Source organism: Syngnathoides biaculeatus, chromosome 14 (assembly GCF_019802595.1).
Source record: "Syngnathoides biaculeatus isolate LvHL_M chromosome 14, ASM1980259v1, whole genome shotgun sequence".
NCBI lineage: Eukaryota > Metazoa > Chordata > Actinopteri > Syngnathiformes > Syngnathidae > Syngnathoides > Syngnathoides biaculeatus.
Window position 1 is genome coordinate 15,095,003 of NC_084653.1, and position 576,716 is coordinate 15,671,718.

Genomic DNA, 576,716 nt, shown 5'->3' on the forward strand with positions numbered 1-576,716 from the left:
TAACAAACTCGCCAAAGTCAGTCAACAAACCAAACAAAAAGAAACCAGAGTAACAAACCAACCAAAATGAGAAAGCAAAACAACCACAGCAACAAACAATTAAATGACAAACGTAACAAACAGAGCAACGTGAGCTCACGCTGACATGTAGTTTTCAGCTGCTGTTTCCACGACAGCAGCGACTGATTCACACTCGTGTGCCCGCTTTAAATTATCTGAAGAGGAAACGAGCTTCCAGACGGTAAAAAAAAAAGAAAAAAATCGTCCAAGGTGAATGAGTCACTGGACGCCACTCAGGGGTCCGGGGGGGGCCCTTTGCAGGCCGCCTCGCAGCTTGATACCCGGCGCGGGTCCATTCCCGTTGCCCCCTGACAAAGCCAGATGTCCAGCGAGGGTGACGGGAGCCTTTCCATTTGGGAAAGCCATCAAACTACACATCTGACCTTCACATGTCCGTGTGCTGTAAATAAAAAAAGTCCTCCAGGTCTCTGGATGAGCCTCGAAATGCCACGGGGACGAGGTCAGGACGGGAAAAGGGTCTCTCAGAGAACATCTGGAGGCCAGCATGTGCTCCCTCAGCAGCTGGTAAAGTACAGTCGAGCCCTCGGAGAGTGCACTGGTCAATCAAACGTGGTTCGATAGTCCAATACGAGTGCACTATCCATCCAAAGTGACGCGGCATCATCCCCGGACTGATCGCGAGCCAGTCTCAAGCAAAGGCACCAAGACACCGATGGCGGCTGCTTATCAAATCAAATAACTGTAACCCTAAAAGTTGGTACAGGTAAAATTTCAGTATAATAGAGTAGCAATTAGGTTATAGGTTTTCTTTATGCAATGCGGTGGAATATCTGTTGAACTGTGTGTGCTGACTGTATTTTCTTTTGGAGGGATTTGTATTTAAATGTGTTTGATTCATTTGTGAAAAAGAAATACTTTTGTTTGCCATTTTATTGTTGAAACCATTGTTTAAGAAGGACAGGAAGTGACGTGTTGAGGAGACAGGGGAAAAAGAGAGAGAGAAAAAAAAGGCATGGGAGGAGTGGTTTTTGGAGGGCAACGGAAGGACAAAGAAAGTGAACGGTGGACATTTATCAAAAGTTGATTGACGTGTTCGACAAGGACTGTTGAAAGTTCAACTGGGATAGTGTGTCATTTGAGTGGACTACTCAAAGTGGAGTTAGCCGCTACCACAGGGGCTAAGTGCATGCATGGGAATTGGCTTGGGCAAACAGCTAACGCTAGCTAGCCAGGCCTGTGTATTGGACCACGAAAGAGAGGACAAGGGCGCTAGCGTCGAGCTAACGCGGCTAGCGAGGCTGTGTTTGGACTTCAAGGAAGAAAAAAGGGACAAGGACCGTGAGGACGCCGGACAGAGGAAAAATCACCTTCACCTTTCTTCACTCCTGCCTTGGGAAGCACCGCAGTGACATTGGGGTTTGAATTTTGTTTGCTTGCCTGCTATATTCATATTTGTTTGGGCCCTGAGCATGTGTGCATTGTGTACCTGTTAAATTGACTTTGTTTATTTGACTTGTGTATACATGTTTGATTTTTCCATCCTTTATTTGGTTATTAAATGTTCACACTTTTTGTTACATAACCATATTTATTATTTGACTATCTGCAAGACAGTTAAAATAGTGGGGAGTTTATTTGGTAGTTTGATTATTTAAATTAGAATCATATTAAATCATAAGGGGAAATATTATTTCAGAGACTTTTGATAGAGAATTAAATGCACGAGTAAAGAGTAAAATTGTAATCGACATTTAGAGTAATTAACGTTGAGTTAATTAGTTTCGTACTTTGGAGTAAGAAAAGAACTCAGGTGGCTACCTCATCGAAGTATTTTATAATAGAGACGCGTTACATAACCAACAACCAAAGCAACAAAACAATGTGAAATACGAAACTTATGGACCAAAGTGGAAAAAACAAAAAACAGCGATATGAACACACCCACTGACCAACCAGAGTGACACACCAACATAACCAATAACTAAGTAAAAACCTGATAGCGCGCCAACTGAAAAGCAACATAATAAAACAACCACATTCACACACCAATGAAACCAAGCAAGAAACTAGTAATCGACCGCGTAATAGCCAACCAAACACAAGACACCAATCGAAGAAATCCGTCAGTCAATCAAAGTAACTTCCGTCTGTGTTTCTTCCTATTTCAATTTCAATCCCTGCTGACTGCTCCTGACTAGTGTCCGATTTGCCCTTTGCCAGTGCCAAATTTAGTTGGACTATTTTGGGGCCAAGCCTCCTATCTATTCATTACTCAACCCAACGCCCCCCCCCCTCCCCCCCTCCCTGAACTATATCGTCTGTGTCAAGGACAATGTGTTGATCCTCTTGAGCCACAAACAATGTCATTAGGTTCATATTTCAACTTTATGGTTTTCCATTGAATACAGAGTGCTGACTTCACCTAGCACCAACGGGACGTGAGCAACCGAGGGGTCCGTCTTAGGGTTCTAAGAGACGGCCCGAAAATGGACAGCGAGCGTGGCTGAAGGGGTGCAAGGTACTGGGGGGTCTCATCTTGGGGGTCTCCCCTTGGCAAAAGAGAGCAGCTTGTTCTGATCCAGGAGCAGCTGTGGAAACACGCCGGATCAGGATTTCCCTCCAAACAGCTGGACAAACAACACACACACACACACACAACTAAACACACAACGTACACAAGTGACGAAACTTGCACAACTTTGTACGTAGACAAAGAAATACGAAGTGTGTAAGAGTACACGTGAAACGTGCCAACGTGACAGAAGAGCGCTCATCGGCCATCAGCACGGAGTCCATTTCAAACAAACAACCCGAGTAGGTGGACAATTAAATACCAAGAAAAGTAACACAACAAATGACCGGCGGGGGCTGCTAGCACGTTACAATTATTCCATTATTATTATTTATTCGAATAACGTTTTGGGTCATGTCAGAGTATTTTGACACCATACTTTTTACTCATACATGAGCACTTATGTAAAGAAGAATCATTACTTTTACTCTTGTAGAATAATCCTCCCTCTCCCCCCCCCCTTTTTTTTAGCTATTAAAACATGCGTGATCTTTTTTTTTACTTGATCTGTGACTTACACGTAGGACGCCAATCCGGCGTGATCACGAGTGTTATTTGATTCCAATTTACAAATCAGATGGCACAAGGCAAACACATGACCACACACAAACCCTTTGTGGGCCAATCAAAGTGACTCAATTTGGGGAAAAGTTAGAAAAACGTCAGAGGTTGCTCACGAGTTACTCTTTACTTGAGTAGTTTTTTGGACTGAATACCTGATTTACTCAAGTAAATATTTTGAGGAATACTTTTACCTTTTACTTGAGTCACACGATTCTAAAGTAACAGTACTGCTACTTGAGTACAATATTTGTGTGCTCTACCCACCAAACGACAAACCAAAGTCACGAACAAACAAATGCGATTTTTTTCACACTTTCAACCCTGCGGTTTATGCGGTGATGCGACTGTGCATTTTCTCTAATGGCCGCAAGAGGGCATTCGAGTGGAAAAGGTAAGAATGAGACCAGTGGAATCTATGTGCCACAGAAGTGACTTTTACCGGTCCAGCCCTGTTAGCGCTGCGCTAACGTTAGCACTGTGCTCGCATGTTGCTGCTGTGTTACTGGGGTGTCTCAGTGATATTTACCGGTAAGTTTTATTTTAACTGGCCCTGATAGCATTAGCGCTAGTGTTAGCATTAGTGCTAGCATGGCGCTTGCATTAGTGCTAGCTTTAGTGTGGCGCTAACTCTTTCTGTGTACTGTCTTCAAATATCTCGTGGTTCAATGTGGGCAATTGCGACTTTTATACAGGTGCGGAGTATGTATGTACCAAATGGTTTTTCCTTTACAAATGTACTGGGTGAGGCTTGTAACCAGTTGCGCGATGTAGGCCGAGAATTACAGTAGTCAACCAACCAAGAACAAAAAAATAATAAACCAACCATCTAATGACAGTAACAAAGCAATGAAACAATCAAAGCACCGACTGACCAAAAAAAAAAAACGAAAAAAAAAACAAAATCATCTCACCTGAACAACTAACCAACCAACGTAACTTTCCCACACACTTACGCAACCAACTAAATGAACAAATCAACCAAAGTAATAAACAAACCAAACAACCAACCAACGCAACACACCAACTAAATGCTGCCCCGTGTGCTCCATTACAGATGAATGTCAATTAGCAAGACAGTCGGTTCTGACACACGGCCACTCCACGATGTGTGTGGCGCGAGACTGCAGATCAGCGAGGTGCTGAAACCTCTCGGCTTCACACACTCGCACGGAAACACAAAGCCTGTTGTAATGAACACATTAGCATACGGCAGCGATGGCTCACCTGCTATTCATAGCCTCTTTCATGTGTGTGTGCACTTGTTGTGTATTTGATGCATGACCGCCACTAAAACCGCACGCTCGTCTTACAAGGTACGACTAGGTTGGCGAGCTTTGGGGAAGGATTCCGCGTTCGCCTGTCCGGGGGGGGCACGGCATGCCTGACCCTTCATTAAATAGCATGTTATTTTTCCATTTTCCTTTTCAAACTATGAAAAAATGGACAGAAAAAGACTAATGAAATTGTAAAAATAATTACAAAAGTGATATTTTAATTACAGTTATTATAATAATCAAAAACAGTGATGGTATAATAAAATGAAAGCAATACAAGAGCATAAACATTTACCACCGGTTCAGGGCATATTGGTGATATAATGTATTGTGGCTTGATTATTATAGTAATTTCATTGAAATAATTCAAATAAAAAATGCATGATTAAACAACAATAATATAGTGCATCATTATAATAGTTTGAAATGTACAATCTTTCTTAAATCCAATTTTTAAAAATTATATTATGTATTTTAATGCATCTCAGTATATATTTTGAAACATCAGTATTTTAATGTAAAATCACATTATATCTTGATTAAATCCTTAAAAGTTACAAAGTACTGTATTTTAATGCACAGCAATTCGTGGTAATAATGTAAAGTTATTTTGTCAAATGAAAAATACCCCTTTAAATTTGAGTATATTTATTTCATTAGATCTTATTTCGTAAAAAAATGAAAAACAGTCAAAATTTATTTTTGCTTCATTTTATGAATTTATTCCATTTTCTACAATCTTAACATTTAATTGACACCAGTAATTTAGTTTATCTCTGTTTTTGTTAGAGGTTTATTGTCATTAAATTGTAAAAGACCTAGATACAGTATTTTCAAACTTTTTAAATGTAAATCTATAATCTTGTGTATTTTTTATTTATGTTTATGTTTGTACATATATATAGATAATGTTATATATTTATATTTATTCGATTACACTGATTTGACAGATTAATTGATTGATGTCATTTTAATTTGTGATTTTTTTTTTCAAAATGTTAGTAAATGTATTTAATGCTCAGCAATAATAGCAGTGATTTATTTTGTTCTACTTTATGGTTTTCCTATCCATGAAAATCCTGAAATGTAAGATAATAATAATAATAACAATAATATACAGCAGTCATTTTATTCCAACGTGCGCCTGATGAAGGATGAATGACTTCTTCCTCTGAGGCCCGTGCACATCGTCTCATCAAAGAAAGCAAATGTGACCCAAAAATTCTGAAATATCAACAATGACGGCTGCTTGGTCTCCTGAATTAAAAGGGGGGAAAAATGTAGTATAATCAGGTCATCTGTCGTCAACATTTGTGGTAATCCTTGGTCATGTTTCCCTCCGAGTGAGCAACTTTGCAGAGCTCAGCTCAGCTGGTCGCTCATGTCTGTCAACGGAGCTATTAGCATCCTCCGCCCCGACCCCCCCACCCCCAATCTCCACATGTGTGTGTGTTTGTGTGCTTGTTTGAATGCATGCATGTGTGTGACCTTGAAACTAATGCTTGAACATTACACCCAACACCTTACCACATGCACAAACGTTAGCCCGACACTAATGACCCTCATAGTGGCGATACACTCCGTCGCTATAGCAACATCATATACTGCAGTGCATGCATTTATGTTGTGTATTTTTAAAGGCATGGCGGTGATGTAGTGCAGCAAATCTGGCAAAGTATTTACAATATACACCCCTTGATTGAAACAAGGTTAGGGCAGTGTAAGGGAGTGTTTGTCAAAGTCCCCAATGAGGACCGGCAGTGGCTCCCTCTAGTGGTATGCAAGGATCACTGGATTCAATGTTCAAATCGATGGATGACTGTATGAATGCCATTAATTATCATCGGCAGCAATGTGGCTAAGCTGGTAAAGCGTTGACCTCACAGTTCTGAGGTCCCGGGTACGATCCCAGCCCAACCTGTGTGGAGTTTGTGGGTTTTCCCCGGGCAATCCGGTTTCCTCCCATATCCCAAAAACATGCAAAATTAATTGGAGACTCTAAATTGCTCCTTGGTGCGAATGTGAGCGTGACTGTTGTCTGTCTCCATGTGCCCTGCAATTGGCTGGCAACCAGTTGATGGTGTACCCTGCCTCCTGCCTGATGATAGCTGGGATTGGGTCCAGCACTGCACCATTGTATTTTTTCATATTTTTGAGGCCTTCAACCATAATAAAGGGCTAACTTTTTTTTGTTTCTTCTTCCCTTAAAACCCCTGCTGAGGTTGATGTTGGTTGAACTGAGCTCTAAAAACTCAAACTATATATATATATATATATAGATGTATGTTTTACAAATGAAAGAATGACTACATTGATGGTGTCGCAGTACACTCACCTGACTTTGGTGTGAGCAACGTGGGAATGATTCCCGCTCAGTGATGGTGTTTATCTACCCTGCGATTGACTGCCGACCAGTTCAGGGTGTAGTCTGCCTAGCTGGGATAGGCTCCAGCAGTCCTGCCACCCTTGTGAGGATAAGCAGCTTGGAAAATGGATGGGTGGATGTGACACAAATGAACTAGTAGAATACAGAAACTTGAAGCTAATATTTCATTTTTTCACACTGGGGTCATCATGCCTTTTGAACACTTCAATAAAGTAAAATTTTCGCAGTTTTATCAACCACACGGATGTTATTGTGAACAGACAAATGCCCTCCACGGCTTTGTCTATTTCCTCCCCTCCGCAGAGCCGAAGTGTCACAGTGCGAAAGCAGCTAGGACAATGCGCTAATGCTACAATGGCTTGCTAATGAGCGAGAGTCCCCTGCTAATTGCCCTGCCCAACAAAAGAGACAGCAGGTGTGTGTGGATGCGTGTGTGAGACACTTTTACTGAAAAAGAATGTGCTAACTCAAAATGCTACTGTGCGCATAGCCGGGATGTAGCGCATCGCCGTGTGTAAGTGTTAAAAATGTTGTGTATGACTATGCGTGTGTGTGTGTGTGTGTGTGTGTGCGTGTGTGTGTGTCGTAGTATTTACAGTGGGCCCTCCCATAGTGGGGTCTCTTGTCCAACAGCCTGAGCGACAGGCAGCCAGCCCACTGTTTCCTCATCCTGATAGGATTGAGCTGTCACCGTGATATAGGTTGACTGTAGAAAAGATTCAAGGGTCTTTATATTTTCTGTTTATAGGTCGGTAAGTGGATAGGTATTGTAGGAACCAAAACAGGTAGGCAGATTGTAGGTAGATACTCGAAGTAGCAGGAATGTAGAATGTTTGGTAAGTAGATCGTAGAACTGTGTGTTGGTGGTTAGATCACAGGCAGTTATATTGTACACGTGTGTAGGTAGCTAGATTGGTAGGTGCTGTAGGTAGCTTGTAAGAAGAAAATTCAGGAGATAGAGTAGATTTTAGCACTCTAGGTAGATACTATAAGTAGTAGGATCGGAGGAATGTCAATAGGTGTGATGGGCAAGCGGTATGGCGGCGGACCCAAATGCAGGACTCCGAGACGAGTGGATGATATTAAGCGTGGTTTTATTCCAAAGGTCGAATACCAATAAGCAGTCCAAAATAGGCAGAGCCACAAAAACACTAGGCTATAGGCAAGATCCAAAAACATGAAACAAGGTCCGATGACTGTGAGGCAAGACTTGACACGTGAAGAAAACGTAACAAGACTAAGGAGGCACAGGTACGCTGTGACAAGTGAATGCTCTACACAACACTTGCGGATTTACGCACAGGAACGGAGTATCCCAAAATGCAGCAATGCAAACGCAACGAACTGGCAAATGCCGATGACACATTCAAAACTTAAATGCCTGGTGTAATTAGTGTCCAATGTGACACAGCTTTGTGACAGCTGTCAGAGGTGGTACCGCCCAGGGCAGTGGTTTGGCCATGCCCCTCACAGGAAGTACCGCCCTGGACAGTGGCTTGGCCATGCCTCTGACAATAGGAAGGTAGATTGTAGGGTTCTGGGTCATTTGATCAATTGTAGGCCTGTAAGTAGATAGTTGGTGGGCTCATAAGAACGTAGAACCATAGGGAGACTGTAGGCCTACGGAGTTGGACCGTATTAAAATACTTAGATGGGTACTTTGATTGTAGGGCCACGGGTCGTGGGATGGTAGGAAGTTAAATACGTAGATTTTGGTAGGTAAGTAGTAAGGATTGGAAGAAGATAGATTGTGATATAAGTTGCTTTGTATATTGTGGGGACGTAGGTAGTACAGTTGTAAGAAGAAAGAATCTAAGATTGTAAGTAGACTGTAAGCCCGTAGGTAGGTAGTTTACTGTCAGTTTCTAGGTACTACCTAACTACTAGGTACGGAGAAGCATCGTGGGAAATAATGTAATGTATAGGTAGGTAGAATGATTGGTTACTAGACAGCAGGATTATAGATCGTAGTCTTGTAAGCACTCTCTAAGGAAGGGCTCTCGGGTCTACTCGCCTGGATGACTTCAGTCAGGATGCGTCCAGGGTTCGAGTGACTTCTCATCCAGTTCCCGTGACAAATGCTAATGACTGACACCAAGGGTCCTTTGTGGGAAGGCGAAGGTGGAGGACACTGACAAGCCTTACATCCTGGAGCTCATCTCTACAGGGTAGATTTAAAGCGTGCGGATTGGGTGCGCTGATCTCTGGGTGATTTCCTCACCCCCCAATTCCCCGGCAGTTGCCATTGAGAAACTGGTTCAGAAGAGGTTCCTCTACCTGTTATCCTGAAGTACTCTGCCGTGGCTCTGGAATAACAATCTGTTGTACATACGCACCTGTGTGATGTTCAGGGTCAACTTCAGAGGTTCACTTGTCACACAAACGCTTATTTCAGGGTTGACTTAGAACTGGTCCCTCTGGCTTTGGAGTTTTTTTTTTTTAGAAGGCTTGGGGGTCTTGAGCTGTTTTGCACATTGACATTAAAGACACGATTAACTCTCAAGGAAACTCCAGTTCATGCGAAACCTTTTGCTCAGGTACCTCTAGAGGCCACACTTGCTGCTCTCATGTAGTCAAACACACAACGTTTATCATTTATGTACAATTGAGAGATTGTAGGTTCTATGGTAGAGCAGTTGGTAGGTAAATGTAGGAGGGTAGACTGAGGAGGAAGGTAGCTCAGAATGTTGTTGGATAATGTACATGCAGTAAGTATTAGATACACTTAGTGGAGACGTAGGGTTGTAGAGTAGGCAGAAAGGTTATGAGTAGATTGTTGGCAAAAAAGGCAGATAGGCAAGTAGTTGGACAGGAGGCAGGAAGGTAGATGAATGGATGGAGCAATTTTTTTCCCCGTACACTTATAAAATAGCCACATAGATGGCGGAGTTTCGAGTGTCCCCGCAACTGTTGCGCGTGAGGAGTGTACAGCAAATTGATTTTCATGTGAACTTGGTCGTTTTCACACCGCTCATATCAGATGACCTCGATGTGCCGGACTCCAGATTAGCCCCCAGCTGTCCCGGCGCAACTTCGTATTCTGCACGGGGTAACCTTTCAGTCTCTCGGGAGGGGCGGTCCCGACATCCACCCGACACCGTGTGGGCCCCCCGCCCCGGTGGAATTCCCGGAATAGTGCGGTTCGCCTGATGGGTTGGTGTCGTCTTTGAATGGTGTTTATTTGTTGGCACTCACTGATGAAAAGCTTCCCATCAACTGCATGTTAATCTTGGATTTTAATTGTTGTCGCTTTCTTTTTTTGACCATCAATACCACGTAACTCATCTTCCCCCCCCCCCCCACCGACCCCCCACCCCACTCCACCCGCATTCCTGCCACTCCGCTGCTACCGGCTGCCGCTGGGCCTAAATACACAATCATAAACGCATGCACCCCCCACACCGATGCGCCATGGTACCATCTACCATCATGCAAACTCATGTTGTTACGTTCGTAAAAAGTGAACGAACCGAACCAAATCAGTTTATGAAATTATTCTGGGTTTTTTTTGCTTGGCCATTGCCCACCGGCATGAGGCGAGCGAGTCCTCTGGGAGCAGAAACGGAACTGTTGAACCATTGTCATCCATCAATCCATAAAACCATTGGTAGGGAGAAGCTGCCCCTCCCCCGACTACAGAACTGCCACCAGTTCCTCAGGGTCATGTTTTAAGCCCGTTTTTATGGATGGTGTTCATCAGGTTAAGGTTTGAGATCTATTAATTTTTTCTGACGATTTACTTTGCAACATTAAATCACCCTTTTAAGAGTGATTTTTTTTGTTGCATACATATTGGTGACATTCCTCATGGATTAAGCCTAAGCCCCTTATCAATTTTCTGTTCAAGTTTCACATGAATTAACTTTTATAGGTCAATTTCTTTCTTTTGCAGAAATAACCTTCATTTGGAACTTCATTCAAGCTGACCCACATTTTTGAAGGCAATAAAGAGATTGAGAGTGATTATTTTGACAACAGCTAGGTAGAACTTTCCATCCTCGGGGCTAAAAAACCTGAACCAAGAGGTCCGATCTCAGGTACAAGGAAAAGAAAACAAAACGGTAGACGCAATGGGAGGCGAGCGTTGTAGCCCGTGGACTAAAAGATGTCAGAAAAATACTTCAATTGAGTTATTGAACTTGCAGCCAAGAAAGGTGAAGAGAATTCTTTTAACTCAATTAAACACTAATGGGAAGCAGTCGCTACTTTCACATTTACGTACACACTTCTTCTTCTTCTTTGTGTGTGTGTGTGTGTGTGTGTGAGTGTGTGTGTGTGTGTGTGTGTGTGTGTGTGTGTGTGTGTGTGTGTGTGTGTGTGTGTGTGTGTGTGTGTGTGTGTGTGGTGTGTGTGTGTGCGTGTGTGTTGCTGGACCTCCTCACCGGTCAAGACTTATGGAGTTAAACCATATTGTTTTCTTTGTTGCTTCTGCATTTTTCGTCGTCAAAACAATAATTAAAAATAAATCATATTAGAAGTTGAAATGAAGGTTAAGTTGGACATTTTTTTCCACACTGTATAGCTGTTCTCACTTTTTAAAATAGGTTCTGAGGACCCGAGTTCGATCCCGGCCCTGCCTGTGTGGAGTTTGCATGTTCTCCCCGTGCCTGTGTGGGTTTTCTCCTGGCACTCCGGTTTCCTTCCACATTCCAAAAACAGGTAACATTAATTGGACACTCTAAATTGCCCCTGGGTGTGATTGTGAGTGGGACTGGTTGTCTCTCTGTGCCCTGCGACTGGCTGGCAACCAGTTCAGGGTGTACCCCGCCTCCTGACAGCTTGGATAGGCTCCAGCACTCCCTGCGACCCTTGTGAGGATAAGCGGTAAAGAAGATGGATGGATATTATAAATATTTGCAATCAAATATTTTGACTTGTGAAAAAGTTTTTTAATGCTATTTTTTATTAACTCTTTTGATAATAATTTATATGTATGAGATTTAATATGTAAAATTACAAGAAATGTTTAAATATTTTGAAATACTTTTATGTTAAAAATACAGTATGCTTTTTAAAATGTAATGTATATTTTTCTATGCGTGCATTCCAGGTTAAACTTTCCTCTCTCGTGCACAAAATGAACAGCGGATAAAAAGTCTAAACACCCCCATTCAAATGCCAAGTTTCTGTGATAAAAAAAAATTGAGACCAAACTTTTTGACTCACAATCTGCATAATTCAATCCAAAAAAAAGTCTTTTCCAGAGTGGAAGTAAAAATAGATGAGATAACGTTGTTGCACAAGTGCACACACAATCTTGTAACTATGACGTGACGACGTGTTCAAAATGAACCCACCCCCCACCCCCCCAATGTTGTACCTCGTGTTTATGAAGAGTCAACACACACCTGCCACCATTTAAAGTGCCTCTGATTAACCGCAAATGAACTTCAGATGTTCTAACAGGCTTTCCCTGACATCTTCGCGGTCACATTTTACCCCACGACCCATGACTTTTGTCATGTCATGATCATATATATATATATATATATATATATATACACATATATACATATATATATATATATATATATATATATATAAAATATATATAAAATCATATATATATTTTTTATCCACCCTCTCTAAAGCTGTTGTTTTTTTTTCTTTTTTGGCTACATTTAAAAATAATAATTAAATGTGCCAAGACAGACTTATGTATGTCCCTTTAAAAATCAAATGCATACATTTGATATTATTTATGGCTTTATACACACACCTACATTACCCATAATGCATCCAGCGGGCAGCATGGAAAAATTAAATAAATGATGGTTGTGTGTGTGCGCATTTTTAATGAGGTAGTATGCCCTTCATGTTTTTTTTTCTTTTAATGAAGATGTTTTTACACACTGAAAATCTTGGCTTAGTCACATGACCGTCTCAGTCTGGTCCTGGACTAGACTGGGTCACCAGGTTGTGTTTGGATTGATGTTAAAAGTGTGTGCATGTGCGTTTGTGTGTTTTGCACAGACAGAAGTCTTATAATGAGGCCCGAGATCAAGCCTGTGTGCTGACAGACGACTTTGCCCCGGAGACATCCCCGCAAACACTTTGTGTTTATCCACGTGTGTGCGTGTTTGTGTGTGTCTGCTCGCGTGTGTTTATGACGGCCACTTGAAAGCGCTTCACTAATTGAATTAGCTCACCTAAAAGTGTCCGAGGAGACGAAATGGACGGCATGAGACGCACGTGGCCATCCGTGACCGAAATGAGGAGAAAGATGTGAAGAAGTCAATAAAATACCGAGCTGCATACAATTAACATTCAAATGGAAATGAATAGCAAACAACAACAGTAAAGGTAGCTGCAAAATAAAAGGTGCGATTGTTTATTCTGTAAGCGACATGATTGACAGCCCGTGTCCTTCTGGGTGGTCGGCGTGTGTGTGCTGGGTTCAACGTTAGCCCCTCAGCTATTTTCCAAACGTCTCGCTAATCTTGAAGCAATATACCACTGTGGGGCAGAAAACACAAATTTCTAAATATGGTCAATTTCTCATTTTTTTTCCCTCCAAATCTGTATGATCGGTCTGTCCCCACTTTGCCTGCTATTTTTAAATGTAATTAAGCAGTATAAAGTGTTGAAAATAGCTTGAAAACTAACTTATCAACTTGCGTGAAGTGCCTGCAAAGTGTTGTTAAACGTCGGCTCTTCCCTCGCGGGAGACGTCTGGTGTTATGTCTCCTCAAGTTTGAAAATCTGGATGTTTTGTGGACAATAGCGAGTGGAGATTGATACATTTGCGTATTGTTAAAAATGAATCACAGTCATGCTTTGGTGTTTAAAGAACTGGTCAGCCATAAAATATCCGGAAACATGTACAGATTCATTTCTGCCTGTTACACTGCTTCGTCATTTTTAATCATTTCTATTTATTGCATCAGCCATGGCTCTGTGACCTTTGCAAAAGAGTGTGGGAAGTAACTGGAATCATTCAGATTTTGGATTTATCATCCAAGAATACATAAAGAGAATACGCTAGTGGGGAAAAAAATCCAAATGTAGTGAAAAGCAGGAGTCGCTTGGGAAAATCAGGAAGGTTTGCACCTGGCCTGTGTATTTTTGTAAAAATTGAATAAAGCCGGTGTTGTTTTGGATGCTCACTCAAGCAAGAGAGGCAAAATTTTAATATCAAATGTTTTGTTTTTTAGCATCCACCACGAAATGAAGGACAAGTCCATTGACTTTGACACGTGAAGAACTTTGCAAGACACATGACGGGCATTCTTGAGCATGTTTCTTATTAGTTGTGATTATTCCCGCTTTCCTGCGCTGACACCTTGATCCGATGGGGCAGACTAAACACTCCCGCTACTCCCACTCCCGCCTACGTAGCCTGCAGCATGTTTGGGTCGCAGCGCAGCACCTCCACAAGTCATTAGCGGCAGCTTTTGGTTCCCGGGACAGCCTAGAAGACATACAAATATGTGATACCCGTAGGCAGGTGGACTTTTTAAAAAATACTCTGGCGTTTTGTGTTTGTGTGCTTTATGTCACTTTTGGATCATCTTTCAATGGGAACAAAACACTGTGGTGGTTGTGTGTGGGGGGGGGTGGGGGGGGGGACGTAATGATAAAAATCAGGTTTTTTTTCATTGACAATATCTAATTTGTGACCAAAATTGCCAATATTAGCCAGTTTTATTTCAGTGAATCATATAAATTGATTAACAAAAAAATAACATTAAAAATGTCAATTTTGAATGTCACCAGAAATAAAACACTACTACTTAAGTAACAACAATCTTTGTCTATAACAAGACTTTTTTTCCATTCTAAACAAAATGAATGATATTCTGAAGTTCTAATTTGTTGACTTTTAATTTGAAAAAAAAATGTTAATATATCAAATACGGAGCCACTTACTCATTACAACGAGAAAGCTTCTCATTACAATGAAAACAAGGTTTTTTTTCAATGTCCCTTTAGAGGCTCCATAATCAACACATGAAGGCATTAAGGTATTTTAAAGTATTCATCCAATTTTTTTTCATACACTGTACAATAAATGAACACAAATTGCCAACAATTTCCATTCGTTATCATGTTTTCCTTCCAAAAAAAATCATAAATGTTACAATTTATTAAAGAAACAATATCATAAATTGCTCATACTTTGCCATTCAGTAGGTTTGCTAATCATAATTAAAGTGTACAAATATAACACCAATATTCATTGGAATATAATTCCCTGACCTGTGATTGGCTGGCAACCAGTTCAGAGTGCACCCCGCCTCTTCTCCGATGGCAGCTGGGATAGGCTCCAAAGCTCCTGCGACACCTGTGAGGATAAGCGGCTAGGAAAACAAATAGGTGAATAATTTGCTGACACGCAAGCTACAAATGAATAAATAAAAATAACCCTTAAAGAAACTTCTGGGTCCTTTCATGATAGACATCCACTTTTGTGTTAATCGGAGGAACGAGCACAGGGGTGCTGATATTTTCCATTTTGCAAGCTTCTGACAAACTTGGAGGCCTTCGCCATCCGACAAGCACGATTGTTTGTCTTCTCCTGCGGGAACGACACCTTTAAATCCAATTGTAGTGGTAATTTTAGCTCCTTTGATGTGGATTCGCCAGTGTGTTGTCGTCTTGTTCTGTTGCTGGATTTGCGCTAACTTCGGAAAATGGCTGGCTTGTTCAGGGGTGACCATGTGTTTTGTAGCATGTGTGTGTATGTGTTATTTATGAGGTGTGCCTCCACATACTTGAAATAAATCAACGGCGAGGACTCGGTCCCTTTATGGATTTTGTTGGGAAATAGCCTAGAACTATAAAAAGGTTTTTCTCGGGGAAAATATCAAGCGAGTGACAATCATCTTCCATTTTCTTCCTGTGGTTGTGTGTATTTTATTATTATTTTTGGGAAAAATGTCATTGAGTGTGTGTGTGTGTGTATGTGTGTGTGCGTGTGTGCGCGTCCCTCCGTGTGGATTGAGTGAGTGTTTTCTCGCACAGGAAATTGCGAGTCTGTCGGGAGGATTGTGGCGCAGCGTGGGCCTTGTAAATCAAGACTTTAACGGCAGCCACCTTCCACCGAGTGACTTCTGACGGATTCTAATTCCATTTGCGACAACGTTGAGGCTAATATTCTTCATTTGAGGGGAAGGAGTTCAGCGTTAGCATTTTTTTAGCATTAATTGTAGATTTTCAAAATAGAGGCCCGTTCAGAGTCTTGTTAGTTTCAGTGACGAGAACCGAGATTCATGTTAGGGATTGGAAGTAAACGTTCCAAAGTAGGGTGAGGAGTTTCAGAACAGGGGTTAGGGTTAGGGGTTAATGTTGGAGTTTCAAAGTCAGGTTAGTGTTCGGGTTGGTTTTAGTGGTTTGGGTTGGGGGGGTAAGACTTTCCCAGTTAGGAGGAGATGGGGAGGAAAAAGTCTGACGTTACAGTTTCTGGACTGGCCGCTTTTGAACTCCTCGTTGTCACGATGATGAAAACCCCTTGGTGGGTTATGTTCGAGCCATAGGAGGCTTTAAACGGACAAATTTTCACAGCTCGAAAACATTTTCAAGCGCAAGAAGGACCCTAATTCGTATTTGATGGTCTGCGGAGCAGGGAGGAGTTTCAGCACATTGACCAGGCACGCCCACAACGTCGGAGAGGAGACTGAGCGGCTTGAGTTCTCAGAATGGCTGGGTCGCACGTGACGTCACGCTCGTTCATCCGGGTACTTGACCGCAATTGTTGCAGACAAGCTGTCAGCTGTCCATCGTTATCACGCCAGATTTTTCTTGCGTCTATGGATGTGGAAATCGCGGAAACAGAGACATTGACAAGCGATTTTTCCACGTTCCAATGATTAGATTGCATGAAGGACAAGATACAATGGAGTTATCGACAAAACGGCAACAAAAATGGCTTGCAGTATACGACGCAACACAAGGCAAATGGTTATTTGAAAGTCTATTCTGATCATTTTGTAAGCAGTAAGCGTGTGCATTTCTAGTGTCCTGATGTTCTACTTCAGGGAAGTCTTTCAGATCCTTTGAAAGTGCATCGTTGTGGAGAATATACGGATCGATATTTTCACAGAGTTTGATCTTCTGTACATATCTAGCTTTGGCGACATCATCGAGTGAATTAAAGTTGGCAGAAAACATAAACATGGGTCTGTGGACGTTGCCATGGTGATGTCGTCTGCAGCGCCTTACTTGTCTGTAGAAATGGCGGCGATTATCACGTGATTGCAACCCAAGAATTTTAAAGCCTCGCGTTCGTATGCATGGCAAACTTTGTAATCGATTATATTTGGCAAGGGTTGTCTTCTCTGTGCTGTGTGAAATTTACAAGACATTTGATTTCCCTTTGCAGGGATTGCATGGTTTGGGTTTGTGATTAAACTGAATTGTTGGACTCCAGCACATCGTAGTCTTGACGTTCAACCTTGGCGGAGGTCCCGCCTTTTTTGTTTTATTTTTGTTTATTGGCTTTTTATCTTTGTCTCTTCACACACACCTGTTGAAAACAAGCACCTCAGCACACTCACAGGTCCTTGCACGTTCGAGCAGGCCACTTCCTGTCAACCCAGCAGCAGCAGCACCACCACCTTTTCCAGCTTTTTTTCAGGCTCACACACCGCCGTCCTCATAAAAAGTGTTTTTGGAGCTAACGTGGGCCAGAACGCTCCATTTGCTGTTTATTTTTGCGTCTTTAATGGGCACAAATGAACGGCATTGTGGGCCGGGAGCACATAGTGGCATTATTGTTTGAGGGAGCATAAACACAGAAGGCTTGGGTGCGGGACTATAAAAGCGCAGAATAAACAGCCCTGGCTCTGAGGCGCATATTGAATGTCTGTTTACGACTTGTCGTGAAGACTTGTCGGCGCTTTAAAAATCACTAATTACGTCAGCTATGTGCAAGCCAGTGTGTAGTGTGCGGCGCTGGGAAGTTACCAACTAGTATTACTTCGTTACTCTACTTAAGTTGAATTTTATTTTTCTTTCTATAAAGGGTTAGGTTCCTTGAAGCTTTTTTTTTTTTTGCACTCTGTTATAATACACAAGGCAGCAAAATTTTGCATTGATTAGTGAACCGCATGTGCGGAGCTGATTTTTTTATTCTAACTTTCTAACCAAGTTAGACCAACCGAAAATGGCTGCTTCAAACCGACTTCCTGTTAACTTTCAAGCAAGGGGTCTTTTTGGTGCATCCTGTCATGGAAGATATGTCCCGGCAATTTCGTGTCGATCAGTGAAACTGCTGTTCAGGGCTGTTGTTGTTGTTGTTTATTTTTTTTTAACTTCACTCGAGACCTGGTATTCACCCCCAAATGGCTGCTTCAGACCAAAATGTCTGACTTCCTGTCCACTTTGAATGCTTATGTGTGCATCCTGTTCCAGAGATTTCAAATTTCATGTTAATGTGCAGTTTTTTTTTTCTAAAATCGGTATTGTCTGTCAAAATTCAATTTTACTCATTCCTGTACTTTTTTACTTAAAGGGAAATCCACTGGTTTGCATGAACAATGTATCCAATAGGTCATGTAATATGTACTCTGTCTTGACAACGTGATGTTAAATCCTCTCTCATTGAATAGTGTTTTGAGAAGATTTTTATTGACAATTACGAATTTTCAGGGGCACTGCCATTTTCGCGAGTCACATGACCTACATGCGCGAATGTGACGTGTACCGTGCCGCAACAAAGGCTCTATTACATGGGACACCATTTATGCCCAGCGCTGATTTCTCAGATTTATCCTCATCTGTTGAGGAAATAGCAGTATCGGTTGATTGGGAAGACGAACGAATACTTCCATACACAGCCCTGAGCGGCACTGTGTATGGAAGTATTCCTCCGTCTTCCCATAAATCCGAGAAATCAATCAGCAGCGCCCCTGAAAATTTGTAATTGTTGATAAAAATCTTCTCAAAACACTATTCCATGAGAGAGGATTTAACATCACATTGTCAAGATAGAGTACATATTACATGACCTATTGGATACATTGTTCATGCAAACCAGTGGATTTCCCCTTTAAGTATTTTCCAGAGTCAGTTTTTTTTTTAGTTGGTACTTGAGTACTGCAGTTGAAAACGCACTTTTACTTTTACTTGTGTTTTTTACACAAGCGTCTGTACTTACACTTAACTGTATAGCATGTGGTTACTTTTGCCACCTCGTGTGTTTGTAGCGTGTGTCTATGTATGTCGTGTGTGCGGGTGCAGGTCGACCTCGTTAGAGGCCAAGGGGGGAAGAATTGGTTTCCTCTGCCGTGATCTGGGTCAACTGCGGTTATTAAAACACGTTTCCCTCTTCCGCTCAAATGAGGGGAGGTGTGAGCCCCCAAATCCCCCACCAAGACCCCAACGCGTGTCGTGCACTGACCACTTTTTCAACAAGCCGATCACTTAATTCTAGAGGGGGGGAAAAAAACCTGCACGGAATGGGATATGCTCAAATGGGATGGATGTGAAACTACTGTAGTTTCGACCGACTGCATCGACTTTTTTCAGCATTGACAAAAAGTGAAAATAGTCAAATCAGACACATTTACTTTTTTTTTTAATAGATCACTGTGATGTTTTGTTGCAGAAATAATGTCATGAGTCTGCACGGGGATGAAAATCGGCCTCATACACTGGTTGTGATCTTAACGTTGCATTTATTGCATCACACGTGGCGCGAAGACCTTTGGAAAAGATTTGGAAGAATACAGGACAAGGGCTTTTTTGAGGCTCTTTTAATGGTTGAGGGCTTGGTGGGATTGTACATTTTGATGTGCACGACTGGCGCTGGTGACGTGCCCCGCCATTTTAGTTAACACCCACATCTTCCTTCACCATCACGCTGTGGTGTTTTGGTTTCATTGAAGTGATAAAGTAGAATATACTATAAGTAGAGCCTCAAAACACGACAGTGTACTGTGCCAGAGTTTTCCGGAATCCATCCATCCATTTTCTTTGCCGCTTATCCTCACGAGGTTCACAGGGAGTGCTGGAGCCTATCCCAGCTGTCAACGGGCAGGTGGCGGGGTACACCCTGAACTAGTCTCCAGCTAATCGCAGGGCACATGGAGACAAACAGTCACACTTACAATCACAACTAGGGGCAATTTAGAGTGTCCAATTAATGTTGCATGTTTTTGGGATGTGGGAGGAAACTGGAGTGCCCGGAGGAAACCCACACAGGCACGGGGAGAACACGCAGAGTCCACACAGGCGGGTCCGGGGTTGAACCCGGGACGTCAGAACTGTGAGGCCAACGCTTTACCAGCTGAGCACCCCAGTTTTCCGGAATGTTTCAGTCAATGGAATCGCTCACTGTGCGGGTATGACTTGATTTTCAGATGATCCATTCCTGTCATCTTCAGCCATGTTGCTCAATGTGTTATGGTTAGGGTTCAGAGTAGAGGGTTAGGACTTGGGTTAAGGACTAGGGCAGGGGTCTTAAGAAATGGGCTAGGATTTGGGTATGTGCTGGATTTTTCCGACTCTGGCTTCGGCTTTTGCGGTAAGAGTATGGAATCAAAAGTTTTTTTTGCTGACGTGTGGAGTTTGCTATGCTACTACAATCCCGCATCCCGCAGAAACAATTGTAACGATTTGTCACGCGTTGACCAATCAAGCGAGCGGGAAGCGGCCGTGAGCGAGCAGAAAGGAAAAGGCGAGGGTCAAGCCGGGTTCACTCGCTCTCAGTTCGACGCCTTCTGCTTGCCTGGGCCGCCGTCACCTCATCACTCAAGACGCCGCCACGACGGAATTGGCTGCCACGCAGCAGAATGAGCTGCCACCTCATATCTCAAAAAGTTCTTTCAGGCGCTTGTCGTGCCAGATGTGCTGTGGGGGGATTGCAAGGGGATAGATATATTTATTCCATAATTTCATTTGACTGGTGATGTGAACATATGTTCACGTCATATTTACACATTTGTGTTTGGCAATCATTCCATTTTATTGACTTAATAAATGGTTGATTTACATCTTGATTTTTTAAAAATTGATATTAATTAACATATATATTAATTTACAGTATATTACTGACTTAATAATTTGTATCAAATATTCATTTCTATCAAATAGAAAAATAATACATATAAAACAAGTTTATAGTACAAAGTAAATATACACAGTATATGTTAAGAGGGCGGCATGGTGTTGGCCTTACAGTTCTGAGGTGCCGGGTTCAACCCCGGACCCGCCTGTGTGGAGTCTGCATGTTCTCCCCGTGTCTGTGTGGGTTTCCTCCGGGCACTCTGGTTTCCCCCCCACATCCCAAAAACATCCAACATCAATTGGAGACTCTAAATTGCCCCTAGGTCTGATTGTGAGTGCGGCTGTTTGTCTCCATGTGCCCCGCGATTGGCTGGCAACCAGTTCAGGGTATACCCCGCTTCTTGCCCTTTGACTCCCCGTGACCCTTGTAAGGTTAAGTGGCAAAGATAATGGAAGGATGGATGGATGTTCTAAGAATTCTAAATAAAAACGCTTACGACACTTGATATTTATATATGCTATTCAAAGTCATATAGTCATAAGAATAAGATCACCGAGGTCTCGACAGCCATTGTAACAGAGGTGATGATGGGATGATGCGGTATGAATAATAAATAATTATAACGTGCCAAAGTCGGGGCAAGGGGACATCAGTCGTGCGGACAAAAGTTCTTTGAGTACGCCTTGTGCATAAAAAAGAGGGAAGGAGTCATCACGGCAGGCAGCACTTGGAGGAGGAGGATCGAGGAGGTCAAAGTCCATTTATAGCCACACGCCGCGCTATACATAACGTCGTCACGCGGACGCTATCGCCACAAACTTGATCTTAGGAAACAGCACCCGCCGTCAATCAAAATGGCACCCGAGCGCCTGACCGCCGACGGCCAAGATGGCGCGATAAGGAAAAAGAAAATGTGAGTGACAGGTGAAAATTGAATTTAGCCAGAATGCAACCAGGGCGGAGCGGAACGATCTTATCTTTCTAACCCGCTGAGATATGAAGGTAAATGTTGGAAAACTGTTAACATGAGTTCTTGAATCCTTATACTGTACCACAGGACGTGCGAGCGTCGGCCGGCCTTGTTCCAACGTATCGGGTACAGCTGCCGATACCGGCCATTGATACTTGGCAAAAAGAAAAAGGAAAAAAATCGGACATTAAGTCCTGCCTGGCAGTAGTTGATGCTACATTGCATTGGGTTAACACTTTAGCAAATCATTATGTGCATTAGAGAGATTTAAAAATATATATATATATATCTATTGTACTCAAGAGTGAATATTCATACTGGCATCGGTCTGAAAAAAATCTGATAGCGAAAGTCCCATCCCTACTTTTATCATTTCTTTTATAATTTATTTTTTGATGGAGCTAAAATGCAACTTATTGCAAGGAGCTCAAACGTCTGCCAAGGCAAGAAGAACCCTGCACTGTCATTCCAAGTACTAGCAGCCCACTGTGTCGCCTAGTGCAGTTTTGCCTCACTAGTAGCATTTAGTTGTCCTAAGGACGTAGCGTGTGCTCATACATGAACCTTAAACCGGATACCAAGAATGAGGAATACATATTCAAACGACCATTGAAGCTTTTATTCCATATCCTTCATATACAGTTGAAGGTTGAACGAGTGTGATCAGAGTGACACTAGTAATGGAAAAAATGGTGGTAGTAGTAGGATGCGTTGTTTCTACTGGTGTGGTGGAGCTGTCTTACTAGCCAGGACAAACCACATACCAGAACATGGACCTTAAGGTGGATGCTAGCAAGGATATTGATGGGAGAGATTCCATTTCGATTTAGACGCCCATTAGAAAAAGATCACGGCAAAGCCAAGGCTGACATCTAGTGTTCATGCCTGGACATACTCGCAATTGCTACAGAGAATCAATTTGAAAAAATGCAAAATAAGAACAAATAATACAAGCGGAAGGACCGATTCAACACCGAATTACATTAAAAAAAAAAAACCACTTAAATTTATGTTAGTTGTTTACAGGAGCATCTTATCGTTTGCTTACAAGCATAATTGCACAAGTCATTTTTAACTTTGTGTCACTCTTTCCATCAAAAGAACCAACCTGCTTGTGATTCTCCGATTCTAAATCATGCAGGTTAGTATAATCCACAAAGACTGAATTGTGTAAACTGGATTCGTTGATGCATTTGTTAAATGTTTTCAAGTTCAAACAGAGAAAGGACTGGCAACGGTGCTATTGGGCTTTTTCCCCTGAAAATAGTAACAAGGCGAATTTTGATAAGGGAGTAGAAAGTACTGACGCTTTCAATTGTGTGGTGTCAAATAAAAAGTGCAGTTAAGAATAAATACGCAAGTACAGATACCTGAAAAATCTATGTACAGTATTTGTACTTCATTTCTTCCTTCCCACTTACTACCACATTGAAACCACGGTACACAAATATTGACAATTGGCCAAACTTGATCATTTTTAAAGCAAAGTCAATGTTAAAAGTCCTTTTCCGCCCCCCCTGCTCAATCAACCGGGATATCGTCTGGGCTGACAATCGTAAGTATTGGGCCTGTTCAATATTTATTGATGCAGTAGCCAACCAATTGTTCTGTAGTTTTTGTTTTTAAATACATGCAAACTGGGCCAGATTGGACAGTCATCCTATTTGTTGCAAGAATGTTTTCATCCCCGCTAGGTGAGACTTTTACAACCCTCGACTCCAAATGTTACCTTTATAAGAGCTGTTGGTCCTGTTTAACTGCTCTATAAATATAATTCATCGCATTCTTGTGGTGTTGTAAAGGATCACCTCAATGCTTGTGATGTTGAAGGCCAAAAAAAAACAAAAAAACAAAAACCAAAAAGCAAAAGGGATAATTCCTTCTTTGCGAGTTAAAAGCTTGGAAAATCTCACTTTCACTGCTCGCGTTGAGGTGTTTCAAGGCTGGCTCCTGGTGCCATGCTCAGACAGGCCAACATCGCCCCCTTTGTGCTGTTTACTCGTCTTGTATTTGTGATTTAAATCCATTTATTTCTCCCTTCAATAAGAAGTAAACGCCAGTGGCATTTTCAGAACTTCGCACGTTAACCCTATGAGTTAATTTATGGAAAAGATGCTGGCCTTCAAATAACAACTAACAATTATCGTACTAATCAGGTAATTGCCTATTTTCTCACGAATCTGATTTAAAAAAAAAAAATATTTCCACCCCTTTACTCAAAACAGAACATCATTTCAAACTGAGAGTTCAGAAAATGCACAAACGTAATTTGATTATAATGCAGTAGTTAGTTTGACAAATGTGGCATAAATGTTGATCATTGTTTCCAAAAAGTAAAAGCCAAATATTTGCATATATATACACACACACACACACTGTCAAATAGGTTGCCATGCCACGTATAGCAATGGAATAAATTGATGGAAATTGGCTTCTGTGGCTACGGTTCCTTTGTCGAGCTGAGTCCTAGAACCAACTCTCAAATTAAACTCTAGATGTCGCCAAACCAAATTATGTGATCAGATCGCCAGCACGGCAAACGTCTCTCGAATAAATTTAGTCTTCCCACTTAGCATTTCACCGCATTACATACATATACCAAAGTGAGTAAACTTAAAGCCCAAGTGTCATCCCTATAAACATTCTAAAACAGATATTGTAATGAAAAATACATATACTATTCACTTCAATGTCTATACGAAAAAATAAATGTGAGCGAAGAGCGCATCATCCATGCGCAAAGTTGCAGAACTGTCATTCTACGATATCCAAGTGGTCATCATATTGGCTGCATCCTCCGTCCGTGACGACATTCGCCAATGAAAACAAGCTGTGCGCCCTATCTATGGGAGACAAACGCGCCCCCTCTGACACGGAAGCTCTTTTCGAAAAGGAGAACACCACACAACCGAGTGAAGTTACCGGGGCAATATTACACTATTGTTTTGAGCCATATTCAGATGATATGCGATCAGGGCCAAACCACATCCCCGTCCGATCCACTTCCGAAGCGGAGATGAGCCATCGTGGATTAGCCGGCAGGTGTGGCTTATGACAGACCCCGAGACGTCCTGCTTTAGGGGGGTGTTCACAGACGACGCAGTACTGAGCAACACAGCCGAGCCGGGGCGCTTTATGCGCGCACGCGGCTGTGTGAGGCATTCTCGGCTGGGTTCTTCAGAGCCGCCCCATCCCCAAAGGCCGACGGCATATAATGGAGCCGAGCAGTGCTGCTTTTAGAGGGATGTTCAAAGCCGCCGCAGTACTTCATCATCATCATCGAGCAGGGGCGCATTACTGCCTACCTGTGTTCTGGAACCCACAAAGCTCTTGTCCTCTGCACCCATGCAATCCATTTTTCACAACGAACCGGGTCTCTTGGAAATTTACGAAGGCTGAATCCATTCTCCCGAGTGTTCAAGCAATGTCCAGCAATGCAATGAGCCGGCATTTTGGCTAACACGAAGGAACAACGAGCTTGCTTCCTCGAAGGTAAAACTAATTGAAACAAACGAGTCCACTTGAGGGTGGTCCTGTCCTATACGTCACTTCCTGCTTCTTCTCAAAAATCAAATCCCTCAAGAGGATTTTCATGGCGGGAGTTACAAAAAGCTGTATACGTCAAAATCATGTTTTGTGGTGAAAAAAAATGCATAGGCCCATATTGCCTGACGTTTTTTCATTAATAACATACTAAAAATCATCCATTTCATGACAGAAGCCCTTTAAGAACTAGAGTGAAACTAAAAGAAAGATAGTGACTATATCTACTGGATACAACTGTTGTCTATTGATGCTAAGGGAAGTGACGGTTGGATTTGCGGGTGCCTTGCCTTATTTTGAGTGAGCTGAGAAGGGCATGACAAGAGAACCCAGGGATGGTGGAAAAACAAAAGAGGTACAGACAGAAAAACGGAGATACTTCCCACTGGGCGTAAGCAAGCCAAAACCTTCCAGAATGTTCTACCCAAAAGCCATAAAAGCCTTGGATACGGAAGTCCGAGGCTCTTTGTTCGTTTTACACAGACAAGGAGACAAAAAGGCCATATTTCTAAGGAGTAATATTCAAAGAACAAGCTGACGAAGTCTTCGAGCATCTTAGGATGCTTATTTTTGACTTCTTCTTTTTTGATTGGGCACGAGTAAAACAACTACTATAATAAGGTAATTGCACGATAATACCATCAATATTACGTGGTCACCTCAGAAGGGCAAGTTAGCTTTACAATTAATCCTGAGCTCTAAAATTCCTTATTACTAAATTCGGCTTAGAGCTTCATAGGACTTGATCACCCCGAAAAGGCTCACTCAAAAATGTATACCTTCCCGATATTTTAATCTTACTTCATTTTTACTGCTTTTTATTACATTTATCATCTCCTCAATCATACTTACCATTAGTATCTTCATATTAATCATTTTTCCTTTTATTGATTTATTTTCAATTAACATTGAATTTTGCCTTAACATTGCAATTGTACCCCGCGTCTGATGGGAGTAACTGCCAAGTAATAAATGTTATCTGAACAATTTTTATCATTTTATTAAATACTTAAAATTTCCATTTTCATCTATCGTTGTCATTCTTATAATGAGTTGTCTCATCTTTTACCACTCTACTTCATTAAAGATCAATCGTCAACGACATTAATAACATCTAGTTGTAAACTCCGTTTTAATTAATAACTCATTGATAAACTCTGGCTTAATATAAAAACAAATGCGTACGATCCTAACAAGGATTTTTAAACTTACTAGGTCAATGACAAGTGCAATCGATTCATAAGAGATGAAGCTACTGTAAAAGCGAAGCGATCAGTTTGTCACCCTTTTACTCTGTAAGGTTGCTCGATAAAGGCTAATAAGTGAAGGCGGACCGGATTGGCTTTGCAAAACTAAAGGCAGTTAGTTCACCTAGATGAGTTCATCTCGACACCGACTTAAGAAGCTCCCGTCCCCCTGCATGTACGACGTTAAGAGTCGGCTGGGGTAAAGGGGTAGCTCAACCCTTTAAATGGAGAGTCGGTCACGACATTTCTCCCGATTAGTCCTGCGGATAAGCGGAATCTGATGACACACATTAAATAATTGTAAACTTATTAGAATTCAAATGTATTTTTTACATCATCATTATTTAAGTGTGTATACATTTTTTGGGACATCCAGTATATAACTATAGATGAAAATGGCTTTAAAAGACAATTATATAAAATGGGAATACAATTGTGATATTTTATTTTTCTTACTGAAGATAATATGGTAGAAAAAAATAAAAGCCAAGAGTCTACTTTGCGATTATCGTCAAGCGACAGTGAGGACGACTCTCTCGCGCTTCCTCCGCCGCTTGTTGTTCTCCGCCAGTCGTCCTGTGGCATCGGCGAAGAACATCACTTCCTCCTTGCTCTCCACTTCACGCTGGAGGAACTGCAGGGCGGCGCTATTGAATCCCATCAGGTCCTGGATTGAGGGAGGAGAAAAAAGATGGTATGAGTGGTGATGAAGTGGAGGTTTTGAGACATGGACCAGACCGGCTTGCGGAGGAGGTCGACTTACGCGGATTTCCTGCACTTTGGAGAGAGTGTTGGAGCGCAGGTCGTCGATGACAGGGAGAAGCTTCTGGCTGCTTGAGATCTGGCCAAAATGTATTCTGAGGGGAGGAAAAAATGTAAATGATGTCATTTATATGCACTGAAAAAGGGCCGAAAATGCTTGTTGGAAATCAAAGATCAATTTCACAGTGTAAAAAAAACTACAATAAAATAATGAACTTCTATGCTATAAAGTTAGAAATACATCAATAACTTTACAGACTTCACGAATTGAAATGTAAAATGACGGACTTTTCACATTTCTAAGAGAAAATGACATTTGTTTAAACTTCTTATGCATATAAACCTAAAATAGCATGTACCAGGTGAAACAATTTTTGCTATTTTAATAAATATATGTATGCTAAAATTTGCTGACTCCCCACACAAAATACATGACATTTGCCTAATTTTTTATCAAATAAAAATATTATATATTTGATATTTTTTTTATCAAATAAAAATAGATTAATCTTATGCCAATTGGACAGGAATAAAAACAATATATTTTGTACTTTTGGTGTAAAAATAAAATGTAAAAATCAAGCTGGAGCATTTTTCTGACTACCTTTAGGATAAAATAAAAGTAGGATAAATTTTGCTGAGTGCCATCTTAAAAAAAAAATCCCAATACTTGTTTTTTTAATGCATTTTTTAGGCAATCTCGAATAATTAATAATATAAAAATAATCATTGGTTTTGTTGAGGAAAGAAAACTAAACCATATAAATACAATAAAACTAATGATAACCGAACACCTTGTCTTAAATCCTGCTTTGTAACGTTTGGTCATGCCTCACGCTGGCCATTATTGTATGTAAGAATTGTCACTTCAAGCATAATTGTCATAAACTGTTGGGAAGAACCCTACGCAGGATACTGCAAGATAAAACGCTGCAGTGCTTTGACTGACTTGAGCAGGAAGAAGAGGCAGCGGCACACGAGCTCCACCTCCAGGCCCTGCCGGATGAAGCCGTTGAAAAGCTCCAGGATGTCGGGAATGTATGGGAACGGTAACACCAGCAGGGACACCTCCAGCTCGCTAACATACCGCAGAAAAAAAAAAAAAAAGAAAAAAATAACATTTAAAAAAAAATGTCAGATGAAAGCAGCAACTCTCAATACATGAGATTTGTAGAACATTTAAAATCACTGAATTAAATGTTCAAACTCTGCCTGATGTGACAGTATTTTGATCAGTTTTTAAATTCAACTCTAAAATGTAGCTTCCTCTTGTCACAGTTGACCAAATGAGGACAGAGGGAGAAGATTTTCTAAAACAATTTGAAATGTATTAGTTATTATTATGAGTTATAATTATAAGATAAACTTTTCAATATCATATTGAACAACTAATCTAATTTCATTATTAACTGTTCAGGGTGTACCCCCCCTCATGCCCAAAGATGGCTGGGATAGGCTACGGCACTCTTCCAACCCTTGTGAGGATAAGCGGCTCAAATAATGGATGGATGAAGCGTTTCTTTTCAATAAAATGAACTAAATAAATACTACTGGTACTATTTAAAAAAAACACCCTCCTTAGGCCAATTACATGACTGTAATTTAAGGTTGATCGTGATGGTTGTCGTTTTTGAGGTGAGGATATTGTTTGATGATTGTATGAGAGAGTGGCTTGGAATTACAAAGAGGAAAAACAACACAATTTGGAGTCGCCTCTCACCTGGATCTGACTTTCTTGATGACATCAAGAACATAGCGGGATGGCTGGAAGCGGAACACATAGACACAATACGTGTACACAATGTAAATAACAGTGTCTGACATGGCAAAATTTGAGATTAAATTAACATTTTCAAGAAAAACAGAGCTCTAAATTACGTGAAAAAAAGATATGCATGATTTGAGACTAGAGAGTTTCACCAAGCATCAAGGGGTTTATCTGTGTGGACGTCCTGTCTTTTTCTTCATCTTCTGTTTTTAGAGTTGAGCTCCGTGTGCTCAACATTTCGGCACTACGAGTCACTTTAAACTGTTACATTTCTTGAAGTCTCTGTATCATTTGCACAATTTCCCCCCAAAAAATATAAATGAAAAAAATTGTATCAGCACTAACACAATACCGGTAACCTTTCATTGGTCAGTGACTCTCCATACTGTGTTTTTATGTCTCAAAAGTATTTTCTGTCAAATGGCTGCCTGTTGTTGTACTAAAGCGGCTGCTGGAGACTAATTTCCCAGGTGTTTTTTTTATATATTTGGCAAATAAAGATGATTCTGAGACAAAAAGAAAATTAAGGAAGAACAACAACAAAAATAAAAGTGGAAGAGGAAAATGAAAAAGGACACAAAAATGTATAAGAAATTGAGAAAAAATTAAAACAAAACCACAAAGAAAAAATAAAGTAAAAATTAGGATGTGGCTTATTAGAATAATAACTTCTAATTGCTTTCAGAAGATACTATCATAATTTAGTTAGGAGTGTTATTTAAAATATTGCCTTCACATCTAATACAAGATTTTACAATGTCCACTGTTTCACCATGGAACATATTTCTATTTCTATCATTTCCTACGTTAGAAAAGAAACATTTGTGCTTGTGTAAGGCTGAAGTACTCACAGACATGTTTCCAAAGGCCACAAGGATTGGATTTGCTTTGGGGAGGGGCAGCTGCAAGTTCAATAAGAATGTATCAACAAAATGGCTGACTTTTGATCGGATCTAATGAGAAGTGGTGGGCGTACCTGATTTTGCGCCCAAAAATATGACAACTCTCTCACCTCTTTTCCGGCACGCTCGCAGGCGTATTTATGTTCTTCCATCTTCCTGTTCTCCCCACGGAGGAGCTCCAGAGCTTCCATGATGCGTTCGGCCTGGTGGCAAATGAAAACGCAAGTGATAAAATTAGGGGCATGATTCATAAAAATGCTAGTAACAATACTCAGTCAACTCACAGCTTTGACCGTCTCCACGGTTTTCTTGCCAGCTGGTGCGGCTTCCCCGGCAGTCTCTCCGGGCACCTGCAAAACCCCCACGGAAACACAGAATTGGCTACGATATAGTAATACAGTAGCTCAACACCGACTTAAGAAGCTCCCGTCCCCCTGCACGTACAACGTTGGAGTCAGCTGGGGTAAAAGGGTAGCTCAACCCTTTAAATGGAGAGTCGGTCAGGACATTTCTCTCGATTAGTCCCGCGGATAAGCGGAATCTGACGCATTGTAACAGCAAGTGTTGGACTTAAACAAGCTCAATTCATGCAAGTTCATGAACTAGTTCACATTTTGTGCGAGTTTGAATTGAATTTAGTTCATTTCCACCTGATGAACATAACTGAAAGCACAGTCATTCTGACGTCAAAGAACATTTTTCAAGCTAAAGTTCATTCAAGATTATCATGTTATGTTTAGGGACTGCCAGGAAAAACTGATAAACGCTGTATTTGAAAACTGATGTAGTAAGGCCACAGTCATCATTAAAGGCAGGCATGTCGTAATTGCGGGAGAGTAAATCTGATTAAGAACAAAAATCCGTTTTTTGTCTTAATTCCTTATTTAGAAACACAAGTTATCCCCCGTGTTTTTAGATTGTAGGGTGAAAGAATTTTTGAAATGGTGAAATGAATTTTGAACTAGTTCACGTAGACAATGAACGTTCCCAACATTCCTAAAAGCTAGTACGGGAACAGCTAGCATGCTAACATGGTCTAACCAACATTTCTGGGTACCTGAGAATCATCACATGGAAACATTTGGTTGGCTAAAGCGGGAATGAACTACAGAGATTGAATGTAAACACCGTATACAAAAATTTGTCGGAAAATCCGTAGCATGGTGACTAGGACTTCATACTATGCGTTTTCGTGTCGATCAAATCCCAACAGTAAGCATGCTAATGGGTCATCTCGTCATCTCTGGGAACCTGTGCAATCACAACACGGAAACTTATGCACTCCAGAGAGAGCGATTGAATGTTAACGTAGAATGTTAATATATCGCCAGATTGCAACATGACATTAAGAAGGATTTGCACCATGTGCTTTAATCAGGTACTTTTAAAAACGAAGAATAGATCAAAATGCTAGATTAGATCAGATACCATGCTAACAACTGGTATTTTCAATATCTTGAGGCATGCAGGATCACCACACAGAAAAATGTGGATGGCCTAAATGCTAATCTCCTACAGAGATAGGTTGAATGCTAACATGCAAACACTTGAATGGCAACATATAGCAAGATTGCAACATGACACTAATAAGGATTTAACACTATGTCCTTTAGTTGGGTACAATTTCAAATCGGAATTGATAAAATGTTAGGATGCTAACAGTTCCTGCAGAATCACAACACGGAAACATGTGATTGGTTAAATCTTCAATGCGGGCAGTATGGCCACTTAAATGATGGTAAAGGTTCGTGCATATGTCTATAGCAAGATTCAAACTTACCACCGGAGCGTCACCCGTGGCCAGGCTCTCGTCAAACTCTGCCTCTCGTTCCTGTCCAAATGACAACAACGTGCTCAATGCCAAGATGCTTGAAAAAAAAATCCTTCGTCCATCTTTTTGCTCACCATCTCTCGTTCCTCCTCGAGGATGATGGGCTCCCTGGTCCTCTCCCACAGGCGCAGAGACTTGTCGTGTGAGGCCGACACAAGATGGTCACCGTTGGGGCTGATACACAGACACCACACCTCGCGATGGTGGCCCTTGGATGATGAGCAATAATCAGTGATTATTTCATTGTAGCAAAGCAACAACAACAACAAAAATAAATTTTAAATATGGTCAAAGTATGGGCATGTCTATTTTTCATTGAACCAAAGTACATCATGGTATCTTAATGTAGTTCGTAGTCAAATATCTGTAAAAAGATCCACTTTTCAACATAGGGTTTGAAGCAAACAAAAACATAACCACGTTTTTCCCCAGTGAATGGGGCTCTTTTACATCAAAATTACCATTCAAAGATAGCACACAATTGCTGAACAGATTAAGTACAAGAATTCATTTTGTGCATTGGTTAATAAAAATTAACTACAGTAACTCAAAATTTCAAGGTATTATATTTGTCCTGCATGTTATTCAAATTGAACAATTAAAAGGCCGACTCACTTTGGAGTATAAGACAGTTCACTCTGCTACGTATATTGAAGGAGCTCGGGTGGAGCTCCCCTATCCCACTGCTCGTCCAAGACACCATATGAGTTTGAAACACTATTTTTCTTTGAACAGTATTAATGCCGTTAAATATGTCCATGTTTTTTGAGGAGACACATTTTCGTAACTCCTCAGGTACTTTAAAGAACTTGACAATGGTTGTTGTGAAAGGAAGAAAGGAAAAAAAAATCTAGTTTTTGTGTGCTCGCGACTTGAGCTTGGCAGTTTTAACATATTTCTCACATTAATTTTGGTGGATTTTCGTGAAAATTCCTGAAAATACCAAGGCGAGCACTAGGGGTGTCTGGGGCCATGACCTCCAGGGATTTTTTTTTGAAAAAAATGGATCGCTGTGGTGCATTCTGGCCATTTCTGTGAACAAAATTCAAACAAAAATAGAAAGTAAAATTTCTTAGATCTGACCCCCCCAAAAAAATTGGGCAGAAGGGCCAAGCCCAGATTTTTTTGCCCCCCATGCCCCTATCACTGGATAGCACAAAATCACATTTGTCTTTAAAATATGCCTCATATAGTAAATAATATCTCAAGACAAATGAATTAAGTGAACTATTCAGTAAAAAGACATCTAAAATTGTCCTTTTCCCCACATGATACATATTATAGTATAGATGTAGAATATACACGAAAAAAATATGGTAGAATTTGTACACCGTACAGCAAAACATGTTAAAGAAGTTGATCTGTAGTAATTACTATTAACGTTTAAGTCTCAAACTTGTTACGTCGCGTTGTACTGATTTTCTTAGATATAGATCTAGTAATACACATAGTGAAAGAAAAGGAGAAAATGTAAAAAAAAGTAAACTAAAAAAAAGGATGGTAAAGCAGAAAGAAAAAAAATAGGGAAACAAGGATGTAAACAAGATAAAGAGTAAAAAACAAAACCAGGACAAACAACACGAAGAGAAAAATCTCATCTGACAAGAACAATGCTGATACCAAATTCGATGAAAATAGGTGACAGGTGGTCCAATGAACACCTCCAAGTAGTGTAAAACTATTACTGTTGTGATCACGAAGTCAACCATTTGAAACCATCTATCCATCCATGATGTCAAAACATGAGAGCAGGAACCCTTTTGAAAAAGACTGACCTCCAAGGTCTGAACGTGCTCAAATTTGTCAGCATCCCACTGTTTGATCTTCTTGTCCTTTCCTGCCGTGAAGAACAAATGCGTCTTGGGGACGAACTGGAGGAACATGACACTGCGCACACAGGAAGTGACTCGTTTAAGTCACATCGGATGGGACCACAAGTGATCTTAGAGTCTTTCTAACCTGTCATCATGTGCAAACATGGAGCGGTGACAGTCACCGAAGTCCAGGCCCCAGATCTTCACGTTGCGATCTGCCGAACCTGTGGCGATCAGCGTGCTGTCCTGCAATTGTCATTTTTAGGTTATTTTCATAAATAATACTGAATAACATTCTGGACTGAGTATCCAGATACGAGACACACGAAAACAACAACATACAGAAGTGTCCATTTTCCAAACCGCTTATTTGAAATACAGTCAAAATGTTCAAATGTAAGAATTTTATTGCGGTGTCTACTCACGTGTGTGATGTCCAGACAAAGTACGGGTAGCTTGTGCCCGTACAGCGACAGGAAAAACTGCGGGAAGAAGACGATAAAACAAGAGAAGAGATGTCATGCGACAAACGCACAGCAGATGAAAGTGAGCTCATCTCCTTGTCGGACGAGAATTTACCTTGAGCGTGTCCGTGTAGAAAACTTTGACGGTGCAATCAAGTAAGGACACTGCCAGCAAGCGGTGATTAGGTGAGAACTTCACACACAGGACGACTTCCTCCAGCTGTAAAGTGCGCGTGTGCTTTAATGTCAGCCTCCTGCAATATACACACACAAACATGAAATCATTTTGAAAAAGGAGGAAAAAGAAGGTGAAAGGACACAAAAGAAAAAAGAGAGGTGGAAGAGCAAACTGGAACAAGCAAAAAAAAAAAGATTAAAAAAGGAAACCAGGGGAAGAAAAAAACTGAAATATTGGGTAAAATAAAAAATGACTGAAAAAAGTGCAAAGTAAAAAAGAAAATGCAGAAGAAAAGAGCAGAAATAAAAACAGTAAATGAAGAAAAATCAAAAATGAAAAGGAAATTGATATGAGAAAAAGGAGGATAAATTACTAACAAAATACAGGAAGAGAATGAAACAAAAAATAGTTTAAAGTGAAACGATGAAAAAACAGAAAAAAGAATAAAGTAATGAAAAGATTAACAGAAGTGAGGAAAAAATAAGGGAAAGAAAACAAGAAAGGGGAGATAAAGGAGAAAGTTACGAGAAATCAAACGAAAAGGAAATTAAATAGTAAGACGTGGAAAAGGAAAGGGGGAAAAAAAAGATAGAGACCGGATAGAAAATGGGAGCATGGACAGAAAAGGAATAAGGGAAAAGAAGAAAAAAGAAACCTTATAAAAAACAGAAATAAAGAAGAAGAAAAACATAAGAGAAAAGAGAATAATTGAAGTGAACTAAAGAGGGAAAAAATTAAACTGGAAAAAAGGACAATAAGGGAAAGTAGAGGGAAATGAAAATGAAAAAGAAGTGGAAAATAGAGAACAAGTGACAGAAAGTGAAAAAAAAAAACAAAAACCAGAAAATAATTTTTCCACTCATGACAATGTGCACAGACCCGGAAAAACAACTATGAACAATAACATACCCACAAGTTGGCTCCTTGTTCTACTACTACTTTGTCTTCCTGCGTGTAATTCAGCACATGGTTTTAGGAATAATCAAATAACTTGGAACTTGGTGCAAGTACTGCCACTTACTTGTGTCCACTGGCCTCATCCTTCACAAGCTCAAAGTCCCACAGCTTCACTGACTTGTCCGCACCTCCAGTCACGAGCCCCCGCTACACACAAGCACATTACGTTACGTCAGCCACAACACAACCCTGTTGTTTAACACAAAAAAAAAAGAAATAATCTCACTCACACTACAGTATAGGAAAAAATATGAGCCGCATACCAGCAGTAGTTTGTATATAGAGACACTTTCTACATAGTTTACAAGTGAATTTTTCTCTGGAAGCTGTGAATATAAGAGACAAAAACCTAAAAAATAAAACTGAACAAAAATAGATAAAAGAAGGAAAAGAATATTTTGAAAAATGGAAGTTGACAAACGAATCAAGAAATAAAAAAATGGGAAAGGGGAAAAGATGGAAAAAATTGAAAAATTTCAAAATGAAAAAAACAGGAAGCAAAAAAAGGGTTGTAAAATGATGAGGGTGAAGAAAAATAAAAGGCAATAATTAATGGAGAAAGGAGTAATGAAAAAGAAGGAAAAAGGGGGAAATTTATGAAAAATGGCCAAAAAGATGAAAAAAGAAAGGAAATGCTTGAAATGGAAAAAAATGTGGAAGGTGAAAAAGAAACTAATGAAAGGGAAAAGGAAACATTTAAAAGTGGGGATAGCCGAAAAGGAACAAAAGATGAAAAAATAACATGAGCAAAATGGAAGCAAAAAAAGATGAAAACGAATGAAAATTGTAAAAAGGTGGGGAAAAGGACAAAAGGGAAAGTAAAATGGTCAAAAGGAGGCAGAAATATGATGAAAATTGACACGAAAGGGGAAAATGGGGGAAAAAGTAAAGGACAAAGAAAAATAAGGACCCAGAGCTTAGTCAGTGGGGGTGATGGTGTACCTGGTCGGGGGCCGGGCACATGGACCACAGAGCTCCATCATGGCCGTTGACCGTCTCCAGGAGGCTTCCCGACCCCAACTCAAACACCTGCAGATTACCACTCTGACAAGGAGGGAGCGGAGAGGAACATCATTAATAATACTTAGAAGGACATTGAGTATAAATATGTGGTGGGTAGGCACCTTGGTCCCCACAATGATCTGCCTGTCTCCAGGCACAAAGAGAGAGCAAAGGGCATACTCGCACGCCATGGTCCGCACCACCTGCAGGGTTGACCTGAAACCACAAACAAAAACAACTTTTTACTTTTGGTTTTACTTACTAATCCTCAATCTTGTCCTTAAAAAGAAAAAACTCAGCCAAACAACACACAACACACATTGCAACAACAGCATTCGAGTGTTGTGTACCGTTGCATAGTGACACCTGGTGGAATTAAAAAATAATTGCATGTTAGACAGTGGAGTGGGTTCCATCATTTATTTACATTCATTAAAGTAATTTGTAATTTTTACGGTGGCGCGGTGGAACAGCTGTAGAGCGTTGGCCTCACAGTTTTGAGGACTGGGGTTCAAATCGTGGGCCCAACTGTGTGGAATTTGCATGTTCTCCCCGTGCCTGTGTGGGTTTTCTTCGGGCACTCCGGTTTCCTCCCACATCCCAAAAACATGTATTAATGGCAGATTCTAAATTGCCCCTTGGTGTGATTGTGAGTGTGACTGTTGTCTGTCTCTGTGTGTCCTGCGATTGGCTGGCAACCAGTTCAGGGTGTACCCTGCCTCCTGCACGATGACAGCTGGGATTGGCTCCAGCACTCCCATGACCCTTGTGAGGACAAGCGGCTTGGAAAATGGATTTGTGTATATATACACACACGCACAAAAATTAGATAAATGAAATTTATACTGATTTGCTAAATGCAATGGAGCATCCGTCACCTGTTCCACACTTTGACGGTGTCCCCGGACGCCGACAGTACGGCCAGGTTGTCCGAGCTGAATGCCAGCGTCCGCACGTCGCTGCGATGGCCACCCAACGTGAGGCGCGCCGTCTTGCTGGCCATCGGCGCCCCCTCCTTTGTCTTCAGGCTGTATGTCTCCACCATGTTGTTTTGCAGCAGGAGGGCCACCTTCAGCTCGCCTCCAGCGCACGACAGGCAGTCGGCCCACCTGAAATGACGAACTGGCGGCATAAGTCTACCTGGACTCAAGTCATACTAAAATCCCCCTCGCCTCTGGCTTGTGACGTCACCTGATCTTGGAGGAGGCCTTGATGTTGCTCAGTCGGACGATCTCGTCCTTCAGCGTCCTCTCCACCACTGGTTCCTTGCCCTCGTCCTCCTCTGCTGTTCTGAACGAGGAATGCAGGATGGTTTAAAAAAAAAAAAAAAAAGACAACACTAAAAATTATATACAGGGGGGAAAATACAAAAATAAATTTTTAAATTATTATTTTGAATAAAAAGATAAACAAGAAAATACAAAGCATCTGGAAAAAAATACACCAAGAAAATATAAAAACCCATTGGGAGTGAATAAACATATTACACAAAAGACAAGTATAGGAAAAAATATAAATCTGTTAGGGGAAAAAAATACTATCCAAAAATAAAAAGGAAAAACAGAAGGTCTTTAAAAAAATGAGAAAAAAAATTGTGGAATATACAAATAATAAAAAAAAAAAACTAAAGACTCGAGACTAAAAACACAAAACATTTGACCGGACTATAACAAAAGAAAAATATATTAAATGACACTAAAATGCAAAAAAATGAGGGCCCGGCGGTTACAAAATAAAAATTTTGTGTCTTTACCATAGTGGAATAACGTAATGTGCTATATAATAAATATATATATTTTGTATATAATAAATTGAATGAATTTAATCTCCTTACTTGGCCGCTTTCTTCTTGGCTTTCTTCATCTTCTTGGTCATCTTTTTGTGCACTTCTGCCTCCGATAGCACCTTGAAGACCTCCAGAACCGAGTCATTGCCCTGATGAGTCACGTCACGTATTTAAAAAAAGAAAAAGAAAATTACAATTAAAAACAACAATACAATGCAATATATTGTGTCGATAAATGCAATTTACTTGTATACCTGACCTAATACAGCATTGTAATTACCAATTTTAACATAATACAAACTTTGCGGTTATAAGCAATGTTTTAGTTGTTGTTTTAATGGCAAAAGTTTTTTTTCCTGGTCAAATAAATTATGTTTTGTGTCAAAATAAAGATTATTTTGGGACAACAGAAACTTTTTGTGGATTTTGATTGAACCCATGCATCTGTGTGAATTTTGCACTCACGTGACAGACGATGACTCTGAGCTTGCTGTCAGCGGTCAGAGACACGACTCTGTCTCTGGCCTCACGGAGGATGGAGCCTGCTTTCTTGCACGTCAAAATACGCTAATTGACAGAGAGCGACATTCCAAGTCAGTGATGGGCTCTAATCCTAAACACCTGATTACTGTTCTCATTACATCTTCTGGACTCTCATCCGTGTCTTCATCATTCCCATCGCTCTGGTCGTCCTCAAGCAGACTTTTGCCCTTTTTCACCTTGGGTTCGCCCTCTGCCTGCTCCTGGATGCCATTACACACACACACGACGATCATCAACCACAAGCTACTGGGAGTCGACTTCCTGTCTCCTTCCTGTTTGGGGTCTGGGCTCACCTCCTGCAGGTAGCTGATGTCCCATGCTCGAAGCTCACTGTCGGCCGAGCCTGTCAGCAGGCGGTGTTCTTCGTTAAGAACGGACATGGCCCACACCTGATGATGGCATAAAGAGGCAAGTACTATATTTAATGCTGCATTTTAATATAGTTTATTTGCAAGGATATTTCTCGCTCGATGCAATGTGATTTTAAATTGGTCTGGGGAAAATCCCATTGAAATATAACGAGCAATGAGAACATTTAATTTAGGAGAAATATGAAAATAAAAATATAAAAACAACTATTAAAAAAAGTTTATTCTACATATATTATTTTAATTAGATCTCAACTATATGCATAGTTAACCATGGAACATAACGAATAAAAATTATGGTATAATATTTTATTGAATACATACTTTAAATTGTTTGATTTCCATTTTCAAAGCTTCATATCTTTGATATGTGGTTTTAAATGAAGTAAATTTGTTTTATATTGAATTGTAAACCCTGCAACCCTTGTGAGGATAAGCAGCAAAAGAAAATGGATGGATGGATTGTAAACCATTTTAATGTTATTCTTTAGGAAAACAATTATTTACCATTATTATTTACTTATAATCCCTCATCATAAGAAATTAAATTTGGATTATGGCATTTTTTTAAATGATGAGTTCCAAAAAAGATCTTGAAAATAATGTATAATAACAGATCTAAAAAGTGAAGATGAAAATTGAAATTCAAACACCAGTCATTTCTTACTTTTATTTCAAGATTAACCAAAGTCACTGTCGGGTTTTGTTTCTGAATAGTACATAAATACACTAAATACATTTGAAGGTAAGTGCTGAAATCGTGTGTAAAAATGGAGAACATTTTGGTACTGAATTGGTCAGAAATAGCTTCAAACTGTTTCACCATCTCATTTGGCTGGAGTTATTAAAATTTGGCAGGCTTTTTAAAAACACTTCTCTATCCTAAGTCAAATTGACAAGACCTTTTTTGGGGTTGCACTGTTTAAACTTGAACATGATCGCTAATAGTGAATTAAAGCGCTTTTGTACATTTTTGGACAAAAATCAGTATGAAAGTCTCTATTAAAATAAAAGTATGAAGTCGTGACAAGATTGCTCACCTCACTGCGGTGGTCCACCATGGTCTTAAAGCAATGCTGCGTGTCCAAGTCCCACCACTTGACAAAGCTGTCCTTGGAGCTGCAGAAATCACACTTTTAGTAACATACACTCCAATAGACCCTCATATGCTCATATACCTGTACAGTGGACAGAAAATGTCTGCACACCCCTTTTAAACGAACAGTTAAGAAAATGAGGTTGCAAAAGTGCACACACCTTGTTATAACATGGAATGTGGCTGTGGTAAGAATCAATCCATCATATTTAAACTCGTATTAAATGGGAGTCAGCACACACCTGTTACCATTTTAAGTTACGTATGAACTCCAAATAAAGTTCACATGTTCTTGTGGGTTTTTCAATGAAGTGGTACCTGGTCACCAAGAGGTTCTTGTCTTTGAGAAACAGGGCTTGTGTGACCTCGTCTTTGTGTCCCCGCAGTCGGTACAGGCCGCACTCATTGATGATGTCCCAAATGATCACGTCAGTATCCTGGAAGTGGAAATTATGTGTTTCACTTCACTCCTGACATTTCAAAATTCTTAACTTTGTTACCTAACATCTACAGTATGTGAACATATTAACCTGAAATTTTGGGGGATGGGTCGAACTTGGGTAGCCATCACATCACATTGCATGGAAATGTTTCGGCCACTAATATAAGCAATATAAGATCTCACTTGAGACTGTCTCACTTTGTATGTGAGTGTGAGAAAGTGAGTGTGAATGAGAGTGTGTGAAAATGAGACAGTGAGAGAGATTTCCAAGAGGATAGAGATCAAGCCTGACCACAAAAATCCAGGAATAATTTATATGGTTTCAGTGACTAATGGAGAATAGGTCTTTCCAATAAATGCAAATAGAATATGTGGGGATCCACTGTATTTATTTAAGCATTTGCCACGTCTTAATATCTGCTTAGGTGGTTACACTTACCTTGGATCCAGTTACGAGTCTGGCCCCCAGTGCGTCATAGCAAATGGTCGTGACAGCTGATTTGTGTCCATTGAAACAGACGCTGCTCTCGCCGTTGAGCAGGCTGAAGATCCGCACAGCACCATCTTCATATCCCACAGCCACGTGGATGCCATCAGGCGAGGGATACAGGAAGGTTACCTCGTGTTTCTGGCCTGCCAGAATCAACACCTGAATGAATCAGAAGAGGTGGGGAAAAAAAAAAAAAATTCACCACATTTCCCTCTTACAAAGTTTATCATTTTACTTGAGAGTTAAACTGTACACACAATTTTGGCATGATTTAATTAAATATATGACACTTCACATGTTTAAGATATGTAAAATTCATGTAATTACTCTTTGACATAGTTGATCAAAACAGCCACATCCTGCCTCAATTTGACCCGGGAAAAAAAAAATTGAAAAGTGGCCAGAAGTTTCCTCTCCTCACCTTCTCCGCTTTCCGGGTGTCCCAAACAAAGACATGTTCGCAAGCTGCCACGGCCACGTAGCGGCCGCGCTCTCCACCGCGTTGTGTGACAAAGCAAATGTTTGCTTTCTGGCTGCCGATCACGCCGAACACAGCGCTAGGCACATAGCGCAGGTACTGTTTGGTCAAGCCCATTACGCACGCATTCCAGGTGCCACCAATCCCTATGGAAAAAAAAAAAAAAAACATTTCAAAAGACCAAATTTGTCAGTTTTTGTAGCCAACTATTGAATTTTTTGGGATACTAAAAATACTTTTCTGTATCATTTTAGTGTTTTAAATGGCAAACTTTTTGACATTGATCTTTATGTATAGTTGTTTGTTGGAAAGTATTGGCTTTTTATGAGCAAATAAGGGCTTCTCATTGCATGTTGTGGCAAACTACCACGTTCCCGTCAATACAAATGATCTTTAAGGCTACAGAAAGGCAATATTATAGTATTTAAACTACATTTGCTCACAAGCATTTTTTTTTCCCAACAAAAAGGTAATAGTTGCGAACAAATGTTAGCTATTTGGTCACCAGAATGATCTAGTTGTACAGAAAAGTGGTAGTTGAGTACAACAATGCAACATTTTGCAATGAAAACACAAAAGAAATAGAGCCTTGATTGTCATTGTAAGCTGCAACGGGATTTATTACAATTATCTTTGTGACCAAATGTCGAATTTTTATGTGGTTAATTTTCGACAATACAATAACAGTTTTGTGATCAAACAACAAATTGACAGCTAAATACGCCATTTATGCCGAAACCTACTTTTTTTCAACAAATACTTAAAAGTTGTGGCAAGATTTCCTTTTTTTTTTTTTTTTTTTTTTCCCAAAATAACATTTTGTGGTTGGGGTTTTTTTTGCAGCCTGCTCCGAGTCAAGTATTCTGTTGTAGCTATACAACAAACCACAATGCATTACAGCACGCCATTATTCCAAATGTATTTCTAAGAAACAATGTCGTTATTTAAAGACACAAAATAAACACCAACAGTTTGAAGCGATCAGTGTGACATACCAGAAATATACCAGTGCGAATTTGAGGCTTTGACTCCCACATAACTGTCACTAATAGCCACATTTTAAAGCGTGAAACATGTAAATAATTATTTCGATCAATGAAATGCGTATTTAGCATTTTTTAACAAAGGGAATTAAGTTAGGCTACCATTAGCTATAAACCAACTGTTGGTTTATATGTAAGAGATCTTCCACGCGGGCGGCGTCAAAGCCTCGAGGCAAAAAAAGCACCCCTGAACGTTCCCAGCCCCGTCCGCCCAGCTAGCTCTGTGCAACAAATCGCTCAACTACAACATGATGGGACCCACGTGTTGACGTTTATGACTCAAAAGAGCTCATGCACTCACGCCCATGTCTCCCATGTTTACTTGTCTACATTGTGGAGCAACTTAAACAAAAAAGTTTTAAAGAATGTCCTCTAAATTAAGGCTATTTTATTGTCTTACCCGTGAAATGCGGTAGCGAGATTGTTCCGTCCGGTGTTGTGAGGGAATCGCTGCAGACTAGACTAATCGATCACAGAATCACATTGTAGGTTTGCCGCCGCGCAACTCAGCCTTTTTAGAAAAAAAAATAGATATGATGTAGAACAATACTAAATGAATGTTGTGATTTCTGAGAAACACAAAAAGTGAATTGGTTATTTGAAACAATGAGTTTGGTAAATCATTATCTACTGCTAGAGTCTGAAAAAATATGATAATGTTCGATTTTGATGTGTGTGAAATAAAGATGATTAAACTAAAACTGAAAAAAAAAACCTCATAATCCAAACACAGCTGTAATGTGTACTCATTTCGGTTTATTTTAAATGATTAGAGCATGTGAAATTTTAACCCGGTAGTATAGAGGCTCCTGCACGCCAAAAATGAAGAATAACCCGGATATAGTGCTTCCTTTCTCGTGGGTCTATCCTCGGTTATTCAGAGTGATTTTTTTCAATGTTTTCTTTACCCCCAAAGTAACTTAACGTAGTATTTTATACTATCAAAAATGTCTTCGAAGGTCGACAATAATGACCCTAATTTAGACGGACAATCTGGACAACGTGAAGAAGAGCTAAACAAACAGGTACTGAAGCCTCAACGTCAACACAAGCTAATGTGGAAAAATAAACATCGGCATTAAGATAATTATATATTTTCAGTGTTATATACTGTACTATAAACTAATTTCGTGGTAGTTTCACTCATAAAATAAATATAAGATTATTTGGTCACAAAAAGGCTGTATTTTTAAATCAAGATGCAATAGTTCAAAGATTTTGCGAACAAAATCAATGTGTCCGGGAAAGTTTCTCACAAAAAATACTATAATCATCCATTAAAACACTATATAATCACAAAGGTCTGATTGGCTACCAAAAAAAATAATTTTCTACAGTAGTCACAAAGCTTACATTATATCACAAAACTTGTGTATTTTGCCAGGAAAGGGATGTTTATTTTCACCATATTTGGTCACATAAAGGCTTTATCGGTTTGTATGTTACCTTTTAGATCAAGGAACAAACTGTGGCCGTGCATGAGCTGTCCAATTTGAAGAAGGATAGGGTGAGCCTTATTACATAATTGTATTCCGTTCCAATGAGATTTTACTCAATTCCATGTCCATTTTCCCTTTAGAAAGTCTATGTCCAGCAGAGGAACAGCCACGTATTGTTTCTAGCAGACAGAGGACAGACTTTGAGTTCATGCAAGAGTAAGTTAATATTCTGCTTTTTGATTATTTAGGTGGGTGGGGATGGTCTTGTCTCATGCTAATAAGCTACTGGTCACCATCCCCCCTCTACTCCAGGGTCAACTCAGAGTACACGTAACATTCAATTGTCAGGTTGAAATTACTCGATCTTTGGGTGGCTGTCTTGTTTCAACTGCCCAGATCCAGAAGGGCTGGACATGGGAGGTTAACGCACGCTAGACTGACCATGTCCATGAAAACCAGATCCACAGAAGTTGGACTGACCAATACAGGACTGACCACGTCCACCAGTTATGCAAATGCTAGATTGACTAGGTCCACAGAAGTTGGCTTGACCAATGCTTGACTCACAGGGTCTACAAATGCTAGATTGACCAGGTACTGGAAGTAGCAACTGATTACATCCACACACATATTTGACCAGTTTTTGGAGGCCTAGTTGGTCCAGCATTGGCCAGTCCTTCCCTTGTGGACCTAGTTAGTTCAGCATTGATCAAGTCAACCTCTGTGGACTTTGTTTTCGTCCACTCGGTCATTATAGCGCTTTTTGTCTACAAGCTGAGTCCCAATTAGGTCTACAGTGTCAAAATATCGTCTCTTAATTTTTTTTGTCAGATAATAATGTTCTCTTGATGATGACTGTTACTCTCCTTTGTCTACAGAGAAACTGGACAGCCTTACTAAGGAGTTACAGGACATTTGAAGTTGACAAATCCTCCAATCATGTGTGGCATATTTTGTTTTGTGAGTCCAGCGTCTTCTCCTTTCACATGGGACAATCCAGTCTATGAACATTTAAAAAGAAGAGGCCCCGATTTCAGCAGGGATTTAATAGTTTTAGGTTCCGATTCTACTTATCGGTGCTTGTTCTCAGCCCATGTTCTCCACATGAGAGGTCTTCCCACACCACAGCCACTCCAGGATCTTGCCGGAAATATTTTGCTCTGGAATGGAGAGGTTTTTGGTGGTTTAGAAGTCCTGCCAGCCGAGAACGACACCAGAGTTGTCCTGAGGTGTTTGTCTTCTTGCAGTGACCCTTCTGATATTTTGTCTGTGCTTTCCGCCATTAGAGGTCCCTGGGGGTTTGTGTACTATCAAAAGAGCAAAGACTGCCTCTGGTTTGGGAGAGATTACTTTGGGAGAAGAAGTTTGCTGTGGAAGTATGACCAAAAACTGAAGGCCTTGACATTCAGCTCTGTGGGAGCAAACCCATGGGGACCTGGCCACTCCACTCCTTATGAACTTGTTCAGCCCAGTGTGTATGAACCTGGTCCTTGCGAACATAATCATTCTGACACTTCTGGACCAGGTCAGTCCAGAAATTGTGGATCTGGTCAATCTGGCACTCGTGAACCTGCTCACTGCAGCCCGTGTGTATTTGGTCAGTCCAATTCTTGTCAGTCAGGCACTATTGGATCTGGTCAGTCCAACGATTATGGACCTGGTCCATGTGCATGGCAAGAGGTCCCAGCAGTTGGTGTGTACAGAGTCGACCTGAAGTCGGTTGTAGAATCCGGATCGCCGACGATAGAACTTTATACCTGGTCTCACAGTGGAGATGAACTGGTAACTCCCTGCTCAGATAATACCCAGCGTCACGGCCCAGGCAGCTGCATTGTACTGAAGAACTCCCTGGACCTGCTCAGATCACCTGTTTGTCCTCTGAATACGACACTGAACGAGAACCACGCAAGTCCACTCTTCTGCGTAGAGGATCTAGGAGAGCTTCTGGACAAAATACAAATGAATAAAAATGTTACAGGTCTGATCGACGTTCTGAGTAAGGCTGTGAGGATACGTGTTCAGTCTTTGCCCGACGATCCACAGGCTGAGAATTCCAGCATTGCCGTTCTTTTCTCAGGGGGCATCGACTCTATGATTCTGGCTGTCTTAGCTCACCATCATGTACCCAATTGTCAGTCGATAGACCTTATCAATGTAGCTTTTCAACACCAGGAAGCTCAGAAGGAGTCGACCAAGAGGCAAAAACCCAGTCAGAGAAAGTCCGAAGCCCAAACATGCAAACCATTCGATGTACCAGACAGGATCACTGGTAGGTCGGGTGTTAAGGAACTACAAGTCTTGGCTCCAGAAAGGCGATGGAACTTTGTGGAAGTGGATGTAACACGGGAGGAGTTGCAAAGAATGCGGCACAAGCACATCAGCGACTTGGTGCATCCACTGGACACCGTACTGGATGACAGCATAGGGTGCGCAGTGTGGTTCGCAGCCAAAGGGGAGGGGTTTGTGACCCTGGACCATGATCGGACCACCTTCACATCTTCGGCCAAGGTACTAATATAGGGACCAAAACTGAGTAATTTGATGGCCCAACACCCAATTACCTATATACTGGTTTCAGGGAAAAAAAAGGACTGGCTCCTAATTCTTATCCTTCATCCAGGTCATTCTGACAGGAATCGGAGCCGACGAGCAGCTAGCTGGATACGCGAGACACAGACTGAGGTTCCAGACATCCGGATATGAGGGACTGGTCAAAGAAATAGCCATGGAACTGGGCAGGATCTCCTGCAGGAACTTGGGCAGGGACGACAGAGTGATCGCTGACCACGGGAAAGAGGCCAGGTTTGGGTTAAAGGACATTCCTATGCTCTGCCACCTCAATTCCTTCCCCCCCCCCCCCCAGGAGTAAAACAGTTTCTTACAAACTTGGTCAGTCTGGCACTCATAGACCAGATTAGTCTGTCGCTTGTGAACCTGTCCAGTAGGACTCTAAATCCTGATTTGTTATTCTTGATAGTAACATTTGACTTCCTATGTATAACTGAATTGTTACTCCTTGTAGTACTCCAAATTAGAGATGCATCGTCCAACGAATGAAAAATCTAGAACAAACTCCAATTTCAAAACAGAGTGATCCCCACTGACGATACCAGGTGCAGAAAGTACTTGTTACATGACAGAAAAGTAGTAAATGAATCCAGCTATGTTTTTCCTAGGCAGAGAGAAATAGTAAGAAAACTGCAGCTACACAACGGCAGTATGCATGTAGAAGTGAACGCATTTTATAGATGCCGGAAGTGTAGAATCTGAAGCGTTCCTCATGCTCTGAGCCGCAGCCGGCACCGCGCGGAACTTCAGGCAAGTCAGTCGGGAAACTGAAAGAATCAAATGTACTTTATATGCCAACACTGAATCAGAATCAGCTTTATTAGCCAAGTGTGTAAAAACAGGGATTATTCTCCGGCAGCGGCAGCCAACAAGCTCAACGGTGGGCTCTATCTTGCTCTAATGCTTTTTAGGGTTTATTTTAGTTTTTAAACCAACTGAAGAGCCGCTGACAGGAAAGTCAAGCTTAACTTGGAGCTAAAACTTAACCAAAAGGTGAAATTAGTAACTTTACATCACAATGAATCAAGACAAAATTCACAAACGTTTCACAGGAGCACAAATAATAATCTTGTGCCTCATCGTTGGGCACTTAATAATTTTATATTTGTTTCACTCAAACAGAATCGCTCAAATTCAAATGATGCCAAGCCCTACGTGTGATTCCCTTTAATTTAATGATTAGGTCCTGTTTTTTTTCAATTATACTATAATTTATCTGTTATGGCTTTCAATGAAATTAAATATACTTCTCAGAAGTAAGAACTAATTTTTGATAAAGATGTTGGCCTTCTACGCTGTGTGTATATTTTGTGGGTAAAAATTGTAGTACTTGTTATACAAAGTTTGAGAAGCACCAGTATAGAAGGTATTAAAAAGTCAATTTCCATCCTCAGGTTCCCGTACCTGGACGAGAGCGTGGTGAGCTACTTGAACTCTCTGCCCATGCACGACAAGGCCGACCTGTCGCTTCCGCGGGGCGCCGGCGAGAAACTGCTGCTGAGGCTGGCCGGCCGCCGGCTCGGCCTCGGAGCATCCGCCGTCCTGCCCAAAAGGGCCATGCAGTTCGGGTCACGCATCGCCAAGATGGAGAACGCCCGCGAGAAGGCGGCGGACCGGTGTGCCAGGCTCATCGCAGAGTAGAAAGAGGAGGAAGACCTGTTTTTAAAGCTTTCATGATGTCCGTTGATCGAGTTATTCAATTAAATATGGAAAAAATGTTTCTTGTGCTTCCTCTACATCATGTATGTGTGCACATCGTGGAGCTTTTCTTGGAAATACTGGTTGCAGTCCACGTAGGACTGCAAGTTGCCCACATCAAAACGTCCGCTAATCTCGTATGCATAAACAGGTTTCCTGTTTAAAAAAAATAAAGAAAAAAAACCCATTAGCATTGCTTGACTTTGCTTGATGACACCAAACCACCTTCTAACCAAGTGTACACTCGGGCAAATATCTTGCCACATAATTACTATGAATGACCAAAACAAAAAAACTGTTGACATGAAATCTTGTTTAAATGTTCTGTGTTCTTAACTGTTTTGAAAAATTATAGTAGTACTATTCAGGCATATCTCAAAACTACAATATGGTAGAAAACTCTATTTCAGTACTCACACATAGAGAGACAAACACTTGGGAAAATACTTTTCAGAGGGCAAATTCCTGCCTAAATTCTACATCCATCCATTTTCTTTGCCGCTTATCCTCACAACGGTCGCGGGGCATGCTGAAACCTATCCCAGCTGTCAATGGGCAGGAGGCAGGGTACACCCTGAACTGGTTGCCACCCAAATGCTGCACCCACAATCACACCTAGGGGCAATTTAGAGTGTCCAATTAATGTTGAACGTTTTTGGGATGTGGGGGAAAACCTGAGTTCCCACTCGGACAAAACCCACGCAGGCACGGGGAGAACATGCAAACTCCACACAGGGAGCGCCGGGATGGAACCCGGGACCTCAGAACTGTGAGGCCAACGCTTTATCAGCTGAGCCACCGTGCCGCACCCTAAATTCTACATTAAAAGTAAATTCCAGTTTTATAATAGTTTGCTACATTGTGTTTTAGTTTATAGAGATGCTGAATTTGGAGTTGTCATTTGCTTTTAGCTATAATCAAAATTATACACAAATGAAAATTATGAAATACTGTGTGCGGTGTAACGCCATGATGAGTTACAGTTTTTGAATGGAAATGCTTCACGAAATTAAGATTTTGAGACTATAATTTATTGAGATGTACCAGTATGGCAGTATGTTTGTCAACTTTGGAGATTGACATTAATCCATATTTTTATGGAGCTGTGTGTCTTTTTTGCTGTTGTGCCAAATTCTGAACTACTTCTTGAAGCAGTCACGTGGTACTGTCAATAAAGGTATGATAATTTGTCATGCATATTTAGTATCTGAAATGTCTGATTTGTTGTTATCCCTTGTAATTAATTCATTAACTAATATTTGCTATAGTGAGAATAAGCGGTACAGAAAATGGATAGATATTAGATGTTTGATTTGTCGCATGAATAATTCAGTGTCACAGCATCATGTTCCTTGGATAGTCTTATAATCTTGTTGATATATTCAATCATTATTAATTGTGATGATTATCAAATATAATGAATTGATCCTTCAGTCTCTAAAAAGGCAAAAAAAATAAAAGGTATCATTATCAATAAATTATTTACCTCGGAATGAGCCAAGACACAAAGTTCCCAGGGGCGTCTTTTTCATGCAGGGGACCATCCTAGCAGGACGGAAATATTGATCCAAATGATAATCGTTGAGACAGGCCAACATGGGTGATTCCCAAAAGCTACCTTCTTTTCCTGGAGGAAGCTGTCCAAAAGAGGGAGGCTTGTCTTGGACAACATGTAGAAACAAGGACACTAAAAAAAAATTAAATAAAAATAGTGGTTAAGTAGGGGGGTTCAAATGTGCAATTAAAAAAAATTGTACTGGACCTACTGCTTTTCTTGACGTGGTTTCGGATGGCAGCGGTTTCTCCTTCAAACACACAGCTCGACGCTCACTATCAATTTCCACTATCCCATATTTGTGAGTTTCTGCACCAGGAATAAGCATCCCCTCAAAAAAAACGTCAATCCTTATCTCAGAATGAATTACAGCAAACAGCGCTTACCGTCGTCTCTGCATTGGTAAGACAGCAGCAAATTGTTGTCTTCACATTCCGCTTGGAGGGCAGAAAACCTGGACTGGATCTCGGTGAGGCTGAAGTCCTCTCTGAACAGCGTGTCGCTAGTTAGGATGCAAAAACTTGAACTCGTGGAAGTTCTCTGTGGGAAATGTTGGTCACGTATGATATGAGCTCACCCGCCGATCACGATGACGTCATCTTGGATCTGAAAGTGCTTCAACGTCAGCTGGAGGCAGGCCATGGCACCGAGACGCTCCTGGAAATTAAAACGGAAAAATTTTTTAAATTGAGACACAGAGTGCTACAGTGGGATAACTTTTTTTTTTTTTCCATAGGTAAAGTTTTGGGGATTTTATTGTATTTATTTTTAATTTTCCATCAATTGTACCTTTCATATTGGATGTCAGGTGTATGTAAAAAAAAATATATATATATATATATATATATTTACTTCATTGCTTCTGGTGTGGTCACAAACAAGTTTGACGTTCGGGAAGTGCGTGGCCCATTCTTCAAATGCAGACAGGTAAAGTGCGTTGGTCTGTGGAAAGAGAGGACAAAAGAAGTCGACATCTACAGTATTTTCACACAACTTTTAAAGATGGAGACAAAATTGGGTGCACATGTTAAGGATAAACACAACGCATGATAAAGTGTCAAGGATTCGTGCAGAAAATTGAACAGGAGAGTGGCCACTTAGTTGAATAATCCATTTTTAGATTTATTGCAAACCTGCAGGACAAAAACCAAAAAAAGTGCGAGTCAAAAAAAAATCTACGTTAACATAGTGTTAGTCTGTAACTTATTTAGTTCCTACTCCTTCACTAACTTCCATTTTGAGGTACGTTCGGGACTTGTACTTGATTTGCAGGTGAGAAAAAAGAACGTCTAAAGGACCGATTTCCCAAACTGAGAATGCAGTGTTCAGAAAGGGAGTGCGCGCTCCATGTCTTGACTTTACAAACGGGCGTGTCGGCCATTGACAAGGATACGTCAGTGCGTCCGCCATATTGAATGTGTCGGTCCGAGCTTCTACATTTACGTCTATATCATACGTATGGTATGTGGGGGACATAGTTTCATCAAAGTGCCGCAGTGGGATGTTCTGAAAAAAACTATCGGCAAACGACAACAACTTTCCAATTGTTCCGCAGTGTACCGAGCAATCTTGGAGTTCAATTTCCTAACGTTCCCTGAACAGAAGCTTGGTCATTTGGTGTTGAATTAAACTTGAGTCAGTTTCCGCCATCAATGTGAAATTGGATGTACAGGAGTATGATTACAGTACGCATGAAAAAGATGCCCGGAATTGAACAGGAAGTCAGGTCAATTAGCTCTGAAATAGCCATTCTGTTATTTCAAGTTCAAGTAGCTTTATTCTCAGATGTGTTATACATACATGATATACGACATACCTAAAATAACAATCCTCTCAGATCTGCGGTCCTATAATAGATAAATAGACTACAGAGTTAAAAAGAAAAGAATAAAATATCAATTAAATTGGTCTACAAACAACTGCATAACGTTCTCCTGGTGTGGGCAAAGTCCATTTCCCCCCGTGTGTAATTCCAGTGCAATTCATATCGCTCTCAAAGTGCTCACCACGACATAGATGCCGTCCACTTCGTTCGAGGCGCCCAGTGCTCGGATCCAGTGGCTGAGGAGAGCGAGGTTCCCGACCGGCAGCAGCGGCTTGGCCACGCCGACAAGGTGAGCAAAGCGCTCGCTACGGTCGGCCTCCACGTCCCGTTGGAGCCTGGTACCGTAGCCTGCGGCGAGGATCACCGCCTTCATCGATACTCAACGAGACGACGCTCAGTAGTTGTTATTAAGTTAATAGTATCGATAAGGGTCAAATACTCATGTAAATTTAATGTCTTTCAGCTGACATACAGCTACACTCTGTCTTTGACCAGTGTGACGTAATGCAATAAAACCACGCCCCTTTGGGGATTTGCTGTCCTCCCACATTTTCTCCCCCCCCCTCTATTAATAAAGAAACGTAACTAATGTTAGGAATCATTTTTACGAAATGTTATTTCCAAGTTGTGTTTATCCAGTAAAGGTTAAATAATTGCTCTCTTTTGCTTTCAACTTCTAGAAATACTAAATGTAGTCTTGCACAATTACTACTTCCACTACTCTACAACGATACCAAGCCTCTACTGCAACCAAATCGTATCCCACTACTACCAATGATATAACTAGTACTGCAACGTCTACTACTTTCTAGGACTACTAGAGCCTCCAACTACAACCAAGATTAACACTACTTCCGATTTAAAACCACCTCAGACTATATTACTACAAGATACTACCAGTACTGCTTCAGCTATCACCTCATGCACATACTACTACACACTTACTGTTACTCCCACCAAATATGATTAATATTAGCTTCAACTACAGTACCGCTTACATTGACCGCATAGCACAATTGATAAACTACTACCACCTCACTGTACAACATACTATTAATGTAATGAAATACTGATAGGGTAACGTTTTCCTCCTTCGTAATACTTCAGTCTAACAGTTCTGCAGTATAATGTTGTCGTTAAAGAAATAAAAAATGAGAACCAGATGTGACAATGTTTGTTGATTTATTGCCAACTCCAGAACAACATGTGCAATCCATTCTGACACTCAAAACAGATTTTCTACAAATACAAAAAAAAAAAAAGAGGGAACATCACAATCCAACATAATGAAAAAAACATTTTTTTAAACTTTATTTTCAGTGCTCTTTATTCTACTTCTTCACAACCGCTCCCAATGTCCTGGGCTGCATCTCCATCCTCGTCCTCTTTAAGCATTTCTTGAGGTTGCAAAGGTTCCGATTCAGACGTTTCCATTGGTTCTGGTTCCTCGGTTGGTTTGGCTTGGGGTTCAGATTCAGGTTGGGCTTGCATTTCAGGTTCTGGCTCACGTTCGAGGTCGGGGTCAACTTCAGCTTCATTCGCAGGTTCCGCTTCAGGGGTTGGGGTTTCATTAGCTCTTAGCAACTCCACCTGAGGGAAATCAAAATAGAGTTAGAGTCCTTTTATGACACGGTTCAAAGCGACCCATCTTCAAGTAAAAGTAATACAGTTAAATGTCAAATTTTCCAAGTGGGTAGAGAGGTTCAGGCACCCTGAATGGATGTGGTCAAAATGCTTCCAATGTGTTCATAGGGATAACAATAATATTTGTTTTTCAAGACCCAAAAATGTCACAAAATTCAATGTCCAAATAAGTGAAGCGAACCATCTCCATTGAATATGTTGATTACAATTGCAGAGCCACACAGTGAAAAACGACTTTGAACTATGTTCTACCTTTAAAAATGGTTCAGTTTGAAGGTTAAGTAAACGTTTCCTTTGGCAGCCAGCTAACCTCATTTTACCTCAGAGGGGATGTTCACATTCTCCTTGTCGTTTACTGGATCTGCTTGTTCCTGCACCATCGGCTCCTCCTCGTCCTTCTCAGCCCCGTTATCATTAGCCACGACAGTATGTGATTCTTGTTCCTGTGCTTGCACATGTGTGTCTTCCTCCGCGGCAGTGGGGGATGCTGAAACAGGAACGCTCTCAGTGTGGGGCGCCTCTTTCTTCACGGGCTCGACCGGCTTGGGTTCTGCTTTTCTACTGGCTTCCAAGACTGCCATAATGGATGCTGGAATGTGAGCTTGCTGTTATATGCAAGGGGGGTGGGGGTGGGGGGATAAAAAAGGCTGTTAGTCGGTGTGGGATGTCTTAAGTGTGATGATCCCACAGTGTGTAAACTGGGATGTGTTAAATTTGATGTGATTATCCTGTAATTCATTATGAAGTGTATTTTTCCTGTTGTGTGCAGTGTTAGGAGTGATTATCCAACAGTCCAGGGTGTGTTGAGAATGTTTATCTTGTGGTATTAATTGGTTATGAAGAGTAATTTTTCAGTGTTGTGTGGTGTCTTAAGAGCATCTAGTCTGTCTACCATCTAGTCATCACTGGCTGCGGTAGAAGTGATTATCGCATTGTTTGATGACTTTTAAGGTGTTTCGGTGGTGTAATGTTTGAGGAGGGTTCTTGCCTGATGCGGTGTGAAGGACCGGACGTGAATCAGCAGGGGTTCCCTCATCTCTGGGCAGCGTTCAAAGATGCTGCTAAGCTGGGCATGAGGCAGCTGCAGGAGAACGCTGTATGACTGAGGTTTGGTTCTCTGGCAGCATTTGACAAAGCCTTCCCACACCTTTGGGTACTTCCACACCTTCGGAGGGATAAATACATGAGGTTTTGTACACCGTGCTCAACAAATTTCATCATTAATTTTCCAGGTGAACCAAGGAAAAATACAGCTATTGTACAATATGTCACACTTTTTAGGAATAATAATGAAAACAAAGACTCCATGTGTTGATAAAAAGTTCAGAGTCAATAAATGAAAACACTTGACATGAGAAAATCATAGTACAGTACTGTGATATCATTTCTGTGAACAAACAGATTTGGAAATAAACAAATTTTTGGCCAATGTCATCCCCTGACCTCAAACCTATTGACATCCTTTTTACTGTCCATCCAGCCACCCATTTTCTGAGGTGCTTATCCTCACAAGGGTCGCTGGAGTGCTGCAGCCTTTCCCAGCTTTTATTGGGCAGGAGGCGGGTACACCCTGAACTGGTTGCAAGCCAATCGCAGGGCACATGGAGACAGACAACAGTCACACTCACAATCACACCTATGGCCAATTTAGAGTCTTCAATGAATCCATGTTTTTGAGATGTGGGAGGAAACTGTAGTGCCCAGAGAAAACCCACGCAGGCACGAGGAGAACATGCAAACTCCACAGGAGGGGGCCCAGGATTTGAACCCAGGTCCTCAGAACTGTGAGGCCAACACTCTACAGCTGCGCCACCATGCCTTATGCTTAAGGGGGGAAAAAATGGTCTAAATACGCCATAATAATGGAGATGTGTTTATGATTAAAAGTGAGGAACAGTGTGGGCATGACCTACACATGGTTTAAGTCGGGGGAGGTCATTATTTAATTCTTAGATGAGACATAGGGAGAAGTGCTTGTACTGTCAATATGAAAATGTTTTTGTTTAGCTAAATTGCACTTTTTACAGATGCTAGAATTTAGCAAATGGTCAATATATAGCACACAGTCGAGCGCGCTCACCTGCTTGATGATGAGCCTGGACAGGATGTTCATGACGAAGCCACAGAGACGTGGGTACATGGTGAGCGACTGGATAACGGTCCTCATGAGCAGCATGGGGAGAGGGTTCTGCTCCATCAGCTGCTGCATCACCACCGCCAGAACCTCAGATGTGTACACGTTCTTCTCACCAAAGCATAGGTTGGTCGCTGAAGATAAAACAATAATAATAAATTCAATTTGACATATCAGGGACAGCCACTTTTGGGTCGTGACAACTTGAACGTCTCCGGGGTTACTTAACTAACCTTTAATGATAGACTTCATATCACATTTGGCGGAGTCAATGTTGTGCAAGGCGATCAGCAGATCTCCGGGCGTTAGAGGAGACACCGACGAACTTCCCTCACCTAAAGGATAACACAATAAAGAGCATTAACACAGGTTTTTTTATATAAATTAAGTTTAAAACACTATAACACTACAATGACTAATAAATATAGAGTTAAGACAAACAAATTTTTTTTTTACCACTTTGTTACATTAGTTTCTCAGTAACACGAATGTTCCTGATTCATATTGACTCACCACTTATGATCATCAAATGTCAGAAAGGGAGAAAACTCACATTTTATAACACATTACCTCCATCACAAAAAATTTCAATTAATATTTACCTACAGATCAAACCGCAAATGAGGATCTTCATCTTGTGAAAAATGATGTTAAAACATTTTCGAATACATACCATCTTCTTAAAAGAAAATTATTTTCCCTTTAAAAAAATGTGACATTTAAAATCATGAGTGAATGATTTGAATATATTTTACTTTTCAGGTTAGTATTTTGTAATTATTTGTCTTCATCTGAACTGATTGGGGAGATCAATATGAGACCACCTTTTCTATTCCAGGTCAAATGGGTCATGACTTAATATTACAACAATGACCAAAAGCAAACATGTCATGCCAACAAACTAATTTTAACAAATAATTTTCTAACTTCAGAATGGGTCAATTAGACCTGCAACGTAACAGGACAGTTAACCTTTTTTTATTTTTATTAAATACATAGTTTATCCACTAATACGGGCCACGCTCATGCGTCAACATGACCCAATGTATGCCAACATCTCAAAGAAAACATTTTTAAGAAACAGGTAAATATATAAAAAATATAAAAGTGTCAATTTGACCAAAAGGATTACAGAAGGGTTAAAATAATGGTTATGTCGTCTACATGCAGCAATGTGACTTGATGCATGTGGATTCATTAAATAAAAAAAAAATAATAATAATAAAATTTCAAAAATGAAAATAATTTTGTTTTTTTTTTAAAAAAGACTTCACTTAGGTCAAATCACTTACTATGCTGGGTTCCCAAGAGACGATTGAACACCTCCTTGACGACAATGGGATTGAGTTTGATCAGCTTCGGAAGAGCCTGGATGACTTCATTCTTCATCATTAAGACAAAAAAAAAAAAAAAAAGATTTAGTGCTTGAACGGTGCACTTGGAAAAGCTTGCAAAAAAGGACTTGGAAATTGAAATGCTATATACTGCTCTGATCTCTTCTATGACCGTTAAGCTAATAAATTTGTTCAGAACTAAATAATTAGGGCTTGGGAATGCATGGAGGAACACCTACGGCTTGCTCCGTTTGTTAATTTGGTTTACCGAAGGCCTTCACTATCAGAGTCCGGTCATATCTGTTGCATTCATTTTTGTTTAAATAATTTTTCCCCCAAAATTGGTTAGTTAAAATAGTTATTTTTATATTATAATTAGATTCTTTTTCTGTATGCAATGCATGAAAAATAAATACACAAAAGAATTTACACATACATTAAACAGATTCAATTATTGGTACTTTACTGTAAAAAGAAATTATGCACAATAAACTTAAAACTGGTTAAAATGGGTTGATTTAATTTTGTAACTGAAATAAAAATGTAAACAAAAAATACATGCAGTTTTAAGATTTTATTTAATTTGTATATGGAAAATGGAAATTTGATCATCCATCCATCCATTTTCTGAGCCGCTTATTCTCACAAGGGTCAGGGACGTGCTTGAGCCTATCGCAGCCACAATCGGGCAGGAGGCGGGGTACACCTTCTGAGCCGCTTATTCTCACAAGGGTCAGGGACGTGCTTGAGCCTATCGCAGCCACAATCGGGCAGGAGGCGGGGTACACCCTGAACCTTTGCCAGCCAATCACAGGCCACGTAGAGCCAGACAACAGTCACACTCACAATCACACCTGGCAATTTAAAGTATTCAATTAACTTACCATGGATGTTTTGATGTCGTGGGAGGAAATCAGAGTTCCCAGAGAAAACCCACGCAGGCACGGGGAGAACATGCTAACTCCACACAGGCGGGGACGGGATTTGAACTCCAGCCAACAGAACTGTGAGGCCAACACTCTAAGAAGTTGTTCCACCGTGCCACCACATTCGATTGTACATTTGATTATTTTATCAAGTAATTGGTTAATGTATTTATCGTCAATAAAAGAAAAAAAAAGGAAAATGTTTATATATGTTTTACTACCTCAGTAAATTACTGGTCAAATTATGTATTGGAAATAAGAAGAAACGTGTAAAATAAAGCATTTTTACAGATGACATTTTATATTTTATTAAATAATTGGTTAAGAATTTTTTTTAATACAATTAAAACGGAATTATTTTACAATTAAGATAAAGCCTTAACCTTTTTTTTTTTTTTTTTTGGAACCTAAGACAAGAATGACCTGGCTCATCCCAACTGTCCATTTTAAAGATAACCCTGTCCCTTGAGCACCTCAGGTGCCATTACCTTTTCTAGTCCATTGATGACAGGAATGAGGAAGCGAACGTCCGGCACACGTTTATGGTAAAGGTCCCGCACCCTCTCCACCAGCTCTGGAGATGGAGGCACTGCACATACAGAAGGGGGCGAAGAGAAGAGACTTAAATGTCTTCTTCTTGAATGAGTTTTCAAGCTTCAGTTCAGTTTCAACTTACCTTTATCTGTCAAAATATGCAAGCAGCGAGTAACAAGCGTCTCTGCGCCCTTTGGGCAGTTTTCAACCAGAAGCAAAAGCTCAGGAGAGTTCATGCCCATTCCACGGATCTGTGAGGAGACATTTCACAATAAGACTTGAACCTCAATTTAACATGCCCAGAAACAACGGACCTCAGATTTAACGGACAGAATGGTCGTGTCTGTCTGGAACTCAAAGCACCCCCTTATATGAGAAAATACAAATAGCCCCAAAAATTTGCCGGACTATGTGCTAGTTATCAAAAGCTGACAATGCAAACAATGCAAATGTGCTTAATTTTAGGCTTTGAGACGATACCATTTCCTTGAAAACTGCAGTGGCAGCCTAGCTCCATGTCATGGCGGGAGAAACTCAGTGTGAGGGTAGGATTACGTCAATGAGCTGCAGTTCAATCAAAATTAGTGAATTTATATTCAAAACAGTTTCCACATTTTTATACCTTTTTCCCACCTCTCTTTGAGACAGCGATTCAGTGGAATTATGTAATTGTAGATCACTGCTATGTAACACAGTAAAATTTTCCATGTCTTACAATTTCCGAAATAAAACACAAAGTATTTACTTTGGAGGGATCCAACTATTTGTACACAAGCCATTAAAAAGTAATTTTTTCGATTGTTTCCTTTGTAAATCCAGAGGAATGGTGACTTACGGGGAGCTCTATGGCTCGAAGCACACTGCGCTTGATGTCAGCGATGGCCTCAGTGTAGACAGATGCCAACTCGTGCACAAGCTTGTGGTTTAGTGGGAGCAGAGACAAGTAGAGGAAAAGACACTGCCGCACTGTCTCGTCGGTCCAGGGGCACGCCACCTCTGTGTCCGTTTGCAACAAAACCCCCCATGAGATTTGAAGATACTCCAAGGTTTAACAGCCTAGCCAACTCCAAACCTGTGTCTTTGTCGGCCCCAAAGAGCAGCGACGGGGGATTGGGATGGACCAGAAGTTGCATGTAGTTCAAGGCAAACTTTTCAATGTAGTCCCGCAGTTGGTCTTTTTCATACATGCGCTTCAAAAAGGCCAAGGCAGTTGTCCGCACCTGAAAATTAATCAATCATTGCAATGCTTTAAGCGTAATAACAGAAACATTACTCTAGTTACAAATATATTCAACAAGCAGCAGATGTTTAACACTGAATGTTTTTTTCTTTTCTAGATTTTGTTCAAAAAGAGTCGATTTAGTTAGAAGGCAGTGCTTCATTTCTTCTGGATATTTGACTTGTGCTACATAAAACCGTCACACTGTTAACATAAGCGTTTGAAGACAATCTAGTTATTGACTTCAAATTTGGTTAATTTCACCTGTAATGTGACGGGAGGGTTTTAAAAGATATTGATACATTTATGCAGAGCCGAACTTCAAATAAAACCACATTTCTGTTCTGTTGTCCATTTGTATTTACAAAATTATAATTTCAAACTTGTCAACTTAACCAACAACATATCAGGAGAATTTTATGAACCAGACGAAATACTGAGGGCAATGTGCTCACCTTCTCCTTTTCATGAGAGCTGAGATCCAGTAGCACGTGAAGGTATTGGAATTGCCTAGAAGGTCGCTTGATGATGAGCTCCTTGAGTGTAGTCATGCCTAAATACACACGCGACTGCAACAACATTGCCAAGAAAACAGGTGAGTGGAAACCTAGAATGTGACAGTAGTCTCTTCACCCCTTTGACGTACCTCATCCTCGCAGTAACGTCGGATTACTTCCAGTGCAGACTCTGTTATGATGGGAGCCTCCATTACCAGTTTGGTGAAGAGTCTGTGGGACAGTAAAAAATGTTTCTCATGCAACTGAAATTTATTAATTCATTTTGTGAAGCCACCTTCACTTGGCAGCATGAAATTTGGTTGGTGTGTTGATCATGAGTACACACAAAAAAATTTTAAGAACCCATGCCTGAAAAAACAAAGTCTTCAATTCTGGCGTGAAGCAGACATTTTACAGTTTGTCAGTTTGTTGGGGTTCTTCAAAGATGAACTTTTCCCAAAAATTTTCTACGGATTTATTACCATCGTATTTTGTTGTTTTTCCTATAAAGTGTGGTCAAAAGACAACTGCAAATTTTGCTGAATCACCCAAAAACACAAAATAATGCAGTTCGTCAATTACTTGAAAACTCAACACCCAAAGACAGTAACTTAGCAACAAAGTTAATATGTATGTATGTGTGCCATAACATGTACTAGCCGGCCACAATTTAAATAAGGCATTTTGAGGTAGATTCAGTCATTTTCTGAGGTCCTTCAAAAATGAACTTTATTTCCCCCAGAGATTTTCCCAATTGCTGCCAAATTTGCATCATATATACTAGAGCATGGGTGCTCGGACTTTTTAACCCCAAGATCTACTTTTCAAGCAGCCAGCCTCTTGCGATCTACAGGGAGGAGAAGACACACGTGCGCATTGCCACGGAGAAAGCAAAGGAGATACCATAAATGAGAGGCCAGCTTGCTAGAACGTGCCTTTATGTGGGTGCGGTCAACGTATTTTCCACAGATGAATCAAACGAGATGGATGATAGGCTGACATTTTTTTTTTTTTTGGGGAGGGGGGGCACGCCGTCACGTGATCCATCAAAACTGCCTCGCGATGGTCTCTGGACACATTGAGCACCCCCGTACTACAGACACCAAAGTCACGTCAGCCCCAATTCTGATGGTTTTAAATCCTTGTAAAAAATTCTCATGCTTTAAGTGTATTTCCATTTTTAAATGGTATTTCTAGCACCTTAGGCTGTTTTAAATTGTACTGTTTGTTTTTCCCTCTCTGTTTTAAGTACTGTATTTATTTCTTTTTTAAAAGCTTGTGCGCATGTAAATGCTTCTGTAAAGCACACTGAGTTACCTTGTATATTAAATGTGCTATATAAATAAATTTGTTTTTCTTAGAAAAAAAAAATGAACTGCAAAAAGATGAATAAAACAAGCTTTTCTTCACACAACGTGGTCATAAAGCTGGAAATTTTGCAATTGCCAAAAACAGGAAAATGTCTCAAGAGGCAATGCTTGGAAACACTCGGTAAGTCAGTCAAATTTGATTTTAAGTTGCCACCTCAGGAATACTTTGGGTACTGTCCGGGATTCTTCAAGTTCTGAATGAATTAATAAATGCCACTTAATTTGGTCCTCACCCATCCTTCTGCTCAGGCTTCTCTTGCAGCCCGGACAGCAGCGTATACAGACACTGATCGTAGCTGTCCAGCAGCCCCGAGGGTAGCTGGCTTAGGTAAGCGTTGTACTCCTGATAGAGGAGCGAAAAGGCCAGCTCGCTCCTGGTGCGGATGTCCTCCAAAATGAAATGCAGCACATCGCCCTTCATGATGCCCTCGAACTGCGTCACGAGTTTGGAAAGGAGCTTCACTCTAACCTGACAAAAGATATGTGGGGTGATTAAGAAAAAAAAAAAATCATGGTTGTATGATGACAATGAGTATAGAGTCAGAATAGGGGATATGAACTTAAAATATCTTGATTTCCGATGGTAATCGATTACTATCTCCTTTAATAAAAAAGGAAATGAAATTATTCTAACCAAGTTTAATTTGGCGGATTTTTCCTCCCCTTCAGGAATATGACATGCATTACTTCCCTTGAAAACAAAGAGGCTTTTGTAGCGTTGCCCCCACTCATCATCCTCACAGGGACGCGCAGCCTGGCACACAACGGTCAACAGCACAGTAGTTTTAGGACCAAATGCTACTTTAGCACAAAGTTTTGTAAAACAGTCCAAATGTTCTGCCCGTAACTCATATGTCTACTGCTGCCAGTGCTAAAGGACTTGTTGTCCTTTTCGAAAAGAGCTTCCGTGTCAAAAGGAGCGTTGTAAAAATCCGAACATCTCTGTTGTTCGGCTTCCATAGTAGCAGGCACTGAAGCGTTTTCAACGGCAGAATGACGATGACGTCAAGGACAGCTGACGCGACTAATATGGCGACCATTTGGATGTCAAGGGACACTCAATTGCGCAACTTTGTGCATGGATGACGTGCTCTCTACTGTTATATGTATTTTTCATTACAATATCTATTTTAGAATGTTTATAGGGATGTCACCCGCACTTTAAGAACCAGACATTAAGTGGCCAATCAGGGGGCGAGCTCTGGTTTGCTCTCCCATTCTTGTTATTTTTTTAAGCAAAATTGCCAGGCAAGAAAACAAGCGATTCCTCGATAGTGAATTACTGGTAAAACAAAATGCCACTAAATCACTCCTTTTACACTATAAAAATAAGGTTGCATGTCTTTGACAATGTTCAACATGTTTGATTTTGAGATTGCATTCCACCGAGCTTTCTTATCATACGGAACGTGTAAAAACCATTTACTTATGCATGGACCCAGCATGAAGCATGATCCCAGCCCTTATTGAGTGTGAACACTCACATGGGACATCCCACTTTGAGTGATTGTCTTCTCGGCATGAAGGATGCGTTTGATGGTCTTGGAAGTTAAGTGCTCAATCTGCGTGTCCGATAGAGGCTGGACCACATCCGACAGCCTGAAGACTTTCTTCCTCCCAGTCGAACCAGCCAACCTGTTAATGGAAAAAATAATACAGTCCATAAGCATTCATGATGCATCTCCTGCCATTTCTTCATTGTTAGCAAATCTCACTTTGTTTGTGACGACGGAAGGATGGGCTCTGGAAGCCTTCTGACAGTGGCAGGGCTGGGAGCCTTTACTTTCTCAGAGTAATCCCCCACGACGGAGATGGCCTGGCCCACCATCACGGGGACTTTGCGTCTGATGAACAGGTCCCTGGTGCCGTCCTCATTGGTGTAACCCGGGTCATTTTCTCTCGCTTTGCACTCCTCAAATCCTAAATATTTTTTAAGATTAACAACAACGGGAAAAAACTGCAAAGTCAATATTTCATGGGCTTTTCTATTTTGCGAGGATAAGCGATAATAAGAAAGGATGGATGGAAATCGCAAATGTCTTTGACCAATGTGGCTTGTAAAAAAAAAAAAAAAAACCTCCAAAATGGAAAGATTTAACTACCAAAGGACATTTACAACTCATTACTAATTTCTTTTCAATCAATATGATTAGTTGATTCCACTTACTAAGCCACTAAACTTGAGTGTTGGCAGCATGTGTTTAGTTACCCACGTTTTAATTCACTTGTTTCTATGCTTTGGTAAGCACTTTTACTGCTGTTTTGGTCAGCAACAGAGCCCAAATGGGCTCCAAAGTTAAATTGTCAATATCTGTGTGAACGACATTGAGGGAGAGCAAGGTCTACTTTCATACAGATTTCTTTTTAGGATGTTTAAAAGGTTCTTGTTATTGTTGAGGTCAGTGGATGATGGTGGCTACATTGTAGGTTTTTCCTGCCTTTACACCGACAGCTGCAAATGTTTCAATGGTATATTTGGTGCTCATTAGTGTCTCTTCAATAGCTGCTTTCATTATAGGATGCATTTGCCTAATAGACGCTATGACTGGTTAGCACATCTGCCTCACAGTTCTGAGGACCCGGGTTCATATCCGGCTTCCCCTGTGTGGAGTTTCCATGATCTCTGTGCCTGTATAGCGTGTCTCTGGGCACTCTGGTCTCCTCCCACATCCCAAAAACATGGACGGTAAATTAACTCGAGACTGAATAGCTCGTAGGAAAGAATGTGAGTGCAAATGGCTGTTTTTTTATTTGCTCTGTGATTGGCAGGCGACCAGTTCTGAGTGTCCCCCGCCTGAATGAGTTTTGCTCTATATTTAATTATGTGAAGCACATGGAGCATATAAAAGGCGCTATATAAATAAATTTTCCTTGCCTTGCCTTTGCCTTCTTCTCTGCATGCATTTTTAAACACTATTTTCTTGAAAAGTCCAGTGTTTTCATTCTTTTCAGAGACATCATTTTGACAACTTCAGGCATCGAAAAGGGGTCTTCCACAAAAATCCCCAATGACTTCAGCTGAACATTCACTCATTATTTTTTTTTTTTTTTTTTGCTAAAATTACTTTCAAGCGAAGTTTTAAAGTTTGCTTTCCTAACCTGGACCAATCCCAGCGGCAGTCATCTGCGTGGCCATCAGACGGGCCAAATGCCTGATTTGGGCATCGGTGCCTGCCGACTCCACAGGCGTGTATGTGGCCTGGAAGGATGCCGGCATGGTGTCGGGCAGATATACCATGCTAATCAACACCTAGACAGACAGTTTTCAGGTTTAGTTTTGAGCTTTACTATGTTGTAAAAAGAAATGAGAAGAGGGGTGAAGTTGGTCGCTCACCAGATTAGCGACATTCTCAGCATTGAGGAGCGGATGTAGGAAGTCGGCAGTAACGTCAATGGCAGACTGTGCCACTGGGGCGGGAGCTGGCTTGGGGGCTGAGAGAGGGGCTGGCTCCTCTTTGTCCTCATCATCTTCTATCAGGGTTTGCTCTGAATAAATACACACAGCAGAACCAAAGTCATGAATACAAGGTAATAGTATACTACAACCACGAGGCTCACTTCCCATGTCCATTTGATTTCTAATAGTTTCTAACTAAGTAGCTGAGGTCAGCATCCATCTAGGTGTCTCAATGTACGGAGCTGCAATGGCTCTAAATGATAAATGCTGGCTGTACTTGTTTTTGGGGTATTAGCCAACTAGGACTCACCCATCTTGACCTTCTTCCCCTCTGTGTACTGATCGTGCCGCGGCCTCTTGCGCTGCTCCCTCAGCGGCGGTGTAGACCGTGTGATTTCGCTCTGGGGCATGCCCAGGTCCAACAGTAAAGTGCTGATCTGGCCCTGGAATTCCAGACTACACGGGTGCTTGAGCACAGCCACAAGGTGCAGCTTGAGGTTCTTTCGCACGCTGCTCACCTGCGACTTGGCCAAGGTGGGCGGAAGATTAGCTTTAAAAAAAAAAACAAAATAAAAGTTGGAGTTCATGATGATCGCATGGCAAATTTTACACAATTCCTCCCTCACCGTGTAAGGTCTCATATGCCTGAACAACTTTGGACATAAACATTGGCCTTTGGCGAGCGATAGTGGCCAGTGAGCCCAGTGCAGTGGTCAAGTTAATGCTGGAAATGGCAGGATGGACCATAAACTTCAGTAGCTTATCCAGCGCTGATTTTCCCTCATCACTCAAAACATCTGCAGAGGAAAATGAGGACATTTTAATCCTTTTATTTAGATGAAAAATACGCTACTAGTCAAGTACTGTTGCAGCAGTGGTTAGCTTTGCATTTGATATCAGGGACATCAGTGAGGACTAACGTTCCTTAAACCACTACTTAATACCACATAAATCACAATTATGGACGGAATTGGAAAAAAAAAAAAAAAAAACTACACAAATGCACAATAACACTATCTAATATTGGAATTGAAGTTGTTAGTGTAGATCAGTACTTCTGATAATGTTTTAGCCATTTTTCATACCATAGCGGATATATTCGTGGTCTTTGGGAACTTTGTCCAAGCTGATGTCGGTCTCCTGCCTCTTAGGCACGTCCGAGTCAGCCACGCGAGGCGAGAGGGTGACGATGAGTGACTCTGTGAATTTGATGGCGTGAGTGCGCACACCGTCGTTCTCCGAGTCCAGGAGCGCTAGGACGTCGCCTTTCATTTGCGTTATCATGTCCCAACAGGCTTCCTGCATTTCTGACACGACTTTGGCTCGCACCAGCCACTGGTGTGAAAAGGAGGTGGAGGATGAAACATGTAGTTAGAAAAACATTTTCTTGGATACCTGATTGAGGCTCATTTGGATGAAATCCAAGTATTAGATGTCAAAGTACAAGCCCCGGAATTCAAGTGAAATGGCTGCGTCAAACCAAAATGGCCAACTTGCAGTTCAATTTCACGGATGGATCTTGAGACTTTTTTTGAAATTCGTCTACAGGGGTATTTTTTTTTTTTTTTCTTTCTACAGGGCGCTATTGAGGAAGATTAGGGCACGCACATTCATGACCATTAAAATACATGCATTTTTTTTTTTTTGCCAGGATACACAAAGCTTGAAAATTTGACAAATGGTGTAACCAACACAAAAACTGTCCATTGAGGGTTTTTATAAACAGGCCTGAAAAATATTTTTCAGGCATGGTGGTACCAACACGAGATGAGTGATATCATTGAGTTAAATACTAGCTAGTTTTACAGAAAAGTACCTGTAGAGTAACTTTGTATATCTGTGTGAGGGTGAGAACGGCTTTCTTCACCACATTGACGCTGTCGTCCCTGAGCAGCATGTTCAGGTTTGCAATTAGCCTGTGGAGAAGCTCGTTGTCCCGTTTACTAGAAAGAAAAAAATACATGACTGCACCACAGTTTATCTTTATAAACTCCGATTGCGGGCGGTAATAAAAAAAAAAAAAAAAAAAAAAGACCTCTATGCATATTGACCATAAACATAAAATCATCAGATTCATTGCATGTGTAGGTGATATTCATGCAATCAGTGTTGGAAGTGAGAGAAACTATGATACATATGCACCAACACACTGTATTGCAAATCTATTCAAATCATATTTGCCTTTTTCATGGGTATTTATGACATTTTTTCTTTTTCATGGTTATTTATGACATTATTTAATTGATTAGCAAACTCCTGGTTGGAGTTATTGTTGTTAAAGTTATTACTTTTATAAATGAGTGCTTCCAATGTGCTTTTTCGAAAGCTGATCCTTCATTATTTGCGATTATGTGTGGTCGGAGGAGGTTCTAAATATTTATTTATTAATAAACCAAGTATGAACATACTAATGAATCACAGATTTGTGTATCAAACTTGCATAAACATTATTTAACCACAAATCCATCCATACGGACGGTTAGTGAATAAGTGCCAACGAGACCAATTTAATTCAATCAACTAATAATTGATTTTTTTCCTGCAATTTTCAGTTTGTAGATTAAATACTTCTTCAATGGTTTATTTACAAAAAAAAAAAAAAATGTTTTAGGCTGTACTCTTCCCTTCAGCCATTTTGGAAATGAGGTCTTGTGATTGAATCTCTTGCTTGGAAAGGTGAGCCACCACAAAACTGTTTCAAAATGTTGCAAAATGTGCATGGGGAAGCTGCAATAGGCCACCGCAGACTCAAAAATTGGGTGTCCTGGATGCAAACCATATTGTTCAAGGATGAGCCACTGTTCAGAGTAGAACATAGAGTCACCGTTGTTGACATCACCATCATATGTAATCATTGATGACATAACCCTAATGCGTTATACATTTTGCAACGTTTTGAAAATATTTAATGGCTGTTCCTTTTTCAAGAAATTCTGCCACAAGTCTACACTTCTGAGAAGCATCCAATACCAAGCATTTACATCCAACAACAAATATTTAAACTCCAAACTGTGAAAAGTCAGGGAAAAAAAAAATCATTTGTTAGTTGGCAAAAATTAATTGCACTCATTAGTTCTTCATTCGGCCACCTACAATATATGCACCTACCATGCTTCTTCAATGAAGCCGATGACAAATTTTCTCACTTCTATGGACTTGTCCGTCTGAAAAGCGATCATCTCCTGCATTGCAAGTAAGAGTGGGGAAAGGTTTTAATAGACTGGCATTGCAAAATAATGAGATGATACATGCTCAAAAGCATTCTTACATCAAGGAAATTGTCAAGGAGAGACGGATCTTTGTTGATGATTAGCTCCTGAACCTGAAAAAGAAATGGTGGCGTAAAAAAAATAATATTAGTGTTGGGTGATGTCCAAGTGTATGCGACACATACGCAGATCTGATCCAAAATTGACAAAGTATAATCCGGTAACACTGACGTGATAAAGTGCTACCTCTACAAGGGAAATTACAGCCTAATCTTGATGGCACTTGCTTTTTGGGGGAGTAGGGGTAGGATAGGATTAACCCTTTCCGGGCAGTGGTTGCAAATTTGCAACAGGTTTAAGATAATCGAAAATTTTAAATCCAGAGTATCATTTTCTGAAAGTATCAGATTTTTCTCTGCACAATTTTATTTGGTCCAGAGAGGGTTAAATTAGAAAGTGCTTGTTTGTCAGTGCTTTTTTATGGGATATTTATTTGCAGTCTAACTAAACGCAGAGATTCTCAGAATGTACACCACAAAAAGTGGCTACTTAGTTGCTAGTCAGGTTTTTAGAGTAATAGCTATAAGAAGGGTTGGAAATGTTGATACATTTAGCAGCAAAGTCAGTAAAAGCAGTGTAACAATAGTGACAAAAAACTTCAACTGTATTTATTGTTATTACAGTAACTGAAAATAGTATTAGGTTACTTAATTAAGAGACATGACAAAATATTTTGAACATTTTTACACAAACATTTTCCAAACAGTATTGAAACTGTTGTTTTAAATTAATTTTAATCTGAAAACAACATTTTACTCTAGCCTGAGTAGCCTTGCAAACAGGCTTGCCATGTCTGTCAATTGCCCTCGGCTCAACCTCAGCTCTACCTCGGCTGTTAGCCAGATAGGCCAAATAACTCTAGATGCCACGGCATGTGTCTTGTTTTTCGGCAAAGAATGGACGGTCCAGACGAGTGCAAGAGTTTATAGCCTATCTTGTCTCTGTGCTGTATTTTGTCAGTCGTGTACACACACACAGACTAAAAGCTGGTGGCCACTTTAAACCTGAGCTTTGGAGCATGTGGTCGCTGCTTTTGAGTCCCTTTCAAACAATACTTATACAATGCCATAAAGTTTTGCTTCAGATGGTGAGGTACTGCAATAAAACAATGTGCACCAAGCAGCTATTTCATCTGGAAGCTAGAATTTTTGTTTCTTTCCAACACCAATGTGACAGCTTTAATGAGTTAATTTTCACTGATTTCTGTAACAAATTATGGATGTTCTGTAACATTTGGCAATAACACAATAGTACCTCCTCAAAAATCATAACAAACGTATAATTGACGTTAAAGTAAAACAAATCAATACTCCCACACCCCACCAAAAATTGAGCTATTTCAACCTGAGATGATAATTTGCATTTTTTTAAAAGGTAAATATTACAAACCTGTTTGAGCACTGCTAGCTTTTCATCTGTGGGTATTAAGGCAGCCTGATTCAAAAGGTCCACCACCTGGAAATAGAAATTAATTGTATTGCATGTTCAGGCTACATTTGATTATCAACTACAACAACTTAACCTTTTCACTGGTGGTCATGTCAAGGATATTGGGTGTCTCTCCGTCTTCTGCGGAGAACTCCATAATGCCGTTCTACTTCCTTTACGATGTATTACATCACATCCCCAATTCTGATGACAAAAACACTGTTACAGACAACTAAAGATAAAACAAAAACAACCCACAACTTGGCAGTGACAATGATGCAAATTGTTTACTGCTAGCGTGCTAGCTCAGCTGGCGCCACGCTAACAACCGAGAGCACCTCACGATAAAGTGAGTCAAAACTGTAAAAGCTACGTATCCTTTAACAATACGATTAACGTCTCAATATGACACATATAAGCATTTGAATATATCTTAAATACCTTCAAACAAACGGTATAAAACACTTAGCTATCCGTGAATGAACCAGCAACAGTGATATTGCTGCGTTTTTATTTTCTTCTTCGTATATTGAAAACTCAACAGCTCAGCCACACTGCCCCTCGCAGGACACATTGTTAATTTTTTCTCTCTTTACAGTGGGTACTGCATACATATATATATATATATATATATATATATATATATATATATATATATATATATTATATATATATATATATATATATATATATATATATATAAAATAAAACAATATGACAAATATAGGGTCACCACGATGAATAAACGAAATTAAAATTAGCTATCATACAATATCAAGGTAATGAAAATTTGGAGAAAGCGGCAGGCGGCGGTGGGGACCGTGGGGCGGTATCTATCTATCTATCTATCTATCTATCTATCTATCTATCTATCTATCTATCTATCTATCTATCTATCTATCTATCTATCTAATATAAAATATATAAAATTAGGATTATTAAAAAAATATATACATACAAAAATACATCTATAATAACAATAATTAATATGACAGTAAAAGTTAACATAAAGGGGAAAATCCATCCATAAACTAAAATATTGAAGGTTTCCTGCCGAGTAATTTCGACTTTTTCCCATTTTGATTTTGTTTGATCACACCGGAAGTCTTCTCTTGCTGTAATTGATTGGCTCAGAGCAGTATTCATTAGCAGAAGTCGTTTAGCGCTTGATTATTTCATTATACCTCAATTCCTTGGCGATAAATTAATTGAAGTTAAAATGAAGGGTTACAGCCGCGTAATTTAGCTGTTCGTTTCTTTTTTCCTTAAATCTTGAAGGTCGATTCCGGAAGTTGTCGCTTGCCACTGTTGGCGAGCTTGACACGTTGAAAAATGGCGGCGATAATCACCCGAGCAAGGAATTCCGATATCTCGAAACTTCGGTTGTAATTTATACGGCGGCAGAGGACTTTTGTTTATTTTGATCTCCGGTGAAATATTTTTGGCTTTCCCATCGTGGCTGAAAGGGAGAAGGCATCGTTTGACGTAAGATACACAAGGGTTAACTGCCAATTGTTTTTCTTTTTTTTTTCTTTTAGCTGTCAACAGCTGTGTGCTCACAACAACACGACTGCTCTGCTAACCAGCTGCCAGTTAGATAATTGCATTGATCACCTCTAAACAGTACTTCCGTGTGTGTTGTCACTGACACGCTTTGTAGTGAAGTCATCTGTAGCAAAATAATAAACAATTTAGAGCCGGTCCAATTCTGTTTCCAAATTGTATGCACCTTTTTTCTATTTGTCTTGACAGCATCCCGATGGAGTGCATGTTCATCGTGAACCGGATGGGCTCTCCGGGTAGCTCGGCTGCAGCCCAGCGGAGGCGAATGGCCCTGGGGGTGATCATACTCCTTTTGGTGGACGTCATTTGGGTGGCCTCCTCTGAGCTGACATCAGTAAGGCCCACATTTGCAACTTTTTTTTTTTCCCAGTTCCAGACTTAGCATTACAAAGGGACATTAACCTTTTATGAAAAGTGAACATTAGCGTAATAGTGTAGCAGCTTGTGGAAGAATTGCTCCCTCCGCCAGTGAAAATACAATTTCTGCTTTGCCGCTGCTCGTTTTATAGACTGTTTTCGATCACGTGACTACATCCGAGGCACCTGGCCATGTTGGATGACTGACGCGCCGTTCACTCTATCGCTTTTGCATACAGACCGGAGTTACACAAATGTTTGTCCGACTGTTAAAAGTGATGCACGATGGCTAAAAAGGCTTTGGAAAGTTATCGGGGCTCATTAGATGTTGTTTCAAGAAACCGCTACGACAAGTGTGCTTTGATCGACAATATCGACCCATATGCCTTGGAGAAACGCAAATGGAGCACACAAATGTGGGCGTCGGTAAGCCTATCCAGACATCGTCAACTAACTCCTCTTCTTGACAAGCGCTTATACCGTGGACCAACTAAAGAATAACAAAGGTCTGGAGGCCTACAGCCAATTCATCAATGGCTGGGTTTGTGATGCGGCGGTCGGTATCCATTGTAGCAATCTGTGTCTCCACACTGCTAAGGTTATTGTTCCGCACAATGCAATTTAAATATGTACAGTGTGATTACTGTCAGCGTTGTGTTAAGTTACGTTGATTATACCAATGAAAGAGGTGTAGATTATTGTTTTTGTTACCGAGGGGGGGGGGGAGAAAGAGAGAGAGGTTCGACCGGGACGAGTCCCAAGTGGAGCCCGCACCTCTTTCTCCACTTCACGGCTCCATTTTTAACTCGACTCACAAAACAGCCAGCAGTGCGGTAGCTCGTTTTTGCAAACTCATTATAATAAAAGGGAAAATACAGATTTTGGAGAAATGCATTGCATTCACACACGAGTATTGTGCTTGGCTGCTAGATCGGCTCTGCTCATAGGAGACATCCACAGCACTTTGATTGCTAACTGTTCCGTTTTCTCGCACTAGTTCTTGATCACAGCGAGCAGTCGAAAGAAGGACGCTTTACAACGCCCGTTTGAGCAACCGATAACATAGCAGTGCGCCCCTATTCATTCGCCTTTCTGAAATGATTCCAGATTAGTTACAGTGTGTTTACACAAATTCACCAAACCAAGATGGCGCCCGCGTTCTAATCGGAAGGTGTGTGACGTCAGTCGAAAACAGTTTATTGCAACCTCCTAGCTGAGCTCTCTAATCATCATGGTAACGGAAGCTACACTTTGTTTATTGAAGGGGGTGGGATGATCTTTGGTTCATTTGCATGAGACAACTGCCCCCGAAAGCAGCCACACTTATGAGACTACTTCCCAAGTTCTTAAAATAATGAAAGCTGGATTTGCCTTTGCCTCTGCAGTATTTGGGCTGGGGGGATGAAGTGACTTATTTGACATAACACAGGACCACACCTTCAAAATGGGTACAGACACGCAGACTAGTTATACCTTCTGGTGTTTAGTCAGTCACTATATGCTTCTGGAATAGATAGATGCATTTAGAAGAGATACATTATTTGTGTAAAATAAATGAGAATTTCACGACCAATTAAACAAAATTGATAATTCTCCACAGCACACCTGATGATTACTCACGACGCACTAATGGTCCAGTGGCACAATGGCTGGAATGAGAATCATTTATATGTAGTGTGACGTGAACATCTCAGTGAATTGTTGTCTTCATTCCATCCCTGTTGCAGTATATTTTTCGGCGTCAGGAGTACAACAAGCCCTTCTTCAGCACCTTCACCAAGACCTCCATGTTTGTGCTTTACTTGCTTGGGTTCTTGCTGTGGCGGCCCTGGAGGCAGCAGTGTACCGGCTCCATCAAACGCCATGCTTCTCTTGTAAGTACATTGAATAACGCAACTGGCGGGAAATAGGATTGCAAATTGTGAAAACTGTGAACGATGGATGAAATGGGTCTGCAATTGTATATGGAGCCCACCAGATTGCAGCAAGGCGCGTCAGACAGGAGGATCATAAAGCATCAAGACCATGCGAGGCTCAAAATGATCTTTGTTCTTCAAGGAGCAGTTTTCCTAATCATTTCTTCATTTAAGGAGCATTTTTGTAATTTCAAGGTGTATTTTTGCAGGTCAATCACTAAAGCAACGTTCTCTTGAACAGTAAAAATACTAAAATACAATGGCGGAGTTGAATGTAGGGCTGCAGCTAATGGATATTTTGGTACTGGAGTACGCTGCTGAAAATTCTTTAGAATAATGAAATATTTGGACACACTATAATTTTTTTTCATGGTTAAGTCCCAATTATGAATATAAAAGAGAAAAGAAAAGCTTTTGCAAAATAGGATATGCCTAATTGGGGTCCTTTATTTTTATATATATATATAATCAGCAGTTTTTATTTCCTAAATACACATTGTGGATAAAAGATAAGGCATTAATTACAAAAAAAACATTAACAGCCTTTGTGCATCTTTACTTAAGCAGCATTTTAGCATTTTGTGACATTTTGATACATTAGTTTCATGGGTGTGTTTTTCTGATCTTCAACCAGCTGACGAGGAATAATAAATATTTTAAATATTTAAGATTTACAAGTGTTCAATTTCTTCAAACTGAAATGAAGAAACCTTAAGTGAAAACACTCCGTTTGGGTAGAATTACTTTATTCTTATTCCTCTCTGTCTGTTATATAAAAATTCTACAGAACAATAGAATTTTTCTATAGGTCTTTAGAAATGTTCTATAGAATTTTTTTTTAGCAGGGAGCGGTCTCAGTCTTACCTTTTCCGCTCAAGTGCCCCCTTGCTGCACAAATTTGCTGCTTCACCACATAAACGGCAGGGTTGAAAGCGTGTGAAAAAAGTCGGGGCTTGTAGACCGGAAATTACGGTAATGTCTTTACTTCCGCATTCTTCTTCGCATGCATAGATAACATAAGAACATTGTATCACATAGGACCATGATTTTGCCCCCGTCTCTGCGAGCCTCTCCTTGGATCATTTTTTTTTTTTTTCATTGTGGTTTTGAGGAGCAGAATGCAAATTTGAACTGACAAACGCTGATGTGTGACGGCTTAATTAGAGTCTTGCCATAGATGTAGCATGTACACAATCATGAAGCCATGTGACATCAACAACTCTATTCAGTAATTTAATTATTCAACATAAATAAACAACCTTTTCTTTAGGCTCATCAGTAGTATTCGTATCCCAGCCCAGTGGTTCTCTAACTTTTTAAACCATTTAAAACCTTGAAAAAATAATCAGCCCTCCAAGCACCACCATAATGAATAATGTTAAAATACAGTAAGTGATAGCCCTAATTGTTCAGTAAAAAAACAATCCAGGAAAAAAAAAGGGTTTTCATTTGAATGGTATCTGCCCACAGTTCGCTGATGCAGAAGCCTACTTTGCCCCCTGCACCAATGACACCACTGTGAACAACTGCTTGGTACGTATTCATTGGAACATTTATACAATCTAACAAGTTGAAACACTTACACAAGCCTTTTAAATAGTGCTGTGTCTATGACCACTTGGCTTGAGGTGCCAATTTGAAGTCAGCGTGTAATTATTTAACCCTCCTGTTCTATCTTTGGTCCACCAAAACATGGGTCAATGTTAGCTGTTCCATGATTAGTCGTTTGAGCTCTTTTCAAATAACGAAACTAATAGTAGTAATAATTTAAAAATTAGATGATATGGCTGTCATATTGTCTACATGTGTCAAAATAAAATCAGATGTACCCCAACTCTTACCTTGACAATTTGTTACGTCAGGTCACTCTTATCTCATGGCACCACAGAACAGTTATAGGATGTCCTGCATTTCCTTTTCATGCAGAGTGAACCACTGTACGTGCCCGTCAAGTTTCAAGATGTACCCGCCGATCTTTCCAACCGTTTAATTGAAACAGACTGTGAATCTTGTGAGTGGATGTCTTTTTATTTTGCATTCATCCAGTTCCGGGTTGGAATTACCCCCCCCCCCCTTTTTTTTTTTTTTTCTTCCTGTGTGCACACCCTTGTCCCAGCGGCTACCAAAAAGCAGCGGGTGCGTTTTAGCAACATCATGGAGGTACGTCAGCTGCCCTCCACGCAAGCCCTGGAGGCCAAACTGTCCCGCATGTCCTACCCGGCCGCCAAGGACCACGAGGCCATGGTGGGCACGGTGGGGAAGCTTACCATCACCGACGTGGCCAAGATCAGCTTCTTCTTCTGCTTTGTGGTGAGTCTGCAACACATTGGAGTTTTTACTGCCTTTTGTATGGCAATCAAGTCACAATGATGACCCAAATTGTGTTTATGGGATGCACAGGATGCAATATTGTCTCTATGGTGGCTCAGTAAACATGTGAAATATGAATCAAAATTGTACACACATTTGTAAGTTTCAGATGTTTTTTTTCTGTCAAGAGGCTCAAAATCATGTCATATGAATATCTTGGATTTATCTACACCATTTGTGAAGATCTCCATCATTCAGGGCTGTCAACATAACGCTTGCGCCGACAAGTGGCGGTTCTAGACGAAGGCAACCAATCAGAGGAAGGGGAGCGGTCTTTGTCATATATAGACAAAGTGGATACAAAACTGGGTCAAACAGAAGTAATTCTTAGACAAGCTTTTTCTGGACACTTGTATGCCAAAACCAAGTTGCTTCTTGAAATGAAATTAGCATTATAATTCTAATTCCATGTTAAAGAGTCACAACCTTTAAATTGTGCATTAAAGAATGCCTCCTTTTACTGTAACTTTGGATCCTCGCCTTTCTCCCCCGGCAGTGGTTCCTCGCCAACCTGTCTTATCAGGAAGCTCTCTCCGACACACAAGTGGCCATTGTCAACATTTTGTCATCCACGTCAGGTGACTCACTGTCAACAGGATGACGGTTTCCATACCTCATTCTTGTGCAGACTCACTTCCTTTACTCCCTGTCTATCTGCAGGCCTGTTCACACTCATCTTGGCTGCTATATTTCCAAGTAACAGCAGTGACCGCTTCACATTGTCCAAGTTGTTAGCAGTGGCATTGAGGTAAGACATGTCACAAACTTGTTTTAGGTGAGTAATAAACATTGATCAAGGCGACTTAATTCTGTCGAAACACTTTATTATTTTTGTCGTGTTGTAGTGCAGTCACCCCAAAGCTAGCCTATTCTTGAGATCTTGAAAGATCAGTCACGATACTCTTAAAAAGGACTGGCAGTAAGAGAAACTCTGCTTTGAAAAAAGCTTGCAGTGAATGAGTTACTTCCCCCCCCCCCTCCACACACACACACATAAGATGATGTCCTCATTGTTTTGTCTTGTGTATTCATGTGGTCCCTTATTTGTTTAGTATGGGAGGTGTTGCCCTGGTGAGCCTTTCCAGCATGGAGCGGCCTGATGAGAAAGGCACCATAGGTAGGCTCTTTGACAGCAGTACTACCTTTTCAAAAGAAGAATAACAAGTGTAATGTCCTGGCCGTTGTTGGTGCAGGTACTTTGTGGTCCTTAGCTGGGGCCATTTTATACGCCATCTACATTGTGATGATCAAGAGACGGGTGGATCGGGAGGATAAGCTCGACATTCCGATGTTCTTTGGTAAAATCCAAATCATCAGTGGACGACTGAAGTCAGCTTCTGAGGTGTTTGTTTATTTCTAATTGCGCCTCTCAGGATTTGTTGGCCTGTTCAACCTTCTGCTGCTGTGGCCGGGCTTCCTCGTCCTTCACTATACGGGTTTTGAGGCCTTCGAGCTCCCCAGCCAGCTGGTGTGGTCCTACATCCTCATCAACGGCCTCATCGGGACGGTTCTGTCCGAGTTCCTCTGGCTGTGGTGAGGGCTTCGCCAATGCTCTCCATTTGCAAGCTTGTCTTATTATTTGCCTTTTTTTGCTCCCGCAGGGGGTGCTTCCTCACGTCGTCGCTCATCGGGACCCTGGCGCTGAGCCTCACCATTCCGCTCTCTATTTTGGCGGATATTTTCATGCAGAAGGTCAGTTACAACTTTATTTATTTTTTTCTGGACTTGTCAACTTATAAGTGCCTTACAGTAGTCTTATGGGGTTTTGGATAGCTCGACTTAAAGATGGACAACGTTTGGGGGGGATTTTTGGTTTTGTTGGTTATTTTTGACAGCATAACCTTTATGGTTGTGAGTTAGTTTTTATTTTTTACCCTTTTAAACATTTTAACATGCACTGTATGCGGTTTTGATTGTCTTTTTTTTAAATATTTTGTTTGTCATTTTATTGTTTTTATCCCGTTTTTAAATCTTTTATCTCTTTGTTTTCAAATGCCTTTAATTATGTATTATCATGTATGAAATGCGCTATACAAAGAAATTTGCTTTGCTTTGCTTATTTTAACCTGGTTTTGTAGCCTGAACACCTTTTTGGGGGATTTCAAGTAGTGTAGTCTTACTTAAACCTATTCAACAGTTGTTGTTGTTGTTTCATTTATGCTTAACTTGTTTCATTTCAACCTGCACAGCTTTTTTTTTCTTTTTTGGGCCTTTTCTATTTTAGCTTGCACAATACAATGGGGATTTGGATAGCCCGACTTAAAGATGGACAACTTTTGGGGGGATGTTTGGTTGGTTATTTTTGCCAGCATAACTTTGATGGTTTCAATTTTTTTACCCTTTGAAACATTTTAACATGAGCAAGTTTTGGGGGATTTGCAAGATTCTTCTTTCAAACTGTGCAACTTTTGGTTTTTCACAGTGGTCTTCTTTTAATGTGCATATTTGGGGTTTTAAATGTTTGATTTCAACCTTTGCAATATTTGGTGGGTTTATGGTCACCATATTGTACCCTTTGCAACTTTTGAGGAGTTGAAATAATCACATTGTTGCATCATATTTAAAGGTGCGCAACTTTAAGGGAAATATAACGGTAGTATTATCTTAACCTACACAACATTGGAATGGATTTATTGTTCTTGATGTGTTCATGACTGTGAAAAAACTCGCTGAACAACGACTGTGTCCTTGTTTATTTGCAGGTTCGTTTCTCGTGGCTTTTTTTTGCAGGCGCGGTGCCCGTCTTCCTCTCCTTTTTCATCGCCACACTCTTATGCCACTACAACAACTGGGACCCAGTCATGGTGGGTCTGAGGAGATTGTACGCCTTCGTTTTTAGAAGACATCGCATTCAAAGGTATACTCAGTGGCTCTCATTTTAATCATGACTACAATTTGCTCATGTCATTAAGTGTGTTTCAGAGCATATTATTAAACCCTCATTTGTCAGAGACAAAAATATTGTTTCTGGATTACTTTGACCCGTTTTTTTCATCCAAAAGTCTCAGATATGGAAAAATAGCCCAGTAAACATGGCTGTTATAGCATTAATAGTTTAACTCAATTACTCATGATCTCAAACAATGTCTAGAGCATTCCTTCTCACAGATCTCAGTACAACAAGTGTAGTTTGATGGTTTTCGATCATAATTGCATGTTAAAAACTGTTTTGTACATATTTGTAAATTTAACCATTTATATGTGTGATTACATTTATTATGCTTAGCGGAACAAGTTTCATACTAGAAAACATCTTTGAATCATTAAAAAAAATAAGTCAATTTCACCCACAACTTAATAGGAGAATTAAGTCATTTAGGACTAATGTGCATTCTTAAGAATAAAATCAAATTTATAATTTATTAAAATGGCCGTAATATTATGATCAACATGACAATGATGTAGGAAAGTGTGTGAAATAAAAAGAAATCTCAAAACTATACTCTTATCTACACATGTAATCAATATATGATACTTCTATAAGCCACATAGGTTTGTGTTGCTTTCATCCAAATTGTACAAAAAGACTAAAAAATGATTTTGTAATATAAAATATGTAAGGCTTTTATACTAGAAAAAAAATTGACTTCTGAATCTGTGAGAACATTTCATACTTTCTCAAAATTACATTTACATCCTATTTCAAGTTTTCTCCACATTATTTCAAAAGTGCTTTGCAGATGGGGGCTTATTAAAAGGCTCAAAGCTCACAATGACTCATCTAAGGCTTTTATAACCGGCGGCGGAACAGTTCAATATGTGGTAGTGAGTAAGAGATAAAAAGCCCAAAACAGCGCGACAGAATTACTGGATGTGACAAATGTGACGTGCGTAACCAGAATTCACCCACTGACTATTTGCGTCAATTTTGCCATTTACCAAAATTCCAAGACGCCGTCAGGTAAACAGGCGTACAGCTCAGCCTAAAAAAAAAAAAATCACTTGAAGTGCTTTTTAAAAATTGGTTCCTAGAGCACTGGTTTGGTAAACCAAGGGCGACCCCGAAAGGGACAAGCCGAAAGAAACTTACTTTTTTCCTATTTCAAGAAACAAAAAATTCTTCATTACTAGCTAAAGATACCCGTTCACCCAATAGAAATGATCCTATGTTGGCATCTCCTTGTAGGAGAAAAACAATAGATTTCTTGATACGTTAGCCAATCAAATTCTGATGTGATTCAGATTCACCCAAAAATTTCGTTTAAGTTATGTTGATGCTTTACCTCATGCTGGACTCACAGTCGCAATTCTAAACAGTTTGACGCGTAAAAATTCACTTTAACACACAACAATGCTAGCAGTTACATCATATTGAGCATTACTGGGGGCGGGTGTTGGTATCATATTTGTTTCTTTCTGATTGGACTAGAGTAAGAGAAAAATACTGAAAATGCATTTCCGCAATAACAATGTCAGTAGCAGTCACTCACAAACAGGAAATGCATGTATGGAAGTGATGCCATAAGCGCATGTTCAGAGCTGATTCACGTACTGCGAGCACATTTATGTTGGAAGCCATCAGCATCATGAGCCATTTCAAAGAAAATTCAGTTACACTGAAAACAGATAATGTTTCAGTATCTAGCTATAATAAGTATGAGATTGTGATTTACTTTGAGTTGATCTAAGTTCTAACGTTAGACTAGTCTGTCGATATATCTAAACGCAAATGGTCATTTTCCCTGTGGTACGCGTTATCTTGAAATTGAAAACTTTTCCCCCCGACATGCTTTAGGAAGATATAGATCATCTACTGCTATCTTTCATCAATGGATTAACAATAGACACCGCCGTAAATTACGCTAGATTATAACATCACAATTGGCGACTGGAATGTTTATTAAAATGTATCGCTAGCTTGTTGCCACTAACGCTGATTATGTTGAACTACATTTTCAGCATTTTCAAATCATTGCGGGTGTAGACCGTTGGTGTTTATTTAGGCCAGTGCATTTAACTTTTCTTTATATAAAGTTTGTTAGATCAAGAATTATTATTGATGGAAAATTTTATTTTTAATTGACAGTTATGTTATATTAATCTAGTAAATTATTTTAAGGTCTTGAAATTCCATCCCTAATCACAGCCACAACTTTATCTGCGAGCATGACTGACCACACCTGTACATTTTTCAAATGTGAGTGACTGCAGTAGACATTGTACACAAGTAATTACCCAATGTTCCAAAATATGTCCTCTTTAAGCCACGTTATAACTTCTTCTTTGACCATGTCCTTGAGTCCCTTTTGAAAGACGCAATATGAATCCAAGCTTTTATTGTTTATTATTCTTGAGTGCATGTGAATACTATTAGAGTGACGACTGACACTCCTTCTCCTCCCCAAGACTCCCCGAGGACAACGAGCTGTGTGAAAGCCTCATACCTTTACACACCGTCTCCCTAAACCAAGGAAGCCTGTGCTCATGATGTAGTCAAGTAAGTTATTCGGCCTTCGCTTGCTTACTCATATGCGACCATCCCCACAAAAAAAGAAAGAATATAAGTCAAATTCCCCCAAGGCAGAGGTGTGTGAACTGTCTTTATCCGGTATACTGGACATGATCATCATCAACTGTCCTCCTTAGTCACTGCCGCACGTCCAAACACGAAACTATCTGACGAGACACAGTGTTTGTTCAAAGGGAAAGCACTGATAACGCCTTTGACATTCTCAGAAGGATCATCGCTTAAATATTTAAAGCCGGGAGAGATCGGACTGGAAAGCGCGCCATACTGCTTGTTCATAAAATATCCTCATTTCGTGTTGTTTTGATCAACTGGGAAAATCAGTTTGTCTTTTAACATTTGTCCACCGACCAACCATTGATGTAAAGTACACAAAGTTTACAGCGGTCAGAAGTCTTTTTCATTGCGAATCCCCAAAATGGTCATAGGCCTTTGACGCCACAAACATTTTAGGCAGTGGCTGAAATTCTGGCCAGGTTGGCTGATAGATGGGGGGGGGAATCCACCTGCTAAGCATGTTTTTTTTAACGTCCAAAATATTGAATCATTTTGGGCTGCACAATATATTGAAAACATTGTCTGCGATAATGGCACGTGCAATGTGTGTATGTTTGCAGGCCTAATTTTAAGAACATTTTTATAATGCAGTATTATATTGCATGCAGACTGAGAGGAGTCACAAAAATGTTAAACAACAGCAATAAGAAAAAAAAAAAGTTTTATTTCAACATCCATAAAGTCTGGGCTCATATAGTCCTCGTGCATGGGATCATATTTCCTTGCACAAGTGTTTCATTTTTCATTTGGAATAAATTTAAAATAATTTTAAGCGGTTGACACGTCAGGCTGTTGGTGTGTCACTTAATCTGGATTTAAAGAGTTTGCGTAGTTAAACTGCTGATTGTTGTATTGTGAGATTATCTGATTTTTTTTTTTTTTTTTTCTTATTTTTAGCTTGGCCTGTTCTGTCAAACCTGTTTTATGTTTGTTGTACATCTTGACAAGTTGGCAATTATGAATTATTTTCACTCATCACTTTTATACTATTCTTTAAACTTTATTTAAATCCTCATAGTCAATAATTAAAACATATTAGCATACTTACTAAGCAAATAAAATACATATCGAAAAATATAGGAACACTTCACTCAATAGTGAAGCAAATGTTGAAAAGTATAACACTAACTTGAAGTTCTGAGTATTTTGGGAGGTACAAGATACAAAATAAACACTACCTCCTACGGGATTATGAAGATACGTTAAATTGTAAAAATTCTTCAGTTATGATACTGCCCCCGTTAACCTTCAAATGTGCATCATGTTTACTAATAATAAAGATGAACTACTTTTCCCACCTGAGTAATGATGACACGATTGTTGTTGTTACGGTTGTTGTGGACTGGCCTCACCACTTGCAGCGGCTAACTGCTAAATGCTACCCGTGGTGCGTGGTTTCTGTTTACTGCCGCAACCTGCAAATAAGTGGAGCAGGAAATGCATTGGTTGTCGTTATGCATATTCTCGCCATGTTAGATTGAGGAAACAAGCACACAGCTGGTAGCTGATATTGGCGTTATTAGGAATCCCGGATTCTTTTCTGGCAGGGCACATCCTGCTCCAATATCTCCAGGACGCACACCACTGGACTATGATATGCGTGTGTATGATTGTCCACTTGGGTTCCAACATTCACTTGCCACGTGGCGAGTAGTACTCCGAGATTCTCTCGCCAAATTGATAATTTAGTCGCATTTGGCGCCTTAGCGGTGTTTAATTTTGGAGCTTAAGCGTAGGAAAAAAAGCTTTGTAATTCTGTGTCACTCATGTAAAGCATACGTGCATCCAATTTGGGTAAGACCCATATATAGAAGCAGTTCGTAAAAAGTATGAGCCCAGGAATTTGCTCAGAATGGCAGCTTCAAAAGAAAATTTCTGTTGAATTTCTGGTATGGCTCCTTGAGAGTTTTTGTGCGTTTTGTTATGATAGACATGTCCAACTAATATCGTGTTGGGGGCTGGTTCTTTTCTCTAATTGACCCCTCCGTACAGGGCACTTAACCACGCCTCCTGAAGTGACGTCACGCCACGTGCGCTGACGTCAGAAAAACAATTAGCAAAAATATCGGCGCAGCAAGAAAAGAATAGAGCGAAACTGTCCGATTTACCGTCTGATTTCTCACTCGCATTCTGAGCTAACAGAGAAATATCGTTGAAAAGCAGACAGCAGGGCTTCAAGTATTTCAGTGAGCGGTATTTCAATGGTATTTACATGCATATCGACGGAGAAACCATTGATATTAGCGCGAGATCTTTCCAGAGTCAGAGGAAGACCGAGAAGTCACATAATATAATATATTATAACCCAAAGACGAATTCGTCATTGACAGTTTCCTATTTTCGTGTTACATAGCACACTTGTGTGCAGAATCTGTGTGTGTATCTTTATAGCCGTTTGTGAACAGCCGTATGAAGGAAAAGAAGAAGGCGAGGCTTGATTTACGAGTTGTTTCTCTCGTTTTCTTTGTGTAACGTCACGCGCTCCCCTCAATAATAATTCTTGAATTAGTGCCGAACCTACGTAAGTCCCGACTGAGTACGACAATCACTACTTTAGTGTCCTCAAACATCCTTCCTTCAGTCTTGGTGTCTCTGTGCACGTCGAAGGCTTTTAGGACTGCTAGTCCGGTTTAGCTTAGCTAATTAGCCGCGAACAATGGGACACGTTTGTGCAGTCAGATCATCGCAAAATATCGCTCAACACAGATCAAGTGTGACAATCATTCACACGTAGCTATGTTATGCAAGCGAAGAAATGCTAATTCATTTATATGAGACATGTATTGAAAATCAAATATAGGACTTACCTTGGTGCAAACATATCTGTTCTGGTTGATGGATTCAGTTGATGATGCGGTCTTCCACAAAGTTTGATCCATCAAAGACATTTTTCGTACTGGGTCTTCGGTTTTGGAAAGGGTACGAATTGAACTCCACCAACTATCCTTTCAGGATACCTGTCGTCACTATTACAAAGTCCGTGACTACACCTCTTAACCATATCTATTGTTAAAGAATCCAAATACGCGATAAAACGCTAACAAAAGCTATACTGGACCATGCAACGTTGTCTGAGGGAATGGCGGATGCCAAAAAGGGGCGTGGTTTATGCAGATCTCTGGCCTCTGATTGGTCAGTGATGCAGATTGCGCAATTTCTACGGAGGGGTCAATTGTCTTACAAACTACCGCGCCCTGGAATTTGTGCAGAATGGTAAAAAAGTAAATTTTGACCAGGAGGTAGTTCTCAAGTGTGATACAACCAATTCAACTGTAACTAGTTATGGTTGGAAAAACAACCAATTTTTTAAAACTTTCCTGTTGCAATTTACTGACCTGTTCTCCTTTCTCTTCCTTCTTTCTCTTTTGTTTTCCTAGGTGGCAAACCTCTGGTAGCAGTTAGAGACAATGATCCACTTAGTGCCTCCCCCATTTGAATGTTCAACTTTCTTCTGTGTGGCTGCTTCTGTTATTCCTTTTTTTTTTTTTTTTTTTTTAAACTATCGTGTGGCTAAAATCTGACCGCAGCTCAAGAAACTGGACGTGACCAGTCATTGTTCTTATGAGGATGATAATGTGATGTGACCAAATGAAGAGGTACGTTTAAAGTTGACCGGCGGGCCAGCAGAGACATAAACCAGAATTCCTCGCCCATTCTTACCTATTTTGCACTTACTCACTTTTGGGTTTTTTTTTTTTGCCTTTTGTTTTATTGCCTTTTTCACCCACGAGATGGCTAGCAGACAGTCCGTTTGCAATCTATAGTTTTATTCATGAAGTTTCCGTTTTGAAAGAATATAACAACACTATGATTAATGTCTGGTTACATTGTGGGTCAGACTGGTCCATTTTCGGGTTCATGAAAAAAAAAATTTTTTTCAGTTTGAAAAGTCATATTAATCAGGGTGCTCAACATATATGGTACAAAAAATGGTTATCAATGGGGCTAGTAATAAGATCTAATCAATGATGATTGGGATTTCAAGCACTTTTGGGCCATTAAACATGCCCCGTGTCAAATTGACCCATTTTAAAGTTAAAAAATTTTTTCATTGACAGTATAATCAACATATTCCATACGTTGTTAATGACTAATAAAGTTTATTGGGATGTTGTGTTGATATTTTTAGATCATTAAATGGACTCTGGCTCAAATTGACTCATTTTAGAAGATTTAAAAATATTCCAGTGTGAAACATTTGTTTGGCATAATAAATTATATTCAACGTATACCAAAAATGGTTAATAACTACACCAAAACAATATTTCAGGATGATTCAACGTGCCATAGGTCAAATTAGATGAGGGATATTATTACATTGAGAAAAGAACAACACGAAAGTTAAAAAAGATGAGATTGACCGGTATCAGAGAGCCAAAACATCAAACTGTGAGATTTAGAACCTATTCAAGGGTGCCGGAATTCCAGAGGATCATAAATGCAGCATGGTGATATCTTCAAGGTAATACTGTTGTTTTCATAAAGTTTCACCCTAGAAAAGCTGCATTTTATCTGCGTCGCTTTAACTTTTTTAAATGAGCCAATTTGACCCACTACTGTACATAATGGGAAGGTTAGGACTAAAAACTGTTGGTACCGCTGTCGTTATAAGCTACGCAGCCTGTTTTCGAAATGGGCGTTAAACGTGAAGTATATTTGATAACGTCCAGGTGACCACTACACTTTTCTTCTTATATTTTATGTGCCGCTGAAATTTATGACTTCCATAACGAGCCAAATCTTTTTTCTTTTTTTTTTTTTCTCTGTTCTGCGCAAGTAAGAATAAGAAGAAAACATTTTAACTTGTCAGACGTTGCTGTTATTGTGTTCGCGAACTGGAAAACGCAAGAACCCGCCAGCCTTGGAAAATGAACAGGTTCAGCACTTTAAAGACAATATGTCACTTCTTTTACAGTATTTTATATATGGACTGTATACTGTAGGGTTGTTTCTCTAGCTTCAAAAGGGTTCTTTGCTCGGTTTGTGCGAACTATAAAACTAAGAAAATGCTACCTTTATTAATGTTCTTTAATGTTTGTTCAGTGTTGCTTTGTTTCCCATCTCAGGTACTTTCTTGATTGTTGGAGGAAAAAAAATCGTTTGTGTGGCTTTTAAACGTCAACTGTTTACTTCGGTCATCTCCTTGTCTATTAAGGTCTTTTAGATTTGACCTATCTTTCCTGGGTTCTGTAAACTATTAAAGACATATCTTTTTGAATTGCTGTCATTGGCATTTTTTTATAGTCATACTTTTACAAAGGTTTAACTATGCTACAATACACGTGAGCAAAATAATATGCGGGAAAAAAAATCCCAGTCGGAATTTGTCAAGTTTGTCAAAGCCTTTAATTTCTTCCAAAATGGATGCTTCAGACCAAAACGGCAGATGCAAAAATTGCACGGAGGAAAATAAGATTACAGGACTATAAATCTACAAAAAAATTCTGATAAATTTGAAAATAGTTTAACAGGTTAAAAGCTTCCATTAGTCCAATAAAGTGTGTGAAGGTTAACATAAGATGGTAAACCCTAAATGAAATTACAAAATTACTTAATACATTGATGAAATATGGTCCATGAAATTTGCAATGTGAATAAATTAGCCACTTTACATAAGAAATGCATTGGTACCTCTACTTGGAAAATTAATTCCATCCGGAAGTCTTTTTGTAATGTGTAATTTATCACAAGTATAAGTAGTAGCTTTTAACATGTAGTCTTAACTCATTCCAAACACCCACCCGCCCCCAACAAAGGAAGAAGGAAAGAAAAATAAGCATCTACCTTTGGCGTTGGGCGACTTCGCGAAGAGAACGTTGAGGGACACCTCACGCAAAAGGTATCTGGGGGACTGGGGGACGGAGGAGGAGACAAACGTTTGACAGCAGAGAGAAAACATACATGAGAATGTATGCAGGCACACCACTTAATTCCAATAAAGTTTCAAGGGTCCCATGTTGAAGAAAGATGAATATTCTTGCAATAAACACAAACAACCAAGTTGTACTTTACCAACATGCACTAGCTTGTGCTAGCTAGCTAGCTTTGGTGACGGTTGAATATTGAAGGGAAACGAAGAGCATCATGGGTAGTGATTGAGGTCCCTCCCACCCAATGCGATGCCAGGAAGATGCTGGGCAATAGCCAATGGGAGAGCAGCTCTATTGCGCCACTTTCAAACCAAGGTACAGGATGTTTACGTTTAGTGTAATTTGGGGGCTGCAAATATTTTTTCCTTTCCTTTTGTATCTTGAATTTTCCATCACAATGAAACTTTTTTTCCGAAGAGGTGTTTCATAACCTAAATGTTTCGTGACTAGAGACAAGTACCATTGTATCTATATATATAAAATTTAGTCCAGCAAAGTAATTTCTAGCCAGAAATGTCAAAGTATTTTTCCTGTATTTAAAACTTTCAAAGGGGTCATTCCATTCAAATTAGCCAGCAGTGCTGGGGCGCCATATGTTTGCAGTCTGGACATTGAAGGGTAAATAATCCATTCATTTTTGTCCCCAGAATTTTGTCTTTAAAAGTGAAACGTTGTGTATATTCAGTGTTCACCCCCCGGTTTGTTATGTTACAGGCTTATTAGGTAATTTTCAAATGATGATTCCACAAGCGAGGGAAAACGTTTTTAAATGTATAATTTACAAAACTCTCACCAAAATGATTTCACATTATTATTGTGTTGCGGGTGGAATTTTGAGGGGGAAATGAACTGAATCCATTTGGGAATAAGGCTGTGACAGTAATGTTGAAAAAGCGAAACCTGTGAAGAATTTTCAGAAGCACTGTACTGTATTTATATATCTACTGGTGAAAGACGAGCCCATTAGTTCTAATGATAAGAAAGGAGCACAAACCTCTGTCATGAAGTTTAATGTTTAACAAGCTTTCATTGGTGGGAGGGAGGAGGACGTTAGTCGAAGTGCACCCCCTAACACACACTCACTTGCTGAAACAATTTTGGGGACAGAAGCAAATACTCAAAACTGCTGAAGGACGTGTTGAGGGCTCTCTTTGGGGCTCCCTGGAAAGAAAAAAAAGAAGTTTCTGGTGTTTGGGATTTTATGTAGAAACCGTTGGGTCCTGGTTCCAATCACAGCGACTGCACCCGGGAACTGATAAGACACAATTGCTATGAGCAAAATCCAAGCCAACATGGGAAAGGAGATAGCTGACAAAAAGGACTGGATGCAACTACAACTCAACTGCAATGTCAAGACCTTCCTTTTGCTCTTGTCCGGACATCTGGGGTAATTCCATCTGTCAAGATCTCCTGACTGTGAGACACTGACAACTTTTCCCACTGTGCTGCTTTATTTTAAAAAAAAAAAAAAAACATCTGTTGCTGGACTTAGTCAAAACCTATCTCAGCATATTTTGGGTGAGAGAACCTTGTACCTGTCAGCGGTCCTTTGTAAGTCTTTCATCCATCCATTTCTCACCTTCAAATTCAGACCTCTGGACAATTTTAAGTCTTCTCTTTTGCCAAGAGATAAGACACACAACCGTTCACACTTACATCTACACGATTGACACTTTCGTCTCCAGTAAACTGAATTGGACATTTGGGTGTGAGAAGTGGAGCATACCCTTTGAGTGCTTATCAGTTGACCAGCCACACCTTGGATTGCCACCAGTTAATCGCAGTGGCACATATAGACACGCAATCATTCACACATACAAATAATTCAGCCTTCAAATACTTAAGATGACTTTTGCTGACGAAGTCAGCACACCTTTGACTGGTTGAAAACCAATCACAGGGCACTGGAAGTCTTGCGGACTCCTTTTGGACTCGCTTGAGACTGGATTTAGTTTTTAATGCAGTGAGAACTCCTGAGAATCTTTTGGTCCTGGTTCTGAAACTCGACGCTGGTAAAATACACTTTAAGCAAATCCACAGCAACATGGAAAAGGAGGCACCTTATGAGAATGATTGGAGGCAACTGGAACCCATCTATGGCGTGAAAGTATTCCTGACAATCCTATACAGCCTCATTCTGGTGACGGGCATTGTGGGTAACTCCGCCACTATCCGGGCCACACAGGTTCTCCGGCGTAATGGCTATCTTCAACGTAATGTGACGGACCACATGGTAAGCCTGGCGTGTTCAGACCTCCTGGTTCTGCTGGTGGGGTTGCCCGTGGAACTCTATAGCACCATCTGGTTTCCGTTCACCTCTGCATCTGGGGGAGACGCTGCTTGCAAGGTGTATAACTTCATCTTCGAGGCGTGCAGTTATGCTACCATTCTAAATGTAGCCACGCTCAGCTTTGAGCGTTACGTGGCCATCTGTCACCCATTCCGATTCAGGACCCTAGCCGGACAGCGTACATCGGCATTGGTTACCTTGGCCTGGATGGTGTCTGTTCTGGTGGCGCTGCCGCTGCTTGTGGCCACAGGGACCGAGGGCCATATACCCGTCTCAGAGGTTAGGACAGTCCAGGGCTTGAGCTTCTGCACCAATCTGAAGGAGCGCTGGCTGATGTACCAAGTCAGCATTTTTGTAGCATTCATCGTCTACATGGTGATTTTGATCGGCGTGGCCTTCATGTGTCGGGCTATGATCCTGGTCTTGAAGAAGTCTGTTGGATCTTCAGACAAAGGCAATGATGGATATCACAGGACCACCAAGCATGAAAGTACAAAGATGAAGATGGCCAAGAAGCAGACCATCATTTTTCTATGTAGGTTATGGCAAAAATGCATGCCCTCTAGATTTTAATAATGCATGAGCTCGAGGGTTTGAGGTCCTTTGTTGTTTGTCAGTGTCAGTTATCTACTTTCTTTTCTTCTTTTGCCTGGTCTGTTGTGGTTTTGAAATGTTTCATTATTCTACATGCGGTGTTTAGGGGACATCCCCAAAATAACCATCACAGACTGATCATTATAAGCATCGTCTTCGTAACTCCGAGCACCAATTTAGAGAATGTCTCTAAGAATGTCTTCTTACATCCACGGATATGAACCATAAGTCAATCTTATTCTTAATGTTGTGCTGATCGGTGCCTAAAAGAAGCATGAAAAAAGATGACAGTCTAAACTTTTCTCTAATTTATCTTATCACTGGATCCGGCGAATCGTTATCATCCAAAAGTAGGATTAGGATTGGTAATTGTTTTGATTGTAAACCGGCACGACGGGGCTACACAAATGTGGCCCCATTCTCGACTTCACCGAGAAGCAGAAGGGAATATTGTCACTTGTCATTCGCGGCAGGCTTTATTTAGTTGGGATCACATCATTTCAAAAGGCAATATATTATTTCATATCATCATAATCATAGTTTTCAGATTCACATAGCGCCACAGCCCAAAATGGAGTCCAAGTTCTTCATATCCCTGAGGGCAGGGGCTCGGGAGTTTCATGACACCGCCTACTGGCATCATCAATATTCTGAAACGCTCAGCTGCGAGCTGAATGATTTATTGCGGGTTTTGAATTTGAAATGAATTATTATTGTGGCCGCCAGATGAAAAGATCGCAGATGATCCGCACAGAACTGAAGTGGCCTCACGTTATTGTCAGGGGCTCCTTATTTATTTATTTTTGCGGGGCTTCGTGACTTTGGCGCGTCATTAAAATAAGTCGGCAGATTGCCTCGCAGACATTTTCAGCACACAAGGTTAATTACTTTTGGTTGTTTTTGTCTATGACCATAGAATGAATATTAATGTGGTTTGGGTGTGTTTGGCATGTGGGAAAAAAAAAAACGTTGTATTTGTGTTTTGTTTGTCATTGAAGCTGTGAGTGTGACATTTGAAAATAAGAAAACCCCATTAACAAAATTCTAAAATAATTTAGGGGTGTAATGATAGAAATTAGGCAGAGTAAGAAGATCAGTAGGCCGTCGTGGCTAACTAAATTAGCATACAGCTCAATCTTCCTTTGATGAGGATAACAGGTTTTTGTTAATGACTGTCTGAACTGTGCAAATACATATATTTTTTAAAGTTTTTTTTTCCAACTCCTGATGACGTGCAGTGCTTGCACTAAGAACATGGCTGCGAATAGAGAGGTTGGTTTACACAACTGGTTTCTACGGTGTGTAGTACTCAATTGTGAACATTTTAGCGTAGCTATTTTTCACAATTTAAGATTTTCAGATGTTAAACGTTGCTGTTTGACACATACGAGTCTCCTCCCCCGTTCTGGAACAATTCGAGTGTCTTTGTTAGCGTCAAGTGTAATTCAAAGTCATTGCAAAGTGCAGTTAAATCTTGAATATACTTCTTCCCTTCAGATAATCTTCTAACATGGCCTTGTCGTTGGATCTGAGTGTATACATGTCAGGTAGAGAAGACTGAAGATCAAGGTTGAAAAAAATCCAACTTGGCAGCTTTAGAGCACCTTTAGAGCTGACCTAAAAGCCGCTTTTCCAGCGAGCATGTTGGCTACCTAGCCGCGGTAGCTCTACGTTGTGTTGTGTTTCTCCCTTTTTCTCTCTTTCAAATCTGCCGTAAAACACATTTCTAGGGATGAGGTTGTGGGGAGTGTGTGGAGGGATTTCCACAATGTCTGTGCCTGAGCCCCCTTTAGCGGGCAACTTGTTTTAAATAAACTTTATGGAGCTCTTGGTGAAGCCACAACGTGTACATGCGCAGAAGTGACCCATAGGAAGTCAAAATGCTGGCTAAAGTAAACAGAAGCTTTGCAGTGCTTGTCAGAAAAAAATGAAGTCAATTGATTTAATTTTTTAAATCAGAATGGCTGTTCGTTAGTTGACACGAGTTGGGTGTGGTTTCAGCACAATTAAAAGACACGCACACAGCATTTGAAAATAGAGACGTGGCTTAATTTCGCATTCATTATTGATAACACATTTGATGTAAATTTCCAAACATTTATTTTCACGTTCCTTACACATGTATTTTTGTTCCCTCAGGTCTCATCGTGGGATCGTTGCTGCTGTGTTGGTTTCCCAATCAGATCCGCCGCCTCATGATGGCCGCCGTGCCCAAGTCCCGCTGGACGACGGCGTACTTCCGCAGCTACGTCACCCTCCACCCGGTGGCCGACACCTTTTTCTACCTCAGCTCGGCCCTCAACCCCTTCCTGTACAACGTGTCCTCCCATCAGTTCCGGGAGGTTTTCGCTCAAGTGCTGCGTTGCCGGCTAACCATCGAGCACGTCAACAAGCAAACCGTGCCGAAGTTCCGCGCCCAATCTGGTCGCTCGCTGCGGCCCCTGCTGTTCAAATCCAAGCGCCAAAGCAAGAGGACGCAGACCAGTCTGGCCAAAGAAGAGACCACCCAGAGTCAAAGTGACTCGGGAGTAGTGGCGGATCCGAAACCCGTAGAGTTAGATATCACAACGCAGACTGTCGTTCTGTCAGGAACAGAACCATAAGATGGCAAAATCCTGCACAAAAATCTTTATTCACTCAGATTACTAGTGGTAACATGAGGTGTTGACTGTTTTACATACTGTACGTCAGTGATTCCCAATCTCTAGTGTGATGTGAGAAATGATCCAATGAGTTGTTTTTACTGACGTCACTGAACCACTGCGCGCCGCCATTTAACCTCTCTACCTAATGCGTACCCAGTGTGGAAGTCTATGGAATACTCTTGGTTACTGTTTGTATTTTTGTGTTTCACGGGCATCTCGGGACTCAAGTACACAAGAGAGGACTTGCTAACCATCAGAGAGCCTTCTTCTGACTTTTTTTCGACAACTCTCGCCAATTCGCTGAAGCTTTTTCCAGAATTACTCGTCGGCGCGCTCTTCAAAGCCTCACGATCCGGTACACAGGTCTGGCTGGGGAATAGAGGTGTGAAACACAGTGGAATAACTATTGGTCTTGATATTTGAACACAAGTAATGTAACAGTCAAATTCATCATCTAACGCTTCCAGCGAAAGACTTTGGATGTTCTGAGGCACTGTGTTTCACAAAGATTTGGCTTTGTGGACATTTGCCCGATGCTGCTATCCCGCTGCCTGGTCTCAACCTAAATCGTGCTGATGAGTCGCCGAGCTAAGCTAAAAAGCTTAATCGATACTCTTTTCAGAAGGCCAACATTCAGTCAAAATCCTTTTTTGTTAGTCACTTAAAAGATTTGAGAATTTTGTGAAATACTAGATTTGTTTATTCTTTTGTCTTTCGGCCATTGTCATCAAATTTTAAACAAATACTGAACATTTCGCTTCGCTTGTGGTGAAGTAATATACGGGTTTTACTTTTTTTAAAAAAATTGAATAAATGGAGTTTGCCTCGATATTAAAAAATAATATTCCACCGCCTTTCGTTTTATGTGGTAGCATACAGGTAAGTGCTCCTTCTTTGTGATTTCTGTCACATGGAGTAAAAGATCAAGGGCACAATACTGAGCCTTTGTTACGCAGTCCTAAGTCCCATCATGTGTCCATGCCAGGTAGTCTGGGCTTGATGCGCTGTCGGTCGCGTCTTTAATGTATGAGTAACGGGAGCTCAGGGATCCAAAATGGCCGCCGTTCGAGGCAGCCCAACGGGTGACGTCGCGTGAAAACAACCCATTGGTCAGAAAATTAGGATTTATTTAGGAGGAATAATCTTCCAATTATTACAGTGATTATTACAGTGATTTACGGTGAATGGCAGAACAATTTTTCCATTAGACGACATATGCTACAATTATTCCATCTGTTGCCATTCATGTGACAGAGTAAGGAAGAGTTTTATGGCTTAGTCCCACTGAGCAAGTTTCTTTGAGATCGTCATTTTTCCACTAGATGAACATATTTTGTAGTAGATGAACACTTTTTGTGACATTTTGGTTTGGTGGTGTTTTGCACAATTATATGTAGATCATAGTATTATTATTATTCTTTTTTTTTTTTACCTGTTTAGTTCAGCAGCACGGCCTTGCAAAATGGTGGATCGGTCTGTCTTTTGTGTTGGAACAGTTTTGCTGTACAAAGGGGAGTTTGAAATACTTCCTCCAATGATTTTATTTTATCTTATTATTGTTATGAACGGACAAGGGGAATAGAGGTGTGAACCACAGTGGAATAATTATTAGTCTTGATATTTGAACATGAGTAATGTAACAGTCAAATTGTGGATGGGGAGGGTGGGGGTACACACGCACCCAGAGGACCTGCAACAATTCACCAATAGGACAAGATAAGAGAGGATACATAAGAGCAGGACAGGTTAGGACGTGGGAAACGAGCAAGGAAGTGCTACTGATGAGTAGTGTGTAGAATGAGTTTTTAAGTGTCTAAACACCCGCAAGAACCTGTGAGTTGATAAAGTCTTCAGTATGTTTCTTGGCTCAATCAAGATTGGGAGTCCAAATATCGCGGATGAGCAATTTTAACGATCCATATTCACAAATATACTGTCATTTTCATAGCATTCCTTTCCTAATCACGTCAAGTCTTTATCTGTTTTTGTTGTTCAGAGAGTAAAAATAAATACAGTACATCGAGACCTGATGCCAAAGTTCTGGATGAGTAAATACATCTGATACAGTGCAAAAAAAAAAAAAAAAAATCCTAAAATGAAATACAGTGTATAAGCGTGAATTAAGGCACTTGTGTATAAACTTTACTCCCAATCCAGTTTAACGTCTGTTTAGGGGGCTTACGTTCTTCAGTTTTATTTGCAGGTAAAATGAAAGGTCTAATACAGGGGTCGGGAAACTATGGCTTGCGAGCCATATCTGGCTCTTATGATGCTGCATATGGCTCGCAGAGCCCTCATCACTACATACTGTACAATGTCATTTCTGCCAATGTAGGCAACGCAAATGACCGGAGACAGTCTGTCCTAGTGGGGTTGCCGTAGTTCACGTAGCAGTCAATGTGCGCAGGCGCAGATGGGTCCAACGCAGAGCAGGTAGCAACAACTAATTGTGCAAACAATTGCTCAAAGAAAAAAAGGTCGGGAGTTCTACAGTTTTCAGCAAGACTGGACAGCCATTCACAGTATGCCAAAGCATTCGTGCCCGATGTTGCCAACGAACATTTTGACAACTTTTCGCATAAACACAAGATAATCAAACGAATAAAAGACATGCTATTGTTGGCAAGAACTGTTCAGCATCGTACATCATCATGATGGCAAATCAAATTGAATGATGTTCACGATTAACGGATGGAAGTCTCAACGCCTGCATGAAGCTTAATCTAACTACGTATGAAAGACTATAAAGCCAACAGCAAAACCATGCAGCACCAGAAGTCACATTAATGGTAAGCAGTGCATTTGTCATCATTGGTGATCAACAGCGTAACATTGTTATTTAAAAGAATTCAGAGACTTATTGTACTCTAAAAGTGTTGCTTCAACATTAATGCTCAAATACACCTGTATTTAGTTTTTAAAATATTGCACGGCTCGTTTGAAATTACATTTTGGCATTTATGGCTCTCTCAGACTTAAAGGTTCCCGCCCCCTGGTCTAATACCTTTATGTCTGGAGATTGACTTAGACATGGCAAAACCTTCCTCATGTTTCCCTGGGTTAACCTCTTTATTATTTTGGATAACTTCCTTTAATCTTCTATTTAGCAGATAAAGTGCATGCTCTATAGGGTTTGATTCTGGAAATGGACCTGGCCAGTCTAAAAGCTTCCACTTCTTGGCCCAAATAAAGTTCTCTATCATTTTGGATCATTATTGTTCTGCTTGTTTGGGGGTTTGCTCTTTTCGGTCTCTTTAATAGTTAAACTTGACCCTCTATCGGGTTTATGTCGGGAGATTCACCCGGCCTGTCCAAAACCATCACCGTCTTGGCTAAGGTGAACTTGTGTAAACTCACAATTTTCTCTTGTGTTTTATTCTTTTTTCAGTCTCCTCTTTCGCCGGGAAAAGGTTTGGTCTTTGGGTTTAGACCTAGAGTGTGTACATTTTACCGTGAGTATTTGTTTCAGTTACTTATCTATTTTACGAAGACGCCTTAAGATTTTTGCTGATGACGATAAAACAAAAAAAATATAATGCAACATGTGACACAAAGCTTCACACGTGTACAGTTAACTATATTCACATTGGCTTGGAGTATTTTTCCCTTGGTTAAAACCGTCCGCCGTCAGTGTTTAATGAAGAGAGCAAGCCCGAGAGTGCAAAAACTGTGAAAAATGGGGCAGTCAGGCTAACAGAGCGAGACACTGGGGGTCTTCTCTTGTGGCGCGGGCCGTTGCACAGTGGTGTGTTACAGCAGCTGATGCACACTGAGTTCATCTTGCCAGTGCAGAACTGCTGATAGCCGGAAGAAGCGATGAGACAAGCTCCCGAGGAAGCGCAGGATTTGCGGTAGTGTATTCCTGAAAGGAGTCCAAATGCAGACATTATTGTGAGGTGATCACTGATCAAGCTCCTATGATGAGATGTTTTTGCCTTCTTTACTCAAATGCCAGTGCATTATCACAAGTGCTGATTCAAGAGAGGAAAGAATATTTAATAAAAGCTGGTGGCTCTCAAACTGAGGTCCACGGAGGCGTGCGAGCTGTCGCTAGGAGTTCCGCAAAATCATTTACAATATATTCTCATGTCGTGTCATTTAAAAAGTGCATATATCTACGGAACTGGTGACTTGCGCTCAATAAAAGAAAGATAATAAAGCAATCCCTGCCCACCGTGGCTTTGGGACGATTAAATGCTCTATTGCAAATGTGAAATATTCATCCATCCATCCATTTTCTGAGCCGCTTATTCTCAAGAGGGTCACGGGGGTGCTGGAGCCAATCCCAGTTGTCAACGCGCTAGAGGCAGGGTACACCCTGAACTGGGTGCCAGCCAGTCCCAGGATACATGGAGACAGACGAACAGCCGCAGTCACAATCACACCTTGGGGCAATTTAGAGCGTCCAATTAATGTCGCATGTTTTTGGAATGTGGCAGGAAACCGGAGTGCCCAGAGAAAACCCACACAGACATGGGGAGAACATGTAAACTCCACACAGGTGGGGCTGAAATTTGAACCCCGGTCCTTGGAATTGTGACGCCAACACACTACAGCTGCACCATCGGGATGCCCGCTAATCATAACCCTATTGTCTGAACTTTAACATTAACTCTAACTATTGCATGATGCAGAAGACAGTCAAAACAACTACGGGACATATTGTTTGAAGAATATGGTTTCTGGAAAGTCGGTATACCGTCTTCCTTCACCAGAACCTCGTTCTGGCACATGTCCTGCACGTTGATGGTGCAGTTGACCACAAACTCTGGCGTGGTGCAGTCGTGGGCGACCTCCTCGCATTGGTAGCACTGGATCTGTAGACCCGGGCCTGAAAACCAAATGCAGACAACGGCTTATCTACTGATTATGGTAAATATTTCCCTTTATAAGCCTTCTTGCAATTGTTGAGTTAATTTGAGGACATTCAAGGGTGCATTGTAAGAGGGGAAGAAAAATTGGGTTATTGAACACAAAGACTACCATTTTGGTTTACAGCTGACATTTTGGGTGACTTGAAGGATTCATACTTTGTTAGAAAGAAATGTGTATTTTTAAAATTAGCTCAGGATTCCACTTTCACCAATGAATATGAAATTGGGTGACCATATTTGTCATAGAAGGATGCACTAAAGCGTCCCAAAAAACAGAAAGTCAGACGATTGATTTAAAATAGATCTTGTCGGGAGAATTCCAGGGATCTTACTTGGACAAACTTCTAAAAGGAAATTTGGACAAATGAGTCACAATCAATAACAGACATTTTACATAAATGACCACCGCTAAATTCACGCCATCCACTGGGCCAAAACATTTTTACACTATTTGTACAACATTTCACCAGAACAGTGTAAAAGTGTTTTTTCCCACAGTTTGGAGATTTGGTTTTGAATATACAACTGGCACCCTAGTATCCACCCCCCACATCCCAAAAAACATGCTTCTTCAGTTAATTGACTAAATCCTGCATCAGCTTGAGTGAATGTTTCTCTCTATGTGCCCCTTAATTGACTGCTGACGCTGGATGTACCCCACTTCTTTTGCCAAAAAGTCACAAAGCTAGGATAGATTCCATTTGCAGTATGTGTAGCAACTCAAGGTACTCTCAATCATTTTGAATGTTGTCAATATTATGTTTACATTCTATATGTGTTCATAAATTGAGAAAATGAATAAATGCATTTTACCTCCCCCCAAAATAAATATCATTTATGCATACCTGACTTGAAGAAGAAAAGCGGGAGCAAAGTAAGAATGGTGTAGCTCCGCATGGTCTGTTTTGATTGGAGGAAAGGAACCCGAGGAGCCGAAGATGCTCAGTGCAGGACATAGTGCAGTGCGTCTGGTACCGACTGGGACTCGCAACCTCTCTTTTATCCTGCGCTATGACATCGACACACAGGCACGCAACACGCATATACACAGTCACTCACTCTCTCTCTCTCTCTCTCTCTCTCTCTCTCTCTCTCTCTCTTCTATTCTCTCAGCTGTTCTTGAAAAGAATTTTACTTTTTTAATTCGCTTGTATAGCAGGGGTGGGGAAAATTTGGCAACCGGTCCCCTGAGCATTTAAATGATCTTGAGTCCTGTAAAAAAAAAATGTGGCATTTTATTTTTCATTCAATATTTGCTTGGTTCAAATGTGTTCATTCGTTTCATAATTAATTAGATGTAAAAACTAACATGGGAGGGAAGTGGAACATTTGCTGCATTACTTTAACCTTCGGTTTAGTGAATGGTTAATTAAAATGAAATTGAAATGAATTTATTTCATTTGTGGACATAATGTAAAACATTAAATAGAAAACACATACATATACAAAAAGTAAGTAAGTAAGTAAGTAATGATGGCTCCCGTGGGTATTGCTTTATCATCAATATTAAGAGTATTAAAAATTCATAATTATTTGGTGTCATATTTTCTCACAAACTAATAATACTGGTCAGTCACTACATTGGTCAGTTTTTCTTCTAAATAAAGTGTTAAATAATGGTTTACTTCTGGTGCTTTAAATATCAATGGGTTTATTTATTTCTTCCATTTGCTGGAATTATTTTTCTTGTGAACCTTTGGTTGAGGTCCTTTTTAATATGAGCTGTGAAAGAAATATTTTTTTCTTCCTTTGCTATCAGGAGGATAACGTTTCTTTCTATCGATCAGATCAGTGGTGGACGGTCAATTGAGGACAAATCAAAGAAATAAATCACTCACCAAAGTGCGTAGTGATGCACTGAATTTGGTTAGAATGCCAGTGCTGAACACACGAGCTATAGTCAGCGATTCAGGAAATAAAATTCACAAATACCAACCTAGCCTGGCGTATAGCAAATGTACACACTCATAATAAAGGGCAGGAACAAATGTAAGAAAAGAGCAACGTTTAGCTTGGTTTTCTCCAAATACAGTGTGCTGTAGGTTTAAAGAGGACCATAAAGTATCTGTTTAGCGCTGACTACCTCACCAGAACTGTCACTGTGAAGGACTCATGCTTTAGGCAGGGAATCACCCATTTACTCAATATCTGTCCGCCTGATCAAAATTCATCCAAATCGTGTTTGATCAGGAGCACCAGTATTAAATCTTGGCATGAACAGGTGTGAGTTTAGATCGACCTACTCCAACCAAATAGTCACAGTGCCAGGCACATCTTCAAGGGAAAACCCTTGCTGTATTGAAACACTCACATTGCCACGAATTAGAAAACATACATGAGGAAAAAAAATCAAGTCAAAGGTACTGAAATAGTTTATTCTTTATTTTCCCCCTCCAACATAAAAACAAAGCAAGATACAATTTCATAAATTATGACTCCAAAGAAAACAGTCACGAAAAACACCACTGTGATTATGGGATTATTAAAAACACATCAACATCTGAAGAATTACAATAAAAGTGCAATCAACTCAAAAGTCCACCAATCAGTGCAGTGTGTAATAAATACAAGGTAAATGTTAGAAAAATACAATATGAATACTCGTTATGATGAGTCTTTTTTTTTTTTATAACAATGCCAAGCTCTATCTACCCGTATGTCAGTGTTGCCAATCGCTTCCCTGATCAATGAAAAACCGTCTCACACATTTATAAGACCTTTGTGTTGCTACAGGTAAAAACATCACTACCCTTTTTGTTTTTTTTTTCCATCAACATGCATATAACAAGTGAGCATAGTTCGCGTCAAGAGGTCAATAAGAGGTCTATTGCTACGGTTAAAAGCGTTTTCAAAAATATCAATATGGCTCAATAGTGACAGGATTGATATGTAAATGATAGTGCCTTCATTTTCTGTAAATGTACAGTGCTTAACAAATTGCTTAAAGGTTGCGGGCTCAATTACCAAAATATTTTCACATTTAATGTCAATTTGAGACTAAAGAATTGCCTTCTTGAAGGGAGGGGTGTTGACATTCAGAAAAACTAACAATTTTTTGGCAAGTAAGTGTATTCTGGTGAAAAAGTATGGATTTTAGGGGTTCTGAACACAATCCCCCTGGAAAGTTGAGTTGTTTTTCACCCATAGACAGTACAGGTAGTCATCGGGTTATGAACAAGTTCCGTTCCTATGCTGGTGATATAACTCGAATTTCGTTGTGGGTCGAATCTCACCATTAAAGTCAGAATTTATGTCAAAATACTTTGTATAAAAAAACAAATACATTGAAATAAAGAAATAAAATGCTGTACTTACCATAACTGATGAGAGGTGGATGGAGAAGAAGAAGGGGAGGCTGTGCTTAGCTATTGCGAAGGAATCTGGTCCTCAATCCATAACATAAGTAGTCTTTCAATATCGACAAGTATCACAGAACCTTGTTTTGTGATCACTGTATCCGACATAGGAACGGAACCATTCACACGGGCTAAAATACGGGCTTTGTCTTTAATAATTGTCACCACGGTCGACAGACTAAAGTCTAGCACTTTACCGATGTGTGTCGGTGTTTCTCCTTTCTCCGATCTTTTTATGATCCTGATCTTTGTTTCCATGGCAATGGATGTTCTTTTAGGACGAGCACTATGCACATTAGTTAGCTAAAGTAGAGGATGGGGGGGACCAGCATTGTTAAGTCGAAACGTTTTAAGTCGAGACCGTTTTAACCCGAGGACTGCCTGTATTAAGATTTTCACGTTTTTTTACCTCACGCCTGAAAACACCCCAATTTCTACAACGCTGTTATGAAAGATTTCAGAATGTGCCCCATTTTAGAGGTCCGGAAAATTATGCACCAAAACTCATTCAGTAGCACTGATGGAACGTTAGAAAAAACCCTAACGATGGACATCAGTTTTAACAATCGGTTTTATTGAGCGATGTTAACATTTGATGGATATCGCTACAACAACAGACCGGATGAAAACATCTAAAATTAAAGACTCTGGGAGAAATTGGGTGGACGTGCACAATAGCAGGCTACATGAAAAGGTATCAAGGGTTATTCTATTTAAATATTATTGTTATTCTCGAGTTTTTAGTATGGCAAGTATTGTTTTAGGGAAAAAAATAAAGAAAACCCATGTACGTGATCATTTATTTGATTGTAATGTCAAATATTTACTTAGCATCGAGAGGGAGCTGCAAATGAAAGCATTTGCATTTAAAGAACTCCACGACGCAGGATGCTCTCTGAGACGGGAAGGTGGCCGAGTATATTTGTTAAGCACTGCTTTTAGCTTCAGCGAAACAGGAAGTGGCCGCAAAGCATGTAAAAGTGGGAAAAACAGGTATGTAAATAGTAACACCTATACATCACTAGAAATGACAGAATATGTAGATAATAAAGTGAGAAACTAAGCAGACAAGCAGCGTGGCATCCTTGCAGATTAATGCACAGACAAACTAACGAGGTAAATATCGAGATCAACTCAAGACACATCTTAATGTGCGTTCGAAAAGATAAACCACTGTCAAAACTCCTCTTTTCAAACCCACAGCTTCGATCAGGGACAATTATCACGTCTTCCCTGAGCGAGTACGCTAAGGTTCCATGCACAAACTCATCGGGTTGTCCTGACGTCATCGCTGTTGGAATGACAACAATGCAAAAAAAAAAAAAAAAAAAATCCATCATGGACAGATTTGCACCTCCCCCATAACAAGAGCATTGTAAAGTGACCGTTACAGTATTTGTGATATGTGACAGACAGTCAAGAGTGCAGCACTTGTCACGTCGTATTTTCCTGCTCCTGTAGTCATGAAAGCAGTCAGAATGGTTCTACGGCAACTCCACAGATCCACATCCAGCACGCTGGCACAATAAAGAAGAGCGACGTTGCTCAATGTGCTGCATCAAGTGCACGTAGGTTAACGCTCCCGACGTGATTGTCGGCTCCCGTCAAAGGTTTGCTTCAGATGTCCTTCAGATTGAATCCATATTTACTGTATATCAAGGTTTACCAGCGGAAAATATAAAGCGATCAATGCAATAATTAACGCAACGTGGAGCAGCCAACGGTCCTCGCTTTGCAAGTTTCACTCTGAATCCTCAAAATGATCATTTAATGCCTAGATGTGGTTCCACTGACAAAAAAGTTGCACAGTTTATCATCTTTCTACAATACCTGCGTCTGATAAGGACTCATTTGGGTGTATTGGCTGGCCAATGGTTGTTAAAGTGCAAGCCCAAGAATTCCCCCAAATGTGTCTGTTTAAACCAAAATGGCTGATGTTCTCTTCAACTTCATGCTTAGGTCCTTCAGACTTCTCGCTGTGTCCTGTGAAATATCCACACAATTTCGTGTTGATCGGTAAAACTGCCATCCAGGAGCCGATTTGTTTCTGCGATTATCTAGTAAAGTGCTAAGCTTGGAATTCACCTAAACTGGCCGCTTCATACCAAAACATCTGACTGCATGTGGGTTGTCGAGTTTTTCATGGGTCCTGTGGTAATAGACATCCATCCATCCATCCATCCATCCATCCATCCATCCATCCATCCTTCCATCCATCCATCCATCCATCCATCCATCCATCCATCCATCCATTCCATCCATCCATCCATCCATTTTCTCCGCCGCTTATCCCCACACGGGTTGCGGGGAATGCTGGAGCCTAACCCAGCTGTCAATGAGCAGGAGGCAAGGTACACCCTGAACTGGTTGCCAGCCAATCGCAGGGCCCAGAGAGACAAAGAGCCGCACTCACAATCACTCCTAGGGGCAATTTAGAGAGTCCAATTAATGTTGCATATTTTTGGGATGTGGGTGCAAACCGGAGTGCCCGGAGGCACGGGGAGAACATGCAAACTCCACATTTTTGAACACGGGACCTCAGAACTTTGAAGCCAACGCTTTACGAGCTGATCCACGGTGCCGCCGGTAATAGACATGTTCATCCAATTTTGAGTTGATGAGTAAAACTGGTCCGAGGGGCTAATATCCCCGAACCAATTTTCAAACAAAGTCAGGGGGGCTGTAGTTTGGATAAAATGGCCGCTTTAACACAAAATGTTCAACTTCCTGTTAGATTTCAAGCATGGCTACCGTCAGTATTTTTCACGCTTCCTTTTACGTTGGACTTGTCCACCCAGTTTTATGTACGTCAGTGAAATTGTTGTCCAGTCATCACCCAAACGATAACGCCTGACTTCCTGTTCGGTTCTGGCCACGGGTCCTTGAGACCTTTTGGTGAATCCTTTCATGATAGATATGCCAACCGAGTTGTCTGTTGATTGGTGGAACTGGTGTCTGGGGGTGATGTATTTTTTTCTAAAATTTCAAAGATTAGCCGATTGAGTATTCAGTAGTTTTTGATCCTTAAAATGGATAGATTTTCCCCAAGATACACACACTTGTATACATTTTCAGGCATATCAAGGTGATTCGAGCCAGGCCCAAGCTCCTCCTGGTGCTCAGGTTCCCTAAAGGTCGCTTGATAGTGCCCTGCTAAAAATTTTCTATAGAACATTTCTAAAGAATTTCTAAAGAACTATAGAACTTTGGGACCCAAGTCCTGTAGAATTTCTATAGAAAGTTGTATAGAAATTCTATTGTTCTGTAAAAATTCTATAGAAAATCACAACCAAAGTTCTATAGAACAAGTTGTGCCAATTCTATAGAATTCTATAGATGTCTATAGAATTACTATAGAAATTTTTTAGCTGGGTGCCCCCTGGAAAGTTGAAAAATGAGAACAGGACAACAATTTAACCAGTCGACAAAAATTGGGTGGACAAGGTGAAGAAGAAAGGACGCATGAAAAAAAAAAATCACGGCCCCATGACCGAGACTGCAATGTAATTTTAAATGTCCATAGCTCCAACGGTATTTCATTTGATTAACAACACGCTGAGGTTTTCACTTTACATCAATAAATGTAATTCATGGTACTTTTTAATCACTGCTGTGAACTCTTAACATAAACATAACTCATCCATATTTAAAAAAAATGTAAGCGATACAGTGCCTTGATTAAAAAGTTTGAGGATGACAATGTCGAACGGAGACAAAGGCAAAAAAGAAAAAGTAAAGAAAAAAACTTTGCCCACTCAGTGGACTGAACCACTTTTTATTTGGAATTCATTATTTTTTTTGTGGGGCAAAACTCTGCACTCGACATACTCGAAAACTGTTTGTCATAGTGAAAATGTAAGCACTAGAAAGATGAGGAAAACAGAAGTTGGGTGGAAATGTCTCAAAAGATGACATGCAAAAAGTCACAAGAAATCATGCATGAAGTAAAATAAGAATGTGGCCATTTTGGGATAATGCATCCATTTTAGGTGAAATGAAAGCCTCCTACTTATTAGAAATTGGGAAGGAAAAAGACAATCAGCCTGAGTCACCAGTTTGCCAGAAATTGGGTGAAGAAAAAAAATCTTTAGGACTCATGACCAAAATTGAACAGGAAGTCCCATTTCATGTCACAGCAACCTTTTTGGCTAAACTCCAACTGGAAAATTTGTTTAAATGAGGCCCAATCAGAAGCAGGTACACTAGACTGATGCGCTGTGTGAATTCTTTTTTTTTTTTTTTTTTTTTAAGCAAAAGCCATTTACTGTATGTGGTCGCAGCATGGCATCAAAATCATTTTTTCAAGGATTCGCCATGACAACGGGTTTGCGAGGGCACGTGGTTCTGACCAACATGTGTGGATTTGCCATATGCGCAAGTTCATCAACTGTGAGCCTGTTCTGGAACAAAATATGATCAAAACCCAACAAAAACATCACCATCGGGAAAATAAGTGGTGGAGGTTTTTCTCAACAAACCTGTTCCCAGATTTTGTGCACTTTGTATATTGCCTGCTGGAGGGAGTCAAAATCTTTCCCAACTGATTAAATACAGCAGTCGTCCAGACACTAGAACTAGTCTTGGTTGTGTTGTTTAAATGAGACAACGGAAGTGTGTGTGTGTGTGTGTTCTTCTCAAACCGCAATCGGGTGGCGTGAATATCTGAAGGAGTTAGTGTGTAAGTCTTGCATGCAGTCCACTTCGAGGTCTGGGAGCTTTTGGGAGCTCTCCTGTAGGTTCCCAATAACCAGTGGAGTCATATGCTCTGAAAGGGAATGACATGAAAAAAATGATCAGGATGGTTCCAGAACTTGTATTTGGTGATTGACTTGTTTTGCTAATTAGCTTGAGACACAGCTATCGTTTATCATTATGCTTCCGTGCGACAAAACAAGCTTAAAAACCTATCTTGCTAAAATGCGGTGTACGATTTTGTCAATTTGTGCGATGATTTTTGAGGGCAGTGAACCAAAAAGCGTGAGTTTCCACGGATGGTATATGAATTTTTACTGAATTAGATGTCTAAGTGAGTAATCTTGTACATTACATTTTTATTTTAACACAGTTCAGTTGTATTTAGGTTTTCAGTAATATGCAGTTGCATTAACTCATTTATAAGAGTTTTTTCCCCCAAACTTTATTTTAGGTAATATTTGTACATACCATAGTTTAAGTAATCAGTAATAAAACAGTTATTATTTTTTCCTCTATGCAAGTGCGGTTTTAATGCTTACTTTGTTAATGTTAACTGGTCATAATGATCTTGTAACAATATTACATATACCGTAATTCCCGGCCTACAGAGCGCACCTGGTTATAAGCCTCATCCAGTACATCTGTAAAGGAAATACCAATTGGTACATACATACGCCGCAGCTGTGTAAAAACCGCAAGTTCCCACACTGAAACATGAGATATTTACAAAGACGGTATACAAAGAGTTTAAAACTAGCATTGCCGCGCTAACGCTAGCGCCCCAGCACTAACACTAATCCTAACGCTACTGCGCTAATGCTGCCGTGCTAAAGCTAACGCTCGCGCAGCGCTAACAGGGCTGGAGCGGTAAAAGTCACTTCCTCGGCACATATATTCCACCGTCTCACTCTTACCTTTTCGCTTGAGCGCCCCCTTGCACAAATTAGCCGCATCACCGCATACACCGCAGGGTTGAAAGCGTGTGAAAAAAGTCGCAGTTTATATGCCGGAAATTACGGTACACTTTTTTTGCCACGTTTGTTTTTTTTAATGCTTCTCTCTAAATAAAAATCACATGAGTTTCAGGAATCAAGAATGTGAGTTTAACTCTCTGGTTTCATATTGGTTAAGTTACGCCTCCAACAAGTACAAATATATTCCTCACAGGCAAAATCACAAATGTGAAGGTGAGTGTTCAGTTTCTTTTGTCTCACAGTTTGCGAGCTGCAGTCTGGTCTGCTCTTTCTGTTGGCTCTGAGGGGTTCTTGTCTTGGTTTTGATATAGGTCAGCCTCTTTGGTTCAATGCCACCTAAGTAAAAAAAATAAAAATACACAGACACACAGAGGAAATGTGCTCTGTTTATAAAGCAATCACAGAAATTTTGCGAGACACTACCGAAATGCAAAACACAAATTGACAACATATAGGTAAACACCACCGTCGCAGTTCATGCGCCATGAGAGGACCATTTTATTTGGAAAACCACTTACATTCCTGTAAAAGGTCACCTGAAAAATGTATCTAAATGATATTTTATGTAGGATTTTCAAAATTGAAAATGGTTGTCCCATTTTCCTCAGAATACTCAAAGGATCAAGAATTATAACTCAATTTGCAACCTCCCTTTCAAGCTAGTTTTTAGGGATCGCTTCTGTCTCATGTGCAAAGGTTAAATAAGCCACCGCTTACCATGTGACCCCTCTACTGCAGGGCCCACGGCGAGTACGGGCTTTCATCACCATGACAACCGGTGACAGGACAAGGAGTTTGTGATGAGGAGAGTCGAGAGTGTGAAAAATAAGCAAGTGCTCATAAAGACTATAAAAGCAACGAGGGTATTAAGAGGCGCTCAGTATCCTTTTCCACAAACCACTTTAGGTGTATTGTGGCCTCCTTTTTACCTCAATTTCTATTCTATTCATAAGTGACAGACCTTTTTAGCAATTGACCCCTCCGTAGAAATTGCGTCATCCGCGTCGCTGACCAATCAGAGGCCAGAGATCTGCATAAACCACGCCCCCTTTTTGGACCCGCAGATCCCTCAGACAACGTTGCATGGTCCAGTATAGCTTTTGTTAGCGCTTTATCGCGTATTTGGGTTCTTTAACAATAGATATGGTTAAGAGGTGTAGTCACGGACTTTATAATAGTGACGACCGGTATCCTGAAAGGCTAGTTGGTGGAGTTCAATTCGTACCCTTTCCAAAACCGAAGACCCAGTACGAAAAATGTCTTCGATGGATCAAACTTTGTGGAAGACCGCATCATCAACTGAATCCATCTAAAATCAACCGGAACAGAAGACCGAGTACGAAAAGTGTCTTCGATGGATCAAACTTTGTGGAAGACCGCATGATTAACTGAATCCATCAACCGGAACAGATATGTTTGCACGAAGGTAAGCCCTATATTTGATTTTCAATACATGTCTCATATACATGAATTAGCAGTTCTTCGCTTGCATAACATAGCTAAGTGTGAATGATTGACACACTTGATCTGTGTTGAGCGATATTTTGCGATGATCTGACTGCACAAACGTGTCGCTTTGTTGCCGGCTACAGTAAACCGGACTGTGTTTCCACGAAGGTATGCCCTATATTTGATTTTCAATACATGTCTCATATAAATGAATTAGCAGTTCTTCGCTTGCATAACATAGCTACGTGTGAATGAGTGACACACTTGATCTGTGTTGAGCGATATTTTGCGATGATCTGACTGCAAAAACGTGTCGCTTTGTTGGCGGTGAGCTAAGCTAAACCGGACTAGCAGTCCTAAAAGCCTTCGACGTGCACCGAGACTGAAGGAAGGATGTTTGAGGACACAAAAGTAGTGATTGTCGTACTCGGTTGGGAATTACGTAGGTTCGGCACTAATTCAAGAATAATTATTGAGGGGAGCGCGGGACGTGACACAAAGAAAACGAGAGAAACAACTCGTAAATCAAGCCTCGCCTTCTTTTCCTTCATACGGCGGTTCACAAACGGCTATACAGATACACATACAGATTCTGCACACAAGTGTGATAGGTAACACGAAAATAGGAAACTGTCAATGACAAATTCGTCTTTGGGTTATAATATATTATATTATGTGGCTTCTCGGTCTTCCTCTGACTCCGGAAAGATCTCACGCTAATATCAATGGTTTCTCCGTCGATAAGCATGTAAATACCATTGAAATACCCCTCGCTGAAATACTTGAAGCCCTGCTGTCTGCTTTTCAACGATATTACACTGTTAGCTAAGAATGCGAGTGAGAAATCAGCCGGTAAATCGGACAGTTTCGCTCTATTCTTTTCTTGCTGCGCCGATATTTTTGCTAATTGTTTGTCTGACGTTAGCGCACGTGGCGTGACGTCACTTCAGGAGGCGTGGTTAAGTGCCCTGTATGGAGGGGTCAATTAGTTGAAGCTTTATCAATGATTGTGTCTATCCCTAGTCTTGATTTGATAATCTGCTCAAACTATGGCTGTCACTCGAAAATGGCAGCTCTTCACCCATGATAGCTGCTAAATCAAAAATCTGCTGTGGGGCAACGCAGTTTCAAAAATGGTCAGGTCACCGATGATTAAATTGGTAATTTATTTTTGCATTTGATGATGGGCAATTAATTCAGAGACCTTTTTATCTATATGCCATTAAAAATTTAATTTTCAATAGTATGTCCCCATCAAAATCAATTTGATTGGACATGTTTTTATGCAATATACAATTTCCAATTGGCCAAGAAGCAGTTTGACGGGAATTCATGTTTTTGTTTTAAAAAAAAACCTCAATATACTTTCCGGACTCATTCAGTGCATGGGTTTCCATTTGACATTTTTCTTGTTTTGTTTTTACCTGACCTAAATTCACTCAAGTCGCTTCCGGTTGTTAAGTTGCTTGCCTGTTCTACTGAATGATGTAACGGTATTTGCCTGCTGGGCAAAACAGCAGCCTGCTCCCCATTATCTTGCCTTCTCAGTCGACAGGTTCAACTTACAAACCTTGCCACGTTCATAATTGTTCTCACAACCACTCTTTTGCTATGTCTAGTTCTGAAAATTACTGTTCAGAATTTTGCCTGATTGTGATGTCACAAGTCAGCACATTTACATAATTCCACTCTCACACTGAACTTTTACACCCATGACTTGGTGGCCAGGCTGGGTGACGAGTGGTCATTTATCAGATACTACACAGCTTGAAAAAACAATATGTAAACGGTAAGCAAAGTTGCACTGAGATTCACCACACTAAGTGTGAATAGGTAATTTGGGGATGAAGTTCTGCTTACCGTACTGAAAATACAATGCATGTATTTACTGTCTTAATGGAGGCTTGCTTCATTTTCTCCAAACTCAAGGGCTAATAGGTACTAGCAAGAACCCCCAGTGGTTGAGGTAATGAAAGTTGTACTTGGCATTGGCCCTGCAGTAGAAGGCTTGCGTAAGACTCGTTTGCACGAAACAAGATCGCCCCCTCAAAACTGGACATCATTCTTGATTCAAGCGGTGATCCTGTGTTATATTGTCACATATAAGTCACTCCTACCTCTGAAAATTGGAAACCAGCATATCACTAGAATTGGCCAAAATCAGACAAAACAACATTATTATGTTTTTGAGAGTCTTAGCTGTCTTGAACTATCCTACTTCCTGCTTCCGAGCTCCGGTTGCTTTACTTGACTTTACCTTGGGGGGGTCTCTGGGTTCTGTTGTGGGAATCACACACACGGGCAGAGGTCACAATGGGTTCAGGTTGGGGTCGGACGGGCTGGAGGAAGGCCACGGTAGGGAAAGGCACTGACTGGATGTGGGTCGCGTCGGACAGAGAATTGGGTACCCCGGTGCGCTCGTCCCTGAAACCGGAAGGAATCCTCCAACGGGGTAACGGGGACACCTCCTCGCAGGAGGAGTCCGGGACAGAATTGAGAGAGGATTCGGGCTCGGGGGTTGATGAAGAGGACTTGGGGAGGAGGTGCAGGATGGAGGAGAAGAATGAGCAGGATTCAGGGAGGGGGATGGTCCCGATTCCACTGTCCAACGTTCGCATCTTGCAGCCAGACCCTGGGGCACAAGGAGAACAGTTGACAGGGACCGCAATGGGAGGAAGCACGAGGACGACAACACAACTGGGTAACCATGGTTGAAGTGGCAATGAAGACCATTTTGGAGTTTGCAGCTTTTTCCATCCTTTAACGCAGACAATCCGGCATTTACATTAGCAAGAATATTCCAACGGTTCTTACATTGGTTGCTGGTTTGGCATTTTTAACCTTAAAATTAGTTAGTTTCTCCCGCCAATTCATTTATGCAATGAGGGAATTCATCAGTTGATTTATTTTCAAAAGACACAAACATTACAAAAGTCAGACATTCTGAATAAACAATTAGCATTTTTTTAAATTAAAATGTTGATGAATTAATTATTTGTGATTGGCTATCTTAGTGAGGAAAGGCGGTATGGAAAATTACAGTAAAATGAAATAATTTACCTATATATTTCTTAAAAATAACTAGTTACTTTGTATTGCAAACAATAACATGTAAATGGGAAAAAAACAATAAATTAAAGAGTAAAATAAAAATAGTTGAAACAAAACTGGACTTTAAAAAATAAATAATTGTTAAAAAAGCAATTAGTATTGTAAATAACAATAAAAAAAATATATTTTCCATATAGATGTACAGGAGCAAATCTTGACGAAGCGGGGCAGACGTTGCCAAGAAAGGGTGTGGGATTTCTAAGAATGTCTGGGAAATGAGATGTTTCCTGGGTGCTTTGTCTTTTATAAAAATGTTTCTGGTTTTGTTAACATGTTTTCTGAAATGTAAAAATGCTTCAGCTTTAAAAAAAAAAAAAAAATTCGGAAATGTAAATGTTTTGGGGCTTTTGTTCATTTGTTCTCTGAAATGTAAAAGCGTTTTACAATTCATCACATTGTTTTGCGGTTTCAGGGCACTGTATATTCCTGTACTAAACATTTACTAAAACTCCTCTGAGCTGTAGAGTCGTGTTCACTCTTTGACTTGGCAACAACATGACCTCTACATACAGTATACGTATGTCAACAAGTTACAATTACAACCAACAAATACCGGAAAAATAGCCAATTCCAGTAAGTCCACTTGAACCACTGTGTTATGTCACATATTGTATGACATTCAACAACCAGCATGCATCCACCACAGTGACAATGAAATACATCATGGGATGGAATTAGACTACACACCACATGTGTATTTTATTTGCAATATATTTGAATAACTGCATAGTGTCAGGTTATCATGTGTTTTCATTAGATGTAGTAGCAGTATGGTTAAAAAACAATCTTATTATTCAAGTTTTTATATTGTAAAAAGAATTAATAATATGTATGCTTGGTGTGATCATGTGGTGTGTGTGCACCGAATGTTCCTCAGCTCCACCATGTAAAAAAAATTCCCCATCCCTGTGCCAAACAGTAAAAGCTTACTTGAAATGGAAGAGTATGCATTAAAGCACTTGCCGATGCTTGAAGAGACAAATAAGTCTCTTGTGCACTTTGAGGAGTCAAATGTGTCACAACACTACACTAAAAAAACAACCCATACACCAAAAATGTGCATATCTACAATCACTGGAGATCTAATTAAGATAATTAGATCCGAAATGGGCTCAACCTCTCCACATATGACAAGAGCAAAGCTGGCGGCGGGGCGATGCAGCATGAAAACATGCTGGGGTTACACTCAATGGAGTTACACTTAGGTGACTTTTACCTTCACAATGCAGACTGTCCATATTGGTCCATAGTGGCTCCTGTCACGATTACGATACAACTTCAAAGTTCACATAGTCTGGGGTATGAGTTATTAACTGTTGACACACAGGGTCCCCATATTGCAATCTAACTAAATTAAAATACCGGGGGTGAAATTGGAGTCGCACTTGTGGCAAAATCTATTATTCATTTGGATGGAGTGGAACTGCTGATAAGGTGACAATCTCTAACCGCTAATACCCACCACCAAAACTATTATAAATTACAGATGAAATTTTCATTGGGTGGAATTGAACGTGAAGGGAATCCTGCAGACAGTATCAACAATAAAGACAAGTTTCTTCGTGAAAGACTCTTTATGCTATACTCATTATGAAATCATGTTCATTGGTGCGCCATGGAAATTAGCATCACTGGTGTGCAAAACATCTTACCTTCGGTCAAAGGAAGTCTCAAAGTACTAATCACTGAAGACTTCATCAAGGGAATTCAGATATTTGTTTCTAAATACATTCTACATTTGAAGATATTTGCGTAAAATCTGCAAAACTTGAGAACTATGTCGTACTCAACTCTGGACATATAGCAAACAGTTTTTCACCAGAAACATTTTTGGGTATGAGTAAAATAGTGCCTAAGGACACACTTCGGAGTCTGGCGTTAGTCGCCACTCCCCCACTTAGAACTTGAGCATCAGTGGTTATCCGGGAAATTGCAATGTGCAGTTGGATAGCTGGGTAACGACTAGACTGTAGAACGAAAATACATATTCTCTCCGGATAGTCTACTGGCGTGGCCATTTGGAGTGCCTCTTTGTCTGCCGTGAGTGCACATGTCATGGAGAAAAACTCGAAAGGACTTGGATGTGACAACCAGTAGGCCACTTTAAAGCACCTTGTTGTCACGACGTGGAAGAGCACCACGATGACCCGGTGGTATGTCCTGTATCCTAGACTCCGGAAGCTCTAAGTAGATATATTTTCGTGGCTAAAACGTAGTTAAGCGTAGGGATCAGAAAGATGCTAGTCAAAGTAACATCCGGTTTTCAAGGTATAGTATTATTACTTGATTGACATTTGAGGTCATGTGGTTTTATTGCCCACAGTATTGACAATTCCTTCATTTTTCAGTATTATATAGCACCATTTTTATATATTATTTTATATATATTTATCTTTCATTAAAATTTGGCAGTGTTATTAAAAGCACCTCTCTGTGGTGTGTCAACTTTACTAATCACATTTATTTTCACTTTACAAGAAATCTAAAGGCAACATTCTTTCATTATAAAGTAGGTTACACTTGTCCAAATCTAAAGTACCAACTTGGAACAATACATAAATTAGCCCAGAGAAAGTTAGTTTAGTTAGTACTTAGTTATGTACAGTATTTTATCAATTACACTTACATTTTATATGTGGTCTTTAGATCTCTCTGCAAACAGTGAAATTGTAAAAACAAAACCTTATTAGTGCTTAATTTTTACATTTTTTTATTTTGAGTATGCTTCACTATTGCTTTTGACAGTCAGTTCGACATATGATGGAAAAAAATGAAGCTTACCAATAACTGCATCCTGAAGTGCGGTCTTTATGAGAGCTCCGTTTTCACCATCAGTTCTCTGGTTTGTCATATCATTGGTGCACAGTAGAAATCATTATTATTGATACACAGAAAAAAATGACAATTTTGGTGCACACTTGAGATGAACATCATAGATGCACAGTTGTAATCAAAATAATCTATGAATAAAATAGAGAGACTCAAAGGTGTATAATGGATAATTTGTATGCAATGAAAATTTGCATCATTGGTGCACAGTGGAAATTGGTATCATTGGTGGTCAATGGAAATTAGCATTACTGGAGCAATGCAAAAAGTGCACTGGTGAGCACCGAATAGCGTCATCATTGATGCAGAATTAAAAACTGTTCTCATTGGTGCGCAACAACACTAAAGTTGCAAACTATTTTAATTAGTGGGCAATATAAAATGAATGTAATTGCAGTGAAATATAAAGTATCATCATAAAGTATCATTGGTGGACAATAGAAGTCAGCATAATTGATAAACGATAAAAATCAACACCAATGGTCTGCAAAAGAAATTGAGGTCATTGATATGCGTTCATCTGAGATGACATGCTGTAGCGACCCCCTAATGGGATAAGCCGAAATGAAAAGAAGAAGGTGAGCAATAGAGAGAGCATTGTTCAGTTGTGTTTTGGTGACAACTGGTTGACATGAAGATGGTGTCGTATGTGGAAGAATACAGAACATCAAGGTAGTGTTGGTGGTTCCTTCACCTGTGGGTCTCCAGTGATGTCGTTATGTCCTTGTGTTTGAATCGATATCCCTGGGCAAGGCATTGAGATGCATGCTCGCACTGCATCATGTGACTCTCTTCTTCCCACAGAGCTGAAACAAAAAGGACATTCATAATTAAATTACAGCAGTTAGTATTGGTTATTAGATTATCCTGACAGTCATGCTGCATGGTTCAAGGGATGTACATTAAGATATTGATTTCTCAAGTGGAGCAATTGGTATTTGCGTGAAGGTAGCATAAAGAAGAGAAAAAAGGAAAATGGAATCTGTCTTACCAGTCTTTTCCATCATTTTTTCTGCGGTCTCTCTTCTTATCCGTCTTTGTCTGCTTTCCTCCGAGCAGTGATGTAATCTTTTGATCCTTCTTCTCTTCTTTTGTCTTTGCCGGGTCCGTCTTCTTGCCACTGGGGATAGGAAGCTTACCCTTGCGGAACCCAAACCAGTTGGCCAAGGCGGATCCGGATTTCTGCTTGACTTCACTACTCCTTTCCTGCTCCTGAGACTTGTGCAAGTTCTCCTCGATACCAAGCATTACCTTCTCCTCGATGGTAGTTATGGTACTCTGCCTCTCTGTTTCTTCACAGACAGGTTCTCCAAAGGCGCTGGAAAACTGTTGCTCGATCTGAAGGCGTCTGGCTTGTTCTCGTTGGAGTTTCAGACTCTGGAGTCTTTCACTGGATGAGCCCAGACATGGAGGAACAGCCAGACCTTCTTCGATGAGGAAGTTGTTCAGGAGAGATCGGTTCATCGGGCAGTGATAGCTACTGGAGCAGCTCATGCTTCCTGGTAGAATGTCACCCAGGGAGTTTAAAGAGCTCCCTGAGTGTGTTTTTATCTGGGTGCGCACCTTCCCAGAGCGGTTGAAGCTGGGTCGGTCCATGTAGCGAGCTCCGAAGCTCTGGCTTCGAGCTTTGGCACCATTCATGCCCATGACTGGCTTCAGAGGGGGTCTAGTGGACACGGAGACAGAACGCTTGAATAGCCAGCCTTCCTCGTCGAAACCCCAGTCCAGCATTCCACCACTATCAGATGTGACGGCAGCATTGCAGGGTTCGGAATCAAGAGAGTTACAACGGGTTTCAATCTTCCGGCGGGCTTTGCCCCATTCATGCATCATGTGAGGGTCGCAAATGTATGTCTGGTAGGTTTGGATGCTTTTCATGGATGGGTTTGCATCATCTTTGTTCTGCCGACTGAACATGAGGAATGTACCGCTTTCTGGTCCTGAGATTGCCTCGTGGGATCTGGCGTTGGCAGGAAGACACTTTTTTACAGCTCTGGACCCGGAACTCTGACAGTTGTGATAGTAGACATTGGAATATGTCTGAGGCTGGACTTCAGAAAGTTTTGGTTCACTAATGCTCTGCTGAGATCTTTGTAAGACATTTGGGTTTGGTAACAAAGAGGGTGTGACCATTCCACTCTGGTACGCGACTGTTTTCTCAACAGATGATTCTGAGCCCTGCATTTCATTATTGGGGACAGACGGTATGTTGGACAAATGGGCAGTGAAGACAACTTTGGTTGCTTGATTTTCTGGTGTAACATTGGTTTGGTGACCGTATGTAGTCTTTCCCACAGTGGCGCTCTGAGGACGTCCCATACGTCTGGAGTCCGACGCTGTTCTAAGGAGGAGCGAAGTTGTTCGACTAGGCGGAAGTGGAGCTGAAGTAGGTATGATTTCTGAAGAGAACGTGTCTGAGAGCTGCTCCTGGTGTTGTACGTTATTGGTCTCCTCATTGTTGGAGAGAATTCTGGAGGATTGCGGCTGTGTTGGTGGAGTCTTTGAGCCTTCATCAACTGCAATAGTTTTGGTCGCTGAAGCACTTTTGACAGGCGACGCAAGAGGTGAGCGTTGTTGTATACGGTCCAAAGATTTACAAGTCGATCCAGAATCTTCATCTGTTTCTGCATCATGAGCCGAAATGTGTAGTTTACCGTGATTGGCCCTTTTGTTAGGACTGCCAGATTTGTGGCCACGAATGAGGTTTTGATGGAGAGGTGAGTGGATGTGTTTGTGTTGTTCCGGTCCAGGATCGGCGCTCTTGCTGCGCAGGATGAATGCCTTCCTGGCCGAGTCGCAAACCTGTGGTTTGGGCTTTAGGTTCTTTGAAATCCCACCGTCCCTGTGGTGAGAAACCTCTGCTGAAGAGCTGCGTTGCCTGGCTTCACTCACACAGCTCAAAGCTTTGGTGGCAGAATGTCTCACAGCTGGGTTTGCATCCCTTGCTTGGTATTCCAAGTCCATGCGGTCTAGCCGGGATTTACGGTCGCTACGGTGTTCCTGGTTGTTGTTGCTGTCGCTCAACATGTCTCTTGAGTTCTCGGTTTCTGCTTGTGAGGGTTGTTTTAGGCTTTCTTTTTCAAGCTTCACTGGTGGTTCCAACGGGAATGTGAAGTTATCAGAAACGGTCTTCCCCAAAGGTTCTTTTGTGCCATCATCTGTCTGAACTTCTATTGACGCGTTATCACTGGATCCCTGACTTTGTGACATATTTGAGTCATTGCTACTTTCATCAGAGTCTATAACGGCAATTCCTCCGTTGACATTTTTATTTGTCTTGTCTGTCAGGTTACTTTTGATGCCCAGAGAGTAGATACCCTCGTTGGATGTCATGCAGTCCTTGCAATGCGGAACGGCACCTGGAGAGGCCTTCTCTTTTGAGACGCTGTTCTGAAGACGCTTCAGACCTTTCAGGATGTGGCCTTCCTTCCAGCCAAAGTCATTCTGATGACCAGATACAGAGCCTATACTCATCCTTTTGTCCCTGCTTGTTACGCACTACACCACAAGGGATATCGACATCTATTAATCATTATGTTTATCTATGATCCTTTAGTGTTAGAGAACATGAGAACGGTGACTCACCTGTTTGGAGAGGCCTCGTCCCTCAGCCCATGTGTGTGAGCCGCTGGAGTATTCACTACCAGCACTGGATAAAGACAGATCACTACCACTTCCGCTACTACGTGGGCACGTTAGACTCAGGAGACTGGGCCACCTTCCCGCAGTTATACCTACTTTGCCATTCCTTTGGATTTCCTAGAAAGTAAAACATTTTTTTTCTTGAAAGCTAATTGCTGAGGCAGCTGTATGCAGCTCTAAGACACCCGCTAATGATTGTGGGTCATTTTTGGGAATTCCCCAGCAGGTGTTTTTCAGGCCATGAAATTTGCAGTAAGAGGTTGTTCAAAACAAAATGGCCAACTTCCTGTTCCTGTTCCAGCGTGCATCCTGAGCCTTTTTTGTGTGCCCTGTAAGGACAAACAAGATCCAAAAATACCATGCTTATTGGTGGAACTGGAGCCAGCAGCTGACTTTTTTTTCCCCCCAACTTTCTGACAAATTATGAGGAATGGAATTCTCCTAAAATTGGTGTGCTTCGAACCAAAAAGGGAGACTTCCCTTCCAAATTTGGGAATGGGTTCTAGGGACTTTTTTTGTGTGGCCTGTTTTTGCCTTGTGAGTTTCGTGCAGGGTTGTGGAGGGGTGGTTGATTTTAGGCATACACTTTCACAAAATGGTTGGGTTTTCAGGCATATTGAGCACCTTCGATGAGATGATTTATTAGTAGGAAATAATTTTGCTCCGAACCAAACTCACCTAGTAGCACTACCTACAAAGAAAAAATAATGAGCCACTCTCACTTGTTTCACCAGTTTTGAAATTGTGCGGATGTGTCTATCATAAGGGGACCCAGGAAAAAGCGACAAGAGGCCTTTACAAATTTGATAAGGGAGTCAGATATTTTGGCTAAGAGTAACAATGTTGGGCAAATTTTAGGCTTAGTACATTCCTTTGTTTGAAAGTTACAGGAAAAAATAAAATTGACTCGAACACTAGTATCACTGATCAACATAGCGATGTGCGGACAAGTAAATTATAACATGATCTTCCAAAAGGTCTGAAGGTCCCCAAATCTCTAAATACTCCAAAATTAACAGGAAGTCACAATTTTGTTTTTTGAAGCAGTAATTTTGGGCGAATTCTATGTCTCGTAGTAAGGAATTCACCATAAATTAGCCCCAATCAAAAACAGGTATTCATAACTTGTAATGAACCGCAAGTCAGGAAAGTTACAATAAGCAGTGTAATATGGTGTTGTGAGGGTGGAAACACGCTTGAGTTGGCCCAGCGTCAGTGTATTCCTCTGACAATCTCGTGTTTGTCCTTTGCGTTGCAGAACCTCTGTGGGACTAATAAAGGACGCTTATTTTTGTTTGTGACTTCACTGGAGACGAATGCTTTTAAAATTCAAGCCTCAGGTGTGAGATAATAAAATCACACACACATTTCTCGATAGCTGGGGATGTTGCAACAAACTAAGAAGTTTTTTTTTTCTTTAACTCAGCTCCCGGAGCCAGTTTCACTCAGCATCATGAAATCTTGTAGACATGCTTATCATGAATAGACCTAAGATAAAGTGTCAAGATATGCTTGACAAGACAGAAGAAGTCACCCATTTTAGTTTGAAGCTGCTATATTGGGATCATTTTGGTCATTTGAAGGCATCCTTCCAAGATATACTCCTTCTGGAGATTTTGGGTAATTGGCACTAAATTTGAACATCTAATACAAGAAAGATGGCCAACAATAAACTGCAGAAAAATACAAAAAATTTCATCAAGCATCAGCATATTTGCTTCCTTGCCATAAACCACAAAGCTCAAACAACTCAGCTGGTGATATGTTTTTTTTAATTCAGCCCACAAATCCTCTTTCTCTTATCAACATGAAATTTAGTGCACATCTATGATGAGTTGGTATAAAAATTTCCCACACCCCAAAACACACGGAAGTCAGCCATTTTATTTTGAGCATTCGTCATTTTACAATAACCTCCCACTGTTTGCAGGGAAGGACACAGACCTGCCACATCCCTGACACACAACCCAAAAAGTATGTACCGTGCTAAAATTGCTTATAAATGCCAAAAGGCAGTAGCAAAAATAACTTTTGTTGAAATGACAGCCTTCAGCTAAGTTCAACGTACTTCCTTGCCACCAAGATCTGCCAAAGTGGTATTTTTGTTACTTTGGCCTAACTGCAAAAATGGTGAATAGAGTGAATTTTTCAGCAAACAATGAAGGAAAGATAAATATCTGTTACCAAATTTTAAAAGACACATTGACAACACCAAATAGCAAAAAACTTGAGTTTTAGCGCTTCAGTCTGGGGAAAGTATGGCAAAAAAGCTGAATGACTCAGTAGCCCCCCGACACAAGTTTCAGAAAATTCACGCCCAATTTTGCCATTCGCAGGAGTCCCTCAAAGACAACGCTGTCCTAGAGATTTTGTGCGGTAGAGCAAGAAAAGAAGCCTTGTTTATAACAGCTTTGAGCATTGTTGTGGTAATGCATACAAATGGTCTAAAAAGGTCAAACCTCTATCAAGTCTAAAAGTATAACCTTTGCAGAAAAGGTTAAAGACGAAAGACAGCATTCATTGGCCTCCTCGCCTCAGATTGTGCTAGATTACCTGGATAGGCTTTGAAGAATATAGGTTTGGATCATGTGACTTAATTAACCATGTCTTGTCCAAATAATGACATAATTGGCCACATTTGTTTTTCCTGCATCCATATAGTTACAACATCACCAATTGACTACCATGCATGTGATATGCTGTTCATGTGCTAATACGTTTGATAGACACACTGTAGGCCTTAATTGTTTCAACTGGGACTAGTCAGAACAACACAGGTATCAAACTGTTTTCAGTTCTTGGGTCACAGTCACTTCAGTTAGATCTCAAGCGGCCTTAAAAATAAGACAATAAGTCAAATCTCCAAACATTGGAAACAATTGAAAAAAAAAACATAAACATTGTGTAGGTAAAAATATATGTTGGGCAGATTGAAATAAGACAGCCTTAAAACCCCAAAGATGCGCAGGTTAAAAACAAAGCTTAAAAACAAAAGTTGAAGAGTATAAAATTAGTCGGGTGTAAAATATAGAAACGCTTCTGCTCCTACCTGGGGTGCAGGACTTTGGGACATTCGAACTCGTTGTTGAAACAAGACGCTTAGTAGACGGTTCTGCTGCTCCAAGTCAAAGACGCGGGTGCGCAGCTTTACACATTCTTCTTTCAAGTCCTACCAAATCCACATAAATAGAGAACTGGGTGGATGTAGTATACTCGAAGTACACCAATATTAATGTTGAAAATATAAACGTACCTTTTGAGTGAGGAGAGCCTGGACCACCTGATTGGCTACCTGCATTGAGAAAAAAAGGGCAATTGAAGCATCACCCTCCAACAAAAACCCTTTTCAATTTAACGTTGCCCATCTGTCTAAGATGTTCTGAGTGGGGCTAATTTGGGAAAAAAAATTCCCAAGTAGCGGGTTATCAAGTCCAAGCTCTTGGGCGAGCTCTTGAAATCATACATAGCATATATACATTGGTCAAGACCAGTGTTCCTGCACTAATCTCTGGGATTTTTTCCAGGTAACCTGTTATGATACTTCAGACATCTATCCAATTTCATGTCAATTAGTGAAAGAGGTGACAGGGACTGCCCATCGGGTGCTACTTTGTGGTGCTATTTTTGGAACCATTAGGATTGGCATAGGCATGTACATGTTTGCCAAAGTTGAGGTTTTCGGGCATGTTCAGGGACCCGAAAAAGTGAATCGGTTCAATCGTAAACAATTCCCACAGGGTTCTGTCAAAGATTTTGATGCATTTGAACATGTTGAACCACGTACCATCCAGCATAATACATCACTAATAAAAAAGTGATTTACAGATCATGAGCTCACACCATCCCGTGATGGCAAAATCATACAAATGAAAGACGCCTTTTGGGGGGCTTCAACATGCTCAACAATGCACCAATTTTACCAAGTGTGTCTATTCTATTGAAACTGTTTGCTTTGTAAAGGTCTCAATCATGAAATTGATTGCACATGCTCATCAAAACAAATTGGACATTTTGTTTTTCACATTTTCACTATTTCTTACCTCATCTAGGCAGCGCTCATATTGCTTTCTCTGGTTGTCATTTTCCAAAGACAGAGCAGAGTTTTCAGCCTGGAAGAGCCATATGGACAGTCCATCAATAACAATGTATTCAGTATGACTGTGGATTAACTCATAGTAACTATCGCAGTGGTGACAGTGGATCATTTTGCTCAATACTAGGTTGATTATAATAGCGCAAAAATGTTTTGGAGGGCAAAATTCTTTGGAGGGAATGTTGGTGGAGAGCATAAAAAGGTCACGTCAGCCCCAAGGCTCCCAATCAGAGTGTAGAAAAGGTCAGACGCGTCCAAGTTAGGAGTTGGAACCCCGAGTGAAGTGTCGCGTGTTTACTGCAAACACATGACACTGTCGACTGGTGCATCCTAATGTTCTTATTAAATGAGTGATTGGCATGTTAAGTTTAATGAGCTGCCGAGGAATACAGCCAGGGAGAGCCAGGCTCCTGTTTCGCTGCTGATATGCGCCTCAAAAGTCATCACATAAACAGGAAGTCTAAGGTCTCGAGTTAAATTAGAAGGTTTTAGACTGGTGGCAGCAGAGTTTTCTAGTGGTTAGTGCTTGGTTATTGTTGCTTGCTGCCACATTTCAAAAATATGCATGAAGGGTTGAATGTGAGTGCGAATGGAGATCTGTTGATATATGCCATGTGATTGGCTGGAGACCCGTACCCCCTTCTCTCATTCAATGTAAGCCGGGATAGGAAGCAGCTCACCAGTCATTCTATAAGGAAATGCGCTACAAAAAAAATGGATGGATGTAAAGTGACCTAGTCAATCTCCAGACCTAAACCCTTAAACGCAATATTGTCAAATCGTGGTACACATCCCTCTAATTGTATGTCATCTCCCTCGATTGGTGTGCAAAGAATCACTGAATTAAAGTTTCAAATTATTCATCATGTTATATAGTTTGGTGCAAAATGTTTGACAACCACTGATATAGACCATGCAGTGACAAAAAACTAATTTTCTATCACAGTGGACACTGAGCCCCCATTTTCCGCAGTCAAACCACTCTGTTAATTACCTCAAGAGCTTTGAGTCGTTCTAGCAGGGAATTGCTGTTAAAATTTTCCTCCAGACCACCTCCAGCCTCCAGAGACCCCAACGTTTCAGTTTCTGAAACTGCCGGCCCCTCTAGACTGTCTTGCTGCTTCCACATTTCCTCTAACAGTTTGTCCTGGAATGCAGTGAAAAGAAACCAAGGACACGTTGGGTTTACCATGAGTTCTTCAACTTCATTATCAATACATTTACATACTTGTATACTTACATACTGAAGAGAGCGGGGGTCCACTGTATATGAAATTTTATTTGTTTTGTACCTTGTATGCCTTCATGAGGTCCAGTGGGTCCACCTTGGTGCCATCCAATGAATCCTGGTTCTGCAGTAGGGTTCGCACAGTCTCCTCCATTCTGAGTTTTGACAGGAAAAGAAGAATACTGGTAAAAATTAAGGACCAGTAATTTTTGCTAATTATCAATGGTGTTAATTTAGCACTTCTATGACATAAACCCAACTCCAGCTGGTGGTCTATTACAGGGGTTCACAAAATTTTGGCTATCCAGGGACCCCATCATAATCCTTTACCAATTCAACATGTCTGCATGTGTATCCCTTTTTTTCAGAAGGAAAATGAAGTTATATTATAACAACAAATTCTTGTTCATTTATTTTTTAAATAAAGCCATAAGGTTATGAGAAGGAAGCCATATTCCTCCAAAGGAGAAAGAAAAAAAATCACAACCTTAACAAAAACAATTAAATTTTATTGGGATAAAAAGTCAAACCAATGAGAATGAATGTCATACAGTATAACAAATAAATATCAAAGTATCACAATTCTTGAAATAGTACGCCCTTTATTCTGGGAAAGACAACTTTACTAAATAGATTTAGGACTATATATTTTTTTTAAAAACCCTCCTTTTTCTCATGAAAATATTTCTGCAATAACCCATTTAAAAAAATCCATGTGATGATCCTTCACAATCACAAGAGTGCTTTAACTGGTCCATAGTTGCAGTAATGATAATAGTAGTGGTAGTAGATGGAATTTATATAGCGACTTTCAAGTGACTCAGTCGCTTTACATAAAATAAATACACTGACGTGTGAATAGGGTAAAAAGCAGGAGAAGTCATTGGATGATTGTTTATTTTTTTGCACCCATAATTAGATACTTTTCCAACAATAATTTATTACAAATGACTTCACTCCCTCCTAACCCAACAAGCTACATACAGGTTGCGAACCCCCAGGGGTCCATGAACCCCAGTTTGAGAACCACTGCTCGAATACATTTGTTCACCACTACTGAACAAAAACTCCATTAAAGCAATAAAAATTAAGCATATTTTGGAAGGTTAATAGCGACTGATAGACACACACAAGAAAGTGTGAAAGCATGTACTGTACTAAGTTGTCATACTGTGAATGGTACAATTAATAATGTCTTTTGTACCAAATGGACTTTATAATGATGTTTGACTGATAAACAAGTTTATGTGAAGAGGGGATCATTCACTTCGGAGGAACAACTACACACATCACTACACACTTTGAGTGTTTGCAAAATGATTATGATTGGATTATCTGCCCTTGACGTGACCGGAAGATATACAAGGCCTATTAAAAGTATTGGAACGGAGAGGACTAATGTTTTATTATTGCTCAGTGATGTCAAACACATCCTGTGCAGGCCAAAGTCGGCACAAAAGAGAGCTTCAATCCAGTAATTCCATTTGTTCGGATGTTTTTTTGTCCATACCCTATGATTATCTGAAATCAATCAAAGATACAATTGCCACCAGATTGCCACAGTGGGACAGAGAGGAAGCATGAAACATTCGTTTGGTTTGGGGTCATTGATGCAAATAAATATCACAATTTTCTTTAGATACTCGTACTTATTGAATTAAGACAAAGGTAAAAACACCATTTTATGGTTCATAATAACTATGATATGACTCATGGAACAGCCTACTTGACATCAAATTACAGTATGTGGAACTTCACTTCGTTTGATACTGTTGCTAAGCATGTATTGAATTTTTTAAACAAGAGACTAAAGGAAGTAACGCCCCAAAACTCACAGAAACAATAAAGGTATTCATTAAAGATGAGATGCCAAAGATTTTAGACCGGCCAAGTCAAATAAACACTTTAACACTATGGAACATGACTTTTACTTGCTAAAACAGAGATAGAATAAAGTAGGTCTCTCAATTTTAATCTGAAACCCAGTCAAAAGCGAAATAAAGGAAATTGCGCCACTGTTCCAATACTTTTGAAGTGTTTGAGACATTTAAGGACAAATAACGCCACAGGCTGTATAGTTTAATTCCAAACACATAAAGTCCCCTTTTAAAGGTCCACTACACTGCAGCCTTGTAAAACCTTCCCGAAAGTTTGTGTCTCTCCCCGTAGCTTGGCTGGGGGCTAAAGTGGCTGTCAAGCAAATGAAAATTTGCTGCTTTGACTCCCGGTGAACCCCAGAATTGTCCAAGTAATAAAGACACTCAACGCCGCATTGCTCCTGATGCTGTGTCATCATTGACTGGCCATCGTGAAATGACAGGAAACTTCTTCTCAAAGGTACTAGTAGGGAGAGAAAAAATGAAATTTGCTAAACATGTATATCAAGACAAGATGCATGAAAACGTATTAAGTTAAAAAAATGCACAAAGATTCAATTTGACAAGATCATTCAAGGGGTTCTTCCAAGATGAATTAATCCCAAAGATTTTGTCTGGTTTATCATTGCCGGTATCTTTAATTGTATTTCTTTCTGCAGATTTCACAGTCCTTGCTCTAGAACACCTCACCAATTTCATACCTTGAACATACCTTTAATTTGGGATTGTGTTTATTTTTATTTTTTTAAAGGCCATATATGGCCTGAAAGAATGCCGATGAGACAAATGCCTCTACAGTATAGTATAAGGTCATTGGACAAATACAAACAGAAGTTATTTGATTGGGAACATTGTCAAGCCTTTGATATTTTGTTTTGGAATGTTTTAGCACTACAGTTACTTTGTTAATAATACAATATGTAGCCCAGAAGAATCCTCTAGAGCTTCACGGATGATTTCCTGAGGGGACCAGTGTGTTTTCAGGCATAACAAGACTAATGAGAAGTTGCATGTAGAGGGGTTTGCGATTGCAATTAATTTGGGACATTGTATAAAAACGGAATATAATGATTTCCGAATCCTTTTCAACCTACATTGAATTGAATATACTCTAGAGACAAGATATTTAATGTTCAAACTAATTATCATTATTGATTTTTGTTGCTATTATTTTCCCATTTTGAATTTGATACCTCCAACATAAAAAAAGATGTGGTAGAGGAAACCGAAAGAGAAAGTTGAGGAATGCTAAAACAAAAAAAAAAAAAAAAAACCACCTGTATGAAATATTCCATAGGTGAACGTCCCTCAAATGGCACTGAATTGAAAACAAAAAATGCATCACATTGTATAAAGGATTTTGCCATGTGGGCTCAGGACCACTTGAGAAAACCCCGACCCAGATAACACAGTTTGTGGGTACAGCTACATATTCAAGTTAAAACGCTAAAAGAAGGTAAATAAAAACATACCAACAAAACTCCAAGACACCGCTGGCTTCTCCTCGAAAGATAAACAGACACAAAGAGAAAATTTTGCTCTGGTCCTACAGGACTACATTTGAAATTGTTTTGGGAAATCATGAATGGCAAGTCCTCTGGGCCAAAGAGGAAAAGTACCATCTGAATTGTCATCAGTGCGAAGTTCAAAGGCCAACATCTGTTATGGTAATGGGTCGTGTTTGCGCCCATGACCTGGATAACTTGCCCCTTTGTGAAGACACCATTAATGCTAGAAAGTACATGCAGGTGTTGGAATAACATAGCGTGCTGCCATCCAAGCAACATATTTTATGGACACCCCTGCTTTATTCAGCAAGGCAATGCAAACCCATATTTTGTATAATACACAAGCATAACTTCGAAATAAAACATTGCGAGTACTACACTAGACGGCTACCTGTCCTACAATTGAAAATGTCTGGCACATTATAAAGTGCAAAATTAGCCAATGCAGCCCCCAGACTGTTGAGCAACAGAGATTGTTCATCAAACAAAAATGGGAAAGACTTTCACCTACAAAGTTTCAACAATTATGTCCTCAGTTCCCAAACACTAATGGAATGTTGCTTAAAGGAAAGGTGCTATCACACAGTTGTTGTTTTTTTTTTAATATACAGAAATCAAATTCAAATTACTGAAGATGATATATCATTTATAAGTTTATCTGTTTGAACATTAAAAAGCTTGCCTTTGAAATAAATCTCCCAACTTCACTGGAGTTGGAATTAGTTTCAGAAAACGAACTCAGACATTGGACATCACAATTAGCAGACTTGCCGGCCATGCCACTATTTTCTTTCTAAAGTAGAAAAGTGATTCTCTCGTTTGTAACTTGATCAATTTGCCAAGTCATTTTCTGATACGTTGGGTCAGTAACTGAAATACATTCTTCATATTCTTATTCAACAGATCACCACAGAGCTCATCTCACACTTGGCTGAGCATATGCGGAGATGGTCAAAGTTCATCGCAGTAGTCTGCCCACACCGCAAGAGTTGGCCCGCTTGCTTGTTATTCCTTTTCATCACACAGAACGATAATCAATACCACAGTCAAAGTCAATGGAGAAGTTTAAAAAGATGACATTGCATGAAAGTATTACTTAAAATGTCTGTCAAATATATATGGATTAGTTCTGAACTTGGCCATTACTGAGTGATTTTTGCAGGGGGGGCATTATCTTCATATATTGATCCGCCGAAACCAATAAATCAATATGTGGTGCCCATCTCAAATAGAGCAATGTTAAATGACATTAATTAGTCATGAAAATAGTTCTACTACATCACATCATGTTCAAGTCAAAGGTTCATAAACATGGGAGATTATAGGTGTGATTTATTAAAATATCCTTATGACAATGACATTGCTTCCCCTTACATATTTTTATACTTTTTTTTTTTTAATCATCTGTCCCCTGCACAGACTCACAACAAGAGTTCTGTGATCAGTTCATTCAAGGCTACGGTTCATCTTCAAATAGAAGGCGGAATAAAGTGGTGTGTATTTTTAGAAAGAGAAAAACAGAATTAAAGCAGTAAGTAGCAATGAATGTGGCCTTGCAACCCTGTTTTCACAGCAAACGATTGATATGATCACGGAATTTTGACACATGACACAGGACGGGGGCAAAAGAGCTTTGCAATGTCATATGTTTAGAATAGTTGCCTCATTTGGCAAACTCCCTTGTCTGAGTTTGTCAAGCCCTGGAATTTGTCACAAATGTCTGCACTTCAACCAAAATTGTCAACTTCCTGTTCAATTTTTTACTTTCTTTTCTGTGCTTCCCAATTTCATGTCAAATAGTGAAAGTGATGTCCGGAGATTATTATCTTTTTTATTTTTATTTTTTTTTAGGCAATTTTACCTGGAGAAGTGCTGCTGCAGTGTCACCATCTGCTGGGCCCTCCACCACAAACTTGGCCTGCTTCCCTTCCCTCCTCACACAGATGTTGCTTTTCCTCCAGGTACTGAGGACTACTGAGGATCAGGATCGGTGGCTGCAGGGTACAGGCATAAACACTTTGCATGTTGTTGTTGTTTTTCATGGTGCGGATTTTAATTGCTCTGAGAATTACAGAGGACGTGAAGTACATCTGTTTTCTTCGCATAGCCCTCCATACAACTCCAAAGTGAAGTTTCTGTTTATTTATAGTGGAATTAAATCACAGATAATTGATGTGAACATTTCCTCTCACATTCTAGTGCATGGTTTTGGCAAATCATGGATAGTAAACAGTATGTTCATCAAAAGTTTACACTTTTGTCCCCTTTTTATCTCCCTTGTGCTCACAAGTATCCTGGTGACAATGTGTGTACTGTAATTTCCGGCCTACAAGCCATGACTTATTTCACATGCTTTCAATCCTGGGGTTTGAGCGGTGATGCGGCAAATTTGTGCAATTTTTCTAACGGCCGCTAGGGTGCGCTCGAGCGGAAAAGGTAAGAATGAAAATATGATATAAGATATAAGAATATATGTCCCGAGGAAGTGACTTTTACCGGCCCACTGGTTGCGTCAGCGCTGTGCTAGCGTTTTCCTATTGTGCTACTGCTGTCTCAGTGATATTTACCGGTAAGCGCTAGCGTTAGCGCAGCACTAGCGTTAAACTCTTTCTGTGTACCGTTTTTCTTTGTAAGTATCTTGTGTTTCAATGAGGGGGTTCCATTTTTGGACACTTGTAGCGTTTACACAGCTGCGGCTTATGTATGTACCAAATGTATTTCCTTGACAAATGTACTCGGTGAGGGTTGTAACCAGGTGCGCACTGTAGGCCGGGAATTACAGTATTTTAGGAGTCCTGGACGTGACCTTCTCCAAAAACTATGAAAAACAAAAAACATCTCAAGCCACCAGATCAATTGCAAATTTGGTGGACGTGTGTGTGATGACAGGATGCATGAAAAAGTCACATGGATCAATACCGAATTTTAAATAGGAAGTCAGCCATTTTGGTTTGAAGTAAGGTACACATTTCGGTAAAATTAAGGTTTAAATTTATAATGTTACTGTACAAAAGAATATCATACCCCGAAATCAGTTTTGCTCATCAACACGAAATTGGGTGGACAGCTCTATCACAACAGGACGTGTGAAATAGTCAAAAGGACCAATCCCTAAAATTGAACAGGAAGTTTTTTAATTCGCCATTTTGGGAGAACTCTGGGCCTCAAACTTTGTTAATAAGTATTTAATAAATTCAACCTCCAACATTAACGGCCATTAAAACAAAATTGGGTGGACACGTCCATCATAACATGAAAAAGTTTCAAGGACCCAGGCCGGAAATTGAACAGGACAGTCATTTTGGTTTAAAACGCAGCCATTTTCTCCGAACTTTTGATCATCAGTGCTCTCGGTTTTCTTACTATTTATTCTTGCTATTATACTCATTCAAACATACAACATATTAAAGCTAATCATATGCTCCAATGGATGCATTGACGTGGATAAGCCATCAGAAATGTCCACTAAAGTAATAATAGTTCCTTCCCTCAGAAATAATCTGGGTCAACAGTGATGCCACTTGCGCCTCTGGCCACTTCTGACTCACAGTAACACTTTTACACACCGATGCACCCAAACTAAAGATACACAACACATGTACTACTCCTAGTTAAGTGAACAAGACACAAAATAACAAAGAATGACAAATGGCAATAAGTACTTTTAGAAAGAAATTAACCTCAGGAGGTTTACATTTGAAGAAAGTAGTCGAGTTGCTGCTGAGAAAATATTGATCAGCACTGCCATCTAGTGGTGGTTAACGGAAACCACCACATAGGGAACTGACAAAATCTTTCATGCAGCACTTATTGCTCGATTTGAAGGAATAGTATTGAAATTAACCCTCCTGTTAAGATTTTTCTTCATTTGGTGCACCAGAAATGTCCATGTGTCATCGTGACCCACGCCATGTTCAACCATCAGTAAATGAATACAAAGAAACCAAAATACGAACACACAGCAAAACCATTCATTACTATTCAATCAATATGTTGTGCATTATGTTTTGAGACCATTAGCAAATCCCAATAGTGTATATTGAACACTGCTGTTATGTTACGGGTCAAATAGGTGGCCTGTGTTAATTTATTGATTTATTTTTTTTAAGTGAAGAAAAACACACACACACACATATATATATATATATATATATATATATATATATATGAAATGTGAACGATGATCTTGTGATCTCTAAATGTGCCCAGTAGATGGAGATGTGTATTCATTTACACTTTGTAATCTTGTATCATCAGTCAAGTGCCGGCTATTTAACATTTTAATAACCCCTCTCATTTCTCCATGTGTTTTGGGGTATGCAAATAATAATAAAAAAAATAAAGCCAGGCTCTCGTACCCTCCTTTAAACACTTGAAGCCTCACAATGATCATCAAACTATGACATATGGTGAAAGTCTTAAACAAGAAAAAAAAAAAAAGCTTTTTTGCAATTTGGTGTTGCTCATCTGTCCAGGATCCCTGCTGCTGATAAGGGCTCATTTTCTCTAGTCGGTTAAAGTTGAAGTACGTATAAACCCTGGAATTTGCTCAAAATAGCTGCCTTTCTCATCAAGATGGCCAACTTCCTGTTCAGTTCAAGGCTTCGGTCCGTAAGTATTTTTCATGCGCCCTGTAATGATCGACACGTTCACCAAATTCTATGTCAATCAGTGACTTTCTAATACTTCCTGGGAATCACCGGGAAACGTTGAAGCCCCCCGGCAAAGAATAATAGAAACAGCTTCCAAAGAGAACTTTTGTACTGCTTGTTCCCCTAAAAATGTGAGTAGCCTCATGTGTATATGTCACACATGAGTCACTACTTGTGAGTGTGACCTCGGCAATTGCACCTCTGCTGACATTTGCAGACATGTCTGCGAAGAGAACCCTTATAATGATTTTGGGGGTGCATTTCCAGATGGTTTACAATGGTACTTCCTATCTATGACTGTGGTTGCTGCGCATCAATGACGTTGAGTTACACCTTTGTCCTCATTTAAAATGTTACCAAAAGCCTTAAGCAATCAAGTCTATGACACACTCATACACGACCTAGAAGATATTCATGACCGATCGGGTTATATTAAACAAATACAGTGCAGCTCAGCCAGTGGCTTGCGAACATCATGGCTAGCGATGTCCTTTTGGCAATATGTCAGTCTCATTCTTTTCTAACTGGCAATGAACAGTCAAGTAGCAAGAATATACTGGAAATGAACATTGAAATTCAACGTGATTAGATACTTTACTGTAGGGGACAATGTTACCATGTCTTCTCAATTTCAACGCCATCTTTAACTTGTCAGTTTGTGTATTCCGTCTTAAAAGTGCATTCGAAATGTTCTCGCTAATTTCCTACAAACACCATTCAATAATGTCAACCATCCTGTCTCGTCTACTTTACAACCATTTCAAACTTGTCATTCGAACAACATTTAACAATGTCATCATGTCCATTGTTGTCAATTCACAATTTTATTTTACGTCACTATGTCCAATTTCAACACTTAGGCCTACTTTATCATGTCTCATCAATTTCAACATCATTTCAAACGTGTCACAATTTGTAGTTATAGCACGGTGTCCTAATTAAAAATTCACAGTCACCCATTTAAACACTACCACTATTGTATCAATTTCAAAATAATATCAAACTTGCCAATATACCACTAACTTTATTTAACAATGTCACCCTGTCTTTCAACATCCACTAGTCAAATTTAATTCGACAACACATCCATCCATCCATTTTCTTTCCATTCTCACAAGGGTCGCGAGGAGAGCTGGAGCCTATGCCAGCTGTCAACGGGCAAGAGGCGGGTTACACCCTGAACTGGTTGACAGCCAATCGCAGGGCACATGGAGACAGACAACACTCACAATCACACCGAGAGGCAATTTAGAGTGTCCAATTAATGTCGCATGTTTTTGGGATGTGGGAGGAAACCGGAGTGCCGGGAGGAAACCCACGCAGGCATGGAGAGAAAATGCAAACTCCACACAGGCGGGGCCAGGATCGAACCCGGTTCCTCAGAACTGTGAGGCTGACGCTTTACCAGCTGATCCACCGTGCTGCCACTTCGACAACACATTTGATGGTAATTTCATTTAAGAATGTCTTCCATAGACACCATCACAGTGTCCTATTGATTTCAATATCAATTTATTTTTATCTTGCATGTTGTGAAAATTCATCACAATGTCCAAATTTTTTAAGTGTCACTCTTGCTTATCAGTTGCATAATTTTCAAATTTGTCCAATGTCATTGAACAATGTCACAAGCATGTTCAATTTCAAAGGAGCCAATTTCAGTGCACACACCGGCAACAATAACTCCATTTATCAATGTCACCCTTTACAAAAACTGCTCCATTGGGCTGTGAATACAATTATGTAAATCCCCTGAAGACTAAATCTAATTTTAGACCCCGTAATGTAACATGTAAAAAACAAAGGGAAAATGCTGGTAAAAATGGCTTTGCCAAAACAGCAAAGACACTGTGAAACGTGATTAGCGGTACACTGACCACAGCTTGTCTCCTTTTAGACACGTTACGGTTCTGTCATGCCACAATAAAGCCTCCCTGCATTGTTGCGTATGCACTATAAGGGCAGCTCGTGCCCGTTCCACCAGCTTCATTGGGACAAACCGGGACATTCATGCCGCTTAACAATCAAAAGCCAAACAAAGGCAGCGCGTGCTGACTTTGGGGACAAGGAAAGAGCTCCAGTGTAAATAGTGTAATTATACGTCTTCCTTTCTGCTGGGAGGGGAGGGAAATTGGTGCAATCAAAGCACCAATTGAGCCTCTGGCATGGACGCTAGAATGAATTAAGGACGAGGCCTCTGGGGTATTGAGAACACGCATGCAAGCACTCACTTTGACACGCTGACATGCAGTCACATTGGCATTCGCGTTTACAGGAACTTTACATCAAATTGCTTACGCTTACACTATTTTGTCATTTAACAATGTAAATGTCTCTTAACTGGTCACTTTTGGGAGTTATCTTGTCCTAAAGGTACGTACGTAATAAAAGCTCTTGCTGGTTACCATTAAACACCACTGAACAATGTTACCACCATGTCCAACATCAATGTTATTACCATCTTGGCAATGTTTGTAATAGTAATCTTATTGTCAATATACATTAAAAATGCTCGAGCTAATTGACATTCAAAACCATTTAACATCACCATGTCTTCAATTTCAGTATACAGTGATTTGAAATGTGATAATTGCTTCTAAAAACTGTCATCAATTTCATTACCATTTCAAACTTGTCTGCCTCTGTTGTTATGTTGTAACTGAATGTGACATTTGTGAGCATAAGCGGCTTGGAAAATTGATGGATGAAAGTGCATTACACCTTTTCTTGCTAATCGCCGTTAAACTCCAATCAACATTACCTCTACGCTATTTTAACGCCATTTTAAACATCTCAGCGCCATTTAACGTATTTTGTAACGTCACCGCATCTTGTCAAATTTCAACATCGTTCATTATTTAGGTCATTTCCGAGTTCATAATGATTCATTTTGATAAAAATAATTCTATCCTGTCGATGAAAGCTGAACATTTTGAAGTTCTCTCCTTCATATCCATAAATACTTTTTTTTTTTTTCCCTGGAGATATTTTTAGTCGTTTTTGAACACGGTTGACGTCGCAAAGGTTGTTAGCCCGCTGAGGCGACGTTATCATTCTGTCGCTCTCAAAGTCTAATCTGCTCCTGCAGCATGAGTTTTTTTTCCCAAGCAAATGAGTTCAATCTTTGAGCGAAAGCTATTTATTGCCGATCTGCTTTATAAAAATGTATATTTGATTTGTTTTTCTTCATTATGAGAACAGTCACAATGATTTCAGATACAGACAACAAATGTTGTTGTTAGTATTTAAATCATTTGTATAAAAGAAAGAAAAAAGGTTGGGTATATGAGTTTTACTTTTACAGGTTACACTATTTAGAGAAAATAGAAATTAGTCCAGTGGCACGGTGGATCAGCTGGTAAAGCGTTGGCTACACAGTTCTGAGGTGCTGGGTTCAATCCCGGCCCCACCTGTGTGGACTTTGCATGTTCTCCCTGTGCCTGTGTGGGTTTTCTCCGGGCACTCTGTTTTCCTCCCACATCCCAAAAACATGTGACATTAATTGGACACTCTAAATTGGCCCTAGGTGTGATTATGAGTGCAGCCGTTTGTCTCCATGTGCCCTGCGATTGACTGGCAACCAGATTAGGGTGTACCCTGCCTCCTGCCCATTGACAGCTGGGAAAGGCTCCAGCACTCCCCGTGACCCTCGTGACGATAAGCGGTTGAGAAAATGAATTGATGGAGAAATTAGTCCCGGGTGTACAATGTTCACATTATTTTAAACCTGTCCATTTCAAGGCATTTCAAAATAATTTTATTTAGCAGAGGGGTTGCGTCAGGCATCCGGCGTAAAACTGTGCCAAACAAATACACGCTGTGGCGACCCCTAACGGGACAAGCCGAAAGAAGAAGTCAATTAATTTAACATTGTGACCTTGCCCGAGGTTAACATAAATAACATTCTTCCAAACATGTCACTTTCATCTGACAACGCATCTAACAATTTAATTTTACAAGATCACCGTGTCCTACCAATGTCCATTTCAACTGTCAATTTCAGTCAACAGCTTTATTTAATAATGGCATACTTTATTATCAGTTTAAACATTTTCAAACATGTCAGATTTTGAAGCTAAAATGTCCTAAATGGGTACGAGAAATGAACTTGTTTATTGCCATTTAACCCAATTTAATAATGTCTCCATGTCTCGATTTCAACATTATCGATAAAATTCTAGTTTGGTCAAATGCATTTTCATGCAACAAATGTCACCCGTTCAACATTGTCGCTGTCTTATCAATTTGAACGTCATTTCAAACTTGTCAATTTGATTCACCAAAGCGTTTACAACTAATTTCATCCATCAATTTCATTTTATTCTAAAGATTGACTCGAAACGCGATGTAGGTGATATTTGCAGCCCCCAGCTCATCACCAGCTTGTCTCGAGCTGTAGATCTGTCATTTGGATTTTGGATGTGGACCGGATGTGCCACTTGGGGGGTCCTTACAGCGCTGTTTGCGCGATGTCTTGTGACAGCTCAGACCTTAAATTTAAATGTGGGTTAATTTACCAGCACAACAAGCACAGAGAAGCAATTTTATGCACTATTTTATGTACATGGTTATAGTTTGCTAGTTATCAATCTCACAGTGTCTCATCAATTTCAACATAATTTCAAACTTATTTTCATTTAATAATGCATTTCAGAATAGTTTTGTATAACATCATTTAAATGTCTCAATCTTCTCAATAGGAACTTAATTTCAAATGTGATACCACTTGTGGCTTGATCCTAAAAATGTATTCAAAATGCTTGTCAATGATATTTAATGATGTAATTACATTTGATACCTAATTGAAACATGTTTTCAAACTTGTTAATTGCACTTCACAGTAATTCTATTTAAAATTTAATGTCACTACTTGTCATCAGTTCCAGCATCACAAAACATTTCCCATTTATTTAACAATAAATTCAACAACTTCATTTATTAATGTCATACATTTAGCAATGTCGCCGATGTCCAATCTCCACATAATTTCAAACTTGTCCATTTCATTTAACGATGCAATCCTTTTATCAATGTCAGCATGTCTCAACAACTTCAACATAATTTCCGATGAGTGATGACCTTCAAGTTGCAAACCAGGAGTTTTATTCGACTCTGTATTACATGTCAATGACCGTAATTCTGATCTGTATTAATGCAAATTGTATAAAATTAAAGCCATCCTATACACTCCTTCACCGTTTCCATCCAAATCCACTCTGCCGGTATATAAAACCACATCTGGACCCAACTCATTGTATTGGTCATATAGAGTAGCCTATAGAGCCTTCTTTACATAGATCCATCAGTGCATCTACAAACAAGCACTTGGTGGGTCCCTTTAACCTCTGGGCTACTCCTGCCAACCCTCTCACCTTTTAAAATTTTTTTTTTAAAATATGGCTACACAATTGCGCTCATTCGGTTCTATCGAATCCATTAGATTGCTTCATGGTGGACTACGCTGAACTCCTCGCCCTGACATAATGGTCTTCTTTTGTGGAGGCTTTATCTATTCAGAGGTTTATAAGATCATACTTGTGCTTGACATTCTTAATAAAACATAAAGTGGCAGACTTGCTGGTTTATGAATGGCTCTCAAGGTAGTTACCGTGACAACCAAGCATCAGCATTCCCCCAAAGTGCCCTAACTAAATGTTAGTATGGTACAGTGGGCACAATGACAGAATAAAATGGAGACTCTTTAAGCGACTAGGAAGGAATGGGAGGTGTTAGAATAGCTTTTATAAAGCACAATCTTTGGCCAAATTCTCGAGTTGGTGTTGGTCAAAGGCCAACGTCCATGAACACAAAATGGCCGACTTGCTGTGTAATATCAGGTATGGCTTCTTGAGGCATTATTAGGATTCCCACACAGTTTCCAGGCAGAAGACGCCCCACTCCAACATGATTGGTTCCTATTTTACAAGAAGGGCAGGACACGCAGATGTGACGAGATGACCATCCCAAACAGATTTGTATAAAGCAAAAACAAAGAAGTTTGTTATGGTTAGGTCGACGGCTACTGCTTGGGTTTAAGGTGGCGTAGGATGGGTCAAGGTTAGGACTAGTGTGGGTTAGGGTTTGCGGGAAATGTTAACGCTACCACACTTACTTAAATCACAAACTCTACTACTTTTTTTCTGTCTGGAAGCAGTCGGGCGTATTCTACAGGGATACAACAGCCAATCATAGTTGAGCATCTTTCAACAGGGTCTGTGAAACAGCAATATGGGAGCAGAACTATGTGGGAATCCTAATATTGCAAATAAGAAGGACAGGACTTAAATGTGTGGTTAAAATGTTGCCACCCAATTTCATGTCAATCCCTGAAACTGGTGTCTGGGGCTGATTTGTTTTTTTTTTTGTTTTTTTTTCTCACAAATGACTAGTCCTGTAAGCCACTCAAACATTTTTAAACTACGATGGCCAATTTTCTGTTTCATTTCAGGCATGTGTCTTTCACATATTTTTTTGCACGTTGTTGTGATAGGCGTGCCCGGCAAAAACTGTTCAGGGCATGGTCGGGGTTTGTTTTGTGGTTACCTTCAGTATAGATTAATGTATATGTATTTCTTATTTGTAAGTTTTGTTTTTTATTCAATTTACACATGCACACATCTATCTATCTATCATCTATCTATCTATCTATCATCTATCTATCTATCTATCTATCTATCTATCTATCTATCTATCTGGTGCAAACCAAAAATAAGTCAATCCATCCATTTTCTTTGCCGCTTATCCTCACAAGGGTCATGGGGAGTGCTGGAGCATATCCCACATGTTAACGGGCAGGAGGCAGGTTACACCCTGAACTGGTTGCCAGCCAATCGCAGGGCACATTGGGACAGACAGCCACACTCACAATCACACCTAGGGACAATTTAGAGTGTCCAATTAATGTCACATGTTTTTGGGATGTGGGAGGAAACCGGAGTGCCCGGAGAAAACCCATGCAGGCACAGGGAGAGCATGCAAAGTCCACTCAGGCGGGGCCAGGATGGAACCCGGGTCCTCAGAACTGTGAGGCCAACGCTTTACCAGCTGATCCACCGTGCCTCCCAACGCTTTCAAATTAAAATAAAAAAAGTATACATATTTTGATAAAGTTAAAAACCTTTTTTATTCTTGTCTTCTTTTATTTACGTGCTTCAGTCATTTTTTAACTAATTAAAATTGCTACATTAAATACAATAACGGAGCCATGGCAAAAGAAAAGTCATTAAGCATTAACATTTTCACAACTATGTCCACTTCACACTAAACAGCTCGACATTTATTATTGAAAAACGAGTAGACGCTACTAATTTGTCTGTTGGGGTTCACTTGCATTCCAATTGTTTCATCCCTTTCACAAGCCAAAGCATTCCCGGAGCCACCAGGAATCAGTAAATTATTGATGCGGGTCTTAGCTTAGCCTAGTTTCTCTTCTACTTTAGGGGAAGGAAGCACAGTGACTTGTTGCTGTGCGTGACACATCTCCCAGCTCGTCTATTATACATAGACCTCGTCTGTGTAGCAGGCTTTACAACGGCCAACAGTTCAGTCCATGTTTTTAAGAGAAGCCAATTGAACACAGTAAGGCAGTCTAAATCAAGGGCTCTTACATTTTGCAGAAATTCTTTTCCAAGAAACTCTCCTAATGTCAACGAAGATCTGTACACTTACATGCTAAAGGAATGGAAATGTTGCCTACTTTAGAGGGGCTGAAAAAAAGTAATTTTACAGTAACCTTTTTCTTTTTTAGAACAAGAAAAAAAAAGTTTTTTTCAAGAATGATAAGTGTCATCTTTACAAGAACAAAGACATTTTTGTTGTTGAAAATTCATAATCTTTGGAGAATATGATTTTTTAATGAGATAAAGTCGTAACAATACTAAAGTCAAAGTTTAATGATGGGATAAACCCATATTCGTTAAATTATGTTTTGATAACTAAATAAAATAAATTGAAGGCAAAAAATATTTTTTATAAAAAATAAAGTTGTATTTTTTTAAAGGGAATAGTCATAATCATTACAAGAATAAGTACATATTTTGTATTTGTATTCTGTGTAATCTTACAAGAATAAAGACATATCTGTCCAAGAAAAAAATGACATTATAATATTAAAGTCAAAGTTTAATGAGAGAAGATAGTCACATTTTTACAACAACATATTCAAATGTTCTGTGCAAAAAAATGTTATAAAAATAAAATTGAGTTCGTCATTATCCTTAGAATTCATCATTCTCACCCACAGATTCTGCTGACTTCACCCAGATTTATTAAGTACTAGTGTAGTACCAAATAAAGTTTAAATTCACCAGTTGATGCTAATTAAAGTTTCAATTGACTTGTTTTTCTACACCAGCTCATCACTGGAGTAATATTCCCCAACAAAAAAAGAACTAATACACACGCAGCATTAACATGAAATTAAATTTTGTTTTAAATGTAATGAAAATAAAAACTGACCACGTTGTTCATGTTGGTATGTGGGAAATAATAAATATAGTCTAAATATGCTCCAGTACTGTTGTAGTAATGGTGAAACCCTGGTACTTCCCAGCATGCTCTAAACCACTTTATATAAACAGTTGTACTCGATGAAGCTAAACATTGCGCTTTATTTAGATTTGTAATTCTCTTCCTGTACTGGCTGATTATTAAACTTGTTTCTAATCTGGATCCTCTCAAACAATTATATACTGTACACACACACACACACACACACACACACACACACACACACACACACACACACACACACACATACACTCACACACCCTGTGTGGAGTTTGCATGTTCTCCCATGCCGATGTGGGCTTTCTCTGGTTTTCTCCCACATCCCAAAAACATGCAACATTAATTGGACCTTCTAAATTGCCGCTAAGTGTGAATGTTAGTGCAACTGTTGTCTGTCTCAGCATGCCCTGCGATTGGTTGGTAACCAGTTCAGGGTGTACCCCGCCTCCTGCCCGACGACAGCTGGGATAGGCTCCAGCACTCCTGTGACCCTCATGAGGATAAGCGGCTCAGAAAATGGATGATTTAAATTTAAACGTGAAATACAACTGAACTTATTCTTTCACATACATACTATACGACCAGGAGGAGCCTGCATACCACTAGAAGTTAACACACCATACTTTCAAAATCACTGTTTATAACCTTATTTTTCTTGAAAAAAATAATTTCTTTTTCTCTTCCTTCATAATGTGAAAAAAAGGTTGCTGTTTTTTTTTAAATAAATTTGAGTTTTTTGTCATACCAATACATTTTTTTTCTTGAAAGTCGGCAACTTTTAAATCCCTATGGCGTTTAAGCATATACATGATTGTTGTGTTTTTCTGGCAATAGGGTTATGCCCACTGGAAGCACACAAAACAGGATTTTCATCCTATAATAATGCACATTTTTGGTCCTTAAAAAACAACTTTATTCATGCAAGAACATCAGAATAATAGGATAGCCGTCTTTCATATTAAAGCTTTTAATTGGCCCATTTTGAAACACAGCCAAAAAATCATTCATTGTAAATTATTCTGCAGAGGCTTGAGAACCCTTGAGTCTTTGCTTACCTCATCAGAGATAAACGTCACATCCCCAGAACACCGACGACCGGTCCGGATTCGCTAATCTGGGTCAGCACCAGCATCGGATCCATCCTGGCCTGCGTGGATCCTAGCATCCAGCCTCAGAAACATCCACCTGGTTCTCACATCCACACACATAAAAAAAAAAAAAAAAAGAAGGGGAAGGAGAGGATCTTTAATCAAGCACGGATCTGCCAAGGACTCGCCAGTTTTCCTCCTCCTTCTCTTCCTCCCCCCTCGTGGTTGCCTGGCTGCCTAATTCGCCGCTTTATCGCTCTATTTGTGTCTTTCTGTGATGCTCACCCGCGTTTCCACCTCACTGCTCTTGCACTCGCTCCCTGACTATCTCTCTCTTTCTCTCTCTCACTCTCTTGGTTTCTCAACTGACCGGAGGATGCTGAACATGTGTCAAGGATGGAAGGTGGGGGGTTGGGGTTTCTGCCCACTTTATAGGTTGCATCTTGTTGAATAGATGCCAATGTGTGTGGACCAGTTTTAAGGGAAGGGGGGGATCAAAATGTATTTTTTTTTTGTACGTTTGTACACCCGGCCACCACCATTTTCTAACACAATTTTGTCTTTTTGCAATCCTCGAAGCAATAAAACACTGCATATCTTAAATAAATTATGTTAATTATAGTTCAGTATTTGGGATATTAACACTTCTTTTATATTGCCAAGTTAAAGAAATATTTCTGAATATTAAAAAGGACAAAATTAGATTTTCTCATTTATTCAATTTTTATTGTTTTATAATATTAATTTAAATTATTTAAATATTGTTCATTTAAATTAATTTCATATTATTAATTAAAATTATTTAATAATTAATAAATATATTACTAAAATAACATCTTAGTAAAACTGTCTTTTTCACCTTTTTAAAAAAGTATTTTGCTCTATTTTACTTGTTTGGATCCTAACACAAGGCTGAGGATTTTGGGTTGGTAACCCTTCTATTAAGTTTATTTGTTAATTTAACCATCTAAATGAATAAATAAATACATTTGTAGTCAGCAAACATGCAGTGGGTCACATTGATGCATGAACAAACGTAAACTATTGTTCAAATGTAAACAACAAAATCATTGAAAAAATGTAAAAGGGGGTTTCTACCTCTTTTATCTTCTTTAAATCATCCATCCATTTTCTGAGCTGCTTGTCCTCACAAGGATCGCGAGAGCGTTGGAGCCCATCCAAGCTATCGTTGGGATGAAGGCAGGGTACTCTGAATTGGTTGCCAACCAATTGACCCCAATGTAGAAATTGCGTCATCCGTGTCACTGACCAATCAGAGGCCAGAGATCTGGATAAACCACGCCCCTTGTTGGCGTCCGCCATTACCTCAGACAAAGTCGCATGGTCCAGTATAGCTTTTGTTAGCGTTTTATCACATATTTAGGTTCCTTAACAATAGATATGGTTAAGAGATGTAGTCACGGACTTTGTAATAGTGACGACAGGTATCCTGATAGGCTAGTTGGTGGCGTTCAATTCGTACCCTTTCCAAGACCGAGTACGAAAAATGTCTTCGGTGGATCAAACTTTGTGGAAGACCGTATGATCAACTGAATCCATCTAAAATCAACCGGAACAGATATGTTTGCACGAAGGTAAGCCCTATATTTGATTTTCAATACATGTCTCATATAAATGAATTAGCAGTTCTTCGCTTGCATAACATAGCTATGTGTGAATGATTGACACACTTGATCTGTGTTGAGCGATACTTTGCGAGGACCTGACTGCACAAACTTGTCTCTTTCCTGGCGGCTAGCGAGCTAAGCTAAACCGGACTAGCAGTCCTAAAAGCCTTCGACATGCACCGAGACAACAAGACTGAAGGAAGGATGTTTGAGGACACTAAAGTAGTGATTCTCGTACTCGGTCGGGACTTACGTAGGTTCGGCACTAATTCAAGAATAATTATTGAGGGGAGCGCGTGACGTTACACAAAGAAAACGAGAGAAACAACTCGTAAATCAAGCCTCGCCTTCTTCTTTTCCTTCATACGGCGGTTCACAAACGGCTATACAGATACACATACAGATTCTGCACACAAGTGTGATAGGTAACACGAAAATAGGAAACTGTCAATGACGAATTCGTCTTTGGGTTATAATATATTAGGTGGCTTCGCGGTCTTCCTCTGACTCCGGAAAGATCTCGCGCAAATATCAATGGTTTCTCCGTCGATATGCATGGAAATACCATTGAAATACCCCTCACTGAAATACTTGAAGCCCTGCTGTCTGCTCTTCAACAATATTTCACTATTCGGTAAGAATGCGAGTGAAAAATCAGCTGGTAAATCGGAAAATTTCGCTCTCGACTTTTCTTCCTGCGACGCCATTTTGTCAAATGTTTGTCTGAGGTTAGCAACAGTGGGGTGACGTAACTTCAGGAGGCGTGGTTAAGTGCCCTGTATGGAGGGGTCAATTGCAGGGCAAATAGAAACAAACAACCAGTCACACTTTAGCAATTTAGAGTGTCCAATTAATGTTGCATGTTTTTGGGATGTGGGAGGAAACCGGAGTGCCTGGAGAAAACCCACACAGGCACGGGGAGAACATGGAAACTCCACACAGGCGGGGCCGGGATTTGAACCCCACTCCTCAGAACTGTGAGGCCAACGATCTAATCAGTTGCTTCACTGTGCCGTCTTCTTTAAATCATATAGTTTAAAAGACAATATATTTAATTTGACTGCGATTGGCTGGCAACCACTTCAAGGTGTACCACGCCTCCTGCCCATTGACAGCTGGGATAGGCTCCAGCACTCCCTGTAACCCTTGTGACGATAAGTGGTAAAGAAAATGGATGGATGGATATATAGTTTGAACGACTAAATATCACATGTCACGTTGACCCAACTATTACAGGAGGTTACACAGAAATAATATTTATCCATCCATTTTCTCTGGAGGTTATCCTCACGAAGGTCACAGGGAATGCTGGAGCCTATCCCAGCTGTCTACGGGCAGGAGGGAGGGTACACCCTGAACTGATTCCCAGCCAATCGCAGGGCACATGGAGACAAACAGCCGCACTCACGATCACACCTAGGGGCAATTTAGAGTGTCCAATTAATGTTGCATGTTTTTGGGATGTGGGAGGAAACCGGAGTGCCCGGAGAAAACCCATGCGGGCACGGGGAGAACACGCAAACTCCACACAGGCGGGGCCGGGATTGAACCCGGGTCCTCAGAACTGTGAGGCCAACGCTTTACCAGCTGATCCACCGTGCCACCATAAAATTTATTGTCAATCGAAAAAAAAAATCTAAACAAAAGGAAATTAAAATATTTATTTAAAATATACTACAAAAACAATGAGTGCTTTATTTATTATTAATGCATAAATATGATTTCTGGTGTTCCAAAGAAACTAACACAACAGGAGGATTATAGACATGACGATTATTGTCATTTAAATAAAGAATACAAATCAAATGATTTTTTTTTCAATTCAAGCTATTTATTAAAATTATTTTAGTTAATTTTATCTGTTTATATTTGAAAACATTTTTGGTGTTCAAAAATTAAAGACCATTATTTAAAAAATGTAAACAAAATTTCAGTTTTTTACTCATTCATATCTATTATAATGGGTATATTTCATTTACCAACAAACAATTTTAAACTATTTTTTGTGCTACGGAAAAAAACTGATTATTCGCATTAATATTACTATGTTTGTTAAACAACATAAAACAGGAGGGTTAAAGAAATAACTATTTATGGTTCAAACAGGAAGTAGCACTTGGCCAGATTGCTGATAAAATAACTGTGTTTTTGACCTTTTTTCTATCCCAATGTTTCTCTTAGTCTAGACATGCCACACATTGCTCCACATTTTATGACAGGAGCAGAGAAGGGAGGATGAAGTGGAAGGGAGCAATTATGAGGAAAAATTGGACAAACATGGGGGGGTGCGTTACACAGATAGAACAGAGAGCTTGGGTGTATTTATAGAAGGTTGGCGGAGGACGATGTGAGGAAATAAGCTCCTCTATTTTCTCTACGCAGTGACACATGGGCCTGCATCTCGGATGATACGCTGCCAGGCTAAATTATATCAAAGGAAGCAGATAACGCACACAAACACACACATAAATGCACTTAATAAGTGTCCCATTTTGGATGTACAATAATTACTCCTGAGCGTGCTTAGTCATGGTGCTCTTGAGACAAATCACAAGTCCGGTAATCTATTAGAGGGAAATAAATATTGAGCGGATTGCTGGCTAAACATGAAGCTTTTAAAGATGCATTGATATGAACGTGCGTGTGAGTGTGTTGCACAAGAATACCTCTGGGCTTATGCTTTGACCTAGATTAAGTTGTGATGCTCGGCAGCCTGACAGGCACTCTGTGTGCATGGCGAATGTAAGGGGTGCACATGCATGAGGTAAAAGATGCATTTCTGTCGAGGTGCACAGAAAGAGAGTCGGGGATGTGGAGAACGTGCGTAAGACGCATGAAAAGAAGCCTGAGATGCTGCCTGTCATGCTCGTGTGACTAAAGCTTCAGTTGGATGGCGTACAAAGACTTACCAAGAGGGAGGCGTGTGCTGAGGATGAACAACTGCCTCAAAGGGTGCTCATCTTATGTAATTGGAAAACCTACGATGGAGTGAAACACTTCATTAATGTTGAAATCAAAGGAAAACAAGTTGACTTCTGAGCAAACCTTATTCAAAACAGTGACGAACAACAGCTTCCTCTTGTCTTTGCACTTTACAACATAATGAACGAAGAGGATTTTAAAATCAAACATAGCATTAAGTACTCATGGCCCTGATTCATGGGCCGTTTGGGCCAAACCCTCAAAAGTTGACTCATTGACCAACATTATTGAAATGCTTAAGAACTCACACATCATCTTGTCTCGGTAAATGACATGTCAATTCATTTAGGTTGAAATCAAAGTATGACAATTCGTACAGCTCACTTAGCTGCTTATCCTCACAGGGGTCGCAGGGAGTGCCGGAGCCTATTGCAGCTGTCAACGGGCAGGAGGCAGTGTACACCCTGAACTGGTTGCCAGCCAATCGCCGCGCACATAGAGACAAAGAGTCGCACTCACAATTACACATATGGGTATTATAGAGTGTCCAATTAATGTTGCATGTTTTTGGGATGTGGGAGGAAACCGAAGTGCCCGGGGAAAACCCACGCAGGCACAGGGAAAACAAGCAAACTCCACACAGGCGTGGCCGGGATTGAACCCGGGTCCTCAGAACTGTGAGGCCAACGCTATCCAGCTAACCCACCGTGCTGCCAAACTGGAATATCATGCAGGTGAAAACATATATATATACAGTCTTTCCTTATATGAAATAATCGATCAATCGAATCCATTGCAGTCATGCAGCTTGAGTCATTTCTACTGCAGCCATTAGCGTCTCAGCTACATGCTATTTATGTTAGCATCTGATTAGTAAATCACCCAAACTCGCTTAGTGGCACCCTTTCGGAAACCTTTGGGGGGGGGGGGTGAATACCAGTTTAACCAATGCACATGCCTATTATAGAACGCATAAAAAAAGTCGGCCATTTTGTTTTGAAGCTGTAATTTGGGTTAATTCGATCCTGGGCCGTAAAAAATAAAAAAATTAAGAAAAAAAAAAAATCAGACCCTAACAACATCTTAACTTATACTGTAGATGAATTTGGGTGGACATACCTGTTGCAAAAACATGCACAAAAACATCTGGAGAACCCATTCCCGAAATTTTTACAAAGTCAGCCATTTTGGCTTGAACCAACGTATTTAGGGTTATCCATGGCTCATGGTTTGAGAGAAAGTTAGAAAAAACAGCTCCCAACACGATCTTCACCAATCGACACGGAATTTGTATGGATATGTCTGTTGTAGGATGACGTACGAAAAATTCCAAATTTCAACAAGAAGTCATTTATTTTGAATGTGGGACTTCATCCTTGATTAGAAACTTATAAACTAAAAGTCAGCTAGGATAGGCTCCAGTTACCTACTATCCTAATGAAGACTACAGAAAATGAATGTGTGTAATAAATATGAAAACCTAAAGTTCAGTAAGTATACTCTCCAAATAAAACCTTAATTTAAACTCAAAATTTGACCACATGAAAAATTAAAAACAAAAGGTGGTTTCACACCAGAATTTATTTTCACATGCGCACCTTTTTCTGCTCTTTCCAAAATTCAGCAATCTGTCGAGACAAAGCCAGCTCAGCCAAGCCCCGACACTCGATGGGGGTGAAACCCACCAAGGCAGTGCCCTTTGTGCCAACCCCGTGCCTCCCCGCCAGCTCTGCAACCCTAGCGCTGATGAGAGAAGCTGGAACATGACAGTACGGCTGACCCCCAATGCTGAAGGATGGCCAAGGTGACGTCTCGCTCATTTGGTGGAGCGGACGCCCTGGCACGCTCTCCACATTGCAGGCGATCTCCACAGCGCCCTCGTGTGGCAAAGCGAGGACTTGGACCCCTGGAAGACCCCCTAGATTGGACTCCCTAATGGCGGTGGCAATCTTTCGTCCGATGGTGAGATCTTGGGTGTCAATCGTAACGTTGCAATTCATGACATAAGGACTGGACCCAACACCTATAATAATAGTAAATACTTACTGACTCATTGTAACAATAGATGATTTATGTAAATTACATGCTGTTTCCCCCTATCTTCATAAGAGCACTGTCATTAATCTCAAACAGGTTTGCAAAGTAACTTCTCCGAGCCTTAGTATAGTAGGCTGAATTGGGTTGTTACACATTACTAAGCAGGTCAAACTTTTTATAGAGAATGGGAAAAAGGAGGAATACTTCAAGGCCTGGCAAAAGAAATGTAAAAATCAGCCTTTTGAATAGAATCATCATACTGTGGAATAAATTGTGTTTCTTGGGAGACACTCCTTGTCTCTCATGACATGGGTCAATTCAGTCAAGGAGTATTGAGGAAACATTGTCTTTTTTTTTCTCTTTTGTTTTGTTTTCAGATCAGGAAAAAGGAAAAACACCGGACAATTAAAAAAAAAACAATTTGGAAGAGCAAAAGTATTTGTTCTCATTAAGGCCTATTGAGAAACGTGTCTGGCAGGCAAATGTTTTGTATTAAGAGTGGAATAGTGATGAAATATTAAAATACTGGAGGTTAAAAAAAATTGTATTGTTTCACAGAAGAAAAGCAATTTCCATTTGGATTAGAGTGTTTGGGCTCACCAGTGAGGCCAAAGCGTTTCTGTGGGACAGGCCCAATGCAGACCCTGACGCTGTTCAAGTCCGGCGTCTTCTTGAACCATCCCATCTCCTTCCTCCTCTGCGCCAGCCCCCGCTGAAGTGGGGAATCCGCCCACCCAAAGAGGAAGACACTGGTGCCCGGGACTCGTTGGGTAAGCCCCCGGGCAATGGCTGATGAACCCAAGGCAACGGTCAAAACATGAAGACGACAGCCAAAACGGAAGATAAACAAGAGAGATGACAAATGCATACATGAGCGGAATCTCACCGCAAGACTCTTGAGCACAGTCCTCAATTCCCACATCCTCCCCCAAGGGGTAGATAGGCACCAGGTCAACGGCACCCAAACACGGGTGAACCCCCGAGTGGGTGCGCATATCAAAAAGCTCACAGGCTTTCACACAGGCAGACAAGACGGCCTCCCCTGAAATGTTTAAAGTAAAAGAACATTTTTTTAAAAAACAATACATACAGTACTGCAGTTTTTCTGTCAATTATGCTCCATTAAAGTGGATGAGTACGTACTGATGGATTCGATACTGGCCACAATCGTGATGACGGAGCGGTTATAGTCATGGTCATTGAAGATGTTCAGCACCGTGGTTCCATCTCTTCTAATACCTGCGGAATGATAATGAAGAGAATGAAGAGAACTGAGAACCAAAATGGCCAAATTTTGAGAATGATACTGTCCGGTGTTATTCCCACACAGTTTCCAGGCAGCACTCACTCTGCTCCAAATAGTAATGGTTCCAGAACACGTGCCACTGCACTATGATTGGCTTCTGTATTCCAGCAGAACATTAGGAACTGCTTCCAGATAGGAAATGAAGTATTTGACTTAAAGTGTGGTGGCGTTAATGTTTCTCAGTTAACCCTGACACATCCTAATCCTAACCTTAAGTCATCATAAACTGCCTTCAACCCTGCCAACCCTACTTCGAAAACCCAATGTTAACAAATTTCTTTATTTTATTTGATAGAGATGTGATACATGTTTGAGATGGTTATCTTGTTACAATGGGTATCTTGGAGGTGCTGAAGCCAATTACTGTGAAGAAAATAAGTATTTGAACACCCTGTTACATTGCAAGTTCTCACACTTAGAAATCATGGATGTGTCTGAAATCGTCATCGTAGGTGCATGCCCACTGTGAGAAAGATAATCTAAAAAGAAAAATCCAGAAATCACAATGTATGATTTTTTTAACAATTTATTTGTGTGGTAAAGCTGCAAATAAATATTTTAACACCTGAGAAAACCAATGTTAATATTTGATACAGTAGCCTTTGTTTGCAATTACAGAGCTCAAATGTTTCCTGTAGTTGTTCACCAGGTTTGCACACACTGCAGGAGGGATTTTGGCCCACTCCTCCACACCGATCTTGTCTGGATCAGACAGGTTTCTGGGCTGTCGCTGAGAAACACGGAATTTCAGCTCCCTCCAAAGATTTTTTTTTTTGGGATTAGGTCTGGAGACAGGCTAGGCCACGCCGGAACCTTGATATGCTTCTTACGGAGCCACTCCTTGGTTTTCCTGGCTGTGTGCTTTGGGTCATTATCATGTTGAAAGACCCAGCCATGACCCACCTTCAATGCTCTGACTGAGGGAAAGACGTTGTCCCCCAAAATCTCACAATACATGGCTGCAGTCATCCTCTCCTTAATACAGTGCAGTCGTCCTGTCCCATGTGCAAACACCACCAAAGCATGATGCTACCACCTCCACGCGTCACAGTAGGGATGGTGTTCTTGGGATGGAACTAATTATTCATCTTCCTCCAAACACGGTTAGTGGAATTATGAACAAAAAATTTCATTTTTCTCTCATCTGACCACAAAACTTTCTCCCATGACTCCTCTGTCTCATCCAACTGGTCATTTCAGACCCCTCCATGATTTCTAAGTGGGAGAACTTGCAATATAGCGGGGTGTTCAAATACTTATTTTCTTCACTGTATGTTCCAATAGGTTATGTCCTGCCTGGAAACTGTGGGAATCCTAATCATCTATTCAATTTCAGACGTGTCCTCGAGACGTTTTCTTGTGTGCTGTTATGATAAACGTGGGCCCGATTTCATGATGTTTGTTAAAATTCTGATACCTAGTTAATTTTTTTTTCTAATTTTCCAGTGGTTGCTACTGACTGAGATTTTTGGAGGCTGTGGACTACAAACGGACTACATTTTTTTAAAACCAGGATATGATAATAAACACGACTTTAACAATGATAAACTATATTAGAAATCAGGTCAACAGTACTGTATTAGCCTGTGTTATGAACTTGCCTTCAGAGTCATATAAAGCCGCCTTGGCCACACTTTCCACCAGATCCTCTCGGCGAGCCTCGGACACGTTGAGCAGGCAGGTCACCAGGCGTCTTCCCAATGAAGTGGCTGTCATGTTTCTGCAGTATTATTAGGCATTATACTTTTTTTTGTAAAATATGGGTAGAAAACATGTACAGTGCCATGAAAAAGTAGTGGCTCTCTTTTGAAATTATTTTTGTATAGTTCTACAGTGCCATGAAAACGTAGTGGCTCTCTTTTGAAATTATTTTTGCATAGTTTCCTGACTTTGTTTTAAACGTCACAAAACAAATGTAAAACAAATTATAACCAATGTGAACTTAAAATACTGTTTTTAAATGGTGATTTCCTTTTCCTGATGGTTCACTGAAATCCTAAAGCTTTAGAAATGGCTTTTGAAACCTTTTCCAGACTGATCGGTGAAGTATTTTGTCAGGACATAACCTGTTTGTGATTTCTTGATTGAACAGATACGGAGGTAATCAAACTTGAGTGTGGTCAGTAAAGATGAATCAAAAACTGTGATTAGTCACCATTAATTCCTGGTTTGACAAGTTGGGTAATTACTTTTTTCACACTGGGCCAAGTAACTTTAAATAGCTTTTTTTTCCTTAATAAAGGAAATCACCATTCAAAACCATCATTTTAAGTTTGCTTGGGTTATGTTTTTCTCATCTTTAGATACGTTTGATGATAGTAAACATTAAAGTGGAGAAACAGCAAAAATATAAGAATTTGAGACGGTGGCTAATACTGTTTCGCAGTACTGTGCAGATAAGGGCTGCACTGAATTCGCAAATGCAACATTTTATTCAGAGCAGATGCAACTCGAAAATTGTCTCGTAATTTTAGGAAAAAGCATTAAAAGTTTGTCTTCTAGAATTATTAATTTATTTATTCGTCTTCCATTCTTCTTCACAGTGTAAAATTAATTCAAATGCTGTACAGTATACAATAAAAGAAGAATATGATTCTGTTTGAATGTTTTCTTTTCCAGGCTGGAGCTACAGAAAAAGTTTCTCCTTTTCACAAATGTGCAATATGAAAATTTAAGTTGTAGCATAAAAAAAAAGTGTCTTCTTTTAAGGAAAGTGTAACATAAATTACATGTCTTCTATTTAGGAAAGGGTGGGGGGAGAACAACACTATTTTTATCTTTTTATGAAAGCTAAACATCAATACTTTGTACATGATACGTATGAGATAACATAACATTTCTGAGTTACAAACCCATGTATTTAACATGTTTTCACTTTTTCCTTTTTATTTCTTTTCTGCATCCTTCTTCGTTAATTGACCCCTCCGTAGAAATTACGTCATCCGCGTCGCTGACCAATCAGAGGCCAGAGATCTGCATAAACCACGCCCCTTTTTGGCATCCGCCGTTCCTTCAGACAACGTTGCATGGTCCACTATAGCTTTTGTTAGCGTTTTATCGCGTATTTGGGTTCTTTAACAATAGATATGGTTAAGAGGTGTAGTCACGGACTTTGTAATAGTGACGACAGGTATCCTGAAAGGCTAGTTGGTGGAGTTCAATTCGTACCCTTTCCAAAACCGAAGACCCAGTACGAAAAATGTCTTCGATGGATCAAACTTTGTGGAAGATTGTATGATCAACTGAATCCATCTAAAATCAACCGGAACAGATATGTTTGCACGACGGTAAGCCCTATATTTGATTTTCAATACATGTCTCATATAAATGATTTAGCAGTTCTTCGCTTGCATAACATAGCTATGTGTGAATGATTGACACACTTCATCTGTGTTGAGCGATATTTTGCAATGATCTGACTGCACAAATGTGTCTCTGTTCGGCGGCTACCGAGCTAAGCTAAACCGGACTAGCGAGTCCTAAAAGGCTTCGACGTGCACCGAGACACCAAGACTGAAGGAAGGATGTTTGAGGACACTATAAAGTAGTGATTGTCGTACTCGGTCGGGACTTACGTAGGTTCGGCAATAATTCAAGAATAATTATTGAGTGGAGCGCGTGACGTTACACAAAGAAAACGAGAGAAACAACTCGTAAATCAAGCCTCACCTTCTCTTCCTTCATACGGCAGTTCACAAACGGCTATACAGATACACATACAGATGCTCACACAAGTGTGATATGTGACACGGAAATAGGAAACTGTCAATGACATATTCGTCTTTGGGTTATAATATATTATGTGGCTTCTCGGTCTTCCTCTGACTCCGGAAAGATCTCGCGCTAATATCAATGGTTTCTCCGTCGATATGCATGGAAATACCATTAAAATACGCCTCGCTGAAATACTTGAAGCCCTGCCGTCTGCTTTTCATCGATATTTCACTGTTAGCTAAGAATAGTGAAGAAATGTGAGAAATCAGATGGTAAATCGGACAATTTCACTGTAGTCTTTTCTTCCTGCGCCGCCATTTTTACTAATTGTTTGTCTGAAGTTAGCACACAAGGGGTGACGTAACTTCAGGAGGCGTGGTTAAGTGCCCTGTACGGAGGGGTCAATTGCTCATTCCCCCCCCCCCCCCCCCGCGCTATATTATAAACAGGAATCACTTAATAAGCACTCGTTAACTGTAGTTGTTAGCACGGCTTTACAGTCATCTCCCACCACCTCTCCCGATACGAGATGGGCTTTTTAGTTTACTCCTTGGCTTCCTTTTAAGACATCAATCCTTAGAATTAATGTAGTTTATTCGCCACTACCGTTAGTTAATGGCCTCGATTGCATAAACGCGCTTAGACGTTGTGCCCAAATCTTCCTGTAGCTTCACTTCCTGTCCTAGAGCTAATACGTTCCGTGTGGGAACTCGCAAGGAAGCTTGATTAATGTATGAGAATTTAAGTAAACTTAAGTTATTGGGAGTGGGCAGTTTCGGTTGCAAAGAATTCATGATAATAAAAAGTTTAGACTGTACTCACTGACAACTTGAGAATCACTGGGTCCTTATAATCACCGGTGGCAGTAGAGAGTACAGGGACTGGGCAAAGTCCACTTGTCACTAAATACTGTGAATTGTTTAAAAGTTGCTTCTAAGTGTTTTTCTTTCCCATTATTATTCCAAACATGCCTGAAATTTAATTTACAATTTCTACGTCACTGGGGGAGCACATTTGTACTGTATTTAGCGAGGCTATCTTAGTCGTCTGATCGTAACATTCAGAAGTAACTGCGGGGAAGTTATTGTGCTTTACGTATACACTGTGTGGATGATAGCATATATTTTTTTAAATTCACAACACTAGTGTTCAAAATATGCGCTATTGTGTCTTAATCCCTTCCTACATACGATGAATAAGGCATTCTAATGCATAAAGTGAACATGAGTGCCGCCCTCAAGTTAAAACGGAAGTGAATATGAGGGAGTATCCTTGGTTTAGAATCTCAAATGACAAGAAACTAAGTAGCTTCGCGCATGCTCGGTGTAATGTAAAAGTGATTACGGCAGTAAGGCCGTTCGTCTTGGTGGCGTTTTTAATAAACAGCGCCTCTCTGTGGGCAAATCCCATAAAAATTGGCAAAATAACAAATTGGCGACTTTTTGGGAGCTCCCTAAAATATTAAGAGAGAATCACGTCAAAGGCAGAAGCTTACATTTGATTAACGCCATCTCAGACCTCCAAGTGGAGCTAATTCGACTGCGGCGGCTACTGCGTGCTCGAAGCTAAATGGTTTAACAGTGGACTGAGCCGAATAAGCCACGATGACGACTACGGTGGTGCCGTCCTCTTCTCCGCCGCCGAGCAGCCGCCCAGTTGCTCACGCCAAAAGTCCGAGCACGCAGAGGATCCACAAGCTAGTGGCGGTGCCCGGGTGCAAACCAAACACGCTCAACGACCTGCTACTCCTGCGGCCCGGAAATGGACACGAGTCTCAAGAAAACAACTGCAGTAATAGCAAACATGTGGTGTTTTTCCACGGCGACATTCAGGTAAGCACAGGTATCGCGGATAAAGTCTAAAAAGAACACCGGATGCATCACCGGTGCGCTGTTGTCTGCGGCACCTGCTTCGAGGGCTGGTTGGATTTAAAAGTCAAAACAGTTGTCACTGTCCATCATCACAAATGTCACTAGCGGCCGAACAACGAGAAACGTCGAAACTGGATATTATTTTAAGTAAAACTAAAAATGAAAAACTGTCATCCACCCTCACAAGAATAAAACAATAAAAATATATCATCAAGTGTTAAAACTGAAGAACGAGTCATAATCGTCATTTGCAAAAACATTACATTAAAAAAAAAAATGACAAGGCAATGTAGTCCACCGTGTCTGTTCTGACTTGTTTTTATGACAGCCATAAAAACAAGTCAGAACAGTCCTTCACATAAGCAAAGCAAATGACAAAACTCCATAATCACAGAAGTAAAACAAGATATTTCAAATGTCCATCAAATGAGAAAATTTTATAACTATCATAAAAACGGGGAAATCCCAAAGTAGCAGATGTAAAACAACCTCATAAAATGGGGGCGGATGGGGGGTGAGTTTAAAAAAATAATTAAAACATTACTGTTTGTCAATACAGAAACAGAACAAAAAAAAGTCATAACCAACCAACATTAAATGAATAAAATGAAAAGCACAAAAAATCTAACTTTAATATCAGAAGTAAAATATGAAAATGGCATAACTGACCATACTCAATGTAAATAAAACAAAATCAAACTGTCCAACTTCAGAAGTAAAATTGAAAAATAAAGTCTATAATTCACATAATAAAAAGGAAAAAAGAAAACATCCACCTATAAAAAAGTAAAACTAAAAACAAGAAAATGCCAACTGTTAGGATTACAGATTAAAAAAAAAAAAAGTATATGTAACTTTTCATGAGAAAATTCCATTATCAGAAGTAAAGTGAAAATACGCCGAAATATAACTGTCTGTCGTCACAATGTCTCTCTTGTGTTGTGCTCGTGCAGAACTTCCAGGAGGAGATGTCCTTGGAGCCGGAGTGCGCCCAGTGGCTGCCGTGGAGTCTGGAGCAGGTGGGCGTGACGCTGGGCCGCCGCTTTCCTGGGCACCACGTGTGGGTGGTGCGCGCCTCTCGCATGTACCTGCACAAGTTCAGCAGTTACTGCAACTTTGTGGAGAGCAACATGTTTGGTGCCCCGGAACATGCCCCGTACTCACCCGATGGTGGAGCGCTTCGCCACCTCAGGTTGGGTAACTCATTTTCTCCGCCCTTTTATTGGCCGCCAAGTGTCACATGGAGGAGTTACTATGATTGTGATTGATCTTTGTATTTTCTGTGCGCACACATTTACATGAGCACCATAAGGACCAGAAAAGCTGTAAAAATTAAAAAAAAAAGTTACACAGTTCAGTGATAATTTCAAAAACACCAAAAGTTGCTCAGGTTAAATTACCTCCATAAAAACTCAACCCTCAATACTTAATTACTCGGTATGAAATATGACTACCATAAATTCCCGAAACTCAATTCAGTTCATATGAACACTTCTGCAGTCTCCCAAAAGCTACTCTGGTTAAAATAAATGCATCAAAACTCCCCAAACTTGTGCAGATTAAAATAAGATTACCTGAAGAAACCCCAAAGATGGAGAGGTTGTTATAAAAGTATCAAAAAGTTGTTCATGTAAAACTCAAAACGGCCTTTAAAAAAAAAAAAACAAAAAAAAACCAATCCTTATCATAAATGTAAATGCACTCACCACATCCACCTTGTGTGTGCTTGCAGGGCTTTACTGATCCACGGGATGGAGCGAGCCGGCTTGCCAAACACCATCCGACCTCCGGGAGGTGGCACCGGCACCCTTGCCAGGTTCTCCCTGATTCTGGTGGGTTTCAGTAAAGGTTGCGTTGTCCTCAACCAGGTGGTGCACGAGTTGGGCGGTGCCCTGGCGGATCCGCACCTGTCAGACTTTGCCGGAAGCCTATCGGACATGTTCTGGCTGGATGGCGGCCACCCAGGGGGGAGCGAGACCTGGGTGACGAACAGAAGGTTGCTGGGCCAACTGGCCAACAGCGGGATCGGGCTCCATGCCCACGTGACACCCTACGAGGTCCGGGACCCCATGCGGGCCTGGGTGGGCCGAGAGCACGCTTGTTTCGTGAAGACCCTGGAGGAGTTTGGGGCACGTCTGTATGACAAACTCCATTTTGAGGATGAACCGCCCTCCATTGAAAACCACTTTAGGATCATTCAGGAATTCTGAGGCCTTTTTAACCATTCTGTTGGATCTGTCCATCAGGATCTTCTGGGTACTAAATTGCCTCAAAGTATGAACATTTTGAGGATTCAGCATGAAAAAAGGGTACGCTCTAATTCCTTTTGAATTTGTTGAAACTGGCGCCTTCCTTCAGTGGAAAGAAGTTTTTCCAGGCACTTTACTTAGAATGACGCATTTTGACCCATTTAAAAAGAAAAAAAAGTTCCCTGTGTTTTCATTTAAATTATAGGCTTTGTGTACGCAAGACAGTCTTCATTTAAACTTGCACTCGTGATCAGCTATGTTTACAGGCTTTGAAACCACAGTGGCTGCCTTGTTTTTTTCCTTCAGTTTAGATTGTGTGACTGATTATGAGGGCAACAGTAGTCTGAATAGACTGAAAGGATGTTATTCTCATCTTCTTTAGTTCTAGTCTGGTGGTGTGTTCATTTGAAAGGAGCCATCAATGTGTACGGATTAGAATGCTGTTTCCCACTATTGCTGCACTATGACCCTGGCGGTCACGTTTGCTAACATAAAAAAGCGAATCATTCCATTTTGAGAGATCTGAGAGAGATGTGAAAATTAAAATACTCTTGTCGCGGGTCAAATAGACCCTTTTAATGAAAAAACAAGAAAATGTTAATAAAGATAATTGCATTAAACCTCTGCTGGCCTTGTTTTGACTTTTTTGTTGAGGTGGTATATAATACGACACATGGAGCAAAAGGGGGCAGAAATTTATTTTTGTACACTAATATACATATTTTTATGTATACATGTTTAACATCTTTACCCTATGTAACAGTGTCCAAATCATAAATGTAAAGCTCATTGATTTTTCTTCAGGGTTAGCCTTCTTATAGTGTGTATCAAAATGGCACTTTATATGTTCCATGAAGAGTTGCATTTATTCCTGGTATTTTTCAACATCGTTAAAAAAAAATAAGTTAACTCGCTGGTTACATTGTGGGTCCAACTGACCCATAACATTGAATGTAAAACTTAGTGAATTTATGCCCGTCATTTTCCAATACTCTGTGGCCATTCGTTTTATCATTTGTATGGACAACTGTAGTGAAAGTAACCCCTAAAATGTTAACTGGGATTTTCTAATTGTCCAAATTTTTCTTAAAATGATTGGTGGTATTTTTCCAACATGGAAAAAAACATGAAGCCACCTGTTATGTTGGTGGAACTGACCCATAACTTCCAATGCAAAACTGTTACTGGTCTGCAAAATTCCAATTTGGCCTTTCATGATTAAAAAAATAATAATAATAAAATAAAATAATGGCCAACTTGGGTTATGTTGCACGCCAAATTGACCCATAAACAGTTACACCAATTAATTTCTGTGATTTTCCAATAGTCACTGTGGTTGTTTTCTTTTTATGGTTAACCTTCCTCATGTTGCTGGTCAAACTGACCCATAAAATTGATTCATTTTGTTTCTTGGATTTTCCAATTTTCACAAAAACATCATTTATGGTCTGAAAAGCATTCAAGTGATTCTAATACTTGCATCAAATACAGTTTTTTTAAAAACTTTATTTTATGGTTAGGTACGCCATGTCACCGACTGAACATTTTTAAAAACATCTTCAAAGCAAAAATCAACCACATCGAACAAAGGAGTCACATATTTACTACAATCTTTAATGAGCATTTTTGCACTCTTATGCCTTAATAATCATCCTGTGTCTGCTTGATCAAAATATAATAGCTTGTTTTCTCAAATGATCGCAATCATATTGCTCATACGTTAAATTAGAAACGGTACAAAATAAACATCTCTCGAGACGCACTTGTGCTGCAAGCAGGTTTTCGTCTACTCACACCTCAGCTTGGGTATTGTGAGGATGACGAACATCAGTATGGCACAACACCAACAGTTAAGTGCAACACTGTCTACACATTCAAGTGTTTCATCATTCAGCAGAGTGTGAAACAAGTTTGCCCGCCTTTTCTGCGCTTCACACCAGTTGTCAAGTCTTGGGAAAAAAATATATATACTGAGAAAGCCATCCATTTAGCTGACAATCATTTCAAGACACTTGTCAATTGTGTGTGAGGTATCAGAAAAACAGCAGAAAAGTGAAATTTAAAGAGGATACATTGTAAAACTGCTTTTTAATAGATTTTGTACAACCATTTTACCTTATTTTCTGAAAGGTGTCTTGGAGCGAGTTGTTCCGATTTTGACGCAATCTGACCTAACTGCTGCTAAATTACATTATACCGCCCCCCCATATAAAGTTTCTGTGACCACAACTCAGCGGTTAAGCAGGGGGAGGATCTGTCACACGACAGAATTAAATTGACTGAAATGTTTCATGTTAAAGCCACTAAGCAGAGCTGCAGTGTTAGCAAGACTATTAGCAGCACTCACAAGAGTGCAGTGAAATTGTCATTGTAGTCGGTTGAGAACTTGAGAAAAACATGTGCTATGGGCACAGATCCGCTACACCAAGTGTAATTTGGTTGCTTGCTAATTAAGTGCCGCCTCCACCAGTAAAAATACACGCCATGCTTTTGTTGTTTTAATGGGCGCTTGTGTTTTTCTTCACTCTCTTCAGTCGAAAACCTGCTAGCATTGTCGCAATGCCCTTCCTGCTCCCCGAGTCATCATAGTAATGAGAGCCTTTAGTGTGACGGAATCGCCACCCCTAAACCAGGCTAAAGGCGTAAATGCAGTGAAGGGTTCTATAATTTGTGATTCTCAAGAGAAATTTTGTCAATAAATTGCCATCCATGTTTAGACACCTTGGAAATGCTTTAAATTACATTTTTGTTAGCCTAGTAGCATAATTTCTCAATTATTTTTTAAACCCCCCCCCCAAAAAAAAATTAATTCAAGATTCTAGTTTCCAACTCACAATTTCAGAGAAAAAACAACATAGTGCAAGTGCATTGGTATTTTTGTCAATGCTGTGACTAAGTTAAAAATGACGTACAATTATGCTATTAGGCTAATGCTTCTTTTTCTTTTTTTTGCATGTCTCCTTAAATTCCCAAGGTTTAAAGACATTGAAGCTTATTTCTTGAAAGGCAGTTTTTTTTCCTTTTTTTCCCCCCTTAGGTCCAGCATGACTAGAAGAGTGACAATATAGACTTGTGTCAACTATCTGGAGAAAACCGGTTGGATTTTGCCCTCTCAGAGTGGCATTCCAGTTCTTCCAGATGACATACAGATTAGAACGTGGCCGCTCCACATAAAGGTCAATGACAGTATGAATGATAACAACAAAAAGACAACAATGCAGAGAAATTAGAGAAATTCTATTTCACGCTATACCAAGGCCCCCTAGCATTCAGCTATCTCTTGCAAATGCTTTTCCACACCCACATACCTTTAACCTCAACGGTATACTTCCAACGAAAAACCAACATCACGTCCAGTTTGACCACATTAAAAAAAGACGGCCCTTCTTTCTACCTTCTCAATATCCTGAATTTCTAACCACTCTCCAGCAATTCCACACACCTAAAACCTTTTATCAACTCATCTTTCCCGAAAATTACATAAAAATAATATAAAGTACAAATCCAGCACATAAATAAAAACAATAGGTATGATATTAGGAATAAAAAGGGAGCAGTGTATTTTTTTTCCTTTTCTATTCGTACATAAAGAGCTTTCAATATAAAAAAAGCGTGAATGCATAAACAACTCTGTTCATGAGGAAGTTAAGTGCTACATAATGGTTCCCTTTTCTGAAGGCGGACAAGAGAGGAACTTGTTTGAGCATCCATAGCAGTATGCACTTTTACAGCAAGCTCAGGCATACAAACAATAACAATGGTGGCGTTATGAGTCGAGAAGACACAATTAACTTGTTTGATCACCTGAGAATCAGATTAACACTGAGTATATATAAAGGCCTAAACTGGAACAATTAAAATATACTTTTCTTGTAAAACCCCTGAGCTAAATTTAAATTTAAATGTTCAAAACGTGAATCAGAAGGAAAATCAGGAATGTGCTTTTGTGCTCGCAAAGGTTGTATTTCAGATCACACTATTAAATGTGAAATCTCTATGTACTGTATATACAGCAATGAAAGCAGGGTACACATATACTGACAATCGGGCCAAATGCGACCATTTCCCCTCCCTTGACATTAAAGGCCCATTTATTGAATACCTCTGAACAATTATCCTGTGGTGTGCGGGTAGGTAATAGGACATTTTTTTTCCTCCCCAATCAGCTTGGAAAATGGTCACAATTGTAAATATTAAACGTTCAAAATTCACAATCACAAATCCTTGTGTGTTGTCAACCATTTTTTAAAATCTTAAGCATGCCTCACTCTCATACACACAATCGAGCCAAATTTAAGCAATTTTTTCCCCTTGCGATCGAAATCAGTCAGCAGAGGGCCAATTATCGAATGTCTAAACAATTATCCATTAGTGTGGTGTGTGTTGAGAGCAAGTCATCCTCCCTGATTTGCTCAGAAATCAGTCACTATGGTAAATGTTAAATGTTCAGAATTCCCGATCGCAAAATGTTGTGTGCGCTCAACCAATTTTCAACATCTTGATTGGTGTACAGACAAACAGAACCAAAATTTGAGCATTTACCTGCCTTCCAATCAAAGTAAGCGAAGGCCCGATTGTTGGATGTCTCTGAACGATTATCCTCGTGGTGTTGGGTATGTCAAGATGGACTTTTCATCTGTGATCTGTTCATAAAACAGTCACAATTGTAAAGGGGATTACAAATAACGATTATCTGGATGAATATTAGTCCCTCAGTTGTGATAAAATTGTATGGCTCTAAACCCACCCCAAGCAGAGGATAATATGCTTCGGTGTTTTTTCCATCCCAATCTGCTCAGAAAACAACCAGGGCCCACAATCATAACTGTTAAAACTTGTTCAATATTTACGATCAGGTTGTCAACACCAAATTCGGCACCGCAGTGCCTCTCATGGAACATTTGGTACTTGGACAAATATTGTTGTGTGTACGTATGCCATACACTATAAGAAGAGTGAGAATACCTGTATCAGGCAACACAATTGAAAAAAAAAAGTGTTAAAAAATTCAGTATGTGTGTATCCCGTTTCGGCAAAGCAGCTAGCTTGAATGTACTACATTGATTCCCATAAAATATAGCCATCATCCTGCAGTTCTAATAACGGTTCCAGTTCGACACAATGGGGACAAATAGAATCACAAAAGCCAACGACGGTGGATCAATAAAATGATTATCTTTGGCTTGTGTTAATCTCACAATTAACAAATTAAGTGGAGTATAAATAAATCGCCTAGTGGTCTTAAAACTAATTTAAAAACTATTTCCTTTTTCTTTTCACAAGTCACCGTCTCCATGAACCGCCTCCTCGTCCAACCGAAAGCGTTTGGCTTGGGAATGCGGCAGCGAGGACGACTCCAGGAAGTTCTCCTTGTCCTCGGGGTCTTCGGGCGGAGGTGCCGGCCACTTGCTGCCGAGGTTTCGCTCTCGGGGGCCGCGGGTGGAAGCTGGCTCAGGGTTTGCATACAACTGCTGCTGCTGCCAAAGCCATGGATGGCTTATGCACTCCGCAGCGCTGGGACGGTCCCTGTTGGCAACATTCACTCGTTACGGTGTAACCAATTTGTAAACCAGAGACTTGGGTGAAAAACAAGCAAAGATAGGAAAATCAATCAGAGCTGTAGCACAAACATTGCCCATAGTCAGTGGAACTATTTGGAATGTCCTAGAAATAAAAGAAACTAAGATGTTTATTTGAATTGATATCTGTATTGGTATGGAGTGCACATATTTCAATATTTCATTTTGGAAATACTGCAATGTATTGGCGGAAGATTGTTTGATTTTCTTTTTTCATGGGGAGTCGGAATTGTTTGTCTCTTCCCATGTGATGTTCTTACAACCACAATTTTTGGCTTGACCTAAACAATCACTAGTAGCCCATTAAAGAGTGCTGCTTTTAACAATATGCTCAAACAATTACATGCATCATCTCTTCGAAAGGGAGGGGTTGAGGCAGCCTGCGGCTTTGGCAAGTGGATGGGACAGAGCCTGGTGGGAACAATCAATTGCGAAGCTCTGATCAGCATAGCTGTTACGTTGTAGCATTAGAAAGAATTCGGGGCATAACTGTTTTTGCAATCCTCCGACCGCAGTCTTTTGGTCACGTGGGTGTATCCACACGGGTTACAGATCCAATTGAGTGCCTTTTATACGATTATTAAGGAAGTGGAGCGCTGTAGTCGGGATGTTATAGCCTGGCTAAGAGGGGGGCTGCATATAGCTGCACCAAACTAAATTTCAAACACTACCGCTCATTAATTTATACTGAGACAAGACCACAATGTTATCGAGGCACTTTTAATTTTGCAACATTGTGATTGTTACATCTCGAGCTCATAATGCCAAACATACACAGGCGTCTGTGAAATCCACGCTAGTCTTAAACTCTGTTCCTGCTAAAAAGGAGACTTAATAGGGTCAGCCCACCCAACCCAGCTCCAAAACAAGCACCAAGATAATGACCCAAAACAGCACAAAAAAATGGGGCAAGAAGTGGAGGGTTTTGGACTGGCCAAGTCAATCTCCAGATGTAAAACCTATAAAGCATGTATATTTACCTTCTACAGAGGAGAGTAAAGGAAGAACCCCTCCGAAATGAGCAACAAAATATTTAGGGGAACAAGACGTGGAAGATTGTGGTCAATCACCATACTTAAACTATACTGAGGGGCATTTACCAGTTAAAGAGTCAACTGAAAGGATGACCTCCCAAAAACAAGTCGCAGCATAATGACCCTAAAAAACTCTACCAAAACAAAAAAAAGTTAACCAACGTTAAGATTGGCTGATTCCATCTCCAGACTTGAACCCCACTGAGCATATATTGTACCTGCTGAAGAGGACACTGAAGGAAGTAAGCCTCCCCCCAAGCAACCAGCATATAGAAGATATTTATAAGCAAGATAATGACCCACACCAACAAAGGAATTCTACCAGGTTTAGTGAAAACTTGATTAGCCAAGTCAGTCTCCCGACTTAAACCCTATAGAGCAGGGTTCACCAACGCGGTGCCCGCAGGCGAATGGGAGCCTGCGAGGACCATATAAGGTGCCCCCGAGGTATGTTCTAAAGATACCGTAGGCCACAAATTATTACTATTATTTGTGCTTTAAATTCTGAATCTGACTTGCTTACGTGAATTAAAATTTTAAAATACCTGGAATGTCATTTACTACAATAAATTAAAACAAAAATATTTTATGTACGTTTAATGAACTGACTCTGAAATTTGCCCCAAACAGGTCATGTAGCACACATAGTAAAATCGGTGCTCACGAAGTAGTCCTCAGCCTTAAAAAGGTTTCTGAGCCCTGCTTTAGTGCATGTTTAGCAGCTTCCAAAGAGATCTAATTTTGTTCTTATTCTGAAACCAAAGTAAAGCTTCTAAATTGAGAGTATGGCCAGAAGTCATTCAAACAAGGTTTGTACAAGAATTTAAAAAAAAAAAAAAAGGCTGACTGGAAAGTGGAGATGAGAAGATGCAGCTATTACTTTCAAGCTCATTCTGAGATGAGAAAAAAGACTCGCAAACTGTATGGTTACGGAGAAAGCAAAGAGTTGTTGGCAGGTGACCTCTTTAATAATTAAAAAAAAAAAAAAATAAGAAACAAGGTGCGCTAAAACAAAATGTTAGTGCGCCCTAAGGGCAGATGTCATTATGCTCACGACTAAAACTTCATTCCAAAACAATGACTTCTATTCTGGGGACTGAGCTCACACACCCTGTTGTGACTCACTCGGGTGCTTTGACCAGCAGCTTGCGGATGAAGTCTACTGCCAGCTCAGAAACTCTGGAGAAGGCCTCCCGGCTGTAGTCCACGTTGACCTGAGACACATTCAGGTACGTCTCCTGCTTATCATCACCAGCAAACGGAGACTCGCCCGTCACGAGCATGTAGGCGATGACCCCCACGCTCCTGAGGAAAAAAATTAAATAAAATCACACAGCACATTAAAATAAGTGAAGAACAGAAATCACAGTAAAATTATTGGATGTTTTCACTTACCAAAGGTCCGTTGAAGTTGTGATGGGCTCATAATTCAGGATTTCTGGTGCTGAGTGGAAAAAAAAGTTCATCAACAGTACGATAAGACTCCTGAAATATGCCCAAAATCCATGCTCAAAATAAGAGGCTTACTTCCCGTTTAGTTTTTTTTGTATTCCTTGTTATTATAGACATGACAACCCAATTTTTTTGTTGATCAGTGGGGAAAAAAAAAAAAGTATTGGGGGCTGATTTTTCGTCAAAGTTTCTAACCAAGTTGGAGCCATGGAATTTTGCCTAAAATGTCTACTTTAAACCAAAATAGCCAACTTCCTGTGTAATTTTAGACATAGCTCCTTGAGACTTTGCTGTGCATCCTGTTATGATAAGACATGTTGCCCTAAATGTCTCAAATGGTGAAAGTGGAATCTGGGGCAGATTTTTTTTTCTCAAAACTTTCTCACAAAGTTAGAGGCATGAAATGTGCCTAAAATGGCTGCTTTGAAACAAAATAACTGTTTAATTTCAGGCGTGGCTTCTTAGAATGTTTTCATACATCCTGTTATGAAAGAAATCAAGTAACACTCATTTGCCTTAATTTGAAGGCATTTTTTAAAACCAAATTTTCCATAGGCGATATCACATAAAAACATTCCCCCAGATGCAAAAAATGCACAACTTCTTTCAGAACGCATCAGATTTTCAAATTTCTGTCTGTTGGCTAAAGCGGCCATTCCAACCAGAATAACCTTTTATCCCCAGAGCCATACACTCCTTGAACTCAAACCACTGAACATAACAATGTAATGTAGTATTTTGCAACTGCACTTTTGTGCATTTATTTACTTTAGCAACAACTCTGCCCTGATGTTTTATCAATTGTTTATTGTTTTAACCTAAGATGTTCTTCGATTTTTATCGTATTTTATTGCACCTTGTGGAGAAACACTCATCATTTCGTTGTATGCACAGCATATAATGACAATAAAGGGTTTTTGATTGGCTTTGATAAGCAAGATGACCGTCTGTCAGAAAGTCTTAATTTTTCTAAAGAGCCTGGGAACAGTTTTAAATCATGAGAAAAATAGCAAGATGTCTCCTATACAAAATGTTTTGCGACAGTGGTGTTTCCTGCATGGGAAGTAACTTTTACAGCTGCTGCTGCCAGTGAACTCTTGTGTTTTTTGAGCTTACCCACATACTCAGGTGTGCCAAGAATCTCTCTGAGCTCCCCAACCGCACCCAATCTGCGTGCCAGGCCAAAGTCTACAATCTTTATGTCCCCGGGAGGGGAGAGGCTCGTGAGGAGAATATTCTGGGGCTGAGTGAGACAGATGGTGAACATCATTGTAAAACAAAAAGCACAGGAAAGGTTAGTCCCATGTTTAGAGTTCAATCCTATGCTGAAAGTCAATTCTGATGACCACCTTGAGGTCCAAATGCACCAGGTTACTCTGGTGGAGATGGTGAACTCCTTCCAGCATTTGCTTAATCAGACGGGTGATCTGAGCCTCAGGCAGCAGCTCGTCGGACACGCAGTGGTCAAAAATCTCTCCACCTGCAGCGCTTTTACAAAGTGACATATGGAAAATGGCCTTAATAATCTCTTGAATACAAATACTTGGGTACGTAGTCTATCACATTAGCAACTGTTTTGTGACCTGCCTGTATCCCAATATGTATCTGCGACGTTCTGTAAATTTACATATTTCTGCCCATAATCAAAGTTTCTCTTCCCATGACTTGGCAGGCAGGCTGGGTGAAGATCACTGGGTGATGATCATGACAAAATAAGCATTCGAAAACAAAAATACAATACAATGCTTCTATCGTCTTTATAAGCGCATGTGGTTCTCTGTATGCAGTCACTTTTTCAAGATTAAAAAAAAAAGTATCACATCCTCAGCTCCCACCTTTGTCGTTAGGGTAGCGAAAGTGATTATTGCATAGGCAAAACTCCACAGTAGGGTTATGGGGGATGTTAAAATCCAAGTGTCATCCCTATAAACATTCTAAAATAGATTTTGTAATGAAAAATTACATAGAACAATCACTTCAATGTCTATAGGCAAATATGAGGGGAGAGCGAGTCATCCATGCACAAAGTTGTGAAAGTGTCATTCATATTGGCTGCATATCCTGTCCGAGACGTCACCCCGGACATTCGCAATTCAAAACATGCTGTGGCCCCTACTGTGGGAGACGAATACGCCCCTTCAGACACAGAAGCTCTTTTTGAAGAAGAGAACATCTCACAACCGAGTGAAGTTACCGGGGCAATATTACCCATTTGCTTCGAGCCATATTTAGATGATATGCGGATCACGACCAAACCACCTCCTCGCCCGATCCACCTCCACGCGGCGAGCGACGACAATGCCACGGCCAAACTGCCTTCCAGTCCGATTCACTTCCGCCGCGGAGATGAGCCACCCCGGTCGACAAGGCCGGTGGCGATCCACAAGGCTTTTGGAGGTTGTCCTTCAGCGGCTGCTGCACGGAAGCCTTCCGATGCACACAGACACATTTAGCACCCCTGACTTACAGATTACACCCCCCCTCCAACTACGTTTTTTTTTAGTCACTGTATACACAGCTTCCTGTCATTTGGAACCCACGAAGCTCTCGTCCTTTGCACCTGTGCAATCCATTTTTCACGATGAACCGGATCTTTTGGAAAAGTATGAAGAGCGAATCCATCCAGCAATACAACAAGCCGGAGGTAAAACTAGTATAAATAGATGAGACTGCTTGAGTGTGCTACTTGCCTGTACGTCACTTCCTGCTTCTTCTTGAAAACAAATCCCTCGAGAGGATTTTCATGGCGGGAGATTAAAAAAGGCCATATGTCTCAAAATCATGTTTTGTGGTAAAAAAAAAAAACGACAGGGTCCATACCGGCTGCCGTTTTTTCATTAATAACATACTAAAAATCATGACAGTGGACCTTTAACTACTACAAGTGAAAATACCATTACATGCTTTTTCTTTATGGTCCACTTTTTCCTCACAGACTGCCCCAGCAGTAGCCAGTTGCCTGGTTGCATTCCCTGTATCTGGTAACTCAAACAATTGCTAATTTACATGAGATAGGACTGCCCCCCCCAATCTGTCACTTTATTGTGGTCGAGGGGTTTGTGTGTCCCAATCACCGCTGCTCCTCCGCATTGAGGAGTCAGATGAGGTGGCTGGGCCATCTGATTTGGATGCCTCCCTGGTGAGGTGTTCCAGGCATGACCCACCGGAAAGAGATCCCGGATACGACCCAGGGCGCGCTGGAGAGACTAGGTCTCTTAGCTGGCCTGGGAACACCTCCAGATCCCCCCAGAAGAGATGGGTGAAGTGGTTCAGGAAAGGGAAGTCTGAGCATCCCTGCTAAAGCTACTGCCCCCGTGACCCAACCTTGGATAAGCGGTAGAATATGGATGGAAGTACTGCCCCCCTCAGAATCGGCTGATTTCAGCGAGACTATAAAAAGGTGAACAGTGAGCGGTAACTCCAGAACCTTCAAATATTTTCACAAAAATATCACTTCTACGAAATTGGGAATTTGTTAAAAGTGTAATAAATAAAACAAACAAGCAAGCCTATTTCCTCAAACCCAACAGTACCTGTAATGTGATTCAACATTGGAAAAGCTCTGAAACAAATCACTAGGTTACACTTTCTTTACATTATCTTTGGATACATTTTTTTTTTGTTTGTTTATGCTGTGCGAGTGTGACCATATTGTTTCCTCCTACAAGTACATACAGGGTGTGTGTGTGTGTGTGTGTGTGTTGTTGAAAACTCAACACACATAGTCAAACATCATCTCAAGAACTGTGTGTATTCAAGCCCTACAAAGCAATCTCGGTTTCGGTTATGATGACAGTAACTGGTATATGGCAACAGCATGAAGCCTGGAAACAAGGCTGATTTCTTCATGTGAACTGAATATTTTCAAACTTCCCTTTCATTGTTACTCACTATTCTAGCACAAGGACGATGTCGTGATCCGTCTCGTAAGCGGCGTGCAGGTTGACCACCCGTGGGTTGTTCCGGGCTGTCTCAAGAACTGCCATCTCATGGACTACCTCAGCCCGGCAGTCACGACCGCGCCTCCTTTTTCGTAGGAACTTTGCAGCGAATACTTTGCCTGTGGCTTTCTCCACACAGCGCTTTACCACAGCAAACTTGCCCCTTGAAGGAAGAGAAAGTAGTTGTTGTGTGCTTTTTTATAATGAGTCAATTAATTCTGTTTATATGTCTAGAATAACTGCTTCCAACTGAGGCTCTTTAGGGCAAATTCCCAAGGAGTAGTTTATCAAAGCACCCAAAATGTTTTTTCATGTGTCCTGTTATAGCAGATGTCCGTCCACCCATTGTTGATCAGTGAAACTGGTGTCTGAGGACTCTTTTTAATGACTTTCCAGGAGGCGCTACTGAGTTTTTGGTGGTTGACCCTTAAATTACACGTTTAAATGCCCTTGCAAAAAAAAAAGGGCATCCAACCAAATGCAAAAACAGATTTATGGGTGAAAAACTGTATTTTCTCAACTTTTTAAGGGATTGCTACCAAGTGAGTTTTTGACAATCATGTTTGAGACACTAAACTACATATATTACTACGAGGATGCATATGCTTTCCAAAGTTGGGCAATTTTCGTGCATTGTCTCGTCAACATAAAAACCAATGGGTGAAAAACATTTTGTCTTAACATTTTAGGGGGGAACCACTGAATTAAGACTGGGAATAATTATGTCAGGATTGAAATGCTTGCTAAAATGTGTAAATTTCCACGCGTGGTGTTACGAAGATGAAAACCAGAGAGCTCTGTGTGGGTGGAAACCAATCAATTTTTTTAATTTGCTGGGGGCTTCTACCGACTGATTTTTGGGACCTCTTGGGTATTCATGTTTGCAAATATTGGAAAGTTTTCCCAGTATTTTCAGGCCCTCCTGAAGGGAAATTCCCACTTTAATAATAGGTGGAAATGTGCGACTTAATCCATGTAAAGTGGGTCAGAAGCTACTCCCATCAAGTTGTCATGATGTCATACTTATAACTGCAGAAATAACTTAAACATAGATGAGGCAAACTGCTAGAACTGGTTGGACAAAGTTCATGTTTACCTATCAAAGATGCTGCAATGCAAATACAGAGTGTAAAAGTGACCTAGATTTGAACTACAGTAACATGAAATCACCTTGTACCGTACTGTGAAAAGGGGAGTACTAATAATCAGGCCAAACAAAATCTCCGTTTTATATTTTAAAATGGTACAAAATGTTCTTCACTGGAGTAATCTCAGAGATGTGGATGTAAAATGAAACTTTGTATCTCGCTTTAATAAAGATGTTTGCACCTAAAATGTATTATATTTTCTTCATTTCCTATCACAATTCAAAATTTAAAAATCTAAGAGATAAGGGGAACTGACATCATTGGATTAAGTCTATTATAATTATTATTATTATTATTACAGGAACAAAAACCTATTTCATCAGAATATAGTCCAAATTTTTGAAAATTAATGGGATTTTTTCCAGAGTAAAAGACATAGTAGTACAATAAAGTTGTATTTTTGAAATTCAATTGTTAGAATATGTTTTCCCTCAATATTTTGATTTTAACAATGTTACGACTGTAGGGGGGGAAATCTTTGTTCTCGTAAGATTACAACTTGTTTTTGGTGAAATTAAAACTTTATATGAACTATGCAACTTCAATCTCGTAATATCACATGAACAACTTCTCAAAAACATTTTATTTTTCTAAAAACATTTGGACTTTTTTTTTTTTTAAACGGGCAACTTTTTAATACTCATACGCAGAAATTCTAATTCTGCTTGATTTACGTTAAACTTCGGGGTGGGGCCTTTTGATTAATTCCCCCCTTAAAAAGTATTTGAAAACCTGCGATAAAGCCGACTCACCTTCCCAATTCCCCGGTGACTTCGAACACAGCGTCCATAGGCTCCGAGCTGATAGGCGTGTGACTTTCGGCCAGCAGCCCAGCGGCAGCGGGACAGCTGCGACTGTCCAGCCGCCTGCGAGACATCTCCACCAGCAGAAGCAGCCAAAAAGAACCAGGAAACGAGTCCAGACGAAATATGTGAAGGTAAAATTGGAAGCTAAAATAGACGAAACAAAACTAACACCTCCAGCCGGCAACTTCCATGCTACTCCAGTTAGCTTCCGCTGTTAGCTAGACGATCAAATGTGAGTTTAAAACTCGATTTCCTCAACTTAACGGAGGAGGAGGAGCTAGTATATAAAAGACTTGTTGAAGAACATATCCCTCCATTGATCAGCCCATCCAGTCGGTCGCAGACTACTCAAATGAACAACTTTCATTCCGCTTCTTGGAAGAGTTTTCGGTCATTTTCTATTCTTTTTTTTTAACGTCCTTCTTGTTTGACACTTTTCTCGACACGTCACACCACCGCGCATGCTTGAAAGTCCGCGCATGCGCACTGGTGTTTTGGGGCTGGGATTTTAGACAAGGAAATGTTTGGGGAAAACAACTTCAAGGCAAACAAGTTTAAACTTATTCAAGAGTTAAAATTGTAATTGGCAATCAAATAGCTTTAAAACTCGGTTTCTCATTGCCTGTCGTGTTCTTGTAGCTCAACAAGTAGACAATGTCTTTTTTTTCAGTTATTGAAAAATGGGATATAGTAATTGATTAATGTCTGACTAAGATGCCCCTAATGCAGGGCTGGCCATCTGCGGGCAGTATGTGACCCATGCCCACACCCAGAGTGGCCCCTTGAATTTTTTATTTTTTTGGGGGGGGGGGGGGTCGGCGTTTGGTCAGGGAGGAGAATCTCTAAACGTACCTGATCCGTTAATTAGTAATAGCACCATTCACCCATTTACAACTCGATGGCACATCAATTCCTTGTGATTCCACCGGGTCTTCTCCATCTAAGATGAATAAGAGTCCGATGATTTTCAACATATTTAAGGCGAGTCTTTGTCTCCAGTCTGCTTCGAAATATTGTCACTCATGATTGTTTTTTTTTTTTGAGTGATGAGTCATAGAAGACAATGAAAGCTGTTTTCCTTCAGAGAAGACTGTGGCTTTGTTGTATAATTACCAGGAAGTGCACACTAGCTTGTTTTTCATTTTGTGAGATGTCAGAGACCAGTTTAGGGTGTAGACTGCCTTTCGCCCGAAGTTAGCTCAGATAAAGTCCCATGACCCATGTGAAGATAAGTGGCTTGGAAAATTGATGTATGGCTGGATGGATCACACTTAGCTTCACATGCAACAGAACTGACGAGAAAGTTACTACTGTCTGGCAATCCGGACCAAACTCTGACACCGATCGTACAGGGACCAAATTAACAGCCCGTATCAGCAGGTTTGGTACCCCATTCTCCTGAAGCATCGGCCACAGAACTCTCCAGGGGACACGGTCGAACGCCTTCTCCAAGTCCACAAGACACATGTAGACTGGTTGGGTGAACTCCCATGCACCCACAAGGACACTGCAGAGGGTGTAAAGCTAGTCCACTGTTCCACGGCCAGGAGGAAAGCAGCATTGGTCCTCCTGAATCTGAGATCCAACTTCCCAATGGACCTTCCTCTCCTGGACCTTTGAATAGTCCTTACCAGGGAGGCTGAGGAGTGCGATCCCACTGTAGTTGGAACACAGCCTACTGTCCCCATTCTGGAAAAAAAGGGGTAACCACCCCAGTCTGTCAATGCAGAGGAACTGTCCCCGATATTGATTTTATTTGTAATTTTTTAAATCACATGACATATTGAGAACAATGATACTTTTTAAAAAATACAAATTTTAGCTGCATGGATCATTGAATGGGCCCTGGCACACCTTATGCTAATAATTAGTTTCCTGTTTTATGGTGAGTAATTCAACTTCACTACCATGCTGCACCCACACGCTATGACGCAAATGAAATGTTTTGCAATTTACTGTTAATAATTTAGCTTTCTCAATCTGCCTAGTACATGACGTTCACATGCAGTCTGGCAATATCTGAAACAGATCTTTCAAGGACCCCGAGAAAATGGCAGACTTCCTGTGTTTTAGCGCACAGCTTCTTGGGAATTTTTGTGGCTCTCTTCCAGGGGTGGCCAAGCAGTCTAAGATGAAGAGACACATTTTTTTTTTTCACGGTCTAACAGCAAAGAGCCACATCATACACATTAAAGAGCCACATCATACTGATGAACATCATTCCCTCCTTCACACACACATACCTTTGCTCAGACAGATTTATTGAAAATGTCACACACCAACATAATAAGAAAAATCAACTCCTACAGAGTACTGAAGACCATAGGCCAGTAATAAAAAAAAAAAAGTAAAATTGTGTGCTTCCTCACACAAACTACCAATTCAATCAAGTCTTGTCTTTTATGGCTCCATTCTCATCTAATGCAACACTAAAATACTCACATGATTGGAGATCTGAGTGCAAGTCTGTATCAGCAGCCATGCTAATGTCGGATAGTCTCTGTTCAACAGTGTAGCGGGACAGTTGAAGATCTGATGTACCATTTGTTTAAGATTTATGTTTTCAGGACACACGATTTCAGTGACATCACCGAGGCATTTAAAAAAAAAAAAAATACCCTTCATTGTTTGGCTTTTTGGCCCTTGCAATGTTCCAAGCCGGTTGATATGATATAAGTGTTCATCTCTGGATGATTCAATATTTATTTTAAAAGCTGCATCTGCTTTTCTGTGTGATTTTTCAAAGTGATTAACGTGTGACTGGGATGTTTAGTCCCTTTTGGAAATTCCAGCTCAATATTAGCATAGAGTGAGATGAAGTGAAGATTTGAAGCTGTGAAATGTGATAGACTTCTGACGCAAATGGCAGAGTGGCTTGCTGTTGCGCGCAACTAAAAAAATATGAGCTCTCCTGCTGCAGTAAAAACATCCAGTGTTCATCCACATATTTTAGTTTAACTGGGTATTTTTCCCTGCCATTTTGAGAGCAAAATCTAAAAATTATTTTATCCAAAGATCACTATCCGACTGGGAAACTATGAGCTATTTTCATTCAATGCGATATTCTGTTTTGCGAAAATACTGTGCTAACCTTTCCCACTGCAGTCATGTAACCATGGTCGGGAGATGCAAGGGAGATGTTTTCTCCGTGCCGGGGTCGTCCACCTCAGGATTAACTCTTCCTTTTTCCGTTGCACAGGTGAGCTGGGTGGCGGGACCAGTAAAGCCACTCTTTCCTCGGTCGCCATCGCACTTTTTTCCCTTCTCATCCTCCCGCTGCGCACGGTGAGCAGTACCAATTTTACTCACACGGAAACTCACAACGCACGCACACACTGAGCTTGTTGTCACAATACCCGTAACAAACGTAATAAATTTAAAGAACGCACAGAAATACCATACTAAACACAAGGAACACTCGCTCGCAACTAACGTAATGCACTCAAAGCATGCGTGCGCATGCGCATAAACAGAACTTTGATATGGTTTCGTGTCTTCACGAGAGCCATACAAAAGGATGCAAAGAGCCGCATGCAGCTCAGGAGCTGCGGGTTGGCCAACCCTGCGTCTTGTCATTTGTAGAAACTCCTACCAAATTTCACGTTCCTTGGGTAAACTGGATCCTGGGGGCTACTAAATTTTACCTGGCGAAACACTACTATGAAGTTGAAAGTGAAAAAGATGAAAATAAAACTGAATCAGAAAACTAGGAAGCTGACGGTTTAAAAAAAATGATTTGAAGCTTGATTTGATTGAAATATTAATGCAAATTTGTTGACTTTTTAGCATCCATTTTAGCAATGTTTTTAACAGGTGGCTAACATATGAACATGTATCTAATGTGTAAGAGTATGTAAATTACTTGTGGCTAACAGATTTTATAAGCATATGGCTCAACAGCCATGTTGCTAGAATGTTCACGAGAATGTAACAGATATGTATTAGCATGTTGCTAATATTTAATAGCACATGGATAACGTTTATGAGCATGTAAGTCTTGAAAACCGTTAACATCCTATGTGCCCCTCACCTAAACGCCAGAACACTTTTCATGAAAGTAAAAAAAAGTTGAATACAAATCCAAGGAAAACAACACCTTGTTTCTGTGTCCGTAGCTACATGTTTTGTTTTTAACAAAGCTAATGATTAAACAAAAGGATGTGATTTGCTTTCATCAATCCATATTTGTTGCCTTTTGTAACAGCTAAAGGGGTGAAATTGATGCTTTGTATTCTCAATGTAATCTAAAATTAGTGGCAAAAATATAATTTAAATTTATTTAGAATAGTTGCTCTCCAAAGTAAAGCGATGTACTGTGTGGGCAGAGTTTGAAATAAAAGCAGACCCAATGTTTGACTTCTGGAGCTCTTTTGGTACATCCATCCATCCACTTTCTGAGCCGCTTATCCTCACATGGGTTACTTGAGTACCGGAGCCTATCCCAGCTGTCAACGAGCAGGAGACAGGGAACATTCTAAACTGGTTGCCAGTCAATCACAGGGCTCATGGAGACAGACAACTGTCGCACTCACAATCACACCATGGGACAATTTAGTCTCTCCAATTAATGTTGTGTGTTTTTGGGATGAGGGAGGAAACCAGAGAAAACCCACACAGGCATGGGGAGAACATGCAAACTCTACACTAGCGGAGCCGGCATTTGAACCCCAGTCCTCAGAACTGCGAGGCCAAAGCTCTACAGCCGTGCCGCCCCTTTGGTACATTCAGTGCAAAATATATATTTATACACACAACAGGACATATGGCGTACATTTACAGTTCTATACAAATAAGAAACAAACATGATGACTGCACACATGGTCCACATTCATGTGTTTTTGTATTTTTTAGTTGTTGTTTTGTCAAAACAGCCCTATTGGTTCATTGCCGAATTACTTGCAATGAACCATAACCATCAACCTATTACTAAGATAGGCGGGAGATGCGTGAAAAGTGACGATTTGGGCTAACATGCCATACTGGACACATTCAAACTACATTGCACATTCCCAGAGCTCATTAAAAGTGACTTATGCTGACTACTTAGCACTCTTAATTAGTTTTGACACTCTGGTATGACCACGTAAAGCACGAGGGGCTCATGACCGATTTCCACTATGAAAAAAAACAACAACGATTCATCTCCATCTCTTTTTTTTTTCTGATAGCAATATCCTCATGCAGAAAAAAGCTAGTAAGGACAGTCAGTGTCTTGCAGTAGTTGAGCATGCAATATCAAGCTAGAACACAATGCCATCACAGATTTTTACGGCCCCCAGCGCAGCTCACAGAGCTGACCAAGAACCACTTACATGCATGATGGGATATAAAAGTCTTGCCTTGGCGTCTCGCAGCACACGCGCATGGAGCTATCTAGCGCTATTCTAGCCTCAGCTGGTCTAGCTCCACAACTCTTGTCTGTACAGTTAAGGTTTTGTTTTGCATGCACCCAGTTACAAAAAAAAGAGTGTTTTTGTTGGGAAGGAAGTGTAATAAGACAGTGTGAAAGGGGGCTTAGTTGTGTACTCAACAGTCTGTTTTATCGCATGCTGTCAAGGCAAAGGTAGTGAGTTGATGGTCACAAAAGTCATACATCAGGTAGACCATTGGTACAACTTAAACAAGTTGGTAGATTGGATGGGTTTTGCTCTCAATGCGGGATCTCATGATACCACCCGGCTGTAAACTGTACAGTGCTCAGACTAAAGCCTTCTTCACTGAAGGATATTACAAACCTTCTTTTAAGCAATTTGTAGGATAATCAGGGAAAAATTAAGACTACCACAAATATCAGAAACACAGCCTTTGGTATTGAAAATACAAAGTTTTGCTAAAAAAATAATCAAGTCTCATTGACTGGTACTGTAGCTTTGGAATCTCTATATATTAGCCTTGAAAAGAGTATCAACATATATCTGAATTAACTTAAAATTACACCATATTAGCTGACTTCCTGTTCAATTTTGAGTAAAGGTCCTTAAGACTTTGTCATGCGTTCTGTTACTGTATGCTACATCTGTCCACCCAATTTTGTGTCGGTTGATTAAACTGGTGTGGAAGCGTATTTTCCTTTTCTTATTTTCTCCCAAATTATAAACCTGTACCTGGAAGTAACCCAGAGTTGGGGTGCTTGGCCCATAAGAAAAAGCCGAATTGGGTCCAGTAGCGACAGATCGTATTTAATGCCTACAAATGACTCCTTCAACTCTCCTGATTGTGTTTAGATCCAAAGCCATTAGAGATTTTATAAGATTCATGAATATAAATAAGGTAACTCTAATAGAACACAAATGTTTTTGACCCATTCAATTGCATTACTTTTCCTTGCATATCCTACAAACAGCTGGTTAACACAGTGCTTTTACAGAAGAACCTCTCATGTAACTGTGACCTCATTTTCTCTCAGCTTCTCTGAGAACAATTGAAAATCATACATGGAAAACCGTCCCGTTTCGACTCCGGCTTCCCATGTGTGAGCTTCTAGTCATGGCTTGAGATTCATACGTACATTCAGTCACATTTAATACATTCACTTCTTCCTGTGCATACCTTTTGGGGCAGGTTTCGCTTGTCTTTGCAAGGCGATCTGTTCGCCGTGACTCATGCAAGAGTGGACCAGTTTTCATGAGTGGGATTTAGAATTTCTATGGGGGTTGAAAGGTGTGTCAGGGTAGTAAACATATCCGTGCAGTGGAGCGTACAGTATGTTATTTTGTAGGAAAGTGCACATAGAGCATCGTGTGTATTTGTTTGTCTGATTTGTTGTAGTATTGAAAGTAACTTATCTTGACTGCGCCATCTGAAAGGAATCACTTGTAACGTCTGTATTACAATACTGTCTGTGTGACTCCTGGTTAACCCTCCTGGTATGTCTACGGGATATTAAACACTGATCCAGACACATTTTTGAAAAATTGGAACCAATGTTCTAAACAACTGCTATGCTCGGAATTGGCCCCAAAATGTCTGTCTAACCAAAATGACTGACTTCCTTTTCAATTTCAGGCTTTGTCCTTGATAACGTTTTTGTACGTCCAGCTAGAATAGACGTAACCTCTTAAATTTCGTGTCGATCATTGATGTTGGGGACTGATTTTCTGTAATTTTCCAGGCAGCAAAACAGATTTAATTTTCAGGCTGGCTGTTTTTAACACAACTAAAATGCGTGCATTTAAGACCCCTACAATATGTAATTTTTTGGGGGCATATTGAAGCCTTCCTCACTGATTCAACAAAACAATTAAACCAAAATGGTGGACTGGGTGTTGAATTCTGGTTGCTGGTCTTTAGGACTATTTCCCATGGCTACCCTATTTCATTTCAAGTGGCAAAAGTGTTTTAGGGAGTGGATTTTTTTTCTCTATTTTTCCAAGAAGCACAACAGTATTTTTTGACGGGGTTGTGTTGTGGACCCCAAAAATACAAGCAATCGCACCAGGAGCCATGCACTTGCAAGACTTGGTGGTTTTGGTCAGGCCAAGTACCCAATTTGAAAACCAGAGGGAAAGAGACATAACAAGAGGGTTACAAAGTACATTCAGTCTCAAACCAAGTTTCTCAGTGTATCCCCATTACCATTGCAAAAATGTCTAAAACGTCATTCTTCCATGCTGTTAGAAATGATTAATGGAGAAAATATGAATTTAGCATTAATTCAGCCGACACAGTTTTGAGGTCCAGAGAGTACTCTTCATTGTCTTTCTTTAAGGTGCAGGAGGAGGAGGAGGAGGAGGAGTGAATCCAGTAAACCGGTTGCAGTTAACTGAAGAGATAAAGCACACGTGCGCGGCCCGGTGAACTAAAATACCACCGTGCCGCTTTTGAAAATCCCTTTGCGGGTGTTCTTTTCTCTCCGTGGGGTGAGATGTCTTTGGGGGTAAGTGGAGGTCACTCCAAACCGAAGGTGCTGGTCTCCTCCACGGCTGTCACCAGCTTCTCGTAGAGCATGGAGAAGGATGGGTAGGGCGGCAGGTCCAGCCGATTGAAACAAGTGTGCGCTCTGGAGAACATAATGGTACACGATAATGAGTACTGTAATTCCCGGCCTACAGAGCGCACCTGGTTATAAGCCTCACCCAGTACATTTGTAAAGGAAAATGCCATTTTGTACATACATGTCGCAGCTGTGTAAAAGCTGCAAGTGCCCACATTGAAACCCACATTGGAACACGAGAGATTTACAAAGACAGTATACGGAGTTTAACGCTAGCTTTTCATTCCTTAAACCCAGAGTTAACGCAAATGGTATCACCGTGCTAATGCTAATGCTAGCACTGCGCTAAGAGGGATGGTTAAAAAAAACATACCAGTAAATATCTCTCACAGACGGCAGTAACCTGCTACCGCAGCGCTAACAAGGCCGGACCAGTAAAACTCCCTTCCTTGGCACATATATTCCACTGGTCTCACTCTTACCTTTTCCACTCGAGTGCGCCCTTGCGGCTGTTAAAAAAATGCACAAATTAGCCGCATCATGGCATAAACTGCAGGGTTGAAAGAGTGTGAAAAAAGTTGCGATTTATAGGCTGGAAATTACAGTACAACACTGCATTTCATCAATAATGCCACCGTCAAACCAAAATGGCCGACATCCTGTTCGAGTTCAAGCGTGGGTACCTGAGACTTTCATGTGTCCTGTTATGATCGACATGCCCTCCAAATTTCGTGTTGATCAATGAAATTGGTGTCCAGGGCTGATTTTTTTTTTTTTTTTTTTTTTTTTTTTTTTTTACATAATTTTTTTCCTGCTAAATTTCAAATAAAAAGGCCTGAAATTCCTTCAGTTTATGCATTTTATTTGTGGATCCCATGATGAGAGCCACGTCCACGCAATTTCATGATCACGGATGAGTTTTCCTGGCTGCATTTTTTTTTTCCCCCTGGCGCCAAAATAACATCAGCCCTGAAGTTCACCTGAAATGTCTGCTTCAAACCAAAATGGCCAACTTCCTGCTAATTTTTCAGTCTTGTGTCATTGAGATTTTTTTTGTAATGGCTGTGATTTGTGTCCAGAGAAATTTGTACTTGGTGAAACTGGTGTACACAGAGCTAATTGACCCCTCCGTACAGGGCACTTAACCACGCCTCCTGAAGTGACGTCACGCCACGTGCGCTGACGTAAGACAAACAGTAAAAATGGCAAATACAATACAATACATTCTGAACTGAGACAGACTCCATCCTTCTGATTTCATTCAAATCAACGATATATTATAGATTCTAAATATAATACATTCTTAACTGAGAGAGACGCCATGCTTCTGATTTCATCCAATCATTCACACGTAGCAATGTTATGCTAGCGGAGAACGTCTCATTCATTTATACGAGACGTGTATTAAAAATCAAATTTAGGGCATATCTTCGTGCAAACACAGTCTGGTTAAGCTTCGGCAGCGAGCCAGCAAGAAATCAATATGTTTGTGCAGTCCGATCATCGCTAAATATCGCTCAACAAAGAATAAGTGTGTCAATCGTTCACACGCAGCAGTGTTATGCTAGCGAAGAACTTCGAATTCATTTATACGAGACGTGTATTAAAAATCAAATTTAGGGCATATGTTCGTGCAAACACAGTTTGGTTAAGCTTCGGTCGGGAGCCAGCAAGAAATCAATATGTTTGTGCAGTCCGATCATCGCTCAACAAAGAATAAGTGTGTCAATCGTTCACACGCAGCAGTGTTATGCTAGCGAAGAACTTCAAATTCATTTATACGAGACATGTATTGAAAATCAAATATAAGGCATTCCTCCGTGGAAACATATCTGTTCCGGTTGATTTTAAATGGATTTAGTCCACAAAGTTTGATCCATCGAAGGCATTTTTCGTACTGGGTCTTCGGTTTTGGAAAGGCTACGAATCGAACTCCACCAACTAGCCTTTCAGGATACCTGCTGTCACTATTACAAAGTCCGTGACTATACCTCTTAACCATATCTATGGTTAAAGAACCCAAATACGCGATAAAATGCTAACAAAAGCTATACTGGACCATGCAACGTTGTCTGAGGGAACAGCGGACGCCAAAAAGGGGCGTGGTTTATGCAGATCTCTGGCCTCTGATTGGTCAGTGACGCGGATTGCGCAATATCCACGGAGGGGTCAATTATTTTCCCACTGTTTAAAAAAAAAAAAAAAAAAAGGATAAGGCCAGGTATTCATTCAAAAATAATTTTAAACCAATATGTCATCTAGTTCAGTTTGTGCATGCCTCCATCATTTTTCATACCTCCTGTTATGATAAATGAGTCTGTGATCCTACCTGGGTAAGGAGGTGATCTTCCCCCACTTCTCGACACAAAACCTGCGGGGTCCGTTACTTCCGCGTAGCGAGGCGAAGCCTTCATAAGGAATACTGGATGTGCCCGTGACAAACTACAGGGAGATAATTTGAAAGGGGAAGCATCGTGGAAAAGTGACTTTTAAAAAAAAAATGATTGCCTGGTTTGGTGATAAAATGCTGCCTCAACCAGTAAAAATATAATACATGCTTTATGCCTGGATCAAATTACATACATGATAAACTTGGTCTTTCATGACTGTATTATATCAGACTACTGCCATAAAATTTTGCTGTGCCTGGGGACCAGACAGTGGCGACAGTACACAACATTTATTCCAATCACACCGTATCTGGTCTTTTACAGTCAAAGTGCTTTATCTTGGAGAGGCGGTACCAGAAAACGTATCACCGGTCAGTAGAACGTTATAAACCCGTCAACAAAGTGTCGATAACAACAATATATGGAGCCAATGTACTGTATTGTGTTGGGGATAAATGAACAATCCCAATCCTAGTGATCAATGTCGAGGTGCATTGTTGTCATTGACATGTGAGGTGTCATTGTCATCTTATACTGAAGATATCCCAAAAAAATCAAAATATGCTAGACTTTTCATTTTGGCAATGTATGGCCACATTGTTGCTCGTGGATAATGTCACACTACAAGAAATGTAGTCGTTCCCAACAAAATATTTTGTGCTCAATCTGGGTAATCGGGTATCATAATCACTAATCGAGCAAATATCACCGCTAAAATACTGTAGTCTGATCTAGGCAATAACTATCTTAATGGAATTTTTTTATTTATTTTTTCGGGTGTCAAGGTTTTCTTTTAACCAGCACAATTTTATGCAAATATTAATTTATGGTATGTTGGAAGTGCAATAATTTAGATTTTTAAGAAATTTCAGATTGGTCATGTGATTTGCAACATGATGATTAAAACAATGTACACAATTGTAATAATGTGCACTAAAACAATGAGGGGGAAAATTTGGAATTGACATTACTTATAGCATACTGAGCCACAAATATACTGGTTTGATCCACTGAGCATCAAATTGTGGTGAATGTGGCCCAAATGACATCAAAATACTGGAATAATAGTAAAAAAAAAAAAAAATTTGACCATAAGCCTTACGGCCAGATGGTGGCAGCACGGGCAGGTCCACATGCCCTACCTGCAGAAGTCGCAGCCTCTGCTCATTGTTGAACCTCTCCACAGCTGCCCAGAACCAGCGTATCACTATGTGGTTGTCATGGTAACCTAAAGGAATGGAAAGAGGGAGGGATGTGGATGATGTCGGGGCATGAGTCAGACGAATAACAAATCAGATCTAGTCCAGGTCTCCCTGTTCCTCATCTGCTAACCCGCATCCCTTCATCTTGCCTTCATGTGTTCCTGCACGTTGACTTTTGAATGATCTCGGCTGTTTAATGTTTAATGGCCATGTTGTACGCCGACGTTTCGATTAAAAGAGCCTCGCATGAAAGTGACTCATGCGCCGCTTTCCTTCCTCCTGGCAGCTCTTCAAGGGACAGCAGCTTTTCATTCCTTAAACCCAGTTATTTTTATTTCTTTGCCATTAATTTCAGAATATTAAACATGCACCAGGGACTAACACAGAAATTAAGATACTGGATTTCCTTTTTTTTCCCTGATACATTACCTCCTTATCATATTTAACAAAAACAATCATTTTATTCATTTGTTTTTAATTATCTTTTTGTGATTTTTAATTATACTCTTTTTATATTGCGTGTTTATAAAAGCACTCCACATACATTACTACACTAGTACATGAATTGTAATTTCCCTTTTTTGAGATTTAAAAATTCACTAACTGTTTTTGCAATAAAAATAAATACTGTATATTTTGTAGTTTTTATTTTGATGAATGAAATTATATTAAGATACATTATGTCTCATTTATATTAATGCCATATTTTAAAAAGTTTATTCATCCAACCATCCATTTTCCGAGCCGCTTATCCTCACAAAGGCAAAGCTCTGGATTGATCGCCAGCCAATCGCAGGGCACATAGAGACAGACAACAGTCGCACTCACAATCACACCAATGAGCAAATTTGAGTCTCCATTTAATGGACGTTTTTGGGATGTGGGAGGAAATCGGATTATGGATACATTACGTCACTACAATATCTCTAAGTTAAATTAATATATTTTTTTTGTTTGTTTATTTGTTTTTACTTCTTTTATTTCATGAGTTTTTTGTGACTTTATTTCTTTAACTTGCATTTATATCCAACAATTTCAAAGATACATTCTCTTTAAAATGATTTATCCCCCAAAAACTTTTTATTTTATTTATTTAATTTTTTTATCCATCCATCCACCCATTCTTTGAACAGGTTAGCCTTATTTTAATGTTATTTTTATTTTAAACAGTGAACATTTTTAATATAATTTGCTTCATATTTATACTATATTTTTTTAAATATCTGTATCTTATTTTGCTATTAAATTTTTTCATCTTCATTTTCAAATTTAATCTATGAAAATGTAATATTTTCCAGATTCCTTACGTAATGTATCTGATGGCTAAAAACTAAAAAGAAAGTAGAAAATTTTTATCACGGTCACTCTGTCTCCTCCAGCGTAATATATTCCTCTGTCTTCTTCCAGCATCCAACTCAATCTGACAAAGATGTCCAAACAGGGCCCTAAAAAATTGTCACGGCCATTTCCGTTCCTTTGAACTGACCTCCTCTGTACTCTGTGTTGTTCCTCCAGTCCGCCAGGTCGATCTCAGCGGTGCCAGCGATCACCAGCTCCAGCTCCCTGGCATCAAACACCGACACCAGTCGCACGTCCACCACCTTAACGGGACGCAAAGTAAAATAATATAAACTTATAAAGTAGGAATGCAGTTTGTGTAGAAATTGCATGGGACTGCTGAATAATTAAAATGGTTTGAACTAGTTGCGATGGGGAGAAATTACAGTACATAGCGCATTCACTTGATTGTTTTGTGTTTGATGAGAGGCAATTTGGAATTGTGGGAAAAGTAGAATCTTGGGGAAATGTGATTTTTGTCAAGTTTACAGTGCCGTGTACCTCATAGAAACCTCGGACCAGGCTCTCGGTCTGCTGAGCCACTCCCCTCTCGATGCGCCACTTGACCATCCGCTCAATGTACTCCTTCTTGTTCTTCTCCGACACGGGGATGCCGGCCCCCCCTGGCTTCAGCTCTCTCTCTGTGATCTGCAATATCACAGAAACACATGAATAGATTAAATGGAATGGCAAAAATGACCTTTTGGCGGATCTACAGAAGGGTTATTTTAACCTGCATAACTTTTGGTGGATTTACGGTAATTTTATTATAATATGCGCATCTTTTGAAGGATTTATGGAAATTGTTTTTAATGCAGCGTTTTGGGAATTTACAATAGTTTTATTTTAGACTGCACAATGTTACATTACTACAGAGTTACAGTAGTCATATTTCAACAAGAGGAACTTCTCAGTGACTTTACTGTAGTTTTATTTTAATTTCCACAATTTTTGTGTAATTAACAGTAGTCTTATTTTATTCCACATAAATGTTTGGGGGATTAAAGCAATTTTATTTTTACCTGCAAAACATTTTAGAATTTACAATGCTTTTGCTATTTTTTTTAATCCTGGACTGGGGTAATTTTTATCATTATTTTATTTTTACCTGTGCAACATTTGGGAGTTTTATGACAACTACAATGCATCCTACACAAGGTTTGGGGGATTTGTGGTAAATTTCATTTTTTATGGGGTGTACAGTACTTTGATTTTAACCTGTATTTGTTATCGCTTGATATTAATACGTATTTAGCCTTTGTGGTTCAAATGCGTACCTGTCCAAAGACCTCCTCGTTGACTGTAAAAGTGAGGTCAAGCATGTCCTCAATATCGTTGTCCTTCATCCATTGCAGGCTCTGGTGGAACTCCTCATCCAGGAACTCCAAGTCACTCAGATCACAAGGTCTGCATAAAGCACACAAAGAACAAACAAAAAAAGAAAATAGCATAAAAACAAAACAAAGGTTGTGCAGGTTAAAATAAGACTACTGTAAATAAATTATAATTACTTAAAAAAAAAAAAAAAACTATGCAGGACAAAATGAGACGATCATAAATTATGCAAGAATTGCACAGAATAAAATAAGACGACCAAAAAGTCCCCCAAAATTGCATGGATTTAAATGACACGACTGTAAATCCTCCAAATGTTGCAAAGGTTGTAATTAGACTGCCTTAAATCTCCTCAAATTTGCATAGGTTAAAATTGAATTACCATTAAAACCGTAGGCTACCAAAAATCCCACAGAGCTGCGCAAGTTTAAATTGAGCAACCGTAAAACCCCCGAAAGGTTGTCCAGGTTAAAATGGGATTACCTGAAATTCTGCACAAATTTTCAAAGTTAAAATATGTTTACCATACATAAAATTGCACAGGTTGTAATAACTCTCCAGCAAACCTCACAAAGATTGCTGCAGTTAAAATGAAATTGAAAAAACTTGAAAAGGGGAAAATAATACTACTGTAAATTTCCTAAATGTTGTGCAGGTTAAAATAAAACATTCGTAAAACTTGTACTGAAAAATCCTTCGTAGCTGCAAAAGTTGAATTCCATCTACTGTAAATCCCCCAAAGGTTGTGCAGGTTAAAATAAGATGAGAGTAAATTCCCAAAAAGTTTCAAAAAATAAAAAAAAGGTCACCGTAAAACCCCCAAATATTGTTCATGCTAAAATAACACTAGGTTAAAATCTCCAAATTAGAAATTGACACAAACAATTAACTAATAGATGTGGTTGCGGGATTTACATGCGTAGCAGCCCCTTGTAGAAAGGCCGAGTAAAGAAGGCATCCAGCAGGTACTGATGAACTAGAGCCAGTCCCAGAATCCGCCCGCTAAAACGAAACCTAGGTACGCGAAACACACTCGTTACAATTATTAAGCGGAATGAAAATTTTTCAAATGATCACCACCTCACCATTCGTGGTGATTATCCACAAAGGCGGACATGGGGCTGATTTGGACAGTGTACGTGTCATTGGCCGAATATTCAAACAAGCCGTAGTAAGGGTTGAAAAGTTCTCTGGACACCAGGAAGAAGAATTCTCTAGACGGCCCGCTGTAGTCCAACCTGTCCCAAAATCATATCACGATGTAATTTAGATTAATTTACATTGTGTAGAAACTCACTGATGTGTGGATTAGTTGTCATTTGTTCTCACCCGTCCTCGCCTACGAAGCTGACATAAAGTTTACTCCTCTGTAGGTCTTTGCGGGAGTAACACATGATTTGGTTGAAGGCATCCTCCAGAAGGTGGTCCCGCCGTATGATGAGCCTTGGTGCGCACACACACACACATACACAATTTAATCCTAAATCAAGTCAGAATAGTTACACTCCTGCTGTTGGCTATGTATGACATATCAAAACTAGGACTGCCATATTAAAATTACGTGAGATATATTAATGTTAATGGTAAAGGGATGTGTGTGTGGCATAACAATCTCAAGCTCCTGGACCCAAAACAATGCCTCTCAAAGTATGGCAAGTCAATATAACATGGTTCCAAGGTTCTGATTTTGACACTATAATTGAAATTAGATGTTTATATACTGTAAGCTATATGAAAATATTTTTTTTTTCTTTTCCGGCATGAAATCAGACTAAACCTTTCCTGTTCTATGTGAATTGGGATTTTCAAAACGTTTTCTATTTACTAAATGGCTAATAATGAGAGAAGTAAATTGAAACTTCCTTCAAAGTCCAAAGTATACATACATATTGTAGTATTTGGTACTGTGGCTTTTAATTTGTACGACTTGGTTCAAACACTTTGGATATCTTTACTCCAGCTTTTCACAGATGTTGGCAGGAATTTTGGCCCATTTGTACTGACAGAACTGGCATAACTGAGCCACGATTGTGAGTCGCCTTGCTTGCACATGCCCCATAGTTAGGTTTCCTGCATCACATTAATGTTATGTGAGGCATGTTGAAACTAACAATCACATACAGGTGCCTTTTTGTGTATGTGGCCTGGTATGCCATATACTAAAGTAATATAATACAATTTAAAGATTGTATTAAGAAAGTTATTGAAATTTCCATCTACTTGACTTTCCCGGGTCCCTGTCCATATCCTTTGGTCTCCAGTTTCCGATAGAAGTTCCTCAGTTTAGCCTCAAAATCCCTCTTGTAAGGCGCAGGAGCGCGGGCATTGGCTCGTTGGGTGCCTAAGATATGAAAACGGGAAAAACTTACATAGAAAGACAGTAAGGTAAAAAGTCCAAAATGTACGTATCTGTGTTGTGCTGCTATTGTCTTACCCGGGGAACTCTGAGGAGAGGAGGAGAGGCTGTAATTTGGGTGGAGTAAAGGCGGCACATACGACATCACCTCCTCTTCAAATAAGCTGTAAAGAACAAATGTCTTATGCACACGAGCCACTGCTCACCCCACCCTTTTTAGTGCAAGGTGTACTGATAGGAGAACAGCTTTCATCACCATGACAAGAAGAAGCACAGTTCGTGAGAGACGATTTATTAAACCCTTGCTCCAAAAAAACAAGTATAAGTTGCGCCGATAAAGACAATCAAATCACTAGTGGAGGCGGTTAATTAGTAGACCAGATCCGTGTACGTGGTGCATGCAGCGGACAAAACTCAGCCAAACTCAAAAAGGCTCACAGTCGCCTCGAGAGTTGCAGCAAACATTTGCCCAAATATGTGCCACTTATCTGATGTCAATGCTAATCTGTGCTAACATTGCAGGTCTGCTGAGTGTTTAGGTAAGCCTGTAACCCTAAATTTATCTGTTAACTGTGTGTGTGTGTGTGTGTGTGTGTGTGGTGTGTGTGTGTGTGTGTGTGTGTGTGTGTATTACATTTAATGTGATGCAACCTAATTCAAAACAAATAATGATGTTTGAAATTGAATTAAAATGAATTTAATTTAAAATTTTAAAATCAAAGATTTAAAATGTACATTCAGATGTTTAATTCAACCAATGTAAGTTTTTGTGAGTAATATTATGTTTAAATATTCAGGTTGTTTTACTTCAGTATTTGATTTAGTTAAACAAAAAACATTTGTAATTAAATTAAATTAGAAAAAGAATGCAAACTAATAAAATGGATCTTTAAGAATTTTACTATTTATTATTAATATAAATTGAATTTTTGAATTTTACCTTAAAATAAAATGAATTAATTATTAAATAATTTAGATTGATTTCATCTTAATTTTTACATTTTATATATATATATATATATATATATATATATATATATATATATATATATATATATATAATTTAACACATAAATATGACCTGTAGTTATTTCATTACTATTTCTATTGTAACTGTAATATTTCAAAAATAAAAATGCATAAATATTGTATATTTGAAAATGCAATCCAATTTATTAATAAATAAATTTTGTTTCAATATTTTTTGGATTATTATATTAGAGGGATTTAAATGTACTTCGAATTTATTTCATCTCAAAATTAATTGTAATTGTATTTAAAGTCATTTTTTAACTAAATCAGATTTCAAATTAAAGTTTATTTGTTACGTGTATGTGAGCCAGGCACACATTAAAAACCATGCACAGTTTGCACATGACTCACCTCAGCAGCATGACTAGGTCGGCGTCCCCTGAGAGACGTGCAAGCCCATTGGCTCCCTCACTGCGGATGAACTGCACCTTCTCCCTGAAAACCCATGAAAAGATTTGTACTTCCCACCACTTTTTTAAAGGTCAACTGCGATTGGATGATGATGGGAGGATAATGATGATTATTGTATATGGAAGGACATACTTGAGTGAGTTGTTCCTGGCGAGCTCCGGTTGTCTCTCCTGTAGTATCTCAAAGACATTGGGTTGCCTCAAAAAAGCCACAATCTTGTCGTTGTATGCTGGAGAACAACATTTAAGAAAATACTTTAGTGCAAAACATGCCAGGGGGATTGTCTTATACTACCCACGTTGTTGTGTTTTCCTTCCCACGTACCCACGGGCACCACATCGTGGTACTGGCTGGAGCGACTGGACCCGCTGAAGGTGCTAGAGGGCCTGGGCATGGCGGGCGGGTTGCTTTGCCGGGAGTCGTCGATCACCTGTGCGAAAAGGAGGGACTAAAACTTCAGGTTGCATCCAAGTTCTGACACGATGCATACAACAGGACAGGGACAAGCACGTTAACTTTGTCGTTTTTTTTTATTTTAGTGAAAGAAATTAGGTACACCTTCGACCTCTGCAATCAATGACAAATATTATTGCCATACTGAGAATCAGAGAGAAGAGCTGAGGCTCCTGTATGTTATAATCATGTCTGTCTTAGACTGCTCCCAGATGGTCAAGGTTCACACAACAGAATGAGCAGCACAAATGAAGGAAAAAGTCTTGTAAAAATAATGACATTATTTTAAATTGTATTTAATTATGCAATAACTACCATTTTAGTATAATATTGTATATTATGATAATTGGCTGTTTGTTTATATGTGTGCTATAACTGGCCAGACCAGTTCAGGGTCTACCCCGCCTCTTGCCCAAAGATAGCTGGAATAGGCTGAAGCACACCCACGATTCTAGTCAGGATAAGCGGTAAAAAAGTGGATGGATGGATAGTATAATAATATCTAAATAGTATAATATTATAGTGTGGTATTTCTTTAAAAAAAATGTTTCTTTGTGGGGGGAACTGGAACAGATTAATGGCATTTCCATTTATTACAATAGGGAAACATGATATGAGATATAGATTTTGAGATTTTTGATCATGATCAATGAACAAAGTAAACTAATCTCTCCTGGCACCATGGTATTTTTATTTTTTATTTTTGGGAAAGAAGCAAACATCAAAAGGTGTCTGTGGTCCTTGTCTGTGAACTGGACTAACACGATGCAATGGCCTCCATGTGACTACGCTGTTATTGCAGTGGCGTACAGTCTCTCACCTCGCCAGCGCTGTGGCTGCGTTGGCGGCTCAGGTGCTGGCGGTGGGCCAGCAGTCCGGTGGAGCGAGAGCTCTGAAGAGGCAGCCGTGGGTCGATGAAAGTTGTAGAGCGACAGTTGTGATCCACAAAGAACGGCTGAGGGAGTGACAACCACACACTCTTAGGGATCAGGGAGCCATCGTAGGCATTCAGTACATTCATTCGGAGCTTTTTATGAACATAAGGAGGAAACATCATTCATTTTTTTATCGGTCAAAACAGCTTCGACCCACCTTCCCAGTATGATCATGTTTCATTTCCCATCCCCTGGGAAGCTCCAGCTGCTTGTTAGAGAACATGTTGAGGAAGGTGACCAGGTCTCGATTGTGCTGGTAGCGCTCAAAGTAGTGAGCGTCTCGTCGGACCTTGCTGATCATATGCTTCAGGCAGGTGTTGCTCGTAAACATGCGGTAGGCACTCTGGAAAAGAGTGAGGGAGCCATGGTTAAAAATGTGTGATATTTTGCTTGTTAGCTTTGAAGTTTTACTTAGACGCTTCTGAATCTATTTTTACCCCATGCAGAGCTGAACTGTATAGTACAAATGATCTAAGTCTGATCATTTAATTACCATTATTAGGCCTCAACATGCCCCAAAACCCACCAATTTCTACAAATGTCTGTGTCCTGGTGAAGATGTACATATTGTAGGGTTCCTGATCTCTTCACCCCAAAACTCACTGTGCAGTGCCACCCAGATGTTATAAAAAGTTATTACATTGTAAGTGTATTCCAGGCTTTGGACTTTAGAAGGTAGGGGAATAAGATGGGCCCCAAACATCAGTTTCACAAATCTAGATGAAATTGACCCCTCCGTAGAAATTGCGTCATCCGTGTCGCTGACCAATCAGAGGCCAGAGATCTGCATAAATGTTGGCGTCCGCCATTACCTCTGACAAAGTCGCATGGTCCAGTATAGCTTTTGTCAGCGTTTTATCACGTATTTGGGTTCCTTAACAATAGATGTGGTTAAGAGGTGTAGTCACGAACTTTGTAATAGTGACGACAGGTATCCTGATAGGCTAGTTGGTGGCGTTCAATTCGTACCCTTTCCAAGACCGAGTACGAAAAATGTCTTCGATGGATGAAACTTTGTGGAAGACGGCATGATCAACTGAATCCATCTAAAATCAAACGGGACAGACATGTTTGCACGAAGGTAAGCCCTATATTTGATTTTCAATACATGTCTCATATAAATGAATTAGCAGTTCTTCGCTTGCATAACATAGCTACGTGTGAATGATTGACACACTTGATCTGTGTTGAGCGATATTTTGCGATGATCTGACTGCACGAACGTGTCTCTTTGTTGCCGGCTAGCGAGTTAAGCTAAACCGGACTAGCGAGTCCTAAAAGTCTTCGACGTGCACGAGACACCAAGACTGAAGGAAGGATGTTTGAGGACACTAAAGTAGTGATTGTCGTACTCGGTCGGGACTTACGTAGGTTCGGCACTAATTCAAGAATAATTATTGAGGGGAGCGCGTGACGTTACACAAAGAAAACGAGAGAAACAACTCGTAAATCAAGCCTCGCCTTCTTCTTTTCCTTCATACAGCGGTTCACAAACGGCTATACAGATACACATACAGCTCACAAACGGCTATACAGATACACATACAGATTCTGCACACAAGTGTGATAGGTAACACAAAAATAGGAAACTGTTAATGACGAATTCGTCTTTGGGTTATAATATATTAGGTGGCTTCGCGGTCTTCCTCTGACTCCGGAAAGATCTCGCGCAAATATCAATGGTTTCTCCGTCGATATGCATGGAAATACCATTGAAATACCCCTCACTGAAATACTTGAAGCCCTGCTGTCTGCTCTTCAATGATATTTCACTATTCGGTAAGAATGCGAGTGAAAAATCAGCTGGTAAATCGGACAATTTCGCTCTCGTCTTTTCTTCCTGCGCCGCCATTTTTGCTAATTGTTTGTCTGAGGTTAGCAAGCGTGGGGTGACGTAACTTCAGGAGGCGTGGTTAAGTGCCCTGTACGGAGGGGTCAATTGGATGGCGGTGTCCGTCAAAACAGGACGCACGGAAAAAGTCTCAGAGAAAATGGAACACGGAATCAGCCATTTTGGTGTTACACAGCCGATTGGGGCAAATTCTGGTTCTCATACTTCTCCAACAAAGAGATTTGTTTAAATGGGCTACAATGTCAGAGTAGCTAATACAATTGTTTCAGTTATTAAAATATGTATTTAAGAAATATTCTCCCTAAAATTGTGATGAGGTAAACATAGATTCCAACATTATACATTATTTTTCGATAATCCATTACTGACTTGCAAAGTCATGACTTCCAACTATATCCATGCAGAAGACTTGTAGACAAATGAGGATATGATCATATTTCACATGTTGATTGATTAAACATGATAATTAAGCAGCAGAGGACACTGACGGGGTTAGAATGCAGCACCGTAAAGAAGTCGGGACTGCACAGGAATTTGGCGCTGGGTGATTGGAGCAGCAGCGATAGACGGGAGCGACCGCTCGAGTGACTCACTGAGCTGTCGCGTCTGTATTCTATGAAAAACAAAACAAAAACGTATTACATGATGGTCATACACAGGGTGTCAATCTGTCATAGGTGTGTTCGAAAGGACCGGAAATGGAGTGGGGAATCAGTTCAGCTTCTGAATCGGGGAGCAAGTCATCTGTGGTTTCCTCTGTCCTATCGCTGTTGGTTATGGTCCTCCTGATGCTCTGGTATCTGATTGGGGGGAAACATACAGTTAACACGCACACAATGTCCAGTGTGATATATTTATTTGCTATCCCAAAAGAAAAAAACAAGGCTCTATATTCCTTATTCTTGGTCAAAATGGCCTAACCTCACTAAAAAGGAAAGAGTCAGGATTAAAACACTTCATAATACATGACTCTCTCTTTTGATTTTTGTGACAGCTGGTCAAATAAATGTTTTTAACACTCTAAACAAAAACTAAAACCAAGCAGAAACTCACATGTCCAGAAGTACTAACGTGGTGGCATCAAAAACCCCTGACCTCAAACCTATTGAGAAGCTGTGAAGTATGCTTAAAAAGAAAATGTATGGTTCAAATAGGGTACATTCGAGATGTGTTGGTCTTTAGATGAGGAAAATAATTACAAATGATGGAAAAAAGTACCAATGAAGTTGTGGCTGCTACAGGTATAAATGTATAAAAACTCATGGTGTGACCACCATAAATCCACTGACAAAGAGGCTGACATTTTAAAATTGTTAAAACAGCATTTTTAAACAAATTTTTGTGGAAGGAAAATAAAGCAGGATTAACTAGGAGTGAAAAAAGAAAACGGGGAATGGGAGTATACTTGGCGGCACAGTGGTCATCTGGAAAGCGTTGGCCTCACAGTTCTGAGGTCCCGGGTTCAATACCGGACCCGCCTATGTGGAGTTTGCATGTTCTCCCCGACCCTGCGTGCGTTTTTTTCTGGGGTCTCCAGTTTCCTCCCGCATCTCAAAAACATGCAACATTAATTGGAGACTCTAAATTGCCCCTAGGTGTGATTGATAGTGCATTTGTTTATCTTGATGTGCCCTGCGATTGGCTGACAACCATTTGAGGGCGTGCCCCACCTCCTGCCCATTGACAGCTGGGATAGGCTCCACCACTCCCGCGACCCTCCTGAGGATAAGTGGCTAAGGAAATGGATGGATAAAAAAAACCCTCTGAATTGGGTAGGATTTTTTTTTTTTTTTTTTTTTTTTAAAAACTCGAGATTAAGAGGGATTTTCTTGAAGCACTTGGGCTTTGGTGGATTTTTTTTTTTTTAATACTATTGGAAATGAGTTTGAGTGATCTTTGTGACAGTGGGAAGAAGCAGTATTTTTACACTTACTTAGGATTGGAAGGGAATGGATCAGCCTATGTGGTAGTGGGAGGGAACGTGAGTTAACATTCTCGCCCGTGTCAGTCTCTATCCTGAAATAACCCTGTGGAAAACCTGATGTCTTGCCAAATGTAGAAAAATATGTTAACACTGAACTAAACTCATAAATTGTGTGCCAGGTGTGCTGGTGTCTAAAAAAGTGATTTTCTATATAATGACAGGTTTATTTATTTATTTTAAATAATCTTTTGGTGGGAGTAACTGAAACCATGATGCCAATTGCGGTACAAACATTTGTCCAGTCTCACCTGCGGTTGAGTTGCTCCATCTGCTGAATGGAGTTGGACCGGGTCAGGCCCTGTGGTGCTGGGGGTCCGGTCGGTCGCTGCCATGTTGTGGTCCTGTTCACGTGGTCCACAAAAAAGATCCTGCCGTGACTGTCGATCCGTGCCTCCCAGTCTGAGAGGAGACCAGCAGCATCAGTGACAATACTAAAGTCACGTAAGTTACTGAGTTACGTATAGCGCAAGATAGGAGTCATCCATCTATCAATTTTCCTGTCTGCTTATTCTCAATTCCAGGGCTCATTCTTTGTTAAAAAGTTGAAGAAAAAAAACTCACACCAAGACATGGGTTTCACCAAGAAGCCAAAAAGTCAATGGACATGTTTATAATAAGATGCTAAAAAAAATCTGGGGAACTCATGCTTGAAATTAAACAGAAAGTTATCCATTTTGGTTTGAGTGAGCCTTTTTGGGTGAATTCCAGAGCTTGCTCTGTTAGCTCTGTTCGGGTAATTTGCTCAAATGAACTTCATTCAGGCAGGGATCATAGCCAGATTGTAATTCTGCTACATAAAGACTTACTCGGTGGTAGAGGCTCATCCACACGTTGATAACGGTGAATATCATGTCGTACAGATGGAAGCGACCGTACAGGATGACCGTTGACAGGTGTACCTAGGTACAGAAAAACAGACCAAGTCCATAAAATTATGATCTTGCTCAAGTATGTCTGTTGTTCCCGACATATACCATCATCGTAAGTCTGTGTGCTAATGTACTCTTAGGGTTTAGGGTTTGGTGTGACTGCAGGTTGAGATGCAAAGAAAAAGTGAACAGACCTCGCCATACCTTCCTCTCCATCTGTTTCTGTTGTAACTTGCTCAGACTCCGCAGAGCCAGTCTCCTCATGCGGCTTGGACTCATCGTCGTCCACTTCTTTGGACATACCGCCCATGGCCTGTAGACTCAGCTTCCTCATCCCAAGCCCCTCAAGCTCCAGGGCAGAGGCTCCCTCTCCTTCAGCCTCAGGACAAACATCACTTTCACAGTCTAAAGGCAAATTGGACGGCAGAGTGCCACCAATCATATCCCCCCCTGGATCGATGGCTGCATCAGCCCCTTCCTGTGCTTCCTACGTGGTCATCACAAGGGGGAAAAAAAACAGACTGTACTTAATGTCATACTCCACCAATGTTAGATGGGGAAGGTAAAAACAAAAAAATGATGGTTTAGAATTACCCACCTGTCTGGGCTAGCTGCTTTCATTTGAGTCTCTGTTGGATTTGAAATTTTACTTAAAAAAGCAAACTTTTTTTTCAGTTTCGATCATGGGTACTTTTGAATTTTTTGTTCATTGCAATAGGCATGTCCACTCAATTTCATGTTGAGTGGTGAAATTTGTTGGGGGAGATCTTAGTTGTTGTTTTTTCCCTCAAACAAAAACAATACATAACTATCCATCCATCCATTTTTTTATCCGCTTATCCTCACAAGGGTCGCGGGGAGTACTGGAACCTATTCCAGCCATGAACGGGCGGGAAGCGGGGAACACCTTGAACTGATTGCCAACCAATCGCAGAATGCTAAATATAACAATATTTCTGACAGTATTTCTATTGAGAATCCATTTTCAACAGAATTTACATTTTAATGATCCCTGGTTCACATTTTTCCATGTCATGTCAATCAATCAATGAAGATCTTAACTGGAGTTCACTTCCCCTCTGTTGTCATATGTACGGAGTTAAAGTAAAAAGTTGTCAAAAATAAATACTATATTATCGTACAGATAACACAAAGTTTTTTTTTTTTTTTTTTTACACCCCACTACTGAAGAGAACACAATGTAGAGTCTACTAAGTGGAACTACTAAATAGTGCATGTGTTAAAAAGGGAAAAATTTGAAACAACTACAGTATGAACTCACCACGGCCGTGGTCAACGTGATTGGACAACTATCTGATGATGACATTGCTGTCTGCAGGGCTGTGGCCATGGAAGAGGTGTCCACCACTGAAGAAGGCTCCTCGGATGGTCCTCTTACCACCTCGGGGGCCTCCTCACCCTGTGGCAAAATATTGTGGGAAACTGCCTCTGTGAACAGTGCTTCCTCTGCCTCGGAGAAGACCTCAGGCTCTGGAATGTCATCCTGTTCCTGACCAGTTTCCACTTCAGGGAAAACCTGGGCTCTCTCTTCAGCACAAATACCCTCTGGTTCTTTGTCCCCATGCTGCTCTGGAACCAGTTCCAGCCCAGGAGACTGCTCGTCTTCATCTGGACCCATAACGTCTGGAGGTTCCCCGTTAAGTAGTAGTGGAGAAGGCGGCATTGGGGGAATTTCTCCAAACCCGGTCCTCTCCTCATCCTCGTCAGAGTCGATGTGCAACATGGCGCTGAGCCTCGTGTGTGTGGGGAAGCTGGAGCGCAGTTTCGGCGAGGCTGCACCCAAAGGTCTTTCCCCGGGACCCTTGGGAGCTTCGATGGCATCAAGGCCCTCACTGAGGGACCTCTGGAGCAACTCATGGCCCTCCAAAAACCGTGCCCCAGTTCCAATAAGTATCAGTTCCTTTTCTGGGTAGGCCGCTGCCCCGCCTTCCCATATGCCTTGAGAACTCTGCGATCCAGTGGGGGAGGGCCCTGCGGAAACAATTCCTGGAAGGTGATGAGGAAGGTCTTCGTCGTCCGAAGGCGTCCCTGGAGCTCCATTGAACGTGGAAAGGCTAATGATGGAGTCTGGAGACGCACCTGGGCAGAAGTAAAATGTTAAGTAAGCTTCTTAGATTACCATTTATATTAGCGGATCCGATCCTGAGCTATTTGCTGAAAAATCCACCTGAATTGAATTGTATTGTACAGTCTATTAATAGATTAAACCACAAACTATAACCACAAACCACTTTAATATACTACCTTTAAACATAAATGGCTTAGAAATTAGCTCGTCGAAAAAAAAAATGCATCTTGAAAAGCACGTGTACTTACGCATGCAGCAAAAACTTTCTGTCACTTCCATTAGTAAGCTAGGATGAATTTACTTTAGTTCCTCCCTGACATACAAAGATTTCAGCCTTTTAATCGAGTGATCATGTTGACATACTTCCATGACCCCAAATCCTATTTAGCAAGGACTTTAGTGGCCTCTTGTGGGATCTTAGGATGTCTTAGAGCACACAAACCATGAATAGGTCAATTTTTCCACAAACAACTGGGGATAGGTTCCACAGAAAAGAACATGAATAAGTAATTTGTGAATATACTACTACTGAAAATAGGTGGCACATTATCATTACTCTCATGATACTTTTATAGGTTGCAAAGCTACGACATACAGACCTGTGTCCTGCACTTCCGGTGCTTTTTTTTTCCTGAAGAAAAACTGCTACAATCAGACCATGTAGTATTATTTAAGGATTGAGACTATGAATATTAGACAAATGTGGGTGGGTTAGGGGGGCATCCAGTTGATTTTTTTTTTTTTTTTTTTTTTTAAATGTAATCATCAAACCCTTACCATCAGGTCCAGTTAAGGTGAGTTCCACTTTGAACTGTAACTGTCCGCTGACGTGCTCTGTGGGTAGGCGTCGGCACAGGGGAAAAGTTATGGGCTGGACTCTGTGACACCAAAACACACATGATTTATCTTTATATTTATGTTACTAATACTTAGTTTTCAATCAAAATCACATATAGGGTGGTTATTTACCCAGGTATTTTCTCAATAAGCCGCTGCACGGGGATGGTCAACTGCCCAAGAAAGCGCTTGATGATGGGTCTACTTTTGGCAAACTTGTCCTTCACCTCGATGTACAGGATGTCCGTCATCAGTGCTACAAATGTGTATTTCTGGAGAGGGAGACCCACAGAGCTAGATTTAGGACTAAAATTGGGGTTAGAGTTTGGTTTAGGGATAGGAGGTGAGGATTGGAGGGTGTGGATATAGGGGGTTATGGTATTTTGAAAAATTTACCTCAAAGCTTAATGTTCAAAAGTAAAGTTAGGGGGTTAGGTTAACCGGTTGGTTGGTAATGTGATTGACTGAATTGAAGAATTAGGGACTTGGATTTAGGGAGAATCTTGTGGGGAAGGATTAGGGGTTTATGGTTAAGAGGTGGGTTTGGGTTAGGAAGTAGGGATATTGGTTAAGTTGGGGTTTTGAGTTATCATTACAGTATATTTTTACATTTTGTAATAAACGGAAGGCTTAGACTTAGACTTGGTTAATTTTGGTTAGGACTTTGGTTAAATTTTGAATTTTAGGATATCTATCGTAGGGACCTCTCCATGCCAAACCGGATTGACGGTATTGGCAATGATGGCCGAGCGACGTTCTTGTCCATGGTGGCTGAAGACAGGGAAGACACTTCTCTTCCCAGGGTGGATGGACATCTTGAGGTACGGATCCGGATGGAAGAACATACCTTTCTTTAGGCCAGTAGCACGGAGATCTGTGAACACAAATGAAGTTAAACAACTTTGAAAAATTTCTGTACCATGCTCAGAAATTGTCTAAGATGCCAGTCCCTAACCCAAACTCTCACATCGTTTTATATTATCCCAGATAATGTGTTAGATCATTTTGATAAACAATTTCAAATTTAATTAGATTTTTGGGGGTATTTATAGTGGTATTTTGACATTTGTAACTTTTTGGGGATAGATGGTACTCAAACAAAGAGAAACATGTCAACCCACCAGTCAAAGTGAAGCTTATCAGTTTCCGAGGATGTTCAATGCCCACCTGTTCCGCAAGGCCTTCAACCTACAAAAGTCAAGATTATCAAAAATTATGATTGATATTAGCAATTTGGCTAAAAACTTTGGAGCCCTTGAAAATGGGACGGGAGAGGGTTTTCTGCAAACGTCACACACCAGTACAGCTGTATTCTTCACAGTGATGCAGGGTGTCGTTGCTCTTAGGGCTCCACTCACTCCATGGTAGTACTTGAAACAAATCTTGGTCTCCGCTGTGCGAAGGGGTAGCAAATAGAATTGATGCTGTAAGCAACGACTAATGGATCCTCTCCACACCCTACTTTAACTATTTTCTCTTTATGATAGTCGGTCATTCGAGCAAATCCCGTAGTGGGAGTTTTATAAAATTTCAGCCCTGGAACTTGACCGAAATGGCTACTTTAAAAACAAAATAGTCAAATTCTCGGTTTGGGTTGTTGAGACTTTTTTTTTTTTTCTTTTTTAGTTGCACCTTCTTTTGATGAACATGTGTACCACATTTCATGTCAACTGGTGAAACTGGCATACGGGAGTGATGTCAACCCCCCCCCCCACCACCACCACCACCACATTTTTCTAACAATGTATGGGTCCTGGAATTCACATAAAATGGCTGATTTATTCCAAAATGCCAGACTTCCTGTTCAGTTTTAGCCATGATCCTTGGGAATGTTTCATGCACCCTGTTATGATCGACATTTACAGAAACTTTGATGCCAATAATGACTGTGGTGTCACGGGCTAATTTATTCAAGCTTTTCACGTACTACTAAGGGAGTTCAGGGAATTTTTGTTTGGTTATATATATTTTCACCAGGATACACACTTGCCGAAATTACTGACTTTGAGGCATGTTGCGGACCCCCAAAAAGGCAATTCCAAGCACTGTAAAAAATGAACAACACTGATCAGGTCTGACATCAACTACTCACGTTCCATGAAGTAAGGCCCAGCCTCCAGCCTCCAAACAATTTGACCTTTCTGGGTGCCATTCACGCCTCGGTTCTTGCAGTCCCAAACGTTTGACGGGCTGATCTCATCTGGAGGATCGTAGGAGAATAGAGCACAGCCTGAGACAAACTGGACTCTGGCATATTAACATTCCAAGAATAGTAAAACAATCAAACACAAATACAAATGAAAACATTCGCATGCAGCGACGATGACTCCAGCTACTGATGGCACTCACACAGCCACACAGCTTAGTGGTCCAAGTCCAACACACCCTAAAATAGGCCTGGTGACCCTAGTCATACCATTACAGTATAATTATCTTCATGTTTTTCGGCTAACATTTTTTCCAATTATTTAATTTTTTTTCCATTTAATATTCATTGTATTTGTATTTGGATGTTTTATCTTATTGTGTATTAACGTATGTATGTTTGTTTGAATGTTACATACTTAAATCATAACAACAGCTGAACTTGCTGACATGATTAATACTCAGATCAATGATGAAATAATCCCCATGTGGTTGACGGGTTGATGGGGGGCATGATTGAATGTCTGCTTAGTCACGATAGACAGTAGGGTGTTAAGACCTTGGCGTAGGTAATGAAGTCCTGAAGCCATACGATCAATATCAAGTGACCTGAGCGGCACCTGATGTTTTCCTTCATCTCTTTCGACCATATTAAACCCAGTGACTACAGAATTTCTCGATTTGATCCGTAGAGAGTTCCTGGATTTTCGTGATGGTTACACCATGAGTAGAAACATTGCTTTCATCGGCTAAAAATCTGAAACTGTCTTCCAAGTTGTGTATCTGATCCAGCAACACAATATTTTTGGAGGGGAGTGTAGTGTCTTGATAAATGTACCTGTTGGACACTATTACGAGAGTATTACTTTTCAGCCTTGTCAGACATCTTGAGATCCTGAAAGCCTTATTCAGCACTCACTTGTTCCTCCCTGTAAGCAGAATTCTCTATAGCAACATGCTAGCTCAGTTTGCATCCCACACCAAATCTTTTTTTCACCTCTAGACTCCTCCTGCTTGTCAACTTGTGTATTTCAGTGTTCTCACCAGGACTACTTGAGAATAATTAAGATGGAAAATGTCTCAGTCACACATAAGACAAAATGATGCCACTCTGTCATTCAGAATAGAAATTTAAGAGTTACAGAGCATTTGTTTCAGAAAATGCGCACATATTTTGTAGTTTAGCTTTTTTCCTACCTCTTTTGTAGTTTGTTTCCCTTATTATTCCCCCCTATATTCAAGTATTTATTTCTATTTTTTATCTCATCTTAGGTACCAAGATTCTTGTTTTTTTTTTTTCTATTTTTAAATTATTCTCCAGTTTATTTTTAAACACATAGTCACGAAAAAAAATCTGCATAAATCAATCCACCATCACACAATCGTTACATTTGTATTCTGTTCTATTTGACTTGTTCCTTTACTATACCGTAAATAATTTCTTTTAACACAGACATGACAGTTAATAATGTTAAAAGGCGCCACTCAGCTTCAGCAACCATTTCCATAAATGTGGCGCTTGAGGATCTGGCATAAAGATCGATGTCCCTTTCAAAGCAAGAATGCCCGGAGACAAACACAGTTCCTCTTGCCAAGCCTTGGAAATCTCTAATATTTTATCCCCAAAGTCTTCAAAGCGTGAATAAATATCAGCCATTCATCTGGGTGACAACGGAATACCTTTCATCCTTGGGTGTAACCTTGTGTAATCCTTGATTTATGGATAAAGGAACCAACAAACAGACTTACAGGGCCAAAGACCAATTGTATTTAAAGGAAACATGCATTTTTTTCATGATTTAAAAATCTTCACAGATGTTTTACCTTAAAAAACACAGATCAACAACTAAGACTAAGTATTAAGAATTACAGTCCACTTTTCATCCTAACGTTCTTGCCCTGTTGTGTAGTCTTGTCCCAGTCCCCCAGGGGACCATAAATGAGATGCGAACAGTGTTGCCACAGCTACCTTGAAAAAGTAACTGAGTTACTTTACTTATTACTTGGGCTAAAAAGCAACTCAACTTAGTTGACTGATTACTTAATTTCAAAAGAAACTAAGGTGGAAACAAGTAACTAGTTACTTTCAGCAACTGTATCATTTGCAAAACAGTACAAAAAAAGACATTAGCTTAGCTGTAGCCATTACATGCTTATGTACGCCACGGAAGCTACAGAATGATGTCATCAACATGAACTTAAATATATGTGAAGTTGAAGCCACATTAAATCAGCAACTTAGTGGAGACTTGACATGCCAACACAGCACAGTACGTACCTAAACGTAAACAAGCATGTCGTTCTCAACGCACTTAACTAATGGATACCGATTGAGAAACAGTAACAACAAACAACTTTTTTTTTACTAAAGAAAATGAAAATCAGGTGGCAAAATTGGAATTGGGCATTTTTTTTTTTGCACTCTAATGGTATTGTAGAACCGACAGCCACCTTCCAATCGCTTTATTCGCTAATTAAGAAATCAGCGTTCTGGGTGAATGTTTACATGCTACACACACACACCACTACCACCATAACCAACCATTCCCCAGGGACCAGAAAAGGGCACCAAACGCAGGGCCAACCAAGGCAGGGGGTGCCTTGATCCTACCAAAGGCCCCAAATCAGCCGGCGAACCCACACAGCCTGACCGTGACAACGGTGTACCCAACTTCTCTTGCCAAAGGTTGACTGAGATAGAATCTAGCTCACCCACAACTCTCCATATTGTCCATTGAGAGTATTTATAAGCAAGGCATTAAAAAGCCACTTTTAAATAATATGCCCTTTCTTAAAACAATAATTTGTGTTCTAAAATCATCCTCTTACCGATATGGTACAGTCCGATCCAGTCAGTGGCGTCCACTTCCTCCTTGATGTCCCAGGATATGACGAGGGTCTGGCCCCTGTTCAGCGTGAAGTCCAGGGTGGACGCGGTCAGCGAAGACCTGGTCTGTGAGCTCACCAGGTCTGTGTCGCTGTTGGCACGGAGCAGCCCAACAGGACCGCCCACCATGGACACGGCATCCACCGATACCCCCCCTCTCTCAGCCAGGCTTCGGAGGTTTTCCGGGCTGAGGGTGTGCCGCAGATTGGGGCTACGCCTGCGGGGGGCCGAGAGGTGCTCCCGGCTCCCCACGGCCAAATTGGGCGCATTTTGGGCGCGGGTCCTGGCTGGGAGGACAGCGGTGGCAAGGGATGGGCGCATGTTATGTCTTGATTTTGATCGATAATCCCGTCTAGAGAGGAAGGTGCTTGTCTCTGAAGTGAGGACGCATATCGTTGACTCACGACTAATTGCTACGTTTTTCAATAGAATTCAGCAGGTTTTGTGCGGGTTGTGTCAGATTGTGGATTCTTGTTTCTTTGAGTCCCAGTTTGACATAAGGAGTTCTGTGTCCTGAAATCTTAGTCAGTACCTGGAGACATGAAGGCAAGATAATTCATTAAACAAGAAAATCATGAACTATTAGACCAACTACCTTGACTGTATGTTAGGCAGGTTTCCAACTTTCCATATAACAAAGTAAAGCATTTACCTTCAGAAATTTAAAGATTTGGCACTGTAAAAACATGGCTTTAAATCAAATGAAAGAAGAAAAAAAACAAGAACATTTCTTACATGGCAATCTTTACAGAACTGAAACAATAAAATGTTTAAAAAGCCTTGCATGTTCAACAAAAGAGAATAAAAAAGCAAAAAAACGTCATAACTGTCCTTCACTGAAATAAAACAAGCACAAAAAAATCACATTTGTCAATCATCATCTAAGTAAAATGAGAAAATGTCCTAACTGACCATCATCACAGATGTAAATCTGGAGAAAAAAAAACCCACCAAATTTAATAATGTTTGATAAAATGTGAATATTTTTTTAACTGTCCATCACATAAATAATGGAAGAAAACATTGTAACTGTAATTCTCCACCTCAGAAGTAAAAAGAGGAAAATTTTAAAACTTTATTTCATCACAGAAGAACATCAGAAAATATCACAACGGTATGTCTTCAACACACACACACACCCAAAAATAAATACATTTAAAAAAAAGAAAAAGAATATGTATATATAAAAGGGTAACAACAGAGACAAAGATTCACTCTCACAAACATTCTCAATCCGAACGATTTCCACATTTAATCTCCATTCCATCGCTTTGCACCTAACATGGAATTAGAGATTGATTCTGGGCAAATGACAGGAGGTGCTGATTGTTACAACAATCTAAAAATAACTACATTGTAATCATGAGACTCCGCTTTAAGCCGACACCTGGAAACGGCGTCATCATTGTGACCACGTAAGGTCAAATACTATTTGTGCAGCACAATCAAAGCAAAACGCTAGACTGCCTCTAAATAAGATTTGGGCCAGCACAGCTCAGATGTCAGAGTGGTGGTCTCCCAACTTGAAGGTTGTGGGTTCGATCCTCAGACCTTGGGACCATATCGAACTGTCCTTGAGTAAGATACTGAACCCCAAATTTCTCCTGTTGCCTTGTCATCAGTTGGTGAATGAGGAGATAGTATTAAAGTGCTTGGAGTACCTTGAAGGTATGAAAGCACCATACAAGTGAAAACGTATTTACATTTACCATGTTTCAATTGTCTTTACTGCCTGCTTTGTGAGATTATTCTGCAGTAGTGCTTTTGAAACTCACCGGAACAATCAGTCTTAGGTAATGTACGTTGAAACATATACAGTACATATTTACAATCCCTTGTTTTGCACTACACATTTTTCGTTTTTATAGGTCAACGTAGTGCACTTACCAACCTGCACATCTCCTATAGTTACTTTTCTTGGCTATATGATTTTAATGTACGAGCAATTAGGCTCTTTTCAACAGACTATGTCATCGTTACTTATGCATCTGGTAAATCACCAAAAGCTGGAAGGTACATAAAACATGACCAGGAAGTCACCATTTAAAACACTAGCCACAGTCAAAAGTTTATGAAATGAATTCACAAATAACAAGCTTAGGCCGATGTACTGCTAATGTACACATTCGTAGCAATGTCAAGCAAGTAAAGAGCAACGTTTAGCTGCATTTTCTGCAACTACAGTAGAATAGTTAATGTCACTGCTCTTTTTCTTGAAGAGACCTCAAAATGTTTCATAAAAGCCAAACCCTGGCATGAAATACTACTTTTGCACCATAATTTTCATTTCAAACCCTACTTTGATCCTCTTATCACCTTGCTGGAAACTGTAACATTGGCTTGTAACCCCACTTTGAAACCTTAACCCTGACTTGAAATCATACTTTAAAACCATACGTTTGGGTTAAAACCCTACTTACTTCCAACCTCGTTTGTAACCATACTTTAACACTAACCCTTGTCTGAAACTTTAATCTGGTCTTCAAACACAAACTTTCAACTATAATGCTAACTATAATTGTTTGTAACACTATCTTGCAACCTTAAGATGAAACCTACATTTCAAAACAGTCACCCAGACTTGAAACCATAACCCTGTATAAAACTCCAATTCGAAGCCCCTAAACCTTTGTCTCACACCCTCATTTGAAACCATAACACTTTTTCAAAACCGAACTGAGCCTTTTTAACCCTACTTTGAAAACCTAACCCCTAAATGTGTTGTAGATGATTCAAATGTTAATTAATTGGACCACTGTGCTGGCCATCTGTTGTGTGTGGTTGGGGTGACCACAGCTCTTATTGCATGGCAGATTGGCCACCTTTAGAAGCACGCACACAAACACACACACGGCTCTACCAAACGTCATTGAATCCACCGAAAGGTTGGTTTTGTAAAAAAGAGCCCATTTGGAAGGAAGGAGTTGAAGAAGACAACATTTGCAGATGAAAATTTTCTCCAGTGCAGAATCTGAGAGACGTGAGCCAGAAGGTCTCTCAGCAAAAGTCGAGATGACTTACAACAACAACGCAATATCACGATTCACTTTTCACTCATTTGGCTGAGTGGAAAGGGATCTATGCTTTTTTTTTTTTTTTTTTGTAGGAGACACGTAGAGAGAATCACATATAGAAAGAATATTAAAATTGGCCCAAAAAAGTCCACTCGTGACTTGAGGGAAATGAAGGGTTAGAAACCTGAATTTGAAAGTAACCCTGGCATCAAATCCTACTTTGAGACCTTGACACTAACTTGAAACACCACTTTGAAAACCGCTCTACACGCTAATTTGGAATACTGACCCTGGAAAACATAATTTCAGCACACGAACACCGGCTTGAAACCTTAATGCTTGGATGGGTAGCGAGGTAGCTTGCTTTTAGTTATTTGCATAATACAGCAAGCACCACCCACTCTACTTTGGGGTGTGCGCCAATGTTTTATCTTCATGACTTTTTACGTTCAACTTTACCAACAATGCAAATTAATGAAAAATCCAATGGATTTTGAGGTTGCTATTGGACACTTGTTTCATGCTTATCTAAGCATTTGCCCCCCCCCCCCCCCAAAAAAAAAAAAAAGCCTCCCTATCAAAGACACCTCCTTTAAAGCCAGACCTGCACTGTAAAATAAATTAACAAAAAGTTGGGTGAATATAAGATTTCAAGACAACAAAATTTAAAGTTGGGCAATTAAATTAAATGTTTCAAGTTTTTCTTTTGAATTCGGTCTTTTGTCTAGTTAACTGTAAGTACTACTGACTAATAATTTTACCTTGCAACATTACAGCCTTACCTACAATATTTCTACTAACTCTAAATTGTACAAATTTGACATTTATATGACATTATAATCATTATTAATCCTTACTTCTACAAACTCAACTATAAATGCTTACTGCATTGTAAAAACTGAATTCTTGGAGTGAATTCACTTTATTTGGTTCGATTAGTAGAACAAAATAATTTGGTAATTTTTTTTCCGAATTTTGTTCAGGCCTTTTGCCATGTTTCTTTTTTTTCTACAAAATCTTTTCATCTTCAAAATCCACTAAAATGGCTAGCAATAAGGGGAACTGCCTTTAAAATACCTGGCAGTGAATTATTTAAAAGTGAAGACAGTATGCAGTTTTGGTATATATTTGAGCAAAAAACATGAAGGAGACAGACATGATTATACAATATTTAGGTGGCCACATAAAAGGATGTGATGGGCCAGATCTGCTATCAGGAACACGAGTTTGACTCCTTTGCTAAAGAGCATTTTGCCCGCGAGAGTGCAGACTGAAGTGAGTAGCCCCCCAGAATAAGAGAAAGGATTCAAGAAGCACCAAGCAAAATTTCCAGACTTATACCCTAAAGAGTATGCATTTTACCCATCAGAGAGGAAGTTGAAGTGTGTAACTCCTACATAAACACATTGGCAATACAAAAAAGGAGTTCATCCAGCCCAAGATGATTGGCCGAGTCAATCTCCAGACGTAAATCAAATAGACCCTGCATTTTACCCACTAAAGAGGAAATGCCCCCAAAAAATAAGAACGTTTAATGACCCATGACATACTCCCAGACCAACAAAGGAGTTCATCAGCAGCAAAAAAGACCAATACATTTCCAGACTAAATCCTATATAGAATGCAATTAAATAAAGATAGTAATAGTAATGTGGGTCAGCGGTCATCTTAACTGTCCACCAAGATTGTGAATTTTGTATACAAGCCAAACCTGGCAAATTTGATACAGCATGGACTCTACCATTGCGGGAGTATTTACAGTCGACTTTAATTGCCACCAACCAAAACAGCTTTTCTCATTCCCCTTAAATATGGCAAAATGAGATCCACAAGAGGATGTTCTTGGCTGGTTTGGCAACAATCAATATGAGTGGGTACCCTCAAATACAGAAGGAGCTGGTGAAAACCACTGGTGATTTAAATGTACCTGCCTGGCCACAGTATCTGTCTCCCTGTGCTGCTATTAAACTCAACAAAGTGGTGTTGGATGAGCTGCGCCATTATTACGACAGGGCTTGAGACAGGGAAGGTTTAGTACCGCAAATAAGTGCAGAGAATCGGTTACCCCTCTTGTGAAGAATTCACTTACTAGCACAACAAATTAATTTTCCCCATTGACATGAATTGAAATGCCATTAATCCGATCTGAAGCCAGCTCATAACTTTCATTTTGGCTCGTAGTACAAAGCAAGAATATCACACAAGTGACAGTTTGTCACTCGTAAAGCTTGTAAGTAGCGGAGACCCATAAGCTAAGGCCATATTTATCTCATGACACCATCCCCGCGTAAATATTTGCACTCTAAATTAACAATAAAGGCCGTGCTGGTCCATTACTATTTAGAAGGGCTGACAGCTCATCCACAGGTTGGTTACTCTGCCATCTTTGTTTACCTTACACACATATGACAGTATTTATAAAGAATCCAGATCTACTTATGCAAGACATTGAACCAAGTCGTTGTGTATGCTGACACGACAAAACAATTTCATAACCCTCAACTATAATCGTTTTGCTTCCATGTGTGCCCTGGACGCAGTGCACTGCATGCGTGCATGGATGGATGGCTGCATCGCATGCATGGCTATTGGATTACTGTGGGAATCCCCTACGTCATTTTCGCTTCCACACTCGAGCAGCAGCTTGCAAGAAGCATGCATGCATACATCCAAGGCACGACTGGAAGCCATCGCGCTTACCCTTTGACGCAGAGGCGAGGGGAAGAAAAAAAAAAACACATCGGAAGAGGATGAGCACAAATCATGCTTGCTCTTCTTCTTCTTCCCTCCTTGCAGCTCGTTATCCCCGCAGTCCAAAGGAGGCGAGACGGGCGGGGTGCTGTGCTGTGGGCCCCTCCCACACCCACGCGCACATCCAGCCGCGGAGTCACGTAGAGCTGGGATGGATGGATGGTTGTAAAAAAAAAAAAAAAAAAAGATATAAAAAAACATAAAATAATTCTTAGGAAAACGTCGTGGTTCGCTCCCACTGCATGTTTACTGTCGTTCCCAGATGTGAATTGCTGCATGTAAATATGACAGCTTGTTGGGGGGCAGCCACATGACGTCTCCAGGGGTTCCTGTATACCACTAGCAAAAAAAAAAAAAAAAAATTATTGTGGTTGCCGCAGAGCGCGACGGCGCACGCTGATAACACAATGATGCCCCCTAGCAGGCCACTTGAATGACGTGCAACAGGCTATTTTTGTTTGTTATTCTAATATAATTAAGATGTCGTTTTGTATTATCATATGTATTGCTTATCGAGTCTATAGCTATTGTTTTTAATGGTTAATTCATGTTTTTTTCTGTGCTTCAGTGGGTAAAGCATTGGCCTCACAGTTCTGAGGACCCGGGTTCGATCCCGGCCCCGCCTGAGTAGAGTTTGCATGTTCTCCCCGTGCTTGTGTGGGTTTTCTCCGGGCACTCTGGTTTCCTCCCACATCCCAAAAACATGCAACATTAATTGGACACTCTAAATTGCCAATTGGTGTGATTTTGAGTGTGGCTGCTTGTCTCCATGTGCCCTGTGATTGGCTGGCAACCAATTCTGGGTGTACCCCGCCTCATGCCCGTTGACAGCTGGGATAGGCTCCAGCACTCCCCGCGACCCTCGTGAGGATAAGCGGCAAAGAAAATGAGTGGATGTATATTTTTTCATTTCTAAAGCTGTTTTTACTATATCATTTTTTTCCAATTACGTTCTAATATGACAGATACAGTGAGCAAATTGTCAAAGACTACGTTCTACATAGTTGTGAATGTGAATGCGAAGAGTTGTTTGTCTAGAAGTGTCCTTGTGATTGCCTGGCAACCAGTCCAGTGTGTATCCCACTTCTCTCAACAAAAGTCAGCTGGGAATTGGTTCCGCCTTCCTGTAGTGACTGAAAATTGATGGATGGATGAAAAAGAACGGAATCACCAAAACACTCTGACATGACAGTGACGCGTATCGTTGTCACATTCAGGTCCAGAGTCTTTCGAAGTTTATCGCACAGCTGCAGTAAAACAATGAAAGGTTTGTGTGTTATCAATGGCACTTGGAACCAGGAACTAGGAAAAAAACATGAGGGCTACGGGAGCTTGCTCTGCCTCTCAATCCACTCCATTCCAGCCACCATGAAGTACATGTTCCTCGCGTCTCTGTGCGTTACGTATTTGTACGATAGCCTTAGCAATGAGGTAAATAGTGGGGAGGTCTTCATGCTTCTTGCAGGGCCACTTCCGGACCACCAGAGCATAGTTCAGGCCGAGAAGGTTTTTAACTGCGGTGGTCCCATCCCTTCTGGAGCCGCACGCTACTTTGACTACCTTCGGAAAAGAGGTGTAAACCATTTCCAAGTCCCACTGTCCTGGCATCAACTACTACCGTCAGGTACTATAATCCTGGTATATTTTCCCCCCTTAGTATTTTTTTTGTGTATCTAGTAATCTTGTGTAATAGCTGGGCGGGAAAAATACAGTGAACCCCCACAAAGTTATTCACGGTGTGGAATTGCCTATGTGTAATTTCATGACAGTTTCCACACACACCATTTAGCCAAATATATTAAACTACTGCTACTGATGAGCCTCATGTAAAGGAGCTTTGTTTGTGTTAACTAATTGAACTACTCAAAACAGTGGTTTACATAACATGGGTTCATGATTGTTTGCATAAAAGATGAATTGAGTTGATTCTTTGGACAACAGTCAAGAAATCCATCCAAATGGTATATTAGTCTGTGACCTTTAACTCTACCTTTCCACTATGAAAATCATAATATCTTGAGGTATCTGAAGGAACTCACAAACCTCCTTGGGAAATGGGGTGGGGGGGGCATCAAATACTTGCAGATTTTGGCTTTTTGTGGCAGGACACAGTCCCTTCTTCCCTGTACAGTTTTCTGAATCTACTGTATATCTGAATCCTATCCCCAGGCCTCCCCAGCCAGCCCCAACGAACTGTCCTCAGCTGCTACCATACTCTCCTGAATCAGATCTTGAATGCGGGTCTCCAGCCTCTCGTAGTCCTTCATGGATCCACAGTGCCGGAAGCTCTGAGATCAAAGTTTGGAGGATGGGAAAGCCAAGAGCTGCAAAGGATGTTTATACTCTATGCAGAGTTTGCGTTGCAAGAGTTTGGCGAGTTCACTCGCTCCTGGGTGATACTCAGTCATCTGGATGAGGTTTGGCGAGAGGGACCACCACACGATGATGGTTATCAGCAAGCTATCCTTCTGTTGATCCAGAATATTTACCAACTTTACCATGGCGGCTTTGGAGACAAAGGTGAAAATAAGTTCGTAACAAAAATGATTGACTTCCTGTTCGATTTAGTGCTCGAAATGTTATGTTAGACGTGTCCAACCAGGTAGACAAATAGATGCAAATCTTTGCTGTGGTGTATGTACCACGTGGTTGATAGCTCACCCTAATCCCATAAAATTTAATATAGGTAAAGGAGAACCTTTACCCCAGGTCCTAATCCTAACTCTAAAACCTAGTCATAAACCTAACCCTCTCTCAACCCACTTCTTCTAGCCCTAACCCTAAAGATTAATCCTGAACATAATCCTGACCTCAAACCCTAACTAATAATTTTAATATAACCTCTTGCCTTTAAACTCACACATTTACAGGGAAAGTTTCTGTTGGATTTAGAGCGAGTGACATCGAACTACTTTTGCAGATCCAAGAATCACTCACAGTAAGATCGATCAACTGCACATTTTTATTTTTTTTATTTTTGTAGTCATCATAGAAAATCATTTTCATTCTCATAAGATTGCTGCAGTGTGCTTGGGGCCTGACAGACAACATGTGTGCTAAATTTATGTATCTCCCGTTTCGGATAGATGGACTTCTTGTCAGTGCAGTTCGAGTCCAACTGCGTCTCCACATTTCATTTGATTGAGGAGCTGACCTGGTTGCAGGTGTAGTCATTGTAGAAAGCATTTATTTAATGTTGATGCTCTCGCACACCAGACTTATTTGTTGTGTTGTAGATTTTCAGTAAGGATGTGCCTATCCTGATCTACAAGATGGCGCTCTGTGATTGTGTTGACAGTCGGCTCCAGGCTTGCCATAATTTCTTAAAAGGTATAAGTAACTAAAGGGTACATAAATGAATTGTGTTCTAAAGAAAGCTAAATATTATGTTTTGGAGTGTGTAGTCCTGCTCTGGCTTAAAAGTAATGGCTCTCATCCAGTCTAAATGCCAAGTCATGAGCGAGTGGAATTTACATCAATTCGCCAATATAATGATGTCACAACTCCCAAATTCAGAATTTTTAAGACCCGATCAGCTCACAAAAGTTTGACTTGGTTGTTTAATTTCACACTTCATGGATGGGCAGGCACTCCAGTGACCCAACATTTTGTATACCAGACCAAAAAAAAAGTTTTTTATGTTATATGTCCCATTTAAAGGTCAAGGGTCATGAAATGGATGATTTTTAGTATGTTATTCATGAAAAAATGGCAGCTGGTATGGACCCATCCGTTTTTTCACCACAAAACATTAATTTTGACGTATATGGCTTTTTATAACTCCCACCATGAACATCTTCTCGAGGGATTTGTTTTGGAGAAGGAAGTGACGTTGGAGGCAGGTGCGCAATCAAGTGGACTCATTTGTTTCTTTTAGTTTTACCTGTGGGAAGATAGATTGTTGTTCCTTTGTGTTGGCCAAAATGCCAGCTCGTTGCATTGCTGGATATTGCTCGAACACACGGGAGGATGGATTTACCCTTCATAAGTTTCCAAGAGACCCGTTCGTCGTGAAAAATGGATTGCACGGGTGCAAAGGATGAGAGGTTCGTGGGTTCCAATGACAGGAAGGTGTGTAAACAGCTACTAAAAAAAAAAAAATAGTTTGGGGTGGACCACGTAATCCATCTCTCATTACGTAACAAAAGATCTGTGTACGTATGACAGTGGTGCTAAATGTGTCGATCTGTGCGTCGGACGGCTTCCGCGTTGGCTGCCGCGTCGGCTCACCGGCGAAGGCTGCTACGTCATGCCTCGCGGACGAGCACTGCTCCGGCCGGGCTGGCTCATACATACTGTCTGGGAGTCTGTCGCTGCCGCGTCCGCTGATCACAGCTCCAGCCGGGGTGGCTCATTTTCGGTGCCGAGGTGGCTTATCATAGCGCTGAGCCAGGCCGCTTTACGCCATTGTTGTTGCACGTGGCTGAATGGGCCTTGTCCGTCCGCGGCATTGTTCATAGCCGCCACCGTCCGCAATGAACAACATCGCCGATGGCCGCAGCGATGAACAATGCCGTTGACAATGCCGCACTCAGCCGCGAGCGACGACAATGCCGTAAAGTGGCCCGGCTTGGCGGCGTGATGAGCCACCTTGGTGCCACCCCACCCGAAGCAGTGATCGGCTTGTCACACCCGGGCTACGGCGTTGTCATCACTTGCGGCTGAGTATGCTACATACTGTCATACTGTCGGGAAATCTGTTGTTAGTTAGAAGTGATCCGCATATCTGAATATGGCTCAAAACAATAAGGTAATGGTGCCCCGGACATTTCACCCGATTGTAAGTTGTTCTCTTCTTCAAAAAGAGCTTCCGTGTCTGAAGGGGCATGTCCCACATAGGGGCCACAGCGTGTTTTCAATGGCAAATGTCCGGGGTGACGTCACGGACAGGAGATGCAGCCACCAATATGGCGACCACTTGGATGTCGAATGACACTTCCGCAACTTTGCGCATGGACTACGCGCTCTCCGCATATATTATTTTTTCGTATAGACACTGAAGTGAATAATGTTATGTAGTTTTCATTTCAATATGTATTTTAGAATGTTTATAGGATGACACTTGACCTCTAAATACATCTAAGAATACCATCTTGCTGACCTGTAGAACTAAAGAACCGTTTCTAATATTTTCCTTCATTGAGCTACATCTGTCTGAGTGCATAATGTACAGTAGATGACAAATCATCAAGTCCAATCTATTTTAAATTGCTGCAATAAACATTTACAGTGCAATAATTATGACTCTTGAACTCCTTACAGTGCTCAACAGCAACAATATGAAAATAGAAGGATGTGACATGATGGACATATTGAGCAAGATGGATATGGAGGGTCTGTCTACCAGGTAACACTTTATATTTACGAGTTGCTGTGGTTGTTATTATCATTTTTCAATGATAGAATTGCCTTTCGTGGGCCTGAACATGCCTGAAAAGCCACAAATATTTGACAGGGTGTGTATTCTGGTGAAGGGTTTGAAGGGTCAAAATTCATTCAAAGGTGCCCGCTGGAAAGTGAAACAAAAATCAACTACGGATACCAGTTACACAAAGTTGGGTGGTTATGTCCGTTACAACATGTCTCAAGGAGCTATACCTGAAATTGAACAGAAAAAAAAAAAGTCTCAGGGACCCGTTCACCAAATTGAACTGGAATTCTGAAATGTCTATCTTAATAGGATGCACAAAAATTCTCGAGGACCCATGCATCCAACTGAACAGGAGGTCAGCTATTTGTGTTTCGAAAAAGACCAATTCGGGCAAAATTCCAGGTTCCAGATTTTAACCCACTTCATTTGGAAATTCACCCAAATGAGACTCAATCAGAAGCAGGTGTATTAACAAGACAGATAAATGATGCTGAAATGCCAAGCCTTTAATCTTGGAGCAACACAGTGTCAAAATGTCTGTGTTTGGAGGGTTGACCGTGAAGAAAAGTGCCTGCTTGCAGTATAAATGTTTTGTTTTTATTCTTTTGTGTGTGTTTTTTGCAGCTCTGGAGTCTTTAAATATTCCAGCGAAAAGACAAACAGTTACCAGACGGTCTGGGATAAATTTGGTGTCCAGCTCGAATCTGAACGTGACATTTTCCTGAACAAACCCTTCCCCTCGGACTTCCAGTGGGCCACTTCCAGCGAGTCCTTCAAAGTGGAAGGAGGCTGGGCCGAAGGTGGCAAGGGAGAAACTATTTGGGATCGCTTTGGTCATGAAAATAAAGTTTATGATAATCAGACTGCTGATCAAGCTTGTGACAGTTATCACAAGGTAGATTACGATGTCTACCTCCTTCGAGGCCTTCAAGTCTACACCCACCAGTTTTCCATTTCATGGGCACGTATTTTCCCATCAGGATATCGAAGGAGCCAGTCTGATAAAGGTGTACTTTATTATGACGAACTAATCAATGCTCTCGTTAATTCGAGAATACAACCAGTCATCACTTTGTACCACTGGGACCTGCCCCAAGAACTCCAGAATCAGGGCGGATGGACCAACGCTTCAATTATTGAAGCCTTCAAGGACTACGCGGACTTTTGCTTCTCCAAATTCGGAGATAGGGTCAAGACATGGAACACGTTCAGTAGCCCTTGGGTGGTTAGCCACGCCGGCTACGGGGTCGGTGATCACCCCCCTCAAGTCCAAGATTATGTGGTGGCGTCCTACCAGGTAAGAGTTTTCACAATTTAAGACAGTTCCAATGTATCATAATACTGTCTATGGTTGTAACATTCAAAAAGTAAAAAATGGACAACCAATAAAAAATTGATGCACATTCTCAGAGTTAATGTCAAGTACAGAGAATGAAGTTCGGGTGTTGTGAGGAAGCGAGGGCTACTTAGTGTTGATTATTGAGCAACTTTTACAACTCCTCTAGTGAAATTTTTTTTAATGGCGAGCAACAAGTGTTTTGATATTTTGTGGGGACTTGTATGAGTCTCCCTACAGATCCGAAGTCTACCACTCCATGTACAGACTGCAAATAACCTCCATGTGCACCGTGTAATTTAACAATATACATCATCCTGCCCTGTGATCGGGTTACCAGAGTTTAGCCACCATCTTAATGAAGACTTGGACAAGCATTTAAAACATTTAAAAAGTCAATTTTACATAATATGTTTCTGTGTATGAGGCAGTCAATAATAGTATTTTGGGAGACAGAAACATTAAAAAAAAACACCTTCACTCCTTTCTCTTCCAGGTGACTCATAACATAATTAAGTCCCACGCCGAGGCCTGGCATGTTTACAATGACAAATACAGAACCAAACACGGTGGAAAGGTGGGCATCGCGTTAAACTCCGACTGGGCCGAGCCCTTAGACCCATCCAGACCTGAGGACGTGGTGGCAGCATACCGTTCCATACAATTCACTCTGGGATGGTTTGCTCACCCTATATTTGTGGACGGAGACTACCCGGCAACTCTGAAGAGTCAGATTGACAAGAAAAACAAACTGTGCCCTCATTCAAAACCTGCGATTCTTCCACGTTTCACTCCCAAAGAAAGTCAACGGATTAACGGAACAGCCGACTTTTTTGGACTAAACCATTATACGTCACGACTTATTAACAGCAGTGATGGTGGTTGCACCGTTGGTCCACAAGGCGTGGGTGACTTCCAGACCCACGTAGACCCATCTTGGTCTCCTACAGCTTCGGAGTGGATCTATTCTACGCCCTGGGGGCTGAGAAGACTTCTCAACTACATCGCTTTGGAGTACTTAAACATTAAAAAAGTGCCTGTGTACATAACAGGAAACGGCATGCCAACAGACTTTGGGGGGACCCCCTTAAATGACACCACTAGAGTAGACTACTTAAGGAGGTACATCAACGAAGCTCTGAAAGGTTCGTCTCGGGAATTTCTTCTAATTCTATCCATGTGTCTCTACTTATTCATAGGTGATAGGGATCAAGCCTTGCCATGAATAGAAAAAAGCATGTAATTGAATCCCCACCCTAAAGTTGCTTGTAACTGCCTATTTTCATAGTTTGAACTTTAAACATACCACAAAGTATGGGAATGTTGAAATGTATTGAAATGTTCCCTGCTTTCAGGAAAAATATGTTGTATATTATATCAAATTCCTAATTTCTCTTGGAAGAAAAATGTTGTAATTCAATGAGAAGAGTCAGATTTTCTTAAAAAAAAATAAAAAAATTTTAGAACCTTTAGAAGAACAAAGATGGATTTTATGGGGATAAAAAGTGATAACCTTACAACAATAATATTTTATTAACTTGTAGTTGTACAAGATATTTATTTGTTTGACAAAAAGATAAATTTCAACATTCAAACAAGTTTTCAAGAAGTGGGATATTTATGGGGGGATAACAGTTGTATTATTTATATTATTTAGATTATAGACATACACTCCAGGTCTATTTTCAAGATAAAAGCTCGTTTTGTTCACTATAAAATAATATAATATTGTAATGGAAGATCATATTGTGTATTTTGTAAAAGAAGTGTTATACTTTCAAGATTAGCATAAGCGCCATCTCCTCTGCAGAGCCTAAGTGGTCTAGAAAATGGATGGAGTGATTTATGTACTTTCTGATGTTTTAATCAAGTTTTGTTTTGTAGCCAGACTCCTTGACGGGGTGGACGTGCAACGGTTCACCGTGCAATCACTATTGGATGGATTTGAGGGGCAACAAGGCTACAGCCAAAGATTTGGGCTTCACCATGTCAACTTTGAGGACCCGGACAGACCCAGGACCCCTAAACAGTCGGCGTACTTCTATTCACAGGTTATAACACAAAATGGATTTGGCATAAGACGTGGGCACGTTTTCAAAGTGGCACAGACACAATTTAAGCCTCCCTCAAAAGGGTTAACTCCTTCAGAGGTTCCATCCAAGTCCAAGGTTGTTTGGGAGAGATTCTCCCAACAGTCCAAATTCCACCGGCAAATCTTCCACTATGGCACGTTCCCATCAAATTTTACCTGGGGAGTATCGTCTTCCGCTTACCAAACTGAAGGGGCCTGGAAGGCTGATGGCAAGGGACCAAGTATTTGGGATGTGTTTACCCACAAACCAGGCAGTATACCAGGTAACGCCAACGGGGACGTGGCCTGTGACAGTTACCACAGATTCCAGGAGGACCTCTACATGCTGCGAGCTTTGCAGGTTAAGTCGTACCGATTTTCCTTGTCCTGGTCCAGGATCTTTCCTACTGGTCTCCGAAGTTCCCTGAATCTAAAGGGTGTTGACTTTTACAACAGCATAATTGACGATATTCTGCTAAATGGCATCACACCGATGGTAACGCTGTACTACTGGGATCTCCCCCAGGAATTGCAAAACATTGGCGGCTGGGAGAGTTCAGACATGATTGAAATTTTCGCAGATTTTTCCGATTTCTGTTTTTCTACCTTTGGAGACAGGGTAAAGTTTTGGATGACTTTCAATCAGCCGCACACCATCGCGTGGTCAGGATACGGACTCGGACAGATTCCGCCGAATGTTAGGAAGCCAGGAAGTGCACCATATAGAGTTGCACACAACCTCATAAAAGCCCATGCCAAGGCTTACCATATCTACAATGAAAAATACCGCAAATCCCAACGTGGCCTAATTTCGCTAGCCCTCGATTCTTACTGGGTAGAACCGAAGGATGTCCGCGTTCTCCGTGAAGTGGCAGCTGCCGACCGTGCGATGCAGTTCCATTTGGGCTGGTTCGCACACCCCATTTTCAAAAACGGCGACTATCCTGATGCGATGAAGTGGCAGGTTGGAAACAAGAGCGAACTCCAAGGTCTGGCTGAGTCCAGACTGCCTGTGTTCACCGAGGAGGAAAGGAAGTACATCAGTGGGACTTCTGATGTGTTCTGCTTAAACCACTTCACCACAAAGATCGTTAGCCATATCACGGCTCGGCTCACGCCGCCATCCTACGAATACGACCGCGACTTGACGGAAGAAGAAGACGCCAATTCGCCAAGCACAGCCATCAAAAATCAGAGAGCTGTGGCCTGGGGCTTGAGGAGACTCCTCAACTGGGTCAAGTATGAATATGGAGACCCGGACATTTACATCACTGACAGTGGGGTTGCCACAGAATCAAAAACCAAGTGGGATGACTCTGCCAGGGTGTTTTATTTCAAAACCTACATTGACGAGGCTCTCAAAGGTAACGTAAGCTTTTTTTAATTGACATAGTATTGCTTTTAATCATTTTCAACGTCTTTATAGCCTAAGATCTCGATTGTGCAAAGGTAAGAATTTAAATGTTTGTCATCTATTTATAAGTCAAAAAGGTGTACTTTTCCCAGATTCTAAATGAATAAATAAGGTTTGATATTTTCCATGAAAAAGAGTTGTATATTTCCAGGATTTAAGAGAATTTTTAAAACTAAAAGCGATTCATTTTCCAGGCAAAAATGGCATATTTCGATAGAATTTGGATGAGTTGTCATATATTTTACTGGAATCTTTCTTTCCTCATCTCTTTTTCAAAAATTATGTCCTCCATGTTAACAGCCTCTAATCTGGATGATGTGAAGGTGAAAGGCTTCACGGCTGCCTCTCTCATGGACTCATTCGAGTGGCTCCACGGGTTCAAAGTGGGATTCGGGCTGCACCATGTCAACTTCGAGGACTCGACCCGGCCGAGAACACCCAAGTATTCCGCTCATTTCTACCATCGAGTCATCAAGGACAACGGATTTCCCACACCAGAGGACGAAAAAATACTTTACGGAAATTTCGCCAAAGACTTCATCTGGAGTACTGCGACAGCATCATATCAGGCAATGTTGCAAAGCGAGATGCAAAGCCAACTTTTGTGTGTTTTCCTGAACTTTTGCATTGACTGAATCTAGATCGAAGGAGGATGGAGGGCCGATGGAAAAGGTCTAAGCATCTGGGACAAGTTCGCCCACACACCTCTCCGAGTGTTCAACAATGACAACGGGGACGTCGCCTGCGACAGTTACAACAAAATAGACGAGGATGTTTCAATGTTAAGGCAACTCAAGGTGACGCATTACCGTTTCTCCGTATCCTGGCCGAGGGTCCTTCCAGACGGCACCACCAACTTCGTAAATGAAGTCGGATTGAGTTACTACAGTCATCTGGTGGATGCCCTGCTCAAAGCAAATATCCAACCTCATGTACGTAGAAGTCTAAGTAACACAAAAGGTTTTTTCATTTCATTTTTTTGTCATGAGGGAGAATTAGGGCTACATTGATCATAAAAAAACAAACACATTCTATCAGACTAAAGTTTTTATTTTATCCAATCCAGTATATACAATATTATTTTTGTAGCATTCTAGTGTCTTTTTTCAGTGTGGTCCTAATACTGATAATAATATTTTTAGCATTGTGTCGACATACCATATTTTATTGTCTGTGCCGTTAGATCACTCTGTACCACTGGGACCTTCCTCAAGCTCTACAGGACATTGGCGGCTGGGAGAATGAAACCATTGTGTTCAAATTCCGGGATTATGCCAACCTCATTTTTAGCCGCCTTGGTCACAAAGTCAAATTCTGGATTACCATTAATGAGCCGTACAACATTGCCAATGTGGGTCACGGCTATGGAGCTGCTGCTCCAGGTTTGTAGATGTAAGACATCTCATTCACGATGCAATCTTTGATCGAAATTAGAGTGAAAATCATTTTTATTGTTATCTATCCATATATTTTCCTTGCTGCTTATCCTCACGAGTGTCGCGGGGCGTGCTGGAGCCTATCCCAGCTGTCAACGGGCAGGCGGCAGGGTACACCCTAAACTGGTTGCCAGCCAATCGCAGGGCACATAGAGACAGACAACAGTCGCACTCACAATCACACCTACGGGCAATTTAGAGTGTCCAATTAATGTTGCATGTTTTTGGAATGTGGGAGGAAACCGGAGTGCCCGGAGAAAACCCACGCAGGCACGGGGAGAACATGCAAACTCCCCACAGGCGGGTCCGGGATTGAGCCCAGGACCTCATAATTATTAATTAATAGTAATTCTTTATCTTTTGTATAGTTTGACCGTATAATGTTAGAGACATACTATGAAGACTCCAAAGTCCAGAGTCCAAGGCAAACATGGTGAAGCAGCTTAGCTATTATGGTGCACACAAATGGAATAAATTGTCAACAGAAGTGATGCCAGCACCAGGTGTGAATGTTTTCAAGTTCAGGTTAAAATGTCTTCTTTTTTTCTCATACAGGCAACAGTACATTATGTAGCCTGGCAAGCTAGTGCTAGTGCTAATGTTTGTACATACAAATGCTGGTGTTCTCTTGAATTATGCTCAGAAGCTTTGGTAAAAATTGGTTTGTTCGCATGAATAAATGTAGACAAAAAAATCCTGTGGTCTGATCTACATCAAATAAAATCTAATATTCAGTGCTTCTGGCTGCATTGAGGCCCTTCGACACATTGGCGAATGATCATGTGTGTCACAAAGATGTATTTGGTCATGATTACCTATCAAAGTGTTCTGTGGAATTTTATGACTCAAAAGTATTATTAGTGGTATCAGTAATTATGTTGTTTTATCCTAATATCAGTCTCAAGCCCTTAGTTCCTTACTTCGTTTAACTTCCAGGGATTAGTTTCCGACCGGGCACCTTGCCGTACATTGTGGGCCACAACTTGCTCAAAGCTCACGCTGAGACCTGGCACCTGTACAACGACAAGTACCGCAGCAAGCAGGGCGGAATCATCTCCATCACCATCAATTCCGATTGGTCCGAGCCCAGAAACCCTTACAAGCAGGAGGATGTCGATGCTGCAAGGCGTGTGGTCCAGGTGCCATGCTTGTTTTTGTTTTGTCAATTAGAGATTTGACCAAAACTGTGCAAAAAAATTTGGGGTTGTGAATCTTGGCTCCAGTATTCCATGTGGTTTTCTCCTGGTACTCCAGGTTCCTCCCACATTGTATTTTCCATAGGTGTGAAGGTTTGTCTTTATGTGGACTACATTTGATTGCTGTCCAGTCCATTGAGTGGCCCGCTTCATGACAATGTCTTTTATGATTTTGCAGTTCTACATTGGGTGGTTTGCTCACCCTGTATTTAACGGAGACTATAGTGATATGATGAAAACAATCATTCAAAAGAGAAGCCTTGAAGCTGGCCTGCCAAAATCCAGGTAACTCAACTATTTGCTTGGAAATTCATAAATTTGGCGGATTTATTACTCTAGTTTCTTTTTCCCAGGCTGCCTGAATTCACTGCGGAAGAAGTCAAAAGAATCAAAGGTACTTATGATTACTTTGGATTTAACCATTACACCACTGTCTTGGCCTTCCCTGTGGACTACGGGAACCTTCAGCACTATGACGCCGATAGGTAAATCAATTCAGGTTTTGGTTTCCTATATTTTATCATCGGCCCAATTTTTGTTGTTGTGAATGTGAGAAAACCTTGAATGAGTTTTCCAGAGGTGCGGGAACAATCGCAGATCGCACGTGGCTGGATTCGGGTTCATCCTGGCTCAAGGTTTCACCATTCGGATTCCGGAGGATATTAAACTTCATTAAGGAGGAATATAGAAATCCTCCTATTATCATAACTGAAAATGGCATCTCGGAGCGTGGGTCGGTGGATTTGAATGATTTCCATAGAAGTTACTACTATGAGAAATACATCAACCAGGTTTTGAAAGGTGAATTAAATACACTTGTTAACAAATAGGGCTGGTTTTAGCAAGAACTAATTCATACAATTCTGATGTCCTCATAGCTTACATACTGGATGGTGTGGATATTAGGGGCTACACGGCTTGGTCATTGATGGACAACCTGGAGTGGGCCACGGGGTTTTCTGAAAGGTTTGGACTCTTCCACGTCAATCATACAGACCCCAAACGTCCTCGGGTGGCCAAGACCTCCGCTGCCTACTACGCCACCATTATTACATGTAACGGATTTCCAGACCCCGCTACTGGGCCACATGACTGTCTAAACCAAGAAGTGGAAGGTAAGTCAATTCAGTCAGTCAATTGCATGGAAAAGGATAGACAACATATTTCTTCTGTCCGTCTTCTTTACAGGGACAAGTGTGCCCAGCACCTCTCTTCCCTCCTTTAACATGGTCAACTTCCTGGGTATCACTCTCTCTTCAGGTGAAGCCGAGAAAGGACTGTACACACTCTTTGCTCTTCTTATCGTTTCCTCGCTAGGAGTCATTTGTTCATTGTTTTGCTTCTTGAAGACAAAGAAATATTCTAAGGAAATTGCTACTATTCAATCAGTACTCAATAGTTAAATTAAATGTCTGAAACCCATAGCCTAGACTCCCCAACTATGCCACAGACTGGTAATGGGAAGTGAGTGGAAAGGTATGGAAAAGCCAAATCATCTGAATTGAAACTAATCGAGAAAGCATTTCACTCACTGAAGACAAAACTGAAGGAAAACAAGCAAGAACTTAAGGCTGTTACAGTTAAGTCTTGGCAGAGGATCATATATAAAGACCTGATTGTATTTGTGCTCACAGTGCTGTCAAACTTCATGGTTAATTTAAACAACGTGAGCTAAGGTTGAACATAAATTTCTTTAAAAAGCCTCTTCAAACTAAGTCATGACTTTTTCCCCCTTTTCCCCTTTATAGTGGAATGGCTCAACAAACCAAAGCAAAGATAATTTATTTATAAAGTGGATAATCAGCCGACATGAGTGGTTAGCGTGTCTGCCTCACAGTTCTGAGGACCGGAGTTCAAATCCTGGCCCCATAACTCCAGTTTCTTCCCACATCCAAAAAACATGCAATAATTGGACTCTAAATTGACGTTAGGTGTGATCGTGAGGGCGGATGGTTGTTTCTTTCTATGTCCCTTGTGATTGACTGGCAACCAGGTCAGTGTGTTATCTGGGCTCCTGCTTGAAGATAACTGGGATAGGTCGCAGCACCTTCCACGCCCCTTGTGAGGAAAATTGGCTCAGCAAATGGATAATTGCGCATTCTATATACAAGGATAAACCAATGTGCTTTACATGATTAAAAGCATTTAAAAACATGGGAAAAAAAAACAAGAATTTTAAAAAATGTACCCCAATTTAAAAATGGTGAAAAAAATCTATCCATCCATTATCTGAGCCAGTTATCGTCACAAGGGTCGCGGGAGTGCTGGTTCCCATCCCAGCTATTTCCGAGCAGGAAGCAGGGTACACCCTGAACTGGTTGCCATTTGTTTGTCAGAACCAATGAGCAGTCATCTTAGTTATAAAATGATTAATCATCCATTGATCCACCTACCTATGAACCATTTTAAACAGTGATCAAATGTGGCGAGCCCTTAACAGGGACATTCCTATTTTCTTTGGGGTCGGGGCGAGCTGGAGCTTTTGTGACGTTAGGCAAAAAGCAGGGTAACCCGTGACAGGTCAATAGTCAATCTCAATTTGAGAAGAATAAGAATCTTCACATAAAATAAATCAATGGTCGTGCAAGTATTTATAGTTTATCGTCCAAGAAATAATTCAAAAACAATAAACCTTTATTGCAGTTAGTGTAACAAAAGCAATTGCTACTCAACTACATACACAGTATTCAAAAGTGTAGCTTATATTAACTTTAAAAAGTGGAGACCAGTACCACCTAAATTCCATATTTTATATAATTCAAGTAACACCAAAAAACTGCTAAACATAAAAATCAATTGACAAAAAAGTGTCACAATTTATTGATCTAGTACGCAGTGACATGACCTCAAGAGAGTAATTCACACCAAACATCCCAGGAATCTCACTAAACTGCTTGTTCTGTAAAGTGGAATGCTCCAAAATTGATTCTCATCATCATGCAGGTCTGATCTACAACTACAGGAAACATTTACTTGAGGATAATGCTGCCAAGGGAAGGTCAACCAGATTTTTATGACCAATTTATGCAAAAATTTGACAAATTCCAAAAGGGCTCACATGCATTTTCTTCTCATTACATGTGGTCCAAATGTGAATGCTATGGGGGGAACGGAGTTTGTCTTTACTACCACTGGAAATTGCCAAAATGACCCTAGAATGGTGGTGTCGACCCAATATGGTTGACTTCTTTTGTCTTTGGCAGCCATGTCTTCTTGAGACATATTTGTGGCTTTACTCATGCTAGATATGCCTAGCAAATTTGATGTTGCTAGGTCAAACTGCTCTAGGGTGCTGAATTATCTAGAAATTCCTTAAACTACATTCCATGGGACATAAATCGAGCTCGTCCCACAATTAATTGAATATGGCACGATACTACACAAAACGAGAATCCAATTTCTGAGTGAATGAATGCTGAAGAGCTGAAACTGAAGAGAAATGCTATGGAATTGATTGTAATATTTATTGAAATGGAGAATGTGAGACTGGAAAGACGAGTTTGAATCGGTCAAAAAGTGTGGTAGTCGTCGAAGGACATACAAGGACAGAAGAACAGAACTTTTGTTTGTCTCTTCAGCATTCGCACAATGACGCCAATACTTTTTTTAACAATACAGTACAATTTAGTTTATCCAGTGTTATAAGAATATGTCCAAACAGCAGATCCATGAGACTTCTTTAAGCTACTCAGGAAATCGAATTATCATGTATCAACTTTTTATGGCTCTTGCATAAATACCTATACAGTAACTAAAACAAGTATTTAAGCTATCACCATTTTCCACAAAAAATATTTCCAGAGGTGTTATTGTTGCTATTTAACCAGATGTTGGGAACAACTCAAGTATACCATTCATAGAAGAAAAGAAAGTAGAATAAATGAGATGATAAATTAAGTTGTGTGTAATAATGTGACATGACACAGGGAAAAGTATTGAATATATAAGCTTCTGAACATTAAAGTCAGCATGATTTGAAGCATGATAAGTGTATTGGTATAAGGCAAATCATACCACCATGAATTTGCCTCGATCCGGTACTCCTTGCAAGATTTCTGACAGAGGAGTGCAAAGAATAATCAGAAGAATTATCCAAGAGCCAAGGACCACTTATGGAGTGCCTCTAAAAGATCTGGGATAAGCAGGTATTGTTGTCACAAGGAAACCATGGAGTAGTGTACTCGGCTGCCATGGCTTTTATTGAACTGAACTGAAATTGGATGTCATAATGTACGTTTGGAGGCCAAATGGCATCCCATATAACCCTGTAAAGACCATTTCAACAGTGACGTTTGGAGGTGGGAAATGTTGTACCAGGGCAGCACCGACTGCCAGAGACAAATTCCTTGTATGTTGTTACATACTTGGCCATTAAAGCTGATTCTGATTTTGGTGGTGGTATGAATGGAACAAATGGGAACTGATACTGGTAAACTTCTCATGATTGAAGGAAGGATGAACAGGCACATGTACTGAGGCATTCTTGACAAAACCCTGCTACCATCAAAGAAAAAAATTAAGCTGCTAGAATGGTCCAGTCAATCACCTGACTTGAATCCAAACAAAAATCTATGGGAAGAACTGATACTCAAGGTACATAAAAGAAGCCCACAGAACCTTTAGGATTTGAAGACTGCTTGTGTGGATGAATGGGCCAAAATCACACCAGAGCAATGCAGGCGATTAGTTTCTCCATGCAGGGATCGTCTTGACCCTACCATTACAAACCAAGACTTTTGAACAAAGCATTCAATAAAAACTAGTTGGCGTGTTCAATACTTTCCCCTGTGATTTCATTATACCCAACTTAATTTTTGATCTTATTTTTTCTACTTTCTTTGTATGTATAGATTACTTGAGTTGTTCTGAACATCTGGTGGAATTTTCATTTCATGTCATTTCATTTGGAAAGATATGTTTGAGAAAAGTGATGATGTATTGAATACTTATGCCAGTGTTTTTTTGTTTTTGTTTTTTAAAATAACACAAAGTCACTCTGTGCATTCAGCTATCTCCGCTCCGTCCACGAGAAGTGTGTGAATGAGTCCGTCTCGTTGCTTTCCACTGCTCACCGCCTTCACACAGCAGTTGTGTTCACCCAGCGTGAAGTGGGTTTCTGTGCCGTCGTCCACAAACTCGCCCTGGGAGGAATAAGTCAGACAGACGCTGGATAAAGATGACTTTAGCGCTAAGGGGTGAAAATGCTTACTTACTGCAGTTTCAATCTTGTCTCCATTACACCAAATATCCATGGTGTCTTTCTCTGTAAGACAACGCAATTAAGACACTGTAAGACAAAAAAACACAAACATTTGAATGATCATTTGACGATGGGTCTGTCTCGGGTGCGACCTGTTTCCTGACAGAGCTCAGATGTGTCCCTTTAAAATGGATTAACCAAGAGAACAAGATGGTGTGTGCTTGAAAGCTGCTTAGCTTCAACGCTGTCTCTGCGGGCAACTCCACAAGGTGGAAATGAAATAACGGAGAGGTTTTAAGTTGCCTTATGATGTACTGGCAACCAGTTCGGGGTGTACCGACCTCTGACCAAAATTCAACTGCTAATAGCCCCAAGTAAACCCAAAGACTGAAAATTCTCCTGAGGCGTGTATGTTTGTATATATATGCCCTATTGCTGGCTGGCAGCCAATAATGTTGAATATTCGGATGGTTCTTCAGATGGGAATGAAACCGAGTCTGACGAGCGAGCTCTGCCACTGAAGCTCAGCTCGCGGCCTCCGCCGCTGCCGAAGCTCAGCTAACGGCCTCCCCGACCGCTGAAGCTCTTCGGATGGAAATGACGTGGAGTCCGACCAGCGACAACGGCGGCGAGCCGCGAGCCGAGCTTCGGCGGTGAAGCTCATTCATCAGACTGCATCATTCCCGTCCGAAGAACCATCTGAATATTCAACATTATTTACAGCCACAGGTTCAAATCTGTATGGAAGTATTCCTCCGTCTTCCCGTTCAACCAATACTTCTATTTCTTCATCAGATGAGGATAAATCCGAGAAATCAGCACTGACAACAACTGTGTAGGAATTTAACCAAGCACAGGACACGTCACATCCGCTCATGTGACTCCCAAAATGACAGCGACCGGGAACATTCAAAATTGCCGATACAAACAACCTTAAATGACATCGGATGAAAACCTTTTTTTTTAAAGTTACAGTACCAATGACATGACCTATCTGATACATTGTTATTTTCAATGAGTGAACTTCCCCTTTAAGTTTGAGCTTACAAATCAAAGCAAAAAAAATAGACCGAAAGAGCGCTTGGACCTCGAAAAACTCATTAAGTCGGGTCGCTTGTATCTCGAGGTACCATTAGTAGTAGTAGTAGTAGTAGTAGTAGTAGTAGTAGTAGTAGCTCACCCAAAACCACCCTGGTATCCGTCCCATCCAGGTTGAGCACCCAGGTGCTGGTCACCTTGGACCTGTTCTCCATGTACTTCTTCAGGCTCTTGCCGTTGATCTCCAGTGTGTACTCGTAGGCGAAGCCGCTCACTGGGTCGATGTTGATGGTGGCTTTTGTGTCCAGTTTGCCCACGATGAACGTCTCCTTGCCCACAAGCTTGAACATCCAGTCCCGCCTAAGCACCTCCTAGTGCACCAAAATGAATGGGGAGATATTAAAAGTTGACTTTTTAATGGCTTGCATCCAACTAGTTGGATCTCTGGAGTCGCTTTCCTCCCATCAAGTGTGAAATCAAACAACCAAGACCATCGTTTGCTAGCTGCCTAGTCCCGAACCCGTCTTATTATGTCCCAAATCGGCTAACGAATAGAATAACGCCCTCCTCCCGTGACTTGGAAGCTAAGGTGCGAAGATAGGCCACTTTCAGTTGACAAGTGTACAAAAGTGTTGTAAATCAAGTGCTGCCTCCAAGGATGAAAATGCTTTCATTGTCAGCCATGTTCGACCAGCTAGCTCCGCCCCCGATAATCATGGTAACGAATACTATACTCAGGATTGACCCTGCAGTAGAAGAGAAGATGGAATCTGGAATTCTATCCATCAACCATACATCCACATGTCAAATGGGTCATATCGTCTCTACGGGTACTCACAATTTTATCCAAACACATAGTGACTGTTTTAAAATTGGGGGTGAAATACACATAATGTACCTTTCCATCGACGTAGATGACTCTCTTGCCGGTGGTCGTCCCGTGCTCGAATTCGATCCTGTGGACGCCATCGCTCAATGCGACCTCCCACACGCCAGCGAGGTCGCCGGACATGCTTGCCGCAACCGACGACAACACCACAAACGAGGCGAGGGCTTCACTGGACGTCAGGTAGCGAGCTAACAAGTGAAATTACCATATTGGACGCCATTACGTCGGGAATACGTCAAGAGAAAGCCGGCAAAAGAGCAACAAAAGGAAAAGGATCCTGCAAGTGCTTGAGCTCAGGTTACATTCTGACTTGAATTTCTCGTGTCGACTTGTTCCCTTCAAAATAAAAGCAAATCGCTCGCGCTAGGCAGCGTTAATCTACATTTTCCGTGAATTTTATATATTATAAATGTTGTAGTTACGGTATAATAACTGAAACTACTGCACTAATACTATACCTATTGTTTCGTTTTCAGTTCAGGCAGGCAATTTATTAGATTTGTTTGAAAACAGAAACGGAAACTCCGATGCGCGATGAGTCTTTAAACCGAGCTAATCGCTCCCATAGCTTTTGGCCATTGTTGATGTCAGCATAAACTCAGAAATGTATTTTTTCTAAAGCCAAGTCTAACTTTACTAGGCCTTTTACTGTCTTAAATTACCTCGAAAGACTTTCGGTGTGGGCGCGAGCACAAGTGTAGGGCGACTTTCGACAGTTGTTATAAAATGCGGCGTGAACTCCAGTAGGTACGCTATCCTGTAACCCTAGCAACATTCACATCCGCCTACGTTTATCTTTTGTTACGCCCTCTTCAGGGACGGTGTCATTGTATGTAGTATTTATGCCCAGTATTTTTACTGCGTTTGGAAATGAATAATGATAACAAACACACTTGTAATATTTATACGTTTCTATCGTTGCAAAATTGAGAAATCTCGTTTCCAGGCAGGATATTTCTGGCTCCTGGAAACGCAACGCTGCACTATGACTAGCTGTTGCTACCGGCAGAACATGACCTCTAGTCTTAATCTTAACCCATCCTAAACCTCTTTAAAACCCAACCCTAGCCTCAAATTTGACCATAACAAATGTCTTGGATTTATTTCGTACAAATGTTACACGTTTGCCATGGTCATCTCGTAACGTCTGCATATCCTGCCCTTCTCGCTCCGCAGTAGCCAATCATGTTTTGGCAGGGCGTGTCCTGCCTGGAAACCACGTGGGACGCCTTTTACATACATAACATACAGCATACCGTATTTCTCGGCTGTTCCTCAACTGGAGCGTTTTAAATGTTACACTCCAGCCAGCAGATGGCAGTATTAGATGACTTTTGGGGGAATGTCCTTCGGACAATCAGACAAATTTCTGCTCTTATGAAGATAGCCTTCCACAGATAAATACAGTAATAACAGACGCTCGGTGTGTATGTCGTTAAAGTGACGTGATGGGGAAAAGATTTTTTTCCCCCCATACAAACAACAACAAGTACACAGTTCGTCAAATTACGCCAAGGATTAAAAAAAAATGACAGCACACTTGTATCCTTCTTCCCATCCTTCCTCCTTCTTTCCACGTGTCTTTCCATCCTTCTCTTATTCCTTCCTTCCTTCCTTCCTTCCTTCCTCCTTCCTTCCTTCCTTCCTTCCTTCCTTCCTTCCTTCCTTCCTTCCTCCTTCCTTCCTTCCTTCCTTCCTTCCTTCCTTCCTTCCTTCCTTCCTTCCTTCCTTCTTTCCTTCCACTCTTGTAGCTTTTATAGCATCTTTTCTTCCTTCCAAAACTTTACCTTATCTTTGCTCCTCTCTTCTTCTTTCCACAGTATCCTTGCATCATTCTTCCTTCCTATCATTCCTTCCATCTTCCATTTTTCATCAAACTCTGTCCTTCCTTCTTTCATACCATCTTTGTTTCCTTCTTTCCATCATTTATCCTTCTATCAACCCTTCTACCCTTTCTTCTTTCCTTCCATCCTTAAATAGAATCATTTTTCCACCCTCCCACTCTTTCTGCCATTTACCCTTCCTTCATTCCCTCCTTCCTTTCTCTCTTCTGTGGTTAATTAAGAAAGTACATGCATAATCTTGGTCCATGGCGTGTATTTAGTGTGCGCTTTTAGTCTGACTAAGCCACACCATGTAAGGTAATCGGAACACACTCACTGGAATTTTGAGCTCATTTCTTTGCAGTACTTGTGATGTGTCTGATTGTGTCATGCGGCTTCAGTCTCTATTGTACACGGGAAGAAAATCCGGCACATGCACCGACGTATTTGCCTTTAGGATCTCTTTTGTTTGAAAATGGGGCCACCCTTACAATTCTCCCCAAGGACCCAAGTTTCATTGTTTGCCTTAGTTTTTGTCCACTTGATGGGCCGGGATTAAGTTTGTGGACAGAGCACAGAGAGGCTTTATGTATTTGTTATGAGTGCTTGGTCGCATGAGAAAACAGTAGCTCCTGTTTCGTTAGAAGAAGATCTTAATCTTTGTGACAGTGGCAACTCCCACCTGAAACCTACCGCTGGCCGTTTTAAGTCTCTATTGTGAATCTTGCGGACATCCTGCAAATTCATATTCTTCACTTGTAGTTTATTTGATAAGATGAAAAATATTAAGTTGATGATATTTTATAATATGCATGTCATCGAGGGTGACTTGGAGTCAAACTCGGGCAAGAAAAGTGGGGTCAACACTGGACTGGTTGCCAGTCAGTTCCAGCGCACAGTTGGACAAAAAATAAAAATACTCACACTGATAGAAAATACACACAAGTAACACTTCCCTTACAGTAGCTTCAATTAGTCAATATTGGAACTAACTGGGCTGTTACTTACCATTTCCATGAAAAAAGTGCATCATTAATGCAACGCGAGAGTTAAATAAGACACACATTCAATGCACAACAAAGAACATAAAGTTGAAAAACAATGTCATGTAAATACTCGTCTTTCATGAACAGAAGAACATTTTATGCCACAGTGCATACTTTAAAGTATTTTACTGTAAGTTCATGTCCATTTTCTAAACCGCTTCTCCTCACAGGGGTCACGGGAGTGCCAGAGCTTATCCCAGCTAACAGTTGGGCAAAAGGCAGACTCCACAAACCTAGGCTTGTGTACCACGACTACTACTATTTTACTCTGAGGTATGCAGTCAATAACTGTAGAATTTACAGCAATGTCAGTGTAGGGAATCTAGAGACACTCAAATTTCATACACAGTGAAGAAAATAAGTATTTGAACACCCTGCTATATTGCAAGTTCTCCCACTTAGAAATCATGGAGGGGTCTGAAATTTTCATCGTAGGTGAATCTCCACTCTGAGAGAGATAATCTAAAAAGAAAAATCTAGAAATCACAATGTATGATTTTTTAATGATTTATTTGTGTGATACAGCTGTAAATAAGTATTTGAACACCTATCAGCTAAAATGCTGACCCTCAATGACCTGTTAGTCTGCCTTTAAAAGTACACCTTCACTCCATGTGTCACGTCCAATCAGAACGAGAGTAGGACCCAAATGCAGGACTCGGAAGATGCAAGGTAGTTCAAGGAGAAACGTTTATTATATGCAGAGGTAGGGGATCGAGCAGGCAGTCCGGTGCAGCAGCGGTAGTTGGGACGTCGGGCGAAGAGAGCAGGTGAGCGGGCAGGCAGGAGCCGGTACACAGGAGAACAATCAATGCAGGCAGAAGTAACGAAGGAGTCAGGCTTACATGGTTGGTCGGAGGACAGGCGAAGGTCGGTACACACAGGTTCGATCAGGGATACCGGAGCATACGAACGGAACATGAAGATCAACGAACTGGCGGGGACCAATCGTCATCGGGGTGATATAAATACACGGACTAATCAGCCCGCATGAGACGCAGGTGTGCGCCCCAATCAGCGCACCCGCGCAGGCACCCGCACAGCTCGTGCTGGAGCGGCAGGATCATGACACCATGGCTTATCCTGTATCAGATGCACCTGTGTGAGATTGTTAGCTGCATAAAGACACCTGTCCACCCTATACAATCAGTAAGACTCAAACTTGGAACATGGCCAAGACCAAAGACAAACTTCTACAACTCCACATGGCTGGAAAGGGCTACGAGAAATTGCCAAGCAGCTTGGGGAAAAAAGGTCCACTGTTGGAGCAATCATTAGAAAATGGAAGAAGCGAAACATGATGGTCAATCTCAATCGGAGTGGAGCCCCATGCAAGATATCACCTCGTGGGATCTCAATGATCCTTAGAACGGTGAGGAATCAGCCCAGGACTACACGATAGGACTTGGTCAATGACGTGAAAAGAGCTCGGACCACCGTTTCGAAGGTGACCGTTGGTAATACACGAAGACGTCACAGTTTGAAATCATGCATGGTAGGGAAGGTTCCACTGCTTAAACCAGCACACGTCAAGGCCCGTCTTAAGTTTGCCAATGACCATTTGGATGATACAAAGGAGTAATAGGAGAAAGTTTTGTGGTCATATGAGACCAAAATGGAACTTTTTGGTCATAATTCCACTAACCGTGTTTGGAGGAAGATGAATGATGAGTTCCATCCCAAGATCACCATTCCTACTGTGAAGCATTGGGGTGGTAGCATCATGCTTTGGTGGTGTTTTTCCACACATAGGTCAGGACGACTGCACTGGATTAAGGAACGGGTGACCGTGGCCATGTATTGTGAGATTTTGTGGAACAACCTCTTTCCCTCAGTCAGAGCATTGAAGATGGGTCGTGGCTGGGTCTTTCAGCATGACAATGACCCAACCCACACAGCCAGGAAAACCAAGGAGTGGCTCTGTAAGAAACATATACTATTCTGGTGTGGTCAAGCAAGTCTCCAGACCTGAACCCAATAGAAAATCTTTGGAGGGAGCTGAAACTCCATGTCAGCGACAACCCAGAAACCTGTCTGATCCAGAGAATATCTGTGTGGAGGAGTGGGCCAAAAGCCCTCCTGCAGTGTGTTCAAACCTGGTGAACAACTACAGGAAACGTTTGACGTTTGTAATTGTAAAAGTGGGAGAACTTGCAATATAACAGAGTGTTCAAATGCTTATTTTCTTCACTGTATGATTGGGCTCCAGCTCCGCTCCAACCCCGATCACGACCTCCATATCCAACCGGTCCAGAGTGTACCCCAGCTCTCTCACCAAAATTCTGCTGGGATTTGCGATAGGTTCTTGCACACCTACAGTACAATCATAATGAGGAGCTGTACAGTTTACTGTCCAAAGGTCTAAATGCTTGTTTATCTACAGTATATGCTCCAGACTTGACGGTTGACTATTCCAGGGTGTGCCACTTTTCACTGGCCAAAAGTCTGCTGGAATAATCGGCAGCTCACCCAAAAGGCTTTTATTCCAATGTGTGTAATTGTATGAAGTGGGAGGATCATTTTCCAGTTCTTCATTCAGAAGAAGGTGAAATGGAGAAGTACTCATCAGCTTACATTACGCACGCTTTGATTTTTCCCAAAAACCCGACACCCAATTATGTTCCCAAAATAAGTCTTCATCACGGTCAACCCTGTTTGCCGACTGCGGTATTTTCCAGTCTCTCGGTCTAGGGTAAAATAACGTCCAGAGAGGAGCCATGGAAATGTGTCGTGGTGTGTTTTTTTTTTCGCCATCCAAAACAAAAGACAGCTTGTGGATGAGAAAAGTCAAAAGGTATCAGTGTTACTTTAACAAAAGCGCTCTTGAGACGCTGGAAGTTGTTGGCATTCCTGTCCAATAAGCCAACACAGCAGAGTTTTCTAACCCTACAGATTCAGCGATTGGGTACTTGAGTATTTATGAAATGGAAGGGAAAAATGTTACGAGTGTTGTCCCCATAAAAGTTGGTTGGTTGGGATGATTTGCTCTGTCTTTGGCTTCTGTGGTCATGAGCTAAATTTTCTTATTTTACATACTTTGCAGCCACTAATTTAGAGCTCATCAGGTTTATGAGACCAAATGAAAGGCCTAAAACAATACTGCTAAAGGACACTAGAGACATAAATCAAGTTGTGAAATATTTTTCGCTAATTTTGTCATTTTATGTTCCAAAACTAAAAGAATAAATAAGTGTGAGCAGTTTGTATCGGAGGGCTCTTTGATAGGAGAGACTGTCCATTGCTCCAGATAGTGTAGACCTTCGTCTTCTTGTTCGTATATAGAATATTGTCTTTTTAATTGCTTTTGGCAAGAGAAGGTGAGTGCACCCTGGACTGGTCATCAGTCAATCTCAGGGATTCTTTCACATATTTTAGCTTAGTTTAGGATTCTAAATCACAGCATGACAAATTATAGCTAAACAGTAAGAATAGGAAAAAGAAGAAACTACAGTATATGCGTGTTCTGTCAACAGCAAGCTAAAACTGGTATTTTATGCTTAGTCATTTGGGACAACGTGAACAAATAATGAGTCATGAAATACTAACATGGCATACTGCAGGTATTATAAGAACAACTTTGATTCCTAAACAGCAATCAAAATCCCTCCTTACTTTCCATCATTTCTGAATTGTACTTGATGTCAGGCTTTATATTCCGTCTGAATAGAGTGATGATATGTTTTGAGCAATACATAAACATACGAATTCAAGGCGACATGTTGCATGACTGTCTGCCTCACAGTGCTGAGGACCGGGGATCAAATCCCGGCCCCGGCTGTGTGGAGTTTGCATGTTCGTCTTGTGCCCGCGTGGGTTTTCTCCGGGCAATCAGATTTCCTCCCACCTCCCAAAAACATAAATTCATTTGAGACTCTAAATTGCCCGGAGGTATGATTGTGATGAAAACGGATTGCCCATTAAGTTGAAAAAAAGAAGCCATTTTCTCTCTTTGGGGAAGCATTTGATACACTTGTCGACTTCTGTGAGGATCTGCTTATGTGGCATATTAAATGGACATATCAAGAACTTTGCAGAGCTTTTAAGTATGTCCTGTTCAACTGGTGTACGGAGTTGCTGAGGCGGCACATAGAGGAAGAGTGAGCCACCTCGACCAACCCTCCCCACACACAAAGCGGGGGGGGGGGGGGGGGGGCTGAGTCAGTGAGGCCATCGCGTCAATGCAGAGGACTACAGGCGCGGCCTCTCGGCAAGCTATTGAACCGCCGTAGCCGGGCTACAAAGCCAAAAACGTCATGTTGGGTGGCTACCCGGCTCCAGTAGCCGAATCCAAAAGACAACTCCCGCTCCCTGTGAGATCGACGCTATGTTCGGGCTGGTGTTACAAGCTCAACAACTGTCAGCATCAACTCAACAACAACATTGTCGATAAACGCCCATTGTGTGACGTCGCCCCCCCACGATACGCATCATCTCTTCAACTGTGCTCAAAAACCGACCACGTTGACGGTGGAACACCTGTGAAGCGCCCCGGCCGATGTGACTCACTTTCTGGACCTTGATACAGAATAACGACCGTCGTATTTGGCTACAACAACAACAATAGAGGTCCCAATCAGGGGGATGCCACCAACTACTCAGGACCCAACTGAAGCGCCCCGATCAGTGCCAAGGTGACCCCCAGTCCCCGACTCAACCCCCACAGACCACCTAGCAAACCCCACCACTGGTACCAGTCCCATCCAACTCTGGAAAACATGTTGGCCTCATCTACCAACAGGGCCCAAAGCAGGAGCCAGCCACTCCCCACCCCCCACACCTCCCAAAAAAGACATCATAGCCTGCCAAAGTGAGCCCGAATTACGCACCCATCGTGGGTAGTGTTGGGCATCAAGAATCGAGTGCTGACCAGGACCAGGACCAACACCCCGGCCCACCCTAGACCACACAAACCCAAAAACCATGGCCCCCAGCCTCGACAAAGGCACTCCACTCACGCCAAAGTGGGAAAAAAACACTTAAGGAGAGGTGATGAAAACCATTAAAGAAATTACGCATCTGTGGCTCACAAAAGCATGCCCCAGCATCGCCCAAATCGATAACCAGTTGCCGCAGTGCAACACTTGCAACAAGACCATATCAGGCAAAGCAGGGCCCCATGATGTTCAGCACCTGGGGCGCACTGACCCAAACCCCCCACCGCACGAAGCTCCAGCAAAGCCAACTCCCAGTTAACCAGCCAAGCAAAACCACAAAACACATCCATGACAACACTGAGAGGGCCAATAAGGCAAACGACTGGCTCATGCAGGTTTCGTACCTGCGGATTAAACTATTCTGAATTTTTTTCAAAATGTTTCCCATTTTAGGGTGTAATCCACCCCAGAATTATTATTGGCAGTTTTTCAGCACTAATTCATCATTTTAAGGGGTTATCAAATGTTGCACTCTGTTTGCTATCCCTCACAATGAGGCAAGCAACTCCTGTAAAAAAAAAAACAACAACAGCAGTTTCACTCATGAAGAAAGCACTTTATGCACTTTTTCCAGAATAAGCCACCTTTAAGCACACCGATCTGTGCACGAAACATGCACACAAAGCTTTTTTTTTTCTTGAAGTTGCTTATACACGACGTCATAAAAACGAGAAGTTGAGCCAGTAGCCACGGACGGATATGACCCCTGAAGTTTTCCGTGTGAGAATTGCCCAAGTGGCGAGAAAGCCCATTCATTTAGAACGCTGACCACTCATAACGCCTGCAGTCAGTGCATGAGTGATGACCGTCAAAATTGCGGTCAACCACCATTACTATTTTGCGGTGGCCACATTCTTTGCCTTGAGCCATCCTATCTTGGAATGGGTGAGAAGACAAATTAACAGTTATCTGTGTATGCTGCAGTTTACCAGGGTATTTTTTTCCCAAATAAATGAATACAAACGACATCCGTGTGTATTATTGTCTACAAAATAATGTTTTTAAATTAAAAAAACATGTAAAAACAGACCTTTCTGTCACACATCACAAGGTTTGTAATGCTAACAAATAATGTGCCTCAAGGTGAACATCTTGTTAAATGCCAGTGTTAATCTTTACATGTCCCTCTAAATGTTTTAAAATTGTGAACAGATAAAATGTGGTTTCTCTTTCAACCATCAATGTGTGCGTAACAAGTAAGGGTCTCAACGTCGATGTGAAAAATGCAAAAATTATCCTTTTTTCAAACGAGCATTTAAAATAAAAACTGGTAAAAACTGTTCTTTTTTTCACACATCAATGGCGTTTTTGTGAGTGGAAATAATAAAATGTTTTGGGGGAAACTTGAGTTTCTCAACTCAAAGTGGTCACAAAGTTAGTACAAAACCATTTTAAAGAAGAACTGGATTAACAATGTGCTTCTATCTCACAAACAACAAACACAAATACCAAAGGTACAGTATTTAAAGGTCCACCGTCATGAAATGCATGAATTTTAGTATGTTATTTGTGGGAAAAAAAGGCAGTCGGAATGTACCCATCCGTTTTTTCACCACAAAACATGATTTTGACGTACATGGCTTTTTGTAACACTTGCCATGAAAATCCTCTCGAGAGATTTATTTTTGAGAAGAAGCAGGAGTTGATGTTAACAGCAGCAACACACTCAGGCTGGCTCGTCAGTTTCTACTAGTTTACCTGCTGGAAGGTAGCTCGTTGTTCCTTCGTGTTAGCCAGAATGCCGGCTCGTTGTATTGCTGGATATTGCTCGAACACTCGGAAGGATGGATTTGATCTGCATACTTTTCCAAAAGATCCGGTTCGTCGTGAAAAATGGATTGCACAGCTGCAAAGGACGAGAGCTTTGTGGGTTCCAAATGACAGGTAGGTGTGTATACAGCTACTAAAAAAAACAAAACAACAATAGTTGGGGGGTTGAGGGAATGTAGTCCTCTCATAACGTAACAAAAGATCCAGGTACGTAAGTCAGGAGTGCTAAATGTGTCGATGTGCGTGTCGGATGGCTTTTGTGCAGCAGCTGCGGAAGGATGGCCTCCGACGGCCTTGTGGCTCGCCGCCGGCCTTGTCGAAAAAGCCGAGCCCGGCATTAGCCCATACGCGGAGGTGAATCGGGCAGGGAGGTGGTTTGGCCGGGCTCTCCCCTCACCGGCCACTGGTGTCTGGGCACCCCACTTCGCGTGTTGGCTCGCCGGCGACGGCTTCCACGTCAGCTCGCCCGCTAGCGACAGCATCCGCGTTGGCCTCGACACGGAGGTGGTTTGGCCGTGTGCGGGGGTAGAAAGGAGCTCTCCCCCCGCCCGGCATGGGTCCTCCTGAGTGCGCTACATGCTGTTGGGGAGTCTGTTGTTAGTAAGAAGTGAGCTGCCTATCATCAAAATATGGCTCGAAATGATGGGCTAATATTGCCCAGGTCATTTCACTCGATTGTGAGATGTTCTCTTCTTTAAAAAGAGCTTCCGTGCTCCATAGCAAGTTGCCACTACGTGTTGTCAATGGCGAATGTCCCGGTGTAACATCTGCTGATGATGTTGCAGGTAATATGGCGACCACGTGGTTGTCGAATGAGACTTCCGCAACATTGCGCATGGATGACGCGCTCTCCACCCATATTTATTTTTTCGTGTAGACATTGAAGTGAATAATGTTATATGTATTTTTCATTACAATATGTATTTTAGAATGTTTAAAGGCATGACAGTGGGGCTTTAAGTACAGGAAAGAAATACATCGGTGTTTTTTTGAGTCAAAACATGAACTCCCCAATTGCATGTGAAAAGCTGGACGTTGATTTGGAATGCATGATGCAATGGAAAAATGCACAGCTACTTCACACAGGGTGTGTGCAATTTGTTTTCCTACAAACCTATATCGTCCAGCCCTGCGTCGGATGATTGATTTTGTTTCCAAGGTATGATTTATTTGGGTGTGTATCAGCTTGCCAACTCCAACTCAAACTCTGTCTAAAGCTCTCTGGCTCCAGTGGCCTACCAAATGGCCGTTGCTCCACTTGGATTTGCTTGGTGTTCTGGAATGTGAACAAACAATATTTAGCAGCTGGTTGGGAAATAAACAAAGGTCTGGAGGAACTGCATTAGCATCAATTTTCCCCTTTTTTCTGGATGTAGCAGAACCTCTAAAGTGGTACCATCTGTTTCTTTTTGCATTTTGTTCTAATTTTTAAATGTTTCTGTCACGTAAAAATAAGTCAACTGAATACAATAAAGCATTCAACATTGATTTGAAAAAGGCAAGTTCAGTCTATCCTAATACCGTGCTTGGTCCTGCAGTATTGGGGAGCTGAAGCGTAATAAGCTTTAGAACCATACAGAACAGGACAGGACTTGGGTTGTGTGTCAGGCAGAGGTACACCATGTGAGAAAATGACGATGATGAACAAATAAAGGGGACAGAAAAGGAATAATGAACAGGCAATGATGCACCCTGTGAGAAAAAGACACATAAAGTAGCAAAGAGAGTAGGAAAGGAACAGAACAGGATAGGACAGGACTAGTGAGCCAGGCATTGGTACACATTATAAAGCTGTGGAGGTGACCAGGACCAAATAGGACAGGATAGTATTCGTGAGCAATGTAGTGCGACATTCTGTGAGAAAGGGATGTGATGATTAGCAAATCGGAGAAAACGCAAGACAGTAATAGAAAGCCACGCAGTTCTAAACCCTGGTAAAAGGGACATGACCGAATAGAAAACAGGGCAGGATAATATTGGTAAACTACATTTTGTGAGGAAATATCAAATAGGACAAGACAAGGGGTATAGACCTAGAGGTACACTCCGCCTCACCCACAAGAAGGAACAAGGCGTGTAGAGAACAGCACAGGAGGGGAACAGGACAGGTCAGGACAGTCATATTGAGCCAGGTAGTGCTCAATGTGAGGAGGGGACAAGATGTAGCCAATAGAAAAGGAACAAGACAGGGTAGGAAGGAAATGACCCAGGTATAGGGATACCTTGTGAGAAAGGGATGAGACAAGTAGCAAATAGAAAAGGACAAGAACAGGACGAGACAAGGTAGGACAGTCGTAGCAAGGCCTGGAGCACACGTCAGGATTTCTGTGACAGATGCAGATAAAAGGGAATCGGGCATCAAACAGTTTTGGTTGTAATGTGTGTGGTGTTCTCCGACAATCACAAAAATACACACCACCACGTGTGATTTTTTTTTTTTTTTTTTGTCCACCATCAATCTCATAATCTCGGCTAATCAAACGTGTTGTAATCAAAGAAAAAACAAATATAGGAACACAATGTCACAGGGGACGAAAGGGAAGAAATGATGGTGACGGATGAATGTTTTACTCCCAAAAAAAGTGCCAAAGTAAAAAACAAAAGGTGGAAGGACTTGGTGGTGACATTAAATATGCTCTGTTGGGCTTTTCCTAATAAATATCCATTAATATTTATGAACTTCACCGGAGGGAGCAGTGTTCCGCACATCTAGAACTTTTACTCCGTAGTCCCTCATCTCCTAATAAACCCACTGAGCATTTGTGCTCATTTTTTTTTTTAACAATCATCACATAAAAAATGCCCCCCATCTCGCTCCCAAACCAAAATTGTATCACTAAAATCATTTCGCAGTATTTACAGCCAGTTGAAATTTATGTCACGAGCTGACAAGCGGCGTCTTAACTCCGACAATGAAGCCAACGTAACCGGTTCTTTTAGAGCTGTCCAGCTGTTTTTAATACACAGTGGTGGTGGGTGGGGGAGGGTGGATTATTTCTCATGATTTTTTTTGCGGAGATTCTTTGTTATTTCTGCTGTGCAAAGCAGCGTTTCTAAAAATCATTAACGTGCTCACTTTGAGTTGTTGTATTTTCCTGTATTTCTATTGTGCACGCTGACAGTTGTCACATGTAACTGACATCCAAACTGGGGCTATAAAAGCTATCCGTTTTTCTTTCACGTGTAAACGATTTTATTCCCTCACTGCTCCTGGTTACTAAGTCAATGAATTCAAATCACAACATCTGAAGACAGTTAGTCATGTGTTCATTCAGAGTTTCTGGGCCTGACAAATATGACTCACTAGCTCAAGTCCCACTCGGTCCGCTAGGAAACTGCATGTCATTTTTGACCAATGCACACAGAAGTCTACCAGAAAGAAAGTCTTTTTCAAGCTCCTAAGAGACAGTGGGACACCCCAAAGCCACTGATTTCATGAGCTCACCATTTAGACATGACAGGGCGAGGCTAGATGGAGCAAACAGATGTGCAGGACAAGAAATACACAACTTGCTCTGTCATGTCTCCTAACGAAATCTCAACAATCCATGTGATTGTATCGCTTTCGTGGTATTATTTCCCAATCCGGGATGTTAAAACTGCCGCTCGCTTTCATTTGCAGTAACATTTTCCTCCATAACGGAGGAATTCCACATTTTCACAATTACAGTTTAGTGGTTGACTATTCTTCCAAAAAGAGGTTTCAAAATGTTTACTGCCACACTTAGCTGAAGCTGAGTCACACTAAACAATGCAGTTGAAAACGGTGGCCAACCTCGATGTCAAGTCGGGAAAAACTTGATACTGGTTTTGGATTATGTCCAGTAAATTTGCCTGTGACGTCACAATTTGATGTTTTCCGAAATTGAGTTTAATTTCACACTTGACAGGATTTCCAGACCCACAACGTTTTGTCTACAAGCAATTACTTTCAACTTTAAAGAACTCTAATTTCCACTTTAAAGAGATAAATATGTAAATGCTTTTCTTGTTTGAAATGGCTTCAAGAGAAAAAACAAGTCTGTTTACAATGTTGCAAAACATCCATTCCAGATGTGGGCAGCTGCAGAGTTGAGCAACACAGTGCGCACGCACACAGAGCCAACTGTGTATACGTGTAAAAATCCATTTGTCACGCCTGACATCAAAAGTTTCTTTTTGCTTCACATTCTTCTTTAAAGGTACAAACAAGTTCTCGTCAACCTTATTCATTCCTGCATGAGTTTGTCTGCAAATGTAAGGAATAAATATTCTTGAGGCTAGGGGGATGTGTTGTAAAGATGCAAAGATGGGAGGTCCCAAGGGGGCTACCCAGGCTGTGTTCAATAAACACACATCCCGTGCCTTCAAGTGTCTCTTCTTACACTTTTTAAAAGGCTGTGTTGATTCTTTATTCTCACGTGGGGACAAACATCCTTTGAAAGTAACGGTGATGAATGAATGGAAAGAGCTTCAAAAGTCACTTGACTTCGGTTTTTAATTAATATGTGGGCCAGTAGTCAGATTAGATACAATCTGCATGTCGTGCTGAGTATTGAGGATACCGTTTTTTTTTCCTTTTAACATTTCCTTATTATTCTGTGTTTGGGTAAGATACTACTTGGCCCCTAGCATGAGTTGCCCCTCCCTCACTATACAGAAACTTAAGCGCCTTTGTTCACATAAGAAGCTATCCGGCGGAATTGCGACCTACAATTTACTTAGCTAACTATGCCTTCAATCTCGAAAATACATCTGCCTTCTACGTAGTCAGCTGGGATGGGCGAGTGTCTTGTTGTAAGCCGTGAGTGCATGGATTTCAAGCATAGAAAGACGGAAATGTCAGGAAAAACTGCAAGCGTCTGGACCAGGTCTTCGGGCTGGCATGGCCTCATGAGGGTGCCTTGTTGTCACAGTATGGAAAAGCTACGCAATGACCCGGTGGGACATATTCAAGCCACTGGATTAGATAAGGTGATTTATGTTTGCTAGTTTTTCCATATACTGTAGTTATGCATAAGAAAGACTCTAAAAGCATCGGCTTTTCCAGCTTTTTACTTTTATGAAAAGGGAAGTCTGAATATGATACGTTAGAAACATGTCGTTCGATCATTGAAATGGAGAAAAACCAAGAGTGTGGCCACCATCATCCCTTGACCTCAACCCTATTGAGAACCTGTGGAGCTCTAATTCACTTGTTGATGATCATAAACTGCTAATCACATTGACTATTTACGAGAATGCAAGAAGAAGAAAAAAAACAATTTCCATGACATTGAGCAAATCCCCCTGTCCCGCCACATCCATCACCATCTGCTCCGGGACGGGGGTAGGGCTGTCTGTTTCCATGGCAACGCTATACCCCTTCTCCCAAGAAGCAAGGGAGGGGGTTGGGGGGGGGGGGCTTTTATTTTTGCAGGTCCCACGTGCAGCCTCGTTTCCCCTAACTGTAACCAGAGTACACAACAGACGACCGCCGTAAACCACGCAGATTACAAACAGAATATTCCTTTTTACACTAAGCGGCGCAAGGAGGCCATACGAGTAATATAAAGAGTACAAATCACAGTGAGATTAAGGACGCAGAGAAACTCCACAAAGAATGTCACCACCTCCCCCATTTTACAACAAGGTGACCGTGCAAATTAAGCCTGGGGGTTGCGTCCCCTCCCCCTGACACGCTCCCCACAAAAGTGGGGTGTGAAAAAAGGAAGGAAGGAGGAAGTAAACGGTACTAGCAAACTTAAAACAGATCCGCATTTAACTTTACTTCACTCCATATCCTTGCAATCCAGTTTCAGTTCCATATACACTTGTGCTCTTTGTCATCACTAGTAAGATGACTGACTGCACTAGTAGAATTTTTAGGGGGCACCAGTGGAACAACCATGTCTTATTAGTTGGCCTTTTTCACCTCTATATGAAATTTCTGCAAAATTGTAGGACATCTTTGCCACAGTAGAAGGAAAAAAAACTTTCCATCTTCAATTCTTTTAGGAAAGGTGCCCCAATAATAGTTTTAGTTTCAGGGAAGTGCAATTTCCATAGTGTCTTCCCTTTAGGAAAGTGAAAATTCAAGTTTTTCTTGATTTAGGGAAGGGGCACCATCAATAGTTTTTCCTCTGTTTATCAGTAGTTTTTCTTCGTTTTAGGAAAGTGCCAAATCCCAAGTTTTGTCTTAATTTCTCTACAAAAGCATTTTCTATCTGTACAAAGTGATACCAGGCAAATAGTTGGGCTTCCACACCAGCAATCGATTCAGTTCCTTCCGAATGGATGAACCTGGCTGATTGACAACATCCACGGGCTTTTGTCTTAATTTCAGAAAGTGCAACGTCATATATTCGTCTTCTCATTAGGAAAGTGCTACATCAAAAGTTAGTTTTCCTTTTTTGGGAAGTGGAAGAGAGTTTAACATCAATTCTTCTCAGAAAAGTGCAACATCACTGTTGTAGGGAAACAATTTGGGCACCAATTTAGCAACCACATTGGATTGTGGGCTGTGGCAGACGTGTTAATACAATGTACTAGTAGACTGCCCATTGCTAAACAACAAAAAAAAGGCTTTGTAGTGAAAGACACCAAGTTTAAATATAATGTACATGGGACTCAATCTAGTATCTTGAAAACTCATTTTGTACATGTAGCACTATTGAACCATGTATAATGTCCAATGTTGATTGATTGATGATGATTATGATGCGCATGTCATTTATACTTGCTGTTGTTTTGACTAAAAACAGGCCATTGTGAGTTATCGCTGCATACACTCGTATGTTTCGTGTCATGTCATTTCATGTCAACCATGCTTGACGTTACTAGGTTTATCGCCACACAACTTGCCCCGAATCACAAAAACATATTTATATTCCCAATGGCTAGTCCACTAACTCCTAACATGGCAGCTCCATCTATGACGCAACGCAACGTGACAACACCATCCCATGGTACGCCAATCAAATGTTTCACAACTCACGTTTTCAGTTCGTGTATGTCGCCATAACAGGGTTGTAAACCAGTTTCCTGATACGCTGTGGTGAGAAATGACATTCATAATAATTACACAGCACATGTTATCTACACGTTTGAGAACTTATGTAAGGCAGACTCACTCAGTTGTTTTCAAAACCACAAACAAAAAAAAAAGAAAGCCTGCCAAATAAACATAGTAATGTACTTAACGTATACTGTATGATTAAAAAAAAAATACACATTAAAACACATTTTTCCTTTCAGGAGATGAATGCAACTTCATTAGTTTGTCTTCTTTTTAGGAACGTGCGACATCAATACTTTGTCTTTTTTTCAAACGTAAAGCAACAATTTGTCTTTAAATTAGGAAGTGCAATATTGATTTCTCCTTGTTATTGAGAAGTGCAAAATTTGCAGTATGTATTCTCTTGAGAAAGGTGGAATGTAATATTTTGTTTTCGCTTTAGGAAAGTGCAACATCAGAAGTTTGTCTCACTGAAGTGACACTGGAGACTGTAAGCACAATATTCAAATTTCGAGTTTTGTAACGTGAGGTCTTGGATCGGAGCAGGCCAAGAATTTTCTGGCAGGGAACTCAACGTCCCTGTTGCGCAAGCAATTAAACAGGAAAGTTTAGCGTACTTAATGCAATTGCATTTTGCTCAGCCAAAACAAAAACCTGACAGGAAACAGATTTATGAGTTTTCAAAGACAAATGGTTACATTTACTGTCCGTACATGCTTCAGTGGAGTAGATAGTCAAAAAGAGTAGAAATTAATTTATTCCTGTTCAGTCAATTGTGCAGCGTCATCTTGGTTAGTTAATCGCTTAATGCCATTTATTAAAAACTCAGAAGACGGCCTTGTGGGTTTTTTTCTCCACGAGATGTGTTGGCAAAGAAACAGTCTCAGGAATTCAAGTTAAAACATCGAGTGTATGCAGCGATAACTCACAAGAATGTTGCTGAGGCGTTGACGTCCTGACAACAGCCACGCTGTGGAAGGAACATTTTGCCTTTTCCACAATCGAAGATGCACATTAATTCAGTTGTGCGCTCGACCCGTTGGTCAAAAGTGTTGTTTGGCAAGAAAGTAGTAAGAAGATGATTCATGTGGATGATTCAAGTCCCGTGGGAAAAAACTTTTCAACAAAGCCTTTCCAGCTCGTGTACCACGTTGTAACATTTGGAGAACTGTCAGGTGTCAGAAAAACAAGAAAGGAGGCAAAGATATTCAATCCAGAGGAAGACCACTGGGGGGGAAGGACTGCTAGAATCAGTCCGGCGAAACAATCAAATTGGAAATTGAATGTATACAGTTTTTACCAGGGAGGGTTGTCTTAAAAAACACCGGGTAAGAGATTTGAGTTGTTGAAAAATCAAGCCCTGAAATTCTATCGCAATGACTGTTCTTTGAACCGAAATGGCCGACTTCTTGTTCTCTTATGCGTATGAGTACTTGAGACTTTTTCATGTTTTTCAAGATAGATGTCCAACCACTGTGAAACGGGAGTCCAAGAATGACCCCCGCCCCCACTCCAATTTTCTAACAATGTATGAGGCCTGTAATTTGCCTGAAATGGCTCCATTAAACCAAAAAGGATGACTTCCTGCACAATTTCAGGCGTGGGTTCCTCAGACTTTCTCATGTCTCCTGTTGACAGGCTATCCTATCCTGCTAATAGACTCGTTCACCCAAATTCAGGTCGATCTGTAAAACTGGAGTTCGGGCTGTTTTCTTACTTTTGCCTTTATTTATTTATTTTTTTTAAACTTTGAAAATAGGTACAAGTCATAGATTAAATCTGAATTGGCTGCACTTCATACCAAAATGGCATGGATGTTTGAGACTTTTACAGATGGCCTGTTATGATTAAAAAAAAAATGCCACCAAATTGTTGTCCTGGGCTTCTTCCTTACTCAAGCTTCGGAGTGGCACTCATTTGTCAAAATTCCCTAATAGTACGAGCCCTGGCATTCAACTGACATGCAGTAAAATACATCCTTTTGGAAGAAAACTGAGATGAGTTCAAATGAAAAATCAAAAACACAAGGGCAACATTGTGGTTCTTATCATTTTGTTGTCAAAGTGCCCTCAGTGTAAAGAGGCGATAACACAGCCTTGGGGTAGCAGATGCTATACATTGCAAATACAGTGGAGTCCTTCACATACATGGACAAGCTGACTCTTTGATGATGGCCAAGTAAACATGCAATCTACATTATTTTACATCTCTGCTTCTAAGTAAAGAATAAAAACAAAATGAAAATAAAATACAAGCAAGCACTTCTTGAATCTGTGACAAACGCTTTTAACCAAGAAGCCACAAGGCTGCCAGCCCCGTTGAGCCTCCAGATGATCTGTCTCCAGATTCCTTTCTTCTGGACTCTGGATTACATCGGATGAATAAAAGCTTGGCCTGCAGTTGACAATAGAGCCACAAACAAGGGGGAAGGGCATCGCATTCCTTCGCTGACCCCTGCTTTGCAGGAGCTCTTAAACAATAACTGCAGCATTTATGCCCCCAAAGGTGAATATTGTCAAAAGCAGCTAGAGTTCCCAATTTCTCCCATTTCCCTATACAAAAGACATTTTCTCCTTTATTCTTCCTTATGGGAAACCGGGGATGAAACAGTTAACACTTCAGTATAACCACTTCAAATTTGAATTATCATTACTACAGTGTTAAGTGTCATTTGTATTCCCTTTAAGGGCGTGATTGACAGTGCTAGCTATGTACGACCGGTATGACACGTGAACAATTTCATAAAGGTTGATCCACGAGACTGCCACACAATTTGCATTTACTCGTTCTTGCATAAGAGAGACAGGTGAATATAATTCCTGAACTGATGGTAACCCTGAGCGCAGTCTGGAGCAGAAAAGAAGGACAACGAACGCCTGGATTAAGTATTTGTGTTGAGAACAAGACCTGGAATACAGCCAATAAATTCTGTTGGGCCACACAGATCATTTCAATCCTCAGGAGTCTTGGCTAATTGGTTAACGAAAACATATAACGTGATCACAAAGTCTTTCATTCATTCATTTTCTCTACCGTTTATCCTCACTAGGATCATGGGCATGCTGGAGTCTTCAAGGGAGAGACAAAGTACACCCTGAACTGGTCACCAGCCAATCGCAGGGCACATAGAAACAAACAAGCATTCACCCTCACATTCACACCTATGGGCAATTTGGAGTGTCTAATTAATGCATGTTTCTGGGGATGTGGGAGGAAACCGGAGAACCCAAAGAAAACTCACGTAGGCATGGACAGAACATGCAAACTCTAGACAAGCAATGCTGGATTTGAACCCCGGTCCTCTGAACTGTGACACAGATGTGCTAACCATTCGTTCACCGTGCCACAGTGCCACGTGATACAATTACATCATAGGTTACATCACATCATAGGTCCAAAACAGGCTAAAACAGGTGCAGCGATCATTTTTTGAAACGATGATATTGGAATGAATGAGGTGTGTCGCATTTCTTGCAGTCTTGCAGTCATTTGGGGCAGTAAGTTGAAAAGAAAATTGACCAAAAGTTGTGCAAGCTTTGGATACAAAGAGGTAATTACGTAGACTCCTGGACCACAGAATGTGGCTGGCGGTATGCACGGTGAGCAGAGAACAAAGGAAGGGTGGGGTGGTGCCAATGAGGGTTTTTATACAGTTGATAAAACACGGGGCGGCACAGTGCGGCAACTGATTAGAGCGTTGGCCTCACAGTTCTAAGGACCGGGGTTCCAATCCCCCCACCTCCTCTTGTGGAGTTTGCATATTCTGACGTGCCTGAGAGGGTTTTCTCATGGCAATCCAGTTTCTTCCCACAATCCAAAAACATGCATTAATTGGAAAGGCTTAATTGGCCCTAGGTGTGATTGTGCCCTGTGATTGGCTAGCAACCAGTTCATGGTGTACCCTACCTCTTGGCCGTTCACATCTGGGATAGGCTCCAGCCCTCCCTCAATCCTTGTGAGGATAAGAGGCTCCGAAAATTGACGAATGGTGTGGGGTTTTGCAAGATGGACCCGACGCGTGTTCACGGATCGAGGAGGAAATGAATAATGATTAGACGAGTTAACAGCAAATGGATTTATTACAAAGGAATGTGCAATGCAAACGTCCGGGTCTTAGTTAGGTATCTGCCGCGCACGAGACCTGTGTCTTCTGACAAGATAGCCTGAGAGGAAGACAAAAGCTGCCCAGTAACACAAGGTTTTTTGTATATATGGGTCCATGGTAGAAGTGGTTGCTGGCTCAAGTCTGGTCTTGAGCCGGGATAGTAACTTTCTGCTCTTATCTGGTGTCGTTTGTCTCCTTCACTTGAAGGCGCAGCACGGCATCGCCAGGGCGAGGAGGATGACTCCAGATGGTTTCTGCGTACAAAGATCAAGGACAACCGCCACGTTGCACAACACGTTCTTGTATGATTAGCAAATGGACAGCGCCTTATCTGTTTGATTAAATGTACAAGTTCATATTTAGGCAAATAATGACAGTACCATCAAAGTAAAGTAGTCTTCAATGGATAAACACAGATCAATCAATTTGTCTGCACGGATGAAAAGAGGACCAATTAACCAGACAAAGCGGATGGCAGCTCGGCAACAGTATGTGGTGCATTTATTCAATAATATGGAAGTTAATTGTCATAAATTACAGCGTTGTGGATATCATGAGTTACTATTTCCAATGTTTGAATATTTTGGATATAAACTGTAGGTGCTGAAATGCTCTCCGCGCCTGTCTGTGTGATTTATTTGCGGTGTGTGATAACACCATTAATCGTGACGTTTGCACTCTTTCATCTGTATTCACAACAAGTTTGTTTTTGCTTCAGTAATATGAAGAATGCCGGCGATGAGTCACGTTGAAGGGCGCCCCGAAGACAACCAATAAACTCATTCGTATTCTTCCAAGTCTCTGGAGAAAGTGCAGAGTCATCCTCAGGGGAAAAGTGCAGTGTTTAAAGGGACGCTCACTTTTTGATGGAGCACAGTTTAAGGCTGTACATTTGGCTGTTGTGCAAGGTGGGGGGAGGAGGAGGAGGAGGAGGAGATGCCACTTTTATATCCTCATCGTGCTGAGCTCAGGCATCCGCCAAACTTGTGATTCACGGTCTGGGCCACCTCACGTCGTAATGTGGGGCATAAATTTCACCGTTGAAATGCTGCAAACTGTATTGCCCTACAAATTAATTTGTGACACGTTATCCCTGAGTCAATTATGATGCAGGACATGGGAAAGGGATGCAGAGTACAGGCATTTGCACATCCACCCAATAAAAAGTCACTTTTTAATTTCTGGGACACGTACCTGAACATAAACAGTCCCTGCCAAAACAACAGCGATGAGCGAGCCCTTGCACCCCATTTTTCGTTGAAAACCCTTAAAATGATCATCAAATGTTGACCGCATGATTCTCTTTAGCATGCAGTACCTGCTTCCAATTGGTGCTCGTTTGGGCGAATTCCCTAGTAGGAGTTTGTCAAACGCTAGATTTGACCCAATGTGGCTGCTACATTCAAACATGGCTGACTTCCTACTCAATGGACCTTTCCGACTGGCGACTATTAAGCTCTGACCTTCTTCGCTCCATTTGCCATGTCCCACAACCTTCCAAAATGGCGACTGAACAGAACATGTCTGAAGTATTCTAGATAGTATGTTTTTTGCCAAATGCGTCAGACTTGTCCAAGAGAGTTCTACAAAGCGGTCTCAACTATTGCACGCAAGGATATGTAGACAGAATTACGATTTTGGACGGAGCAGGACACAACGTCAGAGTTACAGTGAAATGTTGGCGATCGACGCAAAAAGGTTTGACGCCTCACAAACTTCATTGAAATCCAACTGGGTAATATAGTGGAATCGTACTGCGCATGGAAAGCAGGGTGAGTACTTCTAACTTGGAAAGATCACAAGTAATATCATTGTAGTCTTTATAAGTGAGTTAGGTTCGATTTTCTACAAGTGCATTTAAACAATAGTGATGAACTCAGTCAGTATCGTTGTCACCAGACGAAAAAGTTTACCTTGGCTCATAATCGAACCCAGTGCTATGCCTTAAAAGTCCGATGTGATACAAATAGGCAAATCGACATTTCTCTTGCATGACATCACTCATTTACGTATCACGAACCCGACTCTTCGGCATAAAAAATGACACACTTTATTCAGCAGGTCAGAGATACACTAACAAAGTGAAAGTTGTTCTCCTGCAATGTATAAAGCACTGATAATAATGAAATCAAACTCAGAGGAGATACTTCTCCCTTACTTACCTTAGAACATACAGCCTTTTGTTTATTGATATTGTTCACAATTCGTTGTACGCACGCTCTTCCGCGAGCCTTAATCCATCGTAGACACTTCGTCAACTGTGTTTTAGGCTTTGGAAAATGAATCAAAACCGAGTGGGATATCTTTCATCAGAATTGCACATCTGAGGACCATTTTCTTCGTAACTTTAACTTTTCCAAGCACACGCTACTGACAACCAGCTTTGCTTGTGGGACAATACGGCGATAGGGGCGTGTCAAGCCAGGGGTTAAGACAATGCGGCTATTTGATTGGCTATTATTGTACGAATGATTGACTATGTCGGAAAGGTCAATTTCCGGCATAGCTGGTACTTGATGTGAAGGTAAAAAACACACCCAGCTGACCTTCGAAAGCACAGTGTGAACACGAGTCAGCTGTCAACTCCGGGTTCTTACTGACAATTGATTGGTCCGAATGAGTGAGTGTTCGCTATTAAATCAGTGTACAAGACAAGAAACGTAAGCGACGAAAGCAGCTAAGAACCCATCAAAGGAAGGCGCGCACACACAGGTTTTGCTCATTTTCCACCACATTTACATTTCATTACACGGATACGTACCGGATGCAATGTCGTGCTGTGCAATTGTGCATCAGTCAAACCTCACTCCTTGGAATCCCAAAAAGACGAAGCGCTTGCCTAGCGGTTAGCGCACTCGACTGTTAACTGGTAAGATGGCGGTGGCACAGGTGTAGCTAGCAACTGCGGGATTGGCACTGTTAAAATGGTGCCATGACCTGGATTGGGAGTGATGTTTGGTGGGCCTGACTGTACCGAATGCAAGCTCATGTTGTGCAGTTGTACGTTAGGCAAATCCTAGTTGAGGAGTCAGTGTATTGGACTCTCAACCAATAAGGATGGTGGCGTTATGTGTTTGAAGCCAGGGGTGGCCGCACCGAGTTAGGACTCAACAGTTGCAATTATCATGAGTATTGGGGGTGAAGTTCATGGGGAGAAAAGTATAACAAAAGGCAAGCAGAATGTCAAAAATCATTTGTGCATCAGAAATAAAGAAGCTTCTTTGTTATTGTCCTCATTGAAATTGTATCCATCAAAAGTACTCGTGGTCTTAGTATCGGTATTGGTGAGTGCTCAAGACCGACTAGCACTGGTATCGGCTTGGAGAAAAAAATGTGGTATTGAAAATCCCTTGAAGAAAATGAAGACCTATTCATAAGCATGAGACCCAAAAAACCTTCTGAATTTCAAAGTTGGTTTACGTGTGAGATTATTACGGATTAGTGCCACCAGGATTTGAATTTGAAATATAAAGTGAAATAGGATTTGAATTTGAAACGTAAAGTGATCACATATTCAATAGTTGCTGTCTGAAATTCAACCGGCTACAATTCCATCCATCCATTTTCTTTGCGCTTATCCCAACTGTCAACAGGCAGAAGGCAGGGTACACCCAGAAGTGGTTGCCAGTCAATCGCAGGACATTTAGAGACAAACAGCCACATTCACAATCACACCTAGGGGCAATTTAGAATCTCCAATTAATGTTGCATGTTTTTTGGAATGTGGGAGGAAACCGGAGTGTCCGGAGGGAACCCACGCTGGCACGGGGAGAACATGTAAACTCCACATAGGCGGGGCCGGGATTAAACCCGTGACCTCAGAACTGTGAGGCCAACGGTTTACCAACTGACCCCACCGTGCCACCCCGGCTACAATTCGCTGTCTAAAATTTACTGTGTGTCCCACCGGGAAGAACACCCACCCAATTGCAGTTCCGCTTTCTTCGTCACATGACGTCACATACTAAGAAAGCGTAACTGGATTGGCTGGCTGTTCGGTTCTGACCTGAAGTAACCCTGCCTGGTGGTACAGACGGTGAATTTCAGACAACGAATTGTAGCCAGTTGAATTGTTAACATTGAAAAGTTACACTGAAATACAACCATTGAAAATGTGATCACTTTACATTTCAAATTCAAATCCAGGTAGCACTAATCTATTTCCATAGATTATGCGTATCGACACAAAATTTTGCGAAAGTAAAACAAAACGTATTTCTCCTCTTAGACTTTTGCACGGTAGCAATATGAAAAAAATAACACGGAGCCCCAGATATAAGATTGGGGGAGTGGGGAGTGGACTGATTTATGTGCAAGAAATCATAACACGGGCTCACAAATAGTTTTTTAGCCGTCACGTTTGGGGTCCACAGGCAATATGTTGCATTGTTAAAATGGACGACTTGGAGGGATTTTTGACTCATTCGCTTATATGGGGGAGAAGTCATGGAAAGAGGAGGTTAGTGTTGCATCAGGAGCAGTGTAGCAGCAGACGAAGGGGGTGGGGTACAGGAGGAGGAGGAGGAAAGGAGGGGGGACACCCACACCCACACTGGCTCCACTCTTTGTCTGGAGCCCGCCGGCTACAACGCACACAAAACCACACGACGACGCCGGAGAAGGATACGAGCTCCTCCACATCGAGAAGAGAAGACAGCGAATGGCTTGAGCGTGTACTCCTGTGTCTTCGTTTTTTTTTTCTTTTGTTTTTGTGGGTGTGCATTTTTTGGGGGCTAAAGATAAAAAGAAGAAAGTCCCATCAACGAAGCAGCATTGGAATCTGAAGGTAATTTGGTTTACTACTTGCTGAAAAAAAAAAGCAGCAGCGTTACCGTCAACCTTTCATACGGGTTTTATATCTTCATATCAGAGTTTTTATGTCCGTACGAGCAGTCTCTTCTTGGGTTTTTTTTCCTCCCCTTTTTCACGTTTTCCACCCTTTTTCTCGCTAACCTGTAATTAGCGTGCTGGAGGCTACATGCCGGAATCTGGCAGTCAACTGAAGCTTTGGCCGCCTTTAAAAACTCATATAAACTGAGGGTTGTTTGAATATTGAACATATTTCTGTGATTTTTTTACCAAAGTGGCCGCGCCGAGTTTGTGGCGTAAACCGTAATTGAAAAGGCGCAAGCCTTTTTCTAACCCCCTCCTGTCCCATCCTTGCATCCATCCTTCAGTGCAAAATTCGGCATTGTTTTAGATTATTTTCTGACGTTTTCGTTAATATAAACGGATTTTATGGAATTCCCGAGTGGGGAACACACGTGGAGAATCCAGTTTAGACCACGAGGAAGATTCTGGAGCTCTCATGCAGAGGGAAAATCTCGTTTTTCTCCGCATTCCATTTTTCTTAATCCACGTAGGCTGCATGACTTCTTATCGTTTAAAAAATCCTTCACTATGATGATGACGGCATATTACGCCCACTTTAACGGTTACGTTTTGATCAAAAGCAGTATGTTTTATCTACAAAGGCTACAGGGATGAAATTTGGCCACAAGTGTTTGACCAGTTAAACTTTAAAATACTCGAATTTCCAAGTCATAAGAAATCGGAGATACATGAATTACACCAGCATGGAGCATTCTGTTTGTTTGTTTTTTGCGCCATTGCCTCCCACTATTTTTCAGTACCCTCCAATACTGATATCTTAAAATACTTCAACCATTATTTCTCAAGTTTCTCATTGTTTTTGTACTTAAAGCCTATACAAACTAGGAAGAGTAAGTGATCACAACAAAATGTTCAAGCCTCAGCTGCTGTAGGAGGACTTCTTTTTTTTTTTTTTAAACATCTAAATTCAGTCGCCAGTGGTGTTTGTCTGGCGAGGAATTTTTAACCGACATCCCAGATGTAGAAACCACATCAGCGTCCCTCCTTTTCCTGTGTGCTTTTAAGTTGTTTAGTCAAGGCTATGAAATTCAATGCATCATCATGAAATCTTTAGTCATTCACACATGGATGTCTTCCCCCCCCCCCTCGTTTTCTACTTGGACTCCCAAGTTTTGGTACTTTTGTAGGTTGGGAGTGCCAGAACATTGAAAGTAGAGGCTGACCGGTTCAAGAAGGTGGTACCTTGACATAGGCGTTTAATCCAATCAGTGAAAAGCTTATAACTCAAAGCACTCAGATCTCAAATCCCCTTTTCTCTGTTTAAATTAATGGAAGTGTGTTACTCTGTTCCAACTCCCCAAAATCCTGACAGTTTTTGTATCATTTCATGCTTTCTGGTGTGCACCTTAGCCACCAGGAGGCAGTATTATTCAAAATGTATACTACATAAAGACTGTCACGCTTATGCTCAGCAAGATGCAATATTAACTCTTTTTCACAGAGCATAAAGAATATTTTGCTGGCATCTATATTCATATTTGTACCATTTAATATTTTTCACCAATTAATACTACTGGAATTAAGTGTTGAAAATAGCTTGCTCTCTTTGATGATCCAATGTTAATGGCTCAACAGACATGGCATGGCATGTTTCCTGTATGCATGACCATTGTTGCTTTTTCTGTCAGCATGTGTTGCTGCACCTATTGTATTCAAATACAATCAGTTTATCAAAAAAGTTTTTAGCTACAGCAATAATGCTAGTTATATCATGTCTGCCATTTCCACTCGTCTAAGCATTAGGCTAGGTGACTTTCGCAAGTCCTGGTTCGGTTACACTAAACGCACGTTACATTAACTTTCACACTTTGTTGTAAAGTTCGCAGTTGAGTGCATATCAAATGTTTGCTCCCAAGGGGGAAAAAAAAAGCGGGCGGTTGATGGCTCTTACTCAAACTCGTAAAGTGGGTAAGCATACCATGAGTGGTATACGTGTGTGGTTCCTCGGCTGGTATGTGGGGGGGTGGGTTAAAAAAATCACTGAATTAAATATATGTAAAAGTTCAAACTGCATCACATAATGTTTCCAGCACAGTACATTGCAGTACTGTTCAGTTGTATCACTATATTTTATTTTGAAGTGTTTATTTAGCTACGCTTATTTTATTTTTGTGCAATACAATGTTTTATTTTTTAATGTTCAAACGATGTACAATGCTGCAGTAATTTTAGGAACCATGCCTTAGATTTGATCAACACAGGTGTGCTGTTACTTTTTTAAAATTTAAATGGCGGTCATTATAGTTGGCTTGCCAAGTATTTTTTTGAGGTGGTAGGAATATTTGACATTCATTTAACTACAAAATTTCAGGTGGTTGGAGCACAGTGTCATTTTTCTTTTTATCCAAAACACTGAGAAAATATATTTTCATTAAAAGCAATCACCCATCCATTATCTGAGTCGCTTATCCTCACAAGAGTCGCAGAAATGCTGAAGCCTATGCGAGCTATCTTTGCAACAATGCATATTTGTTGGACAGGAATAGACAACAGCAAGTCACACTACTATCGAAAAATATCACACTATTCTGATAGCTTGGATTTTTGCCCTGTGCTAACAAAAAAGAACCTTGTCAATGCCACAGGGTTGTTTTGAAACTTATGTAGAGGAACTTTGCCTTCCTCACCATTTAAATTTTATATCTGCCGCGTTTGCAAAGGAGTCCGGAGGAAAGATTCGTTCCCTTCTCAAACTAAAACTTGACCTGTTACAAAAACGTTAGGACAGAACTTGATTGAACAAAGTTGTCCAAAAATCCTGTCAGTTAATTCACGTATAGTTGTGTAGAAAAAGTTTTTACATTTTTTTCATGTTTGTCACACTTGAATGTTTCCCATCATCAAATAATTGTAAACATTAATCAAAGACAACACAGGTAAACACTGTACATTTGAACTGAGTTTTATTATGAATGGAGCAATAAAAGTCCAAACCCACGTGTGGGGAAAGTTATTTCCCTCTAAATAACTGGTTGGACCAGCCTTTACAGGAACCACTGCAATCAAGTGTTTCAGATAAATTACGAGTCTCTTACAGGGCTGTGGAGGAATTTTGACCCCACTCATCTGTACAGGCCTGTTGTAATTCAACCACACTGGAGTTGTCCCCCATCCAGCATGAATTGCTTTTTTAATGCCAAATCATCCCAATAGGATTCAGACTTTTGACGACTGTGCCTATTCCTCTTTTTCTTCCGCCATTCAGAGGTGGACATGCCGGTGTGTTCTGCTACAGAAACGAATTTAATTTCCGCTTGAAGTCACGAACAGATGGGTGGACATTTTTCTTCCGGATTTTATGGTAGACAGCAGAATTCATGGCTTCATTTTATCATCGCAAGTCTTGCAGGTCATGAAGCAGCAAAACAGTTACTGTTGGTATTTGGTTCTTTTTCTGAAATGCGGTGTTGCCTCTTGCCCTACACTTTTGTCTCGTCAGATCAAAGATTATTTTCCAAAACGTTTTGAGCGTCGTTAAGATATCTTGTGGCAAAATTGAGATGCGCCTAAATGCTCTTTTTGCTCGGCAGCGTTTTTTGTCTTTGGGTTGCTGCCATGTCAGCCATTTTTGCCCAGTCCCTCTATGATCTTGTCATGAATGCTGCCCTGAAAGGTCAGAGGACAAAGATTTTAAAATGTTCCTTTACCTCTAGAACCTCTTTCCAAACCAGATCTGCCATTTTGAAGTGATTTCTAAAGCACATTTACAGCAATTAAATCAATATGATTCAGAATCCGCCTTCTGCTTTTTGCATCCAGCACCTTCCGGGCTTCGTCTCTGACACGGTGGTATGTAAGATTAGCCTAGCATCCTGTATACGTGGAGTTGTGATATTGTTCCGTGCTGTTGTTCTTGTCGTTGTATACAGTATTTGTTGTCGTGTGAAATTTACATTGGTTTATTGTGTGGAATTTGGTTGTATAAACATTTCAGGCAGTGGAAAGTTCATTTTTTGTTTTTTTTTAAATTTTATTTTATTTTTGGGGGCTTGCGAAGTGAAAGGAATATATAACTAGTGGACCAGGGAAGCTATGGGTGCATAGAAAGCATTCCTAATTCTGTGCCGATTACTTCGAACCAGAGTCTGTTTTTTGTTGTTGTTGTTGTTGAAAGACTTAACAGAAAGCATTGGATACAGAGGTAGGGGATGAAACCAACTGCGGTGCCAACTATTTTTTCCTACGGCCAACGGGACCTCCATCTCCAGCAAGAGAACTTAATTTCGTAGTTGCCACGGTTTTGTGGCGAACCGCCACAGACAAGAGGTGAGTCTTTCCTTGTATTTATCTACAACTATTATGGATAGAAAGCACTTTTAACTGACTTCATAGGATCTTTATCTCATCCTTTAACTGGGAGAAGAGCGAGCTGGAGTTTTTTTGGATGATGTTGCCGAGATCTCTTTGAGTCTCCTCTGCGCTGTTGGGGTAATTCTGGTTGGCCGGCCACTTCTGAGAAGGTTTACTACTTCATTTGTTGATAATGTCTCTCACTGTGGTGTGCTGGAGTCTCAAAACATTAGAAATGCCATTCTAACGTCTTCCGCATTGACAGCTCTCGGTCACATTTTTTATTTGCTCCCGAAGTTCTTTAGTTCTCTGCAAGATGTCGAGCTTTTGATAATATTTTGGTGTACTTTGTCAGGAAGGATCTCTTTAAGTGATTTCCTGGTTGAGAACAGGTGTGGCAGTATCAGACCTAGGTGTGGCTTAGGGTTGGGCATCATTTCAATTCGAACAGTTCCGGTTCCTTATTTCGATTGTGGTTCCAAATGATTCTTGATGGTGATTATTTTAGCGGACCGACTGGGTCAAAAAGGTTTGCATGGTTTGAAAAAAGGGCGTCTAAATTGTGAAAATCAATTTTCTTAGAAGCATGCACCAAAAACTAAAATGAAGATTTGACAATAGATTCTTCATAACCAGTATCATGAGCAAACCTTCATTGTGGTGTAGTTGCTGCGGTGAATGTAAATTTATTTATTTTTTTTTTAAATTTAATTTCACGTCAAAGACTAAAATAAACGCTAAAAGCCATCACTGCAAAAGTGCAACGTACCCTTTACTTTTTTTAGTTTTTTCAGTGTTGCCATAGATGTATTTTATTGTTTTACGCACCCAATTGACTAACTGTTAACCTCAATGAAGCGCCCCACGGTGTAGGTTGAGGCTCGGAGTGTGTCAGACGCTACACATTGTGAAACCCTCCGTTGCACAATATAATCTTATTCTAGATGTTTCACTCCTGGGACTGCTAATTAATTTAAATGACGTTAAGACACACTTTGAGCAGAAGCACGTTCATTGTTGGTTTTCGCAGCTTCCAATTTGGGGCCTTAGGACTAGGCATCAAAACTGGGAACCAAATGTTTTAATTTGAATGATTCCAGGAGAACCGGAACGTTAGTCCCAGATCCTCTCCATTCTCCATGCCCAACCCTAGCGTGGCTACAGAAATAGAACTCCGGTATGATAAACCCTATTTTAGTTATGTTTTATTTGCAGGTTTGTTTTCCTTCCTCAACAATAAAACTATTTAAAATCTACATTTAGTGTTTACTGTGGGGGCAAACATTTGTATTTTTGTTCTTCTCTTATAAGGATAAATTTTGGGAAAAGCTAAAAGTGACCATAGGTGTTCAGGATCCCCTCTGAAACGGAAAACGCTTGTTTGGCTGTTGCCTGTGGCTCCGCGACTCTGCGTGTGCTCGGCTAGCAAAATGGAAACTTGTGCAGTTCTTTCCAACTCTTTATTTATTGAAGAATAAATTCTCACGTGACTTGCGTGAAAATGTCACATTCATACCTGGGGAGCGGTCCAATCCAAACAGTTAAGGCAGATAATGATGTATTGGTGCTGAAGTCATTTAGTCGCTTTCTCCATGTATGGTCGGGCTCTCAAGTTTCTTAATCAGTCATACTTTGATCAGTTCAGCACTCTGTGTTGTTTTTGTGGAAATTTTAACTATTTTCCTTTGGCCGTGTTGAAGAACCAAGGTACTATGTAAAACCGGGTCACTTGGCTTACAGTAGCATTGGCATTTTTATTACTGTAACTAAAATGAAGGTCAAACCTGTTTTTTTTTTTTTTTTTTTTTTAAACTACATAAGAAATACTTTCTGCTGGGTTATCTTTCTGTCATTTTATGTGGCATTCTTTTGCCAACCTAAAATGCCAAAGATTTCTAAAAATAATGCTTGTTTTGATGCAAGAGATGTTTTAATACATTACTAAATAATCATATAGTAATCCCCCCCCTTTTCACTAAAATTACCCTAAACTATTTAAATATTATGTAAAGCATTTTTTTTAAAATATATACACTGTAATTCTTTCTGAATACTTAATTAAAATGTGATGCCAACAATAATGTGCTATGCAATACAGCACTGATGTAGACAGTCATTTGTTGTGAAGGGGAACTCAACTTGAGCTAGATGGAGCTAGAAGCCCAGTGCTGGTTTTAGCATTCTTTGTACCACACAGAAGGAATCACAGCCCTTCTTGAAGTAAAGTCCAAGTTCATTCAATAAGACAATTTCAGATTCAAAGGAGAGCCAACTTACTCTGGCACTAAGCATGCTATTAGTGATTGACTTTTTAAAATGATTGGAATGATTTTAACCTAATATCCAGTCATCCATTTCCTGTACAGTTTTTTTTTTTTCTCACAAAGTGTTGCAGGGGTGCTGGCGCCTACCCCAGCTGTCTTCGGGCAAGAGGCGGGTACACCCTGAACTGGACGCCAGCCAATCCCGGGAGTTAATTTCACATTTTACTGTAATTTCTTTTGTATAACATGCACCCCAAAAATTGCCCTTTTATCCCCCTTCCTTCTGTGTTAAAAAGAAATTATTAATTCTAAATATTAAAAATATCATAGTTCCCCTTTTCCTTCATGATCTTCAAGGTTTTGAGGCGAGGTTTTTCTGTGATGATTGCACAGCAACTTGCCCTCTCCTATTATGTCCGGCAGTTTCTTCTCCATCTGTGAAAACTGGGCTAGCTTCCCACATTCTGAAGCTCTTGCACGTGTTTTTTCTTCTTTTTTCTTGGAGGAGCGACTCCTTGGATTTCCTCGATAATGTCACAACTGATAACTGCTAAGGTGGCTTCACAGTTTCCCACTGATTCGGCACTTCAGAGCACCAGAGTAACTTGCTCTTTAACTTTTTTTTTTTTTTTTAAACCATAGGTATAAGGAATATTACATCCAGAGTTGAGTGTTTCTGTGGTCTGGTAAACTGAGACTGCTATAGCCAATGCTTTCAAATGAGTGCAGTACCGATAACATTTGAATTGTTTGTTCAATGATTGTGATGTATGACCATCGCTAGCAAGTCTCAGAAAAACACGAGGGATTATGATACATAAGAAGGTGTTCTGAATGAGCTAGACATGTCTATGCAGTTAAGACACCACTGTGATATAAGGCTTCATTTCCACTGGTCGTATAAATTTCAGGAAGTCCGCTTCATTTTGTCGTATTTGATTCAAGGAGGCCTAGGCATAACTTTCCTCGTAAAGTATATTAGCTTCGGTCAATCAGATTACCCTTGTGGATTTGATCAATCTATTTGTTTTGGTAACTGTACAAAACCTTTAGCCATGTTCTCATCGGTTTGAGAGTTGAATTTATTCCCTTTATGTCCGTTTAGTACAATCTCTCGCGCTGGTTGCTTTATGATTCACGAGTGTGTCATATAATGACAAAGGCTTTTGAATTTGCATTGAATTTGACTCTAAGTGTCTTCAAGTCAGCCTTTCAACACCCATGCACCCCAAAATAGAATTGGCAATAGTTTTCGTTGGTATAACGTGTACACGATCGGAAGAATTCTCATTGCTCTTCATTTTGCCAGCCCTATATGCTTCACTCAGCAGCGCTGCGTAACATCTGTGACTATTGAGTCTTAATGCTGTCAACGGTCAGCCTGTTGTACTGTAACACAAGAACAATCCCGCGGAGATGTCTTACCTCCTTGTCACGAGTGTAACATGCTTCACAGTAGAGGCTAATTACGGGGTGATGTTGAAACCCACAAGCCTCAGGCGCATTTCATATTCCAGGTGTTGTTTGGTAATGAGTAAATAAAACAATGGCTTGTGGAATGTTAGAAAGAATGCACATGTGCAAAATGTTGTAATCAAAATACATAGTGTGTGAATATGATTTTCAAGCATAAATGGTCCTAAAGTTGGAGATTTACATGAATGTATTGAAGCTTCTTTAAACTTTGAAACTCGTATTTAGGGCTCGACAGTACAACCTGTTTTTCCAATACAACACCTCCCCCTTGTGGCTATGACGTAAAACACTGCCGATGTGGTCAATTACCTAGTTTGGTCATATACTACAGTACTTCTGATTGAAATGAATGTTTTTAGCATTTTTTTTTTATGAAAATATTTTTTAGAGCTACAACTTTCTGACCCCCAGCAGTTTGTGAACTACAGTGTGCAACATTTTCACCTGTTGTAAACATAGTTTGGTCATTCATTCTGCCTTTAAATACCTCCCCTTTCATTGTTCATTGTTTTTGGGGCAAAAATGAAAAACTAAATCATACTTTCTCTTTTCAGACCTGAGATCACAGCTGCTCGACAGGCAAGATGAGCTGGAGTTTCCTCACGCGTCTCTTAGATGAGATCTCCAATCACTCCACATTCGTGGGCAAGATCTGGTTGACGCTGCTGATCGTTTTCCGCATCGTGCTGACGGCGGTTGGCGGCGAATCCATCTACTATGATGAGCAGAGCAAGTTTGTCTGCAACACTCAGCAGCCTGGGTGCGAGAACGTCTGCTACGACGCCTTTGCGCCGCTCTCTCACATCCGCTTCTGGGTCTTCCAGGTGATCATGATCACCACCCCCACCGTCATGTACCTGGGCTTCGCCATGCACAAGATTGCTCGCATGGAGGACGTGGATTACAGGCCACGGGCCCGCAAGCGCATGCCCATCGTGAGCCGCGGCGCCAATCGTGACTATGAGGAGGCTGAGGACAACGGCGAGGAGGACCCAATGATCCTGGAAGAGATAGAGCCGGAGAAGGACAAAGAAGTGGAGGAGAAGCCGAGTAAAAAACATGACGGACGGCGCCGTATCAAGAGGGACGGCCTCATGAAGGTGTATGTCTTCCAGCTAATGTCGCGAGCTGTCTTTGAGGCATCCTTCCTGTTCGGGCAGTACGTACTGTACGGCCTGGAGGTTTCCCCGTCCTACGTTTGCACCCGTTCTCCTTGTCCGCACACAGTGGACTGTTATGTCTCACGTCCCACTGAGAAAACCATCTTCCTCCTCATAATGTACGCAGTCAGCGCTTTGTGCCTGCTCTTCACTGTCCTTGAAATCCTTCACCTCGGCATCAGCGGCATCCGCGATTGCTTCTGCGGACCTCGGACCGTCCCCCCGACTCCTCGACACTCTGCGCTGGCTAGCCAGAGATCCTCCATCTCCCGACAGCCTTCGGCGCCTCCGGGCTACCACACCGCGCTCAAGAAGGACCCCTCGGGGAAACTTCCATTCCGAGATAACCTGGCCGACTCGGGCCGCGAGTCATTTGGTGACGAGGCTTCCTCGAGGGACCTGGAGAGGCTGCGAAGGCACCTGAAGCTGGCCCAGCAGCATCTGGACATGGCCTACCCCAACGAGGAGCTTAGCCCGTCTCGCAGCAGCAGCCCCGAGTCCAATGGAACCGCGGCCGAGCAGAACAGACTCAACTTTGCCCAGGAGAAGCAGACCAGCACCTCTGACAGAGGTACATTTCCCTGATTCCCCCGCAGCCCCCGCACGCCACAAAAGCCCGTTTAATACTGAAATGCCTGCCCAAAGTAGTGCTGAAACTATGAAAATTTTATGTGACCATTACAGGCTCCTTAATACGTTGAGTATGGTATTAATGATCATCACAACTCCTTGTGTTGTGACAGAAGCCATCATTTTCTCCCTACATTTTTAGAAGTAATTGATCTTAAATGATAAAATTTCAAATGTAAGTACAGTAGTAAAAATAATTAGAACCGCATGTAGTCATGACAAGTATGATCACAAATCATGTCATTATCATAATAAAGGAAAATTTAATTTTAAAGGAGCTTTTACTTTCCAAGACAACTACAGTATTAATTATAACTGTCTGTATCATGAACAAAGGCTCCTGGTTGTCAGTATTATCCACAATATTGGTAGAGGAGATGACATTTTTAAAAAGGAGGCATTTACCCTTTTGTAAGAAGATTAAATGATTTTAAGGCTAAATTACAAGCTCAGATCATGTCTGTACTTTATATACATTATAGTGATTTTCAACCTTTATGAAGAAGAGGCAAATATTTAACTGAAAAAAATGTCACAGCACACCAACAAAGAAAAAATATGACAAAAATTGGATGCTTTAATTTTTTCTTAGAACTTCTGAGTATATACTTCCTGCCATTTAACAGAAGAGCATTCATTTATTCTGTCTATCATTATGCCTCACGGGCATAAATAGATGAACATACGTATATTTGAAAAAAAAAATCCTTTAAATGGATTGTGCTCCATTTTGTGATCGAATAGGTGATTTTATTTTTAACTCACTGATAGGTGATCGGACACAAAATTCTTGATCATATAAAGCCGTATAATTTAAAAAAAAAAAAACTGTGAAGGAGATAGTTGGCTTTGAAGATGCTGAATACAGTATTCACAATGACCATAAAAAAAACACCCCATAGACCTAAACAGACTTGTTCTCCCCTCACAGGTATGCGCGCATAGGCCCGGCTAACACTGTAAACTGGAGCAGCGGATGTCAGATGTCTCCAGATCGGCGACTGGACACAAGGGAAACCAACCTGAATTAGAATTAGAATGTGTATGTGTGTGTGTTTCTGTATGAATGGAACGTGGTGACTTTCTCCGGCTTGAGGTGTATGAAGCCAGCCCCAGGCCTCTCAGTGTTACGGTCGGTACAAGGTCCAAAAAGGAGAACAGTGGTCTTGACTTGATGTTGCTTGAGACAAAAAAAAAAGATCCAAAGTGCTTGTTTTTGATAAACGGTTACCATGTACATCTCCCTCAGGGCAGCTACTTTTTAAAATATTTTTTTATATATATATCTCTTTATTACGAGGCTTAGAGTTAGTCACAATTTAAGAGTTGGAGCTGTGGGAATTTCAGTCAAATGCATCTCAGCCTTAGAACTGGAATTCCACTGTTTTTGTGGGAGGGTGGGGCAAAACAGGAATAGTGTGAAGTTGTGAACGGTAACAAAAGCTTAATGGACGAGGCACCTCATTTAAAAAAAAAAAAAAGGTACTGGATGAATGGTCGCACCATACAAAGGCTCTCAAGTGTGTTTTTATACTTTAATTTTTTTTTCCCCTCTTGGCAATGTTGCACCAGCTATGCGAACACTCTGGAGGTGCCTCTGTCCAAAGACGAACAAAAACCTGGGTAATGCTTGAAAAACTCGGTACTCTTAATATTGTACTTTTATTTTGATCTGTAGTCTTGTCACAAAAAAAAAACAAAACATATTTTTCACTGCTGTCCTAGCCCCCCTAGATGCCTGATTGAATCTCTGTGTTGGGTCACATTTTGACAATATTTTTGGTACAATTTCCTTTTTCCCCCCATCTCGCTTCAAAAGTCGGTACACAGCACACATTCATTTTTTTAAAAAAAGGGATAATTGTCATTGTTGCTGAATGACTGGTTATAAACCTCGCAATCATATCAATGTGAATTGATGCCTTTTATGTTTTTCTATGTGAAGTACACCGACCGACTCAGTGCCATTTTGTGCCAACTCAGTCATCTCAATGTATTTTTTTTTAAACAATGCCTTTTGTACCTTTTTATACCTTTTTGTAATAGTTTTTGTGGTTGGTTTTGAAAATAAAATATTGACCAAAAAAACATCTTTTTCAGAATCCCCTTTTTGGAACAGCTTAACATGCCCTAAACTCACACTTTTTGCAAGTGTCGTCAAACTTGGGAGGGTGGGGGTGGCGATTTAGCCCCTAAAATCAGGAATTTTATGAATCGAATACTGTGAAGACACAATTTACTTCTCAGTTTTAGTAATAAAAGAAATTATGAACACATTAAGTCAATCTGAATGTGGTACTTTAAAAAACAATTTTAATCTTCAATACTTTGGAATCCCTTTAGCTTTAATCGCTGCCTCGATGTGGTGTTACATGTGGCAATCGGCCTGTGGGATTCCCAGAGAGTTATGGAAGCACAGATGTTCTTAATTCTTGCTGTCAATTTTATTTTTTGTTTTTTTTTGGTCTGGTGTCCGTCATTTTCCACTTGACAATCCCCCATAGATTCTCAATGGGGTTTGGATCCGGTGAGTTGGCTGGCATAGCCATCAAAGCAGGTTTTGGGTCTTCCGGCAGTATGGGTAGGGTTCATGTCCTGGTTGAAGATGAATTTAGCAGAAGGAGTCATGAAAAAACATTCTGCTGTGACCTTAGATTTAATGAGTTTAACAACCACTGCACTGGACATTGCACCTTAAATTATGGCTGACTGCATATTTCACACTGGACCTCAACCACCTTGGGTTCTGTTCTTCATCCTGTCTTGCTCTAAAGTTTAGAGTCTAAACCAGGGGTGTCCAACTCAAATTGACAGTGGGCCAAACATTTGAATTGAAGAAAGCTGTGGGCCAAGGTAGAACAAATGAACCTTTTAATATGGAACCAAACGTGTGTAATAATTGTAATACCAGCGGGCCAGCTCTAATATTAATTTGAAATTGTCTTGCGGGCCAAATATAATTACACTGGGCCGAATTTGGCCAGAGTTTGACACTTATGGTCTAAACCATTGGACCTTGATGCCTGAATGAAAGGCACACTTTCCTTTCATCAAAAAAGAGACTCTTCCTACGTTGGCTCAACACTTTTTCCTTGACCAGAAAAACCGACGCATTTGAATGTGGCGGTTTGTGAACGTGACTCCCGGCTCCTTCCACCCTTTCTGGATCTCTGCCACATTCTTCAATGTTCTCTAATACTCCGCTACTCCGCTTAAGGCCACCATTATCTCTTTTGCTGGTGCAGCTTCTGCCACCTTCCATTGATATGCTTGGACACAACATTCTGTGAACAGCCAGCCTCCTTAACTATGAATTTCTGTGGCTTCCCCATCCTATGAAGGGTATCATGATGGTCTTCCGGATGATTGTCAAGTCTGCAGTCTTCCCCATTTTGAATGACACCTAAGGAAACCTGTGAAGGTGCTTCGAGTTTAGTCCAAGGTGTGTGTTACACTATGTTTAAAATAGTTGTGGCCTTCAAAATTTGCCCTGATTTCCTCACAGTATTATAATATTAGAATGAACATAACAAAATAAAAGCTTGACTTTTTTTTTTTTTCCGTAACATTATCATTGAAATGGAATTTTGGAAATAGACTGTAATAAACATGTTTGGAGCAATTTTATTAGATATGGACTTTTGACTTTATTTGGGTCGTTCCAGAAGTGGAGGACGTTTTGGGCTTCAAAATTCTTGAAAAATAATCCTTCACTTCTCTGATTTTCTGCTACATATTCACCAGTCTGTCTGTTTCTTTCAGCTTGTCCCTTTCGGGGTCGCTGTAAACCAGTGATCTAACCACTGAGCTACGGGGTCTCACATATTCATCGGTATTGGGTCATAAAAAGCTTTATCATCTCATCTTGCAGCTCATGAGGTAAATTTTTATTACATGTGATATTTGGTGTTTACCAACACTGTAGTTGGTGAATGGACAAAGTCCATTTTTGATTACTGAAATATGATTCCTTTCCCATTAAATAAATAAAATAACACCCTCTGAATAATCTTTTGATTTCACATTTGACTTGATTTAAAATATTATTTTTTTCAATTGTGGTCAAGCCTCATTGTGGCCGGGATACCAGCTACATCTTGCTCCTGGATGGAAATCAATTTCACGTTCAATTGAGCATCATTCAGAGCTCGGTAAAGGGACATTGCCGTGGGATTACAGTATCAACTCCTTATCTGACAAACCTCTCAGCCCTCCTCTTCAGTCTGCGACCAATGCCGTTTGAAGCTCATTTGCCATGGCTGGTTTCAAAGTAATTCCAGGTTCCCCTGGTAAACCCATCAAAAATTTCAGTGCTTCGCGAAAAAATGAACAGTCACAGCTGTGAATTCTTCTCTGATTTCCTTCAGAATGGTCTCCATGTGTTTCCATATTGCAGGTAATCCCTTCGATTTCGATGCCAAGATGGTGCCAAAATAGGATAAAGTAAGTAAGTAGGAGGTGCAACCGCGTTAAGTAATGTAGCCCGTTACTCTAATTGCAGGAATTGCAGGTTGAACGTAAGTGGGTTGCAAATTTGTACCAAAGTTAGCTTTCTCGCAGGAGTGCACAAGAGGAAAAAACTTACGGTATATAAATAAGTAAAGGGGGAAAAAAACCGTTTTGTGATCTGCATGACAGGGTCGCGAGAGCTAAAGTGAAACATTAAATCAAGGCTAAATATGTCAAAAAAAAAATAGAAGGGAGGACACTTTTCCTCTACCTATTGTTTTGTAAAACAGTTTGATGATGTCAAGTCCTGCGTTTAATGTGTGTTTCTTCTTCTACCATGCGAAAAAAGATATGGTAACAAGGTTGCGTGCAAATTGTGGGACACACATTCCATGAATACTATTAATTTAAAGTATTTTTTTAAAAACACATTTTTACAAGAGACAGAAATGAAACGACTCTTGGGATGGGCTCAATCACTCCCGCGACCCTTGTGAGGATGATTGTCTTGGAAAATGAAATGGAACGTTTTATTTGAGATTCAATCTGGTCATGAGAAATTAAGGGGTTCTTAATTTATCTTATCTTTATATCACTATATGAAATCCCTCACAGGAATTATCTAATGACAAACAACAGACAATATGCTGACTGATATGACTGAATTACATATAGCTTGAAGAGATTCATGCATTAATAACAACAGAACTCACCAATTTTTCGTGCTTTAAATTCAATTTGTGATTTATTGAGAGCAACACACGATAGAAGCAAATTTTCGAGAGTACATTCCGATTCGAAATGTTGTTGAATACACAATGGCGAAAAAATATCAATATACTCTGTAACCCTTGTACAAGAAACACATTTGTCTCATTGAAGTTAAATTGAAATATGTGAATTACAAGGCCATTATTATTTCTTTTAAAATGAACTTGAAAGGGAATGCGGAACTTTAATTGAGGGAACCGATGGCCACTCGGACGTTTGAATAACAAACACAGGAAATACGGCAGAGGTCGCTTCCTACCGGTCTATCGTGCTTTCAAGTTATGCTTCATTTTGATGTTACGGTTTATTTTCCAAAAGCGCGTCGTTTCGGTAGGGGACCACAGCGACATGGATTTTGAACGATGCCAGTAAAGATTATGTGGTCCTCATTGCTGGATAAGAAATTTAAAAAAGTGATTCAATGCTATCCTAAAACTATGGTGGGAGGGTGATTGTATACATACATACATACATAAATAAATACATCATGCCACTGTCAGACATTCTGGACAGTCTTAAGGACAACCCCTACTTCGGGGCTGGTTTTGGACTGGTCGGGGTCGGAACCGCCTTGGCTTTGGCCAGGAAAGGAGCTCAGGTCGGGATGGTGTTTTTCCGCAGGCACTACATGATCACCCTGGAGGTACCCAGCAAGGACAAGAGCTACCACTGGCTGCTGAGTTGGATCACCAGGCACGCCACTCGAACCCAGCACCTGAGCGTGGAGACGTCCTACATGGCGCACGAAAGCGGACGCATTCAAACCCAGTTCGACTTCCATCCCAGCCCGGGAAACCACATTATCTGGTTAGCACCAAATAGACACTTGGCGTTCCAACTGTTAATGTCCATGTCACGGGCTGCTGAGCTCCCTGGACTTTATGTTGGAATTATAAAGTCTATTGTTAAAGATAACAAAAAAATAGATATACATTTTTCACATGTTTCAAGAAAATCTGAAAATTTTGAAATAAGTATGATTCAAGGCATTTAAAAAGTGTTGGCACTTATATTAAAAATTTTGATGCCAATATTTTCCCTTCTACTGTATACCAGTATTGCCTTTTCTATCTTCTTGACTGCTATTAAGCGGTATCTGTCAATCTCTACAAACCATTCACTTGAACTTGTAAATGTAATAGAAAACAAATCTTAAAATAGATTGCATTTGGGCGGCACTCACAGTTCTGAGGACCCGGGTTCAATCCCGGCCCCGCCTGTGTGGAGTGTGCGTGTTCTCCCCGTGCCCGCATGGGTTTTCTCGGGGCACTCCAGTTTCGTCCCACATCCCAAACCATGTATTAATTGGACACTCTAAATTGCCCCTAGCTGTGATTGTGACTGCGGCTTTCTGTCTCTCTGTGACTGGCAAGCAGTTCAGGGTCTACCCCGCCTCCTGCCCGTTGACAGCTGGGATAGGCTCCAGCACTCCCCGCGATCCTCATGAGGATAAGCGGCAAAGAAAATGGATGGATGGATAGATTGCATTTGTAATTAGTCTTTAATGTAATGCAAAATTTATACTTGTCCCTCGAACATGATAATTGCATTCTTGTTGATTTTGAAGGGAGTAAAATGTTAAAATATTGACTTTCTTCCTGCAATAACTTATGAATTTAATATAACATTATGAGTAGCTCTCAAATTGCGTAAGATTATGACTTCTAATTCTGATAAAATATGGATTTATACTTGTAAAATTTACTTGAAAAAAAAATCTCAAAACACCAATGAATTTATTATTGTATTATTACATGGAAACATTTTTCCTGTTCTAGATGGTAAAACTTCATCCTTTCTGTTGTGCTGTGCAGGTATGGCCGGAAGTGGATTAGAGTGGAGAGGACCAGAGAGAAACAAATGATTGACATGCACACGGGCACCCCATGGGAGTCCGTGACATTTACCGCGTTGGGCCGAGACCGAAAAGTCTTCTTCAATATTTTACAAGAAGGTATACACCCGAATCCGATTCCCTCATCTCATCCGCTCAACGTTGAGCGGTGCTCCCATCACATTCTCAGCCAGGGAGTTGGCGCTGAAGCAGGAGGAAGGACGGACGGTGATGTACACAGCCATGGGAGCCGAGTGGCGACCCTTTGGGTTTCCACGGCGACGCAGACCCCTTAGCTCCGTGGTGCTGGAAGCGGGTGTGGCCGAAAGGATCGTGGATGATGTGAAGGAGTTTATTGGAAATCCAAAGTGGTACACGGATCGAGGCAAGTGAAATTGTGAAATGAAAATGTGGTTCCCTGTTGCAGTCCATTTGAGGACCCCAAAATCAAAACTGAAGGTGAAACTAAGATATGGTAAATATTCCCATTTATTCACTTTGTATTGCTATTTGTATCCCTCGCCCCAGGTATCCCATACAGGAGAGGATATCTGCTGTATGGACCCCCTGGATGTGGAAAAAGCAGCTTTATGTTCGTTTTCTATACATTTTATTTGTAGCTCACATTCTGTTATCTTGGTTTTTGTTTTGTAAGACACAACTATTCATATTTCAGCACAGCTCTGGCCGGCGAGCTGGGCTATAGCATTTGTTTGATGAGTCTGAGCGACCGCTCGCTTTCGGATGACCGTCTCAATCACCTGTTGAGCGTGGCACCGCAGCAAAGTATCATTTTGCTGGAGGACGTGGACGCCGCCTTCGTTAGCCGAGAGCTGCTTCCAACAGAGAGTAAGTCCCTCTGACCCAAAGCTCAGTCAGTCGTGCTCCCTGCTCGCTAGTTTTCATGTTGATTGTACCAAGGCCAAAACCACCAATTTTTGCAAGTACATGTATCCTAGCAAAAATGTATATATTTTAGGATGTAATGAACATGACACCTCAAAGCTCACTCAGCAGCTGCCCCTGGGATGTTAGGGGGAAAAAAAAGAGGCCTGACTCCTGTCATACTCATCGGCATGAAATTTGAGCAACTTGTTTATCTTAACGGGACACAGGAAAAAGTCTCAAGGCCCTATAATGGAATTAAAATTGAACAAAGTCGTCCATTTTGATATGAAGTCGCCATTTTGGGCAGATTCCAACCCTCTTACTCTGTTAGGGGGAAAAAGAATCGAGTCAGTCCCAGGCATCAGTTTCACCGATCAAGAGGAAATTGCAGGTGCATGTGGATAATAACACCACAGGAAGTGGGCCATGTTGGTTTGGGTCACCCCTTTTGGACAAACTGCTTCAGTAGTATTTTTGGGTCTGATTAATGCACCTGTTTTTCATGGTCCTCTGGTTTGACTTTTACATTTCAATTACCCGTTTTCATATAGTTTGACTTTTGAATTTCCTTCACCTTCCCCAACAGATCCTTTAGCCTACCAGGGAATGGGAAGGTTGACTTTCAGTGGCTTGCTGAACTCTCTGGATGGAGTGGCTTCATCCGAGGCCAGAATCGTATTCATGACCACCAATTATATCGACAGGTACTCTTGGATGATGACAATATACCGTTCTGAATATATTTCTATACTGTATCAATTTATTTTTGTGTGAACACAGGTTGGATTCTGCACTAATCCGGCCTGGCCGCGTGGATCTCAAGCAGTACATTGGCCACTGTACCCACTGGCAGCTCAGTCAAATGTTTAGACGCTTCTATCCAGACCAGGCTGTCTCACAAGGTGAACATTTTGCGACACGTGCGCTTGCGAGCCGCACGGAAATCAGTGCTGCTCAGGTTCAAGGACACTTTCTGCTGCACAAAATGGACCCTGCGGGATCGATAGAAAACATCGCCCAAATGAAAGAATGATAAGGATTTTTTAAAAATAACTAATTTGGTGGAGAAAACAATAAAAAAACAGACTCTACATTGGCTATTGCTGAAGAAACAATGTTTGATAATAAAAAAAAGTGAGATGGGTCCTGCAATAAGATTTTGTGCAAGTTTGTTTTTTTTAACATGTATTTAGTTCCCAAGTGTTATTTTTTTAATAACAATCATGGTTCGAGCTGTTGAAACTCAACATCACAAATATTTTCAATCATGTTTTTCTTTGTCTTCTGTAAACAATAAAACTAAAAGGAATTTTTAATTTGGGCCTATCATTTTGGTAAATGGATAATCAGGCTTTATTTGAGCCCTGCCATTTAAATCAAAAGACATAAAAGACCAGATCTCTGTTGTTTCTGGCAGATAATCCCAAAGGATTATTTTTTTGTGTGCTGTGCGGTGTTGAGATTTTTTTTCTCTCTCAGATTGAGGCCAAAAATAGTAAATGTGATACCCTTTTAATATTCACAATTTGCTTGGAATACATTTGTTTGCTTTATGTGTATGTCTCATCTAAATTTAACTGTGTGCCCATTTTTACAGTATAGTGTATTGATGAAATATTAGACGAAGACAATTATGCACTATAATGGAATGTCTTGTAGTTCCCAAACATTTCAGTTCAGCTGTATTCATTGTCTTAATTGCACATAAATAATGAGATATAATAATGCTCCAACATCAAAATGAAGCATTTTCTATAACTCATTTAGTGTCTCACATCTCTGTGGCGATGTTTTCGTCCACTCTACCTTGCAGAATTGTTTGAATTCAGCAAAACTAGATGGCTATCGAACATGAACGGCTTTTTAAAAAAAATATAATTTTTTTTTATACAGTTGTGCCACTGCATTTAAATCGGATTCAAATCTGGACTTTGACTTTGCCACTCCAAAGTCATCTTTTTTCCCCCCAAGCCATTCATAAATTGAGTTGCTGGTGTGTTTAGGATCGTTTTAAAGCAGCAGAACCCAAGGAGGCTTCAGTTTGAGGTCACAAACTGATGGTTGAACATTATTATTCAAGAGGTCCTGAAGGATAGGCCCAAGACCATCCACTACCACCACCATGTCTGACTGTCGGCATGTTGTGTTTATGAAATGTTGGGCTACATATAAGCCGGATGTGTTTGTATAACATCTAGATGGTGGTATGCATTTTTAAAATGGTATTTTTTCTCCCATTTTACCCTATATCTATGTATAATGCGGACTATTGACTTTTGACCATATTTTAATTAAAAAATGGGCATTATCCACAAGATATTGCGATAATTTCATTTCTCGACTTCTGGAATGCCTTTGAATAGTGTTACTTTTTTGTAGCCTTTTTAGGTCTTTTGTCCGACTTGCTTCTGACAGGACAGATTCTGTTTGTGATTTTTTGATTTAACAGGTCTATGTAGTAGTAATTAGGGTTGGGTTTTATCAATAGAAAATTAACCAAAAATCGTGATTAACAAGGGGGTGATTACTTTTTCACATAGGCCAGGTAACTGAATATTTTTCTTCTTAAAGCCCGAGTTCTTGGAAGTTAGGGAGAGCCTTTGCCGGCAGTACAGGTGTATGTTTTTTTTTACCCCTGCTTTATGACTCATTAGAAAGATAGATAAAAATCGTCTTTAACCTCTGGGGTCATAATGAGTCATCGCTTATTATTGTAAGCAGTTTAGAAAAAAATGGCTGGATGCTTTTGAAAGCTCGAGTTGTACTCGGTAGACCAGGTAGATCAATTATAGCTGGACTAAAAGGGTTAAACTTTGTATGGAGTGCCCCTCCCTTCTGAACTCTTAAGTGTAATAGAAACTCGAGAACATAAAGCTATTTTCTACCCGTCATGGCTGCACGGCTGTTGCAGAGGAGTCTCTTGGCCGTGGCTCAGGTTTTCTCCAGAGGGTTTCCGAGTACGTCCACAAATTTGGGCTCGCTGGAGAAGCCTCGGACAGTGAAAGATCTCCCCCACGTCAGTGTCTTGGAGTTGCTCTACCGGATGGTGTTTCAGGGTTTCTACAGCCGGGCACATGAGCTTCAGGTACAATACACTCATTGTGTGTCGGTGTTAAATCACATCTAACTGTCTCAGATTTTCTCTGCCTGTTCCCTTTGCTGAGTTGAAATGTTTTCAACTAAAATGGGCAACTTTTTTGATTTTGTGCATGAGTCCTCGAGACTTTTTCATGTGTCCTATGATCGATGTCCACTAAATTTAGTATTGATCGGTGAAACTGGTGTCCCAGGCTAATTCCCCTCAGCTTCCCAACAAAATACTCACCCTGAAAACCGCCCCAAACGTCTACATCCTTTAACTAAAATGGCAGGCTTTCTGTTCATTTTTGGACATGGGCCCTTGAGCCTTTTTTTTTTTTTATGTCAGTTGGTGAAAGAGCTACAGTGGTCTGGAAGTGCAAACAATAGACCAAATTGTAAAACACTAACATTTCATGGAAAAAAAAAAAAAAAAAAAAAGGATGAAATACAACAACCAAAGACAAAACCCTTTAACATTTGATTCACAATTCAATATATTCTTTTGCACTTCCATGCCACCGTTGCTGATTTCTTTGCGCAATTTGTTCAAAAAGACGTACTCAAACCAAAATGTCCTTCGCAAGTGGGAATGGATCCTGTGAAGATAGATGTGTCCACCCAGTCTTGTATCATTTGGTCAACCTGGTTATGTAAATGTATGAGGGATGTATACAGTAAGGTGTTATGTTTAATTGGTTTTGGGAATATGTAGAGAGCTTTGGGAAAATTGGACATAAGCATGGTATTGGACTTAACAAGACAAAGTGTTTCTCCGTATGCCCTTTGCCTAATGACGCACCAGGATTGTCTTTTCATCCTTGTATTCACTCTCCAGGTGTACGAAAAGGAGCTCTACGGGCCCATATACAGAGACGGATTAAAGACCGTGTCCCTGAACACACCAAAGCTGCTGGAGGAAGTCTTGAGAAATGACGAAAGGTTCCCTTGCAGGGGAGACATGTCTTTTTGGAAGGATTATCGTGACATTAGAGGACTTGGCTACGGACCTTTCACAGTGTGAGCACACACAGCAAAATGCGTTTTCATTGCAGTGCAATGAAATCCCTTTCCTTTGTGTGTCCAAACAGTGGCTTGTAAAATGAGCAAAGTCCTGTCAGGTGACAATGGATAAACCACATAGTGAAATTGTGCCAAGAGAACAATTAAGATTGGGAACAATCATTGACCACTGGCTATACGTGCCTGGCTATTGCCAGGCCACCAATCCAGAGGTGGGAGTATGTCTCAAGAAATACTGAATATTATAGTCCAGGCAAGAAAAGCAGGATCTCACCTGAGACTGGTCGCCATCCGATCACTGGGCATTTGCAGATTCACACATGCATTTAGTCTGTAATCCATACATGACTTTTGGTTATAAAGAAGATGGGTGTCACCCTGGAGTAGGCGCCGACTAATCAAGGGGCACTTATACTGTAGCTAAATGGCCGTTCACAGTTAAAGTCCCACCTATGGAAAATTTAGTCTTCAATCAACCTCATGACTATGACCAGAGAATCAGGGTCTCACCCTGGATTGGTTGCCAGACAATGGAAGGGTCTATGTACAGCATATACATAAATGTGCGTTCTCAAACTCATTTTTGTTGTGGGCCACTTTGTAGTTATGCCCTTAGAAGCACGTTATGACGGTAAAACTATATAAATAATCACCGCATCATATTATTACATACTGTGTACACAAAAAATAACCAAAACTAGTTTTGAAATAGGTGGAATGGAGGCCTATTGGTTAGCACATCTTCGTCACGAGGGTTGCGGGCGTACTGGAGCCTATCCCAGCTATCTTTGGGCAACAGGATTTTGGAATATAGTAGGAAGCCAGAGTGACCTGAAAAAAGCCACACAAGTGTGGTTCTGGGGGGTCTTCTTCAGGTACTCCAGTAACAATGCAAACCCCACACAGGAAGTTCAGAGCCCAGTTTTGAAACTGAGAACCGCGGATCACTTTACACCGTTATTATCAACCTTTTCATTGGCAGTATGTGAAATGATCCACTTCTTGATTGAAGTTGAAATTGGGTTCATTTTATTTATGTTCCAAGGGAGGGAGAGAACTGGCACAAGCTGCGGGTGGCGCTGAACAAACGCATGATGCATCCCAAAGATTCTGCCCTCTATGGCAGAATTCTCAACATGGTGGTCGCCGACTTCATCGCCAGGCTGCGCTACGTGCGTCGGTGCAGCCCAACCGGAGATTTGGTGATGAATTTGGCCAATGAGTTTTATCGTTTTTCACTTGAGGGTAAGGGCGGTTCTCGCCACACTCTTATCAGTTTCCTTTCAATTTATTATTATCATTATTTTAATACCTGCACTGTCTGTAGATTGATTTCCTGTTTTCACTGGTGCACAATTTCTTTTTTTTTTTTTTTTTTGATCAGGAGCACTACAGTTGCAGCGAAGCTCACGACAGACAGCAGTTTGGCAAATAGTGAACAATTTTTCCAAAAAACAAGCTTCAAGCTTTTTAATGCCACCCAAGATAAAGATTAATGTAAAATTAGTACATTTAACAACAAACATAAATTAATGTAAAAGTGCTAGTGTGATGGGACATATATACAAACAATTTTATGTGTCTTTTGAGGGAGGGCTGAAAGATTAATGACATTGTAATGTAGAATGAGACTTGAATGTTTTAACTTATGAGGATGTTTACAGGATGAATTAAACTTCAATGGAACACTAATTGGTGTCAAGGAAGGATGTTGAAGTGATATATCTTGACTGAATGACGAATTATACATTGGGCAGTAACTAACATTTGCCTGTGTTGTTACAGGGAGTCTTTTTGGGCTGTTGGAATTCATATAATCTGTAAAATATATATTTTTAAGGGTAATGTTTTAAAATGAGTTGGAAATTATTTTGTAATTAACAGCTGTTGTAGTGGTCTTTTTCGGCTCTTTTATTGGTCCCCCTTTCAAATTGGGTAAGTACAGTGGGGAGTAAATTGAGGGAACATCATTATTTTAAAAAGAAAGAAAAAAAAAAAGTGTATAAAATGCACTTTTTACAGTAAATAAAGCTGATTTGCTTTGATCTACTTAGGTATCGCCACAATATTGTTTGAGACCAGACTGGGGGCTCTGGAAAAGGACATTCCGGCAGGTACGCAACAGTTTATCGACGCCATAGCCAAGATGTTTTCCAATAGCCTGGCTGTGGTGGCGATGCCCAAGTGGAGCCGGAATCTGCTGCCCTACTGGGGACGCTACATCGACGGATGGGACGGCATTTTCAGCTTCGGTAATACGTGAAGTACGGCGTTAAATCAAATTCACTTGAAATGTACGACAACATTGACATGTCTGTCGTGACTGTACGCAGGAAAACAGACATTTACCATTTTGGGTTTAATCACCCATTTGGGAAGAATTCCCTTAGTTGTAACCCTAACCCCAAGGAAAATTTAAAGCAAAACAAAAAAAACAGCAGTTGTATCCAAATCGACATGAAATTTGGTGGACCTGTTGATTGTACATAACAGGTTGCATGAAAAAAAAGTCTTAAGGACTCATGGCTGAAATTGTACAGGACATACCAACCATTTTAGTTTGAAGAAATTGCCTTCGTCCTACTCTGGGAAGTTCATAGCTCGCTTTTTGTCTACCAAAAGTAGGCAGAGAACTACATCAAAGTTTAATGACCATTTTGAGGGTTTGCCATGAAAAAAGCTTCATCACCGCTGCTTATACAAAACGAAACATTATCTGCCATAATTTTCAGCCAAGATGTTGATTGACAAGAAGCTGGAGGACATTCAGCAGCGCGTGGACCGCAACCAGGATGTGGAGGGAGAGTACCTGACGTACTTGCTGTCAAACACTGAGATGGAAACCAAAGACATATATGGTAGCATCGCCGAGCTTCTCTTAGCCGGAGTGGACACGGTAAATATTTATTCTTGCAGTGATTCACAGAAGTGGCATCCCTCTTGGGTTAAGTGAACGCTCACTCTATTTAATGTTCAAACTGTATAATGATTTATTTAATCCAGTATAGTACATTTCTCAAGTACTGTTCAGTTGTATTTAACTTTTAAGAACAATACAACTGAATGGAATCTTTTAGAAATGTTTTTGAAATATATCACTAGGTACAATTAATTTTGTATTTAACGAGTGTAATACATTGCTGAGTATTTGGATCGAGCGATGTTGATGGAGAAATGTGAAATTGTAATTGTTATTTGGCCTTTCTATTGAACAGCTCGTGAATATTTTTGTTGAACCATTCCAAAAATAAGTAATTACTATGGCATTTATGGGTGCACATTGTAGTTAACGTTATGAGGTTTGCCCCCCCCCAAAAAATTGCTCTTTCAGGGATCCCTTGAACCCACTAATTATATGAATAAAAAGAGAAAAAAATAAACCAGTATACTATGCATTTATTGTAGAAATATAATCTGATTTATTATTTTTCTGAAAAAAAATTTAATCAAGTGCAACTTGTAATAAACTAACTTAAATTGCCCCCCCCCCCAAAAAAAAAAAAAGTCCATCAAATACAGTACAGCACTGCTGTAGTGAATAGGTGTACTTGAAACAAGGTGACAAAATAATGAAGTTGATTAATTTGGTCTTAAACCCTTCAGCAATTGAAAAATAAATAATCCAAAACATTTCACGGGGCCCCAAGCCGGCGCTGTGTTGTACTAAAAATGAAAGTTAGTCAAGTTGCTCTGACGTTATTCCCATCATTTTTTTCTTTTTTTTTTTTTTGTGGTTCAGACCTCCAACACTCTGACATGGACTTTGCACCTGCTGTCCCAGCACCCACAAGTCCAGGAGAAGCTTCATGGAGAAGTATCAGAGTTAAAAACTGTAGATGGGACCCCGTCTGCGGAGGAGGTCACCAGCTTGCCGTATTTAAGAGCTGTCATCAAAGAAGTGCTCAGGTACGGGACGTTGGATTTTCTTGGATGTTTTTCCCCACACATTGTTTTCCTATTGGTTGCGCCATCTTCAAAAACTCACCTATGTTTTTACGGGTCGCCCGTATAAATCACACAGTCGTGCCCCCTGTAAAGACAGGAGAAAAATGCCTAGTTTCACCGATTGACCTGGGTGGACATGCCACACAAAAAAATTTACGGAATTAACCCGGATGTCAGCCATTTTGGTTTGAAGTTCCCATATTGGGTAATTATAAGCTTTGTACTTTGGTGAACTCCAACTAGAGATTTTCTTGAAATATTTCTTATATATTTAAACCTGTACTCTTCATCTGCATGGATCTCTTTGCCATTGTGCTAAAACAGTTTTGCTGTGGAAGAGGGGAGTTTGAAATGCTCCCTCCGCTTATTTTCAAATGTTAAAATTATTCAGATGTTTATTGAAAATGCATCCAGACAGAGGGACAGAGTGGACAAGAGGATTAGAGGTGCAAACCACAGGAGAACAATTTTGAGATAGTCTTGATATTTGCACACAAGTAACGTTAAAAACAGTTATTTGTAGATTGGGTTTTCGGAGTTCATCGTAATTAGCCCCAGGTGGTATCAGGTATTCTTTAGAGATGGTGGAACCAAAATGTCTTGCATTTTTCCCTTCACCGTCTGTCTAAAGTAGGCGGTGCGGGCACCAAACTTTGACAATCATTTGTTGGATTTGCCACGAAAAAGAGACTCCAAGGCCCCCGTTTGCCATTGCTTGCAGTTTTAATTGGTGTTTTTTTTTTTTTTCTTACAGGATGTATCCAGTAGTCCCCTTTAATGCAAGGATCATGAGTGAAAAGAGTGTTATTATTGGTGGATATCAGTTTTGCAAAAATGTAAGTCTTACACACCCTTTGTTTCAGGGTTCTCAAACGTTTTGGATCGAGGGACTCCTTACATCCATCCATCCATCCATTCATTTTCTTAGCCGCTTGTCCTCACGAGGGTCGCAGGAGTGCTGGAGCCTATCCCAGCTGTCAAGGGGCAAGAGGCAGGATACACCCTAAACTGGTTGCCAGCCAATCGCAGGGCTCATAGAGACAAACAACCACACTCAATCACACCTTGGGGCAATTTAGAGTGTCCAATTAATGTTGGATGTTTTTGGGATGCTTTTTCAAAAGAAAAAAAAATCCGACTTTTTTCCTTGCAATACACCTTTTATTAAAAAAAAAGTTATTCATTTGGGAATTTCAGAATTATTGATACGAATAAATATTTGAGTTTGCAGTTGGGTTAAAGCTAAGGAATACATGAGTAATTTTTTTTTTTTTTAAACCTGCCAGAACTCATATACAGGACTACATATATATATTTTAATGATACAGCATAATGTTAGTCAAATTATTTTCCGGATCCCCACATTATGGCGAGCAAGATCCCAGTTTGAGAACTGCGCACTCAAGACTTTATCGTGTGTTTATCAATTTCCTGTATTGCTGCCAATAATGGCATGTCAACTAATTTGATCATTGGCGTTTGTCCAGACGGTTTTCACATTTTGCCACTACGCCATCAGTCACGATGAGGAAACCTTCCCAGAACCGTTCTCCTTCAAGCCGGAGCGATGGCTGCGGGATGGCCGAGAAAGGCCCAACGCTTTCGGCTCCCTCCCGTTTGGCTTTGGCGTGAGGAGCTGCGTCGGGCGCAGAATTGCTGAGCTGGAGATGCATCTGGTTTTATTTCAAGTCAGTAGCCTTAAAAAAAAAAAAAAAAAAGTGTATATATATATATATATATATATATATATATATATATATATATATATATGTATGTGTGTGTGTGTGTGTGTGTGTATATATACATATATATATATATATATATATGTATGTGTGTGTGTGTGTATATACATATATATATATATATATATATATATATATATCATTGTATGCAAGGTGGGCTGTGGTCAATATGCAGTACTGTATATACAATGTTCCTAAAATATCCTGTGGGTGAGCATTTATTCTACTTCTGATGATTCCGATTTGCTTAAAAAAAAAAAAAAGTACTATAGGTACCATTATTTATGAGTTATAACTTTATGGTATGCTTTGTTTGTTTTTCAGATAATCAGGACGTTTGAGCTCAAACCAGACCCGAATGTCGGAGAGGTGAAATGCCTCAACCGCACCGTCCTGGTTCCAGACCGACCGATCAGTGTCCATTTTGTGGACCGGGGATGCGAAAAGCCAGTCTAGGAATTATTTTGTCTGACGAACATACAGTCATCGGCCACTATTCCCGAGGGAAAGGGACTGAGCCCTGTCATCAATAGCGATACATGATGGCGCGAAAGCACTACTTTTCTGTCAGGCAGGGCTTGTGGCATTTTAGGCAGTTTTAGAAACTTAAACAAAACATTTTTCAGTGAATAACGGAAGATAGAATACCTAAAGAAATCCACCAATGGTTAAATTTGCATGTAAGTACTGTATATTGATTTAAGAAACAAAAGGAAAAAAACCCACATATTTTATACTGTAAATTTACACAGCTTTATAACTAATTATGCAAATTACATTTTTCTGAGATTTTCCTAGTCAATGCAAATGACAGTCAGCATATTTTAGTTATCAACTGTTTTGAGTATAGTTCATATGTTATTGAATAAACCTCTCAATCATGAAAAAAACTCAAATTCACTATATCTAATTGTGTTAAACAAGTTTCAGAAATGTTTATGTGTTATATATAGTACTGGATATAGGTTGTAAACAACTGAAAATAGCGATTTGTTAAATTTGAAGCTTTTAAAGATCACATTTACTGAAATCTAAAACTTACGTACATGTGATTTTTTTTCGGGTGAGTTTTTCCCCCCTCTTCTAGTAAACTGGAAAAAATAATGTCAATGTGGGGTTTTGTGTCAAGACTTTTGAGAAAAGGAATTTATTTATTCCATTTTAGAATAAGGGTGTTAAATAAAACATGGAAAAAATGAAGTTCCGCCACAAAATGGAGGGAAAACACCTTAAACGGAGAGGATCACAAAGCGTCAGCATCATGCACCAGGTTCTCAATTGTTGTTTTTTTTACACTGCAAATACCACCACAAAATATATTTAGCACTCCAAGTATTTCCAACCTTGAAATACAGTAGTGTAGAAGAAATGTTTTATTCTAAAAAAAGTACATTTAATATTATTGTAAGCCACTCTAAAATTATGCAATTTCTACATTAAAATATAGCAGCATGGGGAAAAAAACATTAACTACAAATGTACTGCACAAAAGGTAGCTCAAACTTGTACTTCAGTGAATGTTACACTTAACGATTAAATGCTATTGATTGTCTTCAATTTAAATTTGACTGCGCTGTACTTAAATGTACTTTACCAGAATTAAATACACATTTAAACACCTCTGGCGTCATGCCCATTTTGAACATTTAATTTAGTGATTGTTTCACATACCGCTAGAGGGAGCCCCACGCTTAAAAATCACGGCTCCAGCCCTCCCGTGACCCTTGTGAGGATAATGAGATAATGAATGGATGGATGGATAGATAAAACAAACCACTTCCACGATACTCACTGATAGTATAAACTAGCATTATGGTAAGCGATGAGTATACAGGGATTCACAAGATATTGTAAACATCCAATAAATTGTACAGGCGCTACTCAAGTGTCTGTATTGTATCGTGTAGATCTGAATTTGTTTGACTTTATTTGTTTAATTGTGTCCCTGTGTGTGTGTTTGTATGTTTTTTGTGAGCTTGTGTGTAACACTTAAATTGTTACTTTAAAAACGGAAACCCCAATTTACATTTATATATACTTTGGAATGGCCATCCTTGTTCAAAAACTCAACTGCAAGGTAGAAACCCCTCAAATTCAAACGCTATGATTTCATTTTTTTGCCACCGTGCCACGTAAGAAAATTCGAGAGTAAAGACAAAAGACATTAAAATATGACTGTAGTTGTTAGTTGTATCTATGTCAACAAATGTCGCTGTTCGCCGAGTTGACGTTTAGCAGCCCGAGCAACCATTAGCAACGGAGTCTCAAGCTAAATATACAACTTTTCGGGATTTCCGCCATTCTCAGCACGGATGTGTGAGTGAAATAACCCGTGTTCCCTTCATGTCATTTATTTGAAAATTGTCAATTTTTAAATTTGACAACGAGATGGCCTTAATATAGCGTCATATAAGTGATTAATTTGAACGCAACGCGTATTCAATGGCCTCTTTTCCACCTTTTGAAGCGTGTCTTTTGACATATTGTCTTTTATAATCGTCACCGCATGTTTTGTCCATCTTTTAAAAATATAGCCATTGCAAAAGTGTCCAAATTTTAATAGTTTGTTGACTTTCGCCTGTTTGCTGTTGAACAGATTTGGCTTGTTGCTACCAGTGCGTATTCGGGTGCTCCTCGAATAGTTGGTTGAGGAGACAACCCATGATACTATAACCACTAAACACGTTTGGCAAATAAAACAATGTTTATACATATTTTTCCCTTTCAACGTGGATGTGATGTCTTCAGACTGGTAAGCGTTTGACAGCCGTTTTGGTCTAATCGACTACCACATGTCGTAGTTTGTGTTTTAGTGACCAGACAGATAAATTGGTCTCCCATTCAGAAAAACTGATTCGTCTCTTCTTGTGGGACCAGGAAGACGTTTGTACGTGGTTAAATGCACCCCAGGGTATTGAAAGAAATACATGTATATTTTTAAGTCAACGAGGTTGATAACTATGTTCCATTCAGACTGGTAAGTATTTAACCGGTGTTTAGATTTTTTTTTTTTGGGGGGGGGGGGGGGGGCTACCATGGTAACTGGCTTGTGTCGTTTTAGTTACTGGCCAGGCAAATACATCTTGCTCTTAAGAAAAACCGATTCGTCTCATCTTCTACGTTTATTACTTTGTTACTTTTAAATAAAAATGTCAGAAAGGTACATTTATTGAAATTACGATCACAGTATGGTTGTGGAAAAGCACTTCGGCACGTTCACAGTGACAAACAATGTTTTTGTAAACATAGGTAGGTTATTTTTCCTGTTGCCATAATTTTAAAAGTCCTGTTAAAGTCAAAATGAATTAATTTTGAATGTGACCCACTAGAGAGAATTTTTTTTTCATAACCATGCCAAATTTGAATGATTAAAATAAAGATTTCAAATGTATAACGAGGCTTCAAAATGTTGAACAATGAAGCCTCCACAATTGAGTACTATGCAGTTCTGAATCTTTCCAAATGTTCAGCAAATATCTGAATTTACTTTTCAGGGTCCGTAATCAATGAAGATTAGTGAAGTGGCCCGAAGAAACCATGCAACACCAAGTTTACACGGATGATGGAGTACGTTTGGAATACCCCTTTCTCCCTTTTGTCTCTTCACTCCGTCAAACAATTTCTCTCCGAATTGTTTGAGGCTCGTCTCACAAGATGTTATTTTCACTTCCCACAGGTCCACCAAACGGATCTATGGATGGAATCGAGACCTTCGTTTTCATCCTGGCCACATCTCAAGTCGAGCTCTGTTGGAACGGATGGAGAAAGTTAGTATAATGTTACAAGATTAGGGTGATATCGAATGGGCCCGTCATTTATTTATTTAACTTTTTTGGATTAGTGTGTGTTGAAGACATGAGTTGCGAAGCGGATGTTGTACCAAATATGGGAAGATGTCCGAGTCTCACAAAAAGGCCCTCAAACAATGACCGCATGCTCCCGATTAAAAAACGCCGTAGCCTACGGAAAAGTCTGGTTAAGTATATATGGTGAGTTGAGGTGCTTCTTTTTGCTTGAATGAATCCTTGTGACATCTTTTCTGTCCCGCATAAGTACAGTGAGATGTAAAGAGGATCTTACCATAGCTTTGTAGAAGTAGTACTGTACGTTGGTGTTAAGGAACAATGATCAACTGAGAAACTGTGAGGCCTGTGTTGGGGAGGAGCTAAGTTTAGCCTGGGTTATCAGTGTAAGTTACAGATCCACGTATGCACCCTTTGGTTGCATTTTTTCAAAATGTTTTATTTTTATTTTTAGCCAACAGCAAGGTGAAGAGGATGATGACCCTTCAAAGAGTGATTTTGAAAAGGTGGCACTCACGTACACAAACACACACACACACACACACACACAAACACACACATGCACAATGGATCCTTTTAGGCTGCATATGCACTGCAGGTATGACAATTTTGATGACATTCAGCTCTCAATGACAATTGGGTTGGATCCTGCATGTCAAACTCAAATCCTGGGGGCCCGATTTGGCCTGCCACATCAAAATGATGTGGCCCATGATAGCAAATTGTGTCAATCTCGACCAAAATTTCAATTTTCCAAATGTAAGAAATAATATATTCCAAGCGTTGTTGTTGTATGAATCTGCCTTTTTACACTAACTCAATAAATAGTTGAACAAACGTATGATTTCAGAACTAGTCATCCAGCAATTTGTTGTGTATGTGATAATATAATGAGGCGAGGAAACAGTTCTATGGTTTCACCTATTTCTTTTTTTCAGTTCTTTTTTTCTGATTATTTATTTAATTTATATGGTTTCATAATGGCCCTTGAGACTGTGACCACAATGTGCCCCAAGATAAAAATGAGTTTCACACCGTTGCTTTAGACCTTCCTTTTAAGGATCAAGTCATCTCTTCTCATTTCTTGATTAACTTTTCACAATCTCACTGTTTTTTCCCACATAAACTGTAACTGCAGATGTATAAATAAGTGCAACACAGTACAAAGAGTGTGTGAAAGACAATGTCCAAAGTTTGGAAACCATATCTGTTACGTGTCAGATTTTTAATCCACATTTAGCAGAGGCCCAATTCTGATATGAGGCTATTCCATCGTTTTTCTTCTTTTTACTCTATGTACCATGCAGTTAAATCCCAGAATCCAGGAAAAAAATCCAAAGTGCACACAGCTAAAACACCTACTGTAAATACTGCTCATATTATCCTAACAACCAGTGATGTTTAATGTTCTGCCGCAGAAATATTACCATTACATTCAAAATGGCATCAACCTGGAGCATCTGACTCCTCTGCAAGACTCTTGGGTGAAGAATATCATGGGGAAGGTGCCGGGTCACCTGAAGAGCCAGAACGAAACCCTGAACGCGCTGCTCGATGAAGTCAAGGACGACTACTTGCTCAGCATCAAGACTGCAATCTGTAATTACGCTTTCTCTCTTAATGGCCGTTCTTATCCTCTAGCTGTTTAATTTCTATTTTGGATGCTTGGGACTTTTGTGCGTACAGTTACAGTAGATGTTTCCATCCAATTATGGTGGATGGAACTTATCTCGGGTGCTCATTTTCCCCGCAATTTTCAATCAATCAATCAATCAAACAACCAAAACTTCATTTGTACAGTATCTTTCATGCATGGGTTGGTTTCTGAGATTTCCTGTGTTTTAACACCCCCCCACCCTCCAAAAGACAAATCTAAAATTAGACTTAACCGTAATTCTAGTAAGACTCTTAAAACCCCATGAAAATGTAAAAAGGTTTGGGGTTTTGTTCTTTGTACTCATTACAAAAATCGGGGAATGTGCCAGGGTGTTTATCCTAGTGATACAACTGCCTCACAGTTCTGAGGACCAGGGTTCAAATCCTGGCCCTGCCTGTGTGGCGTTTGCAAGTTCTTCTGGTGCCATCTTGGGTTTTTCTCCTGGCATTCCGGTTTCCTCCCACATCCCAAAAACATGAAGGCTAGATTCATTGGAAACTTTAAATTGTCAGTAGGTGTGAATGTAAGTAGGAACTGTCGTTTAACCAGTTGTTTACTGTGCAGCCGAGAATAAATTTGTATTTTTTAAATCCACCTGGAAAGTATGATTTTTTTTTTCTACCCTAAACTTAGATCTGAATATTATTTTACTATGAATATATCCATCGGGAAAGATTTCATTCTTGTAATGGCTTTTTGTCGGGACAGTATGCATCCTTGCTCGACTAAAAGTTACATTTTTTACATCAGCATTCACTTAATCACTACAACTTTTTCCCTCTGTAAAATAGGCAACGTTTCAATTCCTCTGGTATTTCGGAGTGCAAATGATATTTATGTTGTCATGATGTTAGGATCATTTGGGGGTCCCTGGAAACATTTCTGTCTTGTAGTGGGTCCTTGAAGACAAAAATAATCAAGAAACCCTACTCTGTACCACAGTGCATGTAATCTCATCCTTCATCGTCACTTATTGCAGTGAAATACACATTCTGTGATCCTGAGGAAGCTGATGAGGAGTCGGTGAAAGATCTTCCGCTTCACAGACTTGAGTACATTTGTCTTATCTTCCAGTTTGAGATTGTTGTCGATTGAAAAGAATTTAATTGAATCCATTGTTTGTTAATCTGAGGTTGGTGCGGGTGCCCAAAGGATGGAAAGATTCCTTTTTGATTTCACAAAAGAGGATGAACAATTGGCTGCACTCTTTCAACACCACCATGCAGCAGGTGCTCAACCTGTGGAACACTACTTACAGGTATGTGTTCTCCAAATACGCCATTTGTTACTTGAATTAGAATACTGCGTCATAAAATGAAGTCTCCTCGCAGAGATTTGCGTCTGATTGATACTGCCGAACTCCAGAGCAGAACCGAGTCCATGGAGTTGTCGGCATTTCAGCAAAATGCCAACGGCCAAATTGGCAACGTCAGAGGAACGCTTCTCAACAAGTGAGCAAGACAATTAAAACTAGAGAATACAATTTGTGCAGAAATTATGTATTCATGATGAAAGGGTGCTGCTGAACTAAAATGCTGTGGAATCTGGAACTTTAGCTAACAAACTTCTTTGACTGGAATCTCGAAAGAAATTAAGTTCCTGAACTGACCTCTTTCCTACTCCATCCGCATTTCTCAACCAGTTCAAACCTTTGCAACTTCATGTGTCACATTCTGTATTTGGTGATATCAACAATTACATGAATTCCATAATTTTTTCCCATCACCATAGAAATAAAAAACAAGGTAAATAATAACATTGTCCTGGAGCTGGCACAAAATAATTAAGTTTCTCTTAATTTCAATGGGAAACATTGCTTCGGTTTGTGAACTGTCTCGGGATGAATTAAGGGTGTCAATTTCATGTTACATAAATACATTTCTGTCTTTATCTGCCCTGTGATTGACTGCGAACTAGTTCAGGGTGTACCTCGCCTCTTGCCCAATGATAGCTGGGATAGGCTTCAGCACTTTCACGGCCATTGTGAGGATAACCGGCTCAGACACTGGATGAATAAATACATTTCACATTACCTGACAGATTTCAAATCATTTAGTCTTTAAAAGGTTCAGTTCGCTCAGGACATTTCTGGAACTATTTGTCATATTCCTCAAATCAGCACATTTTCACGATGAAATTCCCAAATTAACTAATTCACTGTCAACTGAGTTCCCCGTATTGCCAGTGGTTTTAGAGTATTTTGATTGGTCTTTCAAGAGCCTCAGAGTCTTGTTTTGTGATAATATAAGTACTGAATGTAACAAAAGAGTAGATTCTTGTGTTTTGCTAGGAAAAAGTTGTTTCTAGCTTTTTTTGATCTTTTGTAATCAGCAGGAAAACATGGGTTGGTGTCACTAAAAACACCAGTTCTGACCAGAAATGTAGATAAACTGAGCTTTTTGTGAAAGGAAACATGGCAAGCAGAAAATTATTTTTCATTTGAAATGAAATTTTCATTTAGATGATTTCCACAGTATTTCACTTCAGCGTTAGCACTTTTCAGTCTACATATAATACAACATATATAATTTGTTGGTTAACTACGTATGTAGTACTAGCTGTCATTTGCTCACATAGATGGCTTCCTGAAGTACACAACATTTACTACCACGGGAGTCGGCGTAAACTGGTGCCTGCTCAAAGCCAGATGGAAAAGCTGCAGTCTTTCTTTAACTGCGCCGCGACACTAATGGCTATTCAGCTGCAGAACCTGGTTTTAGACTCCATGAGTGATTACACCAGGTTCCTTTGTCCCAATCCGGTATGGACAAATAAGAAAAGTGTGACTATAACTGTTAGATGACAGCCTCTCGTTGGTGTTCTTGATTGACTCTCTTATATCAGGACTCAGAGACAGCATTTGGGCACTCGGGCTTTGTGCTGTTTCTGATCCTGGAGGATCGGGAAATCACATTGGAGCCAGACCTCAAGTCCTTTGAAGACGTTCTGCTTAATATCTACGAGTTCATGCTCAGATCCGTCACCATGTTACCACGTGTGGAAACCAAACTCTACGCAGAATGGGTAAGTGTGTGTGTTTCTTTTCTTCACTTTTTTTTTTTCTAGATTCAGCAATCAGGGTGCAGGAAAATGTTCAAGGAGGCATAACAGAAATTCTACAGGAACTTAGTTTTGGTTTGAACCAGACATTTAAAAACTGCTATTCTATTGCAATCCTATTATATTCTTCTCCCAGTCGAGTAGCTCCGGGGAGACTCTCAAACCGGTGATCCTACCAGAGATCGTTCAGGCCCAGCAGGACGAGGTTTGCAGGGTCATCAACACTGAGTATGTGAAGCCCGTGGCCTACATACACGAGTACGACAAGTACGCCACGCTGGTGAACAAGGAGGCAGAAGAGGCCATGGAACGTTTCCTGGGTGAGGAGCACACCTTCCAGGAGCTCATGAACGAGGTGATCACCTACCAGCAGCTGATCGACCGGATCCAGTACACCTCCCGCAAGGTATGGTCAAAGGTTCTAATGCCCAAGTCATCACTGTGGGTGATTAAAAAAAGAAAAAAGTACCATGGTACCTTGACGTAGGTGTTCACCACCTTAGGTGGTTTTCGAGGAACTGCACAGTCCAAGGCGTCACTCTGAGGATTTTTGACTTGAGTTACAAGTGGGCTTCAGACCGTCCACTACTCCAGTGAAGTAAAAAAAATGGAGATGGTGGAAGTGGTGTTTACTAAGCATTTGTTTACACACACCTTTCGCTCTCAGCGGGCCATTTGTCTCCTAAAGGGTGCCATTCAAGTTTCCGATTGTTAAAAATATGTAGCAAAGTGTCTGTAGGGCAATAATAATAATTGGGCTCCTATGCAATTCCCGTGACCCTCTCAAATTTACTATATTTTGTGGATTTAGACCTCCACTGAGTGACTAATGTTGAATTCCTCTGGTTTCCTCCCACATCCCAAAAACATGAATGAATTAGGTACTTTAAATTGCCCTTAGGTGTGATTGTGCGTGCGAATGGTTGTTTGTTTGTGGCCTGCAATTGGCTGAAGACCAGTTTCGGGTGTACCTGGCCTGCCTTCCATTAAGATAGCTGGGATAAGATGCAGCACCCTTGTGAGGATAAGCGGCACAGATAATGGATGGATATAAAGATTTTTTTTTTACTGCCAGAAGCTGGTGTTTTTTAAAGCCCAAGTGTCATCCCTATAAACATTCTAAAATAGATATTGTAATGAAAAATACATATAACATTATTCACTTCAATGTCTATACGAAAAAATAAATGTGAGCAGAGAGCGCGTCATCCATGTGCAAAGTTGCAGAAGTGTCATTCTATGATATCCAAGTGGTCGGCATATTGGCTGCATACTCTGTCTGTGACCTCACCCGGACATTCGCCAATGAAAACACACGGTGCACCCTAACTATGGGAGACGAACGTGCCCCTTCTGACAAGGAAGCTCTTTTCGAAAAGGAGAACACCACACAACTGAGTGAAGTTACCGGGGCAATATTACACTATTGTTTCGAGCCCTCGGGGCAATATTACACTATTGTTTCGAGCCCTCGGGGCAATATTACACTATTGTTTTGAGCCATATTCAGATGATATGCGACCATGGCCAAACCGCATCCCTGTCCGATCCACTTCCGTGGCTGCGATGAGCTGGCCGGTGTGACTTAGCGGTTCTGCTTTAGGGGGGGTTGTTCATAGACGCCGCAGTACGTGATGAACAACACAGTCGAGCCGGGGCGCTTTACTGCACGCACGCGGCTGAGTTACGCATTCTTGGCTGGGTTCTTCAGAGCTGCCCCCGTCCGCAAAGCCCGACGCGCAGCCTTCACAGAAGCCGTGACCGTTGAACGCGGCGCCTCCGCCGGTGTGGCTGATTTTCGGCGCCGCGGTGGCATATAATGGAGCCGAGCCGTGCTGCTTTTAGGGGGATGTTCATAGCTGCCGCAGTACTCGAACACCGTCGAGCCGGGGCGCATTACTGCGTGGCTGATTGAGGTTTTCTTGGCTGGGTTCTTCAGATTTCCCGCATCGACATATTTCGTACGTGGATCTTTTGTTATGTTATGAGAGACCGATTGCGTGGTCCGCCCCAAACTATTATTTTTTTGTAGCTGTATACACACCTATCTGTTATTTGGAACCCACAAAGCTCTCGTCCTCAGCACCCATGCAATCCATATTTCACAACGAACCGGGTCTCTTGCAAACTTATGAAGGGTTAATCCATTCTCCCGAGTGTTCAAGCAATGTCCAGCAATGCAATGAGCCGGCATTTTGGCTAACACAAACAACGAGCTACCTTCCCGGAGGTAAAACTAATGGAAACAAACGAGTCCACTTGGGGGCGCCGCTGTCCTTTACTTCACTTCCTGCTTCTTCTCGAAAACAAATCCCTCGAGAGGATTTTCATGGCAGGAGTTACAAAAAGCTGGATACGTCAATATCATGTTTTGTGGTGAAAAAACGCATGGCCCCATATTGGCTGACGTTTTTTCATTAATAACATACTAAAAATCATCCATTTCATGACAGTAGCCCTTTAAAAAAAAATTTTCAACAATCTTGTAGTTGATAACAATAAGCTTACAAAGGGCCCATAATGCACATATTGGTGTTGATGTACTGTTTCAGGTGGTGACTCTTGGCATGTTCGAGGTCCAGTCCCACAAGCTCATTCAGGCCCTGGTGAAGCGTGCTCGGGACCTGCAGCAAAAGCTGGTTTCACGGATGCTCCAAGGCCATCAAGACATCAACACAGCGTCAGTTGGTTTGGCAACTTTCATAAATGAGAATTGGTTCACGGATGCAAACACGGTCGCCAAGGGGTTGGCGCTCCTTGTGCTTGCGTGTTTTTTTTTCTCCGGGTATTCCAGCTTCGTCCTGCAGATCCATCCATCTATTTTTGGAACCATTTATCCTTACGAGTGTCGTGGGCATGCTGGAGCCTATCTCAGCTACTTTTGGGCTAGATGTGGGGTGCAGCTTGAATTCGTTGTCACCCAATCTCAGGGCACAAACAAACAACCATTCGCAGTCACAATCTTCAATCAATGCATGTTTTATGGATGTGGGAGGAAACTGGTGACCAGTCCAGTATGTCCTCCAGCTCACCTGTAAAGCCAGTGAGCACAAATGTTAAAAAAAAAAGATGGATGGATGGATGGATGAACTGTTGTCTAAAAAAATATATAATAAAAAAAAAAAAGACAATGAAGTTTAACCGAATACCCAATGCTTTTTTTTCCCAAAGGTTATGCAACGAATTTGAAAAGATTGCAGAGAGGGCACTGAGCACGCCCCCTGACACCCATTCACTGATGGAGTTGAAGGTATCTACGCTGAAATACCCGCCATTTAATATGATAAATGATCATAATTTACTAATAGATGATAATTGTTTCTCATAATCAAGAGTCATCTTGTGGGGGGACCTCAAGATTTACATACAAACACATGTATCATGGGGAAAATGTGTGTATAAATGAATGTGTTTTATGGGTGTGGAATGCACCGCCTCATCACCAGTTTCAACAATTGATGTCCGAAATAGAAGTCTGCCATTTTGGTCAATTCCAGGCTTCGTGCTTTGTCCAAATAAATGAGCGGTATCGAAAAGGGATGAATCGACTATCCTTGAGAGATTGGCGATACCGAATTGAGAAGGATTTTAGTTTACGCTATCTCACGAGGTTGGACCATAGCGTCAAAAGTTTGATGCATGTGAGTATCAACCAATGTCCCCCCCTATCCAGGCCTTTGTGAATAAAGTGAAGACCAGCGATCTCCCGGAGTTGGAGCAGAGGTTGTCAAATTCCAACATGCAGCTGTGCTCCCTGATCGACTTTGTCTCACTTTCACCGGCCGACATGGAGCTCAACAGAAAGACCATCCAGTGGCTCAGACGTCTTCCCACCATCTTTGAAGAACACGATCAGATCGTCTCGGAAAAAACAACACAATATCAAAATAGCCTTAAGGTTTATTCTTCTTCTCTGTTTTGTTTACAAAAACCTTTGATTGTAAATGACTGTTGTCAGTCTAGTCTACCCCAGCTATCTTTGAGCGAGATTCGTGCACATACTAACAAACAACTATTGGAACTCACATTTATACCTACGGGCAATACAAAGTCTTCAATGAGTATATCACACATAATTTTGGAATTCTTGGAGGAAATTAAAAGTAGCTGGAGAAAATTCTAGTAGCGGTAGCTGAAGAAAGCTTACGCAGGCACAGGACAACATGGACACTCCACACAGACGAGGCTGGATTCAAACTCAAGTTCTGAGAACTGTAAGGAAGATGTGCTTACCACATGGCCAATGTGCCGCCTGATTAAATCGTAATTGATGCATTTTAAAGGTGATCATTTATATACCTTTAATTAAATTACAATGTATTATTAAAATTCTTTATTCGGCATATTTAAAAAATAGTTTTTGGGATAATACAATGTTACTTGTAAATCTGTTACTTTTTATTCCTTTTATATAATTTTATTACAAATGTAAGTCATTTCCTACCATAAAAATGATTGTAAATTGATTTTATATAAATAGAAAATAATGTCATTTGAAGAAAAAATATATAATTTTTTGTATTTTATGAGTATCTTGTGCAATTTCAGCAAAAGGTTATTTTAATAAAATAATTCGTTAATTTATCGTTATTCATTTTATGATAAGTGACCCATTTTCATAAAACATTTTTTTTTACTAATTAAAGTTTGAAGTTTTTTGATAAATTAATTGACAAACTATTTAATAGAAATGAGCAACATTTTCTATTTAATGTAAAACAATGCACTTCAATGCAACAATCATGAAATCCTTATGTTTGTCATGGTGGTGCAGATGGTAAAGCATTGGCCTCACAGTTTTGAGGTCCCGGGTTCAATCCTGGACCCGCCTGTGTGGAGTTTGCATGTTCTCCCCGTGCCTGCGTGGGTTTCCTCCGGGCACGCCGGTTTCCTCCCACATTCCAAAAACATGCAACATTAATTGGACACTCTAAATTGCCCCGAGCTGTGATTGTGAGTGTGGCTGTTTGTCCATCCATGTGCCCTGTGATTGGCTGGCAACCAGTTCAGGGTGTACCCTGCATCCTGCCCGTTGACAGCTGGGATAGGCTCCAGCACTCCCTGCGACCCTTCGTGAGGATAAGCGGTGAAGAAAATGAATGGAATGGATGTAATAGTAATAAATTAACAGCAAATTATTATTTTTCCTCCCACATTCCAAAGATGTGCATTAATTGGACACTAAATTGCCAGTAGGTGTGATTGTGAGTGCCACTGTTGTCTGTCTCCATGTGGCCTGTGATTGGCTGGCAACCAGTTCAGGGTGTACCCCATGCTTTACCTGATGACGGCTGGGCTAGGCTCCGCCACTCCCAATAATCTTTATGAGGATTAGCGGCTCAAAAATGGATGGATGCAAATTATTTAATAAACAAGAACATGTTTTTGCATTCTGTATATTTAATCAACTGATACATTAATTTGAAATGAATAGAAAATGATAATCACTAAACACATAATTAAAAAAAACATTAATGCACCAAATATGACAGAACTGTTGGTCAGCCAGTTTATGTAACCCGCAGGCAACACTTGGCACATATAGTCCACATCGCCCCTTTCTAAAAACTTTGGTTTTGGGCTTTCGTCATTCCAGTTGTTCCGTGAACTGTTTGAGGAGGAACTGGAGACCTACAGCGTGCAAGTGGAGGAGTTTACGTCCTTCGGTGACCTCGAGGATCTCAGCAAGTACCTAAAGAAGGCCCAGGCTCTCAATTCCAAACTGGATGCTGCTATAGAACGGGTAATGCGGGATGCATTTGCACACTTTTAGGTGGTACTCGGAAGACATTTTCCCAAGGGTTAGGGTTAGTTCTAGTGTCTTAGAGGTAATTCACCAAGTCAACATGGAGTTTTAACATACTTTTTCAGCTTCTAAAGTCTAGAAAATGGAATGAAAACTCATTATGACAGCTCCATTTTACTTATAGTGCTTGTGCTACGTGTGTGTTGTGAGCGTTTGTAGAACCTGGAGAGGGCAGTATTGGCTCGAAAATGAGCTCACTGGCCTGTGTCGCCCTCCACACACAGTAAAGCAGTTATTTGCCAAACTTAATTGAATCAAGGCAAATACTTTGCATCAGAAAAATGTCACAGCGCACCACCAAAGATAAATGTCACTCTTAAAATAACAACCTGTTATTCATGGAGTTTCGGGATAGGGTTTTATATTAATAGTTAAAAATGGAAATATAACCCTCACTATGATCCCAAAATAACTTGTCATTTCAAAGTCATCTTTCAACATCCATCCAATCAGTTTCTTTGATCGGGTGAGAGGCAGGATAGACCTCGGATGGGAGCATCTTATGTCATTAGGTGGATTGATATGACTTGATTTTTTTTTTTGTCTGTTTCTTTTCTGTTTCTCTCTTGACAAATTTAGCTCCTCCCCAATATACAAAGTTGGCCTATTTGTCAAGATGTACAAATTCATCTTTGGCACTGATTCCAATTTACGGTAGACAGGGCTTTGGTGGCAAAATACAACAAAAAAATGGTAAAGGGTGAGTTTTATACGACTATCTGGTAACAGGTTGACCACACAAAGAGCATCCATATGTTATTTTGTGAATAGTCAATCTCGAATTTATGGAGGATTACACTACACTATTCTGTTGTATTGGTAGCAAGCTGTGGGTGCAAAGGTTAATTGTTTCTTCTGTCATATAGTGTAAAACCATTTCAATGTTCTGCTGAATAAAAAAAAAAGATAACATAATGAGAAGTAAATAGATAACACTGTTTGACAAAAAATGTAAGTTGCATGTTTTTCAATTGATTCAAGACAATTTTGCATCGCTTCATCAAAAAATGACATCCGCTTCTCTTGTTCAGATCAGGTTTTTATGCTGAGATATTAGGTTTATTCATCAAATTTTACAAACTTTGCTTACTCTAAATTGTATAGTAGACTGATAATAACATGTACCTTTAAACTGAATGTTACGTCGTGATTGGTCATAATTCAGAGAATGAATCTCCGTTTATTTGAAAATCTGGAGCAAAATGCCTCTAAATGGAGAGAAAAACATTCAAATTGTTGACCTCATTGAGCAAAACCGATACGATATTTGGATTGAGGCGCTCAAATTTCTTATAAATAAGCTAAAAAAAAATATTGGACCATAAAGTTGTTGTTGAGCAATAGTGTGATTAAATGACATTGGGTCATTTTTGAAATTCTGTTGCTTGTTGTCATTTTCTCTCTTTATTTATTTCCTTTTTTTGTGTGACCAGATCAATGAATTCAACCTGGAAGAGGAAGCGTTTGATTGGCCCTCCTCCCAGTACCCGCTTCGCAAAAAGACCCAGGACAAGCTCACGCCCTTCCTGCGCCTGTATGAAACATCCAACGACTTCCTGACCCATTACGAGCAGTGGCTCTATGGGCCGTTGTCTGGTGTCAACCCGGACAAGGTAGCGGCGTGCTCTTGCAATTGCATCAACTCAAGCTGTTTGTGTAATTCTGTCAGGTTGTCTGTCTTTTAGATTGAAGGAGAAGTCAGCAACTACTGGCGTTCTTTGTATAAGTTGGAGAAAGGCTTTGTGGACGTGCCTAATGCTCTGGGCTTGGCCACCATCATGAAGGAGAAGGTAGAGGTCTTCAAAAATGACGTCCCCATGGTGCAAGTGAGTGTACAACCGATAAACCCAATCCTTCCATCCACTGGTTTTCTACAGCCCTTGAGTGTATTAAGGGAGCAGGGGAGTTGGAGCACATTCCCGCAAAATCTCATGTGAATAAATTATTCAGTTACGAGTGCTTCCAGATACGAGCCATCGTCCCGTTTTTTAGTTTGTTAGCACAAATTTGAGATACGAGCGTTGTATGGTGACAGTGTACGCAAGTCATGTCAAAACAAGAAAAACATAAAGAAGAGAATTACATTGTGTCTTTAAACCTAACAGATAATGGTAACAAGCAGCAGCAGATAGCCTTAAAAAAATAAAATTTTACTTAAAGCTAAGAAACAATACAAAACACCAAAGTTGGTATAACAAATAGCTTCGGTATCTTATAATCCTACGAGCAACAGATATTTGAACATAAATGCAACACATGTAGACAAATGCCATTTTATTCTATTTAACATTTACCAAGCCAGGAAAAACCCAATTGAGGTTAAAAATATCTTTTTACAAGAGTGTCGTGGACAGGAAACACAACAGACATAAATCAGGTTTGACAGGACAAGCTGACAGCATTCAGAGAAACTATCGCATAGTACAACATTGAGCAGTTTTCCTTCGTATCATCCAAACTCTTTAAAACCAAATTAAGTGAAGCATTGACAGCTTGACATATTAGCTGCCTAAAAGTCTTTCAATAGCCACCAGTGTACAGACAAAAGCCACACATGCCTAGGGTCAATAGAGATGAGGTCCTCATTAGCGGTGCACGAGTGCTGGAGCCTATCCCAACGCGATACACCCTGGACTGGTCGCCACTCAACCGTTTTTCCTTTCTCTGCAGGTACTTTGTAATCCTGGCCTGCGTCCGCGTCACTGGGAAACTCTGAGTGAAATATCTGGGAAGCCCCTCAACACGACTGATGAAGAGTCAGCCTGCATGTCTCACTTTCTGTCCCTGAAAATGGAGGAGCACCTGGCGGCGTTTGAAGGCGTCAGCGAGTCGGCCAGCAAGGAGTACTCCCTGGAGAAAGCCCTGGAAAAGATGACCGGCGAATGGGCCGAAATCACCTTCAAGCTTCTCCCCTATCGCGAGACCGGGACCAGCATCCTGTCGTCGGTGGACGAGGTTCAGATGCTGCTGGACGACCACATCGTCAAGACGCAGACCATGAAGGGATCGCCCTTCATCAAGCCTTTCGAGGTGGAGATACGGTGAGACACGATGGGCTCCGTGCACAGGGTGAGGGCCCAAAGGGTGCGCACTTTTAAAATGAAGGAAGGGAGAGGATTGTTGGTTGGAAAGAGGAAACGGAGGAGAGAAGGATGAAGGAAGAATATAAGCGATGGCTTTATGAAGAATAATATACAAGGAAGATAAATGAGGGACGCAAGGTAAGATAGGATGGAAGAACACAAGGAAAAGGGTGAATGAAGAAAGGATGGGAGGTGGAAGGAAGTAAAAAGTAAAAATGGAAGGTAGGGATGTAGCGCAGAAAGGAGGGTGGAAAGAAAGAAACAAGTATTGCATGAAAGGAAGCATGGAAGGAGGTGGAAAGGAAGTAAATGGGAATGTATGAAAGGATGGAAGAAGGAAAGGAAAAAGGATGAATGGGAGGTGTTGAAGGAATGAAGGAAACAAGGATGGTACGAAAGGCTGGTTGGGTGGATGGATGGATGGAAGGAAGGAAGAGAAGAAGGAAGGAAACAGATGAGTGCAAGGCTGGAAGGCAGGGAATGAAGAAATGGAAGAACAGTGCATTGGGGAGGGAAAAATGGAAGCATGAAGGAGGGATTGAAGTAAGGAAAAAGATGTTCTGAAAGGAAAGGATTAAAGAAAGCAAGAAGGAAAGTTGGAGGGAGGATGCATGGAAGATAGGAAGGGATGAAAGGAAGGAAAGAACACAGAAGAATGCTAGCTAGAAAGGGAGAGAGGAAGTAGAAAAGGAAGAAGGAAAGGAACAATAAGGATGTGTGAAAGAATGGAAGGAAAGAAGGAAAAAAGTAAGTGAGATTGAAGGCTGGAGTAGGGATTGACAAAAGATAAGAAGCTATTAAAAAGTGTGAGGAAAGATGATAACGGGAAGGAAGTTAAGAAGGATGGGAAGAAGAATTGAGAAAAGAGGGATGGAAAGCAGGAAGGAATGGTGGGTAGCGATGGAGGAAAGGAGGAAAGAAAGACGTGACTACCCCCAGCAATCAATTAGATGCCCCTTATCAACTCATGCTATGCAGCTCTGCTTACCTTTTAGCTTCAACATGATAGTGCTTCGGCCAGTTTCACCGGGTCGTTGCTTGAAAGTGGTGGATCTTCACCCTGCCTAGATGTTAAGTCATGGGCAGCATTATGAAAACCAAGTAGAAATTCCAATGATTGATGATTGATTTGAAAAAAGAAAGTTCCCCCCAATCCCCCTATTTGTCCCCTTCTCCAAGAAATCGCACCCACTCGGGTTGTGTTGCAATTTTAGTGACTGGGAGGGCACGCTGCTGCTTCTTCAGGAGATCCTGGACGAATGGCTGAAGGTCCAGTCCACGTGGCTCTACCTGGAGCCCATCTTTAGCTCCCCGGACATCATGGCTCAGATGCCGGAAGAGGGACGCCGCTTCACCAACGTGGACAAAACCTGGAAGGACACCATGAAGCAAGTTGCTGTGGTAAGTACACTCGGCGCATCACACTATTCAGCGACTATTAGCGTCCGACTGATTAATCGGTGGGCTGACTTTATCGCCTGATAGTCGCCCTTTTCATAATAAGGGTTAGAACATTGTAGAACACATGATGCAATTAAAACTACTGCGCATAGAAGGAAAAAACATTTGGATACTTTTGCAGGAGTGGTGAAACTCACATTTGTTGACGCGACAAATGATTAAGACAAAGACCACCTCCCATTACATTTGAATGCTCTCTCTGTACGTCTTATATTTCAAATGGAACTCTGTTTTGACATTTGCAAATGGCATCTGTGATTTTTATTTTTAAGTCATCGCTTCAGTACAAAGAAAATAACAGAGTAGAAGAACGATTTAACTATTATAGAACTATTATTATCGAACTATTTACCGTTAAAGGGCATCTTGCATAAATAATGTTTTGCAAGTAACGTAAGTTTGTGTACTGCATATTTTTACAAGAACAATAATAAGTTATTATTTATCCATTTATTGGTTATTGGAATTTCTGCCATCAGCCCCCAAAAAGTATTAGTCGGATTCCAAGCTAATTGCGTGTTTAAAGTGGAAAAGTCTTTCTTGACCCACAATTAAACTGGTGTTACATTCCTGGGTAAAGGTTTGGGTGTTGAACCCTGTACTGGGTGTGACGGTCTGAGTGCTCCCCCGTGCTGAAAAGTCTCCTTGTGATGAATGCGCATGCGTTACTAACAGGGGAACTCTGGGTACGTAGCAGACGCTTACTGGGAAATCTCCCGGTCTCACAGTTCCCCTTCTTCTACATAGAGGGAGTTAACATACGTTATAATCTAACGCTAAAACAAAAGTTGATAAAAAAGATATACACAAATATGTACGTTCGCTGTGTTCGTCTTTTTGAGACGTCCATAGCGAACACCAACGCTCGGCGACAAGTTGTCGAATGGCACATGTTGAAGCATGGATGGGGATGTTTCAGAATGGCCGGAAGTTCACAAAATATATGCGCATGCGCATTACTCAGAAAGAGACTTTGCTGCACCGGGAGCGCTCAGACCGTCACACCGGCAGAAGTGTGGATGTTTTTGGGACCAGCAAACCCCCAGAGAAGTGACACCTTGGGGGAAAAGTCTTTAGTGGTGAACCCTTGTTATCGTGAAAAATTGTGGGTTCTCCAAGACCCGCATCGCCCACAGGAGTGACACTTCTGAGGAAAAGTACGAGTGTTAAACCTCTTCACTGGGGAAAGTGTGAGTTTTGTGGTGAAATGTTCGGAAGGGTTCAATGTACTCACTCCTCCTCCAAACGCAAAGATTTAGGTTTGAATCCTTCCACTGTGCGTGTTTTAACACTCGCATCCTCATGAGTGTGACACCCTTGAAAGAAAGTGTGTTTAAAAATAAATAGAAAGTTCTTTTGCTTTGTGTTGTGAATTCAGTGCATTGTGGATGTCTTTTCATCATCATATTGTGCATAATTCACCATATTGTGGGAATTTGAGTGTACAGTATGTTGTACTTTTTTGGTGGGTCAGTGGCTCTTTTTATAAAAGATGGGACAGCCCCTCAAAACAAGCTTTGTTCCGGGAGGCCGAAGAGATATTTACAGCATTTACTCTCTGATTTTTGTTTTGATATACTCTTGACAGTGGAAGATGAAATGTGGGCCAGGGTGACTTTTGTCACCCCAAAATGAATCCAATTTGGAATCCAATTTATAATGCTATGGCTCTCTGATGAACACAGATTTAATCAAACTTATGCTTTTTGTTGTTGCGAACAATGGGGGGAAAAGGGGCGATTCTCTGCAGTTAGTCAGCGGAAAGCTATTCACGAGTACATGGAACAGGATAACAATGCTCTAATGCATGCATTATGTACCGTAATGACTTTTTTATGCAGTGCACAGATGCTCTCAATTGAAGGGACAGAAAATGCCCTCAGCTGATAGGCCAGGTTCGCAATCTTCGTCTTCTTCATTGTGTCACACGGGTGCTTTACATCACATGGCCCGATGACATTCTGCGCAATATTGTCGGCATGAGAATGTAATAGAAAGTCTACAATTCATCATCGACTCTCATTATTGAGAGAGCCCCATCACTCTTTTAGCAAACAATATGGCAGTCAGTGTCTCATTAGAGGCTTCTGTGCGCTGCATTGTTACGGTTAAACAGGTTCATGGGGAAAAAAAAAAGAGAACTGCTCCTATTATTTTCAATTGTCCATGCAACAGTGGATAAATGACATCCTCCGAGAAGACGACCGAGGTACGCGCTGAAAATTGTAGCAATAGTGCTGCGTTATTATCTTTATTTTTATTCCGTACAGCATATGGAAATAATTCATCTGCAAATATGTCTTGAAAAATGTGTTTGGAGAAATACTATGCAGCTGTCTATTATTATTCATTTACCGTATTTTATGGACTATAAGGCGCACCACATTATCAGGCGCACCTCCAATGAATGGCATATTTGAACACTTTTTCCATATATAAGGCGCACCGCATTATAAAGCGCGTAGAATAGACGCCACAGTAGAGGCTGGGGTTACGTTATGCATCCATTAGATAGAGCTGCACTAAACGCTCAATATTGATCCATATATAAGGCGCATTGGATTATAAGGCACACCGTCAGCTTTTGAGAAAATGAAAGACTTTTAGGTGCGCCTTATCGTGCGGAAAATACAGTACTTCATTTTTTCAGTGTGGGCTATTGATGTTGTAGCGAATCGGGAAACGGAGGAAGAGTGTGGATGTCGCAACATCTACATCATCCATAACTGTGACGTTGTAAAAAAAGTGTTGGTACTGAACACTTTTACCGGCATAAGTGTTGCTGTTGTGACACCCAAATCCTCCACGGGCACGAGACCCCTTCAGAGGCAAGGATGTGGGTGCTACAACACATTAAACCTGGGCGTGATGAAAAGTTTAGGTGTTGAAAGAGCCATGTGACCACAGCTGCGATAGCACCTGGGGGAAATGTTGGCGTTGAACCCTTTTATTAGTGAATGTGTGGGTGTTGCAACATCCACATCACACATGGGTGTGACACCACTGCGAAAGGAGTTTGTGCCAAACGCTTCCTCTGGGGAAAAGTGCATGTGTTGCAACACCCATGTCCACATCCTCCACGTGTGTGATGCCCCTTGGAAATATGTTGGTTTTTAAAGCTAGAGTGTGGGTGCTGCAGAATCCTGATTCCCCAGCGGTGTCACACCGGTGGGAAAAGTGTGGATGTTGCATCACATCAAGCTGAAGTTAGTTGTTTCATTGAATATTTACGGTAGCACAGATCAGAAAAAAAAACAGTTCTGATCTCTCCTGATGATCGCATTCCTTTAAACATTGAACTAGTGTTACTTCTTCAAGTGCACATTTCTGTGCACAATATGTGGGGAGGGTGAAAACAAAAAGAAAAAAAGAATCAAGATGGGGAGGGGGGATTGGGAAGACAAAACCAAAAAAGCCTGAAGATTCCAGAATATTCGCGTCCTCAGAGTGCGCAAAGGGTAAAAACGTGCTCAGCCGACCTCAAACGAGACGCATCAATATCAGGCAAACGCTCGGTCTGAGCATCAGATGGAAATTATAGATTTTGGCTGGAAGGGACACAGTTTTCTTGAGTTGTGAGGAAAATGAGGCCACCAAGGGGGAGGGAGACCACCCACAAATGTGGGTGTCTGCACTTGGATCAGTCATCGACCTGCATCACAAAAGTGACGGAGATGCTTTCTTTTTTAGTTTACATCTTTGAGCGTGACAAAGGACTTTTTTTTTCACAAATTAAGACTCAGTCTCGGAGATTTCTTAATAAGTCTGTGACACATTTCCCTGATGAAACGCTTCAACACCCACACTTTTCCCCAGCGGTGTCACACCTGCTGGGGATGTGGTTGTTTCAACACCTGCAATTTTCCCGGCGAAACGGTTCAACACGCATGTACTTTTCTTAGAGATGTGACAGACCTCTGAGCAATGCGACTGTTGCAGTACTAAGGTTGGAAATATTACTTTGGAAATGTAGTTGGTTACAATTGCAAGTTATCTGATTGAAAATGTAATATTAATATAACCATTTCAACTACTTTTGAAAAATAATTACATTTTATCAGATTTGTATATGATATCATTTTTTCTCTCTATTGTGGTGTTTTGAGCACATTTTCAAGTAAGAAAAGAATACTTGCATCACTAATAATTTATTAGTGACCTATGTAGAGAGCGGGAGATGGCAGAAACACTGCATCCCGAAATAACAAAAAGCATGTTGCACTTTAGCGGTCAAATATATATATTTTTCAAGTTTTGGCTGTAATTTAATGGCACTACACTGGTTATTATGAGGCGGCACGGTGGCTCAGATGGCATAAGCAGCAAAGAAAATGGATGAATGGATGGTAATTATGAGTAAGGAAGTCACATTTCCCTCAGATGGCTGCTGCATGCAATAATGGTGCTTTATACTGTACAGTGGCATAGGGAACTTGTGCCAGAAAGTACATGCCCCAGCCTTTTATCATTATTTTTAGCTCCGCCCCCAAAAATATGTCCAGTTGCGAAGGTCAAAAATAGTTTTGGACTATAATCGCAACAATTCTATACTATATTGTTCTTGGTCTTTGCATATATTCACCAGTTCAAACATATTTAAAATGTATTTAGAAACAAAACAGGTGGAACGGTGGAGCCTTACAGTTCTGAAGACTGGAGTTCAAATCCCGGCCCCAAACCTGTGTAGCCTTTGCATGTTCTCCCTGTGCCAGCTTCAGATTTCTCCGGGTGCTCCGGCTTCCTCCCACATCCCAAAAACATGCACAGTAGGTTGATTGAAGACCAAATCATCCTCAGGTGTGTATGTTTGCGCAAATGGTTGTTTGTTTCTATGTGCCCTCCAATTGGCTGGTGACTAGTTCAGAGTGTACCTCGCCTCTCAGCCAGAGATAGCTGGGATGGGCTCGAGCATGCCCGCAACCCTTGTGAGGATAAAATGGATGGCTGGATTGAAACAAAACAACATGGCCTTTGAGGAGGGGGTTAAAAAAAAGAATGTAAACAGTTGTAACTCATGAAGACATACAGTACATACTCTTTATCCTCTGCAAAAAAAACCAATACTACATGTTACTGCAGCTTAGTTGCATTCATCTTATTCTAGTTCTCCTCATAAAATCTTTGTGCATTATATCTGAGTGTTTTGAGTTACAAGTGCTGTCATGGGACAAATTAAACTCAAGGCACCACTATGAACAATGCATAAACTACAGGTTTATATTATTTTTCATTTAACTTTCAAATTTACCGCAATACAGAGCCATAAATTTATTGTAATATTCCCATTGCTGGCGTGTGAAAAAGTCATGTTTTTGTTTTTTACTTGGAAGGACAAGCGCGTATTGGCTGTGATCAACATCAATCAGATGCTGGACAGGCAAAAGAAGTCCAACGAGCATCTAGAGATGATACTCAAAGGGCTCAACAACTACCTGGAGAAGAAACGGCTCTACTTTCCTCGCTTTTTCTTCCTGTCGAATGAGGAGCTGCTGGAAATCCTCTCCGAGACCAAAGACCCGACAAGGTAAACCAACCCATTTCAACGATTCCCAGTTCAAAATGTTGGGCTCATTCACGATGCAAGTATTTTCATCTGACCAAAACTTCTCCTTTTCCATTAAAAAGAATCTATTGAAATGACTGGAGACATGAAACTCATTGGTTCATATTTCTCAACAGATTGAAAATGTTGTCAAAATGTTGAACTTATCATTCGTGGAATTGTCCATGTCAAAACTGCCAAATATATGCTGCAATTTTACACATTAGCCAAGTAGCATAATTGTGCAAAAAGATGTTGATTCCAGGAAAACAAGTAAAAACACCACAAATTTCAACAAATGACTCACCCCCACACCCCACACACACAAATAAACCAAGCAAAAAAAAAAAAAAATGCAAGCACCTGGGTATTTTTTGAAAGTAAGTTAATAATGACACAGGGATTTATGCAGTTCGGCCAACGATATGTTACCATACCAACTATTGGCATCTTAACCTTAAAACAGAAGTAGTGTAATAGATGTTAATGTAATAAATGAATACAGGCAAAATATAAAATACATTTGGTTTCATGTGTTTTATAATTTCTCTTTATATTTTTCATTTTATATTTATAATTCATGTTCATGCATGCGTACCAAGTGTGAGGGTCTGATCAATTTTCATTATATTAGTACTATGATTGAGTTTTACCACATATTTCTCCAGTATTAGAATTCTTTGCGTATTTTCAGGGTCCAGCCATTCCTGAAAAAGTGCTTTGAGGGTATCGCACGTGTGACATTCACCGAAGACCTTGACATAACTCACATGAAGAGCAGCGAGGGGGAAGAAGTCCAGCTTGTCGACATCATTTGCACCCCCAACGCCCGTGGCCAGGTGGAAAAATGGCTTCTGGAACTTGAGAATGACATGATTGCCTCTCTGCATAAGGTGTCTTTTTTTAAGCTTATTTCCCACCACGGGCTAAAGAGATTAGAGAGTTTTATCCACTAACTCATGTCCATATCGATCTTGGGGGTCCATCACAGGTAGTCGGGGAAGCTATCGTCGCGTACCCCAAAGCTTTGAGGATTGACTGGGTGCGCGCTTGGCCCGGTCAGGCAGTACTGTGTGTCTCACAAGTTTACTGGACAAAAGATATCCACGATGCCATCAAATCAGGGCAAAAGGTAATATTGTAGATAGGATTACAATCCTCTCTAGTTCTATCCCATTTGTATATTTAGAGTTTCAGTGGTCAGTTTTCTGCAAAAATTTCATTGCAGACTCGTGTAGTAAGCAAGGAGGAAAGAGTGCATAAAGGAAACTTTTTGGGATAATTTCCCATGTACAAAAATAAGATAACGTGTCTGTGTCTACTGCAAAGTTAACCTGTTAAAGGATTGCTGCTTTCCTGAGCCAACTACAACCAACTTTACACAGTCTTTCGCTGACTCCAATGTCACTTAACAGGGTATAACCCTGCCTTTTAAAGTGACACACATTCAAAGTCACAGATACTACGGTGTGCAATGTATTAATTGGATTTAATGTTCTGCTCAGCAAACAAACTCTAGAACTCCCCCCCACACACACTCACAGAGACAGATTCCCTCACAATGTGGAAAAACCCAAATGAGAACTCATCTGTTTTCTCCCTTTGTATTGTATGGAAGCATATTGCTGCCACACCAAAAATAAAATAAAATAAAAGGTCATTATCACATTATAACGTGATATGTTTCACATTATAATGTGAATGTTTCATGTTATAGCACGATATGTTTCACATTATAATGTGGTGAATAACACAATATAATGTGAATAATTTCATGTTATAACGGGAAAGGTTTCCCATTATAACATAATTCATATCATGTTGTAACGTAGATTGCTTTCACATTATAACGTAAAAAATAATAAATAAATATGTTTCACCCCTCTTTACCCTGCCACCCAAAAGGCAATTACTTCCGGTTCTACTATATGTTCTTCATTATTACATGTTCTTGCTCCATGCGTAATACGCAGTCTTTGGGTACACCACGACTCCGTAAAAAGCTCACCAAATCCATGTTTTGTGCAACACTCAACGAGACTCCACTTTGAGCTGCGTCTTCCTGTATGCCACCTTGAAGGATGTGAGTGACCACAGGGTCGAAACATGTTGACACCAACTGTTCTAGTTATAACGTAGAACTTACTATGTTGCTATGTTATAATGTGATAAATTACATGTTACAATGTAGTTCATACCACGTTATAACATGAAATGTTTCAAGTTCTAATATGAAATGAATTATGTTATAACATGAAATGATTCACGTTATAATGTGTAATTAACCTAATTATAACATGAAACATCATGTTATAACATGAAACATCCACATTATAATGTGAAACATATCATGTTATAACGTGATAACAACCTTTTTTTGTGGCAGCAATACGCTTCCGTAATATTGTTACATTTTATTGAAATGATTGAGATTCTACCCTCAGACCATGTTCTTAGCTCTCTGCAGCCAGACAGATAGCTTGCATGAAAAAGGGAGGTTTTGCCAGAGGTTTTGCTGCTTGGTAGTTCATATTGATCACAAATTATTGTTTGAGTTCGGTGAAAATGTGAATGATTATGGACACATTAGTGCCTGCACATGGTTGAAATGAAAACCTTCTCATCTCCTGACCAACCCATCAGGCACTGGACGACTATCTCACTCAAAACAACCGACAGATTGATGACATCGTGGAGCTGGTGCGGGGCAAGCTTTCCAAGCAGAACCGAGTCACCCTCGGAGCGCTTGTGGTATTGGACGTCCATGCTCGCGACGTGCTGGCCTTGCTGGTGCAAAAGGGTATCAGCGACGAGCATGACTTTTTGTGGCAAAGCCAGTTGCGCTACTACTGGGTGGTAAGAAACACATTCCTTTTTTTTTTTTTTTTTTTTAAATCATAGAAGGTAAAAAATACTAACATGCTGTATTTTACAGGAAAATGACCTCCAAACCAAGATGATTAATGCAGGTTTGCCGTACGGTTATGAGTACCTGGGCAACACCCTGCGTCTGGTCATTACCCCACTGACTGACCGTTGCTACCGGTAAAGCCTTTTCGTTAATATTTCTTGCCAATCCCTCAATGGCTTTATTGGCTCAGTAGCACTACCCTGGACTACTTTTTTAAAACATTTTTAAAAACTAGCAACACAGTAAGCAAAATACAAACTAAGCACCATGAAATTTGGGAGGTATGACTGTCATGAGCATGATTGTATGTGTGGGCCAGAAAGCTCACTCGTGCTCCCCAGAATTAGTTCAGCTCCAGAAGCAAGTTTCCATGACCAAAATGACATTTGTTAGGCTTGTCTATCTTTCATGGACCTACAAAAAAAGTAAAAAAAAAAAAAAAAAAAGCCCATGCCTGAAAAGACAAAGGAATTTAGCCATTAGTGCATCCCAAAATTCTTTTAAATCCAGCCCTAAAGGCAAGTTTCCCTTAGCAACATGACACAAAATGTCTTAAAACCTCTGCCTGAAAAAATACAGGAAGTGATCCATTTGGACTCAAAGTAGCCATTTTAGTGTAATTTTTGCCATTCCTTCAAAGATGAATGCGTACAAAACATTTTGTCTGTGATTGCTACCTAATTTGAACAGATGGACAAGAATAAGTTGCCAAATATTTAATATTTTTCATCATTATGTGTAGATGTGCTATTGTGGCGAACTTTGGTGACTCACCACAGAAACACAAAAGTCTAATTTTGTGGGCCTACTGTAGCCTGACTGGACTTAGTCTTGTGTGAAGAAGAGAATATTTCTTATAAATCGGAATGAATTCACCTCCTTCAGCACTTTGTTCGGTGCCCTCCATCTCCATTTGGGTGGAGCTCCAGAGGGCCCAGCGGGCACAGGAAAAACAGAAACCACCAAGGACTTGGCTAAGGCCGTTGCCAAGCAGTGTGTAGTCTTCAACTGCTCCGATGGTCTGGACTACATCGCCCTGGGAAAATTCTTCAAAGTACGTACAAGTTTATTACTTTTTAATATGAACAGAAGGACATTCCACTGTATGAACAAAATGGGTTTAATGGCTTCTATCCAAATAAGTTGGGGGTCTAGGGTGCTTGTCTTCTTCTTCTTTTCCTTTCGGCTTGTCCCGTTAGGGGTCGCCACAGCGTGTCATCTTTTGCCATCTTAGCCTATCTCCTGCATCTTCCTCTCTAACCCCAACTGCCCTCATGTCTTCCCTCACCACATCCATAAACCTTCTCTTTGGTCTTTTCCCTGGCAGCTCCATCCTCAGCACCCTACCACCAATATACTCACTCTCTCGCCTCCGAAGATGTCCAAACCATCGAAGTCTGCTCTCTCTAACCTTGTCAGCAAAACATCCAACTTTGGCTGTCCCTCTAATGAGCTCATTTCTAATCCTATCCAACCTGGTCACTCCGAGCGAGAACCTCAACATCTTCATTTCTGCCACCTCTAGTTCTGCTTCCTGTTGTTTCTTCAGTGCCACCGTCTCTAATCTGTACATCATGGGCGGCCTCACCACTGTTTTGTAAACTTTGCCCTTCATCCTAGCAGACACTCTTCTGTCACATAACACACCAGACACCTTTCGCCAGCTGTTCCAACCTGCTTGGACCCGTTTCTTCACTTCCTTACCACACTCACCATTGCTCTGGATTGTTGACCCTAAATATTTGAAGTCATCCACCCTGGCTATCTCTTCTCCCTGTAGCCTCACTCTTCCCCCTCCACTTTTCCCATTCACGCACATATATTCTGTTTTACTTCGGCTAATCTTCATTCCTCTCCTTTCCAGTGCATGTCTCCATCTTTCTAATTGTTCCTCTGCATGCTCCCTGCTTTCACTGCATATCACAATATCATCTGCGAACATCATGGTCCAAGGGGATTCCAGTCTAACCTCATCTGTCAGCCTATCCATTACCACTGCAAACAGGAAGGGGCTCAGAGCTGATCCCTGATGCAGTCCCACCTCGACCTTAAATTCCTCTGTCATAGGCTTTCTCTAGATCCACAAAGACACCTTCTGACCTTCTCTGTACTTTTCCACGAGCATCCTCAAGGCAAATAATGCATCTGTGGTACTCTTTCTAGGCATGAAACCATACTGTTGCTCGCAGATACTTAATTCTGTCCTGAGTCTAGCCTCTACTACTCTTTTCCATAACTTCATTGAGTGGCTCATCAACTTTATTCCTCTATAGTTCCCACAGCTCTGAACATCCCCTTTGTTCTTAAAAATGGGAACTAGAACACTTTTCCTCCATTCTTCAGGCATCTTTTCACCCGCTAGTATTCTGTTGAATAAGTTGGTCAAAAACTCTACAGCCATCTCTCCAAATTGCTTCTATACCTCTACCGGTATGTCATCAGGACCAACAGCCTTTCCATTTTTCATCCTTTGTAGTGCCTTTCTGACTTCCCCCTAAATAATCATTGCCACTTCCTGGTCCTTCACACTTGCCTCTTCAACTCTTCCTTCTCTCTCATTTTCTTCAGTCATCAACTTCTCAAAGTATTCTTTCCATCTATTTAGCACACTACTGGCACCAGTCAACACATTTCCATCTCTATCTTTAATCACCCTTACCTGCTGCACATCCTTCCCATCTCTATCCCTCTGTCTGGCCAACCTGTAGAGATCCTTTTCTCCTTCTTTCGTGTCCAACCTGGTGTACATGTCTTCATATGCCTCTTGTTTAGCCTTTGCCACCTCTACCTTTGCCCTACGTCGCATCTCGATGTACTCCTTTCGCCTCTCCTCAGTCCTCTCAGTATCCCACTTCTTCTTTGTTAATCTCTTTCCTTGTATGACTCCTTCTATTTTGGGGTTCCACCACAAAGTGTCCTTCTCCCCTTTCCTACCAAAAGACACACCAAGTACTCTCCTGCCTGTCTCTCTGATTACCTTGGCTGTCGTTGTCCAGTCTTCCGGGAGCTTCTGCTGTCCATCAAGAGCCTGTTTTACCTCTTTCCGAAAGGCCGCACAACATTCTTCCTTTCTCAGCTTCCACCACATGGTTCTCTGCTCTACCTTTGTCTTCTTAATCTTCCTACCCACCACCAGAGTCATCCTCCAAACCACCCTCCTATGCTGTCGAGCTACACTCTCCCCTACCACTACTTTACAGTCAGTAATCTCCTTCAGATTACATCGTCTGCACAAAATATAATCCACCTGCGTGCTTCTACCTCCGCTCTTGTAGGTCACTATATGTTCCTCCCTCTTCTGGAAATAAGTGTTCACTACAGCCATCTCCATCCTTTTTGCAAAGTCCACCACCATCTGTCCCTCAAAGTTCCTTTCCTGGATGCTGTACTTACCCATCACTTCTTCATCGCCCCTGTTTTCTTTAACAATATGTCCATTACAATCTGCACTAATCACAAATCTCTCGCTGTCTGGGATGCTCAGAACTACTTCATCTAGTTCCTTCCAGAATTTTTAAATTTTGCTGATTTGCACAACACCATAAAATGACACTGTGGACAAACTCTGCCATCTATAGATTGATTGGTTTTCTGAAATTGTGCATTCATGACATAATTTCAAAGCTAGCTTTTGGTCAAGAAAAGTACACCGCCACCCATTTCACAACAAAATGTATTTTATGTGTATTTATGTGTTTGTAATACATTCTATGTGGTGTTGTTATAATGCTTTAAGCAATGGCTATACGAACATAAACTGCGGAGCAACAAATGAAGACAATATAACACTCAATGGCATCTAGTCTTTATCCTCAGCAAAAAAAGATAAGAAATGGGAAGACAACTTGCGAAAAAAACACAATATTGTACATCTCCTTGAAATTGTTTAGCTGCCTCAAACGTATGATTCTGTGACCAGGGCCTTTTGTCTTGTGGAGCCTGGGCCTGCTTCGACGAGTTCAACAGAATCGACTTGGAAGTGCTGTCGGTGGTGGCTCAGCAAATCCTCACTATTCAGAGAGGTTTGATTTGTTTCCTCAGTACAGTACATAATCATTCCTGATCAATTTCTAAAAGTCTCCAGAAGTCAATATAGGATGTAGTCACAGCGGTTCACTTTTTCCACATTTAAAATATGTTTTGGTCTTATTCCAAAACAAAAACACGACTAATAGAGTCTGCTCGATGTAAACTATGTACTTTATGTCTCTGCGACTCCAGGAATTGCCGCCCACGCTAAGTTGCTGATGTTTGAAGGAACGGAACTATCCCTGGATCCATCCTGTGCTGTGTTCATCACCATGAACCCCGGTTACGCCGGGCGCTCTGAGCTTCCAGACAATCTCAAGGTATCTAACTGTGGTGCATGACATTAAACAATGTTTGGCGCGTCACGAATTACAACTAACGAGATTATATCATCTGTTTTGAAAAATTTTAATTCCTTACACTACTACAAGAAAGTGCGTAATTACAAGTGCTTTTGGAGACTTTCTTCATATCACTTTCTCTTTTGAAAACTGATGCCTTCGATTCGCTGTCTCTGGTCATCTGGCATTCTGCTGCCATGTCAATCATGACATATTTATTCAAATAGGACCTCAAGTGTATTTGAAGTGAGAGAGACTGACCACAACAATTTCAAAGGCCAGAATACAACGACATTAACCAACAACAACTGCAAATGCCTCAACAAAACACATTAAAACCACAGCAAAGTGAGATTAAGGTAGAGCGGAAGTGACCGCGGGACTCCCTCATCTATAACTCATCCATGTTACCTCCTATTGCAGATGGACCACGTGACTAAGTTAGGAAGTTGCACAAGTTTTAATAAACGAAGTTGGAATATTGATGAGTGATGAGATTCCAAAAGCACTTAATTTCATTTTTGCAACTTTGTTCATTAAAACTTGTGCAACTTCCTTCCTCACTTTTCTCAACTTTATTAATCAAAGTTACAGCAAGGATAGATATCATTTAAGATATTGAAATGTGTTTCTTTTATCTTTTGGTGTTATGGGTAGAATGAGGTATTATAGTTGTAATGCCAATTTTTATGTAATTAGCATAATCTTTTTAGGTTTTTCCTTATTTAAGATAAAAGGAAGCTAATTTTCCCATCTCTAATATGGGTCCCTGGAAACCCGGCCCAATTATACAGTCATAGGAGGTCCTATGGTCACTTCCATTCGACCTTAATGCCGTTATGTTGTGGATTTCGTATTTTCGTTGTGGATTAATGCCATATCCTGCTTATTCTGGCCCTCTTTCGAGATATTGTGTGCTTGTGAAGATTGCTGATACTAGCTACTTAAAGGTTCACTGTCATGAAATGCATGATTTTTAGTATGTTATTAATGAAAAAAAAGGCAGCCGGAATGGACCCATCCATTTTTTCACCACAAAACATGATTTTGACGTATATGGCTTTTTGTAACTCCCGCCATGAAAATCCTCTTGAGGGATTTATTTTTGAGAAGAAGCAGGAAGTGACGTTAACAGCAGCAGTGAACTCAGACTGGCTCGTCTGTTTCTACTAGTTTTACCTGCTGGAAGGTAGCTCGTTGTTCCTTCGTGTTAGCCAAAATCCCGGCTCGTTGTATTGCTGGAAATTGTTCAAACACTCGGGAGGATGGATTTACTCTTCATACTTTTAAAAAAATGGATTGCACAGGTGCAAAGGATGAGAGCTCTGTGTGTTCCAAATGACAGCTAGCAAAAAAAAAACCCAATAGTTGGAGGGGGACGTAATCCTCCATAACGTAACAAAAGATCCACGTATGTAAGTCAGGGGTGCTAAATGTCTCAATGTGCGCATCGGACGGCTTCCGCGCAGCAGCCACGGAAGAATGGCCTCCGCACGGCCTTGTGGATCGCCGCTGGCCTTGTCGTCAAGCCCGAACCGGCCTTGCGGCGTTCCACAAGGGTGTGAGCCCTGACGCGGTGGAGAATCGGGCAGGGGAGGTGGTTTGGCCAGGCTCTTCCCCTACCGGCCACCAGTGTCTGGGCACCCCACTTCGCGCATTGGCTTGCCGGCAACGGCTTCCGCGTCGGCTCGCTCGCCACATCTCGCCTGACAGCGACGGCTTGCTCGCCAGCAACAACGCGGAGGTGGTTTGGCCGCATGCGGGAGGAGAAAGAACCTCTCCCCCCTCCCCGGCATGGGCCCTCCTGGAGTATGCTACATACTGTTGGGGAGTCTGTTGTTAGTTAGAAGTGATCCGAGTATCATTGAAATATGGCTCGAAATGATAGGATAATATTGGCCAGGTCATTTCACGCGATTGTGAGATGTTCTCTTCTTCTAAAAGAGCTTCCGTGTTCCATAGCAAGTTGCCACAACATGTTTTCAATAATGAATCTCCCGGTGCAACATCCGCTAATGACGTTGCATGCAATATGGCGGCCACTTGGATGTCGACTGAGACTTCCGCAACTTTGCGCATGGATGACACGCTCTCCGCTCGTAATAATTTTTTCGTATAGACATTGAAGTGAATAATGTTACATGTATTTTTCATTACAATATCTATTTTAGAATGTTTATAGGCATGACAGTGGAGCTTTAAGACCCAAAAAAATCTGACATCAAGTCAGTGCTCCTCACCAGTAGTAGGTGCTACACGGTGAAGGTTGGACACATGGGCAACACATCACCTGCATCAAAAATCAAACTTTTTGACAATTATTTGTCATTATATTAATTTATTAAATAGCATTTTATGTATCAAAACTACTCAGTGAATTATTCAAGAGTGAATACTTGTACCGTTGGCACTACACCAATCTGTTTGTAACCACCGTTGAGAGTTTGTGTGGTCTCTCTGCAGGCGCTGTTCAGGACGGTGGCCATGATGGTGCCGGACTACGCCTTGATCGCGGAGATCGTGCTGTACTCATGCGGCTTCGTGACGGCTCGGCCCCTGTCGGTGAAGATTGTGGCCACGTATCGGCTGTGCTCAGAGCAGCTCTCCATGCAGCATCACTATGACTACGGGATGAGGGCTGTCAAGTCCGTGCTGACTGCTGCTGGAAATCTCAAGGTACTGTAGGTGTTTGTCATGGTTACTGTTTGTGTGACAAACAATTTCCTGAGGTGTGGACAAACGTGCTACATTTACTCAAGTAACATTATGGATAAATTGAACGTGTCAAGAGTAATTTCTACTTTTACTCAAGTATTTATGTCAAGAAGAAATGGTATACTCTGTTATAATAAGCTATACACCTTTCCCAACTTTCATTTATCATTAGTTGGATACACGACCTATTTTTGGACATTCATTTTTGAGTTCCACATCAGGCGCCGTTCCTCCAATCCAGAGAGCGTCTTTGACTCAAGTTCCCCTATTGAACGAGACAAGATAGTCATATCTGCGCACAAAGTCTTCTATTCGACAGCCAGTTTTACATTACAGGCTACCAAAAAAAAAACACCTTTAACATTTGGCATAGTTTTGTCACTGTCCAAATTTTATATATCAGCCCACTTCTAACTTCAGAAAACACCTTGTGGTAAATCGCAGATCTTTTTACATAGACGTGTTCACCCAATAGTGCGCTGACTGGTGAAATTGGTCTTGAGGGGCTAATTGAGCCACTGAGAACTAGTGTGGTCTAAGTCCATTGTTGTCATTTTGCAGGAAAATAACTTCAAGTTTTATAGCTGCAGTATAATCCGGGGGGATTTATATCAAAATCAATATTTATTATGAAATCTTGTTTTCACAGAAATTATTGTTTTCCTCATATTTTGCATATTTAATGACTTTGGTTTTGTTGAGATATAATGAGACTTCATCCATAACTGAACTTCTGTCATCATTTCGGCTTCATGGGTTGGATTGGGTCATTATCATCTAGGTTGCTTGGAAGAAAGAAAACAAACCTGGGATTAGAATTTTTGTGTGTGCAGGTCAGTGTAGAAACATCTGGCACTTCTCTCAATACTTCAGGAATGATGATAAATAATATTCACTTACATGCAGATTACAGTAGTACCCAAGCTGAAGCATCATTCACTCTCCGATCAATTTATGTACTTCACTTTCTGGGATGGTGGCCCAATCTTGCAGTTATGAATAAAGAAAAGTAAGGAGTGCAAAAATGGACTGCCCTCTATATCGACCAGTATTTAGCTGCTAAGTTGTAAAATATGCAAAATGTGCCTTTTCTCCATTAGTTTCAGTGCTTTAAAATGACAAAAAAATTATTTAGCCCACCCCATTTCTCATTGAGTTGCTCACACTAGATGTAGGTGAAAAAGATGGCAATTTAGTATCACAATTTTTCAAAGTTTGTGTTGGGGGGCCCCGAAAGCACAAACTTGTTCATCATGACACATCCACATGCAGTATGTTGAGCCCCCCAGAAAGGTGTTTCAGTCCTTGAAGAATACAAACCAGAAATGTTGGCAAATGTTCCTCATCAATAGTTTCTGCCATTGGCTGGCGACTTTTCCAGTGCGTCCCCCCACCTCAAGTCATTTGTTATGATCTCACATTTCCTCTCTGTGTTTGTTGGAATGCAGCTTGCCTTTCCAGACGAGAATGAAGACACTCTGCTACTCAGGTCCATTATTGATGTGAATCTGCCAAAGTTTCTGGCACAGGACCTGCAACTGTTTGGGGTATGTATACATGAAGCTCAACAATGGATGGCCCTCAATCCGTGGGTGCATTTAAAGTATGTGCGAGTTTCAGTATGTTCCAGACCCACACGCAATTGTCAAATTTGAAAAGAAAGAAATCTTGAGAATAAAGCTGTGACAGTCGACAGAAAGAAGACCATTGACTTAATTCCTGTGGTAATCCCCATTTTGTGAGGAAAAAAGAAAGACTATACTCATGCAGAAATGTCAGATTTATTGGATGATATGTCATATCACTTTTTATAATTGGCCCAAAGCTAAGAGTACAGTAATGCCTTGAGATCCGAGTGACACGACCAATGACTTTTTATGAGCCGTTGTTTGGTCAATTAGTTTTTCTTTGACTTGCAGGCAAAACTTTAAGAAACGAGCACTGCATGGTAGGAATGAATTAAGATCACTTCACAAAAAGCAGTGGTTTGGGAGATATAAAAAATTATTGAAAAAAGAATTCAAGCTATTTTTTTGCCACTGCCAGGTGGAGTTGGACTCAAATAAATAAACCGAAACAAAGATAATTGTGTTGCATATTAGCATTTAAGTTCATTAGCTTAATCCTGTTGCAAACATAATTCGAAATGCCAAAGACACGGTAATGAATTTTTGGATTTAATTATTTCGTTAGTGTATTTTTTGTTGTTGCAGTAAGTAAAATATAGTCTGCTGTTTTTCTCCAGGAAGAACAGCATACAAAAAGGTTAGAATTTTGAAGGCTGCAACGGATTAAGGGGATTCCTATTCATTTCAATCCGGAATGACGACTTCAGATAGAAATGTTTTGATTTATGAGCAAGATCACAGAATGAATTAAACACTGCTGTAGTTGGTGTACAATATTATCTTTATTTTCTCACTGTATAAATCTCCATATGTACAGTAGGTATGCAAATTTTTTCAAATGATAAAATAATAATTAATTGCTAATTATTTAATGTTATGAATGCAACAGTCTCCCGTTTTTTTTTCCCCCCTCAGGGTATCACATCAGACCTTTTCCCCGGTGTCACACTCCCCAAGCGAGACTACACCACGTTGCTAGATGCCGTGAGGGAAAATTGCGACCTTATGAACCTGCAAGTCACCGACTTCTTCATCGAAAAGATCCTGCAAGTGTACGAGATGATGATTGTCAGGCACGGTTTCATGCTGGTTGGCGAACCCTTCGGGGGCAAGACGTGTGCCTACCGCGTGCTCTCGGCGGCCCTTCATGACGTGTGCGTCAAGGTAGTGTACCAGTTCGGGTGGCAAAAGCAACTCGCACACTGTATTTGAATGAAAGTACTAATAAAAATTTCCAGGTATGGAACAAGTAATGAGGGTGTTTTGACAAAATTAGTATAAAGCTGTTTTCAAATGGAGGGATTAAAACAAAAATTTCTCATAAAAATAAACACTCCAGTAGAGATATGTGAAAAATCTTGCTGAAGTTCCTGAGGGCTGTAGCAGTACTGGAAATCATAGTGGCAACACACCTTTCACGTTTTGCCATCATTCTTGTTCTGTTTCGGTTGGCGTGTTGCGCTTCATGCTAATATCCGCTCATACCTTCTAACTGCGAGCCAGAGGCAACAAATGGGTGACAGTGATGGCCATAAATGTCGAGAGACATTTTTATCAATGTCGGTAGAGAACTGACAGCAGAGGGCAAACCAGGGCAGACATCTACCTCCTTGCGTTAACCACCCCCCCCTCAAACTTCTTACATGTCACAAAGTGTTGATCAATAGATGATGTAAATCCCTTTATTGCTCGCCTGGTTGCTTTTCCCTTCTTGTCCTCGGGGCACGACTTATCTATTCTGCTGCTGTCAGATAATAGCCCGGCCAATCTGTCAAGACCATTTTAACAAATACGTTTTTGATTAGGCCTTTGTCCGCCGATACCAAAACACTCTCTCCAACGAAAAAAAATCGGCCACGATGCTGTTGTGCTCAGTACCTAGTAAATATGTCCATCCAATTTGTCAGAGCTGTTGTGTTTGCCGTCACTATCAATCCGGCACAACTGGCGATTCGTATTTACATGGCTAACATGCAGCCCGGTGAGGAGACAGCTGAAGGCCCGCTGATGGATTGTCAGGGAAAAAAACATTCTTTACTATCTCCCTCATTGCTGCACTTCTACATATCACAAAAAAAAGAAAGAAACAGACAACAACATAACAGCACATTTTCTTCTGTTTGAGAAACTTCTTTTATCGTCATTTGGAACTCTTGTGTTGATATGCTGTCCATCACTTTTATCATGCATAGTTTGCCACTCACAAATGCAGTTACAGGGGTACCTTGTTCCAGTTCTTCAAGTTACTTGCATAGCAAATCAATTTTCCCCATGTCTCCCTCACAAGTCGCCATACATCCATCCATCCATTTTCTGAGCCACTTATCCCCACAAGGGTCAGTGCTTGAAGTCTATCCTGGCCATCATCGGACAATAGGCGGGGTACACCCTTAACGGGTTTCTAGCCAATCACAGGCCACAAAGAGACAGACAACAGTCAAACTCATAATCACACCTAAGGGCAATTTAGAGTCTCATACTCGTTTTTGCGATTTGGATGTAAACCAGAGTGCCCGGAGAAAACCTACACAGGCACAGGGAGAACATGTAAACTCCACACAGGCGGGGCTGGGATTTAAACCCCGGTCGTCAAAACTGTGAGACGAACACTCCAACCAGTTGCTCCACTGTTCCACCAGTCTTGGGCTTGTCATGCCATTATCCAAGCCGCTTATCCTCACAAGGGTTGTGGGAACGTTGGAGCCTATCCCAGCTAGCTTGGGTGAAAGGCGGACTACGCCCTGAGTCCCAAGACAGATATCGACACCGTCACTGAGCGGGAATCGATCCCATGCTGCCCGTGTCAAAGGCAGGTCTGTGTACCACTACACCATCAGTGACTCTATACAATTTGTAACATGAAAAGTGGATAGGTTTGTTGAATATATATATATATATATATATATATATATATATATATATATATATATATATATACATATATACATACGCAGTAGTATATAGTATTCAAAATGAAAATGGTTCATCTTTATTTTTTTAAATGTATTCTTCATGAAATTTTCATACCATTTCAGCTTCTGTCAATTAATGTGTTGTATCTCAGTATAGATTATGCTGATGTACTGTACATTTGTGATAAATGTATACTCTATTTGTGTATTTTCTGTTCTTCTTTGTTCCACCAGGGTTTGATGGAGGAAAACGAAGTGCAGATCACAGTTATCAATCCCAAATCCATCACCATGGGACAGTTGTACGGTCAGTTCGACCCAGTTTCCCACGAATGGTCCGACGGTATCTTGGCTGTCAGCTACAGAAACTTCGCTTCTTCCCAGGTAGGACGTTTTGACTAATATTCAATGAGTTGTTGATGAGTGGTTGATTTATTGTTTCATTTGAAACATCACTGCAGAAACTCAAAAGTTTGCCCGTTCTAATAATTTGTAATTCTAATGCAGAAGTGTTGATGATAAACTAAAATATTGTTGAACAAAATGGAGGAAAATGTGAGAATTTGAGAAATGTAAAGAAAATTATCTTGAATATGTTTTAGATTATTCCAAAAAGGAATAATAGGTTAACTTGGTTTAATGCAAATTTGTGAAATTGTTCATTAATTGGGGACTTTTCTTGTGGAAAATCTATCATGAATCTTCTTTCAACAAAAGTCACATTTTTGGATTGTTAAAAAGTCAAAAAAGTTCAATTCCTTGGATCTGTTGAGAAATTACAATAGGATTTCATTTGGACAATGTCAGATTAAGACATTAAGACAAATAAGACAAAATGAAAATAGTGCTTATGCAATGGTAAAAATACTGAAATTCCTCATGCATAATTCACATCCATGTATAATACGCACCCCCAAAGTTGATCTCAAATTCTGTAAGACCCTTTGATGTGAATATGTGAGGAAACCGGAGGGCCCAGAGAAAAGACCAGGATTTGAACCCCAGCCCTCAGAACTATGGGTCCAATGCTGTAATGAGCCGCCATATACAGTACAATAAATACCATCCATCCATTTTCTTTCCCGCTTATCTTCACGAGGGTCGCGGGGAGTGCTGGTGACTATCCCAGCTGTCAACGGGCAGGATACAGGGTACACCCTGAACTGGTTGCCAGCCAATCACAGGGCACATGGATGGACAAACAGCCACACTCACAATCACACCTCGGGGCAATTTAGAGTGTCCAATTAATGTTGCAAGTTTTTGGGATGTGGGAGGAAACCGGATTGCCCGGAGAAAACCCATGCAGGCACTGGGAGAACATGCGAAGTCCACACAGGCAAGGCAGGGATTGAACCGAGTTCTCAGAACTGTGAGGCCAACGCTTTACCAGCTGATCCACCGTGACTCCCACTACAATACAATACAATGCAAATATGGAAGGAGAGGAACGTCAGAAATCGACCGATGAATGAGAGCCCTAGATAGAAATAACTTTGGTGAGGAATTAGATCTCATACTGTATACAATTTGCACAATTATATGAACATAGCAAGGTATATAGTGTGTACTTAGTTTCCTCAAGCAAAAGTTGATTTTTTTTTTTCCAACCAATGTGAACTCAACAGCAGCGTGCATGTTTGTTATGACAAAACATTCCTTTCCCATATGCCAATTTACCTCAAACACAGACCATATGGCTTCAGGCCAGGAGTCTCCCAAATGTTTTTTAGTATCACAAATCAAGATGCCACTAGTCAGTTTAACCGCTAACTTGTGTTAAGACTGCTTAGGGCTTAATTAAATGCATCTGTCGAAACTTTCTCTGTCACTGCGACTTGCGAATCTATCCTTTCTTTTGTGACCTTCAAACAATGGCAAGACGTTGATTCAACATGGGCACAGGATTAAGGGATTTAGTCGCCATCTCTGCTTGTGATGGAAAATACAGTCGGCTCCTCTTGAGCTCTTTGAATCACTTTTTTGAAACTTTAAATCTCCATTAATACTTTATAAAAATCACATCTCCGTAGGGGGGAGTTTTGATGATCTTTCTTGGTTCTTAAATTGCTATTCACAGCTAATCCAGAGGTGAACTGTGAATTTGGTACCTGGGCCTTCAGTGGGGATTTATTCCACCTCTTAATCCCACGACTATCATGTTGCCATTATGGAAATCTTTAATACTATACTTATATAACTGTGCCACATATATCATCTCATGCAGTTTACAATCAATATTCATGTCATCACATAAAATGCAAAACATTTCATTAAAGGGGAATTCCAGTGGTTTGCATGAACAATGTATCCAATAGGTCATGTAATATGTACTCTATTCTGACAATGTGATGTTAAATCCTCTCTCATTTAATAGTGTTTTGAGAAGATTTTTACCGACAATTTATCGACAATTTTCAGGGGCATTGCCATTTTCGCGAGTCACATGACCTACATGGGACACCATTTATGCCCAGCGCTGATTTCTCGGATTTATCCTCATCTGATGAAGAAATAGCAGTATCGGTTGATCGGGAAGACGGAGGAATACTTCCATACAGATTTGAACCTGTGGCTGTAAATAATGTTGAATATTTGGATGGTTCATCGAGCGGAATGACGCAGAGTCTGACTACTCAGAGGCCTACGCCCAGGAAATAAGTACATAACATAGGCCCCCGGAGCTCTGGGGCGGCAGCCGTGGATGGTTCTTTGGATGGGAATGACGCAAAGTCTGACGAGCGAGCTCTAGCGGCATGCTGCCAGCCGAGCTGCCACGGCGGCGGCCATTAGCCGAGCTCCGGCGGCCCGTGAGGTCGTTAGCAAAACTTTGGTGGCCGGGGAGGCTGTTAGCCGAGCTTCGGGGAGCTCTGGGGCTCGCCTGGGGAGGTTGCTCCTCCAAGCGGCGGAGCTGTGAGCTTGCTCCCTGCCGAGCCCTGGAGCTCGCTCGGCTGGGTGCTCACTCCCTGAAGCTCGGGTAAGGCCCTTCCAGGCTGGCAAAGTTTGGCTTGCGGCTTACGACAAATTCAAAACTGTCGATGAAAATCTTCTCAAAACACTATTAAATGAGAGAAGATTTAACATCACATTGTCAAAATAGAGTATATATTACATGACTTATTGGATACATTGTTCATGCAAACCACTGGAATTCCTTTTTAAAATCACTTTTGGTAGTTGAACTTGTCACTTACACGTTCCACTGCAGTACAGATTTGGGACAAAATGTCCGTGTCACATACTGTGTGGCTTATACAGCTTCAAGACGACAGTCAGTGTCTCTGCTAATCAGTTAACTTTCGTTGATGTGTCGCTATTATTTGGATGCAAACATGACAAAAAAACAAGTAAGGTGGCAATTTCTTGAACGAGCCAGTGGAGTATTTGCAAGCTTGCTGCCTTGTTAGTTTGCTAGCCCATTAGCTTGTTAGCTCACGAGCTTGCATACGGAATGAAGTTATTCATTCCCTGAAGTGTCTTGGTTGTGAGAGCCCACACCGGGCGTAGCTATGGCCAGTTGGACGGACCCCAGTTCCGTTGCGTTGGACCATGGGTGGCTACTGACTAGCTTTTGGTGGGCAGCTGATCTGTGGCGTCGCAGTCATCATGTTTGGTGTGGCATTGCTCCAAGTATTGCGCCTGGGGGGACACCGCAGAGACATTGTAGCCCAAATAACACAAAACACCTAACACTTTGAGGAAGACTAGTTAATATCAATATGAAGTGGCAATTTTGCTGAATAGCTGCTGAAGCCTGAGCTGAGTCTAGGTTGACTGGGTGCCGGCTGGGAGTGAGTAGTCTTGGGGGGAATGTGGACGAATCAGCAGGCTGAGAACACAGACCAAATACAAATCAGGCTTGGTATTTATTTTTATTAAAAAAAAAAACAGCAAATATAAAAACAGACTGAATGGTTTGATGTATGACCTTATCGTAGAAGCTGGCGGTGTGATGGAGTCCAAGGTGATCTTAAGAAGGGGAACTAGTTGGAGATGCCATACAGCTGCTGAGCGATTCCAACTCACCACACTTGCAGAAACATACACAGACACATGCACACCCACACGCAGACATGCCACACACACACACACACAGATATACACACTCACTGGGGTATCGCTCAGGCTGCTGAAACAGCACACCTGACACAAGCAGCCTCTCACCTCAGGCAGCCGCATATATGGCCACATATACCGTAGTGGTGATTCTCATCCCAACTGCGAACCACAGATGATTGTGATCGCGGCTTGATGAGGCCAAAAGAACCACATCGTCTGCAAGTAGAAGATGTAAAACTGACTTCACCATACTGGACTCTCTCATCCCACCTCAGATGCACCCTGAAATTCTCTCCATGAAGTTAATGAACAGAATCGGTGACAAAGTGGAGCCTTGGCGCAGTCCCACCCTCACTGGAAACGAATTCGATATTCTGCCGGCAATGCGGGCCAAACAGTTGTTGGACTGGGACCAAACAGCTCGTATTCGTACTTAAGCTAGTACTACTGAATTAGTACATGAACATCTCAAGCTTGTAATCATCATTAATGGCGCTTTAATATTGCATGTTTCAAAGAAATAAAAATTCTATAGCTGGCTCCTCTTTCATGTTGTAAAATGAGTATGAAATGAGAGTATTGGGATCCTAGTTTGTGTTTTAAGCTATTCGTGTAGGCAATTAAAACAATAGGTAAGGGGCATCAATAAGTTACCTTTTTATTTTACTACTGGTGGTGGTCCCTTAAAGCAGGACAAACAGAATAAAAAAAGAATAAAATGAACCAGTCCCATTATCAACACAACCTTATTTATTTAAAACTTTAAATATTGATTTATTATTTGAAAACAACCCCAGCTACATTTAAAGTGCTGTGCATCATATACAAATAAAAAAAACCAAAATGTTAAAACTAGATTAATGGTAATGTTCAAAACTAAAGAAAAAACAAACAAACACTAAAACAGCAGAGTTTTATGCTGCATTCAAAGTCGAAGAATAAAAATGGGTTTTAACACGAGTTTTAAAAATGGACAGTGAGGGGGCTGCCTTATATTTAGTGTGAAAAAGTTCTAACCTTTTTCCGACAGAACCTAATAAAGACATTTATTTTGTGGCGTTTTCGCGGGGTTTCAGACCCCCGACAGAAAGTGGCTAATCTTCGACGGTCCAGTGGACGCCGTGTGGATCGAGAACATGAACACGGTGCTGGACGACAACAAGAAGCTATGTCTGATGAGTGGTGAGATCATTCAGATGTCCCCCCAGATGAGCCTCATCTTCGAACCCATGGACCTGGAAGTGGCTTCTCCGGCTACAGTGAGAGACGTTTGTCAAAATTAGTGCACGTAATATAGATTTTTTTTTGCCAGCGTTCCATTTTGAAAGGGACACAGTACATATTGTCGCTGTCTATTTCATGTCACGATATATAATTTTTTAATTTTGTATTTGAGTTATAAATGTTTCTTGTAGGTGTCTCGCTGCGGAATGATCTACATGGAGCCGCACATGCTGGGCTGGCATCCTCTCATGCTGTCCTGGTTCAACGTTCTACCTGGGACGGTGACCCCAGCCCACAAAGAGCTCATTGGAGGTCTTTTCGAACGTGTGCTGCCAGCCTGCCTGGAGCTCATTCGTAAAGCCACCACGGTGCCCTAAAATGCCACTTTGATTCAGTTGTAGTCGCTTAAGCTTTTTTCATTTTCAAGTGTGTGTCTCCAAGTGTGTTATCATAAAAATACTTCCCCCATCATATTTATTTTTTTTTAGGAGTTGTCACCCACCTCGGACAGTAATCTGGTCAAGTCCCTGATGAATTTGATGGACTGCATGATGGAAGAGTTTCACGACGCAGCCGTGATGAAGCGCATGAGTGACAACGATGTCTGCTCCTGGTTGGAGGTTTGTTTGGCTGAGACGAACAACACTTGAGAGCATTCTGATCGGAGCAGCTTCTCACTCTATTTGCTTTTCAAAGGAAATGAACTTTGGTATTATTTTCACAATTTAAATCCATTCCGAGGTTTTCTCATTAATGGTCTCTGACATTTTATTATACATAAAGAATAAAGAATTAGCGCAGGCTGTACCCTTTAAGCAACGTACTGCATATTTGAACAGAAACAGCAACACATGTAGACAGACAATGAATATAACAATACTCACAGGCATGCATTCTGTATCCTCTGCAAAAATCGACTATTATTATCTCAGTGTAGAGTATATCCATTTCATTTAACTTAACCTTTTCAGGGCTGTGGGGAGCTGGAAGCTACCCGACCGAACTATTTCAAAAGGGAAACTGCACCTTCACCTGTTTGCCAGTCAGTTGCAGAGTTTATATAGAGACTGGCAAACAATTCATGCATACATTCATACCGTCACCGAGTCGGAACGGAATCCCAAATGAAGCAATACAACATCAGTGACATTACAGAATATATTTGTAGTATGCTGCCCCCAGGTGGCCAAGGTGCAAACATCTGAAGGAGCAGCACAATGTCCATTGATTCAAAGTATGATTTATTTTCTTTATAAGCAATTTAATTATGTCATGACACTGTTTTTATGAAGTACAATATTATAGGGTGCTCCTTTTCTGAAACAAACATTTGGGAGGATGGTAACAATAGATACCCACATGCCCACGATTCCGCGAGATTCACCAAATCACCTTTTTTTTTAATTAGCCCCAATTGTCATACTTTGTTTTGTTTTTTTCCTCCAAATTCATCCCATTTTTTTCCCCGGTTTTTAAATTGTTGCCAATGCAAATATTTGCGTATTTTCACGACTCGGGGTTGGGCTCGATCCCTATCCACGGTACTGTAATGTCACTTTCAATCATTTCAAGGGGGGAAGATGATTTGCTTTGTTCAGCCCCCTGATAAGATGACAAATTCATCAGAATAATAAAAACAACAGCGATTTCAAAAGGGCTCAGCTAATCCTTGTAATAAAGTGTTATATTCATTCTCAGTAGAGCGCCACTGGAGTTAATTTTTTGGTAGCTGAGCTCTTTCTTCCCTACGTGATACACAATTAGGCTATGTGTATTTCTTTTTTTTTTTTTTTTTTGCCACAGCATCATGTCTTTGGACCACTGCTGTTGTAACCCCCCCCCCCCATGGAGCATTTCACTGTAAAAAGCCCATCAACATTCTCTCCCGCGTTCCCCAGCCGGTCATTATCATTATAAGCGTTCAATTAATCAACCTTTTAACAGCAGGAACCAACACGGGACTCTGAAGTCATGGGCAATCCTCGCCGAATTCGAGCTGTTCTTTTCCCTCTGCACAACAAAGACGTCTCAGTTGCTCGTTTTGTTTTAATGACCCTGTACTGTTTGGTTCATTTATCCTATGTAATACTCCAATAGTCGTTTGGGCAAGAACAGTAAAACTTCACTGTAGCACTTTGGAACTTATTTCTGCAGTTTCCTGTTTCGTTATTTCTAATTTACACGCATAATAGCCTTGAACACGAATGTAATACTGTTCTGCCTGTTATTGGGAACGTAATGATAGTTAAAGGAGACATTTTATCCATTTATTCTCACAATATCCCAGAGTTGCAAGACATTTTAATAACCGTGACATCTTACACGAAGGAAATGGCAAAAAAAAAGTCCCTAAAACATCTCTAAACCCAAGTGGATAACTTCTAGTGTATTTTTCAGAATGGGTTCTTCAGACTTTTTTATGTGGACAGGTGGCGTTTGGAGGCATTTTGTGCATTTTATTTCCCCTTACAATTTAAAACAGCTCCAAGTGCCGATAATAAGTGTAACTACTCATGCAGGGCATCTTCGTTTTCTGCCTGGTTTGGTCAGTGGGCGCCAGCTGCAACGACGCAGGCCGCCTCAAATTTGATCACATGGTCAGGGAGATACTGAGTGGTCCGCTAAGTGAAGAAACACGCTCATCTCACGCCATCCTGACCACGGTGGGGCCACCAGAAAAGCAGCTGACTGTGCCGCTCCCCACCGAGGATACAGTGTACCAGTACCGCTTCATTAAAGAGGTTTGTGGAAACACTTGGGAGAAATCTAAATATGCATGTGGTCCATTCACTTTTAAAAATTGAATATACTTATTTAGGGCCCGGGCAGATGGGAGCCATGGACAGAGGAGCTGAAGAGCGCCCGCCCTATCTCCAAGGACATGCAGTTTAACGAGATCATTGTCCCCACGGAGAACACGGTGCGCTACATGGCGCTCATGAAGCTCCTGGTTACCAACCAGAAGCCGACCATTTTTATCGGACCCACCGGGACTGGAAAAAGTGTCTATGTCACCGTAAGTGCTAATACACCAAACGTATATATATTTTTTAAATGTACAGAAAACATCTGGCGACCGTAATTCCCGTCCTACAGAGCGCACCTGCTTACAAGCCACACCGAGTACATTTGTAAAGGAAATACCATTTGGTACATACATACGCCGCAGCTGTGAAAAAGCCGCAAGTGCCCACATTGAAACACGAGATATTTACAAAGACGGTACGGAGAAAGAATTTAACGCTAGCGCCGTGCTAACGCTAGCTGTAACGCTAGCTGTAACGCTAGCTCTAATGCTAACAGGGCCAGTTAAAAAAAAACTTACCAGTAAATATCACTCAGACACGACAGTAACACACCACCAACACGCTAGCACAACGCTAATGCCAGCGCAGCACTAACAGGGCCGGTAAAAGTCACTTCCTCGGCACATATATTCCATCGGTCTCATTATTACCTTTCCCGCTCGAGTGCCCCTTTGCGGCCGTTAGAAAAAATGCACAAATTACATCACCGCATTAACCGCAGGGTTGAAAGCGTGTGAAAAAATTCGCAGCTTATAGGCCGGAAATTACGGTACTTTTTAGTCACCAAAATACAGGCAGCACCCTCAACATAGAGATGCACACACATACCAAATATCAAATTTAAATGAACAGATAAACTTTTAATATTGAGCTTAATCTTCCATATTTCTCAACTGGTTTAACCGAAATTCCACTGATAATACGTACGCGTGTACTGCACGTTCTTGTCGTGGGATGTGTGTGGTCTTTCTCAGATGACAAGTGGCAGATTTAATAAGCTATACATTCTGTAGTTTGTCTGTCCAATTACTCTATTGTGTTTAATGTTTACCACTGTTTTTGCTCTAGGACTTCCTACTAAATCACGTGGACAAGGAGGTGTACAATCCACTGTTTATCAACTTTTCAGCCCAAACCACAGCTGCTCAGACTCAAAATATTATTATGTCCAAATTGGACAAGCGACGCAAAGGAGTCTTTGGTCCACCCATGGGGCAGAAAATGGTACAAATGGTCACACTTTGGTTGCAAGTAAACCAAATTCTGTTATTTACTGTTTTGTGCAAATACATTTGATCAGGTGATATTTGTAGATGACGTGAACATGCCGGCTCGGGAGGTATACGGTGCCCAGCCCCCCGTGGAGCTGCTGCGCCAGTGGCTGGACCACTGGAACTGGTACGACCTGAAGGACTGTGCCATGATTAAACTGGTGGATATTCAGGTCATGTGCGCCATGGGGCCGCCTGGTGAGTAGTGTATGGTAACCCATCCCCACCACTCTCAACAGCGTTACCTCTTGTGGTAAAATTGGTGAAATGTTTCCATTATTTTGGTAATGATTTCCTAAAAAATGTGTAGGTTTTGAATTTGGTGAATGTGTAAAATACTTCTTCAGATGTGGCAGCACGGTGTGTCAGCTGGAAAACGTCGACCTCAGAGTTCTGAGGTCCGGGGTTCAATCCCGAACCCAGCTGTGTGGAGTTTGCGTGTTCTACCCGTGCACGTCGGTTTCCTCCCACATCCCAAAAACATGCAACATCAATTGGACACTCTAAATTGCCCCTAGGTGTTGAAGTATGTCTTATGCCCATATTTAGTCATGACTCCATAATTTCCTTATGTCCTCAGTGGGGCTCTGCTCTGTAGCCAGATGTGTCCTTGAGCACATCTCTGCACATAGGCTAAACTTGATGAATTGCGTACTGGACACTTTGTAATAATCAATTGCCTTCTAGAACCGGTTGAGACAGAAACCCTTTGTCTAAGTGGAAAGCCCCGATGTCATGCCACAGGTTTGATAGCACCCATGGTCCGCCTTTCTGACAAGATAAAGGATGTGTGCTTTCTCTGTACCTTCGCACTTGTGATCCACTCTCTACAGCCATTATCTGTAGCTCATAAGTGCCCGCAATATTATGAAAGTAAATTCGTCGAAGAAACTGTTCATCGTCTCAAGCCTTTATTTGGATAACCAATATTCTCACTACCCGAAATTAAACAAACACGCGGAGGAAAGAAAAAGCGTCCTCCAACAATGTGATTGTGAGTCCTGCTGTTTTGTCTCTGTGTGCCCTGCGATTGGCTGGCAACCAGTTCAGGGTGTACCTTGCCTCCTGCCCGTTGACAGCTGGGATAGGCTCCAGCACTCCCCGTGACTCTTGTGAGGATAAGCGGTTACAAAAATGGATGGATGGACTTCTTCAGATGTTTTGAAAGAACAGTTTGAAGTTAGGATTCTTTGAACTGGTTGAATCAGCTGAGAAATATGGACGGATGAGTCATAATTAGAAGATGTCTCCATTCACATCATTTGGAGTTTTTCATGGAAAATGTGGGAAAAGTAGGAATTTTGTACGTGGAAAAATATAATACAGATAAGATGAACATTTTGAAGCTGAAATGGTTTTAATCAGTTGGGAGAGAACTGTGGCTGGAGTAGAACAGTGAAAAGTTGCGGAACAATATAAATAAATATTTGATAGTTGATCATTTGCTTGTCATCATTCACGTAATTAATTTTGAAAATTTACATTCCATCTTGTGTTGTCGGACTTGTTCCTCAGGCGGAGGGCGAAACCCGGTGACGCCTCGCTACCTGCGGCACTTCAACATGCTCACCATTAACGATTTTGACGAGAAAACTATGTTTACCATATTCTCCAGGATCATCCACTGGCATTTTACCATACGGTAACTTCACAGATATGCAAGCGTATCCATGATGAAAATATACTGTCCGAGACTTCTTTCACAATAAACGTGTAACCAATACAAGGTGGCTGCAATTTCCATGACATTATTAGTAGCATTTGTGATTACCGCAACATACCAGTTGTGGCTCAGGTTTTGAAGTTTCATAGGTTAGTGTGTAATCAAAATTAAATGACACAAGTCATGTTAGGGTTAGGCGATCATGCCCATCAGCAGGAGAGTCCACCCTCTAGCAATCACTCATCGAATTGCACAACAAAGAAAACAAAAGAATAGGTGCATGAAATAAAATTCCTCTACTCACTTCAACATAATTTTTGGGGACCAAGATGGTGCAGGATGGCAGAAAAACAATTTTGTCTAAATGAACTTCTGCCGGTCACTTTAACACAGTTCCTTGTCACCAAGATGTCATCAAAGAAAGACTTTAATCATATTTTTGATACAAGCTTTGATGACTACCATATTTTCTCAAAATGCTGCAGTTTAATTTACTCAACTAGCGTAATGAGGCACAATATGATAAAATTATTTAGCGGCATCTTGCAGCATCATGTCGACAAGGAACTGTGTTGAAGTGACTTGCAGAACCTCATTTTAAAAAATAGTTTCTGTGATCAGTCCAGGGTGTACTGTTCCTCTCTCAAAGTCAGCTGGAGTAGGCTACAACATGCCAATGACCCCAGTTAGGATAAGCGTTATGAAAAATGGGGGAAAATATACTACAGTATGGGGTTATTAGGTATTTCCATCACTACCATAATAATCTAGTGTTGTAATTCACCAATTTTACTCTTTCAGGTTTTCTTTCCCAAAGCCTTTTGCATCCTTGACCGCTCAGATTGTTAATGGCACTGTTTCCGTGTACAAAGAAGCTACCAAAAACCTCCTGCCCACACCCCAAAAGTCCCACTACTTGTTCAACCTACGTGACATTTCCCGTGTCATCCAGGGCATTTGCCTGTCGCGCCCCGAAACTGCCGAGGAGCCGGCTATTATCAAACGACTCTGGGTGCACGAGGTAAGACACAAAGGAAAACTGGAAGACCAAAAGTATTCATACTCCATGGAACTTTTCCGTAAAATTTTACATTGCTATTTCAGGTGACAGACTTACACAACGCAGAAAAATGGAAAAAGGTTTTCAAATGTTTTGGCAAACCGTTAGGCTAATAGCAGCCACCTTTGTCATCCTTTAGGTCTTAAGGGTGTACTACGATCGTCTCGTCCAAGACTCGGATCGGTCATGGCTAGTGAGCCATCTGCATGAGGTGTTCAAATCTCACATGGAGGTGGACTTCCATCAGCTCTTCCAGAATCTGGACCAGGACCAGGACGGCATAGTCACCGAGGATGACCTGCGCAGCCTGATGTTCTGTGACTTCCACGACCCCAAGGGCGACGACCGCAGCTACCGTGAGGTGCTGGAGCTGGACCAGCTCCGCCAAGTAGTGGAGTCCCACCTGGATGAATACAACACCATCAGCAAGGCGCCCATGAACCTGGTGCTGTTCCGCTTTGCCATCGAGCATGTCTCCCGTATTTCCCGCATCCTCAAGCAACCCAGCGGACACGCTCTCTTGGTGGGAGTGGGCGGCAGTGGACGACAGTCTCTGACCCGCTTAGCGGCTCACATGGCCGAGGCGGAGCTCTTCCAGGTGGAGATCTCCAAGACCTACGGCATGGTGGAATGGCACGATGACCTGAAGCTGATCATGACACGGTCCACATCGGGCGAAGCTCATGGCGTCTTCCTCTTCACTGACACTCAGATCAAAATGGAGTCTTTCTTGGAGGACATTGGGAATTTGCTGAACACTGGTGAGGTAAGTGGAAAGGGGTCATGGCGATAGGCAGCGATGTTGCTTTTTCTTTGCAGTTTTTTAACCTGTGGATGGAAAAAGTGCAGTGTGGAGAGTCAATTAATGGATCCTGCACCCTCTCAAATATTCATACAATCCTGTTATTTCCCATTTCCTCTCTTTGTATCGTAACATAGCTTTATAGACCACTTCTTTCTTCAAAATCACATCGAATTGTTTGTGGGTCATTAAAAAAAAAAACAACAGCACACTCAGTGTATGTGGTGGCTCAAAACATTTTTTTTTTAACAATTAGAACACAGGGTCTCCCATTTTGTTCATTGCAATTAGTTCATTAAATGAGAAGTGGTCGATTGCCTAGTGTGTGATGGACACTTGATGGCTGCATTTTCATAATGCACAGCACTGTAAGATATTTTCAAAATGTGTTTGACAAGCTGATCTCCATTTGGTCCGTTTTCCAGGTGCCTAACCTGTTCGCAGTCGATGAGAAGCAAGAAGTGATCGAGAAAATGCGAGTGCTGGACCGCCAGCGCGAACGCGAGAAGCAGACAGATGGCAGCAACTTGGCCCTTTTCAACATGTTTGTGGAGCGCTGTCGCTCGCAGATGCATGTCGTTTTGGCCATGAGTCCCATTGGAGACGCGTTCAGGAACCGACTGAGACGCTTCCCGGCCCTCATTAACTGCTGTACGATTAACTGGTTCCAGGTAAGTACTGGTAGTCCGAATGTTATTTAGAGTAAACATCGGGACATCACCCTCTGTTGGATAGCAAAAAGCAACAATTTATTCATCCCCTACAAATATTTGCCTATATTACATATAACACAAACTTTGAATATAGAATTGAAATAAAATAAAATATTACGGGCGACACGGTGACGCAGCTGTAGAATGACGGCCTCACAATTCTGTGGACCGGGGTTCAAATCCCGGGCCCGCCTGTTTGGAGTGTTCTCCCCGTGCCTGTGTGGGTTTTCCCCTTCACTCCGATTTCTTCCTACAAACCCCAAAGCATGCATTGATTGGAGACTCTAAATTGCCCATAGGGGTGATTGTGAGTGCGACTGTTGTCTGTCTCCATGTGCCCTGCGATTGGTTGACATCCAGTCTGAAGATAGGTGGGATAGGTTCCAGCCCTCCCGCCACCCTCGTGAGGAGAAGGGGCTCAGAAAATGCATGGATAAAATATTCTGAATAATTCACTATATTAAGTCATGAATGGCGGCACGGTGACTGATGTAGTAAAGTGTTGGCCTCACAGTTCTGAGGACCCGAGTTCGATCCCGGCCCCCGCCTGTGTGGAGTTTGCATGTTCTCCCCGTGCCTGCGTGGGTTTTTTCTGGGCACTCCGGTTTCCTTCCACATCCCAAAAACATGCAACATTAATTGGAGACTCTAAATTGCCCCTGGGTGTGATTGTGACTGGGAATGGTTGTCTCTCTGTGCCCTGCGATTGGCTGGCAACAACTTCTGGGTGTACCCTGCCTCCTGCCTGATGACAGCTGGGATAGGCTCCAGCACTCCTCGAGACCTGTGTGAGGATAAGTGGCAAAGAAAATGGATGGATGGATAGAAGTTATGAATATTAATATTCATAATATCTTTTATCATTAGACATATTTTTTTCATCTCATCTACAAATTGCCAAGCCCATTTGTCCATTTTCAAATTGAACATGTCTCTTGAGCACAAAGGTTTCCATCCCCTGATATATGTATACATTTTAGTAGGTTCCCAAAACCTTGCCAACAAAAAGTCACTCAACAAAGGCAGTGTTTTTGGAACTTGTTGCCAGACATGGCCCGAGGATGCTCTCCAGGCGGTGGCCTCTCGCTTCTTGGAGGACGTGGAGATGTCGGATGAGCACCGAGATGGCTGCATCGACATGTGCAAGACCTTCCACACGTCCACCATTCAGATATCCACTCGCTTCATGGACGAGCTGCAGCGCCACAACTACGTAACTCCCACCTCCTACCTGGAACTCATCTCCACTTTCAAAACTTTGCTGAAGGCCAAGCGAGCGTAAGATCACAATCCTTGAATCATCTTCTAATATACCATGTTCAAATGTATGACATTAATGATTTAAGTTGTGTGCTTACGAAAAACTTTCTGGTCACCATAAGTTTAAAAAGCCGTGTTAATCACAAGACAGGAGTGGGAGTCGAGATCAGCATAATTTTTGAGGAGAAAATAAGGATTAGGCAGTGAACCTCTGCTCGCCATGTTGACAAGGTCAAATCAGAAGTCAAATGACGCAACTCGGGTCGACTCAAGTTGCTAGGTTTATGACTTGTGACTTGCTTGGCAAATACTTAAGACTTGACTTTAGACGTGGTAGACAAGAGACGTGACTTTGAGTTGAACTACATGACTTGACAAGTCATTTTCCTTAAAGTTGGAAATCTGCATTTTAATTACGGCAGTTTACCTCTAAAACTGCACAGTCAAGACAAAACGACGACGTCAAACTTCATTCATCACTACCAAACCCATAAAGAGCGGCAAGGTGACAATTTAGCTTGTTTCTCAAACATTACATTTCATAGAATGGTTTGGGATGATTAGAAATAAAATGATGTTTTATTACAGCAAAGTAACGTAACAAGGCGTTGGATGGTTTATGACAATTGTGCGGTCCTTTCGTTTTGCTCCATAACCACACAAAACACTCTCGTTCTCATTTATGAACAAGGAGAAGTGACGTTCGCACTAGAGCAGATAGTAGCACCTAAAATAAAATGCCAACCAACCGGTGAATGGAGAAGAAGTGAAGCCACGTTGCTGGCAATCAGTCGTGGGGATTGGGAAAAAAAAAAGTATGTAGACGTTTGTTAATCCGACAAAAGACGGCACTAGAAGATGCCAGGCGTGCTTTGGGTCTTCTGTCTCAGATCCCCACGATCACCACATTAAAAAAAAAAAAGCCGTTGACAGAAGCACGTTTTACCATTAGTAAGTAAAATATCAATTCTGAGTACCTATGTGTGAATGTCATTTTCATACCATTGAATGCGTAAATTCAAGTGTCACCATTCAAAATGTCATCTGTTGTGTTGACTCTGATGAAGCTGTCTGCAGTGCGTTTTTAAAATTACTCCAGCATATGAAACATAAACTTTAATCTAATGACAATTGTTAATTATCCAGAGTCACTGCTTCTAAATGAGATTAATTCTGAACACAGCCACATCCCAATTTATGAGAAAAGATTTCCATTTGATTCCAAATGAGTTGAGCACGTTATGAATTACATTAAGGTGAAAAAAGTTGTGAAAATATTTATTAATTATATCTTTGTTTTTTGTAAAATCAAAAAATGGCATTTTAACAGGGGTGTATAGGCTTTATTTTCACTTTATGTACTATACACTCATCTGCCAGTCTTGGCTGTTGTTTAATGGTCGTAGGAGTTATAAGGCTGCTACCCCACTCCTCTCAAAATAAACAGCATAGTTTCTTGAGAAATAAAGTTCAGTTCAAGTGACTTTAGAATAGGGGGCTATTCTAAAGTCACCCCCCAGACACACACAGTGATCTGCTTGAAACCTGAAGATTCGGACTTGAGACTTGCTTGCGACTTGCACATATTGTATGTGACTTACTCCGACCTCTTCCTGACACACGAACAGATTGTTTATGATATAAAGAAAGAATGTGCACGGTGGATAGTAGAAAGTGTGTGTTCCAATCATGAGAAAAGATGACGCAGTTCATAAGGTGAACAGCATGTTAAAAAGGCTCGGCTGTCAACTCCAGTTATGTGGTGGATCAACGTTGCGCAAAGTGTGTTTCTTAGTCACAAAAGCATAGAAAATATTAGCAACTTTTCTGCCTTACTGAAGTCACCATTTTAACAAAAGCTTGTTTATCCGATTTTTGGTGAGACAACAGCGTTTTATGGGGGAAACAAACCCATCTTCTAATGCCAATGACTAAAGAAGGGAAAGGCTAGAAACAAGATTTTTTTTGTCTGATGAAAGAAGTGTGTTTCTTATGGTAGGTTTGCCACTTTATTGTTACAAAAGGCTATGTTCTTTGAGCCTGGAAAGTCAGTCAAAATCCTTTAAAACAGACTGGCAATATGCAGAGTTCTCCTTTGAAAGGGGTTGGCAGTGGAAGAGTTCAGTCAAAGGGCAGAGTTCTTAGAAAAATGTTCTAAAAGATGAAAAAAAAGGACATTGAAGAATTGATTCAGGGCACGACTAATCAGGTAAAAGAAAAAAGTGCAGACTGAAATGTATCTTGAGGACAAAAGTAAAGATTGAATTTTCATTGTCAATTGTATACAGTACAATACCCATTTTATTATCTTGAACAAAGCACAATGAAGGTCACCTCCGTTGTACCATGACAAAATCCCCCAAAAGGCATGGAGGAAAATGTGTTCTGGACCAATGAAAACAAGGTTATATTTTTTAGAATAATTCCAAAAGATATGTTTGTTGCAAACACAATGCTGCCATCACCAAAACAAATGGCATACTGAAAGTTAAGCATGGTGACGGAAGCATCATCCTTTGAGGCTGTTTTCTTCAGCTGGAATTGTGGTTTAGTTTATATGCTGCTTTTACATTTACATTTAATATGAACATTTTATCAAACATGAAATGATACAGTTCTAGTCAATGTTGAGAAACTGAAGGTATTACATACCAATTAAAGTGTTGTCGCTGCTGTACAAACACAACTCTGACACCTTGTTTGACAAAATGGTTATTCCCATTCCACTCATCCCGTTGTGTCCAGTGAAGTGATGATGCAAAAAAGTCGTTACGTGGTGGGTCTGGAGAAACTGGAGTCGGCGTCGTCCCAGGTGGCCACCATGCAAGTGGAGCTTGAGGCGCTGCAGCCTCAGCTGATCGAGACGTGCAAGAAGGTAGACGAGATGGTGGTCAAGGTGGAGCGCGAGTCCGCCGAGGCAGCCGAAACGGAGAAGGTGGTGAAGATGGATGAGGCCGTCACCAACGAGCAGGCCATGGCCGCCAAGGCCATCAAAGACGAGTGCGACGCCGACCTGGCCGTCACCATGCCCATCTTAGAGGCGGCGCTGTCTGCGTTGGATACGCTCACGCAAAATGTAAGTCGGCCATATTACAGTGTTCGCTTTACCTATTGCAGATTCGGTGCATTGCAGATACTTTTTCATCTTTACATCAGAATCAGAATCAGCTACCTAATTCATTGTGATGGTAATTAAAAAAAAAAAAAGTCACAAACTTTACATTCACCTAAATTTCAATCTCCAAATGAGCTGGACCATCCGTCCAATTAAAAAAAACAATTCAAAAGCAATCCTTAACCTAAATAGTTTGCCCAGCTTTTTTATTTCCATCCTCGTCAAATCCATGACATCTTTTATAAATCTTTTGTCTTTGCTCTTCAGGATATTACTTTGGTGAAGTCCATGAAAAGCCCCCCCAGTGGCGTCAAGCTGGTCATGGAGGCAATCTGCATTCTGAAAAAGATTAAGCCAGATCGTGTGACTGACCCGTCAGGTAGCGGGAAAAAAGTGGAAGACTACTGGGGTCCCGCCAAGAAGCTCTTAGGTGACCTCAAGTTCCTGCAGAGCCTGAAGGACTTTGACAGGGACAACATCCCTGTCAGCATCATGGCCGTCATCCGAGAAAGGTACATCAGCAACCCAGACTTCGTCCCTGAGAAGATTCGTACTGCGTCCACTGCCGCCGAGGGACTTTGCAAGTGGGTCTGTGCCATGGACAAGTATGACGGGTATGTAGTAGTTCCAGACATTTGCATGTGTTTGACGAGCTTGTTAAGAGCGAACCTATTGTAGTATACCTGGGAATGATGGCTTTGTCTTTAAGTTTTGGAAAAGGACATTGTTTTATTGTACAAATTATGTTAGGACACAAACATTGAACAAGACTAATTGCTATAATATTTATTATTGAGGCAGCACAGTAAAAACGACTGGTTAGATCGTTGCCATCACAGTTTTGAGGACCGGGGTTCAAATCGCACGGGGGAGCCTGTGCGGAGTTTGCATGTTCTGTCTGTGCCTGTATGGGTTTTCCCCGGGCACTCTGATTTCTTCCTACAAGCCCCAAAGCATGCATTGATTGGAGACTCTAAATTGCCCATAGGTGTGATTGTTAGTGTGACTGTTCTGTCTCTATGTGCCCTGTGACTGGCTGGCAACCAGTTCAGGTTGTACCCCGCCTGCCCGATGATAGCTGTGAGAGACTCCAGCACGCTGGAGACCCTTGCTAGAATAAGTGGCTCAGAAAATGGATGGATGGATGATCAAATTGAACTGAAAAGGGAGAACATGACATGTAATATGTGTCCTGCAGTGTAGCCAAGGTGGTGGCTCCCAAGAAGGAGAAGTTGGCCCAGGCCGAGTCGGAGCTCGAGGTGGCCATGACAGCACTGCAGAAGAAGCAAGCCGCCCTCAAAGAAGTTCAGGATGAAGTGGCTAACCTCAATCAGATTCTGGATGCTAACAAAAAGAAGAAAATTGAACTGGAGAATCAGGTTCCTTATTCTATACCTGCTAGCAAATGAAATGGCTTCTTGGCTAAACAATTGACTGAATAAAGTCATTTCTGACCTCACACTCAATTGATTCTTTCATGGCCCCACTTGTGCAAATCTTTTCCTCCAGGTGGATTTGTGCAAAAAGAAACTCGAGCGGGCCACGCAACTCATTGGCGGCCTGGGTGGGGAGAAGACACGCTGGAATGAAATGGCGCTCATGCTTGGAAAACTTTATGAGAACTTGACTGGAGATATCCTCATCTCAGCGGGTATCGTAGCTTACTTGGGAGCATTCACCTCCAGCTTCAGACAGGTACGTTGACATGGAAAATAGGTCCATATTAGTGGTGTCAAACATGATTTCCCCAAACATTCTCAGGAGCACTGCCTGGAAAAAATAAAAAGACAATAGACAATAGTTGCAGCGATCGAGAATGACTGGCAACCAGTTCAGGGTGTAGCCCGCCTCCTGCCCGATGACAACTGGGATAGGCTCCAGCACTCCCGTGACCCTTGTGAGGATAAGCGGCTAAGAAAATGGATGGATGGATGCACAAAAGTGTCTCAGAGACCCATGCATGAAATTGAACAGGAAGTCAATCATTCTAGTTTGATGTAGCCATTCTGAGTGAGTTCCTGAATTCCGGGCCTTGTAATTTTCTTTAGAAAATCGGGGGAAAAAAAATTAGGCCCGCACACAAATATCACCAACTGAAACAAAATTAGGTGCATGTCTATTATAAAATGATGGAAAAATTCAAGATCAAGGACCCATGGCTAGTATTGAAGAAGAAGTGGACTATGTTGTTCTTAAACATTTTGGGTGAATTGCCAGAGTGGTGAACTCTGGAAAGCCACTGACAACAGTTTCACTGAAATGAATTTGGGTGGATGTGTATCATAAGAGGATGTAGGAAATTTTTTCTAGGATCAATGCCTAAATTTGAGCAGAAAGTCTGTCATTTTGGTTTGATGATTCCAAATTCCAGATCTTGTACTTTTAATTAATTCTTACTAGGCATCTAAGACAGATGAGGGACCCTAATTTGCAATTAATAGCTTTGTTTGTATTGTTTCCTCATGAGGACAGTAAGAACTAGTGCTCGTAATCTGATCTGTATTGATTACATTTTTAATTGCTTCATGTCACAGAAAACAACAGTGGTCAGTGAGGGACACTGTACATTTGTGGGGGGAATACTCAAACAAGTAATGTACTAAAAATGGGGGTCGAAGTGATGTACATATGTTTTTCTCCAGGAGCAGATAGATGAGTGGTCAAGTAGATGCAAGGAAAAAGAGATCCCCTCCTCGCCCAATATGAGTTTAACTACGTCTCTGGGTGAGCAAGTCAAAATTCGGGCTTGGACAATTGCTGGCCTCCCAACAGACGGCTTCTCCATTGATAATGGCATCATCATCTCGTGAGTAAAAAAGTCAGAATTCAAGTCGCAGCTGAGCTGCAGCCTATCCGAGCTGATCCTTGGAGAGAGAAGTCGGGGACACCTTGAACTGGATATCAGACAAACTACTGACTCTTAAAATGACACCTATGAAAAATTTAGCTTTCTGTGAAGTGATTCTGAAATGAGTTAGTTCCAATATTGATATTCTAAATGCTACCATTTCATTGTGTGTGTGTGTTTCCAGTAATGCCAGGCGTTGGCCTCTGATGATCGACCCTCAAGGCCAGGCCAACAAATGGATCAAAAACATGGAGAAGGTGAACAGCCTGGCAATCATTAAACTGAGTGATCCAGGCTTTGTTCGCACCCTGGAGAACTGCATCCAGTTTGGAACGCCAGGTGAGTGTGAGGTACATGTACATGTACTCTCTTCACCAGTACTCTGTTTTTTGGACCAAGTATATTGTAGTGCAGTTTTTGTAGGGTCCTTTTGGGGGCACTATTCACCATAATGCAGAGTTGTTGTTTTGTTAAGAATATTTTGAAACTGAGGATGAACATAACAACATGTACAAAAACACATCTTGGCACTGGTCTCTTCTTTTTAGGAAAGTGCAACATAAATAAATAGTCTCTCTTCATTCATTCACTTTTGGGTCGCAACCCATGAGTTGAGAATCACTGCAGTCTTTTTTTTCAGTTTTATGATTTGCTGCTGTTTGTTTGCAGCCAATGAAATCTTCTTGTTTGACGGCTGTTTTCCAGCATCGTGGCTTCATAATCGAGGCCTGTGTTTATTACATACACAAATGAAATATTAACAGTCGTGATGGACTGACCTAGTTTATCCAACGAGAAAAAACTCATCAACTTCAGCCGTCCCTGTCTTTGAATGCCATTTAAAAAGCTTTGGGGGCCACCTCGAGGCATTCCGTCATATATAGACAGTCCTAATGTCCTTAACATGAGAATAGCATTATCATACTTAATGGGTTCCACATGAATATTCACACAATGAAAAGCATTTGTAATAATTTATTTTGCCTTGCTGATTTCTCATGTTTGCTCACGAATATGAATGCAGGCAACAGAGACATCGCAAGATGTTTGGATTCCGAATTTTATACTGTACAGTGAGACAAAAAATATATCGGGACAACAGTAGTACTGTAATCATATTAATACTGGTGGTTTTTGTTATGCTATTGAAGTGCATTAAAAGGAAATATATTTCAGGTTTTCTTTCCCAATTTAAATTTCTTTCACTATTTATAAAACAATAAAAAAAGTTCAATTAAAATACCCCTAGGATCAACAAATATTGCTTTATTGATGGCTAGTCCAGCTTTTGGTACCATGACAACTGGGACTGAAGCTAGGGTGTTGTGACTAGATGAGCAGCTCCTCCCTGCGGAAGCGGGACCTAGAGTGTAGGGGTAAAAAAGTGAATGCCTGTAAAGATGAAATTAAAATTCCTTTTTTAACTTGATTATTCATGTTATGCTAAAGTGACACTTTTGTTGTTACATATTGTTAATAATTCATTAAACAATTAAAATGATTTTAATAAAATGTGGTATGTGTTGTAGTTAAATAAAGATTCCCTTTGTACAAGTTTTGAATAATATGAGACATTTATTCTTTCTTATTTTTGAAGGGGGAAAATCGATTCAAATCAGAAATTAGATTTTTTTAGGAGAAAATAATCCAGGATTTTATTTCAAGGGCATATACCTACCAACCCGTGTTTCATTTTTGTGTGGCTGTTGCTTCAAAGTGGTTGTGGATTTACAGCCAGCCTAGCTGTCAAATCATTGCTGGAGAAACTCAGTGTAGGGCAGGTTATTATTCAAATTATCTGAATTGTGACTTTGTGCTTCCACCACAGACATACATTGCAAAATTGGCAGATTGACTTTGTTGTTACATTTCACACTAGCCGAGTCAGCAGGAACTCTCGCGACTCAGCTATTTGTATGCAAGCCATTCAAAAGTCCCTTTCACAAAATATTTCCCCTTTAAGCTTGCCTGGGTCTTTAGGAAAACAGTAGCCCTCCCTTTTAAAACTGAACCTGTTCTCTTTTAGTCCTGCTGGAGAATGTGGGTGAAGAGTTGGACCCCATCCTGGAGCCTCTGCTGCTCAGACAGACTTTTAAACAGGGTGGCGCCATTTGTATCCGCCTGGGAGACAGTACCTTTGAATATGCGCCCAACTTTCGCTTTTATATCACCACCAAGCTACGTAACCCGCACTACTTGCCTGAGACTTCTGTCAAGGTAAGTGGGGCGAACTTGACACGTTGCCTAGACTGCATTTACTGTACAATAGTACGGAACTTGGCAAAGACTGATGTTTTCTGTCTGAAATATTATTCTCAGTGCAAGTAGCTGTACTTTTTTGAAAATGTGAACTAATTGCAAATTGATGAGCAGTATGTATATACACCCTATCAAACCTACACAATTACAGTATCCTGATTCCTTGTGTATAATGCAGACCCATAAATAACACGGACCCCCAAAGTTGGCCTCAAAATTCTGGAAACCTCTTCTAACAATGCATCATGCATTTTTGCAGTGCATGGTTTTTCTTCTACCTACATGATCAAAACATGAAGGATTATCAGTATTTTATTATTTTTCTTCAAAAAATTATTCTGAAGTTGAGTACTTTATTTGAGCGTAATATTTACTTCATTTACTAACTTGTTTTGAAATTCACTGCCATACATTTGCAAAGAAAATCAGAAAACAGTTGTGTCATATGTTTGATTACCCAGGCAGAATTCGTAAGATGCATGCAATTCTTGAAAACATAAAGAGCCAGGCGATACAAATTTAATTTTATTCTAATGGGATTCAACTGAACTTTCAAGCCTTTTATAAAAGCATATCATTTAAACAAAAGAACCATAAATAAATTAATGATGGTTGTTATTTAGTCATCATATTTAAAAAAAACAGTATTTCACTTATTCTGGCAGGGTATTTAAACTTAGGAGCATGACTGTACATGCAGTATAGTCATATGTACCCCTGGCATATATGAATGAAAATGTAGGCTACACCTTTTTCATTACCTCAAGGTGACAGTGACAGAATGAAATTGTAGATCTTTTTTCCTAACCTCTCGGTGCCAGTGCCATATTGGAATGAAAATGTACAGCTTGTTCATAACCTCTTGGTAACGGCATACATTTATAATATTTTTTTTCATTTTCCCCTATACCCATGTATAATGCCCACTACTGACTTTGAAAACTTTTTTCGGGGGGGAAAAATGGCCATTGTACATGAGAAATTAGCCTTAAAAATAGGCTCATAGCTGTTTTAATTTCAACAAAATGCACTCTAAGTGCAAATGTGCATTCTCGTTACAACTTCAAGTCATGTCAAAAAGTATACAGGCATGCAAATGTGTTGTTATTCCAATGTTTTTGTTGTGTGCGTCTGTATTTCGTTTGTTTATATGACTGTACTTTTCGTTATAAGGTCATTGAAAACAAATCTGGATTATTTTATTCACAATTTTGATTTGGCAAATTTTCATACTCTTTCATTTCAAGTCATTCTTTGGATTTCCAACTGACAAGCAGCAATCCTGTGTTTATCAACAATTGTGGTGTAGGTAACTCTGCTCAACTTCATGATCACCCCAGAGGGTATTCAGGACCAGCTGCTGGGCATCGTAGTGGCCCGTGAAAGGCCTGACCTTGAGGAAGAGAAGCAGGCTCTTATTCTTCAAGGAGCAGAGAACAAAAGGTACATTGGGAGCCAATATCACGATCCCACGCACATTCACTGTTCACTATTTATAAATTTACCATTGCCAAACAATTGCTTACAAGTCTGCAATATGATCCGTGTGGCAATGATACATTACGCTGTAATGTGTTCATTTAAAACCAAATGGGATCAATGTTTGTGCTATACTTATATTTTACACTATTCATATATGCAATACTAAATATTTTTGGGGGCTTCAAGGCTCAGTCTGTGGATTACATTTTTAACCACTTCTTCACTTGCCTTCATTGTTTGTTTGTTTATTTATTTATTTATTTACTTTTCTCAGGCAACTGAAAGAAATAGAGGACAAAATTCTCCAGGTGCTGTCGTCCTCGGAGGGCAACATCCTAGAGGATGAAACGGCCGTGACCATCCTCTCCCAGTCCAAGGTGCTGGCCAACGAAATCACCGAGAAGCAGGCGGTGGCCGAGGTGACGGAGGTGAAGATCGACGAGACTCGCTTGGGCTACAAGCCCATCGCCATTCACTCAGCCATCCTCTTCTTTGCCATCGCCGACCTGGCCAACATCGAGCCAATGTACCAGTACTCCCTCACCTGGTTCATCAACCTCTTCATCGGCTCCATAGACAACTCGGACAAGAGCGACGATTTGGAGGAGAGGTGAGCGACACCCGAAATATTCCCACCCAAAATGATTTTTCGCTCTTAAGCTTTACTAGCAAGGTGTGTGTTTTACAGGCTAAAGATCCTGAGAGATCACTTCACCTACTCGCTCTACGTCAACGTATGTCGCTCGCTTTTTGAGAAAGACAAGCTGCTCTTCTCCTTCTGCCTCTGCGTCAGTTTGCTGATGCACAGGAAGTTGGTAGGAAAATACACACAAGATCCTTCTTTTACATACACAACTGACAAAAATTCAGAGATATTGGAATTTAGTGTTAAATTTCAGGAAAATAATGTACCCTAACCTTAACAGGTGAACTTCATTCGATCTGTAAATTTTTGAATTCACTAATCACTACAAAGGCTGCTCAGTGGATCAGCTGGTAAAACGTTGGCCTCACAGTTCTGAGGTCCCGGGTTCGATCCCGGACCTGCATGTGTGGAGTTTGCATGTTCTCCCCGTGCCTGCGTGGGTTTTCTCCAGGCACTCCGGTTTCCTCCGACATCCCAAAAACATGCCACATTAATTGCACTCTAAATTGCCCCTAGGTTTGATTGTGAGTGTGGCTGCTTGTCTCGATGTGCCCTGCGATTGGCTGGCAACCAGTTCAAGGTGTACGCCACCTCCTGCCCATTGACACCTGGGATAGGCTCCAGCACTGCCTCGCGACCCTTGTGAGGATAAGCGGTTACAAAAATGGATGAATGGACTTCTTCAGATGTCTTGAAAGAACAGTTTGAAGTTGTTCAAACTAAACTTATCAAATATCTGTGCTAGTATTCGTCTCCTTTATAATCACCGTGATTCACCACCTAATCCTGATCTTCAACTCATTAGATGTGCTGATCCCAAGTCATGTCTGTTAGTTCTTGTATTGTTTTACAAATCTGAATTTCACAAACGGGTTCCACATTACTTTGATGAAAAAGATACCTGACAAATATACATGGTGGGAGCAAAAAAAAAAAAAAAAAAAAATATATATATATATATATATATTTTGATTTCAGTCAACGAAGAGAAATATCCATGCTGGTGGAATGAGAAAAGTTCATCTGTAAAGGTTATAAATGCATCCTGTGTGCATCCTGAAAATATGAATATCTTTCATGTGAGTAGTGTATGTTAATAGTAAATGTTGTAGGTCAACGAGGAAGACTGGCATTTCCTGTTGACGGGTGGTGTCGGTCTCGACAATCCCTACTCCAACCCCTGCACGTGGCTTCCTAAGAAGTCCTGGGATGAGTTTTGCCGGCTGGACGCTATGGAGCAGTTCAAAGGTTTGCGGAGAGACATGGCTCAAAACAGGAATATCTGGAAGGAGGTCTATGACAGTCCAGTGAGTAGTAATTTTTCTTTTCACAAAAACCTTGTTTTCTCTATTTTTTGGTCAGGAACTAACTTCTCCAACCAAATTCTTGCGTTTGAGGCATCCAGATCACAATGTTTTATCCATGCACATCACCTATTGTGCTTTGTTTTCATCAAGCGCTGTTGGGTCCTCATATCCATCTCATGGATGGTATATGGAGTATTGATGGATGTTTTTGGAAGGTCCAATCCATATACATAGGATGGGGGGGTTGGCAAGGGCCCACATATTGCTTTTAAAACGGCTCACCCCAGAGCGAAAGTGAATGTGCGTCACCCCAGTCCTCTTGGGGCAGTTCTTTTCCAGGCGGGCTTTTATTGTTAGGAAGGACTGATTTGATTTATCAATTTATTCTGATGTGGTGCCCCAGGCTTCAAGGAAATGGAAACTAGTGCCATGGAGGACGTGGCAGGAGTAGTGGTGACAGGAGGTTAAATGCTGAGACCCTATAAGTTGAGCTTCTAGGACCAGCAGCTATCTGGGAGTTACATCAGTTTAAGAGTGGAAAAAATAGAAACAAAGTTTTTTATTTTCTGGTGATAGAATAATCTAGTTTTTCTTTTGGTAGATTTGCTGCCTATATTGTCACAGAACATAATATTCTGTGGGTCTTAATCTTCTTCTTTTCCTTTCGGCTTGTCCCGTCGCCACATCGTGTCATTGTTTTCCATCTTAGCCTATCTCCTGCATCTTCCTCTCTAACCCCAACTGCCCTCATGTCTTCCCTCACCACATCCATAAACCTTCTCTTTGGTCTTCCTCTCGCTCTTTTGCCTCGCACCTCCATCCTCAGCACCCTTCCACCAATATACTCACTCTCTCGCCTCTGAAGATGTCCAAACCATCGAAGTCTGCTCTCTCTCACCATGTCTCCAAAATATCCAACTTTGGCTGTGCCTCCAATGAGCTCATTTCTAATCCTATCCAACGTGCTCACTCCGAATGAGAACCTCAACATCTTCATTTCTGCGACCTCCAGTTCTGCTTCCTGTTGTTTCTTCAGTGCCACCGTCTCTAATCCGTACTTCATGGTACTCACCACTCACCACTGTTTTGTAAACTTTGCCCTTCATCCTAGCAGACACTCTTCTGTCACATAACACACCAGACAGCTTTCGCCAGCTGTTCCAACCTGCTTGGACCCGTTTCTTCACTTCCTTACCACACTCACCATTGCTCTGGATTGTTGACCCTAAATATTTGAAGTCCTCCACCCTCGCTATCTCTTCTCCCTGTAGCTTCACTCTTCCCCCTCCACCTTTTCTCATTCACGCACATATATTCTGTTTTACTTCGGCTAATCTTCATTCCTCTCCTTTCCGGTGCATGTCTCCATCTTTCTAATTGTTCCTCTGCATGCTCCCTGCTTTCACTGCATATCACAATATCATCTGCGAACATCATGGTCCAAGGGGATTCCAGTCTAACCTCATCTGTCAGCCTATCCATTACCACTGCAAACAGGAAGGGGCTCAGAGCTGATCCCTGATGCAGTCCCACCTCCACCTTAAGTTCCTCTGTCACACCTAAGGCACACCTCACCATTGTTCTGCTGCCATCATACATGTCCTGTATTATTTTAACATACTTCTCTGCCACACCAGACTTACGCATGCAGTACCACAGTTCCTCTCTTGGTACTCTGTCATACGCTTTCTCTAGATCCACAAAGACACAATGTAGCTCCTTCTGACCTTCTCTGTTTATTTTTCACTAGCAAGGCAAATAATGCATCTGTGGTACTCTTTCTAGGCATGAAACCATACTGTTGCTCGCAGATACTTACTTCTGTCCTGAGTCTAGCCTCCACTACTCTTTCCCATAACTTCATTGTGTGGCTCATCAACTTTATTCCTCTATAGTTCCCACAGCTCTGAACATCGCCTTTGTTCTTAAAAATGGGAACTAGAACACTTTTCCTCCATTCTTCAGGCATCTTTTCGCCCGCTAGTATTCTGTTGAATAAGTTGGTCAAAAACTCCACAGCCATCTCTCCAAATTGCTTCCATACCTCTACCGGTATGTCATCAGGACAAACTGCCTTTCTATTTTTCATCCTTTGTAGTGCCTTTCTGACTTCCCCCTTACTAATCATTGTCACTTCCTGGTCCTTCACACTTGCCTCTTCAACTCTTCCTTCTCTCTCATTTTCTTCATTCATCAACTTCTCAAAGTATTCTTTCCATCTATTTAGCACACTACTGGCACCAGTCTACACATTTCCATCTCTATCTTTAATCACCCTTACCTGCTGCACATCCTTCCCATCTCTATCCCTCTGTCTGGCCAACCTGTAGAGATCCTTTTCTCCTCTTTTCGTGTCCAACCTGGTGTACATGTCTTCATATGCCTCTTGTTTAGCCTTTGCCACCTCTACCTTTGCCCTATGTCACATCTCGATGTACTCCTTTCACCTCTCCTCAATCCTCTCAGTGTTCCACTTCTTCTTCGCTAATCTCTTTCCTTGTATGACTCCCTGTATTTTGGGGTTCCACCACCAATTCTCCTTCTCCCCTTTCCTACCAGAAAAAACACCAAGTACTCTCCTGCCTGTCTCTCTGATTACCTTGGCTGTCGTTGTCCAGTCTTCCGGGAGCTCCTGCTGTCCATCGAGAGCCTGTCTCACCTCTTTCCGAAAGGCTGCACAACATTCTTCCTTTCTCAGCTTCCACCACATGTTTCTCTGCTCTACCTTTGTCTTCTTAATCTTCCTACCCACCACCAGAGTCATCCTACACACCACCATCCTATGCTGTCGAGCTACACTCTCCCCTACCACTATTTTACAGTCAGTAATCTCCTTCAGATTACATCGTCTGCACAAAATATAATCTACCTGCGTGGTTCTACCTCCGCTCTTGTAGGTCACTATATGTTCCTCCCTCTTCTGGAAATAAGTGTTCACTACAGCCATCTCCATCCTTTTTGCAAAGTCCACCACCATCTGCCCTTCAAAGTTCCTTTCCTGGATGCCGTACTTACCCATCACTTCTTCATCGCCCCTGTTTCCTTTACCAATATGTCCATTACAATCTGCACCAATCACAACTCTCTCGCTGTCTGGGATGCTCAGAACTACTTCATCTAGTTCCTTCCAGAATTTCTCTTTCAACTCTAGGTCACATCCTACCTGTGGTGCATAGCCGCTAACCACATTATACATAACACCCTCAATTTCAAATTTTAGTCTCATCACTCGATCTGATACTCTTTTCACCTCCAAGACATTCTTAGCCAGCTCTTCCTTTAAAATAACCCCTACTCCATTTCTCTTCCCATCTACTCCGTGGTAGAATAATTTAAACCCTGCTCCCAAACTTCTAGCCTTACTACCTTTCCACCTGCTCTCTTGGATGCACAGTATATCAACCTTTCTCCTAATCATCATGTCAACCAACTCCTGAGCTTTTCCTGTCATAATCCCAACATTCAAAGTCCCTACACTTAGTTCTAGGCTCTGTGCAATCATCTTTTTCTTCTGACGACGGATCCGGTTTCCTCCTCTTCTTTGTCTTCGACCCACAGTAGCTGAATTTCCACCGGCGCCATGCAGGTTAGCAGTGCCGGTGGCGGGCGTTGTTAACCTGGGACACCACCGATCCGGTATGGGATTCTTTAGATGAACGCTCATATTTCTTTGGCACAGTTTTTACGCCGGATGCCCTTCCTTGGGACCGGCCTATGTGTGGGTCTTGAATAATCTGTCGAAATGCTCTGAAACGGTTGGCAATTTGGGAACAGCTGGAAGTGAATGAGTTAAGTAGTTTAAAAAACTGACCAAAGTTGGTTAAGAGCACCCAAAAAAATAAAAAGAACAAGAAGAATGGTTTTGCCTGTGAAATTCCTCTCTGGCTTTTTAGATGATAAAGGAACCACAACTACGTATATCTAATTAGATCTCTTCATTCCCTATTTTGCTGGAAGCATCCACACTCTCACGTTGTGTGAACAGCTGTTAAATCGATATGTGGCACACCTTATATGCAGTGCCCACACAGAAAAAAAACACTTTGATTTATAATCAACACTCACAGCCACTACACTTCTATCTAATTAAATCCATTTTGTTCCAGTGGTAGAATTGAGATTGGTAGAGTTTCAGTTGTTGGAACAGCTGTTCAGTCAACTTCACACAGCACACGCAGTCCCCCCAGGAAAGCCGAAAAAAGTGTTTCCCATCTTGTGGACAAATAGCCCAAGAGAGAGAGTTCCAAAACTTCCCACCAAGCATTCCTCACTTCCTCTATCATCCGTATTCATCTTCAGATTAAAGGTGTCACTCTGGCCTCTTACACAAGGCCTTTTTTTTTTCTCTGGCCATATTTGTCTCTCTATGAGGGCGGTATGAAAAGTTTTAAGCATCGTATGTAAGAGGCGTTGATGCATGCATTTAAGGTTCAATCTTTTGTAAGCATTCGTGCCAAAATTTAACATTGCAAAAGAGGCATGGATTGGAATTGTGAAATAAACATTTCAATGTTGTACACTTTCAAGTTACCAACTCATAGAAAAAGGCAATGTGTGGGTGTTTGAACAGTTTCACCAGAACAGAGTGTTCAAACACCCATATCCCCAAGGTGTGTAACACCCCAGGATGTGTCATCATAACGTTTTCCACTTGCCAGCCGCTCAAAAACAATGTGGGATGCCATGTGCTCAGATTTCCAAGCAGCCGGCAACTCAGAATTGTTACGGTACAACATGTCGCGCAACTGAGTTGCATGTGGGTGTTGTATCAACCAACACTTTGCCCGGCAAAAGTGAAGAACACCCACACTTTCCGGTTGAGGGTGTTGTCCACCTTAAATCTGAAGTCAGCTGGAATAGGCTCCCCTCTATCAGGTTCCAGTTAGCGCTATAAAAACTGTATCAAATGGGAAATGTTTCAAAAATGACTTGTGGAACTTGATTTGAACAAAATCTCGCTTGAGGCGAGTGATACATTTGTTATCTTGTGTTCTATCTGTAGAACCCCCACCAGAAGCCACTCCCCAATGAATGGCAGGAGAAACTCACCCAATTTCAAAGGATGCTGGTGATCCGATGTCTCCGACCAGATAAGGTCAGTATGTTGTGTTTTTATAGTAAAGTGGTGTCTTTGAGATACGACCAACCCAACTTATTTCTTCCATCTACAAGCTGTTGTTAAACCCCCAAATTTTTTTGCTTTGACTTGTAGGCAAACATTTGCGATACGAGTGCTGTGTGGTGTCAGTGTACTCATCTCAACTCCACAACAAGCAGCAGTTTTGCAGTTAGAATTATTAAACTATTCCTCCAAAATTAATTTTTCTCGAGTTGTTTATTGCTGCCCCTATTTTGAGTTTACTGTCAAAGTAAACATCAAAAGATCGTGTATTTCAAATAACCACATAGCTTTGCCTTTAAGTCTCTTAGCTTAATGTTAACACATAATAGCAAATTCCATAGATAGGCTAGAGAATGGAATCTATACGGTGGTTCACAGATTTCTTTTTTAACATATGTAGACCAATAATATAACAATCATAGGCAAATATTATTCATCCTTTGCAAAAAGGGACTAATATTACTGCTGAGGAATTGTGATGTCTCCAGGTATATCCTTAAAAATAAAATGGAAAACGTTTTTGAAGGGGAAGCTGAAATGGATTGATGGAATTTCCCTTAATTTCAATGAGAAAAGATATGAAGTAAGTGTTTTGAGTTACAACCATGGCCACTGAACGAATTAAAATTCTTACTTCAAGGCATCACTGCATTCCAAACAACAATTCCTGTTAGAGTAAGATCTCAAAATATGGTGCATTTTTCAGCAAATAAAGTGGCTGAGGTTATTTCCCACTCAAATAATACAAACATCTGAATTGTCAAGGAGCAAACAGCAGAAAAGTGCACTGCAAAAACTAAAATGTCACCAACACTAATATCTCAAATCATAGGGATATGTTTGTACACCAAAAATGTAAAACACAATAATTCTATCAGTAAGACATCAATTGTAATTTTTTGAGGTTAAATAAGTAAATAAAGTACCATATTCCTCATTACCCCAATCTCCCCGTTTTTTTTTTTTGACACTGTGATATCAGTGGCAGGCCGTGCATTAGCTACCTGGACGCAACATAGTCAACATTTAATTTCACCGCTATCACCTCACAATTGTAGAAAAAATATCTATACTTCCTATGCACAACTAGAGCAGTTGACTTTGAATATTTACCTCTGTTTAATTTCCCTTTCTCATGCCGGGTTCCCCTCAGATTATTCCCATGGTACAGGAGTTTGTTTCCGACAGTCTGGGTCGTCCCTTCATCGAGGCTCCGCCCTTCAACCTGAGCAACACCTTCTGTGACAGCCACTGTTGTGCACCTCTTATCTTCATCCTGTCTCCAGGCTCTGACCCCATGGCAGCTCTGCTCAAATTTGGGCATGAAAAGGTATCGAGACGCAGCAGAAAATCTCGAAAGAGATTTCAGGCGTTGAGAACTAGAGTGGGCCAAATCAGTATTTGTTATTTTGCAAGAGGATCTTTGAAAGTTTTGGGGCTTCTGATAAAGTGTGACGCATTTATATCTTACTGATTTACATGGGGATGTTAACTTCATCTAGATATTTATTTTGATCAAAATTGTGGTCTCCCCCTGACTTTGGCATTTTGCCAAATATGGTGTACTATATACGGTGATTAGATCATATTGCACTTTTATCCACCACTGATGTACTGCCATCATCTTTACGCTCTTAAGTTTCATCCTAGTCAGTATCATCTAGGTTCCCTAAAAGATAAAAAACAAAGAAAGAAAAAAATAGACTCGGGGGGAGAAAAAACATTTACTTCTGTGATGTTGGTCCAGTGTTGCACTAAAGAATCAGGAAAAGTGTGCAGTGCAAGGAAGGAGTGCCTCCTATATGTCAAAGTTGGAGCTATAAACCTGGTTTTGGATCAGTTTGAATTTGAAAGATCTGCCTTTTTGCAATTAATCTCTGCCTTTAAAAATAGTAATGGAAAAAATCAGCACCCTACTTCTCATTGGACCACTTCAAAAATTAAAAATGCATTTGCTGCTTTGTTAGTCTTAGTTTCTGCACTTGTATCCTAGGGCTTCACAGGGGACAAGTTGACCTCGCTTTCTCTGGGCCAAGGCCAAGGTCCCATCGCCATGAAAATGATCGAGTCGGGTATTGCGGACGGCACCTGGGTGGTTCTGCAGAACTGTCACCTGGCCACGTCCTGGATGTCCACCTTGGAGAGAGTCTGCGAGGTTAGAACACGGCACCGCGCAACTGATCCAAGCCCTTTATGCAATTTTTCAAAGTATATACAGTTATTGATTTCCACCTTATGGTCCATGTACCGTAGACCTCTGCTCTTAGTTAGTCACGTTTTTTTTTCTCCAACTATTAGTGCTTGTTTTGACCTGCTAGTAAAGTACTACACTCATTTGGAAGGCACATGTCACACACAAGTAGCCTCATGCACCCTACTAGCAGAGCCAAAATGATTACAAGTAGTTTTGTCTCATAAGTAACATGTAGTTGTGCTACTGGTATGCCAGAGTTTTGGTTGGGTACTACAAAAATGACGCGAGTAGGACATGGACATTCTACTAGTGTGCTATTTTCCCACTAGTGAGGAAAAAGACGGTCGTGTACCTTTAACTGGATATAGAGAACATACGGAACATACTGCATACATACCATATACATCTTGACTGATCCTTACAGTATATGTTGGGAAGACTTGAGTTTATCGTGGGATGTTTTACTGCCAATAATTTATTTGAAACCAAATAATCTGTACGCAATTTACATTTATTATTCACGGTTTAAACTATCAATGTAGGTCAGTGGGTCTCAAATATTTACACCAAGTGCCACTGTGAAAAATGTGTAGCTCCCCAAACTCCACCATAATGCCCAAAATTCAAATACTGCAGTAAATTCTAATTGTATTTGATTCAGCGATTCTCCTGCGTTCCACTAGAGGAAGCTCACGGACCACTGGTGATACTAGTAACACACTTTATAGAATTACTAAATAGGCTGTTCCGTTGTGTTCTTTTTTTTGCTGTTCGCCCACACGGGTCATAGTCCTGCTCCCCGCAAATATTTGGGGTTTACTGTACTACGGTCTTGATTCCATCAATCCTCACCAGTAAGCTTTTGAAATGATGTTGCAAAAACACAAAAAAAAAACAACAGAAATCAAAATCCTCATCAGTCTGTAGATATGTGAAGAAATCTATTTTTTTGTCCGTTTTGTTCCTCATATCCAGTCACATATATTACTTTATTTGGATTTATTTCTTGGTCCTTTTGAGCAGGAGCTGAACCCAGAGTCCACGCACCCCGAATTCCGACTGTGGCTCACCAGCTACCCGTCGCCCACCTTCCCGGTGGCCGTGCTCCAGAACGGGGTGAAGATGACCAACGAGGCTCCCAAAGGCCTGAGGCCCAATATCGTTCGATGCTTCTTAATGGATCCCATCTCGGACCCGAATTGGTTCGAGGGCTCCAGCAAGCCGGTGAATACGGGGACGTGTATGCGTGCGTGTGTTATGGTGTCAGCTTCAGCTATGGAAACAATCCTCGCCTACTTTTCCGAGTCCACACCTTCCACTCGCCCTTAATGTTTGTGTACATTGTTTTTTTTTTTCTCCCGGCCCAGGCTGTGTTCAAGAAACTCCTCTACGGTTTGTGTTTCTTCCACGCTCTCACCCAGGAGAGGAGAAAATTCGGACCACTGGGGTGGAACATTCCATATGAGTTCAACGAGACCGACCTCCGGATCTCTGTGCAGCAATTACATATGTTCCTTGAGCAACATGAGGTAGGTTGGAATAGAGTATGCATTTTTTAATAACTGGAAAGAGTTCCCAGGTTTCTAAACACATTCAGTGCCAGAGCTCCTTAAATTGCTAGCAGTTTCAGAACATGTTGACAGATTATTGTATTATGTGACAATGTAAGCACCAAAGCTACTAGAAAAAAGAACATCTCCACAAAAACAAAAAAGCGTCTGTGTACCTTTTACTGTTCTTTAGTAACCAGCAGTACATGGGTTGGTTCCACACAAAAAACATTTTATGTTATTTATTCTTCATTGACAAGACAAGCAAACATTCTGCGCCTAATCTTTATCTTCTACTTAAAACCTGAGCTGGTCTCAAATCCAAAGCGACGGGCCGCTGCTGTTCACAGGGATATCGTTTTCACTATGGTGGTTTGCCAACCTGAAATTTACAAAACTGAGACCCACTTCCATGACTGCCCGTGGAAAAGCGTCCTCGACCTCTATATTTTTCAGTAACAAACAAAATACCCCAAGAACCACCAATCAAGATCATCAGGAGACCTGTCATATTTGTAGAATTCATTGTTTTTTTTAAATTAATTATTTCCCCACTTGTAATTTCTTAAACGATATAAATAAAACAAGAGCGAGCTTATTTGTCTGATTTAAAAAGCAAAAGTAGCCCCTTGTCTAAAGTTCCCCGACTGTACATCTTGTCTTGCTGAAATTAGCCGGTTTTGAGGGGACGGCCCTGTCTCATGGAAATTAGTGACCCTATGCTCCCCCTATGTACGGCTGGGCCAATGGCGAGTGCCGCTTTTGTTGGCTTTATGATCGAAGCCAAACTACATAGTTGCGACGAGATCGTCTTTCTCTTGTGGAAGCCGATCCCACGTGTAAGGGGTAATTGTGTAACCGTATAAAACTCCACAACTCTGGTACTTTTCACTCTGCTTAGTGCACTTGTATCCTCCTAGTTCATATGCTAATAAGTCTCTCAGTGTGTGATCTTACATTAGCAATATTCAAGAACACCTTTTGACATTTTTATACACTACGCTCTCAAAGCCTCCACCGTTACCATGGCGGCGTAATTTTTTTTTTAACGATGTGACATTTTCATTCTCAAGTGCCGCTGAATTTTTAAGCGCTCGCCTCCAGAAAATGCCAAACCCTCAGCCTTTGTTCACTTTTTATGTAGAATTGAGTTTGAGACTAATAACGTGTGGTATACCGTGTTACGTTTTTCTCTTTTTCCCGATTAGATTAGATAATGGTGAAGAGAAAGCAAGTTTGTTGAATTGAGACAGCTTTTTTGACAGCTTGCAACCAGACAATCCTGTAGAAGCCAGCTGTAAGCAGTCGTCCTGCAGAAAAATGAGGTTTAAACCATTTTGCTTCTTGTTATACCAGGCAGCAGAGTCAGTAAATCCCCAAATTGGTGTTTTTGGTAAGAAACATGGGGTTTTGTTTAGTGCTGGTCCAGGCCATTTTAGTTAAGGAAGTCTAATTCATTGACCGGCAGTCATTTTCAAACCAGAGTTCCCCATTTTGCCACCCACAGAATATAGCATTCTGTGGCAATCCAAGCACCAAATGTAACAAAAAGAAAGTGTAACCTTGCTTATTTCACCAGAAAAGTGCTTCTAGCTTTTTCTGTGACTGTTTCTGACCTAAAGACCGAGAACGAGCTTTTTGAGAAAAGTAACATGAAGTAGAATAGTGACTTTGATATTGTTTTTCCTTTTGTGACGATTTAAGATATATAAAAAAACAAGACTGAATAAGGGATTTTGATTGCAACCAAATTTAGCACCAGATAATCATGAAGAAATGCAATATGAGTGATGCTGACTCACCACATGGTTCGAATTGAACATTGGTATTTTTTTTTTTCAAAAACTTCTTTATTCACACCAAGAATTACACCATCTTTTGTCAAGGTTGTGACACATTTTTTTTTTTACTACCTACTTCAACACATACTGCTTTTGCTAAAAATTCACATTCACATACATGTCACCTCCTAATCTTCTACTCGAAAGCGGTGCTGATCTCAAACTTAACGGGAAATTCCGGTAGTTTGCATTAACAATGTATCCAATAGGTCTTGTAATATGTACTGTATCTTGACAATGTGATGTTAAATCCTCTCTCATTTAATAGATTTTTGAGAAGATTTTTGCGACAATTACAAATATTTATTTTCGTAAGTCACATGACCTACGTCGGCGGATCTGACATGTTACGTGCCGTTCCAAATGCTCAATTACATGGGACACCATTATGCTCAGTGCTGATTTCTCGGATTTATCCTAATCTGATGAAGAAATAGCAGAATCGGTTGATTGGGAAGACGGATGAATACTTCCACACAGATTTGAACCTGTGGCTGTAAATAATGCCGCCGAGCGGCGGAGCCGTGAGCTGAGCTCAGCCGAGCGGAGGAGCTCGTTCACCTGGGGTACAACCTCAGGCTCGCCGGGGAGCGATCTCTGCCGCTCGGCTGTAAATAATGTTGAATATTCAGCATCATTCTGCCCGAAGAACCACCCGAATATTCAACATTATTTACAGCCACAGGTTCAAATCAGTATGGAAGTATTCGTCCGTCTTCCCGATCAACTGATACTGCTATTTCTTCATCAGATGAGGATAAATCCGAGAAATCACATCATATGGTGTCCCATTTAATCGAGCGTTTGGAACGGCACGTAACACGTCACATCCACCCTCATAGGTCACGTGACTCGCGAAAATGGCAGTGCCCCTGAAAATTCACAATTGTCGATAAAAATTTTCTCAAAACACTATTAAATGAGAGAGGATTTAACATCACATTGTCAAGATACAGTACATATTACATGACCAATTGGATACATTCTTAATGCAAACCACCAGAATTCCCCTTTAAAGAAATGTGATCCCGTCATCTTCAGTTCTTACGTTGATTTATAAACCTGTATTTCATAGACAAACCTGACAAGACCCTCTTCCATATGTCTATACAAAACTTGACGCATTCTGTGGCATAAACAGTTGAGATTCCAAGTAATGAATAGGAATGTCCATGGTAGCAAATGAGTGTTATACACATTGATTTGATCATATATCACATATGTACGGGTATAATAGTAACATGAATTCTACCAGGAAGTGCCGTTCGATGCTTTACGTTACATGACGGGCGAATGCAACTACGGCGGCCGCGTGACGGACGACTGGGACAGACGAACGCTGCGAACCATCCTCGCCATCTTCTACGACCAAAAACTTTTGGAAGACCCCAACTACAAGTTTGACCCGAGCGGGCTCTACTATGCACCGGCTGAAGGGGACGTAAGTACATTAGTTCTGGAACTAGCACCAGATGCATCCATATGGACCCGTGACTGTTACTTGGGTATGGCGGATCTTTGCTCAGCCCAGCTGGCAAGTCCTGATAGGAGTAAATCTGTGTGTGGAAGGCATTAACAGTATGTCAACCAGCCAAATTGTCACATTGCGATCCTGCAAAATTCTTCTGCCCAAACTCATCTGACCTGTGACCCGAATAGAGACATCTACAACGTCCAGATGTGTGAGTGGTTAATTGTCTATGTGCCCTCTGATTAGCAATCCAGGGTGCACTCCACTTCTCATGGTAAAAAAAAAAAAAAAAAAACATCCAGCTGGGTTAGAAGTCCATTCAACCACAAACTCAAGTGAGGCCGAACGACATGGACGGATTTGGGCTCGTGTGTGAATAAAAGTACTGGAGGCAAGCAGTCACATTAAGGAGAGGCAAACAGAATGTTTTAGCGTTGGTGTGTTCCGTTCCATTTCGCGCCGGCTTCCCAAATGTCAGGGCCCCCTTCGCACTCAGACCTTTTATTCAAGGAGTCACATTAACATAGCCATTATGACAATTGTCAGCCATCCGACTTGTTGTTCTACCATGAATGTTTATACCCTTTTTTTTTTTTTTTTACTTTCAGTATGACAGTTACATCGAATACACCAAATCGCTGCCTCTCAACCCCTCGCCAGAAATCTTCGGCATGAATGCCAACGCCGACATCACCAAGGACCAGGCTGAGACACAGCTGCTGTTTGATAGCATTTTGCTGACGCAGGTACGGTACATCCTTTTTTGGGGGGCATAGACACCAGTATTTCTGTCTTCTACAAACAACAACTTCTACCTATTTTCATCTCAATTGGTGGAACTGGTTTCAAAGGTTTTTTTTTTTTTTTTTTTTATTTATACTTTCCCCCCCAAATTTTTTGGTGTCACTAAAGACAAAATGACACCAGTTTTACCAAGCAACACTAAATTGGGTTCACACAACAAAACGCACAAAAATACATTAAATTTACCAATCCACATGAAATTGGATTGACATTGTTTCAAGATGCAAAAAAAAAAAAAAAAAAAACAAACAAGTTGGCCATTTTGGTTTGAAGCAGAGCCATTTCTAACTAATTCCGGGGCTGACACTTGGACCAACCGGTACTGGGTTGAAACACCGAATATTACAATGAGTGGTGTATCAAGCAAATAATGACTGAATAAATCTCTGGATCTCAAACATGTAAATGAGCAGTGTTGGCACGGTAGCATGAAACCGGAAGCTGTGCCGGCTCGTCGCGTGCCAACACCACTCTTGGACGACTTCCCGCACGCTACATTGAAGCTTGGCCTGCATCCCGATTGTTCATTTGGACAATGGTCGCTTCGCCGAGTGAATCGTTTCGTTTCAAGACAAAACTGGCAGGGCACCCAACGAAGGCATGATACATGTTCACAATACTTCTACACTCACAATCAGATTAAGAAACATTCCCTGGGGGGTCCCCAATGTCTATTTTTTTAAGTTAACTTGCCAGGCTTCAATATTTGATCCTGGCCTCTGTTGATGTATGCGATGCAACATTTATTAAAGGGAAAATACAAATGCATTTTTCAGTTGTTTGTTGAGAGACCTCCAAAAAGTACATCAAAATTCTCCTTAAGAGGCTTGTCTTCCCTTTGACGCTGCCAAGACCCCCACCGTGTGATCCCCACATCATTATCGCTCGCCGCTGGAAAATAAATAATAAAAACTTTCAACATGTCAGATTATGTCTTATTCTGTCAGATTTCCAACTTGGCTCATATGCATATATATAAACAGATGAAATCCGAGGGATTTCACATTGCTCCAGCTTCTTGAGCTGTAAATTATTATTATGGAATGCATTATTTTCTTTTTATTTGCCCCTACTTTTTCCCTTTCATCTTCAACTGATTCAAACTATTTAATAGTCACCTGATTCAAGAAATCATGGCTTCTACCCCCAAATTTCAATCCTCCCCCCTCCACAAAAAAATCCACATTTTCATTACTACAAACATTTTGCAATCATTCCTTCTCTTCCCGCATTTCTTATTTCTTCATCTGTCACTGATGAAGAAACCCTCGTTCAAGACATCCTGGGTCCCATTTTTCACATTCTTCCTTTTCATTACTTCACATTTTATGACACAACATTCCCGACATTTTCCACATTGACCTCCTCCTTCCACATTTCTTGCTCTGTTCCAACTCTGCGGCACACTGAGGACATGTCCAGAAGTATTTGTCACGTTCCCAAAAAAGTCATAATAACTTTCAACCAAACTATTAAAACTTTAAAATCTTGAACTAATTCGGGACATTTTAGGGACTATTTCACATATTTTATAATACAACATTCCCAAGCATTTACATATTAACTTCGTTCTTCTCCATCTGGGAATCGTTTCAAACCATTCCAAAGTTGTCCTTAGTGCTGCAAAGCATGATGGGAGGATGTGAATAGCATTTAAAGTGTAATTTGTAAGTAACGGAGGAAACACTGTATTTCAAAGACTCATTTAATTCTGCAGCTTTTCAGTTCATCATCACCTCTGCTGCATTCACACAAATTTATGAATTTATTTTATCTAATTTATCCCCGGGCATTACGGTGGATTCAGTTGGTAAAGCGTTGGCCTCACAGTTCAGAGGACCCGGGTTCAATCCCGGCCCCACCCGTGTGGAGTTTGCATGTTCTCCCCGTGCCTGTGTGGATTTTCTCCCACATCCCAAAAACATGCAACATTAATTGGACACTCTAAATTGCCCCTTGGTGTGATTGTGAGTGTGGCTGTTTGTCTTTATGTGCCCTGTGATTGGCTGGCAACCACTTCAGACTGTACCCTGCCTCTTGCCGTCGACAGCTGGGATAGGCTCCAGCAGTCCCTGCGACCCTCGTGAGGATAAGTGGCAAAGAAAATGGATGGATGGATAATTTACTCCCCCACGCCCCCCTGCCAGTAATTTAGTCAATATGCTTTACCGTATCATACACCATGCATTGCAAGCAAAACGTACCCGGTTGACATAAACGCTGACCTTTCGACCGGAGTGAGTTTATTCATGTAGGGACTCCATTTAACGAGATTATTTACCAATGTGTGGAGTTTGTTAGCAATTCAATATATGTCATCATCAGCCGCAGTGACAGAAAAGCAGCTCTGCACCTCAGGTTGAATTTAAAAGCTATTAGTCAAGGGCTGACACGTATTCAGCTGTCATTAAGCAACGATTCTACAATTATACACTGGCCGGGTGACTGAACAATCCATGTGAATGATGAGATTCGCGGATCAGAGAGAATAAGTGTCAGAGTAAAGCGTTCAGTGGGGAGACAACTGAGGAATATGTTGGGAAAGTTTCAGTCAAGTGTTGCAAACATAAGATGAGCTATTTTTTTTTTCAGTTCCTCTGGTTAATGCGAGCATTCTGATGTTTTTGGGGAAGGGTTTGGCAGGGAGAGGATCAGAAAAAGGACAAGAAAGATAAAATCAATATAGCTTCCCACGTGGATTTCAAAAAGTTCACTGAAACATTCTCCTGTAGCTTGCAGGAAAATGGTTCTGTGAATGTACATTTTTGATGGAATATATGAAAGTCCCAAGACTGAATGATCAACGGATCAAACTGCTGCTTTTAAGTGCAAGTGAATCCCTAATTTGGGTATTCAAAGAAGCCACTACTAGATGCTTTCCAAATAACAGCCGACGGGAATCCTTTTCATCACGACCCCGGGTGACGCCGCCTCCCTTTCTCTCCCCAATCAGTCCCGCTCGTCGGGCGGCGACGCCAAGTCGTCTGACGACATGGTATTCGACGTGGCCGCGGACATCCTCAGCAAGCTGCCGGCCGACTTTGATTTGGAGCTGGTCATGCTGCACTTCCCCACCAGCTACAACGAGAGCATGAACACCGTCCTGGTGCAGGAAATGGGCCGCTTCAACAACCTGCTCTGCACCATCCGCGACTCCTGCGTGGACCTTCAGAAAGCCATTAAGGTTAAAAGCAGGTTCACAAAAAATATGGATCCTTATTATTATTTATTTACATACTCATTTGCTGAGATCCATGTCACTCGAGCACACGCATTCAGTCACAGATGGGCTCAGATAATACAGACCTCACTTGCAAATATTTTGGTGTTATATGATTAAGATGAAAAATGTCCGTGTTTTGTGTTTTTTTTTTTCTTTAACAAGCAGTCCAATGTTTATGAAATGAGTTGTGCCATGTTGGTTCCGCGCAGGGCCTGGTGGTGATGTCGTCCGAGCTGGAGGAGGTTGTGAGCAGCATCCTGAAGGGTAAAATCCCGGGCATGTGGATGAAGAAGTCCTACCCCAGCCTCAAACCATTGGGAAGCTACATCAACGACTTCTTGGCGAGACTCCAGTTCTTGCAGGTACGGAAATATTTTGGGCTTGGGAGCTGAACTGAAATGCCGTTGTTGTTTTTGAGAGTTTGAGAAATACGGAAGAAGAAGACATCTGCATTCAGTAATGAAATTGGTCATGACATGTGAAATACTGAAAGTTTCGGAAATATGATCAGTATTTCTGCAGATAACCTAGATGAGCTGAGCATTTTGAAGTTGTAACGGTTTGAATTGTGTGAGAAATGTGGAAGTTGTAGCACCAAAACCGGGATCCCTGTGAACCATGATGATTGTGATCTGCAGTAAAACTGCTGATGGTCCTTTGAGAACCAGACCTAAAATGCATTGTGTCACTCTGGATATGAAGTTAAAAGGACCGACTTTAGGTGAGCGAATCAGGATCCAGGCCGGAGTGATCCCCAGTGACTCAGAGGACACACATCGACAAACAACCATTGACATTCACACCAATGGAGAATTCACTCTTCAGTTCCACAAAGTTGACATTTGGTTGAGCGACGTTGGCCAACTGCGGGTCACATATGGACAAACAACCATTCGTCCCGATGGACTATTAAGAGAACCGACCTCTACACAGGAGGGCCTGAGATGAGATTTAAAATCTCACAACATGTCATTTGTGAGGCAGACGTGCTTAACCACTCCTTGACCGTGCAGTCCAAACTTCGATGATTATCCACATTGCATCATGGTGTGATTCATGTTGGATTCAAATTAAACATTTTTTGTCTCTTGTTTTGGTCTGTCCTTCGATGTGTTCAGGAATGGTTCGATCAAGGCACCCCTGCCGTATTCTGGGTCTCGGGATTCTTCTTCACGCAGGCTTTCCTCACAGGAAGCCAACAGAACTACGCCAGGAAGCACACCGTCCCCATCGACTTGCTGGGCTTCGATTTCGAGGTCCTGGATGACATCAAGTACAAGCGGGCTCCAGATGATGGTAAGATGGCGAGGACAGACGTTTGGCGAGGGAGGCGGGGTACACGGCAAACTGGTACCAGTCGATTGCAAAACAAATTGATCACTCTGAATTTATTTACCAAACTGATTTAAATTGTACTTTTGTATGGCTTTTTAAATTGGGAAAAAAAATACAAAATCACAAAAAAAATATGAAGCAAATTATTTGAGGTAAAATAATTTAAAAACAATGGAGAATAAAAAATATATTTTTATATTTTGTTACTTTTATTAGCATTAATTTAATAATGACATTTATCTTATTGAAAATGAATCATAAACATTTTTTGTTGAGAAAATGTTAAAAACAGTTTAAATGAAAAACTGTTTTAATTAAAAAAAAAAATCACAGATTACCTCATGATTTTTCATTAGAAAAATCACCATTGTGAAAAATATTAAATTTTTAAAAAATACTGTCCAGTAAATGAATCAATCAATTTAATGAGATAAAAAGAATTTAAAATAAAAAATGAATAAATGAACAATATCAACTTTAATCAATACACAACAATTCCTCCTCAGTTTTAAAATGTCATTATTTGTATGTAATGTGAGGTGACCAATCAGTTATTAAAATTTATGATATATTAAATTTATTTTTATTTAAATTTGCATGCTTAAAAATCAATTAACGAGATACAACAATAAAAAGTAATAAAATCATTTTAAATTCCCACATTTTGGAGGAAAAAGGTGCCACCTTTATGCAAAGGATTTCAGACTCTTGATCGGCTCAGGTACTTGGTGGACCAGAACTGAATGAATGAATGAATGAATGAATGCAGCTAATACACACATTTGTGTTGACCATAATAGAATATGATGAAGTGAGGATGCAAAACCTGATGCCGAATGCTGAACAGCACATAAGAGAAAAAGCTCCACGCTTGATTGCGGAAACGCTCACTCGGTTGCTAATGTTGCTAATGTCATTGTGGCGGGTGACACGCCATTATCTCCAAATGTCTTCTTTCCCCAGCATGGATGGGCCTCACTGAAGGCAACCGGCATGCGGGAACGTGACAGATGAACTAAAAAAACAAACATGACTGACAACGACATTTTGTTTATAATACGACAGTATTGTGCTCAATGTTTCCAATATTCCTCGGGATGGCCGAGTACCAATACCTGTATCAGTATCGGGCTGTTACCACAGTTTCTTGTCACAGACGAGAAGGCTCATTGAGAAGATGCGTATTACACATTCGGGCGTTGTAAAGCTGTGCACACACAGCATGTCAAACGTGACTTTTGACTTTCGATGATTTCATTCGTTACATTTCCTGTCAGAATAGGACCTGAGTTCATTAATTTCTGATCCAATGCAAAAATGTTAATTTGATACTTTTTTTTCATTGGACTTTGTCAATTGATTTCTCGCCCTTGTCGGTACCAACATGGCGGTGGCGGTGTAGATTTTGTCGCTTGAGTTTGAATTTTCCAACCGGCGAAGAAGCATCAAACGCACAACGCGCCAGTTCTCACGTTTACAGTGATTTCATTTGTAATCACATCGCGCACAAATAGTTTAATTGCCATGCGTCGGGATCAACACACATTAAAGCGCTGTGTGTACTAGAACGGCTTTGGCGGCTTGGCCCGTTGCCCGTTGCCCCAATTTGAAGACAAGTAAACAAGACGAGAGGCAGGCTTTGGAGATCAACATCCAGTGCATTTCCTTACGCTCACAAATAAATAGCTGTGTGTGTGTGTGTGTGTGTGACTCTCAGGCGTCTACATCCACGGCCTCTTCCTGGATGGTGCCCGCTGGGACAGGAAGACCAAACTTCTAGCCGAGTCCTACCCCAAAGTGCTGCACGACACCATGCCCGTGGTGGGTACAACAATACACACACTGTGGGGGTGATTAGCGCCACCAAGCTCAGCTTTGTTTTTTTTTTGTTTGAGTAGCATTGACGTCAACTACAGGACTACTATGGAACACTATCTAGTTTTGAAACACTTTACAGATACCGAGTAGTCAATATTAATTACCCTTTCAAATTGTAATTATCGTCATATATCGTCGTTGGTGTCTTAAGAAGTGAACATCCATCCATCCATTTTCTTAGTCGCTTATCCTCACGAGGGTTGCAGGAGAGGTGACGCCTATCCCAGCTGTCAACGGGCAGGGAGGGAGGGTACATTGAGACAAACAGCCGCACTCACAATCACACCTAGGGACAATATAGTGTCCACTTCAAGTTGCATGGGGTTTTTTTGGGGATGTGGGAGGAAACCAGAGTGCCCGGAGAAAAGCCACGCAGGCACGGGGAAGACATGCAAACTCGACACAGGCCGGGTCAAAAACGAACCCTGGACCTCAGAACTGTAAGGCCCAACGCTTTACCAGTTGCTCTACCGTGCTGCCAAGAAGTGAACTACACAAAATGTCCTCAGTATGATGACAGTGAATAACTCTAAGGCGGAGCTTAATGTTATGGATATTACAAATTTTATGTTATTCTCTTGCCACTTCCATTTAATTAAAATTCCCTTGTTACTTTTGTAGATTTTTCTCAAAATCCTAAATCTGATTCAAATGTGCCACTGAACATAAAAGAGATCCTTGCCACAGACAAATTTAAAGAATGAAACTTCCTGATCAACCGTCACAAAAATAAAATTCAAATGAGCTTTCCTGCCGTTTGCGTTAATCATCAGCGTTTGCGTGAAGCAAACGGGAGTCGACGGGATCTTTAAAGCGCCAGCAGCGAACCCACCCCACTCGTCATCTTTTCTCATTTATTGTTTTTGCTACCTCGTCGTCGCCGCGAGAGCCGCTGAATAATGAACGTTACATAATTAAAAAATGTGTTTACTATTTGCGGGGAGTGGAAAACACAACAAAGGTTGCTTTGAAGTGCAAATGACTTAGGTAGGATTGTTTTTGGACTTTTTCTTCATGTTGTTGTTTGGAGTGGGACCACTTGATCCACTTTTGCATAACCAAGACTTGCTCAACAGCCTCAAGGGAGCAACCAACACCTTGTTATCGCTCTCGTTTCATTTTTGCGTCCACAAAAGCTCCAATTTGGGTGGAGCTGCTTTCTTCTTCTTGTGGAAATGCGTGCGGTTGGCTTTTCTACCACCACCTTTTGCGATTGTTCTTGAGCGGATATGCTGGAGTCATTTTTCATGTATTCTAATTAACCAATTTCAGCGACAGAAATCCACTGAAACCAGTTATGCAATACCAAATAATCCAGGTCAGATCAATTGAAAACTCCCAAATTATCCACAGGTGTGCTTTGCGATTGTCAGGCGACCAGTCCGGGGCGTAATACCATTTCTCTCACCAAAAGTTTAGGCAAAGTTGCTAAATTTGCCATTTTCCGACATTACGGGCCACAGCAGTTATTGAATTATAATCTGTGCGTTTTCTTAACTCAACCAGCGGCATCAATTAAAAGGTCACCACAGTCATCGGTTTCGTTTCAGATGTGGCTGAAGCCGATTAAGCGTGTGGACATTCCCGACCGGATGTGCTACGTGTCGCCCGTCTACAAGACCAGCGAGCGGCGAGGCACGCTGTCCACCACGGGCCACTCCACCAACTACGTCATCGCCATGATGCTCAACTCCGACGTGGACGCCGAGCACTGGATCAGACGAGGGGTCGCGCTGCTTTGTCAGCTCAGCTCTTGAAGACGGGAATCGATTTGATGAATTGCAAACGGCTTTGTTTGTGGCACATGTTACGCTTGCATCGGTCTGACAAAGATAACTTTTATATTCTACCAATATTTTCTCCATTATCTTCATTTGGATGTATTTTTTTTCTAACTAGTGTATGAGACAATCTTATTTCTGCAAAATTTTAAAAAGGTGCAAGCTTAAAAGGGCATCAATTATTTTTAAATTGGACAGATATGTAGATGTAATGTCAAAACAGTGGACCCCCACATATGTAGGCATTTGTAAATTTGTGGCATTTGTCCAATGTGAAATTTATTTCCCCACGAACCTAAAAAAACATTTTTCACAGAAACTCCCACTTATTTGCGTTTTTTACGATTTTTTTTTTTTTTGACAATCAAAAAGAGGTTGCTACTATCTGGAATCAGTCTTGGTCCCAACAATATCTAATACATTTTTTAATTGTATTATCTTTTGCCCATACCATAACAATCCAGTGCATTCATGAATGTTTGTGCAGCAGACAAACACAACAAATTTGATTCAACCTTTGTGGATGAACACGAGCTGGATAATTAAGAATCTACACAGTTGTAAAGAAAAAAACATTTTTAGCAAATGTCGACATTTTTTTGTTGAGATTTTTGACAGTCACTTAAAAATAAACATGGGCAATTATTCCCCCTCGGCTAATGTTATAATTGAAATATAATTTCTGGATGAAATAGTATGTTTCTAAGTAAAATGACTTTTTAAAATTATATTTAAGTCAATTTTTAGGAAGGAAAAAAAAAGTTCAATTACAGGAGATAAAACGAGATAAAACAAGACTAAAGCCCCTGACAATTAAGAACCGTTTAAAATTGTGAACATTGCCATACGTCTACTTTAATCCAAAACTCAAATTTTAGAAAAAAAAACTATTGAGAAATATTTTTATTGTCCATTTTTTTAGGGACAGCATAACAGCAAAGACGATAAACATACATGTCAAACAAGATTGTTGACCATTTTTTTTTTTTTTTTTAAACACGATTTTGAACAAAGCAGTCTTCAGAGTGTCACGTATGCACGGCGTTCCGGTGGAAATCATTTATAAACCGTCACTTTGATTTAAAGTACAATAGCTGAGCCAAATGAATACAGTAAACATGATAAAGACACCGTGAACAACTGCATTTGAAAGGATGGAAAAGGAAAAACAATGTAAAGACTTCCTCTAATCCTCCTCGTGCTTCCAGGTCGATTTGACGCACGTCATGTGGAATGATCCAAAAGTGTCAAAAAACAAAACAGTCTCAATACACATCATTCATATCTCATCACTCCAATAACCATTTCAAACTGATCTGCTTTTTATTTTTCTTCAGCTATAAAGTTGAGTAATTTTGACACAAAAACAGAATGGGTTAAATGAAAAAAAAACAAGGAAAAAATTGTCTTTCCATATCTTATCTTTTCTCTTTGCTTTTAGCCACAAAGCTAAAAGCTAATCAAGACTGGTGTGTGTGCATAATGGAACTTGCCCGTACAAATATTTTTTTTAGTCGTCACCCCCCCAAAAGTAAGCATCAGTTGCTGGTCATGCCACAATCGTGAAGATCAATAGGAGTGACCCCAAAGCAAAAAAAAAAAAAAAAACATGTCACATGGTGACAGGTAAAATTGTCAAACACACGCGCACAAACATCTACATTTATGTTCCAGCAGCTCAAACTAAGCAATGTAGCGTTGCTCGTTAGCAGCAGAACCACCAATGGAATGTCGATGGAAGGTAAGGAGTATTTTTTTTTTTTTTTTTTCTTGTGGGGGTGACAGGTCACTGGCTCGTCAAGATTGGACACTTTGGACCCCCATCGAAGAATCACTTAACAGATCGGTATCGCTCAATTTGGAGTTATAGAAAGAAAATGCAACGAGGTTGTGCTGAAGACCAACCAGAGGATTTTATTTTGGGCAGTCCAGTTTTGTCTCGGTCCAAAGTACTTGGTAGCAGTTACTTGCAATATGACTTAATTTATCACTTCTACTCAATAAAGACTATGTACAGTATGATGCATTTTTTAAATTTGGATTCTAATAAACATGCTTCAAAATCTTTGTCAACCGGACAAAAACAGCTCAAATCTGTCATTTCTGAAGAACTGCCAAAAAATGGCTGCTTGAGACTTTATTTAATCAAGAATTAAATCAATGAGAAATTAAACCAACTTTTTTAGGACAAGTTCGCTTTTGAAGGATCTCTGGACATAATTACCCCAAAATGGCCACTTTCAATGGAAATGGCAAGGTTTTTTTTTTTTTTGTCATTTCTTGATGTTTTTATTGGCTCTACTCATGTTAAACATGCCACCATAAGTTTCCTGTTGCGAGGTGAAACTGGCTTCGGGGGCTTAAACCAAAAAAAAAAAAAAAAAAAATGCTATAGAAGAATTTCTGAAATTGCCCCTAAAACTGAGCCTTCAAACTAAAATGGAAGACTTTTAAGATGTGTTTCCAGGGGTATGCAGCACTTGGAATAGACCTGCCTGCCCAGTTTCATCCTTTAAACAGCTTCAGGTACTAACGTTTCTGTAAATCACCTCTGGAAATGAGTAAAATGACAAATATGGTTGGTTCAAACCAAAATGGCCGATTACCTGTATGTTTTGGAGCATGCCTCCTAGAGAGGTTTTTGGAGGTCTACTTGTTACAGACATGCGTAAGAAATTTCATGTTCATGCATGCCACCCAGTTTAGGGCGGAATTTTTAAAGTATTAAATATTTTTTTTAGGTTACGCTAGCTACCAGGATACAGTACTTAAGTTTTGGAGTTTGGGGAAAAAGCCCCACACATCATGAATATGTTCTAAACTACATCACTAGTTGTTTCGCTACACACTTAACAGCAGGAAGACACAGAGACTCCGAGGTGGCACTTTTCACAGGATAGCAATGATTGGGAAAACCATTGAACCTTGACTTTTGCAAATTGAAGCGTCAAATGAGATACCAACGTCACACTATCAACGCAAACGCACCGCTCGGTGTAAGTAAACTAAAAATCAACGTATATAAACGAGAAAAAGAATAACGGACGAGATTGAGTGCTAACACGAGCGGCATCCATTTTCTAAACGCGTCTGTTAAAGATGGTGTGGCAGTGGAAGGGTGCCGCACTGGGAGCAGCCAGGGGAGAAAAGATCTCATTTTTTGAATAACTACTCAATTATTACAATCTATTCGCTAGATACTTGCAAGTTGAGGTTTGGGGTCTTATTTAGGCAAAATTCATTACGTAGAATTTGCCCCCCAAAATGCCTGCTTCCAATCAAAATATCAGACTACCTCTATCTGACCACATATTGTAGAAAAAGGCCAGATTTTTTTTTTTTTTTTTTAAAGTTTCTAGGGGGCGATTGCGAGTTAAATTGGAAGGGATCTTGTTGAGGACCCCTAAAACTCATCCATTTTCACCAGAATACATAAATTGTTCATTTTTCCTGCATGTTGAAGCCCCCCCAAAAGGGCCTTTGAACACCACAGTAAAATGGGAAGGACGAGAGGGGGTTGTAAACATGACAAATGACATTCAGGCTCATGAATGTGACTCCCAGAAGAAAAATACTGAAAAAAGCTCGAGGCTTCACCTCCCCGCCGGAGTCACTTTAAAAGCCAAAGTCGAAGACGATGCGGTCCTCAAAGATGGCGATCAGCAGCATGATGCCAAATCCGGTCAGCAATCCCAGGTTCTGCAGGATGAAGTGTCCCAATTGGCAGCGCTTGTGCACCTCGCTGTCGCCGTGGAGCAACTCTGGCAGCTGCCGAGGAACAAGGAAGTAGGTGGGAATTAGCCATGGAAAGCAGCGAACTTGAAATGATCAGTTTTACCGTATTGAGCGCAATAATGTGTCAATAACGGAACGATAACGGGAACACTTTGGTGCAGGCGGTGTGGGATCGATTCCCGCTCAGTGATGGTGTCGACATCTGCCCTGCGACTGGCTGGCGACCAGTTTGGGGTGTAGTCTGCCTTTGCCCGAACTTACCTGGGATAGGCTCCACCAACTGTGGCAAACAAATACGAGCGTTCATCTGAGATGACACGCTGAGGCAACCTCTAACGGGACAAGCCAAAAGAAATGCATACATACATTTATAGTATGGTGGTGCGGTGATCGTGCTCCTAAAATTCAAACCCCTCTATTGTCATGTTGGTCTTCGGGATCCAACCGTTTACTGCCACTAACGAATATAATCGTCAAGTACAGTTTTGGAAAAGGTCTCGGCCATGATGTCAGCGAAGTCCAGCTTTGTAAACCACTGATGACCAAACAGATCTCTGTAGATGACAGCGTGGCAGCACTTTTGAGCTCAGCACAGCTTCGAAGTCGAAGGTCAAGGTGGCGAATCTCGGCTCGTCGCATCCAAAACAGACATTGAACTCAAACCGTACAGTGAGTCAGTGGTGCTCACGCCACATTTCACAATTCTATATCTGGACATTAAAGGACAATTCTGCTACCAAAAGCCTTTTCTTAGTTCTGTTTTTGTTGTTTTATAGCATGGGCTGTTACAAAAGTAAAGAATATTAGTGTCAAAAGTCCTGGTTGCGCTTGCCCGTGAATATTCTTATTGATCCGGGTCATCACGTTGTCAGGGCATTGAATCAATCACAACTGGATTGTTCAGTTTGTCCCCAAAGACGTTTTGGCTCTCATCAAAGCCGCTTCGAGCATTCATGCGGGTGAGGCTTAGTTATGCTTCAGATGTTTCATTTCTCCAAAAGATCTTTTTCTCCACCGGGTCATGAACCCGTGTTTTCGGCGCAACCAACCCATACTCGACTGATTACGACAGAACATATGTAGAAACTTCGGTAGGCCCAGATCTTATAACGTCACAGAACACAATACTCTTTGGGTTTTGAAGGGTAAGTCATACTCTAAAATTGCTGCTAACATGATGAAGTCTCACTTTTGAAAATAGCTAGAAATCAATGTGTGTTATTGGCGCATGTACTTTAATATTCTGTGATAATAGTCATCAGTTTGGTCCTGGTAATTGTGATGCCATTTCATCCCTACACCAGTGGGGGGAAGCCCATTATTAAAAGACAGCGGTTACTCAGGGGGCATCTTACCATATCCACCAGAGCCACGTAGAGGAACATGCCGGCTGTGATGGCGAAGATCCAGCTGGTGACATTGTGCGTGTACTGGCCCACAGCTGTGCCGATTAGCATGCCCACGTAGGCCATGAGGGCGGAGAGCAGATTGTAGACGATGGCCTGTTTCACCGACATGCCCGCTTTCAGCAGCACGGCAAAGTCACCTGAACACACGCGTCTGACTGTCAGATGGTGAATGAACTCCTGAAGGTGCGCATAACAGAGTCCAGATGAAGGCAAACGCCAAAGAATTGATGCACCCTCCAAATATAACTGTGACACCAACACAATCATCTCAAATTCTTCTTACGTTAGCGTCACTAAATTCTTTACAGATTATATAATTTGAAATGAATGTGGGTGTGTACATCACTGCATTCCAATTGTGCTTTTGCACGGGTTTAATTACTGCATAGAAGAAAAATCTTACATGTGGTGAAGATTCTCCACAAATCCCAGTAACAACCCTGACTAAACCTCCATGGCATTCAAAGCTCTTATATTTGAAATCTATGACTTTATCATATGCCTGCACGAAGGAGCAACTGGTGAGAGCGTTGGCCCCACAGTTCTGAGGAACAGGGTACAAATCCCAGCCTTGCCTGTATAAAGTTTGAATGTTCTCCCCGTGCCTATGTGGGTTTTCTCCGGGGACTCCGGTTTCCTCCCAAATCCCCAAAACATGCATGCATTGGAGACTCTAAATTGCCCTGAGGTGTGATTGACTGGCAACCACTTCAGGGTGTACCCCCGACTCCTCCCCGATGACACCTCCAGCACTCCCACAAACCTTGTGAGGATGAACTTCAACGTACTTCCTTGAGACCAATTAATACGTTCCTATTGGCGAGGACTCTGGCATCATCCCATGCCATATAAGGTCATTTCAGAAAGAAAAAAAAACAATTGAGTTTTTCCTTGAATATTGAAGGACAGAGTCCACAGGAAAGAAAAAATGCAAATACTGTGTAGGTATTCCTTGACTTACAAGTTGAACTTATTCTCTGACCAAGGCCATAACTGAATTTGCCCATTTTATCAATCAATTTTCTTTACTAAAATGAAACACAGCAATCACTTAGCCTACAAAAACCAAAAGAGTTTTGTTTTATTTATTTTATAACAGAAAGTTCTCATAATAATAATCATAAAGTGTCAACATCATGTTTGTAGCAGATACACAATCATGAACTTGCAGTATATAAAGTACTTTATTCAACAAAAACAAACCACCTTCCAATGAGGCTCATCGGTAGCATTAGCGTGCTAGCCTACATGGCCGCCATTTTAATAGGAAATAGCCACTGTACCAACAGAGCCATGCTGACCCCCCCCAAAAAAAATGGAAGCAACTCGTCCTAAGAAATGCACCCAACATCTCCGCTAATGTGTTCACGATTGCACGCGTGAACCAAAGCGTCTTCAGTCTCAGCGGAAACCCTCTTTGGATTTGGAGGGGAGAGATGAATACAAAGGAGGCGCTGGCCTACATTTCCACCCCACGAGTGACAAGTGGCCTCTATTCCTTGCTAATTACTACCGTGAATAAATTACCCCCTTTGCTGTCAGCCATCAATCAAAGCCCGGTATGAACTCCGGCTCCACTTTTCCACCCTCTTCCCTAACCACCCCCAGCTCCTCGACACGCCCGCCGCCACGCTCATCCGCTCCAATTAAAAATCAGCCCTCGCCGCTAATTAGCTTCACCCCAGGTGCTTGAAGAAGCCTCGTAATCGGCGTCTTTTGCCTCCCAGCTGCCAGCCGGGGCCGCCTTTTGTTTTTGTTCGACGACGCTCTTCATCAAAACGGCAGCTCTGCCTGACAGGCATCACACAGAGTTCCTTTACAGAAGCTAAACTGGGGGAATAAAATACGCTTTGGATTGTACTTGAATTGAAACCATCCAGCATCCCTCCATTCTCTGAACCACCCGGGTCGTAGACGGTCTCTCTCCTAGATGGAACAGATTTAGCAATGAGACTCCTGCAAGGTGTGCTGATTTTTGCAAAACTCATGCCTCTGGTCACGGGGGAAGTCTCGTCGTGATCAACTCCCATCTTCTCATTTGAATCAACAGATTTACTACACTGTGGATGCACCCCCACTATATCATTGTTGTTACTAACGGACCACCTGATTACAACAAAAATCTGTCACAATTTCCTGACTATCCTACTTTGATCACACGGACATCTCTAATAACAATTTCCAGCAAGTTCTCATCTTCTCAAAATAACTTGCACTAATTAATCAACTCTTATAATCACTGCAAAGGACATTTCCCGGATTTGATATGCAATCACTGACTCTCTCAACCCTCAATGAACTCGTTACTTACTACAATAATAATCTCCATCGTGTCCTCAACACGATTCATTAAAAAAAAATTAAAATCAGATCTGTAGCTTTTCACCACCTTTGCACCCTCCACTTGCCAACATGGCCCACTCCCTACTGTTCTGGTCAACGGTTGCCTGCTGTTCCCGGTCCTCCTGATCACTAACACTCATCTCCCGTTAAAGTTTTTGTTCCCACAGCATTCAGAACTGCAGCCATAACTACAACACAAACAAACAAACAAAAATGTTTCAAATGAAAACAAATTCAATAACCTTCATTCCATCTCCAACCTCCTATTTGTCTCAAAAATCTTAGAAGTCACAGTTGCTTCCCACCTTTACTCTCACTTTACTTCCAATAATCTCTATGAATAATTCCAGTCTGGTTTCCGCCCCTTCCATAGCATGGAAACAGCACCCAAGAATACCAACAACCTCTATACCCTAACCCTTAGCAATATTTCCTATAACTTGAATTTACACTTTCACTATCATGCAGATGACACCCAGGTCTATCTTTCTAAGAAACCCACCATCACACTTCCTCGCATATCGACCACTTTTCCAAACTCAAACAATGCAATACTGTTAAAACTGAACGTAGCAGTGGAAAAAACGAATTCTTACTCATACTGTCAGTTACCAAGTCCTAGAGTGCTACACAAAACTGACACCTGATAATTCCTCTGCCTCCCTTGGGTACAGCGTCTGGCTGTCATCCTCAACAATAGTTTCCAAGTGCACATAAGCAACATCACCCTGGCCACATACTTTTACTCCGGAAACATCAATCGCCTCCATTCATCCGCCACACTGTACCTTCTTCCCATCTGTCCACAGTGGGAGACAAAGCCCCCAGCTACTGTTGCCACTGAAAGTTGTTTTAGGGCAGTGAATCTTAACCAAGAGCGTCCCAGGAGTGTAATGAGTCAGTCGCAGGGATTGAGAGGAGGTCAACACACACACACACACACACACACACACACCTTTTCATTTACACTATTCATATGATTCGTGACAACCACCAGAACAATGACGCTCTTTTGGTGGCATCACAATCACAAGCGGTTAATTTTAGTCTGTGCTGCAGGTTGCTAAAAAAAAAAAAAAAAAAATGTTCATAATTTGGACAACCTTTATTTAAACCGTGCAAATGTTTTTGATCCAACTTCCTAAATCAGGGTTGTCAAACTTATTTTTCACAAGGGCCACATTGTTGTTCCAGTTTCCCTCAGAGGGCCGTGATGACTGTGGAACAAAAATATTTAATCATCTCATCAGATTTACATCATCAAATTATGAACTAGTTTTGAAATTAAAAATCAAGGGTAATGTGTTTCTCAACTGTTCACGTTTGGTTAGGCTAAGATGGCAAAAGATGACACGCTGTGGCGACCCCTAACGGGACATGCCGAAAGGAAAAGAAGAAGATCTCAACTATTATTTATGATATATGACAATTTGAAATTTTGGTACAGATTTTTACAAGAAAGATGGAAATTAACACTCTAGATTTGGCTTTGCGGGCCACGTAAAATCATGTGGCTGGCCAGATCTGTCCCCCGGGCCTTGAGTTTGACACCCGTGTCCTAAATGAATCAGAATCAAGAATCATTCAAACTCAAACGAGGCCCAACCCTAACACCAAGTCAAGTGTGCTCTCTGATTTATGAGCAGTGACATTATTGATAATGCTGTGTGCTTGTTACCCTTCCCAACTTTATATTTATACACAAAGAGGGCAGCAACATAAAGCACAGCTTGGAACAAAAACTGTTTATGGTTGCAGGGTATGAAAATGGTCCTCAGAGAGAACAGATTGAATGCAAATGAAGGCGCTGGCACCTGTGCCATTTTTTTTTTTTGCGCTGTATTGAAGAACAAGTTTCACTTTGACAAGCCGCTTGAGTGCTGTCAGACAAGTCTCAAGTTTTCTGGTGTGATGAGAGGCACCGCAGTTCAGTTTTCAGGGCCCAGAAGGGTCACAGGGCCCACTTTTGATTCATGTTCAGAAAGAGGCACAGCGGTTTGCCAAACACCTTTGTTGTCCTTGCTAAACAGGTGACATGTGCAGTCAGCGGTGCGTGAGAAGTACATAACACGTTTTGGTTATATTTCATGGGTGGTCTCTGTGTGCGGCACTTACCGAGTTCATGAGGTAGTTCATGGCAGAAAACAGCCACAGAAGTACTGATGCCTCCTGTGAGGTTTGCGCTGAATGCTGCGCCTGAAGATGAGAAAGTTCACAATGTCAGTGAGACCTGGAGGGCAAATTTTAAACCGGAGGGGGGGGGGGGTGGGGGGAGAGAAAGTTGTTCAGAGAGATGACACAATGCTCACTCTGGGAACATTAACTTTTAGTAATCGCAGCCTCTTAGATGAATATGCATCAAATGTCTCCAGGAGGTTTTGAACATCTTGTGGGTCACATCTGATTTTGATGCAAACATGGTTGCTAACTTGTATTAGATGTTCCTCTGTAATCCAAAACATCAGTGCCATTAATTTTAATTAAAAAGGGACATACTCTTTTTACAATTTCTGTACAACTTAAAAAAAAAAAAAAGTCATATACCATATACCACTGCGCACCAACAACAGCATTCTAAAAACAAATTCAATCGTGAAAAAAAAAAAAAAATCATCACTCTTTATTAAAAGGTGCAGACATGCCGCCTCCGCCAGCCGTACGCCGAGCAGACAAAAAGACTTTAAAAGGCTTTTCCACATTGCATTCATGCAGTGTGAAAAGTTCAGGCAGTAGCACGCAAGGGCGATGGCACCCTGGTGCCACTGTGCTCTTTAATTGGATGTGCTGACATAGCAGCCTAAAAGGAGGTAATGGGGGATTTCCCCGCTGGTAGACAAGTAGACCGTACCTCGGCAATATGTACTGTATGTTATTGCTAAATAAAACCCCTGACTTTGCTCATTTTGAGGAGAAAGTGGAGGACGAGGATGAGCAGCAGCAAACTAAAAAGGGAACGTGACCATCCCATCTAAATCTCACAGCGGGATCTTGGCGTTTAAGCTTGTTTGTTAGCTACAGGTCGACCAAGAGCACTACGAGGTATATTTCAAGCTGGCCAGGAAGCAGTTTGAAAGTCTCGGTACCTTTCAGAAATTTCTGACATCACCACATTGGAACAGTTCACTATTTCAGGGCGCCAAGTGTCTAATAGCCTCTGCACGAGCTGACCGTGTCATGGCATTGCATGGTCCTAATGTACTCCCTCAGTGCCTACACAATGGGAAAGTTGACTGCGTTCTTTGCGTTGTGAAAGGGCCTTTATACTTTAGAAAAGTAAATGACTGGTTACATTATTTTCCTAAACTCTTTTTCAAAGGACTGAGACTTATAAATGATACAATAAATGAACATTGAGCTGAGCAAACAGTGTAACCAATGGAAATGAATTTGCACTCTAACTTACCTTTGTGACTGACCAGTTCCTTCAACACCAAAGCATAACAACTATTCATGGGTTACTAAATTATATCTTAACTAACAATTCTCATTCATTATTGTCTTGAACTTGAGCGTTAAAGAGAGTTGAGAGATTTGTTGTCAAGTTATTTGTAGCACTTAAAATGCAGCCTTCTTTTCCTTTCGGCTTGTCCCGTTAGGAGTCGCCACAGCGTTTCATCTTCTTGCATCTAAGCCTATCTCGTGCATCTTCCTCTCTAACACCCGCTGTCCTCATGTCCTCCCTCACAACATCCATCAACCTTTTCTTTGGTCTTCGTCTCGCTGTTTTGCCAGGCAGCTCCATCCTCAGCACCCTTCTAGCAAGACACTCACTCTCTCGCCTCTGGACATGTCCAAACCATCGAAGTCTGGTCTCTCTCACCTTGTCTCCAAAACATCCAACTTTGGCTGTCCCTCTAATGACCTCATTTCTAATCCTATCCAACCTGCTCACTCCAAGCATCTTCATTTCTGTGACCTCGAGTTCTGGTTCGTGTTTTTTTCTTCAGTGCCACCGTCTCTCATCCGTACATCATGGCTGGCTTCACCACTGTTTCATAAACATTGCCCTTCATCCTAGCAGATACTCTTCTGTCACATAGAACACCAGACACCTCCGCCAACTGTTCCACCCCGCTTGGACCAATTTCTTCACTTCCTTACCACACTCTCCATTCCTCAGTACTGTTGATCCCAAGTATTTGAAGTCATCCACCCTCGCTATCTCTTCTGCCTGGAGCTTCACTCTTCCACCTCCACCCCTCACATTCATGCACATGTATTTTGTTTTCCTTCAGTTAATCTTCATACAAGATTCCGAACTCTGCCCACAACATTAGAAGCATCCCTTAAAATACAGACATAACACGTACCAATGGCCAGCCCATCACTGAAGTTGTGCATCCCATCGCCCATGATGACCATCCAGGCGATGCTGGCTATCCCGGCGTCCTTCATCTCCTGATCCGAGTGGCAGTTCCCACCATGGGAGTGGCCGTGGCCGTGCTGCTTGACCTTGTGGCCGTTCACCTTGGTGGGTGACCGGTGGGCGTCGGCAGGTTTCAGCAGTGTTTTGACGGTGGGGGAGTCAGGCGTCTGGAGCTCTGTGAATTGCGTCTCGTTTTGGTCATTCTCACAGGAGACGGTACTGGTGTCAGGGTCTAAACAGAATGGAACTGTCAAAACTGGCCTTTACTGGCGGGATGGGGCAAGGTTGGTTGAGCTTACTCACCATCACCGAGCGCCTTCAGGTGCACCCATTCTGCATCAGAGCGGCGATTTAATTTGTGATCTGACAACTTCCTGCCAATCTTGCCCTCCTGACTTTTATTCTTCGTCGACTTCCAAGAAGAAACACATTCATTCTTAAGTCGTTGGAAACATACTCATTCGCTATTCAAATAAAAGTGCTGGTAGTTGGTAACAGGAAACACTACTTCAGTGGAAAAGTAAAACTGAATTATATTTGTAAACAACACTCATTTTGATAAAAACTTTGCAAGCCAGCGAGAAGAAAGCAGATAAATCAGTTATGTTTTCACGTGTAGAATGCTCAATTGAAGTTCAGATGCTTGAAAATACAGTATCAAAGTATCTGGGGCTTGGGTGAGGGCCACTCATACTAATTGTGTGTGTGGGGGGGCGTATTAGTAGTCAATTATTCAACCAATAACCAATAACAATCAGGTTTGATTGCAACAACCCTAAAAGTACTGCTTTTCTAATTTGTTACTTCCTACCACTGATTTTTAATGGCTGAATGACCACCACGACTTCAAAGCTGGAAAAAAAAAAGCTCATGTGGCATGATCAATCTTCGACTAGACGCCACTTTCTCTTACCCTGTGATCCTTGTAGTGCTTATACATGCCGATACAATGCTCAAAAATGAAGAGGAGGTAAATGCCGGCCAATGCAGTCAAGCCCTTCCACACTCCATCAAAGTCTGTCACAAGATCCGTGCCGTGGCTCACGTCGCTGTGGTCGTGTTGCCCTTGAGACTGTTGAGAGAAAGAAAGTAAAACGGGTGGGATCAAGTATGTGTATCAAAAAGGTTACTTACCTCAATTTGTGTATTTTAAAACAGTCATTTCATTTGAGAAAATGTTTTTTATTAATTCAACCAGCATCACATTTTATTTTTTATTAACCACAATGCTGTACAATAAGGAGGCGACTGGGTAAAAATGGCATCCATGGGGGTGTTTCAACGTTAACGTTAGCACTAGCGTTAAAACAGGGCTCAGCAACCTTTTTGAGGGTGAGGGCTACTTTGTGAGTACCGATCGTATGAAGGGCTATGTGACCCGTTTGCGGCAAATTTCCGATTCAGTTCATTACATGTACATGAAATATTTTCATTTTAATTTATTGTAGTAAATTATATTGCAGGTATTTTAAAATTTTAATTCACGTAAGATAGTCAGATTCAGAATTTAAAGCAGAAATAATAGTAACAATTTGTGGCCTATGGTACTTTTAGAACATACCTCACAGGCATTTTATATGGTCCTCGCGGGCTACCATTCGCCTGCGGGCACCGCGTTGGTGACCCCTTCGTTAAACACACTCTGTGTATGTATGTACCAAATGGTATTTCCTTTATAAATGTACTCTGTGAGGCATGCAACCAGGTGCGGAATTACGGTATTTACATTTGTTTGAAATCTTTAACAATGTGGGGAACCTATGCAAAAATATAAGCACTTGACAAAGACGATACTTTTTTCATGGCACTGCATTCTATGGCCAACTCACATGAGGCAGCAAATGAAGGAGCGCGTCACCACTAAGTGTACCCACAGCCAGGGCTACCAGGAAGGTGAGCAGGAACTTGAAGCAGGACTGGTTGAGGATGGGCACCAAAATAACGCCCAGCAGAGACAGTAGACTGATGATGGTGATGGACACGAAGCCCCACACCCAGGTCCACACTGGAAAGAAAATCAAGGAACGAAGCGTCAGCAGTAGACCCTGAGGAGCAAACGATTTTATGACCAGTTTCTACTTTGCTCTCTGAGTTTCAGAATTGCACTTATTTTTTTCTTTTTTAAATACGGTGGGGAGGGGAGGGCGCTGTTGATTGAAGGCACAAGGCATAGAAGTGTGATAAAAAGGTATGCTATCAGTTAAACTGTCAAAACAGTGGAAGGCCAAAGTGAAAAGGTTTATGACTTTTCGGTCACAGAGGACAAAATGCTTAATGTAGTATGAAATTCAATGTCACACCAGTGGTGGTGTGTTCGCTAAACCGAAGTCAGATCCTTCACCACTGACATTTGGCTGTGGGCTTTTCTTGATTGAAACACAGCGCGCATGTAATGTACACACCTTACTTCCAGTAAACGCGAACGAGAAATGACAGAGAGAAGGAGCATTGGTGGGGGGGGGGGGGGTTGCCACATTTGGATAAGACATTGCTACAGTGACATCTAGGTTAAATGCACACAAGTTGGTATTTTGAAAAAGAAAGCTTTTTGCGCTTTTAGTGTAGAAATGTTGCCCCTTTCTGACTAAATTGTTTCAATGATGTGAATCCACCTGATGCCTCCACTGCTTACGAGCCTGCTGTCTCTTCTCGCTTTTGTCATGCCTTGTGCTGCCGTTTTATATGTGCTGCTTAGTTATTTTTGACGGGCAATCATGCCACCGTGAAGCCTGACAAAGTGGGATTTGCAAGACGACAAACCTGCATACTTGCAAGTCGGGACGGCTTGCCTTCAAGGATAAAGCTCAAGTAAACACCTCACCAGAGAAATGACTAATAAGTGTAAAAGTTGCAATGGCAGACACGCTGTCTATCCTTGTCGAATGGACCCCAGGTGAGGAAATATGTGAGCGCACGATGTGTCTTCCGCCTGACAGAGTGGTCTTTAGAGAGACCGAATCAAGCTGTCACTGTCTAATTAACCAGCTGTAGGATTAAGAAACATTACGAAAAAAAAAAAACCACTTCCCCTGGCAAAACATCCTGCTCGCAAAACAGACAAGTTTCTCTTGGCAAGGAGCAGTCATAACATGTTGAACCCACGGCAGTTTGTCACTACAATTTGGAGAATTGACATCTGGATGATTCTCTACATGTCACAACCCAATAGAGATGAAATAAAAAGGTATTTATGCTTTGTTAATGCCATCTTAAAGCCCACAGAAACATGGATGTAGCATTAAGTCCATGAAAGCGACAACCGCACACTTTTGCTGCAGTCTTATGAATTCAATAGACTGAAGTGGCGTACACTCATACCGATAGTCATGCTAAAATTGACTATTTTCAGTTGGACACGTTCAAAATTTTAGGCAAGGTCAAGTTAAGTCCATCTGGAAAGTACATTTTAGCTTCATCCTGAAAGTTCACTTAAAAGCCTACGATCCAAAACTTCTTTGTACAAAGTGAATAATTAGAAAACATGTTTCAAAGGTGAGTAATCTTTTTAACATATTGTTGATGTCCAATGAAAAGCAACACTTTATGTATCTACAGCAGCTAAGTCAACAGAGGCCCAAATGGCTTACAATGAGGTGGCCAAGCAACAAGGCAAGAGGTGATGTTATGCCTCATGAAGACCCTTGCGGTGTTTATGTTTTCTTCTTTTAATGCTCTCCCTCTCTCTCTTAAACACAAACAAAAGTTCTGTTTGCCATAAAAGTAAGATAATACCTTGGGAGGGCAACGGACCACATCCTTATGCTTACGAGCAAACCTCATTGTTAGGGAGGAAAAACAGAATACGCATTTTTTGCAACCCTCACTTTCTCTTTTTATTGTTGCCACCATTTTTACTGCACCTCGAAAAAAAAACAAGAGGCTACAGTTGACTGCGTTCTTATTTGTTGCGCCAAGTGAAATCCACTACTAACGCTGAGAGGCGAATGACTACCAGCCTGACAGTACATAACCGCAGTTTTACTCGATGCAGCTTATCTACATCTCTATTCATTACCCCGACATGGTTGTGTTTTTATGTACTGCGTGTGGTGGGGGGCGGGGGTGTAAAAGTGAATTTTATTTTGCACTGGATGGTGACGGCTCAGTAGTTGATGATTGCAACAGAACCGAACGGTGAAGCAGACCCACTAGTGCTCATCCTCTCTCCAATTATGACTCTCCTGTGAGCGGCGTCTCAGGAAAAATTGCACGGGGTGTCACTTATGTGTTCCTAATTGGCACAGCACAAAAAGAGGGGCATCGTGAGACCACTGAGAAAACAACTACACTTTCCCAGCAGGGGGTAAATGTAAGAAAGCTCCCATGGTGTGTGGTGATGCCTATGGATGAATCCTGGTCCAGCGTTCACCTCCTGAGGATTTTTTTCCACTAACGAGATGCTTTTCTTAGCCCTTTCCACTTGTTCATTCTATCTTCCTTGTTAACATTTCCATTTTTACGACTGTAACAGTGACTGCCTCAGGCACATTTGATACAGGAACATCCAGAGTAGAGCGTCCTTCGCTTTCAATAAAAAAAAAAAAAAAAAAAAAAAAGAATGCATGGTGAAACAGGAGAGTATCTAGATGTATAAAGTTTCCTAATCCTTATCTGCAAGCTCTCCTCCACTTAAACTTAGTTGGTCAAATTAGCCTGTGGTGGCTAATGGCCACAAGCGTCACTTAGTGTGGGGGTGTGTGGGACACCACAAAAAGTCAGTAGATTTGTTGGTTAATGCTAAAAGAGTCCGAAATAAACAAAATATCATAATAAAGTCGCCTAGTTGGCTACACTGAGTAACTGTCACTTCTTCTTAGCTACGGCTCCAGTCGTCAGGGTAATGGAAGCCATATCTAGCATTTGCAGACGGACAGATTCATCCCCCCAAAACCAAGTGATTACACTCAATGGTCATATCTGAAGAGTGTGACGCAAGGATGACGCAACTCAGCGACTGTTGTAGTGTTACAGTCACGGACACTATGAAAGATCTGTGTCTGGAATCATCGGCCAAGCAAACACATCGATTCCTCGGAATCATATGACGGGACGCAGTTATTCGATTCACATCCATACCATTAAATGTGCTGTATGTAATTCGTTAGCATTTTTTTTTATTTTGACACAATATTAGAGACCCTTCATTAAGACACGTGGGTAGTGTTGAACGACGTATTTAAAAAAAAAAAGTACCGTAGCGAAGAAAGAAATTTACTTCACAGCGCTCAACTCACACTGTGTCTTAAAGGCTAGTACCCAAAAAGCAGACAGTTAGCCAATGACTGTCTGCCTTGTGACAAGTTGTGTGTCTGACTGTGTGGGAGCTGGGAGAGTGAAAAGGCTTCAGATTGCCAATAGTCTGCCTCCTGCAGACACAATAGCGTTAGCCACTGAGACGTAACCTCAGAGTATGCAGCTCGCGAAGCTATGTGAACAAATTCGGTCAGTCAGTCTTACACAGGGTGGATTGTCCTGTGTTGTCCGATGCAGACTCGAGTCTGTATCACCAGCAGATCGATAGCATGAACAGCATGCGACAATTTAGCGTGGGCGTGTGCCACACGTAAGTCTAATTTGGAGTGCTTTGAATCCAACTCGGATACCAGGCTACACTCATGACCACTTTGGAAAACACTTTTCCCACCAATGTATATTATCGAAGTAAGAATTCTGGTACTGTGACACCACTACACCTGGGTAATCACTCGTAAACGTGTACAAAACTTAGTGTTAAATTATTCTCTGAGGCATGCACTTTTTTTGTCATCATAAATAGAGAATACTAGTCTTTAAATTTGCAGCAAATTTTATGGCTTCATGAACATTGGTCCACATCCTGTAACTAATTAACTCAAAACACTGTCAGTGTCACAGCCGTGGGGTATAAACACGTTTCCCGGACTGTAGCAGCTGTTGGAGGTTATTAACAAGTGTTTGTCAGTAAAAGCCATAAAAACTTCCATGAATACTATTTTGATGTCAATTAAAGGGTGAAATTAAAGCAATTAGTGACTGAAGATTTCCAAAAATAAGCTAAAATGACTATCCCCATTTTGATCAAACTCTCAACAACCACTACAAACTTGCTCCATTCCTGCCAGAATGTAGTGCAAGGAAAGTGAAAGGAAGTAAAAAAAAATGAAAAGATGAGAGTACAGTATTCATTGTGACATTACTATGTGGTTTTAGTGTTGTTTTGAAAAAATACAGAAAGAAACAATTGCCAGCTTTCACAGCACTACTAATTTATGTACATTTTAAAGCCCCAAAATTGACTCTGTATTAAAAAAAAAATTTAAATTATGGAAGTGTCAATACTCCCCAGCCCCACACACTTTTAAATTTATTGCCTCTATGTGTACTCAATTATTATTATTTATTTTTTATGGTGGGCAGAGGGAAGGGGAGAGTATTTGATTAGTCCTGAAGATGGCTACAGCTACAAGCCTATTTTGGATATGCGAATTTGACTTTTAAAAGTGATACATAATCAGATTAGGGCTTCTATTTGTATTTTTGTTTTGGGAAGGGGTGCATGTAAACACACAGGCAATCTTGTATTTATACTCACTCAAGCCCATTAATGAGTATGGGCTTACTCATCCATCCATTTTCCGTTCTGCTTATGTCAAAATGCGGATAACCATTAAAAGATTAAAGGACATTTTACCTTCCGACTCAACAAAACCCCAAATGATGTTAAACTGATGAGTTAAATATGTTCGTATCTTCCCCCTTTTGTCAGAGCATTCACATGACATGGCACTTTGTGTGTGTGTGTGTGTTTGTGTCTCCTTTATGGTTATGTATTTAATTAATAACAAGGCTTACTCTGACATCTTACATTAATGTCATGCACTTTATTTTGCTTGAGAAATTTTTTTTAAAGTTTCAAAGACTGAATAAAAAAATTGTGATAAATGAAATAACTAAAACCTCTTCTGAGTTGACAGAATAATGAGAGTTCAAGTTGATCATAGGACAACTGATTCTACTGCTCTTTCTAGTCATAGTAAATGAAAGGCTGTGTTATTATGGCTGCTTTGGTTCAACTTCTACAGCTTGATTTTAACATTACGCTATTGACACACTTGCCCGAGTGAGCCAGATCGATGAGACTATTCACTATACCAGAATTGCCATTCTCCAAGGCTTCCTGCTCCACGTCCATCTTGTAATGGCGGATACACACGCGGCTGTCAATCTGGTACAGCAGGGCGGGGCACAAATAGGTGAACTGGCTCGGAGAGATGAGGGTGTTGGAACTCAGCCCGTAGTAGTTGAGGAGCTGGGTCAGGTTCAAACACTGGGACAGGAGAGGGAGACATCGCATGGTTGACTGATGTATTATGGAATAATCTCTTGAATTTGGCCTTGCCTACCTGTCAAGTGTGAAATTAAACAGGTAAAACTTCTGCTGGCTGTTAAGCAACAGTGGGGCTAAATACCATAAGAAGTGTTCCCCACAGTTTTTGACTGAGTTTTAAAGTAATTAAATGGGAGATGGTCGTGACTGAGTTTATCATTTGAATTATTTATTTAAACTATCTCCCCCAACTACAGTCAACATCAATCAATCATCGCAAGCCACATACAGTACGTTCACTTGTGTAATGTAGAGAAATGCTTGCATCTGTACATGTACCTTCAGTTTCCCTGCGCATGAGTGGCAGTAGGGCAAAATGGCCTTAAAACAAACCCTGACATCCCAATTTGAATACCAGTTTGACTGATTTTTTCCCCCCCTCTTCAATAAAAGAAAAGGAAAATGCAATGCTATTATTCAAAATATTCAGAAAGTTGCCCTTTAAATACAACCTTAAACATTTTTTAAGAGTTTAAATGTGTATGTCGGTGGTGGTGTGTGGGAGGGGTGTGTGTGATTTGTCCAATACATGTGCCACATAGTGTACATAGACCGGCGACATTAATTGGCTTGAGTAATACGCCAGCCGGGTGATGAAGTGCTGGCTCCATGAGAGAAAAAATAATTCATGCTGTTTTTGCCATACAATTTGAAATACTTTCAATTGTCCCTTCAAGATTCCCGACAGAGCAAACTCTTTACATTTTTACAAGTACACTAGTCAAATTCAAATAGCCTGCCTATGAAATTTTTAAGCATGCAAACAAACTCCTTGCATCTTTGACAGAAACAAAGAAAAAGATGGGTCTGTCATCACTTGCGGGGTTCATTTTGTACTCCCTACCTCCTCATGCTGATGAGACAAGCCACCTGCATGTCCAGACACAACAGGGCCTGGAACTGTTGCAGCGTTGGCCTCCCCTGGTGCTTCTCGTTTGATTTTATGTAAATAGTCGTGACCGTGATCACCTCCATTTTTGTGGTCGTGATTATCAGACAGGGCTGTGGGAGGTGGTAAAGTTTTGTTTTGCCCTCGTTGTCCTCGGACCTTGCCTGGTTTTCTTTGCCTCTTGGGCTTTACGTCCGTGGGGGCAGGAGAAGACGGCACGTCTTGGGGGGTACGAGGCGTGTCCATTTGGGCAGAAGATGGGTGCTCCTGGTTAGTGGGAGGCACGTCTGTGCTCATTTGTGCGTGTTCGCCGTCATCCTCCTCAGCATGATCGGGTCTATGGTCTACATCGTGTGTATGACTGTGGGTGTGATCTTGATTGTGTTTATGGGGCTGTTCTCTCGATGCCCCGGGAGCTGTGCTGACTCCCTTGGTGTGCTGAGTGCACTGCGTGGGACCTTGTTCCTTGTGCGGATGGCGGGAGGTGGGGCTGTGACGCACGCTGCCGTGAGTTTCGCCGTGCGTATGGAGGCCCTCCTGCACGTCAAGAATGTCTAGATGAGCGACGTGGTCATGTCCGAGATTGTCGTGATCGATGTCTAGCACTTTCACTCTGCCAAGACCTAGGCTAAGCAGGAGACTCTGAAATCCTTGAAAATCGAGTCGGTCCTTCTTGCCATAACGCCTGAACAATTGCTGGATGTAGAAGTGCTGCTCCTCTTTTAAAGAACCCCCCTGAGGATGGGTAAAGTTTGCAGTGAGAGTAGGTCTTCTCACATATGGAGCCTCAGATATCTGTAAGTCATTGTGCGTGTGGTTGGCGTGGTGATGGCCGCGGTGCTGCCCATGGTGCCCGTTTCCGTGACAGTGGCTGGACTGCTGATAGAGGAATGTGAGCACACACAGGAAACAAAATCTGGTGTGCACGTGGACTCGCATTGTCCCCAACTTCTGGTCCCCTGCCAAAACAACATTTTATTTTAGAGATATTAGACATGTCATTGATGTTAATATTGTTCATAATACTTCCAAAAGACTTTAAGATCACCGATTGCGCATGATTCGGTAGCTTGGTTAAGTTGCCGTATTTATCCTTTCATTCGAGCGGTGGAGTGTTTGTAGAATACTCAGAAGTCAAATATTTGCTCTCAACAAAAAGCAAAAAAAAACCCAAAAATGATCGAGCGATAACTTCTAAATGGTAAAACGCCAAGGTTGCAGCACTCATAAGTGAAGGATTCGAGAACCGCCTGCGACAGATAAAAAGGAGCAAAGTACTGACAATACGTTTTATTACTATTCAGTACATTAAAAAAAATGTTTTATGCATAATTATGTATTTACATAATGTGGATGTGAGGTGCAGATATCATCGGTGCCCACTTGGAATCACCATAATATTTTTTTCCAGATTTGTGTGGCTTTTAAATGTGGGAGTCAGCAAATGAGAGTGTAGCAATGGCAAGTGTTGGCTCAGGATAGTGGCTGCCTGGAAACAGCCAAACTGCTAACCAATCTGATGTTGAGTGCTTTTAGGCGTCAGCTGCGTGGCTTGCAGGTAGTGTATAAATGTGCTTGTTACGTGTTCATTTGGTCAGCGTTTGTTCAGTAAAGCTACTGAAAGTGCGCAGGTGGCTGTGTCCATCTTTCCAAGTCGTTGTAACTAGCAGTTGTTGGCTAGATTATTTTAGCTAACAATGTTAATTTTTAGGTAAACACGCAGTTTCACATCATGGCCTTTTTGTGTGAAGTCATTCCAAGCTTTGGACAGTCCCACTTTCTTACGGGCTTACACTGTAAATCTGCATTTTCAATGTCTGGGGGAAAAAAAGGAAAACAAAAATCTGCGATATAGCAACAAATGGATGAATCGGAGAAAAACAAATCAAACCCATTCAATTTAAAAATCTGTACCAATTCTCTTTTTATTCATCCGTGCATTCATTCAACTAACCATGCATGGGTCTATTATCACTCATACCAAAGAATAAAGGCTTTGTAATCAGTTACCATTCGGAAAATTTGCTGAATCTTGCAAAAAAAAAAAAAAAAAAAAAAGCACTAAATTTCCATCAATTGCTGTACTTACCTTTATTATTTTATTATTTTGAGTCTGGAAGTGTTGTTATATACTAAGTACAGATTTACTTTGCTACTGTGTTAAAGTAAATTAGTGATGACTATGACTTAAATAAAAAAAGGTAACGATGCCAACATACTGATTTTCTTGGTCTTTCGCCACTTTCTATCCTCACCTTTTGTCTTTTTTCTTCCCCTCTGTCTAAAAGTTTATGCTTATGGCGGTTCACCTGCTTTACTTTAATGTGTGATGAGGTGCAGCCTGCACAAAAAAAAAAAATAACTGGACTTTGAGATACTAAGGTAATAAGAATCTGCACAATGAAAAAAAATTGAGATCATGATGAGGCCAACATCAGCTGCGGCTTAACCAAAAAAACACTCATAATATTTGGTGCATTTTTGAAGCAGATTTCCAATGAAGCATGCAGTGCGCATACAACACAACACAAAAGATGTGAAAAGATGTGAAATGAGGTTAGCGTATGAAGGAAAACAGAACAAATAATAATGTGTTATCGTATCTCATGTGAATGCAATATTCAAAGTGTCTACATTGCTATCTTGCTCTGAGAATTACATATCTAATAAGCGAGACAAGTCTTCTGGAACATAATACAGTCTTGAGAGAATTGGGCAACAAATTGCTCGTTCTCCCCACTCCAAAAAAAGCCCGAAGCAGCAATATCGTATGAGTCAAATGATTCTCATAAGGTCTCCTGTGAAGCCCGAGGGGTAGCAAAGGCAAGAATGCTGAAAGTGGGGATTAGGACTAAATCTGATGTCAGACGAGCATTACTGCTGGCACGTAGCAAAGACAAGATATCTAAACACAGACCGTTCGCAGCAGCCTTAATTAGGAAAGATTATACCGAAATTACAAGAGGCATATCAGAGTCTGACAGTATGATAACCAGGGATAGGAATTTATAAGATTTTGGTGATTACATGTTTGATTCAAGGTAACGTTTCAATTCTTTATCGATTCGCTTCTTCATCCTTAAATTTGTAATTCAGGGTAGAAAAATATTGTGTTGCACACAATAAGATATGCACTTTGAGTAACAAAAAAAAAATGTACAAGTCACGATCGAATAGTTACTGCAACTCGTTTTCTCTAGGTTTGAAAAATATATACCTGAAAATAGTGTTATGTTCCTTTTATAAACGTCTTGTGTTTATTATTTCGATAGAGTGCTGTGAGTTCAATGCTCATTTTTGTCACGTCATCAATGCCATTTTTCATTTACTGTTAGCTTTGAGCTAGTGATTTTTGCGAAAACAAAAAGAGAAAGTTTGTCATGTATTTGAACAGTCATGCATCCGTGCGCCCATTTTCAACAGCGATTATCCTGGTTAGGGGTGCTGTGGGGGGCGGCTGTAACAGCTAACTTCGGGCGAAAGGCAGACAACACCCTGAACTACAAATCAGTCAGTCGCAGGGAAAGTATATACATGGACAACCATTCGCACTCACATTCACGCAGACACTGAGTGGGAACTGCCCGTATCAAAGTCAGGCGAGTGTACGCCCTTAGAGACTGATCTGAACATTCAACAAGTGTAATTCTTTTGTCCGGTGTGTAATTTTACATGGTACAACTGAAGTGTCAAGGACGACTTTCAGAAAGCAACATTCACTCTTACTGCTTGCTATTATGCGAGCACCTTAGCAACCAGTTGTTGTGGAGACATTGGCTGTGTGTGCTTGCATTGCTAAATAGAAGTCCTGGAGCATGGAATGGACTGCATATATAGAAATGGTAAATTAATATTTTAGGATCCAGTCCCAGGTATTACCTGTTTTTTTGTCTGTGTGTGAGATCGTACAGATATTTGATCTCAGGGGAAAATGAGTTTATGAGAGTATTACATTTTTCTTTTCTCTCTCTCTCTCTTTTTGTTGTTTTTATTTTGTTGTTAAACATACAGAAACATGGAGCGATACATGCATCGCACTACACTGGCCATAAGAGGCCAAAGGAAATTTCTGGTCACAGTTGCTGTCAAGGTGGATAGTTTTGTAATAGTAAAATTTTCTATGCACTCTTCTAAAAGGCATTGCTATGGTTAAAATGGCTATATCATCTTTTGACTGCAATAAAATCAATCTTTGATGTTTTATTTAGGACAGACAGGGTTTCATAATGTGGTGTCATTTTTAGTAGTGTATAGTTAAATTGGTGTGGATTTTTAGTTGTGAAATTACTGCATCTTTGCTGGCAATCTGGCATCCTTCATCAGAATATTCAGAGTAGTGTAATCTGTTAACCTGCAAGCCCTAGAAATCTATGAATGTCAGGCTGTCCACTGGTTGCATGCACTGTGTAAATATCACAATGACATTATTCCAAACAGGATCAATAAGAAACTGGCTTCAAAATTCAGGAATGATTACATGGAATCACAAACTTTTGAACTGGTTCTTTTTTCCACACCCATCCCTGATGATAACCTTGAGCAAAAAAAAAAAAAAAAAGCGGTTGCCAGGTGTCACAGTACTGCAATTACAGCTCTAAGTCGTATTATTTAGAAATATTTGAATTACAAAAACTCATTTCCATTTATTTAACATGCTCTGTAAATACATTAGCAGGCTACAAATAAAATAATTAAAATAAATATCCAGTAGAATAGTAAAATTACTTCACCATGTTTTCTGAACTGTTTACTCCACTTAGGTCACTTATTTTCATAAAATTTGTTGCTACTTCAGTGCTATTTACCGTCATGCCAGAGCAGAAACAAACTAATGCCAGTTAGCGAGTAATCGGCCTCGGTAGAGAAAGTATCATTTTTTTTTTTGTTCAAGCTATCATTTTACAACTATTTACTCCTATGGAAGACATTCTTAAACACATTTTGCATAGCCTTCTTTGAGCCAGATTAAAAAAAAAAAAAAAAAACTGAGTATTTAAGTACCTGGGGCGAAAAAAGCCGTAAAGAGGGGGAAGGGGGTTGGGTCAATTTGTTTGCACTGATGACTTTAAAAAACTCATACAACTGATGGAAAGATTGAGTAGTTTCAAATCTATAACTTTTTAAAGTTGATATACCATGCCTTAATGTACAAGGCAGCATGTTTTTGATCAGATCACAGATATTGGATAAGTACAAAGTTGCCATGAACCAGCAAACAATATCCCCCATTCTTCTGACTCTTGTCTCCTTAATGATTTCTTTATCCCAATAAAACTGGTGCAATAGTAGTAAAGCAACGGTAAAATAAATTTCTATGCAAATACAGCAAATTGGTTCCAGTCTGAGTTGTCCAAATATCAAGAGTAGTATTGTCAGTACATAAAGTTGTTTCCTGACCTGTGACTTTGTTCCCATTTGAAAGTGTATGAAGGAAAATGAAGTTGAAATACCTACCTCCTAAGATGTTGAATGAGAGGCGTAAAATTATGTGCAATGACACTGACTGAAAGTTTCGCTTTAAGTTCGGTGAGAAAACTACTTCACGGCTATCGACAGTGTTTATAAACACGAGGCAGTGGTGACCTATGAACCTCACTACTGATAGGGTAGGGTAAAACAGTCCTATTTTAAGATCACACCCTCAAACTAGTCACAGGGCCCTACTGTGTTTTCTTGATTACAGGCATCTCTTGCTTCACAACTTGGAAAATGGAACAAAAAAAAAAAAAAGTCTTGAAGTTGCAATTTGATATTATGGCTATAAAAAAAAGTAATGAAAAAAGTGCAGCCCTGACAGAAAGAGCTTTATAATGACCTATATTCATAGTTTAAACTGTGACTGATCAGCTAACTGTGATTACAGAACACTGTAATATCATTACGAGCTCACTTTACAAGATTAAGTTTGAAAATAAAGACTGCAGATTATTTCACATCAGGGAAAAAAATGCACCGGAAGAGTACATGTAGTGTATGTCACCTTTGCAAATTCTGCTACATGAACAATTAGCAGATGAACAATTCATGCCCTGAAAATTTTGATAAAAGAGGGAAGGAGTCAGAATTCATTGCTTAATCAGTGTATTTAATTAATCAATAATATGTGTGAGGACACCTATCAATTGATCAAGGTAATCATTTGTGCCACCTATTGTCCTCACAATCTCTTCTTCCTGTGACACTAACACAGCATGGGTGAGGATGGCCAGTCGGGCAAGCATCCAGTTGTTGGCACGTAACTGTGTCAGAGATGCTTGGGAAGGTGGAAGAATTCCAGCAGCGCGTAGGATGTGGCTGCGACTGTATGTCCTCTCCTGTGTATAAATTAGTTGATCAAAAATCAAGTTGGTAATCACACACAAGTAAAAGTTTTGATATCCTCTTTGATATGCTTGCATTGAATATAAACGATTACAAACTAAATACCATACAACATTTCCGCATGAATCTTTCTTATAGGGCTGACTATTGGTTACTCCATGAACACATTTGTTATGAGTTATGAAAACAGATGGTATTTACCTTGAGGGTAATCGGAGTCACCCACATGAGGTACCGCCACCGCTGAGAGAGCAATGTCAGCCATGATTGCAGTGGCTCTCTCCTCAAACAGAGCGATGCCCTCTTCACCGGTGCCTCAGCCTGTTTTGGCCACACTTAGGTCGTGGTCAGCTGTCCTCCCCTTCACATCCAATTTTTTGTTAGACCACTTCATTTTCATTTCAGCGCGTGCACACTGTTCTGACCCCACGGCATTGAGAGCCGCGCACACGCCGTCCCATTCACTCCTCTTTCACGTGTTGTTAACGCCAGAGGACAGACAGCGTGTCAAAGGGGATTCTCTTGCGGGCCTCCACTTTATTGAACAGCGTACTCATTTTTTTTCTCGCTCAATTTCTGTTCTTCTGATTGCGCAGAGAGTGCGATCTCAGGTACAAGGTCCATTTAAATATGATAGACATTTAAATGTAGGCGTGGACTGGGAGGGTTCAGCTACTCCAAAATGTTGATAGGGATGTACTGTAAAAAGGAAATGTGCTTGGATTCTTGTGTATGAGCAGATTTATACGTCTGGATGTTTTTGTGCTGATCAAGTTTTCTAGATTTAAGTGTACGCCATGTTTCGGTTGGGAAGCCACACCAATCTTTTTACATGAGGCCCCAGACGTGAGTGAAGCCAGGTGAGCGAATACTTTTGGCAATACAGCAGGGCTGCACAATTACTCGAATTTTAATCGTGATCGTGATTTTGGCTGCCATGATTGAATGAGCTTAATAGTCGCCAATTTTTTACATTTAAAATGCAGACACTGCCGCCTCTGAAAAGTGCTTCATTTGCAACAGCGCCAGTGACCTAGTCAGCCAGTCACAATGGAGCAAACGCATGGTTCAGGCTTCACTGCCCTGTGCACCCGTGCCAACTTCAAAATACTGACGACAGGGATTTTCAAATGAAAACGCAATCCCTGCAAGCCTGATGTTATTGTGTTTTATGCACAAACTATATTTGCTTCCAATAAATTAGTAGTTAGTAGAATGTTTTGTGTATATTTTTAAAAGATTATCCACCATTTATACTTCTTAAAGAATTCTTTTTAAGTGTTACCTATTTTTTGTTAAAAAAAGTGGTGCAATAAATTGAAATAAAAAATTGTCCCTAACATGGTCTAATCATGATTACAATATTGATTAAAATAATTATGATAATTATTTTTGACATAATCAAGCAGCCCTAGAATTATAATTTACTTCTTTGACACCAATTCTGACTTTGCTATTAGCAGGACTTTGGCGCCCCCTTGTGGAAACTTATGGAGTTTGAGCACAAAAACTGCAAAAAGGTGACAGAAAAAAAATGGATAAATAGGATGAAGTGGCTGGGGAGAAGGAAGTCTGGGCAGCCCTGCTAAAGCTAAAGCTACTACCCCATTCCTCCAACCTTGGATAAGCGGAAGAAAATGGATGGATGGAACGTTCCCCTTTTATTTCGATGCACAGCCCATTTATTGCAATCAAAAGTTCATGTTTGTAATGCTACTCAACAGTCTCAGTGGTCATGCCCAAGGTGTCAATTCCAGGTCAATGATGACAGCTTGATACCAGTTATTTCTTACAAAAGGAAAGATCTGATGTTTAAACCCTAAGCTGCTTCTTATGATTCTCACATGACCAATTCATTTGTTTTTCAAGTCACTTTCAAGCATGGGACTGCAGGAAAATGGGAGGGGAGGGGAAAAACATAGGAAATGTGATGTGAAGTGGTCTCACATTTCTTTCAAGAAAATGCCATTATCATTTGAGTCCCTTATGAAGAAAAATTGCTTACATATTATGGACCCCAATAATGAAGAGATCAATGCCATTTTAAAAAGTAAGAATAAAATTTAAACACCATATCAGACATATCACGAAGAACATTATTTTACCATCTTAAAAGCATTGCCAAAGTGTGTCCATTTCACTCTAAAGCCAACACAGTGACACTAATTTCGGGTTTTGTGAATTGTGGAATTGGTTATCTCCATGATTTTCTTTACAGTCTTCCTACAAATAATATTGTACCACTAAAGCTACTCCAAAACTCAGTGTGAGTGCTGACAATGACCAAAAAGGGAGCTCACATCACACCGCTCTGGTTCCGTGTGCATCAGGATTGATTTTAAAATCCTTTCACTGTTTAAACCCTTAACGGTCTTATTCCCCATTATTCATTAGATATCATTTTAACTAGGGAGCCATCCAAACGGTCATGTCTTCGGATTGAGGTCTCTTAATATACCCAAACGTCAGAACAAAAACTCATACCGAAGCATGCTTTATTATTGTGTCCCCAACCCAGTGGAACACCCTTCCTGAAGATCTGAGAGCAGCTGCTTGTTTGTTTTGAACTATTTTCTTACCATCTTTTCATTACTATTATTGCTTTCGATGATAGCCAATATTTTTTAAGCCTCCCCCTCTAGTCTTTCTCTACAGCATACTGTATTGTTGAAAGTAAGTTTGTGTTTTAGTTGCCTTCCTTTCAGTGCTTTATGTCTGAGAGATGTGGGGGGGATTCCTGTGGATGTTGTTGGCAATGGGTTTGTTTGCTTAGCTTGTTTTTACTGTGTAAAGCCCTTTGTGCAACAGTTTGTTTGAAAATTACTGGATAAATAGTCTTATTGAATAACAGGCATAAATGTCTACAGATGGTTAGATACGTACCTCTATTGGTCAGTTGCTTTATATTTTACTGGCAGCTACATTTACAGTTGCCTCAAACGTCAACATCGTTACTGTCAAAATGTATTTCAGTAGTTCAATTCAAATAGCGAAACTCATAAATTCACTGAATACTGATAGGAGATTTACATTTTTAATCACTGGATGATTATAAAGCTAACACCCTCAAGAAATTAGATTATATTTAAAATAAAGTGATTTAACGTACAATATGTGTTCCACCTTTTCAGTTAACTTGAAATACTTCAATGACCACTCCATAAAATTATAATTTACTGGATTGCACAAGGGGCCGGGTACCAAGTTTTGATCACAGTATTTAAGCACAATTAGGTCAACGGGCTTAACATTTGCAAACTATACAAACTAAGGTAAAGGTATAGCTCAGCAATTTATAGTTTACATGAGAGAAAAACAGGCATCAAGAAGACGCATTAGCCATAAATGCTGTTGTCATGTTTCCAAGGTTGTGGTTTGTCCTGCATTGTTTTGAATGTTTGTTACGTTGATCAAGAACAATGATACACAATCAGCTCTTTCAAAAATAAATAATGTCCCTTCTTACCCACTTTATACTTTCTACTGTGACAAACCATCACAACAGAATTGACTTTCCCTTTAGCATTCCGTTAGCTGTCGAGTACATTTTATTGGAAATGTTTTGTACCGGTTACTATGTGCTCCCTTATTTGCTTATGAGGATAAACAACAGAATAAAAATAAGCAAATAGAATAATCAGTTCAATTTCCAGTGAACAACACAAACTAAAAACTATGGGAAGTGGCCCTTACCTCCTGTCAAAACACTCCAACAAATGTACACCCTTGAGCCAAAGTAAGACCACAAAATGCTTTGAGGTCCAGGAGCTCAGCTTATTTGTAGAGGATCTAGCGAGGCACCGTGGCCATGTGTGTGTGTGCGTGTGTGTGTGTGTGCGCACGTCAGGTAGCCACATTTGAAATGAAATGCATTACCAGCTACATGTCGAACTACTAGCAGATACAATTGTTTCACGAGAATAATCCAGTCAGGACTCTACACCACAGGTGTCAAACTCATAGCCAGGGGGCTAAATCTGGCCCGCAAAAGTAAATATAGTGGAACCGCGATAAAAACGAAGCCTGATATAATGAGTGTCGGAAAAATCGGAATGCCTGGACTTAACAGTATCTGAAAAAAATGGTTCCCATTGTAGAGTAAATTGCACTTCTGGTAGCCCTGGTGTTGGATAGAGTAACCACACCCCGGTGTGTTGAGCTTCGGGTATGTTTCCAGGAGTCCCCAATATGCACCATAAAATACAATAAAAAAAAAAATAATAATAATTTTATATATATATATATATATATACATACACACACACACACACACACACACACACACACACACACACAATATATTTAGCTAAATTTTGGTTCAAAACTTGCTGGAAGTTATGTGCATGTATTACAAAACATGTTAACAATGCAACTATGAATTTTAACCAACCCCAGACCATCATTGTCATCTGACCATTAAATAGTTTTAGAAATGTCTCCATGATAACAGAGTGACAAATTTAAGGGGGGTCTAAATACTTTCCGTAACCACTACAATTGCAAAATATTTTCCTTGGAACAAGACGTTTGCAAGAGGCAGTAGGGGACTAAAAAGTCAATTATTTTATATGGAGTGAATTTACATTTGAAATCACGGCTTCTTGTTAAATTATTGACAGATGTCTACCTGATCAACATTAGTCATTCGTAATTAATTTAAGATTTTAACACATCTTTAAGATTTTAACATCTCAAAATGTAATGGATCTTAACATTTGTGTATCAACTCATTTACACAAAAATATTATTTAAACTTAAAACTTCTGATTATAAATAAGATGTAGAAGGGCTAATTCGTGTATTTTCAAGATGGTCACAGTTCACCACTAGGTGTCACCTTTGTATGTGTTCACATGCCTGTAAAGAGCTCATCAGGGGGAAAGTTTATTTTTACTGCTAAGATGCCACGTTTCTATCCATCCATCCATTGTCTTAGCCGCTTATCCTCACAAGAGTCACAGGGGGTGCTGGTGCCTATCCTAGCTGTCAATGGCCAAACGGCAGGGTACACCCTGAACTGGTTGCCAGCCAATCGCAGGGCACATCGAGACAAACATTCGCACTCACAAATCACACCTAGGGGCAATTTAGAGTGTACAATTAATGTTGCATGTTTTTGGGATGTGGGAGGAAACCGAAGTGCTGGGAGAATAGCCACGCAGGATCGGGGACGACATGCAAACTCCACACAAAACTGTGAGGCCAATGGCGTACAATTAAAATTGAACTGCGCACAGGCCCCTTTCACGTGGTCAACTCCCGGTCAGGGCAAAACATTACTTTGGGTACTATTTTACGTTAAATTTGACATTCTTATAATTGTACATTATGAAACATAGTAAAATCGAATTTAATTTGAATAGGTTAGGTTTATCTTTTTTGTTTCCCTGTTGGCTGTCAAAACCATGCAGGTGGTTGCAAAGAAGTAACTTTTTCACCGGTCTGTTCCGCTTAACCTTCATAATTAATTATTATATATTCATCACATCATTTTCCATAACAATGTGTGTATATTTACCATACTTTTTGCCCTGACCAGAAGTCAGCGGCTGTTGACCATGGCAGAACCAATAATGGATGCAGCAGGCGCAGTTTTTATTCTACGTCATTGTGTGTGGCCAATGCTTTCCACCTGATTCACCGTGCCGCCCATAAAAACATTATTAAAAAAAAAAAAAATACACTTTATGTTTGATGGTCCCACACTGTAAAATATTCTTCAAGTTAAAAAAAGAAAGTATGGAACTATTTAAACTGATAAATGTATTTCAATTGAGCTAGTGTTGAGGATATGCAACAAAACTTGTTTAGCAAAGTGGAGAATGTTAATGTTGTTGGGCTGCCAGTGCGTCGCAGCTTGAAAAAGCTACAAAATATGTAACTAAACAGGTTAGCGTTTTACGTGATAAGCAGATAAATTTCATGACGGGCTTGTCCCACTTCAGGAAGAGGTCATTAAAAAGTGGAGGAGATCAGTATCTATCCAAGCCTTCGTCAGTGGCTCCTCATTGCCTGACAACAGAGGGGCCCTCTCCACAACACGGGGCCTGCTTTTGTCACACTGCCAGAAAAAGCAGACATGATCCTTTATATCAATACTAGATACTTTATACTGTACGTGCTGCTATTCTATACTGGCTTGCCAAGTTGTTCTACCTTTTTCCATGTACTGTACACATTATTAGCAAGCTCACTAGCACAGTAATATGTTTTAAAGGTCAAGTGTAAAGGTCTATAAACATTCTAAAATCGATATTGTAATGGAAAAATACATATAACATTATTCACTTCAATGTCTATACGAAAAAATAAATATGAGCGGAAAACGCGTCATCCATGTGCAAAGTTGCGGAAGTGTCATTCGACGAAATGCAAGTGGTCGCCATAGTGGCTGCATGCCCTGTCCGTGACATCACCCGGGACATTCGCCATTGAAAACACACGGTGGACCCTACTGTAGGAAACGAACACACCCTTTCTGACACGGAAGCTCTTTTCGAAGAAGAGAACATCTCACAATCGAGTGAAGTTACCAAGGCAATATTACCCTATTGTTTCGAGCCATATTCATATGATATGCGATCACGGCCAAACTGCCTCCCTGTCTGATCCAATTCCGCGGAGGAGATGAGCCATCGCGGTCTGGCGCTGCGACGAGCCACCCGGGCCGACAAGGCCGAAAAGGCCAAGCTGGGGCTCGGCCATGTCGACAAGGCTGGGAAGGCCGATCCAGCCACCAGCCTTGTCGGTCGGGGTGACTCATTTTTGCAGCCGAGGTGGCTTATTACGGCGCCGAGCCGGGCCGCTTTACGGTGTCGTCGTAGCACGTGGCTGAGTGCGCCATTGCCAGCAGCGTTATTCATAGCTGCCGCCGTCTATGCGGCATCGTTTGCCGGCGAGCCGACGCGGCAGCCGTCCGACGCGCACATCGACACATTTAGCACCCCTGTCATACGTACACAGATCTTTTGTTACATTATAAGAGACAGATTACATGGTCCGCCCCAAACTATTATTTTTTTTAGGAGCTGTATACACACCTACCTGTCGTTTGAGACCCATGACCCAGTGGCACTACTGCATGATGTGCGATTGGGTGAAAATAAGGAAGCGAGAGGAGAACACCTATCCTACCTTGCATGTCAACGAAATCCTAAATACTGTATTCACTTGATCATTGTAATAGTGTATTTACAGAAGTTGCAGCGTCCACGTGTGGAGATGTCCACATAAATTTGGAAGATAACTGGTTTTAGGACATTGTCTTTTTTTATGTTTACAATACACCTGCAACAACAGCCGCCGTGTTTAACTCATTTAAGGCCAGCCCTGTTTCTCAAATTGGGAGAGGCTGGATAGACTCCATCACGCCTGTGACCCTAGTAAGAATAAACGGTTTGGAAAATAGAAGGATTGGTGGATGGATGCGTGCATGTCACAGTGCAGCGCATATGATTGCTTGAGGTCAAGAGGTATGCAAGGATGTGTGGCACTTAGCCGCGTTGCTTGCATCATTTTAATTGATGACACTTGATTAAATTGGAGATTTTTAAGCGTATTATATTAGCGGTTGAATATAATTTTGGGGTGCTAGAGCTGTTGTGGTCCTGTGAGATATAACATTTATTCCGATGCAAGTGCACTGTTGTATGACAACATTATAAGGATATTTTAAACCAAGCAATGTTTGGAAACTATTCACGTAGGGCTGTCAGATTTAAGAGCCAACACACATTCTAGACATCATAACTAAGGGGTTGAACAGTTAAAGCCGTTTTATAGTCAATTGTAGGGTGATGAAAAGTGAGTCAGTTGATTAAGTGATGTCATTGATATTTTACAACAATCACCAACCTTATTTCCTCAAAAGCTAAATTAGGGAGAAATAATTGATTGTTACATTTGTTTTAATGGCACTTGCCGAGCTCCATATTGTACAGTAGCTACGCAGATAAAGTATATGTAGGCCTGTCATACTGCCACTTGTCTTAACCCCTCCTTTACTTAGAGACAGGGCAAGGTGACAGACCAAATCTGAGGTTTTTGCTGTTTGGATTCTGCATCGACTGACTGGGACAGGTCCTGAGACAGAATCATCTTTCTGAGGGCGTCTAGCTTTGGTGACTCTTCTCTTTAAAGTTATTTCTATGCAATCCATCCAATTTCTTAGCCGCTTATCCTAACAAGGGTCCAAGGAGTCCTGCAGCCTATCCCAGATGTCACCAGCCAAGAGGAGGACACCCTGAAGTGGTTGCCAACCAATCGCAGGGAACACAGGAAAGAAGGAGAAAAAAAAAAAAAAAAAAAAACATTCACACTCACAATCACACCTCGGGGCATTTTAGAGTGTCCAATTAAAGTTGCATTTTTTGGGAATGTGGGAGGAAACTGGAGAGAAAACCCACACAGGCACAAGGAGAACATGTAAACTCCACACAGGCAGGGCTGGGATTTGATCCCCAACACTCAAAACTGTGAGGAGAACGCTCTCACCATCCACCCAATACATAAAATAATTATAACCCAACATAATACGTTCTTTTTAAACAATGATGAAAACAAATAAAAAAAAAATCTAAAATGTGGGCCTCCAAGACTAAAGCAAACACCTATTGTGGAAAGATTAGGGGGGTGTGGGGGTTGCGAGAATACCATCCTAATCCTTCAAGAGTCTTTGTTACTGGGCTGTCGCATTACACTGCATAAAAATGATCAAAGAGTCAAAAATGAACCGGGGACTTGCAGGAAAGTGTGGGAAGGTTGTGACTCTGAGCAGATTGTGGACAGTGTGTGAAATACAATGAACACGGCAGCCTGGTGTATGTTTACCAGATACCTTAGCAGTCAGCGAGAGTGACCTTCACCGAGGTAAGGCAGCAAAAACAAGATGGCGGTACAATGGTGCCTTGACTTCCACGATTAATTTAATCTGTGTCCTCGCTCATAACACTCATATCGTCAATCATCTTTCCAAATTAAACTGAATAGAAATGACATTGATCATTGCCAGGCATCAACCCTGAACTGTTTGTCAGCCAATCGCAGGGCACACAAACAAAACAGCCATTCAAACATTTGGGCAATTTAGGTTCGACAGTTGACCTACAATGCACATGCTCAGGATGTGGGAGGAAACCGGAGTGGCTGGAGAAAACCCACACGGGCACGGGTAGAACCTGCAAACTCCACATATACAGGGCTGGTATTTGAACCCTGGTCCACAGAACTGTTTCTGTAAAGCAAACGTTTTAACCGGTTGGTCTACATGACTAAAGAGGATTGGTCCGTAAAGTGCAGTAATATTAGTTGTCTTTCCACATTGGATGAATAGTATATACTTGTGACTTGGGCTGCACAATCAGAATTTTAATGGTGATCACAATTTGAGCTGCCACATACAATATTATCATTACTCTAAAATCATAATTAGTAATAAATTATGGCTTCAATATTCATTTTAATGTATTTATTTGAGTTTGGATCTTCCTTGGGTGGTTAGCACATCTGCTTTACAGTTCTGGTGACCCCAGATCCAAATCCAGCACTGGCTGTGTGGAGTCTGCATGTTCTCCCCGTACCAGCTTTTCCTCCCACTTCCCAAAAACATGCAAGGGAGGTTAATTGATCACTAAATTCTCTGAATGTGAGTACAAATAGCTGTTTGTTTGTATAGATGGTGACCACTTCAGGGTGTACGCCACCTCTCGCTGAGAGAAAACTGGGATAGGCTCCAGCGGAGCCACAATCCTAGTGAGGATGAGCCATATGGAAATGGCTGGCTCTGGTATCGGTAGTCATCACTTAGCCCTTCTGTGGCAGCAATGTACTTAAACATGCCCAGTCCGTGGGAAATCATGAAAAAACAAAAAAAACAGAAACATCTCACGTAGAATGAATACTGTGCAGTGACCTGTAAATTGAGTGAAATTGAGTGAATAAATGAAACACAAGAGTTATTCTTGAGAATGCCACACTGACCATTCCCAACTCTATGGATCAGATAGCTAAAACCGTCACAGCCGGTCCAGTCAAAATATTTGTATGACTGCTCATGTAACAAAAGTAGCTGCTAATACTAACAAAAACAACTGGTGAAGCACTTTTCCATCACCAGCAACCTACCATCTTATCATCCTGCTTAGTTAATGGAGCGAACGTAAAAATATAAGCACTTCAATTGCCATTAAGATCGTAAGCACTTCAATTGCCATTAAGATCGCTACGCCATCCAAGGCATTGTTTTGTTGAGATTACAAGAGTGGTACAGGGAGCACGGCGGTATTGAACTCAATGGATGCTTCATTGTCTGGTGATTTTACGCGGATACGCTCGTCTTTTTCGCAGCTTCTTTCATACACGTTTTGCAGACTACGTTTGCTTCCAAATGATAAGACATAAGATGCCCTTTTCTGGGACTATTTCTGGTTCACTAGTTGCTGTTTCGTAGGGCAATGAAATTTGGGGAGATGAGTCACAAAAAAAAAAAAAAAAAAAACAACTATGATGACTTGTGAACCACAAATATACAGGGGTTTGCCACTTAATTGAATTGCATTAAGACAAGTTCCCTATGACTGGGAGAAATAGAGAAACATTCATTTCACCCAGTGGACATAGTCTAAACTGCAGTGCTAATCCAAATAACTGGAATTTAAGTAAATAATTTGTTTTTCATTTGTTCATTACTGGTCTTTCTGTAATCTGGGATTTCATTCCTTGTGCTGCACCCTTGCAAGTGCAGATGCACGACACACATCGGAATTCTGCAAAAACCGGCTGACCTCTCGAGCAGCTTTAATGTGTTACAATTTAAAAATTAGAGCTCAGACATTTGACTGTCACAATGCCAAAAACTTGAAGTAAAAGGGGTTTTTGTTTGGAGTCATAGGATTGACTAGCAGAGGTACAGTACAACCACTAACAGACTGACTGATACTATACAAGTATGTTCTTCTTAACCCAGTCTATTCTATACTTTTATTGCGAACAGTTTAGGAGTTCTGGAATAGCATCTTAAGCGCCCACTCTAAAGTTAGCGAGCCAATTTTGTTGCCTATCTGTCCTGCATCTCCATAATAACTTGCATTTTGACACGTGGCTCAACATTTACATGACCTTTTTCAAATGTAATTATTTAGTCAGACTCTCACAATAAGTGATATGCTTCTCGTTCATACAAATTGCTTTAAGACGTTAAAAAAAAAAAAAAAAAAACCCGTGACATTTACCTCCCCTTCCCGGAAGGTCACTATGCCCAAACCTCTGATCCTTGAACCTATCCCGGCCCGTATCAAAACTTGGTGGGTAATTGAACCAGTGCGATGCAAATTCAATCTTTAATGCGGCCCCTAAATAGACCGGTGGGGCTTAGATGAAGTACCAAACGAATGACTACTACTCGTCTTAAAAAGCAACATGCGCCATCACCATAAATGAACACATTCTCAACAAGGCACTCATAATTATAGGCACAAGTTTGCTACATTCGCTGCACGTGGCGAGGACAAAAACGTAAGAAATTTCCGTCAAATTCACAATTATTAAGCGTCATTATTGGCTAAGCCATAACAAAAATATAGCCGGAACGGCAGAATAAGGGCATATTCAACCAAGTAGCCTCTATGTTGACATTCGCGAGTAGCCTATTATCACAGAAAAAGTAGCTTGTAAAATACAATGCAACAAGAGCTAGCCGATCAGCATACAGGAAATGAATGCAGAGAAGAATAGCCCTTGAACGACATGTTTGTTACTGTAAATGTTTGTTAGTCGACATTCAAGTAGCGGATAGTAGCGTACGGCCCAGTGAAAGCGACTCGAGTCCATGTTGTGGGAGTGAATGAAAAGTAAATGCGTTTTTTATGTCGTTACCTCACTCGAGTGCCGTGTGCATCTCCTTTCCACTCGGTACGAAGAAAAAAAAATGCACGCCTATATGACGTCAGGTGGCGCGAAAGAATTGCATTCACCAATAGCATTTACGCACTATACACGGAATCACAAGAGAGGCGGCGGTTCCTTAAGTAGTTGGCGTAGTGGACGCCGGTGTTTCTTCCAGACTCCAAACTGGTGCAGGAAGCAGACCATAGATATGAAGACGGAGCTGAACCATCGTGTTGTAACTGCCGAGTCACCAAAGGCGCTTACGTAGCGGCCATCTTGGAAAGGTCGACATTCCCTTCAACAGCTGTGCATGAATACTGAAATGATGTCGTAATTTGCAAATTTTCCAACATAATTTTGGGAGGGATACTGTTTTATTAACGCCAAAGTGTATGCCATAGATAAAACAAAAACATAAAATACAACTCATATCTTCAAAGTGAAAAATTATGTGGTAAAAACCTCTCACAGTTCCCTTGTGGTAATTGTCCAGCTTTGTGCATCTTGTACGCAACCGTATGGAGCACAATAATCTATTTTCACTGGTTATTTGGTTTTCTTGCCATACACACCCATGGAATGAACTGATGACTTTGACCTCAGCCAAGTGTGAAGCAGTTGGGATGAAAATCAGTCCTTCTAAATCTGAGACAATGGTCATTATTTGGAAAAGGATGGTGTGCCCTCTCCAGGTCGGGGATAAGATCCTGCCCCCAAGTATAGGATTTCAAGTATCTTGTTCATGGGTAACAGATGGATGGAACGGTAGATCAATTGAGTGGATCGCTGCAGTGATCCGGATTTTGTATCAGTCCCTTGTGGTGGAGAAGAAGCTAAGCTGAAAGGCTAAGCTCTCAATTTACTGGTTGTTCTATGTTCCTACCCTCACCTATGGTAACGAGCTGTGGGTCATGACCGGAAGTACAAGATCAAACAACCGAAATGAGTTTCCGTTGGAGGGTGTCCGGGCTCTCCCTTTGAGATAGGGTGAGAAGCTCGGTCACTGGGAGGGGCTCAGAATAGAGCCGCTGCCCTTTTAGCCAGATGACGTGGCTGTAGCAACTGTTTTCAGATGGCTCCTGGACGCCTCCCTAGTGAGGTGTTTAAGGCATGTCCCATTGGGAGGAGACCCCAGGGATGACCCATGACATGCTGGAGAGACTATGTCTCCCAGCTGGCCTGGGAATGCCTCATGATCCCCAAGGAAAAGCTGGAAGAAGTGGCTGGGGAAAGGGAAGTCTGGGCTTCCCTACTAAAACCACAATACTGCTACAGAAAATGGATGGATGGCTGGCTTATTTAATTGGTTTATTTATATATATATGGCCCTGGACTATATTCATGCAGCACTTCGGTTGTAGTGCGGAGGTGTGATAACTTCCGGTTGCCAGGCAAAGAAAACATATTTAAACTGAAAATCAAGATGATGCTGAAGATAGCGTAACTCCACAGTGTTGGTTGGAGGAAATCCAGGTTAAGACACTTTATTTACAGATGTCCAGCAAAAACAAGAGAAAAGTTTAAACACTAAAATATGTGTCCTCATGTGCATACAGAAGAAACCTTTACAAGCAGATGCTAACCCAAAACCCAAAATGGCGACCACACGATGTAGGGAGCGATTTTCAAGAATGACAGACCTTGAACTTTTGTTATCTATGTTTTATTCTTATAGGGGTTTCCGGCGAAGGCAAGAAGTCTTATTCAGTGCAGGCAGCCTTTTACTGTCTGCGTTACCCTCCCAACTATTAACTTTCATTTCACCACACATTTTCTCACATAGTACTTTGTAATGTTTACCCTCCACTCTTGTATGCTGCAGACAGACACCTCTCCACAGTTCTGGTATCCTCGATCAATCAGGCCTTCAAAACAAAAGCATGCCAGGAAACCGACATGGTTACACCACACTTTGCACTAGTTTTGTTGGCGAAAACGGTGGACATCAAAAGTAAACTGTTTCCATAATTAAGTCATTATCCCCAAACATTGCTGTTTGGTAAGTCGAGTACACATTAATTCATATTCTGTCATACTTCTAGTCCTTGGAAATCACTGCTGTTTATGATGTGCCTTTCTAATACTGACGTCTTATGAAATCCATCCATCCATCCATCCATCCATCCATCCATCCATCCATCCATCCATCCATCCATCCATCCATCCATCCATCCATTTTCGTGACCACTTATCCTCACCAGGGTCGCAGGGAGTGCTGGAGCCTATCCCAGCTGTCAACGGGCAGGTGGCGGGGTACACCCTGAACTGGTTGCCAGTCAATCTCAGGGCACATCAAGACAGCTACACTCACAATCACATCTCGGGACAATTTAGAGTGTCAAATTAATGTTGTATGTTTTTGGGATGTGGGAGGAAACCGGAGTGCCCGAAGAAAACTCACACAGCACGAGGAGAACATGCAAACTCTACACAGGTGGGGCCGGGATTTAACCCAGGTCCTCAGAACTGTTCGGCCAACACTTTACCAACTGATCCACCGTACCACCCGTCTTATGAAATGTGTACAGTATTTCATGATTGTGATGCAAATATTAAACCCATAAATGTGTTTTGTACACACATTTGACCTTTTCTGCCACCAGAAATTTGTACAGTGTGACCACAATTTAGTATTGAGGTCACAAATTGGGCTTTTTGTACACACATTGTCTGTATATTGTGGCAACAATTGATCATTTTTGTGTCAAAGCATGAAAACAGACTTAAAACTTCGTGTCAAAGGTACACACCTAACCTAACACATGCAGTAAAATATTCATATTAATGGTTCTAACGGTTGTTTATATGTGCCCTGCAGTTGTCTGGTGACCAATTCAGTGTCAGCAGCGCCTCTTGCCCAAATAAAGGGCAAGAGGTGTGGCATAGGCTCCAGCACGCCTGCGATGAAAAGAGTTCAAATTGGTATAAAGTGTGCTTTTTCTAATACTCACATCTACAGTGAAGAAAATAAATATTTGAACACCCTGCTTTAGTGTAGTATAGCAAGTTCTCCCAATTACAAATCATGGAGGGGTCTGAAATTTTCATTGTAGGTGCATGTCCACTGTGGGAGAGATAATAAAAGAAGAAAAATCCAGAAATCACAATGTATGATTTTTTTGATGATTTATTTGTGTGATACAGCTGCAAATAAGTATTTGAACACCTAAGAAAACCATTGTTAATATTTGGTACAGTCGCCTTTGTTTGCAATTACAGAGGTCAAACATTTCCTGTCCCATTTCCACTCCTTGGTTTTCATGTCTGTGTGCTTGGGGTCATCGTCATGTTTTGAAAGACCCAGCCACGACTAAGCTCTGACTGAGGGAAAGAGGTTGTTCCTCAAAATCTCACGATACATGGCAATGGTCATCCTCTCCTTAACCCTCTGTTGACCCATGTTGCATTTTTTTTCAGATAACCTGGAATCCTGCTTGGTTAACAGCCACTTGGTTCCCATGTGCAGAAAACCACCCCCAAAGCATGATGCTACCACCCCAATGCTTCTCAGTAGGAATGGTGTTCTTGGAATGGAACTCATCATTCCTCTTCCTCCAAGCACAGTGAGTGGAATTATGACCAAAAAGTTCAATTTTGGTTTCATCTGACCATAAAGCTTTCTCCCATGACTCCTCTGTATCATCCAAATGGTCAAACTCAAGGTGGGCCTTGACATGTGTTGGTTTAAACAGGGGAAATTTCTGTGCCATGCATGATTTCAAACCATGACGTCTTAGTGTTTTACCCACAGTCAGCTTGGAAACGGTGGTCCCAGCTTTTTTCGGATCATTGACCAAGTCCTGTCGTGTAGTCCTAAAATGATACCTCACCTTTCTAAGGATCACTGAGACCCCACGAGGTGATATCTTGCATGGGGCTCCACTCTGATTGAGAATGACCGTCATGTTTAGCTTCTTCTATTTTATAATGATTGCTCTAACAGTGGACCTTTTTTCACCAAGCTGCTTGGCAATTTCTCTGTAGCCTTTTCCAGCCGTGTGGAGTTGTTGTTGTTTTTTGATTATCTCTCTCACAGTGGGCATGCCCCTTCAATGAAAATTTCAGACCCCTCCATGATTTCCAAGTGGGAGAATTTGCAATATAGGAGGGTGTTTAAATACTCATTTACTTCACTGTACATGTATGGCTAGCAAGCCACGAGAAAGACAAATATAAAGCCAAAGTGTAAGAAAAAAAATTGTATGTATTCTCACGTACCACATAACCCAAGAATAACTGAGCGCAGTCGTTATTGATTTTCCCATCACATCTCCACTTCTGGTCCTTTTTGTTTACTTTGGACTCATGATGTGCTGTATCCAAGTAATCAATGGATTGACACGAGATAGACCGACCAATTCACCATCTAATATGGCGTAAAATTATTTTGTGATCCTTATTAGGATATGAACAACTGACTTCAGGTGTGAACATCTGCAGTACGGGTGGGTGGGCATCTTCTCGGCACTTTAGCATTCAAAGTTTGATCCCAGCAGATGCTGGATAATAGGTGCCAATAGTTCCAAATTGCAAAAATTTGTTGTTGTTGTTGTTGGACATCTAACGTCTCATGCATTGCCGAGAATTTATAATGGAAATTTGAAAATTCATCCTTACAAACAGTGCCTTTGACTCATCCATCTCTTTTGTTACAGTCATCCCTATATGTTGTAAATAATGTTTTAGTATTTAACCCCATTAATCAAATAATCCCAGATGGCTGCTGAATATTTTCATACAATAATAATTAAATCACATTCAATACTAATGAAATGACATTCTTCAATCAATAAAAAAACTAGTTTCTTTTCTTACCATAAAAAAGCACTTCTAAACAATGTCAAAAAAAAAAAAAAAACAAAGGAGCACACATCATCCAAAGGAGTAATAAAAACAATGAGATTTGCATAATGGCCCAGAACAGCAGCTTATATGGCTTACGCCTCAGGCGAGTTTGCTTTGTCACAATGAGAATTTCTGGATAAAAGTAAGAAAAAGTCCTCCAGCACGACACAGTGTTTCAGAGTGCCTTAAGATGTTGGATGACATTTAGACAGCCGGGTTTCAGTTTCATTAGAACTATGTTGAAGGCACCGGGTGATGAGGAGGTATTCGGGGACGTTTCTTTCAAAAGTTCAAGTGTTTCTTGTACAAAAAGGTCTACGCCAGAGCATGTTGGTGATGTCTACAGCCCAAGTATGTGAGCGAGGAGAGCAGTTGCTATTTGCTCCCCCTGGCTATACAAAACGCAAGAGACTTATAAGTTATATAACAGGAAAAAAAAGCCTATTCACATGGAATATTTTGAGTTTATTTTTTTCAAGGTTTTGCTTTCCTTTCGCTTTCCTGCACCAGCTATAACCATCAGACAAGCAATCCAGTTTTTAATTGTGCTTGTCCTCGTTAGGGTAAGGTGGAGCCTATACCAGATGACTTTGGGCGGGGTTCACCCTGGACTGGTCGTCAGCCAACTGCAGGGCATATAGGGATAAAGCAACACAATAACATTGACACCTATGGACCATTTCATCTTCAATGAACCGAAACTCATGTTTTTTGCTTATGGGAGACTTGGAGGACCCACATGGCAGGACATTGGCGGCTTACCGATAAAGTGCTGCCTTCATGAGGGGAAATGCGATTCATGATTTATATTTTCTGGGGGAATTAGCCTTGTTCTTCACACACTGGGTCGGCTAGCAAACTTTTATTTTTGGGGTGGGCCGCAACTACACCTGAAAACTCAATGTTTTGATTGTCTGTATATACTGTATGCATTTCAGGAGTCCAGAACCGAGAAGGCATTAGAAAAGTACAGGGAGTCCTCGGGTCCCGACCTAAGACGTTTCGACTTCATAATGCCCGTTCCCCATTTTGTCTGGTTAATGTTTGTCCGTGTTTGTGCGGCGGGAGTATCTTCGCATTTTTCGCCCTCCTTTTTAGACATTATCGCCCCAAAGAAGAATGCTGTCTTTTAGCTATGCTTCTGCAGTTAAAAGAAAATCCATTACCGTGGAAACGAAGCTCAAGATAATAAAATGATTGGAGAAAGCAGAGACACCAACACCACCAAGGCAATTATTAAAGACAAAACCCATATTTTAGCGCATATGAAGGGTTCCGTTCCTGTCCCATACAATGATCACAAGACAAGGTTCTTTGATACTTGTCGAGATGGAGAGGATTGAGGACCAGGTTCCTTTGCAATCGCTAAGCACAGCCTCCCATTCTTCTTCTCCATCCACCTCTCAGCAGTAATGCTTGGTACATCATCTTGTTATTTCATTGTATTTATTTTTTATACAAAGTATTTTGATATAAATTCTGACTTTAGAGGTGGAATCCGACTTAAGTTGAAATCCGAGTTGAGTCACTACTGTAGGAATGAATCTCAGTCGTAGACCGAGGACTCCCTGTAAATTGAAAATTAGCCAAATTTGACTGACTGGCATGAAATTGGATAGAAAATTTTAACATACCATGATGCATGGAAAAAGTCCCAAAGATGTATTCTTAGGAATTCCACTAATGTATTTGGCAGCACAGGGTTCGCTGGGATATGATTGGCTGCTGCATCATAGAAACAGATATAACGGGATGATGTCTCAAGGACCTATGCTGATATTGAACAAGGAGCAGGCCATTTATGTTTGTAGTAGCCATCTTGGGTGGAATCCAGGCCACAGTTCTTACATTCTGTAGTACAGTTTCAAAATGCATGCAGTTAACACCCTTAGGATAAGGACACACTGATGGTTACAACTCAACCTGCATTGGCTCCAGGTCCACTTGAGATATGATTTCAAGGTTCTGTTTGTTACTTAGTCATAAAATATTACACGGGTTAGCACCCTCAATTGTACTGTATGTTCCATAGAGTAAACCTATATTATGCTTGAAAACTCTGGTCCTTTAGTGACTCTGAGAGGCAGAAAGAAATCCCTGGGCTCAAGAGCATTTTCATTTCGAGCGCCACAACTAGAATCCCACACCTGTAGATATTAGAGCTGCTACATCAGTAGACACGTCTAAATCCTGATTTAAGACTCAATTTTACTCTTTGGCATTCAGTTAAAGTCCACGTAGGCCTGTCATATTCCCACTTGTCCTATCTCCTCCCCTACTTAGAGACAGGACTAGGTGACCAACCGAATCTGAGGCTTTTGCTGTTTGGACTCTGTACTGACCGACTGAGACAGGTCCTGAGACAGAATCACCATTCCGAAGGCGTCTAGATCTGGTGTCTTTTCTCCTTAAATTTACTTTTATGCCAAACATCCCATTTTCTTATCCTCACAAGGGCATGGAGTGCTGAAGCCTACCCCAGCTCTCATCGGGTAGGAGGCAGGGTACACCTTGAACTGGTCACCAGCCAATCGCAGAGCACATAGAGACAGAGAGACTCATCAGATCCAAAATGACACAACATGAAAGTTTTGATGATCATTTCAAGGATTCGTCATGAAAAACAGGCCTTTAGGGCCCTTTCGATTGCCGTTTTTTTATGTTATACCGCCTATGAAATTGTTTTTTTTTTTCAAACATCGAGAAATGTGAATGCAATTCAGGGATACGCTGCATTGAGAGAAAGGAAAAATAAAATCAGACCAACTTTTGTTGAAAAAGTTGCTCTTCCTATACTGCGTAAAACTACATTACTAGATCATATTGCAGCAACCCCGCTTTATTAGTCATGTGGAAGCATAAGGAAACATGTGGTTTGAGTTTGATAAATGAGAAGTCCTGAAAGAGATCTGCTTTATTTATTATGCATAAACAAAGTTTGGCAAAGAATAGCTACATTGTGTCTCTAGTGAATAGAGCAAGGCAGAAAGATAGCGCTGTGCTAACCCACTTGCTTCAGGCCTTGAGGGGCTCACTGCCTTCTGTGCAGATTGTAAGTCATGGAACCATTTCGGGCCGTGTGAATGAATTAATCATGTAACACGGAATAGAACAAGACCAAGCTGGCTAAATATTTCATTCTTGCAGTGTGACGTTGCAATCTTAATTTCTGTCGGCAACAAAAGATAAGAGGTCATTGTACGACGTCGTAAAAGTTAATTACACCCCCCTGTGAACATCATAAGAATGTAAAATGTAACAAACAACACTGGGTGCTGTATATGCATTTGTTTGCCAAAAGAGGATCATAAACTGGAAGCTGTCATGTGATGACCCGTGGTGGGAAGTAAAGACGAACAAATACTTTGTCACTGTGCTTAAAGAGGCAGCACGGAGGGACCTGAAAGAACTTTCAGGAAGATCCAGAAAATTCGGAAGTTACATGGCACTAGGAACATTTGTTACCTCTTTGTGATTTTGAACTGATTGCGTTTCATTCCCCAAAAACAAAACTTCCAAGTACAAATCAAAAATCATTTGTGTTGTCGTGACATTCTATTAAAAATAAGTCATGTTGCCAACGAAGCAGCCACGGCTAGTGTTGTTTGGTTTACAGGGTTAATTCTAGCTTAGTATATAGTATTGCCAGCACAGCTCATTTGCTGAAGGTGGACAGCGTACTCCATCTCAGTTGTTATCATTATCAACATGTTACCAATTTTGGGACTAGATTTTACTTCCAATAAAACAAATAGGCTGGAGTCCAGAAGTTGCTTTACCCTTCTTTTCATTTAATCCAAGTGCTTGGTAAACTACAACTTATTCACGTAAAACTCTTATTATCGCCGTACTCTTCCCGATGTTTTTCATGTCATGTATGTCGTACTAGGGAGCCACCAACTACAGGAGACAAATTCCTTGTGTGTTGTTACATACTTGGCCAATAACGGTTGATTCTGATTCTGTCCACGGAAAGCTTATGTGCTTCTTCGTTCAAACTGAATATGAATATCTAACCATACAAAATTGTCACTAGCAGACAGAACAATTCAATTCCTATGCAACAAAATACAAATAAATAATTGCCACTTGTGGTATTGACAGATTATTCTAATATAGGATTCAAATGAGTTTCAAGATGTACTTGACAAACTTGACCACATCAGTAAGACAATCGTTGCAGTTTGTTCCACTGTGTTAGATAGAATCCGAGCGATACCAGAGACACACAAAATCAACATAATGGTGAGCAGTTAAGGTACAAAATGGATGACTTGCATTGGAAAAGCTTTAGCAAGATAGTCAATGGACAACTTTATTTAGTGATTAGATCCGTTCTTTAATGAAGTTGCTTGCCAGGGAAATGCAGCCAGGAAAGCAATAGCGTGAGTAGCTGGAGGGTGGGGGGGGGGGTGGATTGGTGGTGGGTAGGAGTAGAGTGGGAGGTGGGGCAGATGCGCATACCATCCAAATCATCAACTTTTATAGAATAGCCTATGGGGTACCGTTTGTAAAGCGGCTCACACTGAAAACAACAGGCTTGTTGTTAGAACATAACATTTTGTCACATTTAGCTTCAAATAGCATTTAAAATTGTCACTTTACAAGTCACTTTTCTGGACATTTAGAACAGTGTTTGTCAACTTTATAGCTGAATGCAAATATAAAATGTTACACTCTTAAAATACGTGCATTTTATTTCCCCAAGGTTGCCACCCATTCAATCCACACTAGTAACAAGCTGCAGCTTTCACCCTTTAATCTCAAAAACACAAGGAAAAACCTGTCCAAATCTTAAGGTGTGTCCCGATGGCACAACATCATCAGCTGTCACAGTGGGGGCACTAAGTGCAAGTCCCCAACTGGACCACCCACCAACATCTCCCGGACTCATGGCTGTGCTGTCCTTGAGCGAGACACTAACACGCCAAACTGCTCGCTGAGTGCTTAAATTGCCCCCTGCTCCAATGTGTTCCTTTAAAAAGTGTGTGAGTGTGTGTTCATTGTGATGGGTAAAATGGGAATTAAAAAAACAAAACAAAATAATGTTTTGTCCTTAATGTGCAAACAGAAACACACAACACAGTATGACAGGAATTATGGTGAACGGACACTGACACCTTCACGTTCCTTGCAGTTGTGGCTGAATATATTACCATAATAGTTTGTCCTAGCCAGTCTCAAATAACAAAATCGTAGCACAGTGGGCGACTGGTTACACAGTATGCCTCAGAGTTTTGCTGACTGGGGTTGAAATCCCGGCCATGCCTGTGTGGAGTTTGCATGTTCTCCCCATGCCTGCGTGGGTTTTCTCTGGGAACTCCAGTTGTCTCCCACATCCCAAAGACATGCATTATTGAAGACTCTAATTTGCCCTTCTATGTGCCCTGCGATCATCTGGCAACCAATTCAGAGTTGCCAGCCTGAATTCAGCCTCCTGCCTGAATTCAGCTTCCTGCCTGAATATAGCTGGGATAGGCTCCAACACTCATGCGACCCTCGTGAGGACAAGCATCTCAGAAAATTGATGGATGAATGGATGGATATTACCCCCCCCTCCAAAAAAGATCCACATTTTGACAGTGTGATCTCACAGTGTAACACATTGTAATACAAATCATAACTTTCCTGACAAAGAATATGACAACTACATTAAATCTTTTGCCAAATACTGCAGTAATCTTGCATATAATGTGTTTTGGGCTTGAAGTCCTTCACAAAGAGTGGCACTCTTGAAAGAAACACCATTGCTTGATACCAGAATGAGTGCATTGTCAATCAGTTCAGTTCACATTTGCCCAAAACATGAACTAGTTTGTGAACTTTCATTCATCGAACTTGATTAGGAACAACAACGGGCAGCACGGTACAGCATGAAGCTGTGGTGAATTGTCCGCCTTACAGTCTTGATATTAAAGTAGGTTCAACTCTTGGCTCTCCTTTGCGGAACTTGCATATTCGCCTCCTGCTACCAATGGTTTTCTCTCTCTCTCTCTTTTTTTTTTAAAGAGCATATTTGTCTATTTAAGGCTTCAAATGCTCTCTACTTAGATGACCAAGTCCATCATATCAGTCATTATTTCCAAACACAATGAACGATTCTGATTCATTCCAAACACAATATGAATCAGAAACACACAAACACAATACCCCCCAAAAATTGAGTGTCTTTAATAACAGAAAAATAATTTTGTTTCTCAAGCGTGTTGGGATTCTGCCGTCAACATATTAATAAACGCGATGCTCTCTTCCTAACAGAAACACACTTCAACCCAATTTCTTCCACTAATGAAGCCATTATTTTTGCTGGTATCAGATTTGCTAGTGTGAGGTTAATGGCTTCATTAGAAAACAAATCGCCACCTAGGGCCTGTGTAATGTGCTTTACCCATCCTGCCTCCACTATATTTCATCATTTGCCGCCTATGACTGCATTAAATTACTGCAAAATAGATTATCCCCAGGCAATGTTGCAATGCTTTTATTGCAGAATGTCATTCGGCGCAACTGTTAATAACAACAAATGGGCTCGGGACAATATTCCCGTACAGATATCGAAATGTGGACATGATTTAAAAGAGCGACACATATTGACACATTACGGTTAGCTTTGAATTGGGAGTTGTTAAATCTCCCATCATTTTTTTTTCTAGGTAGATACTTGAAATTCCAGGAAACACAGCTGAGGACCTCTGCAGTTGTTACTGTGCGTAGTATTAAGTACTTCACGGCCCAAAACGGCAGCTATTGTGGTGTCTATCTGCTTATGACACACGTTAACAGCAGTCAAGTGTTTATACAACTGCAGTGCTCTCACAGATGCATTACTTCACATTACATGTATCCATTTACAATGAAGAGTATTACAAAGATAAAACTGAGCGGCAACCAGTACGCGCTGTAGTGTGCTTTTCTCTCAAAGTCATCTGGGATGAAGCCCTTCCACACTACACTAAGATGTGTCACGTAAGGGTTCCACCAACTCATTGATTGGACTTTAACGTCGCGCTTAACTCTTGGCTTGACTAATCATTAATCTCATTTTTGGGATTTGGTCTTCCAATTGGGGCTGGGTGATGATATCATTGCAATTATTAATCGCAGTAAACTTCAGGTCACTCATTGTGATCAGCAGGCGCAATTTTGAAAATGAAGGAAATATGTGTGACGACAGACAATCAGAGTTCACCCTTTCCCTGCTCTGCATCTGTTTGCAAGTTGTGCTGGTATAGTAAAAAGAAACTGTGCATCTCCCACCGGCCCACTTCGTACAACGAGACCGGTTCAGGGTCCACCCCACCTCTCGCCCAGAATCAGTTGGGATAGGCTCCCATCATGCCCGGGACCGAGTGAGGATAAGCAGTGTGGGAAATGAATGAATGTCTAAACAAACGGGAAAAGGAACCAGACTACTTTGTCTTTGGTTACTTCACTTCTTACAAAGCTGTTTTTATGTGGGCCTTCTGTGCCCAACACCAAGTGCAGTGTGCAAACGCCACTAGTCTCCAGTTATCCGCGACCCTGATATGATATCTCCAACAAGATATGTGTTATAGCAATACATTAATGGAATTAAACAAAAAAAGGTTTTGGAAAAAGCTCTGAGATGACTTTGCCAGCTATCAGTCCGCTATTTTTATTCATCATTTTTTGTAATGGCACATTTTGTCACATTATCTTTCTCTCATTTCACAGCAATTACTTTGTAGAATGTAAATCTGTATCTGTGATATGTGGTAACTTGTGCTAACTGTGCAACTAAAAATGCAGCATTTAGACGGTGACTGCGTAATATTTAATTCATATGTTTGACTTGCTCCGGTTCCATGTGTGAATTTTGGACTATTGCAGTCGCTATAATGGATTTGGTGATAATGAAATGTGACACAGGCTCCACATTGTGTCAATACCTGTTACAGAGAGAGAGAGAGAGAGAGAGAGAGAGAGAGAGTAAAAAGTTAAACAACAGTCTTGGGAGAAAAGCTTTCCTCAGGATCTGCTCATGTGTTAAATGAGAGTGCCCCATTTTCCCAAAATGTGGTGCGCTGTGGGATTTAGATTTTGTGTTCATGTCTACTGCATTCGTCACATATGAGGAGGTGCACAATAATTGAATAAAACTGTATTAAATGTAGTGTATGAAGTGCTGGCTTCTTAAGTGAAATGCTTTAGCTTTTTGTAATGGAGGCTCGCCTTTTTTCTTTTCCACAATCTGAGCTTAGCTTCAGCAAGCAGAAGCCTAGCCGCAACATCCTAGCTCAGCCTATTCCCTTTTCCCTTTATTTAGACGATTGCTGCCAAAAAAGTTATTTACCTCTCTGAAAAGGAAATGTTTGTTTGTTGTTGCATTTTAGTTGTGCTTTGTTTTGGATTTCATCATTGCAGTACTTTACCAAGCAGTTCTTTTTCATTTTACAGTAAAGAAAATAAGTATTTGAACACCTATGCACCTATGATGAAAATTTTATACCCCTCTATGATTTCTAAGTGTCAGAATCTGCCTTATAGCAAGGTGTTCAAATACTTGTTTTCTTTACTGTGTTTTTTTTTTACTGCTTTAACAGATGTATTTTTTTGTGTGTGGTTTCTTTGTTTGAAGTCTTGTTGGTCCAAAGAGGAGGACAGTAATTGATTTATTTTCCAGGTAAACAGTAATTATACTGTATGTCTTAGTTTTCTTTGTAGAAGATAACATAACTAAGATAACATGAATAAACAGACTGCTTCTCCTTTTAAAACATAATTTATTGTACTTTTCTGTGTTCCCTACTCCTCATCCTCATTTGAAAATGTACCATGATTGCTTATTTTCCACAAAGCACCTGTTGAAAAAAAGCTACTCCTACTTTGTCAAGCCAATTTGGACTGCAGCTGGTTTTGGGTGTCGCACACCTCTTCGTCTATGCAATTACGCTTCAGATACAGCAATCGTTCATTTGATTGCGTGTTTGGTGTCCTGCACGATAAAAAAAAAGACATTATCCTTGAGTGACACTAGTTAATGTTCGCACAGGAAATTTAATCACGACACTCAAGGGGAAGTTCTAATATTCGTTCCGCATCTGTCACTGTTTATGTTCCAGTTACTATAATAAGGTGAAAATTTATCTTTTTAGTAAGGGCACTCTGGAATGTTCATTTTATTATGGGTGAATCATTGAAAACATGATCATTATTTGTGCTTCTTCCCTTAACCCTTCTGTCTACTGCTCTTTTTCATTGTCATTCATGCACATTTTTATTAACTGTATATATTCAATCACATATACAGGGTGTCCAAAAAGCCCTTATACACTTTTTTTTGTATTCGCTCCAGGTATCATTCAAACAGCACATCTGGCATGACAAAAAAAATAAATAAAAACAAAAAAACAACTTTGGGCCAGTTAAAAGTGCTGATATGATCACCTACATCTGATGTGACCTGTATGGATAAAATAAGGCATATAAGCCATATTATTACAGCTATAAAGTCCTTTATTATTCAAGAACAAAAGGCACATTTTTTTTCGAGACTAAAAAACATTTAGGGCATAAATCTGAAAGTACACAACATAAAAATCACCAGTCGTACAGTATTAGTAAATACAACAACAAGTGCGTAAATGAAACACAATGCCATTTAAGGGCAAAACTACTTTTTTTTTTTTTTTTTTACACCATGAAAACATTGTGTGTGCCAGTACTAGTCAAAACATTATACCTCAAGTAATATTGGGGTTGTGGAATTAGAATTAAAAAGAACAATTCATCACATAAGGAGAGGACACCATGTTGGGTGAAATCATTATCAGCTGCAGAATGGAAGCAAGTTGAAGTGGGAGTAGAGGATTACTGACATAGTACTGGGGTACTCCATTGAACTGTCGGCTGATATTTTGCAGAATGCAATGGATTTTACAGTTGGTGTATTGCTCAGTCCCCTCTGTTGTCTGTTATTTTTCATGTATTATTACCAATTTATATTGTTGAAAACAACTTCAAAAGTAATCTATTAATGCTCTTAATGCTCCACTGTCTGAGTAGTTGTAAAACTTCCCCTCTCCACCTCTAACCTCACTCTGCAGGAGCCAAGTTGCCTATAGATTGAAGGTTTTGATGTTTATTTTAGACAATAACGAATAAAAAATTAGGTTTAGGTACATATAAGTGAGCCTGTTCTATTAAAAATGGATCGAGGAAACAAAAGTAAGTGCTGCAGATTTTTTTCCGCCTATGAGACAGCTGTTCGCTTTTTTTTTAATTGCATCACTCACGGCTCTAAGACCTTTGAAAAAGAGTGTGGGAAGATGACAACCACAGTCGTTTCTTTTAATGAAAGGCTGGCACAAGTGCAAACTGGCATGGATGACCATTTTCTACCATTGTGATCAATGACAGTGCATTAAATTTATGATTGAAAATGATTTTGGTGTGGTGTTTTGCAGTTGGTGCACAATGATATATGGTAGCAATGTAAGTAAGGTATAATAATAACACGAACGATGAAGAGTTTGGCAACTCAAGCAAGATGCCCCCCCGAAAAGGATTAGTTTGGAGATGTGAGCATCCCGCACAACAGTGACGGTACGTAGTTTGACGTTGCTAAGTATTTACTAATTTTGTATGGGTTTCTCATCACATATCACAAGCTGGACATGAAAAATAGAAGTCAAATGTTTGCAAATTCACATTCTTGTGAGAATGAAAATAGGTAAAAATAGCAGCCCCCATAAGCAAGTACACGCACAGATGCAATGTTTTAACTTCATAAACACATCTGACCAAAAGGATTTGGACATTTGAAATACAACAAAAAAAGTTTTGACATCTTGGGTGTTATTCCCCTTTAATTCATTTAAGAATGACTTAGTTAGGCAACTTTTTACTTCCTATGGTATTTAAGTTATCTTTAATTGGCATTTCGATTATGAGGCCGACCTTGGAAAAATTCCTCCCTTGTTAGTGAGCCACGGAACCAAAGTCTGACAACCCTTTCTACACATGACAAATGTCCCTAGAACACCAATAAAAACCCGGTCCTCTGCTCGCCTACAAATCAATCCTCAACGTCGTAGTGACTTATAAAAATGGTCGAGCTTTACAGGTAAATGATTTATTTGGCCAAAAATGAGCTGATGTTTTCGCAGTTGATCATCACCTTTGCCCGCCAAAGCGCTCCCCTGCAATTAGGATTTCTGCTCCCATCTCCAAATCATGATCTCCTAGGAGGCCCAGATATGACTGGAGACAGGCGATTACAGAGAAAAAGCTACAATCGATGGGTAATGAATGCCAATGAATCTCTTGTGAGGGAAGAGGAGGCGCAGGATTGCAGGGCCACAGAGGCCCGCCTTTGATTAATGTCTCACAGTGCATGGTAACCAGGATATCCCATAATACATTGCAGAGCGCTGTCTGGAGACTTAATTTTTGCCGGCTTCAATCCCCCCCGCCCAAAACCCTCACTCGTCTGTCATATAGGTATTTTTTTTTTTCAAACTTTTTGCCGACATCTCCCAGCTGACCGAGGCACTAATGGGACCATTAACAGTTTTGCCGTGGTCATTAATCACACGTTGTAATGCAGTCAAATCTCATTGTGCTGTCTCAAATCATTTGTAAAGGAGTTGTTGTTGCCCTTTTCACTCGCTTTACTTGTGGGATGGAAAACTGATGATGAATAGTGGCAGAATCTAATAATACACAGTACTAGTAATTGTACGTATTTTCGCCGTACAGATAACTACTTTGGAGGAAATAATTGCACAATTTTCATGATTTAATTCAGGTGCCTGGTGTCTTTACCCTCTTATGTTGTGAGTGAATTTGATCCATTTTAAAAATGTAGATCTTCCCCTGAACTTGAGAGGTAAATGCCTAGTGATTGAGTCGCTAATGAGATAAAGACATTATTTGTAGGATTCTTTTTTCTTGTTTCTGACACTTTTGTAATTCTCTAGGTCAGACTGACACTGATTACTCATCCGTCCTTTGTGAGGTAATGCACTCAGTGCTCTATTTTTATGACCAATTTAAATTGGGCGCGGGATGTGGATCAACTCTGCTCCGGGGGCCGGGTAAGACCGAGTTTTTGTAATTTGGCAGATGCGTAGCTGGCGTATTTGATAAGGGCGGTCCGCACCGTTTTGGGAGTCAACACAACCGATTTCAGTCGCCACCAAATCCAAGTGACTCCTGTCATTCCCTTCCCATGTCACGCAATGAGTCTTGCATGGACCCATCAGTGCTGAAGAGAGATCCGCGTGCGAATGAAGCATCATCTCTGCTCTTGGCCGGTGTGGAAATTCAGAATGTGATTAAATACAGTATGAGCCGCTGATAACTGTGGGTGGCTTAAATATGTCTGTGCACCACATGTACCTATTTATCCCCACCAATGATTGTTTATGTGCCCACACAAATAGCTGTGTGACAGTCAGTGGGATGATTTAAAAACTAAATGATAATAATATCATAATACAATCATAATGTGCTCAGTGAATTGATTTTCACAATGATTTAGATGGTTTGATGCCTGCTGTTGAAATAAGTCATCCATCATCAGCGTTTCCACACTTACAGTACCTTAAAAGAGTAATTTAGTTACTTTACTGATTACACACACACCATTGCTACCGTCACAGTAGTTTTGAGTGAGAAAACCTTTTTTCTTACTATGCGACATTAACCGTGCAGCACATTCAACCAGCCCACAGACCAAGTTGAGACGTCTCACTTTTCCTTGTGAAGGTTATTTTAGATAAGTATTCTAAGTCCTTACTCTCCATGACCCGACATGTGTGTTGGACTCTAAAAAGCATAATTATCATTATTTTTTGAACTTCTTTCACTTTTGAAAAATAGAACTCAGGTCAAATTGATCCAAGATCGTTATTGCGGTCCCTGAGAAACAAACAATTAGTAGGGTCTGACAGCAAGACATTGAGAGGTAATCCAGGCAAAATGTTATGTAATGGAGTTGATGAGATATAAACTATACTTATTGTTTTAAACTATACTCACTGTGTCAAACTGACACAAGAACGGCTTGCTCTCGGACAAATTTTGGGAAATAGGGAGCTCATAAAAGATTGACTTTTTTTTATATTACTTGATGGATGGACAGAAACTCTGCAGACCCTATTATTAAGAAAACATTTAATTATTTTTTGTTGTATATACAACATTTTCATTTTCACAATAATTCCTTGTCTGATAAGGGATTATGGATAAAAAATACATTTCTCGATTTATGTAGTTAGTCATATTTGTGGTCTTTTTTTAAAAAACTAATACAAGTGTTTTTCAGCTTTTCTTTCTCTATCAGCAATATTTTATCATCAAAACTGTTTTTCTGGATAACTGGGGACCTCAAGGGAAATGTGTTTGAAACCATATTTGATGGCGAAATCACAGTTTGCCCCTCGAGCGCCTAAAACGGTTAAATGTAAAATGGTTGAAATTGTGAAAATAGATCATTTCAAGTGGTCTTTAATGGCCTGGCCATACTCTTCCGAGGTCAAAACAAGTGCACATAAAAAATGCTTGAATTCATAGGGAATGGCTGGCATCAATACGACAGTAATGTCATTTGGTGACGCATCCTGGTCGTTACAGGGCCCGGCAAAGAGTGGTCCCCTGCTCACAGTAATGATTGGGATGTCAGGAAAACAAATGTTATTACACAGTAATATTAGATATAGCTGTTAGTGGCGTGACAGATCTCGAAGATGAGAGCAGTCAACAGATTTCTCATGGATTTCTTTCACTTCGTTAAAAGAGGAAGACGCGAAAAGCAGTTCTCATGGTTTGTATGTATTACTTCACTTTTCTTGGATTCGAAAATGTACAGACAGTGAACCCCCACCAACTCGCATTTCACAATAAACTAATTCACCCATTTGAATATTTTGGTGGGTTTTTTTTTTTGTCTGTAACTCCCTAAAATGCCAAAAGATGGTGCCCAAGCCCTGGCCAACATGAAAGCAACAATTGGAGTAAAGGAAGTATTGTTAAAGCGGCACACCTTGACCAAGGGATTTAGCAGTTTATAAATTTGGAAAGAGCTAACCTCGGCTTCAATTGTTACAGTCATCCCTCTTATGTGGTTGTATATAAACAGTTTCGAATCATCTGTAAGCCATTCATTTCAAAATGATATTCTACAATAAGGTGAGCATTTATCTGTTACATTCCTTGAAAACTGCAACTCTTCACCCTTCCTACCTCCCGAGTCATGGGCGGAGAAACTCAATGTTTAAAAAGTCAGTTTTCCATAATGTATCCTCTTTAACATTGTACCTACAATGAAGAAAATAAGTGTTTGAACACCTTGCAATATTGCAAGTTCTCCCACTTAGAAATCATGGAGGGGTCTGAAATTTTCATCGTAGGTGCATCTCCACTGTGAAAGAGATAATCTAAAAAGAAAAATCCAGAAATCACAATGTATGATTTTTTTAACCATTTATTTGTGTGATGCCGCAAATAAGTATTTGAACATCCTTTGTTTGCAATTACAGAGGTCAAACGTTTCCTGTAGTTGTTCACCAGGTTTGTACATTCTGCAGGAGGGATTTTGGCCCACTCCTCCACACAGATCTTCTCTAGATCAGACAGGTTTCTGGTGCTGTTGCTGAGAAACATGGAGTTTCAGGTCCTTCCAAAGATTTTCTATTGGGTTTAGGTCTGGAGACTGGCTAGGCCACGCCAGAACCTTGATATGCTTCTTACGGAGCCACTCCTCGGTTTTCCTGGCTCTGTGCTTCGGGTCATTGTCATGTTGAAAGACCCAGCCATGACCCATCTTCAATGCTCTGAGGGAAAGAGGTTGTTCCCCAAAATCTCACAATACATGGCCACGGTCATCCTCTCCTTAATACAGTGCAGTCGTCCTGTCCCATACGCAGAAAAGCACCCCCAAAGCACGATGCTACCACCCCCATGCTTCACAGTCGGGATGGTGTTCTTGGGATGGAACTCATCAAACACGGTGAGTGGAAATATGACCCCAAAGTTCCATTTTGGTCTCTTCTGACCACAAAACCTTCTCCCATGACTCCTCTGTATCATCCAAATGGTCAAACTCAAGATGGGCCTTGGCATGTGCTGGGTGAAGCAGGGGAACCTTCCGTGCCATGCATGATTTCAAACCGTGATGTCTTAGTGTATTACCAACCGTCACCTTGGAAACGGTGGTCCCAGCTCTTTTCAGGTCATTGACCAAGTCCTTTCGGGTAGTGCTGAGATGATTCCTCACCTTTCTAAAGATGAATGAGACCCCACAAGGTGATATCTTGTATGGGGCTCCACTCCGATTGAGAGTGATCGTCATGTTTAGCTTCTTCCATTTTCCAATGATTGCTCCAACAGTGTGGAGTTGTACAATTTTGTCTCTGGTGTCTTTGGACAGCTCTTTGGTCTTGGCCATGTTACAAGTTTGAGTCTGACTGATTGTATGAGGTGGACAGGTGTCTTTAAGCAGCCAACGACCTCACACAGGTGCATCTGATTCAGGATAATACACGGAGTTGAGGTGGACTTTTAAAGGCGGACTAACAGGTCTCTGAGGGTCAGAATTCTAGCTGATAGACACGTGTTCGAGTACTTATTTACAGCTGTATCACACAGATAAATGGTTAAAAAAAAATCATACATTGTGATTTCTGGATTTTTCTTTTTACATTATCTCTCTCACAGTGGACATGCACCTTCGACGAAAATTTCAGACCCCTCAATGATTTCTAAGTGGGAGAACTTCCAATATAGCAGGCTGTTCAAATACTTTTTCTTCACTCTATATTATTTTTTTGCATTTGCGTACTCTGTTGCATGAAAACAAGCCTCCTAGCCTCACCTTGCTTGTTAGAGGGAACAGAACAAATGTCGTGAGATTGGAAGAACGTGAAGATGGACTCGGTTTGCATACCGTTATTTCAATTCAGGAGAAAATGGTATTTCTACAGATTTTTAAGGAAAATGTCTTACATAAACAGCCCCTGTACATAGTGTGTACTGGGAGCATCACCTTATGTGAGTGAAAGAGGGTGGAAAAAGGATAATGAGATAGCTAGGGATTGTTGAGGGAAGTGGAGGTGCGTTATGGTGTGTGCCTTTGCACAAACTCTGGGGGCTTCACACCTTTGTATTAAAACGAGATGTGGCCTTTTCTCACATTCCAAAATCGACACTCCTGAAAGTGACTGAAGTGGACCATTGCAAAAAGAAATGACCGTCGTTGATTCCTCTCCACACACCAAGTGATTGACCTCCTCACACAGACCAATTGTTGAAAAAATAAAAACGAAAAATTATGAACGACAAAAACATGGCATGGTTGTATAGTTAGAAGTGGACGGCCACAAGAGGAAATATGCTTGAACAACGGGGAGAGTGTGGATATACACAGAAATTATCTATATAGTTAACTATTATTGTATCACACAATACAGCGCATCACTGGTTAGCATTGTACAGTATTTAATTTTTGCCTTCTAACTAATTGGTGACCAGTTCAGGGTGGACTTTGGTGCGTATCTCCCCTAAAATCATCTTAGGTTAACGTTCTGATTCTAAATTGTCTCACAACCCCACACAGACCAATCCGTCTGGTTCTGTGTGTAGCGAGATTTGTCTCCAAATTATTTACACAAATATTCCCGTGATGTATGTGTTTTTCAAAGCCACACATATATCTGCGATTTACACGTGTTTTTCAGATCCCAAAATATTTATCATGATTTATCATTTGTAAATATTCACTTCTACCTGTAAATTGTTGTGGGATGTGGATCAACGGGTGTGCACATTTATTTTTGACAGAAATGTAACGCAAGATATTCACACACATTGATGTGTGGGAAGGTCCGTCCTTCCATCTGCTCGGCGGTCTTGTTGCTGTGCCCGCTGATGACTTGAGTGCAGGTCATTTTTCCCAGTGATAAGTCATGATAGATGCACACGCAACATTAAAAAAATGTAAATTGCGGATATATTTGTGTAAATCATTTCAGGACTAATTTCTTCCTATTGTTTTGTAGGCGCGGTACAACTGGAAGGCTTTGTGGAGTGTCATTATTTGACATTGAAGGATGAACACACAACTGAGTGCCCTTCTACCCACCACTTCACTTCCATTTTCTTCCACTAATGGTGCTTTTACCTGTGCCGAGTTGTATCGCCAAATTTTAGGCATCGTGCATTCTCCTCAACTATAATCCCTTATATGTGGATTTGCTTTTACTGACACTTTTAAAAGCATTCTTGCAACTTGATATTAAAGGACATCATCTTTCTTAGAACTCCATCTGATTTTGGAAGATGACCCTGTTCCCCGGTTTAACTCGTCGTCGAGATCCTGGGCTTTTCTGCTGGATAGAAGGAACGTGGGAGTGACAAGGCAGCTGAGTGGATTTGTCTTCCCGCTTTGCATTAAGTAAAAACAATAGTTTACTCCAGTGTAAGAACATAGTCCATGTACTTAAACTGTCGACTGAAATGGTGGACAACAAGCAATTTCAAAGTGGAGGAATAGCACTTTGTTAGATGAGAACAGAGCCAAGTCTTTGTGTTTTTAGGACGCAAAACCAGCCGTGTGAAAACAACTTCGTTTGTGGCCTTCACACCTCATTTTCAACATGCAATATAGATGGCGTCTCATTCAAAAAAAAAAAAAAACAGGATTCACCATCTGACTGCTCAAATATGTCTATGCATATTGGAAAAATATAAGGATGACAATGAAAATGACTCATAAATATAAATAAGGGCGGCATGGTGGAACAGCTGGTAAAGCGTTGGCCTCACAGTTCTGAGGTCCCGGGTTAAATCCCGGACCCCGGCTGTGTGGAGTTTGCATGTTCTCCCCGTGCCTGCGTGGTTTTCCTCCAGATACTCCAGTTTCCTCCCACATCCTCAAAACATGTAACATTAATTGGACACTCTAAATTGCCCCGAGGTGTGATTGTGAGTTCCGCTGTTTGTCTCGATGTGCCCAGCAATTGGCTGGCAACCAATGCAGGGTGTACCACGCCTCCTGCCCTTTGACAGCTGAGATAGGCTCCAGCACTCTACGCGACCCTCTTGAGGATAAGCCGCAAAAGAAAATGGATGGATGGAAATATAAATAAGAGCTGATATCTAGTTCTAACCATTTTTCTATGGTTTTATGATTTAATAATATAATTAAGCTTTAGCATTCTTCAGGTAAAATGACTTTACAGGCGTTATCATGAACAAGAAATTGAAGAAAGAATGTTGGGTTATTAGTTTTTTATAACTGTATATATGTATATATAATATATCAAATATAAAAAATTATATATATATATATATATATATATATGTGTGTATAATGACTGTATCATATGCTGTATATATTGTATATAGATGTACAATTTTGTAGACATACAAACACATACTCTTCAAACATATAATAATGCAAGCCTTCATGCAATTGAAGTGAAATGACTAATGCAAGATTTTTCAAATTCCATTTTTAAAGGTTATTGTAATACTTTCAATGAATAAAAACAAGTCAAAATCAATTTTAAAGTTTTCATTGCATTGCTTTTACTGCAGTTTTAGATTTTTGCCTCGTATCGTTTCAGCACCGGTATCGAGATACTTCACGCAAGTATTGTATTGAAGTCAGAATTTTGGTGGTGTGACACCACTAAGTGCAAGTAAAGTCTATACAATAAACATATGACTGTGCCTTAAAAAACCCAGAGGATCGAGATGGATGACATTTTACTAGCAAGATATATTTATGCATTTTTAACTCAAGAAAATGTAATTGTCATTCATTTCCCATAATATCCATTAGTTTTGGAGCAATTGATAAATAACTTATAGGTTTTTACAATTGTCAATGTCGACGTGGCCCCATGTCTTGGTGTGATGTCAAAGGCAGAAGTGGAGACAAAGGACGAAGAAATGTGCTTTTGCATAATGGAGTATTTATTTATATTTTATACTGGTTGGCAAACAGTTCAGGGTGTACCCTGCCTCCTGTCCGATGACAGCTGGGATAGGCTCTGGCACTCCCATGACCCGCGTGAGGATAAGTGGCTCAGAAAATGGATGCATGGATGGATACAGAATTGTTGTTAATGGGTGGAATCCAAAAATACGTTTAATCAATCATTTAATATACTTTAAAAAGTCATTATTTCCCTCTTATTTCCTTTTGCTGTCAATGATTAAAATATTACATTTTGTGATCACCAGTTGTCCACATTAACGCCTGTGGTCACGTTAAAGCCCTGACTATACAAAAAGCCTTTCATTTATCATAAAGAAAATGCCGACGTAACGTCATCATCCAAAACTCTTTTTCATGGCCGTCTCTCCCACTGACGTAAGGATTTACAATATATTTGTTTGTGTAGGCAACCCGGTCATTTTGGCGGCAGAGGAGAGTACCAGTGCCCCGCCCCCACACACACACCCAAGGTGCCATTCAAACCAGTTCCACAAGTAGGGAAATCAGGTTGGGTTTTGGTTGTTTTTCTTCCTGCGGACAATATTCTTAAGTGCAGAACCAAAAAATAAGTGCCAATGTTCAGAGCATTAAAACATATTGTCAAGTTTTGAGCTCTCCAAAGCTATCCATTCTCAATTCCTTTTGCCTAGTTAATAAATATTCCATACTGCATTTTTCCCTTTCTTACAGGCATTTTCAAAAAAATTGTCCCAAAGAGCCTTTTCAATATCTTCCAACCCTTTACCTCACAGAAGCAGAGATGGATGAGAAAACGAGAAGGAACAAAGTCCAAAAACATCATTACAATTTTTCCAGTGCTGTCCTTGCAGCTAATTACGCACAAGAAGAAATTTCAAAGGGAGACAGGTTGTAGCTTGACATAAAAAAAAAAAAAGAAAACCTCAGTGGTCCTTTTCCCTAGTCTTTCCCTTTTTTGTTGATGAGGTAGATAATGAGCCACCTGTCTTTGCCGAGGCCTGTTATATTTCACTCAGTGTTTCATCTTTTTAGAGCACGGGGAATAAGACGCCGAGTGGAATGAAAAAGGAAGAGAAACGCTTAACAGACAATACGAGTTACGGGATTGACTTGTGCAAACTGGAGCTTGGACTTCGACTGATGGCTGCCAGTCATTTTCCTTCCTACACACAGATCTAAAATTTGGTTGACATCAATTGTCTTCAAAAATGAGGCCCTATGACACAACTGAAGATAATTTTCTTGTAGGTCTTTTTTTAGGGGGGTGGCATGTTGCGCTTCTACTGATTTAGTCCAAGTTACTCAAAACCCTTACAGACACTGTTTCCTGCGATATGACAAGAAATGCATCAAATGAATTTTAATAATGTCCCTCAGTACAGGCAATCTCAGTTATCAGATAGATGCATCCCACATCAATGTTTAAATAGATTTTTTTTTTTTTTTTTTTTTTTTAAATGGAGTCACTGATGGTGTAATGGTACACATACCTGGCTTTGGTGTTGGCAGCGTGGGATCTGTTCCGGTAATGGTGCCCATGTGTGCTCTGTGACCAGTTCAGTGTTCTCTGAATTTTGCCCCGAAATTAGCTGGGATAGGCTGCAGTGCTCCCGTGACCCTTGTGAGGATGAGGGGCTAAGATAATTGCTGGATATTCCTTCCTGTTTCAGTAGTCTCCAGATTGAAAATAACACAAGCAGGCATGCCAAAAGATAAAGCTAAACATATTCAAATATTTGAAATAGAGTCAACAGAAATAACTATATTTTTAAAATAGAAATAAAATGGTTACAGTGTGATCTGAAGAACATCAAGATGTGACTGGATTTTTATTCAGGAGGCAGCCCTTCATCACTGGTTCCCCGAATTACACTTGTCAACAATTACTCATTATTTACTATGTGATAGTACTTCCCTGTAGTCCATCATATGAACTAAGGAGGTTGCTTGATACTGGAAAATCTGCATTCATGGCGGTCAAGTCACAAGCAGAGAAACTCAATGCGGAGGCCATTATTTCCTAAATTAGCCAAACCGAGACAATTTTGTCTTTGATCATGAACTAATAAAGCCTGCTCGAAAGAAAAACTAAATATCATCTAAGACAGCCCAGTTTGGTTTGATTCAAGGCCTGACAATACAATTACCTGGAAAAAGTGACAATACTCAAAAGGCATGTGACAACATAATTTTTCTAACTCTTAAGTGCTCGCTCACAGACACATTTTCAGAAATAGAAAGCTTGCAAAAAGAGTGACTTGGTTGTTGAATTTCACACTTGATAAGTGGGTACATCACCGTCCAGACATTTACTGCAACTATTACTTTTTGACTATTTGTATACAAGCAATGAAAAACAAAATCTAACATGGTACACCTCTTACAATAAGTTATGGATGTTGGGGTGAAATTTAAGGTTGGTTGAACTTAAAATGCACTTTAACCTTTACCAGAGAACTTTCTGAAAGTGATTTTTTTCAATGTTGTACTTATCACAGTGTCAGAGGTCAGACAATTCAACAGGAAGAAATGGAGCATGGGTGGGTGTCTCACAGCTGGGATTTTATACCTTCTACACACAAAATAGACAAATACACAACCAGGTGGTCAATGAAAGAAAAAAAAGAGGTCTCTCCTGAGGGTAGTTTTTTCCTCTCATATGTATGCAGTCGGCTTCGCACCGGCACCTTTGGCTATCGTTTGTAAGAGTCACTTCCTCTGTATTCTAATTAAACCAATTATTGTGGTTAAAGGCACAAAAACACACTGAAAATATGACATTTTCCATTGCACCATCAAAGAGCTAAAATTCACAACAGGTGGTTTTTGTTCTTTAAAGTCCAAGGACGTCTGCGTCTGTGCCTTTCTGTGACTCTTCTAGTCTCTCTGTTGAAACCTTTTAATTACATTTCTGTGGCGCTAAGGTAAATGGCCACTTCCTCTGAACACATCCTTTTTTTTTGGGGGGGGGGGCGAAATACTGTTGATCAATTGTTTCATGTTATCAAAATGTGAACAGCACGATGCAGTGTTTCAATACCAATTCTGATTAAGAAATGTATTTGTTGGATGAAACACAAATTGCCCATCAGCTCCTTTGTTAGACAACAGAAGGTTGTGGAAAACATTCTGAAACATTGAACATGCATTCAAAATATCACCACTAAACTTCCAGTAAAGAGAAATTTTTTGCTTCATCACATTTCCCACAAAAGCCCAAATGCTGCACACATTTTGAAAGTAGTGTGTGTCCATGGTCTTTGCCTGCTCTCTCTCTCTCTCTCCTCTCTCTCTCTCTCCCTCTCTCTCTCTCTCTCTCCCTCTCTCTCTCTCTCTCTGTCCCCCCCCTCTCTCTCTAACCCAGAGCTACCCCCAAATAAACATTCTTATCTACTTCCTCTGCCTTCGTCTGCTTTTGCTTCCAGTACAATACCATATGATTACTAATTGTGACTGCATGTCTACCATTAATTGTGCTTTCTCTCACCAATCTTCCAGTATAAATCTTTTTAGAATTGATAAAAGGGCAGCCCTGGAAACAGGTCCATCATCTTCAGTTAAGGATTATTTTTCATTCTAAAGAAACTGTAAAAAAAACAAAAAAAAGACATTTAACTGAGTATTGGTACACACTGCCCTGCTGATTTGCAATTTCATCATCATTATTATTATTATTTTTCGTTAGCCAAACATTGCAGCGATTTTTCCATACTAAAACCATCCTGACAATATGCACCTGCCTTCTGCCCAACAGAACCTTTGAAAGCTTCCTGTGAAGTCCCGGAATATGCTTTAACTAAACAATGTGAAATTTGACAAGCAGATCCAGTGTAAGTAGACCCACAGAAAAGTCTTTGTAAGCCATGTTCTAAATTACACGGGACATGAGCAATTTCGGTCAGTAACTGCCATTTCCATGGACTTCATTAAAAGTATCAACATATTATAGGAGTTTTGACTATTATCCCCCAAATCTTAGTCATTCTCACCACCTAGTAAGTTTATTTACTATGAGGTTTATTCACTATGTTAAATTTACACCACCCTGCCAGCCCCCCGAGCATGTCACTGTTCAAGGTCTGGAACGTTGTGTGTGAGAAATAAATTAATGACAGTTTCCCGAATCTAAACAAAACTGGTTGAACAAGGTGGGAAGGAGGGAAGACTGGTTAGCACCCCTGCCTCACAGTTCTGAGAACCAGTGTTCAAATCCACTGGCGTGTGTTGCATTTGCATTTTCTCCCTGTGCCTGCGTGGGTTTTCTCGGGGTACTCTGGTTTCCTCCCACATCCTGAAAACATGGATGGTAGGTTAATCGAAGACTCTAAATTGCCCATAGGTGTGAATAGGAGTGAGAATGGTTGTTTGGTTATCTGTGCCTTGCGATTGGCTGACAATCAGTTCAGGGTTTACCCCGCCTCTCGCCCAAAGATAGCTTGGATAGGCTCCAGAACACCCTTGTGAGGATATGCAGTGCAGAAAATGGATGGGGGGAAGTCTATTAAAACAAAATGTTTGAAAAAAATCTCAAGGACCCATGATTGAAATTAAAAATTAAACCCTTGGATTTAGAGCAGCCATTTTAGTTAAATTCAAAGGCTTACTTTGATGAACAAAAAAAGTCCAAATAAGCCCCAATTGGAAGCAGGTTTTGTAGACAAGTGGGGTGACGGTAAATTGTGAAGCTTACAAAGACAAACTATCCAAATATTTAACCTAAGGTGTTTAATATATCAAGGTGTATTTTAAACAACTGAAGTGATTATATATGGGCTACTGCTCATCTGGAGTACCTGCTTCATTGTCTTTTTCAAAGTTGCGTACAGCAGTTTGAGCTACCGCGTAGACAAATTCCAGGCATCCTTAGGAGGCAAGCTGTGGCCTTCTGATATACAAAATGCAAATGTGAACTTTTCCTAGTGCCCGAGAAGCCGTTTGATGCTGGAGTCTCCTTGGCTAGGTGGGAGAAAATAACAGGAGCTGCCGGTGTGCCTCCGTGTCTGACAAAAGTGCCCATTTTTTACTTCCAGCGGGTGGTTAACAAGAATGCAGTGATGGCCAGAGCTGCTGATAAAAAAATGACAGGCATAATACTCCTGTAGGTTATTTTTTTTTTCTCCAACCCCCCCCAGACACCAAACACATTCTTCCCATTACTGAAGTTACTGGGACTACTACTTCCCCATATTTAACTCAAAGGTCACTCCTAAGCATTTAAATACCATCCATCCATCCATTTTCTTAGCCGCTTATCCTCACGAGGGTCGCGGGAGTGCTGGAGCCTATACCAGCTGTCAATGGGCAGGAGGCGGACTACACCCTTCAATAGTTGCCAGCCAATCACAGGGCAGATCGAGATAAAGAGTTGCACTCACAATCACACCTGAGGGCAATTTAGAGTGTACAATTAATGTTGCGTGTTTTTGGGATGTGGGAGGAAACCGGAGTTCCTGGAGGAAGCAAACACAGGCATGGGGAGAACATGCAAACTCCACACAGGCGGAGCCGGGATCGAACCCTGGACCTCAGAACTGTCAGGCCAAGCTTACCAACTGAGTTACCGTGCCGCCCCATTTAAAGACAAATAAATAAAACATCAATCCATTTTCTTTGCCACTTAACCGAGAGGGTCACGGGGAGTGCTGAAACCTATCCAAGCTGTCAACGGGTAGGAGGGGGGTACACCCTGAACTGGTTGCCAGCCAATCGGAGGGCACACGGAGACAAACAGTCTCACACACAATCACACCTAGGGGCAATTTAGAGTGTCCAATTAATGTTGCATGTTTTTGGAATATGGGAGGAAATCGGAGTGCCTGGAGGAAACCCACGCAGGCACGGGGAGAACATGCAAACTCCACACAGGCGGGTCCGGGATTGAACCCGGGACCTCAGAACTGTCAGGCCAACGCTTTACCAGCTGAACCAACCTAACCCTGAATAAAACATTTAAAACAAAAAAAAAAGAAAAAAAAAAAAGAAAAGAAATGTAGTTATTACATATTTGTTGTCATTTACTCATGTCCCTGAAAAGTAAAAATAAATATGTATTGTAAATTTGACACACCACAAAGAAGTGTTGTTTACAACCCTGCCAAATGTGAAAAAAATATCACATCTATAAAATGCGGTTTCCTTTGCTCTAAAATGATGTGGGTGTGTCTGCTGAATTTATGAAACCAGACTCTGCTCAACTGTCAAACAAATAGCCCGCATGATCTATTTTATGTCTACACATCCTTACATGTTGGAGCCTCTGTGAAAATAAATCTTCTTAAAGCCCCAGGTGGCTGAAATATATATCCCACTGGTTCGTCGCGGGGCTTTTCCGCGCCACGAAAACGAAGCCATGCCAGAACGAAGCTTTGTAAACCAGGCTATTGTTACACAGATCATCACTGAAAATGGAAAAAAAAACGGATGGAGCTTGTTTCCCTCCAGCCAGCTAATTGGATGGCATATTCAGAATTACATTCCTTTATTACATTTAGCAGTGTCATTTAGGTTGATATTTAGTCAAAGAAAAAAATGTAATCATTGATTGGTTCATCATTTTCAAAAATGCACTGATGAATAATTTCTAGTGCACGGCAGACCATTGATGCCTCATATTTCACGTAAACCAGGTTCTCTCATTAGCAACTCCTTGTGAGGTTAGTTTGACTACAGCAGGAGGAGGACAGAGTAGTACAGAAGTGGGTGTAGTTTGTTTTCATATTTTCCCAAGGTTGGATAAAAGATCCATCCGGCATATCTTATGATCTCAGAAAAGAGCGGCAAATATTATGGGGTTTTGGCCCTCCTGATGGTGTGATGTGTGTAGTTATGGAGGCACACGCATTTGCAGATTACGCCACACATTTGTAAGTCACAGGCAGACCAAGTGGAGCAAAAAGTACGCGGTGAGAATGCAGAAAATCTAGAGGCCCAGATCAATCTCACATTGTAAACATTTGCCACTTCATTTCGTATTAACGACTTGAGTGACGCATTTGTGACTTCAGTTACATTACTTCAATTACACATTTGCAATTTTAAACATTTGTGACTTCAGTTAGCATTTGTAGCTTTAGTGACACATTTTGCGATTATAGTGACGCTTTTGCAACTTTCGTTGCGCATTTGCGACTTTAATGACACATTTGTAACTTTAATTACACATTTGAAACTTTATCTAGAAATTTTAAACTTCAGTTGGAAATTTGCGACTTTTGAATTTCACTTATGACTTTATCTATGTTTATCTACGTTTGTGACTTTAGTTATGCATTTGCGATTTTAGTGAGACATTTGCAACTTTAGTTGCACATTTGTGATATTACTCTAGTTACACATTTGTGACTTTAGTTAGGGATCTCTGGCTTACGCATTTGTGACTTTACTTACATATTTGTGACTGTACTTACGCATCTGGGACTTTCGGGCAGGAGGCAGGGTACGCCCTGAACTGGTTGCCAGCCAATCGCAGCACACTGAGTTATAATAGGATTGAATTTATGCTCATTTATTCCCACTCAGCAGCTTGAAAGCCAGTTATGGCACTATATAACTAAGGATGACAGCAACAGGGCTGACGTGCAAGCAATGCAGAGTGCTTTGCCGCATCAGACGCTATCTCGGAATACAGATATCACGACAGGGAGAGTCGGGAGGCACAACAAAAGAGAGTGGTAAAACCATTCAACACAAGCTGTTTACATATACAACAACACAGATGTTGAGCTCAGATGGAGAAAGAAGAATGTAACTTGTCAATGTGTTCACGGCTGGTTATAGTTTTAGCACCATGATTCTATTACGTCTTGTCACGATTTTCTCTTACAGTTACGGCGAAGCACACTCCCACCCCTCTGTTTTCAATAGCACTAATTTTCATCAGGGTTGTAGGTGAGCTGGAGCCATACCAATTTACTATAATTTCCGGCCTTTAAACCGCAACTTTTTTCACACGCTTTCGATCCTGCGGTTTATGCAGTCATGTGGCTAATTTGTGGATTTTTTCTAATGGCCGCAAGGGGGCACTCTAGCAGAAAAGGTAAGAGTGAGACCGTTGGAATTTATGCGCCGAGGAAATGATTTTTACCAGTCCGGCCCTGTTAGTGCTGCGCCAGCGTTAGCCCAGAAGTGCTAGCGTTAAACTCTCTGTGTACTGTTTTTCTTCCTAAATATCTCGAGTTTCAATGTGGGCACTTGCAGCCTTTACACAGCTGCGGCCTATGTATGTACCAAATTGGGTGAGGCTTATAACTTGGTGCGCTTTGTAGGCCAGGAATTACGGTACTTTTGAAAAATGTGGTTCATCCCAAAATAGTTGCCAATCAATTGCAGGGCCCATACTGATAAACTGGCAACCATTCACACTTATCAACTCATCTCATCAAATCACTCATCAACAAGAATTGACATTTTACAGTCATTAGAACTGTGAGGGAGACACTCTAACCTGTCACTCCCCTCTGCTGCCCATCTAAAAATAAAGTACAGAAAAAAAGACATTTTTAAAGGCATTTAAAAATAAAAAATACTAAACTACAACTTCACCGTGTTGAAAGATGTAACCTTTGCCTGAAAAAAAATACAAGGAGTTTCCATACATGTCAGGCCAGATCTAGTATGAGCAAAATCGCTAAACACCACCTTCGAGTGTGACTCCAAAATATTTGTAGAGCATTTGTTGTCAATTTTGCTAAAATACTGAGTCTGAAAAAATACCTGTCAAACAGTTATTGTCCAGCGAGCCTCGCGGATATCTACAATGTTGCGATCAATCAAACGGCATTCTTCTTCTTAGCGGCTTCCATCTTCCAGTAGATCTATTACTCTTTTTTTGGGGGGTTCTTTTCTCTTGTTTGCTGCTACCATTTGTGGCTGCCTCAAGGTTGCTGCTGCCATTTCAATCTGAGAGTAACCCCAGTGGCAAGTGTTGTATTGCGATGAAAACAGTAGATAGCTTTAACACAAGTTTGACATTGGTGCATTACAAACATTAAGGCCATTTAATACTCCTGCTGTCGTGCGTCCGACAATGCCTGCATGTGACCTAGCATTGCCCCTCGGAGCACCTCTGCTAGCTTGCGCATAGCCTGCCGCGCAAACAAAACAAAACTGGAAGTGCGGGGGAAGCCGCTGAGCTCATCTCTGATTGGCCATATGCTGTGATGAGGTACTCACCATTCCTCCCGGCTCCACATACAACCTACATTGTCACCTTCTCGATTGATTTTGCAGCATAATTAAATGTATCATCTGGTCATTTGGGGCCATTTTTCAAGCACACACATTTCCACGGTCGCCATTATGTTGCTTTATTCCTTGTTACAGAAAGGAAAGCAAAAATGGCTACCGCAAATGACCAAAATGGGCTTAGGAAACGCCACCCTGTGGTGTCCTACCCGGTACCAACCGTAGCGACACCTTTGACTGGGAGAAGAACTGCAGTACAATTAAAAAACTGAGCTCATGGGTTCCGCGAGTATAAAGCCAAAATACGCGCAGGAGACATGTAGTGACGTCAGCGCGTTGGCCGCATGTGTGAGTATAAAGAAGCCTTTAGGATGGAATTGATGGAATTTCTGCTGGCCCATGCTGTTGAGCGACGAACTATACAACACATAAAAAAAAAAAGGTTAAGTGTAAAGAGTAACGATTAGTGCTTCGGTGCGGTCAGGGTTAACCGAATCAGCGATGCCTTGAAACGCTGTACGAGTGAGACGTTTAAAACAACCACATTGCCTTATTAAAGTCAGTTAAGCCTCATGCTAACAAAAAATGTAAAATCCCTCAGACGAGGTAATGTATAGCATTGGTGTTTCAGTGTTATTAGCCTTTAAGGAATGGATATACAGTATGTAGCCAGATAATATAATATAATATATTAATATGCATATATTCTTTATCCTCTGCGAAGAGTTACTGACATGTCCTGAGGACTAACTGTCAGCATTTATATGTGTATGTCTGTATTATACCGCTCCCAATAGCCCAAGTTGTTCCGAGCAGAAGAACCAGCATAATGCAAGAAAATGTTTATTCTGGACATTCCATTAATGTATGTCATTAATGTATGGATTTTAAATAAAGTAAATAATCCATCCATCCATCCATTTTCTTAGCCGCTGATCCTCACAAGGGTCGCGGGGAGTGCTGGAGCCTATCCCAGCTGTCAATGGGGAGGAGGAAGGGTACAGCCTGGACTGGTTGCCAGCCAAGTGCAGGGTACTAAAGTAGATAAATAAAGCTATTTTTTAAAAAAATGTTTTTGATGATGCTGGAACAGATCGGCATTTTCAGTCATCTCATTGGTGGAGGAGGATTTGAAATATGAGTCTTTTTAGTTAGAAACGTGATTAAACTCGTTTCTCTAGGCATCCCTGTATTATAAATAAATATCAATATCGTCTTCATTTTGTGATGTCATTAATATACAGAAATGACGAAACGAGCAAGGACTGCAGGAAAGAGAGAATATCAACATTGACGTAAAAGGAACGCTGTCAAAATGATAAAAGACAACAACAAGGGTGGGTACTGGCAAAACAATATGTTGTAGTGTGGGAGACTGTTTCATGAAGTAACACGTTAATGCAACTTTACATTCTATTCCCAAAAAAATGTGTGGTGGGTAGCACATAATTCTTTCAAATAGACAAAGGGGAGCTATGCAAAGATCACATCATTAGTCGCGGCAAAAAAAGAAAGGTGCAATAGCAAGCCTCTTGAGAGAATACAATCAAAAAGGGAACCTCAACAAAAGAAGACACGATACTGCATTTCATGTTAGAACTGAGGCTGCACAGAATAACAAAGCTGTCATCTATTTGTTTATTTTTTTTTTTGAAATTGTTGAAAAGTATTACTTTGCTTGTTTCATGTGATCTAGATGTGTAACATTTACTGTCATTTAAATTTACTGAGAAATATCAAACTGAAATGTTGCATTTTGACCAAAGGATATTTTTTTTGATTGAATGGGGTTTGAAGCCGCCATTTAGGCAAAATTGCAGGCCGTACTTTTTCAAAATTTAAGGGAGAAATATGCAGCCCTTGAGATTAGTTTGACTGAAGGACATGAAATTAGGTACTGTATATATATCTATTATAACAGGAGGCAATAAAAAGTCCCAACAACCCATGCCCAAAATTCAGCAGGAAGTCAGACATTTTGGTTTAAAGAGACATTTTGGAAGTACTCCTGGACACATATTTTACCTGAAACTACAGAATAAAATCATCACTGGGCACTAGTTGCACAAAATTACGTGAACGTGTCTATGATAACACGATGAATGAAAATGTTTGGAGTACCCACACCTGAAATGATAATTAAAATAATAATAATGATAATAAAGGGTAACACTCTTTGGCCTACATCTTTGACGATTTATTGTGAAAGAGGGGATGAAAGTGCTCATTCATTGCCGCTTTCAGCTACACAGGTAGTTTTATTACAATTTTTAACAAAAATATCATTTAGCATGATTGCACAAATTACAGATGAATGACGTGACGTGAATGACTCTATTAGTATTTTGGAATATAAGCATTATTTATTTCATACACATTTACACTTGTTACACTTTTGATCTTAAGAGAATTGAATTTAGAATAGAGCTAAATCAAAACCTAGCCATGATCATGTTATTTTACACAACACAGGCTAATGCTACCACGTCTAGAAGAATCAGATGGCCAAATATACATTTTATATACATAATTCATAGTATTTCCAACTTCGTAAAGCACACACAGACCCGTTGTTCCATTATCAAATGCCTTTTGTAGTTATACCGAAAGAAAAAAAAATGCAAACCTTTCAATGAGGCATGGTTACATCATTACCATAGTCTCGCAAAAACTCCTATGAGAGCAGAACATGGTATGTTCCCTTATTCGCCTGTAGAGGGTGCAGTGGTTCTTTTCATTTCCCTGTCATCGATGCGCTCTAGTGCATAATAAATGTCTGCGTTCATTTAAGATTGACGCTGCTTTATTATTTTATATTTTCAAAGGAACTTGCCGTATGAATACCAAAGATTCATATCTGTGCATGATAGGTGAGATTTTGAAAATGAGATTTCCAACCAACGTGATGGTTTCAAGTCCGGGCTTTGGGCTTCAAAGTCGGGTCTCAAGCCAGAGTTCGGGTTTTAAGCCTGGTCAAACAGAGAAGAGGTTTTTGGGTGGAGTTTTAAGAAAGGGTTATAGAGGGTTTCAAATTAAAGTTTCTATTTTAAGTTGAAATTTTAAATTAGGGTGCCAAGACGAAGTTGCGGTTTTACGGCACCTTGGGTTATCTAATCAGGATCATAAATCTGGGTTAGGGTTTGTAAATATGATTAAATGTTTTATGGTTCAAATCAAGGGTTGAAAGAAATTTTGGTCACATTCTCAAAGTAAGGTTTCAAATTGGGTTTGAAGTTAAGGTAGTCATTTCAAGATCAGGTTATGTTTTCACACAAAGTTAAGGTTTTAAATTAGGGTTTCAAATCACAGAATTTCAAAATAGGATTTCAAGCCAGGGTTAATCTTGGAAACTGTGTTGCAAGGTTTATAGTATCTGCTTTGGGTTTCAAATGAGGCTTTCAAGTCTGGATCGGGGCTTTAAATGGATTAAAGTGTTAAATGAGAGTTTTAACCCAAAATTAAAGTTTCAAGATAAGGTAACATTAAGTTTAATATTAAGGTTTCAAGACAAAGTGATGTCTACAAGCCACAGGTAGGGTTTCAAATTGTCGTTTCAAATCCAGGTTGGCAGTTGGGTGATCGAATTGAGATTCCAAGTGTGTGTCAGGGCTTCACGGTGGGTTTTGTCTTTCAAATTGGGATTTCAAGCAAACTTGTCAAGTTTTCAAATCAGTTCCAAATTTGCTTATTTCAGTTATGTCACTGCTTTCAAACCAGGTGGTGAAATGTTGGTTCTATTTTCAGAGACAAGCTCAAATCAACTCAACCCCCCGTCACACATGCTCGCACACACGCACACCCGAGACGAAACAAGAGCACTCACCTTTTCACTAATGCATATCCATTTGTCTGTGTAAACGCAAGGTGAACAGTGCAACTGGAACTCAAAGTGCTTTATTGCATCCAGGGACTCCCCGCATGTTTCCACCTTGCAGAACCGACATCCATATTTCCCGTAAACTGAATTGCTATTTCATTCTCTTTCCACTGCTTCTTCCCGTGATGCCCTTTTTACTTCCTTTATTTTTTTTTACCCTTGGAAGGTGCAAAAATAAACAATAAAGTGCTCTCTCCTGTCTGCTGGGAGGTTTGTATTATCAAAACACAAAGAGCAAATATGCAGTATGACATCCAATTCAAATTATGGCCTAGCAGATGAATAGACTGTATTAGGAAAATGTCAGCCAAGCCTCACATGCATAAATTATTACGACATATTATTTTCATACTGAGGAGAGTTTGCTTGACATTTTCCGTCGCGATCGAGCCTATATTGTGATGAAGTACATTTATGACCTTTCATCACTTAACCTTAGGAGGCTCGCGGGGAGGCTGGAGCCTATCCAGGGGTGTCTTTAGGTCAGAGAAGCAACTTATAGCCTGCACTGGTTCCCTGTCAATTCCAGGCCACATAGACAACCGATAATTTAGAGTCTTCAATGAAGCCTGTTTTGGGAATGCGGGGAAAAGATGGAGGAGCTGAACATGCAACATTTGAACCCAGATCTCTTTACTGCAAGGCAGCCGTTGTAACTGTTATATCACCATGTTGCTGATTCACACCTTTTTTTTTTTTTGGCCAACAACTTTTTATCTCCAGGTTTTTTCACAAGCGTAGCAAGAAAAGCGCAGGTGTTAGTTTATCACAGCCCCTGCACTCAAATCAACATGAGCACTGATAATCAGTTCATCGTATCAAGTGCTTTGATTTAATACAGCCAAAACATAAACCCCCCCGCGGCTTTGACCCTGCTAATTTAGGCACACGTGACGAGGAAGGGACAACTCAATTTATCTGAGCTGCCAGTCCATCAAACGGCTTACTCCCTCATCTCAACCGCAGCGCAAAGGCAGCCTGGGGGTGGGCTGCGGCGGACTCGGGTCCTTGTCCGCGGTGAGCCCCGTGCCCTTGGTTGTGGGCTTTTAAATGCCACTTCGATTGCTTAAAATGTGTAGTGAATCTTTGTGTCTTTTCTGTTTGTTCAACCATACATTTCTGTCTTTCCACTGCCTTATGAAGGTCAGTTGAAGACAATGCGATGGATTATGGGAGCTCAGTGAATAGCCTCTGTATCCACCAGGAAAGGGTGAAGTTAATAGCTTAGAGAGCAGTGTGGGAGTTCTGCAGCCCGTGAAAACGGATGCCTTTTATTGCAGATTGACCCTCTGCTCGGGCCTCTCCTGATAGTCTGGATGAAGACCTGGGAGGCGGGTGAAGATTGGGGGGTGTCTGCCTGGATTTGCAGTTAATGTACCGGCATTAATGAAGTCGCTACGGTCCGACAGACGTGTCCATCCCCTTGTTGATCGCCCTGGGTCGACTGCGAGTCCATTGTGGATAGTAAGTGGTGACTGAATTGTGGCTTTCACAAGCCTCGGGTGACTTTCGGGGACTGATGGCCAGTGCATAAAAGTGTGAGAGGTGGGGTGGGGCTGGGGATTTGGTCCATCATTGGCTTAAACCAGGAGGATTTTTATAAGACCAACATGTAATTCCCATTAGCAGAAACAAGGCTTTGTAGATTTTGTTGAGTGACACAGAGTAGTATAATAACAGGGTAACACGGTTTGATATTGGGAAGAAGCGCATCGAATTGTTGCTTTTTATCGCTGTGGTGGTGCTCAAGAAAAACAAGACCTTTCCTGCTAACCCAAACACCATCACGAGCATTGACTTACGCTTAGAACTGAAATGTTTGTGCCATTAAATTGTAGTGATTTACTCCCAGCTGTCCATTCTATTAACTGTGTTGCATTTCTCTTGTCTGAACTGCTTTAAGTTACGTATGTAGACTTCCACTGCTTAATGCATATGTTGGGAAGAGGCATGGAACAGTATTTGATTATGACGGTATGACAAACTCGAGGAAAATCATAGCGGCTACATGCTGTCATGTAAATGAGTAACTAGTTCTGATACTTCTAGTTCTAGTAACTAGACTGGACCATGATGTTTGCAGATGATATTGTGATCTGCAGTGAAAGCAGGGAGCCGGTGGAGGAAAAATTAGAAAGATGGAGGTACGCACTGGAAAGGAGAGGAATGAAGATTAGTCGAAGTAAAGCAGAATAAATGTGCGTGAATGAGAGGGGCGGAGAAGGAAGAGTGAAGCTCCGGGGAGAAGAGATAGCGAGGGAAGATGACTTCAAATACTTAGAAGTGAAGAAACGGGTACAAGTGGGGTGGAACAGTTGAAGAAGGTGTCTGGTGTATTATGTGTCAGAAGAGTCTGCGCTAGGATGAAGGGCAAAGTTTATAAAACAGTGGTGAGGCCGGCACATGATGTAGGGATTAGAGACGGTGGCTCTGAAGAAACAACAGGAGGCAGAAGTAGAGGTAGCAGAAATGAAGATGTTGAGGTTCTCGCTCGGAGTGAGCAGGTTGGACAGGATTAGAAATGAGCTCATTAGAGGCACACACAAAGTTGGATGTTTTGGAGACAAGGTTAGAGAGAGCAGACTACAATAGTTTGGACATGTTCAGAGACGAGAGAGTGAGTATGTTGGTAGAAGGCTGCTGAGGATGGAGCTGCCAGGCAAAAGAGCGAGAGGAATACCAAAGAAAATGTTGATGGATTTTGTGAGGGAGGACATGAGCACAGTGGGTGTTAGAGAAGAGGATGCACGAGATAGGTTTAGATGGAAAAAGATGACACGCTGTGGTGTCCCCTAACAGGACAAGCCGAAAGAAAAACAAGAAGTTCTCTACGTTTCCCCTTGTAGTGATCAGAGCATAAGTAGATGCTAGCCATGCTAGTTAGCTAGTTATCGGTGTTGGTAGCACATGTAAAGTATTTCATTTGTACCCTTTTCCGCGAATCAACAATTGTTTTTCAAGTTGTAAAATGTGAGATACCCCCCGTCGACTATTAGTTTGTTGAGGTTTAACAGCAAAGCGGCGTGTGACACCAACAGCAGGACAACTTTGCATGCCATCGCTTTAATTGCAAAAAAAGAAAAATATAATTTCTTGTCACCAAAAACATATAAGTTGTGGAATTTGTCAGGTTATTTGTTTCATTGTATCACAAGGTGTGACCGTTATCATCTTACCGACTACCAGTCGGAAAATAGAAACAGGCAAAGCCTCCCTACAGTGTCTGTCGATCAATTAATTGCTGTAACCGTTGGGGTCTGTGCACTGACGTGTGTCTTTCCACAATGCCAAATTGGCACGGGAACATCTCCCAAAGCCTGGCCTTGGAGCTAATATTTATGCGCGGCTATAATCTGCATGTCTTGTTGCTCGACACGTGGGTCAGGCGGGACCGTCTGGTCTCGACTGACAGGTAGAGGTGAAAGCAATCTGACAGGCAAAGCGTCGAGTGGGAGCCATCCAGCCAAAGTGTTCCGGTCATGCTTGCTTCATGGGTGTACGATCTTCGCCAATGGAGAAGGTGTATTGAGGCCGGCTCGGTCGGCTTAGCTCAGTCATGTGCGCAACATAATTCAATAGGTTAAATCTGGGGGATTTCTTTGTATGGTTAACCCACATTATTAAAAAAAATGTCTTTGCTTTAGAGGCATTGACTGCAATTCGGTTCCAAAAGTGGCAGCAGCATTGGTAAAAAAAAAATAATAATAATGGGACCTTCAGGTTTGAATGGGTTAAAAATTTAGGAAAGTGCGAGTACATTTTTAATCTATTCCTACGTTTATGACCAAGTAATTCACTTATTCTTTATAAAGATGCGTGAAAATTTATTTTTCAAGTCAATTTACAGTGTGCACCCCTAATTTTTCTCTTTGCGCTTTTAAAATATTAAGTGTGGTCCCACTGTACTCCTCAGGAAAAAGTTAGTCTGAAGCCCTGTACTACTGTTGTTACGTTCGTGAACAATTCATTTGGAAGAACATTATTTTTAGGGAAAGACATGAACCGAATCAGTTTATGAAGGTTCCAACTCCTTTTCGCAAACTGAAGACGATACTTGTGGGAACAACTTATATGTGAATCTAATTATCATGGGAATTCAGAAAAGTATTTTTATTTTTACTAAAAATGATGGTGGTACCTGCTTTTGTCCGGCACTCCATTCTTAAACAGCTTGTTGTAGTGTGTTCATATTGCGGTACTCCAACAGTACTGTATTATAGTTGAGACTTTCATGCCAAATTGGATTACAAGCTGTTTTGAAGTCAATGAGGCAAGGGAGTAACTTGTCTCTGTTTTTGTTTATTTTGCTGTCAATTAATCCACTTAGGATGAAAACTTGGTATGTTGTGCGATGTGTTTGGTAAAAAGCCAATTTCCTCAGGATTATTTCAGAGTAAGACGTTTTTGGCATTTCATTTAGCGTCACTATCATCACAGGCTGACTTTGTTTCATCCTCTTTCAAACCAAAAAAAAAATTATAAAATGAATTAAAAGCTGAGTTTGTTTGGGGAGTGTTTGCAAATTGAAGATAATGGTAATAGCTGTTTCCAGTTAAAAAATGTCCCTGCTTAGTTGGATGATGAGAAGCCGTCTACACCCTGGACTGGTTGCCAGTCAATTGCAGGGCACACGCAGACAAACAACCAGCTAAACATTTGGGCACGACAGTGGCGCCTTAAGATACAAACAAAAAACGTTTGCTTTGACGTGTAAACATTTAAGCTACAAGCATTTTATGGGTCTTGAAGACAACTCAGCTCAATTCATAACAAACAGCAGTTCAGCAGGTGTAAATAATTATAAGAAGAAGGCTTCAAGCTGTTTGATAACACGTTTGATGTTAAATGTCAAAATAAACATCGAACAAAGAGAATTACACGTTTTGCATTTGTGTAACACAACCACATGACTTTGTCTTTTGCTATGTTAATGCTAACAGTAAATGCAAAACCTCATAAACGGGCTAACAAAACTAGCATTGGAGTAGCAGTGTTATAACCCTGTAAACAATGGATATTAGATGACAAATAGTGGCGCAACATTCCAGAAAAGACAGACAATATAACAATATTCACATGCTTATTTTGTTTATCAGCTGCGTAACACAAATAATATTCCAGTAGCATACTTAGATTTAAAGTCATTGTGAAACTACACTTTATATTCATCTGCATGATTGTATTATACTTCCCCCGATGGTCAAGTCACACACAACAAACTGGCTGGTAATTAATTAATGAAGTTGCACTGTTTTGTTCTTTACTTTCTATTACCTTAATAGTAAATGATTACTACAATACATTTTATGAAGTAATTATTATAGTGTTATTTTATTACAAAACTGTTTTTTGCTGATTGTGAGTTTTCTGTGTCACAAGAATGGTAACGTAACAAATAAAATTCATACATCATGACAACACTATATACACAGCTTACTCAACTGTCCAGGAATAATATGGATATCATGGATTTGTAATTTGCACGTTATACAGTAAAGACCCGACTAGTTGTTGTTCACTCTTTGTGTATTCAAAATTTGACTATTCCTTATTACGGGTTCATGCCAAAGCAATAAAAACCCGACTGGCTTCTTGTGGAATCTGGTTGATGTTGGGTTTAATTAATTTGCTAGTATTTTTCATCTGCATTTGAGATGTACTGTTTTGTTGGTGGTCCTTGAATGCACCTCGTGAACATCCATCCAGTCATTATCCAAGCCGCTTATCCTCACAAGGGTCACAGGAGAGCCGGAGGCTATCCCAGCTAGCTTCGAGCGAAAGGCTAATCCCCCCTGTACTGGTCGCCAGTCGATTCCAGGGCAGATATCGACAGAGTCACTGAGCGGGAATCTATCCTATACTTCCCGCAGCAAAGTCAGCCGTGTGTACCACTACACCATCGGTAAGTTGCACTTTGTGAACAGTCAAAAGTAAAAGTATGTTTCTGTTTCTCTCCTGATGTAGCGATAAGAGCTTGTACAATCTACTTCGCCTTTACAGTTTGCCTGCACTCCCTAACACTTATTAGTGTGTGTAAATGTCCAAAGGTGAGCTAAATGGGAGATATCGTTAGTCTAAAGTGCTAGTGCCCATATTTGTCCTAATAATATTGATGAGCCTCATCTGAAAGTGGATTCCCTGTGTTGAATAGTTTTTACACCTGAATTCAGACATTGATGCAACATAGATTTGTGATTGTGTACATTCTAGATGTGTGGTGTCGACGGTACAATTAGTGTTTTGCCATTACAGCTATCTAAATATTCACAGATTTCCATTATTTGAAACAGGCTTTGAAAGTTCACCGTACCGCCCTTCGAAGTCATGTCTGGGACTCTGTACATATGCATTTACTGTCCATATGGAAGCAATGTGCATTGCCTGTTTTGTCAATAACTCCCAGCCCCCCAGCTCCCCCTTTTGATTTTTCTACTGCAAGCGTGTCCGGATTTAGACGCATCCATTCTAAGCAATCCGGCTTTTCATCACTTTGTAAACATGCACCGCCGTTATTAATGTCCTGGCTTTACTAGATAACCTCAACTCAGCTTTCAGTTGCCAAGCGTGCCGTCAAAACATGTCAAGGTAATCTGTGTTTGGAGATTAATTCCGCATCTAAATACTTTGCAAATGGATGACACTGATCAAGGCGAATTCTCCAGGGTTTTTTTTGTCATCTTCCCCCGCCCAGATCGCATCAAAACTAATCATTCTTAAGTTTCTTGAAGCCAAAATTGTGACCTGCGATTGACTGGCGAGAGGGGACCGGTCCAGGTTATATCCTGCTTCTCTTGCCAAAAGTCCAATGGGGAAAGCTATTGATGTCCAACCATAGTTTTCAACCTAAACAGAATCCTGGACTTCAGTAACAAGAGGTTTCTCTTTTGGGCGGTGGTCGAGGTGCTGTCAAGTTGCGCCGTGCAGTTGTTTCGCACGACATTACCTCCTACCCCATTCCCATTAGCATGTGCAGATGGCGATCCTCGAGCCACAAAGGTGCTCACAGTTGTCTGCATTTTGGCAATTTGCACAGCGGACCAGATGGAGGGAAGGTGTGTGTGTACTGCTTTGTATAAAGCGCTAGACCTCTGCGGCCTGCAGCACAGTCACTGAATTCTTGTTGTTGCCTATAATGGAACACCTAGATACACTCACATGGCTTTTACGCCCATTCACAGTGAGTTAATGAACAGTTTTTAAAGTTGGAAAAGATCAGTTTACGATGAAACAATACAAATTCCCCTACGCACCCACAATTGATTAACAGAACTGATTAGGAATAAATTCAAATAGAGTACGGTGTATGTGGTGTTGGTGAAAGCATGGAGAAGTAGTGGTTGACGAGTCTGCCTCGTAGTTGAAAAGTTCTGTGTTGGGATTTCAACACAGACCAACCTGTGTAGATTTTTCATGTTCACCTTGTGCTTGAATGAGTTTTGTTCAGGGTACTGCGGCTTATTCCTGAAACCCAAAAACCTGCATGTTAGGCTCATTGAAGACTAAATTGGAAAATTGGAATACTAAAGAAAGAAAATTTGAGCTCCAAATGCTTTGAGTTACAAGTGCGACCAGGAAACACACAAACAAACAAAAAATAAAATAAAATCAAGGCACTACTGCATGATAAATTGACAACAATATTGAAAATGGAAGGATCAATGTTGTGCTATTTTTCCTCCACAATTACACAAGATCACAGAAAGGTTAGCGATCGTCACGTTGACAAGGTATTAACGCCCTGAGAAACCAAACAAGAATCGACACTTCCAATTTGTCACATCAAACGTCTGATTTCATTTGGTCCAATTGTGTTAAAGCGTGCCAACTTTTGTCTCGGGTCAGCCGTCCTTATTTTTCACTTAAAACTGATTTCATGACACACCGCAAGAAACGGAGCCACCCGGGAGCCAATTTTGTCCGTTAGCTCGTCCGGGTGGTGGTGCGCAGCTCGGCATTGAGCCAAGCGGCTCTGAGGCCACCTGTCACCTCGGATCACCGGCCGCAGCTGCATCTGTCACCGCGCCAGACGAGGGACAGTGGGGCAGATTTTAAATGAATAGATGGAGTTGGAAATGCCAAAATGACATTGACAGACCACAGCGATGTGTATGTGAGTATGCGTGTGTGATTTTGAATGTTTGGGCGATAATGAGAAATTGCTCCTTTTTTTTTCATATGCTGTGTTCTGTGATAAAGCGACGACCTCCCTGAAGGTGGCTGGTGGTTTGGCCCTCTTAACTTGCTTTTAGGCATCACCACCAATTAATAAACACAAGTGAGGAATGCAATAATAACGGGGTACGCTGCTAATTTTGGAATGTGTGATGCATTGAATGTGAGTTGTCCTCAAACGGCTCTGCTAAATGGGAGCTTAGTGGTACGCAATAAATGATCATGTCATATACAAAAAAAAAAAAACAAAGCACAGCCTACATATGAGGATTGACGTGATAATAAATCATAGTGTCACTGACAGCTGACATCTGTGGAACACGTTATATCTATTAAGCTTTTAACAAAAGTGAATTGAAAAATCACCTTGACAGAGATCATTATTATCTTCCTGCACTCATGAGAGAAGTCTCATCAATAAAACCCAACAAAAAATTATACTCATTCAGAAAAGTGTATACTGTATTCAGAAGAATCTTCTTTGCTTTTCGTTTTGCTAGAATGATGACTATTTCATTGCAGACTAAATGAGATTGTATTTATTAATCACCTTTTTGGCTCTCTGTGCCTACAATAAACCCAATTAGTTTGCGCCCTGGGCGGCGCGCTGACTGTTTGCAACTCGTGCAACCGACCCCGACGTTAAAATGATGGAGTTCAAACGACGGCTAATTGAATGCAAAGCGCAAGTGTTTAACAGCTCTGTAAACATATTCTAATTACAACGCTGACATAAAACCACATCTCAGCCTGGCCCTTGGTTCAACTGGGTGGTATCTAATTGAGTTTTGGCCACTTTTTTTGAAGATGGGTGTCTTTTACTGAGCTTGCTTGCTTGAACAATGTTTGTCATGAAGACTTCAAGGGGATATTCAGTAAATACTCACCAAACTTGTTTTTCAGTCTTTATCAGTACTTTTAAAGTAAAGTAAGTAAAGTATTTACATTTCATTCATTTAAGTCATTTTGGGGATAAATTATACTTGTACGAGTAGTTAAATGCAACATATTTTTTACTAGAATATCTTTGTTAGCAGTAAATTTGAGTCCATTAGAATGAGCTACTCGCTACTTTAATTTTTATTCATCTATTGTTGCTTCTGCAATTTACACATTTTAGTTCATCAGAGAGTGTTCTGCCTCGGGCGCTATCACAGGACTGTCACCAGTCCAGGCAGAACGTCTAATGATATTTAACTCGATTGGACCAATCAAAAAGAACCAGGCAGTCCATAGAATAGCATTTATATGGAGCTGAGAGGAACGGTGAGTACCTCATCACAGCATGTGACTAAAACGGACCAATCATGAGAGATGGGCGTCGCAGCTTCTTCTGTGGAGCAACATTTTTCATGACGTGTGCGTGGCAAGCTTCACAGAACTGCTGCGTGGGGCAATGCGTAGGCCACACGATCGAACGTGCAGCCCGGGGAGTAGAAAGTGGCCTTTACTCACTACTCGGGTATTTTTTTTCACTTAATACTTTTTGTTCCTCAAGTAATTATTAGTATCTGCATTTTACTTTTACTTGAGTAGTCATATTCCTAAGTAACAGTATTCTTACTTGAGTACATTTTGTGGCCGCTCGACCTGCCTCTGATGATGAAGTGATTATACATTAATGGTATTTTCTCAGTCATGATTGTCCTTTGAGGAAACCATGACTACAATGTGGCCCATGAGAAAATTGAGTTTGACGACCCTGATTTATTTAAACTGTAAATATACCACAAATTATGATACCAAACCATCTTATTATAATAAAAAAAAAATTACCATTAAAAATAGGGTGCATGACTGGTTAGAGAATAATTCAGGGTTGGCCAACCTGTGGCTCTCAAGCCCCACGTGGCTCTTTGCCTTCTTTCGTATGGCTCGCATGAAGGCCCAAAAGCAGATAAAAGTTCTGTTTGCGTGCGTGCGTATGCTTTGCTTGAGTTCATAACAGTAGTTGTGAGCAAACGTTGCTTGGGTTTATTACAGTATTTGCGTACGTGCTTTGCTTACAGTTGTTACAGGTATTGTGACAACAAGTTCAGTATGTGTGTGCGTTTTGCATCGCGGTTTGAGTGAGACGGGACTGCTCAGCCTGAGAGTGAGAAGGAAAAAAAGTGTGAAGAAGTGGCATTACTGCTCCCGCCACTAAGCTCAACTGTGCAACGAGAGAGGGAAGTGTTAACCCCGGACAGGACGACCTCAGCAAGGAGAATAAGTCTCCCCTGCGTCTCCTGATCATGGTCATGTGACCACAGCAGGAAAGTTTAGCATGGTATTTTTGCAAAATTAGCTTTCAGAATGAATGAAAGTAGCTTGAAGTTTCCCAGTCAGATGGTGATCTTTGGAGAAAATAATTCATTAATTTCACGCTCAAAATGCCATGGAAAAATGCAGTTAAACGAAAAATATGTGGTTGAACACAGGACATTTTTACCAATGCAGAAGAGCTCATATATATTTCTTGGGGGGGTTGAGCACAACAACAAGCCACTCGCTGCCTTTTTCGTCAGACATCCATCGCATTTCATAGCTTTAAATCCTCACTTCAGCTCACTCCACGCTAACATTGACCTGGAATTTGCAAAAGGGACTAAACTTCCCAGTCACAAGTTAGTCACTTTGGAAAATCACACAGAAAAGCAGATGCAGTTTAAAAAAAACCCCGAAGCATCCAGAGATGAACGCTTGCATCATATCGAGTGGCTTGGAACATTGCAAGGGCCAAAAATCGACATCGAAGGGTAATCGATTAAAAAATGCCTCTGTGATGTCCTGAAAACAAAAATCTTAAACGAATGGTATCAGACCTTCGACTGTCCCGCTACACTGTTGAACAGAGAATATCATTATTCATTAGGATGGCTGCTGATACACAGTTGACCTTAGACCTCCAATTATGTGAGTATTTTAGTGTTGCGTTAGATGAGAATTGTGCCACACAAGATAAGACTTGACTGAATTGGTAGTTTGTGTGAGAGAGCACACAATTTTAATTTTTTTAAATTACAGGCCTGTGGTCTTGGTGTGTGACATTTCCTAAAAAGCTCGCTGAGCAAAGGTATGTGTGTGAGGTGTGAGGAGGAATGAATTGCCGTAACAGTAAAAAATGTGGCTCTTTTTCCACAGTTCTGAGGACTGGGGTTCAAATCCCGGCCCCGCCTGTGTGGAGTTTCCATGCTCTCCCTATACCTGCGTGGGTTTCCTCCCACACCCCAAAAACATGGATTATTGAAGACTCTAAATTGTCCATAGATGTGACTGAGACTGTGAATTGTTTGTTTCTATGTGGCCTGTGATTGTCTGGCAACCAGTTAAGGGTGTACCCCACCTCCTGCTCAAAGATAGTTGGGTTAGGCTCCAGACTTCTCGCAACCCTTGTGAAGATTAGTGGCTCAGAAAATAAATGGATAGATAGATTGTTAAAAATAATCTGCTTTGAGATGAGTTGATTAAAAAACACGCAGGTGGCAAATCATTTCCTTAACTTCCAGGCTAACCGTAGTTCCTTCCAGACATACAAAGAGAACAGATGAATGCATCACTGCAACTTACTTTCTTGAACCAGTTTGTATTTTCCTATTGAACAAGGGCTTTGACCGAATCTACCTTTTAAAAACCAACAAAACCAGAATACATTCTATTAGCTTCTTTTCCCTTGCCATAGACCTTTAAAAAGTTGACTCGTAACTTGATTTCTGTCGGACCCTAATTACTTTCATTCTCATTTTAACTTTGTCACACTGGACCATTTGAACATTTGTTGTGATTCAGTACGGTGTTCCAAAAGTAACACTTCCTTTTTCTATTTCATTTCAGGTTCTATTATTCAAACAGAAGAGAGGCCATCATCATTTGACAGCTTGGGCTTAGGAGTTTTTGGAAGCACATCATTCCCTTGCGTATGCCTCTGCAGTTGACATTGGAGCATCATTGCAAAATTGCCATTTGGCAAAAACTTTTTCTGTCCCTGGCTTGCAGTTCAGTGCCAGTTTGAGTGTCTCCAGGCTGCCACACTTCTCCAATGCATAGTACAACTTATGCCGTCCATGGCAAGTTTGTCGAAAGTTCTTGAAAAAACACATGGGGGAACGCCCCCGAATGAATCATTGGCGCAAAGTCAAAAAATGTTTACCTGGAGGGCTGCACTGGAACTCAGCATCAGCAAAAGCTCGGTTCAGCGGATGTGTCGGTGATAAAGCATTGCTTGGACTGACTTCAGGTTGTTGCGCATCAGAATCTTCACTGCAATGCTGCTTTAATGTCAATTGGTGAGCCAACGGAATGATCTTCCTTCAAAAGCTGCAAAGGTGAAGCTGTCAAATGCTGATGGCTTCCCTTCTTCCCCAATGATACCTGAAATCAAATGAAAAAAAGGACTTTTTCTTCCTGGAACACTGCTTACTTCATTGCTAATGACCTTCTGCACTTTGTACATTTGTGTCAGTCCTCAATGTATATTCTGTTTCAGTGTCTTTTTTTTTTCAACTACAGAAGACAAATTCATACTTGAGCAAAAAAGATGATTCTGATTTTGTGGCAACTTAAGGCATTACAGAAAAAAGGCACAAAGCTTTATATAATAATTGAAGATAGATTCCACTGAAAAATACAAATTTATGAATAGCTAACCTTCATTTATGAATAGTACAGTTTATGAACATTTTCTAAAGGAAAAAAATATCTTGGGTTTACGAACAGTCTTGGCACGGCTGCGGAAGTGTCAGAACCTTTGTGTTTGTCCCTGTGCTGCATAAATGACATCAGTTCCCTGCCTGAGGTAGCTTTGTTTTTAGGATCGTTTTTAAGAGTGCTCGTCTTCCCCCTACCACACTATTTGTGGGGTCAGATTCTCCAAGTCGCCCAGTTGCAACACCCATAATTTCGGAAATTAATTTTAGAACAGCCATTGGTCACCAGAATATGGGGCTGCACCCTCAAAACTGGCTAATTTCAAGAAATATATCCATCCATCTGTCCACTTTCTTAGAAGCTTATCCTCACAAGGGTTGCGGGAGTGCTGAAGCTTATCCCAGCTGTCAACAGGCAGGAGGCAGGGTACACCCTGAACTGGTTGTCAGCCAATCGCAGGGCACATCAAGACAAACAGTCGCACTCACAATCAGACCTAGGGGCAGTTTATGGTGTACAATTAATTTTTGTTAGAAAACCGGAGTGCAAACTCCACACAGGTGGGTTCAGGATTGAACCTGAGACCTCAGAACTGTGAGGCCAATGCTTTCCAGCTGAACCACCAGGCCACCTCAAGAAATATAGTGGGAAGTAATTTTAATCTTGATTCTTGAGGTATTTTGACGAAAGCATATCATGGACATGCAACCTTGTAGCTAATTTGACCATGTTTTTTCTTGTCTCTTGCTGTTTATCAAGACTTTGTTTGTCTGCTTTCGTTGTCTTTATCTCAGAATCTTTATCTCAGTTGGTGTCTGTGTTGAAGTTCAACATTTTCAAGTTCCCCGAAACCTTTCTTGTCCTTCACCTTCCCCACTGCATGTAATGGACGGAACTTTAAAGAAAATAAAAACATAAAGCTGATCATGTTCAAGACCTTTAGATTGAAATGATATGAAGGTGCCATGTTTTACTGTCAGCAAATAGATTTGACAAAAGAAGTAATTTTTGTGCATATCAAAATATTATTTATTATGTCATATATTCTTTCACCATTGTTAATATATTGACTATTTAGACCAGTCTGTGTCAAAGGAAGAGAAGACTTTCTAAAATACCCTTCCAAGTCTATAAACCGTAGGTTCTCAATAGGGGTTTTGTCAGGGGATCCTGTCGAAAGACACACCGTGATGTTGTAACGGTAAACTATGATGTGGTACATATGAATATGTCACACAAAGACTTGATGTAATATACGTTAACACAGGTCTGAATGAAGTGTTGTCTCGTCTTGTGTATGATCCCCCTTGTGACAGAAAATTGTCGTTTGTCAGCCGGATTCATAGAAGGTCACGAAAGAAAGTCCAAGGTAGAGTCGATTATTCTCAAGTCCCGTCTGCCTCAACCCCCTTCATCTGAATTCAGTTGTGTCAAATTGTGTGCAAGTTGAAATCTGCTTACAGTGCAAGATGTCAGCCACATTCAGCTATAACCTCCTCACTTCCTGTAAAAAAAAAAAATAAAAAATTGGAAGACTAACAACGCTTAATTACTTCACTTCAGTGGTTGAGCCGCCTCCATTTCAAATCATCACAAAGGTGAGGGGGCAGCCTGAATGCATATTGAGTGTGTGGATCACAAAGATGTATGTGTGATTGTCTTTTTTTGGAGGGAATAAACAATACCATTTCCTCCCCTGCATAGCGGCACTCCCATCGCAATCTAGGTCTGATTACGCCTTCATGCCGCTGTAAATTGAATATTTATTGAGCACTCAGTCAACTTTTGCCGTCCTCCTCCTGTCATTTGCATACTGATGCAGAGGCCAAAAGGGCGGGGATATTTGGGATAAATATAGAGTGTGTCTTTCCTGTTTGCTCACTCAGAGCTGAAATCAGCATAGACCTTTAGCCAGTGTTCTTGCTCCCTTGTTCTGCTTCTCTTCTGAATTGGTCAGGAGAGGGTCGTTATTGCGGTGGAGTATTAAAACAGCACAAAATTAATGGTAAAATTGGATATTGCCATTAGTATTGTACTTTTTTGTGTTAAAGTTGCAACTGTAGGATAAATCTATGGGCCCTGATAGTAATCCTCATGGTATGGGAGGCGTGTTTGGGTAATAAATTAATGCTTCTGCACTTAATGTACCTCTTATCCCGGGCCATATTTTTGATCTGCCAAAATAGTGAGTTTTCAATTATGTTGAGGCCCCCACGGAGTGCACTGACTAACAAACGAGGATTCCAAGAGGATCATGGCACTGCATGCTTGGTGGTCTCTCCCTAAATCAGCGCTCAGTCTTTATTCATTAACATTGAACAACGTAACTCAAATGTCAAACGAGTGAGAGGGAAGGATGGCATTGCATTGACATGAAATGGAAGTCGAAAAAAGTTCAAGCTATCACTAAATATACCCAAAAGGTAGCCAGCATGCTAAACTACTCGGATTACCTCCAGCAAGTTGGCATCAGCATTCTGCTCCACATCACAGGACGCCCCGAGTGTCTTTTGAGCTTGACGCAGAGAGACAGGGACATTTGAGGATGCCACTGGAGCTCTGAATAAATGAACGCTCTAGTTTGGAGGCTTGACATGTGCTGGTTTAACACTGACGAGACTTAATCAGTGACACTGGCTGACCAGGAGGCTGTTGTATCACGATCGGGCCATTCGAGGTGAAAAGCTAGAATCGAATGGCATAGCTTTATTCTTTTATAACACAAATTCTGCATGATTTCCTCCTATTGACAGAGGCAGGAAACACTTTCATACAGTACGACTACTCAGTTTTACACACCACATTAGGAAAAAAAGATATTTGGACTATTCACGTAACTTTGTCAAAATGGGCTTGTTGTTTTCAGTCTCTGTAAAAAAAGAGGGGAAGGGAACTGCGGGTGAGGTCTTGATTGATTGGGATCTTGGGGAAAGAACAGAGACAGCAGCAGCATGCGGGAACATGAACCAGTGAGCACTGACTAAAATGGCAACAGTATATTCCCCATCATAACTGTATTTAATTCATTCAATTCTGGACATTTTCAAAGCAGAATTGCTCATCTATCCATTTTCTTAGCCACTTATCCTTACAGGTGTCACGAATGTGTTTGAGCCTATCCCAGCTATCATTGGGCAGGAGGCGGGGTACACCCTGAACTGGTTGCCAGCCAATCACAGGGCACAGAGAGGCAGACAACAGTCGCTCTCACAATCACAGGTAAGTCAATTTATAGTCACCAATCAATGGTTGTCTTTGGGATGTTGGAGGAAACCGGAGTGCCCAGAGAAAACCCACGCAGGCACGGGGAGACCATGAAAACTCCACACAGGTGAAACCAGGATTTGAACCCCAGTCCTCAGAACTGAGATCAATGCTCTAACTCACAGGTGTCAAACTTGGGGGGCCAGATCTGGCCCGCCACATGATTTCATGTGGCCCGCGAAGTCAAATCTAGAGTGTCAATTTCCAAGAGTCCTGTAAAAATCTGTCCCAAAATTTCAAATATTTGTACATCATAAATGATCTTTGTTGAAGTTGAGATATTACAAACATTTTTGTGTTAATAAATGAGAATAGTTCAAAAACACATTACCCTTGATTTCTGATTCCAAAACTAGTTCATACATTTATGACATAAATATGATGAGATGATGAAATATTTTTGTTCCAGTCATAACGGCCCTCTGAGGGAAACCGTAACAACAATGTGGCCCGTGAGAAAAATGAGTTTGAAACCCCTGCTCTAACCAGTTGCACTACCGTCCCACCCAGAATTCCCCATACTGGCGGCAATTTTAGAGCACTTTGACTGATCATTTATAACCCACAAGATATACCCCTGAACCCTAGTGACTAAAAAGCTGTTTTTTTTCTTTAGCTGGAACAAAAAATTTGGTTTCAACCAAAAACAATGTTTATTTCACCAATAAGATAAGAAAATAAGCTTTTGAAAAAAGAAACGTCAGGCACAACAGTGACAGCACTATTAAACAAGCCTGTGAAAGGGTTTTGAAGCAAAATCAAAGGTAATGTAAATACTGAGAAAGGTGTCGTGACTGAGGCCGAGTCACTGCATGGCTCAAGTTGAGCGTCAGTGGCTTTTTTACATGGCATTCACCACTGATTCCATGAACTATGACGTCTTTTCTCATGATTATGGTAGACGCACAGGTACCTGCTGTGTCGTACTCTATTTATGCCATACATACTGTATATGTCCTGTATCCAAGCGCCTAAACATCCCACTTCGAAAGTGGCATTTTTTTCCCCCCATAATTGACATTGCGAGCCAAGATTCACCAACAAATGTTTATTTTCTAATGAAAAGCTGTTCTGATATGAAATCCAAAGCGATGCAACACCACCATTGACAAGGGTGTACTTACGCGTGACAGTGGTTTGCAAAGCCGAACTGGGCAAGACCGTCTTACACACCTATCCATTGAAAAATACTTGATATATATGTTGGAGGTAATGAAGGTTGTGTTTCCGTTGATGACTACTATATACATCCATGATAGCGAATGAGTTAAAAGAATTGCTAGCTGTTGTCAGGTCCAATACTGATTCATGGCAAAAATATTTTGTCCTGTGCTAGCCTAAAAAAAAACAGAACCTCATGGTTCCCAGTTGTTTTCATTAGCTAACATAGCCTTTGATGTTTTCCAATCCAGTGTCGTCAGCAAAGCGTTGGGAACTCATTGTTTTCATAACATAAAAGTCAAGTTAATGCTAGCTACCTCTTAAAAACAACCTGTGATGTAGCATGTTTTTTTTCTCTTTTTCTCCATATGTGCACAATGTAAATTAGAAAACACAGAAACATTCTTTTGAAGTGAAGTTTTAAGTACATTTTAATCCGTATGTTATTGTTTTGCTCTTTTTTTTACATTGACTTTATAGTCCGTTTTTGTACAACTATCCATCTTTTAAGAGGCGCTGCCAATTGATTCAAAACAATGTTTTTAGGTGGAAATCCTGAGTACTCTGTATTTCCACACACAGCCTTCCAATAATATTTTCCAATATCTATATTTATCATCATTTAAGCAGAGAAGCCTAGTTGGTAGCACAGTTCTCCGCTGTATATGACGATCAGTCAATCAATAGCCAAGCTTTGCTCCTATAAACACTTGAATCAGTGTCATTTGTTAGCCAAATATCATATTGACGTCCAAGGCTACAAACAGCGCGTGCACGGAATACTAATAGGCCAATTCAGTAAAATATGCTAAAATGGTATCCGCTTTGAAACTACGTCAATACTACAGTGTCGTATAATTAGCTCATTTACAACCTTTCCGAGGAGGTACCGCAAACCACTGGGTGCAAGGTGTCCGTGTCCGTATCTGTTGCACTGTGGATGATTAAAGACTTTTGCCATCCTGGTGACTTAACCATTTATGAGCTCAACGGCAGAATCACGAGGGGCCTCGGGTGCTACTTCTCTCCGCTAAAGTAGACATTTTTTCTTTTCCTCCTGAATTTAAAAAAGAGGACATTCATATTTGTTTACTGGATTCCAACTGTTTTACCGGCACCCCTGCATATATCTGTCAAATATGTTTTTCCATGGACAGATGTGGAAAAGTGTCTGACCCAGCTTATCTATGAAATTTATCCTCCTTTAATGCAGTACTGACAAATGAATGCCAGTTGGTGGCGGTGCTGAATCACTTCCTCTTTGAGGTCAGCACAACTTTTACAATCAAAAGAAAAAAAAACAAAACTCGAGCTACGCTGTAATTAATTTTTACTCACACTAAATTTCATAGTTCGACAAGTCAAAAAAATATTGTTGTCAAAACCTCTCAATCTTCTTCTTCTTTTCCTTTCGGCTTGTCCCGTTAGGGGTCGCCACAGCGTGTCATCTTTTGCCATCTTAGCCTATCTCCTGCATCTTCCTCTCTAACCCCAACTGCCCTCATGTCTTCCCTCACCACATCCATAAACCTTCTCTTTGGTCTTCCTCTCGCTCTTTTGCCTGGCAGCTCCATCCTCAGCATCCTTCTACCAATATACTCACTCTCTCGCCTCTGAACATGTCCAAACCATCGAAGTCTGCTCTCTCGAATCTTGTCTCCAAAACATCCAGCTTTGGCTGTCCCTCTAATGAGCTCATTTCTAATCCTATCCAACCTGGTCACTCCGAGCGAGAACCTCAACATCTTCATTTCTGCCACCTCCAGTTCAGCTTCCTGTTGTTTCTTCAGTGCCACCGTCTCTAATCCGTACATCATGGCCGGCCTCACCACTGTTTTATAAACTTTGCCCTTCATCCTAGCAGACACTCTTCTGTCACATAACACACCAGACACCTTTCGCCAGCTGTTCCAACCTGCTTGGACCCGTTTCTTCACTTCCTGACCACACTCTCCATTGCTCTGTATTGTTGACCCCAAGTATTTGAAGTCGTCCACCCTCGCTATCTCTTCTCCCTGTAGCCTCACTCTTCCCCCTCCACTTTTCTCATTCACGCACATATATTCTGTTTTACTTCGGCTAATCTTCATTCCTCTCCTTTCCAGTGCATGTCTCCATCTTTCTAATTGTTCCTCTGCATGCTCCCTGCTTTCACTGCATATCACAATATCATCTGCGAACATCATGGTCCAAGGGGATTCCAGTCTAACCTCATCTGTCAGCCTATCCATTACCACTGCAAACAGGAAGGGGCTCAGAGCTGATCCCTGATGCAGTCCCACCTCCAGCTTAAATTCCTCTGTCACACCTAAGGCACACCTCACCATTGTTCTGCTGCCATCATACATGTCCTGTACTATTTTAACATACTTCTCTGCCACACCAGACTTACGCATGCAGTACCACAGTTCCTCTCTTGGTACTCTGTCATAGGCTTTCTCTAGATCCACAAAGACACAATGTAGCTCCTTCTGACCTTCTCTGTACTTTTCCACGAGCATCCTCAAGGCAAATAATGCATCTGTGGTACTCTTTCTAGGCATGAAACCATACTGTTGCTCGCAGATACTTACTTCTGTCCTGAGTCCAGCCTCCACTACTCTTTCCCATAACTTCATTGTGTGGCTCATCAACTTTATTCCTCTATAGTTCCCACAGCTCTGAACATCCCCTTTGTTCTTAAAAATGGGAACTAGAACACTTTTCCTCCATTCTTCAGGCATCTTTTCGCCCGCTAGTATTCTGTTGAATAAGTTGGTCAAAAACTCCACAGCCATCTCTCCAAATTGCTTCCATACCTCTACCGGTATGTCATCAGGACCAACTGCCTTTCCATTTTTCATCCTTTGTAGTGCCTTTCTGACTTCCCCCTTAGTAATCATTTCCACTTCCTGGTCCTTCACTCTTGCCTCTTCAACTCTTCCTTCTCTCTCATTTTCTTCATTCATCAACTTCTCAAAGTATTCTTTCCATCTATTTAGCACACTACCGGCACCAGTCAACACATTTCCATCTCTATCCTTAATCACCCTAACCTTCTGCACATCCTTCCCATCTCTATCCCTCTGTCTGGCCAACCTGTAGAGATCCTTTTCTCCTTCTTTCGTGTCCAACCTGGTGTATATGTCTTCATATGCCTCTTGTTTAGCCTTTGCCACCTCTACCTTTGCCCTACGTCGCATCTCGATGTACTCCTTTCGCCTCTCCTCAGTCCTCTCAGTATCCCACTTCTTCTTCGCTAATCTCTTTCCTTGTATGACTCCCTGTATTATGGGGTTCCACCACCAAGTCTCCTTCTCCCCTTTCCTACCAGATGACACACCAAGTACTCTCCTGCCTGTCTCTCTGATTACCTTGGCTGTCGTTGTCCAGTCTTCCGGGAGGTTCGGTTGTCCATCGAGAGCGTGTCTCACCTCTTTCCGGAAGGCCGCACAACATTCTTCCTTTCTCAGCTTCCACCACATGGTTCTCTGCTCTACCTTTGTCTTCTTAATCTTCCTACCCACCACCAGAGTCATCCTCCAAACCACCCTCCTATGCTGTCGAGCTACACTCTCCCCTACCACTACTTTACAGTCAGTAACCTCCTTCAGATTACATCGTCTGCACAAAATATAATCTACCTGCGTGGTTCTATCTCCGCTCTTGTAGGTCACTATATGTTCCTCCCTCTTCTGGAAATAAGTGTTCACTACAGCCATCTCCATCCTTTTTGCAAAATCCACCACCATCTGCCCTTCAAAGTTCCTTTCCTGGATGCCGTACTTACCCATCACTTCTTCATCGCCCCTGTTTCCTTTACCAATATGTCCATTACAATCTGCACCAATCACAACTCTCTCGCTGTCTGGGATGCTCAGAACTACTTCATCTAGTTCCTTCCAGAATTTCTCTTTCAACTCTAGGTCACATCCTACCTGTGGTGCATAGCCGCTAACCACATTATACATAACACCCTCAATTTCAAATTTTAGTCTCATCACTCGATCTGATACTCTTTTCACCTCCAAGACATTCTTAGCCAGCTCTTCCTTTAAAATAACCCCTACTCCATTTCTCTTCCCATCTACTCCGTGGTAGAATAATTTAAACCCTGCTCCCAAACTTCTAGCCTTACTACCTTTCCACCTGCTCTCTTGGATGCACAGAATATCAACCTTTCTCCTAATCATCATGTCAACCAACTCCTGTGCTTTTCCTGTCATAGTCCCAACATTCAAAATCCCTACACTCAGTTGTAGGCTCTGTGCATTCCTCTTTTTCTTCTGACGCTGGATCCGGTTTCCTCCTCTTCTTTGTCTTCGACCCACAGTAGCTGAATTTCCACCGACGCCCTGCAGGTTAGCAGTGCCGGGGGCGGGCGTTGTTAACCGGGGCCACGACCGATCCGGTATGGGATTCTTTAGATGAACGCTCATATTTGTTTGGCACAGTTTTTACGCCGGATGCCCTTCCTGACACAACCCTCTGCATTTATCCGGGCTTGGGACCGGCCTACAGATTGCGCTGGTTTGTGCCCCCATAGGGCTGCATTAAAACCTCTCAATCTTTTTGTTATTTTATAGTTTGAGGTGTCACAAAAGCAGGATAATACTATTACATAGTTGGTAGCAAAGTACCGCATTTTCCACATTATAAGGCGCACCTAAGAGCCTTTAACTTTCTCAAAAGCCGACAGTCCGCCTTATAATCCAGTGTACCTTATATATGAATCGATATTGAGTCACAATAGGTCTCGCAACTGTAGTAAGCAGCCGCCGACTCCATTTTCCCCTGTAGAAGAAGTAGCGCACGGTGCATGCTGGGAAATATGACACACCGCGAAGTGTGCCGTTTCCATTCGTGTGTTTGTGTAAAGACCCCAAAATGGCTCCTACACGTATACTACTACAATAGGACGTCACTGACTTTACCACAGAGAAAATAATAAGACAACTGTTTATTCATTCTGGGAGTCAACGGAGTTGTCAGAATGCTGGTTTGTAATCTATTAATAAAGTTTGACTGACCTATCTGACTGTTTTGTTGACATTCCCTTCAGCGCAGCTTCATCAAATGGATGCATAATGTAACCCCAGCCTCTGCTGTAGCGTCTTTTCTATGCGCCTTGTAATGTGGTGTGCCTTATATATGATAAAAGTTTTGAAATAGGCCATTCTTTGAAGGTGCACCTTATTATGCGATGCTTCTTATGTTGCGGAAAATACGGTACATGAATACAGAAATACACATAGATTTGATGGTGGAACAAAGACCGTACCAACTAAACTGCAGTAATATTACTCATTTTCACAGAGCCTAAAGAATGTCAGTCTGTGAGTATTGTTGAATTATCTCTCTGCATGTATTGCTGCACCGCTTGTGTTCAAATAGGTATCAATCAAATATTTAACTGGCGCAAAACCACTATTAGTTGCATTAGACCATCTTCAGACTTTTGCAATGTGCATTAGGATTATCTTATTTGGTTGGGTTTAAAACATTGTCTGGAAACCTTCAACTTGGGAGTAACATTAAACGTCTATTTGAATGCTCTCAGATTTGGTGCTGCCGTTTCAAGTCATAACTCAAATGAGTGCTCACAACACTAGGCAAAACATCAGCCCTGTGACAGCTTGTGTAACGAAAAACATCTACATTGGGTCACTCGTAAGTAGAGGTACCGTTGTACAGTTAAAAAAAACATTGCGTGGTGAAGGAACACAGTACAAGGTATATAGAAACTATCTCAGTTGTGCATGATGACTAATCAATTACAGTAACAAATCACAGCATGCATTTCCTTCCAAAGATATCATTGGTGGCCAATATAACATTTAAAGCATCAAATATGACCAAGAAAGTAATCACAATGGCGGGTTCAGAGCACAAATACATTTACTCAGTTGACAAGCTGGTCGCAGATGCTGAAGATGAGCTTTAAACTCGTCTTGTGGAGATGTGCGTTTGTCCGCGTATCATTATATTTCAAGGAGTTACCAGCTGGAACCCTCTCCCGTGTGTACATAATGCGTCACTGTGGCAATTATCGCAAGAACAACAGATGCCTAATGAAGAGGCATATTGTAATGCGCAGAGAACGTGCATTGTTGTTATTTATCTTCATATAGCAATAGTCAAAATGAGTCCCTTTTATTCAGACCGTGCCGCTTCACAAGAGAGGTTATCGCAGTGCACTGTCACTGTTGCCATGTCTTTTGATTCAGTTCAACTACAGACACATTGTGAGTTCATTTATACTCTAGAAATATTCCATTTCATTTTTCAGTCTTCAATTATTTCCATTTCTTTTTTCATAAATGCATAGATTTTTTTAATCTGGATGTTTATATCCATATTATATTATTTTGTATTCTGAATGGATTAATTATTATTTATATATATGCAAAATGTTTGAAATGTATATTCTTTTTTAATTTATTCACCCATTTAAATTTGGGACTGATTAATTATTTTACATTATGAGTTATTTTCATTTATAAATTTTTAGTACTGTACCCCATCTCCCTGTATTTAAACAACAGACGCAATCAGTTGCCTGCAGTTTTTCCAACGAGTTGAGCTTCCCACTACTGAAACAAGACAAAGCGTCGGTGCTTGAATCCCAGCCAAGCGTGAGGCGAGAGTGTCATTTTTACAATCCGGCGGCACATCTCGCTCCAGCCACGTCCTATCATTTATGCGATAAACGTCAAACCTCGCCACTCTTGAACAAGAAAGGACCCGACAACAATTTGTTCGCCACCTGGCCTTATTATTATTGCAGGTGGCTTGTAATTTTGTCAAATTTAAAGTCATTTCAATCAAGCTCACATATTCTTTTTCTTTTTATGCGAGCCTCCTTCTGAGACTTTGCGGATTGTGTTGAGTGGACTACAGACAGAAAAGGGTTAGAAAAAAAAAAGACAATCTGAAGAGAAACGTCGGTGATGCACACCATTTCATAGTCAGTGGTGCTTTGAGATACGAGTTTCATTCGTTTCATCTGCACTCTAACTCAAAAAGTATCTTAAATCATATTTCCATCCATCGATTTTCTTTGCTGCTTATCCTCACGAGGGTCGCGGGGAGTTCTGCAGCCTATCCCAGCTGTCAACGGGCAGGAGGCAGGCTACACCCTGAACTGGTTGCCAGCCAATCGCAGGGCACATCGAGACAAACAGCCGTACTCACATTCACAGCTCGGGACAATTTAGAGTGTCCAGTTAATGTCATGCTCCTGGCTTCCTGCCCAGGCTGGGCGTGGCCAGCCAATTAGTCAGAGCACAGCTGCACCTTGTTCCAGCTGATGCCTCCCAGTATATATAGGACTTGGGGGACGATTGTCCTTCGCCAGATCGTCATCCTTGATGCTTCGTTCCCGCGCTCCCGTTCGCCTGACTTCTGCTCTCCGTGTACCGACCTACGCCTGTCCCTTGACCCCATTCTTGAGCCTGCCGCACGATTACTTCTGCCTTGTTTGGACTGCCTGCCTGATCCCTGACCTTGGACCGAATAAAGGTTTCCTCTATACTGTCTGCCTGTCTCTGGAGTCGTGCATTTGGATCCACCTTGGAGCCCCGTTCGTGACAGTTAATGCATGTTTTTGGGATGTGGGAGGAAACTGGAGTACCCGGAGAAAACCCACGCACGCACGGGGAGAACATGCAAACTCCACACAGGCGGGTCCGGGATTGAACCCGTGACCTCAGAACTGTGAGACCAACGCTTTACCAGCTGATCCACCATGCCAACTCAAATAATATTTCCCCATCAAAATGAATGGAAATGCTATTGTTATGTTCCAGGGGTTAGTAAACTGCAGTAATATTAGCTTTCTTCTAGAGAAGATGAGGATCACGTACCTGTATGCCTGTATTGCTAAATTGTCTGACAACATGTGTTACTCCAGCATTTGTGTTCAAATATCTGTCGCTTAAAAAGTTACACCATCCTGACACTGATGCAATTCATTTGCTAATTTGTGAGGGTCTCAAAAGAGTGTTGCCATGAAGTGAACAGAAATTTAAGCAAAGTTATGTGGTTGTTTAAAGTACACATGTAATTCTTTTCGTATTATGTTTGTGAGTGACATTAAAGGGCTCCTGTCATGAAATGGATGATTTTTAGTATGTTATTAATGAAAAAACGTCAGCCAATATGGGCCCATGCGTTTTTTCACCACAAAACATGATTTTGACGTATACAACTTTTTGGAACTCCCACCATGAAATTCCTCTCGAGGGATTTGTTTTCGAGAAGAAGCAGGAAGTGACGTAAAGGACAGCGGCGCCCCCAAGTGGACTCGTTTGTTTCCATTAGTTTTACCTCCAGAAAGGTAGCTCGTTGTTCCTTCGTGTTAGCCAAAATGCCGGCTCATTGCATTGGTGGACATTGCTTGAACACTCGGGAGAATGGATTTACCCTTTATAAGTTTGCAAAAGACCAGGTTCGTTGTGAAAAATGGATTGCACGAGTGCAGAGGATGAGAGCTTTGTGGGTTCCAAATAACAGGTAGGTAATAATGCGCCCTGGCTCAACGGTGTTCAACAAGTACTGCGGCGTCTTTGAACATCCCCCTAAAAGCAGCACGGCTCGGCTCCATTATATGCCACCACGGCGCCGAAAATCAGCACGTTATTTCTTCTTTGTTTTTGTACGTCTTGCTATGTATGATTGACATTCATCCATTTTCTGTACCGCTTATCATCATTAGCGTATGTTTCCGATATGAGCTCAATTTGTTTCATGCGCACTCTTTAAGTCGAACACTTGTCCACATTAGGGTTGTGGTTTCAGCTATTGTCATCTCCATGACATCAACTGTTGATAAGTGGAACCTAAAATTTAAAATACATGCATTTTCACCAGGTTACATGCATTTATAAGCATTGCTGAGAATTCAGGAATTTTGAGGCCATCCGAAGGGCAATTAATTGTTTGACAGCGAGTGCAAGAAGTTCTGGTGCAGGTGAGTATAATACCAGTACCTATTTTTAGTAGTAATGCTACTGTGATTATCAGCAGCAACGGACCTTTCCGACTGGCAATCTTAAACTCCGCCCCCCAGAGCTACAGTTGCCTTGCCCCATAATCTCCCAGAATGGCGACTGAACATAAGTTTGAACTGGATTCTCTATCACGTATTCAAGATAATATTTTTTGCCAAATGCATCAGACTTGTCCAAGAGAGTTCTACAGAGAGGTCTCAACTACTTCACACAAGGATATGTACATGGAATTAAGATTTTGGACAGAGCAGGACGCAAGGTCAAAGTTACGGCGGAACGTTGGCGATCGATGCAAAAAAGTTCGACACCTCACAAACTTCATATTGAAATCCAACAGGATAAAATTGTGGAATCGCACTGCGCATGTAAAGCAGTGTGAGTACTTTTTACTTGGAGAGATCACGAGTAATATCATTGGAGTATTTATAAGTGAGTGGATGTATTCAATTGACTTAACGTAATCGAACCCAGTGCTCTGTCTTAAAAGTCTGATGTGATACAAATAGGCAAATTAACATTTCTCTTGCATGACGTGTCGAATTTACGTAACACTAACCCGACTCTTCGGCATAAAACACAACTCACTTCATTCAGCAGGTCAGTGATACACTAACAAAGTGAAAGTTTGTTCTCCTGCAATGTATAAATCACTGATAATAATTCAATCAAACTCAGAGAAGATACTTCTCCCTCCCTCACCTTCGAACATACGGCCTTGTGTTTGTTGATATTGTCCACATTTAGTTGTACGGGCGGTCTTCCACAAGCCTTAAACCATCATAGACACTTCGTCAACTGTGTTTTAGGCTTTGGAAAATGAATCAAGCGGGGCCCTTGTAACCTAGCAGGATATCTCTCGTCAGAATTGCACGTTCCTCAAGCGCATCTGAGGACCATTTTCTTTGTAACATTAGCTTTTCCAAGTGCACGCGACCGATAAAGCTATTGTTGTACGAGTGATTGACAGGTCAAAAAGGTCCATTCTGACCGCCTGCTACGCATTTACATGTTAATTGTGACGATGCCTTGGTGTCGAAACATTTCGCTATATGCTTGGTGAACTTTGTGAATAAATGATGCAATGCAACCTGTAGTCTGGAATGTCACAGAGCAGCCATTTTGTCACTATACAGTCCTGTGTGTCTTCAGGGTCATACATCTCGTTCAGTGGAAATGGACACCGTTAATGAGCGAGGCGGCAGCTGCACTTTGCAATAACTGTCTGACAAGACCGCCCCCGGGCAGGAGCGCTAAGTGACAGACGGACAAGCCGACTGGAGAAACTGTCAGGACAGTTTCCGAGGACAAGGGAGGCGATGGGTTGCCGTGTGGGAACTGCAATGGGTTTGGTATCCATGTGGTTGAGAAATGAAGAATATGTGTGTGGAACCCCCCCGAAGTTAAAAAAAAAAAAAAAAAAAACTATAGGCAATTATAATTCAGAAAGGGTCATTTCTCTAGAAATGGCATGAAAATGCTGAATAGCTGGCATTGGATTTAAGTCATGGAAGACGTGGGAGAGTGGAAAATGTTGGAATTTGGGGGATACTGAGAAATGGTATCATACATGTAAAGAGCAGAACATTTTGAAGTTGGAATGAGTGGAGTCGGTCAAGAAATGAGGAAGGAGGTCGTCAACGTGTTAAATGTTAATTTGAGAATAAGGACGTTCAATAGAATACTGAAAAATTTGGACATTTGGGGGAAAATAGCTCCCAAGCTGTCCTGAATGAGCTCAAAAGTTTCGAGTTCAAATGGAAATGATGATCTTATTTGCTGAACGCCCCATTCGTTTCCATATTTCTGTTGTTTAACATTTGAAAAACACAAGCTCAAATATCCAGCTATTTCTGCGTGGAAGCTGTAGAATCACAAAAATGCGGCCATAAAAATAAAATTAAGAAGCTTTGGTCCACAAATAGATATGTAAAATGTTATGTAGTAATTAATCCTCTGGGAATTCAAAAAAAAAAAAAAAAAAAAAAAAAAACGAAACAGAAATGTAATATGTCTCATTTCTCATTTAAGTTAATAGAAGCAGCCTGGCCGGCCAGGTGGACAGACTGATGAAAAAGAAATTTTGGAGCGTGCAGAGGCAACCGTGAAAGCAGCGCCCGAGGCCATTGATTTCCAAACGACATTGGAGTGGATGTTTGGAAAAGATGACCTGTCAGTGGCTCTCAAGGGGAGAGCGCATCCAGTCAGGCATCACCAGAGGAGACTCAAGCGTGACACAGCAGATAGCCACACAAGAGACCTCTGGACCTTCAACTGTCTTTTTTATTAAAGGATCAATAGTATGAGGTCGACGGAAGGCAGCTGAAGAAACATTATTTCACTAAATGTTTTGCTGCAAAGTACTAAAACATTTACGCTCTTGTCAGAATTTAGTAGGAAATCAGATGAAAAGTTTGATTTGTTTAGAAGTGGGCTATTTTCTAGCGGTCATTGTGCCTAATGTTTCCCTAAAATGACCCTTTTCTGTATTCCCATGTCAAAGTAGTTGATTGAGGATTAAACGTTATGTTAAGCTATTGCATTCGGTCCTTTAGTTACTGTTTGTCAGTCAACGTCAGCCACGCCCACCTCGGACAGTCAGCCACACCCACATATTTAAGGCTTTTTTTAAGACAAAGTTTGAGTTTCCTGCCCCTGCTCTGTGTGAATTGTAGCTGAAATCAACATTGATGACAAATAATGGCATTCATTGATTGAAGTGTGAGCATCCCTGGAGTGCTACCTCCAGATTACGGAGCATTGCATTTACTTTTTGCCCCAAGACCAATTTTCAATCTTCAAAGTCTCACCACCTCAGCTGTGAAGTTAAATGGCCTGTTGGCTTTGAAGTGAGCTGACACAGTTAATATTGAGTCATTTCCAACTATTGCAGTGGCTCGGTGTACTGCGTTTGGGTCATACGCCACTCTCACTATATCACCCTCCCCAATGACAAACATGAAAAAAACGAAACAGTTCAAATGTACTTAATGTTAACGCAGCGAGCACGTGGTGTTGATGTCGTGTTGAGAGAGTGTAAAAATGGGAGGCCTGAAAGAAATCATTATCCTCGAGTCGTTGTACCTAGCTAGCGATAGCGTGCAAATCATCAAGTGACACAAGATAGTTAATTTTTTTCATCAGGGAGATGATTGAAAACTACCAGCAAAGCAACTTTTGAACGACTCACTGGTTGCACAAAGGAAGCAGTTGTGGAAATATATGTGCTGACATGGTGAACAACTGAGTAAATAAACAAGCTAAGCTTTTCCTTATTACTGGACTTTCTGTCTGTCTGTAAAAAGGTCATTTTTCTCCTTTGGCTGCTCCTCTTGAAGGTTTTTAATGGATCAAAATTACATTAGGTCTACATTTTTTCAGCAATGTTGTGCTAATACTGATCTAAATTAGTTTGAGGATGAAATGACATTTTAATCCAATTTCATTTACACATATAGGAAAAATCGTGTCAGTGACTTTCAGTGACTATTTACTTGCTGTAACCTCAAAATTAAGGTACAGCAATCTACCCCCCCCCCAAAAAAAAATAATGATTGCCGTATCATTGAAGACATTAATTTAACATACTTCCTCTCAATGGCATCCTCCATGTTTGACAAGAATTATGTCAACTGAGTGGGTATGATATGATTTCCCACCATGCACCTCGAGCTCTGCACCTTGTGTTTGCACTTTTGATTCACTCACAGGTGAGCACTTGTTGTACATTTGTGTAATTCAAAATTTTCCATATTTGGGTACCATATACAGTGTTAAGTTTTTTCCAAAATATTACCTTGACGCACTGGTTCTTTTTACATAAAAATGGCTGGTAGATTTACTTTCTGCTGACAGAGTGGTGGAAAATACTTATTCCATTTCAGTAAGAAAATGATGAATATACAAGTTGACATATGTTTAAAAAAAAATCACAATTTAAAACAGTTCTCAGGTATCAAGATAAAAAGTCCGATTTTTTCCTGACAAAATACACACAAGCTAAACTACATAGCACATAAGAATTACTTGTTACACTACACTTGAAATGACTCGTGCCAATGAGTCACTGCTATTGGATTGTGCCAATGGGTTTTCATTTCTCTGACAAAGGAGAGCAGAACTAGGACATTGCAAGGTAGCACATTATTCATACGGTGTAATATTAGTCATTTGGTAGATGCTACAGCTAAGTAAGTGTCTTGTCTACATATGTTGCGCCACCATTTTGTGTACCTGTTGCTTCTAAACCCGTGACTGTGGATGCTAACTGTTAGCAGGTTAAAAGGGTTTAGAATATTTTGTTAGTATTTAGTTAAGCGGTCAAGGAAAAGATATGTTTTTTTTTAAATCCACAATGTAGAACTGTCTTTGTTTTATGTTTCATTTGACAGTGAATTTCAACGGAAAGGCTTTTTTTTTGGAAGAATTGTTCCCCAGCTGCCAACATGCTGCTTCCCAGCGAGTTGAGTTCACGACTACCACCAAGAGCTGCTATCTCAATATTGGGCTTGCAAGTAACGAAAAAAAAAAAAAAAAAAAAAATGGCTGAATGACAGCATGCATTCCATAAAATGTGCAAGTGGTGTCAAGACAGTACTATACAAGCTATTCAAAAGTGACTTTTCTTCAATATGACCCCAGTGTTGGTTTATACAAATGATAGCAAGCATTTCAGAGCCCGTATGAGCTGACAGTATGATTTATTTAATCTATCACACAGTAAAGTGGAGTTCATTAACTACAAGAATCTGTGTTGTGAGACTCTTAAGACATCGTGCGGGTTTGTCGCCCGCATTCATTGGCGTAGCCCTTCCAGCAGCGCGTGTGTGTCATTGCACAACTAATTAAGTGTCACTTTGAATATGACAGATTGCTATCTACTTATGAGAAAGCTCCAAAACGAGGCAGGAGTGTAGAACGGGCTGTCTTTGTGCTACTGAACCATGGGCACGCCATCAATGTAGTGCACGGAGAACACATTCTCAATCATGCAAATTGTAATTGTGACAGTATTCAATTGATTAACTCAACACCAGAGCTCCAGTCCAATGGAAAATGCTAATTTAGTACAGTGTCATCATAAAAGTACCGGGACTTTTTTTGCAGCGTGGTTGAGTCAAACACTCGTTTTAAGTCTGCGGATGCCAAAAATGCTCCCAGACTGAAGTATGTAGAAATATTGGTTTTGTCACTGTTTGACAAACATTTTTTGCATTAAACATTTGTGCATAAAACGTTTGTGCATAGTGCAGTTTATCCTCTACATTACACATCCTTGGGCAAGACTGGCATCTGACTCATCTCCTACTTGAAGAATATCCATCGTAGCTACCTTTGGTGCATCACTGCCGAACTCATCATTGATGACTTGGTCCACTTCCAGTGCCTCCTGCATTGCATTGCGAACATCCCATCTTGCTGCCACAGCGTGTCATCCTCTGTGCCATCCATGGCGTTTGTGGGGAAACATTTTATGAATCCCAAGAGTTTTGGTTTCGCAGCGCAGCCTCTCACCCTCCATTTGGCTCCAGTCAGTAGCAGCTTTCAATATAGTGTCAGGTGGCTATTAAAACAACGTGAGCTGAAACTATGTAGTAACGAGCGTAATGGGAACATTTTAAAAAAAGCAAGCATTTTAATTGTGTGCATGCGCCATTTTTTTTTTTTTTTTTTTTTTTTAATGTGCCCATGACACTAGTACTATGCAGTTGGAGCTCACGTTGTTTTGATACCCACCTCAAGCCATTGAGGTGAGCTATCATTGTTTCGGAATGCGGCACGACTTCCGGGTTGGTGGTGTCATTGGCACGAGTGATGACAAATTTCTTTTAGAAGTAGCTGCACAGCTAGCCGTTTTAGTAATTTTTTTTTGTCTTGGTTTAAGTTAAAACAAACTCAAGAGCAGTCGTTTCTGATCTTTGGTGCAGTAGCAACAAATGTGCTACGCTAACAATTGTAAAATGTGTGCTCCCTGAGGAAGTCTGAGAGCTCAGGTTGGGGGCGCACATTACCGTAGTAAATATAAATGTGTAACATAAGACATTGAATATCATATCGAAATGTATATGTATACTTTTTTTAACCACTCTATTTTTTACATGACTATACAATGTGATTGTAATTTTTATTTTTTGCCCGTACCGAAATATAATGCACTCTATTAACTCTTTGAAAATACTTTTGGAAAAAATTGCGCATTGTTTTCCAGAAATTACAGTACCTGTAAATCTTCATCTCTAAATTTCACCTCCAAAATCGAAAAGCGATCCGTCTTGTTTAACGTTGAACAATTGTTGGCCCTGACTGTTTTCTATCAGATACTGTATGAGAGAAAAATAATATCAGAGAATGAGACGTCCAACAATGGGGCCTTTGGTGACTTTGATTGAAGGGGGGGAAAATCCTCAAATTGGATGTGCATAGCAGCTCTCGTCAGCCCTGCCCCTGATCTGGCCGTCATTTCTCCGCCTGAAAACATTTCTGCAGCCTGGCCAGATCCTTATTGTTCACAGTTGTTATCATCGGGAGACATGACATGTAATGCATCTTCTCTTTGTATTTATCCAGTAGCCTGTCTGCTGGATTGGTTGGTAGGTGGTTGTTTTCCGGCATTAGCAGCAAGTGATCATTAAAACAAAAGAAAAAACCTGACAGCTTGGAAAATTATAATTAAAAGAACCAGACTTCTCAACATCATCGTTTGTGGATTTTATTCGAGTCGCAACTTTTTCTAGGTTAGATTATCACATTATTTGGAAACTTCTTGGATAATAAAGAATATATATGGTGGCTATTGGGTTTGGGACACTCATTCGGCATTTTTACTTCACGTTTCTGTTTCAAGATTTATTTTCATCCATTATGAGCTCTTGCAACCCCTAAAATTGATAAACAAGGAGACACGGCCCCCCTGTTTACCTCAAATGACCTTTTCTCAAAGGAATACTTTAAAAATGTAACAATTTTAATGCAATTCTTTGCATTTTGTATTGCATTCTACAGACAATCCAAGAAGTATTTTTTTCTCAGATCTCAGTATTTAGACATCCGAGGGACCTCTTATTATTCACAGACAGGCATTATTTATTTATTTATTTATTTTGCAATTCAACCCCATACTCGTTTTTGAGGTGCCAGGGATGCAGTAATTAAACACCTATCCAACGTTGGCACTTGCCGACTTTTCTATTCCCCTTTGTAGCGATCTAAAATAAATAAAAAAAGAAAAGAGAAATAAAAAGATTTTGCCTCTTTCTGTGATATTATTGAATAGTTTCAGCGCAGGCAATTTTTTTGCCTCCTTTTTCAGACTTCTAATGAAGAGAGCTTGCTCAAAAATGCTACTGCCTAATTTGGTAAATTGGTGTTTGATTTCTAACATTTCTTTTGCAGCAAGCATTATTCAGTCATGAACAGGACTTGTTTCAAATACCACAGTGGTCAGAGTTGTTCAATTGCGGACACATTTGACAATAAAAATCACAATGCTGTTCGGAGACATTCATGGTGAAATGTACTCTTGTCTTCATTAGAAAGACTGAGCAAGCTATTAAAGTTTAAACTTTTTTTTTTTAGCACTTCACGGAGGAACTGGCCAACTAATAAAAGCAAAGGAAGGAAGTGTGGCATTAATTCTGTAACTTCCTTTTTCCGTTCGCCATGAACCTGTCCTTTGATATCCCTGCAGGGAATTTAAACCAAAACCAAAAGTGAACATCCCATTCGACTTCACTTTGTAAAGCTTGGCTCGAACTCTATTTTTCATGACAGATGGAGCATTTTATGATGGCCCAAAATAAGAAGATAAATGTGTCTGAAATGCAGACAAATTCTATCCATAAATGCTGCCTGACTGCTTGCCCCACAAAAAAATATAAATAAATCAATCAAGATTAATGGTGATGTATTGCTCACTATTTTTCCGTTCGTCTATTGTCTTGGTGGTTTCCAGTAAACAAATAGATGTTGTCGTATCTAAAGTGACACCATTTGCAGTGCGCTAAGGGCGTAGAACAAATGCTGTAAATGTCCCCCCCACCCTCCCCAGATGCCAAAAGCATCGGGAGATTCATCGAGAGAGTGGGTGTTAAAACCTTTCATCGGCAAAAGTGTGGGCGTTGTAATACCGGCGTCCCCGAAGGGTCTTTGAAGGAAAAATCTGGAAAAGCTGATGAGAATATTGTCAGTTTCTTTGATTGGAAAATAAGTGACACGGTTGGTATATCCTTCCATCTATCCATCCAATGTCTGCCACTTATCCTCACAAGGGTGACGGGAGTGCTGGAGCCTATCCCAGCTGTCAACGGGCAGGAGACGGGGTACATCTTGAACTGATTGCCAGCCAATTGCAGGGCACATGGAGACAAACAGCCGCACTCACAATCACACTTAAGGGCAATTTTTTTGTCAAATTAATCTTGCATGTTTTTTGGGATGTGGGAGAAAACCGGAGTGCCCCGAGAAAACCCACGCAGGCAGGGGGAGAACATGCAAACTCCACACAGTCAGGTCTGGGATTGAACTCGGGACCTCAGAACTGTGAGGGCAACGCTTTACCAGCTGATTCACCGTGCCGCCCGGTTGGTATGTGGACATAAAATCTGATTGCTTCAGATCGGAATATTTTTTTTTACCTACAGATACAGCAGTTGGCAGCACGATGGCTCCAGTTTACCTCCAACCCTAATGAGAATATATAGTCTAGAAAATGTCACTTTATACACTACAAGTCACAACCACGTCTAATACTGTGATGATCACTGTATTTGGCACATGCAGTGGTGAGATCGCAGTCACTTGCAGGTTTTTACATGTGTTGAGTGAATGGAAACACACTCATAGCGGATGTGTCATTTGAAAGGTAAATAAAACAACAACAACAAGAACCATACACAGGCATTTCATCGCAAGTGTGCATCCAATCCAATCCAACTTTAAGGCAACCAGATACACCAGAAAGGTGTAGAAGTAAAACAGACAAGCAGATCAGCAAAGTTGTGGCGGGCCTATCTTTGAAAGGGCGAAGAAATGTGTTGCCTAACAATGAGCGAGAGCGTGAGACACAGGGATATTGACAAAAATGATGGGGTCAATGGGAAAACCAGCAGAGCAAGCAAGTGAAAAAAGGAGGAAACTTGACCCCTGTGAAGCTCAAACACTACCACCCCTTAAAAAGTTTTAAAAATCTGCCCTCAATGTTTATTTTGATCCATCCACACAAAAAAAGACTGGGCAACTATTTTAACAGGATGCATGCAAAAGTCTCAAACACCCATGACCAAAATTAAACAGTTCCTGTAATTAGGTTTGAACCGACCATTTTAGGCAGATTCCGCGCCTCAATCTTCGTTAAAAAGGTTTTATATAATTCTGTCCAGGACACCAGTTTCACCACTCAATGCAATATTGTGTCTACCATAAGATAACACATAAAGTCTAAAGAACCCATGTCTGAAATAGTCAGCCATTTTGGTTTGACAGCCGTTTTGTATTCAGTCGAACCCCTTCGGAAAGTTTAAAAAAAAATTGTCGCAAGTTTCATCAAGTGACTCAGGAGTGGGTGGATCTATCTATCATGAGGGGCTAGGCGGAAAGGGACCCATGCCCGCCATTGAACAGGAGGGCAGACATTTTGCATTTAGACACCCTCACCCCGCCCCATAAAGTAAAATAATAAAATAAGAAATGGCCATTTCCAGGTTTACTGATGGACGTGAAATTGGCTGGACTTACAGTATCTATGAAAACAGTCTGCACAAAAAAGTCTCAGAAATGTGCTTGAAATGTAACTGGAAGTTAGCCATTTTCATTTGAAGCAGACATTTGGCCCCACTTTTTTGTCGACAGATTCTCAATTTCTCTTTATCGTCACATGTAATGGGGTCAAGGTTTGATGACATTCCGAGGATTCACCAAGAAAAATGGAGACGTAAAGGCCCATTCATCGCTGATCACAGCTTTAATTCCATTGCGGTTGTATTATAGACGTGTGTCAAACAGGACTGTATCTTCACAAAACAAAATATTACAGCATTGTTGTACAACTATACATCTAAAGCCAAATCTTCCGCTCATCTAACAGATTGCATCAGATGTGTACCTAATGTTGTGACAACGGATGTTCAATAGAATCCCCGGGGATTAGTGAGTGTGTCACGCTGCAAGCGGCTACAAAGGGCCAACGCAAAGCATGTTTGCATTTGCTAATCATGGCCAGTCTTTTTCAATTAAATGTGAGGATCTTTGAAAGGCCGTCCTGGCGCAGTGTAACATAACTGTACTATTTACAATGAAGTAAAGTTAAAGGTCTATTTACAACAGTCAGTCTGAAGCCATTTTGTGTTTTTGCATGTTCTCTCCATTCTTGTGTGGGTTGTCTCTGGGTACTTCAGTTTTCTCCAAATATTCCCAAATCATGTATGTTAGATTCTTTTAAGACTCTCACAAAATTGTCCTTAAGAATAAATGTGTGAATGATTGTTTGTCTCTATGCGCTCTGCTGTTGTTGGGTGACCAATCCAGGTTGTATCCTGTCTCTTGACAGAAATCAGATGGAATTGTTGTCGAAAGTGATGAGGATAAGCGATGTAGACCATTGGAGGTGCTCGGTCTCAGCGAATGGCAATGACCTATGGGGTCCCTCAAGGGTCAGTTCTTGGACCTCTCCTTTTCAGTCTGTATATGCTACTCTTGGGTGAAATTCTTCAAAATTTTAATTTTGACTACCACAGGTATGCAGATGACACACAGTTATATTTAGCAGTGTTTCCAGATGACTACAGTTCAATTGAGGTATTGTGCCACTATCTAAATCAGATAAATAACTGGATGAACCAAAACCTTCTTCAACTAAATCACAACAAAACTGCGACATTTGTTTTTGGCAATAATGAGTAGAGAATTGCTTTTAGTAAACACCAGGACTCTCTATCTTTAAAAACGAAAGAACAAGTCTGAAAGCTTGGTGTTCTGATTGATTCCGACCCGACTTTCAACAATCATATCAAATCAATCACAAAAACTGCCTTCAGCCATCTGAAGAACATATCTAGAGTGAAATCTTGTATGTGTGTCAAGCAGACCAGGAAAAGCTCATCCATGCTTTTATCTCAAGTGGACTTGACAACTATAATGGTCTTCTGACTGGACTCCCATAAAGAGAGTATTAAACAGCTGCAGCTCATTCAGAATGGTGCAGCTCTCATTCTGACCAAAACAAAGCGTTCAGAACATATAATTCCAATATATTATATTCCATATCATTCTTCCGGTAGATTTTAAAGTTCTGCTGCTGGTCTATAAATCACAAAATGACTTAGGTCCTGAATACATGAAAGAAATGCTTACAAAATACAAACCCAGTAGAGATTTGAGATCAACTGACTCATGTCAAATAATGGAGTGCAGAGTCCAAAGCAAACATGGTGAAGCAGCATTTAGCTAATATGCTGCACACAAATGGAATAAATTGCCAACAGAGGTGAGGTCGGCCCCAAGTGGGATTGTTTTTAAATCCAGATTGAAAACTCTTCTTTTTTCTCGTGCTTTTGAGAATACATCACTTTTTTTTCATCATATTACTTGCACTGTATGGGGTTTTATTTGTCTTTTTAAAAAATATTTTGTTTGTCATTTTTATTGTTTTTATGCCATTTTAAATGTTTTATCTCTTTGTTTTCAAATGCCTTGAATCATGTAAAGCACATTGAGTTACCTTGTGTATTAAATGCGCTATACAAATTTGCTTTGATTTAGAAAATAGATTGGACATTTTATTATTTACAAAACCTGAACCAACCACTTATTCAGAGAGATAAATGAATGAAATTAGCGCAACAAATTGACAAGACCCTTGATAGTGTAAATGCTGGATGGGCCAGATTAAAGCCGCACCCCTGCTCTTGAGCATAGATGCTGAGATGATAATTAAGATTGTGATTATTTCTAATAGCGGCATTTTGCACAACTAATAACAAAATGGCAGTCATGTGCAGATAGCTGCTTTGATCCACAGCCATTGCTCGTGTTCCCGATTCGAAACAAAGAGAAAATACTCCCTTTATGTTCCATTCACTTGGAAAACAAATAATAAAAAAAGCCCCAGTTCATTATTTCCATTATTTGGTAGCACTTCACTGCGTCAACGAAGACACAAATGTTTGACTTTGGGTCTTCTTAATCCTTTCCTCCTTCCGCCATGACTCTCATTTCCTTCTCATTACTTTCCTCTACAGTCTGATCAAAAGGTCCCGGGAGTCCACACTCGACCTCAACTCTGTTAACCCCGACTAAGCTCGGTGGCAGCTCGTGTTTTATCACCTGAAGGAGCACCAACTTTTTCCCGCTGCACACGCTGAAACTAATTAAAGTTGGGGGTAGAGAAAGCGTCTGCGTGGAAGGGAAATGAGGAGAATCAGGTTGAGTGAGTGATGTTGGGGAGGTAGGGCGTGGGGGGGGGGGGGGGATTAACAAATGCAGCGAAGAGCACTGTCTCTCAGTCGTTAATCTGTAACGTCCCAGATATGCAGAAGTAAGCTTGGGCCTTTGTCAGTAAAAACCTGCCTTCCCCTCTTTTGTCTAGTGCTGAGCATTGACCTACCTTATCGTACAACCCTGAATGCTAACCTGCAGTGTTGGGAAGTCATGACGTGCAAATGGGAAGTCGGTTTTTCAGGTGTCTATACATGGCTTGAGGAATCTTTTTTTTTATAACGGCAACATTTTATCTTTATTCCACACATTTGATAAACCGTCTGTATTTTTCAAAATAGGCTCTGGACTTTTTTTCCCCACCTGTTATGATGGTGAAAAAAACGGCTTAAACGGGAGCGCTACGGCAGCCGGGTTCATCTCCTCCACCTCGTAAAAATAAAAATCACATCAGCTAAAAGTATTTAAAGAGGGGGGATGTAGTGTTTTCTTCTGAGTTGGTTGGATGTCCACAAGGAGTCAAGTTGTCTTTGTGAAGCAGACATGTTTCTGTTTGAGGAGGTTGATTTCGTTTTCAACGCAGGGGTCTCAAATTGATGGCCTGCGCGCCGTAAATGTTCACATAAAAGTTTAATGCTAGTGTGGGCCTCAAATTTTATATGAATGGCACTTTTGAAGTGTTGTGTTGCGTGTGTTTTCTCCAGGCATTCCGTTTAAAAAAAAAAAAAAAAACATTAATTCGAGACCCTAAATGGCCTCTAGGTGTGATTGGGAATGCGATGATTTTTGGCTCTATGTGCCGTGCGTTTGGCTGGCAACCAGTTCGGGAACCTGCCTCCTTCCCAATGATAGCTGCGATAGGTGCCATCATTCCAGCGATCCTTGTGAGGATAAGGGTCTCAGAAAATGGATTGATAGATGGATGGAAGTTACAGCAGCGTTGCCATGGAGAGTTTTATTTGTAGGTTTGCACGGATCTTTTTTACATCAACGTGCCTGATTATCTCATTTTGTGTTAAAAAATAAAAAAAGACGTTTGAGAAGATTTGATCTTCAAAAATATTTCCAATTTAAATTGCACACGTGTGCGCACGCAGCTGACGCTGGGCTGCAGCCTCAGCCAGACTCTGCCTCTCGTGGCCCCAATGTAAATTGAGTTTGAGACCCCTGAGTCTTAATGTGAGAGCTAAGTCAGCAGGTTCAACTACTGCTGCTCCTGCTACTAGTCAGGACTGCTATATAATTAAAGGAGCTAACGCTGTAGAAATGTTTAAATCGCGACTTAAGGTATACATTATACATTTATTACAACTAGTTTGCAAATTACCTCTTTGACCTTCCTTATTCCGAGAATCTACATTTTGACCTGTTTTACTGTCGCTTCTCTCACCACGTCCTCTTGGTTTAAGTTCTACATCTTGTTCATCTGTCATTTGAAAGGATTAGTGGGTTGTGAGTTTAAATTCCAGATTTGAAGTTTCTAGACGAGCCCATAATTTGCCCAAAAAACTTTTTGTAATATTTGTGAGAGGCTGGTGACCAGGTGACTGGTGACCAGTAAAGAGTGTAGTCTGCCTTTCGGCCCGAAATTAGCTGGGATAGGCTCCAGCACTCCCACGACCCTTGTGAGGATAAGCATCTTGGAAAATGGACGGTCCTAGCCAAATATCGACAAAACAGATACAAAACTGGGTCAAATAGAAGTAGCTGTCAGAGGGGCCTTTGGACTCTTGTATGACAAAACCAAGGTGTATTTGAAAAGATTTCAACACCTATATAATAGGTACATGTTAGACAGTTACTGTCTGGAGCTCTAAATAGTCAAAGAACGGCCTATTTAACTTCTTCTTCTTCTTTCCCTTTCGGTTTGTCCTGTTAGGGGTCGCCACAGTGTGCCATCTTTTTCCATCTAAGCCTATCTCGTGCATCTTCCTCTCCAACACCCACTGTCCTCATGTCTTCTTTCACAACACCCATCAATCTTTTCTTTGGTCTTCCTCTCACTCGTTTGCCTGGCAGCTCCATCATCAGCATCCTTCTACCAATATACTCACTCTCCCACCTCTGAACAGGTCCAAACCATCCAAAGTCTGCTCACCCTAACCTTGTCTCCAAAACATCCAACTTTGGCTGTAGCCTCTAATGAGCTCATTTCTAATCCTATCCAACCTGCTCACTCCGAGCGAGAACCTCAACATCTTTATTTCTGCTCCCTCAAGTTCTTCTGAGATAATACTATGAGAGAGCTCTGTTGTTCCAGGCAAGATGAAAATGCCTGCAGTGTCGGAAGAAGCACCCGGTCAGGCACGAGACAGAGCGCAGAAATCACGAGATACATGAAGAGGTGAATCCCCCCCCAAAGTGTTTATATATCACAAGATGACTTCAACAGATTTTTGTTTCCGACCTTATTAAAAATAAGTTCAACTGCAGCCTGGGGACCAAGTAGAGCTGGCACACTCTGCTTTTTACGGATCGTGCGTAACAACACAAGACTTGAATTTTCATGCACGTCCACATTGGCCTCTGATAATCTGACAGCCTCCTCGAAGAAAGTCCTTTAACGACATCTGATACCCACCACATTTGCGCATCTATGCAAAAAAAATTATCAAATTGGCACACATTATGCCTGGGGATCAGGAATTCATATGGGAATCTTAACTAAAAAATGTTGCTGACGAAGAAAAGAAAACTCAAAGCATGGAATTTATTACCACCTGGACAGCAAATTGAAAACCCCAAAACATCCTTAATAAGTAAAATGAAGACTAAACTGTCCGTAGCTAGGAATGATTATTTGTCTATATGGTGGTAGAGAATTTTGCACATCTGCCTCACAGTAAGATTTGGTTTTGAATCTGACGTTCTCTAGATCAGTAGCTAGAGTCACTTTAACATGAATATGTTTCAACAGTCAGGAATGGAAACCGATTAAAACAAATGATTACCTTTGCAGCTAATTGTTGCACTATTTGGCTGAATGTACTTTTTTGTAATTGTGCGAGGTCTGCTCTTTCAAGAAACTCCAAAGGCCTATTTCTGATTACCTTCCAGTGGCACTATAGTGAAAGACACTTCTCATAATTATAGATTAAAAAAGGTCACTACCTCGGATATTTTCCAATAAATTTCACTGCTAAAATGCTGTAATAGCCCACCAACGGCACATCTTTGATCAGCTCCATACACATATTTATACAGGATATATATTTTGCCGTCTCCCTGCATACTTTGGATAGCTTTATGGAGGCATCTTAAATCACTAAACAGGTATAGTGTAAAAACTCAAGTGCAATATGATATTTCACCTTCCCAGGGTGCGGGAGTTACTACAGCTTCTGGAACATGTTAAAGGAAGTGGTGCATTAAATCGACGGGAGAATGCACGGATGGCAAGAAGTAACAAGGAACGCCCAGTATGTATCTGTAATGGAAGTGTGTAAATGACTTCAGTGGATGGGAAAATGTGCACAGCTGTTTTTACATCAGGAAGGATATGAACTCATGTGCCTGGTGTTTTACTGGACATCAATTCAGTGTGTACAAGTCCAAGGCTTTTTAATTATTAATGAGTGTGAATGGATGTTTGTCTATTCATCTGGTGATTTACTGCTGACCAGTGAGGGGACCCCACTGGGATAGGCTGCAGCACAAGGGAAATCACAATGACAACCTCGAAATTGTCCACAGGTGTGAATGGTCAAAATACACTCTGTGAATGGTTGGTGACCAGTTAGGGGTATATCCAGCTTCTTTCATTCAAAGGGAGCTCGGATCATTTCCTCTTATTTACAACCCTCATTAGGACATGCTGACAAACGGATAAATTGTGGAGGAGCTTTCATTTTGGTGGATTCCAGTTTCGAACACTTGACCATCGTTTGTGACTAAACTGTTGAACAGTCCGATAAACCATCCGGCCCTAATGTGTGTGACGAGTCTATGGGAGTTCAAATCGTATCAAGGAGAGAAGCTGGAAAGAAAAGTGAGGGGCGCGAGAATGTATTCGTCCTTCAGGGGCATCAGTTGAGACGTTTCATATGCCGAGGACACTCCAATGGTGCATAAAATCGAGGTTGTCTGTGTACCAAGACTGAAATCTGAGAGTGTCTGCATGGCACGCGGAGATCGTTTATAGCAGAGATGCAGGCAGGATCCCATTAAACATTCATCGCGGATCATTGGACATTCATATGCTGTCAGACTGCATGCTCCACTCAGCCATTTGTTAAATCTTTGAACAGAAGGTCAAAACTCCAAAATAACAGTAAGCAGATGTGATTGTTGTGCATGGCTCTTGTTGAGGTATTTGCACATTTTATTGAAGTGGTGCAGCGGGGTTTTGATCTTTGGTGTATACAGTGAACCCCGAAGTCACATTTTTGCTGTGACACCTACCCTCATGCATACGCCGACAAAAAACTGAAAAACACGCTTATATACTTTGGTCGCAATAAATGATTTGAGGGGTATAAATGTCAAAATTAGGGGCGTTAGCTCCTTGCTATTTTTCGCTATTCACAGCAGAACATGGCCCCTATTAATTGCCTATGGTTGGAGATTATTGTAGGCAATTCTAAACATTTTTAGGGAGCGGGCATCAATTTCCATGAACTGTGGGGAAAAAAAATGAATTAATTGAAGGCATTTACTGAACCGCAATGCTTCACATTTAATTAAGTTTCATGCGTTATATACAATAGGCAATTGAATACCAATGATGATTGACAGCTATCTGAACATTTCAGTGACGTGTTGGTGCTTAATTAGCAATTTCGATGACACGCATGGGGCAACGGCTTGAATATTTGCTGCTTGATTATAAATCGTACGATTAGTGTTCAACCGCGGATGTTTTTGCCCATGTTCGTCGGGAAGCGCCCCACTAAAAATAAACTTAATTAGCCAAAGGATGTTAAGTACGTCGTAAAAAGTGTAGGGAAAATAATGGAACTAGATGAACATAAAAGAGGGCCTTCTGCATTTGTCATTAGACAGAAAGCAAAAAAAAAAAAAAAACAACTCCCCCAAGGTTCTTTTTAAGACAAGCCAACAGTCTCTTTCAAAACAAATTCTCGTTGACCCATATTGGTGATGAGATAAATCACTTTCCTTCAGCACCAATTTGGGCCTCCAAGACCCGAGGCGACTTGCAGCCTCCACAAGAGAATGACCACTAGGGCTGAGCGATGTAGGTCAGAACCTTTGTGTATCGCTTTACTGTCTAGGACAGGACATTTCGCACTAGAGAGGCGCAGATGCAATGAAGGAAAAAAAAATGCTCTATGGTTTCGGTGTATAGATCTGGGCCAATAGAGAGTCTGGCTTTTGTTACTATGACGACCAGGGACTGAGCTCTTCACGACTCAAGTGGTTTATACTTGCCAAGAGTGTGGAAAGAAAGTGAACAACCTCAAAATAAATAAAAAAATACTGAAGAAGGCAGACGTTCAAACAGTAGACCGCGTGTACACAGATACACACCACCATACATTTTTTCTTACTACTCAACTGGGAAAAAATATTTTTGAGAGAGGAGATAAAAATATTGTAAATTGCTCAGATAATACAATGAAAAGAAACTAAATTCTGGAAAGAACTAATATTGGAATATAAGAATACTAAATGGTGTGCACTTCTCAAACCCTAAATTAAAAAAATCCCCACTGGGAAAATGTCTTTTCTAATCCTATTAATTCGATTGTATGTTTCTCATTTATAAATATGTATAAATAGTTAAATTAAATGTATTGGATTTTTTTCATTTTATTTGTTTTGTATGTAATTGACGTAATTCCTCTTGCGAACAAATTATTCACTTGTTTTGGTATGTATTGGGAGAAGGCTTAATTAACCAATTTTGTGTCAATTATTGATTAATAATCATCACGTTACTTGGTATTCAGGACTCGGAATTTAATTTATTTAAAGTCTTCAAACTCACAGTAAATGGGAATCAGCACACATCTGCCACAATTTAAAGTTCCACAGAATCACCCCAAATTCAATTCAGATGCTCTGGTAAGCTTTTTCTGTCATTTTTGTCATCACACCACCCAGCACAAGCCAAGGGTCTGCTGTTTTAATTCATAGAAAGAAAAAGCACAATGAGTAAAGTGTCCCACCGGGAAAATTCCCTCCACGGTGCACAAAGCAGCTGGCTCCCCCGGCGTCTTCCGCCGTTGACACCCACACAAACAAGCGAGCATCACATTGGCAGCAGGTTTTCTTTGCCTACTACTGGCAGCCTGCCTCAACAATAACAGATGTGTGTCCTCGCAGTCCATGTTCATTTTGCATTTTCATTCACACAGCAGCTCTAGTAGACAATTGTGACCATTGGCACCCAGCAAGCATAAAAAAAAAAACAAAAAACCAAAAAAAAAACGTGTGACTGATCCTTGATACACGACGCTGCTTTTTGCCTTGAGATGGGAATGACATTTAGGAGTATGCCTCTCTTCCTTCTGCCAGTTGAGTTAATAAGAGCCACTTTTGGAGATGGCCTATTTGTGGAAAAGGGCAGCGAGTTAGTACAAGATCTGGAGAGCAAAAACTTTTAATTCTGCCTTTCAAGCAGAAGTGGGAGACTCGAGTCAAACTTAAGTTGCCAATTTCAAGACTTGATGCTTGCTGGTTAAAAAAAAAAAAAAAAAAAAACCTTATGAAAGACTTTATTTGACTTTGACGCGGTATCCATGAGACTCCACTCAACCTAGATTACTTGTTCAGTATTTGCTGTTTACATTGGAAGATATTTTTGTAAGAAACGTGAACCCTGATCCATCACCTGAAAACCAACAAAGATTATCATAAGGTTAATGTTGCAGTTTAGCTAACTGATACCTGTTCAAATATGAACTAAGTTGCATGTCGGTTGTGCGTTTAATTCATTCAGACTAAGTTAAAACACAATGTGGACATGAGTTTTGAACCAGTTAAAGCATGAATTGTGAACGTGCCGGTAACACAAGTTAGAACATCATGCAAAAGTTTCATTATTTCCACAATTCCATTCAAAAAGTTTAACTTTCATAGATGATAGGTTCAGCCCCCACAATTTAGGTTCAAGTATTTGTTCATGTTTACAGAATTTGGGCTTCCAGCTCATACAACCCACAAAATCAGGAATTACAAAACAAAACAAAGACATTCATCATTTTCTTCTCAGTTTTTCTAAGAAAACAAAAAAGAAACTAGGGTGACAAATCAATCAAAACAATGTACTTTCAAAACGATGTTAATCACCTGTACTTGATTGTGAGTCGCATTTCTTTAATCACTGTCTCGATGGACTGTGGCATTGAGCCAATCAGGCTGTGGCATTGCCCGAGAGTTATGGAAGCCCAAATTTCCTTGATGCTTGCTGTCAGTTCTTCTGGTTTTGGTTCTGGTACCCCTCATTTTCCTTGTGATAACCCCTAGGTTCTCAATGGGGTTTAGATCTGGTGCGTTGATCATCCAGCCAAGCATCAGCATGGTCATCAAATCAGGTTTTAGTGCTTCTAGTGGTATGGGTGGGCCCAGGTCTTGCTGAAAGACGAAATCGGCATCTCCATACATATCCTCAGCAGAAGAAATCATGAAGTCCTTCAAAACATTCTGGTAGACTGTTGTGGTGACCTTGGATTTAAGAAAGTTTAACAACAACTGCACTGGACACTGCACACCGAATTCTGACTGACTGTGGCTATTTCACATTGGACCTCAAGCAGCTTGGGTTGTATTCTTTGACTGTTCTTTGTCATTCGACTTCCTCCAAAACCTTAGACTTCGATTCCTGAATGAAAGCAACCCAACAGCTTTAACCCATCTCCCGGATGCGTTTGAATGTGGTGGTTTTTTAATCTGACTCTCGGTTTCTTGCACTCTTTCTGGATCTCTGATAGATTATTGCATGTTCTCTGATAATCCACCGAATCTCTTTTGGTGGTGCATCTTCACCCACCACATTTTGTCCTCCCACTTGAACTTTCCATTGATATGCTTGGACACAGCACTCTGTGAACAGCCAGCCTCCTTAACTACTACAGCCTTCTGTGGCTTACCCATCCTATGGAGGGTATCATGATGATCTTCTGGCCGATTTTCAAGTCTGCAGTCTTCCCCAAATTGAACCCAACTGAGACAATTGAGCCAATCTGAGGCAATTGAATGACACCTGGGGTGCTTTGAATTTAGGAGGTGGTTATAGTACTTTCAAGGATTTTATGAGCTGGAAGCTGTAAAAATAAAATAAATACTATTGATGAGTAAATTGTGATGGTTATTTCATCACACACTACACCTGTGTTTCCCAACCTTTACGGCACCAAAGCAACAGAAAAATCTCGACATAAAACCAAACCAAAATCTCACAAAACATATATTTACTGAAATAATGATGATCGCTTCTCAATTTATTCACATAATATAATTCCCACTGGGAGATTTTAAATACTGCAAACTGAATATTGCGACAGGTGGATACACAGGTCATTTGTACCTTCTGCCGTCTCGTGGTAGATTATTTTAAATGTACTGCCTGTCACTATAGGTACCTGGTATAGATAGATGAAAACCGTATGTATTGTATGTGAGCATTTTCGACCAATTTCAATAAAATAATTTCCTTTAGCATCGCTACGCTGTCTATCTGTGGCACGTGGACACATCACCAACCACGTTGGCAACTTCAAAGAGCAAAAACATGTGGCATATCACAAGCCAACACTGTTATCTTTGGTGTACCGGGCTTAATGCAGCTCTGCTGACAGTTTAGGCTTTTACACGACAGCAGGCCATTAAAAAAGTCAATTTTCTATATCTCCTTTACATAAAGATGTCTCTGTCTTGGAGAAAACTTTTACTTCAAGGCTAAAATAAAAAAAAAAAACAACTCTACATTGCAAATAATTTTGAAATCAAAACTGATGGGCTGATGAATTGTTTTTGTAAAAACAAATCAGATGTCTCATCACATCTTGACGGCACTTTATCTCCACGAAATTCAAAGCGAGCCGTACAACTGAAAGCACGCCGCCAGTGTGACTGCCTGTTGAATCATTCTGGCATCGTGGTGCGGCAATTTAAGATGATGTTCACTTTTGAGTTGCTCGTTAAAAATATCTCCTCGCAGATATGATTTTAGTCCTTTCATATTTGTGGCCGATTAATCGTCTCTATTAGTTTATCTGTCAAGGAGGTTGAATAGTTTCATGTAAGTTGGTCAAGAATTTTTCAATGTTGGCTTTTTACCCACCAATGCGACGACATTAGATTTGAAATAAAATAAAAATTATTCAAATAAACTGTGGACTGTCATCAGTAATTAATGAGCTTGCACAAAATTTATGCAATTTCATTTCAGAAATCACATAACAAAAACAACAAAAAGTGAAAAACTGAATATTTTTGGGCTATATTAGTGTTTCAAATTTAAAGATACGACCAATTATGATCCCAAAAGCCTCTAATTTCCCCTAAAGCTCAATTTACAACATTCGACTAAAACTAAATAGGTTCCAGTTGTTAAAAAAAAAAAAAGATGCGCAACATCTTCAAGCATCGTCACATTCACTTTACCTCAATTTTCTGGGCCTCAGAGTGGTGTAATTGAGTGCCATTCAAAAATGTGTGACAATTTAGTCTTCAATTAATCATTTTTTTGGATTGTGGGAGGAAGCAGGAGTATTGGGAGAAAAGTTCACACAAGAAAGCCAGACTTGATTTGAAACCCAAACCTCAGAACTGTGAGGCAGACATGCCAACTGCAGTCCAACCATAAGGCCTCCATTGAAAAAAAATTCTCGGCAATTACTATTCCTTCAGAAAGTCTTACATTTCTTTCATTTAGGCCGCTAAGATTTACTTTCATCTACTCTGTCTTTAACCTCATATGCTCGAAGGAAAGCGAGACCAGAAAAAAACAGCTGGGGAAGAAAGAAATCAACAAATCTTTAAATCTGACATGGGCAATTATGGTCAACACAGCATTTTCAATAAAAAAAATATAAGCTGTTCACTGAACCTTCTGATTGAAGTTGGCTTTTCTGCTAATGGAGCAAAGTTCATTCTGACCTCGAGGCTCCGTTTGTCAGCGGCCCTTCATCACGTTCGGCCAATTTGATTAGACGCTCTACATCGCGGGTGTGCACACTTTTGAGCTTTAAATTAGACAAATAGACAGGGCCTTTTTTTTTTTGGCCACCTTTTCCTATTCTGGCTCATTCTTTCCCTGTGTTATTCTATTTAGTTTAATAAGAATTAGATCGATACTTTATCCATCCTGAGAGGGAAATTTGCTGGTTTAATTGACTAACCAGTTCAATCCATAAATCCATTTTACAAATCACTTGTCCAGTTATTAAAAAGTTAAAATGAACATGTGAAATTATGTGATGAATAGAAATGAAAACATTTCAACCAATTTTAAACAAAGATGACATATTACAGGAATCAATCATGTAAATGCTTGGTGTGCATAATTAAAATGTTACCATCAAGAGAACTTTCTCAGTTTTATTTTTAATTTTTTTTTACAGTTTGAAGAAACTGAAGAAAGCAAAAGATATTAGCTTCAAAGTCACTGTTCTGCTTGGCTTATTTCTTTTTGAAAAACCTCATTTTCTCCAGTTTTGATCAGAAACTGAAAGCAACTACTATTGATTAATGAAACCGGGAGTAGGAGAAATCACATTTTTTTCTGGTAAAAAGTTGAGTCTTTGGTTTAGTGGAGTTTTGTTCTAATATTGTCTCAGACTACAAAATACTCTAGGGGTCTTGAAAGACCTGTTAAAATGCAACTGGCAATATCAGAAATGAATTTGAAAAGAGCTTTCACTGAATGAGTTCATATTGATGATTCTGAACACTGGTGCTATATTGTTCATTTTCATGTAATTTGATCAATACTTATAATGAGGGGAGCACAGTGGAACAACTGGTTAGAGTGTTGGCCTCACAGGTCTGAGGACCCAGGTTCAATTGCGGCCCTCCCTGTGTGGAGTTTGCATGTTCTGCCCGTGCGTGTGAGGGTTTTCTCCGGGCGCTCCGGTTTCCTCCCACATCCCAAAAACATGCATTAATTAATTGGACACTTTAAATTGGCCATAGGTGTGATTTTGAGTGTGACTGTTGTCTGTCTGCGATTGGCTGCCAACCAGTCCAGGGTGTATCCCGCCTCCCGCCCGACGACGACTGGGATTGGCTCCAGCACTCCCGCGACCGTTGTGAGGATAAGGGGCTCAGAAAATGGATGGTTGGATAATTGTAATGACATGGCCCAAAAATTTCCTTTTGAAAATTAATTAATTTTCCCAACATGAGTATTTTGATTATTGGAAGTTGTTATCCATCAAAAGGTGTAATTCTTGGAAATAAAATGATTGAAAATATTTTCAAACTTTTGGACATTTACCCATAATAAAAATATGGCCTGACCAAAAAAAAAAAAAAATCCCAATTTTTTTGTGTGTGTCTCTTTATAGTTATTGATTAAATTATATGAAAATGAGTGGTTTACTAAAAAAAAAAAAAAATCAGTATTTGCTTAGGGCTGACTGTACCAGCCCAAGTACGTTTCAAAAACAATATAAAATAAATATGATTTGGACTAAAATGTTATGCTATGCTCCACCACGAGAGTACTTTCCTATAACCTATTTATACATCTAGGAGGTGGAGAAACTAATCAGATCCCTCCACATGGATCAAATTGGAAATATTCACATTGGTCCAAAGAGGGTAATTTGAGACGTGGCCTACTTTGCGAGCCCCCATTTCAATTTCTAAGATGAGTTTCAAGAGGCTGCAAAGCGAATTGACTTTGTGGTTGTGTTAAGGTCAAGTGCATAAATGAAACAAAACACAGCACAAGCAAGTTATGACCCAAATAAGGACATCCAAATATTCCAATGAGAAGGACAGGGCAAATCCATGAAAACTATTTTGAATAAATTATCATTTCAACTAAGCCACACATCAAGGTGAAAAGGAGTTGAGTACAGTGCTGAATAAAAGCACGATGTCACGAGGAGTAATTTTTGCTCAGCTTCCTCACATGTACTTGAGCAGATTGCGAACTTGCATGAATTACATCCTTCAGTAGATTATGGCTTCATTCAGATTTGTAGTATATGCGCAAAAGCAGCCCTTCACCCAAATTACTTCTTTTCTCTTTTAACTTTCATAGGGCACAGACGTCTAAAAATGGGAATGGTTACACCATGCCGCATGCTAACGTTCTGTATGTCATTGTGCGTGCAGGGGTTCTAAATCTCTATAGAAAAGCCAGGTTCCTCATGTCATGTCGTGTCATGATCCAAGCCGCTTACCCTCACAAGGGTTACGAAAAGCTGGACCCTATACCAGCTAACTTTGAGGGAAAGGCGGACAACACACTGAACTGGTCACTAGTAAGATGAAGGGCAGATATCGACACCATCACTGAGCGGGAATCACTCCCACACTGGCTGGACCAAAGGCAGTCGTGTGTACCACTAAACCATCAGTGACTCCCAGGCTCATCATGACAATTAGTATTTTTTTTTTTTCAACATGATAGTGGTTGTGTCTAGTCTTGAAAATAGTGGCTCTTCACTGAGCCTCCCTCCCGACTCATGGGTAGAGAAGCCTGATGTGTAAGGATGATATTATGGTAAATGAACCAAAACCATAGAAAACTATGTTCTCTTTAAATTCACAACACTGCTTTGTCATTGGTTAAATCTGCATAACATGGTTTACAGATGTCATTTGATCAGAAAGTGTGCCCAGTCCTGGCATCGCCTTGTGTGAGTTTTCCTTGATCAGTTTTGGCACTTTATTAAAAGAATTGTTTTACTGTGTGGCTGTCGGTTTTTCTACTACTACTCATACCCGAGAAGGCAAGCAAATCTCAAGACCCTGAAGTAATTTTTGAACATTAGAAAAATGCCTCCTCCTCCATACAGCATTACATTTTTTTTCCCACCATTCACCAGAGATTGCAGACATCAGCAGTGCTTCCACAGGTTGTTCCCCATGAGAGGAGGAAAACCAAAGAAATGTGCAGTCCGATCTGGACCTCTGGTCGCGCTGATGAAAAATTGTAGCCCCCTTCAGTCATTTTAATTACCCATTGCTACATTTGAAAGATGAATAATGTATTTATTTTGTGTTAAAAATTGATATTTTTTGCAATGGCAGTTATGTCGCACACTTCCGGTTTTAAGGACTCATCCTGGACTGCCTCTTTCCGGTTTTTCCCTGAAAATAAATGGATTATTCACAATTCACTCAAGGCACACCAAAAACTACACTAATTGAGTTGTTGTATCATTAAAGCAAATTTACTTACATCAATACTTGGGTTCACCAATTCTGTAATGTGCACCAAGCATGGCTCTGAATGTTCACTGACTAGACCTGATTCATTCTTTGGTCAGCTACAAGACCCAACGCCATCATTAACATTTTTCCATTATCTTGAAGCAACTCAAACTACATCAATACAACATTGTGTTGTTTTTCCTCCTTTTGTGATAACTTTAACGAGCAAGCCATTTTTTTTAAATCTCCGATCATGCAGCATGAACTGGCAGATAATGTTTACAAAAATCTAACCCTGACAATGTGGCAACTGTGGGACCTGGAATTACTTGGGGAGGCAGAAATAATTTGCCAGCTGTATTGTATTGTGAAGTTCCTTCGGAAAATACCTCTAACACTTGATCAGTTTTGGAAATAACCTGGTGCCTTGATGCCTGAGATCCAAGTAACTTGACTGATGAGCTTATGAGATTCAAGCGACCTTTTGTATGAGTTTTTGCTTTGACTGACGAGCGAAAGAAACATTGATATAAGAGCACTCAACTCACTTCACAATAAGCAATACGTTTGTAAGATTCTCGTTGCCCCTCCCAGCTAAAGTTTACTGTCAAACCAACGGAGAAACTGATAATTACCGTAATTCCCGGCCTACAGAGCGCACCTGGTTATAAGCCTCACAGCACATTTGTAAAGGAAATACCATTTGGTACATACATACGCCGCAGCTGTGTAAAAGCAGCAAGTGTCCACATTGAAACCCACATTGAAACATGAGATATTTACAAAGACAGTACACTGAGAGTTTAACGCTCGCGCCGCGCTAACGCTAGCACCACACTAACGCTAGCACCACACTAACGCTAGCACCGTGCTAACACTAGTGCTGGGCTAACAAAGCCGGTTAAAAAAAGAGATACAGGTAAAAATCACTGAGACACAGCAGTAACACGCTAGTGTCACTTCCTCGCCACATATATTCCACCAGTCTCACTCTTACCTTTTCCGCTTGAGTGCCCGCTTCCGGCCATTACAAAAAAATTTGCCAAATTAGCCGCATCACTGCATGAACCGCAAGGTTGAAAGCGTGTGAAAAAAGTTGTGGCTTATAGGCCGGAAATCACGATACTCATTCTGAAATAATGCATCCACATACTTGAAATTTTCAATCCACCAGCTTAACGGTAGTGCTAATAAGCATACGTTTCATCGTTATTTATAACCCTTGAAGCAACGGATTGAACACAAACAGTGCTTCAACACATTTATCAAACAATACAATAGTACTCACACTTATATATTTTTCATCCTCTGTGAAGAACAACTAATATTAGTGTCATACTGAAAGGTTCCAATGACTAATATATTAGTCTGTTGTATAATCTCCCCTAGTGGCCAAGACAGACATTGCACAAAGAGGAGGACAATGGCCATGCAAGACATGCTATTCAAGAAGCCAACTATTTAAATTCAAGCAATTAAAAGGCCAATTCAGCATCTCCCCTCAAAAGTCGCAGTTAAAGAGTGTCATACACCATTTTAGTTACAGCTGCCACCTCTCGCAAAGGTGTTAAAATCTAAAATAGTCAATACAATATCAGATCAAAGCGATGATGCACTGTGTACGCTCACTCTGTGTTTACAGGTTAACTTTGCAATCAAATGCTGGGATGCTTCGGATGAATGTGTCCTAGATTTTTGGCAGTGGAACATTTCTAAAGCCTTACAACGCGTCGTTTCAGCGGGAGAGCTTTCACGCTGCGTCTGCCTCTCACCTTTTTAAATGAAAGGAAATGAGACTTCCATTACTGTCTGCGCCGCCACCTGCTGCTCGCGCAATCGCTGTAATCCAAAGATGTCAACAACTGACACCTCAATCACATTCGCCATCTCCCTGGGAAAATTGCCCCGTCGACCTCAGGACAGGGACAAGAAACCTGTATTTCGCTGAGCTATTTTGCTCTGGCTTAATGCTAAGGTATATTTAGGGCCCTACAGAGTGAGTTACGCCATCAAGACAGATTTGATGCTGCTATTAGTAGATGGCTCATATGCTGAAGTGGAGGTGACAATGCCACACATGTTCAAAATGACATCAAGAGGAAGATAAAATGGGTGATCTTTCTTGGTTCTCAAACTAGGGTCACCGGAGCGCTAGTTTTGGGGGTCCGATAAATCATTTACAACAAATTGTTGTATCAGATATATGGTGATTGGTGGACCCTCAAAAATAATAATAATAATGTAACATACAAATTACTTCACTTCACGGGTCTTGTATGAATTTCTCCAAATGAAGTCCTTTTTTTGTTTTTGGAGAAACGGTCATTTTTTCCCCAAGAATATGGACCAAATTGTAGATAACAGTTGTAATACCAACTGACATATCACATAAATCTCACATTCCAAAATCAATTAAGTTCTTTTGTTCCTTGATAGAATATGACTTTTCCTCGTCATACTGATGAAAGGGAAGCTTTTTTTTTTTTTCTAAACCAACCCCGCATCCAAGGAAGAAGGTTGAAGCTGGACAGTGTTCTGTTTATTATTTTCATCGCATGTCATTATGTTTAGCCATGTTTAAGAATTGCACTTGAGGGGTGGAAAGTATAGTGACTACATTCAAATCTTACTAGAAGTTTTAATACTACCAACCTCCCTTTTAATATCACAAGATGACTTCTTTTTTTTTTTTTACTCTAAAACATTAATTTAAATTTTCCCGACCCTTTTTTTCCTCGAGAATAGGTACTGTAAGTACATTTTCCATAATGTGTCCCCTTTAAAGAGAAACACATTAATATTTAATCCAACTATCAGGTGTTCTTCATAAGATTACAGCAGTGGATAAATTAAAATGAAGTACCCTCAACTGCGATTACATGTTCCTTTTGGAAATGTATTCACCAGTTCTTAATAATTCATTAACGCTAATGCAAACGGCTGATAAATGGTGCTATGAGTAATTCATTATTATTGTAATATTAGCTGAAATCGAATAGATGTGTATAATTTGGGGAGTATTCTATTTTAAGTGCAGCCCAGTTTGAATGCTTTTGACAGGGAGGAAAATTCACTTGGCGTAAAACATGAAATAGGAAATAGGGAAGTGTGCTATTAATTCTTTTTACACAGACACACCTCCCTTTCTTTTTTAAATCTACATTTATTTCAGGATCAAATATAGACTCCAATAGAGTAATTTGTAGAATTTTCTGATACATGACTTCCAATTACTATCACCCTGGCCTTAAGCTCACATCTAAACTAATGAGACAATGGAGGTATTTATTATTTATTTAAAACTGAGGATACCTCAGAAATCAGACCCAAAACAGGATATTGACTCAAAACTCATCAAATGGGGGGAAGCCGGGAAGGAGCAGCAACATATTACAGTTTTATAAATGTAAGCAACATTCTTCAGTTTGAAGATCAACAACTGCGTTGCTGAATATGATGGCTGCATATTTTTCTTGCTTGTTAATTCTCTCATGACAATTAAAGCTATAATTGGGCACAAACAGACCCCCTTAACCTGTTTTTACAGTAAATCCTCAAAATCGTGAGCAAACGTTGACGGCATCGTAATTTAACATCATACATCTGTTTAGGTCTACTACACAACTTCGAAGTGGGTCTCATCTGGGTGAATTTACCCGTAGGAGTGATTACGGGGATGATTTATTTATGTTTTCTCTTTCCAAGTGCCTGCTGTGGAATTTGTCCCCAGAAATGGTGGCTTCAAACAACATTACCAACTTCCTGTTCAGTTTCTTGCATGGGTTTTCGAGATTTATGTAACATCCTGTTATCTTAAACGTGTTTTTTCAATTTCATGTTAACCACTGAAACTAGTGTCTCCAGCTGATTCCAAAACAATGTAACAAGATAGGACGCTTGAATTCCCTAAAAAGTTGGGCTTCAAACCAAAATGGCAAACCGCATCCTAAATTTTGGGCACGTGTCACACAATGACGTTATGGGAAATAGTAGTGGAGGCTAGACTCAGGACAGAAGTAAGTATCTGCTAGCAACAATATGGTTTCATGCCTCGAAAGAGTACCACAGATGCAGTATTTGCCTTGAGGATGCTCATGGAAAAGTACAGAGAAGTTCAGAAGGAGCTACATTGTATCTTTGTAGACCTAGAGAAAGCCTATGACAGACTACAAAGAGAGGAACTGTGGTACTGCATGCCCAAGTCTGGTGTGGCGGAGAAATATGTTAGAATAGTACAAGACATGTATGATGGCAGCAGAACAGTGGTGAGATGTGCCTTTGGTGTGTCAGAAGAATTTAAGGTGGAGATGGGTCTGCATCAGGGTCCCGCGCTGAGCCCCTTCCTGTTTGCAGTAGTAATGGATAGGCTGACAGAGGAGGTTAGACTGGATTCCCCTTGGACCATGATGTTTGCAGATGATATTCTGATCTGCAGTGAAAGCAGGGAACAGGCGGAGGAAGAGTTAGAAAGATCCAGGCAAAAGAGCGAGAGGAAGACCAAAGAGAAGGTTGATGCGTGTTGTGAGGGAGGACATGAGGACAGTGTGTGTTGGACAGGAGGATGCACGAGATAGGCTTAGATGGAAAAAGATGATATGCTGTGGTGACCCCTAACGGGACAAGCCGAAAGAAAAAGAAGAAGTGTCCTTGAGATTGTTACTTGCATGCTGTTATGATCAACACTTCCACCCAATTTTGGTGTTGATTGTTGGAATTATTGTCGGTAGCATTTTTGTCTTTCCAACTTTCAAATCAAATCTGGGCCTGGAATTTATTCAAAATTGCCAGATTCTAGTCAATTTCAGGAATGTGACCCTAAAAATGCAGGATTACGTTGCTTGGAATATTGTTGCTTTTGTTGTGGTTGTGGGATTGTTCCCATTTCGTTCCTCTCCCTCTATGTTTCCAGATGTTTGGGTCTGCCACAGTGGTCAGTCGGCAGTGATCGATCGCTCGCAAAGGTTCATTCCTTTTGCACAGCAGACATTGTGACAGGAAGTAGCAGGAAAACACGGGAGTTATTAATGGCATTAATTAAGACTCTGTGGCAATGGAATAGAAGCCTCATTAATGTCATTACTAAACTGCATACTTTTCTGCTACTTCATGGGAAATGGATGGAAAAAGGAAAGCTTTTCGGACCTGGTTCTTTCCCAAAATGTGCCTTCAGTCTTTTTGGGGAAAAATGTATTGTGGTAGGCTTTGTGGGCATGACCCACCGGAATTCTTTGTAAACTCAGCCCCCAAAACCCATTTCACTTAGCAACATACTTGGTGCGTATGTCATTATTGGTGCACCCACAAAAAAGTCCCAAGAAGTCATCTCTTAAATGACAAAAATTAAGATGTGTTAATCTGGAGCAGTCATTTAATGGTAATTCAAGACAGATGTTCATCATTGTGTAGTAAATCTGTGTGTATTTAGCTCCCTGGTTTCGGTTGTAGTCACTCCATTCTGTTGCAGTTGAGGGTTGAGAACCCGAGGAGAGCAAGGCATAAGACGTGGTTGTCCCAAGCGAAGGAAACCATGGAGGCAGTCATGAGCTGTAGCAAAATGATGTTTAATTCCCCAAAAAGGAAAACAAGCCACATGGGGGGAAAAAAAAAATCAAATTGACCAAAGTAACAAGGAAAAACTTAACTAACCAAAAGCTAGAAACAAATCAAGGAAGTGGCACAGACAGAAAATGCAACAGACATGAACAAACATGAGATGACATGCGCAACCAATGGAATGACAAAAATTGAAAAAAACCATCAGGTTGATTACATAGAGATTGACGAGACAATGAGGAACACCTAGACAAGACACGAGTGGCTAGAGAGAACACATTGGTCAACACAAGGGAGGAGGGTAACAGGAACTGGTAGACACAGCTAACAAAATGAGCACAAGAGTTATAGAAAACATGTAACGAAGGAAACATGAAAAAAATAAACAAATCAAAACAGACCATGACCACAATAGGCAGCAGCAACACCACTACAGAAATATACATTTATATAAGAACAATTTATGAAGTCTATGAGTCATATTAATATCTCTCAGAATGGATTAAGTACCGACATTCAATAGCAACTAGTTCCATTTTTTGCATTTTAGATTTTAAAGCATTTAAGGATAGCAGTTTTTTTTAGGCTGTAAGTGACTTTGCAATAGATTCCAGGCTGAGGTTGCTGGGTACCCAAAAGTCCTCCCAATTTTAGCCAGAGGGTTTGGAACAGAGACCATCAAAAGGTCCTGAGAATGCAACAATACTGTCCGGTACTTCTCCGATTGATAAAAAAAAAAAAAAAAAAAAACATTTAAGGGGGGAAGTAGAGCAAGAATTACCTAAGAAATAAGGTGCAACAGTGAATGTGAGCCTGCAGGTCACCAACTCAGAACATCAAAATCAAGAGTACAATTTGTAATCAACCTCAAAGATGCCTTTAGGCAGTATTAACACGAAAACACAGCATTGCCATTATTAGGGGAGTGTTTTATTTTCCCAAGCAGATAGTTAGTTGTCAGGTTCCTCAGAAAAAAAAAAAATAGCTGGTGAACTGGGGAGTTCAGTGGGGTGGGATGCCATCCACTATAATGACGTTGCATAACCGCATAAGACTTTGTGAGCATTATCTAAGTACACCTAGTGACAGATAGCACCCTTTGGTCCCGCTATAGTTACACAATCCACCTCTGGTTAATTGGAGCCTATACACAGTACATCCCAACAGCATCTCCTAGCCTATAGCCATGTGCAGGGGCAAGAATATCAGTCATGCATTAAGGAGCAGGACAAGGACATGATGCATGTCGACAAGGCAGAAAACACACGGTAGCCGCTTTCAATGTGAAGAGGCTCGCTAGGGCTCCGTGAAGTGAAACAAAAATAACTTGACAACCTGTAGATATTTATAGAAGGGAGTATTATGTCAAAGTCCACCCTCGCTAGACGAGCCTCCGTGGCCTGTGTGTGTTAAACTTGGGCTAATTAAACTGATGCTTGTCATTTTGGATCACCTTCTCAGTTCTTTTTGTCTTAGGGAGCTATTGCGGTATTCTCGGGTGACAGACTGTCACGCTTCACTGCAGTCATGACAGGTGACGAGGAGAATGACAGAATACAAGTGGAATAGGACTCGGTGGAGCACAGACCTCCGCCAAGGTTGAACTTCAGATGTATCTGAAATGCACATGCACCGGACACAAATGAAAATTTTTCCAATACGACAATTCTGATAGTCCTGGAATCCCTATTTGCACCCTGCACCAATAAGTTGAATTCCATTTGTAACAAGGTTCATACCTCATTTTACTCGACTTGAAATCAATAAGCACCATTGGAATGAATTGCCATTATTCTCTGCCATTTCCCCAAACAACACCACTTTGTCTTTTTAGTGAACAAAAATAAGACTTTATTGTGCAATGGCATATTTGGAGCTCGCTCATTCCTGAAATTTTGGCAAGCAACACACTGACCAAGTGACTGCTTGCAACTTAAAACTCATGAATTGGAGCACTCGTAAGAGAAGGTAAGACTACTACTACTACTACTACATGCTAACCTTTTAAATTTGAATGATCATACTTGTCCATACGTATAGTCTTTAATATAACTCATACTATGACATCTCCGGCCAAACCTTTTGTCAACCAGACCTCTGACAGGTAAGCAGAAAAATCACCGCCTCAAAATTGCTCTTTAGTACCACATTATGTAAAATTGCCTTCAAACAATCAGCACTCTTGCATACAGTCGCCTGCAAAAGTATTGGAACGGGAAGGTCGATACCTTTGCTTTGTATGCTCAAGACATTTGGGTTTCAGGTCAAAACATGATTATGAGAAAAAAAAAAAGTCCAGAATTCCAGTTTTTATTATATATTTACATCTAGATGTGTTCAACAACTCAGGACAAAGCACCTTTAGTTTGAAGCCACCCACTTTTCAAGTGAGCAAAACTATTGGAACGTGACTGATGGGTGTTTCTGGTCGTTCCAGGGTTGCCTTCTGGGTTGACATCTTAAATATTACATAACCTGTTTTATATTTCTGTAGATCCCTGGCATTGGTTATGGATCATTTGTAGAGATTAACCTTCTCAGTTGATGTCTACATTAGCCTGATCTAGGTTTTTATTTTTTACAACTGACTAAGTCACGCTTTTCCTGGTTTTAGTAGTCAGTCATAATACTATTCCCTTTTTACCTCTTTAATATTTATCAGATTTTTCTTACCAGGTATTTGTGTTTGCCCTTGACATAAATTAAACTACGAACAAAACATCGTGGAAATAAAGTGATGTTACATTTTGTGTTCATTCGAGTGCATTGTGGCGAGTTCCACCGAGCACTGACAAATTCGAACATAGATCAAGTCAAATGCATCCGTGGGAAATTAAAGCGCGAGAAAATTGGGCTTGAAATGAAATAAACAAAGTACCTCCAAATTTGGCCAACAGAAAAATAAAAGAAAAATCCCAACTGTCGACTTTTAATAGCTATTCCCAATGGGATGCTGTGACAAGCTGTCAAAAACAGCTCTCTTGATGAGGGACGTTTTCTTAAAAGTTTCAAAAGTTTGACTTTTTGAGTCCCGTAAATACTTTTATCGAGATTTTTTTTTAAGGCAAATAGGAGTGCTATTTGTCTTTTTACTTCATTAGTGTCTTTGAAGTGTGCTTCTGTTACCAGCACAAAGAACATAGAAAAGATCTACTTTGCAGGTATCGTTTTGAATTCACATGAATACAAAGTAGCAGTCTACAGGCTCAGAAAGCTATTTCACATCATTTTTAAACATGTTTAACCGTGTTAGCAAAAGTACAGTATGACTACATTTTTCTTCAAGTTATGAACCAGATTTAACCTCTCACCAAAGTCAGATGCGATAGACTCCAGCTCAATTAGGACCCTAATGAGGAAAAGGACTATAGAAAATGTATAGATGTTACATTATGTCCTGGAATTGACTGGCAACCAGTGCAGGGTTTTGCTGTTCTCTTGCTTGAAGTCAGCTTGGATCAGCTTGCCCCTATTTCGAAACCTTTACTCATTCACTGCCACGCATTGATGTCGCTATACATGCATTTGCCATTGTGTTAATAACATTATCTTCTTTGTGGATTATTTACTTCTACAAGGCAGTTGAAGCTAGGAGCTCCTCCTCCTTTCTCGGTACAGTTTTGTCAGGGCTAAGATGTTAAAAATAAGACTGTCTGCAGGTTTTCAACATATTCAGAATTGATTCAGCATAGGTAAGCAATATCTAATATCTAGATGCGGTAGACATTATTTCAGAATTATTTAACAAAGAGGGACCAGGTCATTCGTTAGAAGAATATAATGTATGTAACATACAGACCCTTACACAAAAATTAGAACGTCATGGAAAAATTTAATTGATTAGAAAATTTCATTCAAAAAATTTAACTTTCATAGATTATACAGTAGATTCAGATTTTTATTGTATCAGTCATGATGGTGCAAATCATTTTTTCTGTTGACCAACAATGATTAAATAGAGATCTGTTCTGTGTGTGTGTGTGGTGTGTGTGTGTGTGTGCGTGTGTGTGTGTGAGTTTGTGTGCAAAACCATAAATGGCAGGATAGCATCAAGTAGGGCATTAGGCCGGAGAACCACCATGGCGCCCCCTCATGGGGAAAGCTGATTAATTGGTAACTATAGTCCTATTTTTTAGACTGAACATAGCGTCTCTGAACACACCTTGAAGACTGAGACAACAATCAGTATTCCAAGCAAACCTATGATGACATTGCTCATTTTTTTTTGCAGCGACTGCTTCAGTGTGACTTCCACCGTGACTCAAATGAGAGCGCAGGACAGGGCAGAGACAAAAGGGGCAAGAGATGGCGGGTGGGGGGGATTTTACTCACATGACCGGAATGACAAACAGCCTCTCAGAAGAGAATAAGTAGAACGTGAAGGGCACAGTGAATTAGTGCTAAGATAAAGACAAGTGGGAGCTACTTTGCAATTGTACAAATGTTCCCGTCTGTCAGTGGAACAATGAATAGGGAGGCAGCCAGTAAATAAAAACAACATGATGTGTATGGGGGCTCTGTTGACGCTTGACAAATGGATGGAATGCCGCACACTCGGAGCTAAACAGGGCAACGATAATTGGATTCCATGCAAAGTGAATAAGCGCTATTGTCTAAGATCATGATCCATCCATTATATTAAACCTGTACAGGGTTGCAAAAATCTGGAAACCAATAAGTTATTCAACAATAAATTACCCCTGAATAGACTTGGGTTTTGGCGTTAAAACTACATTCCTATAAATTCAGCAAAGTAGAGGCTTGATGTGAGCATTTTCCCTTTCTTCTGATCAAATGCCCCGATTATCCTCACTGATTATCATGCGGTGTTCGCTGTGATAAGATTTCTCATAATCAGGCTGTGTTTGTCCTAATTTTGCCCCTTACTGACCAAAATTGACAAACTCAGACTATTACATGGTTTACAAGATTATCCAACAAAAGTGAATGTGTCCCGATAACAGGCTCCAAAATAGATCTAGACTGACAATCTTACTTATTAAACATGTTCAATGTTTCTTCATTTGCTGCACCGCTTATCCTCACTAGGGTGACGGGACAAAAATTTTCATGTGTAGGGAAAGACAACTGCTCCCGAGTCATGAGGATGTGAATTGTGATGTGGAGCGGAATATAGTCAATCAACAACGCACCCTGATTGAGGAACAATAAAGCAACCTTATATAAAAACACAAGTCCCTGCGTCACAAACATGTCCCGGTGCAATTATTTCATAAATATCATAAATAAATGTCATTTCTCCATCCAGCCAAAAGTACTTTCCAAAGCAGGTCTTTTTGACGACATCGCCATTCTTCAACACACTTGCCTACTGTCCCTTCTGAATTTAGTTAGACCACACATAACACAAGAGTTCTGCCTCAAGGGACTTGTTTCTTAATCAGCATCGGAACAGAATCTGTTGAGATTATTGGCACACACAGCGGCGGACATTGTGATTTTGATGTCAAGCAAGTGATGATGGACACGGAATCAGGAAAGTAACTTAGGCAGAGTACAGATATGCCGATAACTAACTCTGTGACCAAAGACAACAAACATTTGATCATCAGATGTTTCCACAAGATTATCCAGAGCAATTATCTTGTGGTATGGCCAATTAGGAGGTTATCCAATACTGGACACAAATACTGTTGAGGAGAAACTGTATCTCTTGAGCCTGATTCCCCCTTTCTGACTAAAGTCAGCAAAGGTAACAAGGTGCCACCATAAAGGACTGTCAAGTTTGCACTTGAAACTCAAAGCAAGAAAGAAAAAAAAAATTGTCTGATCAACAGCTCTTATTTAAAAAATCTTGTAAGTCAGGTCAGACACATCTCGAGGCACCCCTGTACCACTCTTCCTTCTTTATGACTTCCAGCAGTGGAAACAGTGGATGACCTATGACACAATGCTGCCTATTGCAATAGACAGTTGATTTTGAGAGCTGTCCAGGGGTAGAGAAACAAACATCAGTGGAAAAAACATTCAGAGCCACTGAAAAACCACGAGAACCACTTGGAAAGAAATGAGAAATAAAGCATTGGTGTACTAGAAAAAACCATGTCAAAATAGTCAATCTTGAAAGACAGTGATGTGCAACATTCGTTTGAGCTTATTTGCAGCTCCTGAAACAACTTCCAGAGGTTAAATTACAAGCAAAATGTTCAAAGAAAGAACAGCTAGTCCAAGATGTAATTTGAGTGTTGGGGGGACTTAAGTCTTGGTTAGACTCATGTATAATACTACTTATTGTCCCACTGAAATTGATTAACAAATAAGATGTTTACAGCACAGTATGTTTTTTCAAAACTTATTATGGGGTATTGTACCAACATGAGGCAATGAACACCACCAGATGCTGACCTTTTTTAGTTCATTTTGAGTCAGAAATGCAGAAACTGTAGACTGAGGACCACTGTTGGGATGCAAAGGAAAATGTTAAAGCCAGCGGGAACAGCTCTGACATTCAGTCTTCTTGAGAACATATGATGTTACAAAATAGAAGCCTAGCTTTTTAAGTATTTCTGTATGCTGTAATTGTACATTCATTACACACACACGTGCATGTATGTGGAAAAGGTACTTAGAATTTATACTTAGTCCCAGTAAAGTAAAAATAAATGTGGTTTTTGACACCGCAGAGGAGTGTTGTTAAATTTGACTGATTAAAAAAATTACACTTCCATTCATATGGTGAAATTATACCCCGTTCAACCGTCAATCAAATATCAATGCTACAACCTGGAAAAATGGAACCTGCTTCATCTTGCTTTTTTTTTTTCCCCCCGCCTACACGAAACTACGCTTGAGCCACAAAAATATGTCCATTTAAAAAAATTACCATTAAAAACCTCTGGTGGCTGGAACATATCCCATCGGATTGTTGGAGGACTTTTCCACTCCAAACAATGAAGGCCTCCGAAGTGGACACACCAGCGTGAAGCTCCGGTCCCTATGCTGGTTTTCATTTCGTATTAAAAAAAAAAATAAATCTAAAAAATCCCCATCCTCGCTCTTCTGTCTTTGTTTTGAAGTGCATACACTTATGGTTGACAATGAGGCACTCTGATATGGATGATGCAATTTTTTGGGTGTAGGCATTTCTAACTAGCAAAAATCAACATCACAATGTCAACAAATAGCGGCTGATACAGACAAAGGCCCCCAGGTTCTTAAATAGTTGGGGAGGTGTAACTAATCCTGAGGCCACGTTGCGTCCTGAGGCGCCAAATTGGCTAAATTAGCAACGACTTTAAAAAAATATGTAAAAGTGAAATGGTCTGGTAGAATGTAGAATTACTCTCAGACCCTTCAAGAAAATTAAAGAAAATCCAGGGAGGGAACCGCTTCTCTCATGGAAACACAAATCGACAATTGGTGAACAAGATTAATTGTGCAAAAGACCCATCTAATTAATTTATATGTATAAAGTGTGCAGCCCACTCATACAGTATAATTAAACCATTGTTATCAAATGCCTAAATAAATGGCAATTTACTCAAAAAATATCATATAGATTTAAGTTTTCGTCATCCTTGGAAACATGCACTTGAGTGCATTCACTGTTTGTGATACTTGAGCTACTTACCACAGTGGAGGGAGAAAAAAAAATTACCTTTACTTTGTGCTCACTGACAGCTTTTGCTATTGTGATGGTTATTAGCTGATGATTGACAGTGAAGGTGTCATTTTCACTAAACCGGAGGTGATTAATGCGTGTGGTTGGAAACCGTGTTTAAATGAATCATTCAAATATGAACACACCAACACTTTCACACATTAAATATAAACAGCCCACATACAGTTATTTGTGAACAGATGGGTATATATATACTGTAAACTGGAACAAGAATACGATGAAACTATTCAAATACTGACTTCAGGTCTCATAAGCTTTATGCTTAAATTGAACTCTAAATGCATTGGATGGTAAAATTCCTATTGGAAAGTAAAAGCTTCACTTGAACACTTAAAAGTATTAGCTTCTTTAATGGCCATTATTACAACACTTGATTACAAAACCTAATTGGTGCTTTTAAAGCCTTCTGGGTGTATCAAGAGTAACAATGAAGTTAAATCCATTAAACAGATTCACCTTAATTGTCACAAGTTGCTTAAATTGTGTTGTGAGTTGCAGGGAAGAAAACTGGTTTTATTCATAGGGGGTGCACACATACTGTACACGAATAATTGGGACAATTGTAAGTGTGATTCCCCATTCAGATTAAAATGAGCAAAGACCTGATGACTGGATGTGTCTGAACAATTATCTTGACAGATTGTCCTGCAGTGTGAGGTGTCTACAGAGTTTTTATCCTCTAGAAAAACGGTAGGTGTCTAAAAATGATAAATGTTAAACTTCTTACATACTTACAATCACAAATCCTTACATGTAAAGTACATAGAGTGATCAGAAATGAGGTCAACTCGGACTCAGGGATTATAATCTGAAACTGGATAATAGCATAGAGTGTTTTGTGAAAGTATTCAGTCCCCTTGAACTCAGATTTGTGCAGTGTACGACTGATTGTTGTCCTATGGACAGACTCCCACATCAGCTGTAGATCTCTGCAGTTCATCCAGAGTGATCATGGGCCTCTTGGCTGCATCTCTGATCAGTCTTCTCCTTGTTCGAAGTGAAAGTTTAGAGGGACGTCCGTGTCTTGGTAGATTTGCAGTGGTCTGATACTCCTTCCATTTCAATATGATTGATTGCACAGTGCTCCTTGAGATGTTCAAAGCTTGGGAAATCTTTTTGATTCCAAATCCGGCTTTAAACCTCTCCACAACAGCATTTTGGACCTGCCTGGTGAGTTCCTTGGTCTTCATGATGCTCTCTGCACTTTAAACAGAACCCTGAGACTATCACAGAGCAGGCGCATTTATACGGAGACTTCATTACGCACAAGTCAATTCGGTTTATCATCATCAGTCAACATTGGATCATTCAGAGATCCTCACTGAACTTCTGGAGTGAGTTTGCTGCACTGAAAGTAAAGGGGCCGAATAATATTGCACACCCCACTTTTCAGTTTTGTATTTGTTAAAAAAGTATAAAATATCCAATAAATTTCATTCCACTTCACGATTGTGTCCCAGATGTTGTTGATTCTTGACAAAAAATGAAAACGTTATATTTTTACTGTATGTTTGAAGCCTGAAATGTGGCGAAAGATAGAAAAGTTCAATGGGGCTGATTACGTTCACAAGGGACTGCATACCTGTATGTCAACAATTACTGTGTTTAAACCCCACTTTATAAAAGCATGATTATTGGAATCTTTTTTTTTTTTTTTAACGATTAATCCATTTCAAAAAGTCTAACCTAAAACCAAAGCATTATTTCCCATAGGAAATAATGTGACTTCAATAATTCTTTTCCAGACATGCACCCATCAAATACGTACATTTTGCAATAACTTGAGTCAGAAAATGGTGTGCAAAGAATTTAAACAACTAATGAAATGAATAAATGAAATATTACAGATCACTTTTACCATTTATGGAATGTAATAGTGACATTTAAGCCAATCCAAGTCATGGTCCCTTTGACCTTGTCTGTTTACACACTAGTAAAAGGTTTATGCTGCAGCTAAACAGTGAATTACGTCGTTTACAGTAAGTGATTGACCACCAAATTCAACTAAAACAACGTTAACAGTAATATAGTGTACAGAAATAAGAAAAACTGACCTGGACCTTTTTGTAAACCAGGTAAAGCTAAAAGGATGTAAGAAAATGGACAACGTTTTTGGTGAAAGAAAGCGGAAGCATATGAAAACTGAATCTACTCTCTATTCAACTACTCTATTCACTCTATCTATACAATATGTAGAGTATGTACGTTATATTATGTTCTGCATGTTTGGATTTTTTTGTTTTTTGCCAGGCTTAATTACTGTATCAATTAATTCCATTAGTGTAGCTTCAATTTACAGCCACAACTCAAACACTATTTGCTTCCTGCTGTTTATCTTAAGATCATCACAGGCGGGTGATCATTAATCAACCAATTCCACTCATCACCCTGACATAACAAGATGAAAAATCAGCAGCATTGTATTAAACCCCTTGTCTCGCAATGTGACCACATCAAATACACTATTTTTGAAACCTTATGTATATATTATGACTTACGTGGAATGTCTTTAGTAGTCATTTTCTAACATCGATGCACATGGTATTTTATTATACAGGATATTGTGTTCATGTTTCATTGTGTTTCTTATTAGGGCCATTGTTATTTCTTCCAGGGCTGTGAAAAGATTCCCTGACATGAATGTCAATGCAGTTGCACTAATTGCAGTTAATGAGGTCATTCATTCTGAAGTGGATCCGAATGCTCTGTTTTGGGGACGTTGCGGTGGTGTTACCAGGAAAGTTTCTAGGCCTTCCAGGAAAAAGAACAATAGTTAAGAAAAATATGTACTGTATTACATTAAATACAAATGTAATTCATCCATTCATCTCCCATATTGCTGATCCTCACTTGGGTCATGGCAGTGCTGAAGTCTATTCCAGCCTTCAGGTGAGATGCAGACTATACCCTGAACTGGTCGCCAGTCAATCGCAGGGCACATATAAAAACACATGCACTCACATTCATACCTACGAGGAAACTTAGAGTTTTCAATTAACCTATCAAGAATGGTTTGGGGATGTAGGACTAAACCAGTATATTCAGAGAAAACCCGTGCAGGCACAGGGAGATGTTGCAAACTCCACATGGGCAAGGACGGATTTGTTTTATTCAGGCGGCATGGTGGTTTAGCTGGTAAAGCGTTGGCCTCACATTTCTGAGGTCCCGGGTTCAATCCTGGACCCACCTGTGTGGAGTTTGCATGTTCTCCCCGTGCCTGCGTGGGTTTCCTCCGGGCACTCCGGTTTCCTCCCATATCCCAAAAACATGCAACATTTATTGGACACTCTTAATTGCCCCTAGGTGTGATTGTGAGTGCGGCTGTTTGTCTCGATGTGCCCTGTGATTGGCTGGCAACCAGTTCAGGCTGTACCCCGCCACCTGGCCGTTGACAGCTGGGACAGGCTCGAGCACACTCCGCGATCCTTGTGAGGATAAGCAGCAAGGAAAATGGATGGATGGATGTTTCCAACCTCCGCAGTTGATGACACAATAATCCCATAGACAAAAATAGAAAGAGGTCAAGTAAATTGTGTTAAACATCTTGACTAACCGATTGGTAGATTGGGGGTCTTGGGCAGTCGGGGGCGACGAGAGGTACAGAAACGACATGGAACGTGAATCAGGGAGCATTAACAACAATGGAAACAGTTTCAAAGAAACAATATTGTATACTGTAGTTCACATCCATGTCCTTATTTAAGAGAACGGTTTGATGTTGTTAGCTACACGAATAGTTCATAGTAAATGTGTCGTTTCTGGTGGCAGACAAAACACCACCATCATCCGGCATTCAAAAACTGTCTCATCTGAAGGAAAAAAAAAAAAAAGTGATTTGTGTTTGAGTGTGATTTGAACCTTTTTTCAATTGTCATCAGTAGCGACTCTAAGTATTTTGTTTGTTAGGTGATTCACAACATTAGAAAAGCAATTGAGACATTGTTTTTTATGATCAGCTATCTTTTTTTTTTCGTTCCTTCTAACTATGATTACCACGTGAGATAATAATAGAGGGAAACTATTGTGTGAAATCAGGCTATAAAGTGCAAACATCCCTTTAGGTAAAGGGTAAGACTCATTAGACTCCCACTCTAGCCAGAGTTATCTTTACACAGAAATCTAAAATATACTGATTGGAGTTGATTACTTTTTCCATTCACAACCTCAAAATGTCATAGAACACGACCGAAGTAAGCTGAGGAGCCCCTGCAGTAGTTTTGTACAGACACATGACAAGTACATTTGTACTTACATGATAATTCAGCTTGTCAGTACATGAACATTATTCTAAACCGCATCATTAACTTCTTTTCACTAGCAAGGTCAAGGGTATTAAAAGGCATTGCTTCAAAATATGATTTTATCATTCTAACAACCACGCAAAAAATGGTTTCATCGGATAAGAAATGCAATCTGAAAACCTTAGAATTGGATCCATTGAAGGAGTTGCCAGGATGGTCATGATAAGCAGTTGGACAAATGCACACAATGTACCATGTTATTACCTCCATAATGGCTAAGAAGCTCATCAGCGCTATCACATTTGTTTCTGCCTGGCCACACGGTGAGATAACGTGACTCCTTAATGAATCCCCTACACCATGTACTTCACTCCAAATCCTCCTTTACGGCTTTCAGTTTCCTCCCGCACTGGCCAAATTGAATTATTACACCAGAGATATGGTCAGGGTGACTTTAAAAACTCTCTGAGTGCACCCGTCAGGAACTACTTTCTAAAACGGTCTCAGATTCATAAGACTGCTCTCAGGTTCGTAATAAAAAGTGGGATGGTAGACAGTATGATGATAGCATTATGGATAATTTTGCCTAAATTGTTGTATCTTGGCACATATAATTAGACTCCACATTTTTTTTCCAAGAAAGGTTTTGCCAGGAAAGCAAAAACTGTGCCTGTCAAGATTTCAACATTTGTTACCTGCTTAGTGAGTCAACAAGGATATGAAATCAGTGTAGGTCTTTATTCATTCAGCAGTATAGAAACTTCAGTTCTACAGCAAAAAAAGTGAAAAGTAAACATTTACATGCCCCAAATTATTTTTTACATTATTGCAAAGGGACTGTCAGGCGGATATGGTTTCTTCTGGAATCAGAATTCTCCAGGGATGTAAGCCTAAAAAGGTTTGAAAATGTTCATAAATTGACATTCATTGATTGATCTGATGGAATTTGAACACCAGTGCCCTCCTTGGACACCTTGGAGGTGTTGGTGTCGTGACCCAAAGGCCAATTTTTACAAGAGACTATAGTGTACTCCTGTCCATACTGAGCCATTCAAATTGTAATTATGACCCACGAATTTTCCCAAGCTGTTGCGATTGACTGTCACTTGTCAATGACTCTTCAGCTAAAGGTACTAAATAGCTCAATAGCTGGATATCGACAAGTACCAAAGACCTAGTGATATAATGGTAAGCTTTGTATGAAACTGGGATGCCTCATGGGAAATAGCTTATTTGGCTAACATTAGTTAGCACAATAATGGAGAGTGAAGTGCCAATATTGCCTTGTCATATTTGCCATCTGAGGCTACATTTCACACAGATCAAAATTAGCATTGGTCAATGACAAAATGTTTCCTATATTTGTCAACCTGTTTACTGAAAGGAGCTGTTGCTGTCTTTGAACTGACTCTGCTATGGAATGAATATAGATGAATTAATACTTTAGTAATTTTCTGTACATGTTCCATCCTATGTGTATATATGGGTTCATGACCAACTAGACTTAACACTGATTTAATCTGCTTGATCCATATTGGCAGACAATTAGCATTTTGTGATGATCGGCTGAACGGTTTTAATGTCATAATTCGCCGATCCAGTTGGTGTCGTCATTGATCGACTGGGCAAGTGACATTTTCACCAAGGTGTACAGTATATCTGAATCTGAAAGCTAGTTTATTTTTAGCCTGGTCACATATCAATACTGTAAATATCTGACCACCAAAAAACTTAATTAAAAAAAACAAAAACATCAGTGGTGTGGGACAGACAACATCTCTGAGACAGACAATATGTAATCCCTGAATCGCACCACATGACACATTTGGTCTTTCGCGATTCCGCGATGCTAGACTACTGCGTTGAAATTGAGGTGGTCTTTGAAGTATTCGGCCAATCAACTCAGAATGTCCCTAGTTGAGGTCATCCCCACTATACACAGCCCCTCGACTTGGGATGGTGGACCAGAACTGAAGGACAACAAAAAGGGTAGGTACTCTAAATTGCTGTTTGTTGCATAGGCACAAAAAAGAGTCAGTAACCATTCCCCCAGGCAAAGGAAGAGGGAGGCTACCCTCTTATCCACGGTTGGGAACCCCAAGGTACGCAATTTAGCCATTTGTTGACTTCAAGCTTAAAACGATGCCAAGTGCCACCCTAAAAAAATATAGATGTGAATTTGTGTATAGCAAACTACACTGTAATGGGGAAAGCAATAAACTAAAGTGTTTTAAGTGGCGATTCCAAGTGTGCTTGATACTTGCCCTTTATGGCCTCCTGAAGCCTCAATCTCATTGTTGTAAGTGATTCAAAGTTCACGGAAGTACACCCCAGTCGGCCTGCCAATGACCGTCATCACCTCCGTGTGTGGCACCATTATTGCTTGTCTTGGGTCGGGCGGTGGTGGTGAGGGGGTGGCGCAGAATCGCACTAATTGGTTTATCGGAGCGTTTTTTTTTCCAAAGGGTCGGAAATTCACTTTGAGTGCGAGGCAAGCGAGGGCGTGGGATCATAAATTGGAAGTGATAAGGGAAGAAAAATTCAATTTGCGCGCAGCCCTTGTCAGAAAAGCTTACTTGAGCGGCTGTTAGGTGTCCGGATGAGACAAGTGAAAGAAAAGGAGATAATGTTACGGCAGAAACAAACATCTGTCTAAAAGGGCCCGTTGAGGGGAGTAATCGAATACGAGGCACGGGCATATCTCAACAGCACAGAGAGGCTGCGTCCGAAACGGATGCTAACGCCGGTTTCTTGACATTTGACTTCAAATTGAGGTTTGATCAACCTGAAGTAAAATCAATAACAGGTGTCAGCATAAACATAATTAACCTGTTGAAATGAGTTTACGTAGGGCTTCATATGTTGCTGACATACTAATACTGTATGCAACTTTTTCTTTTTGGACATAACTGTCAAAATATATACTCTCTCCATCTTGGTCTGTCTTACTCTGTCTCCATCTCTCCTTGTATTTGTCTGTTTAACTTGATGGCTCACATGATCTCTTGTCTTTTCTGATTTTCCTTTACATTCCAAGCTATCTCCAAATGATATGTTCTAGGCATCAAAACGCCTGCTCCTCGGCTGCGCTTTTCATGCTTCCCTGCATTTGGATCCACCTTTTGCCACCATCACTACAACTGCTTGACACGTACTTTGTCAAAACGTTGGAATAAAAAAAAAAATGCCTGGACACGGGTTTCACTGATCAACATCGAAATTGGGTAGACACGTCCATCTTAACAGGAGGCACAACAAAAAGACTCAAGTACTGATGCCCAAAATTATATAGAAAATCAGGCATTGTGCTCAAAAGCAGTCATTTTGGGGGAATATTCACATTTTCTTAGAAAGCATGAAAAAAAAAATCTGCCTTGGACAACAGTTTGACTGATCCACATGAAATTGGCTGGAAAAGTCCATCATAACAGGAAGCACAACAAAGGCAAAGCACAGATGGTTAAAATGAAACAGGTGGATGTTCATTTTGGTTTGAAACAGCCTTTTCGGGTGAATTCCATGGCTCATAAAAATATAAAACAAACAAAACAAAAAACAGCCCTGGATAGCAGTTTCACTCACCAACATGAAACTGGGTGGACATTTCTATCATAACACAACACACAAAAAAGTCTCAAAGACCCATGCATGAAATTGAACAGGAAATTAGACATATTGGCTGAAAACCACTATTTTGCAGGAATTCAAAGGTTTGTACGTGGCCCTAATCCCCAAACTCCAGATCGGGAATTCATCCAAATGATAATCCCTGAAAGGAACCATGTGCTCTATTCTGGACAGAAGAAATTAATAAATGTTTGGTAATATATAGAACATATACAGTACTGCTAGCTTAGTTCCTGAGAACACCACTATGGAAAGCATTACACTGCCTAGCCCTTCTCTTCCGCAAGGCTAAACTGTCCTTGAAGTAACTTTTTAATGCCTTGTGGTATATATATAGAGAGAAAAGAAATCCTCCTGTTCAGTGTCCGTAAAAAACGCCGAGTGGCTTTTTACAGGTACTTGCTGGCACTGGTGCAGAGATAGTCGAGTATTTTCACACATTTATGCAGTCGGGATGGAAATGGAGTGCGGCCTCATTGTCATGGCTCGCTCTGTATCAGTGAGTGAACGCACTTTCACCCGTCCTCGCCAATTCATCTTCGCTAACATGACAGCAGGGATGCTATTTGTCATTTTTTGCCTCAGCTAACCCTCCAGCACGGCGCTGTGCCCTCACTGTGTTTGTTTAGAGAATATAACTCGTACTATTACAGAAATCGTTTTGGACACCTGAAAGAATGGCTGCAATAATTGTTCTGCTGACAGGATGCAAAACTTCAGCAGTCACCGCAGTATATAATACCAGTGTTTTCTGAACTTTAATGAGGCAAGGGACATATTTCACATTCAAAAAATACCCAGATGTGTTCCTGAAAGGATACATGGTAGATTAAAGATGAATAAATGGAGAGACAGATTTGAAAGCAGAGCTTCTCAATCATGTGGAACTGAATGATGGTCATGGTTTCTCATTTGATTGGAAACAATAACGTTTCTATGATTGTTTATTGTGCTTGTGCTTCATTTTGGACCTGAAAGAACAAGAATTGCACATTAAATGTACTAAATATTTTTTTTGTTTCCTTTAAAGCAACCAACTGAATTTGAGATAGAGGTCACTCTGATAAAAAGTGTACAAAAAGTTTTTTTTTTCGAAATTTCAAGACAAACACTTTTTTTTTGGGAAAATCATAATCACCTGACAAAATAGCTCACATTCATGAATAAGAAGGATCTTATATTTTGGAAAAACTAAAATTTAACTTTATTGGAAAATGTATTCTAAGAGTTGAAATCTAATGTGAAAAAAAGTTGTGTATTTTAATGAGAAATAAAATAATAGTTATATGAGAAGAGAAACTCTTTTTAGATGAAGGGATATTCTTTCAAGAAAAAATGTGCCTACAACAAGTCATTTTTTTTCTAGAAAAGAGTAAGTAGGTTTGCTTTTCATACCCCCAAAAAACCTACTCTGCACCTATACACTAAGTGCAAATGGATTAATCAATAATCAATGGAATCCTTCCTTATTAAGTAATGATCCCCTTTTTTAAAATTTAGAATGAAATATTCCTTTTGCTTTTAACAGCTGAATCCCAGTATAAAAGACAAAGGTGAGATTCCCATGGGCTTGTCATCCTTTTTTACATTCAAAAGCCCGCAGACAGGCACGTTCTGCTTTAAGATATTCTTCAGTGACAGGCTTGACTGACAAGGGCATGTATGATTCTTAATGTGGACTGACCTTTGGCACGCAGGTACTTCTAATAGCGGTAAAAAATAACCAGCGGCGCAGAAACGTGCTCGTTTACCTGTGCTGAGAAAAGTCTTTTTTATTTGTGATGCTTTGTCTTTCTGCCTTTAATCGAATGCAAACGTGAGATACAGCATTCGAGATGTGTTGCCTGCTGTTTTTCCTTGAAATTCAATTTTGATGCCAGAAGCCAGTGGAAAGGAATCGCTTGTCTTTTGTGTAGGATAAACATCAGCGGCTGGATTTTAAATTAGACAAGACTACCACATTCAGGCAAAAGCGATGAAAAATTCAAACCACATACATGAATGGACCATTGAACACCATTTTTAATGTGGAATTCTCAAAATCATAAAATTTTAACACCATGCTCTGTCCATGTTGTGAAAAAAAGTGTTGCCACTTAGCATAGCCCATCTGTCTACAACACCTACAGAACCTGCACTTCTAATTGGGGCTCATTTGTGTGAACTCTTGGTGGAGTTTGTCAAAGTCCAAGCCCTGGAATTTGCACAAAATGGCCACTTTAAACCAAAATGCCTGAACGCCAGCTCAATTTTGGGAATGGGTGTGAGGTACCTTTTTCTCATGCATCCTGTCGTGATCAGCGATGCCGGTAACGCGTTACACTTGCCTCAAAAAAATGTAGTCCAGTGACGCCGTCAGTATTCTAATGCATTACTTTTTTTGTATTGAAGTAGTCAGCTTACAGTTGCTTTGATTTAGCTGGCAATAGCTACTTTTTTTTTTTTTTTTAATCACAAAAACCGGATCAAATAGATGTTCTTTATTAACAAACTACAGTGCTTGGGAACACAGGACAAGTCAATAACCTTTATTCAGTTACAGTGCATTTTGTAAGTGTAGACCTATTTTCAGCATCTCTTTAAGAGTGACTAATCAAACAGATGAAACACACATTGTTCTTAACTATCCCAAACTAAAATGCACATAACGAATATCGAAAAATGGCAAAATATTTATAAACGTAGCCGTCCGGGGCAATGAAGTCACGTGACGTTTTCCACACTGTTGGGTCACGTGTAATGCGAGCAGCCAGCGGCGCAAATAATGCATGGGGGCGACTCTGACAAGGGATTGGAGGAAATGCAATTACTACTTTGAGTTTCTCTCAAGAGGACAATACTAAGGTTCGCTGTGCATGGACGCATATAAGCACACACATACACACAAACACACACAAAGTTCCCTTCATGGACCACCACACAATCAGGGTTGCTACAGCCTGTCTATCTATTAGTTAAGAGTCTTTAAGTGGATGAGAATGATGTGCTTGTTTATATTTAAGTGGCTATTTGGCATGTCAAGTTTGCTTTAAGTTGCTCATTTAATGTGGCTTCAATTACACTCATATTTAAGTTATTTTTTTCATGTTGATGACATTATGTTACTTGTGTGGCGTCCAATAATGGCTCCAGTTAAGCTCAAGTAATTGGCATAAATGATTGTATAGCAGGCACTTCAATACTATAGTATGTATATTTACTGTATATACCTATTTATAAATGTGTTTTATAAAATAGAGAGTCCACTGCATGCAGTGTATTGTATATCTATCCATCGATCCATCTTCTACTGCTTTTCCGGGTCAGCTCGCGGGGCCAGTAGCTTTAGCACTGTATATACAACATACAACATATTACTGTTTATCTAACATCACTCACTCACATTTGAAAAATGTACGGGTGTGGTCAGACATGCTTGCAGATATAAAGTTACGGGTGTGGTCCACCACTCATGCCCGCAGATATAAAGTTGCGGGTGTGATTAGGGATGGAATCTCAAGACCTTAAAATAACTTACAGAATTAATATCACATAGTCTAACTGTAGATTGAAAATTAAATTAACAAATACTGTACATACCTAAAAAAGCAAACAAAATTTTCAAACTCAGAAATTGTAATTTCCAATTTCAACTGATATTGGTAGAACATGATATAAAACGGTATTTAACATTTTTTTCAACAATGAAAATTCTTGATCCGACAAACGGCGGCACGGTGGATCAGCTGGTAAAAGCCTCACAGTTCTGAGGTCCCGGGTTCAATTCCGGACCCGCCTGTGTGGAGTTTGCATGTTCTCCCCGTGCCTGCGTGGGTTTTCTCCGGGCACTCTGGTTTCCTCCCACATTCCAAAAACATGCAATATTAATTAATATTAACACTCTAAATTGCCCCTAGGTGTGATTGAGTGCGGCTGTTTGTCTCACTGTGCCCTGCGATTGGCTGGGAACCAGTTCAGGGTGTACCCCGCCTCCTGCCTGTTGACAGCTGGGATAGGCTCCAGCACTCCCCGTGACCCTCGTGAGGATAAGTGGTGAAGAAAATGGATGGATGGATGGATCTGACCAACTTTATCTGAAAGAAAGTTAAATGCACTGGCCTGTCAAGGAATGAACATGAACGGTCTATACCCGCAATGTTTTGAAAATGCTGAAAGTTTAGCTCACCATAATCGGCGTTGGTGGCAACAAGCTAGCGATACATTGGAGCAAACCTTCCTGTCGGCAATTGTGATATATTGTTATAATCTATCATAATTTACATTGATGAAAGCTAGCAGTAGATTATCCATTGCTTCCGAAAGCACATAGAGGGGAAAAGTTTTCAACTTCAATGACTGTTGGCATTTAGATATATGGACAGACTAGTCTAACGTTAGAACTTAGATCAAGTCAAAGTAAATCACAATCTCATACTTATTATAGTTAGATACTGAAACATTACCTGTGTTATATCCCAGAAATGTTTTCAGTGTAACTGAATTTCCTTTGACATGGCTGATGATGTTGATGACTTTCGACATAAATGCGCTCGCAGTACGTGAAGCAGCTCGGAACGCGCGCTTTTGGCATAACTTCCGAACATCCTCAGCGCGGTTAACTTGCATTGCCTGTTTCCGGGTGAGTACTGATTGTTTAGGAGCAGGCTTGTTTAGTTAACGTTTATGAAATAAACACGTAAGTTGGTAAATATGTCAAGACTACACAAAATAAGTGACGTCTTTCAATATTTATTTTTTCTACTCGTAACAAATTTTTCATGCTCGACTGTGCAGATTTGCGAGCGCGATGGTGCGTGAGCCTGATCACCCTCGTCAAATCAGAGTGACTGTAACATACTATATTGTGTCATGGCAGTAGTATATGAAAATAATGAAATGTGATAAACTCAGGCATGTGTGCAACTAAACCATCAGTGACTACCTATCATCATTTATTCACGTTTTTTCACAAGGGTACATAAAATAACTTTGTTGTTTGATTGTATCACAGTTGGGAATAATCACAATTAAAAAAGTGTTTAGTGGGAAGACTGGATGTTTTTTCTTCAGCTTTTTAAGTAGAATTGACCTGAAATGGCTGCCCATAAAGACAAACTTCCAAAGCAAAAAGCTGTCCTGCTATTCAATTCACCCTTTTTAAGCCAAAATGGTTGTCTACTGTGACATTTTGGCCTGACCTGGTTGAGACAGATTTATGGTTCCTGTTATTATCAACTTCAAAGAAATTTCATCTCAAATTGTAAAACTGTGGACTTGTCACCAGTTAGCAGCAGAAAACATGAAAAAAAGGCAAACATTCACATTCACAGCGATGGACAATTTGGAGCCAGAAATTATCTCAACATGCATAGTTATGAAAGGTTGAAAGACATTATTAAGATTATTTTATTTATGTTTTTTTCTATATTTTCTTGACTATAGGGGGAAACTCCAGGAAATTATGTTTCTGCAAGCCAAAATGGAAATTGAACAGTAAACACCTCTGTCTGTATTGTGGTGTAATTTCACTTTCTGGCATTTTGATAGATCCTCTCACCCCAGTGAGTAACGAGGCTCGGGTGAGAGGCCCCTGACGAGTAATTATTTTCATTTGGGTGACAGCGTGGCGTTGCTCTGCATTCGCTTCGGCCCGACGTGACAGCTCGCTATCGTCTGGCAACGGTAATGGCCGTCAGGTTCTCATTATATGCCAGGGCGGTGGCACGGCGGATTCAAGAGAGCCTGGAAATAACCGGAAGATTTCGAGATCTGCACGTCATGTGGGAGAAATGCAAAATTAAAAAAAAAAGATCACCACCGGTCAGAAAAGGTTGGATGCTGTGTTTGGAATAATTGAACAAGCACGACTTCCGGCGATTGTACCAAGCAGAAGTAGTTGGTGAATTGTTGTATCAATGAAATTAAAATCTGCAAATGGAAATAAAAATCAGTCCATCTGAATTCTTTATTATTTAGAACAGATCCAGTACACTATAGTGTACATTTAAACCCCAACTACAATTGTATGGACCCGAATTATTTTAAGATTGCTTATATAGTATTATTAGTTTAAATTTCCCAAATTTCCAAAATGTTTATCAGTCATTTCAGAGGTTTAAAAGGCCCCAAGCTAAGGTACAGAGGAGACATTAGTTTAATTTTATTGGTGTGCTGGTTAATTTTAGAACTTTTAAAATGATGCTCGATTATCTATTTGTAATTATTTAACGAGCCTCCCAACCACTTCTCTAGTTCTTTCATTTTTGCTTTTTTCTTTTTTCTGTCTCCCTGACCTTAAGCATGAACTCAAGCTGCATTGAAATCCAACGAGCTCTTTCACCACATTTCAGGCTTACTTCTTTTTCTTCTTCTTTTACCTCCCCACTGTTTTGAGTTAATAGGTGAACTGGCTGGCATGCCAGCAGTTAGCTGCTAATGGGCCCCGCACACTTACGGCTTACCCGGTGCCCCCATGGTAGGTAAGGTAGCATGTTAAAAAAAAAAAAAAATCCATTATGCTAATGCTTATTCTGGCGGAGGGCGGGAAGAATGCCTCGGCACTTTTCACGGGCATCATTATCCGTGGCGCGTTGCGTGTCGTGAGGTAAGGGAGAAGCTCTTTCATGCAATCTGAGCCTTTCCAAAGGACTTCATAATAGGATCTGAGAGAGTGGTGTGGGCTATTCTCGCCTTGAAAGGCCCTGACATCTCATTCTCACTGTCACCCGCAATACGGATGGAATATGATGACATACAACTGTGTACTACTATTGCTTTAGTTTGAAATCCTGAGGACCTTTAACAGCGGAACTACAAGTTGTCAAAACAAAATATTTGTCATCAGATGCTGTTTACATTCATCTACAACGTATTTACTTCGAAAAATTGTTTACAAAATTGTATTTATAAGTAGATGCGGGCAGCAACAAAAAAACAAACAAACAAAAAAACACTAATGTTCGAGACAGTCGCCATTATTCTGGGACCAAGGACACCAAAATGTTTCTTGCGTTCTCACTAGGAAGATATCTCAGTGACTTTTCCAGACAAAGTGACAAAAAAGTCACCCGGAAGTTGATTATGCAACCCTAAATACAGTGTGTTTTTAAAATAAATATATCACATTTATTATGTGCTTGTGTGTGACATTTTTAAAATATGGAGATGGCAAGTGAAGGTAAAGAAGTTGAAGAAACTGTCCAAGTGGGGTGGAACAGTTGGCGGAAGGTGTCTGGTGTTTTATGTGAGAAGAGTATCCACCAGAATGAAGGGCAAAGTTTATAAAACAGTGGTGAGGCCGGCCATGATGTACTGATTAGAGACGGTGGCACTGAAGAAACAACAGGAAGCAGAACTTGAGGGAGCAGAAATGAAGATCTCTAGGTTCTCGCTCGGAGTGAGCAGGTTGGATAGGATTAGAAATGAGGTCATTAGAGGGACAGCCAAAGTTGGATGTTTTGGAGACAAGGTGAGAGAGAGCAGACTACAATAGTTTGGACATGTTCAGAGACGAGAGAGTGAGTATGTTGGTAGAAGGCTGCTGAGGATGGAGCTGCCAGGCAAAAGAGCGAGAGGAATAGCAAAGAAAATGTTTATGGATCTGGTGATGGAGGACATGAGGACAGTGGGTGTTAAGGAGGAGGATGCACGAGATAGGCTTAGATGGAAAAAGATGACACACTGTGGCGACCCCTAACAAGACAAGCCGAAAGGAAAAGAAGAAGAAAGTGGCTAGTTAATAATGATTGTTTGCCTAGTGAGAGGAAACAGATTTCCACATGTAATATATTAATCCAAACAGGTTTAGTAACTCACAATTAGACAAAGCCGTTAATACTTTTAATATAAGTGCCATGCAGTTAATCTCTCATCTGTCTCAAACGGTAACATGTCCAAAGATTTTATTTGTGCTGCTCAGCTAGAGCATAGACACCAGAACAGTCCTCTATGGGAAAATGTTATATCCTCCATAAAATCCTAAATATTTCAGCAATTGCTCTGAATTTTTCAGAAGTTGACATGAGCAGAGAAAGAAATGTTCACAGAAATTTTGGTGACATTAGATTGCAGTTTTGTGACATTAAGCTACATTAAGCTTTTTCTCCATAGTTGGCGTATCGAGGAATCTACAGAGGGTTGCTGGAGGCAATCCCAGCTATCTTCTGGCAAGAGGCGGGCTACACCCTGAACTGGGCGCCAACCAATCGCAAGGCACATTTAAACAAAAAACAATTCGCACTCAAATTCACACCTATGGGCAATTTAGAGTCTTCAATTTAAGCATGTTTTTTTGTCGACACATAATCAATAACCCTTCCCTACCTATGCATATCATTACATAACTGGACTTCCTGGCAAGAATATATACTGTATATTTTTAATCACAAAGTGTTTTTGTTACATGAATAAAGTCTTTTTTTTAACAAATGTCTTTTCCTGAATAAATGACACGTAAGAAGGAAAAAAGATTGTTTTTGTAATTCTCTTGTAAACTTGGATTTTCATATCTTGAATACAGATTCTCATAACATTACAACTTTTATATCAATTCCAATGGAATTTAAATCTACTTGTGCTGTTCATATTTGCGTTGGGATTATCGGTGAATTCTTGAAAAAGTTTCTGCCCTGTAAAGGTTCAGTGGACCCAACACGTTTAACAACCCTGAAACTAGAGCTTTGAAAACACCTACAGAGCTGTATAGCTTTGATTAGAATATAGGATATAATCATAAGATGACATGAATTATCGTGTTACTGTACACTGAATACCACCCACCAATTGACAAATATTTCCATTACCTGCAATACAGCATGTAAATTATTCAAGGCTTAAGCGGCACTTAGTTCAAATGATATGCACCCCTGAATTGTTCGCTTCTCATTTGTTACTGTTTGAATTCCAGTTTTGCATCTCATCAATTATACACCGACGGGAAATGTCACAATAATAAGCATTGTCTAGCTGCCGGAACATGACTTTTTCATTATTTTCAAGTAGTGTGGTTACTGTGGCATGCATTAGTCAAGAAGCGTCTCACTTCATCTTTCTTTCTTTTTTTTACATACACATCACACAAACAGATGCATGAAAGCAAAGCAACCTTAATTCCATTAAGTAATTTTAATGCATGTCACTGTAATGTACTGTCCTATTATGAAATTACATGAAAATATGGCAATGCCGTTAACCTAAAGTGACTCAATATTTTTGACTCGATGTTACCTTTCAAAATTTAACAAAAATGACAGTCATTGATTGACACGTCTCAGTCGCAAAAGAGACGCTTTTTTTCTCCGTTCGGAACATTGTCTTTTTTCTCTGCCTTCCTCCCACATCCCAAAAACTAATATTTTAGATACATGAAAGAATTGAAATTAGCAATTTGTGAATAGTTTGTGATGGATTTTCATCCAATCCACTTGTTCTTTCCCCAACAATCAACTCAAATTCACCCCATCACTTTCCTTGAAGACCCAAACTCTTGGTGATTAATTTAATGAAATTAGAAATGGGTGCTTATTTTTACAAGTAGGATAATCAATATACTTTTAATGATGGGTAAAGTTGTTTCATTCATATCAGTTTGATTTCATAACTTATTTCAGGCCGAGGGCAGACAAATCTTCATCCATTGAGACTCATTAAACGTTTGACATATGCCGAATAAAAGAGGATAAATGTTGTCACCAGGCAAAGGCTTAAAACGTGTTTAATTGGCTGTGGAGGTTTTCCTTGCTGTTTTGGTTTATTTGAGAGTACGTGTGGCGACCCGTCATTGCCGTACATTTTCAAACTGACCGCACACTAAACAAATTCATTGGCCCTCAACATAGGCTTTGATTTCCTTGCATCGCATACATCACATACAGATTTTGTGAGAACAGCAGAGCAGATGGAGTGCAGCAGATGATATGTTTACGGGCACATGAGACACTACTTGGAGTCGGGCTCAAAGTAAACACAACTCGGCTCAATTGTAAGTTTATGTTGAGCCTGGTCTGTGTTTACTTTTGATGCAGTAGTACATTGTTTTGGGTGTGTTGTACGAAGACCCGAACATGATACGGGGTGGGGTCTTTTTTTTACAGGTGTCATATAAAAAAACATGCAAATATTTGGCCACTAAACTCAATTTTTACTACTAAACTACTGGCTACTGAAATACAAATGGCCACAAATTTGTATTTCATGTGAACAATATGCTCCTTTCACTGAACTAATTTAGTATTTCGTTACCACAAATGAATATTCTGTGCACATGCTATGTGCCATGTTTAGGGCTTCTTACTTATACTGTAATTTATTTTCAAAGTGACTGGAGAGTGAACGGGATATTGATTGTAAGCAAGCAATTTCAAATACAATATATTTAAATATAACAATTTGCCCAAACTGATGCATTTGGATTCAGGGATAGGATGAGACTGAAAGTTTCATGTTTTTCACCAAATATTAATGAAGCAAATATGTACTTCACTCATTTTTCAACTGCTGATTGATTCATATTGACACAGCTGTTGATGACATATTCAGCAAAGTGTGACTAGAATCACTTAAGTTGAAAAAGCGATTACAAAAATAATGATTTGGCAGCTTTGAATGGTTGTCATAAAGAGTGGGGTGAACAAATCAGACAACGTTGCATGGTCCAGTATAGCTTTTGTTAGCGTTTTATCGCGTATTTGGGTTCTTTAACAATAGATATGGTTAAGAGGTGTAGTCACGGACTTTGTAATAGTGACGACATGTATCCTGATAGGCTAGTTGGTGGAGTTCAATTCGTACCCTTTCCAAAACCGAAGACCCAGTATGAAAAATGTCTTCGATGGATCAAACTTTGTGAAAGACCGCATCATCAACTGAATCCATCTAAAATCAACCGGAACAGAAGACCGAGTACGAAAAATGTCTTCGATGGATCAAACTTTGTGGAAGACCGCATCATCAACTGAATCCATCAACCGGAACAGATATGTTTGCACGAAGGTAAGCCCTATATTTGATTTTCAATACATGTCTCATATAAATAAATTAGCAGTTCTTCGCTTGCATAACATAGTTACGTGTGAATGATTGACACACTTGATCTGTGTTGACCGATATTTTGCGATGATCTGACTGCACAAATGTGTCTCTGTTCGGCGGCTCCCGAGCTAAGCTAAACCGGACTATGTTTGCACGAAGGTATGCCCTATATTTGATTTTCAATACATGTCTCATATAAATGAATTAGCAGTTCTTCACTTGCATAAAATAGCTACGTGTGAATGATTGACACACTTGATCTGTGTTGAGCGATACTTTGCGAGGACCTGACTGCACAAACGTGTCTCTGTTCGGCGGCTACCGAGCTAATCTAAACCGGAGTACGGAGTCCTAAAAGCCTTCGACGTGCACGGCAACACCAAGACTGAAGGAAGGATGTTTGAGGACACTATAAAGTAGTGATTGTCGTACTCGGTCGGGACTTACGTAGGTTCGGCACTAATTCAAGAATAATTATTGAGGGGAGCGCGTGACGTTACACAAAGAAAACGAGAGAAACAACTCGTAAATCAAGCCTCGCCTTCTTTTCCTTCATACGACGGTTCACAAACGGCTATACAGATACACATACAGATTCTGCACACAAGTGTGATATGTAACATGAAAATAGGAAACAGTCAATGACGAATTCGTCTTTGGGTTATAATATATTATATTATGTGGCTTCTCGGTCTTCCTCTGACTTCGGAAAGATCTCGCGCTAATATCAATGGTTTCTCCGTCGATATGCATGTAAATACCATTGAAATACCCCTCGCTGAAATACTTGAAGCCCTGCTGTCTGCTTTTCAATGATATTTCACTGTTAGCTCAGAATGCGAGTGAGAAATCAGATGGTAAATCGGACAGTTTCTCTCTAGTCTTTTCTTCCTGCGCCGCCATTTTTGCTAATTTTTTGTCTGAGGTTACCACACGTGGGGTGACCTAACTTCAGGAAGCGTGGTTAAGTGCCCTGTACGGAGGGTTCAATTGGCTGGCAAGCAGTTCAAGGTGTACCCTGCCTCCTGCCTGATGACAGCTGGGATAGGCTCGACCATTCCCACGACCCTTGTGAGGATAAGCGGAATGGAAGCTGAATGAATGAATGGTCTTACGCCATGGGCTTCCGGTTTTAAGGACTGATCCCACCCCTCCTCTATCCCTCATGTGACCGTGGGCAAGATGGCAGCTGGCTTGTTGTGGCTGTGTTTTTCCTCAAGTAATGTATGCAATATAACAACAATAATTATAAATAATTGGCCCGGCAGAATGTGAGAACAAACTTAAGACACAAAATTGGCAGCACGTTGCAGTTGAATTTCAAGTTGGATGATTAAGAAGTTAACTGCGAGGGGGAAGAAGCTATTGAAATGCCTGCTAGTTTGGTTTGCATTGCTCAGTCTCGCCTACCTGAGGGAAAGAGTTGGAGGCCAGGATGTGGAGAGGCTGAGAAAACTTTGTCTGCTCTTGTCCCAGTTCAGGTAGCGGGCAATTCCCCGAGGGTGATACGGGGATACTGACAATCCCGTCAGTAGTTTTGATTGGCACTACTCTGTACATATATATTTTCAAATTTGAAACCAACTCCTCCAGATACATTTTTGCAACCATCAGCACAAAAGTCAAGTGTAATAAGTAAAAAAAAAACATGGCATCAAGTCTTTCTTTGGCTGCATTAAGGAAAGCATCAATGGGGGGGGGGGGGGGGGGGATTTTGGAGAGGAGATGCAAGGAGCAAAGCAAAGGCACCAAAGCATACATTGGAGCTTCAAAGAGCAACCGATGCACATCTTGCTTATGGAAACGCTCCGAGAATGTGGTAACGAACGTGCTGTGAGGGGATCGCGTAACTCCTGCCAATGCTTCCCCCCCTGCTTCAAATTCACCCCTTCTCACATGGTATTGATTTTATTTCATCACTGTTACAAAAATAAATATAATTACCCCCTCATTACTAATGGCTCACTATTGCTCTGCCAGGTTATGAATATGCAAACATAAATGGCCCTTCAAAGAACAAAGCAAAGATTGCTTAAGCATTATTACAGCCAGCAAGCAGCTGGAGAGGATACTGATACATATTTACTGTAATTTATGACCAGCCATAACATCCCCATAAAAGTTTAGTAGTGTCAGTTGTGCATGCCACCGCAAACAGCTTCTGTATTATTCTGCAGAGACAAAGCAATTATTTGTTTGGACTACTGGAATTGACGGCTAGTCTATATAGCAGCCTCCTAAATGTACAAAAATATATATTTTTTTTAATTTGCCCTGTTCAGCTGCGCGGCCTTGGAGAGTGATTGATCTCTATGCCATTGTGCTGGAACTGTTTTGTTATGCAATTTAGAGGTTTGAAATAATCCCTAGTCTTTTTTTAATTATTTTATTATGAAGTCTATTGAAAACCAAAGTGAAAATGGGGAATGGACAGGGGGACAGAGTGGACAAAGGGACTAGGGCGGAGACCCACAGTAGAACGATGATGAGATGGTCTAGATATTTAACCAATATATAACCAACATTAAAGCAGTCATAGGTAGATTGGGGGAGGGAAGGGGAGACACATGGAAAGAGAACCAGATACTAAAGGATAGAAAAGGGTAGACAAGATGTTAGAAAATGAGCAAGGCAGTGCTACTTTCTAGTGGTGCAGTTAGATACTTTTTTAGTGTCAAAACACCTCTAAGAACCTTTAAGATGATACACTACTGTAGCCTGTGTTATTGAAGATTCCAGCACAAAAAAAATAATGTCTACAGTTCAATGGAACATATTACTGAACAAACACCATATCCCATGCAGTTTAGTCAAATGGTGTATGCAGTTGCTGAGCTGGCACATCGAGGAGTGGTGAGATCGCCGGCCGCCCTGTGAACTCCACCGCTGCCACTGTCCTCATCAGCACGGGAGAGCATGGGGGCCGAAGCCACCAACAGGTCCCAAAGCAGGAGCTAGCCGCCACTGGAAAAAAAAAAGTCATGGCGTGCCAAGGGTTGGGCATTGAGAACCAAGGACCATCCCAAATCAGCACCAACACCCCAGCCGCCTGAGATGCCTACTGCAGCAATGGCACAGCACAATGAACCGGGACATTACCCCACATAAGTGCATCTCCACAGGCCCACAAACACTAACCCCCACGGCACAACTGGTGGAGATCGGAAACCAGCACAAACGTGTCAGAACCCGACCCTGCGCCTGCCCCACCATACCTGGTGTCAGTTCCCCATGGATCCCCGAATGAGATATGAGTGTGCCCGATGTGTGAAGTACATACGCTGAGAATTTAAAAAATAGTTCAGGGTGTGTGAAGCAAAAGGTAAAGTGCCTATGGGTCCAGCCAGACCAGACTAGGCGGTAGACCACAGACAACAGAAGAGAAGTAGGGACGGCATCGCCTGAATCAGAGCAACTCCACCCAGGGGCTAAATCTACTAAAGTACTCCCTAAAACTATCTATCCTTAAGAGTCAAATTGTACTTACAGATACACTCCCTAAAAGCCAATTAAATACTCTCACATCTACCAAAGTACACCCCAAAAGTTACCCACATAAATGCTTCTAAGTGTACTAAAATACTCCGTAGAAGTTAAACCTTAAGTTCTCCCAAATCTATTGATTTGCTCCACAAATGTTAAAAACACCTAAATCAGTAAAAAGTACTCCCAAAAGGTATATTAAAAAAAAGCTGCTGATTCGAATATTGATGACAAATGACAAAAATACTTTTCTTAATAAATACACAATGGCATGATTGATTAACTTAGGGTATAAGTCTTATTCTTCAAAAGTGAATGATGACATGAAATCCATCCCATCCAATAAATGTTTGTCTTTCTCAGATGAGTGCTTCATTATCTCCATGAATTTTGAGGCCACGCATTTTCTCGCTCGGTAAATAAGTGACATGAATAAGCATTATTTAATTAAATGGTGCATTCAAACCACATGTTCATTTGTGCATAGTGTTATATTGAAACGCCATCTGAACATCAAACAAGAATAATGAAAATGCTGAGGTGTTTATATGGAGCCCATCTGCGCAAAAAGCAATTGAGCAGATTACATAGAAAAGTCATTACTATCCTCATCTCGCCATACATTAATTTAACTCGGATTGATAGGGGAACCCTCAGGCGGACTTGGGTTACAAGGAATTCCATCCTGTGAAATCCCAGAACCAATATCATAATCTAATTTTCGATAATGCGAGATCTACATTCTGAATCAGAGCGTGACGCCTGCCACTCACGTTAAAAAAAAAAAAAACAACATGCCGATAACCTTTCCGTGCTGATAATTATAATCAAAGAGTCTGTAGTGTACCAATGCAAATTGCAAAAGGGGGCAAACATGGCTGTATATTCCTCTTCAAATTACAATAAGACATTTAACAAGCTAGGTAGGAAGGATGGTGGAAGCATAATTACAGCAGAGGGTATGGCAAAAACAGTTTTCAGTTTGATGTCGGCATGTCTAAATGTGAAATTTTCAAGTCCCTGCAAAGTGAAAATAATGTAAGAAATTTGACACACCACAAAGTGTTGTGAAAAAGTCTGCCAAATTTAAATAAATAAAACTTTTGCCAAGTACTGTAATTTCCGGGCTATAAGCCGCAACTTTTTTCACACGCTTTCAAACCTGCGGTTTATGCGGTGAAGCGGCTAATTTGTGCATTTTTTCTATCGGTCGCAAGGGGGCACTCAAGCGGGATAGGTAAGAGTGAGACCAGTAGAATATATGTGCCGAGGAAGTGACTTTTAACCGGCCCTGTTAGCGCTCCGCTAGCGTTAGCGCTGTGCTAACAGGTTGCTGCTCTGTTACTGCTATGTCTCAGTGATTGTTAGCGCTGCGCTAGCGTGTTTCTGCCGTGTCTCAATGATTTAGGTATGTTTTTTTTTAACCGGCTCTGCTAGTGCTGTTTTTTTTTTTTTTTTTTAAACCAGCCCTGTTCGTACTACCATGTTCTTGCTATGTTATGCTAAGCTAAGGTATTACAACTTTGAAAACTCTTTCTGTGTCCCGTCTTTCTTTGTAAATATCTCGTGTTTCAATGTGGGCAGTTGCGGCTTTTACACAGGTGCAGCTTATATAAAGTACCAAATGGTATTTCCTTTCCAAATGTACTCGGTGAGGCTTATAACCAGGTGCGCTCTGTAGGACAGGAATCACGGTATATAAAATGAAGCTCCAAATTTATGGCGGACAGAGAACTTTTCCAAACTGCTGGACGCTATCGGCATGAATGCAATAAAAAAGTGCACCACTCATTTTTTATGTGTCACTCAAATAGGTTAGTCCTGTATTTGGTCAAATTCGTGTAGTTTGGGCCACAGGTTGAATAATGTGTCCCACTCTGTTTAATATTCAGTAGTTAACGTTTTCTGAAATGTCTTTGTTAAGTGGACCTACAAATGCCACAAAGGTAAAAGAGGTGGTGACTTATTGGATCGTGCAGACGTCAGAAGCTAACAATCTGCCAGTTAGCCTATTGCCTCTCTATGCCGCCTATGAACAGGATTGGCGGCCGGGTTGTCAGGAATGATGCTGCATGGTATTTACAAAGAGGGCACTTACATAGAGGCAGAGGGCAAAATTGTTTCCCCCTACTTTCTGCTCAATGTCAAGGTCCAATTTGTCAATAAACCAGATTAATGATCTTCAAGATAGTGGTGTCAAACACATTTTTGTCATGGGCCACATTATAGGATAAGTCGGAAATTCACTTCAGGGGCACCCTCTGCACTCTGGAACCTTCTGAAATTCACAGGATTGTTGGAGCGTGCGGTTCGGTTTTTGACTTTAGGAGTGCCGATCCCACTCGTGCCTCTCTGACTGAGGAGAGAGAGCGGCTCTAGCGTCAGGCAGGACGAGATGTTTACAGGCAGAACTGACAAATGCAATATGGCGGACGCACTGACGTATCCCTGCCAATGGCCAACGCGCTCCTTCGTAAATCCATAGAAAATGAACCGCAATCTGCTTCTTTGAATATTAAGCTCTCAGAGCGCAGTGAGAGTGTCATACTGAATTTCCAAACATACCCAAAGTAATGCTTTCCCTTTGAGGGCAATTATGACTGTGAAACCATCCATCTATGTATTTTCCTCACTTCCTTATCCATGTCAACAAACAATCATTCACGCTTATATTCACACCCAAGGCCATTTTAGCGTCTTCAATTATTACCATGCATGTCTGGACTGGTTTACCATTTAGTGTTATTTGCTACACATGACTTTTGGAAATTTTTGTATAGCTTTTGGGTAGAATCATGGACATTGATGCGGACAATTTGCTTTCATATAAAATGATATGGTGGGCTGGATCTACCCCCAGGCCTTGAGTTTGAAACCAGAGCTCTAACGAGTAAAAGATTCCGCTTGTTGTTTTGTCTGTTTAATAAATTAAAGTGGAACTTCAAAGTTGCCATTGCATCCTTCAATTTTTAGCTGTGCAGCCCTCTGAGAAAAAAAACGTTTGCACACCTCCCGCTTACAATTGTGAAATCTCGTGTATAATTCTATCGGCAAAATGGGTATTATATCGCAAATAATGATCATTTTGGTCACTATAATTGCAATAGAAAATGTTTATCCTGTTTCATCTCCATCTAGCACTGCTGAGTTCTAGAGTCCCTGGGGCAGTGTGTCTGCAAAGCCCAGAACTCCTTTCTGTTCTCCAGCCTTGATCTGAGTTCTGGCTCCACAAAGTGGCTTTTGGTAAGCGGCTGGAAAGTTGTCAACAACGAGAAGCCAGTCGGTTAATCAATTTGTAGGCAAATTTAAAAAAAATATATTTAAATGAATCCTAATTTATGCTTTTATTTATTTATTTATTTTCCAACACTAGACAATTTCTCAGAGATTTCCCTGTCCTCTCATTTCCTCACTGTCCTCCTTTTCTGCTTTCTCCTCCCCTGCCATTCCTTACCGTTCACTTTCTATTGACAGTCTTTCATCCTTTAATTCTGCTGGGGAAAAGGTAAAGCATCAAAGCACAGCATGGTGTGAGCTTTGTTTCTCTGTGTTCTCATTCATTCGCGTACAATCATCCACAGTGACAGCGGTGATGATTTCTAATTGTTTTAGTCATTTCTTTGATGGCACAGGAATAGTCGAGTATGCAAATTAAAATGTCTCTATTTGCTGCATGCCATACTCCGTCTTTTAGTATGTTTCTCATCTTGAATGCCACCAAAATGAATAAGATGGATGGAATATTTTGCATCATAAACAGATCAAACTGATCTGTTTTGATAAGATTGGAGCAGGGCTACTGTTTGGCAATAGAGGGTGGTGGAACAGAGCAAGCACGCGTTAAAGGTGTTCATTCATTCATGCTGGAGCCGATCTCAGCTATCTTCACGCGAGCGGTGTGAGACACCCTGAACTGGTCGCCAGCCAAACACAGGGCATAGTTCTAAAGTTAGGAAATAGAAAACCAGGCACAAAGCATTTTTCCCAAGCAACACAAAATGTTGTGGCCATTTCTTTAATAATAGGACACGTGAACAAGTCTCATGGACCCATGCTCAAAAATGAACAGCATCTTGTTCTGAAGCAGCAATTAAGAACAAATTCCTTACTGTAAAGTTGGAAAATTATGGAAAAAAAATAAAATGAAAAAAACAGCCCCAACACCAGTTCTCAAAATATTACCACAAAATTCAGTGGACGTATTTATCACAACACCACACACCAAAAGGTCGCGTGCTTGAAAGTTAAGAGAAAGTCAGCCATTTTGGTTTGAAGCAGCAATTTTGACTGTTTCAGGCCTCATATTTTGGTTTGAAGTAAGGAAAAAAAAGAGGGGAAAAAAATGACCTCATGACAGTTTCCTCGAATCAAACTAAATCATCATAAAATTGGGCAGTCTATCATAACAACACAGACAAATGTCATATCGACCCATCTCAACAATTGAACAGAAAGATGCTTGTTTTGGATTGAAGGAGCTATTTTACGACTTTCAGAACTCGTACTTTAACAATGTCCGAAAAGGGAAGATGTTCAGATAAGCCCCATTCGAAAACAGACTAGACAGATTGGCGACACTAAATTGTGAAGCTTTTCAACCTACACCATCTAATGTGGGCGGATAGTCAAATTTATTGGATCATTTTGAGAAAAGAGAGGGCAAGGGCCACCTCAATGGTAGCTGCAAATTTAAATGTGCAATACTTCTATATGGTTAATAACATATTTTGAGGTGAAAAAAGATGGTTCTTGTTAATGGACAAGAGTACGCCCTCCCTGTTTTTTTTTTTTTTTTTATAAAATAACACATTATACTGAATGAGGGTCTTAATGATGTCATAAGGTGTAATGCACAAAAGCCGGTCGAACAAAGGAACATCATCCTAACTTTTTTTACTGTCTCGCTATGGATGAGAGGTAAAATCTGATGCCCGGTGGCATAATTTTCTGCTACTGCTCCCCATGGACCATCAATCACTGTAAGACAGCCGATGCATCAAAGTGTCCTTCCAATCAACCCTCTTGTGACAAAAAAGGCTGATTTAGGTGGATCACTGTATCTCGCTATGACATTTTTTTTTCAGCAGCCATTATTCTTTTACAAAATACTCACTCATTTGTTGCCGTCAAGCTGTTTAAAGTCAGAAAGGGTTCCAAGACAGTGGATGTGTGGATGTTGTAAACCTTCATCTGGATGCATACTATTCATTTAAAAAATCTCACAACCATTCATCTCAAGCGGTGGAGGTCCACACAGGGGCTGGAGGTGAGCTAGAACCTATTCCAGCTGACCTTTGGTGACAGAAACAGAGTCCACCTTGGACTAATCGCCAGCCATTCACACTCAAATTCACACCTCTGGACAATTTGAAGTTGTCAACAGTACATTAAAAACTGTTAGTAGCATGCTTGCACATGAACAGCTGTCTTGAATAATATGTTCTAAAGCAGTGGGGGTTTTGAGAGGCAGTGAAATAATGTGTCATAAACTATTGGGCAGCATTAAAAAAGTGGTTACTGGCGTACCAATAAAACGACACTATGAAATTCCTGCTCTGTACCTTAAATTTAAAAGCTCCGAGGTGACTAAATGTAGCATCACATATTATAAGACTGACATTCGTACATTACAGTAATACAATTTTTTAAGAACAGAAGACAATATTTTTCTAGAATTTAATTTCTTTTTTAATCACTGATAAAAAATATGACTCTCCCTTATGACTCATTTTATGATCATATTACAACTATCTTTGGAAAATGCAACTTCATTATTACGACTTATTCCAATAAAAACCTTATATTATCAATAATAAAAGCTTTTTTTGTAAGGAAACTTGGAATATATATAGTATTGTTCTGACAAATAACTTTATATAATTACATAAAATAAATGTTCACGTAAGGAACTCGTTTTATGTGCATCCCACGTCTTAGATGCACAAAAATGGTGAGGGACACAAAACTCTTTGTGAATGTAGCGTGAATTGTTAACCGGTCTTGCATGACAGTTTCCAGGTCAAAATTTAGATGTTTTACGGCATCAAAAAATACACTGAAAAGAAAAATGCAAATCCAGGTATACTGCGGGGACAGTCGTGAAGCAGGAAGATGACAGTAGCATGTATGCTCTAATGTCACAGATGTGTGGACAAAGAAGTGAAGCATTTGACTCAGAAGTGCCAAGACAAGGGTTGCAAAATCCACCCATCCATCCATCCATCCATCCATCCATCCATCCATCCATCCATCCATCCATCCATCCATCCATTTTCTCAGCAACTAATCATCACAACGGACATGGGTGTGCTGGAGCCTATCCCGGCTTTCTTCGAGCAGGAGACGGGGTACACCCTGAACTAGTTACCAGGCAATCAGGCACATAAAAACAAACAGCCATTCGCGCTCACATTCACACCTAGAAATTTTATGTTATGTTATGAGTCTCCTTGTGCGTTTTTTTTTTTTTTTATTGTGACAAGGACAGTGTGCTTTTTACTCAGCGCAGTCACTGTGTGACATACAGCCACTCTGATGATCTGTCTAAACTTTGAGTCAAGTAAGTGAAAAACATTCCAAACGTGGCCAGAGAGGAAGATGAGTAAAATTGGCCCTCTTGTACCCAAACAGAGGACGAGGTGGAGGTCAATGAAGTAAATATTTTTCTCTCGAGGTTTCTTCATTTTGAGATGAAGAAATTGAACATTTTGTAAACTTGCAGTAAAAATAACGTCTTATTCATAGTCAGCTGGTCTAAGGTCGTAAATACCTAGCCGTGACACTGATGTATAAATATGTCCAAAAATGCTAGACTTAACACTAATCTGATTGGTATTGGCAGATAATTTGCCTTTTATGCTGACAGGCTTTAATGTCATAACTTGTTATCCGATCAATGATCTCATTGATGAGCTCTGCAAAAGACTTACTCTGCGTTGCCATCATCCATCCATTTTCCGAGCGGCTTATCCTCTCAAGAATCGTGGGAGTGCTAGAGTCTAGCCCAGCTATCTTTGGGCAGGAGGCGGGTACACTTTGAACTGGTTGCCAGCTAATTGTGTGACAACTGTAAGGGGGTCCTTGGATAAAATTATTTTCAGGGACCCACGGAACCATGAAATTTAACAACCCCTCATCTCAAGTTTGTCTGCTCTTTGGAATTCAATGTTATCGGTGTGTGGTACTGCAGTGCCAAAGAAAAACATCTATGCCTTTGGATACCAGACACACTTCGAGCAAAAATTTGAGTCACATATTTATGCACACGATTACATTCTAATTAAATGCAAGTTTTATGGGGATGGAAACATCGGCGACAAAAAAAGAGCTGGATAAATGAGCGGTGGTGGAGATATAAAGGAAAGAGTGTGTTTTCCATCAGACTCAACCTTGCCAAGCAATTTGGGCCTCCATTTCAGAGGCCTAATGGGAGATGGACAGTGATGGACAGTGCGTGTGGGTTACTTATTAATCTGCTGCAGGCAATCGGAGAACCTCTATCGACCTGCAGTAAATTAAATAAGGCCTTTCCCGAAACGGCATTATTCTCCCTCAAGTCACATTTTGCTACCCCGACCCCCCCGCCCAAGGCGCGCTTCTTGGGATTACAGCAAAAAAATCTAAATCAGTGTGAAACGATGATGGATATTTGCCACATGTGAACTAAGTGAGCCAATCTATGTGCAAGCGGTGAAAAGCACACCATCTTTTTTGCAAGGGGGGTTTAGGGAAATGAGGACTAAAGCGTGATTAGCATTTCCACAATACTAAGCAGCTGATGTTGCGTACCTTGCGAGCAATTAAAGAATGTTCTGATTAATTCAAATGACATATGCATGAATATTAGAATTGGCCTGTGATGACTTATGGTATGAGTCACTGATGATTGAGTAGTTTCATTTGTCTGACTTCCTGGCAGGGTTCAATTCCCACTTAGTTACAATGTGAATGGTCGACTGTGAGTGGCTGGCATAGTGATTAACCACGGTAAAATTTTAAATGCTTAGTAATACCATTTAAAATTTTAATCAATGTTTATACTGTAGGCGGCACGGTGGGTCAGCCGGAAAGTGTTGGCCTCACAGCTCTGAGGTCCTGGGTTTGATCCCGGACACGCCTGTGTGGAGTTCGCATGTTCTTCCCGTGCCTGCGTGGGTTTTCTCTGGGCACTCCGGTTCCCTCCAACATTGCAAAAAACATGCAACATTAATTGGACACTCTAAAATGCCCCTAGGTGTGATTGTGAGTGTGACTGTTGTCTGTCTCTATGTGCCCTACGATTGGCTGGCAACCAGTTCAAGGTGTACCCTGCCTCCTGCCCGTTGACAGCTGGGAAAGGCTCCAGCACTCCCGTGACCCTCGTGAGGATAATTGGCTAAGAAAATGGATGGATGGATGGATGAATGGATGGATGGATGGATGGATGGATGGATGGATGGGTTATACCGTACAGTGATTGGCTAGCAACTAGTTTGGGGTGTACCCTGCCTCCTGCCCAATGACAGCTGGGATTGATTGGCTTCAATGCTCCCACGACCCTTGTGAGGATAAGCGGCTCAGAAAATGGATGGACGGATGGAGGGTTATATTGTTTCCCTCCTTAAGCCATCACCTTATCATAGTGGATTGCTTTGTGCATCCCAATTATATTATGAGTTACAAGCTTTTCAAAATAGAATGTGTTAAAATGCTTTTTGCTATTTGAATTTTGGTATTTATCAGTGGTCTTTGTGGGGTTAACATTTTGTCGAATAACATTGTGATAATACGCAATATGGTGACGAATCAACGGTACGAAACAGATTTAGCTTGTGTTGCCTCAGATAGGAACAGGATAACCCTTATTCATGACTGAATGAAGGTGTAACCAAAGTCAGTCAAAAGCCACTTTGCAACTCCTCGCAGCTTAGATACAAAAGAGGGATAAATTGAAGCGCTCATCCAATGATATTTACTTTGCCCCCTCCCTCACAGAGCTCGATTACTTGTCAAGATCTATGGACTGTCTCTGCCTTTTAAGTCCATGATGTGGACAGGTGATGTTTCTCTGGTTGGTTGTGTGACCTAAGTGACAGGCAAAATAAATACTGCACACCGGCGACACTATTAACTCACCAAAGTATTTCCACAGAACTGTATATGTTTTGATAAGGCTGTGTATTTTTGTGAACACCCTCGTGTTTATAGATGTTTTTTTGGGGGTGGTTCTCTTTCTGTTTTGGTCCAATAAGATGTTGTCAGAGCTCCGGTTAATAGGAAAGTAGGAGTTGGTGTATGTCAAAGGTATTATTCTTGACTGTTCTACAATCTGTGTACTGTATGTCGGAGAGCTGCTGAAATTATTTACATGCCGCGGTGAACTATACTTAATTGTACCACTCGGTGGAACCGTGCTGTGGGATGTAACTGGGGCAATATATGAAACCCTCCAATTTCCCCTGATTGCACATGGTCGCTGTGTGATGAGGCTTTAACGCCTCTTGAGGGGCATCAAATACTACCTTCACCATTGTGTGAATGGGGTGATATAGAAAAAGAGCTTTGAGTACTTTGAGGCTGGGTAGACACTGTCAATACAGCCCACTTCAAAAGATAATGTGCTGGGAAAAAAAATGCAGTTACTGAGAAAAAGTGTGCAAAATCAGTTGTGGTTTTAGCCAATGATGGCGTATCTGGGGTGGAACGACCACTCAATAACGGAAGATACTGAAAGCAAGCCTCCTTCCTTCACTATTGTCTGTAACAGCACAAGCGCATTTGGGTGGGAGAGGCCTACTCAACTTCTCACTCCGTGGATCCATAACCTCAACATTAACTATGCAAAGCAAGTAAGGTCATGTCTGGAGAATGTATTGACTGTTATGAATTACTGTTACATAATGTAGATGTATACAACTCACTTAAAAGTCAAGGTTGTTCAACTTTTAAGTAAAGTTTTTCACAGGTCATCTCCATTTTGTCTCGACTGTGACTTTCCAAGTCGAGGAGGAGCTTTTCTTTAGTCTGGCTTGTCATCTTTAGTCTGGCTTGTCATCAAGGGTACACACACGTACACTTCCGGTACATTTTCTAGCCATTTAAGATTAATGCAAGAAGCATTTTGACATTTCTTTCAAGACCCACACATTTTGAACCTAAAAAAAATGAACATAGCCTCCCTTCTTCAACCAACAAAAATATTCTAGATTTTTGTTCATTAGTAAGCACCAGTTCAACATGTGTTAGTTTCAGCAAAAGCTGCAATTTCTGATTAACGTGGAGAAAATGAGCTATTTATGTCCATTAGAACAATGACTTTGACACTAATATATTGTTTACAAAACGGTGGTGAGGCCAGCCATGATGTACGGATTAGAGAAGGTGGCACTTAAGCGACAACAGGAAGCAGAACTGGAGGTGGCAGAAATGAAGATGCTGAGGTTCTCGCTTGGTGTGAACAGGCTGGATAGGATTAGAAATCAGCTCATTAGAGGGACAGCTAAAGTCGGATGTTTTGGAGACAAGGTTAGAGAGAGCAGACTTCGATGGTTTGGATATGTTCAGAGGCGAGAGAATGAGTATGTTGGTAGAAGGGTGCTGAGGATGGAGCTGCCAGGCAAAAGAGCGAGAGGAAGACCAAAGAGAAGGTTTATGGATGTGGTGAGGGAAGACATGAGGGCAGTTGGGGTTAGAGAGGAAGATGCAGGAGATAGGCTAAGATGGCAAAAGATGACACGCTGTGGCGACCCCTAACGGGACAAGCCGAAAGGAAAAGAAGATATATATATATATTTAATTTTGTGATGTGTTACATTATAAAACGAAAAAAAAAATAGACAGAAAGGGGGTGGGGGATAATTATTTGTTTAGCAGTATTAACTGTAAATAAAATGCCCTGTGAGTGAAATTGACTCAGCTCAAGTTCAACTTCAGTGGCTTTTTTTACACAGTGTTTCTCATGATTGTGACTCACCCTTTCTACCATCTGTCAGGACATGTACACTTTTTATACAATCTGCATATACTCTATTTTTAGGTGAAATGCCGAAACTTCAGTTCCAACTTCCCATGTATTGTCATTTCTCTCTCGTGATTCACATGGCAAGCCGGGATTTACTGTGTAGTCTGTAACTTCCACCCAAAACTGTGCTGATTTCAAATCCAAAGTGCTGCAACGTAACAATTTACGGGATCTGTTAACCATTTTTGGTTTACAAAAACTGGATTTCACAGAAAAGCTGAGCGAGACCCTCTTCTAGGCCTAAATGTTAAAAACATACTCTCCAGTGTACATCCGTGGCAGTAAACGCTGGATTCCACTTGGTGGTTTGAAACACCCACGGGCAGTGAATGAGTGAATATAAGCAATCACCGTGGAGTATAAACCTCCTTAAGGGGTGGAGACTGTCAATTTCTTTCTATTCATGGCAGGGGTCGGGCCCTATTCCGCCCAGGGATTTACTGTATTTTGACATACTCAGTGTTACACTTCGTAATTGGAGATAGATGCTTGCAATCTTGATCTGGAAATATTTTTAATATCCTGAGCCTGGGTAATATCAGTCACACCCAGGTCATCGGCATTCCATCAAAATCCAGCCGAGCATTTTAGATGTTACGTAACGAAATACGAGATGCTGACGTAATGCAATAAAGACATTAGTGGACCATTACGGGGGCATTTCCTGGCTTGAGAGGGACACACAGTGCCTTGTTTAGGCTAATACAGAGTGAGCCGGTTAACATTTATTTATGGCATCAAGATGTCAAACCACTTAGAGGCAGAATAGCACTTGGCCCTGAAAGTCGCTGTCGAATTGGATCCCTCCAGTGCTCCGTTTTAAGCCTTGGGTTTGTTCTGTCTATTTGTATTTATTTATTCATTTAATTTACTACATACCTTACAACAAATGACACAAAAAATATTCTTTCCAGTTCACTCGTGTTTCAATGTGCAGTAGATAGAAAATCAGACTTGCGATTTTAGGGCCTGGAAGTTCATTGTCCTTACAACAAAGGATAGAGGCAAGAGTCTTTCTTGTTCACTAGAATGTTAATGCACTCTGGTATATAAAAATCAGATGTTTGATTTTGGGGACTGGGTTGGTCCTGTCTTTTAATTTACACTCCATAACATTTACCAAAAAATGTTAGAAAGAAGGTATTTCATCCTCACAAGCAGTGTAATGTACTACAGATGTGAACAAAAATACATATTGTTCGTTTGCTTTTGTAAAATTACACCCAATTAGGGTCAAAGGTGAGCTGGAGCAATTACACCTACAGCGTCTTTCATTAACTGAATATGAATGTGTTTTGGCATGTAGGAGGAAGCCAAAAACAAAAAAATAAAAACGCAAGCACAGGGGGAACATGTAAACTCCATCAAGGAGGGTCTTATAAGAGAGTGGAACCAGAATCTCTCAACGGTGAGAAAAGACATGGTAAACTACGAGGGCGCCACATTGGCTGACATGCTACAATTTAGCAAAATTCAAAACGACTCACTCAAGACGCATTTCTGGAAACAGGCAATTGACAATTTCGGTTAATTTAGGAGAGCACATTCAAAAGACAATTATGAATCCTCCGTAATAACCAGTATTACATTCAAGTTTTGGGTTTCCCCCATATAATTCCACCAACGTGGGTGTGTTTTTTTGTATGCCTCCAAGCAGGCCTCATCTTGTCATCTATAATCCTAAAGTCAACCATACTTGTCCATGTTGATGTCCTCTAGCAATTTCACTTACCCTCAATGACTTCGCGTGGGTGAGTGAAACTCATGCATGTGTACCCCCATGTCACACCCCAGGCCATATCAAGCACTAACTAAAACATGCGCTATGGGGCTCAAATGTCACCATCCTAAGACAGGTCATGTGGATACCTCACTGAGCTTTTTCTCCTCAGTAGAATATCAGGCTTGGTGGTGGTGCAGCCCGGAAGATAATATACAGGGGAGTCATGATGAGCAAGGAGGGGAGATATGACAGTACGCCATACATTTACATCACACATGTTTTTGTTAGCAAGTTACATTCAACTATAATAACTATATAACTCATAATTTAAAGATAGGTTGTCTCTGTATTTGTAGTTTTACCAAATACGTTTAGGTTTAAGATCCCTTTATGTAGATTTAGCTTCATTCCTCCTTGACTCAGCAAGTTTGAGAAATTACTTTTTCCGAGTGATTAATTCTCGAGGATTTAAACAAAACATATTGAAGCATCCGTAAATGTCAGTCACAGACTTATTTCCATAGAAAAACGATAGCTCTACATCATTTGCTCAAGTGAAGGCGTTTGTTCATCTAAATAATCAAAAAACATTTCACAGATTAGGTTTTAGGGTGTCAATTGGGACCCATTTTATTCCAATAATTATTATTATTCTCACATGGGGGTTCAAACGGGATAAGGCTGTGTCAACTACCTACATCACAATTAGCAATATAAAAGAAATTAAAACTGTAAGGAGAGATGAATGAGTCCTAACACCCCCCTTTTCACATTGAATCATTAAAGTGCTGGTGAACTTTTAATGCCATGCATCACTCACAGTACATGACGCAGACACGAATGCTTTGCAACTGAGCGGGGTTCACCTGCCCTGGGTGCCTGCTTCTGATTGGAGCTCATTCGGCTAAAATTCCTTGGGAGTTTGACTTAGTACCAGTTGGATTTCGCCTGAAATCGTTTGAAGCCAAAATGGATGACTTCATGTTAAATTACACATTCACCATCTTTAGTTGTTTATACTGAATCATAGGCCATATAGAGGCAAACAACCATTCTCACAGATGGACAATAGCCCGGTCCTTCTTATAGTTGCAGGAGTGTTGGAGCTTATCCCAGCCGACGTTTTGTGACAAAAGCGTGATAAACTGTGAACTGGATCGTAACCAAGTGCATGACATATGCGGACAAACAACCACTTGCGTCAACATTCACACCTAAGGACAATGTACAGTGTTTAATGGCTCTGACATGCGTGTTTTCAGGGGCTGGGGGGAAGGGAGGAGGCGAACCTGCTAATCACTCCACACTATGCTGCTCCAGAAACTAAATCACATCAACTGAAAACCTAAAGAATTTGCTTTCAAGTTGGCATGAGTCATATCGCTTGCACAAGGCTCAATACAGTGAAGAAGGCACGAAAGACACTGACTGCCCACGGGAACATATACGGTAAGGATAAACCGAAGAGTCTGTTTAATGTCTCATACACACACTTGATATGATTAAAGTTCCTTTGCCTTTTCACCAGCGCTAGCAAGAAGCCTCCTGGAATCTTTTCTCGCTTTCAAAGCCAAGTCATTTGCTAAGTAAATGTAGGCACTTCGTTAGGAGACGTCTTTATCCTGGTTGCGGCGCTCCTACTGCAGTGCCGTACACTGCTGATGTGGCCTCAACAGTATATACAGTATATATTTGCAAAATGGCCATTAGCACATTCGATAGAAACACTAAACTACAGAAGTCATACATATCTGGTGGGTTGTGGCTGCGGCCTGTGGTTAGGTTGTCCCGATTCAGATGACTCCTTGAATTGGTTACTTGGATGCTCTGCACTCAACCTGATATTTGGAGGGCATTAAGATTCATTTTTTAACCTGTATGTGTCCTGATAGAGAGGCATCAAAAGGGGTTGTTTTTTTAATTATGAAAAGTGCTCAAAATTAATGTTTGACTGATTGATTGATCAGCAGGTTGGCTTACGATTTCCCTATCGCCAGATGGTCGCAATTTTTTTAATCCTCAAAAATTCAGATCAGTTTTGCTCCATCAACGTCTCACTAATTTTTAAAATGCCCAATGATTCCTGGGATAGGCTCCAGCACTCCCACTGCCCTTGTGAGGATAAGCGACTCAGAACATGAATGGATGGATTATTCTACTGATTATTCATTCTTAAAATTAAATTTGCATGATGACCAGAAGAAACCAGTTGAGGTGGGTAGTAGTTTTAAATACATTTTCTTCATTTATCAGTGTCATGTTTTTAAAAAGGCGGCACGGTGCATCAGCTGTTAAAGTGTGGGCCTCACAGTTCAGAGGACCCAGGATCGATCCCGGTCTCGCCTGTGTAGAGTTTGCATGTTCTCCCCGTGCCTGCCTGGGTTTTTTCCGGGCACTCCGGTTTCCTCCCACATCCCCAAAACATGCAACATTAATTGAACACTCTCAATTGCCCCAAGGTGTGATTGTGAGTGGAGCTATTTGTCTCCATGTACCTTGCGATTGGCTGGGAACCAATTCAGGGTGTACCCCGCCTCCTGTCCGACAGCTGAGATAGGCTCCAACACTCCCTGCGACCCTTGTGATGATAAGCGGCAAAGAAAATGGATGGATGTGTTTCAAGGGTTTTTTTTTTTTTTTCATTTGTTGTTCCTTTACAGAAAGGTAAACATTTCAATTGCACACTTGGATATGCGTCCAAGACAACATTCCCTGCAAAGCCTTAAGCATTTACGCACATACCCTCAAATTCACCAAGTATGACTCATGAATGAGGAAATATAGTTATGACAACCGCAACTCCTTGGTTGAGGTTGATGACACAGTAGAGTCGACTGTTATTGACATACCAAGACCTGTGATAACCTTATGAACAACCAAATGATTATCAAATCAGACAAGATTTCGTCTGAACCAGAATCCAAGGAGAAACTTAAAGATTCCCTGGCCTATGAACTAAGTGGGGCAAAGACGTGAAGGCAAAAAACATTGGGGACTGGTGTTGCTTTAAGTGAAATTGAAGTAACTCCAGAGTGCTGTGGTGTGACTTTTACTCAAGGGTGGCTTCTCTTTGGCCACTCGACCAGTAAGGCCTGATTTGTGGAGCGCTCAGAGATGTTTGTAGGTTTGAATGTGAGTGTGGATGGTTGATTGTCTATATGTGCCCTGTGATTGGCTGGCAAACACTTACAGGTTTCTTTATACCAGCGCATGCAGTGACCACGGTGATCTCACCCACCCACCTGCGTAGTTTTGAAAATGTGCTGTATTCTTCTTCTCCAAGTCAGAGGTGTCACTACAGCTGATATTGACAAGGACGACACAACGTCCTGAGCACATTTTGGTCATTTCCAGTAGCCGTTCTTACTTTCCTTTCTGTAACAAGGAACAAAGCGACAACAACGGTGACCGTGGAAGTGTGTTTGCTTGAACAAATGGACCTAAATGACCAGATGATATGTTTCATTATACTGCAAAATCGATCAAGAAGGTGGTATGTGGAGGAGGGAGGAATGTTTTAGTCATCACAGCATGTGACTAAAACAGGCCAATCATTAGAGATGTGTTTTGCTGGTTTCACCACGCAGAAACTTTTTAAAAAATTTTTTTACATCCGCGCGGCTCGATGGATAATTATAATTATTATTTTCAGTGTTTAATGATTCTGAAATGCATGTTTTCAGAGTGGGTGAGCACTTTTGTCCTTTTGTTCTCTTCTGTCCCAATGTCTTGCAAGACCCATATTTTTCCAAAATCTACAGTACCTGGAAATTTAACTCTGAAGCCCCAGCAAGAGAGGGATGTGATTCTATGGATAATTGCGGCTTGACAGGAGAGTGACTGAGAGAGGAGAAGGCATGGCAAACAAGATCAGGAGACAAACAGACAGGGGAAGCATGAACACAAGCAGAGTTTGCCGAGAAAATTTCATTCTCTTTCCACACATCCATGATAGAAATAGAGGTGTATGATTGTCTGAAGACGCGATGGAAAGCCAATTAAATTTCAGAACGGGAACCTTGGATCCACCGTGATTTGAAGTGAAACCAAAAGAAGTGAAACGAAATCAGTGAAATTAAGATAAAACTGCTTATAGTTCAGGTGAGATTAATGAGAAGTGACTGAGATGGAGGAAGGTCAAGAAAATGGTTAAGCCCATTGCTTCAAGGTGGAGCGACAATAATGAATGCAGCTATAAATTTATGAATTATGGCAACGAGAAAGTTACGGTACATTTCCTTTCCTATTCGCAATATTTTTGTGTGGCTACTCCACTGTACCAAATCGATATCTTTTGTAAAGAAAAAAATCTGAATGAGGTATACACTTGACTGCCAGCCATACTCACATTCAAAGCTATGAAAATATTAGTCTTGTATTAAACTGACATCTTTTTACTAAATGTAAAAGGAAGCCAACGCAGGTGAAAAAGCTCTTTCATTATTGGAAAATGTCCATCAATGGTCAGTAGCATAACGATCATCAGGCCCCTGCTCTAAAGATTGCTGCTTTGTTGTCCTAATGCCGGTCCAAAACAGCACAGGTGACCTTCAGGATGAGTTCTTTCAGATTTGACATTTAAAAATTGTTAGAGATTTGACATTCAATGTCACACTTCTATGCCCCCAGCTTTTCGTTTGACAGACTTTAGTCATTAAAGAAGTACTTTAAAACTTGAAGATCATGTCACATAGAAAAAAAATCAACACAGAGCTTGCCTAAATGGTTTTGTTGAATAGGACCACTTTAATTTTTTCTTCATTACAAAGCTGTTGGAGCCCAGCACTAAAATAACACAATCTGAAATGGTAATGAACAAATCTGATTGTTGACCTTGCCATCGAAAGTGCTGTTATTGTGTAAAAAAGGATAAAATGTCAAAGCTTTAAGGTTAGTGCATATTAGATTCTGATACTCAGGTGTTTTGGCAATTTATTGATGGGAGTTTTGTATTTGAAGATATGTCTGCTGCATGCACTATGTGATGAAGTGCAATCTTCACAAGTGAAAATACAATCAGGTCTTTATGGGCGTGCATTTCATGGTTTGGGGATATGGATAGAGATAGACCTCAGTTCTGGCTTCACACAAATCCCATTCATTTGGAGTCTGGATACACAGGCAATTAATCTCCAGAAATCTACAATAACACCACTAAAGTGATTGTTACTGATTGCTTTTTTTGAAAATGACTCTTGAGTCAGAGGATTCTTACACCACAATCAAATGGACCCAGTGGGAACGACTTGAATCGCTCCTAATGCAGAAATCTCCACAAGTGGCTGCCTTTTTTCCACTTACAAATAATGAAGGAAAGAACAGTTATATCTTCTTGTTTTTCTTTCGGCTTGTCCCGTTAGGGGTCGCCACAGCGTGTCATCTTTTTCCATCTAATCTCGTGCATCCTCCTCTCTAACACCCACTGTCCTCCATCACTCATCAAATTTTTCTTTGGTCTTCCTCTCGCTCTTTTGCCTGGCAGCTCCATCCTCAGCACCCTTCTACCAACATAGTCACTCTCTCGCCTCTGAACATGTCCAAACCATCGAAGTCTGCTCTCTCTAACCTCCAACTTTGGCTGTCCCTCTAATGTAGTCATTTCTAATCCTATCCCACCGGTTCACACCAAGCGAGAACCTCAGCATCTTCATTTCTGCCACCTCCAGTTCTGCTTCTGTTGTTTCTTCAGAGCCACCATCTCTAATTTGTACATCGAGCCGGCCTCATCACTGTTTTAAAAATGTTGGCTCTCATCATGGCGGATACTCTTTTGTCGCATAAAACTCCAGACACCTTCCGCCAACTGTTCCAGCCCGCTTCGAGGCGTCTCTTCACTTCCTTACCACACTCTCCATTGCTCTGTATTGTTGACCCCAAGTATTTGAAGTCATCCACCTTCGCTATCTCTTCTCCCTGGAGCTTCACGCTTCCTCCTCCGTGCCTCTCATTCACGCACATATATTCTGTTTTACTTCGGCTAATCTTCATTCCTCTCCTTTCCAGTGCGTACCTCCATCTTTTTAACTGTTGCTCCACCTGTTTCCTGTTTTCACTGCAGATCACACTATCATAAAAGAAAGAAAGAACAGTTATATACCACACTATTTAAGGTGTTTGACCGGAGGAAATGGAAAGGCAAAGTTTGTGATCGAAAGTGGTAGTGCCTAAATAACTGCAGAAAGGTTCTGGGAAGTTCATTTGGAGAGAGCAGTTCAATTTCACTTCTGTATGTTGGATTTTTATACCAGCACATCACTAGTACTCTCTGAGAAAAGGAAAAGTGCAATTCACAGCGAACGTGTAGTTACTGTAAGCAGATTTAGCTCTACTGAGAGTTCCCTGTATCTTCATGTTCATGCTAATCAAGTCAGAGTGGAGGGATTCAAGTTGCATCTCAATACTTCATACGGTCCTGTTGGACGGTTGCACTGCGTCAAGTACAAGATACTTGACCCTGATCGTTGCCACCAGTAATTAGCGACAATTTGGCTGCACTTTCCTCATTGTTAAAACTGCAGTTAAGTGCTGGAGGCAGCCTGGAAAGGGGGAGCTGGAGACTAAATTCATTTGTTTTTACGATCCGAGACATAATTAAATCGCAGATCATCCTGAAAAACTGAGGCCGTGGCATACTGAATACTCGACAAGCAATTAAACAATAACAAAGATACACCGGGGATTTTAGAAAAGCGCTTCAACTATTGATTGAAAAATATGTTTTAATTAGATGATTTTTATACATAACATTTGTCTTTAGACTTGGTAAAATAATATGCAGCTCATCACCCGATTCAGTACACCAGTAAAGAAGGGAAAAGTGACATGTTTGGCATGGAGGAAGAAAAGCCCTTATGGTGAGGGTTCTCCACAAGTTATGCATCTTCCAAGCTTCACCTATCTGGGAAACTATCCAATTTCACAGGGCTTTTGGTCAGTCTTGTGTCTCTCATGCTTTAGTGCAGTGTTCCACAACTTTCTTTGCACAGCAAACTGATTTGGAGTAGACATTTTTCTCACGGACTGTGTGCTTGTGTGTGAGTGTGTGTGTATATATATATATATATATATATACATACACACACACACGTATGGGGGGTGGGGGTATCCATAGATATGTAAACACCAAAAGGTATAAAATGTGACCCTTAAATAAATAAAAAATACGTTGGGGGGGTCTGGGTAGATCCACAGGGCCACTGTAGTTGTTAATTTGAACAAATCAAGCAATCTGGAAGACTCCGAAGACTACACCAAAACATAAAGTTTTCTTCATGCATAAAAATATTTACTGACACCGCTCAAGTACGTTGATGTACAAATTTGAAATAAAAAGATTCAAATTAAATTAATTAATTAATAAAATTAATGAAAATTAATAGTCATGTGCACGAAACAGTTGATGAATAAACAATATTTGCTGTATAAAAGTAGAAGGAAACATTTAGACCATTGCAATGAAGTAAAAGTACCGGTATTTCTTAACAGCAGAATTGGCAGTGTTTCTCTGGTCTTGTCAACTCCTGTGACTTATCCAAAGTCGGTCCTGAGCGCACAGGTAGAACACCAGAGCCTGATGTGCTCTCAAATCAGTCCACTGCTGTGCAATATTCATAAATTACATGTGTGTTGATGGTGGTTGTGTGGCATGGATCTAGTTGCCAGCGATCAAGGAGCACGAAACATCTTATGACAACAGCAACAGCAAAACTCATCGACTGACGGAACTGAACAACTTTGAGTTTAAAACTGCGGATTTTGCTGAAAAGTTGGTATCCGTACCAACAAGTTGTTCAGCATTTTATGTCAAATACAAATGGATTCTGAGAAAACAAGTTAGAAAAACAAGCAAATGCCAGCGAGTTACTATCGAATCTGTCACTTTACAATACCACTTAAGTGCTCCCTGACAAGTACCTTGGAAAGCTGCGGGGGCGAACACGGAGTGATCCATTTTCACCCTGAAAGCCTCAGGCCTCTTTTGGGACCAATGTGACATCATAACAGAAAGGCTCAGTATTCCAACACTTTCAAAATGGCTCAGGGTGATGAGGGTATTGACATCATTCCCCAATAACAACAGAACCTCACTGACCTTTTCATTAGGCATTGTGTGTGTGTGTGTGTGTGTGTCTTTAGGTTGATGACTGCGACTATTACTGAACCAAGTTTTATCTGACATTAATGATTAACTTGACACGCGAGAGGAAAATATTAACGTGTGAAAACCTTTGGTCTGGTAAGTGAGCTCACAGTCATCATTGAAGCAACTAGCGGTCTATCGCTTCTGGGAATTCTTTCTCATAGCTTGAGTTTTTTTTCACTGCATCGATCTTTAGGTGTAGTTCTCTCCAACTGGTCGACTCGAGCCATCTGTGATTGGCTCCAGCTGGAGCATATGTGCATCGAAACAGTTTCTTTGGTTGTCCAAGTAAGAATGGCTCCATATGCCAAAAACCTGTTATTTTTACTGCTAAACGGAGTAACCAGGGCCGTAGTTTCTTCTTAGAAATAATACTGTTTCAGGTATGTTGCGGACCACAGACAAGAGTTTTCATTTACTTAAGATTTTATTAGAGGGTCACGTGACCCTTATTATTCACCCTCCTTAATCTACAGAGGGGTGGGAAACGTTATTCAATACAGCCTTAAATTGGCAACACTGGTAGACTTCTCCAAAGCCCGATTCATTACGTGGCCCCCCAAAAATAATACAAACCCATGATAATAGTGCTTTACAGCCAAAAATAACATTTCCTCAATTTACAAAACAAAACTCCATACTAGAGAGAAAAAATAAAACTTATGACACCCCCACCAGTATAAGGTAATCGGTAAGGATAACAGTTTTCTCTGAGTGGAAAGGGCAAAGGCAATTATCGGCATGCATGTTACTGGGTTTGTCATGATCCTGCCGCTCCAGCCTAGGCTGGGCGGGTGTCCGCGGTTGCTCTGATTGGGAGGTGCACACCTGCGCCTCATGCAGCCTAATTATGCTGTGGATTTGTATGACCGCGATGACAACTGGCCGCACCAGTTCGTTGATCTTCATGACCCGTTCGTGTGCTCCGGTATCCCTGATCGAACCTGTGTGTACCGACCTTCGCCCGTTCTCCGACCACCCTTGTAAGCCTGACTCCTTTGATACTTCTACCTGCTTTGATTGTTCCCCTGTGTACCGACTCCTGCCTGCCCGCTCACCTGCTCTCTTCGGCCAACGTCCCAACTACCGCTGGTGCACCGGACTGCCTGCTCGATCCCCGACCTCGGTATATAATAAACGTCTCTCCTTGAACTACCTGGCATCGTCCGAGTCCTGCATTTGGGTCCTACTCTCGTTCTGATGGGACGTGACAGGGTTAACTGATCTTGATATGAATTCATGGATTAGTTCAGACTAAATGGTGTTTCTATTGGATCAGTTATCAAGATAAACTTTCAAGAAACAACGATTTAGCAATACAACCCCATGACAGAGACACTGCATTCGGTTTTCATTCGAGGGTGAAAGTCTAATCTTAGTTTATGGAGGTCATGTTTCCTTCCTTTTCAACAGTACCAGCATTGCTCAAGGATCCAGTGCTGATCAGTCGCCCTGTTAGAGGTCAAAAGTACATTTATTCGCCCTATGGGTATGGCTGAGAAATAGGGCAACATACTGCAGCACCAGTTTGAAGCCTTCAACTGTGGTGCATTAAATCGCAACAATCTTATGTATTAAGAAAGGTTTATTGTTGGAAAACTGTCGGAAACCAAGGAATTACAATTTGGCAAGTGTGGTGGAGCATCACTGACAAAGATGCAAGACTTTACGGATCTCCATGTGTGGGTGGCTCATAAGTAGTCATGTGACATTTCATTTCTGTCAAAATTTGTTTTTTTAAGTCAATGGTTAAATCATTGGCACTTTCCCTGCGCTCTTGGCACCAGGATTCGGCACAATGTTGTTACTTGTGTAAAGTGAGATGAAGAGGTGGAACAGAATGTGCAGCATATTTCAGGACACAGAATGTGTGCAAACAAAATACCCTGGTTTCAGGCATGCACACCCACAGACTCACCCCCACACACATGTGAATGAACCCTTTCCACAAAAAAAAAACATGCGCGGAAGCCTTTTGAAGTTGCATTAAAACACCAAATGGGGGTGTTTTCAGATGCTGATGAAGTTATATGTTGATTGCTCTGGTTTTGCTTACTGATCGCATTCCCTCCAGCTACCAATATGTTATCTTTAATGCAAAGGGATGCCAAAAAGCTTCAAGCGTAAATCCTTCCACAGAATGAATAGCTCACTCTTGGCACTGTTTGAATGCCCAACCGTGTCCCTGTCTAAACGGGCTAAACGATGCCAGAGGATGTGCTCAGTTGCAGTCATTAAAGTAAGTCACAGATGTAGGCATTTTAACGCAATATATTAACAAAGGCTTGACCTTGGAGTGAAAACTATACAGTAAATCACTTTTGTGCAAACGTTTCATCCACCTGTCCAGTTTGTGTATAGCTTGTCCTCATTATGGTCGCGGGTCAGGTCGAATGTATCCTGGTTTTGGATCAGAGAAGTGGGGTACACCCTGAACTGGTCACCAGCCAATCGCAGGGTACATGGAGACAGACAACAGGCGCACTCACAATCACACCTCAGAGCAATTTAGAGTCTCCAATTAATTTTGCATGTTTTTAGGGTGTGGGGGAAAACCGGAGTGCCTGGAGTAAACCCACGCAGGCATGGGGAAAACATGCAAAGTCCACACAGGTGGGGCCTGGATTTGAAACACGGTCCTCAGAACTGTGAGGCCAACGTTCTATAGTTGCTCCACTGTGTCACTGATAGGCTATAGCTCTGTAAAATAGCAAAACAAAATAAATATATATATATTCTTTGTATTGCTAGTTCATAGATGGCGGTACGGTGGCGCAGCTGTAAAGCATTGGCCTCGCAGTTCTGAGGATCCAGGTTTCAATCTCGGCCCTGCCTGTGTGGAATTTGCATGTTCTCCCGGTTTCCTCCCACATCCCAAAAACATGCAACATTAATTGGACACTCTAAATTGCCCCTAGGTGTGATTGTGAATGTGATTTTTTTTGTGTCCGTGTGCCCTGCGATTGACTGGCAACCAGTTCAGGGTGTACACGCGTCCTTTCCGTTGACAACTCGGAAAGACTCCAGCACTCCCCGCGACCCTTGTGAGGATAAGCAGCTAAGAAAATGGATCGATGGATATTTCACAGATGTGGTCTACTCTGAATTCTTTCTGTGCAGTATTATGCATTTTTAAAACAGGTCCCGTGTGTCTTCATAACTGTTTTCAATGACAAAATAAGAATCAAGAATTATAGCTGTCATTTGCAATAAAATATTATCATTTATCATTTTTTTTTTATGCCAACCAAACTTACTTAGCAAATAGTCCTGAAAGGTTAACTTTGGGCCAAATAAAATTTGATTTTTATGTACGACAGTATAGACTCACAAAGATATGGCATCCCTTGGATATTTTTTTCATTTTTCAAAAGAGTTTTTTTTTTTTTAAGAAAACATCCAATTTCTTAGATAACAAACATATTTTCCAATAAAATGCATAATGTAAAACGAAAATGCACATTCTTCCCCTAAGCTTTGACTTTAATGTTGTAATATTAGAACTTCATTCAAGATTACATCAGAATTTTTTGCTTAGTTTGGAATTTTTTCTTGGAAAAAAAAGTACAACTTTATTGTAAAAACAATACAACTCTAAAAGAATGAATCTGAAACTCTTGAACTCTGAAAGGCTGAATTTGATATTATGACTCCTTTTCTTGAAGAAAAAGGCAAATTTTATATTACTGGGTTATGGCCTTTCATAGTACACTTGGTAGTTATGTTTAATGTTGTGATTTAATGTTAGGATTATGAGGGTGTCCTTGGACGTTCTCTCCCCATTAAGGTTTTGGGAACTCCTGCTCTAAATGCTCCATAGGTTTGAATGTGAGTATGAAAACTTGTTTGTCAATAAATGCCCTGGCAACCACTATCATAGGGGTGGTGCTGTCAAAACACAATATTAAAAAAACATGCTTTTGTTGGGCATTTTGATACACATTATTGAAAATAAGGTGAATTCAGATTACACCACATTAAAAAAAAAAGTCTTCATTAAGCGCTGTCCGTACATACATGATTATCCCCGGACAGAGATGATACACATCCGAGCAATTTTTACAGTCACTCTGAAACAGCCCTTAACCGAGGAGAATATGCGCCTCATTAAAAGTACATGATGCAATTCAGATCAGATGTTTGTAAGAGGCCACATTAGGTTAGCCATGAGGGAGCCATCCATTGTTCGGCCACGTGATGTGCGAGCGTGGCAGCAACACAGAGTACCGCTGGCACATTAACCACGCCAATTGAGGGGCGATTCATCATTCCCGCTGTATGATTAGCATTCTAATTTTTCAAGAGCTCCGAAAGGCAGCCTCTCTGCAGCGGCCTGCATAGATATTCTAAATTAACAGATCAAAGGGCAAACTTTTGAAAGATGATGGCGTAACCACTGAGTTGTTTACATCCACTTCCGTCAGCTTAGTACTATAACATTGTGTATTTTCTGTTTATTCTTTAATGCAGCAATATGCATAATTACACATTAAAACAATGGCTTTGGAAAATTAATGTGATTATGACCACAGTGGCGTGAACTGTGCACGCAAACTCGGCTGCTCACCAGAATCCATAAATGTTACCAACTAAGTCATGTGTATGAAATCTCTTTGTGTAAATACTACTACTACTGTGGTGTTTACATAATTCACCCGCGGAACCTCGAGTTGGGGTGCGGGATTCCGCACGGACTGTTTTTGTTGTTGCGCTTCCGGAGGAAAGGTTAACAGAGTTCCCGCCGTTATGCGAGTAGTTTGGTGATGTCGAACAATAAAGCAAGTTCTGTTCCTGTGTCCGACACTCCGCCTCCGACTCCTTTTCTCCGGCGCTACACTGGTGACCCCGACGTCAGTCCCGGCGTTTTCGAGACTGAAACGAACATGGCAACCGCCATCCTCAAATTGCCGGAGTTTTGGGAGACGTCCGCGGCAGCGTGGTTCGCACAGACTGAGGCTCAGTTCGCTCTCCGCGGGATCTCAGATGATTCCACGCGTTACTACCACGTTGTCTCAGCACTCGGGAGCTCAACGGCGGCCAGAGCAGTGAACTTCATCACCTCTCCCCCGGCCCGAGATAAGTATGCTGGGATCAAGGCTCACCTTCTCAAGGTTTTTGAACTTTCACGGCCGGAACGTGCCCGACGTCTGTTGGCTATTAATGGACTGGGGGACAGCAAACCTTCCGAACTCATGGAAATGATGCTAAACCTGCTGGGCACGGAAGAGCCCAATTTCATTTTCATGGAACTGTTTCTCAGGCATATGCCACCGCATGTTCAGACGGCGCTCGCGAACAGTACTGCCACTGAGCCCCGGGCCCTGGCCGAGGAGGCCGACCGTTTCTTCCTGGCAACCCAGCGCTTCTCCCCTGAGACGCTGGCTGCGACGTGCAGTTACTCATCTTCGGGCGCGGGGGTGGCATCCAGCAGGGGCCCCTTCGGCACCGACGGCCGTGCTGGCACAGGCTTGTGCTACTTCCATGCCCGTTTCGGTGCGAAAGCGAAGAGGTGCCGCGCACCTTGCAACTACGACGCGTCGGGAAACGCCAAAGCCCACGCTTCGCAGCGGCCGTGAGCGTGGGCGCGAAGAGCCGGCTGCTGTTCGTCAAGGAAAACCTTTCCGGGCGCAAACTCCTTTGCGACACCGGCGCCCAGAGGAGCGTCCTGACGGCCACTGCGGAGGACGCCGCTGGCGGGACTCATGGGCCACCCCTACTGTCCGCTAATGGCTCCCCTATCCGCTCTTATGGCATGAGGACTGTGGACTTGTGTTTCGGGAGTCAGCGCTTCACATGGGACTTTGTCACTGCGGATGTCTCATTTCCTCTCCTCGGCGCTGATTTTTTTTGTGCCCACGGGCTGCTGGTGGATGTTAAGAGGGGCCGTCTGGTGGATGCACTGACTTTTTCCACGGTCGCCTGCGTCCACAATGAGGCGACTTATGGTGGTCTCTCCAGTTCGCTATCGGATGGCACCAAGTACCAACTCCTCCTTGGTGAGTTCCCTGGCTTGACACGGCCCACTTTCTCCTTTGCCACGACTAAACATGGGGTCGAGCACCACATTGAGACCAAGGGCCCCCCGATCCACGCGAGGGCCCGACGGCTTGATCCCGAGAAGCTAGCAGTCGCTAAGTCCGAGTTTGCCAACATGGAGCGTCTGGGCATCGTCCGCCGCTCGGATAGCCCGTGGGCCTCGCCACTACACATCGTCCCTAAACCGAGTGGTGGGTGGCGACCGTGTGGTGACTACCGCCGCCTTAACGACGCCACTACGCCCGACCGCTACCCTGTTCCACACATTCAGGACTTCTCAGCCCACCTGGCAGGCAAAATCTTGTTCTCCAAGGTCGACCTGGTGCGCGGGTATCACCAGGTTCCCGTGCACCCCTCAGACGTTCCCAAGACAGCTGTAATCACTCCGTTTGGACTGTTCGAGTTTCTGAGGATGCCGTTTGGTCTTAAAAACGCGGCACAATCTTTCCAGCGTTTAATGGATTCTGTGCTCAGGGACTTGCCATTTGTGTTCGTCTATTTGGATGACATCCTCGTCGCCAGCTCCTCGGAGGATGAACATCTGATGCACCTCCGCGACCTCTTCGCAAGACTTGAGCAGCATGGCCTGATCATCAACCCGGCGAAGTGTGTTTTCGGGGTGCCCTCTATCCAGTTCCTCGGGCACCTCATAGACAAGAACGGCGCCGCCCCCCTTCCGGCAAAGGTGGAGGCCGTCTCCGTTTTTCCCCGACCTCGCTCGGCTCGGGGCCTCCGGGAGTTCCTGGGGATGGTGACTTTCTACCACCGGTTCATCCGCCGGGCGGCCCACATCATGCGCCCGCTCTATGAGGCTCTGAAAGACAAGGCCCCCAACCGGGACGTTGAATGGACGGCCGAGAGGATGGAAGCCTTCGAGGCTACGAAGGCCGCACTGAGTCGTGCCGCTATGCTGGCCCACCCGACCCACGGGGCCCCTGTCGCTCTCACTACCGATGCATCGGACTACGCTGTTGGAGCCGTATTCGAACAGTGGGTCGGCGGCGCCTGGCAACCACTTGCCTTTTTCAGCCGTCAGCTGGTCCCCAGGGAGCGCAAATACAGCACGTTCGATAGAGAGCTCCTCGGCCTCTGGCTGGCGATCCGCCACTTCCGCTCCCTATTGGAAGGCCGTGAGTTCACGGCATATGTGGACCATAAACCCCTCACTTTCGCCATGTCCAAGGTGGCCGAGCCGTGGTCCGCCCGCCAGCAACGCCAACTGTCGTTCATCTCTGAGTACACTACGGACATCCAACACATCGCCGGCAAATCCAATGTGGTCGCGGACTGCCTCTCCAGGGCGATCGTCGGCACTGTGCATCTGGGTCTCGACTACTCCCGCATGAGCGCAGACCAGGCCTCGGACCACGGGGTGCAGGCCCTCAAGACTTCTGACACGGGTTTGCGCCTGGAGCAAGTCGCGGTTGGTGACTCGGGCGTCAGGTTGCTGTGCGACCTCTCAGCTGACCAGCCTCGGCCGCTGGTCCCTGCAAATTGGCGAAGAGCTGTTTTCGAGGCGGTCCACAACCTCTCCCACCCCGGAAGGAAACCGTCCGTGAGGCTGGTGGCCCAGAAGTTCGTGTGGCGCGGTCTCAAGAAAGATGTGCAGGCCTGGGTCGACTCGTGCGTGGCCTGTCAGCGGGCTAAGGTGCATCGCCACACAAAAGCCCCCTTGGAGCCCTTCGCTGTCCCCGAGAGGAGGTTTGACCACGTCAACGTCGACTTGGTAGGTCCACTTCCTCCCTCGCACGGATTCACCTACTTGCTCACCATGGTGGACAGGATGACCCGCTGGCCCGAAGCCGTTCCCCTCTCCTCGACAACGTCGTCAGACGTGGCCCGGGCGTTCATCGGCACGTGGGTTGCACACTTCGGGACACCGTGCGACCTTTCCTCAGATCGTGGCCCTCAGTTTACCTCTGAACTCTGGAACGCAGTCGCTGAGAGTTTGGGGGTCAAGCTGCACCGCACTACCGCCTATCACCCCCACCGCTCCATGAAAGCAGCCCTGCGTGCCGGCTTGACGGACGGCAACTGGTTGGATAAGCTCCCGTGGGTCATGCTCGGCCTCAGGTGCGCCCCCAAGGAGGACCTGTTGTCCTCATCCGCCGAACTCGTCTACGGCCAGCCACTGCGGGTCCCCGGCGAATTCATCCCGGACGCCACAGCGCCCTGGTCCGCAGCCAGGCAACGGTCCTCCCTGCTGGAGGCCGCAAAAGGGTTCGCGCCGGTTCCCACGTCGCAACATGGCACCCCAGCTGCCCGGCTGCCCCGTCACCTGCGCTCTGCGGATTTTGTGTTTGTTCGTCATGACGCCCACCGTGGACCTCTCCACCCCCCATACGACGGGCCGTTCAGGGTCCTGGAGCACGGGGATAAGAGCCTGCTCGTGGACATTGGCGGCAGACCCGAGACTGTTTCCGTGGACAGGGTCAAACCCGCGCACCTGGACATTGCCCAGCCTTTGGGGTTGGCCCTCCCCCCGCGCCGGGGTCGTCCCCCTTTGCCCTGTGCCCCTGCGCCTGCCGGGGTACCCTTGACCCCGCCTGAGCCCTTGTCCCGTGACTCAATGGACAGTGCGGCCCCGCCCCCCTCGGCCCCTACAGTGCACACCCGCCGGGGTCGGGTCATCATCCCTCCACGGCACAAGGATTTTGACTATGGGTGAATTCTGGGGGGGCTTGTGTGGTGTTTACATAATTCACCCGCGGAACCTCGAGTTGGGGTGCGGGGTTCCGCACGGACTGTTTTTGTTGTTGCGCTTCCGGAGGAAAGGTTAACAGAGTTCACGCCGTTATGCGAGTAGTTTGGTGATGTCGAACAATAAAGCAAGTTCTGTTCCTGTGTCCGACACTCCGCCTCCGACTCCTTTTCTCCGGCGCTACACTACGAAAAAAGAAAGTTTCTTTTGGCATCACCACAGGTTGTCATCTCAGATGAAAGCACATGTATGTTTGGCACAATTTTTTTTTTTATAACACCGGATGCCCTTCCTGACACAACCTTCTCAGGGAGTGGAGGTCCCAGTGGGATATGAACCGATAACCCCTTTTTTATCAAACCAGTGCTCTAACCACTGAGCTACGGGGCCTCGAATATACTACTACAACTACAACTGCTTCTACTACTACTACTACTGCTTCTGCTACTACTACTACTAATAATAATAATAATAAAGGTAAATATAGTTTTAAAAATGTTGCAATCGTAAAACAACTAGACTTTACTTAAACTGCAGAATCGGTATTCGAGCACATTGTGATACTGAATCTACAATAATCATTTTTTTTTAATAACATGCACTAATAAAATAGCCAATACAAGGTGTAATAGCTTTTCTCACTCTAGAAGCGAAACTGTAAGAAAAACAAATGAATAAATTGAATGGATTAGTCTGACCAAAGCATGTTAACAAATAATGTAGAAGGGCAAAAGTTACAGGCCAAAAATTAGCCCCTGAATTATCGATTCATGGATTGACAGGAAATTGTGGGGATGGCCATCCCACCTTTTTCTGGATGTATGAAAAAAGTCCCACAGACCCATTCATGAAATCAAACAGCAGGTCGGTAATTTTTATTTGAAACAATGATATTCGAAAAATTGCTCTGTAAAACAAAACAAAACAAAACAAAAAAAAAATCACAAATCAACAAGAAATTGGGTGGACGTGTACCATCAATTTTTCGGGATGCATGCAAAAGGCCATAGATAGATGCTCAAAATGAATCAGAATGCCAGCCATTTGGGGAATAATTCCAAATCTTGTAGTCACCCTGGTTTCTAGAACGTAAAGGAAGAAAAAAAAGCCCCTGCCATTTTTTTTGACCAATGAACACAAAATTTGGTGAACGTCTATCAAAACAGGATGAATGAAAAAGTATCAAGAACCTATTTCCAAAATTGAACGGGACATCAGCCATCTTGGTTTGAAGCAGACATTTTGCATGATGCTAAATTGCGAAGCCTTTTTAATGCCATACACGGGTGGAATATGGCGGATTTGTCATTAAAAAGGGCTTCCAAGGATCCCTTCATCACCGCTCTGAGCTGTAATTGTACTTGCATTCAATGCTCTATTTGTCATCTTCAATACTCTTTGGGTGCCAAATGATGTAAGAGTTATTAGAAAAGAAGCCAGGAGAGAAGCGCTGCTCATCCATCAAAGTAAAATGGAGTCAAAGTCTAAAAGAAGGAATATCTGAAGAAGAAAGCCTGGCACCAAAGCCGAGGCATCAATCAGCGGCCTTAGTTGTTTACATCTGAACTGTCAATGTCACATACACGCACAACTTGGTGTCATTCAAGCCGGCATTTACGTCAGTAGTGGAGGTGGCCCACTGTCTAGTAGCAGTCAGTAGAAGTACTATTTCAAAAACCTTTTCCTTAAAAATGTAACTTGGATTTCTGAAATACTTTTAAAATGTCAGTAAAGAGAATTTGGAGATTTGTTTCTAAATACTTGTTTGAAGATCATTTCTATAAGCACATGGAAAGCAGGGAAAACGATGCAGTACTCCATAGTGATGATATAGCATTGAACTGTTTTTCATCATTTCTGATTTCCAGGATTTTTGGCTAAAACAGTGACAAGTGACACACTCTGGAGTTCCCCCCTTTTCCCCCCCGCCCCCGCCCCAATTAAGAACGTGAGCGAATTTGTTTACGTCAGCGGTGATCTAGCAAAATTGTGACTCGGCAGCAGTTAGCTAGCTATCGATGCAGTCAACTGGTCATTTAAGAAGTTGGTAACTCTTTCAAATTAATTTAATAATTAACTTAATTAATTAAGTTAATTATAACATTATATGAACTCTGCTCAAGTAAAGAGACAAAAAAAAAAAACAACAACGATTACCTTGCTCCTTCCTCCTTGTCTCTCCCGCCATTATCGTATTATTATAAACCATAATAAGTTTGGTGGATCCCAGATGCATCACTGCTGGAAATAACTGCCTGATTCATGCTTGTGTAGTCTATATGACTTCAGAGGAGAAAAATGGGCCCTTCTTAGCAACTGCCAGCCAGTTTGCACGCAAGTTTTTATAAATTTTATCTTGCATTACTCTTAACGAGCTTGTTCTGTCTTGTCTGTTAAGGATGCACATTTATTCCCTTTTCTTCCACTTGTCAAATCTAGATGAACTTTTCAAATTGAAATAAAATAGTTCATATTCTGAAATGCAGTTGAGTACAAAATTACATCTGTATTTTTACTGTGAACTAGGTACAATATTAATTTTGACAGTTTCCCAAAGATCTTAATCAAGATTTTCCACAAAGTTGACTTCCCCTTCCTTTATTTACGCTTTTTTTAAATGTATTTTGTCATCAGCCCACCTTGACAAACCCATGAGTAAAAAGTAAAGACACGCTTTGTTGTAGAGAGTAAAAGTAAAAAAGGTGTCATAAATAAATCCTAAAGTGAAAATAAAATTAAAAAAAAAAAAGATATCTGAAAAATGTCCTTACGTACAATAACTCAATGTTTCAACTTTGTTCCTCCCCAACAGTGTTATCATGCTGCCATTTCCATCAGGAGCAAATCAAATCTTACGACTGGACTCAAGCTGTCTGCACACACACTCGCTTCCCTCTGTTCTCCAGCTGGAAGGCCTCCGTGCTCTTTGTTGAACTCCCATGATGTGAGTGGCCAGCCGCCGGCGATGGACTCCTCTACGCCGCCTCTTCAGTCATATTTCTACCCACTCACCCCATCTCACTTTCTTTTGTGGTTTTCTAGTTTGTGCGCGTTTCTATTAAGGACGCAGGAGTGTGCTCAAACCAACTGCCTCATCATTGCTCCTTCCAGAGTTCATCAAAATAAAAAAATGCATCAGAAAATGTGATATTTTATGGATGTGAAAGACAATCAACCTCCTCTTTTGTTCACGCTACCTGCGGTGAGCCACAGCTTGCAATTGTGGCCGAGAGCTGCTGTTTACACTAACATATGTGTAATATTGCCACTTGGTTATTGTCTCCCAGAAAAATAGCAGGTCTTCGCCGAGCGGACGGGGGCATTCTGTTCTAGCTCCCGCGTCGATAAAAGAGGAACAATCAATGGAATCGTGATTTTTCTTTCATGTATTCTGTTTTGCTTTGATTTGCTGAATCCATTGACATTCTCACATAATGGATGTGAATGTGAAATTAGGACTGCTCAAGAAAGGCAAGAAGTCTTCCACTGCTGCCTAGTTTTTACGTCTATTTATTTTATGAGGGAGAGAAGACGGGAGGAGCCTTTCAGGCATGAGCAAAGTCCCACGGCTGGGCCTCTGGGCTTTCACGGGGGGTGGTGGCATTTCAAGGTAGTTACCAAGACAAACAATTCACCACGTTTACAGATTTTTTCTTTTTTTAAATCATTATTTACTGATTCTACCTACACCTTAGTGCACTGGTTGGTCATGCGTAAACCTAACAACCAAGCTCCAAGCTGCATGCGTGCCTGCAGAACAATGCAGCAATTTTGTTGTTACTGGGAATATGCTTCAATAGTCTGTTATACATGTTTAGTATCTCTATTATTTACTTAGGGATGAGAATGACCAATTTGGAAAAGGAACACAGAGTGCACAGCACTTTGCCGGGAATGTCCACTTTTTGTATGTGTTCGGTTAGACATGTTGATACCGTTTTCGGTCCTATCTGCACGGTTACACTTTTTTCAAGCCATGGATGAAACAGCTTTTGATTCCAGCCTCCTTGTCAATTGCCATCACTCGATCTTCATCCTTTTTTTCCAACACTTTCGCCATCGTAAAACTATGAACACACCGTCGCTCAGTTCGCCATCACTTGGCTAACTAACAAGTTACACTGCGATTTCTGAGAACCGAGAAGACGTGTACATGGCAATGGTGAAACTCGATTAACCACTAACACGATTGGATCGTTATACTGTATAACTCTGTTGTCCAAATCGAGTAATGTGCCGCAAACAAGTTTTAATGTTTATGTCGCAAAATGCAAATATTGACACTACCGAGTAAGTTAGAACGGCCTATGATAGTCGTGCTTGTGCTAGCATTAAGGTGAATTTGCAGCTCGGAGCCCACCACCGAAAAGGCAGGCGCACGACACCCCCCCTGAAATTTCTTTCAACGGATTTGCGCTTATCTCGAGAATGGTCATTTTGGTCTGAAAAAGTCGGAAATCCGCCGATCGGTGGAAAAGTCTCATTCCTGTTTACTAATTCACAAGCAGTTGTTTTTGAAACATTTCCACATAAATTCATGGATTTCAGAGCATTTTGACTGATTGTTGAAAAGTGCTCCACCCCGCTTAGACCCGTTTCTTCACTTCCTTACCACGCTCTCCATTGCTCTGTACTGTTGACCCCAAGTATTTGAAGACATCCACCCTCGCTATCTCTCCTCCCTGGAGCTTCACTTTTCCCCCACCGCCCCTCTCATTCATGCACATCTACTCTGTTTTACTTCGGCTAATCTTCATTTCTCTCCTCTCCAGTGCATGTCTCCATCTTTCTAATTGTTCCTCTGCATGCTCCCTGCTTTCACTGCAGATCACAATATCATCTGCGAACATCATGGTCCAAGGGGAATCCAGTCTAACCTCATCTGTCAGCCTATCCATTACTACCGCAAACAGGAAGGGAGCTCAGAGCGGATCCCTGATGCGAGAGAGTGAGTATATTGGTAGAAAGGTGCTGAGGATGGAGCTGCCACACAAAAGAGCGAGAGGAAAACCAAAGAAAAGGTTGATGGATGTTGTGAGGGAGGACATGTGGACAGTGGGTGTGAGAGAGGAGGATGCACGAGATAGGCTTGGATGGAAAACGATGACACGCTGTGGCGACCCCTAATCGGGACAAGCCGAAAGGAAAAGAAGTTGAAGATTTCCAGAATACTGTAGTCGGTGTCATGATCCTGCCGCTTCAGCATGAGTTGTGCGGGTGCCCGCGCGGCTGCGCTAATTGGGAGGCACACACCTGCGCCTCATGCGGGCTGATCATCCCCTGTATATATAGGATCCGGTGACGACTGGTCCGGCGCCAGTTCGTTGAGCTTTATGTCCCGTTCCAGCACTCTCGTATTCCTGACTGAACCTGTGTGTACCGACCTCCGTCCGTTCTCCGACCAACCCCGTAAGCCTGACTCCTTCGATACCTCTGCCTGCGTTGATTGTTCTCCCGCGTACCGACTCCTGCCTGTCCGCTCATCTGCACCGGACTGCCTGCTCGATCCCCGACCCCTGCATACAATAAACGTGTCTCTTCTTGAACTACCTTGCGTCTTCCGAGTTCCTGCATTTGGGTCCTACTCTCGTTTCCGATGGGACGTGACAGAACGAACTGGCCAATACAGGACCCAGCAGGAAAGACCCGGCGTCGCTGGGACCGACGCAAGGTAGACCGTCTGCCGGAGGACCAAGCCTGTCCAATCCGGGTAGGCTCCCTGACGTCCTCAGCTCCCGTGTCTTACGCTCCGCCAGCGAGGTACGAATACGTCCCGAACACGACCCGTCCGGCTCCTCATATTCTTCTGGACTCTGACTTTTTGGAATATGAGGAGGACCACGATTTGTTTGGTTGCCAGCCAATCACAGGGCACATGGAGAAGGACAACACTCACATTCACATATTGTTTTACATTACATTTAACATTACATATATTATTACGGTAGACAACCTTCACATGCTCTATTAATATGTTGATATTTAGCACCGTGTACTTGTTTTTCTTTCCCTATCTCTCTCACTTCAATATAACAAGGGGGAACTTAGTCTGAACTTCAGTAAGGGGTGACAACTCTTATCTTCTCTTTGTAAAAACCTTTCTTGTTTTTTTTGTAATAAAATCCCATACAGGCAAGATGGCTTCCTCACTTATGGTGTCAGAAAAAAGGATTTGCCAAAACAACTGCATGACCCTAAACTAGATTGAACGCAGCCCGGCGGGTGAATGGATATCCAAACCCAATTTGTGCCTTGTAAAACATTAATGGCTGATATGAAACTGTATTCCTCTTGATTTGAACAGGGGGTGGGGGGATAACTGCATTGGTGGGGGCAATCTGATAGCATAATCAGAGATGGACAGCTTCCAGGCCTTGACAACCAGCAAGCTGCCTACACAGCTGGAGCTGAAGAGATGACGGGGGTGAAACGAGAAACGGCTGAAGAGAAGGTGTTGGTGCGCATATGACAATTTGGTCAGGGACAGATAAGGCCTCAAGGACGTCGAGATGAAGCCAGATGTGTGGAAAGAGTGTCGACTGACAGCTCGAGAGACTCGTTTTCGGCATTCGTCTGTCCTTTTGAAGTCCCTCTCGCCGAAGATGGAGAGTCACTTCACACCGCTGACAAGAATGAAAATTTCGCACATAGATGGGAAGCTCTGACAATTCCCATGCACACATGCTGCTATGAAACTCAAAAAGAGAGTCCGATATAGCTACATAACAGTGAGGTTTATCACCTTATCAGCTTTTGAAAATAATCGCTTTCATTAAAGTTAAGAACATCTAAAACAACCCCATATGCCTCTTCAACAAATTTGGAGGCCACCTGAGTATTAAATAACTTAAGTACATAAATAGTGCGGTTGGTTTAGAATTACTTATTTTTACGTTTGTTCATTTTCCACAGTAATAAAATACATTTTCTAGAAAGTGATATATATGTGACTGACCCACATGAAAATGATTTTACTGAAGAAGTCATCACTCTTCATTTTGTACCACCCGAAACATCAATACACCACCCAGAATTCTTTCTAGACCATGTTTGGAGGTCCAGAAGCACCCTTAAAATGAATCCCAGCACCCCTAAAAGTTGAGAGATAAAAATACATTTGGACAGTGTTTGTTGTACTGTCATATTTAAATAACTGATAAAAGTGTAAAACCAACGAGTACTTGGTTGTCACATAATACTTTAAATTACAGCACACATTTGTTCTACCAATGACCTCCCACCTTCTCTCCAACTGGGCTCTGAGTACAGCAACACATTGCCTTCCAGTAACATGGTTTGTATATTTTAAACCAGGATATGTGGCGCATTTCATAACTTCAACCATTGAGTACCAACACACTGTTGTCATTACCACTCAATGGTAGTTCACGGTTCATGTCATTACGTAGGTGTTAACTGCTGTTTATTTTCCCTCTAGCTAGGAAACGATTCTTTTGGTCAGACAAATCCACTGTCCTGTGTTGGAAAGGAAATGAACGAAGTTTGTTGTTTTGTCATGGACATGTGACAGCATTAAAGCCAAAGTACTACTCAATAGTATACTGACTGGAACCTGATTAACATTATTACTTCTTTTAGGATGGAGAGAAAGGAGCAAAGAAAGGGGTTCACACTAGGGAGATAAAAAATACCCACAATAAAGTCCTAGGTCTATTTTCAATATTCACAAACTTAAGTATGAAGGGGGAGGGGGGAAGCCTGCTACTAAAACAAAACATCATCAAACGATAATGACTAATAGATAAAAATATTACTTCACACAACAGGGCTAATTAAAAGCTCTGATAAGATTGTGACCTCCCACATAATATGATACAATTGCATAGATATGTAAGAACAAAGGGACATGAATAAAGTTCTATTTTTTTAGAACAAAAACATGTATTTTTAAAATAAAGAGTATTGTCTTTTTCAAGAGAACAAAAATGCCTTCTCCATCTTCAAAGGTGTAATATCACGAGACTAAAGAAAAAAAGTTGTATTTTTAGAATTGTCCGTGAGTCTTATCTAGTTAATCTGTGACTTACTTTATCATATGACTTTATTTTAGAAAAATAAAAATGTATTCTTTTAAGATTCTGACTTTTCCCATCCCATTCTTGTCTTATCATAATAAAAAATTCTATCTCCCCCCCTCCCCCCGCCCCCATTTCCTGATCCTCACAAGGGTTGCGGGAGTGCCAGAGACCAACCCTGCTGACATTGAGTGAAAGGTGGACTACACTCAGAACTGGTCGGCAGTCAGCTGCAGGGCACCACAGAGAATAAAGTTGTGCTTCCCCCCCCAAAGAAACAAAACCATAGCTTTCACCTTATGTTGATCAAGGAGTATGAATTTATTTAATATTTACTTTTTACCCTCAAAAACAGGGTACTTTTTTAAATACCCCTGGCATTTAGAGGTACATATGATAGTTTAAGGTAGTACGGTGAGGAACTGGTTAGAGCGTTGGCCTCACAGTTCTGAGGAACGCTGTTTAAATCCCGGCCCCGCCTGCGTAGCGTTTGCATGTTCTTCCCGTGCCATCGTGCGTTTTCTCCAGGCACTCCGGTTTCGTCACACATCCCAAAAACATCCATTAACTGGAGACTTTAAATTGCTGTGATTGTGTGATTGGTGTGATTGTGAGTGTGACTGTTGTCTCTTTGTGCCCTGCGATTGGCTGGCAACAAGTTCAGGGTGTACCTTGCCTCATGCCCGATGACAGCTGGGATTGGCTACAGCACTCCCGTGACTCTTGTGAGGATAAGCGGCTGAGAAAATGGATGAATGGATGATAGTTGAAAGTATTTTGTTTAAGAACCACCCCTGGAATCAAGACCCCCTGTTGGCAAGCTGACTGTTCCAGCTGTTGCGATGTTCCGCTATTGTCAAGTTGCACAAGCAGCAGCTCACGTTGAGGATATCACCGATGCTGGCGATTATGTCTTCCGTTTCAAAAAACCTCCCTTCTCCTTATTACGTGACCTACTCCAAAACAGATGGCAGAGAGGAAATTGGGAAGAAAGAAGTTACAAGGACGTTGCTTGTGAATTTCAGGGGTGAGCGAGAGCGGGAGAGAAAGAAAGCCACCGGGACCCAACTTCACAGGAGAAGTGCTGGAAGAAAGGAAGGTAGATGCAAGGGAAAGGAGAGGCTAGCTGCTCCCTTGGCACACAACAGCTGTCTGCTTGGTGTGTTTGGGTGTTGAGTCTCAGCTCAAGATGGAACGGTTTATGAATACCACCGATGCAGGAATTCTGAGAGCTCTGACTTATTTATAGCCTCGTAACATAGTACAGAGTACATGCTTCAAAAGGGCTCTTTTTCGGTCCATGCTGCACCTACTGTAATAATGTATTTGTTAATGTAAAGAGAATTACATATGATGTCTACCACTACAGTCAACCCCTGGCTGTCCACGATTCGCCATTCCCAAACTCACATCCTGTGATATGCCTTGAAATACAAGCGAGCCAATTTAAGAGCTTTTCGAGAGACAAGCTTTCGTTTGGCTGAATATTTTTTGCTTAGGCTTTCAAGCAAAAACTTGACATATGAGTACTGTACTATATATGGCGGTGAACTCAACTCACTTCAGACAAAGCTGCACTTTGGCAGATGAGATCCATAAACAGAATTGCAAGATGCATGTGCGTGGCGGTGATTTGACGTTTCAGCAACCGATATTTGAACACACACAGGGGTGCAACACATGTAGACATAACGCCACTCATTCAAATATGCTTTATTAAAAATGAACAATTACTGGGTCTCCCTGAGAAGTGAATTTCCTTCCCCATGTACATTATTGTATATCCGTAGGTCTCATAAAATTCCCAAGGTGGCCAATGTACAGACATCAGAAGGAGTTGCTCACAATTCATTGAATTGAAGCAAAATGGGTGATAAAAAGTAAGTATTTACATTTTGCTTATGTTTTACCATGTTTAGATGAATACATTATTATGGGGTGCCATTTTCATTATTAAAAACATGACAACAGTTTTTGTTGGGGTTTTTTGGAGGGTGTAACAAATTAACGGCCTTTGATTAATTTCAACGAGGAAAGGTGATATGATGAATGGGCGGTTGGCTTCATTTGCATATTTGCTGAAAAAGACACCTATTTGGGTGTTTATTGTTCTGTACTACTGCTAAGATGGTACTACTGAAATCAAAGCTTAAAAGGAAGCTGCTAGAACATTTCAGTTTCAAGGTATATTTCACACAGAATTTGTTATCTTAAAGTGAACACGACTTTATGATAAAGACTTTTTAATTACTTGGACTGGGTTTCTGGGATGCCTGCCCGCACAGTAGTATAAAATCAAACAACTATGTCAATATTTTCATCACTACCTATTTCTGAATATATGTGGTAGCGAGCCGGTCTGTACAGGAGCTTGCGTTCATGCTGCTAAATACATCTATAAGAATATGGAGGTTTTAATTGCTTGAACACAAATTGTTGGGTTTGTGGGGTGCCAGTCTTCCCATCAGGTGTGGAATTAAACAATTAAGCAAGTCAATCTTTTATGAGCTGCATGCTTCTGAAAATGTAACTGTGAGGGAGCCGCTCTCAATGTTGCAAGCTATGGCATCACAATTACATAAATTTACATAATAATCACAGGTGGGGGACTTCAGTCACAAACCGTAAGATGTACTACAGTATTGCCAGCAAAGTGACCAGTTTTATACCAATTTAACAGACTAGATGGGTCATCCATGTAGACATGAAATAAATGAAAGTATTTCTCCTTGCCTTAATTCAGGCACAACATTGTCCTACATAACCTGACATGTTTAATGGGCATACCCAAAAAGCTAAACACCTCTACCAAGCAATTTTAGAAACAGTTTTGAAGGGTTAATTCCATCAAAAGCTCGAGTTGCATCGATACAGCATAAAAATACAGAAGTGTTGACAGTTGTGTACTGAGATACCATCGCTTTGCGTGCATACATACAAAGATCAGTCTTGTGTTTTCATTTGAAACCAAACCAGTAATCAGTGGTAAAGAAAAACATTTCTAGCTTTGCCAAAACAATTATGTCAAAGCGATAGTTCAAAAATTGTCTAAACTATTCCATTTAGCAGTGTTGCCTTCAACCACACCCACTAACAAATCAGGTCAACATAGCTGAGCAGAATATTTGTAAAGCACATAGATAGCAAAGGGCTGAATCTATATCTGCAGGAATTGTATCTTTACCACAAGGCTTTAGAATTATCCAACATCTTGATGACATGAAGAATATCTGCTGGCTTGTTATTGCTACTAGAGACAAAAATCATCATGATCAATAATGACTTTATTTCTCATAATACAATTAAAAATGTAGGAATGCTCATTCCATGCCTGCATGATTTTTTTTTCTATATGAGGGAGTAGAGTCTTGACCTTGACCTCTTTCCAGAAATCAGTGATTTTTTTTTTTTAATGATTCTTTTTAGCAAGCGAGTATGCTCAGAGTTGAAAAGCCTCTGGGGCAGCAGCATGTTTCTCAGCTACAAACTCATTACAGTAATGTTCTCACCAATGATCTAATGTTAATCTAATGCTGGGTGTCTTACATTTATGAAAAGGTTGAGTGAAGGCATTAAGACATTTCACAATATCGTCATACATGGCAAAGATTATCAGAATGAATCTCAAGCATACAGCTCACATCTGAACACATTAGGGCCATTTTAGGCAAAACAATAGAATTTCTGTTGAAACAGAGAGCATAGAGTCAGCTAGCATAGAGTAGATATCCACATCACCTTTGTTCGGTTTTGACTTGTCCAATTTACTTAAACGGGATATTCTCAACATTAAACAGAACCGCAAATGGAATGTGGTCAGAGGGGGCAAATCGATAGCACATCTCAAAGTTTTCCAGTGAGTCGTGAGCATCGGCTGTGGTCAAAATGTGGTCTAGCCAGGTGGTCTAGTTGTGTGCCACGGTGCACTAACATACTGTAGTCTGTAAAACATATCAGGTAATAAAACTGTAGTACACAGAATAAGTTTACAGTTGCTACAGAATTGTTGCAGCAGCTGAGCAAAAAAAAAAAAAAATATATATATATATATATATATATATATATATTTGCTCTCTGACATGTCAGCAAGAAAATCCTCCAGGACAGACACAAAATGAGCTTTTGTCACCTAGAAATGATTGAATGAGACCTAGTCTGTTCAAAAATTCATCCTCTTGGTCAACAAACTCTTAAGGTGTATTGATATTAATAACGGTAAATTTCTGATCATTATAACTGAATTCAGGCAATATTTCCCAGTCAACATTTAGACATAATAATATTAGCTTCCCCCAAATTTGATTTCTCCAAAATGACTTGTAAGCTAAACTGGGCGAAGATCCACCATTGCTGCAGGGAAGTATTATCATGTTTGTATTCGTATAATTGTCTTGGCTTTTATTACAAGATGATTGTAAACCTGAATTTGAGAACATCTTCTAGGGAATCCAAACAAAAGTGAGATAGTTTGGCAGTCAAACAAATCTGACCAAAGATTTTAAGGAACATGGTCCAGAATCCAGAATCCATATTTGAAAATAACACATCTAACTGGAAGCAAGCCATGGCACCCTCACACTCCAACACAACCTCAAAAGTTCAAGGAGAATAGAATCTTATTGAAAGAAAAAAATTTTTTGCAAATAACTAAGAATTGATTTGTTTGTTTGTTTTTGTAAAATGTTGTACTTTCCTTTTTAAAGCAAAACAGTGTGTCTAGGAATTTGACAGACATTTTTAACACAAGAGTATAAAACATTTTTCTCCCATATTTAATCTGCAGCATCGCATTGACCCTGTCATGACATGTCTTTCAAAAGAATACATCATACGTTCACAATGGGTGTCAGGGAAATAAAATACATGGCCAAAGTTAGTCAAACTTGCACAAAAAAAAAAAAAAAAAAATCTTCCCATATGTGAACCGTTCCTGCAGGTGTTGCCTACAGTTGTTGGCCACTCAGGGAGGTCTAAACCTCGGGCATTTTTTTTTTTTTTTTTAAACCAAACATCTGCTGCTTCAGAGTTTCACACAACAGCAGCATGAGAAGGAAAATAAAACCACCGGGACTTAATTAGCAAAAATACAATGCAACGGACCATGACTTAAACACAGTTTTCTTCATGTAGTGCCGTTTAGTACCAAACCAACATGACTGTGACATAAGCACATGTATGTTGTATGTTGACATGTTAAGCATCATTTGGCTCCCCAGAAATTAATTATTAGTGAAGTACTTCACACAGTAAAATGTCATCACTTCATTTTCTAAAAACTATTTTGGTGATCAGAGCTTACAACTAACAAACATCAAATTCAGCATCACAATGACTTCATTGGTAAATTAGGTAAGAATTTACCTTGTGAAAAATGTTTTCCTTTTTCAAGTGAATTACCAAAATAAGTTTTCACAATATTATAGAATCAGCTGCACCTGTCCAACGTACAAGAAACTTTGTTAGACAGATGCGCTAACCACACCCCATACCATGGGGCTACTATATTAACCTAATACTGTATGTATCCATTGTTCAATTGTAAAAGTACAAGATGGGTATAACTCCTGTAAGCATTCATAGCTCCCACGTTTCAGTACCCCCAGCCAAGTCCTTAGAGCTTTTAGGTCCAGAACTTAAAGATTCCACCCCAGTGATGCCACACTCATGAAAAGGACTCAAAGTTGTGTGCTCTTGTGACCTTTTGGCATTTGACGGCAAACTTTCTTCTGCCTTTAACTTCAGTTAGAAAACGGACATTCTGGGAGGGGGGCTTTTGGAGCACGAGGCCAGGTCATGCTGGTGCTGAATTTCTGTGAAAATGCAGGAAAAAAAAAAACAAAAAACAAAACAAAAAAAAAACCACTTAGGAACATTCTGTGCCCTCCTTTTGATGTGAAGTTGTAATGGATGTTGCTCGGAGTGTGACTGCCTATTGCAAGCTCTATTAACAATTGCTGTCTGGCTAATAATTAACATGATGCCACTCTGTCAATATATACTGCCTTTGCATTGATAGAGTAGTCTTACGAGTATTACCCTGACAGAATCTGGCGACTAAATAATGCTTTTCAGAACATTTATAAACTATAGACGGGGTACCTTTGAGAGGCAGAAATGCAAAATCGATTTGATTTTATGTTGGCTATTAAATACGAAAATCCAAAAGATAGCAGTTTGTTGTTATGAATTCTGAAATGTGCCACACAATATGTTTTGTTGTGTAAAAACCTTGTGAAGGCATTTTAAAGACGGATGCGGAAGCAACAACCCTTGAGACAAGCAAACAAACATTTACAGTGTGTTCAAGCTGTGTGTGTTTATGCCACTCATAAGTCTGTCTGACATCATTGTGAAAAGGCCAATACCAGTGGTACTCAAAAATCATCTTTCAAGATTGCCAGAGTTTTGCAAAACAATTTGCGATTGAGTTTTTTTTTTAATGTGAATTTCAGGAATAAGGATTCCATGTACAATGTGCTCCATATTTTAACCATGCATGAGGACGACCAAATTCCACAATGGACCTTTCCGAAAGCGATCTTAAGCTCCGCCGCCTTAGCCATGTTCAACAGGGTTCGAAAACGGCGATTGAACAGAACATGTTTAAAGTTGATTCTCTATCGCCTATTCCAGATAATATTGGGGTATGTTTTTTGCCAAATACGTCTGACTTGTCCAAGAGAGTTCTACAGAGAGGTCTCAACTATTTCACGCAAGGATATGTACACAGAACTAAGATTTTGGACGGAGGAGGACGCAATGTCAGAATTATAGCGAAATGATGGCGATTGATGCAAAAACGTTTGACGGCTCACAAACTTCATATTGAAATCCAACAGGATAAAATAGTGGAATCGTACTGTGTTTGTAAAGCAGGTGTGAGTACTTTTTACTTGGAAAGATCACGAGTAATATCATTGTTTTCTTTATAAGTGAGTGGGTGATTCATTTGACTTGGCTCGTAATGGTACCCAGTGCTCTGTCTTAAAAGTCTGATGTGATAAAAACAGGCAAATAGACATTTCTCTTGCATAACATCGCGCATTTACATATCACGAACCCGACTCGTCGGCATAAAACATGACACACTTCATTCAGCATGTCAGTGATACACTAACAAAGTGAAAGTTGTTCTCCCGCAATGTATAAAGCACTGATAGTAATTCAATCAAACCCAAGAGAAGTTAATTCTCCCTTACATTTGAACATACAGCCTTGTGTTTGTTGATATTGTCTACATTTAGTTGTACGTGCGGTCTTCCGCAACCCTTAATCCATCGTAGACACTTCATCAACTGTGTTTTAGGCTTTGGAAAATGAATCAACCGGGCCCCTTATAACCTAGCAGGATATCTTTGACCAGAATTGCACGTCCCTCAAGCGCATCTGAGGACCATTTTCTTCGTAACATTAACTTTTTCCAAGTGCACGCTACTGACAACCAGCGTTGCTTGTGGGACAATACGGCGAGAGGGGTGCGTCACACCAGTGGTTAAGACAATGCGGATCTCTGATTGGCTGTTATTGTACAAGTGACTGACAGGTCGGAAAGGTCCATTGCTTCGACTGGGGTAAGCTAGGTAAGACTTACTATCGAAGAAAGAAAGAAAGAAAATCACACATGAGGAGCATAAGAAAATGTCATTGTTGTTCAGATGGAGGGCCCCCACCCTTCATTCTCACTGATAGTGCCCACAGTGAGTTTCATATGTGTGCTTTGAAGTGGCGGAAATGTTTTTTCCTTCCTCCAATGTCTTTTATTTATTTATTTTTTTCCGCACCACCTTTCAGGAATTAGGGGGCATATGAAACCAAATTAGTCATAATGTAAACTCCTATGTCACCCCACAAAAAAATTAATCCGCCGGATTTCCAGCACATTGAGGGCGTAATAAGCCAAAAACAGGATTTATTGTATTTTAGGCCTCCCTGCTAATTTTTGGGAATCTCAGATGTAAGGACACACATCAAACTAGATCTGTAATGTTTAGATAGAAGACCAGCAAGCGATTAAACCAGATCAGGACGGAAGAATGTAAACATCACTTCTTTACAGATAACAGATAAGTAAAGATTTGCCATGAGATGGTACATTAAATGTGCAGACATCATACATCTTTATCAGAAGGTGCTTGGGGCATGAGGGAACATCTTCCACATTGACAGGAAAGTTTCCCAGCTACTTGGAATTTTTTGATACCGGCTTGCTGATCAGAACAAGTTCTTTTGACCAACTAGCTGAGCTCAACAATCACCCTTTGATCAATGTTTGTCATACAATTTAAAAAAAAGGTATAGATGCATTATGGAAATTGTGAAAATGACAGCTATATTCAAAAGTACTCAGGTACAAAGGTTACAAAAGGTATATTAGTTGACAAAGAACCACCAAAAGAGCAATTTAAATTGTTCAACAAAATATAACGTGCTTCCATTTTTGTTCGAAGTGGCCATCAATGGAAAGTTTCTTACTTTTGAAAATGTTCTTGTGTGTTGTACTTTTTCAAATGTTATTGATTTATTTGAATGCTTTTAATCATGTAACACACATTGAGTTACCTTGTGTATGAAATGCGCTATTCAAATAAATTCGCTTTGCTTGAAAAATCATTTTAAATAATTCTGGATCTATTGATGATCACAAAGGCTCACTTTTTTGATCTGCCTTTTCCCCGGCATAACCGCTATTTGGTAATGCTAATTATTTGGCTGAATTCTGAGTTACCCACCCCCCACACACACACACACGCAAAGTAAAAAATAACTCCATTTAGTTATTTTATCAATTCAGCACATCACGGTGTATTCAGCGCAACAGTCAGGCCACCCAAATGAAACGTGAACATATTCTAAATTCTTGTCAGTTTCTCCCAGATTGGAGGGGAAATTGGAGACGGACTCCCAAAGTGCATATTTACCTGCC

General features: G+C 40.9%; 20 protein-coding genes and 3 long non-coding RNA genes across 46 annotated transcripts; 11 read left to right on the forward strand and 12 right to left on the reverse strand.

Moving 5' to 3' along the window:
• Positions 1-26,235: 26,235 nt before the first annotated feature.
• wdr3 (WD repeat domain 3) lies at positions 26,236-44,022 on the reverse strand. 4 transcript variants are annotated; one of them, XM_061841481.1, is made up of 27 exons: positions 43,896-44,022; positions 41,350-41,552; positions 40,878-41,087; positions 40,315-40,433; positions 39,941-40,019; positions 38,826-38,921; positions 38,631-38,732; positions 38,455-38,556; positions 38,038-38,138; positions 37,395-37,493; positions 37,082-37,312; positions 36,326-36,419; positions 36,144-36,245; positions 35,266-35,348; positions 34,182-34,320; positions 34,028-34,084; positions 33,748-33,848; positions 33,564-33,675; positions 31,863-31,997; positions 31,738-31,788; positions 30,242-30,307; positions 30,068-30,160; positions 29,907-29,957; positions 29,008-29,051; positions 28,237-28,365; positions 27,289-27,382; positions 26,236-27,192 (listed from the first exon to the last, which is right to left on the reverse strand). In XM_061841481.1, exons 1-27 carry the CDS (start codon positions 43,927-43,929, stop codon positions 27,037-27,039), a joined length of 2,883 nt encoding a protein of 960 aa, XP_061697465.1. In that variant the 5' UTR covers positions 43,930-44,022; the 3' UTR covers positions 26,236-27,036. The 4 variants fall into 4 exon arrangements, with proteins under 4 accessions (XP_061697465.1, XP_061697467.1, XP_061697468.1 ...); XM_061841483.1 differs by lacking the exon at positions 43,896-44,022 and adding an exon at positions 42,552-42,792; XM_061841484.1 differs by lacking the exon at positions 43,896-44,022 and adding an exon at positions 42,402-42,543.
• A 4-nt stretch (positions 44,023-44,026) lies between these two features.
• Positions 44,027-48,097, forward strand: asnsd1 (asparagine synthetase domain containing 1). Its single transcript, XM_061841485.1, has 4 exons — positions 44,027-44,104; positions 44,767-46,396; positions 46,509-46,690; positions 47,851-48,097. The coding sequence occupies exons 2-4, from the start codon at positions 44,828-44,830 to the stop codon at positions 48,095-48,097; spliced, it is 1,998 nt and encodes a 665-aa protein (XP_061697469.1). The 5' UTR covers positions 44,027-44,104; positions 44,767-44,827.
• Positions 48,098-48,171: 74 nt separating this feature from the next.
• Positions 48,172-52,066, reverse strand: zgc:136439 (uncharacterized protein LOC678627 homolog). Its single transcript, XM_061841486.1, has 8 exons — positions 51,716-52,066; positions 50,562-50,651; positions 50,287-50,366; positions 50,096-50,211; positions 49,921-50,018; positions 49,773-49,841; positions 49,641-49,699; positions 48,172-48,310 (listed from the first exon to the last, which is right to left on the reverse strand). Exons 1-8 carry the CDS (start codon positions 51,905-51,907, stop codon positions 48,190-48,192), a joined length of 825 nt encoding a protein of 274 aa, XP_061697470.1. The 5' UTR covers positions 51,908-52,066; the 3' UTR covers positions 48,172-48,189.
• A 633-nt stretch (positions 52,067-52,699) lies between these two features.
• sympk (symplekin) lies at positions 52,700-69,864 on the reverse strand. The gene is made up of 26 exons (XM_061842296.1): positions 69,728-69,864; positions 69,381-69,490; positions 69,248-69,313; positions 67,858-67,911; positions 67,698-67,771; positions 66,406-66,532; positions 65,675-65,924; positions 65,216-65,386; positions 64,900-65,139; positions 64,527-64,678; positions 64,292-64,442; positions 62,908-63,112; positions 62,677-62,827; positions 61,426-61,661; positions 59,972-60,053; positions 59,781-59,894; positions 59,179-59,326; positions 58,942-59,102; positions 58,249-58,357; positions 58,061-58,161; positions 56,605-56,695; positions 55,546-55,647; positions 55,259-55,446; positions 54,167-54,343; positions 53,499-53,783; positions 52,700-53,124 (listed from the first exon to the last, which is right to left on the reverse strand). Exons 2-26 carry the CDS (start codon positions 69,441-69,443, stop codon positions 52,861-52,863), a joined length of 3,762 nt encoding a protein of 1,253 aa, XP_061698280.1. The 5' UTR covers positions 69,444-69,490; positions 69,728-69,864; the 3' UTR covers positions 52,700-52,860.
• Positions 69,865-70,405: 541 nt separating this feature from the next.
• LOC133512403 (solute carrier family 35 member F5-like) lies at positions 70,406-86,234 on the forward strand. Its single transcript, XM_061841984.1, has 15 exons — positions 70,406-70,771; positions 71,039-71,183; positions 72,934-73,080; positions 74,593-74,655; positions 75,049-75,133; positions 75,239-75,432; positions 75,989-76,070; positions 76,153-76,240; positions 76,545-76,609; positions 76,686-76,790; positions 76,866-77,025; positions 77,094-77,184; positions 78,195-78,349; positions 80,839-80,929; positions 84,394-86,234. The coding sequence occupies exons 2-14, from the start codon at positions 71,046-71,048 to the stop codon at positions 80,918-80,920; spliced, it is 1,455 nt and encodes a 484-aa protein (XP_061697968.1). The 5' UTR covers positions 70,406-70,771; positions 71,039-71,045; the 3' UTR covers positions 80,921-80,929; positions 84,394-86,234.
• On the reverse strand, positions 75,310-87,125 carry LOC133512404 (uncharacterized). 2 transcript variants are annotated; one of them, XR_009798181.1, is made up of 3 exons: positions 87,029-87,125; positions 86,801-86,859; positions 75,310-75,438 (listed from the first exon to the last, which is right to left on the reverse strand). It is a non-coding gene; the product is annotated as an uncharacterized LOC133512404 (long non-coding RNA). The 2 variants fall into 2 exon arrangements; XR_009798182.1 differs by having other exon boundaries at positions 86,801-86,867; positions 87,029-87,117.
• Positions 87,126-88,930: 1,805 nt separating this feature from the next.
• gpr39 (G protein-coupled receptor 39) lies at positions 88,931-92,373 on the forward strand. Its single transcript, XM_061842256.1, has 2 exons — positions 88,931-89,711; positions 91,910-92,373. Exons 1-2 carry the CDS (start codon positions 88,931-88,933, stop codon positions 92,371-92,373), a joined length of 1,245 nt encoding a protein of 414 aa, XP_061698240.1.
• Positions 92,374-96,026: 3,653 nt separating this feature from the next.
• LOC133512525 (ly6/PLAUR domain-containing protein 1-like) lies at positions 96,027-98,231 on the reverse strand. The gene is made up of 3 exons (XM_061842257.1): positions 98,135-98,231; positions 97,115-97,246; positions 96,027-96,277 (listed from the first exon to the last, which is right to left on the reverse strand). Exons 1-3 carry the CDS (start codon positions 98,184-98,186, stop codon positions 96,027-96,029), a joined length of 435 nt encoding a protein of 144 aa, XP_061698241.1. The 5' UTR covers positions 98,187-98,231.
• Positions 98,232-99,683: 1,452 nt separating this feature from the next.
• LOC133512065 (nck-associated protein 5-like) lies at positions 99,684-144,858 on the reverse strand. 2 transcript variants are annotated; one of them, XM_061841321.1, is made up of 15 exons: positions 144,837-144,858; positions 140,267-140,402; positions 127,913-128,045; positions 122,731-122,821; positions 122,433-122,585; positions 121,386-121,454; positions 120,599-120,637; positions 120,395-120,514; positions 117,289-117,462; positions 114,695-117,201; positions 114,398-114,509; positions 113,656-113,713; positions 110,021-110,395; positions 106,555-106,650; positions 99,684-105,410 (listed from the first exon to the last, which is right to left on the reverse strand). In XM_061841321.1, coding segments are annotated over exons 3-15 (3,825 nt in total). In that variant the 5' UTR covers positions 127,942-128,045; positions 140,267-140,402; positions 144,837-144,858; the 3' UTR covers positions 99,684-105,408. The 2 variants fall into 2 exon arrangements, with proteins under 2 accessions (XP_061697305.1, XP_061697306.1); XM_061841322.1 differs by lacking the exons at positions 99,684-105,410; positions 106,555-106,650; positions 144,837-144,858 and adding an exon at positions 113,501-113,526 and having other exon boundaries at positions 110,274-110,395; positions 140,267-140,982.
• ftcdnl1 (formiminotransferase cyclodeaminase N-terminal like 1) lies at positions 143,923-152,868 on the reverse strand. 2 transcript variants are annotated; one of them, XM_061841327.1, is made up of 7 exons: positions 152,729-152,868; positions 149,794-149,912; positions 148,030-148,125; positions 147,773-147,928; positions 147,487-147,675; positions 146,448-146,872; positions 143,923-144,905 (listed from the first exon to the last, which is right to left on the reverse strand). In XM_061841327.1, exons 2-7 carry the CDS (start codon positions 149,906-149,908, stop codon positions 144,873-144,875), a joined length of 1,014 nt encoding a protein of 337 aa, XP_061697311.1. In that variant the 5' UTR covers positions 149,909-149,912; positions 152,729-152,868; the 3' UTR covers positions 143,923-144,872. The 2 variants fall into 2 exon arrangements, with proteins under 2 accessions (XP_061697311.1, XP_061697310.1); XM_061841326.1 differs by lacking the exon at positions 143,923-144,905 and adding an exon at positions 145,233-145,313.
• LOC133512073 (uncharacterized) lies at positions 144,740-146,609 on the forward strand. The gene is made up of 3 exons (XR_009798099.1): positions 144,740-144,879; positions 145,254-145,583; positions 146,474-146,609. It is a non-coding gene; the product is annotated as an uncharacterized LOC133512073 (long non-coding RNA).
• c14h2orf69 (chromosome 14 C2orf69 homolog) lies at positions 152,759-156,650 on the forward strand. The gene is made up of 3 exons (XM_061841329.1): positions 152,759-153,738; positions 154,731-154,969; positions 155,510-156,650. Exons 1-3 carry the CDS (start codon positions 153,511-153,513, stop codon positions 155,985-155,987), a joined length of 945 nt encoding a protein of 314 aa, XP_061697313.1. The 5' UTR covers positions 152,759-153,510; the 3' UTR covers positions 155,988-156,650.
• Positions 156,651-158,224: 1,574 nt separating this feature from the next.
• On the reverse strand, positions 158,225-170,429 carry stk17b (serine/threonine kinase 17b (apoptosis-inducing)). Its single transcript, XM_061841325.1, has 7 exons — positions 169,933-170,429; positions 167,983-168,195; positions 165,441-165,579; positions 165,208-165,334; positions 164,035-164,083; positions 163,765-163,944; positions 158,225-161,552 (listed from the first exon to the last, which is right to left on the reverse strand). Exons 1-7 carry the CDS (start codon positions 170,055-170,057, stop codon positions 161,303-161,305), a joined length of 1,083 nt encoding a protein of 360 aa, XP_061697309.1. The 5' UTR covers positions 170,058-170,429; the 3' UTR covers positions 158,225-161,302.
• Positions 170,430-170,621: 192 nt separating this feature from the next.
• On the forward strand, positions 170,622-177,834 carry LOC133512072 (uncharacterized). Its single transcript, XR_009798098.1, has 3 exons — positions 170,622-171,871; positions 173,186-173,271; positions 177,695-177,834. It is a non-coding gene; the product is annotated as an uncharacterized LOC133512072 (long non-coding RNA).
• Positions 177,835-177,848: 14 nt separating this feature from the next.
• Positions 177,849-194,633, reverse strand: LOC133512066 (E3 ubiquitin-protein ligase HECW2-like). The gene is made up of 20 exons (XM_061841324.1): positions 194,281-194,633; positions 194,014-194,106; positions 193,456-193,606; positions 191,917-192,023; positions 191,712-191,836; positions 189,529-189,714; positions 189,257-189,391; positions 188,308-188,431; positions 188,116-188,212; positions 187,924-188,007; positions 186,405-186,704; positions 185,514-185,627; positions 185,270-185,422; positions 185,100-185,198; positions 184,127-184,256; positions 183,351-183,497; positions 182,998-183,112; positions 181,452-181,537; positions 180,249-180,361; positions 177,849-177,985 (listed from the first exon to the last, which is right to left on the reverse strand). Exons 1-20 carry the CDS (start codon positions 194,516-194,518, stop codon positions 177,874-177,876), a joined length of 2,709 nt encoding a protein of 902 aa, XP_061697308.1. The 5' UTR covers positions 194,519-194,633; the 3' UTR covers positions 177,849-177,873.
• A 1,184-nt stretch (positions 194,634-195,817) lies between these two features.
• LOC133512064 (lactase/phlorizin hydrolase-like) lies at positions 195,818-248,894 on the forward strand. Of its 8 annotated transcripts, XM_061841316.1 has the most exons (19): positions 195,818-196,193; positions 209,969-210,319; positions 210,670-210,737; positions 210,886-210,963; positions 211,036-211,129; positions 213,062-213,146; positions 213,795-214,467; positions 215,003-215,651; positions 216,391-217,941; positions 218,292-218,560; positions 218,633-218,923; positions 219,175-219,373; positions 220,364-220,566; positions 220,802-220,908; positions 220,977-221,108; positions 221,201-221,424; positions 221,502-221,738; positions 221,812-221,883; positions 248,612-248,894. In XM_061841316.1, the coding sequence occupies exons 1-19, from the start codon at positions 195,953-195,955 to the stop codon at positions 248,710-248,712; spliced, it is 5,625 nt and encodes a 1,874-aa protein (XP_061697300.1). In that variant the 5' UTR covers positions 195,818-195,952; the 3' UTR covers positions 248,713-248,894. The 8 variants fall into 8 exon arrangements, 7 of the variants coding, with proteins under 7 accessions (XP_061697300.1, XP_061697299.1, XP_061697302.1 ...); XM_061841315.1 differs by lacking the exon at positions 248,612-248,894 and having other exon boundaries at positions 221,812-222,347; XM_061841317.1 differs by lacking the exon at positions 248,612-248,894 and having other exon boundaries at positions 196,116-196,198; positions 221,812-222,347.
• Positions 196,954-207,913, reverse strand: LOC133512069 (E3 ubiquitin-protein ligase HECW2-like). Its single transcript, XM_061841328.1, has 7 exons — positions 207,749-207,913; positions 201,977-202,566; positions 199,095-199,202; positions 198,301-198,395; positions 198,124-198,190; positions 197,707-197,876; positions 196,954-197,274 (listed from the first exon to the last, which is right to left on the reverse strand). The coding sequence occupies exons 2-7, from the start codon at positions 202,353-202,355 to the stop codon at positions 197,131-197,133; spliced, it is 963 nt and encodes a 320-aa protein (XP_061697312.1). The 5' UTR covers positions 202,356-202,566; positions 207,749-207,913; the 3' UTR covers positions 196,954-197,130.
• faima (Fas apoptotic inhibitory molecule a) lies at positions 223,212-228,565 on the reverse strand. Its single transcript, XM_061841330.1, has 5 exons — positions 228,413-228,565; positions 227,760-227,938; positions 227,004-227,232; positions 225,837-225,886; positions 223,212-225,764 (listed from the first exon to the last, which is right to left on the reverse strand). The coding sequence occupies exons 2-5, from the start codon at positions 227,871-227,873 to the stop codon at positions 225,615-225,617; spliced, it is 543 nt and encodes a 180-aa protein (XP_061697314.1). The 5' UTR covers positions 227,874-227,938; positions 228,413-228,565; the 3' UTR covers positions 223,212-225,614.
• A 4,001-nt stretch (positions 248,895-252,895) lies between the features above and the next one.
• Positions 252,896-265,209, forward strand: LOC133512251 (gap junction gamma-1 protein-like). Its single transcript, XM_061841700.1, has 3 exons — positions 252,896-253,190; positions 261,882-263,058; positions 264,049-265,209. Exons 2-3 carry the CDS (start codon positions 261,912-261,914, stop codon positions 264,060-264,062), a joined length of 1,161 nt encoding a protein of 386 aa, XP_061697684.1. The 5' UTR covers positions 252,896-253,190; positions 261,882-261,911; the 3' UTR covers positions 264,063-265,209.
• Positions 265,210-267,294: 2,085 nt separating this feature from the next.
• LOC133512250 (mitochondrial chaperone BCS1) lies at positions 267,295-273,366 on the forward strand. 6 transcript variants are annotated; one of them, XM_061841697.1, is made up of 9 exons: positions 267,295-267,406; positions 267,514-267,560; positions 268,959-269,144; positions 270,152-270,291; positions 270,362-270,556; positions 270,700-270,763; positions 270,848-271,020; positions 271,646-271,763; positions 271,840-273,366. In XM_061841697.1, the coding sequence occupies exons 2-9, from the start codon at positions 267,532-267,534 to the stop codon at positions 272,090-272,092; spliced, it is 1,158 nt and encodes a 385-aa protein (XP_061697681.1). In that variant the 5' UTR covers positions 267,295-267,406; positions 267,514-267,531; the 3' UTR covers positions 272,093-273,366. The 6 variants fall into 6 exon arrangements, with proteins under 6 accessions (XP_061697681.1, XP_061697679.1, XP_061697680.1 ...); XM_061841695.1 differs by lacking the exon at positions 267,514-267,560 and having other exon boundaries at positions 267,328-267,513; XM_061841696.1 differs by lacking the exon at positions 267,295-267,406 and having other exon boundaries at positions 267,410-267,560.
• Positions 273,367-273,949: 583 nt separating this feature from the next.
• On the forward strand, positions 273,950-281,316 carry LOC133511790 (sterol 26-hydroxylase, mitochondrial). Its single transcript, XM_061840720.1, has 9 exons — positions 273,950-274,144; positions 274,976-275,157; positions 276,206-276,405; positions 277,215-277,412; positions 277,893-278,056; positions 278,900-279,066; positions 279,860-279,941; positions 280,593-280,793; positions 281,172-281,316. Exons 1-9 carry the CDS (start codon positions 273,950-273,952, stop codon positions 281,301-281,303), a joined length of 1,521 nt encoding a protein of 506 aa, XP_061696704.1. The 3' UTR covers positions 281,304-281,316.
• Positions 281,317-282,533: 1,217 nt separating this feature from the next.
• dnah7 (dynein, axonemal, heavy chain 7) lies at positions 282,534-368,263 on the forward strand. Of its 5 annotated transcripts, none has more exons than XM_061840716.1 (67): positions 282,534-282,662; positions 284,342-284,414; positions 284,524-284,614; positions 284,689-284,836; positions 285,105-285,156; positions 286,069-286,249; positions 287,287-287,359; positions 287,440-287,565; positions 287,639-287,758; positions 288,885-289,068; positions 289,152-289,331; positions 289,504-289,773; positions 291,920-292,047; positions 292,539-292,617; positions 293,041-293,265; positions 294,964-295,110; positions 296,607-296,786; positions 296,859-296,999; positions 297,844-298,214; positions 299,471-299,657; positions 305,048-305,241; positions 305,954-306,152; positions 306,251-306,391; positions 307,903-308,115; positions 308,195-308,304; positions 309,056-309,224; positions 312,090-312,192; positions 312,392-312,519; positions 315,004-315,216; positions 316,704-316,802; positions 317,799-318,047; positions 320,030-320,179; positions 324,931-325,113; positions 325,270-325,446; positions 325,567-325,698; positions 327,598-327,819; positions 327,897-328,094; positions 328,954-329,109; positions 329,186-329,354; positions 330,672-330,798; positions 331,621-331,840; positions 332,019-332,645; positions 333,107-333,352; positions 334,443-334,672; positions 337,400-337,730; positions 338,037-338,383; positions 338,968-339,148; positions 339,279-339,464; positions 340,412-340,575; positions 340,802-340,956; positions 342,644-342,834; positions 344,186-344,319; positions 344,633-344,968; positions 345,047-345,173; positions 346,117-346,311; positions 351,314-351,406; positions 352,587-352,763; positions 353,427-353,588; positions 354,651-354,851; positions 354,995-355,156; positions 358,274-358,459; positions 359,098-359,235; positions 362,247-362,477; positions 362,726-362,878; positions 363,635-363,812; positions 365,569-365,672; positions 367,280-368,263. In XM_061840716.1, the coding sequence occupies exons 2-67, from the start codon at positions 284,385-284,387 to the stop codon at positions 367,484-367,486; spliced, it is 11,907 nt and encodes a 3,968-aa protein (XP_061696700.1). In that variant the 5' UTR covers positions 282,534-282,662; positions 284,342-284,384; the 3' UTR covers positions 367,487-368,263. The 5 variants fall into 5 exon arrangements, with proteins under 5 accessions (XP_061696700.1, XP_061696699.1, XP_061696697.1 ...); XM_061840715.1 differs by lacking the exon at positions 282,534-282,662 and adding an exon at positions 282,830-282,924; XM_061840713.1 differs by lacking the exon at positions 282,534-282,662 and adding an exon at positions 282,947-283,163.
• A 135-nt stretch (positions 368,264-368,398) lies between these two features.
• Positions 368,399-405,999, reverse strand: slc39a10 (solute carrier family 39 member 10). Of its 2 annotated transcripts, none has more exons than XM_061840718.1 (10): positions 405,811-405,999; positions 387,574-388,577; positions 386,495-386,669; positions 381,193-381,368; positions 380,277-380,435; positions 379,667-379,775; positions 379,308-379,595; positions 377,113-377,193; positions 372,601-372,791; positions 368,399-371,278 (listed from the first exon to the last, which is right to left on the reverse strand). In XM_061840718.1, the coding sequence occupies exons 2-10, from the start codon at positions 388,555-388,557 to the stop codon at positions 371,126-371,128; spliced, it is 2,316 nt and encodes a 771-aa protein (XP_061696702.1). In that variant the 5' UTR covers positions 388,558-388,577; positions 405,811-405,999; the 3' UTR covers positions 368,399-371,125. The 2 variants fall into 2 exon arrangements, with proteins under 2 accessions (XP_061696702.1, XP_061696703.1); XM_061840719.1 differs by lacking the exon at positions 405,811-405,999 and adding an exon at positions 397,633-397,761.
• Positions 406,000-576,716: the final 170,717 nt, after the last annotated feature.

Bases quoted from the DNA above. Each gene is read 5' to 3' on its own strand.
- wdr3 (XM_061841481.1), bottom strand. From the start codon at position 43,929: ATGCACGGCCACAGTTTGTTCCTTGATCTAAAAG. The intron at 41,553-43,895 runs GTAACATACAAA...TTTTTTCCATAG, and splicing joins TTTGTTCCTTGATCTAAAAG to GGATTGGTGGCACCTGGAAT. The intron at 33,676-33,747 runs GTTAGAAAGACT...CTGTGTGCGCAG, and splicing joins ATGTTTGCACATGATGACAG to TGTCATGTTCCTCCAGTTCG.
- asnsd1 (XM_061841485.1), top strand. From the start codon at position 44,828: ATGTGTGGCATATTTTGTTTTGTGAGTCCAGCGTCTTCTCCTTTCACA. The intron at 46,397-46,508 runs GTACTAATATAG...TCCTTCATCCAG, and splicing joins CCTTCACATCTTCGGCCAAG to GTCATTCTGACAGGAATCGG. The intron at 46,691-47,850 runs GTTTGGGTTAAA...TTCCATCCTCAG, and splicing joins GACCACGGGAAAGAGGCCAG to GTTCCCGTACCTGGACGAGA.
- zgc:136439 (XM_061841486.1), bottom strand. From the start codon at position 51,907: ATGAAGGCGGTGATCCTCGCCGCAGGCTACGGTACCAGGCTCCAACGG. The intron at 49,842-49,920 runs GTAGGTCCAGTA...ATTTTTTTTTAG, and splicing joins AAACCACGTCAAGAAAAGCA to TGTCCTTGTTTCTACATGTT. The intron at 48,311-49,640 runs GTAAATAATTTA...TTTTTTAAACAG, and splicing joins GTGTCTTGGCTCATTCCGAG to GAAACCTGTTTATGCATACG.
- sympk (XM_061842296.1), bottom strand. From the start codon at position 69,443: ATGGAGTTCTCCGCAGAAGACGGAGAGACACCCAATATCCTTGACATG. The intron at 67,772-67,857 runs GTAAGAATGCTT...CTTGCAATGCAG, and splicing joins TCCTTGACAATTTCCTTGAT to GAGATGATCGCTTTTCAGAC. The intron at 64,443-64,526 runs GTGAGCGACCAA...CTGTCTGTCTAG, and splicing joins CTGAGAATGTCGCTAATCTG to GTGTTGATTAGCATGGTATA.
- LOC133512403 (XM_061841984.1), top strand. From the start codon at position 71,046: ATGGAGTGCATGTTCATCGTGAACCGGATGGGCTCTCCGGGTAGCTCG. The intron at 76,241-76,544 runs GTAAGACATGTC...TTATTTGTTTAG, and splicing joins TTGTTAGCAGTGGCATTGAG to TATGGGAGGTGTTGCCCTGG. The intron at 76,610-76,685 runs GTAGGCTCTTTG...TTGTTGGTGCAG, and splicing joins TGATGAGAAAGGCACCATAG to GTACTTTGTGGTCCTTAGCT.
- gpr39 (XM_061842256.1), top strand. From the start codon at position 88,931: ATGGAAAAGGAGGCACCTTATGAGAATGATTGGAGGCAACTGGAACCC. The intron at 89,712-91,909 runs GTAGGTTATGGC...TTGTTCCCTCAG, and splicing joins GCAGACCATCATTTTTCTAT to GTCTCATCGTGGGATCGTTG.
- LOC133512525 (XM_061842257.1), bottom strand. From the start codon at position 98,186: ATGCGGAGCTACACCATTCTTACTTTGCTCCCGCTTTTCTTCTTCAAG. The intron at 97,247-98,134 runs GTATGCATAAAT...TTTGGTTTTCAG, and splicing joins GCTTTTCTTCTTCAAGTCAG to GCCCGGGTCTACAGATCCAG. The intron at 96,278-97,114 runs GTATACCGACTT...GACTCCTTTCAG, and splicing joins GGTTCTGGTGAAGGAAGACG to GAATACACTACCGCAAATCC.
- LOC133512065 (XM_061841321.1), bottom strand. From the start codon at position 127,941: ATGGTGACACTGCAGCAGCACTTCTCCAG. The intron at 122,822-127,912 runs GTAAAATTGCCT...GTCAAAACTCAG, and splicing joins CTGCAGCAGCACTTCTCCAG to AATGGAGGAGACTGTGCGAA. The intron at 114,510-114,694 runs GTAAGACAGATT...TTTTTGTTTCAG, and splicing joins AAAAATGATGGAAAAGACTG to CTCTGTGGGAAGAAGAGAGT.
- ftcdnl1 (XM_061841326.1), bottom strand. From the start codon at position 149,908: ATGACAGCCACTTCATTGGGAAGACGCCTGGTGACCTGCCTGCTCAAC. The intron at 147,929-148,029 runs GTACGTACTCAT...TAAACATTTCAG, and splicing joins GGCCAGTATCGAATCCATCA to GGGAGGCCGTCTTGTCTGCC. The intron at 145,314-146,447 runs GTGCGCATGTGA...CAACCAGTTCAG, and splicing joins TTTGGAAAGAGCAGAAAAAG to GGTGTACACTGCCTCCTGCC.
- c14h2orf69 (XM_061841329.1), top strand. From the start codon at position 153,511: ATGACGACTACGGTGGTGCCGTCCTCTTCTCCGCCGCCGAGCAGCCGC. The intron at 153,739-154,730 runs GTAAGCACAGGT...GTGCTCGTGCAG, and splicing joins TTTTCCACGGCGACATTCAG to AACTTCCAGGAGGAGATGTC. The intron at 154,970-155,509 runs GTTGGGTAACTC...GTGTGCTTGCAG, and splicing joins GGAGCGCTTCGCCACCTCAG to GGCTTTACTGATCCACGGGA.
- stk17b (XM_061841325.1), bottom strand. From the start codon at position 170,057: ATGTCTCGCAGGCGGCTGGACAGTCGCAGCTGTCCCGCTGCCGCTGGG. The intron at 163,945-164,034 runs GTAAGTGAAAAC...TTTTTTCCTCAG, and splicing joins ACAACTTCAACGGACCTTTG to GAGCGTGGGGGTCATCGCCT. The intron at 161,553-163,764 runs GTGAGTCACAAC...TGTTGCCAACAG, and splicing joins CTGCTGGTCAAAGCACCCGA to GGACCGTCCCAGCGCTGCGG.
- LOC133512066 (XM_061841324.1), bottom strand. From the start codon at position 194,518: ATGATTGGTGGCACTCTGCCGTCCAATTTGCCTTTAGACTGTGAAAGT. The intron at 185,199-185,269 runs GTGAGGTGGTGA...TCGCGTACCTAG, and splicing joins GTGGATAATCACCACGAATG to GTTTCGTTTTAGCGGGCGGA. The intron at 183,498-184,126 runs GTACGCATTTGA...GTGATATTGCAG, and splicing joins ACGAGGAGGTCTTTGGACAG to ATCACAGAGAGAGAGCTGAA.
- LOC133512069 (XM_061841328.1), bottom strand. From the start codon at position 202,355: ATGCGCCCATCCCTTGCCACCGCTGTCCTCCCAGCCAGGACCCGCGCC. The intron at 199,203-201,976 runs GTAAGAGGATGA...ACGATCCTCCAG, and splicing joins GATCGGACTGTACCATATCG to ATGAGATCAGCCCGTCAAAC. The intron at 197,275-197,706 runs GTCCCTACGATA...CTCCCTCTCCAG, and splicing joins ATCCGGTTTGGCATGGAGAG to AAATACACATTTGTAGCACT.
- LOC133512064 (XM_061841313.1), top strand. From the start codon at position 209,060: ATGAAAGGTTTGTGTGTTATCAATGGCACTTGGAACCAGGAACTAGGA. The intron at 210,320-210,669 runs GTGAAAATAAGT...ACACATTTACAG, and splicing joins TGGCGGCTTTGGAGACAAAG to GGAAAGTTTCTGTTGGATTT. The intron at 211,130-213,061 runs GTATAAGTAACT...AACTCCTTACAG, and splicing joins TTGCCATAATTTCTTAAAAG to TGCTCAACAGCAACAATATG.
- faima (XM_061841330.1), bottom strand. From the start codon at position 227,873: ATGTCCGGCGACCTCGCTGGCGTGTGGGAGGTCGCATTGAGCGATGGC. The intron at 227,233-227,759 runs GTACATTATGTG...TTGGTGCACTAG, and splicing joins TCATCTACGTCGATGGAAAG to GAGGTGCTTAGGCGGGACTG. The intron at 225,765-225,836 runs GTAAGTAAGCAT...TATTCCTCCCAG, and splicing joins GAGACAAGATTGAAACTGCA to GGCGAGTTTGTGGACGACGG.
- LOC133512251 (XM_061841700.1), top strand. From the start codon at position 261,912: ATGAGCTGGAGTTTCCTCACGCGTCTCTTAGATGAGATCTCCAATCAC.
- LOC133512250 (XM_061841694.1), top strand. From the start codon at position 268,825: ATGCCACTGTCAGACATTCTGGACAGTCTTAAGGACAACCCCTACTTC. The intron at 270,292-270,361 runs GTATACACCCGA...TCACATTCTCAG, and splicing joins CTTCAATATTTTACAAGAAG to CCAGGGAGTTGGCGCTGAAG. The intron at 270,557-270,699 runs GCAAGTGAAATT...CCCTCGCCCCAG, and splicing joins AAAGTGGTACACGGATCGAG to GTATCCCATACAGGAGAGGA.
- LOC133511790 (XM_061840720.1), top strand. From the start codon at position 273,950: ATGGCTGCACGGCTGTTGCAGAGGAGTCTCTTGGCCGTGGCTCAGGTT. The intron at 275,158-276,205 runs GTGAGCACACAC...TTATGTTCCAAG, and splicing joins GGCTACGGACCTTTCACAGT to GGAGGGAGAGAACTGGCACA. The intron at 276,406-277,214 runs GTAAGGGCGGTT...TGATCTACTTAG, and splicing joins TTATCGTTTTTCACTTGAGG to GTATCGCCACAATATTGTTT.
- dnah7 (XM_061840716.1), top strand. From the start codon at position 284,385: ATGCAACACCAAGTTTACACGGATGATGGA. The intron at 289,332-289,503 runs GTAAGTGTGTGT...TTCTTCTCCCAG, and splicing joins CCAAACTCTACGCAGAATGG to TCGAGTAGCTCCGGGGAGAC. The intron at 298,215-299,470 runs GTGAGACACGAT...TTGCAATTTTAG, and splicing joins CCTTTCGAGGTGGAGATACG to TGACTGGGAGGGCACGCTGC.
- slc39a10 (XM_061840718.1), bottom strand. From the start codon at position 388,557: ATGCGAGTCCACGTGCACACCAGATTTTGTTTCCTGTGTGTGCTCACA. The intron at 386,670-387,573 runs GTAGGGAGTACA...CTCCTGTCCCAG, and splicing joins TGTCTCATCAGCATGAGGAG to TGTTTGAACCTGACCCAGCT. The intron at 381,369-386,494 runs GTATAGTGAATA...TTTTCTTTCCAG, and splicing joins CTTGGAGAATGGCAATTCTG to TGTGGACCTGGGTGTGGGGC.